Source organism: Hippopotamus amphibius, chromosome 1, assembly GCF_030028045.1.
Source record: "Hippopotamus amphibius kiboko isolate mHipAmp2 chromosome 1, mHipAmp2.hap2, whole genome shotgun sequence".
Lineage (NCBI taxonomy): Eukaryota > Metazoa > Chordata > Mammalia > Artiodactyla > Hippopotamidae > Hippopotamus > Hippopotamus amphibius.
The window spans coordinates 35,343,055-35,911,505 of NC_080186.1; the positions used below are offsets into that span (position 1 = coordinate 35,343,055).

At 48.2% G+C, this 568,451-nt stretch overlaps 12 protein-coding genes, 1 non-coding gene and 1 pseudogene across 45 annotated transcripts; 13 read left to right on the forward strand and 1 right to left on the reverse strand.

The window, feature by feature from the left end:
* Positions 1-21,828: 21,828 nt before the first annotated feature.
* Positions 21,829-106,168, forward strand: PTPRF (protein tyrosine phosphatase receptor type F). 8 transcript variants are annotated; one of them, XM_057708114.1, is made up of 36 exons: positions 21,829-22,042; positions 28,894-28,970; positions 31,575-31,670; positions 36,720-36,855; positions 45,509-45,654; positions 45,835-45,976; positions 56,686-56,874; positions 65,631-65,741; positions 74,986-75,255; positions 76,817-77,398; positions 77,649-77,785; positions 78,236-78,380; positions 81,924-82,229; positions 82,877-83,070; positions 86,256-86,282; positions 87,614-87,731; positions 87,811-88,389; positions 89,059-89,156; positions 89,339-89,592; positions 89,685-89,778; positions 90,394-90,609; positions 90,898-91,052; positions 93,591-93,706; positions 96,640-96,672; positions 97,508-97,605; positions 100,406-100,529; positions 100,715-100,890; positions 101,606-101,725; positions 102,044-102,198; positions 102,276-102,561; positions 102,661-102,839; positions 103,052-103,178; positions 103,355-103,480; positions 103,748-103,902; positions 103,995-104,130; positions 104,455-106,168. In XM_057708114.1, the coding sequence occupies exons 4-36, from the start codon at positions 36,765-36,767 to the stop codon at positions 104,521-104,523; spliced, it is 5,754 nt and encodes a 1,917-aa protein (XP_057564097.1). In that variant the 5' UTR covers positions 21,829-22,042; positions 28,894-28,970; positions 31,575-31,670; positions 36,720-36,764; the 3' UTR covers positions 104,524-106,168. The 8 variants fall into 8 exon arrangements, with proteins under 8 accessions (XP_057564097.1, XP_057564088.1, XP_057564114.1 ...); XM_057708105.1 differs by lacking the exon at positions 31,575-31,670; XM_057708131.1 differs by lacking the exons at positions 31,575-31,670; positions 96,640-96,672.
* KDM4A (lysine demethylase 4A) lies at positions 104,003-163,633 on the forward strand. Of its 4 annotated transcripts, none has more exons than XM_057708209.1 (22): positions 104,003-104,130; positions 123,638-123,814; positions 124,437-124,612; positions 127,007-127,121; positions 128,681-128,874; positions 130,921-130,970; positions 131,698-131,801; positions 132,194-132,331; positions 133,035-133,285; positions 133,920-134,119; positions 135,175-135,554; positions 144,464-144,584; positions 147,552-147,733; positions 149,237-149,441; positions 149,910-149,986; positions 150,670-150,725; positions 152,560-152,668; positions 152,936-153,121; positions 156,235-156,405; positions 160,606-160,725; positions 161,029-161,121; positions 161,247-163,633. In XM_057708209.1, the coding sequence occupies exons 2-22, from the start codon at positions 123,677-123,679 to the stop codon at positions 161,385-161,387; spliced, it is 3,207 nt and encodes a 1,068-aa protein (XP_057564192.1). In that variant the 5' UTR covers positions 104,003-104,130; positions 123,638-123,676; the 3' UTR covers positions 161,388-163,633. The 4 variants fall into 4 exon arrangements, with proteins under 4 accessions (XP_057564192.1, XP_057564172.1, XP_057564165.1 ...); XM_057708189.1 differs by lacking the exon at positions 104,003-104,130 and adding an exon at positions 118,553-121,437; XM_057708182.1 differs by lacking the exon at positions 104,003-104,130 and adding an exon at positions 118,553-121,340.
* LOC130836192 (coiled-coil-helix-coiled-coil-helix domain-containing protein 2-like) lies at positions 156,417-159,735 on the forward strand (annotated as a pseudogene).
* A 929-nt stretch (positions 163,634-164,562) lies between the features above and the next one.
* ST3GAL3 (ST3 beta-galactoside alpha-2,3-sialyltransferase 3) lies at positions 164,563-385,254 on the forward strand. Of its 6 annotated transcripts, none has more exons than XM_057708223.1 (13): positions 164,563-164,867; positions 190,456-190,600; positions 264,650-264,699; positions 266,992-267,039; positions 287,400-287,442; positions 310,955-311,047; positions 359,675-359,769; positions 362,973-363,036; positions 363,875-363,970; positions 364,268-364,454; positions 378,565-378,738; positions 378,868-379,014; positions 384,208-385,254. In XM_057708223.1, the coding sequence occupies exons 6-13, from the start codon at positions 311,028-311,030 to the stop codon at positions 384,295-384,297; spliced, it is 873 nt and encodes a 290-aa protein (XP_057564206.1). In that variant the 5' UTR covers positions 164,563-164,867; positions 190,456-190,600; positions 264,650-264,699; positions 266,992-267,039; positions 287,400-287,442; positions 310,955-311,027; the 3' UTR covers positions 384,298-385,254. The 6 variants fall into 6 exon arrangements, with proteins under 6 accessions (XP_057564206.1, XP_057564214.1, XP_057564222.1 ...); XM_057708231.1 differs by having other exon boundaries at positions 164,567-164,867; positions 378,565-378,711; XM_057708239.1 differs by lacking the exon at positions 264,650-264,699 and having other exon boundaries at positions 164,737-164,867; positions 363,851-363,970.
* On the forward strand, positions 296,315-296,387 carry TRNAR-UCG (transfer RNA arginine (anticodon UCG)). The gene has a single exon. It is a non-coding gene; the product is annotated as a tRNA-Arg (tRNA).
* Positions 385,255-389,601: 4,347 nt separating the features above from the next.
* Positions 389,602-390,653, forward strand: ARTN (artemin). The gene is made up of 3 exons (XM_057716601.1): positions 389,602-389,661; positions 389,945-390,089; positions 390,178-390,653. Exons 1-3 carry the CDS (start codon positions 389,602-389,604, stop codon positions 390,651-390,653), a joined length of 681 nt encoding a protein of 226 aa, XP_057572584.1.
* Positions 390,654-405,334: 14,681 nt separating this feature from the next.
* Positions 405,335-424,954, forward strand: IPO13 (importin 13). Of its 2 annotated transcripts, XM_057708279.1 has the most exons (20): positions 405,340-406,063; positions 407,859-408,595; positions 413,675-413,815; positions 413,905-414,046; positions 414,139-414,305; positions 414,509-414,629; positions 414,716-414,863; positions 415,291-415,472; positions 415,553-415,579; positions 415,750-415,884; positions 416,047-416,190; positions 417,512-417,592; positions 418,144-418,281; positions 418,473-418,569; positions 421,500-421,552; positions 423,763-423,829; positions 423,918-423,976; positions 424,128-424,217; positions 424,516-424,697; positions 424,782-424,954. In XM_057708279.1, the coding sequence occupies exons 1-20, from the start codon at positions 405,980-405,982 to the stop codon at positions 424,876-424,878; spliced, it is 2,892 nt and encodes a 963-aa protein (XP_057564262.1). In that variant the 5' UTR covers positions 405,340-405,979; the 3' UTR covers positions 424,879-424,954. The 2 variants fall into 2 exon arrangements, with proteins under 2 accessions (XP_057564269.1, XP_057564262.1); XM_057708286.1 differs by lacking the exons at positions 423,763-423,829; positions 423,918-423,976; positions 424,128-424,217; positions 424,516-424,697; positions 424,782-424,954 and adding an exon at positions 421,670-421,837 and having other exon boundaries at positions 405,335-406,063.
* A 2,052-nt stretch (positions 424,955-427,006) lies between these two features.
* Positions 427,007-430,136, forward strand: DPH2 (diphthamide biosynthesis 2). 2 transcript variants are annotated; one of them, XM_057745380.1, is made up of 6 exons: positions 427,007-427,345; positions 427,532-427,644; positions 427,907-428,130; positions 428,328-429,011; positions 429,100-429,276; positions 429,358-430,136. In XM_057745380.1, exons 1-6 carry the CDS (start codon positions 427,199-427,201, stop codon positions 429,480-429,482), a joined length of 1,470 nt encoding a protein of 489 aa, XP_057601363.1. In that variant the 5' UTR covers positions 427,007-427,198; the 3' UTR covers positions 429,483-430,136. The 2 variants fall into 2 exon arrangements, with proteins under 2 accessions (XP_057601363.1, XP_057601372.1); XM_057745389.1 differs by lacking the exon at positions 427,907-428,130.
* A 2,001-nt stretch (positions 430,137-432,137) lies between these two features.
* Positions 432,138-435,787, forward strand: ATP6V0B (ATPase H+ transporting V0 subunit b). Of its 2 annotated transcripts, XM_057708326.1 has the most exons (8): positions 432,138-432,321; positions 433,058-433,106; positions 433,319-433,402; positions 433,841-433,918; positions 434,132-434,201; positions 434,322-434,373; positions 434,593-434,783; positions 435,482-435,787. In XM_057708326.1, the coding sequence occupies exons 1-8, from the start codon at positions 432,255-432,257 to the stop codon at positions 435,506-435,508; spliced, it is 618 nt and encodes a 205-aa protein (XP_057564309.1). In that variant the 5' UTR covers positions 432,138-432,254; the 3' UTR covers positions 435,509-435,787. The 2 variants fall into 2 exon arrangements, with proteins under 2 accessions (XP_057564309.1, XP_057564316.1); XM_057708333.1 differs by lacking the exon at positions 433,319-433,402.
* Positions 435,788-436,684: 897 nt separating this feature from the next.
* B4GALT2 (beta-1,4-galactosyltransferase 2) lies at positions 436,685-446,534 on the forward strand. Of its 4 annotated transcripts, none has more exons than XR_009049142.1 (7): positions 436,685-437,088; positions 438,628-438,983; positions 439,187-439,422; positions 442,422-442,612; positions 442,753-442,875; positions 442,964-443,171; positions 445,660-445,797. XR_009049142.1 is itself a non-coding variant. In XM_057708302.1 (7 exons), the coding sequence occupies exons 2-7, from the start codon at positions 438,680-438,682 to the stop codon at positions 445,808-445,810; spliced, it is 1,131 nt and encodes a 376-aa protein (XP_057564285.1). In that variant the 5' UTR covers positions 436,686-437,088; positions 438,628-438,679; the 3' UTR covers positions 445,811-446,534. The 4 variants fall into 4 exon arrangements, 3 of the variants coding, with proteins under 3 accessions (XP_057564285.1, XP_057564290.1, XP_057564296.1); XM_057708302.1 differs by having other exon boundaries at positions 436,686-437,088; positions 442,964-443,089; positions 445,660-446,534; XM_057708307.1 differs by having other exon boundaries at positions 436,845-436,983; positions 442,964-443,089; positions 445,660-446,534.
* A 277-nt stretch (positions 446,535-446,811) lies between these two features.
* Positions 446,812-450,639, forward strand: CCDC24 (coiled-coil domain containing 24). Its single transcript, XM_057708407.1, is given in 11 exon segments — positions 446,812-446,888; positions 446,890-446,989; positions 446,992-447,216; positions 447,218-447,391; positions 447,621-447,796; positions 447,935-448,051; positions 448,741-448,815; positions 449,412-449,466; positions 449,925-449,994; positions 450,111-450,189; positions 450,272-450,639. Coding segments are annotated over 11 exon segments (1,386 nt in total). The 3' UTR covers positions 450,510-450,639.
* A 183-nt stretch (positions 450,640-450,822) lies between these two features.
* SLC6A9 (solute carrier family 6 member 9) lies at positions 450,823-483,666 on the reverse strand. Of its 12 annotated transcripts, none has more exons than XM_057708360.1 (16): positions 483,435-483,663; positions 481,236-481,331; positions 477,735-477,850; positions 466,649-466,727; positions 465,877-465,950; positions 465,087-465,218; positions 464,463-464,733; positions 457,377-457,509; positions 457,042-457,176; positions 456,842-456,945; positions 456,199-456,436; positions 455,974-456,108; positions 455,765-455,864; positions 455,576-455,676; positions 452,233-452,403; positions 450,823-452,113 (listed from the first exon to the last, which is right to left on the reverse strand). In XM_057708360.1, the coding sequence occupies exons 4-16, from the start codon at positions 466,669-466,671 to the stop codon at positions 451,919-451,921; spliced, it is 1,812 nt and encodes a 603-aa protein (XP_057564343.1). In that variant the 5' UTR covers positions 466,672-466,727; positions 477,735-477,850; positions 481,236-481,331; positions 483,435-483,663; the 3' UTR covers positions 450,823-451,918. The 12 variants fall into 12 exon arrangements, with proteins under 12 accessions (XP_057564343.1, XP_057564353.1, XP_057564371.1 ...); XM_057708370.1 differs by having other exon boundaries at positions 466,649-466,730; XM_057708388.1 differs by lacking the exon at positions 466,649-466,727.
* A 56,611-nt stretch (positions 483,667-540,277) lies between these two features.
* On the forward strand, positions 540,278-540,755 carry LOC130860747 (28S ribosomal protein S18c, mitochondrial). Its single transcript, XM_057749337.1, has one exon. It carries the CDS (start codon positions 540,287-540,289, stop codon positions 540,716-540,718), a length of 432 nt encoding a protein of 143 aa, XP_057605320.1. The 5' UTR covers positions 540,278-540,286; the 3' UTR covers positions 540,719-540,755.
* Positions 540,756-552,457: 11,702 nt separating this feature from the next.
* LOC130833348 (small nuclear ribonucleoprotein E-like) lies at positions 552,458-552,783 on the forward strand. The gene has a single exon (XM_057702916.1). The coding sequence runs from the start codon at positions 552,458-552,460 to the stop codon at positions 552,734-552,736; it is 279 nt and encodes a 92-aa protein (XP_057558899.1). The 3' UTR covers positions 552,737-552,783.
* The last annotated feature ends 15,668 nt before the right edge of the window (positions 552,784-568,451 follow it).

Sequence of the window (568,451 nt, forward strand, 5' to 3'; positions counted from 1 at the left end):
TGGCCCTCAGGGGACCCCCAGTGGTTACTGAAACCCGTGGCCACGCCCTGGAGCTGAGGAATGTGTGACTACTGTGGAGGCAAACCCACCAGTCCTGGGATTCACCAGGAGCTGAGACGGAAGCTGGCCCTTCTGCTGGGGGCTGCCGACCCGTGTCTCCCACTCCCTCGCCTTCCTGGGCGCTGCTCTGCCTACTTTGGTCTCCCTTCCCCAGGAGAAATGCCATGTCTGCCAAGCTCTTTTCCCACAGGCACGGTCTGCTATAACATACCCTTCATTGCCACAATCTATACACATCTTCAGGGCAGAAGAGGGTGGAGGATTTCATGCCACAAAGCCAGGGACTGTCCTGGGTTGTCCCTAAGGCTGTGTGTCCTTTGCTGGGCCCTAAGGGGACCCACAAGAGCCAGGAACCTCCCTGTACCAAACTTGGGAGTGGTATCTAGCCAGGTCTGGAGCCCATTTGAGGGCCCCTCAGATTAGGGACTTAGCTCCCGCTTCCCCAGGGCTCATCTGTTGAGAATTTGAGCTACATCACCTCCAGCTCCCTGTGTTTGTCCTCTCTTCCTCCCTCACTAAGAGCTGGGATGCAGGTAGCCGCTCCAGATTCTGAAGGGTCTAAAATTGTTCAGGAAAACCTGGCCAAATCGTCCCCACACTGACCGGCTTTGATTCCAGATTCTCAAAGCTGGGCTTGTGCACTGTGCAAACAGCTCACTCCAAATGTTTCTGCAGCACGCACACACGAGTGAGAGCGCCTAGCCACTCCTGGTGACCTGAGGTCACTACCTCAACACTGGAAACAGGCACCTCGCCTCCTCACTCTGTGCTGTCACAGCGGTCAGCCCACAGGATCGCAGAGACTTGGACTGGTTCCCCAGAAGCAAACCCTGAAAGGAGAATTTGTATGCAGGAGATTTAAGAGTTCCTGGGAGAAAACAGTAGGGGAGTGTGGCGGGGGAAGTGGGGGTCAAGAGAGGGTGGGATATTGAGCAAAGCCCCATGGAGGGTAACCTTGGCTCAATCCCACATGGGGGCTTTGAGGACCACCCTGCAGGGTCATCCTGACCAGGCAGCAGGGGAGCCCCACAGTCACTGGTGAAGGCTGCCCCTGCCCTGCGTCAATTCCCAGGCCCTTGCCTGAGCTCAGTCTCTGACAAAGATGGAGTGCATGCTCTTGGGTGTGAAAGTGCTCAGGAGCTGATATGCAAAAAACATCCAGGGGAATATGGGCGGAGCACTGACAGCATCAGCTAGGTTCTCTGCAGTTACTTCTTTTTTTTATTATTTATTTATTTATTTATTTATTTAATAAATTTATTTATTGGCTGCGTTGGGTCTTCGTTGCTGCACACGGGCTTTCTCTAGTTGCTGCGAGTGGGGGCTACTCTTCATTGTGGTCTGCAGGCTTCGCATTGTAGTGGCTTCTCCTGTTGTGGAGCACGGGCCCTAGGCACATGGGCTTCAATAGTTGCGGCACATGGGCTCAGTAGTTGTGGCTCACAGGCTCTAGAGCACAGGCTCAATAGTTGTGGCGCACGGGCTTAGTTGCTCCGTGGCATGTGGAATCTTCCCAGGGCAGGGCTCAAACCCGTGTCCCCTGCATTGGCAGGCGGATTCTTTACCACTGTGCCACCTAGGAAGTCCTGCAATTACTTCTTAAGGCAAGGTCTTCGTATCTGAAACCTGCCACTCTAAGTCATCTCCCATCCTGGGAGCAGAGTGCCTTTTTGCCCCATGCTGTCCCTTGGCACCTGCTCAGCCAGCAGGTGAAGTAAGACTGGACCCCAAACCAGTCCAGGTATATGGGCTCCCAACTCCTCTCCCCTCCAGGAAAAGATTGACCCCTTCTTAAGGAATTGAAAGTCTGTTGAGGCTGGAGTTTCCTATTTCCTCATAAAGGGGAATTCAGATCTCTTCTATATGAAAGGTAACAAGGGCTTGGGGCATCCACATGCCCCACAGAGGAGGCAGCCCCTAGCCGGCGGGGAGGGGAGGTGTCCATCTCAGGCAAAACCATCCTCTAATCCATCAGCCGCGTGACTGATAGATTTCCCTTTGCCCCTCTGCTCCAGCTCCCAGGCTCTCCACCCAGCACCCCTCCCTTCACAATACTCTTTTCCTCTTCCTTCTCATCCGTTATCTCCAGATTAAGTGTAGTGAAGAAGGCTCCCCACATCTCCAGGGAGAGGAGTAAGTGTCTGGGATCAGGGCATCACTAGGCTCCCATTCCAAATGGTCAACGGGTGTCCCTCCCCCCTTGTCATCCTCCTCACCTCACCTCAACTTTATGTCCTACACACTCCTCACCAAGAGAGAGGGCTGGCTTCTCCTCGGCCTCATTGGGGCATTTCCTGTTCCACTGCTCGTGGGGTTATGGTCAGTGTCCTCAGACAGGTGGACTCCCATCCTTCCAGGTCTCCCTTGGGTGGCAGTTTGCTTGGATGCACAACCTTAATAGCCCTGGCCTATGGCTGCATTGTGTAAACAGTCAGGCATCCTGACCAGGCCCCTATCAGATGTGGGGTTTCCTTTAGTGCTAAGCTGTCACCTGCCTACCTGGTCACCAAATCCATTGTGAAACGCCATCTCCAGTCTGCAACCCTGGCTCTGTACCTGGGTAAATTAGAAACCTCACCATGGTGTTGACAAGAATACCAGCTCAAATTACTTTAAGTAAAAGGGGAGTCTACTGGTTCATTAATTGAAAAATCACAAGAGCAGTTAGCTTCAGGCTTAGCTGGATCCAGGTACTTAAACAAAGGTTGATAAACTACAGCCTGTAAGCCACATCTGGTCTGCCACCTGTCTTATAAATACCTTTGTATTGAAACACAGCCACAATTATTTGTTTATGTGTTGTCTACAGCTGCTCTCACTCTACAACCACAGAATTGAGGAGTTGCAACAGAGAACTATGGCCCACAAAACTGAAAATATTTACTCCCAGCCTTTCTAGAAAACTCTACCAAATCCTGTCTTAAACAATGTCATCGGGGAGGGGGCGGGGGGTGAGGGGGAAGCTGAGACGAAGCGAGAGAGTAGCACAGACATATATACACTACCAACTGTAAAACAGAGAGCCAGCGGGAAGTCGTTGTATAACAAAGGGAGCCCAACTCGAGGATGGAAGATGCCTTAGAGGACTGGGGCGGGGAGGGTGGGGGGGACGCGAGGTGGGGGAGTCAAGGGAGGGAGGGAATACGGGGATATGTGTGTAAAAACAGATGACTGAACCTGGTGTACCCGCAAAAAAATTAAAAAAAATTAAAATTAAAAAAAAAATTAAAAAAAAAAAACAAAAAAACAATATCATCAGGAATCTATCTTTATTTCTTGCCTGAATGGTTGCTGTGGGTTCCCTAGTCCCTGACCCCTAAACTACACAGACTGAGAGTGGCTGACGTGTGGTTCCTTAAGTGAAAAGTGGAGTGTGGCCACCGGAGGAAGGATAAATGGCTTCGAGCAAGCCAAAACAACAGATGTCTGCTCTACAGGTTCCGATCTTGTTTTCTGTGTGGTGTTCCACCCAGCCGCCATGGTGACGAACCATCAGCCACCTGGAGTTTATCCTTCAGCTTGGTGGCATACTGAGTGAGACTGTCCCTGTGTGTCCCCTTGTTGTCAAGCCCAAAATAAGATCAATCAGTGGCCATGGCTCCAGTGCAACTGTCACGACAGAGAGCCATCGGCAGCACTGTTGCCAGGGCTCAGCATGGATTAGAGCATCTGCACACCGGCACCACTGCCACCATGGATCTGGACGGAGCCTTCCGTGCACGTTTAGTAAAGTTCTGTAGAGCCCCTTGGGTTGGGGTCCGTTTCAGGGAGTGGTCCTAGCCTTGCTAATTACTAGTCGATGTTAAAAGGGTTCTCAAAAATCTTACAATTTCTTGGTGAGGATGTATAAAGACAGGAAATTCACAAACTGAGAACTTCTCCCACCACACCCCTGCCGAAGAGGATGCTCTTGCTCCCTGGTGGGATGCCCCCACATGGGAGAGCAAGTGCCATCCCAATGTTGACTCTCCAGTTTCAGAAGACAATAGTCAAGGCACACCGTTTCCCAGAGTGTGCCACTCTGAGTCCTCTCCAGATAGCCTGGTCCGGAAGCAATGCTGTCTGTGTAATGCACTGGGCACAGGTGTCCCACGGTATTTGGATGTCCTCTGCCATCGTGGGCCAGAAGAGCCATGCCCTAATTAACCGCAGCACCTGTCCCCTCCCCAAGGCCCAGAGTCATCGTGCGTGGACCTCAGTGCTGTGGGGCAGCCTTTTTGAAACAGGACCAACTGCTTCCGCTGTCCATTTACGAGGCACACAGGATCCTGTGTGATACCCGGTGATAACGGCAGTGGCTGTCATCCTAGAGTAGGACATTCGGGCTGTAAGAAGAACTTCGTACCCTCCCTGCTAGAAGGACCTACTTCTTCCCCCTTCACTGTCAACCACTGCTCACTTCCTGGTAAAGCTCGTTGCTGACTCCCCACCTGCATCTGGGGAGGCAGAGTTGGGTTATGTAATTCAAGGTTGTAAATACAGTTTCTGAGGGTTGCCCCAGGCTGTCAGCCAAGTCTGTTTTCCAGACCCCTTTGCCATTCCAAATGGCCTGCACTCCCTCATTAAAGATGGTCTCAGTGACCTGAGGACATGACCTTTGCAAATGTAGCAGCTGCGCCTTCAGCGCAGATGATAACAATGCTGGACTTACAGGCCACCGGAGCTTCCACCCAGCTTGCCTCTTAACACCCAGTTCAGCCCGGGAAAGTGAGGCACGTAGCAACCCATGCCAGGAAGGGTGAACCGCACTCATAGTCCTTAAATGCATCCACTTCAGCATTAAAAACTCTATAGTCTGTAGGGGCTTCCCTGGTGGCGCAGTGGTTAAGAATCCGCCGCCAACACAGGGGACACAGGTTCAAGCCCTGGTCCAAGAAGATCCCACGTGCTGCGGAGCAGCTAAGCCCGTGTGCCACAACTACTGAGCCTGCGCTCTAGACCCCCATGAGCCACAACTACTGAGCCCACACACCACAGCTACTGAAGCCCGTGCGCCTAGAGCCCGTGCTCTGCAACAAGAGAAGCCACGGCAATGAAAAACCCGCACACCACAACGAAGAGTAGCCCCTGCTCTCCACAACTAGAGAAAGCCCATGTGCAGCAACGAATAACCAATGCAGCCAAAAATAAATAAATAAATAATCAAATAAAGCTTTTAAAAAAAAAACAATGCTATAGTCTGTTAACAGGGTCTTGGGCCTCACTGCCAGGCAGGCTTTGATGAGCAATGTCGCAATTTTATTATCCCCATAGACCCAGTATAACATCACCGTCCATCCTCTTGTCCTAGACCGAGGCTGTCTGTCTGCGTGGCATCCTTTCCTGTAGGGAACCATCCCTCGCTAATTCCATGTGGCTTAGGTGGTACTGAGCCCCACTCAGTCCCCAGCCCCAGAGTGCAGACGCGCGTCTGTGACACAGGCCTGGAGCTCATTCCATTTCACAAGCCTTAGTGATTAGGTCATGGACGGGCACATGGCCAAGCTAGGCCAACCTGGCTCTTCCCTGGAGTTTTCAGTCAGCTCCCTCAAGAAAATGCTCCCTCCTTTTCTGAGAGTTCAAGCTGGAGCCGCCTGGGGCCATTTCACTGTCCCCATGGAGGAAATATTCTACAATAGCAGAGAATGAGACCAACAAGTCAACAGAACCAGAGACCAAGTAGAGATGAGAAATAAAGAGGGTCACAGAGTCAAAGAAAGAGAGCACTCTGATGACCATATTTGAGCCCCTGGACCAAACCATGTCTGACTATCGATCTTTTGAGGAAATAAAGTAGTGTAAGCCACCAATCTCTTATTTCATGTATGTTTAAAAATGTAGTTGAAACAATAAATAAGGAATCTTGAGAGAATGAGAAATTATTGCCATGAGGGCTTTTGGGAGTGTATAGCATTGGGCTGGATATAATCTTTTGTGTGGCAAAGATTAGGAATAAGTTGAAAGGTACAAGGACCAGAGAGAGAAAGAGAGAGAGCGCGGGAGAGAGAGATGATATATTAACCATATGGAGTTAAGATCTTATTTCAAATTACATTTATTCTTATTTTGTATCTTGTTATGATGATATTGAGTAGTTTGTATGCAAGAAGCTCTCCTATAAAATTCTATTCTAACTACAATCGTTTATTGTTTTATAACCCTTAACCTTGAGACTATGATGCTTGTTTATTGTAGGAAATTGTATTTACTCATTGTAAGTTTGTTATAGGAAATTGAACTTTCCATCAACCTTGTAATATTTAACCTGCTGAGTATGACTTCAGTGCTTTTGTTTTATTTAAACCAACCAGCAGTGTAAATGTGGTAGTTTCTTGGCATTTGGAAAAAAGTATTCGTAAGTTTTTTCCCTCTTGTAGAAATTATGCAAGAAAAACAAGTACTAATTATAGCCGACTCATTTAAAACACAATGCAGAATTTAAACTCATTCTTCCACACCCTGGACTTTTCAGTTACACAGACCAATACATTGTCCTTTCTCTGTCATGTGCAACGGAAAGAATCCTGACGAATGTACCTTCCAAGGGGGAGTGGTGAGGGAGGTCGGTTAGGTGGGTTGGCAGGGTCACACAGGAGCACAGACTAGCTGATCGCTGGAGCTCTGAGTGCCCTGTCCTCTTTCAGGGCCTGTGGCTACCCCAGACATTTTAGAGATCACTGGGCATCGGCAGTGACCTAACGTTGATTCCCAGAGCTCCAGGTGCCAGTAGGATCCAGTGGTTAGAGTGGGAGTGTGTGAGGTTGGGGGCAAATGGATATCTGAACTTGAGTCCACCTCACAGAAGCCCCAGTGAGACCCCAGCACTATCCTGCAGTCATTCCCCTTATTCAGGAGGTGTGGCCGGAACCCACAGCTCCAGCAGCTCCTGATCCCCACCTAGATCCTTGCCCTGTATGGTTGAAGAGCTTTTTTCACAAGACGGACCTAGTGTGAGCTCCTGGATTCCGCCTCTCCATCTAAACAAAATAAAAGGTATCCTATATCCCTGGGACAATTACATGTGTTGGTGAAACAACTAGCAACTTGAAATATACAGGATTCGTGATTCCCATCACATACCAATACATCCTCCTGTCTTTCGGCCATAGCCTTGGAGAACGGCAGTGGATCGTCACACGCTTCCCTAGTGACAACCGTTTGCGTCTGTTGCTCCAGATGTGCTCAGATCATACGCATCCACACAGCTCCCTGCACGGCTGCCTCCCCTCGACGTTGTTTGGGGCTGTCTGGTTGAACCACCCAGTCTCAACAATTACACCCTCCAGAGCCAGGTGTGACGGTAACCTCCTGCCTCCACCCCCACCCCGGTCTCTCTTCTTCCTTCCATTGCTGGCGGCCTTTTATTCCTCGGTACATTTCTTACCGCTCCTAGGACACCGCGGTGGAGGACACTGCGATGAACAGTGGGATGGTGGGGTCTCCAGCCTCGGCCAATACTTCTGGGCAGTTTTCGTGGTGACAGTACTTACCACGACTCTGTAAATGTGGAAGTGAGGAAGAAGCAGTTTCCTGTAAATAGCCGTACTATTAGTCACAAAAAACACACACCTAAAGCACTGAAATCACTGTTGACTTCTGACTTGAGTTTTTCTTCCAATCTGTACAGAGTGTATCCAGAGAACTTTCAAGAATGGCTGGACCCTAACAGCGCCTAAGTCAGCAAGGGCCCTTTCACACAGGCTCTCAGCGCACTGGAAACCACCACTCTCTCGACACTGGGAGGAAGAAAACCCTCTCCTGAACCCTCTCGTTCTCTTCTCTGGCTTCACCTGTGTGTGTCTTGTCTTTCCTCCCCCCCCCCAACCCCCGCCCCTGCAGAAGCCTGTCTCCTTGGGCTCTGATTCAAGCTGTCAGTGGTTCAGTTCTGTCTGCTTTCACTCCAGGTGAGGAGGAGTGGGATGGAGATGGGGGCTGTTGGTTGGGAGAATATCAAGAAGGACTTTTCCTACCACCATGGCAACATCCTCTTGGCACCTGGCCTGCGTGTTGTTATGTACAAAGAGCTCTTATCTCTTTGGTCAGGAGTCACAGGACCGCATGCCCTTTCGGTCACTTTGGCCTTTGTATGTCTCATGCTTCAAGAAGGCAGATATGGGCCCAGAGTGGACCTTGTGCTGCCACATTTGTCATTTCTATCTCAGAGTAGTTTCCACAATTTCTCCCTGACTTTGAGATGGGGTTCCAAACTTCATGACAGCTCAGTCCTGATCAATCTTCATTTCTTTGTGCCGTAAATCTGCAAGCTTGGCAGTCACAGTAAGGTTGGACTCTGGAGTCTGAGAAGTATAATTTAATCCAAGGCATAAATAAGTACCACCCATCAGGTACAAAAAAATCCCCGACAAGACCCAGCCTTTAACCCCCACATGACTGGATCTCCCGGAGCCACTGTTTCCGCTCCTCTCTGCCGGAGAGGAAGTTGGTCTCTGCACACCACGAAATCCCCCCAAATACAAACTCAACTTGCATGTGACCAAAATTTTCTCAGAGCGCTGGAAGAGAAAGGTACGTGACCCTCAGCAGAATCCCCTCAGGTCCTTACTCCTTCAGCACCTGTCCTCACGGTAGAACCCACACTCATCCTTTCTCCGCCCATCCATCCACCCACATGTCAGCTTCCCCCTGCCAGCCTGACTCTACCCCTTCCCTGCTCTGTATATCAAAATCTTTCCAGCCTGAACGTACCACTCAGCAAAAAGAAGCCAGCTAAAGGGTGCTTTATAAAACAGAAGCCCAGTCGTTAGCTGAACAGCTAAACTAACCAAATATTGTTGCCCAGGGGAGCGAGACCCTGGGGGGCCCGAGTTTATCCTACCACTCCACATTCAAAAGTTAGAAAAAGTCAAAACATATCTAAGTTAAACCGGATCCTATTTTTTAAAAATAAAATTTCTACTCATCCCCAACCCATCTTTCTGCCCCTGTTCTCAATGTGTGACATTATGAAAGCAGATTGAAGAGTTCCATCCTTGCCGAGGTTGGGACAGAATCACTCGTTCACCAACATTCTGAACTCCAAACTTTTCTTCAAATTAATTTTTATTGGAGTATAGATGCTTTACAATATTGTGTTAGTTTCTACTGTACAGCAAAGTGAATCAGCTATACATATACATATATCCCCTGTTTTTTGGATTTCCTTCCCATTTAGGTCACCGCAGAGCACTGAGTAAGAGTTCCCTGAGCTATACAGTAGGTTCTCATTAGTTATCTATTTCAATCATAGTATCAATAGTGTATATATGTCAATTTCAATCTCCCAATTCATCCCACCCCACCCCCCTGACCCCCTTGGTGTCCATATGTTTGTTCTCTATTGAACTCCAAACTTTCATTTGTTTTTACTAAACTATCCTCTAGCCTAGCACCACCCAGTAGAACTTTCTGCAGTGATGGAAATGCTCTATAGATGCACTGTTCAACATGGTAGTCACTAGCCCAGGTGGCTTCTGAGCACTTGGGATGTGGCTCAGGTCACTGAGAAATGAAATTTATAACTTCATTTAATTTTAATTTCAATAGCCCAATGCAACTGTGGCTGCCACACTGGACAGCACAGCTCTAGCCTAATTCCACCAATGACAATGAGGGACATTCCAGGAAACTGTCAAAGAAAATTCAAAATTAAATTGTAGGATAGTGCTTAGGACGTTGACTAGTTCATATGTTGTCCTCACACTAGGAAAATTTTTTCTCAGTTCTAAGGACCTGAAAAAGCAAAGCTGCTCTTAACCAGTTAGTTTTTAATCTTAAAGACACTATGAATTGCATACTCAATTTGTTTCCTTTTTCCCTTTGGCTATCAGGAAGCTCAGCCAAATTTAGAGCCCACCTCTACCTTATGTTCCCTTGTAACATCACCTTCAGTTCCATTTATTTCTTTCCTACCCTGTTGTCTTGTATGGGATAGGATGTAGAATGCCAACACTCTTCGCCACAAGAATAATCTTTGGGAGGAGGTGCCAATTCGAGCATTGCTGATCAACTTGCTGAAGCCTGCAGACATGACTCACAAGTTATATTGGGGAACTGAAGGGAGGAAGGGAAGGGATCTGGGCAGTTAGATCCCCATCCTGGTGGAGAAGGAAGGGATTTTTTTATTGCAAGGGCAAGTTGATGAAGGATGCAGTTCAAAGAAAACCTGTATAAAGGTGGGCAAGGGAGTGAAGTTAGCATTTGACTCTTGAGGTACTTTTCTCTCTGGCCTCAGAGAACGTCCTAGTTATTACCCAGCTATAATTTTTCTCTTTCTGCATTGTGTGTGTGTGTGTGTGTGTGTGTGTGTGTGTGTGTAGCGTTAAATGATTCTTAGTAAATTTACTAAGTTGTGCAATTATCACCAGAAAACATTTCCATCATCTCGAAAAGCATCCTTGTGCTCATTTCTAGTCACTCCACATTCCCACTGGCAACCGCTAATCTACTCTCTGTTTCCGTAGATTTGCTTTATCTGGACTTTTTGTATATGTGGAATCATGCAATATGTGATCTTTTGTGTTTGGCTTCTTTCACTGAGCATAGTGTTTTTGAAGTTCATCTGTAGAATCTATTAGTACATTATTCCTTTTTATTGCCAAATAATATTCTATCGTACAGATAGACTACATTCTGTTTATCCATTCACCAGTTAATAAACATTTGGGTTTTTCTACTTTTTTGGCTATTGTGAATACTGTTGCTATGAACGTTCACAAATAAGTTCTGTGGACATGTGTTTTCATTTCTCTTGGGCACATACCCAGAAGTGAAATTACTGGGTCATGTGGTAAATTTGTGTTAAGAATCTCAAACTGTTTTCCCAAGTGCTGCACAATTTCACACTGCCACAAGTGATGTGTGAAGACTCTAGTTTCTCCACATCCTCATCAACACTTGTTACTGCCTGTGTTTTTTATCTCAGCCATTGTAGTCAATGTGAAGTGGTATCTCATTGTGGCTTTAATTTGCATTTCCCTAACGACTAATGATGAGTATATTTTCACGTGCTTATTGGCCATTCATATGCCTTCTTTGGTGAAATGTCTGTTCAATTCCTTGCCCATTTTTAAATTGAGTTAATTGTCTTATTATTGAGTTGTAAGAGTTCTTTACATATTCTAGATACAAATCCTTTTATCAGGCATAAGATACACAAATATTTTCTCCTAGTCTGTGACTTGTTCCCACTTTCTTTTCTTTTTTTAAAGACTTATTATTTATTTATTTTTGGCTGGTTGGGTCTTCGTTGCTGCACATGGGCTTTCTCTCGTTGTGGTGAGCAGGAGCTACTCTTCATTGTGGTGTGCTTCTCTTGTTGGTGTGTTTCTCTTGTTGTGGAGCATGGGCTCTAGGCACGCAGACTTCAGTAGTTGTAGCATGTGGGCTCAATAATTGTGGCTCACAGGCTCTAGAGTGCAGGCTCAGTAGTTGTGGCATACAGGCTTAGTTGTTCCACGGCATGTGGGATCTTCCCGGAACAGGGATCGAACCCATGTCCCCTGCATTGGCAGGTGGATTCTTAACCACTGTGCCACCAGGGAAGCCCTGTTTCCACTTTCTTAATAGTGTTTTTTGAATTGAAAAGTTTTTAATTTCTGTGAAGCCCAATTTATTATTTTTTCTTATATTTTTTGTACTTTGTGTCATATCTAAAAACTCTTCCTAACCCAAAGTCCTGAAGATGTACTCCTATGTTTTCTTCTAACAGTTTTATAGTTTTAGCTCTTACACTTAGGTCTATGACCCATTTTGAGTTAGTTTTTGAGTATGGCATCAGATAAGAGTCTAAATTAATATTTTCGCATGCGGATATCCAATTGTCCCAGAACCATTTGTTGAAAAGACAGTTCTCTCCCCACTGAGTTGCCTTGGCACCTTTGTCAAAATCAACTGACCATAAAGGTGAGGGTTTATTTCTGGGCTCTCAAGTCTGTTCCACTGATTTGTAGGTCTGTCCTTACGCCAATATCACACTGTCTTGATTACTGTCCTTGTTTCAGGATTTTTTTTCCAGCCTTTTCATACACTTCAATTTTCTTTAACTGAGAGAATAAGCCAACCCCCTTCTCTTTCCCCAAATTGATATTAGTTCTTGGCAAGAATGTAATTGAGGTGTCCTAAAAGCAAGCCATCAAATCCTCTCTTGTGAAAATCACTGAGATGTCATTAAAGGGACTGTGACCATATTCTTATTCAAACAAATCCCAAAGGGGATCAAGAAAGGAATAGACACTCTACCCTTGCCACAATAATCGGATTTACTGATTCCCAGGGAAAAGGGAAGACACGATGTTAATTAGGAGGCAGTTAAGGAATTATTTCCTTTCTCAATACAGTTTTAGAATGTACTAGACCTAAGAAGTAAAATCTTTGAGCTATGGATATGAATGTATTTGTTTAGCAACTTCAATATTTAAGGAAACCAGTACAGATATTGAATACTGAAAAGAAATAATCTTTGGGAGGAGGTGTCACTTTGAGTATTACCGATCAACTTGCTGAAGCCTACAGATATGATTCACAAGTTATCTTGGGGAACTGAATGGGGGAAGGGAAGGGATCCAGGGAGTTAGATCCCCATCCTGGTGGAGAAGGAAGGGATTTTCTTAGTTGCAATGGGAAGTTGATGAAGGATGCAGTTCAGAGAAAACCTGTATAAAGGAGGGCAGGAGAGTGAAGTTAGCATTTGATTTTTTTTTTTTTTTTTTTTTGGTTGCACCATGCAGCATGCGGGATCTTAGTTCCTGGACCAGGGATAGAACCCCTGCCCCCTGCAGTGGAAGCGTGGAGTTTTCTTAACCACTGGACCACCAAGGAAGTCCAGCATTTGTTTCTTGAGATACTTTTCTCTCCGGTCTCAGGGAAAGTCCTAGTTATTACCTGGCTGTAATTTTTCTCTCTCTGCATTGTAATTCTTCTTTTAAGCTGCCCTTTCTGGAATTAGAGCAAGTCACATATGGCAGCCCAGCCTCATATAATAGTATTGGGGAGAACAAAAAGGTGCCATGGTGAAGGGGCAGGGTGCTTGCTCCACCTCCCACCTCTTTGTTGGGGTTCAAGGGGCGGAAGCCAAGTTTTCTTGAGTTATCTACATCCCAAGCTCCAGGTGGTGACCAGCATTATGAGATGTGATCCCCTGCAGAGCTTAGAAGAACATTTAAAATGGTACACCAGCTTCTAATGGAACAACTCAAGGGAGGTCTAAGACTGAACCTTTTACTTCTCTATTTATGTTAGATGAAACCTCTGAAGGGGGGATTGGGGAGAGGGGAACATCTACGTAACATTTTTAAATATATTCATTTATTCTCAAATATAAGGAGAGTCCTACTATGTACCAAGCATCTTATATTCCATGTTTTTAATGTCACCCAAACCCTTTCAGAAAGAAGGTAGGGTAGAGAAAGAAGAAAAAGCACTCAATAAATCTTGGTTGTCAATGAATTTCAAGAGCCAGATGGCATGAGCCTTAAATGAGCAGGAATTTTTCCGAGAGGCTGAAGGAATAATGATGTGGGAGTGGCTTTTGTGAGCGGGAAGGCTGTGCCCCTGCCTCTTTACTCTGCACTTGTGGGGAATGGCGACTTCCCTGGAGACAGCTGCTGGGTCCTCAGTGAGGCAGGAATTGCAGGAAGGATTTCTGAAGAGGCTGAGGGAGTGCAGAGGGCTACAGGAGGAGGCTGGGGAGGGAGCAGTGAAAAGTTGGATGAGGGGAGAGGAAGTACAGAAGGGGGCTGATGGATGATGAAGCTGGCTCCCATTCAGACAGTAGCTGAGGATTACCAGGATATGGGACCCAGTGGGATTTAGCTTTTAAATGGTCCTCCAAACTGGTGCTATTAGAGGCTTGATTACGCTAATTCTAATAATCATCAAATAACTTCTATTTTCAAGAAACTGTGATGTGAAGTTCAGATGAAGCTCTTTACAAACACAATTTTATGTCATTCTTCCAGTGCTGCAAAGTAAGTAGTATCCCCTTTTTACAGAAGAGGAAAGTGAGGGTTAGAGAAGTAATTTGTCCAAGACCAGATAGCTATTAAGTGTCACAGGTATAATTCAGACCAGGTCTGTATGTCTCCAAAAACCAGGTCTGTATGTCCGCAGCAGCTGGTCTGTCCTGACTGGGGCCAGTTCCGCCTGGGGCATCTGCTGGCACTGGTAGTTTGTGAGGGGCCCTTGGAAACCTGGAGGTGTCCATGGTATACTCCTATGCAGTTCCCAGCCCCTGGCCAGAAGCCCCCACTACACTTATGAATCCAAATGCCCACATGGCCTGGAATCCCCATAGATTCCACCCACCTTCCACACAGGGTGAGGGGCCCAGAGAAATATGTATCATTATATGTGGAAGAAACTGGACACTGTAGAATGTCTAACAAACAACCCTGACCTACATCAGGGAAGGTTGCCCCAAGGAAATGATGCTTGGGCGAAAAGTGAAGAAGGAACCAAGAGGTGAAGTGATGGAGTAGAAAAGCCTTCTAGAAAGAATGTGCAAAGTCCTGGTGGTTGGGATGGGTGGGCGCACATATGTGTGTTTGAGGAATTGAAAGGAAGCCAGTGCAGCTGGAAGGCACTGGGCAGGGAGGGAGCGTGATGCTGGACGGTGCTGGGAGGTGGGCAGGGGGAGGGCGTTTAGTACTTGAAGGAGTTGGCTCTTTATCCCAGGAGCAATGGGAGGCCATTAGAAGGTTTTTAAGAGGGGAGTGAGTAACATGATAAGACTGGATAAGGACAGGGCAGACACAGTAGGATCAGTTAGGAGCCACTGTAGGAGTCCAGATAAGAGGTAACGGTAGCTTGGACCAGTGAAGTACTGACCGAGATGAAGGAATCCGGGAAGATTAGAGAGATGCTCTGGAGGTAAAATTAACAGGATTTGGTGATGGTTCCTGGGATGCTGGCTTGCCTGTTCGGTGGACAATGGTGCCGCTCACTGAGACAGAGAACACTGGGAAGGTGAGAGACTTAACCGAGTTACATCTCAGACATATTGGGGTTGAGGGCCTGAAAAACGGAGGTGGAGATGATGAGGCCGTAGGCTAGACTCTCGCTGGTCAGGAGCTTACACAGGAAGTTCTCCAGGCTGGAGACATAAAGGTGCGAATCATCAGCAGATGAATGGTAACTGAAGCTGTAGCATGGGTGAGATCACCAGGGAGGGGCCACAGTGAGAGGCGGAAAGGCCTAGGAAGGGGCTTGAGGAACACAAGCATGTAGGGGAGGAGGGCGACCCTGCAAAGAAGACTCAGAAGGAGACCAAGGAGTTAAGAGACAAACCAGCAGAGTATGGCGTCAGGGGGGTCAAAGAAGCTAATGTTTCAGGAGTTTGGTAATCAAGGGATCTAATAAGATGAATACTGGGGGAAATGCCAATCCAGTGTTGAGACATGGAAGTCCTAATACAAACATCATGCTTTGGGGAAGTTGTGGGAAGTGAAAGCAATGTTTGACTGAATGTTGGAGTGGACAGGAATGCCCAACGGCCAACAGTGTGGGAGGGAGCCAGGGTTAAGTTTGCAGAGACAGGTTGGTGGGAAGGGTCCAGGTGAGGGGGGATGGAGAGCTCAGAGAGGGAGGGGATCATGGATAGACAGGCAGCAGGGGCTAGGGAGTCAAGGATGGGCAGCAGCCCTGGCCTGAGATAGGAGGGGGGGTGCCTCCTCTAAAGCAGCAGGAGAGGGGGCAGGTGTAGTGAGTGTGTGACTGTGTTAGTACGAAACTGAGGGGGGCAGCCGTGGTTCCTGTCTGTGGCTTTAGTCCTATAAAGGAGCAGGCCAGGTCACATCTGCCAGCCAGGAGGAAACGGGCTGGCTGGAGGCTTAAAGAGAATGGGGAAGGTTGAAAATAGCCATTGCAGAAAGGGGGGGTTCCAAGCTGATGGGAGAAATGTGTCGAGGGCCCATACGCAGTCGGTGGCTATGATTTATGGGAACATCACTCTGACCTGTGGCGTTCCTTGGCTGCTTGAGCACAGCACAAGAAGGCAGATAGGAGGGCTCATCTGGAGCTGAGGGTTTGCCAGACAGATACAATCAAAAGGCAGAGAGGCAAAGGGGCTTGGGGTATTGACAAGAGTGTTGTTAAAATGTTAGGCCTTGCAGAAATAGAGACACAGATGTAGAGGACAAACACATGGACACCAAGTGGGGAAAGCAGGGAGGACTGGGGGGGAATGAATTGGGAGATTGGGATACCAGATTGTGCACTCTAAATATATGCAGTTTATTGTATGTTAACTGTATCTCAATAAAAGTTCTTTAAAAAAAAATGTTAGGCCTTGGCATCTAGGTGGGACAAGAAGAAAAGCAAAGGAAGGAGGGCTTCCCTGGTGGCGCAGTGGTTAAGAATCCACCTGCCACGGGAGGGAGGGGATATGGGGATATATGTATAAATACAGCTGATTCACTTTGTTGTACAGCAAAAACTGGCACAACAGTGTAAAGCAATTATATTCCAATAAAGAGCTTAAAAAAAAAAAACAGATAAGCAAAAAGAATCCACCTGCCAATGCAGGAGACACAGGTTCGAGCCCTGGTCTGGGAAGATCCCACATGCTGCGGAGCAAATAAGCTTGTGAGCCACAACTACTGAGCCTGCACTCTGCAGCCCTCAAGCCACAACTATTGAGCACATGTGCTACAACTATTGAAGCCTGTGTGCCTAGAGCCCATGCTCCGCAATGAAAAGCCACCGCACTGAGAAGCCCACGCACCACAACAAAGAGCAGCCCCCACTCTCCGCAACTAGAGAAAGCCCGAGCAAAGCAACGAAGACCCAAAGCAGCCAATAAATAAATAAATAAACTTATTTAAAAAAAAGAGAGAGAGAAGCAAAGGAAGGCGAGAGCAGGCGCATTAGCAGAAGACAAAGAGGCCCACAGTGAGGAGGCCTCAGGAGATGGTTATCTCAAGTTCACCTGAGCAAGGTGGGAGCAGTGGAGGTGTGGTGAGGGATGGCACGAGGCCCAGCATGTGATGGTAAGAACAGGTGACCCAGTGGCCTGCACATGGGGATGTGACAAGGAGGTCAGGAGCTGGTCTGCGTGCGCTGGCACTGGAGGGACTCAGGTGGAGGGCAGGAAGTAGCAAAGGCCACTGAGAGGTCCACTAAGCTGCAAACAGGCACGGTCATCGGACTGGGCAAAAGGGAGGTGAATAGTCATCTTATCAAGAGCAATTTCAGAGGAGTGTTGGTGCCAAAAGCCACGTCATAGTGGGCTGAGTGTGCACAGGAGACCAGAGAGTGGAGACTCCCTGTGTCAACAGCTCTTGGGTTTGCTATGAAGGAGCACAGAGAAACGCTCTGTCTCTCCCACTCTGGAGGGGCTGGTGGGGTCAAAGGAGGGGACTTTTTAGGACGGGGGAGACCTGAGCATGGCTGCGAGTCGATGGGAATGATGCAGGAAAGAGCATGCGCGTGGGGCGCATCCCAGGAGGGAGAGAGAGAAGCAGTAGAGAGGTGGGTTTGTGGATTTGATACTGAGGGAATCGGGGTGTCCTCCCTGGTAGCCTCTGTTTTCTCAGAGAAGCTTGAGGGGAAGTCATCAGACGAGGTTCTGTTGAGACATTAACTCCCATCTCACTCACCACCACCACCCCCCGCCCTCCCCCCACGTAGTGACTCACCAGGAAGGAGTGAAAGGCATTAGCCCGGCTCTTGCGTTCTAAGGCCTGGGCCTTTTTCCTCCCACTCCACACCTGAGATGGTACACAGACTGTTTTGTGGTGCTGGCGTCTGAGTTCTTTCTGATGGGCTGAGAGGGAGTTGATTCTCCAGCGCGGAAAAGAGGGGCAGGATGGACATTCCCCATCCCACCCTGGCATGCACTGCCCCCCTCCCAGGAAAATGGCTGTGTGTGACTGCAGATGCCAAGGACTAAGGGCTGCAACTTTGAGGGTCTATGGGAGAGACCCCCCATAAAGAGCCAGGGATGGGGGAGTGGCCCTGCACATGGGCATAAATAGTGGAAGCCCCGCGGCAGGGAGGGCTGATGTCTGCGACAGCAGCGCTGGCCTGAAACAGACCTCAGCCTTCCTCTGCAAAGAGGAGCACGGACTGAACATCTTTGGGGCTGTGCGAGCCCCTGGCATTCTTGGACCATTGGAGGGAGGTGAGGGAGAGCTGTGACTGATATGGAATTCTCACAGATCTGGTGGGTAGGGACTCAAGCTGAATTTCATTTGATTTAGACCAACTAAGAGATGACTAAGAGCTGTATTTACGTCATGAGTTTGAGCAGAGTGTCCAGTGGGCCCAGAACCTGGACAAAGGGTGAACAGTGAGTGGGAGCTGACATCTGGCTCTCCCTTCACCCTGCCTCCTGGGGCTGGAGCCCGGCAGACACAGACCTACCACGTGGTAGCACTCGGCCTTCACAGATGAGCACAAGGACGTCCCTCCCCGCCAGGCCCCGGAGCAGGGCAGCGGGTCAAGTCCATACGGACCCCGAGCTCAGAGTTTGGCAGTCTGGACAGAGCCTTGGCTCCTCTCCTTCCATGGCTCTCATGCATTCACAGGCCCAGCCACCTGAGGCTCTTGTCTGTATGGCCCCAGGGCCTGGGCCTCTGGTTCTTTTACTTTGGCCTTGTGTCCAGTCCCAGGTGCTGGGCACGTTGAGATCTGGGCAGGCTTCTTGCAGCCAGTCTCACACCTCAGCCCAGCACACACCTGACCATGTGTGGTACCGAAAGATGGCTGAGCAGGGGACTAGAGACCAGTGGCTTGAGATTCTGAGAACCCTGTGTCCCTGTGGGGTTGAAGCAAGAGTCTGGTTGGCACAGCAGTGAGTGGGTCTGCTGACTTCTGCCGCAGGAGTGTAAGGCCACAGCCCACAGGCCTTCCAAGTATTGGGTTCACAGACCAGGCAGCACTGGGCAGAGGGAACTGGGCTGCCAGAGCTGCAGGCCCACTGAGGCCCAGGCTGCAGGCACACAGGTCAGCAAACACCACAAGCCCCTCTGGGGGCACACCGGGTCAACAGAGCCCCAGGTGTGGACCAGCTCTGAGACTTGGGCAGGGAGTTTTCCCCACCTGGTCACTTATGTCTGATGATCCCTGAGCACAGAAGGGGAAAATCTATTTTTTATTCCTTTAACAAATATGTACTGAGCACTTTTGTGTATCAGGGCCTAGTACTGGCCACTGGGGTATGGCAGTGGACAAGGCAGGCTCATCCCTCCTGCCCTGCCCTCAAGAAACCTATAACTTGTGGGACTGGGGGGCGGGGGGAAGACACAGATAGTAATGGTGGTGATACCCAGTGTTTAGTTTGGGCAGGCAAGTCCCCCAACTCGGCCAGGGGTTAGAGGTGGCTTCCTGGAGGAAGTGATGGTTCTAAACAGGTACCATTGGTTCCAGGGTACTGAACCAACTCAACACAGGGTAAGTCTTAAGAGGTATTTCTTATGACTGTGTAAGAGATTTTATGACCAACTTGATTTTGTGTGAACCAAACCCCAAAAGTCAGAAGCTGTCTCTGTCTCTCTCCCATCTCCTCCTCTCCCCCACTTCTTTCTCTTTCCATCCCCCACTCCTGCCCACCTCATTCTGGGATGATCTTAGTCCCTTCCTACATTTCAAGATTTGCAGGTTGCATTAGATGAAGGTGCAGGAGGGAAGATGCCCTGTTTCTGGCCCAGTGACTGAGTGAGTGAGGTGTTACTGTCTGAGATGGGACTGCTGGAAGCCAGCAGATCTGTGGCAGGAGAGACAGTGAATTCAGTTTACCTGATGAATATCCAGTGAGTGGTCTAGAGAAGACTCTTGGCTATATGGGTCCTGAGCTCAGAAGAGAGGCCCACACCGGAGATAGAGATTTGGAAGTCATCAGTATTTGGTTGGTGGTGGTGGAGATGGTCCAAGGAACAGGAGGCAGAGGAGAAGGGATGGCCTAGGATAGACCCTGGGAGGAGCAGGAGATGGTAAAAGAGACTGAGAAACGGTAGCCAGGAGGAGAGTGCAGTCCATTGAAGCCAAGAGGAACTGTTTTCATGAGTCAGCAATGACCAGGCATTACTGGCCGAAAAGTATACTTTTTTAAATTTAGAAGATCCGCCCCCCCCCCCCCCCCCCCGCCCTGCCAAAAGACTAAACCCACTCCAATTATGAAAAACAGGCCAAAATGTCTAAAGATGCACAAAACTTGCAATGCCTCCTCCACAGTACACCAAAATTACCAATGGACAAAAAACCACTGACGAGGAATGTTCATTTTTGATCCATTTGTCATCCGAAATCCGGATCTAATTGTTAGCCCAGAAGCACTGGAGCCAGTCCCATCCCCTTCACACACACCAGGGGGCGCACATGCACCGTTTCTAAATCCGAGTCCAGGGCAAATGCAGGCAGTGAATAAGGTGATAACCAGAACTTGACCCCTCAGCCCAGATCCCTAGACCCCCACCTCTACCCCTGCCCTGCACATTACACTGTGATCCCCAAATTAAGATGCCTCAACAATCCCCAAACTTTATTTCTCACCTAAATATCCAGACTCACAGAGGTATCACAGAGACCCCACAGATCAGAGATCCCATAGGGGTCCTCACCTTACCTAGGGCAGGAGGGGTAGGCACCCCATCTTTCATGAGGGGGGCAGGCAGGAGGGGACTGGTGTGTCATGGACTGGACAATAGGTCTAGGACCAGGGGCTTTGGTGCCAGGGTGTGGCTCTTGGTTTGGAGCTCACCAAGTTCCTGTGAGTTAGAATTTAGAATAAATCCTCAGGTAAGTTATTGGTTTAGCCCAGCAATTTATAGAACCAGCATTTGAGTTTGATATGAGGAGTCAGAAACTCAATACTGAGATTTATATCAGGCTTGGGGGATGTTATCATGTCCTGAACTCAGGAGCCAGTTCAGGACGTGATTCAGATTCTCAGTTGGAATTGGTGTAGATACTGGGGTGTTGGCCAGCCTCGGGTTGGGTCTGACATCAGGTCAGAGAAGTAGAGAGTAAGTATGGGGATGGAGTGGATTTGTGTGGATTTCTCCAAAGCCAGTCTTATAAATCTTCGGTTCCAAGATTACCATTAGAGGTAAGTCAATTTAGGATCTTAAATGGGCCCCCATGTGGTTGAGGTTTGAGGTCAGTACTTGTATTAGGGTCCTTTTCTGGTGACTCAATCCCAGTTCGGAATGTGTGTTGGTGTTGACCTGGGATTGGGACTGCAGTATTAGAATTATATTGTAAGGCTTGGGGTTCAGAAAAGAATGCTGGGGTCCATAGCAAGGGAGCTAGTAGACATTAGGGTTCACACGGGGATCAGGGCTCTGCGCTGGTACTGGGGTCCATTTAAGGACCAGGGCTGGTGATGAGGTCACTATGAAGCAGAGGTGATAAAGGGGTTTAGAGTCAGAATCGGTATTTGAGGTCAGTACAGGGGTTCAGATTAAAATTATTACTTGAGCCAATTTCGGGGCAGATTTAGGGGTTTGGACTTACTCTTGAGTTTGGGGGTGGGTCTGGGCTCGTTATCAGGTTCAGATCTGTATGGGGAGGAAAGGCGGTCCTAGAGTAGTATCAGGTTCATATTTGGATTGGGAGCCTCTAATAGGACCCGGACTTCGTATGGGAGTTGGGGTCTGTCCATGCTCATTACTGGGGTTCCGGTTCGGTATCGGAGTCCGGGTCGGTTCAGCCTCGGGGCTGGGTTGCGGCCTCGTCGGGCCTACGCGGCTCTGCCTGTCTACGAGCGAGAGTGCACGAGGGGAGGGGCGGCGACGGGGACGCGCACGGCAGGGGCAGGGGCGCGGGCGCGGGCGCGGGCGCGCGGCTGGAGCCGGCGCGGGAGCGGCGGGAGCGGTGGCGGCGGCGGCAGAGGCGGCGGCTCCGGCTCCGGCTCCGGCTCCGGCTCGGGCTCCAGCTCCGGCTCCGGCTCGGGTGGCGGTGGCGGGAGTGGGATCCGGTGGCGGCGGCGGCGGCGGCAGAAGAAGAGCGGGAGCAGCGGCCCCAGCGGCTTGGGGGGGGGACATGCGGACCGACGGCCCCTGGACAGGCGGTGAGTGACCCCCGGGCCCCCTTCCAGTCCCCTCCGCATCCGTCCCTTCCCCACTCCCCCGCCCTCTCCCCGCGTCCGCCGAGCGGAGCTGGGGGCGGTCCCGGGGGGCTGGGGGCGCCGCTTAGGCCGGGCCGCGCCCCCACCTGCCGCGCCCGCCGCCTCGGCTAAACCGTCCCCCCCCCCGCCAAGTCCGGCAGCTCCTCGCCGCGTCTCCCCGCGGCAGACGCGCCCCCCGACCCCGCCGCCGGCTGCTTAGCTCCCCGCCGCCCCTCGCCGCCTTTCCCTTCCTCCCCTCGCCCCCTCCCTCCCGCCGCACCTGAGCCGCAGCCCGCTCCCCCCCCAGCGCAAAGTTTCCCTTTTGCATGGGTGCTCCCCCTCCTGGGTCCCGCCTCGTCTCCCCCCACGACCGGCGCGGACGCGCTCCGGGGGCGGCCCGCAACCTCCCACCGCCGCCCCAGCTCCGGGCGGGTCCAGGCCGCGCCCCCGCCCCCGCCGCACAGGCGCCCCCTCCCAGCCGGCGGGGGATCCGCAGCCGCCGCGCCCCCGGCTCGCTGGCTGCCCGGGCGCACGTGCCGCCCCGGGGGGCGCGGGGCGCGAGTTTGGAACCCCCCACCCGCCCAGGTCGCTGGCGCGGGCTGGGGAGGGGCCGGGCCGGGCTGTGCCCGCCCCCACCCGGGCGCAACGACCCGAAGGCCCTGGGGCGACCTGTCCCGTGAGGACGTGTCCACTCGGACCCGCTCCGGAAAGTTCACTCAGTCGCCGCCCCGCGTCCCGTCCCGTGCTGGTGTGCCCCGGTCCTCATCGCTGTACCCACGATCCTGTCTCAGCTCTTTTCTCCATTTCCCTCCGTGTGTCGGTCTCTCTCTGTGCCCTTCGGCGTCTCTGTATCTCTGTCTCCCGGTGTCACGGCCTCCCAGCCTCCCCCCGCCCCCCCCCCCCGCGCCCCCAGCAGTCCCGGGGTCTCTCAGCTGTCTGCGACTCCCTGCCGGGGTCGCCCTGTTCTCTCTCCCTGGGTCTCCCTGTTCTTCCTCGTGGCTGCCTGTGCTCTTTGCCAGGTCTCTGTGTTCCTTCTCCTGGGTCTCTATGTTCTTTCCCCGGGTCTCTCTGTTCTCTCCCCGGGTCTCTGTTCTCTCTTCCCAGGTCTCTCTGTGCGCCCTCCCCCATCAGTGGGACTCCCTTCCCGGGTCTCAGTCGTGTCTCCCACTGGTCTCCTGGTGTCTCTGTCTCCCACTGACTGGAGACTCTGCCGCCCCTCAGCTCGCCGGCCTCCTCCCCCGTTTCTCTGGAATGCTGCCCCTCTGGTTCTTCCATCCAGGGTGGGGGAGGGGATAGGTTTTTTTCCCCTTTTCAACAACCCCCCCGCCCCGCCCCCAGTGCAGGGCCCCCGAGTTGGAGCAGGTTGGTGGGTGGGAGCCGGGTACCTGTCTGAGCTGTGAAATGGAAGGGAGGCTGCTGGCAGGAAGGGGGGGTGGTCCTCTGGATTCCCCTGGGGGCAGTGGGGCAGGCCTGGGAGGCTGGACTGCTGAGTGTTGGTGATGAAGGCTCCACTTTGGCTCCTGAGCAGACAGGGGGCAGGAATCCAGAGTGACCCGGTGCAGGATCTGGCCAGAGAATCCAGAAAATGCATTGGGGTGGAAAGCCTGGAAAAGGATCCAGTGCTGGTTCTTCCAGGAGGATCCTCAATGGTGGGGAGCCCCTGAGAAGGAAGGAGATCTGCTTGAGGGATCCTTTGAGAGATATCAAGGATCCAATGGGATCCGGAGCAGGTTGTGTCAGGAAATCTCAGGAAATTCTATGTTTGGCTCCTTATTAACTCTTGCTTCAGGGAGCAGGAATCCCTGTTCTTCACTGATTATGTGAATGAGCCTCGGGCTTCAAGAAGGAGCAGGTGTGCCTCCCCAAGCACAGCCCCCCATGTCCACAGGCCCAGGCCACACACTCACACCCCGCTCCCTTCCACACTCGGCTCACGCTCCCACCCCCACCCCCACTCCACATCCACTTGGCTCCCAAATGCTCTCGTACTTGCACACTTGGGCCTACACGGCAGCCAGAGCTCTGAAATCTGCTGTGCTTGCACACCCATGCACCAGTCTGTGTGCTTGCTTGTGCTCTCACTGCACGCCTGTGCACAGTCCAGGGGGTGTGTGTGCACGTGTGCAGCCTCGTGCATTCTTGCGCACACACTCGCGCACACTTTTGCTTGCTCGGTTTCCCCTTAGCGTTTGAAATGTTCTGCTTTCTTTTCCATTCACTCTTCCTCTTCCCTCTTTTTTTTTCCTTTAACAAGGAAATTGTTTTCGTGTAATCCCTTCCTCTCTCCCTCCCCCTGCAGCTCCTGGCTTCCCTTCCAGTCAGCCTTGTGCACTAGTGAGGGTGGGTGTGGTTCCAGGGCTTCTAGGAGCGGAGGCTGGATTTAGGTGCTGGGGAAGCAGTTGGGGTGGGGGGGGGGGGTTGTAGTAAGAGTAGACTGGCTACTTTTCTGGGAACGGTATTGATGTGCAGCAAAATGTTGGCCTTGGCTCCCTGGGCTCCCTCGACACTTTCTCCCGTCAGTCCGAACTGTAGGAGCCCAGTACTGAGGGCCTTCAGTCAGGGGGATACGGGACCCAGGCCTCTTCCTACAGAGGCTTTGACACATGCTACAGCTCCTTCACTTTCCAGGTTGAGACCTTGAGGAAATCCCTTCCTCCCTGAGTCTCAGTTTCACCCCCTGTGAAGTTGGAGAGGTAATCCCACCCTGGCCAGGTCCCAAGGCTGTCATGAGAATCTAAGGGGACTGTGTGGCAGTGTATCAGCAGCAGGGGCGGTCACTTCCCATGTGACTAACACTGCTGTGTGTTTCGGCCAAGTTTGCAGCCAGGGCCCTGCCCTTGAGAAGCTCATGGTCCCTGGGGGAACAGATTGCATCATGGGAATGCAGAGTAACTCAGTAACCTCTTATTGATTGTCAGCTGTGTGCCAGACTCTGGGCTAGGCACTTTCAGACAGGCTGCCATGCTTCCTGTGGGGCTAACAACTGTGTAGAAGAGGCAGCCCACCCCTTTTAGAGCTGCTGAAGTGAAGCTAAGTATCGCTCACCTAAAGCAGCTGCAATTCTGAGCTGAGGTTAGAAGATTGGGGGAGTTTACCATGAGGCAGGGGAGAGGTCAGAGTTCAAGATGAGATGAGTCCCCAAGAAAACAGGCTATCTGAATTGGGTTTTGAGGGATGAATAGGAGTTTTCCAGTTGAAGAAAGGTCACTCTAGGCAGAAGAAAATAGTATGACTAAACACTCAGAAGTCTTATCATTTGTGGCATGTTCGGAGATATAGCAAATCACAGAGGATCTCTATTGCCCTGTTAAGTTACTGTGAATTTACTCTGAGAACACAAAAGGGAGACACCAAAGAATTAAAACTTGAGTGGGGAGGGGGGTGGAATGTGCTATGATCAGATTCATGCTTCTGGAAGAGGATTCTGTAGCAATAGGAGGTAAATGGAGACAGGATACCCAGTGAGGAGAAGGGTGCAGCTAAGTCAGGTGAGAGAGAATGGTGGCTTGGTAGCATGGAGCCACATTTATTAGGGCAGGAGGATTTATTGCATGGGGGTGAGGAAGAGGAAGGCGTCCAGGTTCCTGGGAGTGAGTGGGTGGCGCCTTCACTGAACCAGGGACTTGGGGATGAGAGGTGGATTGGGGGGTGCGGATAATGAGCTCCTGGTTGGACATGATGCCTTTGAGATGCTTGGAGCATTTGAGGGTCAGGTGGGCGGGCTTTTAGGAGGGGGTTGTGTGTGAGACTCTGGAGTTTGGGAGAGAAGTCTGGGCCAGAAGAAGGATGGAGAGATACATGAGAGCGTATAGAGCTGTGTTCAAGAGAAGACAACCTCAGTGGTGAAGAGAACAGACTCTAGTTTCAAACTGCTGGGTTCAACTCCACTTAATGGCAGTGTTACCTTGAGCAAGTTGCTTAACATCTCTGAATCAGTTTTCCCTTTTGTCAAATGGGTATCACAGAATTCTGTGTCTCACAGGGTTGTTATGAGGATTGAAGTTAACATGCAGAAAGTGCTTAGAATAGGGCCTGGCATGTAATAAGCACTGCTGTCTCCGTGTTAGCGGTTGTTATGGTAATAATCATCAAAGGGCAGGGTGCAAACCCACCCCCATCAGAATCACAGTGGGAGGGGCTTTAAAAACTAGACGTTGTTAAGGTTTGGACATCTGCTCACCTAAAGCAGCTGCAATTCTAAGCTTAGGTTAGCTGGGTGGGGCGTGCCCAGCCCTCAGCCCTCATGTCGTTGTTGGGATTGTGTGTGTCGCTCAGGTGTATTTGACCTTCAGGAGGGCTGTTGGGAGAAGACTAGAGGATGAAGCCCTAGGGAAGAGACCCCATGTTGGGAGTGGGTGGAAGGGGATTCTGAGAGGGGGCAGCCTCAACATGTTGGGTCCCCTGTCTCCCCCCCTCAACCTGGACCCTGGGCGTCTCGTGAGGTGTCTGCCTCTGAGGTCCAGATGCACCCAGATTCTGTGTCCCCAACCTCCCAATCTGAGGACATTGGTTTTGGCTCCTTGGCAGTGTTTTAGCTGCTTCTGCTTCTGGGGACTGTTCTGGTGCAGCCACCGAGGCTGCCTGGGGGCTGCTCTAGAGGGGCATCTGTGCTCCTCTAGATTTCGACTTGCTTCCGGTCCCGCTGCCAGGTCCGGTTCCAGGCTTGGCAGATGATGAAGAGCCCTGCCAGGGGCCAGCCCCGGCGTGGTGCCAAGGCCTGCTTACCTGATCTTGGTCATGTCTGCCAACCTCACCCCTTCTGAGGCTTTTGTGGGTGCCAACCAGTGATTCTTAACTTGGGTCCGGTACCAGTCAGACCATTTCTGAGTAGCTTTCTAGTTGGTCCCCTGGGTGCACCCGGCAGTCCTGATTGTTGTGTCTGAGGTGGTTCTAGGAGCTGCTACTGGGGACTCTGACAGGTGATTCTGATCGCCCTCCTAGGTTGTTTTGGGGCACTGGTGGTTCCAGGTGCTGTTCTGGCTCTTCTAGAATCCTGTTAGTGCTTTAGGGTCTTTCCAAGTGCAAGGTTCTGTCTTGCCTGTTTTGTCTGTTCTCTGACCCACCTCCAGGCCACTTTGGGGCACGTCCTTCTGTCCAGGTGTGGCTCCTCCCAGCTGAGGTCCAGGCACCAGGCCCAGTGTTCCTGCTGTGGCCCTGGGCGTGATGGTGGTGCAGCGGGCTTGGGGGACCCTCCTCATTCTCTGCCGCGGACTCTGCCCCAGGGTCCCGGAGCAACCGTGGGGCTGACAGGCTCACGTCTGGTGCTGTGAGGTCCTGGTGGGCGTCCCCAGACAAACAGGCCTTTGAGTTTGGCCCTCGGAAGCTGGTTTGTCTGGCCAGACCCGCCCGGCAGCCTGTGTGCTGGGAACAGGGGCCACAGGGAACTCTGTGGAGAAGCCAGTGGGCTGGGGGACAGAAGTGTGCAGCCATCCGGAGGCCCAGGGCTGTGGGCTGTGGGGGAGGGGCGATGGAGGCAGGAGAGGGTGTGGGCTGCAGGGTGAGCATGGATGGTAGTGGGTTGGCAGGCCTGTCCTGGTCAGTCAGGTTGGGCCTCAGGCAGGAGGACATCCCCTGTGTTGCAGAAGTGGTCAGTCTCAAGTGAGGCTGATTCCCAGGTGTCAGATGTGGGAGGCTGGCCTCCGGTCGCTCCCTGACCCCGTTCCTGTGTCTGTTTGGGGCGGAGCCAGGGTGGAGGTGCCATGCGGGGCGGGATCCCTGTGCACATGGGAGCGTGAGGCTGGAGAAACCCGGACAAGGGGAGAGAAAGAGGGGCCGGTTGCTGAGCGGTGGGGAGCGGGCGGTGGGAGGGTGTGGGCGGGTCCGACCCCTACCCCCACTCAGGACGGGGCCCACGCTGGTGGGGCTCAATAATGGTTCTAGAAGGCAGGGGCCGGGCTCTGTCGCCGTGTGTGTGCCCGCGGAGGAGGCATCCAGGGGCACACCTTCATTTTAAAAATTACAGAGAGTCAAAAATAAATATTGCTTCTGAAGCTTCTTTGAAGGCTGCGTGGATGCTGGCGCGGGTCTCCCAGGCTGGGCTGTTTTCTGTGAGCTCATTCACACGTCCGTCCGCTCAGTCAGCATATCTTGGTGGAGCACCTACTGCGTGTCCCCTCTCTGCTGGGTGCTGGGGACACGGAGGTGAGCCGGCACGTGCCGAGCTTGTGGTTGTGACGCAGCGGCCACTCAGCAGTTGTGTAAATAAATAAATCATCCCCTCTGTGGTCACCACTCCAAGGCAACGTCCAGGCGTGTAGTCTGGGACATCCTGGAAGGCCTCCCTGAGAAAGTGCCGTCGGCTCTGAGATCCGAGGGGTCACTGGCTAGGAGAGGTGGGGAGTGCAGTCCAGGCAGTGGTGTGGGGCACGGGCAAGGCTGCGAGACTGCAAGGACATGGCACCTTTGAGGATCAGAAGAGGAAGTTCTGGGCGGCTGGCTGGCTGGCTGGCTGGCGGGAGGTGGGGGGGGGCTGCAGAGGTGGGTGGCGCCGCCTGCTGCGCTGGGGGCTTATGCTGAGGAGTTTAGACACAAGTTTTTCTGCTGAGGTCAGGGACTTGGTCTGTGTTGTTCGCGGTTATAGGCAGGGTGCCTGGCGGAAAGCCTAGCACGTAGTAGGTGCTCAGGAGTATGGAAGGAGCAAGCAAATGAAGTGAAGAGATGGGCATTTTTACTAAATGGGGATCTTCCTGCACGAACAGTTCCATAACCTGCTTTCCTCCCTGCATACACAGCAAATTTTGAATGTCTTTCTGTGTCAATACGTGTTCTGCTGTCATGAAATTCTTAATGTTTCCTTATCCTTTTCTCTTTTTCAGGAAGGAGCGGAGGCCCCGGTGCCCTGCCCTCAGTGTTGGTTGTCCGAGAGTGACTGGCGTGAGCAAGCAAAGGCCCGGTGAGTGTCCCCCGAGTTGTGGCCAGGCAGGGGTGCCGAGCGCCAGTCCGAGCAGCTTGGATTTTGACTCCCGCTGGTGGAGAGCCATGGAAGGGTTGTCACTAAGTGCATGACATGATCCAGCAGTGTGCTTGTGGCAGAGAGGTGATGGAGCCTAGACCAGGAAGGTGGTGATGGAGGTGGAGAGAAGAGATTTGAGTGCTATTTAGGGAGGCCAAGTAGACAGGACATGGTGAAGGGTTGAACGTGGGGCATGAGGGAGGAGGGGTGTCAAGGATGGCTCCTGGGTTTCTGGACAGAGTGGGTGATGGTGGTGGGTGGGGAATGATATACAGCTTGTCAGCTGCTGTAGGTAAATGAAATAGGCTTCTGGGTAACGTTCTGGGACTTACATCAGGATCTCTATGCTTCCCATTCACCGTGTTCCTATAGAAAAGACCGTTCCTGTCGACTGTAGATTGTGGTGGAAAGAGCAGGGTACTCATAAGATCTAGGGGCCATCCTTCTTTGTCTCTTTGAGCTCCATTTCTTTCTTTCTGCTGGAAGCACAGAACAGGTAGATTGAAGTTACGGGGAATGAGGTTGGGGAGTTAGGTTGGAGTCAGAGCGTGATGGGCCTTGGTTGTCAGGCTAAAGACTGTAGACTTTCCTGAGGGTGATATGCAGGCACTGAGGGTTCTTAAGCAGAGAAGCCACATCCATTACCCATTCGTTTGTTCTTTCCTGAAACATTATCTGCATGTCCACTGTGGGGTAAAGCAGCAAACAGAGCTGAGGGCCTTGACCAAATATGCATTTTTGTAAGCTGAAAGGGGGCCTTGGTTTGTTTGCAGGATGGGTTGGAGGGGAGTGACCAGAGGCAGGAAGCCCACTGAAGACATGGGTACTGATGAGGTCTTCCTAACATGGCAGTGGTTGGGGTGGCGGCAGGGCAGATTCAGAAGTATTGACCAGTTGCCCATGCGGGATGAGGAAAAGGGAGAGTTTGAGGAGGCCCGGTTGGCTTGGGCGGTTGGTCACAGTGTTGCTTGTCACTGAAAATGGGGACCTGGAGGAGGAGTGGGGTTGGGGAGGAAGAGTTCTGAGTGGGCCATTCTCTGTAAGCTCCTTGAAGGCAGAGTCTGTGACTGTCCTGTTCATCAGCATGCCTTCTGGCTCAGGGCCCAGTAGTGCGCACTGGCCAGTTCTGCATGATGGCTGGTGAAGAGGGCTGGTGGAGAGATGGGTCAGGCCTAGGCAGGGAAAGGAAACGAGCATGTATTGGGTATCTGCCGGGGGCCAGGCCCCATGTGTGGTGAGGTGAGCTTTGGGGTTATATAGAAGGTATGGCAAGAAGGCCATGTCACAGGTCGGGAAGGTCAGATGGGGAGGATGGATGTGAGGATACCTTTCACCTCTCTGTCCTCAGATGATGAGTCTGACATTCCTGGGAGCCCAGTCTCACCATAAAAGGTGCCTGAAAGTGGACCCCTTGGTCCTCGGGGGAAGCCACTTGCTGATGCCGTGTATGAAGGGGTAGGGGTGGGGTGTGCTGTACAGCCCAGCTTCTGGAGGCAAGACTGACTTGGAGAGGGAGGGGAAGATGCCCTGAGATCCTGAGGCCTAGGTACAGCTGATAGAAGAGTCAAGCACACCTTGGGTGTTGGGGACCTTGGGTGTTAGGGCTCAGGGTCCTCATAGGGACTGGGTTCTGGGGCAGGGGCCAGGGCAGGCCCTAGGGGACCTCAGCGAAGGAGCTTGCTGTCTGCATCAGAGTTTCTCAGCCTCAATATTGTTGACATTTTGGACCAGATGATCCTTTGTTGTGGGGGGCTGGCCCTGTATCGTAGGATGTCTGGCAGCATCCTTGATTTCCTCCTACTGTGCCAGGAGCACCTGCCCCCCATCCACATCGGACCATCAGGAATGTCTCCAGACATCGTCTAATGCCCCATGGCAGGGCACAGTCACCCTGGATTGAGGAGCACTGGTCTATACCACTTCTTGCTGCCTTCACTGTGCCAGACAAATCTGGAAAACTGGGGAGGGCCACTCAGGGAAGCGTCTCAGTGATAGGCCACTGGAGCTGAGTTCTGGTGGGTGAGTTGGTGGCTGGGGCCGGGGGAAGGCATTCTTTCCAACAGAGAGAACAGGGTGCACAGGCCTGGAGGCAGCCACGTTGGTGGACATTAACCCAAGGGAGGCTCCACTCCCCGGAGGAAGGAGGCCGGAGGGCTGGTGGCAGAGGGGTTCTAGCTGTAAGAAGGGGCCTCTGCTGGCTCCCTTGGTCTTCTGCCCCCAGAGCTAAGCCTCTGGTGGAGCTTGTGCCGCCCCCAGAGACTCTGGGATGCTCTTCCTAAGCGCCCCATCCGCTTGTTGGGGAGACCGAGGAGCTGAGGGCTGCCAGAGGGTAAGGGTCCCAGCTTCGAGAGGGAGGGAGGGAGGGTGGGATGATCCTGGCTGTGCTCACAGACTCTGGCCAACTGGCTGGAGGAGCAAAGGCAACCTGCTGCCGGCCGCCTCCTTTCCCGGTGCCCGGGTCACGGCTGAGACTGATTTATTCCCATTATAATCTGGTGGTTGGTTTGGTGAGAGTTGGAAACATGTTGGTTTTCCCTTCCCAAGTATAACAGGCCTGTTTCCGCCTCCGCGGCCACTGCTGCCGTGCCACGCGGTGAAGTGTCCGGGACGTGACAGAAGGGCTCGGTTAGCTGCCTGCCGGTGAGAAGATGCACAGCGCCCGGCTCTGCCTGCCCTCACACTCCGCTGCCCCAAGCGCTGGCCTCTCTGCTTGGCCAGAGGCTCTGTGGGGCCCTGGATACTCCTCCTTTTGCTGATGTCTGTTTTGGGGCCCGAGACTTCTGGGATCCAGGGTCCTGGCCTGGGGAGGAAGCAGGGAGGAGGCTGTAGGAACAGGTGGTATTTGGAGACTAATTAATATTTGTGAATAATAACACGTGCCCAAGGGAAACAAATCAATCTGTGTTTGCATATTCATGAGGAGGCCTCGGAATGATCCCAGCTGTTCCCCAGCCAGGGAGCACCCCCCCCATGTCTGGCAGCACATGGTCTCTCTGGGGGGGGCCCCCATTGAGGCTGGCAGGGGTGGTTGGGGTGGGCTGCATGGAGGTGACATGGCCTCTGTGTAACAGGCCTTTCCGTGACTTTTGTCTTCGAATCCTGTGGCTTGGTGTGGGGCCTGCTCCTTCCTTTTCCCTCAAAGAGTGATTCCCAGGCTCTTCAATTTCACCAAGTAGTACAATTTCCAAAAGTACTTGGGGCCAGACATGGGGTTGGCAATTTTTTATTTTGCAAGTAAGGACATTATAAAAAAAAAAAAAAAGTTGTATCTGCTATCACCATCACTTCCTACAAGAAAGGACATTTTAACACCAAGGACAAAATTTCAGAATAAAGGACAGTTCCTCCCAAGAAAGGGCAGTTGGCAGCTTTACACTGATGTAGTGAAGAAAAAGGATATCTTAAAACCATTCTGAGTGCAGAAAAATGGCATTCAGTGATATTGTACAATATCATTCAGTTGGAATTGTTTTCCTGCCCAAGTGTGTCAGTTGGTAGAACCGATGGCCCATAGTGCAATTCGGAGACACGCTGCGTGTGCAAGCGCTCAAGCCTTTTCCATCTCAGCGGCTGAGAGCCCAGAATCACCCAGCCACGGGCGGACGTGGACGCTGTGCTCTTAACGCGGTTGTACTGAATTTAGAAGGTTCTCGGCCACTTGAGCAAGGCTCGCATGGGTCTGCCTCCCTGCTCCCCCACCACCGCCTCCCCACAGGTGACCCTGAGCACTCTGGGGTGGGGGCAGGGCCAGTGTCTAGACGGAGGCCAGACCTGGGAGGGCCTGGAGCTGGGAGTGGCCTGTACCGCCTGACACCGGGGCAGGCTCTGTGCCCAGAGTCTGGGGCGGAGGCAGCTTGCTCACACCAGGAGCTGTGAGGGCGAGGCCCTGGCCCGGCAGCTCTGTGTCTGCCGGAGTAGTTCCCCAGGAACATGTCTGTGTCTGTGTGTCCCCACCTCTCCCCGTCCCTCTAGGTGTCCCTGTGTCCATGGATCGCTGGGAAAAGCTCTCTGGGAGGGAATGTCATTGTTTTGAACTTCCTCACCTCTGTCCTCCTTTCTGCATCTGAACAGCATCCTAGGCACTCTAGACCCAGATACCCAGGAGGACCCGGGAGTCCCCAAGTCAGGACCACTTGTCTTTGTCACAGTGGAGGTGCGGTTACCAGAGGCCCAGTTTCTCTGACACCCGTGGCTAAAATCTCATCCAAGCATGTACCATACGATGCCTGCTCTGGGATTAACGCCCCTGTGATGGCTGTCCTGGGGACGGACACCGCACGATGTCTGTAACAGGGCTATCCCTCTCTGATAATATACCTCTACGACGTCCGTCGGGCAGCTGCACCTCCGTGACGTCTGTCCACATTCACATGATGTCTGGACAGGACAGCTACACCTCCATAATGCCTCTCCCTGGAAGTTACGCTGCTGTGATTACTACCAGGGCAGCACCAGGGGATCACACCTCAGTGATCACTGTATACTGGGGAGTTACACCCACAGTGACGGCGCCGCGCAGTCGTACCTGGTGTCTCTTCTGTGCAGCTTCATCACCTGCGCGTCCGAACCAGGGAGGTACCCCCCCCCCCACCATGGTGTGTGTTCCTGAGGGTTATGTCCCTGTGACGTCTGCACGGGGAGGGCGGGTTCACACCCGGACTGCCCGTACCTGAGAGGGAAACCTCTGTGGGTGCTGTATTGTTGCACCCGTGACGTCTGCACCGGGAGGGCGGGTTCACACCCAGACTGCCCGTACGAGAGGGAAACCTCTGTGGTTGTTGTATTGTTGCACCCATGACGTCTGCACCGGGAGGGCGGGTTCACACCTGGACTGCCCGTACCTGAGAGGGAAACCTCTGTGGGTGCTGTATTGTTGCACCCGTGACGTCTGCACCGGGAGGGCGGGTTCACACCCGGACTGCCCGTACCTGAGAGGGAAACCTCTGTGGATGTTGTATTGTTGCACCCGTGACGTCTGCACCGGGAGGGCGGGTTCACACCTGGACTGCCCGTACCTGAGAGGGAAACCTCTGTGGGTGCTGTATTGTTGCACCCGTGACGTCTGCACCGGGAGGGCGGGTTCACACCCGGACTGCCCGTACCTGAGAGGGAAACCTCTGTGGGTGCTGTATTGTTGCACCCGTGACGTCTGCACCGGGAGGGCGGGTTCACACCCGGACTGCCCGTACCTGAGAGGGAAACCTCTGTGGATGTTGTATTGTTGCACCCGTGACGTCTGCACCGGGAGGGCGGGTTCACACCCGGACTGCCCGTACCTGAGAGGGAAACCTCTGTGGGTGCTGTATTGTTGCACCCGTGACGTCTGCACCGGGAGGGCGGGTTCACACCCAGACTGCCCGTACGAGAGGGAAACCTCTGTGGGTGCTGTATTGTTGCACCCGTGACGTCTGCACGGGGAGGGCAGGTTCACACCGGACTGCCCGTACCTGAGAGGGAAACCTCTGTGGGTGCTGTATTGTTGCACCCGTGACGTCTGCACGGGGAGGGCAGGTTCACACCGGACTGCCCGTACCTGAGAGGGAAACCTCTGTGGGTGCTGTATTGTTGCACCCGTGACGTCTGCACCGGGAGGGCGGGTTCACACCCGGACTGCCCGTACGAGAGGGAAACCTCTGTGGTTGTTGTATTGTTGCACCCGTGACGTCTGCACGGAGAGGGCGGGTTCACACCCGGACTGCCTGTACGAGAGGGAAACCTCTGTGGATGTTGTATTGTTGCACCCGTGACGTCTGTACGAGTTCCCCTCTGTCCCTGTCCTTTGGGGCCACACACCACTGATATGTGTTCCAGGAGCTGCAGGATGGTTGTATCCAGGGACCATACCCCCATGACAGCCTGGCCGGGCAGTTCACCACCTGGTGTCTGTCATTGGTCGTGCTGCTGCATGACGGTGCCACGGTGACCAAGCCCAGACAGACAGGGCCTTGGTGATGTGTGACCTCCATCCCAAGTTGGCCATGCGAGGCATGGGGGTGGGGACTTCCTCTCTCCTGGTCTCAGCCACCTGAGCTCTGTGATCACTGAGTGGAACCCCAGGCATGGTATAAATGGGGCTGGATGCCCACCAGGCCGCTTCAGTGTTCTTGCTTTTGCTGCTCAGCCTGTCTCAGACTTTTGGTAAGAACGTGGGACAGTGGACATCTCCCACCCTTTCCCCTTTGTGTTCAGCCCCTACCTCACTTCACAGTTGTACCTGCTTTGTCCCAGCACCTTTGCGCACCTCCTGCACTCTGATCTTATGACCTTTGACTGTCCTGGTTGAGACTAGGGTCCAAGTTCCAGGGAGGAGCAGAGCCATCTTTGAGCCCTGCCTCTTCCTGTTCACCAGCCCTGTCACCTCCTTGCAAATTCTCTTACCGTTGTGGGTCAGGTGGCATGTAGGTCTGATCCCCGCTCTCCCACCAGAGTCCGTAGGTACCCCTGTGGGGCCCCAAGGTGTGTTCACTGTCACTCACTCCCCCTCTGCGCCCTGTTGTGTGTCCAGAGCATTAATGAGGGGCTTTGTGCACCAGCCCCTGGCCCAGAGCGAGGTGTGAGCAGAGCTGGTGGGCACTGGCGCAGATCCCCTGAAGCCCCCTGAATGGGAGCCATGGGAGAGAGACCGTTGGGAGCTCGCTCTCTGGGGCCAGGGAGTGATAGTGTATTTGTACCGTCTGGTGTGGCCATGCTGAGGGCTCCACATAGAAGCTGGGCAGAGTGCGGTGGTGCGGGAGGGTGGCGGGGCACCCCTGGCCAAGGAGCCCTGTAAGCAAAGGCCTGGGGGCATTTAGACAATCCCAAATGGTCTTCCCCATGCCAGCTTCCTGGCTCAGCCCAGATGGCAGTTGTGAGTTTGTCTCTGAAGTTTGCACCCCACCCGTTGATCTGAGGTTAACTCTTAGGGTCCAGCACCCCAAGTCCTGGCCCCTGGGGCCTCCCCGTGGTTTCTCTGTGGAGTGGGAGGGTGCCATGGGAACTGGGTAAGGTGAGGGTGGCCAGGCGGGGCAGCTGCAGCTTGTCCAGAGCGCGTCCTGGCGAGCCCGGACGGGTTGTGGCTTTGGCTCCAAGCCCCTGGTACCTGGATCCTGTCTGATACCTGGATCCTGTCTGCCACGACCTAGGCTGTGCTCCCAGGCCTGTGCCCAGCACGCAGGCTCTGCTGGGGAGAGGAGGGGCAACAGGTGGCCCCCAGAGACTCTGGAGCCTCTGGCCTCTGTGGGTCTGCTAACTGCTCCGTCTCAGTCTTGTTTTGTGTGGTCTCTGTCTCCACCTGTGTGTCTCTGTGTCTCTCGGACCCCGTTTCCCTGTCCCAGTCCCCTTATGGAGGCAAGCTGGAAATTCTAGGTCTGGAATGGAACATCGCTGTACCTCCTCTGGTCTCAGTAGCTCCTGCACCCTATTCAGGTTTAGCGAATGAGCTGAGGACCTCTTGTACTCTCCCTACAGTGTGACTGGTGGGTTATGCTTGGGGTCACTAGGGTATCAATGAGGAGTCTGGGTTTTCACAGGGGTCAGAGGTCTGGGTGGTCATTGCACAGTCCAGGGAGGGAGTGTCTGCTGAACTAGGCTCTGCGCGGTCAGTGATGATGAGGGGGGTCTTGGTGGTGAGTGGGGGCCAGGAGGTGGCGTGTGGGCAGTAGGACCTTGGCGGATACCAGCTAATTGGCTCTGTCCTTCTCTCCGTCACAGGTTGATTGTCCTGGGCTGTGGCTGGCTGTGGTGCTGGAGCCCTGGATGACCCCTGAGCCAGCCCCAGGGAGGACGATGGTGCCCCTCATGCCCGCACTCGTGATGCTTGGTTTGGTGGCAGGTGCCCATGGCGACAGTAAGTCTGACCTCTCAAGGTGTGGGATCTCCCAGATGGAAAGGTGCATTCCTTCTAGCAGGACTCTGGAAGGGGAGACAGGACCAGCCACTAGGAGAGACAGGATGGCTAAATATACCTGCAGACCTTCTGTCCCAGAGAGACCCCCACCTTGGAGAGCCCCGCTCCAAGTGATACCCCAGCCCCGTTCTTCCTAGGAGCGTTCTGTGGAACACCCACATGTCTCTTAAGGTGCTGCAGGGTGGGGCGCGTCTAAGTGTGACCCTGTTTACGGAGTGGAGGTGAGACATGCCCAGGATTCGTGTGGTCATTGGTGATGTGCTCAGGCATGTACTGTGTACGACAGTGTGGACCTCTACAGAAGGCCCAGCGTGGGCTGTGTCGGGTGTTGGTATGGGAATACAGGGGCTGCACACAAGGAACAGTGTATGGACATGTGAGTGGGATGCCAGGCGTGTCCATAGGTCCAGGGAAAGATGGGAAGGTGAGCCACCATAGCCCTTCCCCTGGGCTAGACCCCTGGGTAGACACTGAGCCCTTCCTTCCCCTCCCCCCTTCAAGGTAGAGGGGCATCTCTCTCTCCCCTAGCCCCTCAGCCCTGAGAATGGGGCGAGATTGTGCTTGGCCACAGGAAGCTGGGCTCCAGCGCCTCTCTTTGTGTATGGGGGGGACGTGGGATTGTCCCCTGCCCAGATCCAACTCTGAACTTTGGTCCCTTTCCTGCGGCCCTTCCCCCTGCCTGGCACTACAAGACTGGCCGCAGCCCGCCCCGTCGCCATGGTTACCACTGCTTGGTTACTGATGGGAGGCGGGGCACAGGGCAGATTTAGCCAATCTGCACACTGAGGGGGAGGGGCGAGGTCGAAGCCAAGGTCTCTGGGGGACAGGGCTGTTCCCATCCTGTCCGGAGCCCAGAGGTGGCAAAGGGCCAACCTGGGGGTCAGCCTGGGGTTCAGCAGGCCATAGGGTTCCCTTACCTCCTTCTCCCAGTGTCTGCGCACAGAGCTCTCTTCTCACCCCACCCAAGCCCTTTCTCCTAATGACTCATTAATTATTCAGGACCAGATCCTGGAGGGGGTGGGACTGAAGCGCCCCGCCCTTTGTCCTCCAGGCTGGGTGGGGCTCGTAGAGCCAGGGGAAGGGGAGGGCATTCTTCCTGGGGTGGGGGAGGCTGGGGTGAGGGGTAGTAGGAGCACTGAGGGGCTGGTGATGGGGGGGCCGGCGTGAGGGGTAATGGGGGCACTGAGGGGCTGGTGATGGGGGGGGCTGGCGTGAGGGGTAGTGGGGGCACTGAGGGGCTGGTGATGGAGGGGCCAGGGTGAGGGGTAATGGGGGCACTGAGGGGCTGGTGAGGGGGAGGCTGGGTTGAGGGGTAATGGGGGCACTGAGGGGCTGGTGATGGAGGGGCCGGGGTGAGGGGTAATGGGGGCACTGAGGGGCTGGTGATGGAGGGGCCGGGGTGAGGGGTAGTGGGGGCACTGAGGGGCTGGTGATGGGGGGGCCGGGGTGAGGGGTAGTGGGGGCACTGAGGGGCTGGTGATGGGGAGGCTGGGGTGAGGGGTAGTGGGGGCACTGAGGGGCTGGTGATGGGGGGGCTGGCGTGAGGGGTAGTGGGGGCACTGAGGGGCTGGTGATGGGGGGGCCGGCGTGAGGGGTAGTGGGGGCACTGAGGGCCGGGTGATGAGAGGGCCAGTCTAGCAGGAGCAGGGCAGGGTTAGGGGGTGCTGGTGATCTCCAGCCCGGTAGGGGCTGCTGGGAGAGAGCTTGAGTCTGCAGGGGCAGGCACTGGGTGTGACTGTGACCTCGGCAGGGAGGCAAAGGCTTGCCGAGAGTCAGCCCTTGGACACTGCAGTCCTGGCCTTGCTCCCCCACCCTCACTCTGGTTGCTCTTGGGGCCTTCAAATGGGAGCTTGAGAGCAGAAGGAGGACCACCCGTCTGGGCTTTCAGAGACAGTACATCCTGGGAGCATAACTGCCTTCCCTCCTGCTGAGACCTAAAGTGCTGGAAGATGTACCCTCACCCTTATCCCCCCCAGACCTGCCCGTCTTTCTGTGTTCTCTCTCTTGGTGAATGGCTTTCCCACCCACTCAGCCACCCAAGTCAGAAACCTGGGTCTCCTCCCAACCTCCTCCCTCTCTCATACCCACATCTAATCCATCACCAAGTTCTGCTGTTGCTCTCTTCTGAATATCTTTGGAATGCCTCCACCTCTCTCTCCGCTGCCCTCACCCAAGCCATGCTCAGCTCTTGCTGGGGCTTTTGCAGGCAGCAACCTCCTGGTGGCTTCCCTATCTCCAGTCTCTGTCTTCACGGTCCAGTCTCTGTTCCATGGTAGGGGTCATGTTGCAAAATGAAAGCCTGATCATGTCACCGCTCAGTTTAAAATTCCTCACTCTTCCCCTGTTGCCTTTAGGATCAAACCTTGGGATCCAGGCCTCGCATCTTTAAGCTTCTGCCAACCTTATCCTTCACCTGCCCCACCCCACAGCCCCGCCACGCTGACTTCTCAGTTGCTCCCGCGCTCCCAGGCCTCTGTTCCTTCTCTTTCCTCTGATAGGAACACTTCCCCATCTCCTTCACCTGACGCGTTCCCGCTCACCTGGAACCGTCACCTTCTCCAGGAGCCTGGGTCACATGCTGCTCCTCTGGGCACATGTGACTGCTTCAGGTCTGTCTGTCCCATCAGACTGTGAGTCCCAAGGGCGCAGACCACTGTCCAGTTCAGGGCCTGGAGTGTGGTAGATGAGTGAGTGGAGGGACGGAGTCAGGCCTGAACCCCAGTAGGACTCAAGGGCAGGGCAGAACAGTTTTTAGAGCAGAGTCCAAGCACCTTCATGCTGGTCCCTTAAGGACCAGAGCCCAAAGACCAGGGTCTTGAAGGTAGAAACCAGCTGGAGATGCTGAAACAGGTGAGTTGGGCTCTGCTTCCAGGCAGAGAGCCGCGGGAGAGGGGCGTGGGCTAGGGGCTGTGATGACCTGACCCCAGGGGACCGGGCCTTCCTTACATGCCTGCCTCACACTGCGCATAGTTTTGGATTTGTCCCCTATGCAGTGGCCAGGCTTGGGCTGGGCCTGAGAGACTTCTGGCCGGGGCAAGCAGTCAATGTGGACAGAGCTGCTGCAAAAGGTAGGGCAGGCGCCCCAGAGAATTGACGACCGGAGCAGTGGAGCGCGGAGCGGACAAATGTGTTTCTATAGGCCTCTTAACGAGACAAATGAATGGGGGCCCTGGCCTCTGAGGGGAGCGCAGGGAAGAGGGGCAGAGAAGCAGCTGCCAAGAGTTAGCCCAGAAGCCCCGGCGTTGATGCCGAGTCAGCTCCGCCGGGGCCCTGGGCACGCAGGGCTCGGTGGCTCCCCCAGCCGGGGGGCTTGTGGCTTCTCGAGAGGGAGGCTCGTGGGGCCAGAGGTGGTCCTGCTGGAAGGGGGTTCTGCTGACCCGCTGTGCACATCAGGTGCTCGGTGGGAAGAATCCACATGGGCCTGCCCTCGGAGCCCACAGTGTGGGTTCCTGCAGCGTGCGCTGTGCTGGGGGCAGGGCTGGCACAGAGGTGGTGACCTAACCTCGTGGGAGGGGCGCTGTAGGAGGCTTCCTGGAAAACGGGAGCCCTGAGGGGCGAGTGGGCATTTGCTGACGGGGCGGGGTGGGGCGAGTGTTGCCTAATGAGATGAGATTGGGGGCAGAAGCAGGAACAGGCCTGGGCTTCTCCCTGGAGCCCATGGGAGAACCATGATGAGGACCATCTCCCTTTTGTCCCCAGACAGCATGGCACAGAGGCAGGGATGCAGAATCAGGTGGCCAGGTGTGAGGGGGGCCCTGGCTATGGCCCAGTTGCTTAGCATCACAGGAGCGCAGAGCAGGATGCCTGATGGCGGTGGGCAGGGGCACAGGCCTAAGTAGCTGAGGACGTGTCTGTCGTATCACAGCCCCCACCCAGCCTGTGGAGCTGGAACGTAGTGGGGTGCTGCACTCAGTTCTGCCGTACTTTCCCCCTCATCCTTGGGGAGGCAGGGCCTGGTGGCCCGACCAGACTCTGCCCTCTGTGGAACTTCCGGCAGGTTGCTTTCTCTCTCCGGGCCTGTCTTCCTATTGCACAATGAGGAAAATCACTTCTACCTGGAAAGGTTAACTGAGGTCACATGTTCCCCTGGCACTTAGTATGTGCCCCCTCCATCCCAGGCCATGCATGACCTGGGACTTCCAGTGTGTCCCCTGGGAACCCAGGGTTGTCTCTGAGCGGGCTTCCCTCTCGGGGATGCCAGGAGTGGTCACAGGAGCCAGCGCGAATGAATCCCCAGCTCATCAGGCTGTTCGGGGCCTGGGAAACCCCTGCCTCACCGCCCCTCGCTGCTGTGTGTTTGTGTGAGTGTGTATGTGTGCTCTGCAGGGAAGGCACAAAATAGCAGTCCCTGTGGGGGAGCCTCAGGTGGCTCCGTTTGGCCGGACCCTGGGGGGTGTGGGCCCCACCCCCGCCCTTGCCCAGGCCAGCCCGCTTGTTTCCTTTCCTAGGCCGCTCCCTCCCACCCTGCACGGGCTCAGCTACCTACCCATGCAGAGTGTGCAGGGCGTGCCCCCAGGAGCTGCTGCCCAGAGGCCCGTGCAGCCCACGCCCTCCATGTGCTGGGTGCTGGGGAGGCGGACCCACATTCTGGTAGGGCAAAAAGCCCCTCCAGGCACGTGGTCTCAGAAGTTCTGTTCAGACCCTCACTGAGCACCAGCTCTGGGTCAGTACTGGGCAGAGTGGTCAAGTCACCTGGTTTTACCTGCCTGCCTGGGGACCTGACCAGTCACTTTGGCCCAAGGGCTGTGGGACACAGAGCAGGCTCTCCCGGGCTTGAGAGTAGGGTGCACGAGAGGAAAAGGGCACGTGCAAAGGCCCCCACGGGCCTGGGTGGGGAGGCGTGGCCATGGGGCCTGAGCTGTGTCCTGCCCAGTGCTTGGCCTGGCAGGTGCTTTTTTTTTTTCTTTGCAAGAGTCAAGAAAGCCTGGAGAGGTTAGCAGGAACAAGTGTGGGGAAGGGAGCGGGGAGACAAATGTCGGCACAGGGTTTGTGCTCCCCAAAAGTCCCCCTCGTGAAGAGAAGCGAGGCCTTGGCAGGGCTATGGGAAGAGAGGTGCCCTCCCCTGGGGAGGGGTGGGCTGAGGGAAGCGAGGGTCTGGTCTGATGGAGGGGAGCTCCTGCCCCCTGGGCTGCCTCGGGCTTACATGCTGCCAGTCTTGCCAGAGCCTGGTGGGTGGGTGGGTGGGCTGGGCAGGGCCCTGGCCCCTCTCCAGCCTCCAAAAGGGGTTCCGCCTCCTCGATGGCCCCAGGCCTTGGGCACCATCCAGCCTCTGCTGTACTCAGGCCTTCCCCTTAAGCCTCTCGTGACCCGTACCTGGCTGCCTCCCCAGCTTCTGGTTCTTTGTTTGGCGCGAAGGCCCCACCCCCAGGCACACTCACCTGGCCATTCTGGTTCAGCAGGTTCCAGGCTCTGGTTTCTACACGTTGAGGCAGGAGCCAGGGGGGTTTCACCCTGGGCTTCTCTCCCCAGTGGGTGGCGGGGGCTCCCCGGAGTGGTGTGTGAGGGACCGAGGTCTCCATCCTCCGCAGGCTTTCCCTTGTGGTCAGGTCACCTTCACTCGCCCCCCAGCCCCCTGTGCTAGGGATGGGGTCAGGCGCTGGGATAGGGAGAGAAGCAAGGCCGGCGTGTTGTCTGCTCTGCCCAGGGTTATTGTTCTCTGTCAGGAAGCAGCCATGAATCAAATACTCCTCCAAAATGTGGAAAAAGTAATAACCTCACACGTGTACATAACAAACCATGAGCAAAAGTAATAACCTCACACGGGACATAACAAACCGTGAGCATTGCTGTTAGAGAGGCAGAGGGAGTCACCAGAGAGCCTAAAACCCAGAACTGAGCTCGCGGAGGTGGGGGCGACAGCAGGGGGACCAAGGAGGGTTTCCTGAGGAAATGGTGTTTACGTTGAGATCAGAAGGGTGAATGGGAGGTAGTGGGTAAAGAGGTAGTCTAAGAGGTTTGGCAGCAGGAACAGCTTATGCAAAGGCCCTGAGGCGCAGGGAGCATTGCTAATGGTGGGGGGGGCGGGGGGTGGAGGCCAGGGCTCTGGGGGGTGTGGAGGGCTGGGGTCAGACCTGGCAGGGCTCTGTCCATCAGGATGGGAGTTTAAATTTTGGGAGCCCTTTGGAGGGTTCTGATCAGGGAAGAGGCTGCCACTTCAGTCTGGCTGTTGAATAGAGACTAGACTGGCGGGGGCAAGACTGGAGACAGGGACGCAGCTGGTTAGGTTGGTGGAGTATCCAGTTGAGGGAAGGTGATGTCTGGACTAGGTGGTGGTGGTGCAGGAGGAGAGCAGGGAGCTGCTGTCTGGAGGTGTGGGGGGGAGGGGTGTGCAGGGGGATGGGCAGGAGATTCTTCGCCACCCCCAAGTGGGGGAGTCCTGTCTGAGAGGACCTGACTGAAGGGACCAGCATGCAAAGACGGCTCTGCAGACAACTGCAGACTGGGAGAGTCTGGAGCCTCCTCTACTGGGAGAGGGCATTTGGGGCAAGGGTGAGGCAAACAGAGGCTTCCTGAACCTCTGTGACATCCCCATGCTACTCTGGCCCCCGGCAGGTTTGTGTGTTTCCCCAACGAGGCTGCCCTTGCCCCCTCTGGGTACTCCAAGAGCAGTCAGGTAGGCCCCTGAGTCTCCCTCTTCCAGGGAGGCCCTGGGTGCTGTAGGATGTGCTTAGGATTTGGCATGCTGGATCAAACCCTGCCTCTACCCCAAATCAGTCTGTGATCTGTCTAACTTTCTGAGCCTCCATTTCCCCATCTCTAAAATGGGGGCGATAACAGCACTAACGCTAAGGTGGGTGATGGCTGCCCACAGGCAGGGTCCACCGGGTGCCCAGCCTGTGCACACAGCCTACAGACATCATCGCATGTCATCTGCACAGACCCCTGTCACTAGCACCATTTTGCAGATGAGGTTCAGAGATGGTGAGTGACTTTCTCAGTAATTACGTAAAACCTCAGCGCCCACTGCACCCCTGGGGTGCTGGGTAAGAGGGGCCGCTCCTGCTCCCTGCAAGGCTGAGGCTTCCCAGCTCTGTTCCCGCAGCTGGGACTTCCCACCCTGGAGGCCCCCGAGACCCTTCCCTCCACAGAGACTCTGCCCCATCTGCTGTGCCTCTTCTCTCCGCTGGATCAGCACCTTCTCCCTCTGCTGGCTCCTTCCCATCCACATTTAAATGTTGTCTTTCACATCTTAGCAAAAAAAGAAACAAGAATGTAAAAACCTCCCTCCAACCCTTATCCCCTTCAGGTGCCGTCTTTTATCTTCCCCATCGCAACCAATCTTCTTTAAATAGTCGCTGTGCTCTGCTCTACACTTCTCCACCTCCCGCTTACTCCGTGACCTTCTTTGGTCTGGGTTTTGCTCCCGCCACCCCGACTCTGACTCTGCTCTTGACAAGGCCCCCAACTGTACCAATGTGAACTGTTTCTGGCAGGTGTTTTGGAGTCAGACAGGCTTGAATTCAAATCTCAGATGTGCTACTCATTGGATGTGTGACCTTGGACTAGTGACTTGACCTCTCTGTGCCTCTAAACTGGGGATAACAACAGTGAAGGACTAAATGAGATAAAGTACCTGGTGCAGAGTGGGATTATCATCATTGCACAAACATGTCTTTGTGCCAGAGACCAGGCCACGCGTGGGCTCATCGGCACTGAGCAGGTGGTCTGAAAGGTCATTTCTCACTGTATCAGCCTTCCTAGAGCTGTTCATTGGCCTGATTAATAGGAAATGGATCTGCTGTCAGGATTAACAAGGCATTTCTACGTCTTAATGAAGGCTGGGTTTCCCGAGTCTTGTGACCCTGGGTGGTGGGATTCCAGGTTGGCCCTGCTGTGTGTATCAAGGTGACCTGGGTGGGCATGACAGTACAGTGTCCGGGCCCCTGCCCTTTTCCCCCTCCCCCTGCCTCTCTGTGGACACTTCGGGGAGATGTCCAGGCCGTAGGAAGGCAATAGCCCAGCCAGTAGGAGCAGAGTGGGGAGGGCAGATTTATAGGAAAGCATTCACCTGGGACGACATCCAGAGATACTTAGGAGGTGGAATGTCTAGGCCTTTGGGACTGATGGTGTGTGGGGGCCAGGGAGAGGAGAAGTCATGGTTTCTGGCTTGAGCCGTGGGGTAAGTGGAGGTACCATCACTCTGATGGAGAGCATTGGAGGAGGGAGACACCTGGGGGAGATGCTGGGGCTGTTCCCAGCATCTTCTCAGCATGCCTTTGTCCTAGAGCTTGGAATTGATGGGGGGTGGGGACGACAGAAGAGTGTAGCAGTTACAGTATGGACTCCAGACTCAGTCACCTGGGTGCAAATCTTGGCTCTGCCACTAACCAGCTGTCATGTTGCACAAATCCCTTAACCTCTGTATGCCTTGGCTTCCTTCTCTATAAACAGAGGTACCTGTGGCACCCACCTCATGTGCTTATAGCTCTTTGCATAGCGCGTGGCATATAAGAGGCACTGCATAAGGGCTAGGCATCACTACTGTTATTTCCTCTATAAATCTTTCTTGTCCCCCACCCCATGCCTGCCCCCGTGGTATAGCCCATGTCTGCAGTGACCGTTCCATGGTGACTTGGTGTCTCTATCTCTCCAGGCAAACCTGTCTTCATTAAGGTCCCTGAGGACCAGACTGGGCTGTCAGGAGGGGTGGCCTCCTTCGTGTGCCAAGCCTCAGGGGAACCCAAGCCACGCATCACATGGATGAAGAAGGGGAAGAAAGTCAGCTCCCAGCGCTTCGAGGTACAGCCTCGGGTGGAAAGGGGCAGGCAGGGCTCCGGGTGTGCCTGTTCTCGAGTCGGTCCCCCATCACCTCCTCTTGGTCTCCCTCCCTGGGGGCCTTTTGGCAGTGAGAGGATGGCTGACCCTGAGCAGGCCCCCATGCCCCGAGCAGGCTGTGACCACATGTCTGTCCTGCGGCAGGTGATTGAGTTTGACGACGGGGCAGGGTCCGTGCTGCGGATCCAGCCGTTGCGGGTGCAGCGAGATGAGGCCATCTATGAGTGCACGGCCACCAACAGTCTGGGAGAGATCAACACTAGTGCCAAGCTCTCAGTGCTCGAAGGTACGTGCTGGGGAGGGATGGGACGTGGTGGGTGGGGAGACTGATGTGGGGGTGAGCCAGCCAGCCAGCCCCGTCCCCACCGTGGGCTGGGTGTTTTTGGTAGAAAGGAAAACTGGCCATCCAGGGGTCGGCAAAGGTCAGCGGTGGGCAGGGAGGATTGCTGGATTTTTGGTTTGTGCCAAAGGCCGCTGTGTGCCTAGTGTCTATGTGTTCTGCAGGGGTGTTGCTCCGGTGGAGTCTGGGGCCTGACTTGAGGTGTGGGGCTGCAGCTACATATTGCTTGGGGTACATGACTCGTGGCAGCGGATGTGATTTTCGTGTGGTACCTTGCAGTAGGCTTTGGAGAGGTGTGTTCCCAGTTGCAGTTCTGAGCGAGGGCCCTAGGCTGGAGGCTGGCGCTCTGTGTGTGGACTTTAATGACCTCTCACTTGGTGGCCCCTCCGTTCATTCACAAGCACCCTCTAACGCTGCCTTGTGTCCTGAGAGTTATCTGACCTGGTCCTGCCCTTGAGACGTCTCTCCAGTAAGTCCTGCGGCAGGGGACCAGGGGTGGTGTGCAGGGGAGACGGGAGCTGCTGTCTAAGCTGAGTCCTAAGGACAAGTGGGAGTCGCGGTGGGGGCCTCAGCAGGGGAATAGCATCAGCACGTGCCAAGGCCCAGAGGCAGGCGAGAATGGTGCTCTCCGGGAGCTCTGAGTGGTTCCGTTTGGTTTTGGGGCGGGGAGTGGCTAGAGGACGCAAAGAGGATCGGGGAAGAGTAATTCAACATGAGCCTGGAGAGGTTGGAGGGCAGATGGCACAGGACCAGGTTGAGAAATGAACACTTTCCTGGTGACTTAGGAAGCCACAAACGGGGAGTGACACGATCACCGCCCCCACCCCCAGCCATGATGGAGTCTTCACTCTGGACATGTCTGCATGTGTTTTCAAAATATGGCATCGATTGTTGCTTTTTTTAAAAAATTGGAATAACAATACCTGTTCACTGTTGAAAATTTGGTAAGTATAAAATAGCACATAGGAAAAAATAAAAATCACCTGTTTATCTTACCTTTACTACTAACTTTTGGTTATTTCCTTATAGTCCATTTTCTGTGCATGCATTATATACATAACAGACACAGGATTATATTCTGCCCAATAATTTGTAGACTGCTTTTTTAAAAAACGAGTCATGAACATCTTCCTCGCCATTAGGTATTTTTCTGCATCATTATTTTTAATGGCTGTGGGTAAGTGTCACATGCAAGTACCCTAATTTATTTAGCCATTCCCTTATTGCTGGACACATGTGTTGTTCCCAGCTTTTCGCTCTTATAAATAAGGTGCTATGCGCTTCCTTGCAGATAAGATGTGTTCGCCTTCCTGATTATTTCCTTATTCTAGATGCAAGGGAGTGGAATTGCTGGATCAAAGGGCACAAGCGATTTTAAGCCTTTCCAATACTTCCAGAAGACTGTGTCAGTTTACACTCCCACCGAACAGGGCGTAAGAGGGCCTCTTTTCCGCGCATCCTCACCAGCAGTGGGAATTATCATTAAAAAAATATCTTTGCCAAGTTAATAGGCAAAAAATGGCATCTCAATTTAATTTGCATTTCTTTGATTACAGGAGCAGTTGAACATCTTTTCGTATTGGCCATTTTTACGCTGTGGCTTTATGTGCTCACACACACATCCATTCAGTAACTCCTTTGTGACTGTGTGTCTCCTGTGAGGCAGGGCAGGGCCCTCCAGCTTAGAGGGGCAGTGGAGGACAGTGGTTGAAAGCAGGGGCTCTGGACCACTTACTCTCTCACCTTGTGACCTTAGGCAAGTAACCATGCCTCTGAGCCTTGCTTGCTCAGTCTGTAAATAGGGATGTAATACCTGCCACCCAAGCTGGTTGTGGGAGGGTTAAATAGGAGTTAAGCACTTTGCTGGATTCCAGCATGCATGGTAGCTGCTATGGGGCTGGAACCAGCACATCCTGAAGCCCAGACATGTGAGCTGGCTGTACGGGCGTCTGTGCTGCCTGGCGTCTTCTGGGTGATGCAGCCCCCACCGTCCACTCCTGTGGGAGGCAGGGGCCCAGAGGACAGGCCCTGGGCCAAGATCCCTGATGGTTCGGTGCCTTCAGGATCCTCCCTGTCACCCCTGACCTCAGTTTCCTCACTTATGACCTCAGGACAGGAATTTCGGCACTGCCCTCCCTCCTGGTTCTGTCTGCCTCAGCAGGAACCTTATGTCCTGCCCTGACATTTGGGAGGTGGCTGAAGGGCCAGACTGTGGCTCCCACCCCAGAGGGCATCTCTCAGGCCCTCATATTAAGGGAAAGAGAGCCTCCTTATTAGTTTGGAAGAAAAGTCCCCCCAAAGCCCCTGCACTCCAGTTTTGGCCCTTGCTCTCTCTCCAGGTCCTCTGTGGGCACTCCCCTATCCCCACTACTGCCCTGGCAGCTTTCTCTTTTAAAGGATTGAGGAGGATGGTCTTGCAGGGCCTGAGGTGAGGGGATTCAGACTTGCAGGGGTCTCTCCATCTGGAGGGGCCTTCTTGGATGAGGGTTTCTCTAGTGGGGGTCTGGGGTGTGTTTGTGCTTCTGGGTGTGGGAGGTGGCTGATGAGGTTGGGAAGAGTGTGGGGCCCTGCCCATACTCCTGGACCAGCTGGGATGGAGCTGTGGGCCTGAGTGAGCTCCTCCTGCTCCTGAAACACAGCACCCGAAAGATGAAATGCTGACTTACCATGTTGGTCTGAGTGACCTTGACCGCCTCAGGGCTTGGCAGAAAGGAGTAGAGTGGGAGGTCTCAAAAATGCCAGGGGGCGGGGCCAGGGGAAAGAAGCCCCGCCCCACTACGCCAGGTCTCCTGCGCTGGCCAGCAAAGCTGGGCGTGTGTAGGAGTGGGGTGAAAGGATATTTGACTACAGCCATGGGCTGGGGCCAGAAGAGAGCCAGGGTCACTTCTGGGAGGAGGGCAGGAGAGAGGATGAAACTGGTTTGGGAGAGAGGATGAAACTGGTTTGGGGGCCAGGAGTAAAGGTTGAGGCCCTTACCCGCATCGTACACTGCGTGTAGCTCACCACACACTGGACTCTTCAGGGGAGTGGCCCAGGGCTCCCTGGGGTGACTTGGCTCAGGTGAGGCGTTGCTGCATCCCAGGCCTGCAAGTCCACGCCAGGCTCCCTGCCCTGCCTGCTCTGTGCCAGGCCCAGCTCCTCTCACACTCTGGGAGCACCCACACCACTCCCACTTGGTGGCCTTTGCACCCGGCTCCCTGGGCAGGACTGCCACTCCCGGGGAGTCCTGACTGCCTCGTGATGCCCAGCCGGCTGCCTCCCCGCCCCCTAGGCCAGGGCTGGGTACAGGGTGGGGGTGCCCGGCACAAGCTGGCTGGGGGTGAGCCGCCCAGTGTTCCTGTCTGAGTGGTAATTGAAGCCATTAGCGCGCCAGCCTCTCCCTCGCCGGGTAATGGCAGGAAAAGCTCTTCTCACTCTGCACTCTTGAGGCTGAATCACTCCCCCTCCAACCCTCCCGCTGCCGCCACTGAGACAGGGAATCTGACATTTTCCCTCGCGAGGGAGGGGGAGCAGAGGGGGAGGGGAGGCAGGCCCTGCTTCCTGGCCTTTCCCTCCAGGAGGCGGGATGGCCAGGAGGGTCCTGGAGCTCAGCCTGGAGGTTATGGATCCACCTGGACCAGAGGGTTCCAGCCGGGCAGAACAGTGGTCAGGAGAGTCCTGGAGGAGGCCGGACAGCAGGGGTGTGGGCAGGTTCTGGAGGGGCCGAGAAGGTGGAAGAGAAGGCGGATGATGGGGAAGAGGGGCAGGAGGAGGACAAAGGCCGAGGAGCAGGGATGAGCCGTCTCTGACTCTGTCGTGGAGGGCCTGGCTCTGCGGGCTGCGCGCGCAGGAGGCAGCAGTTGCCTTGTGGTCATGGGTACGGCAGATAACGTGCACCCTGTGTGTGGTGTGAATGCCCTGTGCACAGTCTGTAAGGCAGTGTGTGTGAGGTGTATGGTGTGGTGTTACAGTCTTCTGGGCTGCGTGTGCCTTACAAGTTGTATATAAAAGCATGGGGTGTACATCTGACTCTGTGTGTGCGCTTGTGCGTACGCACATCAGGCAGTGTGTGTGGGGTGTGGTGTATACAGCAGGTGGTGTACATCATGCCACGTGTGCATCAGACAGTGTTTATGTGGGGTGTGGGCTGAACAGCAGGTGGTGTGCACCTTATGGGCTCTGTGTATAGGACCACAGCGGAGCCAGCAGCTCTGGGAACAGCTAGCCAAGTCGGAGGTTTTAAATGCCCCTGTGTGTGTACATTCCCCATCCCTAATGAGGTGTCCCCTCCCTCTGGTTGCCAGGGGAGAGAGGATTTTAATCAGGGGAATGACTTGATAAGATCTGTGCTTCAGAAAGGTCCCTGGGGTGCAGAGTGGGGTACAGGGAGACCAGTGAGAGGCCGGGGCAGCACAGGCGAGAGGTGGCAGTGGCTCAAACCCAGGCAGTGGGTAGGGGAGGAAAGGAGATTGGATTCCATGCGGTTTAGAAAGAATGGTGGCCTCTCTGGCCACCTGTGGGACTCAGGAGGCGGGAGGCTCGGGGTTGCAGGCTCCAGGCCACATAGATGGCAGTGCTGTTTTCTAAGTTCAGGTATGGGAGGAGGAGCTGGTTTGAGGGGCAAGTTGATGAGTCCACTCAGAAAACTGTTGTATCAGTTGTGCACAGGCATCGGAGGGGGGGTGTCAAGGAGGACTTGTTCAGATTCACCTGGCCCTCCGAGGGACACCTGGAGGTGCAGTTTTGAGGGCTGAGAAATGGCAAATCTTAGGGAGCCAGAGCCAAGGGGGAGGAAGAGGGCCTGGATGGAGCCCCAGACACTAGCTCTCCATTGTTGAGAGGGAAGTTTGCATAGGAATCTGGTGAGGAGGTGTCTAGGAGGTAGGGGTGAGTCCATTGAAGTCAAGAGAAAAGAGTCTGTGAAGGAACAGGGAGTGGTCAGCGGGGTGGGGGGGGGGTTGCTATCGAGAGGTCGGGCAGGATGACCATTGAGATGTGTCTTTTGGACTTAGGTCCGTGGAGTCGTGGTTGACCTTGGTGAGCACGCTGGCAGGAGGTTGTTAGGGTGGCAGCTGGGCTGCAGGGACCTGAGGAGCCAGTGGGAGGCTCTCAGTGGTCTGGAGGGACTGGGCCTGAACCTAGGGGAGTAAAGAGATCAAAAGAATTGTCCTGGAGTAGGACCGAGGTAGAGACCCCAGGAGAGTTCAGCATGGGTCAGGGCCCAGAAGCTGGAATGTGGGAGGGGTGCGGGCCTGGTGACCGTCCCCTGGTTCCCTGGGTGTGTGGCTGAGAGGCCGCACCAGCCAGGTGGAGTGGAGCCCTGTGAGGTGCCAGGGAAGCCCCGGAGGCGGGGGACTGGGAGGGGGAGGCCTCCCCTGCTTGGCTGTTCTCGGCTAACTTGCGCTGCCGACAGGCCCCAAACAGCTCAGATTCAAAAACAAAACAGGCTTTTAAGATGCCAAGTTTGATGAAATCTGAGTGCTGGAAGAGGTGGGAGTTTTCTCTTAGAAAAAGCTGAAAATCAAGACTGAAAGCTGCGAAGGGAGCCCAAGGCTCCCCAGGCCCCCCTTACTGCCTGGAAGCCTGGGGGTGGGGTGGCGCTCTCTGGGAGAGTGTGGGAGCCTACAGGTCTGAGGAGCCCTTCCCACTTGCCGGGGGGTGTCTTGGCCCTGACCTTGGCCAGGATGGAGCTGCCTCAGGGACAGGGCCTGAGGCAGCCTTGGTTTCCTTAGAGTGCACGAGGGCTGGGGGAACCAGCAGCCCCGCCACCCGCAAGGTCCCCTCGTGCATCTCTCCACGTCTGCATTTCCCGGCTCTGTCCTTGCACGCGTCTCCAGGGACACGTGTGTCAGCATACGTGTATCTCTGCACGTCTCCACACATGTGTTTCCACGTCTCTGCATGCCCTCCCTCTGGATCTGCTTGCATGCGTCTGTTCCCACAGGTGCTTGTCACTGCAGGTGTCCCTCCACACGCACACGTAGGTTTCTATTTCTGCACCTGTCTCTTCCTCCACGTATATCTCTGTGGGTCCCTGGTTGCGCACATATCTAGGCGTCTGCGTTCAGAGACGGGGTGAGGCCAGGCCCAACACCCAGCCACAGGGGAGAGGGGGTCAGGCCTACAGACGGGGCCACCCCAGGGAGCCTACGTACGTGTGTGTCGGTGTGTGCCTGCGTGCGCATAGAGACGCCGGGAAGCTGGGTAGACACGGGTGAGACGTTCGTGCTGACAGACGGTGCCGCCCGCTCCGGGACCCCGCAAGGCGTCTCCATCTGTCCACTTTCCTGGTGCAGCCCCCTCCCTCTGGCCCAGACTCTGCCTCAGGCATCCCAGGCTGAGCTGGACAAAGAGACCTGTGTGTGCTTTGTAGGGGGCCTCAGCAGCCGCCCTCCCCCAGTCCCTGCAGCCAGCCTAGGCTGATCCCCTGTCCACCCCCACCCTAGCCTCATCCATCAGGCCTTAGCTCCAACCAGCCTCACCTTCCCGCTGTCTCCCCACCCTCCCGCAGCCCTTACTCAGGCAGCCCCTCCCTCCCTTCCCCCAGAAAGCTCTCCCTGCCTCTCACGCTCAAGTGTTTCCTACTCTTGCATCCCCCTCCTCCTTCAGGAAGCCACCAAGATAGCAGCTGAGCTGTGAAGTTGAACTGATCCAGCTCCACCGCTGCTGTGGGGACCTCAGCCAAGCTTTTGCCCCTCTCTGAGCCTTAGGCTCCCAGCACCCACCCACCCCTGCCCCGCCCCACACCCTGTCACCCAGTGGGGGTAGCTGGGGAGATGGGGTCAGAGTTCCCACTGCAGTATCTAAAGATCATCACAGTTCATGCACACGTGTGTACCCACCACAGGTACGGAGGTCTGTGCAGGCAGACACTGGGAATGTGTGCGCCCTACATGTGGGTGCAGGCAGAATCCACAAACCGCAGTAGAGGTTCCCCAGTATCTCTGAGATTCCCTAAAGTCCCCATGGGTTTCTCTTTCCTTCGCGGGGACCCTTTTATCAGAGGATGGATGGACCTCCGCCCCAGAGGGACAGACTGCAGAAGTCTGGAGCTGAGGCTGCGAGGCAGGTGTAGGGACCTCCCCGCGCTGGGCGCACTCAGGGGGACAGCCCCCAGCTACGCGTCAGCTGAGCGCGAAGGAAGCTGGGCTCCCTGGGGTTGGAGGGGGGGATCCAGAGAAGGGGCGCTGCGACTCCACCTAGGCGGGGGCGGGAGGGGCGGGAGCGGCTTGGAGCGCGGATGCGCGCCCCGCGTGGACACTGCATGCGCCGCCTTTCCGCCGCGGCTCGCCGTTGCCATAGTTACCGGCCTGGAAGGGGGAGGGACCCTTCCTCCCCTGGCGCTCCGCAGACCCTCCGTGCTCACGACGGGTTTTAAGGAGACTCGGCGTGACCCGTACATGCCAGTGTTGCAGCGTGGGTGCGTGCCCGCGGGTGGCCATGTGTGGGGGACAGTCGTGTTCGTTGCAGTAAATAAAAACACCGCAGGCGGGCGTGCAGGGGTCTGCTGCGGAGCGGCCAGCCTGAAGCCCAGCCGGCAGAGGGCGTGGTACAGGGGCAGGATGGTGGCGGGCTCCCCCAGGGCCACCCGCAGCCCCACGCCCACACCCTGCCAGGCGTGGAGACCCACTGCCTGGTCTCATCCCAAGCCTCACCTCTGTTTCACTCTGTGACCTTGGGCAGGTTCGTAGATCTCTCTACGCCCCCACTGGTTCATATACCTTACATGGTTTTGGTAAAGATGAAATCATTTTGTAAAGCATTTTAACAGGGTACCTGGAACTGGTGAATGTTCCATAAACCTAACCTTTATCCCTCAAATCTGGGTCTCTGTTTTCCCAGTTGTTGATGGGTTTGGAGTGATCCTGCGACGCCAGCCTGAGGAATTTGCACTGGTCCTTAGCCTGAGTGGCTCAGGCTGCAGTGGCCCCAAGCTCCTGTGGTTCCTGGGGCTGGGGGGAGGGGGTGGCAGGGGTGAAGAGGATAAACATGAAAGTCTGATGCTGGGTGAGGTTACACCAGCCTGCCCGATGCTCAGCTTGGTGGGCGTCAGTAAATGGCTGCTGTCCTTGGCTATGTTTGACTGTGCCAGAGGCCCCTCCGGGTGAGAGCCAACAGCAGGTCACTCCCAAGGGGCTGGAGTCCTCCTGTGAGACACGCTTCCCCTCCCCAAGGTGCAGCACTGCAGCCTTCCAACTTGTGCCTGGAAGCCTAGTTGGCACAAGGGACTGGATTTTGGGTCCCGCTGTTTTATGGACAGCTCTTCACACACGCCGGTTTTAGGCTCTGGCGGCTGTGCCTGAGGGATGATCTGAGCCAAGGACGGAGCCATTGAGGGCACGATAATTGACGGAGGAAAATTAATTGTCCTTAATTTGGCACAAATCCCAAAGACTTTCCCCGTGTTAGGAATCCAGAGTAGATTCCCAGGACACAGGGCTGCAGATGTTTGTACTTCTTCCCTTCTCCTTGATCAGCCCCTTGTGGGTAGAGATGGGGGCCAGCTGCCTCCTCGGCCCTAACTCTGGCAGGCCCTGGGCCCACCCCCGCCCGCCCCCAGCCCCACAGCCCTGCTCAGGAGGGCTGAGCAGGTAAGACTGAGGTCTGGGAAGAACTAGACTGGTGCCCCAGTGGGCTAGGATGGCTCCAGCAGCCCTGAGTGTCCCCCAGGTCTTGGGGGAAGGGCAGGGAGAGTGGAAGTGGCCGGAGTGCTGCATGGGCCTTCCTGGAAGAGCAAGTGGCGGCAGGACCAAAGGAAGCTGTTCCCCAGCTTGGCGCATCCCAAGTCCTGCTTCATTTCCAGCCTCCCTTTTCTTGCCGCTGTTAACATTTTCCTTTTAAAAATCAGAGCTAAAAGTCAGGACGCTGTGGGGTCATATTTACAGCCGAGGAGACATTGGGTTCATGTCTGGAATTTGTAGGGCTGCAGGTGGGGAAGTGTTCTGCCAGCTACCGGGAGAAGCTGGGCAAGCGAAGCCGTGCTGGGAGTCCTACTGCCCCCCAGCCCGAGACCCCCTCTCTCATGCCAGGGCCACAGCCCCTTAGGGATGGCCCAGGCAGCTGGAGCCTCGGCAGAGTGCCCCCTGGGATGTGGCAGCAGATAGAGGGGTGTCTCGCCCCTGCCTGCTGGGGCTCCTCCAGCTTCCTCTCCTGCCTGCCCACCAGCCAATCCCCCTGGGTCTCTGGGGGGACCAGCCTTGCCAGCCTCTACTTTCCTCCCTTCTGAGGATGCCACTTAACTTTTCCCTGGCACAGGAGCCTGACCTCAGCAAACACCTCTACACGCTCATCTTGTGCTGGGCCCGCAGGAGGGAGACGGAAGCAGTGCTGGTCTCCTGCTCTCCTCCACCATGTAGCCCTGCTCCCCTGCCAGGAGACTGACGAAGGATAGAGTTCCTCTTCCCTTGTTGGGTGTGCCTGGCATCCATGCTGGTGGAGGGGCTCTACTGAGTTCTCACACTCACTCTGTGCTTTGCTCCTGGCAGGGAGGGCCTCTTGCCAGCCCGGGATGGGAGAAGGCCCCAGGCCCAGGTCTTGGCACCTGTCTGCCCCAGTGGCTCAGTCCTTGCTAGTTGTAATAGTAATCTCAGCCGACAGTCATCGGGTTCGGATTCTTGGTCAGGCAGCCGCCAGCACCGTATGTGCATCATTGGATGTAGTCTTCACTCTTCATGACGGCTTTGCCAGGGGGGCACCTGAACCCTGTTTACAGATAGAAGTGGATAAGGGGAGAGGGTTAGTAACACTCCTGGGCCACAGAGCTAGTTAGTGATGGAGGCGGGAGCTCCGCGTGGTCTGCACTGACCCAGAGCCTGTGCTACCAGCCCCACGTGTGCTCCCAGGGGTAGGCAGTGGGCAGCCGTGCCTCGTCCCCGGGCCCTCGGGGCTGATGCGGGAGTCCCTGTGCAGTGAGCGTAGGGGTGTGCTGCTGAGATCTGTCTGTTGCTCTCGCGGAAGTGACTCCCCCGTGAGCCCCCAGCCCCTGGCAAGCTGGAAGAAGGCAGCCGTGGAGTTTCGCCCCCCTCATCAACTTTTGGTGTCCTCGTAGGGCCTTTTTTTAATCTCTTTAGCCTCCACGTGCTCAGACATGGTCCCCAGGCCTGACCGTGGCCTCCAGGTCAGTAGTAAGTGAGGGAGGAGGGTCAGGGTCAGGACTGGGGGTCGAAGGTGGGTTTTCAGTAGGGCATGGGGTGCCCAGAGTCAGGACCAGAACCCAGGCTGTGACATGGTGCTCTGCCCCACGGTGGCACTAAGGCTGAATGCAGGCAGCGGAGGGGACGTTGCAGGTGCAGAGGAGAGTGTGGGGGTTGGATGGCGTGGGGAGCCTGTGGGCTGAGTTGTGGCTTTTGATGCCGCTGTGTGAGCCACGGGCCCCTACAGCCCAGCGTCGGTGGAGCACTTTCCGCTGTGGCCAGGAGAGCCTCAGTCCTCGTTTTCTCAGGGCCCAGAGAGATAAGAGCGCATGCCTGCATTGCTTCTCAGACCTGGAAACTCCCTGACAGGGCAGGGCTGGGCATTGGGGCCCAGGACTCTGGTTCCTCACGTCGGGGCAGGCTTCATGCTTCGAAGTCAGGGGAGAGAAGAGTTAAGGGTCCCAGCCACCCTGGGAGTCATAGGGCGCTCCTAGCGGGCAGGTGGTGCCCGTCCTAACGTGCACATCTGCTCTTTGTCGGCAGAGGAACAGCTGCCCCCTGGCTTCCCCTCCATTGACATGGGGCCTCAGCTGAAGGTGGTGGAGAAGGCCCGCACGGCCACCATGCTGTGCGCGGCAGGCGGGAATCCAGACCCTGAGATCTCGTGGTTCAAGGACTTCCTCCCTGTGGACCCCGCCGCGAGCAATGGCCGCATCAAGCAGCTGCGTTCAGGTGAGCAGAGGGTGAGGGTCAAGGGGCCGCACAGACTTCAGGAAAGGCCTCGGGCTGGAACCCAGCGCAGCCTTCCCTCTTGGGCCTGGGAGCCACGGGAGGCCTCCGTCTGGGGCGGGCCCTCCAGTGCTGAGCAGAGGGCACTCAGTGGCTGGGCTGGATCCTGCTATAGGCACCCCCCAGCCCACCCAGGAAGAGAGCTTGGCAGCGAGGGCTGGTCATCGGCAATTCTTTCCCCTTCCTGGGGTTGTCAGACTCCAGACTTCAGTCCAGCTCTGCTCCTTGAGGCACGCGTGTTGTTCCCAGCCTGGTGTTGAGCTCCACAAAGGTGCTCTGTGGGCGTTCATCCTCCACCTTCCCTGGAGCCTGGCCTGCGTGGGGGCCTGGATGATGCTTGTCTTTGCTTCTCCAGACGGCAGGGAAAGAGGCCAAAGATGCCTGATTCATCAGGCTTCAAAAGGCTGGACCTCAGAGGCTTGGAGCCAGGGGGATGTGCTGCCGTCCCTCGGCCACCAGGGCCACCTGTCTCCTCGGGATGTCTCAGTCGAGCCAGCTTGGAGCCCTGCAAGCAAGGATGCCGCCTTGACCGGGCGGGAGGTGTCGCCCCGTTGATCGATCTGCCTGCAAGGCTCCCGCCAGGATAATTGATTCGGTTTTTGTGGGAACGGAGAAAGTGGGAAAGGAGCCTTGGAATCAGCTTAGCTGCACTTCTGCATCTGCCGCCAGCATGGGCTGGACTGATAGACGTTGGTCCGGGAGCCCTCCTGCCAGCTGTGGGATGGTGGGCTGGGCGGGATGGGCAGCACCAGCCAGAGCCCCCACTGCCCAGCAGCTGCGGTGTCAACACCACAAAGGAGGACATGACTCTGCCCCTTTCGGGGCCCTGCAGGCCGCAGAGGTGCCCCACCACTCCCTGGGGTGCCAGCCTCTCCTCACCAACTCCTGCCAGGTGGACGCCCCCGTGGTGCCCAGGGGAGGAGGGGAGGATGAGCCTCCCAGTGGGGGCAGGATTCTGGCCCCAGCCCCGGCCGCCTGAGACAGCCTACGCAGTGTTAGCTCGTTTAATTTAATTAAAACTCAACAAGATGGAGGCAGCTGTAGCGCAGTTAATTAAAACAGCCATAATCAAGGCAGGAAACGGTCCGCCAGCGTCTGCGGCCTCTGCCCAGCGCGCCACGGCGGCCGCCACGGTTCGGCTCCTCTGCGTTTCCCCGCAGCCCCCAGGCAGGCTCCCCAGGCAGCCAGATGGTCCTCCCCGCAGGCCTGGCCTCCGCCCGGCACGGTGCTGTCTGTGGCAGCAGTTCTGGGAAGACACGCCGTCTTGCGTGTTCGTTCGTTAAGTATTTATATAGCGCTTGCTGTGTGCCGGGCCCGGTGCCACCCATTCACGGCCCTGTGAGTCGGCTCCCGCCCAGGACTCCACTGCGTCTTGCTCGCCAGCCTCCTCAGTCTCTCGGCAGCCGCCACCGCCCCCCCGCCCTCAGCCACTCTCTCCTGTCTCCCTGGCTTCCCTCTTACTTCTCCCAGGGCCCCTTCTCCGTCTGCCCTGCAGCCCCTTCTGCTCGGTCCTCCAGCTGGGGAGCCCGTGGGCCCTGCTCTTGCCCCATAGACAGAGCCCTCCCCACGACCGGCTCGCCCACTCCTATAGCTTCAGGTACCATCTACTTCCACACCTGTGATTCCCAGTTCTGTCTCTCTAACCCAGACATCTTGCTGCTGTTTTAGACTAAAGCACCCACCTGCCTTCTGGGTGTCACGCTGACTGTGATGGGTAGTAACGTCCTTCGCAAACAGCAGTCCCCTTCTCACACTGACCCTCTCTCTGTGAGTGGCAGCCCCTCTAACCTGAAACCTAGGACACACCCCAACTCCCACTCCATGTAAGGAACCGCCAGACCCTCCTGATTTGTCACCCACGTGGTTCTCAGGTTGGTCCCCCTGTCTCCTTCCCCTGCCTCGGCCATATCCTCGGTCACCAGACGTGTCCTCCCTGCCTCCAGGCTCTCCCCTTGAATCCATGCTGCAGCGCTAGCAGAGTTTTCTGCCCGCGCCCTCTGTGTTCTGACTACCTCGGTGACGTCTCGTTGGCTCCATGGGCAGGTGCACACTCCTGAACAAGGCACACAGCCCGCCCGCTCTTCCCCAGCCCACACCTCCAGCTTTGTCTCATCAGGTCCCGGCTGCACTTACTAGCTCTTTGACCTCCCTTAAGTCATTTAACTTTAAGCTTCCGTTTTCTCATCTTTAAAAAGGAGTTACAGTGAGGATTAAGAGAGACAAAGACAGAGCTGTAGTCGACTGTCTGGTGTGTGATGAGGGTTCTGTGAACGGGGCTCTTTGCAGCTCCAGCCACTCCCCAACTTGCACCGAGTCCCCCTACCGCATCCTCGCCCTCTGCTCGCATTCACTAGAACGTAAACTCCCCTTTCTCTGCCTGAGGCCCACTCGTTCAGGACTCACCATGCTCCAGCTCTGCTCACTTAGGCTGGGCACCCTGCAGGGAGGGCCTGTGGTTGGCTTCCCTCTGGGAGGGCCCCCCAAGTGCCCAGCACAAGCCCAGCTATAGGACAGGAATCTCTGAGCCCTTAGGATGAATGATTTCCTGAACGTGACCTTCGGGTCCTGTGCTTGCAGACTAACGTTCATTCCCCCTGCTTCCCAGGTCTGAGGAAGACTTTCTTGTCTGACCTTTCTTGCCACCTGGAAACTGTGACCTAAGGGTAGTGGGCCCAGGGTCCAGCTCCTGGGATGGTCCCTGAGGGGCTTCAGTCATCCCACCTCTGCAGTAACGGACAGGACTGCCTCCATCACTGCCTGACCCTGGCCCCTGACCCTTGGCCCATCAGCTGCTGCCCCTGTCCTGTACCCCTGGGAAGGGTACTGGAGCTGAGCCGTGCACATGTGACAGGGGCACCCCTGGTGGATGGCATCAGGCCCCCGGGCACTCGGCGTTTACAGGGGCCTCACGGTTTATGCATCACCGACAGTTGACAAAGTGCTTTCCTGCCTTTGGTTGCACTTGATTCCCTGCAACCCTGAGAAGTAGGACAGTTTGTGATTATCATGCCTACTTCACAGCCCAGTTAGAGCATCACCCACCCGGGGTCACATGGAGATCCGAGGCCAGGGAGCTCCCCTGGGGTGGCGTCCAGGGGCCTTATACTATCACATCCGCCTAACCTGGGGCCTGGGAAGCAGCTGGACCCTGCTAGGGCCCCAGAGCACCACAGTGTCATCTTCTCCGGACCTCAGGCCCTCCCTGACCAGTACCCAGAACTTCTCAGGCATCTGTGGGCCAAGCCCCAGCACGTGTCTCCAGGGCATGACCCCCGGAGCAAGAGCTGGAGAGGAGGGCGGTCTGCAGCATTCACGGCCCAGGGAAGACCTCTGCTCGACAGGCGCCTTCTCCGACGCGATGTCACCTTCTGCCGCAGCCTGAGCCTCTTGGAGGATTTGAACTTGAGACCCAGTGCGGGCCCCAGAGGAATGGGCACAAGCTCAGGGAGAGTAGAAGTCAGTCAGGAGCGGGCAGCATCCCTGGAGCAGCGAGGGGGCTGACCTCCAAGTGGGTCTCTGAGCCTCTGCTGTTGACCCCACACTCTGCCAAGCCTGGACGGGCCTCTGCGGGACACCTCCCGTGCTCTGCACATCCCAGCGCCTGTGCATGCACGCCACCATCCCTCACCATGGAGGACCGCTTGCCCGCTGTGTCCACTGCTCATCCAGACACCTGAGCCGGGATGCCAGCATCAGGCTGCGGGAAGAGGCCCGCGGGCCCCGGCGGATGGGACTCCTCGGTGGGCCTGAGGGCTGCAGCCCCCACTCCATCCCGCCGTCAGCTGGGCTGCTAGGAGGGCCCACAGTCAGTAACGGTCCCTTTTGTCTGAACACACTGATGTTCCTCAGGGACAGTGTGGAACCTGGGGACCCTGCGGCCTCCCACACCCATCTCGGGAAATGGAAAGGCAAATTCTTTCAGTTTGGTGGGGAAACGACTTTTTGGAGAGGCCCAGAGACTTGTCTCATACAATAGGCTCCGTTTCGGAAGAGCTGAGGCCAGAAGCTAGGGTGTCCCAGTCCTGGAGCATTTACGCTGCCACCCCTCCCCCCTCCTCCCTCCCCTCCCCTTCCAGGGTCAGGCCTGGACCGTAGGAGTAGATCAGTCGTGTGGACTTTTTGGTCTCAGGATCCCTAATTGTAAACCTCAGAGGACCTCCAAGAGCTTTTGTTTGTGTGCGTTTTTTTATCAGTATTTGCCATGTTAGATGTTAAGACTGAGAAGATTTTAAGTATTTATTTAAAATAATTTAAAAACCCATTACATGATAACGTAAACAACATTTTTTAATGGAGAAAATGATATTTTGTGAAACAAAAGCACTTAGTGAGAAGAGTGGCCCTGTTTTACACTTTTACAAATCTCTTTAATTTGGGGTTTAATAGAAGACAGCTGGATTCTCATCTCTGCTTCTGCGTTTGGTCTGTTGTGATATCACGTCCTGAAACCTCTAGGAAACTCCACTGTATGTTCATGAGAGAACAAGAGTGAAAAAAGGCAAAAAGTAGTAGTATGAAAATGGCATTGACCTTGCAGACCTCCCGAAAGGGCCTCAGGGACACTGAAGGCCCGTGGACCACGCTTGGAGTATCACCGTGACGATGGTTCTTCCTGGACAGCCTCTGCGTGCCTCACACACAGCCCAGGTCCCAGCTGCTGCCTTTGCCTTCTCTCCAGCCTGTGTGTCTGCAGGAGGCAGCCTGGTCCAGTGAGAAGGCTGTGAGCCAGACCTGGTTAGTTCCTGCCACCTCATAAGCTGTGTGACCTTGGGCTTTGGGCACTTAATGTTCCTCGGCCTCTGTTTCCTCATTCTTGCCAGGATGGATAATTCCTCCTAAGTGGGTGTCGTCAGGTTCAATGAGATAGCAATCAGGGTCTGTCTCCCGGCACCCTTCCCTCCCCAGAAGGGGGCAGAGAGGGGCAGGGTGGCCAGTGCTGCCCTGGGCCTGCCCACAGGCCCCTCACTCCTCTCCATGGGGCAGTGGTGGAAGAGGGCGCCCCTGTTGGGACGGGAGCCTGTCCAGACCTCGTAATCGCCGCACGCCAGGCGTTTGCAGGGTGAGCGTCTGACCCTCCAGGCTGCTGATTCCCGGGTTACAGGGCAGTGAGCAGGCAAGGTTGGGGGGAGGGGGCAGGGAACGGCCCCTGGCTCTCACCAGCCAGGTGGGGGGACTCTGCAGCCATTCAGTTTTGTTTTGTTTTGTTTTGTTTTAATTTTATTTATTTATTATTTTTGGGGGGTACACCAAGTTCAATCATCTGTTTTTATACACATATCCCCGTAAGTCATTCAGTTTTTAGCAAGGTCGAGTGGCCTCACAGGGGTCTGCCACCAGGTGTGTGTGTAGAGCGGGGGCTGGTCTGGTGGTAGCCTGAGGGGAGCCCTCCCTTCAGCCCTTTCTTCTGTCTGCTCAAATGCCCTGCCTTGGGTAAGGGCTCTGTTTTGAAATTCTACTCACCTGTGGAATGTGGGGGCCCCTGCAGGGTGGGGTTATCGCCTCTCCTCTTCACCTTCCCCCTTCATTAAGCTCAGCCAGTGGGGTCTGCAGGAGCCCTGACTCTCCGCCCTGATTCCTGTCACCCTCAGCCCTGCTGACACAGCTTGTCTCCCCTGCTCAGAGCCGAGCCAGCGACCTGGGGAACACAGCTTCACCTACACGCAGCCTGGTGCTTGCTCACACATCACCTGCGGTGGCCTAAAGCAGGCCTCAACTTCTCTGTGTGTTTAAGGCCCTCTCTCTTGTTTTATTTTATCTGATTTGGCTTTTTTGTGGCTTTCCTTCCTTTTGTACTAATGCTTCTCTCTGATCTTATTTGCATTCAAATTACCTCGCCAGGTGGTTCACCAATCAGAGGTAAGAATGCTGTCCGTGCATCTCGCCACGCCACGCCTCGCCACTGCCGTCACCACCACTCCATCCCGTCCAGTCCCGTCCGTCACCTCCCCCATCCCCATCCCGACCTCTCCAGCCTCCTCATCTCCAGCTCCGGCCCCCTTAGCACCACCGGCCACCACACAGATCCACTCTCAGCCATCCCCTCCTGTGACTCATCCATCGCAAGTCTGGATTGTGGAGATATGGGGCTGGAAGCCCAACTGCCCGGGCCTTCTAGGCCAGCCCCACAGAAGGGGCTCTGTCGGCTCCTGCAGGGAAGCCAGGCCTCGGTCCTCAAGGCTGGCCAGAGATGGAAAGACTTCCCAAGAGGTGGGGGAGCGTGACCAAGCCTTGCCTTCCCTCTCAGGAACCTTCTTTGTCTTGGGATGCTCAGTTACTTAACATGCCCGGCCTGCAGTAGAATGAAGATCCCCCGTAAGTCCCTCAGCCTAACAAACACTAGGAGGGACGTGCAGTCCACTTCAGTGGAGCGGCTGGGGGGACGGAAGAAGAAAACAGGGTCCTAGGTAACCTGATCCCCTGACCTATCGGCCCCAGCTGCTTTTATCAGCAGGACCCTGCATTCTGTGGTTCCAAGCCCGGACAGTACTCAAAGATCCGGGTTCAAGTTTGACCCAGCCTCACCTCCTTTAAAACTCAGTTCCTCTTGGAAGTCTGTTTTCTCCTCTCTGTTCGGGGCCAGGGCCCCCCTCCAGGGGGTTGTGAGGATTGGAGGAGAGGAAGAGGATTCGGGCAGTGTCTGGTCCAGAGCAGACACCCTGTAAAATGGTCACTGCTGTAATGTTTTTTATTCACATCATTTTCTCCCCACCTCTCAGTATTGTTGGGCACATCTGGAGCCTCAGAGTTCAGGGCCAGGCTGCTCTCGGGGCTGGGTGGAGCAGCTGCGTCCCTGTGGTACATCTTGTCCATCAACCCCTGAGAACAGGACTCAGCCTCCGGATCCCCCCGCCCATCGTCTCAGCCTGCGCTGACTCTTAAGTGCCCCCGCTGCTGGGTCTTGGTGTTGGTTCCAGATATGGGGATTTTTGTGTGCCATAGGCTCAGGGTCTGTGTTGGGCCGCCTCACCGGTCCTGATTCTCAGTGCAGGGGGCCTCCTCCTCCGGCAGAGATCCCACCCAGGTACCACTTCCTGCTCCCGCCTGTGGCACCAGCTGCCAGGACTCCCCCATCCCCTGGCCAGGGGCCTGACCCCCAGCTGCTTGAATGAACATTTCCTGTGACAACGCCCATCCATCCCATAAACATGACCTGTTGAGTGCCCATCGGGGCTGTTCTCACAGGAGATGGGTATTTGGCACTGGCCCTGGGCGCTCACACTCCCTGATGCTTGGTGGGGAGGGCTGACCAGGACCACAGAGCAGGCCAGCCCTTCTTCCCTGTGTATCAGGGCCAAGCCTGGGCCTCCCTCTCCCCACCTCCAGCTCCCAGCCCCCTGGGTGTTCACGGCCCCTCCTGCTGCCCTGGGTCTGGGTGGTGGAAGGGGGGGTGTTGGGTGGCGAAGGGGCTGCAGCTTAGGCACGGTGGCCCTCCCCTGGGGCCTGGGCCATGAGAGCGTGGCCTGGAACTCTCCTTGTGGCTCCTGTCGGGTCAGGTGGGGTCGGGCAGTTCTGTCCGCGTCCTGTGTGGGTGTGACCGTCAGCCGGCCTGGGGTCTGGGAGGGGTAGGTCCGTGCAGGCAGTGGTGTCTGTCGGGCTGTGTCCCGTGGGGTTGTTACTGTCCGTTGGACCGTCCTGTGTGGGTGTGACCGTCAGCCGGCCTGGGGTCTGGGAGGGGTAGGTCCGTGCAGGCAGTGGTGTCTGTCGGGCTGTGTCCCGTGGGGTTGTTACTGTCCGTTGGACCGTCCTGTGTGGGTGTGACTGTCTGTCGGCTTGTTCCAGGGAGTGGGTGTGGCTTGTGCCTCGGGGTGCTGCTGTCACAGGCGGCTCGCCCGGTGTGCTCCCGCCAGCAGTGTTCTCGGGCGTTTACTGCCAGGGCTGGGGGTGGCCCGGTCGACGGGTTCCGCCTCCATCCCCCGCCCCGCCCTCACCTTGGCCTCCTCCACCTGCACCTGCCCGGACTGGCCCCAGCCCTTTCCTCCGGCCTCTGTGAGGGTCCTTCTCAGCGGCCCCCACAGTCCCGGCTCCTGTCTGTCCGTCTGCGGCCGGGGCAGCCCCTCAGGGCGCTGGCCCGCGCGGGAGCGCAGCCTCCATTAGCCTCCTGAATTATGCAGGAGCCGCGGTGGGTCGAAGCACTTTAGCAGGACCGGGCTGAGGAGAGAAGCCGGAATGGGTGGGGCCCGTGGCGGGGGAGGGGAGGATGGGGGCTGTGAGCAGAGGCTGCTGGGCACCAGGCCCCCAGGGCCAGCCCTTCCTTCCTGTAGGTTCTGGTGGGCGGCAGAGTCCCAGGTCTTGCCAGGGAGGGCCTTGCACGCTCGTGGTCCCAGACCGGCGGTCTACGGGCTGCTCCCACCCACGCCTGGCTCTGTGACGCTCTGATGGAGATGCTCATTGGCAAGCAGCCTCCAGTACCAGCCAGAGCATGGCGGACACTCAGTGGAGTGGGGTGATGGCGTGGAGCCCCGGCCGAGCCTGCGCGCCCGCCGGGACCACACGTGGGTCGGGGGTGGATTGTGGCCCAGAGCACGACCCTTGGTTCTGGCCTGGAGGCCTCTGGGCTGGTCAGGGAGAGCTTCCCGGAAGCAGCACCCGTGCCGGGTTGTGACCCTGATGTCTGCAACATCTGGTCGACACAAGCCGCAGATGCTGTCAAGACCCCTCCTCGGATCCCAGGCCTGACCGCTGCCTTTGTGTCCCCACAGGTGCCTTGCAGATTGAGAGCAGCGAGGAGTCGGACCAAGGCAAGTACGAGTGTGTGGCGACCAACTCCGCAGGCACCCGCTACTCGGCCCCCGCCAACCTGTACGTGCGAGGTAAGGACTCAGGTGGTGCCCAGCCCTGACGGCGGAGCTGAGCTGCCCCTGCCGGGCCTGCTGCCCGGAGCCCTGGTGTGGACAGACCGGGCTGCCGTGGGCCCAGTCCCTCCTCCTTTCCTCCTCTTTCCGCAGCAGCTGTAGCAGCAGCAGCTCCCACTGGGCAAGCTCCTAACATCCGCCCTGATTTTACCTTCCTCCCGCAGGCCCTTTGGGAAGCAGCCACTCTCGGGAGCATTTGTATCTCTTGTAGGTCCTGCCTCATGGGCCCAGAGCCCCACGGGAGTCTAGAGCCTTCTGAGCAGACGTGGCGGGGGGGTAGCGGGAGGCACACATGTCTGTGTCTGAACGTGTGCACACCTGCCTGGTCTTCCTTGAGTCTGTCCTGCCCACCCCAGCAGGGTCGGCTCCAGGCCAGGTGTACCTGCCTTCTGACCAGGTTTGCCTGGGGCCTTCCTGGAGGAGGAGCCAGCTGTGCTTTGTCATCAGCCAGGATCACCCTTGCGTAGGGAGGTCAGGCCGAGGCAGCACTGAGCCCCCACAGGTGAGCACCTAGTGTGTTTTAGGTGTTCCTTGCTGGGACTAAGTGGATCACACTCTCAAAAGTCCGGGTACCCAGCAGAGAGGGTCTGGGGACTGTTCCGACCTGTCCAGTCACAGCCCAAGGGGAACCGAAGCTCTCCACCTGCCCCTTCCTGAGAACACGCTGGGTTTTGTGTGCACTGTGTCCAGAAGGAGCCCTAGGCGCCCCTTCCACCCTGCCATCCCCCCACTTAACCTCCTGCACAGATGGGCGTTGTTAAAAGTGAAACTGTCTCCCCTCGGGGGATTTGTAAAGGAAAGTGGATGCAGCTTCCTTGCAGTGATGATTTCATCATGCCGAGTGCTTAGTGCAGCTTCGCCAAGGGTATCGTCTGGCTGTCCACCCAGGGCCAAGCATGGGGCGGGGCGATGGCAGCGGCCTGCCCCACTCGCCAGGGCCACATGGTCGGACAGGGCAGAATTAGGCCATCAACCGCATGCTTACTGAGGGGCTGCGCTGTGTCAGGGCACAAGATCCCAAGAGGCCACAGGCGATGAGCGGATTGTGCTTCAGAGGTTGGCTGATGCGTCATCGGAGTTGGGGGCATGGGATGGGAGGTCCCCACTGGTCCCCTTCTCAGGTGTCCTGCTCTTCAGGGCTCATGAGCTGACCCAGGGCCTGTCTTAAGGAGCAGCATCAGGGCACGGAGGCCAGGAGTGTGCAGGCCACCCAGATGGCCAAGACGAGTGTTGTAAATTGCACAGCCTCCCCCCACACTGCTCCAGGCAGCGCTTCTGACCAGTGCACAGGGGCCTGACGAATCCCCTTTGGGAGGAGCAGCTGGAACAACCTGCCTCAAAGACCTGCCTCGTCCCACCCGGACCCCTCCAACTGCTGTGTGGGCCTGACCAAGCGCTTCCTCCAAAAGACCACAGAGTTGAGAATGTGAAGGCCTCAGCAACAAAGTCCTTCACTGCATGTGGCTGCACCGGGGAGAGGAGAGGCCCGGCAGAGCTGCTGTGTGTCCCAAGCAAGCTGCACGGGTTGTCTGGGCACATTTCCTGGGGCAGGGCTGCAGAGGCCATGCTGAGGCAAGAGAAGGCTCAGACCCAAGGTGGATGGACCCCGCGTCGTCGTCTTGGCTGGGCGGCGTTCTCCAAAGTCAGCATCGTGCCAGCGTTAGCCCTGAGGCAGGACAGTGGGTCTCTGTGGGTGAGCTGGGCTTGACTGCTGTAGCTGGTGGCTCGGGCACTAACCAAGGAGGCTCTTATCTGCAGCCTCTCTTACCTCCTTGTCTGTGGGGACCCGGCTGTCCACACGTGGTGGGCTCAGGCAGGACTCTGACTGGCCCATTCCCCACTTCCATCAGGTCTTCCTGGACTGACTTCCTGGGCCCATTTCCATAGGCCTTCTGGGCAGAGAATGTGGGGGTTCCTTTAGCTCTAGCCCCACTTGCTAGGAATCCTAAAACAGAGTGTCCCAACCCCGCTGTGGTTGTCTCCCTGTCTCTGACACACACGCACATGTATTCCTGTGGGCCCTGGTGTCTAAGGGCCAGTCCTAAGTCTCTGTCCCTAGGAGCTGCCTCATGACCAGGTCCCACCTGAATCTACCTGCCCTGCTTTGCAGAGAACAATTTGCCCTGAAGCCCCTACTGTGTAGAACAGGGCCTAGTCTGGACTTCTGGACACCTAGAAAGCCCAGTTCCTAGGACCCTGGCCTCTGGGGTCCACTCCCTCCTCATCACAGTCCTGCCAAAGCTCCTGCTTTCTGCCCCGCAGTGCTGAGGGCCCATCAGCCGCAACTCCTCTGGCACAGCCTCTGCGCTGCTGCACCAGCTCTGTATCCTGGACCCTGCTTGTGGGTGGGCTGCACATGGAGAAAACCCCCCGCGCTAGCCTGGCTGCTGGCCTGTGCCCCTCTGCCTCCCAGCAGAGCAGCAACAAGGCTTCCTTCCAGAGCAGGCAGCTGTCACCCTCCAGGCCACTGGGAGGCCCCCCCTGGGCTCCAGCTGTCAGGAGTCATTGGGGACTGTAGCTCGGGGTTTCCCAACCTCAGCACTGTGGACCAAACAACCTTTAGTCTGTGGGGCTGTCCTGTGCATTGTGGGACGTTTACTAACCCACTAGATGCCAGTAGCAGCCCTTTGTCACAACTCACAGTGTCTCCTGACCTTGCCCCGTGTCACTTGGGGGAATCCTGCTCCCCTCGTTAAGAAACACGGCTCTGGATGGACAGCCTCGTGCTGGCCGTCACCTCCATCTGTCTCTGGCTCTCTTCTGCTGTGTCCACGGGATCTAAGCCGTGTCTCCTCCTTGGATTTGACTTCAGTGTCCACCTCACATTCCTCCTCTGTGCCCCAGACTCAGGGCCCCCACTGTCTCTCTGAGACCTGCGGCGGCTGCATGCCCTGGGACAGTGTGTGTGGAGCCCCCGGCCTGGCGCCGGGCACACGGGAAGTGCTTCGCAGTCAGTAGCCGCTGCTGCCGTGGGGATAGCGCTGTTGGGGCCACATTACCGAGTTACGAGTTACGTCTGACTTTGCTCACAGTTGCCCGCAGCTCCACCCACAGTCTAGCAGGCGCAGGCATGCTGGGTGGACCAGCCTCTCTCCGTCCAACTCCCTCCCCCAGTGACTCACTCTCTCCTTCCATCCACAGCGTCTCTCTCCTCCAGCTCTTAGGACGCACAGCTGCCAGGGACCAGGGAGGGGCCACGCCTTCCACAGAGCCTGGCCTACCTACCCCCACCCTTCCCCCTTCTCTGCAGGGACCTGGCCGCTGGGCCACAGCTGTCTCTAAACAGGGCGATGGCTCCACGACCTTTCACCCCACAGGCTCCCAGACCAGCTCCTCGCACTCTGGTGCCGCACAGCGTGGGGCTTCCTCAAGGTGGCGGGGTTCTAGTGGCCCATGTGCCTCGGTGGTTTTGTGGCTGGGTGGGCCCTGACCCCAGAGCCCAGCTCACTGGGTCTGTCCAAGCCTTGGGGTGCGTGTGAGGCATGGGGCCTGCCTGTGCCCCACTCCCACCCCTCCTTGTCCTACCCTTGGCGCCCAGTGCCTGCCGGCGGGACCCAGCCTTGTCCACCGTGTCCTCCATGAGTCCTGAGTCTTTTGTGAGCGGCGTGGTCCACGCGCACCTGTGGGCACGTGCGTGTGTGTGGGGCACAGAGTCTTGTCTCGTTTCCATGCTGTGTGGGCAGATGAAGGTTGGCCTGTTTTTACTCTCTCTGTGTTTCTCCTTGTCTTTTTTTTATTCCCTCCTCATCCTCATCGCACTCTGCCATCAACCCAAACTCTCATCTCTCAGATCAGCGAGAAGGTTGGTCCTTTTCACTTCTTACCCATCTACAGTTCGCCCATCGACGGGATGCTCCCATCCGTAGGGACCAGTGGGCTTGGTCAGCTCCTCGGGCTCACCCCAGTCAGGCCTGCCCAGCCGTCGGGCTCTGTGCTCCATCGTTTGGGCAGCAGGCGGGCAGGACCAGGGGTGGGTGGGCAGGCGCCCCTGCCCTGCATGTTTCTGCTGCTTGGGTCCCTGACACCCTACCTGTCTGCATGTCGCCTCAGTTGGGCTCCCCTGCTGGAGAGGTCGGATGGGCGTGATGCATGGCACGAAACTGGGCCCCGCCTTTGTGCCCAGGCCAGGCCAGCTGTCTGCTCCAGGTGGAGCTCAGGAGTGGTTGTGGGAGCTGTGAGAGCCATAGGGCTTTATGTGTACCTGTAGGCCCTTCCACAGTCGCCCTCACCTAAAATCCACGTTTGCCCGAGCTCCGCTGAAACCACTGGGCAGATGAAGGGAAAAGGCTAATCTAGAAAGAGCTCACCCCTTAAGACCCTGCAGCACAAGGCACACATCCTACAGGGGCTTTGCTGTCCTTGAGCCCCTCCCTCCAGCTGGACAGGCAGCAGCCCTGCTCTGCCTACCGAGCTTAGTGTCCGGGGCGCTGGGTGGGTGGTGTCATCTGGGCTCACTGAGGATGTCTCCCAGTGACTTGTCTTTTTCCTCTCCGACCAGATCCACATGAGGGTCTTCCCACCTGCCCCAGACCTCTCTCTCTGCCCGAGCCTCCCAGCCAGACAGCTGGCATTTCCTCAGCCCCATGCTGGGTGCGGGACATTCAGGGCAGGAGCTCGCACCCAACTGAACAGTCAACTGCTGTTAGCGAGGCCCACGTGGGAGCCTATGGGAGGCCCTGGCCCAGCTGCAGGTTGCAGAGGGCTTCCTGGATTCCAGGCCAGCCCACTCCAGGGCAGTCTCACACCCTCAGGGCCAGGTCCCTACCCCCAGTCCTGGGACCAGCAACAGGGGCCAGTGGTCCTTCCTGTGTCACATGGTCTGAGTGGTCAGAGGAGGCTCTCCTGTCCACTGGGCTTTGGGCTAAGCCCCAGGGAGCAGACCCGGGCCACCTGGTCCCCTGTGCGTTCTCTCCGTGGCTTGAGTTTCCTCCACGAGGGAGAGGGAGTCAGTTGGGAGGAGGGCTGCAGCCTCGGCTCGGGTGTCAGCCCTGAGCATCCATCCATGTGCACTCCTGAGCTCTGGGGCATTTCAGTGACACCATTTCGCTGACCGGGCAGATCTGCCGGGGCGCGTTCAGAAAACAATCATCAGCAGAGAGAGCCCAGCCAGCGGCTGCCTCCCCCTGCACCCCCTCCCCCACCCTCTTGGTCCCTTGTCCCTTCTCCTTCTCCCCCTCCGTGGTCCCACCAAAAATAAGCATGTGCACAAATATTTAATGGGAAGGCAGAGATGAGTTTCTAAATATTCCGGGGGGATTTGCCGGGCTGGTAATTTGTTTGGTGCTGATAATTACATCTTACATTTTTCCAGCTTTACTTAAAACTGTGTGCCGAGTGTGCCGGCATTTAATTACTGCTCTGCGGCAGCCACAAGGTTATTTATTAAAGAGTTATTTTATCTTGATACAGTGGATCCTGCCCCTCAGCCCCTCCTTAATGTGGTGTTATTTTCATCAGAGAAATTTCCGCGAGTGAGCGCAGAGTGCGGGGCTGCCTCCCCCGGCGATTAGGCTGTCACGCCACGGAATGCTGATGCCTGCAGGCGCCGCGCCGCCCTGTTATAGGGGGTTGTCAGCTCAAATAATTAGACTTAAAAGTTACAGCTGAAATATAATCCAGAGATGGCAAGGCCCTGTTTGGGAAATTGTCTATAAAATGTCAGCACTAAGGATGCACGGGGAACGGTAATAGACCGGCATTGTTGGAGCTCACGATTAGACCCTAAGTGCGTTTTTCCCGGCTCTGGTGTTTCCTTCCCTGCTGTTGCTTCTGTCAATAGGCTGAGTCCAGGGCGAGTCCTGCCCCTTTTGGCGGCCTTGTGTCTGTGACAGCAGGAGGAGTGGTGGAGGGGCTGCTGCAGAGAGGCGCCAGCCACCCCTGGCTCCTGGGATGAGGGTGGCCATGCGGGCAGGTCCAGGGTGCGGGGCCCCACAAGCACTCGGGATCCCAGGAGGTAGTCTCTCACCTCTGTAGACCTACTCTCACCTCCCTCACTACGGGGAAAGATGAGTCTGAGCTGCGGGAAACCACGTCCAGGTTCCTCGTGTGTGGCTGAAGCCCCGTATCCCTGTGAAAGCCTGAAGGGTGGTGCCCTGCCTGGGTGTGCCCTCCAGGAGTCCCCGGGCTTGAGGCCCTTGGCGGGCACTAGGGATGACCCTAAGGGTCACACCTGACCTCTCTCTCACCTTAGCCCCTGAGGTTCTCCCTTCCACCTGCATCTAGGAGGGGGAAAGTTAAAAACAAAACTCTTCTCAATGTTAGTTCCCCAAGGGCCTCCATTTCCTGGCAGTGGCACAGAAAACCTTGTCCTCCGGGACTATTAGAGGTGAAGCCTGGGCAGTTTTCTGCACTGCTTAGGTTAGGACCCAAGGTGTATCGGCCAAGGACCTACTTTCTTCTCCTGGGGCTCTTTGTTCTTATGTTCCAGGACCTGATCAGGTCCCAAGATTCTGCCACGGACCATGGTCAGGCTTGCAGCTGTGACCCGACACAGGCTCAAGGCCCATTCTCATGACACCTGGAGAGTGTCATCTTCTGCCAGCCTCCCGGGTCTCTCTTTTCAGCCCACAGACCTACTCCTAGTACTTGTATAAACTCGGGCATCCCTGAGGTGTCAGTCTTCAGTCAGTTCCCCCGTCTGTAACTGGGAGGTGCTCGCATCCACAGCGTGGAAACCTGCAGCACACAGGAGGTGCTCAAGACCAGTTTCCTTCCCCCAGGTCTGTTTGGAGGCCCATAAACAAGGAGGAGATGGGGCAGCCACTGGCGAGAGGAGAGACTTACCTTGGTCAGTTATGACTGCTGTGCCTTTCTACTCGAGCCAGGGCTGTGCCTTCACCGGCAGGCCTGCCTCTGCTCCGTGGTCTGGCCCCCAGGCTCAGCGCCAGAGCCCAGGGAGTGCCTGAATCATATCCGTGCCTCCCAGCCTCACCTGGTGCCGTTTGGGGGGAGTGCTCGAAGGGGGCTCTTTGTCGTGGCTTCCTCCTGCCGGCCATGCCCCTGGGGTCCGCCAGTTCCCTGCCACACAGCACTGCTCTACCTGTGATGTGCTGCTGTCATTCAGTGTAGACTCCCAGCTTTAGGACAGATGACAGAAGCCCATTTCTGTCAGCTTAAGTGAAACAAGGAGACTCTTGTCTTACGAAACTAAAAGTGTAGAAGTAGCGCTAGTGTCAGGTAGGGCTGGATCCAGATATTTGAACAGTTTGGTCGGGCATTCGTCTGTCTCTGTCTCTAGCTCTGCTCTCCTCAATAACTCCTTTGTTCTCAAGCAGGTCCTCTCGTGTATTGTGAAAGGTGGTCCCCAGCCCCTCTAGGTTAGCCACCACAGTGGAGAGAAAAAGCCGTTTTTCTAATAGTTCTTGCAGAAGTCCGAAGGCTGTATCTTGTCAGCTAGATCTGGGTCACGAACCCCGTGAGCATGACCCAGCCCCCTTCTTAGTGGGGGCTAGGAAGATGAGGACACCAGTTCTAGGAGGAGGCAGAACGCTAGAGGCCCACGAGACACACTGAGACCCCAGTGAGCCTGGGGCACAGAGGGAAGTGGAGCCAGCCCCTGGTGCTGGTGGTGCCCGGCCCACTGGGGCACGGCAGTGCTTTGGTTCTGTCTGGAGGCCTTGGAGGGAGGCAGTGTGGACAGAGTTGAGTCAGGGGCTGAGTAAGGTGAGGTCCCGTAGTCTGGGCTGAGGAGTCCTTGAAAACTCCGTGCAGGAATTTTTCACAAGGGGGTGATAGGAGAAGGTTGGGGTTTGTGCCAGCTGTTTGCGGTGGGCCAGTGATGGGGGTGGGGGCCTAGAGGACAACAACGAGGCAGGAGGAGCAGTGGTGAACCTGGCACAGCGATCCAGGGAAGGATGGTGGCAGGGGCTTTGGAGGTAGCAGTCACCTGTGGACTTAGAGAGCAAGTAGTGTGCTTGAAAGATATTTTAGGTGGTGCATTAGCAGGACCTGGTGATTTGTTGGATGTCTGGTCTGTGGGCTGCCACTCTGACCCGTGTCGTGAGGTCACAGGTTGGACCAGGTGGTGTCTGCAGTTGCTTCCGGCTCTGATTCTGTGCTTTGGGGCTCTGCTGATAAGCTGTGATGCAGATGCTCTCCTGTGGCACCGTGGGCCCTTCGCGTCCCTGGGCTCCCCAGCAAGGGCCCCCAGAGACCCACACTCTGAGTGGCGCCCTCTGGTCTCACAGCCCTGCTGCCTGCCTTCTCTGGCCCCGTGTGTAGGGGTGCCCAGGAAGGACACACTGCGGCCTCTGCCCACTAGCCGCATGCTCCGTCTGCATGCCCAGCATGCCTGCCCGTGGCTAGGTCTTGCCTGCCTTCCCTGCCTCTGCATGTTCCGAAAGTCTGTGCCAAGCTTGCGACTTTGGCGGGGGTGGGGGGGTCCAGGCTGCACCTTGAACTGAGAAGCTCAGGAATAGCTTCTGACCCGGGGGGCCCAAGGTCGGAGGTCATGGCCAGGCACAGCCACCCTCCCCCTTGAGATCCTTGTTCATTGGTGCCGAAAGCCGTCCGCTCGGCGCCCTCATCATGTTACTGCCATCGTCATGCCCATCCTGCCCGCGGACCACGTCCCTGGCCCGCCCCAAACCCTGGCCCCTGCCCAGTCCCTCCTGGAGGCCGCCCCTGCTCTTGGGTTCTCAGGCTGTGCCTTGAGCATGGCTGAGGTCTTGGCGGGTGGTCATCCCACTGTCCTCATCTCGTCCCATGTGACCGTGGCCTGGAGGTGGAGGCAGTGGCTCCAGAGAAGGTGGCTGTGTCGCTCCTGGGCTGACCCTCTGCCCTGCGCCCGTCAGGCTCTGAGGACCCTCCACCCTAGGATGCCTGGACCGCTCACGAGTGCCCCAGCCAGCCCCTCTGGAGACCTTGTTGGGGGCGGGGGTCAGGAGCGGGGGGGGCGGTCACTGACAGGCGACCTGGGACGTGCCCTCGACAAGGCCTTGCACTGAGCCCCTGTGACCCTGGGCCTCCGTTTCCCTAGGCCGTAAAGTGGGAGCTTGGTTGTGGAATCTCTCGTGTTCCAGACAGTCCCTGAGAGTGGGGGCTACTTCTGGCCCGAAAGCAGGGTGGGAGGTGGTCAGCCCCTCCTGCCTCTGAGGTGGGCTTGGCTCTGACGAGAGGGGCTTCCTGGATGAGGGGCCCCTGCCCTTCCACGCGCGCCTGTGTCCTGCCCCGCCTGTGAGCGCTTCTCTCCCTCCTCCTGCAGTGCGCCGCGTGGCTCCTCGTTTCTCCATCCCTCCCAGCAGCCAGGAGGTGATGCCGGGTGGCAGTGTGAACCTGACGTGTGTCGCCGTGGGCGCGCCCATGCCCTATGTGAAGTGGATGATGGGGGCCGAGGAGCTCACCAAGGAGGACGAGATGCCGGTCGGCCGCAATGTGCTGGAGCTCAGCAACGTGGTGCGCTCCGCCAACTACACCTGTGTGGCCATCTCCTCGCTGGGCATGATTGAGGCCACGGCCCAGGTCACCGTGAAAGGTGAGTGCCACCGGCGTACCTGCTGTGACCCGGGGCCTTCCTTGTAGCAGGGGGCGTGACAGGTGAGCGTGGCTGCCGGGGGACGGGCGGAGCTGAGGGTCATTGCTCTCCTGGTGCCCGGCCCCAGGGTCCTCCTGGTCCTCAGTGGTGAAGGGAGGGGTTTCTGCCAGAAATCGTCTTAATCATTAACGCTAACAGGTGCTGAGTCCGTGGCGGCAGACGCCGTGCCAGTTAGTAAGCACAGATTATTTTGTTCAGGTGGTGTCACCCTGGGAGATAGGTGCTCTCAGTGTCCCCATTTTAGTTTATAAGTTAGGAAACTGAGGCACAGGGTCACACAGAGGTAAATGATGGAGCAGGGACTTGAACCCTGGGGGTCTGAATCCACCGCACACCCCTCTGACCACTACGTAGCACCAGACCCTCGGCTTTACCAGCCTCCAGCAAGAAGGATGGGAAACGGTAGCCAAGGCAGGTGGGTTCTCTCCGCCCAGAGCCCTGGGACAGGCAGGTAGAGCAGACTCCTCAGGGCGTCCAGCTTCCACTCTCCCCTCTGACACACGACACCCCCCCATTCTGCAGCTTGAATCATCTTTTTAAAACATAAAGCAGGATCACGTTAACTCTCTTCAAATAAAGGGAGAAACATCTTCCCGTGGCTTCGGCTTCTTGTAGGATGAAGACCAGGAGCCGCACTGCCGTGAACCAAGCAGGCTGGCAGTCCTGAGTGTCACCACACCCTCACCCCCACCCTCAACCCCCCAACCCCCAGCGTCGCTGGCTCCATCTCACTCTCTCCAGGTCTCAGTTCTGTGACGCGTTCCCTGATCACCCCATCCAAGGACACGCTGGATTTTTCTCCATCTCAGCTCCTGCCTACTGCTGTCCTTACCTCAGAAACATGGTTATCAACTCACTGATCCCTTCTCTCGCACCCTGGAGGATAAACCCCATGAGAGCAGGGACGTGACTGTGTGACAGTGTGTCCTCAGCCCTAGCACGGTGCCTGGCCCACAGTAGGCACTCAGTATTATTTGCTGAGTGATTGGCTGTGGACCTGGGACGTCTCCACCTTCCGTTTGAGCCAAGCTAGAGGGTCTGTGGGGCCAGCAGCCCCATCGCCCTTTCTCAAATCCAGGGCCATTCCCTGAGGAAATATCATCTCTCTCCCAGTCCCTGTTACACATGCTTGCCAACGGGTGGGGCCAGACGCACGGCAGAGGCAGAGATCTCTGCTGCCCAGCCTGTGTGCCTCCCATCCGCGTGGCACCCAGGCGGTCCACCTCGGGGTCTGTCCATTAGACGCGTCGCCGGGGCTGATGTGAGGATCCAGGGAGTCCTAGAAGGGACTTGGATAGACACTGAATGTCCCAAGGCCTGTGGAGGCACTGACGGGCCTGGCCTCCAGCCCCCTAGCCCGAGGTCACCGAGGGCTTCCCGGGCCATTCTTCAGGGTGGGCTGTGGGGGTCAACCACACTCTGGTTGGATGAACCCCAAGGGCAGGGTTGGCTCCCGTGGTCATGACTTCAGGCGGCCCTGGGCCTTCCACCTTGTCTCCAGCTCTGCCGAAGCCTCCGATTGACCTGGTGGTGACCGAGACAACTGCCACCAGTGTCACCCTGACCTGGGACTCCGGGAACTCCGAGCCCGTGTCCTACTACGGCATCCAGTACCGTCCAGCGGGCGCAGAGGGCCCCTTCCAGGAGGTGGACGGCGTGGCCACCACCCGCTACAGCATCGGTGGCCTCAGCCCTTTCTCGGAGTACGCCTTCCGCGTGCTGGCGGTGAACAGCATCGGGCGCGGGCCGCCCAGCGAGGCGGTGCGGGCGCGCACGGGGGAGCAGGCGCCTTCCAGCCCCCCGCGCCGCGTGCAGGCGCGCATGCTGAGCGCCAGCACCATGCTGGTGCAGTGGGAGCCGCCCGAGGAGCCCAACGGCCTGGTGCGCGGCTACCGCGTCTACTACACCCCCGACTCCCGCCGCCCCCTGAGCGCCTGGCACAAGCACAACACGGACGCCGGGCTCCTCACCACCGTGGGCAGCCTGCTGCCTGGCATCACCTACAGCCTGCGCGTGCTGGCCTTCACCGCCGTGGGCGACGGCCCCCCCAGCCCCGCCATCCAAGTCAAGACGCAGCAGGGGGGTAGGTGCGGGCGGCGTGCTGGCTGGGCGGCCGGGCGGACCCGGCGTGGGCAAGGCTGGGTGTCCCCTCCTCCCTCAGCTGGGAGACGGGGGCCTCGGGGTGATGAGGGCCCGTGCCCAAGCGCGCGGCCACTGGGAAGGCGGGGCGGGCGTGGGGGGTGAGGCCCCGCCTTCCCCTGCCTCCTTCCCCTGGGTGCCCCTGCCCTCGCGGGGACTGGCGAGGCTGACGCACGTGGCGTGGGGTGTTGCAGTGCCCGCCCAGCCCGCGGACTTCCAGGCAGAGGCGGACTCGGACACCAGGATCCAGCTCGCGTGGCTGCTGCCCGCGCAGGAGCGGATCATCAAGTACGAGCTGGTGTACTGGGTGGCGGAGGACGAGGGCCAGCAGGTGAGAGCGCCCAGCGGGGCCCGAGGGAGGAGGGCTCCCCCGGTCCCCGGGGGTCTGTGGTGGGCTCGCCCAGGCAGGCGTCTCCGAATTTCCGTGGTCATGTGGGCACAGCCCCTTGAGGCTCTGGGGCCCGTGTGGCCTCTGTGGTTCTGTAGTCCTTGTCACCCACATGCCAGGGACAGAGCCCCTAGGTCTGTCCTGGGTCTCCTAGGCTCTGTGGCTCCTGTGGCACCCGCAGAGCCCTAACGTTCCCTGGGGCCGCGTGTCCCTAGTGTTCCCATGGCCGTGTGGTCGGTGAGGTGCCCTTGCGTGGCCCAGGTGGCCCCCTGGCAGGGAGCCAGCACTGTAGCCACGGTGGGTCCTCAGGGATCAGCCGCAGCCTGTGTTGGGGGTGACCTCTGAGGGACCTTTGAGGTCAGGGCAGTCAGTGAGCGTTCCCTGCTCTTCCAGCACAAGGTGACCTTCGACCCCACCTCCTCCTACACTGTAGAGGACCTGAAGCCCGACACACTGTACCGCTTCCAGCTGGCCGCCCGCTCTGAGATGGGGGTGGGCGTCTTCACCCCCACCATTGAGGCTCGCACAGCACAGTCTAGTAAGTGTCTCCTGGGGCCACTGCCTGCTACAGCTGGGCGGGACACAGACACACACGTACCCCTTGCCCTCGACCAGGCAGGTGGTCAGATCTGCTGGGCCCTGGGCTCAGTCTGCACCCCAAGTGAGGGGCAGGTAAGTGCCCTCTAGTCTGCATCCAGGCGGCGGCTGCCCTCGCTGCTCCCTGCCCAGCTCCTGCCCTCCCTCAGCCCCACCCCTGCCCAGGTAAGTTCTGTGTCTCTGATCCGTCTCCTCCCCCCACCCCCTCTGTGCTGGTCACACTGGCCCCCCGGGCCGCCCTCCGTGGAGTGACCGTCGTGCTCGCTGTGTCCCAGACCCGCCTCGGTGGGCGTCCTCCCTCCCCGTATCCCCACATCTCATCTCCCCGTTACCCATATCCCCGCCCCCTGCCCCTCCATGGGAACACGTGGGAGTCACGCAGTCACACGGAGCCAGCTGCACACAGCAGAGATGAGGCCGTGTGACCCGCGTTGGGACCGTGTGGCCCCCCGTGTGTTGGACGGTCCGCGAGACCCTGTGCGTGCCCACCGTGTGGCGTCGCGTGTGCCTGTCATCCTGCGTGAGTGAGACTCTGATGGCGTGAGTGTGTCCACGTCTGAGCACCCAGCCGTGCAGCTCCTGAAAGTGTGTGTCGCTGTGATCGGGTCTGTATGACTGTTCTTAGCATTGGGACCCAGCAAGTGTGTCGTGGGGTGTCTGGGTCCCTGCAGCTCTCCCAGTGACAGACTGTGAGTCCAGGGGCTGTCTGGTCACGTGGCCAGGGGGCCGCTGTCTGTGAGGCTGTCTGTGATAACGGGGCCACACATGTGTGGCTGGTGGGGATCACGGTGTTGAGACAGTGAGCACATGTGACGACATGATGGTCCCCTGAGGCTGTCCATGTCACGTGGGGCTGTGTGAATGTGCCACGTGTGACCTGATGTTCATGGATTCATTCTACAAGCACCTGCCACGGTCCTGCTAGGGGCCCATCACGCTGCAGGGCCAGCAGCACGACCCTGACGCGGCCTCTGCCCGCGGGGGTCCTAACCTAGTGGGGGGGCCATATTAAACCCACAGTTATCCAAATGGGCTTTTAATTATATCCGTGTAAAGTGCTGTGGAGGAGACAAACAGCGGAGAGATGATGTGACGGGGACCTTATCTGATCTGAGGGGTTGAGGAGAGCTTCCTTGGGTGACACAGAGGGCCCCAGGCAGGGGGTCAGCGGGTGCAAAAGACCCTGAAGCAGGAAGGTGCTTGGCTGTGGTCAGGGGCAAGCAGCCGGCCGGCGTGGCTGGAGCAGCCATCGGACCACAGCGGTCAGGGCCTCAGAGACAGAGGACAGGCAGGAGGGCTGCCTGGCTGCTGTGTGAGAACGCATGGGACGGCCCGCCAGGACCCTGGAGGCTGGTGAGGGGGCTGTGCATCAGTCCAGGCAAGAGACGGCGGCTCAGGTGAGGTGGTGGGGATCTGAGAGCTGCTGGGATGCCACTGGCCAGACTCGGTGATGGGTTAGGTGTAGGGGGGCTGAGGGAGAGGGAGGCATTGGGTGAAGCCTTGTGTGTGGTGTGGAGACCTGGGAGGAGAGTGATGCCACTCCCTAGGATGGGAAACAGGACAGAAGCAGATGCGAGGGGCGCACGTGGTTCCAAGGCCCCCAAGCTCAGGATGCTGTGTGCCATCCAGGTGCTGATGCTTGGCAGGCTGCCGGAATCCAGGGCTGGGGCTGGAGGTGGACTGGGAGAAGGAGGGCCAGAGATGCGGGGAAATCCGGGAGAGGGGGGTGTCTTGGAGGTTGGAAAGAGAGGGAGACCAGGTGCTGCTGCTGACCGACCAGGGCCAGAGGGACGCAGGCGTGTCTGCTGGGTCTAGTAACGTGGAGAGGTGGACCTGGCATGAGGGGCCGAAGCCGACTGGAGTTCCACAAGGCGTGTGTGGGAGGCGAGGGAGTAGAGACAGAGAGCTCAGCAGGGGGAGGGGACCCTGTAGCTGGTGTGGGGGGGGGAGGCTGTGGGGCTGAGGATGGGATGTGTCTTTTAAGATGGGGAAATCTTGAGCATATTTAAATGCTGTTGGGTATGTGTCAATGAGGAGACATAGAAAATATGGAAAAGAGAAAGATAGTTGGAGTCTCAGGAGGTGGGGAAGAGGGCAGAGCATGGGTGATAGGAGAGATTGGCCTTGTGCAGGAGGGCACCCCTCTCCCTTCCCAGGGAGGGGAGGAGAGACTCAGAGCTGATACAGGCTGGTGGGTTTGGTAGCAAGAGATGGAGGAGCTGCTGTTGGAAGGCATTGGTTTTCTCTGCAAAGTAGGAGACGGGGTCATGTGCTGAGAGGAGGGAAGGTGAGGGGAGCTGGAGGTTTGAGGAGCGTGGAGGACGTGCGAGGTGTTTTGTGTAAAGTGGCAGAGGGAGCCGGGCAGAGAGCAGAGACCAGCTGGCAGCATGGACGGCCTGGGGGAGGCCAAGGGGTGTTCACAGGGCGCCAGCCTGCCTCGGCGGCTTTTTCTACCCGCCGCTGTGCCACTTTGGAGGAGGTGGGGGCGGGGTTCATTCAGAGCTTGGGGCGAGCTGGGCAGGAGCTCGGAGCGAGGAGTCTGGGGTGTTGGTAAGAGTGGTGAGGGTCTAAGCTCGGAACGGAGCCCAGAATACCGTGGGCAGTGGGGATGGTAGGTCGACGGATGAGGTCCCTGGGGGTGAAGAGCAGGCACGGTGCTGGGGGCCCTGAGCGGCTGAGCTGGGCTGAGAGGCGAAGGCCTGAGGGGGGGCGGTTGGAGGCCACAGTTTTGCAGAGAGAGGCAGCACCTGGGGCACGCCCACAGCCGCGCCCGGGAGGAGAAAGCTCTGGAGATGAGCGGCTTGGGAGCCTGTGGGTTGAGGGGCTGCTGGAGTCGTCTGGGCAGGAGGTGGTGGCAGAACTCGAGAAGAGTGAACCCCAGCGATGGCCGCGGAGCCCTCAGTGAGAACGGGGGCCGGAAACGTCACTGGGACCTAGGAGGGCGCAGACCGGCCTCCTAACGCCCGAGGAGCCTGATGAGTGAGGGCCCCTCCGATGGGCACGTTCCCCCCAGCCTGCCTGCAGGCCTCCGGTCTGCAGTTTCCTGCGACCCAGGCAGGCACAGGCTGAGGCAGCCTCACACCAGAAGAGCCGTCGGGCCACTTGTCCTGAGAAGAGAGAGAGCTGTGGACACAGCAGCGGGGGAGGGTCTCCACGTGTGGTTGTGGGTGTGACCAGGGGTGAGGGGCCCCATGCTGGTGTGTGTCTGATGCCCTGTGTGTCTTGTGTGAGACAGTGTATGTGTGTGAGGCCGCTGTGTTAGTGTGCGTGTGTGTGTGTGTGTGTGTGTGTAAGAGCCCCTGGTCCAGAGGGAGCTGGGCCATCTGGTGGCAGTGGCGACAGCCTGCCTGGAGGGGCCCTGGGATAGCCATGCTGTACCTGGGGAGCAGCCCGCCTGGGTGAGTTTCCCGTCCTCTGTGACTGGTCACCGTGCCTCTGACCCCCACGCTCCATCTGCCTGCTTCCCCCCGTTTGTCTTCCCCAGCCCCCTCCGCCCCTCCCCAGAAGGTGACGTGTGTGAGCGTGGGTTCCACCACGGTCCGGGTAAGTTGGGTCCCACCGCCGGCCGACAGCCGCAACGGCGTCATCACCCAGTACTCGGTGGCCTACGAGGCAGTGGACGGCGAGGACCGCGAGCGGCACGTGGTGGACGGCATCGGCCGCGAGCACTCCAGCTGGGACCTGGTGGGCCTGGAGAAGTGGACGGAGTACCGGGTGTGGGTGCGGGCGCACACGGACGTGGGCCCCGGCCCCGAGAGCAGCCCGGTGCTGGTGCGCACCGACGAGGACGGTAGGCGGCGCCGAGGAGGGGTGGGGGGGCAGCCACGCCACCTGGACCCCCCCCCACACCGGGTGCCCAGGGCCTTGGCCTCCTGCGAGCCCAGAAGGACTCGCCATCTTCCTGGTGCAGGCTTAATGGCCCCGACTGGGCAGATGTAGCTCGTGGGACACCCTGTGCCCACATCTCAGCTTCGGGGCTTCTCCAAGGCAGCTGGAGCCTTAAAAGGCCAAGGCCAAAGAGGCAGCACCACCTAAGACTTGAGAGGGGGAGAACTGGGGAGACTGGTGGAAGAGACACTCAGTAGGCTCACTGAGGCTCTGCCTCACTAGACATCGGGGTGATGTGGGGCCCAGGAAGAGATAGGACAGGTTGGGCTGGTCAAAGGCCCGGTGCCCCACCTCCACCTGTTCCCCACCTCTACCCTCCCCACCGAGTGAGGCAGCCCTGGGCCCGAGGGGTCGCAGGGTCCTGGGCTCTTCCCCATGCCAGGCAGCGGGAGCCCTCCATGTTCCTCTCCAGGGCGGGCAGTCTGAGGAAAGTGCCTCCGGGCCTCTCCAGGGGCACTGGGGTGCAAAGGTGAGGCCCTGCAGCGGGCCGTGCCCGCCTGAGCTCAGATCCGCGCCACGCGCCTGACTTCCTTCTCCTCTGGTCCCCAGTGCCCAGCGGGCCGCCGCGGAAGGTGGAGGTGGAGCCGCTGAACTCCACTGCCGTGCATGTCTCCTGGAAGCTGCCCGTCCCCAGCAAGCAGCACGGCCAGATCCGTGGCTACCAGGTCACCTACGTGCGGCTAGAGAATGGCGAGCCCCGCGGCCAACCCATCATCCAGGACGTCATGCTGGCTGAGGCCCAGGTGTGCCACTGGGAGGGGGGCGGGGGCGGTGAGGTCAGCATGTTCCTTTCTCTTTGGAGCCCAAGTTTGCTCCCCTCCCCTGCTGCTCTCCGAGGGACTGAGACACCAAGACCTGCTGCTGCATCCGGCTAGGGAAGGGCTGAGACCAGGAGGTTAGGGCCAGGTGTCAGGAACACTCCCTCCTCTGTCTTGGGTCTGCCCGAGCTGTGCCAGCCCAGGCTTGGCCAGCCCCATCTGCCCTGGTGACAGTCCCAGCCTGGCAGTCACCTCTGTGCTCAGCCACCAGCACTAGCATGAGATCTGTCTGCACAGACCCAGGCCTCAGCGCCTCCAAGCCCTCCTTTGTGGTTTGTGGGAAGTGCATTCGCTGTCAGGCTGGGCTTTTGAGACAGGCCTTCCTCCTTGGCAGCGTGCCTCCCCCAGCTGGGGCGGTCGCCTCCCCGCCACTTGGCCCTGGGCGTTGCCGCGTTCTGTGAGCGGCCAGGCCGGGGCGTTGCACGCGGGGGGTTGGTTCGGCCCCTGATGCTTGCTGTCAAGGGCTGGGCCTGCGGCCAGGCTCAGACCTCCTTCTGTGCCCTTCCGTCCTTGGGGGATGATGGTTCTGCCCACGAGCTTGGGCTGACGTCCCGGGGGTATCCTCAGCACTGGTTGGCTATCCAGATGGAGAACCTAGGATACTGGGAGGGTAGGCGAGGGGGCCAGAATTTACCAGTAAGGGGTGGCCGAGCTCAGGTAAGAAGCCAGGTCTGCTGGGAAAGGGCTGTAATTGCTACCACCAGTTACCTCCCAAAATAGTCGGCTGAATATTCACAACCCCTGGTGTGTCTGTGCTCAAGGGCTTTCCATCCAGAATCAGGGCCATGAGGGGTGGAGGTGGAACCCACACACCCTCCCTGTCCGGCTTTTTACCCACCTGGGCTGGGATCAGAGGTGCAAGCATGTACCCCACGTTCTTCGTGCTGCGCTTGGAGGTGGACTCACCCACAGGCAGACGAGGGCCCTCATAGCTCCAGCTGGGCTCAGCCCGCTGCCCAGAGGGCGCCCTCTTCCTCCTCTCGGCCTCTTCCGTGCTAAGAGAAAGGGGTGGAAGAGGCGGGCTTGTGGACCCGCCTACATTCCTGGGGCAGGTTGAAGGCTCTTCCTGGAGCCTCAGCGGACACACCCACCCAGAAACATCTCGGGAATGGGCTCGCTCCGGGCCCCTCCTGCCTCAGGGGTTCAGCAGCACAGCTGCAGCCAGTGAGGTTCCAGAGAAGCCACTTCACTTCGGGTGCCCTCTTCTGGTCCTAAGTGGTTTGGGAGGAGCAGGGCCATAGGATGAGGGCCACTGTCCTCTTGGCCACAGACGACCTGCGACAGGCTGTAAACATGAGCCTGGGCTCTAGGGAAGCCGAGTGAAGGTGGAGGGCCTGCCCTTGCAGCACCCCCAGGACTAGGTCGTTCTGCTCCAAGCCAGGAGGAGAGCAGATGGGGCCTGCTCCCCAGCCTGGCCACAGGGCCCACCTGTCCCCTGAGCTCCTGGTCAAGGACGCCACAGCCTGTCCTTCCCCACAGCACCATCTGCTCAGCCCAGGCCCCATCAGTTTTGAAAGAACCGTAGGGTACGTGCCCCCCACGACTCTGTGGCCAGGCCTGTCTCCTTTCATGTGCATCTCCATCTCAAATGTGTCTGTTTCCATGTCTCTGACTCCATCTCCCGTCTCCTTTTGTCCCTTTCCCATAGTCTGTTTTTCCTTCTTCTCTCTGTTTGTCTCTCCCTCTCACTGACTGTGTTTTCATCTGTCTCATTCTCTTCTCTGCTGTCTTCCATCCTCTGAGTCCTTCCACCCTCTTTCCCGTCCTCTGAGCACTTCCACCCTCTCTCCCATCTGAGCCCTTCCACCCTCTCTCCCATCCTCTGAGTGCTTCCACCCTCTCTCCTGTCCTCTGAACCCTTCCACCCTCTCTCCTGTCCTCTGAGCCCTTCCACCCTCTCTCCTGTCCTCTGAGCGCTTCCACCCTCTCTCCCATCTGAGCCCTTCCACCCTCTCTCCCATCCTCTGAGTGCTTCCACCCTCTCTCCTGTCCTCTGAGTGCTACCACCCTCTCTCCCTCCGTTTTTCTTCACCCTCTGCCCTTCCCTTTCTTTTTTTCTCTCTCACTCTCATCCTCATGAGCACCTCCATGCCCAGGCCTGGCTTGGACAGCATCCCCCAGGCAAGGAACCTAGAGCAGGGCCAGGCCCAGCCACACCCTAGAAAGTGGCCATGGCTGGGAGGGACAGTCAATGGCCTTCCCATATCTTGTCCCACCACTGCTCGAAAGGACTTTCCAAGAGATCTTCCCAGAACAGGAGGGACGGGGGCTGTTGGACAGGGATCAGATCAGCATTGTGAGGATGATTGGGCCAGAGGACCCCGTGGCACGTCTAGCCTGGGGATGGCGTGGACCATCTCCCTGTGCTGTGCTGGACAGCTGCCAACCCCCAGCCCTCCAGAGCCACAGGACCTCCCTCCTACCATCTGTCCAGCTAGTAAACCTACATGCACCACGGCCTAAAGAAGACTATACCAAGAATCAGCAGCAGCGCCCACCCAACAGGAAGTGTGCTTTCCTAGCTTGATTTCAGGCACCCCAGGAAAGAATGGGTCTGAGGGCTTCCCCGGCGCCTGTGGAGCAGGGCCCAGGCTCTGAGCTTGGCACTCACAGCCTTTATCATCTTGCTGGCCAGCCACAGTATAGCTCCTGCTGTTCCTGGGACAGCCCTCCTTGCCTAGGGCCACTGCTAATCTGTCTTCCCAACTGGGATACTTTCGGGAGTGAAAGGAGACTTTGCAAGTAATCACACCAGGACAGCAGGCCCAGGCTGCTGTCCCTGGTAAACCAGGTGTGCAGTCAGTGTGCGCGCCCGCGGCAGCGTCTTCTCTCTGCCTGAGCTGCAGAGCCCACCTCCCACGTCTGGCAGCCTCTCCCTTGAAGCACCTCCAGGGGGCGCCCTCCTCAACCCTGGTGCCCACAGTTGGGCTCACACAGAGTTGGGCTCATGAGGCGGGGCTGGGATCTTTGGATGGGGCGTGGTCCTGGGGTGCCACCCCCTGGGGCACGTCAGAGGCCCAGGCCTGCCATCTGCCCTCCCTGGACCAGGCCCCCTTGGAGCCAGAGTCCTTCACATCCTATCTCCCTTTCTTTCCCTCTCCCGCGGTCAGTGGCGGCCAGAGGAGTCCGAGGACTATGTAAGTAAGAGGTGTGCGAGCGCGGGCAAGACCTGGGTCAGGCTGGGCTCGTGGGACACTCCCCTCCCCCACCCCTCCTCCCAGCCTGAGCTGCCGAGATCCACAGGGCACCAGCCACATCCGGAGAAAATTGGCGCTTCGGCACAAGCCCCGAGCTGAGCAGCGATTGGCATGTCCTCTAATCCTTGCTCCTCACCTGTCGAGTAGCAATTTCAGGCCAGTGTTGGAGATCGACCAGGGCCTGGCCCCTGCTTCGGCCGGATGGGGATGGAGTTAAATCCGATCCTGATCGTTAGGCCTTACTGATCCCTGGAGTGAAAAATCCCCTGCTCTGGGCCCAGGCTGGGAGGGGAGTCTGGGGGCCGGGTTATGGCATCGGTGCATCCTGGAGCCCCAGCCCTGGGAGACCCTCCAGCCTGCAAGGGGGTGGTGGCGGCTGCAGTGGCCCCACCCGAGGCTCAGAGCTGGAGGGACGCCAGGGTTGGTGGTGACAGCTCTGTTCCCACTGCGCGGTGGTCCCCTCCCTTCCTCCCACTTTTCTCTCTGGGTGGTGTGGCTTGGCCTCCCGTGGTGTTTCTCCGCATGTCCGGAAATGATGCCTTAGCTGGAGATGGGCATATGGGCAGGGCCTGCCAAGGCAGGGGGACACCGCCCTGGCTGACTTCTCAGGCATCACTAGGGACAGGGTGCTCCCCGGAGTGGGGGTTCTCTGTCCTCCTCGTCTCTCCTCCCTGTCTCAGGAAGCATCGCACGGCATAAGGTGCTCACAGAGCCAGTGCCTAGACAGGGGCGGGAGGGGTCCTCACGAGGTCCTGCAGGGTGGTGCCATGGCCCACCCCTCCACCTCACTCCGTGGTGTGCGTGCATGCGCGTGCATTAGTATCTACAGGTGGCCCTCCACCTGCTGGTGCAGGAGGCGCTGTGGGCTGCATGCATGTGTGTGCCAAGAGACACACAGAGGTGCTGTGTGCGTGCGAGGCTACATGCCCTGTGTATCACGTGGGCCCAGACCTCACGAGGTGTCATTCATCGTACAATGGAGTGAAGGAACAGTGTAGCCCTTTGTTCTTGTCTGAAAGGAAGAATGAGCAGACTGTCTGCCATAGGCTTGTGGCTCTCGGGTTGGGCTGGGTCCTCCTGGGCACACATCCACCTGCCTGTCCTGCCTCCCACAGAGTCCAGCATCTCACAGCCCCCTCTCCCAGGACCTCTGGCCCTGTGTGCCCTCCGGGGGTGGGAGGAGCCCGCCGGCTAACATCCTGAGGTGGCTGGCCTGGTCTGGTCCCTCCTTGCTCTCCTGTGATGGGAATGGGCCCCTCCTCCTCCCCTAGGAAACCACCATCAGCGGCCTGACTCCGGAGACCACCTACTCCATTACTGTCGCCGCCTACACCACCAAGGGGGACGGTGCCCGCAGCAAACCCAAAATCGTCACGACCACGGGGGCGGGTGAGTGAGGGGTCAGGGTCGGAGCTGAGGGTGGGGCCGAGAGGAGGGCAGGGCCGGAGCCCAGTGCGTGGTTGTTCAGTCCCAGGCCGGCCCACCATGATGGTCAGCACCACAGCCATGAACACGGCGCTGCTCCAGTGGCACCCACCCAAGGAGCTGCCTGGGGAGCTGCTGGGCTACCGGCTGCAGTACCGCCGGGCGGACGAGGCACAGCCCAACACCGTTGATTTTGGCAAGGACGACCAGCACTTTACGGTCACTGGCCTGCACAAAGGGGCCACCTACGTCTTCCGGCTCGCTGCCAAGAACCGAGCCGGCCCCGGTGAGGAGTTCGAGAAGGAGATCACAACCCCCGAGGACGTGCCCAGCGGGTTCCCCCAAAACCTGCGTGTGATAGGGCTGACCACGTCTACGACGGAACTGACCTGGGACCCCCCAGTGCTGGCGGAGAGGAACGGGCGCATCACCAACTACACCGTGGTGTACCGTGACATCAACAGCCAGCGGGAGCTGCAGAACGTCACTGCCGACACCCACCTGACGCTCTCCGGCCTCAAGCCAGACACCACTTATGACGTCAAGGTCCGCGCTCGCACCAGCAAAGGCGCCGGCCCGCTCAGCCCCAGCATCCAGTCCCGGACCATGCCTGTGGAGCAAGGTGTGTGCTGTGGGCACGTGGCTGCGCCTGGGGACCTCTGCTCTCCTTGACCCACTGACCTCTGGCAACTGTGATCCACCAACCTCTGGTGTGTGACGCTCCAATCTCTCATGACCGTGACCACTAACCTCTAGTGAACGGGCGCCACGTTCTCGGTGTGTGACCCCTGACCTCTGCTGTCCTTGACCCACTGACCTCTGCTGTGTGACTCTCCAGTCTCTCGTGACCTTGACCTGCTGATTTCTTTTGACTGCATCACCACTCTTGGGTATGCAACACTAATCTCTTGGGGCCACGACCCCCTGATCTCTAGTGAACACGGTCCTCTGTGCTCTGGTGTATGGCCACACGCTTCTCATGACCACGTCCTCTGACCTCTGGTCACTCTGACCTGGTGTCTGTAAGCTCCAGCTTCACCCAAGCACTTCTGGAGATCCTGACCACGGGTCCCGTGGCATCTGCCCCACTCCGTACTCACTGTGAGGAAGAGCCGGGGCTGGGAGCTGAACTGTGTGCAGTTGAAGCTAGTGGGAGTGGGGGTGCCTGGTCCTCCGCAGCCTTTCCTAACCCCCTGCTCCTCGCCCCGTGCCTCTTCGTGGCGGGGAGCCCTTCAGGCCCGTTCACCCCCGTTACGCAGCCAGAGCTGACTCCCTCCTTATATCCCAACAGTATTTGCCAAGAACTTCCGTGTGGAGGCTGCAATGAAGACATCCGTACTGCTCAGCTGGGAGGTCCCTGACTCCTACAAGTCGGCTGTACCCTTCAAGGTGGGTGGAGCCAGCTGCGCCCGGCTCGCACGCAGACCTGCTGCAGGCCCTCGTTGCAGTCCCAGGCTGTGCGTGTGCATTTGTGACGCCGGATCCGGGTTGGGCGTGTGCACGTGCTCTGCCCTGCAGGCCCATGATGGGAAGCCCCACCCACACGCGCTGCCTGCCCCACTTCTGTGCAGATTCTGTACAACGGGCAGAGTGTGGAGGTGGACGGGCACTCCATGCGGAAGCTGATCGCAGACCTGCAGCCGAACACAGAGTACTCGTTCGTGCTGATGAACCGTGGCAGCAGTGCAGGGGGCCTGCAGCACCTCGTGTCCATCCGCACGGCCCCCGACCTTCTGCCGCACAAGCCAATGCCTGCCTCTGCCTACATAGAGGACGGCCGCTTCACTCTCTCCATGCCCCACGTGCAGGAGCCCTCGCTGGTCAGGTGTGCAGAGGAGGCCTCGGGGGAGGAGGGCAGGGCTAGCCACGCAAGAGCAGGCGATGACGGTCCTGACTCCCCTCACCCCGCCCACCCAGGTGGTTCTACATCATGGTGGTGCCCATTGACCGCATGGGAGGAAGCATGCTGGCGCCACGGTGGAGCACACCTGAGGAGCTGGAGCTGGACGAGGTGCCTGGGGACCAGACAGGGCAGCACTGAGGGCAGTCCCATTGCGGTGGTTGGCCGTGGCCCCAGGGACTCCCCCAAACTGCAGCCACTCTCTGATTGGCAGCCTGCCCGCATCTCTGGGGAGACAGACTCTGAGCCAGCCCCTGGGAGCTTTCAGAGAACTCCTGGAGGGCTTACAGAGACTCTCCCCGAGGGGTTTGTGGAGGATTCCCTGGGGTGGGAAGTGGCAGAGACATTTCTCAGATCTAGAGAATCCTGGGCCCTGTAAGCTTCAGAGTCTGCAGGATCTAGAGGCCACACAGGCGCTAGGGTGGAGCCCCAGCACGTTTGGAATCTGCCGTCCTCTTCTTGCAGTGGTGTGCAGCCAGCCCTCCCCAGTTAGGCTGGGGGACTGGTTACCCAGAGGGTCCCGTCTTATTGGGCTCTCTAGGAGGAGTGGCATTGCCATGTCTACCATCCAACATGATTCTATGAGGACACTGGGTCAGGCCGGGCTCGGGTCCCTTACACAGAGGGTGAGCCCAGCCTCAGCCCAGGGAGCTTGTGTCCCAGGCCCCAGGCCCAGGAGCGTGTGCTCCAAGGCCCCTGCGTGACTCCCGTGCTCTGCTCCGTCAGCTTCTGGAGGCCATCGAGCAGGGCGGCGGGGAGCGGCGGCGGCGACGGCAGGCAGAGCGGCTGAAGCCGTACGTGGCCGCTCAGGTGGACGTGCTCCCTGAGACCTTCACCCTGGGAGACAAGAAGAGCTACCGGGGCTTCTACAACCGGCCGTTGTCTGCAGACCTGAGCTACCAGTGCTTTGTGCTCGCCTCCCTGAAGGAACCCATGGACCAGGTCTGCCTGAGACCCCAGGCCTGACCGGACGTCCCCCACCCCGCCCCAGGCCAGTCCCAGACACCTCAGAGGCCCCCGACCTGCACTGGAGTCTCAAGGCACTAACCCCTAGGACCCAGCAGGCCAGACCCGACCTAGCCCTAGGGTCCCAGTCAGCTGACCAGGCCCAGGTCAGCCTCTTAGTTTTGGGAGACCAGGCCCAGAGCCCTCTCTCCAGGTTTGGGGGACAGAGGTTGGGAGACCTCACCCCGGGCTCACCACCTGTGCTGTTCCTCCCCCGGGCCACAGAAGCGCTATGCCTCCAGCCCCTACTCAGATGAGATTGTGGTCCAGGTGACCCCAGCCCAGCAGCAGGAGGAGCCCGAGATGCTGTGGGTGACGGGCCCCGTGCTGGCCGTCATCCTCATCATCCTCATCGTCATCGCCATCCTCCTGTTCAAGAGGTGAGTGCTCCGGCGGACGGTCACCTGCCCTTGGACTCTCAGGCCCTCCCTGGCCGGGGCAGCCACACAGCCTGCACCCCAGGGTGCACCCCTGGGCTCAGTGGGAAGCCAGGAGGGCGGACGCCGTGCGTGTGCACACCCGTGGGTGTGGCCTGGGTGTGATGAGCAGCTGCAGCTTCACAGGGGGCTTGTTCACGTGCGTCCCCAGGCACGTCCGTCTCTGTGTTTCGGTGGATGTGAGCGTGTCTGTCTCTCAGCTTGTAGACACCACCTTCTCCTGGTCCCCTGCCTTCAGCACCCCCTCTGCCACCATCCCTGGGTGACTCCCTGCCTGGCTGTCCTGCTCAGGCCTCGAGAGGTCCATACCCAGCTCCAGGGCCACGTGCCTGTGGACGTTCACTTGGCAGACGTTTGTTCAGTGCCTGCTGTGACCACAGCACCTGAAGTCCCAGACTCAGGGTGTCCTGATCCTTCCCACAGCCGCCCCCCCAGGGTCCCTATCACAGGGGACAGGCCCATCCGCCGAGCTACCAACCAGAAACCTCAGTACTGCCCTCTCCCCTCCTCCCTCTTGCTCCACCCAGTCGCCCGTGAGTCCTACCCTGAATGTCACTGGACCTCCTCCCCTCTCCCTACCCTGGGCTCTCCAGGAGGTGGTGCATGTGCACATGGCACCCCTCAGTCCTCTCTCGCGCACAGTTGCAGCTTCCTGCTCTTGGAGTCTCCCCTTCCTCTCTATCCTCCTCCCAGCCCGAAAGGTATTTCTGAAGATTTACTTTGTCACCCTCAGCTTAAAATTTCTCAGTTTTAACTAAAGAGTTTTATAGCCCGACTTCTGTAGCCTGACAGTCCATCATACACCTGGCTGGTCCGGCCCCTGCCACCACCCCCAGCGTCATCACTGAACTGATGCCGTTCCCGGCCAGCCCGGGCTGTGCCCCTCTGCTCTGCAGCTCTCTCTCCCCCTGCCCTGGCAACTGCCGTCTCACCCTTCAAGACTCCTTTCCAGGCTTTGGTGCCCACGAGGCTCTGCCAGGCCCTCCTACCCCTTCCCCACGCTGTCCCCCACTGTCCAGGGGTGCTTCCGTGGGAACATCGCTGGGCCTATTTCCAGCACCTGGCACAAGGCTCTCCGTGAATGCTTGTTGGTCCGTGTGTCTGAAGGCATTTGCACACTTGAGTTCCTGTACCCAGTGTCCCGTCTCTCCCCGACCCTTGACCTGGACCCAGTGCCTCCTTCCTGAAGTTAGCTCCTTCCTCCCAGGGTGAATCGGGACAGGCTCGGCTGGTTTGGGGCCTGGAGACCTGTGGGTGGGGAACCTGCAGAGGGGCCCCCACACCCATTCATCCTCCCTCCGCTGCCATCTGGGTCCTGGCATCTGCCAGGAGAGGCGACCCCTCCCTGTGAATGCCAAATGAGTGCCATAGATTGGTCCACAGTGTCCCCGTGTCATGAGAGGGCCTGATGCTTGGCGGAAACAGTGACCGTTCCTTTCTCCTGTCCTTGCCTGTCTTTCGGGACCTAGTAAACAAGAAAGGTAGGCGCCTTCCTTCTCTCTTCACACACCTCCCTTCACTTCTGCGGGCCCAGCAGGGGCTGCTGCTTGGACCGGAAGCCTTCTGGCCTGCGGCTGTCCGGTCAGCTCTGAAGGCGACGGGGCAGGCTCTGTCACTCTCTCAACATGGGCTCCGCACAGGGGATGCCCCTTCTCCGGGCACAGGGATAACGCGGACCTCTGACACTTCACCTGTGTGCGCAGACTGACCCTGAGCTCCCCACACCCTTCCCTGAGGCTGCCAGGTCTCTGGTTACCTCAGCACTGCCAGAGACAGAGTCTGGCTCACGTGCAAAGAGCACTGACTGCAGGGCAGTGGGGAAGCGTGTGCTGCACATTCATGCACACGTGCATTGCACACGCACATTGCACAAGTTTCCTCCGCAAACATCCTTGTGTCCACCGAGCAGAAGCGGCCCTGGACACTTGTCAGCAGCTGGACCCCGCAGTCTGTCTCTGATGCTGTCCCTGTGGACCGGGGAGCCAAGGCCAGCGAGGGAGGACTCTGCCCCGCCAGAGGGACGCCTTTCCCGTCCCTCCCCTGCTGCCCTGTGCCTTTACCCTGATACGAGAGCCAGACAGCTGGGGCCCAGTTCTCTGTGATGTTTGCATATCTGTGTGTTGTTTGCATGTTTCCTCCTGGTGGCTCCTGCTGCCTCAGCTGTGGGGGCCTTGCGGACAACAGCCACTGCCCAGCAGTGCCCTGCCCTCTATGGGAAGGAGCCACCAGCCTCTGCGACCCCTTCCTTTCTCCCTGCACTGGCTCTCTGTCCACTCCCCACTCCCGCTGTCTCCCCACCCCCCACCCTGTGTCCCCTCATGTGAAGCTGCTCTGGCCCTGGCTTCCCTGTGCTCAGAGACCCCAGGCTGGAGTGGGAGGGGCAGAGCCGTGGACACAGGGGCTCTGGCAGCCGGCCGTGCCGTGCATCTCTGTCCTCCTCCTGGACCTCGGTTCTCACCAACCGCCCTTCTGCCTCTCCAGGAAGAGGACCCACTCCCCGTCATCCAAGGATGAGCAGTCAGTCGGGCTGAAGGACTCTCTGCTGGCCCACTCCTCCGACCCCGTGGAGATGCGGCGGCTCAACTGCCAGACCCCAGGTAGGGCGGCTCCCCAGCCTGCCTGCCCCACTCAGGCCTGCCGGTCTCCTCACCCTGGCCCCCGTTTCCTGTTCCTCCCTTACGCCCTCCTCCCTGTACCTGTCCACGCTGATGAAGTGACCGAGGAACCCCTATACAAACAGCTGGACAGGCGGCCCAGGCCCCGGGAGCCTCTGGGGGTGGTGGGGCAGCTGTTCAGGCCCTGCCTCCGTCTCTGGTCAGTCCTTCCATGTATGGGCCCGGGACCCGCACAGAACCACATCCCAGCCCCGGGGTGGCCAGCCTAGGCACCCGCACTCTGGCCCCTGCACACGAAAGAGGGGCTTGTTGGTGGGAAATGGCCTATCAGACCCTTGTGGTGGGATGGGGTGCCAGCACCTAACCCTTTCTTGGGGCTGGCCCCAGATTTTCCATGCGAGCAGAGACCCTGCAGAGGGCTTGGTGCCTGCCCTTCCCTCCCCACCACTGTCACGAGGCTCTCTGGCCGCTCCTTCTGCCTGAGCTGTCACTCCCGCCCTGTGCCCCAGCAGACACAGCCCAGGCCTCCTCCCTGGGGGCAGGGTCATTCCTTGGCTCCCAGATGCTTCTTCCATCATAACACCCCTCACCCTGGGCTGGAATTGCCTTAGTGACAGAGCTCTGGTGGAGCCAAGAACTGTCTTGTCCCTCCGCTGTCCCTTGGGTTGTGCACACAGTGGGTTCTAGTGTGAAGCAGGCACACAGGCAGCTGAATGGAGATGTGAACTATAACACACGCAGGGTTTGTGTGCACACGGGCTAGTTGTTGCTACATATGCTAAGGTACCGCAGAACGCCGTGGCTGGAAACAACAGCAATCCCGTACTGCCCTCACAGTGTGTAGGAGTCAGGAGTTCGGACAGGAGCATAGCAGGAGCAGCTTGTCTCTGTTCCAGAATGCTCTCTGCCAGATGACTCAGAGGCTGGAGCCAGAGTCATTGAAATCAGGGGTCAGCGAACTATGGCCCTGGGCCAGATGCGGCCCACCACCTGCTTCTGCAAATAAAGTTTTATTGGAACACAGCCACGCCCATTCATTTATGAACTGTCTGTGGCTGTTTTCACACTACAAAGTAGAGCTGAGTAGATATGATAGATACCGTATGTCCACAAAGCCAGAAATATTTACTATCTGGCCTTTTATAGAAAAGTTTGCTGACCCCGGAATTCTGGAGACTCATTCATTCTCACGTCTGCTTGTTGACACTGGAGTCAGCTGAGCCCACCTGGGGTTTTCAGCTCTTCTGTGGCCTGGGCTCCCTGACAACATGCAGACTGAGTTCCAAGGGCACGTGTCCTGAGAGAGGGAGGGCCAGGCTGACCTAGCAGGCTTTACAGCTGGGTGTGATCAGATCTGCGAGGAGTCAAAGCTCCAGGATGCTGGGGCCTGGAGGGCAGAGAAGCCTCCCCTGAGAGGGATGCCACGCCGTGTGGGCCTTAGTCGGACAGAGAAGAGGTGGGAGGGAGCGCCCTTCGGTGGCAGTAGCACGTCTGGAAGCAGCCCAGGGGCACTGTCCTGCGGCACTGGAGCTGGGGATGTTGAGAGCCCAGAGACGCGTCTGGAGGGTTAGGGCAGGGTCTAGTCACAGAGGGCTAAGGGGTTTGGGCGTGTCTTGGGGGTTCCAGGGAGGCATCAAAGGTTTTCAGCAGGGGAGCGACAGGGTCAGAATTGTGCTTTAGAAACGTCGCTTTGGCTGCTGTGTGGAAGGCAGATTGGATGGGGAGAACTGGGGAGGCAGGCCGTTGAGAAGGTGCTGAGGCCCTGGGTGCGGCGGGTGACACAGTGGGGAAACGCAAGGGAGGCCTGAGCAGTAGGGCGTGGGCTCGAGTCCACGGGGTGAGGAAGTGGGGGCGGGGGACCCAGGATAGCTTTTTGGTGGCTGGCTGAACAGTGGGGTGAGAGGGTCCGGGGGCACCCGCACACGGACATCCCGGCTGGAACCACGGGCTCGGGGCGTGCTGAGGGGCACGCAGTGGTCAAAGCTTGCAAGTAGATGGGCTCTCCCGGGAGAGGGGGGAGGCGGAAGAGAGTGGCCGAAGAGCAGCCAGGGAAGGAGGTGAAATGTCGAGGAAGGATGGGTGAAGGATGGCCAGGGAGGAGCTAGAGAGAGAGAACGCGGGGGAGAGGAGTATCCCAGAGGCCAGCAGGGGCGGGCTGTGCGAGGGGGACCTGGACCGAGGGCCTTTGGCTTTGGTAGTTGGAGCCTTGGCGCGTGCGTGGCAGGAGAGTCCTGGGGGAATGAGCAGATGGGTGTGAGGGGGTCCAGAAGGACAGGTGGCTGTGGCCCGGGACGGGCCTTGGGGAAGGGTGCTGTGAGGGCCCCCCGAGGCGCTGAGATCAGGGAATGGGGCTGCTGGCGGGGAGCGGTGTCTTTGTGCACAGGCGTGGTCCGGGGAGGGAGCCCGTGACCAGAAGGAGCGGCGGGGGGGACAGCACTGTCCGCGGCTGAGGGTGTCCTTCCCTCTTTTTTTAGTTCAGCAAATGTTTGTTATTTTCTCTCATAATTTAACCTGTCTTCTGAAAGTGCCTCAAACACACAGAAAAGCTGAGAGGGACACAGTCCCCATCCGCACATCCTCGGGTGGACTCCCCTTCCCTTTCTCGCCACACGCACCTCATTTCTCTCTAAGAGCACACTTCCCTTTTGCCACTTCATCTGGAAATAGCCAGGGTCAGACGTTGATGCCAGAGGGCACGAGGGTTGGCTTGGACCTAGAATGTCGTCGTAGAGAGAGACCCGCGAGGCCGCCCAGGCTCTGGGTGGGAGGTGCATCTGTTCCTTTGGGGGGCAGAGGGGCTGCGGAGGGACGGCCCCTACGAGCCCCCAGCCCCCCACCGTGTCTGACAGCAGTGTGACCGGAGGTTAACGGGTTTCCTTCTCTTGCCCCGCTGTTTTTGTTCTTTTTCTCTGCAGGTTCCAGTGTCCCCAGTTGCCCGAATATCTCAAGTTAGTTTTCCACGTTCCCGTGTTTGGGGCCCACTCTGGCTTCTGTGTGTTCCCTCTACTTCTCTCACCTGTCGTCACTTCCCTCCTTCCTTGAGTCCTTCTCTCCCTTCTCCCCTCTTTTCTCCACCTTCTCACCCTCCCCTGTCTTTTCCTTCTCCATCCCGCTCTCTCCCCACCTTGCTCCCTTCCTCCCACCTTATTTTGCCTCCTGCCACCCTGTCTGTCTCTGCCTCTGTCGCCTTTGGACCCTCTGGTTTCAGTCCAACACCTTTCCGGTGCCTCTCCTGTCTCCCCGCCTCCCAGTCCCCGCGTCTCCCTCCTCCCCTTTGCCTCTCCCTCCCAAGTTTTTCCACGTCTCCGCCATGTCTCCATACGTCATGATCGCTCCATCCACATGCTGGGTGCTGGGACAGTAATGTCACAGAGCCTCCCGTGGTGACTGGCGCCAGTGCCGGCCAGAGGGAGGACTGCAGGAGGGGCGCAGGCTGAGACAGGCCAGCCCCGTCCTGTCCGCTGCCTTCCAGCTGGCTTCCGGCCCCAGCCTGGGAGGGAGGAGGCCTGCCATCCTCATCGAGAACCCGCCGCTCAGCGCCGTATCACATGGACGTGCTCACTCGTGCTCACGGCACATACGCTCCCCCCTCCGTCCTCTCCCACCCCCCAGCCGCTGTGTGTCCCGCCATCCCTGTCACTGCATGTGCCGCTGTCTCCATGCCACCCGTGCGGAGTGCTCCACAGTCACACATGTTCACATGCGCACATACATGCATCAGGGCTGTCTGCCACCCCGCTCAGGCCTCACGCTAACTCTGCCTGTGTACGCCCCTGCTCCCAGGTATGCGAGACCACCCACCCATCCCCATCACCGATCTGGCAGACAACATCGAGCGCCTCAAGGCCAACGATGGCCTCAAGTTCTCCCAGGAGTATGAGGTGAGCCATCCGCACCCCTCCACCCCCTCTTCACACTGCTGCCATGTGTCTGGCCCCAGACCAGCTCCTGTCCTGCCTCAGGCCCCGGCTGGGGGTGGGGGTGGGGCGGGTTCCAGGCTCCCCCAGAACACAGACTGGAGGGATCAGCAGTGGCCAGCAGGAAACTCAGCTCCTCAGGTTCTGGGCCTGATGTAGGCCCTTCCAGATCCCCAGGTCAGGACACTAAGTCACATGCCCTGATGCTAACCGAAGCAAACAGGTTTCTCTCTCTCACACAGACACACACACGTACGCACACACAGAGATCAGTAATAACAGCTGGCACTTGTGCCGAGCTTCCTGCGGGCCGGCTCTGGGCTAGGCACTTTACATGCGTCCTCTCATTCTGTCCTCTCCACAAGCCTGTGAAAGGGATATTGGTGTTTTCCTATCTTACAGTGAGGAAGCTGAGGCTTAGAGAGGGGAGGTGACTTGCCCAAGGTCACGCAGCTGATGAGTAGTGGAACCTGTCTGGCACCCTGTGCCCTGCACGTGCGTGTGCTCACGGGTGTTTTCAGTGCAGATCACAGAGATGGGGAGTCGGGGGTGGGGCCTGGATCTTGCTGCTTGGGCTGCACAAACCCTTCTGCTCAGGGCCCTCCAGGTGCTGCCTTAACTCTGGCCTCAACCCTACACCTGCTGAGGACTCAGACTTCAGAGCACTGCTCCCCTGCCTGGAGTCAGGGCTTCCAAGCGCCTGGCTGGGGAGATGCTCTGTTGGTGAAAGAGGTGTTAAGGAGGTGGTAAAGAGAGCCCCACCCCACCTAAGGAGCACAGGTGGAGGTGTTGTTAAGGCATCTTCTGCCTCTGCTCCGCTTGGTCCCCCATTCCTAGTATAGGCACAGGATTCGCTCTTGTTGGATGATGGACGGGTGGGTGATTGATGGGCTGGCTCTGCCCTGCCTGTCCGTCCACCTCCAGTCAGAGGGCCACCCTCAGCTGTGCATGCTATCCTGGGCACCAGGGCTCCCCTTCCAAGGGCTGTGGGCCAGGTTTCCACAGAGGAAATTGCACTCGGCAGGTGAATTGATGATCACGTCTGCCGCGAGGTGCTGCCTCTCCCTGTAGAGCAGCCCACTGAGGGGTCTGCTCTGCACAGGGCCCTGCCGCGAGGGGGACAGAGCTGCTGAGTCGGGCTCCCTGCCTCCAGTCCCTTACCTGGCCTGGCCTCCCGCCCACACTCATCCAGTCCCACGGCCCCCACCGCCCTTCCTTCCGTGGGGCTCTGCGCCTCACTGTCCAGGCTCGCAGTGTCCCCTCCACCTTTGCCGCTTCTCTGCTCCAGTCTGCGCTTCCCTTCCCAGCCCTCTTCCTCCAGGAAGCCTCTCGCCTCCCCAGCCTGCCGAGAGCTTTCCTGCAGCCAGGGTCCCACGGCTCTGTTCCCTTCAACAGGCAGGCCGTGGCTCCTCAGGTGGGTGTTGGGGGTGTGGAGACAAGTGCCTGCAGGGAGGTCGGCCAGATAATCGACACTGAACGTGACCTCATGCCCTGGTGGCGGCCGACGGCACCAAAGCAGGCAGGCTAGGGGCGGGGTGTGCCGGGGTCTCACGGAAGCAGCGCTCGCTGACCTGTGGAGAGCAACAGGCTGGCGCCAGAACCTGGAGGACGTGGTGTGCTGTGCTGAGAACTTTGGGTTGTATTCGTCTGTAAGAGGAGGGTAGTAATAGAACCTGTTTCATGGGAGGCTGGATGAGGGAATTCACGCAGAGTGCTGAGAAGAGTGTCAAGCACATGTAAGTTTACGCTGAGCCTCAGCTGTTAGTATCATCTGAAGCGATGAGGAGCCTTGGAAGGTGTTACGCAGGGAATCCATCAGCAGATCTGCATTTTATAAGGATTGTTCTGGCTGCAGGATGGAGTGGGGCGAAGCGGAGAGGCAGGGAGATGCGAGGTCCGAGCAGGGGTGGCCTGGCTGAGGCCCTGGCAGCAGGTTGGAGAGAGCCAAGGGGGTGGGAGGGCACCGGGACATGGTGACTGATGGGATGGGGCACAGAGGGGTTTTGAGAACGACTTGCAGGTTGTGGCCAGGGCTTTTTGGGGTGAATGAGCATGCTGCCGTTCACTGAGATGGAGCCCCAGCAGCAGAGCCAGGCCTGCAGGGGGAGCTGATGAGCTCTGCGTGGCAAGGGTTGAGACTGAAAGAGTGTGGGACGTCCAGATGGTATGTCCAGGGAGTTGCTGGCTGTTCAGACCAGGGGCTCAGGGGAGACTCTGGGCTGCAGCTGGGGTCATGGCAGCTCCAGCATATGGGCGTAAGGTCCTGAGAGCAAGTGAACTCATCCAGGAAAGGTTGGGGAGTGCAAAGAGGGCCCAGGAATGAACCCCAGAGGAGCACTGCATCCTGCTCGTGGGAAGGAACAGCTAGAGAGGGAAGAGGAGAGCTGGGCAAGGCCACGAAGCGGTGGCCAGAGCCCCAGCAGCATTGGGTCGTGCACAGCTGGCCACCGTTGCTTCTGCACTCTTTCATTAGTAGGGTTCAGGGCTTGAGGGACTTCCCTGTCCCCCACCCCACCCCTGACACTCTCCTGGGCAAGGGAATTTGGTACCTTGGTGAGAGGAGCCTTTGGTCCATTGCCTTGCTGACTGGTGCTGTGCCAGCCTCTGTGCTCCATGGCCGGGGAGCTGGTGCTCAGCCTTCACCAGCACCATGGCTGGAGCGAAGGCCAGATGTGGGTACCACCCGGAAGGCTGGGTCTCCCTGGGGGCACTAGGTAGAGCTCAGCTCTTGCCCCACTCCACCTACCTTCTCCATTCCCTGCAGTCAATTGACCCTGGACAGCAGTTCACGTGGGAGAATTCAAACCTGGAGGTGAACAAGCCCAAGAACCGCTACGCCAACGTCATTGCCTACGACCATTCTCGAGTCATCCTTACCTCCATCGATGGTGAGCTAAGGGCGGGGCCCCTCCCACCCCCTTGACCTCCACACTGGCCCCTCCCACCCCCTTGACCTCCACACTGGGTGAATTTCATCCTCCAGACCCTTCAGGTCCCAGGGGTGCACCGAGGAGGTGTGGGCTGGATTGGAGGCCCTGGGATAATGCTCTCCCGTGTCCCTTCCTGTCCATAGGTGTCCCGGGGAGCGACTACCTCAACGCCAACTACATTGACGGCTACCGGAAGCAGAACGCCTACATTGCCACTCAGGGCCCGCTGCCCGAGACCATGGGCGATTTCTGGAGGATGGTGTGGGAGCAGCGCACAGCCACTGTGGTCATGATGACGCGGCTGGAGGAGAAGTCCCGGGTAGGGCTGTGCGGAGCCCTGCCGGGGTGGGGGGTGACCACGCAGCCACCAGGTGATTTCGGACACCTTTTCCTGTCCCTGTGGGAAGAAGCTCCTCAAGGGACTTGCCAAGTGCTGTTGTTTTCCTGGGGTGTCATGTCCCAGCTGCTGGGCGTTCCTGGGATGCGGCATGTTCCCCAGGTGCTAGTGGGTTCCTAGCGTGTGAATATGTTGCCCCAGATGCTGTCATTTTCCAAGAATGTTAGTATGTCCCCCAGTTGCTGGCATGTCCCTGGGATGTTCACTGTTCCCCAGATGCTGGAGTGTTACTGGGGAATTAACACATCTCCCAAGTTAATTAGTGGAAAGAGCTGCTGTTATCTGCTTTTGCACAGCAAAGCCTTGACTGGAACATAAACTTTACAGAGCTTGAAAATGGCATATAAACATTATGGGTAAATTTGGCAGAAAATGTGCCTGGTGGCGTGATCTGGTCATGAATAAATAATTTTCAATTACGTCCCTCGTTCCCCTTGTGAGGGCAGGAATGGAGGCGTAGCATGAGACAGTGCTAGGGTTTGGTGAGGGGCAGCATAATGGATCTGAGAGCTCGGGGCTGGCGGCTCTGCAGCGGGTAGGCTAGACCTTCCACCCTGCTTCTGCCCTGGGTCCTGCCCGTCTGAGCCTTTGGGTACCTCTGAACGCCCTTGCACCCTGCCCTACTGTTCCTCTGCAGGTGAAATGCGATCAGTATTGGCCGGCCCGTGGCACCGAGACCTACGGCCTCATCCAGGTGACCCTGCTGGACACGGTGGAGCTGGCCACCTACACTGTGCGCACCTTCGCACTCCACAAGGTATGGTCCTGCCCCAGTGCTCGTTCCCCGGCCAGGCCCTATGAGGACAGTGGTCTGAGCACGGTGTGCTGGCACGGAAGGGGGCGGGTGGGAGCCCGGTGGGTGGAGGTCAGGGCTTGGAGGTGCGCGCGCACCCTGACAGCTGGTGCCGTGGGCGGAATGGACAGAAGCAGCACCCAAGCCCCTTCAGGCTGCCCCCTGTGGCTTCTGAGTCCCGTTGGAGAGCCGGAGTCTGGCCTCGGCGTCGGGGCATCCTGCCCTGCGTCTGTAGCGGGCATACTCCCCGGGCACAGCGTCTGCCCCCTCTGTCCTCCCCAGAGTGGCTCCAGTGAGAAGCGGGAGCTGCGTCAGTTCCAGTTCATGGCCTGGCCAGACCACGGAGTCCCCGAGTACCCAACCCCCATCCTGGCCTTCCTGCGGCGGGTCAAAGCCTGCAACCCTCTGGACGCGGGGCCCATGGTGGTGCACTGCAGGTGAGGCGGAGCTGTGCCATCGGGGGTGGGGCAGAGGCGTGGTGGGCCTCTGCCCTGACTGAGCCCATGTCCCGCAGCGCGGGCGTGGGCCGCACGGGCTGCTTCATCGTCATCGACGCCATGCTGGAGCGGATGAAGCACGAGAAGACCGTGGACATCTACGGCCACGTGACGTGCATGCGGTCGCAGCGCAACTACATGGTGCAGACGGAGGACCAGTACGTGTTCATCCACGAGGCGCTGTTGGAGGCCGCCACGTGTGGACACACGGAGGTGCCTGCCCGCAACCTCTACGCCCACATCCAGAAGCTGGGCCAAGTGCCTCCTGGGGAGAGTGTGACCGCCATGGAGCTGGAGTTCAAGGTGGGCTCAGGGCTGCGCCTGCCTGGCTCCAGCGCCTGGACTGGGTCCTGGGGACGGTCCCCAGGAAGCCAGGCCTGACCAGCTCCTCCCTCTTGCTAGTTGCTGGCCAGTTCCAAGGCCCACACATCCCGCTTCATCAGCGCCAACCTGCCCTGCAACAAGTTCAAGAACCGCCTGGTGAACATCATGCCCTACGAACTGACCCGTGTGTGTCTGCAGCCCATCCGCGGCGTAGAGGGCTCCGACTACATCAATGCGAGCTTCCTGGATGGCTATAGGTCAGCGTGCTTGTGGCTGCCCACCGCGCCCACGGGTAGCTGGGCCTGCGCCTGGCCAGCTGGGGGCGCAACAGAGCGGGGCCAGCCCGGAAGACCAGGGTGGGCTTCCTGGAGGCGGGGTGATCTGAGTGGGGCCCCAGGGGACTAGGCAGCCCTGGGGAGACGTGGGGGCAGCAGCACCTCCAGCATGTCCAGTCTCATGTCCACCGCAGACAGCAGAAGGCTTACATAGCCACACAGGGGCCTCTGGCGGAGAGCACCGAGGACTTCTGGCGCATGCTGTGGGAACACAACTCCACCATCATCGTCATGCTGACCAGGCTTCGGGAGATGGGCAGGGTGAGCATGCCCGCCAGCCTTTCTCCATCGCGTCCTTTCTCTCCCAGCCCCATCAGCACAGCCTAAGGCCCTGTTATCACCACCTGCGGCATCCTAGCCCCGAATCCTCTGAAACCTGAAGCTCCCCTCCCCGCTTCGTCCCCACCTGACCATGGGGCTGGGCCTTCTGTCCACAGGAGAAATGCCACCAGTACTGGCCTGCAGAGCGCTCTGCTCGCTACCAGTACTTTGTTGTTGACCCGATGGCTGAGTACAACATGCCCCAGTATATCTTGCGTGAGTTCAAGGTCACGGACGCCAGGGTAAGTGGACAGGGGAGTGTGTGTATCTGTGCGAAAGCATGTCTGTAACGCTGCCTAAGTCCCTGTGGGGCAGGGGGTGGCCTTCGTGGTGCCCCGGCTCCAGCTGCAGGAATCTAAGGTGAGGTGTGGGGGTGTGAGCCCATTTCACGGGGGGCCTCAGTGGAATGACTTAAGGGTGCTTACCTGTGCTCCTGCACTGCCCACCTGGTCTGAGGGGCTGCTGCCTGAGGCTCCAGCCCTGACCCTGCCCCCTGCCATCTCTCCCAGGATGGGCAGTCAAGGACGATCCGGCAGTTCCAGTTCACAGACTGGCCGGAGCAGGGTGTGCCCAAGACCGGCGAGGGCTTCATCGACTTCATCGGGCAGGTGCACAAGACCAAGGAGCAGTTCGGGCAGGACGGGCCCATCACGGTGCACTGCAGGTGGGACCCACCCCGTGGAGGACTGGTTGGCGGGGCTGGGGGGGCTCGGGGCTCGGGGGCAGGAGCCCTGACCCAGCGCTGTCCCTGGGCAGTGCTGGTGTCGGCCGTACCGGCGTGTTCATCACGCTGAGTATCGTCCTGGAGCGGATGCGCTACGAGGGCGTGGTCGACATGTTCCAGACCGTGAAGACGCTGCGCACACAGCGCCCGGCCATGGTGCAGACGGAGGTACGCAGGCCACTGGCCTCCCCACGGACACCTGCTGGGGAGGGCTGAGCCAGACGTGCTCCCCACGTGGCCGCTGGGCACCGGGCACCAGTGCTGTACCTGGCTGCCAGCTAGGGTTGGACGTGTCTGTCCTTGTGGGGTACGGGATCTAGGGGCAGACTGGGGGTGGCTGAGGGAAGCCGGGGCAGATGTCTGAGTCCAGCCCCTCCTCCTGGCCAGCAGAGGCTAAGTCCGTGGCCCGCTGGCGGCAGTGTGAGTGCTGTAGGCTGTGGGCTGGGATATCCGCTGGCACTGCCTGTGCTGACCAGCCGCCTGTCCTGGCAGGACCAGTACCAGCTGTGCTACCGCGCGGCCCTGGAGTACCTCGGCAGCTTTGACCACTATGCAACGTAACTACCGCCCCCGCTCCTCCGCCGCCCCCGCCTGGGGGCTCCGGAGGGGACCCAGCTCCTCTGAGCCATACCGACCATCGTCCAGCCCTCCTGCACAGATGCTGTTGCTGGCAGAGCACAGCCCACTGGGATCACAGCGTTTCAGGAACATTGCCACACCGATCGGAGAGCCCAGAACTGCCCTGGGCGAGGGGGCGGGCCGGCAGGCGGGCATCGTGGCCCTGTCTCTGTCCACCAGGCCCACCCCAGACCTGCTGGGAGCTCTCCGTTCCGCCGCCGCCTTTCTCATGCTTCTTCTCATGGGGTGGGGATGGGAGCAAAGCCTCCCTTTTTATACGTTAAGTGGGGTAGACAGGGATTCTAGCCTCTTCCCTCTGACTTTTCCTTTTGCAAATTCTTAACTGCAGAATGGGCTGCTGTGGGGGTTGGGGTGTAGTTTGTTTTCCCTCTTGAGTTCACTTTGGATCCTTTTTTGGTATGACTTTCACTGCTGAAGGGTGGCGCGTGCCTTCCTCGTGTGTGTGGAGCTGGGGCCGCCAGCCTGAGCGGAGGCATCGCCGATCCAGCTGTTCTTCCAGCCCTTCAGACGAGATCCTGTTTTAGCCAGATGCAGGGAAACACGGTTTTTTTGGTTTAATTTCTGTCTTGTTTTCCCGTGAGAGCCTTATTTTAGGCTCCACAGACAGTGGTGGGTGGGGAGGAGATAGGAAGCACTCGTCCCCAGTCTGTCCCAGTGTGTGTTTAACGTTCACAGCCCAGAACCACAGACGTGTCTGGGGGGTAGGGGCGGGCCTGGCAAGGCGTTTCCTCATCACCATCGTGTTTGCAAAGGTTAACGACAAAGCAAAGACAAAAACCAAACAGACAAAAAAATCCAAAAAAAAAGAAAAAAAACAAGAAAAAAAACGAGCGTCATCCCCTGGCCTCTGTTTCAAACGCCTGAGAGGGGAGGCGGCTCACGTGTGCCTGGGCTTCCCTCTGGGTCCACAGAGGCTTGCTTTTTGTCCCCTGCATTGCGGGCTGGCGCGGTGTTGGTAGGCTGTGGGTCTGGCCGCGTGGCCAAGGCGATGGGCACCCGTCAGGGTGTGTGCCGTGCCCCACACACCTCAGGGCCAAGCAGGGGCGCGGCTGGCCCTTGGGGTCCAGGCCAGTGGGCCTGGTAGCACATATCTGTCCTCAGAGCAGGGGCCAGATGACTTGCCTTCCTGGTTTGCAGCTGCTTTAGAAGCCCCTGAGAATCGCTCTTTTCCACTCCTTCAAGATGCCCTCCTAAACCAATGTGGCAAGACTACTGGACTTCTCTCAATGGTACTATACTCAATCCTTATTATCTCGGCTTGCTGAGGGGCAGGGAGAGGGCCTCTTCCTCTGGGCAGCACCATCTAGGTAGGTAAGTGGGGGCGGGAAGGGTGCATAGCTGTTTTAGCCGAGGGGCGCGAGGTGGACGTCCCCAGATCTAGCTAGGCTGTCAAGATCAACAATCCAGGGTTGGTAATGTTGAATGAGACATTCATTTTTACCTTGTGGATGCTAGTGCTGTAGAGTTCACTGTTGTACACAGTCTGTTTTCTATTTGTTAAGAAAACTACAGCATCATTGCATAATTCTTGATGGTAATAAATTTGAATAATCAGATTTCTTACAAACTGGGCCTCTGTCTCAGCTCTTTCTGGAACCAGAGTCTGGGCTCTCAATCCCTAAGAGGTAGGTTCTGCAGATTCCCTGCTCCTCAAGAGATAGTGAGGCTGTCCTGAGGATCTGTAATGAGACAGGCTTCCAGCCCACTTTCACATGGGAGCCTGGAGGCTGAGCCACCGGTGCATGGAAGGAGCACACAGCATGGGCCCGAGCCCCCCAGGCTGGGAGCACACCCTGTCTGTCCTCACCCCTGCCATATTCTGGGTCACCACATCGTGGGTACTGGGACTCCCCAAGCCACATCCCTTTCTGTCACCTCCTCCCTCTCCTGTCCCCTGCTGTTAGGAGAATGATGGCCCTGTGGCAGCAGAGGCAAGACAGTATGGAAATTGGTTAGTGAGGACTCTTGTAATTCTTGCAGTGTGGGTACTGGACACAGTGTGGCCGTCTGGCCTCTGGACACCCAGCAACATCTGCAGTGGTCTCTCCACTGGTGATCAGATAATTCCTATCAGGTTGTCACACACACCATGGGACTTCTGGGAACAAGAGACAAACAAGACCCAGAACAAGTGAGGAAGAGAAATGCATGTCATCAGCAGTGAACGGACTGTAGAGAGTGTCATAATGGGCCCAACACAGAGGTGCTGTGGGTGCAAAGGCAGCACCTCACCCTGTGGCGGGATCGGGGAAGGCTTCCTGGAGGAGGTGACATAAGGTGAATTCTGAGTGTCATAGGGTGAATAGGGATTACTTTCAAAAGATGGGAACAGCATTTCTGATGGAGAGGGCAATTTGTACAAAGGCTTGAAAGCATGAAACAGACCAACAAATATGAGAAGCTACAGGGAACGCACATGATCTGGGTAGAGAGACATAAAGCGAGAGGTGGGCTGGAGGCAGCCGAGGGGTTTGAGTTGACTGTGAATGGGATACAGGTGTCCCTGCTGGGTGCCACCTCTGTACTGTGCTGTGCCGCCGCCTTCTGGGCCCTCACAGCACTCCAGTGTTGCCAGCTGTCCACTTGGGGGCTGTGAGTGACTGAGGGCTAGGATGGGGGCTCTTGGTTTCCCAGCTCCTCGCTTAGTGTCAGGCATATTTCTATTTGTTCAGAAAAAGGATGCTATCATTGCATTATTCTTGATGATATTGTTTGTATAAATATTTCCTAGTAAAAGGATGAGCCATTAAACATTTTCAAGTGAGGGGGCATAGCAGGTTATCACTTGAGGAGTGACAGCATACGAACTGCTCCCGGCAGGCAGACCACAGGGCAGGTGGGTGCCCGTCCCGGGACCCACACCTGGTTATGTCTGCTCCGGAGTCCCTGCCCTTTCTGTTGCCTGCTGGCAGCCCCCCTTCCCTTGGCTGTCACCCCCTCCTCCCAGCCCACTCCTCCAGGGTTCCCCATCCACTGGTTCCCCACTCAGGCATCTCTTCCTCCCTCACCCCCACATCCAAATCCAAAAATTAGGGATTTTGCCTAAACATCTTTGAGACAAGCATCCAGGCTGAAGGAGCAGCTGGAGCGGAGGCCCCAGGTGGGAATGTGCCTGATGTGTTGAGGCAGGTGTGGCCGTGACACCATGAACAGGGGGTGAGAGAGCAGCGGGAGATGAGGTCGGAGAGGAAATGGGGCAGCTTCTAGGCAAATGGGAGGACTTTGGCAGAAATCCAGGTGTGGCGAGCAGTGGCCAGATACTGGTTCTATCTTGGAGGCAGAACTAAGAGGATTTGCCTATGGACTGGCTGTGAGAAAGGAGTCAAGGTTGACCCCCCCACTTTTGGCCTGAGCAACTGAAAGGATGGAGTTGCCATTCACTGAGATGGGGAAGCTGTACGTAAAGGTTGAGTAACCTACCCCAGGCTCCTGACTGGAACTTGGTGGGTCTTCCTGACTCCAGGGCTCTTTCCGCACTGCTCCCTGCCCATAGCTAGAGACAGTCAGATGCATAGAGGAAAAAAATATTTGGAAGGAAATACACCAGGAGCTGTGAGGTTGGGTGATTTTTTTCCCCAAATTTTCTGTAAACAATTAATATTACTCTTAATATTAATTTTTAACGAAACAGACTTTGAAAAAAATATATTTATTTATTTAGGCCATGCCAGGTCTTAGTTGCGGCACGCAGGATCTTCGTTGCGGCATGTGGTATCTTTTAATTGTGGCATGCGGACTCTCAGTTGCGGCACGCAGGACCTACTTCCCCAACCAGGAATCGAACCTGGGCCCCCTGCATTGGGAGTGCGGGGTTTTACCCACTGGACCACCAGGGAAATCCCAACAAGACAAACTTTTAAAATGGTACAACCAGTAATTGATTTTTAAAAACAACAAAAATTTTCCACATAGTATAGAAGTATGAAACATTAAAGTCCCCATCCTCTCCCTGCCCCCCAACTCCTTGGAGGGGACACAAAACAGAAGGTAAGCTTTCCTCCCTCCTCCCCCAACTCTTTTCATTTCCTGGAGCTTCTGATTTTAGTGCTTCCGGTGTAAGCAGTGCATCTTCAAACAGTAAGTTGCACCTTTAATAGATATACCTGATGGGTCCTCATAATAAAACCTGTGGAATTTGGACAATTTATGTGAACTCCCACCTGTTCCTCCTGATTTTGTTACATATATTATTACTTTTAATTCTTTGGGAGCTCCCTCATGACTTTAAACAATATATTTAAGGGTTCATTTCCTGATTTATCACCCTGAGAAGTATCCTATTGTTTCTCTCTGTGAAGACTGAGGAAATAAGCTCACTTTCCTTGATTCTCCCTCCTCCCTCCTCCAACTACCATTTTTTATTTCACATTGTCAATGTTTATAATATTTTCTCATCTGTTAGTATAATTGTCTTTCATCCTAAACATCGAAAACCTATAAACCGCATTTTATTTATTTATTTATTGGCTGCGTTGGGTCTTCATTGCTGTGCGCAGGCTTTCTCTAGTTGCAGCGAGCAGGGACTACTCTTGTTTGCAGTGGGCATGCTTCTTAGTGGCTTCTCTTGCTGTGGAGCACGGGCTCTAAGTGCATGGGCTTCAACAGTTGTGGCACACGGGCTTAGTTGCTCCGCAGCATGTGGGCTCTTCCTGGACCAGGGCTCGAACCCGTGTCCCCTGCATTGGCAGGCAGATTCTTAACCACCGCGCCACCAGGGAAGTCCCAACAGCATTTTAATTGGATGCTTGTGAAAAATCTTTCAAGCATCAATTTCAAATACATCTTTCTCTCCTTTATTCATTTCCTTGCCTCCTGGAGCACACTCAGCTGCCGCAGTTTCTTACACAGCATGTTGAGCCTTTTCTTTACGTTGGTGGAGTACCTCTCACAAAATGTTTTCTCATAGGATTATAAACTTTCTGATTTTTTTATTCCTGAAAATATTTCTTACGTTCACTCTCAGTTTTATCTTTGTCTGGCATGGGCTTCTTTATTTAAAAAAAAAAAAAATTGTCCCCAGAAGCTTTTAGAGCTGTTGTTCCTGTTCTGTTTGAACCCGTTGTTGATGGAGGAGGGTTATAAGGCACTGCTGATGCTTTGCTAATGGTTTTCTTTATCAAGTTACCCTGACGCTTGCCTGCTTGCCCACTTTGATTTTTTTATTAGTAAATTCTGAATTTAAACCCAGTCCAGGCTTCTCTTGGGAAGAATGACCTTTGACTCAGGGATCTTGAGCTGTGGTTTTCTCAGCCCTGATTTCTTCATCAGAGTTAATCTGCTTACACTCTTTGAAATTTTTATGTTTGAAAATACTTTGGGGACTTCCCTGGTGGTGCAGTGGTTAATCCACCTGCCAGTGCAGGGGACACAGGTTCGATCCCTGGTCTAGGAAGATCCCACATGCGCCGCAACTACTGAACTCTTGTGCCAAAACTGCTGAGCCCACGTGCCTAGAGACCATGCTCCACAACAAGAGAAGCCACCGCAATGAGCAGCCTGCACAGCAATGCAGAGTAGCCCCTGCTTGCTGCAACTAGAGGAAGCCCACAAGCAACTATGAGGAGAAAGAAAGAAAGAGAGAGAGAGAGGGAGGGAGGGAGGGAGGAAGGAAGGAAGGAAGAGAAGGAAAAAAGAAAGAAAAAGAAAATACTTTGGTGTTACGGTTAATGTCAGTAACTAAATTCGTTTCCCCCCCCCCCCAAATAATTATTTGTTTAGATCACCTTTCTCCCTGTACTGATTTGTAATGCCTCCTTTTTATCACATGTGAGGTTATTGTAAGTACAGAATCTACTTCTGGGCTTCAAAGTCTGTTTCATTCATCTGTCTATCTAGTCTAAGCCAGAACTACTCATTTAACTTTTGTGGCTTTGTTTTACTACCTGATGCAGCTAGTCCCCCATCATTAGTTCTAGTCCCTGTTTTTCTTCCACTATTTATTATTTTTTGAAAATTCCACCCTCGATTTTGGTTGCAGATTTTAGCGATAATATTGACAACAATATATCTGAAGAATATATGTTAATGTAAAAGAAAGAAAAGCTGGTTGGAGTCTAAATGAAGCCTAAAATCTGGGATCAAAAGTAAGCGGCTCACCCAGACCTGCTGAGAGGGCGGGAACGCTGTCTGATGGGTGCGGCCACCCGAGTTTCTAGAGCGAGGGCTGTAAGGCATGCGGTGCAGCCTCGTAGCATCCCCAGGATCCACAGCCTGGCGCTTTGGACCGTGATGTTCTTCTTCAACCCTTGGTTCATCTCTCCTTGAACCCTTCACTCCAGCTTTACCTAAATACTGTGGTTTCTTAAGCACACTGTGCTGAACCTTTGTAACAGTCAAGGGGTTAAATCCAAAGCTTTCAAATCAATAAGAACAAAAGTAAACACCCTAATAGAAAAATGGGCAGGGACACCAGTAGGCAATTTACAAAAGAAAATACACAAATCCCAATAAAACTGGGGAAGATACTCAGCCTCACTATGAATCAAAGAAGTGCAAATTGAAAGAACAATGAGGCACTATTGTGCAACTATCAAAATGGCAAAAGTCATGTGATAACATGATGTGGGGATTTGAGCACTCATATATTTCTAGTGGGGATATAATATGGTTCTACCCTTCAGGGGGAGTATTTGCAACATCTATTAAAAGCCTTAAAATATACTTTACCTTTGACCCAACGATACACATTTAGGAATGTATGTAAAGGAAACAGCCGTACAAGTGTTTTAAGAATCTATGGGCAAAGATTCACAGCAGCATTGTTTATAATACTGAAAGGTTAGAAACAATCCTGAATACACACACACACGCGCACACACACACACACACACACACGCACACGTAAAGTCTACAGCCTTGCTCAAGTGAATTTGGAGACCGTCAGTGTCTGCATCACCTGGGAGCATTTTAGAAACTGAATCTCAGGTCCTACCCCAGACCTACTGAGTCGGAATTTGCATTTTGACAGTTGCTTAAGGCATTTGTAAATTAGAGAAGTCCTGGCATGGATATACTCATGTTCGCAGTGATTTTTCCAGGTGATGATGCTCTCTGGGGTTTTTTTTGGTTTGCTTTGGTTTTTGCAGCAACCCCCCACCCCAGTCTCAACACTCATGCCTTTCTGGACCTCAGCTGTGAAAAAGGGAATCTCCATATTACTTTTTTCCATGCTAACAGTTGGGGCCAAGAAGGTCATAGGTAGAAAAAGTTCTGAAAACTTCAGGACGAATGGGAGTCCTCTACCCACAGGTAGGACAGATTACTGCCCTCTCCCTGGGTGGTTCTCCAATCCATTCTCCAAACAGCAGATCTTCCAAAGTGCAAATCTGATCTGTCAACCCTCCTTACAACCATTTTATTCTCATCTAAATGTAACCAAATTTCTTATAAGGCTACAAGGTCCTGCTGGGTCTGGCATCCTGTCACTCCAGAGCAATAAGGCCCAACCAGGTAGAAATGTAGTTCCCTCAGGTTCCTAGTTCTCTCTCTCTCCCATCTTTTCTTATCATACATCATGCCCTCCCTTTGCCTGGAAACGTCTCACCGCACCACCTCGCTGTCTGCCCTCCAGCCCCAGGCCTCTTGAGGCCAGGATGTCACCTCTTCCAGGAAGACTTCCCAGGCTGCCCAGGAACGGTTATGGGCCCCAGTAGCATAGGTGACTGGTCTATTGTTCTGCAATCGGGTTGTCAGATTTGTGAAGCTGAGGCTGCATCCCCAGGGCCTTTGGTCTCTGCATTGACTTGGGACATTCTGAGGCTGGGATTCAGTGGCCTACCTAAAGTATCTGCCAGCTCTGTCATCCTCTCGCGGCTTAGAGCTGGTTCTGGCCTGGAGCAGGACTGCTGACTGGGACTGGCTATTTTGGGGGGTGCAGCCAGGTCCTTGGGAGGATGGTGAAGCAAGGGGTGCGTATCTCTCTAAGGCAGAGGACGCCCCCGGGAGTGTGCCCCTCGTAAACATGGGTGAAGCCCTCCAGCTCGCCCCCAGGGCGTGCTCCTCGGTGCTCCCTGTTTTAAACGCATTTTCTATTTTCTCTCCCTCTGACAAGCACTTTTTTCATGAGCATGTGTCTGTGGTAGACAAACGCACCAGGCTGTAGTTTCACGTGCCTGGACGCCCTTCCTGGCACACCTCACCCAGGACGAGTCCTTGAGGAATCCTCTTTTGGCCCCTATCTCCCCCACCATCAGCCAGACAGCCTCACATCCAACTGTGTTTTTGGTCCAGTAACCATAGCACTGTGCTGAAATTATTATTCTTGTTTCTTCAGCTGTTCACATACTAAGGTAGGAAAAAAAACACCAAAGATATTATGTAGGCTGTGGTGCAGAAATGAAATGCAAATTGACATTATAATTATTGTTTGATTCATCTGTCTCCTCCACTGAACTGTGAACTTCTTGAAGGCAAGGACCCTGTCTCACTTGCCTCCCAGTCCAAAGTAGGAACTGATGACAAGTGTTTGCTAAAAGGATAAAAGGGGAGGTGTTTGACCTGGCCCTGAGGCAGGAAGTAAACCTGATTGTTGGGTGGGATTGTGGCTGGGCTGCCAGAATACTCATCCTTAGAATCTCTACTCCCAGCTCCTCCGAGGCCCTTCGTTTCAGCTCTCACCCTGAGTACACACCCTAGTCAGTTCCTGGAGGGACTTCCTAGCCCCCAGCCTCCTCAACTAGGGAGGGGTCTGCATCCACCACACCAAACTCCACTCTCTCTTAATGAAGTGCTTTTCTCCCCATGCCCCACACCAACAGTAGGAATGCCTCGTATGGAGATTTACCAAAGAACAATATTTTTGAAAGAAAAGAAAAGAAGGGAGGGAGGAGAGAAAGGAAGGGAGGGAGGAGAGAAAGAAGGGAGGGAGGAGAGAAAGAAGGGAGGGAGGGAGGGAGGGAGGAAGGAAGGAAGGATCATCCAGGACCTGGACTGGACTTTGACCTGTGAGGAAGTTTTGGCCCTAGAAGGAGGCTTCTTAGTCTCCCCTGCAAAGACCTGTGTCCCAGGCCTGTTTCCAGGGATGGCCCTTTCCAGCCTCCTCTTTGGCACATTTTCAGGACAGTCTCTGCAGTTACTCCCATCTGAGCTCCTAAGTGGTCTTAAAGATTTAAATCCAACAAACACATGCTACACACCTATGATGCACTCGAATAACGCCTGCTAGCATCACTAACCACTTAAATGTGCCAAGCACTTCACCTGCATTGTTGAAATTTAATCCCCCCACCCCCCACAGCCCTGCATAGTAGCTCATATCAGTATCTCCTTTTGCGGCTGAAGACTAAGATTCAGAGAGGTCAAGCAACTCACCCTAAGTCACACAGCTACAAGAGAAGCAGAATATAGGTTTGAACCTGGATCTGTGTGACTGCAGAGCCTGAATGCTTAACTGTTATACAAAGTGCAACCTGTGTGGTTTCACTTATTGGTTCTTTCCACAAATAATATTCCAGGAGTGTTTACTGAGTACTTACTATGAACACATTGTATAAGGTGCAAAAACAAAGTCCCTTCCGTTAGAGGCTTGGACTGGTGGGAAACAGACATCAGTCACAAAAATCTTACGCACATACATAATTAGGCTCTCCTAGATGCTCTACAGGAAAAGTGCCTAAAGCAAGGAGAACAGCACAGAACCCTGTGGGAGTCAGAGAGACTTCTGCAAGGAAGTGGTCTTCAGTAAAGGCCCTGAAGTAGGAGGGAGCAAAGCTCCTTTAAGGAGCGTTTTAGGAAAATAGAACAAAGGCCTGCAAGGCTGGAACCCAGAGAGCAAGAGACAGTGGGGCAGGATGGAGTGGAGGCTGGGCAGGGACCAAATCACTCAGGGCCTGGTAGGTCAGGGCAAGTGGCTTGCAGTTCACGGTGAGGGCACTGGAGTCTTTTAAAGTGTTCTCAGTAGAGCAGTAAATTCAGATTTGCTTTTTAGAAAGATCACCCTGGCTGCTGTTTGGAGAAGAGATTGTAAGGGGCAGTGGTTGCAGGGGTCCAGGAGAAAGGTGATGTGGCTTGAAGTCGGATGGTAGTGCCAGGGGAGGTAAGGAGTAGGGTTCAGGATAGGGTTTTGAAAGTAAGGTCAGTAGGACTGGATGTGGGGTACAGGAGAGAAGAATCGACACAGACTCTGGACACCTAGAGGAAGACTGGCGCCTTTACTGAAGTGGGGAGCACCAAGGGAGAAGTGGGTTTAGAAGAGAACCAAGAGTGTGCTTTTGCTGAGTTTGAGATGCCTGCAACTGCCCAGGTAGAGGGATAGTCAGTCTCATCTTTGTATCCCCAGAGTTGGCACAAAATAGGTTCTTATTTTAAAAATCTTTAAATAAAAGAATGCACAGGAATTCCCTGGTGGTCCAGTGGTTAGGACTCCATGCTCTCACTGCCTAGGGCCTGGGTTTAATACCTGGTCTGGGAACTAAGATCCCACAAGCCACACAGCCAGAAAAAAAAAAAAAAAAAAAAAAAGATTGCATGATGGGAAGAAATTGAGTCAAGTCTTGAAGAATGGATGGGATTTGGCCTTGAGACAAAGATACTTTGGTGGCTGAGATCAAAACAATACAAAACAAGAAAAAGAAAAAAAATAGGAGTTGGTGGACGCAGAGAGAAAAGGAGTGAATGTGATGTAGCAGTGGCCCGCGGGGTGCCTCTTGTTGCATCTCTCCAAGGCTTTTGTGCCTTTGCCTGGAACGCTGAGCCATCCTTTGCAGGGAGGGAGAATAAATCAGAGCCAGAAAGAAAAATTCCGTTTTCGTTAAATGTAGAAATCCAGGGTGTATTGGTGGTTATGTGTGTGACTGTCTCAGAGCATTTTTATATTTGTATTTTAATATTTCATAGGCTAGAAGCTCTTTCCAACTGACTTTGTCTGCAAGGCTGAATTGAGTCTGAATTCTCTTTCTACATACATGGACTAACCTAGCCACAGAAGCCCCCCAAGTGATCCAGGCTGAGCAGGTCAGGCTGTGTCAGTGTGTTTCCAGTGCTTACGGATCATGGCTTCTTTCCTGGGCAACTAGTATCATCCCCTCTGCCCAGAGCCTCCTAAAGCTCTGGAGAAAAATGTTTACATTCAACAGCTAGTTCCATAGGCAAGGGTTGGAATGTGACTGACCCAGAGGTGAAGGCCAAAGGCATCATTAACATACAAACATTCTTGTTCGTTTACTCATTCAGTTCATCATTCATTCGTTTGTTCAACTAATATCTTCAGGCTCACTGTTTGTTTCTCATTACTTAACCTCCCTGCTGCCCCATTTCCGCAGCTGTAAAGCGGGACGGTAATAATGACTTCTTCAAAAGTTCATTCTGAGGATAAAATTCAGAAATATCCACTCAACGAATGTTTAGTGAGCACATATAAAGAGCCAGGGCTGTCCTAAGCGTGGAGGATCTTGGTGAACAAAACACTGATCTCTGTCCCCTGGAGGCAGATAATTCTAATGGGGAGAATTAAAGAATAGAAAAATAAATGAAGCGTGTGGTGGTGGTCCTGCAAGGCTTACCTGAGGAGGTGACAGATCAGCAAGGCCCTGAAGGAGGTGAGGGAGCAAGCCTATCAGAGTTAGGGGTGTAGGGAACTGGCGCCGTGAGCTGGGGGAGGAGGTATACAGGGATGGGAGTGGGGGCAGAATGTAGGCCATTATGAGGACTTGGCTGCCCTCCAGAATGAGATGTGAAGTCATTTAATGGTTTTAAGAGGAGGAGTAACATGATCTGGCGTCTAGTATTAAAGAATCACCCTGCCTGCCTTGTTGAGCAGACTGCAGGGGGCCGGGTAGAAGCAGGAATAATTCTGATCAGGCTATAGATGATGGTGGCTTGGATCAGGTGGTAGCAATGGAGGTAGAGGGAAGTGCTGGGTTCTGGATAAATTTTGGAGGCAGGACAGAACTATATAAATGTTGCTGTCAATGCACCAAAAGCACAATTCATGCAAAAAAAAAATTGATAAATTAGACTTCATCAAAATGAAAAACTCTTGTGCTTCAAAAGACACTATTAGAAAGAAAAGACAAGCCACAGAATGAAAGGAGGTACTTACAAAGCCTATATCTGATAAAGGACTTGTATCTAGAATACATAAAGAATTCTTACAACCCAATATGAAGACAGACAACCCAGTTAAAAAAATAGACAAAATATTTGAATAGACCAAAGAAGATATGCGAATGGCTAATAAGCATATAAAAAGACACTCCACATAATTTGTCATCAGGGAAATGCAAATTAAAATCCCAGTGAGATACCACCTCGTATCCACTAGAATGGCTATAATCAGAAAGAGTAACAAGTGTTGGCAAGGATGTGGAGAAAAGGGTGATGGGAACGTGAACGGGTACAGCCACTTTGGAAAACAGTTTGGCAGTTTCTTGGAAAGACGACCATAAACTGACTGTAAGACACAGACGTTCCACCCCTCATTATCTCCCTAAGAGAAATGAAAACATACATTCACACGAAAGCTCGCACATAAATGTTGACAGAATCTCTGGTCATAGTTACCAAAAAGTGGGAAACAACCCAAATGTCAATCAATACTACGGAAGGATAATATTCAATATTAAGAAGGAACTAAAGCATGGATGAATCTCAAAAACATTATGCTAAGTGAAAAAAGCCAGACACAAAACACCACCTACTGTATGCGTCTATTTATATGAAATGTCCAGAAAAGGCAGATCTATATGGACAGGAAGTAGGTGAATGGTTGTCTGGGGCTGGGAACGGGGTAGAGAGTGATTGTAAATGGACAAGAGGGATCTTATTGAGGTGACAGATTTCACTGAGGTGATGGTTCTAAAACTGGATTGGTTGATGGTTGTATGACTTGGTAAATTTATTAACAATCCTTAAATTATACCCCTGAAGTGAACAGATTTTATGGTATATAAATTACATCTCAATAAAAAGTTATTTTTATAAAAAGAAAAATGTTAATGGCAATATAAACAATTTTTATGTATATAAAGCGTTTAGCATAATGTTTGGAACATAGTAAGTGCTCAATAAATGTAGTTAACATTTTAAGCTAATGTTATTGCTACTGTTATTACCTCTGTAATGCTTACTATGTGCTAGGCATTGTGCTGGGTGCTGGATGAAGTGAAGCTCCAGGAGAGAGCCCTTGAGCTAGAAGCATGCCACGAAATGTATGCCACAATGACAGTTAAATGTCCAAATCCTACCACCATTGCTAGCAAGTCACTCTAAAAGTTGTTCTCCCCTCTTTTTTTCCTTCATAGCAAGCACAACTTTTGTGATTTTATTTCTTTGTGTGAACACAAATTTCATGTCTGTCTCCATCACTAGATTGTAAACACCACGAAAGCAGAGAAAATTCTGTTCCACTCATTACTGGTAGGTAGACAGATTCTGGGAGACTTTTAGCTAGGTCTGATAGAAGTAACAGGTGCTGCTGATACTGTCCCTTTCTTCCATATCCCCATGAATGTGGGCAGGATGTCTGGAGCTTCAGCAATCACCTTATGATCATGAGGTGCACACATGAGGGCCAAAGCCAGGTTGTGAAGTGTGATGGAGAAAGATGGAAGGAGCCTGTATCTTTGGTGACTTTGTGGAGCATTGAGCGGATGCCAATAAATGCCCCCCTTTAGACTCTTTATTGCATTTGAGAAAAATAACTTTGTATTTGTTTAAGCCACTGTTGCTAGGGTTTTCTATTTCTGGCAACAGAACACATTCCTAAATGATACCATCAATAAGACCGAGGTGATCCTCTTGACAGATTTTTGTCTCAGGGAGGAAGATGGGCATGTAAACAAATCCAGGCACTTGTGAAGCACTTGTTTTGTGGAACTTCGTATGGGTGAGGTAATGGACCATATCAAGGAATCCATAGCTGCATACTGGTTTCTGGCTTTTTTTTTTTTTTTTTTTTGGTGATTGGGTGGATGGCTGCCCCACTGAGATAGGAGACCTAGGAGGTGGAGCTCATTTGTGGAGTGAATAGATTAGTTCTTTATTGGGCATGTGGGTTTTAGGTACCTGTAGGATACCCAGATGGTGGGGAGAGGGGTGTCCTGAGATAGGAGGATGTATGGATCTGAACTCGGGGAGAAGACTTTCCTGGAGTATAGATGCGTATCATCAGTGTGCACATGTGAGTAAAGCCTGAGAGTGCAAGTGTACTGAGCTCTTGTTTCAGGCTTTATGTTAAGGACTTTGTATCATCACCACCATCATCACCATCCATCTTCACAGCTAACATTTACTAAGCACTTACTACCTGCCAACCTGCCGTTTAAGTGCTCTGCCTGCATTATCTCATTCATTTCTCACAACCAAGAAAGGGAAGTGTGATTCTAATTTTAGCTATAACTGAGGATTAGAGAAATTAAGTAACTTGCCCTAGGTCATACTGCTAGAGTTATGAAACCAGAAACACCTAAGTGGGTTTGTAGAATGAGAGAAGAGGAGAAAGGACAGAGAGCCGTGAAGACATCGATATTTTTTTTTTTCTTTTAAAAAATAATTTGCTTTTTTAAAATTAATTTTGTATTTAATTTTAAAAATCAAAGTGTCGCATACATGGAATGTTATGCACAACTTCTAAGTGTACAGCTCAAAACAATGTGAACACAGCAGTGCAGTGACCACCATGCAGATCAAGCAACAGAATGTTGCTAACGCCCCAGACGCATTCCTTAAGCTACCTCCCTCATTCCCTGTCCCCACTCAAAGGTAAACCCAACTTGGGCTGCTTTCACCATAGATTAGTTTTGTTTCAAATGTGAACATTTAAGGGGTGGGGAAAGGAAAGATGAGCTTAAAACGGTGACTAAGATAAACTGGTCAGAGAAATAGGAGGATGTCAAGAGAGCTGGATCTAGGTTCCAGCCCTCATGCGCACACACCAACTGGAAGCTAGTGATACAAAGTAACAGAGATCCTGGAAAATCCCTTTTTGGCAGCAGTGGGAAATGCAACAAGATTAAATTCCTGGAGTAGTTGGTAGTGACAGCAGTTCTAGCAAGTGTATTCATGCCCGGGACAGTCAATGAGGCAAGCTACAGCACTTCATGTTTGGGGGCAGCACTGAGAAAACTGGTGAGTGATTTGGGGTGATTTTCCTTGTTATGTGTACTCCAGGTTGGATTCTTCAGACTCTTAGCAATTTTCTGAACTAACCAATATAATCTGTTATCTATTACCTTACTAGGTCAAGAGAGAAAACCTTTATAATTGTTGTGAAAGAATATTGGTTGCCTACCCAACAGTCATTCTCTTGTCTTTTTTGAAACAGAACTCTGCTTTTTTTGGGGGGGGTGGGGGGCGTGGGGAAGCATGTGCCTAGCCCCAGGGTATAAATCATAATTGGTTTATGTCCATTCTATTTTATGTAATACCATCCTTTTCCCAACATGTATTAACTCTCATCTTTACAACAATCCTGCAAGGCAGGTATTTTCCTTTTTACTGGTGGGAAAACTCAAGCTCAGAGGAGCGACTGGTTTTGAACACAGATCTGACTTTTTTTTTTTTTAATATTTATTTATTTTTTTATTTGGCTGCACCGGGTCTTAGTCCAGGCACGTGGGATCTTCTTTGCTGCATGCAGGATCTGCATTGAGGCATGCAGGATCTTTAGTTGTGGCATGTGGGATCTAGTTCCCTGACCAGGGATTGAACCCTGGACCCCCTGCATTGAGAGCCTGGAGTCTTAGCCACTGAACCACCAGGGAAGTCCCTTCATAGCTCTACTCATCTGGAGTAATTTTGTACATCTTTCATGACTAAGGTTGAGGCTATTCTACTTTTCTGTTTGACCTATCAGAGTGTCCTGTCTGCTTCCTTCCTCATCACCCTTGACAATCTGGGAGCTCCTTAGGGCGACTCACTACCTCTCAGGAACAGTTCCTAATGACTTCCAGGAACCCCTCACCCTCCAGAAGTGTGTCTAATGACTTCCAGGATGTTCTCCCCCCACCCCAAGAGCTGCTCCTAATGACCCCCAAATCTCTGCTCAGGGAGGAACTGCTTTTTAATAACCCCAAGGACATCCCCCCTCAGGACTTGTCCTAATGACCCTCAGAGCTCCTTTCCCATTAGGAACTGCTCCTTTCAAGAAATGTCCCAGTTTGCTGGCAAGTGAGGGGGTTCCCAAGACATGCGACTTTGCGTTTTAAAAATCGAGACAGTACTGAGCAAACTGGGGCAGGTTGGTTACCTTATCAGGAACTCCTTGACCTCGGAAGTTACCCCTAAGCGTCCCCCACGCACTTCTACTTTAGGTAAGGGTTCTACTAACACCGCAGAAGACTGTCCCCACCCTTTCGTTAGAAACATCCTACAACGGCCTCATCAGCGACTTTACCCTGGCCAACTAGCCCATTTCTAGGCACTCAACTCTTTCAATCCAGATTAGCTCCGGGCAGCCAGAAGTCCGCCTACGATTGGCCAGTTTTGCGATTCAGCCCAGATGCTCAGTGGCCGCGGTCCCGAGTGGTACAGCGTTTCCTCCTGGCAACAGCGCGAGACAGCGCTCATAGGCTGAGCAGATTGATATGCCCGGACTTGGGGCGGCTACAGAGCGTGCTCATTGGCTGTTTGAGGGCTTATAGCAGCCCCCGGACTGGTTGACTCTGGGGAGCGGTGTACGGCTGCGCAGAGGCCGTCTTTAGAGGAGGCGGAGTTTCGTCCTTCGCCGGCTGGAAAAGCAGTGGGATCGGCTAGTGGCGACAGCAGAAGTCGGGCCTTAGCCCTGCCGGGGCAGTGGGCTTTAAGTAAGAACCAGAGGGTTTTTGAATCCTTTAGGTTTGTTGCTTCTGTAGCCTTGACCGTGAGCTCCGGTGGGGGAAGGGCGGAGGGCGGCCTTCAGCGGTGAGTGATGGGCATGGTTCTCGGTCAATGGAAGCAGGAGCTTCTGAAATGGGTCCTGAGATTGGCCTTTTCCAATCTCTTATGGCCAATGTACGTCGGGGAGGGTGGGCGGGTCTACTGGGCCTTATTTTCTTCTTCCTGCGGCCCGGCCTCACTCGCCTAGGCGGCGGGGCCGGGAGGGGCCGGGCGTCTACGCGGTGAGCTTCGGGGACCTTGGGAGCTGGGGGTGGGGGGCTACCTTGGGAGCGATACCCGCGGGAGCGGCTGCGAGGGGAGGGGGCGGGTGTTTGAGGTGCTTGTTAGCAACAGCTCCCTTTATTGAGTTGGTAAGTACCGGGCCTAATGCTTAGCGTTTCGCTTGCATCATCTGAGTTAATCACAGCAACCTTGCAGGGCAAGGAGGTTGGGATCCCCATTTTGCAGAAGGAGAAACTGAGACTCGGGCAGCTTACACAGCCAAGGTCACACAGCCAATAAATGGCAGAGACTGGATCTGTATTCAGAGTTGTTTTAACTCCGAGGCAGTGCTGTCTTAAACCACTAGGCTTTGTTGTTGGGTGGGGGAAGGAAGGTGTCAGGGAACCGGAGCTTTCCCCAGGGGATAGATTGAGGGAAGGGAATCCTAGGGTAGCAAAAGGGGATGAGCAAATGAGGTAATAGCAAGGAAATCAGTTACTCAACAGTTACTGAGTGCCACTGAGTGCCTACCCTGTGCGGTGCATTGTTCTAGATCTAGGCATACAAAGATGAATAAGGCCAGAGGCAGAGGAAGCCCCATTAGGGGCTTTGGAGGCCCTGGGATGGGCCCTAACACTGTATTCACATGATTATATGTTTTTATAAAATTTGCAGAAGTGAGATATTTTGTATTTTTTTTAAAAAGAGGGTCTCCAAGATTCCATAAAACTTTAGGTTCCTCTGTACTTGGATCTGCCCTTGCAAAGGGCTTAGACTAAGTGGAGATTATGATGTAGGCAGCACAGTAATGGAAGGAGCACTAGGAGTGCATTACAGGACTGTGAGTAAATTTCCTGGTATGTAAAATAGGACTTACAGTGTACCTGCCATGCAAAGTTTGGCAAGGTGCATGAAAGCACCAGCCCGGGAACACACCTTATTTTTGGTGAAGTGGAAGCCAGAGAGGTGCGGGTACTGGCACTTGTCTTCTCTCCCACCTTAGACAGTTCTGCTCCATGCTGTTTTCCCAGTCTTTTACTAGATTATTGGTAGGAGATTGGAGGCGGTTTCCTCCCTTCTGATCTCTGCAGCTCTCAAGGGGACTCTTGGAGCTGAACTGCCATGGCTTTGGGGCCCAGGTTTGGGGGAATTTGGGGCCCACATGGTTTTTGCTTCTAAACTGGCTCCTTTTAGCTGGTATGCTTGGTTCTTACTCAGTTGAAATAGTCTATTGTGTTACCAGGCAATGGGGATGCACCCACTTAGCTGAAGGCCTCATCTCAAAACAAAGTAGTATTTATGTCCTCTCCAGTCAGTTATGAAGTTTGCCCTGTATTGCCAGTTTATTGCCTGTTTAAATTTTGTCCTTTGAGTTCTGGGTACGGTGCAGTTGAACTAGTCTCTAGCTTGGCTTCATGTAGCAGTGCCAAAACTGCATTTTGGTTTAGATAGCAGAACAATTTCACTTTAGGGTTTTAAAAATCATAGTTCAGGCTACTAATATCAGCCTACTTTTTAACTCTTAAACTTTGTAATCTTGTAGCCAACTAACTTTTCTTAGGAATCTAGAATCCTGTTTTAAAGCTGTACCCTAGATGGGAGCCCATAGGTTGATTTTTATTAAAAAAAAAAAAGTGGTTGTAGTATATTAATTTTATACTTAGAAGCAATTAGCAAGGTGTAAATAAGGAAGCAGCTGAAAAGATAAGAGTAAAATATGGGTGGGGCAGCTGCTTTGTTAGGACCCACAACCAAATAATTTGTTTCCCTATTTTAGTTGAAACAGTCTCCATTTAAGTGCCCTTTGACTATATGCAGTTTTGATACATCAGAATCATTTAAACAGAACCTTTTCTCTCTGTGTGTCTTATTTAAATAACCTGCCTAGAGGCAGGTTCCAGGTGTGAGGTCTTAGTGTTGCTTCAGAATTGATACATCTTTTACTATTTTCAACGCTGAGATTCCCAGCATTCATTCTCAATTGCCTCTTATATAATTTTATGCTCTTAATGTATTTCTTCAGATTCCTGCCTGACCCAAGTGACTTCAAAAAAGAGGAAAAATGGCTTCTGAATCTGAAACCTTGAATCCCAGTGCTCGGATAATGACCTTTTACCCGACTATGGAGGAGTTCCGGAACTTCAGTCGTTACATTGCCTACATTGAATCCCAAGGAGCTCATCGGGCTGGGCTGGCCAAGGTGAGAGGCGGGGCCTTTGGGACTGAGAGTGGCAGTAAGATTTTTCCTACATGAGGACTGGAAGAACCAAGTTTTACTGAAAGGCAGGCTTGGTGGTAGTTCAGTATATGCTGTTCTATTTGCAAGTTAATTCCGTTCGTTAACATCCGAAGCGTCTCTTTTTTAGGTTGGAGGAGAGCTGCTTCGAATCTTTAAGAGGGTGGGAAGGAGCCAGTGTCCCAGGGCCAGCTGTTGTGGTGCTTCCATTTCCTGGTGGAGAAGGGTGTTTGCATCAATCCACTTTATCTCGTTCTCGGTCTCCTCCAGCACTCTGATAGTAATTTGGCTTCCATGTGAATTTTCTGTTAGATCGAGAGAGAATCAACTCTTCAACCTCCCGTCTTGGTGCCCAGATAAAATTCTGAAGCTGAGAACGAGTATTCCTTACCTTAAGTCATTGCAACTAGGCAGCTAGTTGGTGGCAGAACTGGATCAGGGCTAGCACGACAGTGTGACTTGCTGTGTTTGGATGAACATGGTTAAATCCATGTGACTTTCCAGTAAAATCGGCTGTTGGCCTGCACAATGGACCCTGACCAGCTTGCCAGGTTTATGATCTCTTTGTTTCTTGTGTTCCCTACAGGTTGTTCCTCCAAAGGAGTGGAAGCCACGAGTGTCCTATGATGATATTGATGACCTGGTCATTCCTGCCCCCATTCAGCAGCTGGTGACTGGGCAGTCTGGCCTCTTTACTCAGTACAACATACAGAAGAAAGCCATGACTGTTCGAGAGTTCCGCAAGATAGCCAATAGCGATAAGTGAGTGAAAACACGTTCCTTCCCACCCGTCCTAGCATCTAGGACCTAACATCTCACGCACAGTGTGATCTCCAAGACTGCCGTCATCCTCCCGAAGAACCGTTTCCTCAGCTCTAACTTCTGTCTCCCTTTCCGCTCTTTACACAGAAGCATTCCTCCTCTTGGTACACAGTCACAGTCTAAACTTGTCCATATTTTCACATAAAGTAATCCCATTTTTTTCCTTCAAAAGTAGGATCATCTTCTGACTCTAATAATTTGCAAGGTTGCGAAGGGGAAACTTGGAGCTGGTTCAAGAGGAGCGTTGGTCAGATGTATTGATACCACCCAATTATCAAAAAGTGGCCTTAGTAATTTAAGTTAATCTCTTCCTTCTGGGTCCTTCTGTCTTTAATCATGTCAGACTCCTCACTACCCATCCAGATGCTATCTCGTTTCCTTTGTGACATTAACCAAATGTGAGTAAACTACCAAGCTAAGCTGGCCGCTGTTTTCTATCACTCCATCATCATCTGTACACTCTTGTCTCTGTTGGAAACGTCTTTGTTTAGGCCCGCTGTTTTCAATTGTTTTTCTCTGCGGTTTTTAATGTTTTGCTCTCATTTAACCTCAGGTTTACAGAGAATGAATTGTGTGTTCCCCTTGTTGGGCTCTGACTAGTCCTTCTTAATCCTCCTGCTTGGATCTTCTCCCTTCCCTTGTTACTTCTTCATTTTGAGGCTCCACAAGGGATTCCTGCCCCCTCCCCCCCCCCCCCCTTTTCTCCTGAGCCTTTTTGGTTCACGCACATCTTGGTTTCAGCCAGACGTTTTTGCAGCTCTGCCGTGGAGGAGCTTGGAGTAGAGCCTCAGCTCGCCAGGCTTCACACTTCAAGCGCTTCATCATCTCACATCAGGCCTGGCTCTTTCCACGTCTGTGCTGTGCCTTCTTTTCCTTTAACTCAGCACAGTTCTAAATGTGGGCTTCCAGTTTTATTGGCAGCCTAACTCTTAAAGCCTCTCTAGCGCTGGCCAACATGCTGTCTAGTGGGAGAGTCTGTGTAAAAGCCTGTTGAAGAAGTGTGCCGTGCTCTGCAGATGAGAAGCTGTGCCGTCCTTCACATCTGCTTCCTAGCTCTGCACCCTAGCTCTACGCTGGGCCAAGCACACTTGCTCTGTTTCACGTGGGGTTGGCCTCACGCAGCCCCCTGTGTCGGTCTTCCCGTCTTATCAACATATGGTAGGCCTACCTTCTTTCAGAATGCCTCTTTTTAAATCAGCCAGTCCTGTGTCTTTTCCATGCATCTGAAATGCAGCTGTTCTTACCTTTGATTTCTGTGTGCGTGGTCAGCCAGCTTTAAGAAAACCCAGTAGGTGGAAACCGAAATATAAAGCAGATCAGTTGGAGGTAGAGTTATTTGTATTTAAAGGGAACTTGAGAGTTCTAAACTTTATTATTCATTAGTTTGACATCAGAATGTAAGGCACTATTTAAAGTAAGATTTTTTTCCCCCACTCAGCTCATTATCTCCACACAGTTTCATTTTGGTCTTCCATTCCTTATATTTTTTTGCCATTTGAGCTTTAGTGTGTATTTTCAAATACCGATTAGGTTTACATGCTACTCTTTTTAAATTGTGTAATAATTTTTAAGTGGTTTGAATTTTTAGGAGATTTTTGGGGGGTTAAGTTTTTAGTATGTGATTATTGAGCTGAAGAGTATATTTTTAATGGCATTGTGTGTAACTGTATATATAGAGGGGGTATGTGTGTGAGTGTGCATACGTATACACGTATGTATTTTGCTAAGTGGAACATTTGATGTACAGAAACCTATTTTTATGTTTTTAGGACTATTATATTTTTATTAACATGTTTTGTTTTCAGGTGTGATTATGTGTTGAATGTTAGCCGCACTGCATAGGATGCTTGGAATGTAGCGGTGACAACTCAACTGAGCCTTGGAGCCGCTTCCTTAGAGCGCAGGGAGGTGAATGCTGTTCCAGGGCCTCAGCTCTCCGTGTGCTGGGCTTTGGTTGTCTGTGGATGCCTAGGGATTTGCAGTTCTTGGTTCTCACAAAGTTGTAAGCCTATTTTCTCCCTGGGTGGCCAGGTCACTGCTGACTTGGGCAGGGTGTAGTTGTAGCAGAGTCTCTTGAAAGAGTGGAGGATCTCATTCTTAAGGAAAATGGGCTTACATCTTCATGTATGTTACTTTCCTTGGGCCCAGAACCCACAGAAGGGATGTTGAGGGAGTTTCTGGGTATTGCAGCCTTGAAGGCCAAGGTTATGTCTCGTTCATTTGAAATGTCTTGCTGTCCCTGGAACAGGGGATTGTGTCTTGTGCTGTTCATAATGCCTAATGAATTTAGTGCCTTGTAAGTGGCTAACTTTTTTTTTTTTTAACTTTCGAAAGGTACTGTACCCCACGCTATAGTGAATTTGAAGAGCTTGAACGGAAATACTGGAAGAATCTCACATTCAATCCCCCAATCTATGGTGCCGATGTGAATGGCACACTCTATGAAAAGGTGAGACTCACTGGAATCTCTATGCAGCCTTTTTGCAATTTTGTAATTTAATACCACTTTTATCTGCCCAGTGTGTAGTAGGCACCTAAAAGCTGTTTTGCTGCATGGATGTTTGGACAGAGGAGTGGTGCACCACCAGCTGATGGGCTGCGCTCGCTTAATTGTGGGTAGTTTTGCACGTGACTGAATTTTATTTCTCCCACTCTCCATGTGGATTGGATGATATGGTGTTTTTTGCAAGGGCTGTTAGAGTAGTCCGTGGGTGGGAGCTCTGATGAGTTCTAGAAAGGGTGGGATCACAGTAAATGAAATGCTGGGGGAAGGCAGTGTGGTTTCTGCAAAAAAGGATCACTGACTAGTGCAGTGAAGGGCGTATATGTTTAAGAAGAGAAGCATATTTCGATTTTCAGAATCCTCAAACAAGATTTTGTAGCAAAAGCTGTTTTAACACATTGCACTGATTTAGGATGTAGTGCTTTTTGGCGTAGAGAACAGCATTAGATATGGTACATGGAAGGAATATTTGGGACCATTTTTAGATGATTAAAAATCCGTAGGGTGTATCAGGGATTATCACTCGGATTAATTTATTGGTTTTGTAAATTATTAGAAGGAAGGCTTTTAAAAAGTGGATTCCAGCTTTGTTGATGACAGTTTTCTTGGGTGGGGGGCAGGGAAGCTTGTAGGCATAAATCCAGAACGTAGTTGTAGGAAGTAGGCTCCTCGATGACCTTTACGGCTCAGGATCCCATCGTAGACTTTTAAATACATTTATTTATTTATTTATTTATTTAATTTTATTGGCTGTGTTGGGTCTTCGTTGCTGCACATGGGCTTTCTCTAGTTGCAGTGAGTGGGGGCTACTCTTCATTTTGTGGTGCGCGGGCTTCTCATTGCAGTGGCCTCTCTTGTTGCAGAGCACAGGCTCTAGGCACGTGGGCTTCAGTAGTTGCGGCACATAGGCTCAATAGTTGAGGCTCACGGGCTCTAGAGCGCAGGCTCAGTACTTGTGGCACACGGGCTTAGTTGCTCCGCGGCATGTGGTATCTTCCTGGGGCAGGGATCGAACCCGTGTGCCCTGCATTGGCAGGCAGATTCTTACCCACTGCGCCACCTAGGAAGTCCCCCCATCGTAGACTTTTACTGAATACACTGCCAGGTGGAAATAAGGGCTAGACAAGTCACAAATTAGTGGTTAATTTCCATGCTTTGTATTTTTTATGGTTTGAGAGTACTTTCCTCTTTTGACCTAAGTGTCTTTACCTTCTGTTCATACTCTTCCTCTTGGGTTTAGAACAGATGGCCATCACTTCCTTTTTTCATCTTTCAGTTGCTAGTGTTCAGTGTCGTTCACCAACTTGTGTTTGCCCTTCAGGGATATAATGGCATCAGTTCCAGTGTTGGCTCTGAACAGCGATTGAGGGGTGCTGTGGTCTTCAGGTCCATGCAGTTTCAACATTATTCCGAATCTTTGTTAGAAGTGACAGCTGACCTGTGACCTGCTCTGTGATTGGTGGGTTCAGAACTTCAGTTTATATTGAGTATAACTTCCTCTGCAGCATGTTGATGAGTGGAATATTGGCCGGCTGAGAACAATCCTGGACTTGGTAGAAAAGGAAAGCGGGATCACCATTGAGGGCGTGAACACCCCATACCTGTACTTCGGCATGTGGAAGACATCCTTTGCCTGGCACACCGAAGACATGGACCTGTACAGCATCAATTACCTGCACTTCGGAGAACCCAAGTCCTGGTAAAGTCGGCCTGCAGTTGGCACTGGGGCTTCTCAGCCTTCACGTGCACGGGGAACACCTTGGGATTGGGCAAAATGCAGATTCAGGTTCGGCAGGCCTGGGGAGGGACTGGCACGTTACGTTTTGTTCTGACTTCCAAGCAGTGAGGTGCTGTTTGAGCTCTGGTGCTCTCCCTGCCCTTGGAGTAGCAGGCGTTAGCGGGCAGGGCACCTGGTAACCACAGTATGAAAACAGAAGGTGGCTGAGTGACCAAGAGCCGCGGGGGACTCTCCCAGGCTCTCCCACTGCTGTCTGATTTCTCTTTCTGAACAGGCCTGAGGCATTTCTTAGAGGCAGACTTCCAAGACTGGAGTCACTCCCTGAGATGATAGAAAGCTTTCTTTCCCTCATGGAAAAAATATTTGGTGAGCAGCAGTGTGTGCTTTACCCACGAGGGGACGCAGGGCCACTCAGCATCTGCTCCCTGCTCTCCACCGAGGCTGCAGTCTGGCTGGGGAGACAGATTTGCACCCATCCCTCTGCCTCAGCGTGTTGGCGAAGGTGCTGCGTTCAGCAGAGTGTAAGACAGATGAGGGGCCCATCCTCACACATATACGAGACTGGTCAGGGGAGCGAACGTGAGAGAAGGGCTCTGGTGGGGGACGGTGGGCGTGATAGGTCCACACAGGAAAGGGCCTGAGCATGGGGACTAGAGAAGGCTCCCCGGGAAGAGGTGACAGCTGAGCTGAGAGCTCGCAAGTGAGGACGTGGCTGGGTGGTTAGAAGGTGGAACCGAGCGAAGCGTGTCTGGGTGGTATAACAACATGTGCAGAGACTCTTGAGAGCGAGCACGGTGTCTTGAGTAACTAGAGGAAGGAAGTCCCTTGTGGTTTGGGTGCCGTGTGTGAGGATGGAGGAGCAAGGAGGCTGGAGGAGGGGATACCGTGGCCGGGTCATGGGGACTCGTGGAAACTGTATCCACCTCTGTTCCTTTTCCAGCATCTTCAGCCACATCCTTTCCCAGAGGTTTTCTTTTCTTCTGTCAGATGCTTTCCAGTTTCCAGTCTTGGAGCGGGGAACCCTTTCGAGCCTTCCCAATTCCTTCCTTACGTGGCTAGACTTCTGGACTCTCTACCTTTTGTGTATTCACGGTGTTTACTCTGAAGTTCGCTGATACTGGACTTTCTGTTCTCGTGCCGAGAGGTTTTCTGGTTGCTACGTGCACTTTTTAGGTCATCCGAAGTGGTGCCTCCAGAGACTGCTGTGCAGGGTAGCCTGATGGATCCAACCCAGAGTCCTGTAGGTGACAGACATTGTCCTCAGCTCCTCATCCGCTTTGCTGCATAACAAAGCTATTTGAGATGAGACGGTTTTGTTGTTGTGGAATAATCTTTAGAATCCTTTATAAAAGTAAAATAGACTTGCTGTGAGTTCCCGAATATAAATTTAACAGTTTTGCAAAAGTTTTAAATAGCCTTCTTATGTGTTTTTAATTTTTTCCTTTCATTTTTTAATGAAGGGCAATTCCCGTGGCGTCTAGATAGCCACGGGGTGGAGGGGTGAGTGGTTGCTGGGTAATCAGTACACGGCTGTGGAGGCGAAGGGAAATGGGCTCAGCAGATAGGGGCCAGGTCTCTGGTACCCGATCCATTGTCACCTTGTTTCTCATCTCCTTCCCTCTGTCCCATCCCAGTTAGCCTTTCGGGCTCTGCTGGGAGCACTTTAATGCCATCCTTCTCCTTTTTTTAAAAAAAAACCTTTTATTGCATGAACAACATTATAAAGGAGAGCAACACTGAGTGTGTACCATAAATCCTGGTTCATGGTAAATATTCAATAAACTAAATGAATGAATATAAAAGAGATAAAATCATGGTTCTGTGTGGGCTCCCCACTCCTCTGCCCAAACAGTCTTATACTTCATTTCTCCAGATCCCTTTCTAGTTCTTGTGGTTGGGAGGTTGGGAAGTCTGCTATCTCGAGCCGTCCCGAGAGAGGGTACAAGCCCCCAGGCCCCTTTCCATGCCGTCCTCTGCTCAGTGGCCGATGCTTCTGTGTGCTTGCAGGTACTCCGTCCCGCCCGAGCATGGAAAGCGGCTGGAGCGCCTGGCCAAAGGTACGATGTCCACTCCACATGCCAGGTCAGACCCGCCTGTGAGCCGTGCTCAGTGCTCTAAGATGTCCACTGTCTGTGGTCCTTTCTCAGGCCAGCATGTGGGGGGTGAGCCAGACTGCCACATTGGTTACGTATCAGAGCAACTAAAGTCAGAACTTTTCCCCACTTTGTCCTGGGAAGGGCCTTAGTGAGTCTTCTTAGATTGTCTGTGCCTTGATTTGTATTCTGCACAGGTTTACCTGACCAGGAATAGTGTACCGGTTGTATTGGGTCTGGTTCTTTTGCCAAAAACCCAAATGGTCAGGTCAAAATTGATTTTTATGCTTTGGTTCTTTTAAGTGGACTCTAATAGATTTGTACCTCGAGAGAGCCTGTTTCACAAGAGCTTGGGTCATGTATATTGTAGATGTGTTGCTGACAAAAGATGGAGAATCGCGGTGAATGGAGAACGGCTCTAAATTGTTTCAAAGCTCTTCATGAGAACAGAAGCAGCCGGGGGGATCCCCCAAACAGGGTTTGATTACCCGTGTAGCAGCCTACATGGGAGACAGCCCAGAGGCTCATTGTGGAACCTGAGGACGGGCCTGAAGCTAGACCAATCTGGGGATATCACGTTGGCGGTTCCTCCTCCTCATCGTTCAGATGAGGTGCGCGGTGTGAGGCGACCCCAGGGTCACACAGCCGGTGTGGAGCTGTGTGTGAACTGTGCCCCTTTTCAATTAAACAGGCTTTTTCCCAGGCAGTGCTCAAAGCTGTGAGGCTTTTCTCCGCCATAAGATGACCTTGATTTCTCCTTTAATGCTGAAGAAATATGGAATTCCCTTTGACAAGGTGAGTGGATTTTGCGCACAGCCGTCAGTCCACCACCCTTTCTGGCGCGTGTTTCACAGAGAAGCTTTATTCTAGCTAATCCTCTGTACCAGGTGTGGGCCAGGCCTCATCTGTATCACACTTTGATCTCAATGTGTCAAAGATAGGCTACCCCTTCCTGGTGCCAGAGGAGGGTCAAGCCCCCTTGAACAGTGTTAATCTGGAGGAATCATTCATTACAGTCACGGTGTCTGACGTGCGGGCTTTGCATGTCACGGAAGACACCACGTCCCCAGTGGTTTTGTGACCTGTTCCTGGACACTCAGCTCGGTAGTGGCAGAGCTGGAACTCCGTGTTCCAGGTCTGTAGGTGCTGCCGTTTGCTGCAGCTGCTGACCATTTGCGCTTGTTCAGGTGACTCAAGAAGCGGGAGAATTTATGATCACCTTCCCTTACGGGTACCATGCCGGCTTTAACCACGGCTTCAACTGTGCAGAGTCCACCAATTTTGCTACCCGGCGGTGGATCGAGTATGGCAAACAAGCTGTGCTGGTAAGTCTGCTGGTTTCCTTCACAATAACCATGTCTAAAAATGACCGGTTGAGCCAACCACTCTTCTTAGATACGCTGGCTGGTGATTAGAACATTTCTCTGAGCTGCTGGAATTCAGAAGCAAAGTGGCAGGGAATGTGCAAAAGTACCAGCATCGTGTGTTCACAAAGAATTTTTTTAAATTCTTCAGATTTGAGTTGTATAAAATGAGGTTTCTGTGCTTGAGTCCACTGAGCATTAAAACTACACCCGCGCACAGGGCTGTTTCTTGCATCAGCCACTCTGGGGTTTCTCTGTTGAGGAGGAATCTCACGGGCTTCCTTTTACTCTAGGGAAGCAGCAGGGCTGGACCTTTGGCCGGGCGTAGACTCGCTCCTGGGGTCCTGGCCTGGATAGACAGCGAGGGAAGGTGGACGTTGACTGTCCAGGGTCTAATGCTGAGCCTCGTCTCTAACATGCGCCACGCACCCTGGTTGGCGCCCGGGTCGACTTGCCCCAGTGCCATTTGTTTTCTCCCCTTTCTCCCTGCTTCCTTTCATGTGTGAAGGCTCTGCAAGGACGTTATGCTCTCAGCCTGTGAACCCGAACGGTTCAGCCTTAAGCCATCTTGTGTCTTTTCTCCCTTGGAGGGAGGAGATGGGAGAGGGGGTCGGGGGAGCAGGGAAGGTGTCTCACCTGGAACTCCCCTGGCGCCTTGCGACAGTGCTCCTGCAGAAAAGACATGGTGAAGATCTCCATGGATGTGTTTGTGAGGAAGTTCCAGCCAGAAAGGTACAAACTCTGGAAAGCTGGGAAGGACAGCACCGTCATCGACCACACTCTGCCCACGCCAGAAGCGGCCGAGTTTCTTAAGGAGAGTGAGCTGGCCCCAAGAGCCCAGGAGGAGGAGGAGTGCCTGGAGGAGGACGACATGGAGGGAGTTGAGGATGGAGAGGAGGGCGACCTGAAGCGGAGGTAACCCTGCAGCCCTCAGGTCCAGCTGCCTGAGGGAGGGATGCCCAGCAGGTCCCGAGAGGCTGCTTCTGAGCACAGCTGAGGGAACGTTCTTCTTGGTACAGGCTCCAGAATCCTCAGTGAGGCGTCTGGCCCTTCCTCATGGCTGCCACGCAGGGGTGGTGGCACCTCTGCGTGGGCCGAGGCGCACACGCTTGCGAGGGCGCGGCTCCCCCTGAGCCAGAGAAGCCAGTTTTCTCTTTGTTCTTCAAGGGCTTTTTAAAAAGGAGAGAGTGGTGAAGGGGAGACTCACAGGGCAGGGGCTAGCGCCGTCAGTGTCTGAGCCAGAGGGTCTGTCCTCAGGAGGCTTTCTCCTGGGCCGCGTGAGGAAGCAAGGAGGAACACTTACAAGGGACCCGCTCTACATCAGGTGCTCTGCACACCTTTTCTTAAGCCTCACGTCAAACCTGTGAAGTGAGTGGTGACATCCCTGTTTGCATTTGATGAAACAGGCTCAGGGAGGTGAGGTCCCTGGTCTCGGGTGGCATCCAAGTGTGAAGCAGGCCCTGGCCGCTCGTTTCAGGTTGTGTGGGGATGTGTTTGTGTAAGTGGATGTATACTTGGGCTCTTAAAAAGTTTGCCCTCCTCCTTGCAGCCTGGCCAAGCACCGTATCGGGACAAAGAGGCACCGAGTTTGCCTTGAAATCCCACAGGAGGTGAGTCAGAGCGAGCTCTTCCCCAAGGAGGAGCTGGGCTCCGGACAGTACGATATGGTGGAGTGCCAGGCCGCCCTTGCTCCCGTGAGGCCCACCCACAGCTCCGTGCGCCAGGTCGAGGATGCTCTCACCTTCCCAGGTGAGTTGGTTATGGTATTTTCCCCCACAGCCTACGCGTTCTCTTCTGTGTTGGACACCATGTCAGTGCAGGGTTGCAGCCGTGATGGGGGGGAGGCAGGTCTGTGAGCAGATGGCGTGTTTGGAGTGTGGGAAGCACTGTGTTTGGGGACACCCAGGGCAGCTAAGGAACGTGGGGTGAGGCCTCCGCCCGCCCTCTGGCTGGTGAAGTGCCCATGAACTAACCCTTACAGGATAAGTAGGGATTTTCCAGGCAGCCAGACTGGGAGGATGTGGCAGGGGCGTCTGCGAGAGGAGGATCAGGGGCCCAGGCCCGGAGACGGGCACCGGCACGAGCTGTCAGGGAGCTGGCAGTGATTTCCTGTGATTTGAACAAGGGGTGGGAAGGGTGGGAGACAGGTGTGTCACAGGAGCGGCCTGAGAAACGGGATGAGACGACGTGGGGCTTGCCTGCCGCCTGAGAGTTTGCTCACTGGGAGGCTTGAAGGGCCATTTGTGTTTCAGGAAGGGATGGTGTGGTCCAGTACAGTGTTTGAAAGCGTTCACTTACGTGGTTGTTGAGGATGAATGTATCAGGAAGGGGCTTGTATCAGTCTCTGGTCAGACTCTGCATCGACAGGACCTTGGGCTGTTTGCTGAGAGCCAGTCGGCACTGTGGACCTGGACCCTGGGGCCTGGTTGCCTTCTGCTGAGCAGACTTTCTAGCCTTGCTTCTCTGGGTCTCTGCTGAGCTGCAGGAGACTTCTGAGGAGGTGACAGCTGCCACTTACTGAGTGTCTGCTGTGTGCAAGGCTGTGCCCCCGCCTCATACCCAGCAATCTTATTTAAGTACCCTGGAGAGAGGTGGTAGTATTCTCGCGTTACTGAGGACGAAACTGGAGGCCCAGAGAGGCTAAGCAGTTCACCCCAGATCACACAGGGATCCTGTTGGTGGTGGAGTCAGAGTCCAGAGCCAGGCCTCACTCGCCGTGTTCTTTGGTCTTGACACTCTGCCTTTCTTGAAGTTCGGATGCGCAGGAGAAGGTGGGCTGTGTCCAATGTGTCTGTGTGTTTCAGATTATTCCGACTCCACTGAAGTCAAATTTGAAGAGCTTAAAAACGTCAAGCTGGAGGATGAGGAGGACGAGGAGGACGAGGAGGATCAGGAAGCGGCGGCCTTGGACCTTTCCCTGAATCCAGCTTCCCTCGGGGGCCGCCTCATCTTCCCAGGTTCCAAAAAGAATTCATCTTCCAGCCTGGGCTCTGGCTCTTCACGGGATTCTATTTCTTCCGATTCAGAAACCAGTGAGCCCCTGTCCTGCCGAGCCCAAGGGCAAACGGGAGTCCTTACTGTGCACAGCTACGCCAAAGGGGACAGCAGGGTCCCCTCGGGAGAGCCATGCGTGAGAAAGAAAGGGGGTGCCGCCAGGAGCATCAGTGAGCGGGAGTTGGCTGAGGTATGGGTGTTGGGTGGGGTGGGGGGTGGGGGGCTGCCCTGGAAGGCCTCCTGTGGTGGGGAGGGAGGTGGTTCTGGGGGTGGGCTGCTGCAGGGCCCCAGGTGGCAGGAGAGACCTCAAGGATGAACCTCCAGTCTGCAGTTGTGTCAAGCAAAAGCCAGGTGTCATTGGGTCATTTCAGCTCGTTCTTTGCTGGGCGTTCCTTTGTCTTATCTCTGTGGGACCATTATTCCAGAGACTCGCATTGCAGCCCCAGTGGCCGCCGTCGGTGGATCTCAGCTGAGCTGGGCTCATCCCCTGCCCTCCTGGCCTTCGGGACACAGGGCCAGGCTGACAGTGGTGGCAGCCTGGTGTTTGAGGGTTGGGGTGAGGTGGCCTTTCTTACCCTGGCCTCCCCTGGGAGTTCTCCCTCTATTCCCCCCGTTCACTCTTCCCCTCCCAGTATAACACTGCTGACAGCATCCTTTTGGAGACCAGGATGACTTCCAGAGCTGTAAATGTGGACGTGTTTGTTCAGGCTTCCTCCCAGAACACACTGTTGCCAAAAGCTATGTTTTCTGTTTCTTCTGTGTGGAGAGGTGTTTGGTGGGTCTGAGTGGGATACAGCCCAGCCACGTTGGGTGCAGCCCAAGTCAGGCCTGCCCAGGTGACCTGCTCTCTCTCCAGCCACACATCCTATGGTTGAGGTTGCAGCCCAGGCTGGGGGTGGGATGGGGATCCCTGGCAGATAGTAGAAGTCAGCACAGACGTCCCTGTTCCCTTTCCTTCACCTTTGAAAACTTTATCATCTAAAAGGTTTTGTTATGAAACATTTTAAAAGTACATGCAAACAGAACACTGTCACGTGCCCCCGTGTACACTTCTTATCTCTGCGTGTTAATATTTGGCTTGTTGGCTTTGTCTTTTCTTTGGTTGAAATACTAATATTAACACTTAAAATTCCTCTACTCTTCTCAGCAGTGCCTTTCTGTGGTTGGTTTTCCCTGTTGTCTTGAACACCCAGTATAATTTTTCTTTCTGCTTCCTCTGAATCTGGGGCTCAGCTTCTGTGGACTCCTTTTCTCCACGCGAAGGGCCCCCCTTCTCTCGCGTGCGGGGTGTAGGCTAATGAGCAGTAAGCACCACGCGGCCTTCTTGTTGCCTCTGGTCGACGCGCTCTCTGCCCTCCTGTGGCAACTTCCACAGGAGAGGGCTCTTCTGCTTGGAAACCAGAATGTCTTCTGCTCCCTGTGGCCGCATCCGAGCCATTCTTCACAAAGCTCTGCGCCCTCTCGTTCACCCTGCTGTCTCTCCAGGCCACACTGTCCTCCTCTTGCACCATCCTCCAGACGCGCTTCCCTCCAGCTGATTCACAAGCATGGAAGCCGCTAACAGTAGCAAGGACCTATTAGGTACTGAATGTTTAAATGCATTGTTTAGACTGTATATTACTGCTGAATTAATCTTAGCACAGAGTCAAGTTTTTTGTGGCTTTTTTTAATTTTTTGGTGGTGGGAGCCAAGCATAAATAACAGCCATGTTTTTTCCTCCCAAATTAAGAACCAGCGAAGTTGTGGATTTGGGAGGCGGGCATGTGGCACTCGGAGGGTCGCTTTATCATCAGTTGCAGTGGCTGAAGGGAGTGGCTTCTAACCTGCAGCCGAATGGCCCTGCTGCTCATGTACCCTCAATTAGACAAATGACCCACTTAGTCACAGGCGGCCCTGGACAACCCGGGCCCCTCTTACAGCAGCAGAACGTGTGCCACTCACCTTCCGCGTGTTGTGCACACAGACAGGAATGCACTCCCTCTGCAAAAGGCAGATCCCAGCAAAGCGAGAGCCAGGGCTCCTCCTGCGGAAATATGCTGGGAGAGGAGGCCTCTGTCTAACATGCCTCTCTCGTGCGACCCCTGCTCCAAAACCGTTGTGTGTCTTCCTGGTTTTGTTGTGGGTGTGGACCTCTCACGCTGCAGCCTGATGGTGATACCTTTTCCGCTCCATCACCTGCCGTCTCTCCCCCCTCCCCCCTTGATGTGCTGGTGTCTTTGGACTACTTCAAATTCACTAACATCTCTTCGCAGCTCGGCTTCTTTGCTTTACTCTGTAAAGGTTTGTGCACCTACTCTGTGCCTTCTAGGCGAATTGACACATGTGAGTAGGGAATTCTGGTACCTAGTGCTCAGTGTTGCAGTAGGAGTGGAAGAGTTAGCAGCTCGGCCTGGGGTTGGGGTGAGGAGTCAGAGACACGGCAGGGGAAGGAGGTTAGCAGGAGTGTGCTGGGAGGATGGGATGAAATTGGAGTGGGAATCTGGGGGAGGAGAGGGTTCTGTTTGGTGCTGGGGGCTCTTGTCAAGGTCAGAGCAGGTCGGGGTCCACGGTGGTTTTGTTGGTCTTGGGCATATGGGACAAGAGGGCCTTGGGAGATACGGAGGGGGCTGTCAGGAGTCAGGTCCTAGAGCTCTGAGGGCTCTTTGACTTGAAAGTCAGGGTGTGGGAGCAGTGGAAGGGTCTCCACCGTGTGTTGAAGGTTTCTATAATAAGTTTTTTAATTCCTAAAGATGCATATGTCGTAATACAGTCAACCACAAATACTCATCTCTGAGATCTAACAGTTGTCAATATTTTGCCACATTTTGCTTCATCTGTCCTTTTTTTTTTTTGTGGTCGCACAGCTTGTAGGATCTTAGTTCCCTGACCGGGGATTAAACCCAGGCCACTGCAGTGAAAGCACTGAGTCCTAACCACTGGACCACCAGGGAATTCTCCATCTGTCCTTTCTTTATTTGCTGAAATATTTGATAGCAAATCTGGATGTCATGTGATTTCTTCCCTATATCACTGTGTGTCTCTAGAAAATATGAGTACTGTCTTAATCACCATGCTATTATTATACCTAACAAAATTACAAAAATTTCCTAGCATCATCTAATGCCCAATTCATAATCAAATTTCCCCAGTAGTCTAAACAAAACTTATTTTACAGTAGGTTTGTTTGAATCAGGATTTAATTAATCTCACACCTTGTGTTTATTATGTCCCTTAAGTCTGCCTTAATCTGGGGCATTGCCGGTGTCCACCTGCCACTGTCTCACTCAAGAAACAGTGTCAGTTCTTTGGATTGTCCACTGAAGTGTTTTTTAAGCTTTGCATTGATGTTTTGGAAGATCATTTTGGAGGCAGTATAAAGGTTTTTTGGGGAAGAAGGAGGCAAAATCAGAAACAGCAGAGGTTCTCTTGAAGGTGGAATTATGGGTGGTTTTCACTTCCTGCGTTTATAAATTGTTTGAATACTTTTTATGAATAACGTGTTATTTTTATAATCAAATACGTCTGCTTCAGGACAGGAGGGAAAAAAGGTTTGCAATAGCGAAATCAACTTGGAACCTGCTCCTTTAGTCTGAAAGGTGGCGGGGACCTGAGCCATGTGGTAGTGGTAGGGGTAGATGGGGGTGGGGCTGGGGGTAATGACTGCTTGGAAGTAGGAGCGGTGGGGGGGGGAGGCTGGGGGCTGGTGTGGGGTGAGTGGGAGGGCAGTGCAGGAGTGACCTGGAATTCTGGCTTGTGTTAGTTACTGGACGGACAGGGGTGTGTCAGCAGAGGATGGAGGACAAGTGGAGAGGTATTTGAGCGTGGCTCAGGATATGAGTTCAGTCTGGGGCATGCTGAGTGCCATCTGCTTGTGAGGCCAGCTGCAGAGACGTGCACACACACACCTGAGGTGGGTAGCTTTGGGAGTCACCTTCACCTGGAGGGTTTCGGTGAGTGTGGAAGAGTTTGCCTGTGGGGCGTGTGGAGTGTGAAGCACAGTTTTCACAGTGGAGGTGGAGGGCCCAGGAAGGAGAAGGACAAGGAGAAAAGAGCATCCAGAGGCTGGGGGAGTAGGAGAGGGTCGTGTGTGCAGAGCCAAAGAGGAGAGGATGGGAGACAGTGGCTGCCAGCTGAGTGGGTCTGTTGTTGAAGACGGGGCGGTGGGGGAAGCCCTGACAGGAGGGAGGGCTGGGGTCTCGAGCAGAGGCGGGGACAAGAGGGGATGGCTGCAGGTGGGTTTTTTATTGTGGCAAAATATGCGTGGCATAAAATATCACTGTAACCATTTTTTTGTGTACAGCTCAGGGGCGTTAAGCACCTTCACACCGTTGCGCCACCAGCACCAGGCTGCAGATGGTCTTGAGGTGGGAAGAGGCAGTTGTCTGTCCTGGAACAGTCCTCTGCTTATGGGGGCCCAGCTCCTTTTAAGCCAGTACTCCTGGAAGCCTTTGTTGCTTCCCAGCTGCTTCCCTTTTCTCCTTCCGGTTCCTCTGCCCTCGATTCTTGTCTGTGACGCCGTCTCGGTCTCAGTGTGGTTGTCACAGGTGGGTGAAGATGCACTTCTAGGAGCCTGGCCCTGGACCGCATTCAGCCTTGCCTCTTGAGGCGCCAGCGTGGTCCCCAGGGCTTGCCCCAGGAGCCTCTGTAAACGTGGGTGGAATGAATGGAGGTTTAGCTCCAGTAAGAAGCTGACATGAGGGTTGATTGATTGGGTGGAATGGCAGACTGAGAGTCAAGGCTTGGGCAGAAGCTGAGACACTCTGCCCCTCCCTGGAGAGGTCTGATAGCGTTATGTCTATATTTGGAAACAGCTGTGTCTTGAAGAACACCCTTGTGGGCCCCCTCCCTTCGCTTTAAATGTCCCCCAAGGTGTAATTCGGGCCGCTTGCTGTTCAGTTGACGTGCCGCGTCTTGTGTCAGGGGCCTCGGTTAAAGGGCCCCAGGTGACTGACTGCCGAAGCTCCACAGCCTGCGTCTTCACACAGCAGAGTGTCTGCTGCAGAAGTTCTTGTTAGTTCAGGCTGCTTTGAAAAAGTGAGTTCTGCAAAGGAGGAGAGAGAACACTTGGTTCTTCTCTGTACAGGACAAGCCCCATCAGGAACATTGACTGTGGCCTGGCTGCCCATGTGTGGGGGATACCTCAAGGGAGAGCCTGGAGCTCTAGGTCCCTTGCAGTGCTCTTTTTTTTTTTTAAAGTTTTTGACCTTTTTTTTTCCTCCAATATTTATTTATTTGGTTGCACCAGGTCTTAGTTGTGGCAGGTGGGCTTCTAGGTTGTGGCTCTCAGGGCTCTTTAGTTGCAGCACGTGGGCTCCTTAGTTGCGGCATGCGTATGGGATCTAGTTTCCTGACCAGGGATCGAACCTGGGCCCCCTGCATTGGGAGCACAGAGTCTCATCCACTGCGCTACCAGAGAAGTCCCTGAGGGGCAGTGCTCTTTACCCCATTTTATCACTGGGTTGCTACTTGTCCGGGCTCACGTGGCTAATTGGTTGAACCGGGGTTTAAACCCAGCTCTTTCTATTAAATCCTGCGGGAATTTAGAAAGTGGAGGACGTTGCAGGGAAAGGCAGCACCGTGAGGAATGGCAGGAGGAATGTTTAGCCAGAAGAGGAGAAAATGTGGAAAGATGTTCAAGTATTTGAGTAGATCTGACTGCTTTGGTCAGAGGCAGAGTGATGGTAGCAGAGGGGACAGACTTAGGCTCTGGCTGGGTCGTAAGCCCCTTGAGGTTAAGAGATCGCATCTCACCATCTCCGCGTTGCTGCAGCACCAGGCACGGTACACTGGGCATGTCTGCTGGGTGTGCAGGAGGCACTTTGGTAAAACGGATGTGGACAGAGGCGGCCGCCTCCTTTCCCGGAGCCAGGTTCTGGTGTCCTTGATCCCGACCCCTCTGCCTCCTCCGGTGCTTGCCTATAAAATGATTGTCTCCACCTCCTACCCCTTATTCATTTTCTGTTGCTGCTTTAACAAGTTACACAAACTTAGTGTCTTAAAACAACACAAAGTTACCATCTTCTAGTTCTTCAGTTCAGACGTCTGAAATAGGCCTCATGGTGCTAAAGGCAAGGTGTCTGCAGGGCTCTGTACCTTTCTGGGGGGAACGCACTCCCTTGCCCTTTGCAGCTTCCTCGCGGCTGTCCTATTCCTTGGGCACGGCCCTTTCCTTCCACCTTTAAAGGCAGCAACACCTGACCAAGTCTTTCTCACATCACATCCCTTCAACAATGACTCTTCTGCTTCCTTCTTCCATTATAAAGCGAGGTTTGAGGTTTGAATACGTTCGGCCCACCCAGGTAATCCAGGATGCTGGTCATCTGGTGAGCAGCCTCAACAGTTCTTTGTCATGTTAACCAAACGTATTCACAGGGATTAGGACGGTGCATCGTTGGGGAACAGGCTTCTCCTCCCCCAAAACTATACTCACAAAGCCCCTATCTTAAAATGCAATTGGAGGAAATTTTCTTCTCAAGCTGTCATCTCATTCCTTCCCTGATCTCAGAAATAATCTGTGTGATCCTTATGGTGTGTCTACTGGAATGTATCTCTAAAAAAGTCCTGGCACCTCCCGGTTGCTGAGTCCCTTGGACACTGCCTGCCCGGTGCTTCTGTAGTGTTTGGATTGTGGATACCCCCCTTGAGGGCCCCCCCCCCCCCCCCCCCCCCAGCATCTCCTCTCTTCTTCCTGCTGTCCTGGGAGACGTGGCCTCCAGTCAGTTTATCTTCCACGGATCGTGTCCTCCACCCCAGGATTTAAATTCTGAGCCGCATGCGGAGCCTTCCCAGATCCACAGCTCTTGCTTTGACCTCCTTTCTGAACTCGCAGGCTGAATTTCTTGTTGCCCCTGGTGTTTCCAGATGAAAGACCCACAGATAGGGGTCATGTGTACCATACACAACGTGTTTAACTTGGCTTTTTTTTTTTTTTTTTAATTTTTATGGAAGTATAGTTGCTTTGCAATATTGTGTTAGTTTCTGCTGTATAGCAAAGTGAATCAGCTCTACGTAAACATATATCCCCTCTTTTTTGGATTTCCTTATCATTTAGGTCACCACCGAGTGCTGTTGATTTTTTGTTTTTTTTTTTTCCCCAGATCTTTATTGGAGTATAATTGCTTTACACTATTGTGCCAGTTTCCGCTGTACAACAAAGTGAATCAGCTGTATTTATACATATATCCCCATATCCCCTCCCTCTTCAACCTCCCTATCCCACCCCTCTAGGTCATCACTAGTCATGTTATGCAGCAGCTTCCCCCTGGCCATCTGTTTTACATTTGGTAGTGTATATGTGTCATTGCTACTCTCTTTAACTTGGCTTTTTACCGCTCTGTCCTTGACCGCAGGAGCCCTCTTAGTCTCTCTCACCTTGCAGACCCAGGCTGGAAATCTCCACCATCTCTGGTTCCTTTATTCTTATGCCTTTACTTCTTGGTCTCCACCACATCTCACGTTTAGGCCTGTTATCCAGGTGGTCTTTGTTGTAGGGGATGGAACAAGATTATGGGGGTACAGGAATCACATAATGGAACTTTATTTTTATCTTAATCCTTTTACAGCCTATTTTTGTTTAAAGTGTGTACAAGTACATTAGCGTATATAATTCATCAATAAGTATATGTGTGCTGGGGTGCATAGCCCTACATTTTTTATTTTCATGGTAATACTATCAAATAAATTTGGTGTTTCCAGTTTGTTTTAGCCAAAGAACCCCTTCTTCAAGTGACCTCTTCCTTACTTAAAAAATGTAAATCGGAAGCAGGGCTATTGTGGTTGGAATGGAGCCCCACCTGTTCACTCTAATGGAGCCTTTCTCGGGGCCTTCTTGGTGCACATTTTGGAAACCGCAACTGTAGACTATTAGTGTGGTTCAGATCTGGTTAAAAATCTGATTGTCTTAGTCTTCACAGACCTCAGTGGTAGGAGATCCTTCCCACCTTCACTCCTCCACCGCGTTGTACTCTGCCACGTGTGTCGTCACTCATGTAAGCAGGGAGCACAGCCTCGTGGTCCCATTTCTTCGTACTTTCCTTCCCGGGGCAGGCCTTCGGACTCTGTGGAGTCTCGGTAGATATTTGTTGACTGAACGGGCAAAATGCTCAATTTATGTGTGGAAGAGCGGGCTCTGTTCTACCTGGACACGACCTACTCAGCATTTGGTTTTTCTTAACGTTCCAAGTGTGGGCCTTAAGTCCTGGGGCTCTTTGTAGTTGCACATGGAGTCTGCAGGCCCAGTGTCCCTTCTGTGAGGTGGCACTGCAGTGCTGTCACATCTCTGCAGCGCTCTAAGGCGTTGGTTTTTGTCACAGTTGCAAAATGGCCCTCTTCCAGGCCTCATTTCCTCATTCAGTGGGTTTTGCTATAACCCGTGTCTCCTGATGTCAGTATCACCAAGTTTTAAATACGTTGATTAGAAGGAAACTGATGTGGTATTACTGGTTCAGTCCCGTACACCTTAAACCTCATTACATTTGCTCTGACGTTACATAAATGCAGCGTTAAATCAACGTTCTGCAGCTAGGCCAGAGCTTCAGAGGCACTCTCTGTGCTGGCCGATGTTCTCCCTTGGAGAAGAGGAACAAATAGTATCAGCTAGCGCTGAGGTCTCGACAGTGCATGAGGAGAAGTGGCCTATTTTCTTTTTAATGCGTCAGCTACCCCTCACTCCTTTGAATATGCTCCAGCCTCTCAAACCTGGTTGGCCCAGCTGCCTGGCACTTTGTAACAGGTGCTGCTGGCTTCCTGGTCCAAGGAAAGGGGCCTCTGGGGCTCTCAGACGTAGCCTTATGTCAGTGAGCTTCAGGAAGGGGCTCTCCTTTAGAGCTGGAGTAGTTTTCTTTTTGGTACCTTTGTTTCAGCCTGCTTCTGAGAGGGCCAGGATCCACACTTACTAGGCACAAATTTAGCCCTGAATGGTTACATAATCCTGGTGTAGACGGGTTTGCATGACACAGTCCCTTTGGCTTTTTCTAAGACAGGTGTTTTCGGTGTTTGGTGTTCTGTTTCTTTGTGTCTCTCTACCCCGCTCTTTCCCTTGGTTTTCATTGTAAGACTGATTTCTGCTGTGTCCCCAAGTGGAGACAAGACCAGCCTGATTTCTTCTTGTGTTTTGCCCAGGTTGCGGATGAATACATGTTTTCCCTGGAGGAGAGTAAGAAGTCCAGGGGCCGTCGTCAGCCCTTGAGCAAGCTCCCCCGCCACCACCCGCTCGTGCTGCAGGATTGCGTCAGCGATGAGGGTAAGTGCTGTTTTCACTCTTCACCAGAGGAAAGCTGCTCTCACCGCGTCAGGACCTCCTCCGACAGGACCTCGGGAGGCCAAGCTGAGGGCCAGGGCTGGGCCTGTGGCTCAGCTGTTCTTCCAGATACTCCATGAAGAGGGCAGGATTTCAGGATATTGGATTTATAATCAGATTTCATTATATGTTTGAGTCTCTTGGAAAGTGCCTAATATGGGATAATTGCGTGCAGGTTCTACCCTCTCTTAGGAGGTCCAAGGCTGATTTTTTCAGAATAGCAGGTTCTGTCACTGATGCCAAGCCCTCTGCTGAATGTGTGGCGACAAAGATACCTGAGATACGTCCGTGCCCTCCAGAAGCTCCCAGGGTAGGGAACTGATCTAAAGAGAGGAGATGTTAATCCAGGCAGAGGGGACGGTGCGGGTGACCATGGCAGAGACAGGCAGGAAGGTGTCTTCAGAGGAACCAGCTTGCTACGGCCGGCATTATGGGGCCAGGCCAGGGCGTGATGGGCAGAGGAGGAGTGAGCTGGTTGTGGACCAGAGTGAGGACTTTGCCTGTGGCATTCCGAGCCCTGGAAGTGTTTTAAGCAGAGGGGGGAGGTGGTCAGATTTGCATTAGAAACATTGTTGCTAGTGATTGCATCTTAGAAGGAGCAGAGGGCTTTTGTCATGGCCTCTGTGAGACAGGAGGGTCTGAACGAGGCCTGTGGAGTAGGGATGGGGGGAGGGGATGTGGTGAACCTGTGGGGAGGATAAAGTCCGCTGGATTTGGCAACTGGATGTGGAGCTGTGAGGGTGTAGGAAGGGGAAGCCAGAGCTGAGTGCCTCCCTGGGTGCCAGCATTGCTTGGGTTTGGAAGCCTGTGTTCAGCGTCTGCGCAGGATGACGGCTTGGGGTGTGAGGAGTGTTATATGTTATCTTCATGGAATGTGGCCACTCGGGGAGAGGTGCAGAGGCTAGGGTTAGGCGGACTGAGGGAGAAGGGCCTGTGAAGGAGACCGAGGGGAGGAGGCAGGGATGCAGAGGAGAACCGGAGCTCAGGGAGTGGTCGCCATCAGCACAGCGTGGTCTCCTGTGCTGCCCGGAGCCCACAGACCCTGTAAGATCCACCAGTGACCAGCCCCCTTGTTGCTGCTGCCAATGCCCGGCCTCCTCCTATCCTGTCCTGTCCTTGCCCGCACCCACCATAATAAGCCCAGAGTCTCATCAGCCCTTCCTCTGCTCCACAAGTCTCATGTTTGCTTTCTGATCTGATGTCGACATCTGTCTCTACTGTTTTCCTTGATAGAAGGATCTTTATAAGCTGGGTGGGGAAAACCTTTTGAGATCTTGTAGCCAGATGCAGGCTGACCCCAGTTCAGTCTTAGAAGTCCTCTGTGGTCTTCCTCCAGCCCGGGTAGGGGCTTCAGGTCCTCTGGGTCGCAGCAGCCTAGCTTCGTGGTTTCTCCCCAGTGTGCTAAAGCAATGTAGACTGTAGAAAACTGGGGAAGCAGAGCAGGTTATAAAGAGGACAACAAGATTACCCCACAGAAATGACCACTGTGAATGCTTTAATGTGTTAATCTTCCTGAGTGTCCTAGTCAGATGTTAAATTATGTCCACATATATCTTTTTATGGTAACGTAAATGAGATCATAATATACAACCCTCCAACTTTCTATGATTAAAAAATGTCAAATGTGGAAAAGTTGAAACAATAGGGATACTGTGTGTCACCTCCGGTATTGAGCAGCTGTTGCCATTTTACCATAACTACTTTCTCTCTCCCTCTGGGTTGCTCACGTATGAACAAGTACCTACATATTTGCTGTCTCATTTGAAAGTAAGCTGTAGGCATCAAGTCACTTCACTTCAAGTGCACCAATAGGCATCTCCTAAGGAGGACTGTCTCCTGTGTAAACATGCTACTGTCGTTACACCTCGGAAAGTAAGCAGTAACTTCATAATATCCTCTGATCCACAGTCCATAGTCATCTTTCCCTGCTCAACCTAAAAATGTGTTTTTGTAGCTTTTCCCCTTTAAACCAGTATAAACCAAATTAGGGTCACGCGTTGCATTTGGAAGTTTCTTTAGTCTTAGTCTCGCACATCCCTCCACTGAAAACGTTTTTTTCAATTGAGGCATAACATATGCAGTGAAGTACACACACCTTAACTGTATACCTCGATGAAGTTTTATCTATGTAAACTGTAAAATTGCAATTCCTACAGTTTTCACTTAACACAGCGAACATTTTCATCATTCGTTCAGTATTCACAAGTAGAATGCTTCTTGGCCACTTTCGGTTTTGTAGGCAGAACAAATGTCAGTGTGGTAACTTTCCTGTTGTGACTGTGAGCCGTCGATTTCTGTTTCTCCCCTCCTGTCTCCATCACTCTTGTTCTGGCCAGGGTGCAGAAAATATCTGTGCTTGGATTTTGGCACCACGGCTCCTGGCTGGGCCTGATTGATGGGGCTCGTAGGGGTTGATTTTACTCGTCCGCATTGGCCTAAATACACTGTGGTGCCCTTCACTGAGGTCACGTGCACTGGCAGCTGCCAGGTCCCTGTGGATCAAACACGGCTGGAGGCAGAGGAGATAACTATATATTTGTACTGCGTTTGAGTTGCAAGGAGTAAACACATAAATGGGTAGCACCTTGTGTAGGTATGTTCCCGAGCTTTCCTTGGGCTGCCCAGCATAGGTCTCCAGGGTCTCTTGGAAAGCACTCCAGTCTGGAAAGGAGTGAGAAGGTCATCGGAGGGGTTGTAGCCGTGGACTGCAGGGCTCCCCACATTGTCGTCTAAGTGTTGAAGGAGTCTTTTGTCGATCACTTCCGCCCCTTGCCTTTGTCGCCCATAGGATCTTGGGTTAGTCCAGACCTGGGACCAGAAGCCATGGCTGAGCGCGTCGGCTCTCCAGGCAGAGCTGCAGATGTGCAAGGGCTGGTGCTGACTGACTCACGCCTCTGCTTCCTCCTCTAGAGATATCAGAACAGCTGACCCCTGAGGAGGAGGCTGAGGAGACAGAGGCCTGGGCCAAGCCCCTGAGCCAGCTATGGCAGAACCGACCTCCCAACTTTGAGGCCGAGAAGGAATTCAACGAGGCCATGGCCCAGCAGGCCCCTCATTGCGCCGTCTGCATGATCTTTCAGACTTACCATCAGGTGAGCCCGCCACTTCTCCCCTCTGTTTACCCGGGACCAACGCTCAGAGGAAAGCTAGATTTAATGGTGGGCACGTCGCTTGGGAAAGGCATGTTTTCCTAGTGTTTTCCTCCCTATCCATGTCTGGAAGGGCTTCGCCAGGCAGGTAGCCATGCAGCAGTGTGGGCATTCACTTGAGAATGCTTTGGGGACGAGCTGAGGGTGTGGCTTAGGCTCTGGGGGATTCCCTGCTCCCCTTGGCACGCACACAGTTTGCTGAGGAATCTGCTCTTTTGTGATTCTAGTCAGGGATGCTTCCTTCCAGGTGGTTTGTCGTCCTGGCCAGTCAGCCTGAGAGCTGGGGATTTCTTTAAATCAGTCTGGACATCAGATGAGAAGCCAGATCCCCCCGGCGTCGTCTCTTCTGTCCTTTCCATCGCCACCGTGGATGCTGGCAGTAGTGGAAAGGAACTTGGGCGGGGCAGGAGCAGAGGGCCTGCAGGAGGCGGGGTGGGAAAGCGCTCTGGCCGAACCCAGCCAGGCTCCACTGTCATGGGTCTCTTTGGGTCCAGCTCTAGGAGACCGGGAAGGCACCCACCGTCAGATGTGCCAGATGACCGGCTCCGCCTCGGCTGGGACCTGCCCAGGGTGGCATGTAGAGAACCAGTCCCCTGATGGTGGTCAGAGTGGCGTGGCTGCCACTGAGCCTGGCAGGGCCCCAGGTTCATGTTTGCCAAAGAATGAAACTTCAGACCAACGTACTTTGAGTTAGTAACTCATTCCTTCTTTCCAGTGACCAAAAGCAAACCCAAAGTTCTCTGTGTGCCCTTGCCTGTGAGGGAAACAGGCAGAGGGCCAGGCTGTACTGCCAGTAGATCTGCCGAGAGGGGCTTGGAATTTCACGAATGGCACAGGCTTGGGGGGGTGACATGCGTCTGGGCCCCATCCTTGGAACGGGGGCGACAGTGCCATCCAGCGGCAGAGCTGGGGTCTTGCCGGCAGGCTGTTCGCCAGGGGAAGTCCATGGACAGAATGTTCTTCCCAAAGGGGCCCCAAGCGAGGAACGGTGCGCGGGCTCCAGCCATGTGACAGTGCTGCAGCTCAGGTGGCTGCTGACGTGGGCGCCAAGAGGAAGTCAGTGCTGGCCCGGGAGCACCTGTCCTGGGGCCTCTCCCTGGGTGGGCCGGCATGCCATGCCACGCAGAGGGGAGCCCCCAAGAGCAGCCTCGCCAGCCTCTCGGTGCATTTTATTACCACTCGGTTTGGGAAGGTTGAAATCCCAGTTGCTTGTTACCTCGCTTCCTTTTCTCAGTTGTCCCTGGGGGCCTTTGTTCGATGCTGCTGTGAGAAATTGAATTTGAGTCATTAGAGGTAACTTCAGTTAGCAGCTCTGGGATAATGGCTGTGCACCCGGGAGCCGTAGCCGGCGCCCTGTCGGGAGAGAGCAGCTTTCTGCTGACGGAGCAGGCGGGGAGCTGAGGACACGGGCCTGTTCACTGAGGTGTGCACGTGCTCCCTCCTTAGGTGGAGTTTGGAGGCCTTAGTCAGAACGGTGGCAGTGCTGCAGATTTAGCGCCGCAGAAGCAGAGGACCAAGCCATTGATTCCAGAAATGTGCTTCACCTCGACTGGCTGCAGCACGGACATCAACCTGTCCACGCCTTACCTCGAGGAGGACGGCACCAGCATCCTCGTGTCCTGCAAGAAGTGCAGCGTCCGGGTCCACGCCAGTGAGTGCCACGCCTCCTCTCTGCCCGGTCCCAGGGGTGTGGGCGTCTGACGGGAAGTTCTGCCACCTGTTGGCCTCCCTCCAGCCTCCCCGTGGCCTCCCCAGCCCCCCAGGGCAAAGACCGCTTATGCGTTTGTTCTTGGAGTTTGGTGCTGACTGAGTCTGAGTTTCCTGTGACTCTGGGTTCCATGCTTGCACCGTCCACCCTGGGCTGCCCCTTGACTGCAGGTACCAGGAGGGGATTCGTCCCTGCGGCTCGCTAGGTGTTGGCTCCGGTGGATCTAGTTTCTGACTTTTGAGACTGTGGGCCATACTGTATTGCTGACTTGTGGGGGCCTTGCTGCTAGAATTCAGGGTTTTTGTAAGATTTGATTGTAGCTTTGGGAAGTAGTGTTTGGATAAGGGTTACAGGTCTAGCTTCTGACTCTGGCCTCTGGGTATAATTTGCTCACGTCGGTGTCCCTGTTAGGTTGCTACGGGGTCCCCCCTGCAAAGGCTTCTGAAGACTGGATGTGTTCTCGGTGTTCGGCCAATGCCCTGGAAGAGGTGAGTGCTTCCACGCTGTGGCCGTCCCCATGTGAGATGAGCTCGCTCAGGGCCAGACTGTTTCACGTGGACTCTGTGTCCCAGCGGTCTGTGCAGGGCCTGGTATGCCGTGATGTCAGAGAGGGTTGTCAGAGTAAATCCCCACGACAGCGGGAGTGTTTGCTGCCCTCCTGCGCGGGGCACGGTGGAGTCTGGCAGCTGGGTTTGCTCCGTGGTGTCAGGACCAAGTAGAGGTCCTCCTGTGGATGGACCATAACCTCCTGTGAAGAACTGAGCCACCGGATTGGAGCGTCCGAATGGGGCTCAGATGGTTCATTTGGTAGCTTTCTCTTTACTCCTCCCTTCTCTCTGGAACCCGGCAGTACCCACACAGGAGGCCGGCAGAGCCCTGTAATGCCCCAGCTTGAGCAGGGCATCACTCATGACTTTGCTTACAGTCGTGACTATTCACAGCGAGGACGATTATGTTAAGTCAGGCGGATAATTGGTGCACTTTAGTCCCGAGTGGCCTCCCTGTCTTCCTGCAGGGGAGTCCCGGTTACGGGGCTGTGTAGGTGAGGCCCTGCTTGCTGTGGGCCGCTTCCTCACGTGCAGGCTACAGTGGCCTGAAGGAAGTGGCGGGGGGAGCAGATGGGACATTATGTCTCGGTGGTGACCACTCTCCCAACCCCTCTTCTTGGCAGGATTGCTGCTTGTGCTCATTACGAGGAGGCGCCCTGCAGAGAGCCAATGACGACAGGTGAGCTTTCTGAGCTCTGAAGCTGCGTGCAGGCACACCGCCAGGGCAGTGGCTGTCTTCAGCATGACTGATGAGGAGTTGGGAAGCATATTGTTTGGGGCTGAAATAGCATCTCCAAGACGAATGTTTTTTTAATTAATGTATTTATTTGGTTGCACTGGGTCTTAGTTGTGGCAGGTGGGCTCCTTCGTTGTGGCATGCATGCGGGATCTAGTTCCTGGACCAGGGATTGAACCTGGGCTGCCTGCATTGGGAGCACAAAGTCTTAACCACTGCACCCAGGGAAGTCCCTCCAAGACTAATTTTAAAGATGGGAAGCCAAGCGGTCCCAGAGCTTCCCAACTTGAGCTTCCCCTCAGAGGCAGCCCTGTAAGTAACATCCTCCTTTTGGAGGAGCTAAGGTGGACTCACGAGGGTACGAAGACCCTGTCAAGATGATGCGAAAGTGTGGACAGTAAGCTTGTTACAGCTGGGGCTGGTGCAGAGGTGGCCGTGGCTGTGAGCTCGTGACCCCTTCCTGCAGGCAGACTCCCCGGCTGTTTGGAATGAGGGCGAGTGTCCTTAAGGAGGACAGGGGGACACTGAGGAGAGCCCAGCCCCGTCTACCCACTACTCAGTCCAGTCTGCAGAGGGTTCTGGGGGCCTCAGCCCAGAGCTGGGCTTCTCGGCCATCACGCAGCTCGCTTTCACTGTGCTGAATTTTTGTGCTTGGTTTTGGCTTAGTGGTTCTGAGGTAGAAATGTAAGGTGAATGAGGTTTTTGCCCTGAAAACTGGCTGCCTGGGGGAGAGTACTCACAGGTCGATGAGGAACCAGCAGTGAAGACCCTGCTTCCAGCTGTAATCCTGCGGGAAGTTGGAACATACACATCATCCAGCCTCCTACCTCACAGGAACCCCCTTCCTGCTGTTCCAGACAGATGGCTGCTACTGCTTCCGCTCCTCTAAAGACATTTGCCGCCGTGACTCGAGGTCACTGTGTTCCTCGCAGCTGCAAGATAGTGCTAAGGTTCTCCCTTTTTTGGAGTGGAAGTGGCTCTGCTTGCACCTCCCACCTTTACCTTGTAGTCCTTGGTCTGCCCTGCCGGGCCACGTAGAACAAGTCCGTTCCCACTCACACACTGTAGGTGACTTCCACGCAGCCCCAACACTGTCTGGGTTTCACCCAGACAGGTAGGTTTTCATCTGGCTCGATCCTGAGAGCTTTCTCCGTCGTAGTTAATCTCATCTTGGCGTGTGTCAGTTTCGCCAAATACCCAGAACTTACTTTAATACTAATTTTCTAAGGATGTCTATTGAACAGACCTCTCAGAGTAAGTGGGGCTTGGGCCAGACCTTAAAGAGTGAGTCTGAGGTGGAGGAAGGTAGCAGGAGGGAGAGGTCATTTCGGACCCTGGAAAGGTTTGGGCAAAGGCCTGGAGGGGAGGGCTGTGATTCCTTGTCAGATTGCGGAGCAGTTGGAGATACTATGAGGCAGTGCCCAGGTCATCTGGTAAAAGAGGTCTGTGTGGAGCTCTGTAATTTATCTCACTCCCTGGAACCTGCTACACCTAATTAGCTGTGGCTCTGTTCATTTTGCAACAGGTTGTAAGTGAGTGGTGTAAGAAGTGTGGCCCTGTGCTGCCCTGCGACAGTGTGGCAGAGACCTTTTTCTACTTACTCATTGTGGAGACACTTCTGGTCTTACCTCACTGGGTCCCAGGAACTTGCTGGGAATTCCATTGGTCACGTTGGGTAAGGGAGGAAGCACTATGGGTAGGCAGGCTTATGTTAGAAGAGAAGGCCCCAGGGCCTTGGAGCCAGAGGGAGACCAAGGTGGTGTTTGCCTTTTGACAGGTGGGTCCATGTGTCATGTGCAGTGGCGATTCTGGAAGCGAGATTTGTCAACATTGCAGAAAGAAGTCCAGTGGATGTGAGCAAAATTCCCCTGCCCCGCTTCAAACTGGTAAGGAGAAAGAGATGTTTCCAGGTCTCTGGGTGGCTACCCTTTATCGCTCGGTTTCCGTCATGGTTTACGATTCTCACCCTCTGGTTAAAACTGCTCAATGAGGACGCCTATGGTCGGACACAAGATGAACAGAGGGTGTGTGTCCCCTCATGTTTTGGGAGGGGGTGGGCTTCTGCTCTTGGGTTCTGCGCATTTGGGTGGAGAAACAGTAGAGGAGACCGTCTGAGGTCCCGGAATCACTGGCCTGCTTCCCCTGTGTTGTAGAAATGCGTCTTCTGTAAGAAACGGAGGAAAAGAACTGCTGGCTGCTGTGTGCAGTGTTCTCACGGCCGTTGCCCAACTGCCTTCCACGTGAGCTGTGCTCAGGCTGCGGGAGTGATGATGCAACCAGATGACTGGCCTTTTGTTGTCTTCATTACCTGCTTTCGGCACAAGATCCCCAATTTGGAGGTGAGGGGGTGCCATTCTAAAATCCCCTTAACGGTTTCCAGGATGATTTTCTCTGCAGGCTGTCCATTTATTGTGTCAGCAGGTATCTCTTCAAGCGCTCTGCTTCTTGGAGAGCGCTGATGAATGTGGGATTTAGGGGGTGACCCCTGTCCATCTCTACTTCCTGCCTTGTACTTCCTAACCCAGGGGTACCAACGGGTTGATTCCTTGTTTGCCTCTCTCCCTGGATAAAGTCCTTGAGGGTCTATGTCTTGTTAATCTGGGTGTCCCTGTACTTGTCAGGGATACCGCGGAAGCTCTGTGAATGTTATGAACTGATGGGAAGCGCAGTTAACCGTTAACCCCACCCCACCCCCACCCCATACAGTAGTGATTTTTGCACTTTTCTAAATGGTAACGCTTAGTGAAAGATACATGAAAGGGTTTGGGTCACAGATGGCATTTGAAGTGGGTCTTAAACAGTAAATGAGGATTGTGAGCGGGAGGGCAGTCAAGTCTTCAGAAATAGGATGAGTGAGTCCTGGAAGTAAGACTGGTTCTGGGAACATGGCGGGGGATGGTACCAGAAAGGCAGGCAGTGACGGAAGATGAGGGCCCTGCGCTGCCGTACCCTCTTCCTAGGTAAGGGAATCTTTCCCAGTGTTATGATTTTGAGCTATATATATATTTTTTTACAGTTAACTCTAGTGGTGGTTCGAAGGAAGGATTGAAGGAATAAGCATTTGAGGCCAGGAGACCAGTTAGCCTATGTAAGAAGTGAGGTCTGAAATGGGAACACAGAGGGAGAGCTTTAGGGTCACAGCCAGTGCTGGGGTCCTACAGTGGGTGGAAGTGACAGGATTTGTTGACTGCCGTGGGGAGAGGATGGAGAAAGAGGAAGAGGGAGGGCTGAGGGAGTGTGAATTCATGATGACTCAAGCTACTCCCTTAAAGATGGAAGGGGTGCTAATATGGTATTAACTGCAATCAGGAACTGAGATGGGGCAGGGCCGTTTTGCAGGGGAAGGGGGGGGGAAGGTGAAAATGAGGGAAGGACCTGTAGATTTTGAGGTTGCTGGAACATTCTGATTGAGGTACCAGGAGGCAGCCATAGTAGCTGGATTAAGATTTGGATATTAGCAGCATTTAACAGGATAATTAAATCTAATTCCCATTAGAAACTGGACTCTGGAGATTCCTAAGATAAGGAGCAGATGGCAGAGCGGGAGGCAGCGAGAGCAGCTGAGACGCAGAGAGAGACGTAGAGAGCAGCAGAGCCCTGCAGCCAGCAGAGCGCTCAGGAGGGCCGCGTGCTGCTGGGAAGGCAGGGCTGCTGGAGTGGCTGTGCGCACCCCAGACCGGGGGTTCCCTGGGTAGTCAGCTCAGAAGCCAGGGTGCGCTCAGTGAGTTACAGCCTGGGGCGGCAGACACCGATGAAGACTTGTCAGCCGTGTGGGTGAAGCAATCATAAAAGGAAGGACACGGTAGAGCACTGGCCTGGAGGACCAGCTGCCCTCCCCATCGGGATCCTGGAAAAGGCCATGTCGGCGGACTGGATCCTCCTTTTTCGTAAAGATGTTCTACTGAGCACGAGAGGTGGTCCGGGGTGGGTTAGGAGCTTAGGAAGAGGGGAGGTTGTCAGTCAGAGAATAAGGAATAACAGCTTGAGGTACCGTCGGGCCCCGGCTGTGGCGGGGAGGTGGGAGGTCTGGGTGGGAACAGGATGGTGGTCTGGTGCTGATCGTTAGCCCCCCACACCCCCGCGCAGGTGGCGTGGATGGCGGTGCTGTGAGGAAGGGGGCTGCTGCTGAGTGTTTCTTTCACCAGCTCATCCTTCACGTACTTCCTGGGCATCTGCTCTGTGTCAGGCGCAGGTTTAGGTGCTGGGAACATGCTAGGGAACAAGACAACAGTGCCTGCCCTCCTGCTGCATTCAGTATAGTTGAAAGACATGTAGAAACAAGTAAATGTACATGTCAGATGGGGAGAAGTGCCGGCAGAAGGGTAAAGCTGGATATGAAGAGGGAGCCAGTGTGCAGATGGACTGGGGAAGAGCCTTTTGGGTAGAGGGAACAGAGGACAGCACGGCTGGAGCACAGAGCTCGGGCAGCTTGGGGAGGGGTGGTTGGACACGAGGCCACCAGATGCTCTGTGATCTCGCTTGCACCAAGGGCAAGTTCAGAATGAGAAAGAAGGGTGGTGTGAGGGGCCTAGCGATGGCAGGGCCCTTGGAATGGGGAGCTGTGTGTAGTATGAAGCTGAGGACATTCAGGGAACCTCAGTCTTTGTGCCCTGGCCCTGAGGGTAGAGCTGGTGCTAAGATCTGTGTGGAGCATTGTGTGGGGACCCCAGGCCTTAGATCACCTGTTGAGTGTCCACTTTGATGTGTATCTAAACTATGTGAATTAGTAGGTGCTGTTTGGTCAGTTCCTCACGACAATAGGTAAGTCACAAGAGTCTGTTTTGGGAGTTCGGGGTGAGACAGGATGGTATAAGGACCAGTTGTGGACTGGGAATGAGGGAGGAGCTACATTTATGGGGAAAATATTGACACTAGGTTCTTCCGTGTCCTGGCTGGGGTGTGGACATCCGGAAAGACCTGTTTCAGCTCCCATCTCCTACTCCTTTTTTTTTTTTTAATAAATAAATCAATAAATACAGATTTATTTATTTATTTTATTGGCTGTGTTGGGTCTTCATTGCTGCACATGGGATTTCTCTAGTTGCGGCAAGTAGGGTCTACTCTTTGTTGTGTGCGCAGGCTCCTCATCGTGGTGGCCTCTCTTGTTGCAGAGCACGGGCTCTAGGCACATGGGCTTCAGTAGTTGTGGCACACGGGCTCAATAGTTGTGGCTCACGGGCTCTAGAGCGCAGGCTCAATAGTTGTGGGACACAGGCTTAGTTGCTCCACGGCATGTGGTATCTTCCTGGGGCAGGGATCGAACTCGTGTCCCCTGCATTGGCAGGCGGATTCTGAACCACTGCACCACCTAGGAAGTCCCTCCTACTCCTTTTTACTTTTCCATTCTCATGCTTATCTTTCCCTGGTAAAGAGGGACCAACTGATCTTGGTACCCATTTGCTAGGTGTGTCAGCTCAATGTTGGGCATAACCCAAGCCTCTGTTTTTTGCAGCGTGCCAAGGGGGCCTTGCAGAGCATCACTGCCGGCCAGAAGGTCATTAGCAAGCACAAGAATGGGCGCTTCTACCAGTGTGAGGTCGTGAGGCTCACCACCGAGACCTTTTACGAAGTCAACTTTGATGACGGCTCCTTCAGTGACAATCTCTATCCCGAGGACATAGTGGTAATGTCTGCAAGGAGCTTTGCGGGTATTTTGGGATGGGGGTAATTCTAGTTCTGACCGGCACTGTGGGCCTTTCTTCCTTTTCTAGCCAGACTCATGGTCCCATCATTCGGCCCTGAAACAGAAAGAAGTGTTTGTACTGGTCTTTCTGTACAAAGACTACTGTGTGCCACTAGGGTAGCCCGCTTCCTCTAGAAGCTTGTAGGAATCGGCATTTTCTGCAGTTCTTTGAAACATGCTTGTATTTTAGTGTAAACTACGCTTGAAGGTATTTGAGTGCAGTGGAAGAAGAGTCCAGGCTTTGGAATCAGACCAATGTGTGTGTAGCAGCTTCATTGCTTAGTAGTTGTGTGATTTTGGGAGGATTAGCCAGTTAATCTCTTTTCTGTCATGCCCGGTTAGCAGATGTGTGGAATTTGCTTTTGGTCCTTTACATTGGAAGGCTTTGGGGGCTGAATAGAAACTGCTTGGAGATACCCCTGGCCTGCTTGTGTCATCAACACCTGAGACACTGGGGGGGCCCTGCCTGGATTCAGTCCTGGGTTTCCTTGCCTGGAACTCAGCACTTAGTTCAGGTTTCCCCTATCGTCGTTGATCCGTCCATCCTCATCCCCCCACCTCTCACCCCCCGTGTCCCCAACCTTTCCATGTTAGACGGGAGCACCAGCATAGTGGGATGAAGCCACTTCTTCCTTTAACGACAGGTGTTTCCCACATTAGCATGACATTAGTATGACATTAGCAACTTAGTTGCTGAAAGTACATTCATTAGTTGTAAGGCAGACTTCTGTGTAGTAAAGGTGGTATCAGTAGTATTTGAGGCAGTAGACTAGTCATCCTTTGTTAAGCTCTTCCAGTTTGCCAGGCACTAGGCTACTTACTCAGGTATCTCCGTCACTTCTCATACCAACTCTGAGAAGTGGGTGGTACCTCTAATTTAGAGAACACTGGTCTCAGGACTCTTCTAGATGTTGCTGAGGACCCCAGAGAGCTTGCGTTTTTGTGGGTTATGTCTATCAGTATTTGCTCATTAGAAATTAAAGTTGAGACTAATTGATTTGAAGTAATCTGGTCTTTAACAAAAAGTGAAACAAAAAATATTGGTGAGAAGAGTGCCACTTTTCTACAATTTTGCAGACCTCTTTAATGTCACATCTTCAGTTTGTTGAAATACATAGTTTTGGTTAAAGTGTATGAAGAAAACTCAGTCTCACACAGATATGCAGTTGAAAAAGTGAGGAGTATTTAAATAGCTTTTCAGATGATTGTGGTTATTCTACTTTGATACTACATCAAAACCGCAATGAGTAGTGGTTTCTTAAAAGTTAGTTGCATGGACTCCGCTTTGCCGCGCAGTTAAGATGCCTCGTGGAAGCCGAAGCCGCAGTTCCTGCGTGGCCCCTCCGGCCAGCCGGGCACCTCAGATGAGAGCTGCGCCCAGGCCAGCGCTCAGCCACCAGCAGTGGCTCCACCTTCTGCTGTTGGCTCCCCTGCTGCTGCTCCCCGGCAGCCAGGTCTGATGGCCCAGATGGCAACCACTGCAGCCGGCGTGGCTGTGGGTTCTGCCGTCAGCCACACCCTGGGTCAGGCCATCACCGGGGGCTTCAGTGGAGGAAGTAATGCTGAGCCCTCAAGGCCCGACATCACTTACCAGGAGCCTCAGGGAACCCAGCCGGCACAGCAGCAGCAGAATGGCCCATGCTTTTTTGAGGTGAAACAGTTTTTGGAGTGTGCCCAGACCCAGGGTCACCTTAAGCTTTGTGAGGGTTTCAGCAAGGTGCTGAAACAATGCACATTGGCAAACGGATTAGCTTAATGAAGAAGTGCCGATTGAAGGCATGAAAAATCAGCTCTTGTGACCACGTTGATTTAGGGTTAAAAGTATAATTGATAGTGAAGATATAAAGTGTGAAACCACCAGTTAAACATCTCCTCAATCATTAATAGTTTTTGTGCTTCAGGACTGCAGTGGAAGAGGGTGTTCTCACCATATAGAAGCTCATTGAGATGGTATTGAGTTGGGGCTGGGCAGATGTTTGTGTGGCCTCTTAAACATGCTTTTCTGATGTTATTGTTCGTGAATTAATTAGAATAAAGTGATTTTTTTTCCAAAAAAAAAAAAAAAAAAGTTAGTTGCAGTGTGAAGTCTGAAGGCAGCTTGGTGAACATACCCTCTTACATGAACGTTCTTTGGTCTGTGTTGCAGTGAGAATGGCTCTTTCACCCATGTGTGAATTTTGTACCATCATCCTTATTGGTGCAGTGGGCTATGCAGAGCTTCCAGACGTTGCTACATTTTATTAGATGATACCCAAAAAATCACTTTCATTTGTAGCACTAACCTCAGAAAGACCTTTAAATTTTAGGGCGCTTCAAGCTCATGGTGGTGATACGACTTCTCTGAGATTGTAATTTGTACTTGAAAGCTTAGGTTTTATTATTGGCAGTACCGTCAGTCCGTTTTCCTGAAGAGTGACAGGCTCACTTCATTCATTTTCAAAAAGATGTCTGCCAGTACCCAAGTCTGAAAACCATAGTTTGTCTGTCAGTCATTTTTTTTTTCAAATAAAGCTGGTGTTTCATGAAAAAAGCAGTTACTTCTTACAACTCAGTTATACCATGCTTTTCCCCAAAACAACCATCATGCTTCAGCCTGCAGCAGGTGTCTTTTGAGTACTTACACATGTACTCAAATATTGAAGTTAAACAGAATAATTTTTTTCTGCTTCAGGGGACGTTGTTATGTGAAACCTGGATTTTCTCTTTTGTTCCTAAATCACGAGCACACGGTGGATAAGGATGCAGTAACAAGTAGCAGCACTTAGGGCCGTCGCCTCCATTCGTGCTGAGGCGCCAGCATTTGCACCCGAGACAGGCGTTATGCCATCACTGCACATGTCAACACAGTGAAGGAGGCTAATGTTTTAATATTATTGTGAAAACTCATTCCCTCACATGCTCCCTGCGAGAGGCCCCGGGACCCCCCAGGGCCTGCAGACCATACTTTGAGAACTGCTATTATAGGAGGTAAAACTGAATAACCAAGAACTTAAGTGGTTTATCAAAGATCACATATTTGGCTAGTTAAAACTTCCACCTCTCTAAAAATGGTACTGATGAACTCAGTGACAAGACAAGAATAAGGACGCAGATGCAGAGAATGGTCTGGAGAACTCGAGGTTTGAGGGGGCGGGGGGCGAAGGGGAAGATGAAACGAAGTGAGAGAGTAGCATAGACATATATATACTACCAACTGTAAAATAGATAGCCAGTGGGAAGTTGCTGTATAACAAAGGAAGTTCAGCTCGATGATGGATGATGCCTTGGAGGACTGGGACGCGGAGGGTGGGGGGGAGTCGAGGGAGGGAGGGCGTATGGGGATATGTGTATAAATACAGATGATTGACCTTGGTGTACCTCAAAAACTGGTACAAGAGTGTAAAGCAATTATATTCCAATAAAAAAACAAAAAACAAAAAAAACCTTCCACCTCAGACTCTTTTGGGGGGCAGTACTTTCCACTTAATTGTTGAATTCATACACAGTATGGTTATTGAGTACCTATTTGAGTACCTAGAGCACCATTTTTATTCAATAATGAATTGGCATATAGAGCCTTCCTAACTCTTGTTCTGTAGTGGCATTGGTAAGAGCAGTTGGGATATCATAGCATTTGAGACTCTCTGCCCTGTTCCCGCTCCAGAGTGTACTCTTTGGGGCCTTGTCCCCAGGGGCTTTCTCCCAGGTCTACCCAGCAGACCTTTCGTTCAGCTGCCATGAGGATGCTTATTCACTGAACTCCCACTATATACCAAGCCCTCTGCTGGGAATGCAGCGAGGACTCCACCCACCCTTAGGGTGCCCTCTTCTGCAGGGAGTAAAGTCCTAAAGTTTTTTGCCAAGTCTCACGGTAGGTGGTCTTTTATTACCTTTCCTGCTAAGAACGGTTTTCTTGAAATAGTTGAGTAAAGTTTGAGTATTGCTTCCTGGCAGACCCCTGTCCCTTAGAGAGATGGTTGAAGGAATGTGAGAAGGACTCTTGATCGTGGCACTTGCCTGCTACATTTATGAAGTTTATTATAGCTGCATTTTTTGCCACCTAGAAGCAGCAGCAGCCAGCAGAGATATGGGGTGGACTTGGACTTAGCAGGTCTCTCAGGTGGACCTTCCTTTCACGCTTCTTCCTTACTGTTCCCTCAGAGTCAGGACTGTCTCCAGTTGGGTCCTCCTGCTGAAGGGGAAGTAGTCCAAGTGAGATGGACAGACGGCCAAGTCTATGGAGCCAAGTTTGTGGCCTCCCACCCCATCCAGATGTACCAGGTAGCCAGAGGATTTTGCTGGGGATGGGGGGAGGGGGGTGCTTGATTAATTCAGCGTTTCCTCTTGAGCCAGAGGCATATCTTTGCTCTTGGGAGAGCTAAGGGATCAGTAACAACGCTTTTCAGAGCTAGGGGCTGCCCTGTGTCCAGTCTGCCCGGTATCGCTTCAGACATGGCAGGCCTTACTTCAGTGTTCTAAACCCTTCCTGTGACTGCAGGAAGTTGCCACTGTGCAATTTCTCTGCCTGTGGACCAGGGAGAGAGTCAGGGATGTCTTAGCTAAAGGCCTTTGTTTCCTCGGTAGGTGGAGTTTGAGGATGGCTCACAGCTTGTGGTTAAGAGAGATGACGTGTACACCCTGGATGAAGAGCTTCCCAAGAGAGTCAAGTCTAGACTGGTGAGTGTGTGTTTTCTGTGTGCCCATCTGGGAGGGGGGAGCACAGCAAGGATGTGTCCCTTTGTTTCTTTTCTTTGGGGTGGTTGGCCATAAAGTGCTCATTTGGCTTGCCTATTCTTCTACAGTCAGTAGCCTCAGACATGCGCTTCAATGAGATTTTCACAGAGAAAGAGGTTAAGCAGGAAAAGAAACGGCAACGAGTCATCAACTCAAGATACCGGGAAGATTACATTGAGCCTGCACTGTACCGGGCCATCATGGAGTAGGTGCTTCCAGCCGCCAAGAGAGTCCCAGCCGTCAAGGCAAAAGCACTCTGGGGTTCCACAGCACAGCAGACACTCGGAACTCTGAAGTCTGTAAGAGTGAACTGTAAAATGAAAAGGAATGAAATAACCAACCCCATCATCGTCTCACCCCACCCTCCTCGCATTCCACTGTAGTGAAAGGACAAACCGTTCTCGGACATGCGGCAGCAGCCGCTGATCTCCCAGCTGAGAGGCTGAGCACTGGAACGCTGCGGCTGCACTGGACCCAGTCTGTAACGGGGTCGACTGCGCTGGCTGGGCTGGTTGCCCTGTTCCTGGCCTTGAACTTCCTGATGATCACCTGCACCAACTAGGCAGAGGTGCTGGTGCTTGCCCCCTCCCCCTTTTTGTATTTATATATGTGTGTGTGTGTGTGTGTGTGTGTGTGTGTGTGTGTGTGTGTGTGTGTGTGTGTGTGTGTGTGTGTGTGTGTGTGTCTGTACGTATGTATGTTTGTATGTTTGGTCTGGACCAGCTTCTGCCAGCCCCTGGCCTTTACTTTCTTCCTTGCCTATCCAGGGCGACAAAAATGTGACATTCTGCCCTCAGCGGAGCTGAGTAGGGGTCCCTGGGGGTTGGCTGGAGATGGCTGTGGCATCTGTTTGTTCCTGGAACTGCCTCCGGCGGGTGCTGGCAAAGCTGCAGTGGTGAAATGCTAAGGAGATAATGCCACCTCTTTGCCCTCTCTTGAAGGAGAAGATAGGGGTAATGTGGGTGTGTTCCCATATCACTAGGCACAGAGCCCCTGTGGACAGTATTAGAGGGTGTGGGTGGGGAGTACTCTGACGGGGCATCTAATGATGGAAGCAGGCAGAGCCTGGCGGGTGATTCTGTCAACAGAAAATTGCAATCATGCAGGGGCTGAGAGGATTAAGATGAACTGGGGCCACTGGAGGCCAGGGGGCAGGTTTAGATTTGTCCCCTGGTCTGGGGGTGGGCGGGATCTGATTTGGGAGGGGGGTGGGACTGGAGGGCAACACTGAAGGGGTTAAACAGGTTTTTGCTCCTCATGAATTTGTTTGCCTGGGCCCAGGATTGGAGGGCTTCACACATATACCCTGTGTATACAAGAATCAGATTTATAATACTTCCCCTTTTTTGTTACGTATGAACGCTATAAACCAAATTATTTTGAAAACCGGTGCATCACCTTGTCCTTAGCAATAAAATGTGTTGAGCAGAGGATTGGCTGTGTCTGCCCCAAGGAGCCTGAGTGGCCCAGGGTCAGGCCAGGAGTATATTTAGAGTTATAGGTTCTGGAGCAGGGCCACGCATTTTAAGAAGTCTCAGGCAGGATCTAGGATACCCTCCTAGAGAGATGGGCTCCTTGTCAAGTTCTGGTCCTGTGGCTCTGAATGCTGGGACCTGGGAAGCAGAGGCACCTCCGGCCATGAGTACCTCCTTTTGCTTCTCTTGCCCTAGAGATGGGAAGGGAGAGGTAATAGAGGAAGGATCAGACCACTCCCACAACCTGTAGAACTGAGTTTGGTCTCTCTCATCTCGACCCCACTTAATAACTTCATTGAGCCAGGTGTAACTTTATGCCAGTCTGTTCCATAAAAATTGTAGAACCAGCTTGAAAGAAGGCCATACTTTTTAGGTGCTTAGGTGCTTGAAGAGCAAAAGATCAACATACATCCTCCACCCGGCCAATTCCCTTGGGTCCTGAAGCTGTTCTGAGCTGCCTGTAGTTGGTGAGATGCTTTTCTGGAGAAAGATCCAGTCCCTTTGACCTCCAGTGGGTTTCTGAGGCCCAGGTGGACAAGGATAGAACAGCAGCAGGGCAGGGAGGGGCCAGTGAATTGGGCACAGCAGAGCTGTTCAGCTGGCAGAGCTGTTCAGCTGGTCTTGGACAGCTAGGCACTAGGTCCTATTTCTTGGCTCCAGCCAGGTGTGGGAGAATCTTGGGTCAGCTCAGCAACTCAATGCTTGTGTCCTGGGGCTTGGGAGGTGGCTGCCACCTCTGGTGTCTGTGGGGGAAGGGAGGAGCAGCAGATCTCAAAGATACTTTTCTTTGCCAGTTCCCTCCTGGGGCCAAGAAAGGGAGGTTGACTTTTGTCCAGCACCCAAGGATTCCTAGGGGAGAGTGGACAGAGCCAGGCCTTAATGAATTGGCAACCCCTGGGAACACACATCTTTGGAGGGAAGGAACACTTCCCCACACTTGGCAGAGGTCCCAGACCTCCCTACCTCTCACTGACCCTGCCATCCCCAGCCCTGCTGAAGGACATGCAGGGTGTAACCCCATCAGAGACCTTGCTCATCAGCTGACTATTTTTCTAGAAACTTTAACTTTTTGCTTTGGTCAAATGTAAAACCATTTGGGAAACTGAAGTTTAAAGTGGTGATGAGAGTCCTACAGAACGGGCCTCAGCAGACTGACTGACTCCCGGGAAGCATGCGCCAGACTGTCTTAGGCAGGCTCCCCTCAGAAGCCTTTTTGCCAGGGCAAGCAGCCCTCCTTTGGTGAGGTGGCGTCTTTGGGTTGGCAGCCAAGGATCACAGCCGGACAGTTCCTCCTCTTCCGTAAATCCCTTCGGGGAAATTAGGTTTTAAATTGTGCCCCAGTAGGGTGGGAGAAAGCTGGGACCTCCCGGGCTGTAAAGGGTAGACGAGATGGGGCGGAGTGGTCCTGTGTCCAGAACAAAAATTTTCTGCGAGGCCCTAAGGTAGTAATAAAGAAGGGCAGCCAGCGACCCCTGTCCCCCCAGCTCCACAGGATCGGGCAGGGTCGCCCAGCCCGTGGAGGCCCACAACCTTGGGTCTCAGCCTGGCTCCGGGCCGATGCCTGCCTCCCTCGGTGTGGAGTGACCGTGGACCCCCGTACCCCGCAAGGCCGAGGAAACAGCCTCTCGAGGGATCATGTCGGCGGACAGCGAGCCCTGCGGCCGTCAGAGGTCCGCATCCCTCCGGGGCGTGAAGCTGGGGGAGGAGGACTCCTCAAGGCGGCGGACAGGCTCCGGGGAGCCGAGGAGTGGGCTTCGGCGCGGAGACCCGGCGCAGACCCGGGCTGCCGGACCCACGCCCCGCCCCGCCCCGCCAGCAGCCCCTGTCACCGCGGGCGGACGGCTCGGAAAACTCGGGGCTCGGGTGCCCAGTGGGCCGCTCTGGGTTTATGCCCTCCCACTGCCCGCAGTGCAGCCCCGCATTGGTCAGCCCGGCGCCCCCGCCCGGCTCCCGCGCGCCGATTGGGCGCGGATGCCCGACCCCGGGCGAGGGCGCCGAGGCGGAGCGTGGGATTGGTGGTCCCGCGGCCCGGCTCGCGGCCGCGCGCTCCGCCCGCCGCTGCGTCCCCACTATGGCGGCGCCCAGGCGGCCCGCCGCGTCTTGGGCGCCCGCCGGGGTCCCCCGCGGCTCTCGCCGCCGCCTTCGCGGTCGCCCCTGCCTTCCCGGCCGCGTCGGGCCGGGCGCCGCCTCTCCCCTGCCTCCCTCTCCGCTGCGGTAAGGGCCGGTCCTGCGCGCTTCGGGGCGGGCCGTCACCGCGGCTAACGGTCGCCGCCGCCCCCTCTTCTCCTCCCCTCCCCTCTCCCCCTCCCCTTCCCTCCCCTCTCCGCCTCCCCTCCCCCTCTCCTCTCCCACCTCCCCTCCCCCTCCTCTCTCCCACTTCCCCTCCCCTCCCCCCCGCCGCCCGCGGTCCCCAGGTTGGGCGGGGGTCGCGGAGCCGGCGCTCGCTGGTGCTGGGGAAGGAAGGGTCGGGCGCGGCCCAGCCGCCTCCGGATAATGAAGTCCGGCTCGGACTGGGGGCTCGCGCCGGGAGTCCGGTCCCTGGGAGGCCTCGCCTGGGTAGGCGCTGCCAGGCCCCGCGGGAGAGGACGGCTGGACTCCGGCCGAGCGGCCTGAGGTCACGGGAGCGCGAGACCCCGCAGCGCTGCGCACCTCGGCGCAGAGGAAGGACAGGCTCAGGCGGGCCTTCGCTGGTGGGAAGAGGGAGGAAGAGTGGAAAACCTGAGTGGGGATCAGCAGCGTGCGGGTAGCGGTTGTCATTGCTTATGGCTCTACCAGCCGCCAGGTGTTCCGGGGACCGAGGTCAGTTTTACTGACAAAGTACGCCTCTTGCTTCCTTTCCTGTGGTACTTCTCCCCATTGTCTGCTGTGTGACTTTGTTTGCAGGAGGAAATATCTTAGTGATGAGAGCAGGTTTGATGAGGATAGTGTCCCACGAATATTTTGAATTCTTTATTGCAACAGTGCACGTTTTTGTGATTGTTTAATAGACGTTATTGATATTCGTTTCCCGCACATAGGAGGAAGGAGACAAACGTGTGAAACTGAATCATTGTAATTAATTGAGAGGGACCAATGAAGGCAGCTGCTATTTTGTTAAATACAAAACAAAACAAAAAAACAAAACAACCAACAAAAAAAACCTTACAAACTTTTCTGTGAATACACTTCGAATTATCTATACTATAGCTAGTTAAGGTAGAAAAAGAGCATTTATTGAGTTCCTGAAACTAAATAGACCTCATGGAAAAATTGGTTATTTCTAAGTCAGAATCACCTTGGTGTAATGATCATTGAACTGTCGGATATACCTTCAAGTCAAAAGGATTAAAAGGAAGCTGGCACAGAAATTTATGACCAAAATGGTATTTTCAGATTACCTCTTAAGGCAATAGCAACTCCTAAGATTAAAGATTCTTAACTCAAGGATGTTTTGAAGTATTAAGTGATGAATCTCCCTCTTTCACATGTCTAAGTGTCTAATCATGGTTTAATAAAAGTAAATTAACGAGGAAAAAAAGATGTGCGTATTCTTAGAGACTAAGTGACTTTGGATTATGGATAAAGTGTCTGTTGAGTAAGTATTGTGTGCAAGGCAATGTGTCTGTGAGGACCTCACAACCTGTTTTGTATGGGACTTGTTCTGATGGGCCTGTAAGATGGCTGTGGGGATAAAGTGCACTCAGGAAAATGATCACTAATAATACGATCTCTAGAATTCCAAGAGAGTAGGTACTATGAAAATTCTGGAAAGGGAGAAATCCATGTGTTTGGGGAGGGCTTCACAGGGGAGCTGAGGCTTGAGTTGAGCCATGAATGGGTAAGGGCTGGGTGATGAAGAGGAAGGAGAAGTAAGGAAATGAGAAAGTGAGGATGGGAAAGGTGGCAGGGAAGAACACAAAACACTCATGCATGGTTCCAGGGGGTTCTTATTAGAAAAAGTGGGAGATAAGGTTGTACAAAAAAGGCAGGTTGATGGCATCAAATCAGAAAGTAACTTTGCTCTGGGTGGAGCAAAGGTTAAACGTAGTAGTACTTCAGATGAAACTGGAGCTAGCTATTAGAAAAGTAGACAGTAGCACTTTATTTGTCCTTGTCACTTTTCTGAGTAACCTCAGCTGTTTAGAATAATGGTCCTCTCAGCTACCCAGGATCTGCACCTCAAGATTCATTCTTGCTTTTCTTTTTCTCCCCCTGTATTAAGTTGGTTTCCAGGTCTTGTTGCTACTGCCTCCACACTATTTCTAGCATTTGCTTCCTTCTGTTCCTACTGTCATCACACTGATTTGGGGCTATTGATACCATTCCCTTGAATTACTGCAGAAACCCCCTAGCTTTCCCCCCGAACTGCTTCCACCTATCCTGTGTACTGTCGTCACTTACAGGTAACTCAGTTCCCCAGCCTAGACTTTTAATGGCTTCCTACTGTCTGTTGAATTAAGCACAGACCAGCCTGGCCTGGGCAGTATGGGTAAACTCATTTCTTGCCATTCCCTTAGATTTTATTATATTTTCCAAGTCTGTGGAACTATTTTCTCTTTTTTTTTTTTTGCTCTCTGTGCTCCCTATCTTTGCTCATATTGCTTTTTCTATCCTAAGTCACCCCCTTGAATCTCTAATTGTTGGTTCTTGCCCATGTTTCAGGGCCATTTGATTGGAAGTGTCTCTGTGAAGCTTTTCTGTACTTTTCTCCCCATCTAGAGGGACTTGTTTCTCCTTTAAACCATTATAACACTAGAATCTTCCTTTTTGCCCCAATTGCCAACGTTAAGACTGAAGCTTTTTCAAGCCGTAGACCATCTTCTTCATCATCTAGCACAGTGTTTTGTACATAGTAGGTACTTGGCAAACATATTTTATATTGAACCAGGTTAGGTGCATAGAAGATTCTTTGTGCAAACAAAATTGTTCATCATAAAATCTGTAAAGTTCCTTATGGGAGAGAATTTGTTACTGAGAGAGCTGGTGTATTGATCTGGATAGCTTGGATTAGGCTTCATTAACAAAAACCCTTAAGACTTGAGTTACTTAACAGAAGTCAACAAAAGTTGACTTCCCATTCATGCTACATGTCCAGCATTACTGCACAGGTGACTGCTCCTTTCAGTCACTCAGGGACCCAGGCTGATGGAAACTCCATCTTAATATGGTGTTTCCATGATCATTTTTTTAAACATTAATTAATTAATTAATTGGCTGTGTTGGGTCTTCATTGCTACGCAGGGCTTTCTCTAGGTTTTCTCTAGTTGCGATGAGTGGGGGCTACTCTTTGTTGTGGTGCATGGGCTTCTTATTGCTTCTCTTGTTGCAGAGCACAGGCTCTAGGTATGCGAGTTTCAGTAGTTGTGGCACATGGGCTCAGTAGTTGTGGCTCGTGGGTTCTAGAGCACAGGCTCAGTAGTTGTGCACAGGCTTAGTAGCTCTGAGGCATGTGGGATCTTCCCAGCCCAGGGCTCGAACCTGTGTCCGCTGCATTGGCAGGCGGATTCTTAACCACTGCGCCACCAGGGAAGCCCTCCATGATCATTTTAATTGAGTGGAAGATGGTGATCAAGGGACACTTGATGGATGGATTTTAAAGTTTCCGTCCTGAAGTGGCACATGTCACTTTCATTTCCATATCATTGGCTAAAGCAAGTCACGTGGCCATGCCTAACTTTAAAGAAGGGCAGGGAATTGCAGTCTTAGTATGTGCCTAGAAAGCAAAGAGCCAGAAGTAACTGTTGAACAGCACTAATGACTGCTACATCTTCTGTCAGTATCAAGGCCCATGGAAGATTAGAGGTAGCGAAATCAGATGGGCCACTAGAGAGAAACACATTGATAGTAGTAAGAAATAATAGCTCTAACTAGGCATGGAATGAGGGTGGATTCGGAAGTCAGAACTCCATCACAAGCACTGTAATGCTTGTAATGTAACAGACTGAGGCTGTTGATACAAGGGCAATCGATGATTTTCCAGTCATAGCACAGTCATAGCACAGTCATTCCTGAGGGCATCACTGTTTTACAGCACCCTCAGTGACGAACACAGGAATGGTCCTGAGGCATCCATAAAAAGTTAAATTATATTCAAGGTACACAATTTAGGAAGCAAGGAAGTGTATACTCAAGGTACATTGTCACTTGAGTGGTTAAAATAAAAAGGATCCTAGTTCAGCCTTACTGGTTTAATTGGGTTTAACTGAGGCTATCAAACTTTGGTATTTGGGGAGGAGATTTCACTTTTAACAAAGAAAGTGAAAACTGGGTTGAAATCCTGCCTCTGCCGTTGATTGTCTGACATTGCAAGTGTCTGATTCTGGAGCCCGAGTGTCCTCATCAGTGAAATGCATAGGGTGGTTATGAGTTCATTTCCTGTCAAGTGCTTTGTGCAGTACCTAGTTCAAAGTAAGGACTCATGATTATGATTATTGGCAGCAGGATTTGAAGAAACTTTGGGAAGTCAGGTAAGGAAATCTCAGGATTCCCCCAGATTTTCCTACCTTTTCCACTTCCTTGGCATCCTGCCACACCTTTCTTATTTTCTCATTTATCCTATTTTGTTTTACTTGGTTGTATATGTGTCTGTGTCTTCCACTGTACTAGTCATCCCACAAGTAGCTATTGAACATGAGCTCTCTGCTAGCCTCTCTGCTGGGTCATGGCATTACTGATACAAAAGGCATGTCCCAGGTCTCGAAGAGCCTCTTGTCTGGTAGGGCCAGAAACCAGTGAACCAGCAGTTAGAATACATTGTAATGGGCTGTGTTTGAGGGTCCTGTGGCATCTCCTAAAAAGAGAATCTGATGTACACAGGGAATATAAATAATGATTTTCCAGAGAAGCTCACACCTACCTAAGTCTCGGATCGCTAGTTATTTGCTGGATAGATGTGTGTTTAAAAGGCTTTTCAGGTAGGAAACAATGTGTGTAATGGCCTAGAAACACAAGGGAGTGTGCTGCATGCTGAAGGTGCTTGAAAGGTAGGAGAATAGGATATTTTGGGGGGAGTGTGTGGCGGCTGCTGAAGTCAGACTGAAGGCTTGTGAGTTTAGGAGTTTATCCTGACGATGAGGACGAGCCGCTGAAGGATTTGAAGGTAGGAAATGCTTTGCCTTTTAGGAAGGTCTGTGTATGTGGAGGCAGCAGAGGAGTGAATGTTCTGTTTCCCTGACATGGGAAGTTCTGAGGCTTGCAACCATAGTACCATGTCTGCTTCACAGAGTCATAAAATACTTACGGATGAGGAGAGCTTAGAACAAGGTGAGGCTGGAGGGAAGGTTACCAGTTAGGCTGTGGCAGTAATAGGAGGGGTGTGTCTATGTCCTGCCTGGGGGTGGAGGAGAATCAGCAGACCAGGGTTTCCATCACAGCTTCACCAGTTTCTACGGTGTGGCCTTGGGCAGGCTTCAGAACCTTTTGTGTCCCCTCAGGTTTTCAAATTGGCAAAATGGGGATATACGTCCCTACCTTGCAAGGTTGTTCTGAGAATTTGAGCAAATAAGAGGCTGCTCCTGTACCGTTAGATACGTAAGGGACCTCTTATTGTAAAAATAATAGTTTTAAGATTCTTAATGCTTAGTATATTCCCTGGTTCATGGTAGGTGATCGTTAACTTAAAATCACCTGGAAATAACCACTGCCAACGTTGTAGTTTCATTTATACATCTTGAATGATCGATGATGCTGGTCTGGGCGGGTTGGGTGTGAGGGAATTGTTCTGCGATCAAGAAGGGAAGAGTTGGTTAATACCAGTTTAAACATTCTTTAAATGCCAAAAAATTATATGTGGTTATTCAGCTGTTCCCAGCCCTCACCCAGAAGTGACACATGCACGTGGGCATACACTCCTGTTGCTGCTGTTATAATGTGCTCACTGTCTGGGCTGCTAAAATGTATGCACTTCTCCTTCAGCCTGTCATTGTCATTGTTGACTGTGTCCCCCTGAAATTTTGCTCCTCCGCAGCCTTCTTCTGAACATGTTTGTAAAGACGATAATGGGGATTTCATTCCAATTTGTTGTCCTACAGTTTCCTCCCTGGTCATCCTGGTTGACAGGAGTGCCTCCCTGTGAACTTCTGCACAACTTGTGTTATTCTCATTAAATGTTATCTACTGCCTTGTCTTATCATTATTTGTCTGTGTGTCAGTAAATTTCCCTTTTCCTTGATGGCAGTTTTCTTTACAAAATAATGGAAAGATGGCACGTTTATGTGTTTTTAACATGACTTAAAAACCCATGGAAACCTTGTGTTTGAAATATGTTAATAAACAGGTTAGAATATTCTATTTCTAAATCTTCAAAGTATGTAGCAGTGATTTTCAGAGTTTTTAATCTCAGGACCCCTTTATAAGTTTAAAAATTATTGAAACCCCAAAGAACTTTCATTTTGTGGGTTTTATCTATTGATATGTAATATATTAAAATTACTGAGAAAATTTTAAATCACAAGAATACACAAGCACATATTCCGTTAGCTGTGAAGACAGTGCTATCGTCACATGTCATCATATGTTATATAGCCTCTGGAGAACGGTGCTGGGCCGTTGTGAGAGAATGAGAGTGAACAAGGCAAATAATGTCTGAGAATTACTATGAAAATAGTTTTAAACTTGGGGACCCTCTAGGGTCCTTGGACCACAGTTTGAGAACTGCTGGCATGTAGATATGAGAGTTTTGTTTGTTTTTTGAAATATTTATTTATGTATTTTGGCTGTGCCGTGTCTTAGTTGTGGTATACAGGATCTTCACTGCAGTATGTGGGCTTCTTAGTTGCAGCATGCAGACTCAGTTGCAGCATGCGGGCTCTTAGTTGCAGCGTGCATGCGGGATCTAGTTCCCCGAACAGTGATCGAACCCAGGCGCCCTGCATTGGGAGCAGGGGTCTTAACCACCCGGACTACCAGGGAAGTCCCAATATGAGAGTTTCTATAAGTGACACTTTTACATCTTTTTGGCAACAAAATAACATAAGGATGGAAACACTGCCAAATGTGTTTTCAAAATGCACTCAGCATAGTTTCTTTAAAAACAAATAAAACTAGTTTCTAGCTGTTTTCAAGACATTCTTCACCTTGAAAGGACAGATGTGTGTATTTTTGGAAAATCTTCTAGGTGCCACACTGTTAGCAGACATTTGCCATCCCAGAAAAGTTTAGCAAACTTGGAACACCAGTGTATTTGTAAAAGAAGAGTATACAGCTGCTCTTTAAGTTCTGGAAATATACACGTTTGGCCAGATGATAAGCAGAGAACTTCTTTGAAACACAAGAGTTTCATGGTTACTCACCATCTCATTGTCAAGTGCAGTTATCATCCTATTTGTTTAAAATAGGACACAATTTTTATGAAATTAACCACTTCCGTGTCACTTAATGCATAAACTACACTGCATCACGAAGCAAATGGTAAGTGATGGTGCCACTACCCCCCATGCTCTGGAACTTCCACACTTTTCGTGAATTCTTCCTGAACCTCAGGTACCCCAAGGCGTCTGACATAGGGATTGCTTGAGGAGGCCAGTGTCCACTTTAATTAAATACAGCAAAGTTTATAAACAGGAGTTCTGGTATTTTCTTTTGTTACCTTGGTGAATCATTTTGCGTGCCTTTGAGATGCCCATTCTCTCTGACAGCGAATGGCCTGGGCTTGTTATAACAGCCCCTTCTTGCTCTTGCTTGGCCTTTTCCAGGCTGTCCTCTGTATTGCTACTGAAGTGATCTTTCTAAAATACAGATATGACTATGTCATTTCTCTGCCTAATCCTTTCACTGGTTCTCCATTGCCAGTGGGATAAATTTCAGAGCCCTTAGCGTGGCATCTGAGGCCTCTCTCCCTTTTTAGTGCTTCAGCTTCTTCACTGAAGCATTTCTGAAGTCTCACAGACAGTTATGAATTTCCACTACCTCATAATGTCTGTACCTGTTTAACAGTGCTTCATACTATTCTCCAGGGCAGGTACCACACTGTGTTCCTAGTGCTGTACTCAGGTGTGTAATAATGGCTTCTGCCTGGACTGATAAGATGGCATAGCTTCCAGCATGGTTCCAGTGTAGTTATTCTGCAATATTATATTTCTTTCCTTGACCTTTTTAAAAAAAGATATGAGCAGATAAACAGTATGGAACTACTATATAGGCCTAAGACATCTAAAGTCTCAGAGACGTAATAGCAATGAAAGGGAACCTTTATCTCATATTTTCTAATGATGTATTTTACACGTACAAGAACAGAACAATATGATGATACCCAGCACCAAATCTTAATATGCAGTATTACTTCAGCTTTTGTGTGTTTTTTTTTTTAAAGAAATAGAACATTATAGTTCCAGGAAAAGCCTCCTATGTACTTTTCCCTGATCTCCTCCCTCCTTCACCAGAGAAAATACTGTCTTGAATTTAAAGTTTTAAAATTCCCATACGTGTTTTTATGCTCTGGTGGTTTTTACTGCATGGTACATGTCCATGTACCATGCATAGCAGGGGCCAGGAAACAGGCCTGTAGGTCTCAGTGGAATATAGCCATGCCCACTGTTCTTGACTGCTCTTGTGCTGTAACCTTTTGTTTACAGTTTTTTGGACATACTGCCATCTCCCAACCACCTTCAACACCAGTCCCCACCCTTTTATCTCAACTGGCCCAAAGCTAGGTCATCTTTTCAAATATTCCAGTTGAATTTTCTGAAAACTGATTGGAGTCAACTTTTCCAAATAAAAAATTATGTCTAGAAGCTTGTCCTCTGAACACACCATTAAAACAAATAAGGAAAAACCCAATAAAACCAAACAGTAACAGCTCCTATTCAGAAAAGCCTTTTTTTTTTTTTTTTGTAAAAAGAAAAGTGAACTGAAACATGCAAAACTGAACGTTCTGTTTCATTGGATTTTTACCCCCTCCCCTGGGCTTTTTTCTCAGCTACTTCTAAAGGGAACACCTGACCACAGACAAAGTATTTTTCAGTTTTACTCTTCTGTCTTCTATTTTTAAAACCTTAGTGTAGATGTCTAATTTCTACCCAGAAAGTCACTGACTGCCCCTGTTACACAAGTCAGGGTCCAGTCAAGAGAGAGAAACCACGTGATACCTAGAGCAGGTAAAGTTTAATGTAAGGATTATTAACTTTAACAGTGAATTGGAGTAACATGAGGTTAGCTAGTAAGTAGTAAAGAAATAAGCATTTGGAAAGATGCTCAGCGTCATTAGCCATCGAGGAAATGCAAATCAAAACCACAATGAGATACCACTTCATACCCACTAGGATGGCTATAATCAAAAAGACAAATAATAAGGAGTGTTGGCACAGACGTGGAGAAATCAGAACTCTCCTACAGTGGTGGGAAAACAGTCTGGCACTTCCTCAAACAGTTAAACATAGAGTTACGATATGACCTGGGTATATTTCATTCCTACATATATACCCAAGAGAAATTAGAACTTATGTCCATATAAAAATTTGGACATGAGTATGCGTTGCAGCATTATTCGACCAAAAGGTGGAAACAGCCCAAATGTCCATCAACTGACAAATGAATAAATAAAAGATGATATGTCCATATGATGGAATGTTATTTAGCGATACAAAGAAATGAAGTAGTGACATGCACAAACCTTGAAAACATTATGCCAAGTGAAAAGAAGCCTGTCACAAAGGACCACATATTGTTTGATTCCAGAAATATCTATAAACATTTGCCTATTCTATAGAACAAAGTAGTTTAGAGGTTACTTAGGGCTGGAGGTTTGTAGGGGATGACAGCAGAGGGATGCAGGGTATCATTTTGGGGTAATAGAAATGTTCTAAAATTGATTGTGGTCATGTTTGCACAACTGAAAATACTGAAAGCCGTTGAAAGGTATACTTTGAGTGGGAGAATTGTATAGTATGTGAATATCTCAATAACACTGTCAAAAAGAGGTAAAGAGAACTAAAGAAAACAGAAACATATCTAAGGAGCAGCCGGCACCCCAGGGCTGAGCTAGAGTGCTCAGCAAAGAGCTCCCCAACCTGCCTCACACCCACTTCAGGCTGAGATTCAGACTTTGGTGTAGTGGACATGACTGTAGATCACTGGTTTGCAGATGAACCATTCTGATGCAGCATGGTGGAGTTTGCCAGAAATCTGCCATCTTAGGTACTAGGGAAAGCTGTTCACAGAGAGGTGTCTCACCAGAGACACTCTGTTACAAAATTGTCCAAGAGAAGCGGTGAGGGAAACTGTTGGCTTCTGCTCACTGCTGTCCACTGGAAAAGCCCTGTGTGTTGCAGGAGCCTACCAAGAGGAACACAATGGAACCCAGAAGCCGTGGCTTTCCAGCACCCCCTAGTGACAAAGCTTGACATCATGTCAGCTGGCAAAAGGAAAATATTTAAAGGTCCCAGATCCACTTTTACAGAGCAAGCAAAAAGGATGAATTTGGAGCTAAGAGGCAGTAAGTCTATAATCCACACAGTGGGTAATTGGAACCTCAGCGTACCCTTAGCTTTTTAATTCCCTTTGGAGATCTTCAGGTTATCCATGCCACCTTGGCTATTGTGGCTTAGAGAAGCTGGGACTCTGTATCTTTGGGCCAACATCCCCCCAGCGAAGCTCTAATTATCCATTTTTGCATATCTTTTTTTGTTATGTATACTTGGTTCGATTTTTCAGACACCAGTTATACCTATGCTGGATCTCCTTTGGCAGCTATTGTGTTTCTGTTTTTGTTTTTTGTTTGAGTTTCTTTTGGTAATCCTTTTAAACTTTTTATTCTTTTAAGAGTTTTTAAAAACTTTTTAATTAATTAATTTTATTTATTTATTGGCTGCATTGGGGCTTTGTTGCTGCTTGAGGGCTTTCTCTAGTTGTGGCACGTGGGGGCTACTCTTCATTGTGGTGCACAAACTTCTCAGTGTGGTGTCTTGTTGTTGTGGAGCACAGGCCCTAAGTGCATGGGCTTCAGTAGTTGTGGCACATGGGCTCAGTACTTGTGGCACAGAGGCTTAGTTGCTCTGCGGCATGTGAGATCTTCCTGGACTAGGGCTTGAACCCATGTCCCCTGCATTGGCAGGCAGATTCTTAACCACCAGGGAAGTCCTTAAACTTTTTATTCTTTTTCAGTTTATCTTCCTCATTTTTTATCCACCATGGCCTTCATGACTCTCGTCTTTTCAGCAATGCTTAATTGTTCTCTTTCATTAAGGCTTTTGTTTTTGTGGTGGTTTTATTTTTCTTTCTTCACTTTTATTGAGTGCTAATTATACTTTAAAAATGTTGTTTTTAACCTGATGTACCCCCAAAAAATTAAAAAAAAAAATAATAATACCAAAAAAAAAAAAAAGTTGTTTTACTATTTTTTCCCTGAGGCTCTCCCTTTAATCTTGGCTCTGAGTTAGCTCTTGTTTTGTAGAGTCTTCTGGGAGTGAGCAGGGCTGGGAGAACCTTTGTTAATGATCTGTATCTGTTCTGTGACAAAGTTTTTTCTGTTGTGTGGTCTTCATTTGCCACACTTTCCCTTGGCCCTCCCCTTTCCTTTCTTCCACTTTTGTTTAGAGTCTGTCCTGGTTCTGTTTCATTTTTGCTCTGCTGTACCATGTAGCCTCTTCAAGTGGAAGAGGTTACATGACTGAAGTCAGATCATTTGGATTTGAATCCTCACTGTGCTCTGTGATCTCAGAGAAGATAGCTTTACCTCTCTGTGCCTCAGTTTATTCTCTATGTAATGAGAATGAGAACCTTGTAGGATTGTTGAGAAGATTCAGTGAGCTAAATCATATAAAACTTTTAGAACTGTGACTAGTCCACAGTAAGTACTATATGAATATTAGCAATATTAATTACTTTATCCTTTGCATTGACTTGCAATTAGAAAATACACAATTCTGCATGTTAATTAACTACTTAAATCTGCTTAGTCATGGATAAAGTCTGAAAAGGAGGTGTGCATTCAGCAAAACCATTTTAAGAAATTGATGAGCTTTTCAGTAACTTGTTCAGGAAACTGGGTAATAAATAGTACGTGATAACTTCTAATTAGCTTGCCTCAAAAATAGTCCCAGGAGACATATTCAGGAAATACATTGTGGTTTTTGCTGTGTGTAATTTTGTCATAATTGAGTTTATAGTCATTATGGCTGATATTTGAAGGTCAGCAAAATTCTAACATTTCAGACTAAAAACTGTTGCCAGGTGTAGTTTAGGAAATAACCACATTGTAGGATGCTTTAGAAACGACATGAGTTTGGTGTACTTTGTTTCAGTGAGTTCAGGTTTTTATATAATTTTCTCTTACGGCTAATGAAAATAACCTAGCTTTATGTACCTTTTGTAGCTTTTTTGGAGCAGACTATAAGTGACTGAACATTTGGTCAGTGAGCAGAAAGTTTTTGAATACCTACCAGGGATGCAGTGGTGAATAAAACAGACCCATTCGCTGCCTGGATTAGCCAGAATATAAATTTTAAGCAAATTACTGTAAATACTCATGATTGTAAGTGCACTGGGTAATGGATGGGGATATATGGGTGCTGTGGGAATTCCTAACAGGGACACCTAACCTAAAGTGTGGAGACAGGTAAGGTTTCCCTGTGGAATTCACTTTTAAGATGAGACTTAAAGGCTGAGTGGCAGTTGGCTAGATGAAGTGGTAGGGTCAGGAAGGCTTCAGCCTGATATTAGGAGATAGCATGGCAAGTTCAAAACACTGAAGGATGTTCACTGTTGCAGACTCTTAGATGTGAGGTGGTGAGAGATGGTAAGAGAGGTCGGGGGAGAGGTGGACAGGGGCCAGATCATGCAGAGTCTTACTGGCCTTTTAAGGGGTTTGGGACTTTACCCTGAAGACAGTGGGAAATTTATGAAGTTTAAACCTTGGAATAAAATAGATCCACATTGGCTGCTATGTGGAGAATGAATTGAAGAGGACCAAGAGTGGATATGGGAGCACCCAAAGGAAATGAAAACAGGATTTTGATGAGATACATGTACACACCTATTTATCTCAGCATTATTCACAATAGCCAAGATATGGAAACAACCCAAATGCCCATCAGTAGATAAATGGATAAAAAAAAAGATGTGGTACATATACACAATGGAATATTATTCAGCTATGAGAAGAGGCTGTCCTGCCACTTGTGACAACATGGATGGACCTTGAACACATTATGCCAAGTGAGGTAAGTCAGAGAAGGACAGGTACTGCACAATATCACATAAATGTGAAATCTAGAAAGCAAACCTTTGAAAAACCAGAGAGTAAATGGAGGTCACCAGAGGATAAGGGTTGGGAGGATAAGACTGATTATGATTAAGGGTACAAACTTGTAGTAAACAAGCCATAGAGATCTAACATATAGATAATAGTATTGTACTATAATGTAGTGTGATAAATATTGCTTAAATGGCAACCATATTACAATATATGTATGTATCAAATAACATGCTATATAACACCTTAAATTTACAAAGTGTTACGTCATATTTATCGCACACAAAAGAATGGATATGAGAGGTTTATTAGGAGGCCTTATTAGTATTCCCAACAAAAGATTATAGTTACTTGAAATATGATGGTGGCAGTGAAGATAGAGAGATGGATGGATTCTAGAAGTATTTAAGAGGTAAAATTCATAGGACTTGATGATTGATTATATATGGAGGGTGAGAGTGAGAAGAAGGGTAGTGTCAAGGATAATTTCCAGGTTTTTGACAGAAGCATCTGTGAAGGTGTTGCCTTGTATTGAAATAGTGAACACTGGAGAAAGAAGAGGTTTGTTGGGGAAGTCTAAGACGTTTGTGAAACATTTAGATGATTATACAGAAGTTAAATAAATGGAAGGAATTCCCTGGTGGCCTAGTGGTTAGGATTCTGGGCTTTCACTGCGGGGCCTCGTTCAATACCTGGTTGGGGAACTAAGATCCCGCAAGCTGGTCGTCGCAGCCAAAAAAAAAAAAACCATGTTAAATAAATGGACATGGCACTTAGAAGACTTCTATCTGGATGGAAAAAATAAAGTTTGGGACAGTCAGCATAAAGATGGTAAATGAAGTCACAGAAGGGGAATGAGCTTGCCTTGGGAATACCTGTGGAATGAGAGTACAAGAGAGAGCCTCAGACAGACAGCACCCCAACCTTCTCGCTACATTTAAAATTGCTCTCTCCCCACCCCCTTCCTCCCTCCCTTCCTCCCTCTCCCCTCCCATTTGTGCCTCTCTCTGTCTCTTTTTCTCTCTCTACACACACATGTACACACACATATGTCTTTAGTATATATTACTTGTTGGAATGAGTACAAACTATATTAATTGTGTCTAGAGTTGGGGGAATAGAATTAGAAATATATTAATTCATCTGATCTTTAAACAAACACTTCTTGAATGTGCTGTGTACTAGGTGCTGTGCTGTTAAATGCAGGTGATTCAAAGACTTAAGTTATAGATTCTGCTTTCAAATTGTATGCTAATTCCTTACAGAGACAGAAAAATAGACAAGATATTTTACAAATGCTATGATAGCGGTAAGCATGGGGTGTTATGGGAGCACAGGTCGCCATAGTGTCGGACAGTGTTTAAGGAAAGCTTTCTGAAGGAGGTAACACTTGAGCAGAGTCCTAAAAGATAAGTTGGTGTTGCTAGGTAAAGAAGGCATGAAAGAGCTCTTACCACCACACTGTATGCCTCTTAAACAGTTTCAGATGCTGTAGAAAGGTCAAGTCATGGGAGGACCATGGTGTCCAGTGGCTTTGGCAATTAAGAGGTCGGTGGTAAACTTAATGGAGTGACAGGTAGTGAGATCAGATTGTGGTGGGTGGAAGAATGAATGGGGAGTGAGCAGTCAGATTCCGCTAGTGCAGGGTCTGAATTCAGTTGTCTTAGTGTCCTCTGTGCCTTGCATAATCTCTGGCACTTGGTATTTGTTGCATTAGTTTTGAACAGAAGAGAGACACCTCCTTCTCCAAGATAAGATGAATGCATGAGGAGGTGATGAGTCCTGCTGCTGCATTCCCTCTACATGCTGAAGCATTTGCGGCTCTTTACCTGCGTTCTTTTCTATGGCTGTGCAGGGAGGCCAGATACGCTCCCATAGCCAGGAAAATCTGCATTAAACCATAAGTGTTCTTATGTTTCTATTCTGGTCTTTTTCTTTTTCTCTTTTTTTAATAGTTGAATATATGATACTTGTATCTTAACTTTTTTCATTCAGTACTGTTTCATAAGCACTTCTCCATATCATTAAAGTTTTTTCATAAATAGCATCCTAATTGGCTGCATAATCTCTCATTTGATGTTTATTTGAACATTTATCTCATTTGGTTTAATTTTTTTCTTTTTTAACTTTTAATTTTGAAATAATCTCAGACTTACAAATGAGTTGCAAAAATATTACAAGGAACTCCCATATATCCTTCAGCTAGTTTTTGGTGGTGTCTGTCAGATTTCTGCATTGTAAAATTACTCTTCTTCTCTCTGTAGTTAATAAGTATCTTGTGGAGAGATACTTTAAGACAATATAATATCCCATTTCTTAAAGTATTACTAATTAATTTTAGCATCCTTTGATGTTTCTTAGCTGAATTATTACTAAAATGATTGCTAAATGGTGATTTTCTGATTACAGTATTCTACATTCGTTACACTCTAAGAGCTTTCTCCTCTCATTTATTAAATTCTTATTTAATGGGTCATAATCTGTTATTATCAGTCTAAATTGTCCCAGACCTGGCCATTAGGAGCTCCTCAAGCTGACTTCTTTTTCCTTTTGACATGTTACTCTTTGAGCACTTTCCTATTTTCAGGCTTATCTTGTGCCTTCTCTGCCTCAGCCCTGGAATCATCCATTCTTCCAAGGACCCCTGGTTCCTATTACCTAGTGGTGAATGGTATTTAAAAACCAAGATCTAGGTGCTAGGTGTGCTCATTGCTGTTGGGATATGACTGCTGCTGGGCCCTTTCAGTGGGCAGAGCTAGGGCTTACATGCATGTACACACACAAAAGCGCATATACACTGTCCACACCTGTAGTTATTTTTATATTTTTGTATGTGTATATATTGAAAACCATGAGTTCACACTGAAACCTTTAATTCCAAGCTGTTTCTTCTACCTCTTTATTTGAAGATCTTTTTCCTTAATGGAAAAGTCAGAAATAAAATAGGTGATTAGTTCACCATTCTCACTGTCACATCTGTTGAAAAATGGGTGAATCTGTTGACTGACTGATGGTTGTGTGTTTGCCAGAGCCTTAGGTTGAGGGCACTGTATAGCTGTGGCAGTTCAGATGTCTTATCTTTTTTTTTCTTTTAATATATTTGTTTATTTATTTATTGGCTGTGTTGGATGTTCGTTGCTGTGCACGGGCTTTCTCTAGCTGCGGCGAGCAGGGGCTATTCTTCTTCATGGTGCCCGGGCTTCTCGTTGCAGTGGCTTCTCTTGTTGCAGAGCACAGGGTCTAGGCAGGTGGGCTCAGTAGTTGTGGCACATGGGCTTAGTTGCTCTGCGGCATGTGGGATCTTCCCGGACCAGGGATCGAACCCATGTTCCCTGCATTGGCAGGCGGATTCTTAACTACTGTGCCACCAGGGAAGTCCCAGATGTCACATCTGCATTCAGGACAGAACAAAGAGGGAAGGGCTGGGAGCAGCCACTTCAGTCCCCTTTTAAAAAGAGAGAAAAATCTTTCCTAGAACCACCTGCCCTTTGTAGGCAGGCTGCTTATACCTTAGATTTTTTTTTTTGTTTTTGTGAAAGGATTGGACAGAGTACGTATCCTTTGTGCTACTGAAAATGCGAGTCTCCAATTTCTATTTCACTTTGAAAACTTTGTACGTTCATTACTTGCATGAATACAAAAATTAAAGTTAAATATACAAATACATTCTGAAAAATACAGTCTCCAAACCCACTTCTCAGAGATAATTTTTGTCAACAGCTTGGTGCATATTCTTTTATCTGTATACTTACTACTTAACCTTAATCTTAAATATTACCGTTGTCCCAGCATGGGGCCATAAATACATTCATTATATATACTATTCTACAAGATTTTTTATTCACTTAGCAGTATATTCTAACTATTTTTCTATGTCAGGACATGCCTCTGTGTCTCATTCTGTTAACTGGTACATCATATTCTTTACTTGTTATTCTCCTGCCTTCCTCGATCCACTGTCCACCTTCTCTCCTCTGTGCGCTGGTGGCTGACCTTTACAAACTGCACCATCTGGGCTTCCTTGCCTTCTAACTTCCAGTTGGGACCAGCTGATGAAAGGCACTGATGGGGATCAGAGGGTGAGTGGTGAGAGAAGTCAGAGTATTTACTGTCCCCTACTGTCCCTTGCCATGGCTGTGGTAGCAGTTGTGTTCCTCTGTGGCCACTGCTCCTGTTGGCTGGCGTCTCTTCTCCAGTCTGCTCTTGCTGGGCTGCAGTATCTCCCTTCTTTCTCTTCTTTTCAGCTCCAGGGTAGGAGTAGCTTCCTGTGCTAGTTTCTGGATGCTTCACTGTCTCTGGGTGCTTCCTCTAACCCTGCTCACACAACTACAAAAAGTCTTGTCATTAATGTCTTTTGGTTAACCCCTTGTCATGTGCTACTTCCTGCCAAAAGCTCAGTGATAGCAATGATACAGACATCATTGTGTAGGTGTACCGTAATGTATTTGTCTGGTTCCCTATTGATGGACATTTGAGTTGTTTCTAGTACTTTGCTCTTGTAATCAGCATTACTAATAAACATCCATGTATGTATCTTTTAAAATATTTGTTGGAGTGTTACTTTAGGAAAAAGTCATAGAAATGCTGAGTCAAGATGTATGAATATTGTAAATTTCAGTAGCTATGGATTTCCCCTGCTACCTGAAAGTAGAGCATTCCTATGAAACCTTTCCTAAGCTGAAATGGTAACAAGCGAGAAAGCAATTACCATTAATTTACATGGAAAACTTTTTGAGTGTTCCCAGACCGCAAAAATAACTTACCAAATCATACCAAATAATACTTAAAACCTAAAATAACAGTAACATATAGTAAAAGCAGGAATGATATGATAAATACACAGCCTGTATAAAATAGAAATAATGTATTTATAGTGTAGTTTCACTCACCAGAATTGGGAAGACAGCAAGCACACTGGAAGGCTAAGAGGTGGTGGTGATGGTGTGTTAGGCTGAACAGTCGGAGACTGGGGTGGTGGGAGGTACAGGAGACTAGGATGTAGAAGAGAAGGGAAGAGGATCATTTATCAACATCTCATCATCGTCTGAATCCATCAGATCGGGCAGGTCACTTATGTCTACACCTTCTGTGGCTGTCTGCCTTGATTTCAGAGGTTGAGGTTCGTTGTCTGCTGTGGCTGATGTGACAGGCTTGAAGAGGACAGCACGCTTGACTGCTTAGCCTCACACATTTTTCTATCATACAGTTCTTTACAGACACTCAAAACATCTGCAAACCTACCCTAAACCTGTTTGTACTTTTAATTAATTAATTAATTAATTAATTGGCTGTGTCGGGTCTTTGTTGCTGCACACGGGCTTTGTCTAGTTGATACGAGCAGGGGGCTACTCTTTTGCGGTGCATGGGTTTCTCATTGCTGTGGCTTCTCTTGTTGTGGAGTATGGCCTTTCGGCACGTGGGCTTCAGTAGTTGCAGCACGTGGGCTCAATAGTCGTGGCTCGCAGGCTCTAAAGTGCAGGCTCAGTAGTTGTGGCGCTCAGGCTTAGTTGCTCCAAGGCACGTGGGATCTTCCTGGAGCAGGGATCGAACCCATGTGCCCTGCGTTGGCAAGGTGGATTGTTAACCACTGCGCCACCTAGGAGGCCCCTGTTTGTACCTTCAAAATTAAAGTCATACTTTTCTGTAATCATTGCAGCACTGTCAGTCATGGTGAAAATTGCATGTAAGTGCTTTACATTCAGTTTCCGAATGACTTCACTTTGGGGCTGTTTGCTACTTCATTCAGTTTCAATCTGCATCCTTTACTCTTGCAGTTGCATCAGCTCTTCATCTGTCAGTTCTTGGTCATGGGATGCCAAAACCTCTTCAACATCTTCATCAGCTTCCACAAACCCAGCCTTCTTAGCCATAGTCACTCTTGCCATATTTCTTGCTGATTTGAAGCCTTTAAAATTGCTCATTACTTCAGGACACAGTTTCTTCCAAATGCCATTTGTCATCAGAACTTTTAGTCTATTGAAAGCATTTGCAGGGTTAGCAGTTGCCAGTCTTATTTATTTATTTGTGTTTTATTTTTCATTTTTACTGAGTGAAAGATTCTTTAAATTCTCTAGTGCTTTACAATTTTCAGGTTGCACAGACGATTTCATATAATTCCATAATAGCCTTTTTTTCCCCCATCCCTATGTTGCGCCTTGCCCCTTCCCTTTCCTCACTGGTAACCACTTGTTTGTTCTCTATATCTGTGAGTCTAGCAATTGCCAATTTTGTATTTTAGTCTTTCCAGATCTCTCATAAAGATGCTTTGGAGTTGCCCTCCCTGTCAGTGACATTACAATAAAATGCATCACATTTTTGCATATAATAAGCCTTAATTGTGGCTGTTAGGCCTTGGTCACCTAATTGCAACAACAGTATTGTCTTTGGTGGTAAGAACAGAACACAGATGTTACTGCTGTACTTGGTAATGCCAGGTGGATGAGCAGGACAATTATCGACAGTCAATTCACCTATTATTTGTTTTTTATTAATTTTTATTGGAACTCGGATGATGGTTAGCATCTTTTAGCAATAAAGTTTTTGGGCTTTTGTTGTTGTGTTGTGTTGTTTTTGGCCTCACAGCACGGCATGTGGGATCCTAGTTCCCTGACCAGGGATTGAACCCACACCCCCTGCAGTGGAAGCGCAGAGACCTAACCACTGGACCACCAGGGAATTCCCAATAAAGTTTGTTTTTTTTTAAAAGCTCTTTATTGGAATATAATTGCTTTACACTGTTGTGTCAGTTTTTGAGGTACACCAAAGTGAATCAGCTGTATTTATACATATATCCCCATATCCCCTCCCTCCTGCAACTCCATCCCACCCTCCCTATCCTGGCCAAGTCATCACCCATCATTGAGTTTATCTCCCTGTGTTGTGCAGCAACTTCCCACTAGCTATCTATTTTACATCTGGTAGTGTATATATATGTCAATGCTACTCTCTTACTTCATCCCAGCTTCCCCTTCACCCCCTCCCCACCCCGTATCCTCAAGTCCGTTCCAATAAAGTATTTTTTAATTAAAAAAAAATTTTATTGGAGTATAGTTGCTTTACAATGTTGTGTTAGTTTCTGCTGTACAGCAAAATGAATCAGGTGTGCATATAGATATAGCCCCTCTTTTTTGGATTTCCTTCCCATTTAAGTCACCACAGTGCATTAAATAGAGTTCCATGTGCTGTACAGTATGTTCTCATTAGTTATATATTTTATACATAGTATCAATAGTGTATATGTGCCAATCCCAATCTCCCAATTCCTCCCACCTCCCCCTGCTCCTTTCCACCTTGGTATCCATATATTTGTTCTCTGTCTGTGTCTCTACAAGACACCTATTATTGAGGTTATTTTCTCTACAGTACTTTTCAACAGAAGGACTTAACGTATCCACTCATGTACTCAGAAAAAAAAGATCCCTTGGTTATTCCAATCACTTGGATGTGAATGAAACATAATAGGAAGTGTATTCTTATCACTGTCTTTAAGTGACCTCAGATTTTCTTTTTCTTTTCCTTTTTTTTTTTGTTTCTGTTTTTTTTTTTTGGCCGAGGTATTCGGCACGTGGGATCCTAGTTCCCCTGCCCAGGGATCAAACCTGCACCTTCTGTGTTGGAAGCATGGAGTCTGGACCACCGGGGACGTCTCCAGCCCTTGGGTTTTCTGAGTGGTACACTAGTAGAGAGAGGCCTTAGGACAGCGTCGCCAGTGGTGTCAGCAGTAGGCGCTAGGGTCAGCCTCTCCTTTGATGCCTTGTGTCTCTTAGCCTGCTTTTCTTCTCTTGAAATAAATGTCTTGCTCAGCATTTTTTTTTCCAATAAATTGCAGTGTTGTCATAGTTAAACACTTGCTTGTGTGAATCGCCACCTTCTGTCATTATCTTCTTCAGTTCTTCGGGGAACTTTTCAGCAGCTCCAGTATCAGTCAGAGCACCCTGTCCGGTAACCTTTAAGCTGTGAAGCTGCCCTCACCTCAGAAAACAGTCAAACCACCCATGACTACCTTTAAATCTTACTCTTGTAACACTTTCATCACCATCATCCAGTGCTTTTTCAGGGGAGGGCATGCTGCACAGCTTATGGGATTTTAGTTCCCTGACTAGGGATTGAACCCAGGCCCTCGACAGTGAGAGCGTGGAGACCTAACCAGTGGACCGCCAGGGAACTCCCTGTCCAGTGCTTTCTGTTTCAGGTTTTTGAAAAGACTGATTTCTCCTTCAGTACAAGATAACCTAATGGAACACTGTGCTTTGTACACCCATCAGTCCACTCAAGCATGGTGGATGCCAGTTGAAAGAGACCTCCTTCCTACTAGAAGAACCAATAGAAATTTTGGCAGCTTTCAATATTCTTTCTCTCTGAGTGTAAATAGTATGAATGGTGGGCACAGGCAGGTTCAATGCAAGCGCACCTTTATTTTGTTCACCGTGATCGAAATGCTTGATTATGTCTATTTTTATGCTGAGCATAACACCCTTACAAGTTCTCTTAGGCTTTTCTGACACCTTAGGACACATCTTCCTAACAGATGCACAAAATAAATCAAGATAAATCATAGACACTCACAGATGCAGTTCAAAGCTATGGTGGCTTGCGAGGATGCTGAGTGTAATTCCTGGGGAAGGAAGTTGGTGGTGCCACTCTCACCCAGGCATTGGGTGCCTGCTGCCTCTGTAACCACCGAATGCAAAACATGCTGAAGGTTATTTTCACTTCCTTTTTTTTTTTTTAATTTTTTGTTTTTGTTTTTGTTTTGGCTGCACCTGTGGCTTGCAGGATCTTAGTTCCCTGGCCAGGGATTGAACCCGTGCCCTCTGCAGTGGAAGCGCAGAGTCCTAGCCACTGGACTGTCAGGGAATTCCCTCATCTCTTTTCATAAAAGCAAAAATCTTTGGATTTATTTCACTTAGTGAAAACAGTACTGACGTAGATCTTTCATAGAAGCAAAGTGGCGTAAGGAGAACTTTAAAAAAGCAGAGGCTACGTGTATTTCCAAATTCTCCTAAAAGAGTCTACTGATTTGCATTTCTACGTGTCATCTGATCTTTTTAAATTGAAGTATAATTGATTTACAATGTTGTTAGTTTCTGGTGTACAGCAAAGTGATTCAGATATATATATATACACACACATGCACACACACGTATGTATTTTATATATATGTATATGTATTGTATATTCTTTTCCAGTATGGTTTATTAGGATATTGAATATAGTTCCCTGTGCTATACAGTAGGACCTTGTTGTTTATCTGTTTTATATATAATAGTTTGTATTTGCTAACCCCAAACTCCCCCACCCCCTTTCCCCTTTGGTAACCGTGTTTGTATTCTATGTCTGTGAGTCTGTTTCTGTTTTGCCAATACGTTCATTTGTGTCATATTTTAGATTCCACGTATAAGTGATATCATGCGGTATTTGTCTTTTTCTTACTTCACTTAGTATGACAATCTCCAGGTCCATCCATCTTGCTGCACATGGCATTATTTCATTTGTTTTATGCTGAATAGCATTCCATTGTGTGTATGCACCACATCTTCTTTATCCATTCATCTGTCGATGGACGTTTAAGTTGCTTCCATGTCTTGGCCATTGTGAATAATGCTGCTGTGAACATTGGGGTGCATGTATCTTTTTGAATTAGAGTTTTCTCCAGTTATACACCCAGGGTGGGATTGCTGGATCATATGGCAATTCTATTTTTAGTTTTTTGAGGACCCTTCATACTGTTTTCCATAATGACTGCACCGATTTACATTCCCCACTAACAGTGTAGGAGGGTTCCCTTTTCTCCACACCCTCTCCAGCATTTGTTATTTGTAGACTTTTTAATGATGGCCATTCTGACTGGTGTGAGATGGTACATCATTGCTGTGTTGATTTGCATTTCTCTAATAATTAGCAATGTTGAACATCTTTTCATATGCCAATTGGCCATCTATATGTCTTCTTTAGAGAAATGTGTATTTAGGTCTTCTGCTCATTTTTTGATTGGGTTGTTTGTGTTTTCGTTACTGAGTTGTATGAGCTGTTTGTATATTTTGGAAGTTAAGCCCTTGTCAGTCACATTGTTTGCAAATATTTTCTCCCAGTCTGTAGGTTGTCTTTTCGTTTTATTTATGATTTTCTTTGCTGTGCAGAAGCTTATAAGTTTGATTAGGTCCCATTTGTTTATGTTTGATTTTTTTAATATTCAAAATTATAGAGGCAATACTTGTAACTTATAGCATTTAATTCAAAGTGTATGAAGGGAAAAGTACTTCTCATTGTCTTGTCCTATTTCTTAGAGGTAACCGCATCAACCACATCCTGTCATACCATTTTTAAAAAAACTTACATGCTTAGCATAAATTAAAATATATGGATAAACTCATTTACGTATGTGTATATATCTATATCTGTATCTATTTATTGAGAGAGCTGATTTCTAGACTCTATTCTGTTCCATTGATCTATTTGTCATTTTGTGTGCCAGTACCCATCCAGCTTAATAATTATAGCTTTGAGTTGGTTTTGATATGATAAGGCAAATCCTCATTTCATTATTTTTCATTAAAAAAATTTCTTCACTCTTCTTGGGCATGAACTCTTCAGATTAACATCAGATCTAAGTTAAAAAAAAATCATGGGTTGTTGACTGGAGTTAGACTGAATTTATAGAGAACTGACATTTCAAGAGAGTTGACATGTTTCCAATATTGAATCTTCTCACTTGGGAATCTGTTACGCCTGTTTATTTATTTGGATCTTTTATGTCCTTTGGTGAAAATGTTGTTCATTTCTTTGAAAGTTTATTTTTAAGGTATTTTATAGATTTTGTTGCCATCATGAGTGGAATTTTTTCCCTTACATTTTCTAATTGGTTGTCGCTGATATAGTTTTTAAGAAGCTGTTGATTTTTGTAGGTAAATCATATAATCACCTACTTTATTGAATTTGCTATTAGTTCTAATGGTTTTTCAGTTGATTCTCTTGGCTCAGGTGGATAATTATATAGTCTGCAAGTGATTACTTTTTATCACTTTATTTATAATATTTATACATATGTCATAATACTTATAATATTTCTCATAGGTTATTTCATGACTAAGATATCTGAGTGAGGGTGGGGAAGGGTGATCCTAGGAAGTCTTCTTGGCTGATGCTACGTTTAAGGTGAGTATCGAAGAATGTGCAGCAGGTGAACTAGCAGGGTGATGGAGAGTGTATTCCAGATGAGCTTGAGGAGAGAAACAACAGGAAATGTTCAGTGACTAGAAAGAAGAGGGGCTAGAGCATAGGACACAAATGAGGTTGGGAGAAGCAAGAGATGTTTAGAGAGTAAATAGAGGTGCAGTCAGAAGCTGCTAGAGTCTAAAGAGCAATTACTTTATTTTAAAGGAATTGAGAAGTTAATGAAAGGTGTGTTAGGCAGAATGGTCCCTTAAAGATGTCCACATGTGGGAATTCCCTGGTGGTCCAGTGGTTAGGATTCCGCTCTTCCACTATGGGGGGCACAGTTTCGATCCCAGGTTGGGGAACTAAGATCCTGCAAGTCGTGCAGCGTGACCAAAAAAACCAAACCAAACAAACAAAAACAAAACAACCAAAGATGTCCACACACTAATCCCTGGAATATGTTACTTTACATGGCAAAAAGGACTTCGCACATGAAATTTAGGCTACAAACCTTAAAATAGGAGTTTTTCCTGGATTATTCAAGTGGGCCCAATCTAATCACATGAACCTGAAAAGCGAGGAGGTTTCTCTGGCTGAAAGCAGAAGCAAGATGTGGTAGAAAGGGAAGTTGGAGAGAGAGAGTAAGAGGGACTTAACCCACCGTGACTGAAGGGTACCACCCGGAAAATATGAGGAGGAGCACAGAAGCAAAGACTGATGACCAGCAAAGAAATGGGGACTTGGGCCCTACAGCTGCAAGGAACTGAGTTCAGCCGACAGCCTAAAGGAGCTTGGAAGTACATTCATCTCCAGAGTCTCCAGAAAGGAATGCAGCCCTGCTGAGCCCCTGGTTTTGGTCTTGTGATACCCTATGCAGAGGACCCTGCTGAGCATGCTGTACCTGGACTTTTGGCCTTCAGAGCTCTGAGATAATAAATTTGAGTGGTTTCAGGCTGCTGAATTTGTGGTACTTTGTTAGAGCAGCAGTAGGATACTAATACAAAGGGGTTTAAGCAGGAAAGTCGTGTTGGATTTTGTGTTATTAACAGACTGCTCCTTGTGCTGTGTGGAAAATGGATTTGGGAGAGTGCAGACTTGCAGGCAGGGACGCTTGTGTTGTGGGAATACAGTGGTGGCATGGGCGAGGGTAGTGATAGTGGGAAGGGGTATGATTTGAGATTTATTTAGGAGGTGGGAATTGCCAGAGTTTGGTCATTGATTGGGTGTCAGGAGTGAGCGAGAGGAGGAACACGAGGATGACTGCTGATTTCTGGCTTGGATGCTGAGTGATGGTGCAGCTGTTCTTTGAGCCGGGCTTGAGCAGGTTGGAGAATGCCAGGTCATCAACTCAGTGGTAATTCTAGGTTGTTCTTCATTTGGAAATTCTCCTGTAAATACTTATTTTAAGGTAGAGTATATCAATAAGATGATTGCTGTATAAGTTAAGACCTTAATTATTATTATTTTTTATTTTTTTAGGTCATGTAGGAAATCGTAAATCATGTGAAGATGGGACTCTTGGTATTTGTACGCAATCTGCTGCTAGCCCTCTGCCTTTTTCTGGTACTGGGATTTTTGTATTATTCTGCGTGGAAGCTACATTTACTCCAGTGGGAGGACTCCAGTAAGTATGGTCACTCTGGCCTACCCCCAGAAAAAGCCTGCTGCAGATCAGTTATTGGGTTTTCCTGTGGCTGCGATGCTCTCATATTCTTCAGAGATAGGCAATGAGAATAAACTGAGCATTCCTGGGACCTAGGTTTAGAAACTGCCTATCACTTTTGTTGCTCTAGGTTGAGAAATTTGATATTTTTTAAAAACTGCATGCAATGGCAAATCCTTTTTATGAACTCAAGGGAAATGTGCTATTCTTCAGTAAAAACCCAAACCATACCAGTACTTCTTGTTCTCAAATGTTGTTCTTTTTAAATTATTATACTTTATTGCCGCTCCCATTGCCAGTTATTGCCTTAGGGCTTGCTGTTGAAGCATTGCCCTTAAAGCATTCATCTTTACCTTTTCCTTGGATTTTCAGTTTTTTAATTTAATACTGTTTTTGTTTTATTTTCCCTAAGAAATTTTGTCTACTTAATGTTTTTAGCCCTTACTGGTACTGGTACTAAACTTGTACCTGAGTAGAATAATGACTTTTGCCGCAGTAACTCCTAATCCCTTTCTCCCATTTGTAGTCATTCTCATGTGTTACAGTGTTTTCTGTAAGTCTTCCTGATTCCCTCCCCCCACATGGCCTTGGTTCCAGCTCACCCAGCATTGCCTGTGTTGTGCTTTGGGGTTTGCAGTTGAAAAGCTTGCATTGCGCTGCACCAGCCTCTGCATGTTGTCTTCTTGGTGGTAGCTTCAAGTATCACATGGTGACCATACGTAGATTTCCTTTTCATTCTTTTGTCTGATGGCTGTCTTAGCTGGGTGCAGGAAAGTTTGGGTGGTCTGTTCTGATTCCTAATGTTTTTTCTCTAAAATGGTTTTCTTTTTACAAACACCTACTGGATACCAGTGTGGAATTCACTTGAGAGTAGAGTTGATCTCTAGATAGGAGGTTAAACTGAGTTAGAATGAGTTGGAAGAAGCAACTGGCAATTGGCCTACTACTGTAATGACTCCTTAACGTGGGAACTATTCCTATGAAGTAGTTCATTATTTTCTCACATGGCCCAAACGACTGTAGCAGCTTCAAGCCAATTTTAAAAAGTATAGTGTTGCATCTTTCATATATTGTTTTATATGTAATGTTTAAGTGCCTCTTAAATGCATAGCTTGTAATTATCACTAATTACTTTGTGTTTCCAGAGTTTGTTTCTCTGTTTCAACTTACTTTTTTTTTTTTAAGAACTTTTATTGAGATACAGTTAACATACAATAAACTGCATATATTTAGAGTGTACAATTTGGTATCCTAATCTCCCAATTCATCCCCCCCCCAACCCTCCCCGCTTTCCCCACTTGGTGTCCATATGTTTGTTCTCTACATCTGTGTCTCTATTTCTGCCTTGCAAACCAGTTGATTTGTACCATTTTTCTATATTCCACATATATGTGTTAATATACAATATTTGTTTTTCTCTTTCTGACTCACTTCACTCTGTATGACAGTCTCTAGGTTCATCCATGTCTCTACAAATGTCCCAGTTTCATTCCTTTTTACAGCTGAGTAATAGTCCATTGTATATATGTTCCACATCTTTTTTATCCATTCATCTGTTGATGAACATTTAGGTTGCTTCCATGTCCTGGCTATTGTAAATAGTGCTGCAGTGAACATTGGAGTGCATGTGTCTTTTTTTTTTTTTTTTAATAAACTCCATATATTTAGAGTGTACTATTTGGTATCCTAATCTCCCAATTCATCCCCCCCCCCAACCCTCCCCGCTTTCCCCACTTGGTGTCCATATGTTTGTTCTCTACATCTGTGTCTCTATTTCTGCCTTGCAAACTGGTTGATCTGTACCATTTTTCTATATTCCACATATATGTGTTAATATACGATATTTGTTTTTCTCTTTCTGACTCACTTCACTCTGTAGGACAGTCTCTAGGTCCATCCATGTCTCTACAGATGTCCCAATTTCATTCCTTTTATGGCTGAGTAATATTCCGTTATATATATGTACCACATCTTTTTTATCCATTCATCTGTTGATGGACATTTAGGTTGTTTCCATGTCCTGGCTATTGGAAATAGTGCTGCAATGAACATTGGAGTGCATGTGTCTTTTTGAATTATGGTGTTCTCTGGGTATGTGCCCAGCAGTGGAATTGCTGGGTCATATGGTAGTTCTATTTTTAGTTTTGCAAGGAACCTCCATACTGTTCTCCATAGTGGCTGTAACAATTTACATTCCCACCAACAGTGCAAGAGCGTTTCCTTTTCTCCACACCCTCTCCAGCATTTACTGTTTGCAGATTTTCTGATGATGCCCATTCTAACCTGTGTGAGGTGATACCTCATTGTAGTTTTGATTTGCAGTTCTCTAATAATTAGTGATGTTGAGCAGCTTTTCATGTGCCTCTTGGCCATCCGTATGTCTTCTTTGGAGAAATGCCTATTTAGGTCTTCTGCCCATTTTTTGATTGGATTGTTTGTTTTTTTGCTATTGAGCTGGATGAACTGTTTATATATTTTGGAGATTAATCCTTTGTCTGTTGATGCGTTTGCAAATATTTTCTCCCATTCTGAGGGTTGTCTTTTCTTCTTACTTATAGTTTCCTTTGCTGTGCAGAAGCTTTGACGTCTCATTAGGTCCCACTTATTTATTTTTGTTTTTATTTCCACTACTCTAGGGGGTGGATCAAAAAAGATTTTGCTGTCATTTACGTCGAAGAGTGTTCTTCTTATGTTTTCCTCTAGTAGTTTTATAGTGTCTGGCCTTACATTTAGGTCTTTAATTCATTTTGACTTCATTTTTGTGTATGGTGTTAAAGAGTGTTCTAATTTCATTCTTTTACATTGTAGCTGACCAGTTTCCCAGCACCACTTATTGAAGAGGCTGCCTTTTCTCCATTGTATATCCTTGCCTCCTTTGTCATAGATTATGTTTCAACTTACTTTTAAAATCAGGGAGACGATCGAGAGTAAGGGTTGTTTATATCAGTGCCGTGTAAAAGTCTGTAGTTAGAGACATTATCCATATCTGTAATGGGTGGATTCATCTGTATCCATAAAAAAGATGGAAATATGTGCAAGGAATAGGGGGGTCTCCTTTTCTGTTAAGAGCTACTGTGGAAGACATAACCAAGGATTAGATAATTTTTTCCTAGAGAAATCAAGAAAAATATTAACTTTATGGAAGACCTATTGGGTGTCAGGTTTTAGGCTAGATAATTTACAAATTTAATTTACTTTTTACTATAACCATGTGAAGATTTTATTATTATCCCTGTTTTCCATTTGAGCAAACCGAAGTATTTAGTGTAATTTACCCAAGATACGTAGCTAGTTATTAGAACTGGGATTGAGTCCTGATTTTCTTTCTTTAAAACTTATGTTCATTATTTTACTGAAAAGTATAATAAATACTAAGGATAGGATTTAATTCTGTATTTTAGTTGGTAAAAAGAGAGAAGAGGGAGACAGAGAAGAAATAGTAGAGTGTCAGGATGGAGGTAGAGAAAGAAAAGGGAAGGAAAATAAGGGGAAAGGAAAGAGAGAAAGTCCTCCAGGAGACAAAGGGTTTTATTAGGTTTGAGGTGACAGGTGCTGGTCACGTGCTGTAGGCTTCTGTAGTTTGTTGGTAGTTATCTGCTATCCTTTGAATTAGTTGTTAGCTGACTAACCACTATCCACATCTTTTCTGTTACTGTGACTCTCAAGCCTTTCAGATATTTGACTTTGAATAGGCTGTATAGACCTTCTTAGTATAGTATATTGTTTCTGTCCTGTAACATCAGAGACTAGAGTCATGGGACCAACCCCGATAGCTTACCAAGTCAGGGTTTATCTTTATGTTGTTTACCTTTACTCAATAAACAGGTCAAGCTGAAGGAGCTTCCCAAAGCAGATGACTGCTGTGTGCTGAAGTTTAGGTGATGGTTTAACTGTATTGATGCTGCTGCTGATAATAATGAAATGAAAATAACAATTTGTTGAATGTGTACTGTATGTGCTGTGATGGGAGCGTTATATTCATAATCTCATAGTTTATATTGATTATTATTATCCTCTTTTACAGACGTAGAAACTGGGGCTTCAAAGAGGCTTGGTGGTCAAAAGAGTTTGTATGTCTCTCATCTGTGGAGCTTAGAGGGCATTTCCAAGTTTGAAAAATAAATGTCTTTAGCACTATTTTTCCTTAATTTTTATACTGTTTATGACTTAACCAAGATTATGTATTAGAATTCCTTCATGGTGGGGAAAGAGGAGTCTAAAGTTTTTTATTATTAAATTATTCATTTAGTAAGAAGTATGTTCTTATTATGGCCCACAAACTGTTCTCTGTAAACTGGATGTAAGATGAATATGTAGACTTTATGCTCTCAGCCTTTACTATGAAAAAGAAATAAAACAGCTATTATAATGTGTCATGTTCTAAAAGAGAGGTCTGTGTGAAATGCCACGTAAGAGTATGGAATCCCTTCCAGCTAGAAAATTTTAAGATATAATTAATCCCGAAGCATGTTTTAGAAGGATGCACACAGTTTTGTTTTGAGCAGTTTAGAGCTACTTGTAGCCAAGGCTTAGTCAGAATGCAAGGATTTGGGTCAAATGTTTAACCTAAAGGCTTCCTATATGAGATTGGTCTTGTTATCAATGTATTTTAAAAAGTTCTGTAGCTTGAGTTTCTTGTTCTGCATGTTAAGGAGCTTGGAATTTGCCACTCTGACCTAACAACAAGTGAAACACTGAACAGACTGAAAATTGAACCTTTCTTGGCTCTGTAAGAGAGGGAGCATGCAGGGCAGACCACTGCCACCAAGGCTGGAGAGATAGGTGAATACAAAGTCTCATGTGGAAATTGTCAAAGGAACCAGAGTAGAAAAACCTGAATTAGAATTGATGAATTGCTTGGGGCTCAGTGTGGACAAGTTTAAGAGTTGAAAACTCCAGGAGAACCCCACAATATTGTGAGGTCTACCTCCAGGAGCTCTACCAGATTCCCATAGTAAATATTGCATCTGGCAGGGGGAGAGTAAAAGGAACCATTTTGAAACACACCAGAGCACTTTGTTTTTTCTTAACAAGGCCTGCCCTCAAGGGAAACTAGTTAACTAGAGCCTAAAATGTTGGAGTATTATCAGAGCCTAACTGACCTGGGGAAAGGGAATACCCAGCTCCAGCCAGCTCTAGCCTCTATGTGGAAGAAAGAAAATATTCAGCTCCAGCCCACTCTAGCCATTTTATCCCACCTAAGTGGGGAGAGAAAACCTGAGGAGCACTAGTGAAGTTCACAGTACAGAGGTACAGACTGAGACACAGAGTGCTATAGAAAGTTTCTCCTCCCCTGACATCGCACCACTGCATTACTAAAGGCCTATCCTCTGAAAGAGATGATAGAGAATTGGCTTAATTACTTTCTTAAAATTTGGTAGAATTCACCAGTGAACCCACGTGGGCCCGGTGCTTTCTGTTTTGAAAGGTATTGATTATTGATTCAATTTCCTTAATAGATACAGGCCTATTCGGATTGTCAGTTTCTTCTTGTGTAAGTTTACTGGTAATTTGTGTCATCTCTCTTTTTTTCTTTCATTGCCTGGTTGGAGGCTTAGTGATTTTTATTGATCTTTTCAAAGAACCCAGTTTAGGTTCATTGATTTTTCTATACTGTTCTGCTGTTTTCTTTCTTTTTTAAAAGTATTTATTTGTATATTTATCATTATTTATTTTGGCTGTGCCAGGTCTTAGTTGCGGCACGTGGGATCTTTTAGTTGCGGCATGCAAACTCTTAGTTGCAGCATGCATGCGGGATCTAGTTCCCCAACCAGGGATCGAACCTGGGCTCCCCCTGCATTGGAAGTGCTGAGTCTTACCCACTGGACCACGAGGGAAGTCCCCTGTACTAAGCATTTTATTCTCAACATAATCCTCATAACAATTTTATGAAATATTAGTATAACTCCAGTTTTAAAGATGTGGAAATTAAGGTAGAGCAATGACAAAATATATATTTTTAAATATTTTAACTAAGTGAAAATGAAAACAAAACTCATCAGAAATTGTGGGATGCAGCAAAAACAGAGGGAAATTTATAGATTGAAGGTATGTATTAGAAAAGAAGAAAGATCTAAATCAATAATCTAAGTTTCTGCCTGAGGAAACTAGAAAAAGAAGAGCAAATTAAATCCAAAGCACACAGAAGAAAAGAAATAATAAAAATTAGAGCAGAAATGAGTGAAATTGAAAACAGCAGAACAGGGACTTCCCTGATGGTCCAAGACGCCACGCTTCCAATGCAGGGGGCCCAGGTTCGATCTCTAGTTGGGGAGCTAGATCCTGCGTGCATGCCGCAACTAAGAGTTCACATGCCACAACTAAGACCTGGCACAGCCAAAATAAACAATAATAAATACATAAATAAATACTTTTAAAAAAGAAAGAAAACAGCAGAACAGTAGAGAAAAATCAGTGAACCCTAAACTGAGTTCTTTGAAAAGATCAATAAAATCATTAAGCCTCCAACCAGGCAACGAAAGAAAAAAAGAGAGAGGACACAAATTACTAGTATCAGAAATGAAAAAGGGATCGTCCCTGCTGATTTCAAAGATGTTAAAAGGATTATAAACAAATACTCAATAACTCTGTGTCCACAAATTTCATAATGTAGACGAGATGGACCAATTCTTCGAAAGACACAATTTGCCAAAATTTACACAAGAAGAAATTGACAATCCAAATAGGCCTGTATCTATTAAAGAAATTGAAGCAATAATCAATACCTTTCAAAACAGAAAGCACCAGGCCCACATGGGTTCACTGGTGAATTCTACCAGATTTTAAGAAAGTAATTAAGCCAATTCTCTATCATCTCTTTCAGAGGATAGAAGCAGAGGGAATACTTCCTAACTCATTCTATGAGGCCAGCATTACTCTAATACCAAAACCAGACAAAGACATTACAAAAAACAAAACAAACAAAACTACAGACCAATATCTCTAATGAACATACATGCAAAATTCCTCAACAAAATATTAGCAAATCACATCCAGTACTCTATAAAAAGAATTATACACCATGGTTGTAGGATTAATCCCAGGTAAGCAAAGCTAGTTCAACATTCAAAAATCAATTAATGTGGCTTCCTAGGTGGCGCAGTGGTTGAGAATCCGCCTGCCAACACAGGGGACACGGGTTCGATCCCTGCTCCAGGAAGATCCCACATGCCACGGAGCAACTAAGCCTGTGCACCACAACTATTGAGCCTGTGCTTTAGAGCCCGTGAGCCACAACTATTGAGCCCAAGTGCTGCAACTACTGAAGCCCACGTGCCTCGAGCCCGTGCTCTGCAACAAGAGAAGCCACGGCAGTGAGGAGCCTGCGCACCACAATGAAGAGTAGCCCCCACTCACCACAACTAAAAAGAAAGCCCACGCACAGCAAAAAAAGACCCAACACAGCCAATAAAATAAATAAATAAATAAATTTATTTAAAAAATCAATTAATACATCACATCAACAAGCTAAGGAAGAAAAATCACGTGATTATATCAGTAGGTGTAGAAAAGGTATTTGACAAAAATCCAGCATCAAGTCACTATAAAAACTTTCAGTAAACTAGGATTAGAAGGAAATTTCCTTAATTTAGTAAAGCATATCTACAAAAACCTACAACTAACATCATACTTAATGATGAGAAAATAGAAGCTTTTCCACTAAGATCAGGAATGAGGTGATGATGTCCCCTCTCACCACTCTTTTCCAACATTGTACTGGAAGTTTTAGCTAGTGCAGTAAAACAAGAAAAGGAAATAAAAGCTATACAGATAGGTAAGGAAGAAATAAAACTGTCTTTGTTCACACATGACACAAATTGTCTATGTAGAAAATCCAAAAGAATTGACAAAAACTCCTGGAACTAGTAAGCCATTATAGGAAAGTTGCAGGATACAAGGTGAGTATACAGAAGTCAGTCACTTTCCTATAAGCCAGCAATGAACAAGTGAAATTTGAAATTAAAACCACAATGCCATTTATAGTAGTACCCTGAAAATAAATACTTAGATATAAATCTAACGAAATATGTGCAAACTTTAAAACTTTGATGAACGAAGTTTAAAAAGAGCTGAATACATTGAGAGATATTCCATTTTCATGGATAGGGAGACTAAATATTGTCAAGGTGTCAGTTCTTCCCGACTTGATTTATAGATTCAAGGCAATTCCAGTTAAAATCCAGGAAGGTTATTTTGTGGATAGCAACTGATCCTAGTGTTTATATGGAGAGGCAAAAGACCCAGAATAGCCAACACGATATTGTACAAGAACAACAAATTGAAGGACTGGCATTAGCTGATTTTAAGTCTTATAAAGCTACAGTAATCAAGACAGTGTGGTATTGGCAAAAGAATAGAGAAATAGAGCAATGGAACATTGATAGAGAGCCCAGAAATGGACCTATATATAGTCAATTGTTATTTGACAAAGGAGCAAAAGCAACATAGTGGAGAAAACTTTGTCTTTTTAACAAAGTGGTGCTGGAACAACTGGACATCTGTATACCAAAAAAACCCAAATATAGACAGACCTTATACCTTTCACAAAAATTAACTCAAAATGGATCACAGATCTAAATGTAAAACATAAAATAGCAATGAGATATCACTACATACATATTAGAATGGCCCAAACAAAGACACTGATAACACCAAATGCTGGCGATGTTTTGGAGCAGTGAGAACTCTTATTCATTGCTGGTGGGAATGCAAAATGGTACAGCCACTTTGGAAGACAGTTTAGCAGTTTCTTACAAAGCAAAACATACTCTTACTCTGATCTAGCAATCACATTCCTTGGTATTTATCCAAATGAACTGAAAACTGTGTTGAGAACCTATACTTGGATGTTTATGATGTTTTATTCATAATTGTCAAACTTGGAAGAAACCAAGATGTCCTTCAGTAGTTGAATGGATAACTAAACTGTAGTACATCCAGACAATGAAATATTATTAAGTGCTAACAAGAAATGAGCTATCGAAGTCATGAGAAGCTGTGGAGGAATCTTAAATGCATATTTAAGTGAAAGAAGCTAATTTGAAAAGGCTGCATACTGTATGGTTCCAATTTCAACTATATAACATTCTAGAAAAGGCAAAACTATGGAGACAGTAAGAAGATTAGCAGTTGCCAAGCATTGAAAGTGGGGGTGGGGATACGTAGACGGGCACAGAGAATTTTTAGGGCAGTAAATCTATATGACATCATAAGGATGGATATAGTTGTTATACTTTTGTCCAAACACATAGAATGTATAACACAAAGCATAAACTGCAATGTAAACTATGGACTTTGGATGGTTATGATGTGTCAGTATAGGTTCATCAGTTTTACAAATAAATGTACCATTCTGATAGGGGATATTGATACGGGGGGTGGGGGGTATACAGTGTGATGGCAGGGGGTATATGGGAAATCTCTGTACTTTCCCCTCAATTTCCTGTGAACCTAAAGCTGCTCTAGAAAATGTCTTAATAAAAAAAGTACTTTAGAATTATCATACAGTGTGTGTGTGCTTGTATATATACACACACATCTATAGTATGATAAAAATATATATGAACATATATTTAAATTAATGAACAAATCAACACAGTCTTGATGTTAGAAAGAGTTGAATGGGCTTCAGTTTCTTCATCTCCAAAATGGAGATACTGTACTTATATTTCTCTTGGCTCTGATGCTTTTATTCAGATCAGTGCCTTGTATAAATGTTGGGTAGTTGTCTCTTATCAGTAGACCTGATTCCTACGGTCCATTTATGGAAGCTTAACATATTTTATTATCTTAATTTTTATTTATTTGAATTCAATAAAGTGGATATTTCATAGGATTAGGATTAATTTCCTGTGTTATGGGAGCTTTAAAAATTCATACTGCCTCATTTATCAGTATAGAAGTCCCATTCTCTTCTTGCCTGTATTTACAGAAGATCATAACCAGAGAGCTGGTAAAATATGTGTTCGTGATCTGATTGCTATGGAGAACACCATCTGGCAAGTAAGTCAGAGTTTGGATCTGACACTGGGAGAAGGATACCTTGAACTCAGCTTAACAGACATAAAAATTATGTTAACTCTTAGTTTTTCATCTTTTTTTTTTTCAGAGAATAAACTTCTATTTATTGATTTATTTATTCACATACATTTATACATGCCTGCTAAATGCTAGACACTATGCAGGAATGAATAAGGTAAACTATAGTACCTCAGTCAACTGGAAAAAAAGATTGAAATGACCACCAGCTCAGTTTGCTTAGTGAGGTTCCCAATCTTGATATATGTGTTTTATTTGAAAATAATCCTATTTTTTCCTTAAGGAATTAAGGCCTTCTCAAATGTATACTTCCAATCTTAGTTTTTCATCTTAAAAATGAAATGGAGGCTGGCATTTCTGTCCTGTGGTTTGGGGTGGCACTCTGCTTCTGATGATCATAACTGGTACCAGGCTAGTCCTCCCTCTTTAAACAGCTCTAAAACTGGACAGAATAAATGAAGCAACTCCTGTCAAGCAATGGACAACAGGCAATATAAAATTTCAATCCCTAAGAGAAGGAAAACTCATGAGGTGAGCTCCACAGTTGCCCAGTTCTTTTCTGGGGGACAATTTCCCAACCCTATTCAGTGAGCTGGTGTCTCCAGTCTGTGGTGGTTCCACTAAGTTGAGGAGGAAGAGAGCAGTCCAGGGCAGCTGAAGTGGTTGAAATCCCTGGGATGGGCCATCACTGAGTAGGGGATTGTTCAGAGAGAGGGTCTCAGAAGTCTGCAAGGGGAATTCCTGTGAGCCTGCAGCTGAGGACTTGGCTATATATGCACAGGGCAAAACCACCTGAGGCTTCATCATGTAAATAGCAGCTGCTATAGGATGAGAGGGAGTAAAGGTCAAGCAGTGCTGGGTGTCTGGATAAAACAGAAGTCGTCAATGAACTTGAAGAGAGTGCAATAGAAATTATCCAGTCTGAACCGCAGAAAAAAATATTGAAGAAAAATGAGCAGAGCCTTAGGGACCTGTGGGACAATATAAAATTTTCTAATATATATGAGATTTGGGCAGAAAAAATTTTGAAGAAATAATGACTGAAAACTTCCTAAATTTGGTGGAAACAAATAGACTTACAGATCTAAGAAGCTCAGCAGACTCTAAGAAGGATAAATATTGGGGGAGAGAGGAAATCTAGGTATATCGAAGTCAGACTTCTGAAATATAAAAATAAAGTGAAAATCTTGAAAGCAGAGAAGAAAAGGAAACATTACATATGGGGGTAAGAAATTCCACCGACTTTTCACCATAAACAATAAAGATTAGAACACAATGAAAGATCTTAAAATGTTGAAAGAAAAATACCAAAAACCTGTCATGCCAGAGTTCTTTATCTAAGGAAAATATCCTTCAAAAATGAGAATGAAATAAAGACATTTTCAAATAAAGAAAAGTTAAGAGAATTTGTCTCTAGCAGAACTGTATTACAAAAGAAAGCTAAAGGATATCCTTTAGGCCAGTGGAAAGTGATACCAGATGGAAACTTGGATCTACGGGAAAAGAATGAAGATCACTGGAAATGATAAATAAAGGGCAAATATAAGAGACTCTTTTTCCTTTCTTCTCATAACTTGCTTAAAAGACAACTAATGTTGCTTAAAGCAAAAATAATGACCCTGTAAAGTAAGATCAAGAACATGTATAGCAATAAAAGATATGACAACACTTGCATAAGGAATGGGGGGTGAGTAAATGGAATTTTACTGTTGTAAGATTATTACATTTGTGAAAAGGAAATAAGAAATGTGAAATAGGAGTGTTGTGTATAAAGTGAGTAAAGGGTAAAGTAAGAAGTATGAAACGTCATACGTAGAGAGGTATTGTATTGACTATATAGACTCAGAAAAGTGAAAGGTGTTGGATTCCTTAGTAGAAAAACTAGTAAAAAAATAAAAAGAGGTTTATATCTAAGAAATCAATACAAGAAATAAAATGGAGCACTAAAAAATTCAGCTAACCCCAGAAAACAGCAATATAAGAAAAAAAAAAAAAAGCAGAAGGGAGAAATGGAAAACAAATAGCAAGAAAGTTGACTTCATCCTTACTATGTAAATAATTACATTTAAATGTGAATGGATTAAAACTCCAGTTAAAGGCAAAAACTATCAGAATGGTTAATGAAGCACAATCTAACTATGTCTTCATATAAGACATATATTTTAAAGACACAGATAAGTTCAAAGTAAAAGAATGGGAAATATATCTTATATAAACAATAAGCTTAAGAAAGTTGGCACAGCTATATTAATTTCAGCAAATTATACTTCAAGACAAAGACTTTGCAAGAGATTAGAGAGGGTCATTACATAATGATAAAAAGAACAGTTCACCAGTAAGACATATATAAATATGTATGTACCTAATAAGAGAGTATCACACTTCATTAAGCAGAAACTAATGAGACTAAAGGGAGAAAAGGACAAATCCACAGTCATGTTCAAATAGATTAATACCCCCCTTTCTCAGTAATTAATAAAACAAGTCAAAAAATGTGTAAGGATATAGATCTAAGCAACACTATCATCTACATCTACCTAATGGAAATTTATAGAACACTTTACCCAATAATGGCAGGATATACATTCTTTTCAAGTGTAAACAGAATGTTCACCAAGGTCGATACCATAAAGTAAGTCTCAATATATCTTAAATTATTTATTTATTTATTTATTTATTTATTTATGGCTGTGTTGGGTCTTCGTTGCTGCATGCAGGCTTTCTAGTTGCGGTGAGCAGGCTTCTCATTGCGGTGACTTCTCTTGTTGCGGAGCATGAGCTCTAGGTGCATGGGCTCAGTAGTTGTGGTGCACGGGCTAAATAGTTGTGGCTCACAGGCTCTAGAGTGCAGGCTCCGTAGTTCTGGCTCATGAGCTTAGTTGCTCCATGGCATGTGGGATCTTCCCGGACCAAGGCTTGAACCCATGTCCCCTGCATTGGCAGGCAGATTCTTAACCACTGCGTCACCAGGAGAATCCCTCAGTACACTTTAAAAGATTAAAATCTGGACTTCCTAGGTGGTGCAGTGGTTAAGAATCTGCCTGCCAATGCAGGGGACATGGGTTCAATCCCTGATCTGGGTAGACTCCACATGCCGCGGAGCAACAAGCCCATGTGCCACAACTGTTGAGCCTGCACTCTAGAGCCCGTGAGCCACAACTGTTGAGACTGTGTGCCACAACTACTGAAGCCCACATGCCTAGAGCCTGTGCTCCGCAACAAGAGAAGCCACTGCAATGAGGAGCCCACACACCACAATGAAGAGTAGCCCCTGCTCGCCACAACTAGAGAAAGACTGTGTGCAGCATGGAAGGCCCAACACAGCCAATAAATAAATTAATTAATTAATTTAAAAAAAAGATTGAAATCTTACAGAGTATATTCTATAGTTATGATGGACTTAAATTAGAAATCAATAACAATAAGACTAATTATATGTATAGGCAAACTAAAGCTTGCAGGCCAAGTCAAGCATGCTGCCTGTTTTTGTAAAAAAAAGTTTTATTGGAATACAACCATGTCAGTTCATTTACATTGTCTATTGCTTCTTTTGTGCTACAATGGCAACATTTTAAAAATTTATTTTTATTGAAGTTATAGTTGATTTACAATGTTGTGTTAGTTTCGGGTGTACAGTTATACATACGTATATATCTGTTTTTTTTCAGGTTGTTTTTCCTTATAGATTATTACAGAATATTGAGTATAGTTCCCTGTGCTATACAGTAGGTCCTTGTTATCTGTTTTATATATTGTAATGTGTATATGTTAATCCCAAACTCCTAATTTATTCCTCACCTCCTTCCCATTTGTTAACCGTAAGTTTGTTTTCTCTGTCTGGGAGTCTATTTCTGTTTTGTATATAAGTTCATTTGTATCACTTTTTTTCAGATTCCACATATAAGCGATATCATGTGATATGTGTCTTTCTCTGTCTGGCTTACTTCACTTAGTATGATAATCTCTAGGTCCATCCATGTTGCTGCAAATGACATTATTTCTTTTTCATGGCTGAGTAATATTCCAATGTAGAAATATCGTCCTTATCCATTCATCTGTCAATGGACATTTAGGCTGCTTCCATGTCTTGGCCATTGTAAACAGTGCTGCTATGAACACTGGGTGCATGTATCTTTTCGAATTTTGGGTTTCTCTGGATATATGCCTAGGAGTGGGATTGCAGGATCATATGGTAGCTCTATTTTTTGTTTTTTAAGAAACCTTCATACTGTTCTCGGTAGTGGCTGTACCAATTCACATTCCCACCAACAGTGCAGGATGGTTCCCTTTTTTCCACATATTAAATAGTTGTGACAGTGACTGTCTGGCCTGCAAAAATATTTATTATCTGGCCTTTACAGAAAAAGGTTGGATGACTCCTCAAATACTTGCCTATTAAATAAGCTCTTAAGTAAGTTACAGATTAAAGAAGAAACCATAAGAGAAAACAGAAAATATTTCAAACTGAATTTTTATGAAAATACTGTAGATTAAAATTGTTGGGGTGGGAGAATATGGAGGAGTAGGAGGACGTGTGCTCACTCCCTCTTGCAAGAGCACCGGAATTACAACTAACTGCTGAACAATCATCGACAGAAAGACACTGGAACTCACCAAAAAAAAACACCCCACATCCAGAGACAAAGGAGAAGCCGCAGTGAGATGGTAGGAGGGGCGCAAGTGCATTAAAATCAAGTCCCATAAATGCTGGCTGGGTGACTCACAAGCTGGAGAACAGTTATACCACAGAAGTCCTGAGGGTTCTGAGCCCCATGCCAGGCTTCCTAACCTGGGGGTCCAGCAATGGGAGGAGGAATCCCCAGAGAATCAGACTTTGAAAGCCAGTAGGATTTGATTGCAGGACCTCCACAGTACTGGGGGAAACAGAGACTCCACTCTTGGAGGGCACACAAAAAAGTGTGCTCACCAGCACCCAGGGGGAAGGAGCAGTGACCCCATAGGAGACTGAACCAGACCTACCTGCTGGTGTTGGAGGGTTGCCTGCAGAGGTGGGGGGCAGCTGTGGCTCACCGAGGAGACAGGGGCACTGGCGGCAGTAGTTCTGAGAAGAGCTCATTGGTGTGAGCCCTCCCAGAGTCCAACACTAGCTCCACCAAAGAGCCTGTAAGTTCCAGTGCTGGGTCACCTCAGGCCAAACGACCACCAGGGTGGGAACAGAGCCTCACCCATCAGCAGACAAGCAGATTAAAGTGTCACTGAGCTCCACCCACCAAATCGGATTAAAGTTTTACTGAACTCCGCCCACTCAGCCCAGCCCACCATCAGTCCCTCCCATCAGGAAGCACCCACGAGCCTCCTATACAGCTTCCTCTGCAAGAGGGCAGACAGCAGAATCAAGCAGTATCAGCAGTATTTCATCATGTGGAACTGAAAATCACAACCACAGAAAGACAGAGAAAATGAAAAGGCAAAAGACTTTGTACCAGATGAAGGGACAAGATAAAACACCAAAAAAAAAACAACTAAATGAAGAGGAGATAGGCACTCTTCCACAAAAAGAATTCAGAATGATGATGGTGAAGATGATCCAGGACTTTGAAAAAAGACTGGATTCAAAGATCGAAAAGTTGCAAGAAGAGTTTACCAAAGACCTAGAAGAATTAAAGAACAAACAAACAGAGATATGCAACACAATAAGTGCAATGAAAAATACACTAGAAGGAACCAATAGCAGATTAACTGAGGCAGAAGGGCGAGTAAGTGACCTGGAAGACAGAATGGTGATAATCACTGATGCAGAAAAGAATAAAGAAAAAAGAATGAAAAGAACTGCAGGCAGCATAAGATACCTCTGGGACAATGTTAAACACCAACATTTGCATTATAGGGGTCCCAGAAGGAGAAGAGAGAGAGAAAGACGCGAGAAAATATTCGAAGAGATTATAGTTGAAAACTTCCCTAACGTGGGAAAGGAAATAGCTACCCAAGTCCAGGAAGTGCAGAGAGTCCCAGGCAGGATAAACCCAAGGAGAAACATGCCAAGACATATAGTAGTCAAGCTGACAAAAATCAAAGACAGAGAAAAGTTAATAAAAGCAACAAGGGAAAAACGACAAATAACATACAAGGGAACTCCCATAAGGTTAACAGCTGATTTCTCAGCAGAAACTCTGCAAGCCAGAAGGGAGTGGCATGATATATTTAAAGTGATGACAGGGAAGAACCTACAACCAAGAATACTCTACCCAGCAAGGATCTCATTCAGATTCGATGGAGAAATGAAAAGCTTTACAGGCAAGCAACAGCTAAGAGAATTCAGCACCACCAGACCAGCCCTACAACAAATGCTAAAGGAACTTCTCTAAGAGGGAAACATAAGAGAAGGAAAGGACCTACAAAAACAAAACAATTAAGAAAATGGTAATAGGAACATACGTATCGATAATTACCTTGAATGTAAATGGACTAAATGCCCCAACCAAAAGACACAGACTGGCTGAATGGATACAAAAACAAGACCGATATAGATGCTGTCTACAAGAGACCCACTTCAGACCTAGGGCCACATACAGACTGAAAGTGAGGGGATGGAAAAAGATATTCCATGCAAATGGAAATCAAAAGAAAGCTGGAGTTGCAATACTCATATCAGATAAAATAGACTTTAAAATAAACAATGTTACAAGCGACAAGAAAGGACACTACATAAAGATTGAGGGATCAATCCAAGTAGAAGAGATAACAATTATAAATATATATGCACCCAATATAGGAGCACCTCAATATGTAAGGCAAATGCTAACAACTCTGAAAGAGGAAATCGAGAGTAACACAATCATAGTGGGGGACTTTAACACCCCACTTACACCAATGGACACATCATCCAGACAGAAAATTAATAAGGAAACACAAGCTTTAAATGACACAATAAATCAGCTTGATTTAATAGATATCTATAGGACATTACATCCAAAAACAGCAGATTACACATTCTTCTCAAGTGCACATGGAACACTTTCCAGGATAGATCACATTTTGGGTCATAAATCAAGCCTTGGTAAATTCAAGAAAATTGAAATCGTATCAAGCATCTTTTCTGACCACAACGCTATGAGATTAGAAATCAATTACAGGAAAAAAACTGTAAAAAACACAAACACATGGAGGCTAAACAATACTCTACTACATAACCAACAGATCATTGAAGAAATCAAAGAGGAAAATAAAAAAATACATGGAGACAAATGACAATGAAAACACAACAATCCAAAACCTGTGGGATGCAGCAAAGGCAGTTCTAAGAGGGAAGTTTATAGCAATACAATCCTACCTCAAGAAACAGGAAAAATCCCAAATAAACAATCTAACCTTACACCTAAAGAAACTAGAGAAAGAAGAGCAAACAAAACCCAAAGTTAGTAGACGGAGATAAATCATAAAGATTAAAGCAGAAATAAGTGAAATAGAAAACAGTAGCAAAAATCAATAAAATTAAAAGCTGATTCTTTGAGAAGATAAATAAAATCTATAAACCTCTAGCAAGACTCATCAAGAAAAAGAGGGAGAAGACTCAAATCAATAAAGTCAGAAATGAAACAGGAGAAGTTACAATGGACACCACAGAAATAAAGAGCACCATAAGAGACTACTACAAGCAACTATATGCCAATAAAATGGACAACCTGGATGAAATGGACAGATTCTTAGAAAGGTATAAGCTTCCAAGACTGAATCAGGAAGACAGAGAAAATATGAACAGACCAATCACAAGTAACGGAATTGAAACTGTGATTAAAAATCTCCCAACAAACAAAAGTCCAGGACCAGATGGATTCACAGGTGAATTTTATCAAACATTTAGAGAAGAGCTAACACCCATCCTTCTCAAACTCCTCCAAAACATTGCAGAGGAAGGAACACTCCCAAACTCATTTTATGAGGCTACCATCACCCTGATACCAAAACCAGACAAAGATACTACAAAAAAAAAGAAAACTACAGACCAATATCACTGATGAATTTAGATGCAAAAAATCCTCAACAAAATACTAGCCAACAGAATCCAACAACACATGAAAAGGATCATACACATGATCAAGTGGGGTTTATCCCTGGAATGCAAGGATTCTTCAATATACGCACATCAATCAATGTGATACACCATATTAACAAATTGAAGGATAAAAACCACATGATCATCTCAATAGATGCAGAAGAAGCTTTTGACAAAATTCAACACCCATTTATGATAAAAACTCTCCAGAAGGTGGGCATAGAGGGAAACTACCTCAACATAATAAAGGCCATATATGACAAACCCACAGCAAACATCATTCTCAATGGTGAAAAACTGGAAGCATTCCCTCTAAGATCAGGAACAAGACAAGGATGTCCACTCTCGCCACTACTATTCAACATAGTTTTGGAAGTCCTTGCCACAGCAATCAGAGAAGAACAAGAAATAAAAGGAATCCAAATTGGACAAGAAGTAAAACTGTCACTGTTCACAGATGACATGATACTATACATAGAAAATACTATAGATGCCACCAGAAAACTACTGGAGCTAATCAATGAATGTGGTAAAGTTGCAGGATACAAAATCAACAGACAGAAATCTCTTGCATTTCTATACAGCAACAATGAAAGATCAGCAAGAGAAATTAAGGAAACAATCCCATTCACCATTGCAACAAAAAGAATAAAATACCTAGGAATAAACCTAACCAAGGAGGTAAAAGACGTGTACTCAGAAAACTATAAGACACTAATGAAAGAAATCAAAGATGACACAAACAGATGGAGGGACCTACCATGTTCTTGGATTGGAAGAATCAACATTGTGAAAATGACTAAATTACCGAAAGCAATTTACAGATTCAATGCAATCCCCATCAAATTACCAATGACATTTTTCACAGAACTAGAACAAGAAATTTTACAATTTGTATGGAAACGCAAAAGACCCCGAATAGCCAAAGCAGTCTTGAGAAGGAAAGACGGAGTTGGTGGAATCAGGCTTCCTGACTTCAGGCTATACTACAAGGCAGCAGTGATCAAGACAATATGGTACTGGCACAAAAACAGAAATATAGATCAATGGAACAGGATAGAAAGCCCAGAGATAAACTACGGTCAACTAATCTATGACAAAGGAGGCAAGGATATACAATGGAGAAAAGGCAGCCTCTTCAATAAGTGGTACTAGGAAAACTGGACAGCTACATGTAAAAGAATGAAATTAGAACACTTCCTAACACCATACACAAAAATAAACTCAGACTGGATTAAAGACCTAAATGTAAGGCCAGACACTATAAAACTACTAGAGGAAAACATAGGAAGAACACACTCCAATGTAAATAACAGCAAGATCTTTTTTGATCCACCCCCTAGAGTAATGGAAATAAAAACAAAAATAAATAAGTGGGACCTAATGAGACGTCAAAGCTTCTGCACAGCAAAGGAAACTATAAGCAAGAGGAAAAGACAACCCTCAGAATGGGAGAAAATATTTGCAAACGCATCAACAGACAAAGGATTAATCTCCAAAATATATAAACAGTTTATGCAGCTCAATATCAAAAAACAAACAACCCAGTAAAAAAATGGGCAGAAGACGTAAATAGGCATTTCTCCAAAGAAGACATACAGATGGCCAAGAGGCACATGAAAAGCTGCTCAACATCACTAATTATTAGAGAAATGCAAACCAAAACTACAATGAGGTATCACCTCACACCAGTTAGAATGGGCATCATCAGAAAATCAACAAACAGTAAATGCTGGAGAGGGTATGGAGAAAAGGGAACGCTCTTGCACTACTGGTGGGAATGTAAATTGTTACAGCCACTATGGAGAACAGTATGGAGGTTCCTTGCAAAACTAAAAATAGAACTACCATATGACCCAGCAATTCCACTGCTGGGCACATACGCAGAGAACATCATAATTCAAAAAGACACATGCACTCCAATGTTCATTGCAGCACTATTTCCAATAGCCAGGACATGGAAGCAACCTAAATGTCCATCAACAGATGAATGGATAAAAAAGATGTGGTACATATATACAATGGAATATTACTCAGCTGTAAAAAGCAATGAAACTGGGACATTTGTAGAGACATGGATGGACCTAGAGACTGTCCTACAGAGTGAAGTGAGTCAGAAAGAGAAAAACAAATATCGTATATTAACACATATATGTGGAATATAGAAAAATGGTATAAATCAACTGGTCTGCAAGGCAGAAATAGAGACCCAGTTGTAGAGAACAAACATATGGACACCAAGTGGGGAAAGCGGGGAGGGTTGGGGGGGGATGAATTGGGAGATTGGGATACCAAATAGTACACTCTAAATATATGCAGTTTATTGTAAACAATAAACAATAAAAAAAGAATTTTTGGGTACAGCAAAAACAATGCTTAGAAGAAAACTTATAGCTTTAAATGACTACAGTAGAAAAGAAGAAATTCTTAAAAACAGTGATATCCATTGCCACCTTAAAAGGCAATGAAGGGTAAATTTAATGCAGAGTAAATAGAAGAAAATAAACAATAGAGATATGAACAGAAATCAATGAAATAAAAAACAAACAATTGAGAAAATTAACAAAACCAATATTTGTTTCTTTGAAAAAATTAAAACAATTGACAAATTCCTAACAAGAGTAATCATGAATGACACCAAAAGCACAGACAACAACAAAAAAAAGAGACAAATTGGACTTCAAATTGAAACTTTTTTTTTGCATCAAAGGACACTGTCAACAGAGTGAAAAGGCAGTGCATGGAAAGGTAGAAAATATTTGCAAATCATACATATGATAAAGGGTGGATATCCAGAATATATAAAGAACTCCTACAACTCAGCAGTTAAAAAGCCTGATTCAAAAATGGGCAAAGGACTTGCGTAGGCACTTCTCCAAAGGAGATGTATAAATGACCAATAAATGCGTGAAAACATGCTCACCATCACTAATCATTAGGGAAATGTAGACCAAAACCACAATGAAATACTTCACACTCATCAGGATTATTAGCAAAAAACAAAATAACAGGGCTTCCCTGGTGGTGCAGTGGTTAAGAATCTGCATGCCAGTGCAGGGGATACTGGTTTGAGTCCTGGTCTGGGAAGATCCCACGTGCCGTGGAGCAGCTAAGCCCGTGTGCCACAACTACTGAGCCTGTCCTCTGGAACCCACAAGCCACAACTTCTGAGCCCACGTGCTACAACTGCTGAAGCCTGTGCACCTAGAGCCTGTGCTCCGCAGCAAGAGAAGAGACCACAATGAGAAGCCTGAGCACCGAGGCAAAGAATAGCCCCCGCTCACAACTAGAGAAAGCCCCCACACAGCAATGAGGACTCCACACAGCCAAAAAAAAATTAAATTAGTAAATTAAATAAATAAATTTATAAAAATGAAATAAGTGTTGGCAAGGATGTGGAGAAATTGGAACCCTTGTTGCATTGCTTATGGGATTGTAAAAGGCATTCCTGTGTGCATTCCTAGGTGTACCTGCAATGGAAAATGGTATGATGATTTCTGAAGAAATTAAAATTACTATATGATCCAGCACTTATACTTCTGGGTATATACCAAAAAGAAATGAAAACAGGGACTTAGATATTTGTACACGTGTTCATAACAGCAATATTCAGAATTTTCAAAAGGTAGAAGCAACCCAGGTGTCATGAGTGGATGAACAGATAAAATGTGGTATATACATACAATGGAATATTATTCCACCTTAAAAAGGGAAGAAATTTTGACACATTCTGTATGGATGAACTTTGAATTGTGCTAAATTTAATAAGCCAGTCACTAAAGGACCAATATTGTGTGATTCCATTACATGGGGTCCCAAGAGTATCAAATTCATAGACAGAAAGTAGAATGGCAGTTGTGAGGGTCTGGAGGAAGGGGGGCAGTGGAGAGTCAGCTCTTAACGGGTACAGAGTTTCATTTGGGAAGGATGCAAAAGTTACAGAGATGCATGGTAGTGATGGATTCATGGCAGTGTGAATATACTTACCACAGAACTGTACACTTAAAAGTGGTTAAAATGGTAAATTTTGTGTATATTTTAAATACAATAAATAAAATTTAAAAAATAAGGAAATAAGAAAGAAAACATAATTTAGGAAGAGATGTGGCAATATTACTACAGATCCTACACACAGTAAGAGGGTAATAAGGGAATGTTATGCCAGTTTTATGCTAATAAAATTGACAATTTAGTTGAAATGGACAAATTCCTTTGAAAACACAGTTTACCAAAACTGACTCAAGAGGAAATAGAAAATTTGAGTAGCTTTTTATCTATCAGAGAACTTAGATTCATAATCAGAAGGTTTTAGGCTCAGTTTCACTGATGAATTCTATAAACATTCAAGGAAGGGTTTTGTCTTTTTTATAAGCCCTTTATTGGAATATAATTGCTTTACACTGTTGTGCCAGTTTTTGCTGTACAACAAAGTGAATCAGCTGTATTTATACATATATTCCCATATCCCCTCCCTCCTGTGACTCCCTCCCACCCTGCCTATCCCAGCCCTCTAAGTCATCACCCATCATGGAGTTTATCTCCCTATGTTATGCAGCAGTTTCCCACTAGCTATCTGTTTTACATTTGGTAGTGTGTATATGTCAATGCTACTCTCTCACTTTGTCCCAGCTTCCCCTTTGCCCCCCCCACCCCATGTCCTCAAGTCCATTCTCTACATCTCCATCTTTATTCTTGCCCTGTCACTAGGTTCATCAGTACCATTTTTTTAGATTCCATATGTATGAGTTAGCATACAGTATTTGTTTTTCTCTTTCTGGCTTACTTCACTCTGTATGACAGTCTCCAGGTCCATCCACCTCACTACAGATAACTCAATTTCATTCCTTTTTATGGCTGAGTAATATTCCATTGTATATATGTACCGCATCGTCTTTATCCATTCATCTGCTGATGGGCATTTAGGTTGCGTCCATGTCCTGGCTATTGTAAATAGTGCTGCAATGAACATTGTGGTACATGTTTCTTTCTGCATTATGGTTTTCTCAGGGTATATGCCCAGTAGTGGGATTGCTGAGTCATATGGTAGTTCCATTTTTAGTTTTTTAAGGATCCTCCACACTGTTTAAGGAAGGGTTTAATAGTTGCACAAGCTCTCTTTGGAAATAGAGGAAGAAATACTTCCCAGTCCATTTTATGAGACCAATATAATCTTGACCAAAACATGACAAATACATTACAAAAGACAAGATTATAGATCAGTATCCTTCATGAACATAGATACAAAATCCTCAACAGAATGTCAGCAAATTAAATCTGGCAGTATATAAGGATATTACAAAATGATCAAGGACTTCAAGGTTGGTTTACCATTTAAAAATTAATGTAAAAAAATTAATGTAATTATCACATTAACAGAATGAAGAATGAAAACCATATCTTAATAGTTGCAGAAAAAATATTTAACCAGATATCAGAATCTATTATAAAGCAACAGTAATTAAAACTGTCATAGTAGCCTGAGAAGAAATTAATAGATCTGTTATCTACAGTGTGTGAACATAAATGTGTGTATGTATATGTATGTCTGTGTGTGTGTGTAGATAAATATGCACACATATATATATGCAGAAGTTTAATATTGATAGATGTGATCTTTTAGATCTAAGGGATGGACTTTTATTTAGTTTTGAGACTTTTATTTAGAAAAATTTGTCACTTTCACACACTTTATACAAAAATGAATTTCAGAGAGATTAAAGATTTAATTGTAAAAAACTAAATTAAAATAGCAGAAAAAAAGAGTATAATATTGGAGTTGAGAAAGATTTTATTAGTATGACACCAAGGTAAGAAACAACACAGTGAAAAAATGAAAAGTTTTAGTATCTTTTATGTGAAACTTCTTTATGGAGAAAGAAATTTTAAGCAAAGTTAAATGACAAATAACAAAGCAAGAAAAATATTTTCTGTATATGATAAAGAGTTGATATTCTTAATATATATAAAGAGCTCATGTAAGTTGTTTGGGAAAAAAATGAACACTTCAATAGAAAAATTGACAAAATTCATGAACAGATAATTTCACAGAAGAAAAATTATAAATTGCTAGTGTTTATATTTTTAAATGTTTATTCTCACTAATTTATAAAGAAATGCAGAGTATAAAATGACAGTTATATTTTTTTTACCTTCCATATTGACAAAGGTTTTAGAATGATTATGCCCTGCACAGATGTGAGTAAGCCGTTATTCTTATGCACTTTAAGTAGATTTCTGGAAGACAGTGTAACAATATGTATTCAAAAGTTCAAATATGCATACCTTCTGATCCTGCAGTTTTTACTTCCTGCATCATGCAGAACAAGCAAGCAGAGATACATGTATATGTATACACTGCAGCATTGTTTATTAGGAAAAAATGGAAACAACCTAAATGGCTAATAGAGAATTGAGTAAATAAAGTATGGTATATGCATTCAGTGGGTACTGTATAGTCGTTGAAATGTCCTGACAGGAAAAGATGATGTTTTTCACTTATACACACACACTACACACTCACTCCTTCTCTCTCTCTCTCAGATGCACACAGACATACAGGTTAGTCTTAGGCCTCATTAGCAAGAAGTTCAAAATTGTTAGCACTTAAAATATTCCTTGGCAGTTAGAACATACCGGCACCATGTCGGGTCTTTGGAATAGAAAGATGAATATGGTGCTGTCCTGCTTTCATGGTGCTTATAATCTGGCAACCCTGTGAGGTGGTAACAGGTAACATCTTTTGAACACTAAGCTATGTACTTGGAATTGCACTGTCCTAAAATGCTTTGCATGCATCACCTTATTTAATCCACTGCTTGTTATGTTTGGTAGTATTTTCACAATTAACAGGTTAGGTTGTTGAGGCTCAGCAAGGTAATGCCTTGTTTGAGATCACACAGGTGATTGCCCCATTTTACAGATGGAAAAATAGAAAGCTTTAAGTGAATTGGTCACTAGTGGAAACATGGAACTAAAGACTTCTGTCTTCAAAGTCTGTGCTCTTAGTAGCTTGATATCTGAAGTCTATGATTCCCCCACCTTCTTAATATACTAAGTCTTTTTTCCTGAGATCTTCCTCCTCAGTTATTCCCTTACAAACTCTTTTGACCATAACAAACTTAGGGCAAGAGACCTCTTGGTCAACTTATTCCATCAATTTTTACTTTTCATTGGAAAAGAACTGAGTGATATGGGTGCAGTATCTCTCTACCAGCAAATTTGGGGGAGGAATATATATAAATCTACTTTAAGAGATTGTTCATATTTGAACAGTAACTCATATGCCTTGAGGTTTTGTAATTTGCAAACTATGTCAGAAATCTTATGGATGTAAATATGTATTGATACTCACTGTAGACTTAATAGCTAAAACAACTCACAACAAACAGAACTAATGGCTAAACTAATACAAATTTATAATTAAAAGCAAGGATAACAGCAATTGCATGCCATGTCCAATTCAAGAAAGCACTGATGACACACTGATACAGGTGTGCCTTGGAGATATTGTGTGTTTCATTCCAGACCACTGCAATAAAGTGAGTCACATGAATTTTTTGGTTTCCTGGTACATATAAAAGTTATACTTACACTATACTGTAGTCTATTAAGTGTGCAATAGCATTGTGTCTAAAAAACAGTGTGTATATCTTGGTTAAAAATACTGTATTGCTAAAAAATGCTGACCATTCTCTGAGCTTTCAGATTGTAATGTTTTTGCTGATGGAGGGTCTTGCCTTGATGTTGGTGCTGCTAACTGATCAGGGTGGTATTGGCTGAGGGTGGGGGTGGCTGTAGCAATTTCTAAAAATAAGACAACAGTGAAGTTTGCAATTTCTCTGTAGCATGCAGTGCTGTTTGATAGCCTTTTACCCAAGGTAGAACATCTTTCAAAATTGAAATAAATCCTCTCAGACCATGCCACTGCTTTATCAACTAAGTTTATGTGATATTCTGAACCCTTTGTTGTCCTTTCAACAGTCTTCACAGCATCTTCATTAAGGGTGGATTCCATCTCAAGAAACCACTCTCTTCGCTCATCCGTAAGAGTCAACTCTTCATCCATTAACGTTTCATCGAGATTGCAGCAATTTAGTCCCATATTCAGGCTCTACTTCTAATTCTACTCCTCTTGCTGTTCCCACTCCGCATCTTCAGTTCCTCTGCTGAAGTCTTGAACTCCTCAAAACCAGCTATTTCCAAACTCCTGTTAATGTTGATATTTTGACCTCTTCCCATGAATTATAAACGTTCTTAATAGCATCTAGAATGGTGAGTCCTTTCCAGAAGTTTCTCAATATACTTTGCCCAGATCAATCAGAGGCATCATTGTCTGTGGCAGCTCTAGCCTTATGAGCTGTATTTCTTAAGTAATGAGATTTGGAAGTCAAAATTGCTCCTTGACCCATGGGGTGGAGAACGGATGCTGTGTTAGCGGGCATGAAAACGTTAATCTTGTACATCTCCATCAGAGCTCTTGGGTGATACCAGGTGTATTGTCCATGAGCAGTAACGTTATTAAAAGGAATCTTTTTTTCTGAGCAGTAGGTCTCGACAGTGGGCTTAAAATATTCAATAAACGATGTTGTAAACAGATGTGCTGTCATCCAGGCTTTGTTGTTCCATTTATAGAGCACAGGTAGAGTAAGATTTAGCATAATTCTTAAGGGCCCTAGGATTTTCGGAATGGTAAATGCGCATTGGCTTCAACTCAAAGTGGCCAGGAGCATTAGCCCCTAACAAGAGAGTCAGCCTGTCTTTTGAAGCTTTGAAACTAGGCGTTGACTTCTCTCTAGCCATGAAAGTCCTAGTTGGCATCTTCTTCCAATATAGAGCAGTTTCATCTACACTGAAAATCTGTTGTTTGGTGTAACATCTGCATTAATTATCTCATCTGGAGCTGGTAGGTAACTTGCTGCAGCTTCATCAGCACTTGCTGCTTCATCTTGCCCTTTTGTGTTATGGGGATGGCTTCTTTCCTTAAACCCCATGAACCAGCCTCTGCTATCTTCAAACTTTCCTTCTGCAGCTTCCTAACCTCTCTCAACATTCTAGAATTGAGACGATTTAGGGCCTTCCTCTGGATTAGGTTTTTGCTTAAGATAACGTTGCTGGTTTGATCTTCTCTCCAGACCACTGAAACTTTCTCCATATCAGTAGTAAGGCTGTTTTGCTTTCTTATTCTGTGTGTTCACTGGAGTAGCACTTTTTAAAAAAAATTACTTGATTTATTTTTAGGCTGCATTGTGGGTCTTTGTTGCTGTGTGTGGGCTTTGTCTGGTTGTGGCAAACTGGGGCCCCTCCTCTTTGCAGTGCACGGGCTTCTCATTGTGGTGACTTCTCTCGTTGCAGAGCACGGGCTCTACGTGCACGGGCTTGAGCATTTGTGGCACATGGGCTCAGAAGTTGTGGCTCACGGGCTCCAGAGCACAGGCTCAGTAGTTGTGACGCACGGGCTTAGCTGCTCTGCAGCATGTGGGATCCTCTCAGACCAGTGATTGAACCTGTGTCCCCTGCATTGGCAGGCGGATTCCCAACCACTGCACCACCAGGGAAGTCCTGGAGTAGCACTTTTAATTTCCTTCAAGAACTTTTTCTTTGCATCCACAACGTGGCTGTTTGGTACAAGAGGTCGAGCTTTTGGCCTGTCTTGGCTTTTGATATGCCTTCCTTACTAAGCGTAATCATTCCTGGCTTTTGATTTAAACTGAGAGATGTGTGACTCTTCCTTTTATTTGAACACTTAAAGGCCATTGTAGGGTTATTAATTGGCCTAATTTCAATACTGTTGTGTCTCAGGGAAGCCCAAGGAGACGGAGAGAGATGGGGGACCTCCCTGTCGGTGGAGCAGTCAGAATACGCACAACATTTGTCCATTAAGTTCACCATCTTATATGGGCATGTTTGTGACACCCCAAAACAATTACAATAGTAATATCAAAGATCACTTATCACAGATCACAATAACAAATATAATAAAAGTGAAAAAAATTTTTGAAATATTGCAAGAATTACCAAAATGTGACATAGACCCACGAAGTGAGCAAATGATGTTGGAAAAATGGTGCCAATAGAGTTGCTTGATGATGCAGTGTTGCCACAAACCTTCAATTTGTAAAAAAACACAATATCCATGAAATGCAGCAATCAAATGAGGTATGCCCATAATAGGGTGTATTTCGGATAATTATAGGAATTCTGAGTGGTAATACCTGTGCAGTATAGTTGAACATTGCATGGTGTCCACATTTCCTAACGGAATACTGATTTAGAGTTCACAGTAAACTCCAGTTACATGTTAATTTTGGCTTTACTTATACAACGTTTTTGTAACTCATTTACTTTGTGAGTTTATAATAACTAGGTAAGGCCTAATTATAAATAATATGGAAGTTTGTGAAATTCCATGTATCACAAAGGAAGGACTACCTATTTGGATCAGTTTGTAGACCATCAGAAGAACCTGTTAGTAAAGCACAGATCGTACTTTGAGAATCGCTACTTGCCCTAAGGGTGTGTGTGATGATGGGAGAATGCGAACAGCTCTCTCTTCCCTCTCTGCTGCTGTTTACTGCTTTTGCCACCTTTGCTGATCTCGTGTTCTAAACGCATCATAGCCACTCTCTTCTAGACTGCTCACCTTTGTCTTTCTGCCGCTTTGGTTTAATGAAAGCTCTTCCTGCTTCTAATGAGCGACTCTTTCTGAAGGGATTCCCCCAGCTGGGCCTCTAGTAACCCAGTTCTTTCCTATACACAGAGTCTGTGTGTGTGTGTGTGTGTGTGTGTCTAGTCCAGCCACCTTCAGAGAACCACAGTTCACTGAACCACAGAAATCTGTACCTACTTACACCCAAATTATAGGCTAGCTTTATTTATCTCTGTAAAGAGGAGGGATTTGTTCTCCCAGATATAAGACCTTCTTAAAGTCATACTATTAGAAATGGTAGTGTCCATGCTAGAACAGAAAAAGTGACCAGTTAAAAAAATAGCTCAGGACCATGCATATAGGAATTCAATAAAGCATAAAAGTGACACCACAAATCAAAGGAGAAAGGACGTACTGAGTTAAAGAAAGCTGGATCCATACCTCACTCCATGTGTAAATGGAGACTTTACATGAACGAAGGATTTAAATGAGAATGGTAAAATTAGAAAGTTAATAGGAGAAAATGAAAGATTACCTTTGTGACTTAGATGTCTAGGGGAAGGACTAAACAAAACCTTAAAAGCACAACTCATAAAACAAAAAAAATTGATGAATTTGTCTAAATAAAATTTAAGGATTTTTGTGCTATTAAAGATATTGTAGACAGAGTTAATATACAGATATTATACTGGGAGAAGAAATTTTCAGTATATAAAATCTGCAAGGATTTATATCTAGAATATACAAGGAACTCCTGAAAAATCAAGAAGAAAAAGGCAGCAATCCCAGTAGAAAATGGGCAAAGAATTGGAACAAGGAATTTACAAAATGAGAAACTCATAAGGCTAAGCATATGAATAGATATTCAAACTCATGGGCTTTGAGAAACATTAAAATTAAAACAAGATATCACTTTATACCTCTTAGAATCTGGATAATGTCAGATGTTGGCAGGAATGTGAGAATATAGTAACCAGTACCCTTTGCTAGCGGGAAAGTAGACTGGTGAAGCCATTCTGGAGCTCATTTGAGCAGTAATCAGCTGAAGTAAATGCACATCTTTAGCTGAGCAAATCTTCTCCTTTATATATATTCCATGGAACTTATCAGAGATATTCATTATTTGCGGGCTCAGGGGATTGGAGGATGAATGCATTTCTATCCTAGGGGTGGGAGTGAATAGGTAAAAAGTAGGGTATTTATACATGATATGATATGCAGCTGTTAGAAGTAACAGATCGTGTACACATAAAACAACATGGATGGAACTTAAAAATACAGTTTGAGTCAAAAATGAAACAGAATAACACAATGCCACTTATATAAATTAAAAAGACAGGTATACAAAGATTTCGTAGGATACAAAAATCGTAAAAAAAGGATACCAAAAGCCTGAACTATAAATTAAAAATTTTTTTTTTAGAAGACTCTATTTTTTTTTAATGTATTCATTTATTTTATTTATATATTGGCTGCATTGGGTTTTCGCTGCTGCACATAGACTCTCTCTAGTTGCTGCGAGCGGGGGCTACTGTTCATTGTGGTGCACGAACTCCTCATTTTAGTGGCTTCTCGTTGCAGAGCACGGGCTCTAGGCGCGTGGGCCTCAATAGTTGCAGTACACGGGCTCGATAGTTGTGGCTCACGGGCTCTAGAGCACAGGCTCAACGGTTGTGGCACACGGGCTTAGCCGCTCCGCGGCATGTGGAATCTTCCCAGAGCAGGGCTTGAACCCGTGTCCCCTGCATCGGCAGGCGGATTCTCAACGACTGCGCCACCCAGGAAGTCCTATAAATTAAAATTTGATAAATTAAACTTTACCAAAATTAAAAATGTTTGTTCTTTAAAAAACACTAATAAAATTAAAAAAGCAAGCCACAGGATGGGAAAGAATATTTAATGCTTGTTTAATATTTAATACAATATTCAATTATAAAATTCAATAGTTGTATATATTTGTATCTGAAATGTATAAATGTATAAATTCTTATAAGTTAATAAGAGGATAAATAGCCTAATCAAAAATGAGCAAAAGATTTGAAGAGATACTTTACAAAAGAAGAGATATGAATGGCCAACAAGCACATGAAAAGATTCTCAACATTGTTATTCATCATGGAATTACAAATTAAAACCACAATAAGATAACACTGCATACCTGTTAGAATCACTCGAGTTTTTAAAGAAATGATGACAAAGCATTGGCAAGAATAAAGAAACAACTGGAATTCTCATGTGTTGCTGTTGTAAATGTAAAATGGTGCAGCCACTTTGGCAGTCTCTTAAAAAGTTATACATACACCTGCCAATTGACAGTCATTTCACTCTTAAGTATTTACCCAAGAAAAATAGAAATGAATGACCACTTAAAGACTTGTACATAAATGCTCATAGCAGCTTTATTCCCAGGATCCCCAGGCTGGAAACAATCCACATGTCTATCGATAGGTGAATGGATAAACAAAATGTGATATATCCACACCATGACATACTGTCCAGCAATGAAAAGGAGCAAACTTGATTCACACAATGTCATGGGTAAATGTCAGACTCATATCTGACCAAAAGAAACCAGACACAAAAGAATATATATGGTATGGTTCCGTTTATATAAAATGCAAACTAATCATTAATAACTAAAAGCATATCAGTACTCAGCTGGCGTGAAAAGTGAAGGGAGTGATGGATTGCAAAAGGGCACAAGGAATTTCTTGAGATTGATAGAAATGTTCTTTGTCTTGATTGTGGTAGTAGTTTCATGAATGTATATAACTATCAAAACTCTTCAAATTGTATACTTTAAATTGAAGCAATTTATTTTACATAAATTATTCCTGGATAAAATTGGTAAGAACACATAAAACATATACTAAAACATATACTTAAAGAAGATAAACATATACACATATAAAACAATAGAATGGTTGCCTTTGTAAGTGGAAGGAAATGGGGAAAAGGGGGAATAAAAATTATGACTTGATTTATATTATTTTCCATAGGGTTCCTTGCAGTTCGCTTGGTATGGTTGGGTAATTTTTCTGTATGCCTGTACATTTCATGATAGGAGGATGGTCTATCTGAGCATAAGGAAAAAGTCTTTCTAGGGAGCAAAATGGCCATTATGTACCTTGAAAACTGCAAAATATTGCTACGAGAAATGAAAGAATATTGAAATAGAGATACCATGTTCATTGACTGGAAGACATGATTATTCCCAATTTGTTTTAAGAGTCAGTGGATTCCCGGGAATTCTTTTGTTGTCCAGTGGCTATGACTCTGTGCTCTCACTGCCTAGGACGCAGGTTCAGGCATCCAAGAGGAAAAAAAAAAGTCAATGGATCCCCAAACTCTCAGAAGGCTTCGCAGATTGTTTTTTGGTTTTTTTTGGGGGGTGGGGTGGGGGGTAGAAACTGAAAGCTGATTCTAAAATTTATGTGGAAATACAGAGAAATTAGAATAATCAAAGCAATTTTAAAAAATAACAGTTGGAGGGTTTATACTACCTGCTTTCAAAACTTAACTGTAAAGCTACAGTAATCAAGATAGAATGGTATTGGTATTAAGACGGACATTATAGCAATGAAACACAAAACAGTACAGAAATAGACCGACACATATATGGCCAACTGATGTTTGATAAAGGCGCTAAGGCAATTTAATGAAAAAAGAATAATCTTGTCAATAAATGGTAGCAAACAAATCTCAATTCTTATTTCTTACCGTATATAAAATTAACTTGAAGTGGGTCATACGCTAAGTGGAAGTGTCAAAACTATAAAACTCAGAAAAAAATATAGGAGAGAATCTTGAGTTTGCTAAAGATTTAAGTAGGGCAAAAAAAAAAGCACTAAAAAATTAATAAATTGGACTTCATCAAAGGTAAAAATTTTTGCTCTTTGCAAAACATCACAAAAATTTAAAGGCAAGCCACAGACTTGGAGAAAACTTTGCAAAACATGTATACAACAAAGAACTTGTATTTTGAATTTATAAAGAACTCTTACAACTTAGTAATAAGACAGAGTCAGTTAAAAGTGGGCAGAGATATGAATAGACACTTTACCACAGTTGATATGCAGATGGCAAATAAGTACATGAAAAGATACTCAACATCATTAGTCATTATGAGAAAATAGAAAAACAAAACCACAATAAAATATTACTCTAAACTCTTTAGAATGGCTAAAATTGAAAAGATGGACTGTATCAGGTGTTGTCAGGATGTGGAACAACTGTAACACAAACACTGCTGGTGGAAAAATAAAATGATACAACCACTTTGAAAAGCAGTTTGGCAGTTTTTAAAAAAATTAGACACATCATACCTCCAGCCATTGTACTCCAAGAGATGTGCAACCATATGTTCATATAAAGACTTGTACATGAATGTTCTTTGCAGCTTTAATTATAATAACCAAAAACTGGACATAAATCAGAGATAGGTAAATGGATAAATTGTGGTATACCTATACAATGGAAAGCTACTCAGTATTAAAATGAAATGAACTATTTTTTTCAGTTTTATTGAGACATAATTGACATATAATATTATATTGGTTTCAAGTGTACAGCATGACGATTTGATATATATATATATTGCTAAATGATTACCATAAGTTAACATTTATCACCTCCCATAGTTACAAAAAGGCAATTAACTATTGATACACAAATAACGTGGATGAATCTCAAAATAATTATGCTGAGTGAAAGAAGCCAGATGCAGACTCCCCAGGTGACGCAGTGGTTAGGAATCCGCCTGCCAATACAAAGGACACGGGTTCGATCCCTGCCCCAGGAAGATACCACATGCCACAGGGCAACTAAGCCTGTGTGCCACAACTATTGAGCCTATGCTCTAGAGCCTGTGAGCCACAACTGTTGAGCCCATGTGCCACAACTACTGAAGCCCATGTACCTAGAGCCTGTGCTCCACAACAAGAGAGGCCACGGCAATGAGAAGCCCACGCACCACAATGAAGAGTAGCTCCCGCTCGCTGCAACTAGAGAAAGCCCATGTGCAGCAATGAAGACCCAACACAGCCAATAAAATAAATAAATAAATTTATTAAAAAAAAAGATTTTGAACAATTTATTAAAAAAAAAAAAGAGAAGCCAGACACAAATGAGTACATAAAATATGATTCCATTTATAAAAGGCAAACAGTTATAGTGACAAAAAAAGCAGCAGATCAGGGGTAGCTTGTAATGGGGTAGGGTGATGGGTGGATTTAAAGGGGCATGAGGTAACTTCTGGACTTGATATGTCCATTATCTTAATTGTGATGATTTCACAGATATATATCAAAACTCGTTAAGTTGTACACTTTATATATGGACAATTTATTGTATGCTAATTATACCTCAGTAATAACTGTTTTAAAAAATAGCCAGAGAGGAAAAGACTGATTACCTTCAAAGGAATAGCAGTTAGACTGATAGTTCACTTCTCAAGAGTAGCAATAAAAGCCAGAAAACAGTGTACCATTTTATTGTGTTTGGAGAAAACTCTCAACTTAGAACCTGCATATGCAGTGAAACCATTTTTCAGGAGTGAGACAAACAATAAAGTTCACTCCCAGTAGATAAAAGCACTTACAGAACATAAACTTCAGAACCAAGAAAATAATTTCAGAAGGAAGCTGCAGGAAGAAATGGTGAGCAAAGAGAATGGTAAACATGTGGGTAAATTTGAGTAAATATTGGCTTTGTGTATAATTTGAATGGCAGTATTGTCCAATATTTGGCATTATAGAAACAAAAGGATGGAGCCAATAACAGCACATAAATTCAGAAAACATGTTAAGAGTTAAACAAGAGCTGCTTATATTGTTTGGTAAGAGGGTTAAATATATTGATAAATTAGGAGTTTAAGTTAAATATGCAGGTAAGATTCCTGGGCTAACTACTACACAAATAGAGTGCATAACTTAAAAACTAACAGAAGGAAAAATGTAATGAGAAAAAAAAGAAGGCAGGAAAGTCAAACAAAAAAGTAATTTTGAGGAAAGAGGCCAACACTTAATATCTGAAACAAAAGGTTGAATAGTTAATAATTTTAAGCAAGGAGAGTTGTGCTTCTAAGATATCTCTCTGAATAAAGCAGAGAGCTGTCTTTTGTAGCCGTGGTTTTCAAAGTTTGGTCCAGGGTATTTTCGTATTAATAGTAAGGTAATGATCATCCGTTGCAGTGTGTTGACATTTGCACTGATACTGTAAAGTGATGGTGGGTAAAACTGTTCACACCTTTGCACAGATCAAAGCAGTGGCACCAAACTGTACTAGTGGTCGTATTTTTCACTGCCACACAGAGTAAAAACAAATGTTTCAGAAACTGATGAGAATCCAAATTTCTCTTAAGTTGTAAATTAAAGAGATTTGCAAAAATCTAAAATGATGCCACTCTTTTCCTACTATTTGTTTTGAAAATAGTTATTTCTTCATAGGATTATATTGTATAATTGTATTGTATGGCAATATTTAATGGGTTTATTATTAATTTAAAATTAATTAGTATTTTAAAATTCCTTAATTTACAATATATTAAATACTAATTACAGTATATTAAATATTAATTACAGTTAATTTACAGTATATTAAATACTAATATCGTTACTAACACTAACACTATTTGGAGCCCTCAGTGAGTTTTAAGTGTAAAACGGGCCTGATACCAAAAGTTTAAGAACTACTGTTTATTCTAGAGTGTTCAGAAGAGTGGAATTCAAGGATTGGTGGACTTTCAGAAGGAAGAGTATTTAGAGATTGGTGGACCTTTAGCTGTGGGTTCACAGTTATCTGAGTAAGACTTATTGATTGGATGACTTTCAGAAGCATAGTCATTGAAGTGAAGCTGCTGTTGTCTGGCTTTCAAAAGCTTGTATTATGGTGTGATGCTATCACTGATTGATTTGGATGTGTTTAAAACTAGCTCCGGTGGTTACTTCTTACTATAGAAGAATAATCAGTACTTTCCTAGGTGGCTAGGAACCTTTTATTCTCAATGGAAAAGATGGGGAAAAATAGAAAGCACAACTCTTATAACTCAATAATAAAAAGACAATCCAATTTTTAAAACGGGCAAAATATCTGAATAGGCATTTCTCCAGCGATGATATATAAATGGTCAGTAAGCACATGAAAAGATGTGTGACATCATTGGTCACTAGGGAAATGTAAATAAAAATCACAAGATACTGCTTAACACCCATGAGGATGGCTATAGTCAAAATGACAGATAAGTGCTGGTGATGATGTGGAGAAGTTGGAACCCTCATGCACTGCTGGTGGAAATATAAAATGCTGTAGCCACTTTGGAAGACAGTCTAGCAGTTCCTTAAAAACTTAAATGTATGGACTTTAGAACAGAGGGCTGGGGTGGGAGGTGGGGGGCGAAGGGGAAGCTGGGACGAAGTGAGAGAGTAGCAGAGACAGAGGTACACTACCAAATGTAAAGTAGATAGCTAGTGGGAAGTTACTGTATAACAAAGGGAGATCAACTTGATAATGGGTGATGCCTTAGAGGGCCAGGACAGGGAGGGTGGGAGGGAGTCGCAGGAGGGAGGGGATATGGGGATATATGTATAAATACAGCTGATTCACTTTGGTGTACCTCAGAAACTAGTACAAGAGTGTAAACCAATTATATTCCAATAAAGAGCTTTAAAAAAAAAAAGTTAAATGTAGAGTTACCATTTGACCCAGGAGTTCTACTCCTAGGCACAAACTCAAGAGAAATGAAAACACACATCCACATTAAAGCTCACACACAAACTCCATAGCGGCATCACCCATAGCAGCCAAAACAACCCAAATACCCACCCACTGGTGAATAGCTGAGTAAAATGTGGTTCATCTGTACAGTGGAATAGTATTCACCAATAAAAGGGGATGAGGTACTGATATATCCTACCACATGAATGAACCTTGAAACATGCTAAGTGAAAGAAACCTATCACAAAGGACCACACATTCTGTGAAATGTCCAAAATAGGCACAGAAAATAGTTGAGTGGTTGATTAGGATTTGGGGATGGGAGGATGATAGCTGAAGGGTATAGGGTGGTTCGTTCTTTCTTTCTTTTCTTTCTCCCTCCCTCCCTCCCGCAAGCTATGTCAGGTCTTAGTTGTGGCACACAGGGTCTTCCTTGCGGCACGTGGGATCTTTTTAGCTGCGGCATGTGTGCAGGATCTAGTTCCGCGACCAGAAATTGAACCCAGGCCCCCTGCACTGGGAGTGTGGAGTCTTACCCACTGGACCACCAGGGAAGTCCCTCAAGTGGTTCTTTCTTCACTGTCATCTGTCAAGGCCACATTAGGGTGGGCAGTGGGAGGAATGCACTTCCTGGAGCTGTATAGCTTTAGCAGTTCATTTCTTGTTGGTGGGGGTTTGGGAGCCTGGGAATTCTTTTAAGATTTGTTAATCACAGGCTATTGCAGGTTGGGCTTGGGATTTCTCTAGCTGTACAGTTCCCTCAAAACCTAAGTGGCCAAGTATAAAAAGGTTTTTTTGAGATAATTGTGTATTGAGCATTTGATGATATTAAGAAATTAACTTTGTTGGATATGATGACATTGTGGTCATGTAGGGATGAAACAGCATGGTGTCAGGGACTTGTTTTAAAATGATGCAGCCAAAAAAGAGGGAAGGAGAATTAAAGAGAGGCGAGGGAGGGCTGGGAAGGCAGAGAATAAAACCAGGAAGCAAGTAGCAAAATGTTTAATTGTTTAAACATCTGTAGGATAGGGCTCCTTATATTCTCTCCACTTTTGTGTGGTTAGAAAACTTTCATTAAAAAAAAAGTCAAACAAAACCTTTCATAGGTTATTAACCACAGCTGCCAAAGACTCTGATCTTTTGTTTATTGGCCTTTGTGCTCTATCCTTTCTCTAGCCCTTGAATTAATTTCTGGCTACTTTGTGAGACCTTTTGAAACAGTAGGCTAGGGTAGGAGACAATACCTCTTATCTTCCACTGTGGATTCCCTCCAGGTGTCTGGCAGGTAACTACAGATTGAAAAATGTTTGGGGCCACAGTTTTCTCCTGTGAAAGTTGCTGCTTGGCAGCATCCCCTTAAATTGCTTCAATTTGGGTTACAAATCCTACCATTTATCTACAAATATAGAATATATTTATATAGCAAGGGGAAAGTCTTGTGCACATATATTCATATTTATGTGTACACAGGCACATATATTACATAGTTTTGTGTAAATATGTATAAAATAACTCTGGAAGCATAAAACCCAGTAATGATAACTTCGGCTGCCTTCAGGGAAGAAAACGGATAGCTAGGAGAGGATGTAGGATAAAAGAGACAAAGGACCAAATCCTGGGGTACCAGCATCTAAGGGGTGAGTGGCAGATGGTCAGCTCTTATAAAGTCACCCTGAATAACCAGTGTTTCTTACACTTTTAAGAACGTGTGGGAAGAAGCCTGAGAAGGAGCAACCAGAGAGATAGGAGGGAAAATCAGAGGAAGGAGTTTCAAAAAGGAAGTAGTGCTAAGGCTTGCATGTGCCTTTTGACCCAGCATTTCCACTTCCAGGAATCCATCTTCAGCTATACTCGCACATTTGCAAAATGATCTGTGTACAAGATTACCCACAGCAGCATTTTTTGTTCGTTTGCTTTTTGCATCATTGTTTTTAATAGCAGGAGTTTGGAAGCAACTTAAGTGTTCACTAGTAGGGGCCAAGTTCACCGATCCAGTGGAGTGCTCTGTACCTGAATGAGGAGGCTCTAAACTTGCTGATATGAAGAAGAGAGTTCTAGAAAATACTGTTAAGTGTGAAAACCAAGGGTTGGGATCCTTGGAATGTTTTAAACCTTTATCATTGTGCTGAAAGGACGCAGCTGGTTGTTGTATGCTTTATCATCATGGCAAAATCCTTTTTTTTTTTTTTTTTTTGGCTGCACCCATGCACGGCTGTGGGGTCTTAGCTCCCTGACCAGGGACTGCACTCGGGCCGTCAGCAGTGAAAGCACAGTCTTAACTACTGGACTGCCAGGGAATTCCCCAAATTACTTTTTTTGTTGTTGTTCTCTGAACTCTACTGTTCTGTTATTATGAGCTTTCTTATTACAAGCAATGGTTGGCATAATCAGATGTTTGAGTTATTAAATCTGCTCCATTTTGAGCCCATCACAGTTGCCTCCTGCTGTTTTGTGTCCCACTGCCAAGTGCCTTTATATGGTATTTTAGCTTTTTAATGGAGCGTTGATATGTAGCAGTCTCCTTGAGCCACAAGGGGGCAGAAGAACCATTTGATTGCCTCGGGACAGGCTTGTGCTGACATCCTTTGGCAAAATTGTTCTTGGAATTGTTCTTTCAAAGTAATCTGTTCCCTAGGCCACGTGCACCTAGAAGGCAGGGCTTCTGCCTGTCATCAGTGGAGGCAGCAGAGGGGTGAGAGAAGAGATCGTAGATTTTGGAATCACAGATAAACACCTGCCTTTTGCTTTCCTTCCTTCCCCCCTCCAAATTACTTAGCGAACTAGTTGCAGTTCTTAACCTCTCTCAGAGCTTGAATATGCAGGACATGTATTCAGTACGCAAGAATATGCAAGGTTTACCAGAGAGCTGAAGCTTCAGAGTAAGCGGGACCCAACTTTTGAGTCCCAGCTCTGCAACCATGGGTAATTTATTTACTCTGTGAACCTGAGTTTTATCACCTGCAGAACTAGTTAAGGATTCGAGGAGAGAGTGCATCTAAAGCTCTAAGCACTGTGTTGTGACAAGCCCTGAAGAATTAACTACTTTAATTATAAGCTCATTTAATGGTACAGATGGATAATAGATCCTCACTAATTTTTGTTATTGGCTCTTTATTATGTATTTATGGTAATATTTTCTTTAAGACAATTTCAAAGCGCCTTTTATTAGAGGGGCTCTCAAAATGTGCTCTCTTTTATTTTCTTGCAGAGTTAGACTTTTAATACTATAATACATTCTGAATTTTTGTGGGGAGTCTCAATGTTAGAACTTCCATCCTATTGTGATTTTGTGTATTTTTATTTTTGATTGGAAAATATGCTATTTGGGCCCTTCATGGAGGCAGTGTTAGGTGACACAGTATTGCATCAAGCATACAGTGCCTGTCTCAGGTTGGGATCACAGGGAAGTGGCTCCGAGATAAAGATTAGTGTGTGAAAAGCTTATTGTGGAGTGCTTTGGGGATCAACACCTCTGGAAGGAAAGGATATGGAAAGGAGGAAAAGGAAGCAAGATTGTTCAGAGGGAGAAGCTGGCCCATGATGAGTCCCAAGAAAGGCCTCAGGCTATCCCATGGGGACTGTGAAGTTGGGATGGTCCTTCTGAGTTAGGGAGAGGGGGCTGTGCCTTTATAGTTTCTCCTTGACTAGTCACTGGATGCCACTAGTCTTAGATGAGGCCACCCTAGGAGGGGCACGACCCTGGGCAGGACAGCTCTCTTCTGCCAGAACATTTCCTGAAGAGGGCTGAGAACTGGGGGCTTTCTGCCTACTGTGATCCCAGCAGCTGCATTAGTCCTTCATTTACTCACGGGGGGATCTCAGTGTCACCAGTGCCCAAGTCACATGAAAGGGAAAATAGTAATATGGCTAGTGAAGTTTAACAAAAGATAGCTTTGGACAGAATTGCTTGTAAGGGATACTTAGGAATAATTGTTACTTTTAACTTTAAGAATTCAGGATGATATCATTTTAGTTAAGATAGACCTTTTACTGTTACAGATTACCCCCAAATTTCAGTGGCTTAGCGCAATGAAGGTTCATTTCTCTCCCAGCACAATCTAGTGCAGATCTGTGAGGACCGGGGCAGGAGTTCTGTCCTACCTCATTCATTCATTCATTCATTCATTCAGGGACACAAACTCCTTCAGTCTAGTGACCCTGCCAGCCCCTAGGGCTGTGGAGTCTTCCACTGGGTCCTCTGGTCTAGCTCACAGGGCAGAAACAGGCAAGAAAATGGAGAATGTGCAGAAGGTCTCAATGGACCAGGCCTGAGGTGATGTGTTTCTGCAACTCACATTCCAGTGACCAGACCCCAGACACGTGGTCCCACCTCCCTAGGGGAGCTGGAAACTAGAGTAGTGGGGTGCCCAGGAGGAATGGGATGGGCATAGAACCATCACCGCCACAATAGTATCTTGCTCACATCCTTGTGGTGGCTGGATTTAGTCACTATTGGTGAATCAAAGGCACTTCAAAACTGTATGTTTTTAATTTCCCACAGTTACATATTTAAATTGCCATCATCGTAATATTGTGGTTTTATTTACTGGAGGGTATTTTAATAGGCTTAGGAAAACAAAATTTTACCAGAGAGAAAGGATAGAACAGAGTAACATAGAGCTGATTTTAAAGATTCCTTGCTCTGAAAAGGCAGAAAGAGGCAAAATAACTTCAGGGGTGTGTGTGTGCGTGTGTGTGTGCACGTGTGTGTGTGTGTGTGTGTTTAGTGGTAGAGAAGAAAATCGAGAAGTCTTTGCTCCTGTCATGTAGCTATGAAAACAAGCTTTTCTCTCTCCCTCAGCTAAAGCAGGAACATCTTCCTTGAGGTAACATGGAGGTTGTTTGGAAAGATACGATTACAAGGAAATAGTCATGCAACTTGCACTGATAGCTACTTGTGGGGTTTTGTGTAAATGCCACCCAAGCAGCCCTTGAGTTGGAGGGAGAGAAGCCAAGGTAGAGATATCACTGACTTTTTCTGTCTGTCAACAAGAAGGATTACTGCTGAGTGACAGTTGGTTACTTATTTAGCTTTGTTCTAGGCAGTGTGGAGCACATAGGAAGAGAGGCACCAGGGTCTGAGAAGTTTGCAGACTGAAAACTGAGGCCACAGGAAGGAACCAAGGATAAGACAGGGCCAGATTAAATGTTTCAGAGATGAGAAGGAAGACATGAAATCATGGAAGGCTTGAGAGAGAGATGGACTCTGAAGCAGGGAGCCTGACAGGTGGAGCAGGACATCTGGGGACCTGGGGAAGCACTGCAGATAAGTAGAGCATCAGCAGTATTTCGGAAGCAGCAGTGATGGCTGAGCGTGATATGAAGGATGGTGAGGGGCAAGGAGTCATGTGACGAGAGGCTGGCGAGGGAGGGCAGAGCCAGAGCACACAGGGCCTTCGCATCAGGTGTGTGAGTTTAGATTTGATGCAGCAGGGCCATCAAAGGCTCTTACGCTTAATAGCAGTGCCTGGAGATGTGGTGTTCTGGACTTCTGTGTGAAGGAGAATTAACAGAACCCAGAGGTTTCTTGTGGAATTTCTATTCAAGTACCTAGAATTTTTAATTATCTTCCTTTATTCCCTTAGCAAGATTCATTCCACAGCCATTTAATCATACTTACCAAGCTAGTTACTGTACCAGTCTCTAAAGATCAAAATTAAGCCCCGGTCCCTACTTTTGAGGAAATTACAGTCTGGTTAGGTAAGATATACTTTTTAAAAAATAAGCTCACGAGGTCTTACGTATGTGAAGATAGAGGGATGGATAACTCTGCTTACAGTGCTTGCCACCCTTTTACAAAGCCCACACCCTCCTGTGAAAACACTGAAATCTCAGTCTCTCTTCATTGATATTTAAAAATAAAATAAGTACCATAATTAAAAGTTCAAGGAAGTTCTTTTGCCCCTACCACTCCCCTTGATTATTACCGTTAGACAGAGTAGTTAGTTGGGCGTGGAAGTGCAGTGTTAGGGGATGGGTGCAGGAAAGCCTTCGTAGAGGAAGTGACTCTCAAGCCTGGACTTGAAAAATGAATAAGATGAGAAGAGCATTTTAGGCAGAGAGAGTAGCATGAGGAAAGGGGAAGGGACCTGAAGAAGGGGAAGGGACCTGAAGAAGGGCTAGGGGAGAGTCTTGCAAAAAAGAATGCTGAGTAGTTTGGGCTCTGCTACAGGAAAGCTGCTGATACAAGGATTTTAAGCAGGAGAGAAATGTGGGATTTGCATTTTAAGAAGATAACTCTGGCAGCAGTGTGGAGGATGGATTGAGACAGAAAGATGGGAGGTAGGTATGCCAAATGCCACAGCGCTTCAGTAAGTGAGGAGGTTCAGGAATGGGGGAGTGCCTGGAAAAGCTGCACGGTGGAGGGGATACCTGAGCTGAATAGAATAGGAGGTGCAGAGAATAGCAAGAGAGGCATTTGTAGCAAAGGGAAGATTATGGGCAAAGGCACAAAGTGTGAAAGAGCATGGCATGTTTGGAAAACTGTGGGAAGTCTTGTATGGCTAGCATATAGGGTACAAATGGGTTGATGCTCGCTGGGTAGGTAATGATTCAGGTCAGATTAAAGTGGTTAGACTTTATCGGGGAAATGAAGAAGCCACAGACCACACATGAAGCAAGTCTCAACGAGTATCCAAGGGTTGATGGCATAAAAAATGCTTTGGCCGTAGTGAAATTAAGCTAGAAATCAACAACAGAAAGATAACTAAAAAATCCTTGTATGTTTAGAAATTAAGAAATAAACTTGTAAATAATCATTGGGTCAAAGAGAAAAATCATAATGGAAATTAGAAAATAGTTCGAACTGAATGGTATTGAAAATACTACTTGTCAGAACTTGTATAATGCTACTAAAACCAAGCTTCGAGAGAAATTTGTAGCCCTAAAGGCATGTATTAGAAAAAAAGCACCAAAGGCTGAAAATCTAAACATCTATTTTAAGGAGTTAGAAAACATACTACAGCAAATTAAACCCAAAGTAGGAAAATGAAATTTAATAAAGAGAAGAGTTTGATGAAAACAAATTACATTATAAAGGATTAACAAAGCCCAAAGTTTGTTCTTTCAAAAGACTAATAAAGTTGACACGCCTCTGGCGAGACTGATCACCGGGGGTGGGGAAGTGTGTGCACGTGTGTGGAAGCATCAGGGCCGAATGAGCAACGCCAGGCATAGGCACGGGGACAACACTGGAGAAGTTACAGACATTCAAAAGATACAAAGAGGATACTGTGAGCAATTTTATACCAAAAGTTTTGAGAATTTTATGAAAATGGGTCAATTCTAAAATAATGTAACTAAAACTAATTAAGAAGTAATGAAAACCGTAAAATCCTATAAACATTAAACCAATGAAATCAATAATCAAAAATCTTTCCACGAAGGAAACTCCAAGCTTAGATGGATTTGCTGGAGATTTCTTCAAAAGATTGAAAAGAATAAATAAATAATTCTAGCCTCAAACAAACTCTTCCAGAGAACAGAAGAGGGAATACCCCTTCTCGTTTTTTGAGACTAGCACATCCTTAATACCAAAACCCAACAAAGACAACTTAAGACAAGACAGTTACAGGCCAAGCTACTTAAGAATATGGATGTAAACATCCTGAAGAAAATTTGAACAAACCCCATATATTAAAAAAAAAAATACATCATGATCTAGTTGGGCTTATCCTCAGAATATACATGGTTGATTTAACAGTGGAGAAATCCATCAATGTACTTAATCACATTAATAACAAATAGATTTTAGTACGTTAAATAAATTTAAATAGATTAAAAAAATCATATTATTTCAGTAGATATGGAAAAAAAATTTAATAAAATGCAACATTCACTCATGCTAGGATTGCTTAGCAAACTAGGACTAGCAGAGAACTTTAAGTTGAAAATGGGTATCTAGCCATACAAACGCCACATAAAACATCTTGTTTAATAGTGAAATTCTGAAGGTTTTCCTTTCAAGATGAGAAACAAGATAAGGACCAAACATGACTCTTTTTCAGTATTGAGCTGGATGCCTAATGCAGGAAAACGAATGATGAAAATCTAACCTGAGGAAGTAATAAGATACAGGTGAGGGCATAGGTGTGAAAGAAATTTATGAAGCCTTGTCTGACTTAGTCATATATTTGTTTATTTTGTTGATTAAATATATTGCCTGGTAATGCTACCGAGTCCAAGCTCGTGCTGCTCATAGGACAGGCTGATAAATCAAGAGATGAGTTGGGGCAAGGAATAGCGACTCTATTTGGAAAGCCAGGAGGTGGAGAAAGTGGCAGACTAGTGTCTCAAGTAACATCTTACCCAAGTTAGAATTCGGGCTTCTTTTATACTAAAAAGGGAGCGAGTGCAGCTAGTTATTGCAAACTTCTTGGTGTGGGAATCATTTGTTCTTGCAGCTGTACAGAGAGGTCTGGTCACAATGTTCCTATAAGCCTAAAACATGACAAATGTTATTCTCTGTTCTGCAACTTTTTATCTCTATATGAATGGGAAAATGTTATGCTTTTATTTAAAGATCAGAGCCTTGAGGATGGGCTATCCTGTATATTTCAGGCTACAGGCAACATTCTTTTACAATGCAGAGCCAGCATGACTAAGCACAAGATCAGACTAAAGGAATAGATCGAATATGGAGTCAGGTTTGTACTTCTCTGTTACAGTAATGGGAAAATGGGAAGAAGTTGAAGCAAAGGAAAGGGGTCTAATGTTTATTCATTTCTTATTCTGTGAAAGTTCTGGACTAGATGCTTTCATGTATTTAATTATTTAATCCATGCATCCTCTTCACTGTCTTAAAAACTCATGCATTTGATGATTAGGGAAGCTACATGAGAAAAAGGAAATATATTTGCATAAATTTATCCCCATTGTTAAATACTAGTTCAAGCTAAGCTCATATTTAGGTATTAAGAATAGCGTGTACTTTATGTATTTTTCATTCATTTTTTAATCATATAGCAGGTCCTTGAGGTAGAGTGAAGTCTCTCAAATGGTCTTTTCCTAATTTTATACGTGAAAAAGCAAACATAAAATGATACTGATTAGTTCAGTGTCAATATGGGACCAAGACTTTAATCTTCCACTCCACGGAGCGCATAAACTGTAACTTGAAAGCACAAAATCAAAAGATTTTTGAAATGGAAATATGTTGGGGTCCTAGAAACACAGAGTATCTCTAGTTAGAGTCTGTGTAAGACTATGGGGGGGTGTGGGCTGAGGTGGATGAGGGAGAGCGAGATGGGGGAGAGAGAGAAACCTTCTCTGCCCCAGTGACAGGCTGCAAGTCTACAGCTGTATGCAAAGATTAAACAACACAAACAGCAGATTTTAAAAGTATTGACACAAGGAGGGAGGTACAACCTGATTATGACTTGCTGAGTTAGAACTGGTGACAAAAATGTAATGAAAGGGAACATCCCGTTCAAAGACCACATTTATTGAAGAAAAAGAAGTCATCCTGGAAGTGACACTAGAGATGAAAATTACTGGGACAGTTTATTGATTGACTGTTAATACTAAAAACAAAGCATCTGATAAAATCTTGCCTCGCTTCTCATTGCTTAGCAGGAAGAAGAAATTATTTCAATTTAGCTAACACTGCTGGATTCCTGCTGCATGCCAGACAATTTGCCAAGTGCCTAGGACGCTTAAACAAGTTTGATCTCTAAGCTGGAAGGAAGCTCTGAGCCCTGATCTCTAGCAGAAAGTATCCAAAACTTCCTCTCATGGTATACAAAGCCCTTCATGTTTTGATCTCCAACCATCTTTGCAGCCTCATCTGCCAGAGTAAAAAAGTTAGTCATCATCTTATTGTGTTTCAGTGCTTTACATCCTTATTTGCCTTAATCAGATCTTCACTCTTCCATTTATTTCCATTTGCCGAGTCCAATAGAATTCTTTTGTCCCTTATCAGCTGTTTCTCATCATCAGTTATATTCCTCTTTCTGACATTTCCACCTTCAACTTTTTCCTGGCTCTTTTCCTTTGGGCAATAACATGCTCACTTATTTACATATACATAAAAATTGTGAATGCGTTTTACATCCAAAATAAGTGCTTGAACATGTCTGCAATAAACAGATTGGCTGGCTTAGAATTCACATGAGTTAGGGATTTCTTTCCCTTGCACTATAAAATCGATTCTTGGAAACTGTTATTTATATTTCAGTGAGACTGTTGAGTGACGTCTTTTGGGGAAACGACTTTTTTTTTGAATTAATTAATTTATTAGCTACTTTGGGTCTTCATTGCTACACGCGGGCTTTCTCTAGTTGCGGTGAGCAGGGGCTACTCTTTGTTGTGATGCACAGACTTCTCATCGTGGTGGCTTCTCTTGTTGCAGAGCACAGGCTCCAGGCACATGGGCTTCAGTAGTTGTGGCACGTGGGCTCAAAAGTTGTGGCTCTCGGGCTCTAAAGCGCAGGCTCAGTAGTTGTTGGCACACAGGCTTAGTTGCTCCGAGGGCGTGTGGGATCTTCCTGGCCCAGGGATCGAGCCCCTGTCCCCTGCATTGGCAGGTGGATTCTTAACCACTGCACCACCAGGAAAGCCCTGGGGAAACAACTTTTGACTCAATGATCTAAAAATTAGACCAAAACTCATAAATTACAGTTTTTAATAAAATTTTGTTTTCACCATTATAAAAAAAGGCTCATTATAGAATAAACATTTACAATTCTATCATTCAGAAGCAATCTGAGGTATTGGGTGGGCCAAAAAGTACCTTCGGTTCTTTAAGTAAAAATAAAAGCACATTTTTCATTTTCACCAAGAACTTTATTGAACAACGTGTTCACCCTTTTGTTCCACTACCTTTTGCCATTTTTCAGGCAACTTTGTAATTCCATCTTCCCAAAACTGTTTATATTTTTGAGCAAAGAACTGTTCCAGGTGCCTTTTACAGTATTCCAGGGAATTGAAATTTTTTCCATGAAGATCGAAGTAAATGGAAATCCTAAAGCGTAATGTCTGGTGAACATGGCAGATGAATCAGAACTTCCCGGCTAAGCTTTAACAGTTTTTGCCTGGTCATCGAAGAAACATGCGGTCTTGAGTAATCCTGATGAAAGATTATGCATTTTCTATTGATTAATTCTGGACGCTTTTCATCGAGTGCCACTTTCAGTTGGTCCAGTTGGGAGCAGTACTTGTTGGAATTAATTGTTTGGTTTTCCGGAAGGAGCTCATCATAAAGGGCTCCCATCCAATCCCACCTTATACACATCACCTTCTTTGGATGAAGACGGGCCTTTGGTGTGGTTGGTGGTCGTTCATTTCGCTTGCCCTGTGATCTCTTCCATTCCACATTGTTGTACAGTATCCACCTTTCATCGCCCGTCACAATTTGTTTTAAAAACAGAACGTTTTCATTACGTTTCAGTAGAGAATTACATGTAGAAATATGATCAAGAAGGTTTTTTTCACTTAATTTATGCGGAACCCAAACATAAAAGCGATTCACATAACCAAGCTGGTGAAAATGATTTTCAACACTCGATTTGGAGATTTTGAGTATGTCGGCTATCTCCTGCATGGTATAAACATTGATTGCTCTCAATTATTGTTTCGATTTGATTGCTATCAACTTCAACTGGTCTGCCCCATCCGTGGAGCATCGTCCAGTGAGAAATCTCCAGCACAAAACTTTGCAAATCACTTTTGACAAGTTTGATCAGTCACAGCACCTTCTCCGTATACTGCACAAATCTTTTTGTGCATTTCAGTTGCATTTTTTTTTTGTCCTCTTGATGAATTGAAACCTTCCTCATTACAAAATGAGCTTCCTTATCTTTGTTCAGTTGCATTTTTACCTTTCTTGAAATAATAAAGCATAATATGCTGAAAAATATTGCTTTTTTCTTCCATCTTCAGCATTAAAATGGCTACACAGAAATTCACCAGTTTTGATAGGTCGTTTTTTAAATGCATACTGATATGACGGCTGTCACATACAACCTAACAAAATTGTTTCGAATGAAGTTAGAGACAACTAAGTGCTACTAGAGCCATCTTACGGACAAAAAACTGAATGAACCTTTTGGCCCACCTAATAATTTTTGTTTTATCTTCTCCTGAACTTTTTTCAAGCTTTTTGGTTTGTTGTATATAGCTAACACATTGGTGTATAGATATCATATATTTTTAAAAAATTTTAATTGGGTAACTTATATGTTATAGCATTAATAGTCTAAATTATAAGATCACAGGGCATTATGTAATTCAGTTAGTCATACATGTTAAACATGAATACATGCTCATTTAAATACTTTCAGTAAACAAGTATACAGAGTAGAAAATCAGTTATCCATCACATAATCCCACTTTTAAAGATTTGGCGTGTATTTTTCTAGGCCTCTTTTCATGGATGTGTGTTTTGTGTATGTGTGTGTGTGTATTTGTACCATCCAGGCTATGGGGGTCATAGTTGTGACGATTATACTATTAATTCAGGCAAGTAAGTTTCTTAGACAAACAAGCACTTCTTGTTTTAGAGAAGATTGTCTCTTTCAAAGGGGTGTGCTCCTGGATTTGGGACATCGTTTTTCTTTCCTCCAGAAGCATGGAAGTTAAAAGAAACGTTAAGAAAAGGGGAAATATTAGAAGTCTGCTGACTTGAAACTGAACATTATCCAGGAGAGGTGTAGGTCTGTGCCTAGATTAATTTTTTTTGCCTGTGGATGTCCAATTGTTTTAGCACAACCTGTTGAAAAGACTGTCTTTGCTCCATTGCATTGCCTTTGCTCCATTGCATTGCCTTTGCTCCTTTGTCAAATATCAGTTGATTATATTTACATCGGTCTATTTCTGGGCTCTCTATTCTGTTCCACTGATCTATTTGTCTACTCTTTTGCCAATACCACATTCTCTTGATTACTGTAGCTTTATAGTAAGTCTTGAGGTCAGGTAATGCCAGTCTTCCAACTTTGTTCTTCTACAATATTGTGTTGACTATTCTGAGTCTTTTGCCTCCCCGTATAAACATTAGGATCAGTTTGTCAGTATCCACAAAACAACTTACTGGGATTGTGATTGGAATTGCCTTGAATCTGTCAATCAAGTTGAGAAGAACTAATACCTTGACAAAATTGAGTCTTCCTATGGAGCATGGAATATCGCTCCATTTATTTAGTTCTTCTTTGATTTCATTTATCAGAATTTTGTACTTTTCCTCATGTAGATCTTGTATGTATTTTGTTAGATTTATACATAAGTATTTATTTTCAGGGTGCTACTGCAAATGGTATTTTAATTTTAAATTACTGTAAATGTGTTCTTAATTTCAAATTCCACTTGTTCATTGCTGGCTTATAGGAAAGCAGGTGACTTTTATATACTCACCTGTATCCTGCAACCTTCCTATAGTTGCTTACTAGTTCCAGGAGTTTTTTTTCAATTTTTTTGGATTTTCTACATAGCTTTTCTACATATACATTCGTATAGCTTTTATTTCCTTTTCTTGTCTTACTGCAAAGATTTCCAGTGCAGTGTTGAAAAGGAGTGGTGAGAGAGGATATCATTGCCTCGTTCCTGATATTAGCTGAAAAGCTTCTATTTTCTCACTATTAAGTATAATATTTTCTGTAAGTTTTTACAGCTGTGCTTTATCAAGCTGAGGAAATTTCCTTCTAATCCTAGTTTACTAAAAGCTTTTATCATGACTTGGTGTTGGATTTTTGTCAAATACCTTTTCTGCATCTACTGATACAGTCACGTGATGTTTCTTCTTTAGCCTGTGAATGTGATGTTACATTAATTGATTTTGAATGTTGAACCAGCCTTGCATACCTGAGATTAATCCCACAATTATGGTGTGTAAGTCTTTTTATATATTGCTGGATTTGATTTGCTGATATTTTGTTGAGGATTTCTGCATCTGCGTCCATGAGAGATATTGGTCTGTAGTTTTCTTTTAATGTCTTCATCTGGTTTTGGTATTAGGGTAATGCTGGCCTCATATTTCCTCTGCTTTTATCCTCTGAAAGAGATGATGGAGAATTCACTTAACTTCTTTCTTAAAATTTGGTAGAGTTTACCAGTGAACCCATTTGGGCCTGATGGTTTCTGTTTTGGAAGGTTTTGATTATTGATTCATTTTACTTAGTAGATATCGGCCTGTTTGGATTGTCGGTTTCTTCTTGAGTGAGTTTTGGTAGTTTGTGTCTTCAGGAACTGGTCCCTCTCAACTGGGTTATCAGTTTCTGGGCATAGAGTTACTCATAGTATTCTTTTACTTGAAAGTAACTTGCAGAATTTTTGACACTTTCTCTTAAGTACCTCAGCTTGCATCTCCTAAAAACAAGCATATTCTCTTAGCCACAGTACCATTATCACACTAAGAAAATTGACTTATTCTCATATTAATTACTTAGTAATTTACTTACTAATCACAAAGGAGGAAAACATTCTAAGGGTCAACACCTTAACCAAATGATCAAATTTAACATCACCAATATATAGTCTGACATTATATGCCTTCTAATGAGATGCAATAAGAAGCACACATCACTTTCAGAGTGTTTGTGCCAAAAATGTTTAATCTGAATCTCATCATGAGGAAATAATCACACAAATACAACACGTAGGACATGCTACAAGCCAGCTGACCTGGACTCAGAAAACAGTCTGTTAGGACTTCCTAGGTGGCGCAGTGGTAAAGAATCTGCCTGCCAATGCAGGGGACATGGGTTCGAGCCCTGCCCTGGGAAGATTCCACATGCCACGGAGCAACTAAGCCCGTGCACCACAACTACTAAGCCTGCGCTCTAGAGCCCATGAGCCACAGCTACTGAGCCCATGTGCCACAACTGTTGAAGTCCACGCGCCTAGGGCCCGTGCTCCACAGCAAGAGAAGCCACTACAGTGAGGAGCCTGCGCACGGCAATGAAGAGTAGCCCCCACTCTCAGCAACTAGAGAAAGCCCGTGTGCAGCAATGAAGACCCAATGCAGCCAATAAATAATAAATAAAATAAGTAAATAAATTAAAAAACAGTCTGTTACATGGTAAACAAAGATGAAGGAGGTGGACAGTTCCTAATTGAAAGAGGCTAAAGAGAAAACATAGCCAAATGCCAAGGGCAAACTTTGACTGGAACCCAGATATGAGGGAGAAAACCTATAAAGGACAATTAGGGGACAATTGGGTCACTTTTATTTTATTTTATTTTGTTTTATTTTATTTATTTTTGGCCACACTGCCATGTGGCATGCGGGATCTTAGTTCCCCGGCCAGGGATGGAACCCATGCTCCCTGCAGTGGAAGCACAGTGTCTTAACTACTGGACTGTCAGGGAAGACCCATGGGTCAATTTTAATATTTACTGTATATGATAACATTGAATCCTTGTTATGCTTATATAAAACAATGTTAGTAGTTGTGGTGATTCTAATTCTAACTTGGTTTTTTTCTTTTGATAGTTTTATTCTTGTTTCACTGAGCAAATGGGACTATATACCCTATTTATATATATATATATATATATATATATATATACACACACACACATATATGTATAATTTTTTTTTATTTATTTAGTGGCTGCATTAGGTTTTTGTTGCTGCACCTGGGGTTTCTCTAGCTGTGGCGAGAGGGGGCTACTCTTTGTTGTGGTGCACGGACTTCTCAGTGCGGTGGCTTCTCTTGTTGTGGAGCATAGGCTCTAGGCACTTGGGCTTCAGTAGTTGCAGCACGTGGGCTCAGTAGTTGTGGCTTGTGGGCTCTAGAGCACAGGCTCAGTAGTTGTGGCACACGGGCTTAGTTGCTCCGAGGCAAGTGCGATCTTCCAGGACCAGGGATCGAACCAGTGTTTCCTGCATTGGCGGGCAGATTCCTAACCAGGGAAGTCCCCCCTGTAATATATTTTAATAAAAATCAAAGCTGTCTTTTGTCCCATTCCCTTGTGGAGAGTTTTGCAGTGAATGTTTCCAGAAGGCCGCACCCTGCTTATATATATGCATAGGTGTTGTGTTGACCACTGAGTGGGCGTCTCTCTCTGGCAGGTTCAGGACCTTTGCATTGCTGATAAGGAACTGGATTTTTTAGGACAGGAGCCAGAGAAAGGACGAGACCAGTAAAGGATAAGTATGGGATAAGCCCTGTACGCAGGAATGAATTACTCATCTCTTTGAGGGAGGTGGAACCAAGCATCCTGTGGATATTCTAAAATACAGACTTCTAAAAATCTGTAGTTAGAAATACTAGGAGAGGGAATGGTAGGAAGACTATCCCACTTTGAGATGTTACCTCAAAGTGTAGCTCTAAAGGTGATTTCCCCTACATTTCCATCCTCTGCTTCTGATTATGTTCAGTCCCTGTCTGCCTGATTCTTATACATTTTCTTCCCTAGTTTTAGAGTGAGAAGGAGCTAACTTATTGCTTGAGTACTTTGTATATCAATTTATAAAGATAATTTGTTACCCTTGCTGAATAAAAGGAGCACTCTTCTCTATTGCCAGTATGTGCCCATTTTTCAAGAGAAGCTGAAAGTCTACATTTTTATGTGAAATCTCCTGACTTATGAATGTGAACAAATTTGAAACTTTTCATGCACTTTGTGGACTAAACATAACCTATATGTGAGCCTCCAGTTTGCAACATCTGCCTGAGGGGACACAGAAGGATAGGTATAGGAGAATTCTAAGCCAATGATTAGGCAAAACTCCCTTTTTATGTAGCCCTAAATTTAAAAAAAATTTTAAGTTACTGAATAAAAGATTCAGAATGCTAAGGACAGAAACCAGAAAACTTTTTAAAACCAAGTCCTTTTTATTTTCTTCTCAATATAATATTAAGTGATAAATAATTATTACTTTCACTGATTTCTTAGCCCTCTGCTGATGAGGTTTCTTTCTTGCTTTCATTTTGTTTATTTTTAAAAATTTATTTATTAAAAAAATTTTTTTGGCTGCACCACCAGGCTTGTGGGATTTTAGTTCCCTGACCAGGGATCAAACCCATGCCCCCTGCGATAGAAGTGTGGAGTTGTAACCACTGGACCGCCAGGGAATTCCTTCTTGCTTTCATTTAAAAAAAAATCCAGACAGTAAAGTTCTGTCAGTTTTATGAGTGGCAGACAAAGGAGATTTGTCCATAGCCTCTATGACCGCAGGAGTCTGTGTTTCCCTAGAGACGAGGTGACCTGCCTTCCACTCCTTTTTGTTTTTTAACGTAACAGCTTTCTTAAAATATAATTTACATACAGTATAATTCTCCCACTGAAAGTACACAGTTAATGGTTTATAGTATATTCAGAGTTGATTTTAGAACATTTTTACTGCCCCAGAAAGAAAGCCTGTACCCATTTGCAGTTTTGCTCCATTTTCCCCCAACCCCAACCACAAATCTACTAGCCTAGGCAGCCACAAATCTGCTTTCTATCACTGTAGATTCATGTGTCCCGGACTTTTCATATGAATGGTATCATACATTGTGTGATATTTTGTGACTGGCTTCTTTCACTTCGCGTTCAGGATTCATCCATGTTGAAGCATGTATCAATACTTCATTCTTTTTTATGAAATAATATTCCCTTGTGGATATACCATGTTTTATTTATCCTGTCAACTTTAATAACATAATAGCCAGTTATTTTGCCAGCAAAAAGGAGTTTATATGGGAATAGCAGAGGACTTGCAATTCAGGAAATGTAAGCTATGGTGAACCATAGGCAAATCCAGAGAACAAAGAAGGAGAACTTGCTTTTATAGGGAAAAGAAGGGGGTTTGCGAGGGGCTATGATAACCAGAGTCCATTGGAGGATGCTGGGAGTCCAGAGTCCAGAGGCTGGACTCTGCACTCCTTGGTTGGGCTGCTACAGTCTCTGATTGGCTGGGCTGTCCTGGAGTGAAGAGTTTTCTCCCTCCTCTGGATAGTATCGTAGAGCCACCTTCCCGTTGGAGAGCTGGCACGTCTCTTCCTGTTTGGAGTGACTGAGGGTACGTGGCAGGGTGTGAGATCTCCTCCTACAGGCCTCTCCTGACTCCAGTTTTAACTAGGTTTAACTCCATGTTTTCAGCTTTTGCTTAAGCTCTTTCCTCGAAAGCATTGCTGATCAAGAGTTAGGATCTCAGACCTTCCCTGGTCATCATGTGCTAAGTCAGAGGGAAAGTATACAAATTAGAAACCTCACAAGGGCACATTTGAGGAACTTTCAGGAGTTTCTTGTTAGAAGTCCATACTTAGTCGCGACTGTAAGTGCTATAAGTTATCTTGAAGCACTGGGCTAGCATCATCTTATCAGGCATGTCATTTTTCTAAAGGTTTGACAAGTAATAGGTGCAAAACTTAGCACGTAGACAGAGCAGAATTAAAACAGCATCATAAATTCAATCTGTAAGATGATTCTAAACCAGGAGCCCAGACAGGAAGGTAGCCAGTTGAATAAATCAAAAGACAGTGGGTTGTTGGATGAAATTTGCTGTAACCAACGTGCTTGCTCTTTAATTTTATATAATTGGGGCTCTGTTTCCCCAGGGGCATTTATCCACATTTAATAAGAAGTGTTTGCTATTGCACAGATGCCTCCTTGTTCAGCAAGTAAATAATCAAGGGCTGTGTGGTGATCCAAAACCACCTTGGCCAATGAGTTCGATGGACATTGCTGAGCTGAAACTGTGTTGGCTGCGGAGTCAGCTAACTCCTAGTGTCAGGGAGAGATTCTAGATTATTTGTTCATTGGTGCTCAGAAAGCTCTCCCTACAGAGGCGAAACCAGAATCTTGCATGCCTCCTGGAAGTTCTTGCTTAAGGTGGTTGTAAAGGTTTAATGGAATAGACCAGTGAGAGCCTTCTGTTTGGTTATGTAGGGAGAACAAGACAGTGAATATAGCAAGAGTACACTGTCCTTGTATTCTCTAGCTATCAAGGCAGTGGTTGCCCAAGAATAAAGGCATTCCCAAAACTTCCACATATGAAGGTGTAACCAGGGGATATGAGAAGGCCCCCCATAAATGGTGGCATCTGTGGAGTCACTCATTGGCATAGAGGCATTAGCATTACTTAACCAAGGCTCACACATTAGGCTGTTACACAGTAGGAGGTTACCTAGACATATTGATGTGAGCAAGTTTACAGACGATGTGACTTACACTGGCAACTCCATGGAACCTTTCATACAAATATTTAAAAGATCTTGTTTTCCCATCTCAGGGTTGGGTCAAATTGAAGCAGGGAGTAAGTTTAGGCAGACAGCGCACTGACTGTATAAAATGGGCCCATGAAACAATTTGGACAGACAACAGCATTTGGAACCCCAGTGAAATTGCTTATAGGGTGAACCAAAGGGTCATTGCTATCTTGGATGGACTGATGTTTCAAGACATCAAATCAAGCAGTCAGAGAGGTTTCCCCCTTTCACAAGGGATTGGGAAATAAAAACAAGGGCGTTGTCCTTCCATGGAAAGGAGGAGAAAACAAGGTGAGGGGCAGTGTTGAAAGAAACATACACAGGCTTGGTCCAGACATCTTGGGAAAGCTGTCAGTCTCAGATGTTGTCTGCTTCAGATCCTAATGAGCTTTGTCTTCAGGTTGCCACATGGTCCAGTTGGGGTTCGGTGCCTTTTTAAGTGTGACATGAATCCAGGACTCTACTCCTTGGAGTTTGGCAGTACAAGCGTTAGTTAACAATGAGGCTGGAGAGAGTTCATTTGAAGGTGCCTCTTTTAGCACCCAAAATCTCCAGGTCGTAGAGTGTGATGTTAGGGGTCTTTGTTTCCTGGCAATGTGCTGCAACAAGGGGGCCCTACTAGAGCATGGTTTTTTTGTTTTGTTTTGTTTTGTTTTTTAATTTTTTTTTAATTTTTTTTAATTTTTGGGGGGGTACACCAAGTTCAGTCATCTGTTTTTATACACATATCCCCGTATTCCCTCCCTCCCTTGACTCCCCCCCCCCACCCTCCCCGTCCCAGTCCTCTAAGGCATCTTCCATCCTCGAGTTGAACTCCCTTTGTTATACAACAACTTCCCACTGGCTATCTACTTTACAGTTGGTAGTATATATATGTCTATGCTACTCTCTCACTTCGTCCCAGCTTCCCCTTCACCCCCTGCCCCCCCCAAACCTCGAGTTCTCCAGTCCATTCTCTGCACCTGCGTCCTTGTTCTTATCACTGAGCTCATCAGTACCATTTTTAGATTCCATATATGTGAGTTAGCATACAATATTTGTCTTTCTCTTTCTGACTTACTTCACTCTGTATGACAGACTGTAGGTCTATCCACCTCATTATATATAGCTCCATCTCATCCCCTTTTATAGCTGAGTAATATTCCATTGTATATATATGCCACATCTTCTTTATCCATTCGTTTGTTGATGGGCATTTCGGTTGCTTCCATGTCCTGGCTATTGTAAATAGTGCTGCAATAAACATTATGGTACATGTTTCTTTTGGGATTATGGTTTTCTTTGGGTATATGCGCAGTAGTGGGATTACTGGATCATATGGTAATTCTATTTGTAGTTTTTTAAGGAACCTCCAAATTGTTTTCCATAGTGGCTGTACCAACTTACAGTCCCACCAACAGTGCAGGAGAGTTCCCTTTTCTCCACACCCTCTCCAACATTTGTTGTTTCCAGATTTTGTGATGATGGCCATTCTGACTGGTGTGAGGTGATACCTCATTGTGGCTTTGACTTGCATTTCTCTGATGATGAGTGATGTTGAGCATCTTTTCATGTGTTTGTTGGCCATCTGTATGTCTTCTTTGGAGAAATGTCTATTTAGGTCTTCCGCCCATTTGTGGATTGGGTTATTTGCTTTTTTGGTATTAAGCTGCATGAGCTGCTTGTATATTTTGGAGGTTAATCCTTTGTCCGTTGTTTCATAGGCAACTATTTTTTCCCATTCTGAGGGTTGCCTTTTAGTCTTGTTTATGGTTTCTTTCGCTGTGCAAAAGCTTTTAAGTTTCATGAGGTCCCATTTGTTTATTCTTGATTTTATTTCCATGATTCTAGGAGGTGGGTCCAAAAGGATCTTGCTTTGATGGATGTCATAGAGTGTTCTGCCTATGTTTTCCTCTCGGAGTTTTATAGTGTCTGGCCTTACATGTAGGTCTTTAATCCATTTGGAGTTTATTTTTGTGTATGGTGTTAGGAAGTGTTCTAATTTCATTCTTTTACATGTTGCTGTCCAATTTTCCCAGCACCACTTATTGAAGAGGCTGTCTTTTTTCCACTGTATATTCGTGCCTCCTTTGTCAAAGATAAGGTGCCCATATGTGTTTGGGCTTACTTCTGAGTTCTCTATTCTATTCCATTGATCTTCCTTTCTATTTTTGTGCCAGTACCATACTGTCTTGATCACTATGGCCTTGTAGTATAGTTTGAAGTCAGGAAGCCTGATTCCACCAACTCCATTTTTCCTTCTCAAGATTGCTTTGGGGCTTCCTAGGTGGCGCAGTGGTTGAGAGTCCGCCTGCCAATGCAGGGGATACGGGTTCGATCCCTGCTCCAGGAAGATCCCACATGCAACTAAGCCCATGCGCCACAACTATTGAGCCTGCGCTTTAGGGCCCATGAGCCACAACTATTGAGCCCATGTGCTGCAACTACTGAAGCCCATACACCTAGAGCCCGTGCTCTGCAACAGGAGAAGCCACAGCAATGAGGAGCCCGCGCACCACAACGAAGAGTAGCCCCCACTCACCACAACTAAAAAAGAAAGCCCGCACACAGCAAAAAAGACCCAACACAGCCAATAAAATAAATAAATTAAAAAAAAAAAAGATTGCTTTGGTTATTTGGGGTCTTTTGCGTTTCCATACAAATCGTAAGATTTCTTGCTCTAGTTCTGTGAAAAATGCCATTGGTAATTTGATCGGGATTGCATTGAATCTGTAAATGAGCATGGTTATTTTTAGTAGGTATAATTAGGCCTTTACGATACAGAAGTATGTCCGTCTTTATCAGTTGTGGATTGAAAGGAGCAGGAGCCAAGTGCAGTGGGCAACCTGTTACTAGGAGAACAGACTCCCACTGAAGCTGCGCAAATATATATGTTGTCAAGAAAAACAAGAATATTTGATAGGAGTTTCAGAACTTTTGGGGAACCAGGTAGGGAGAAAAAGATAAATGCTTCAATCTTTGTTGCAAACATAACACTTTACCAAATTGCTGTGTTATAGATAGCTTAAAGGAGAGGAGAAAAAGGGTCTCTACACATGGAAAACAAAAACATCAAACCAATTGGTTTTCCATTAGTTTTAGAAATCCTTACCCAGTTCAGTCTTATGATCTTAAAGTTATCAAAAACCCATAGTCCAGAGTACCTGTCAGAGCTTTTTACATGAGTATCTTTAAAGAAGAAACATATTTGCAGAAGTATTAAAGTAAAGCAGTTTCTGCCTATAACTGACAAAAAGACTTGAAAATGCCCATTATTAATAATCTTTTTTAAGGACATTTATTGAGATATAATGGACATACAATAAACTGCATTTATTTATTTATTTTAAGAACTTTTATTGAGATACAGTTAACATACAATAAACTGCATATATTTAGAGTGTACAATTTGATTTTTTCTTATTAATAATGTATATATGGCAATCCCAATCTCCTAATTCATCCCACCTCAATTCGCCCCCCCCCGCCACTTTCCCCGCTTGGTGTCTATATGTTTGTTCTCTACATCTGTGTGTCTATTTCTGCCCTGAAAACCGGTTAATCTGCACCGTTTTTCTAGATTCCGCATATATGCGTTACTATGCGATATTTGTCTTTCTCTTTCTGACTTACTTCACTCTGTATGACAGTCTTTAAGTCCATCCATGTCTCTACAAATGTCCCAATTTCATTCCTTTTCACGGCTGAATAATATCCCATAGTATATATGTACCACATCTTTATCCATTCATCTGTTGATGGACATTTAGGTTGCTTCCATGTCCTGGCTATTGTAAATAGTGCTGCAGTGAGCATTGCGGTGCATGTGTCTTTTTGAATGATGGTTTTCTCTGGGTATATGCCCAATAGTGGGATTGCTGGGTCATATGGTAATTCTATTTTTAGTTTTTTAAGGAACCTCCATAGTGGCTGTATCAATTTACATTCTCACCAACCAAGAGGGTTGCCTTTTCTCCACACCCTCTCCAGCATTTATTGTTTGTAGATTTTCTGATGATGCCCATTCTAACCGGTGTGAGGTGATACCTCATTGTCGTTTTGATTTTCATTTCTCTAATAATTATTGATGTAGAGCAGCTTTTCATGTGCCTCTTGGCCATTATTAATAATCTGATGAGGGACTTCTCTGGTGGTGCAGGGGTTAAGAGTCCGCCTGCCAATGCAGGGGACACAGGTTCAATCCCTGTTCTGGGAAGATCCCACATGCTGCGAAGCATCTAAGTCCGTGCGCCACAACTACTGAACCTGCGCTCTAGAGCCTGCGAGCTGCAGCTGCTGAAGCCCGAGTACCTAGAGCCTGTGCTCTGCAACAAGAGAAGCCACTTGCAGTGAGAAGCCCGCGCACTGCAACAGAGTAGCCCCTCACCACAACTAGAGAAAGTCTGCATGCAGCAATGAAGACCCAATGCAGCCAAAAAAAAAAAAATCTGATGAGAGTTCATTATATAATGGGATTGACAAGGCATTCTGTTAACTTCTATGGCATACATTTTAAATTATGACTGATAACATTATAATCAGGACATCTTAGAATTTCAGGATTTTCATATAATTTTGGAACACTTTTATCAACATATACATATTACAAATATAAGGTAAAAAGTTTTAGTATTCCTTCTTATTTGATAAGTGTCTCATATAATTTAACATATCAAATAAGGCTGATTAGTTTAACATTTTACCAGGTGAAAGATAGATGCTTTGAGATTTTCTGGGCCCTGTGGAATATCCCAGAGTTAGTTCAAGGTCAGAAACACTTCATTTAGAACTCGATTTTTGGGAATCTTGTAAAAAATATCCAGACATTTTGGACACTTGATCAAACAGGATCATAGATTATTATGAAATGATGATTATCTATTTGATCAAAGTAACAATAAGTAACAGATTTCAAAGGCAAATACCAAAGGTTACATAGTTGGAGGCAACACTTAACTCTTTTAATATTGAGAAGATTCCATTTTCTTAAGTAATCAGAGACCAGATTAAGACAACATGAAGCATAGGAAAGAATTTTGGTAAAACACAAATCTTTGTTTTCTAAGCAAATTTCTTAAAGGTAAGGAAAAACCTTTTTCATAATCTCCTATTATGAGTAGGCCAATATTCCAAGAAAACTTTGCCTTTTTGAGAGATTAAAAACCAAGTTCGTTTTGGACCAGTGTGTTTTTGACATTAAACTCATTTTTAAATAAATTCATTTTAACTTAGCCAGCTTGACCACACATAAAATTTCTTTTTTCAAAAATTTCCATAAATCTTGTACAACTTACTATTCCCATTCAGCTTTTGTCCTACTTTTCCTCTTTCCTATTTTGAAATAGTCAGCCTAGTCAGCCTCACTTCGGGACAAAATTACTTTCTTTCCCTCAGTAAAATGCATTTCCATTCTTCTACCTTTCCTTACCAAAAACGCATATCTTACTTTTCTTACGTACATAAGTTGTTTCCTTATTATTTCTGGTAGCTTTAAACAATTGTGAGTGGTCTGTTACAAATTTATGAATACATTTCATGATTCCTAAAACCATATTTTCCTCATAGGAAATTTTCCAATGTGGTATGTTTACCAGTAGACCCAAATATCTTTAGTTCCTTTGTGAAGGAAGCCAAAAGTAGATGAACCTATTGATATTTTAAGTAACGTTTCAGTATTTTATCTTATTTGGGAATGATCTAGATATTTAAGGACTACCTATTATTTAATTTAACTTAGCAAAACTGTAAGGTTTCAAGATGCCAAAAAGATTTGGGGAAGCTATTTAAAAGGTTTACCTAGAAACTTATATCTCATCCACATCCTTTCAATTCACTTGTTTTCAACACTCATGAAAAATTTTATCATACCATATCTTTTTCTTGCTGACAAATTTTGTAACAAAGATAACATGAACTTATCTGACCAGTAAACTCAGGTAGAATAAATATTGTATGCCTGCATTATTTTCAGCACTGTAACTCCAAAGACATGTCTGCTTTAATTAAACCAATAACCCCAAACTAGCTTTCAAAACTAGATCGTGTAAATTCAGAAAGCACCTGGGCCAGTCTCCATTATATTTTAATTCAAGTGCTTATTTGTTTTTAAGCCAATTAAATAAAGCTCTTTTATGAATTAATTTTAGCAATACCATCTAGAGGTATAAAAGAAAAAAAAATACCACACATATATACACACATATATAGATACACATGAGCCCACAGACAGATGCATACCGGGACCTTATATTGATAGTTTTTTTTAAAATGTTAGCCATGTCTCAAGTACAGCAAAACTCTGAAGAATAATTTGATCCAAATTGTGTTTCTGGGATACTATAAGGATCATTTTAGAGCTGTGTTTGGAGTCAAATTGTCTTTCAGAAACTTCTGCATATCAGTCAAAGAATGCAATCTGTTGTCTCCTGAGTGCTTTGGAATTCTCTCTTTTAAGGTTTCCCCTTAAGATGGACTTATTTAAAATAAAGGTTGTGCCTTTTGAACAGGATAGGTAACTTACCAAAAACCTTCACCAAACAGACAGAAAAAGAAAGCAAATTTTCTCCTAGGAGTTTTGAAGTCTATTTGTTTATTTTCAAAAATCTAGGACAGTTGCTGTTTAAATCTTTCCTTTTAGTTGTTTATTTGCGCCAACTGTCTTAGAAACAGTAATTAGGGGTTTAGCATTTGGTTCCTTAGGGGGTCTAATTTTTTTTCTTCCTTTTCTTTCCCACATGCACCCTGGGGCATGTGGTATCTTAGTTCGAGGACCAGGGATCGAATCCACACCCCCTGCATTGGAAGGTGGAGTCCTAACCACTGGACTGCTGGGGAAGTCCCGGGTCTGATTTTTAAAGGGGCAGGATTCTGCGGAGGAAAGAAGATGACACTGGGGGCCGGGCGTGAGCAGAAGATGGCTGCCAGGGCAGCGTCTGAGACAGAGTGGGCGGAGGAGACACAGAAAATGGTGCCCAAGACAAGGAGTTTGAGACTTTGGAAGACATTTTGTTCTTTTTTAGGGTTTTTGTTGCTGTTGTTTTGGCCAATTTAGAAACAGAATCTTGCAAAGAGGCAATTTTAGAGTTTTGTGCATGTTTGCAAGCTTCCAGGTACTGATTTGGGACCCTCGCAGCAGTAAGCGGCGGCTTGCAGCAGGCAGCAGCGAGCAGTAGTTGGAAGCACGATCTTAGTTCCCGGACCAGGAGTCCTAACTGCTAGACCACAGAGGCCAGTGGTTAGGGCCTAAACCCCCAGTTCTTGCCTGCCTTGTCAGGACAGAATTCAGGCAAGGAGGCAGAAGGTAAAGAGAAAAGTAAAAAAGTTTATTGGAAAAGCTAAGTACATGCGGTAAGACACACCGGTGAACTCAGAGGGTCATGTCTTTGGGAAGTTTAAATCCTTTATAAGGGGCCACTTTTCTGGGTCTGTGTCTCCCTTCTGGCCGATAGTCATGTTTTGTCCCCCCTGGCTAATTTGTCTAAGGACCCTCCCCTTAGGTATGCATGCACCTCTCAGCCAAGATGGATCTCGATGCAAAGGTGTCTGGGAGAAGCAAGACTCATTATGGCCTGGCATTCTTCCCTGACTTTTGACCCCCAGGGAACCTTTCTGAGCATGTGTAGTGTCTCCCTTGTCCCAAGGGGTGTGTATGTGGGGGAGAGGGGATATGTGATCTCTTGATCCTTTACTCAAATAAGGTTTTGCCCCTCTTTTTTCCTGCTGTGGCTGTTATCTTAAGGTGTCCCCAAGAGAGAAAGCCTGGCTATTTACCCTGTTTCTGTTGTTACTTCCATTTCAGAGGGCAAACAGGAGGCTGATTGTAAATGCCTAGCCTGGAGCCAACCCATCTCCTGTCTCAGGAAATGCAAACGGGAGGCTAGTTCTAAGCGTCCAGCCTGAAGCCCACTTTTTCTTGCCCCATGAAATGTAAACAGGAGGCCAGTTGTAAATATCTAACCTGGAGCCCATCTATCTCCTGCCTCAGTACCAGGAGAAACAAATATGCCATTTGTTTTGTTTAATTTTAGAACTGTGGTTCTCCAGTTTAATCTTAAGAAAAATTAGTTTGGGGAGATTTAAAGTTCTCCATGATGGCCACTGTAATTCCTGATTACTTTTAGTTTGTCTGGCCTATTTAGTTAAAAATGCACATAAAGGGTGTCCAGTTTTTGAACATGAACTGGCCAGAGTCCCCAAAGGAGGGCTGCCTTTAGAGCATTTAGATGGCTGGGATCCCATTTCCCTAAGATCTCCCAGAAACCCAAAGAAAGTTGATAGAGTCTTAGTCCAGATTCCAAAAGGAATAAAACAGTCTCCTAGTTCCCAGTTAGCTCCATCTCCAAAAGGGAATCTTGCTACCACATGCTCCAGAAAACAACTTGAGTACTCACCAAGGACAAAGCCTTGAACCAGAAAGGACAAAGCCTTGAACCAGAAAGGACAAAACCTTTCCCTTGAAAGGACAGAGCCTTTCCAGATCCTGACTAAAGTTGGAGAGCTCAAAACACAAGAGTGGAGCTTGGAATCTGAGAGATTCCCCAAATTGAAAGCATGTGGCAACTCACTGAAGCATAAGCATAAGCGGCTCAGTGCAGGTACCTCACTTGTCCAGAAGCCATCATCTCTGGGGGTTTGCCTCCTTTGGACCCCACTTGTGACACCAAATATGTCAACTTCAATAATATGATAGCCAATTATTTTACCAGCAAAAGTGAATTTATTTGTGAGTACCAGAGGGTTTGCTATTTGAGGAACGCAAGCTATGGCAAACCATAGGCAAATCCAGAGAACAAGGGGAGCTTGCTTTTATAGGGAAAGCAGGAGGAGATTGAGGGGGGTGGGGCTGTGGTAACCAGAGAGTCCCGTTGGAGGAAGCTGGGAGTCCGGAGTTTAGAGGCTTCTCTTTGGGTGGATGGCTGCAGTCTGTGATTGGCTGGGATGTCATGAGCTAGAGAGTTTTCTTCTTCCTTCTGGATAGGAGAGGCACCTTTCTGTTGGAGACCTGGTGATATGTCTTCCCATTTGGAATAATTGAGGATGCGTGGCAGGGTGTAAGAGCTCCCCCTACAGGCTTGTCCTGACTCCAGTTTTAGCTGAGGTTTCTTTACTTCGGCAATTCATTCATCAGTTGATGGACATTTAGATTGCTTCCACTTTTTTTTTTTGCCCTCATTTTTTTTTTAAGATTTATTTTATTATTGATTTGTTTATTTATTTTGGGCTGTGTTGGGTCTTCGTTGCTGTTCGCAGGCTTTCTCTAGTTGCAGTGAGCTGGGGCTGCTTTTAGTGGCAACGCACAGGCTTCTCACTGTGCTGGCTTCTCTCGTTGTGGAGCACAGGCTCTAGGCATGTAGGCTTCAATAGTTGCGGCACGTGGGCTGAATAGTTGTGGCTCACAGGCTCCAGAGCGCAGGCTCAGTAGTTGTGGCACACATGCTTAGTTGCTCTGAGGTATGTGGGATCTTCCTGGACCAAGGATCAAACCCATGTCCCCCGCAAGGGCAGGTGGATATTTAACCACTGCACCACCAGGGAAGCCCTGCTTCCACTTTTTGACTATTGTGAATAATACTGCTGTAAACATTCATGTTCAAGTTTTTGTGTGGACGTAAAATCTACATTTCTCTTGGGTATGTGTATACCTAGCAGTAGAATTGGTGAGTCATGTGGTAACTCTATATTTGACCTATTGAGGAACTCCCAGGCTGTTTTCCAAAGCTGCTTTACCATTTTACATTCCCATTTGTAATGTATTCCATTTCTCCTCCTGCCTTCCATTCTTAGTACTTAAGGTGAGTGACAGTGATGTCAACCAATTACTTTTCATTTCTCAATTGTGGTACTGAGAGGTAGATATGTTTTCTTTTTATATAGAAATAATACAAAGTAATAGGTATACAATTTTTTTCATAACAAAATGTAAAAACTTTATTGAACAACCTTTCATCTTATTCCTTCCATTTGTCCTAGCTCAATTATCTCTTGAGAACTAAGTTATCTCTTGAGAATGGAATGGCACCATACTTTTTTTTTTTTTTTTTTTTTTTTTGGTGTAACGGGTCTTTGTTGCTGCATGTGGGCTTTCTCTATTTGTGGGAAACGGGGACTACTCTTTGTTGCAACGCGCGGGCTTCTCATTGCTGTGGCTTCTCTTGTGGAGCATGGGCTCTAGGTGCACGGGCTTCAGTATTTGCGGCAGATGGGCTCAGTAGTTGTGGCTCACGGGCTCTAGAGCGCAGGCTCAGTAGTTGTGCACGGTCTTAGTTGCTCCATGACATGTGGGATCTTCCCTGACCAGGGATCAAACCCGTGCCCCCTGCATTGGCAGGCAGATTCTTAACCACTGCACCACCAGGGAAGCCCTGGCAGCATACTCTTGATGGCAGCCTATCAAGTACATCTTTTTTCCAGATGAAGGAAAATGTCATATGGCAAATGACTTAATATTCTCATCCTGTCCAAAGGTCTCTGGCACACATGAATATTGCAGGCCCTGTTCTCATGGAGATTCATATCTTTTTTTTTATTACTTGGATTTTAAAAATTATATTGGATTGTAAAGCGAATCCCAGACATCACTCATTTTACCCATAAATATTTCAATATCATCTCTAACAGTAAAGAAGTTTTAAAAAATAGCTATTATGTTATTATCTCACATTGACTATAATTCTTTAATATTTTCTAATACCCAATTCATATTCAAATATCCCTAATTATCTTAAATATGCAATTCCACAGTTGGTTTTTTGTTTTTTTTTTTAAATCTGGGTCCAAACAAGGTCCACACATTTGGTTGTTTTTATCCTTTAATTACCTTTTAATATAGACTAATTATTTTCGGTAGATCATATTTAGAAAAGTAAGATAATCACAAAATGATGTAAGAGTATTCAGTAAAGCATTAAGTAGGATATGATCAAATATGAGGCATCTAGGTTTGTAGCAGACTCTTCATTGACCCTGTTGGTAGATATATGATATATAGTTAGAGAACCAGGTTTGAAGCTCCAGCCCTACCACTGTAGGCTGTGTAATCTCGTGCAAGTCAATTTAGTTCTTATTAAAGTTATACATGTGCATAGTTCAAAAAGACAATTCTACAAGACTCTTTCCCAATAAAAATGAACAAGAAAACCACTCCCCCATTACCACCACTACTTGATTTCCTACCTCCAAGAGGCATTTGTTTTCAACTCTTTGCCTCCAGACCTCTAAGTAACTTAGTTATATTGACATTCTTGATATTTCTTTTTAAAATTTTTGTTTAACTTCTAAAATGTTTTTTATTGACATATAGTTGATTAATTCTTGATATTTCTGTTTTGAGTATTATCTATTGACTTTCTCTAGTGGAAGATGAAGATTAGTACTCTATCACATTCACTGCTCCTCCACCACAGATATCAAATCCATCCTCCTAATCACCTAATGTAGTTAGAACAACATTCAGTCTATATATTATGGCCATGAAAATGCTATTCATAGATACCAGGGTTACTGTTTTTTCACTGCACATTTTATTTTTCCTGAAGTCAATAACAGTCTTGCTTTTTATTTTGCTTAGTTTCTATGTATTAACCACAAATTCAACTCTACACTCTTCCCCAATTGTGTAAATCTGCTCTCCATATGTTCAAACACATTAGTCTATTAAGTTTCATTTTCTTGAAGAAATCTCTCTAGGAGCCTTCTGACATGCACCGCTCTGGACTGTTTCCTCTCTACCCCTGCTGCCCAGAGATGACCTTGGAGTCTCCCTTCACCATCCTTCTCTTTTGATATATCTTATTTCCTGGATCCCATGTTTTGTTGCTGTTGTTGTTTCTTCTTCATTTACTTCAACACATTCTCTAATAATTTCCTGAGAAAGGATGCATGAGAGGCAAAATTTTGAGACCTTGCCTCTATGAAAGTGTCTTTAATCTCATATTTAATTGATGGTCTGACTGGGTATAGAATTCTTGGCTGGAAATTATTTTCCCTCAGAATTTTGAAGATATTGCCTCACTGTATTTTAGGCTTTCAGTATTCTTGTTGCGAGGTCTGAAGCCACTCTGATTTTTTTTTATTATTTGTATAAAACCTCTTTGTTGTTGTTCTCTCTGTAGATTTGAGTGTTCTGAAATTTCATGGTAACATACTTGTTGGAGGGCTGTTTTCGTCTTGTGTTGTACACTCAGAGGGCCCTTTCAGGCTCAAAAACTCAAGTTCTTTAGTTATGGGGAAATGTTATTTAATTATTTCTTTGAATATTTTCTCCCTTCCATTAAAAAATTTCCTTTTGCTAGAACTTCTGTAATTCAGTTGTCATGTTTCCTAGACTGGTCCTCTAAAAAAAAAAAAAAAATTGTCTCCCATTTTCTTTCTTTCTTTCTTAATGTAGACCATTTTTTAAAAATCTTTGTTGAATTTTTTTACAATATTGCTTCTGCTTTATGTTTTGGTCGCAAGATATGGGATCTTAGTTCCCCAACCAGGGATTGAACCCACACCCCCTGCATTGGAAGGCAGTCTTAACCACCGGACCAGCAGGGAAGTCCCCTCCCATTTTCTATCTTTGTCTTTTGTACTATGTTTTGAGAGATTTCCTCAACTTATTTTTTAATCCTTTTTATTTCTGCTATTATGTTAATTTTCAAGAGTTATTTTTTGTTTTTATTCACTGAAATGTATCTTTAAAAAAAATGACATGTATTTCATGAATAAAATGTTTTCTCTCAAGGATTTTAATGATTCTTTTTAAGTTTTCACCTTCACATGTGTTTTCTCTTTTTCCACATTGCATTTATTTTTCATTTGTTTTGGCCTCTGTCTTTATATTAGATACTTTCCTCTAATGCCTTGTGGTCTTGGCTGTCAGCCCATACTTAAGAGTGTGGTATCTTGTTTTTAGTATTGTCTTCTCTCCCACTTCTAGTGGTACCTGGTCTGACAGCAGTTGAGCCTTTGGGGAGTTCTGTGGCGTATTTCAGGACATACTTCAGCTTTCCCCACTACTAGTATAGGATTCACCTTTCCTGGTTTTGCTAAGTTCCACTTATTTATCTGCTTTCCAGAACTTTTGTTGCTGGTGTCTCCTCACCTGTTCTCTTTGTTCCTGTGTACTTCTGACTTACAACAAACATCCTTTTCTGTCATTTTGAGGGATTTGGAAGGGAGTGAGGTATATATGTAATCTAAATCAGAGTTTAGCAAACTATGGTTCCTGTACCAAACCCAGCCCTTTCCTATTTCTAGGGCACAACTAACACTTTCCCAGGCCCTTGAAGTTCCAGACTTCATCCCATTTTCATTCCAGCTTCTTCTGTTGCACCAACAGGTGTTTGTAAGCAGTGCCACCCTTTGCCCCTCCCCCTGCCCTCCTAGAGGGCGGTTGATAGTAGAAATCTAGCTACTCCCAGACTTCCCGGTCTCCCTGTGGGTGCTGATGCCCCAGGGGGTGTCCTGACCCTGATCCTCAGCCAAGTGCCTTTTGACTCTTGGATGACATAGCAATTTCTTCCTCAGTTAAATGGTGACTCACTTTTTAAAAATAGTCTTTGATGTGTCAAAGCCGTTTTTCAAAGTCTAAACAGGTTGTATTGACTAGTTCTCTTTTAGTCACATGCATTTTTACCTCCTGAAAGAAACCCTAATGTATTAATTAGGTATGATTTTACCTTCCTGAAACCACACACCCCTCACTTTTCATGCTTCAGTGCCTCTCCTTCAGTGTTCCCACCCGACCGGCATGGCCTGTCCTATAAGGTTGTCTCACACCAGCTCAAACGCTGTTTCCTCCCATGTCTTACCAGCTTCTCCCAGAAAAAATTCTCCCTCTTGCCTCTTAACTCCTGTAGCAACTTCTCTAGAAGCCTGTAATATAGTTATTTGTATCTTTGTTATCCTCCTGATGGTTCATAAACTCTTCCACCTCAGGGATCATGTCTAACCTTTTTGTACAGTCTCTTGAGCTTAGAAGAACTCTGTATATATTTGGTAAGTTAATGACATATATCTAAGGAGAGACTTCTTGAAATAAGTCTACTAAGCCAGCGGCCTCCACTTAATCCATTCACAGCTGAGTCCCTGCAGCCTGATCATTATATAGAAATAGTTCCCACTAAAGTTACAAATGCCCTCCCAGTGAGTGATTCTGCAGTATCTTTTCATCCATCAGCTTCTTCCACCTCTTTGTCACATATGGATACTCCTTTTTATAAACAATTCTTACCTCTCCTGGCTTCCTCTGTCCTGCTACTCCTTTCTCTGATTATTTCACTGATTTCTCTTCCATTTTCCACATTCCCCTAAGTCAATGGTTGTGCTTTGTTTTCTGTCCTCAGGCCTTTTTTCTCTGTATATCTTCAGAAATCTCACTTACTCATGTTTTGTTTGTTTGGGATTAGGGTTTAGAGGGAATAAATTGAGGGGCTCAGACTATGAGTTAGATTCCCCCAGGATCTAAGCAGTGGAGAAAGAAGACTAAAACACAGGTAGCCATATGGCTATTGAAGTATCAGTTTTGCTGATGGACTAGTAAATCCCCAAAGTTGAGAACTCTTTCATAAAGTTAGATTGGAGAACACAGCTTTTTTTTTTTTTTTGGCTGCGTTGGGTCTTTGTTGCTGTGCGTGGGCTTTCTCTAGTTGCAGCGAGTCGGGGCTACTCTTCGTTGCAGTGCACGGGCTTCTCATTGCTGTGGCTTCTCTTGTTGTAGAGCACGAAGTCTAGGTGCACAGGCCTCAGTAGCTGTAGCACGTGGGCTCAGTAGCTGTGGCTCACAGACTCTAGAGTGTAGGCTTAGTTACTCTGTGGCATGTGGGATCTTCTCGGACCAGAGATCGAATCTGTGTCCCCTGCATTGGGAAGTGGATTCTTAACCACTGTGCCACCAAGGAAGTCTCAAGCACACAGCTTAGACCTCAGGTCCAAGGAGGGCCTTCTACTTCTCCTGAGATTTAGACCCTCAGAGTAAGTGGTGCTTGGAGCAGGTCACTGGGAAGGCAGAAAGTGCTTCTGGTTATTAAAGCATGAGGGCTGTAAGGTAGAGGAGGTGAACCCACTGAGACTATAGACAGCTCCGAGATAGCAAGAGACTTGAAAATGAGAATCTCATATAGGCTAATGCTCGAGGGAACTGAGAAAGAGCTAAACCCCAAGGTCTCGTGGAAAGATGATCTGTGAGATAGCTGACTGGCACTGGAAGAATATTCTGGATCCAAGGCAGTTCTTTAAGGTGTCTTGTTGCCCTCGGCTGCAGGATTGTGGCTCTTCACTGCGATGCTCTGCCACTAAGGTGGACCCCAAGGCCCAGCATCAAGTCCAACCCATAGCATCTCAGCCTCTGCTCTTCATTGCTTGTCTGCTCATATCTCCTGCCAACAGCCCCAACTCTCTGTGCATCCCAATTCAAATCTCCAAAAGGTGGAACCTATGTGCCTTTTAGATGGATGGTCAGTCTGTGGATTGCCTTCTCTTGGGTCAGGTGCTCACCTGTGGTCCAGTTGTCTGACCAGAGGAGAGACAGAGTCCTGTGGTTTAGATGAAGGCTACAGCCATTTAAGCTTTGCCCAAGCCCAGAATGTAGATATAATCCTCCTTCTTCCTAATCTCTTACTTATGTCGCACAAGTCACTAGTCCTGTAAATGTTTCCTTTTAAACATTATCAACACCCTTTTTTCCCTTGATTCCTGTTGCCACTGCCTTGGTTCAGGCCACCATCCCTTCTCATCTGGAATGTTGCATTCTCTTCTACCAGTCTCCTGGCCTTCAGTCTCGCTCACCTAATCTACCTTTTACTCTGTTGCCAGAACAGTCCATTTAGTTCCTGCTTAGCAGTGAAAGTTTATGTTTAAGAGTATAAATCAGATCATGTTACTCCCCTAGTTTTCAGCAGCAGCTTCTCTCTGCTATTGAAATACAGTGCAGACGTCTCTCTATGGCCTCCTATGTAAGGCCTCCTACAGATCTGGCTCCTGCCTTCCTCTCTGACCTTGTTTTCCACCCTCCTTGTCTTTTTCATGCTCTCCATTCCTGCAACACTGGCCTTCTCTCTGTTCCTTAAATGTACCAAGATTGCTGTACTTGCTTTCCTTCCACCCGGAACTCTTTTTCTCTTGGTCTTTTCTTGATGGGCTCCTATCTTCCGATCTTAGCCCTATGTCACCTCCTCAGAGAAGCCTTCTCGAAACACCCAAACTAGCATTGCCTGTACTTCCACCTGTGGTCACTGTTACATCATTAGATACTCTTCATAGCACTTATCACTGTCAGAAATTTTGTTCATTTATTTGTTTATTTTTTTTTTTTCAGTCTCCCTGACTAAAATATAAATTCCTTGAGAGCAGGAGCATTCTTGTTCTTCTTTACTCTTGTATCCCTAAGTCTGGTGTATAGTAGTTATGTTGAATTAATGAACAAAGAAATATCTCCCTCATTATCCTTATTTCCATACCTGTACATTATACTTAGCTTTTTCCCCCCTCAGCTTTATTACGATATAATTGACAGATAACAGTGTGTAAGTTTCAGGTGTACAGTGCGATCGTTTGCAAAATGTGCATATTGTGAAATAATGACCACAGCAAGCTTAGTTAGCACAACCATCGCCTCACATAGTTACCTTCCTGCATGTGTGCGTGTGGTAAGAACATTTAAGATCTCTTAGCAGATTTCAAGTATAAAATACAGTGTTGTTAACTGTGGAATGCTTAGCTTTATATGTGTTTTTATTTTACCTATTAGGTTGCAAGCTACTTGAGGGAATAATTTTTTTCCATTCGTTCTCACGTCTCTAGGGCTTACACATGGTGGCCAGCAGAATATGTGTGTTGAATGTGTACCATGACAGGTAGTACCCAAAATGTAACTTGTTCACTGCATAATCTGACTTTTGGAAGCCTTTCCAATGACTTGAAAGACTGAGCCTCATTCTTCATCCTCCCTTTATATTCTTTTTATCCGCTTCAGAAACCAGACACAGGAAACATCTGACCATAATAAAAGGTTTCCAGTAAATTCTAGGTTTCCTCACTGAACAAAGTCATGTGCAGCAATGCTCTGTTGTGCTTTGGTCTGGAATTCTGTTTGGTCACTTGTATAGCACACCACATGGCCACCTCTGGCCTGGGAGCCAGGAACAGCTGGAGCCCAGGCTGCTTGAAATAAAAATGACATATTTGTTAGCCTGAGAGGGAGAAGGCTGGATATTCTTGCTCCGTTTCTTGCAAAACAAACTTCTCAATTTGTTGAACACTGAATTTTTCCTTTAGCTGTCAAAGTGGTTTATAACTCACATGATCTTACATCCTTTAGAATAAACACAAAAAATGAATGGCCAGACTGATTCTCAAATCTCTGCCGTAAATGCTCAAAGCAACATCCATCTGAACTTAGACAAAACGTGATATGTGTCCCTAACTTTTTCCTGAAGTCTCTGCCCTCTCACCTGCATCTTCTGCAGTTTAAAGACACATGCTCTTGGGTGCATTCCACTACCACTGGAAGTAATATTTACAAAAACCCCAACCTTTTCTTTCCAGTGAGACTGTCATCAGTTTGGTGCTTGCCCACTGCACACTCTTATCACACTTTAGTTTTATTTTAAGTGCCTGTTAACCTGTCTGCTTCCTTGGTTGGAAGGCAAAGACCAGCTCCTATTCAGCTCCATATCTCTAATATTGGCACCAGGCCTGGCACATAATAGGCACTTGATAATATTTGTGAGAAGGAAGATGAAAAGAATTTAAAATTTTTAAAAAAAATTTTTGGCAATGTTGTGTCTTCGTTGCTGCGCACGGGCTTTCTCTAATTGTGGAGAGCAGGGGCTACTCTTTGTTGTGGTGCGCTGGTTTCTTAGTGTGGTGGCTTCTCCCATTGCGGAGAATGGGCCTTAGGCGCGCGGGCTTTGGTAGTTGCAGCGTGTGGGCTCAGCAGCTGTGGCTTGCGGGCTCCAGAGCACAGGCTCAGTAGTTGTGGCACATGGGCCTAATTTGCTCCATGGCATGTGGGATCCTCCTGGTCCAGGGATCGAACCCGTGTCCCCTGCACTGGCAGGCAGACTCTCAACCACTGCTCCACCAGGGAAGCCCAAGAAAAGAATTTTTTTAAAGCCAGTCTATTTAGGAATTGAGGTTGCTGAGGTATATTTGTCATGAAATGTAAGGATGACCTCAGTATAACTAAGGGGAAAAGCTGAATAGCTTTTCAGTATGTACAGTGAAAAATGAAGGAAATCAAGAAAAGAACCTTCTTCCCGTCCTTTTGCATTGATACCAGAGAGTTAAAGGTTAAAATCATAGAGTTGGATTAAAGAGTTCTTTTTTAACTTTTTTTTTCTGATAATGCAAGTTACATGTTCACCCTAGAAATTTTTCAAAAATACAGAGAATAAATATGTATAATTCTTTCACCCAGAGACAACCGTTGTTCACATTTAGTTTTTCTTTCTTTTACTCCTAAAGTTTTAGTCTTTTAGCTAACTTGTAGCCTTATTCTTTCCATTTAGCTTGAAAACTTTAAGAGATTATTTCAGGACTGCCTGTGAGTACAAAGAAGGTAAATTGCAATTGGAAAAATACTTGCCAACTGTAATAAAAATTTGAGATGCTGTTTTTATTGTTGCTCATCTGGGGTAGTCAACACCTCGGAAAGGCATTCCTAATCTTCTCCAGGTGAATGTGATCTCACCTAGAAAGCGCCTAGGGCCCTTTTCTTATTCTCCCTGCACTGCTTTGTGGGAATGCTTTTATCTTCAGAGGATGAGGCCAGGCTTGAACCTCTGAATTTTCATGGTACAAGGGCATTTCAAGGTTGACTTGAATTGAATGAGAATCTCTATGCAGAAGGGATCACTCCCCTCCCCAGTTTGTGAAGTATCACTCAGACAACATCACCTTTGAAAGAAGGCAGAGACATTTACTAGTCTAGTCCTTTGTTTACTGAACAGATTGGCCACTTTCTGTGTGTCAGTCACTGCACTAGGCATCAGAGCCTCAAAATGAATAGACATCCTTGTCCTCAGGTCAGTTGCAGTTTAATGAGAGAAGAAGAGTAGTAAACAAGCATTATAATACAGTATAATAAATGCCATAATAGCAGTGCAATGATGGCCTAAAGAGAAGGAGCAGAATTGGTCAGGAAGGCTTCAAGAAGAGGGGACGATTTGCGTTGGGTCTTAGTAGCAAAGTAGGATGGTCACCTATCTGATTAGCCACGTGTTCTAATTGTGCTTCTACATATTTGTGGGGGAAAAAAAGTCAACGCTACCTTTTACTTGGTAGGTTTCAAAGCATATGGATCTGCCCTTAACTGGCAGTACAAAAACTGCCAAAAACTGTGTCCTCCATCTCTCTGCTACCCACTTAGTAAACACTTGATTATGAGAAAAAGTGTTTATGAAGAATTACCTTGAAGGAGTTGAGGTCCATCCATTTCTTGAGGTGCTGTCATTCAGTGAGTAGTTATTGCCTGCCCGATGTTATGCTGGTAACACAGCAGTGAATAAAGCAGATATAGTGTCTGCCTTTACGGAGTTTATAGTCTAGCAGTGGGGACAGATGTTACTTACAATTATGGTAACTCTTGTGTCAGATTTCCATATGCAATAAGAAAAAATGACATGTGCTTGAGATCTGAAGGATCTAGGGTGTAGACACTGGTCCTATACACAGCCAGCCAGCATTCCTTGTAGTGAGCAGGCCTTTTGAATGTGATCCCTTTTGAGATTGGGGTCTCTGGGGTTATGTTGCTTTTATACTTTGCTCTTCTGTTTGCACTGAGGCACCCTGTCCCATCCTGCTTCCAGTCTCCCCACAGAGCATCCTCTCTGCCCGGAATGCCCATTCCCTCCTTGCCGGGCTTAACCCTTACTTATCCTTCAGCTCTTAGTTCAATTGTCACTTCTTTAGGGGAGACTTCCCTAACCAACACGCACTCCCCTTTCAAACTCGGTCTAGCTCCTAATAGAAACTTTCTCAGCACTCTTCCTTTTTACTTAATCAGTTTTTAGTTGAATAACTTGTTGTTGGATAACTTTTTTTTCCTCTTAGACTGATGACAGATCCATGAGGGTAGAGACCATGCCTTTTTTTATTTGCATCTGGATTGAAAAGTCATAGTAGAATATCTTGCCCATAGTAGATGCCTAATAAATATTTACTGAACAGTTGAGTAAATGAATGAATGTATGTATTGTGAGCACTCAATCTTTTTTACTTTCTCTTTTTCTTTAGCTATTTGGGAGCTTAGGGTTCTTTGATTCTACCTGTAGCATTTGTTTATGTCCTCATGGCATGCATTTTGTGCATTAACATTCCCCTGACTATATAATATTTTTCCTTCCTTTGACTTCTTCATTTTTAAATTACAGTGTGTACTGTAATTTCCTATAAGTCACTTTATGCCTTTTGGCGGATGAAATAATAAACAATTGGGTTTATGAATAGGAAAAGAAAACAAGTCAAAGGGTAATGTTAGTGCCTATAACCAGATGCAGGAGGAAAGTTTTCTTTTGCTTTAATTTTATTTTCACTATGAGAAGGAAAAAGAAGTAAATGTGTCCCCTAATTAGGCAGGAAATGCCTCTGGAGAATTTGGGGCATGTCTGTGCCCTGAGATGTTCCTCCCAGTGGCACGAGGCTGGGGCTGGGCGTGGCAGGGCCTCCTGGCCCAGTGGATGGGTGGGACGGATGGGTGAAGGCTGTCTGTGCAGCTGAATTCCAGTCCACTTGACTTTTCCTTGGGGGAGGATTTGGGCAAAGCCAGTGGGAGCTTGTTTTTTTTGTTTTGTTTTGTTTTGTTTTTACTATAAGAAAGAGAAAGAAATGAATTTGTCCTCTTGTGTTGCAGATTCAGTGGTTCTTTCCTTTGACTCCGCTGGACAAACACTAGGCTCAGGTACCAACCCCTCCCCTTCTATTATCCTTTCAGCACTCAGCACTGGCCACATTTGATGTGGAGCCTAATGAGGTGGGGGAGGGAGTGTCTGGGAGGGCAATGGAATATTTCAGTATTGTAGGAAGATCCCAAGAAGCTTTTCTAGTGACCCATGGTCTAGGAAGCAGCAGTGGGATACAATATCCAGAAGACTTCACCAGTTGCTTTAACAGTGTGTACCAAGGAATTTGCAGTAGATGCCCCTTCCTCATTCAGGGTGGTCCAGGATCATAGAAAAAGGTGTCTGTCTCCTGTGCACATATCCTGTCTCAGAGAGTAGGGCAGAGGACATTGAGAGACCCCAAGCTCTGAGCACGCTGGTCTCCAGCAGCATGCCAGGCTGGTGAGAGTATCACAGTTTACTGAGGAGATACACCCTGTTGCATGTTCACACGCACGCTCATATACTCAAAAACACACCTCCTCCTGGAGGGGCACGGTACTGTGCACTCGTGCTGAAGCACATGCAGGCCAACATACTCCCCCTCTTCCCTGTGTTGACAGTGCAGGACACACAAATCAGCACACCCGCTGCTTTGACAGAAATTACCCAGGCTCATTGGAGCTCAGCTGTCCCCTGTCTGAGGCAGTCTGCCTGCTCCACACCACTGTGCTATTGGCAGTGAACAGAAAGAGAAGATACTTTGATTCTTCCACTTGCTGCCATCGTGTCCCTATGGGAGCCCCAGAATGACTTCACCTCGTGAGGAGAGCATCTCTATGCATCAGGTCTTAATTTTTAGTTGAAGATGGTGGTCCTCATACCATCGGTGCTGCCTGTGAGTAACAGGGAGACTTTCCTGCCCTGCGGAAGGCAATTAACCCATTTTGCTGTCCTTGACCGCAGCAGATTGATGTTTCACAAAGCAGCCATGAGGTTCGGGCCATTGTACCAATGTGGACAAGGGGAAGGATGTTCAGAGAATAGAGCCTACTGTGTGCCAACACTGAAAACACCAAAGCTAAGCGCTTTACGCACATCTTGCAAGGTGGATAGTACATCTTTAATTATAGGTAAAGAAACTTAATACTCAAAGACTTGACATGTCCTGTCCAGGACCATTCATATCTGTCCAGTCCTAGAGCCTGCACTCTCTGCCTTGCCATCTTGCTGTCTCATACCTTGATGCTGGAGGTGTCCCCCCTGAAATGCTGAGACTGGAGAGGTTGCTTTATGACAGAATGGACAGATAGAAAGAGTGAATTGACAGAGTTGTGTCAATTCACATAGGAAAAGATTGATCAGTTTTATTACATTAAAGTAGAACTTCTGTTAATCAAAAGATACCATTAAGAGAGCATAAAGGCAGAGTGAAAAAAGATATCTATAACACAAATAGCCAACAAAGGGTTTGTTTCCAGAAGAAAGAACTACAAAAATCAATGCGAATAAAGATACAACCCAGTATAGAAAGAAGAAAAAATCCGAACAGGCATTTCACAAAAGAGGAATCCAAATAGCCAATAATCCTATAAAAGGCATTCGATTGTATTAGTATCTAGGGAAATGCAAATTAGCATTTCAGTGAGATACCACTGCACATCTACCAAAATAGGAAAATTGAGAAGCTTGATGTTCCAAGGTTGTTGAGGATGTGATACAAGTGGAAACTCTGAGTCTCTACTGGTCAGTGAGTAAGTTGATTACAACCACTTTGGAAACAACTATGGTAGTGCCTAGCTAAATTTGAATATGTACGTATCCATGACTTGGCATTTCCTCCCCTAGGTATATTTTCTGCACGCGCGCGCGCGTGTGTGTGTGTGTGTGTGTATGTGTGTGTATATATATATATATACCAGGATATATATACAAGATATATATATATATATATACCAGGATATATATACAAGATACACGTGTAAGAATCTATCTCTGTCATTGAATGCAGCTAAAAGCCTGGACAGAATGCTTTTAGCAGCTATTTGAAGACTCTGAAATATAAATAGTAGTAGACAGATTGGGGGAAAAAATTAGAATTAGAAATACTACCACACTAGCAGTGAATTTCTCATTTCTCCTCTGCTATCCCATGTCCTGGACCCATGGCAGCCCAAAACCTGGGCACAAACAGAGTGGACACCAGGGAACAAATGGAGAGAATTCCAGAAGACCTCTAGTTATGGCTCTGGGTGGGAGAGGGGTCTGAGGCTCAGACAGAGGCAGAAACCCCAGTGGTCATTCTTTCCCTCTGTCTTCTCCTGCCTTGGTCCCCAGGCAGTCCCCTCAGTGGTGGTGATGTCAGTGCCCAGTAGCAGCGGTGGAGCCTTCAAGCACCTAAAACTGAGGAAGGGAAACCTTTTTCTTTGACCATATCTTTTCTATAACCCCAAGAGGATGGGGTGAAATCCAGTTGCTTTTTTCTCTCTCTGCCTTCCTGCTGCTTGGTCCCAGATTTGGGTAAGTTCCAGAAATGTGTGGCAGAAAGTGTAACTAAAACCCTAGCTTTCTGGCCAGAAGACCAAGAAGGGGAGCCTCAATGAACTCGAAAGTACAAGGAGAACAAAGAGGAAGGAGTTCAGGAAAGCGACTCTATAGAGTTGTATATGAACTTCTTGGCTAACCTGAGCTGTGCATGTGTGCATCTGATTCTGACCAACACACCAAAGACTGAGAGCTGAACTAAGGGATAGACCACCACCTGAGTCCCAGACTGGATGCTGGGTGGTGCACATACCTGAACAGACTTTGAAAATGGAACTGGCATTGAAACCACAACTCAGAGAAGGCTGGTCAGAACTTGCCACCTAAATCCAACCTGGTTGATTGTCTGGTAAAACAAAAATATAAACATTCTCCAATGAATTTAAATAAGACCTAAAGTTCCATGACATAATATTCAAAATATATAGGATACAATCTAAAATGAATTATCATATGAAGAACCAGGAAAACCTCAACTTGCCTGGGAGAGATGGTCAATAGATGCTGATGCTGAGATGACACAGTTGCTGGAATAATCTGACAGAGTTTAAAGTAACTTTTATACAAATGCTCCTGGCCCCTTTCCTCCGTCTCTTCCATCTGACCGTTCCTGAGTTGAATCCTTTCATAATAAACTGGTAATCTAGTAAGTAAACTAGTAAAAAAAAAAAATGCTCCCAAAAGTAAGGGTAAGCACTGTTGACATGAATGGAAAGAAAGTGTTAGCCAAAAAAACCCCTATATATATATATATATATATATATATATATATATATATACACACACACACACACACACACCAAATGGAGATACAAGAAAAACATATATACATATATACCAAATGGAGATACAAGAGAAAAAAATATATATATACACCAAATGGAGATACAAGAAAAAAATACAATAACTGAAAATTTAAAAACTCCACTGAATGGGCTCAATCACAAAATGGAGGTGACAGAGGAAAGAATCAGTAAACTTGAAAATAAAGCAGTAGAAACTCTCCAATCTGAACAACAGAAGAAAAAAGGTGAAAGAAGTTGAACGGTGACTTATGGGACAATACTGGAAGGGTTACCATCTGTGTCATTGGAGTCCCAGGAGAGAAAGAATGCAGTACAGAAGAAATGTTTGAAGAAATAATGACCTAAACTTCCCAAATTTGGTGCCCAAGTAGGGTTTATCCTGGGAATGGAAGGCTGGTTCAACATTCAAAAATCAGTCAGCATAGGGACTTCCTAGGTGGTGCAGTGGTTAAGAATCCGCCTGCCAATGCAGGGGACATGGGTTCAATCCCTGCCCCCAGGAAGATCCCACATTCTGCAGAGCTACTAAGCCCATGTGCCACTACTATTGAGCCTATGCTCTAGAGCCCGTGAGCCACAACTGTTGAGCCCATGTGCCGCAACTACTGAAGCCCACGTGCCTAGAGCCTGTGCTGCGCAACAAGAGAAGCCACCACAATGAGGACCCCATGCACCACAACAAAGAGTAGCCCCCACTTGCCACAACTGGAGAAAGCCCGTGTGCAGCAACGAAGACCCAACACAGCCAATAAAAATAAATAAATAAATAAATAAATAAATTTACTTTAAAAAATCAATCAGTATAGTCTACCATATTAACTGTCTGAAGAAGAAAAACTACATGGTCATGTCAATTAAAGGAAAAGCATCTGACAAAATTCAACATCGACTCATGATAAAAATTCTCAACAAACTTAGAAGGGAACTTTTTCAGTCTGATAATATAGGGCATCTACAAAAAACCTACAGCAAACATCACACTTAATGGTAAAAGACTGTTCTCCTCCTGAGATCAAGAACCACTCCTGAAAGTCCTAGCCCGTGCAGTAAGAAGAAAAAGAAATTTAAAAAAATACAGGTGGGAAAGGAAGAAATAAAACTAACCGTCTTGGGACTTCCTAGGTGGCTCGGTGGGCAGCAACGAAGACCGAACACAGCCAACTAAATAAATAAATAAAATAAATTTTTTAAAAAATAAAAATAAAAATAAAACTAACCGTCTTAAAAAAAAAAAAAGAAAACTAACCGTCTTAATAGTTGACATGATTGTCTACATAGAAAATCCCAAGGAATCTATTTTAAAAAACTCCTAGAACTAATGACTGAGTTTAACAAGATAAAAGGATACAAAATCAAAATGCAGAAAATTAATTGTATTTCTGTATGCTAGCAATGAACAATTGAAAATCAGAAATTAGAAAAAAATTCACAGTAGGGCCCCCCGTCCCCGAAACAAAACACTTATGTATACATCTAATGAAACATATAGGCTCTGTATGCCAAAACTTGTTTCTTTCCCGTATTTTCTTCCCCACCTACCAAATTGTTCACGCCACAAACCTAGTGACCACCTTGATCATTCCTTCTACGTTTTCTGTCTTCACAGCGTGTCCTTGTCCAGCCACTTCTTTCTAGCATCACTGTCCACGGTACCATCCTCCCCCCCCAGACGAGTAAACATCTTCTAACTGGTCTCTCTGTGCTTATTGGTTGCCTCCCAGTGGTTCATTCTCCATGTTGTGGTCAGAGTCATCTTTTAAAAATGTAAGTCAGATCATGTCTTGTTCCCACTGAAATCACTCCAGGTCCAAACTCTGTGCCGTACAGGGCCCTACTTGCTGGCTCCTACCCCAATTTCCGTCTAATTATCTTACTTTCACTTTAGTTCATTTGTCCCATGCTGCCCTCAAGCCACATAGGTGTTCCTGCCATTCCATGAATATTCCGGGTCCCTTCCTGCCCCAGGGCCTTTGTACTCACTTACCTTTTGCTTTGCATGACTGCCTCAGGTCTGTCTAAATATCACCTCTGCAAGAAGGCCTTCCCAGAACCCTTTATCTAAAGAGAAGGGCTTGATTTCAGCCCTTCCCTAAGCAGGTATGTCTTTATTTCTTCTTAGCACTCATCCTTCCTTCAAATTATCTGCTTATTTACCTTATTTAGTTGCTCCCCTCAACTAAGGTGTAGGCTTCATGTGGCCGGGGGCCTTGCCTATCTTGTTCATCACTGTGTCCCTGGAACTTGCAACAGTACCTGGCACATAATAGGTGCTCAGTGAATATGTATTGACTGAAGAGTAGAAAAACAGAAATAATAATGTCCATCATTTAATGAATGCTTCAGGATTACGTAAATAATGGCACGTGCATAATGTGGAGTACTGTGCAGCCTTTAGAAATGATGATGCAATTTTATTTGTTGACATAGAAGATGTCGAGCGTATTGTCAAGTGAACAAAACAGGAACAAACAGCATGAATATTGAGGCCACATGTAAGTAAAACTGTATATGCACATTTACACATATATTTGTGGAGAGAGATTTCTGGGAAGATACTTACCAAAATGTTTGCAGAAGTTAACTTTAGATAATGGGAGTTTTAAATGGTTCTTACTTCATTCTTTTAAAGTTTTTTAACATTTGGATTTTTACAGTAAGCTCATGTTATTCCTACAACTGGGAAAAAGTTATTTTTGTGTGGAGGGAAGGACTGTGTCTGTGCTTAGTGGTTATCTGTACATATCTGCCCACTAGGTGGTAAGCTCCATGAAGTTTCAGATACAAACTGCAGAGTGAGCCATTTTTTCTCTTTCCCATCCCAGCTGCTCTTTTGACATACTGTCCCTCATAATCCTGCGGCTTAGCACAAGATGCCCTGGCATGGTCTAGACATACTTGATATCATGAATAGAGCATAATTTACTGCATGCCCAGCTCTAGACATCTGCTTTTTCTTCCCAGGACAGAAGAGAAATGGTGCATGACCTCTTCGCCTGCGTTGGGATGGGGCTTCTACCTACCAGTGGAGGTTCTATGCTCCATTGGCACCCCTTACCATCACAGCTGTGCTGTGGAGGGTGCATAGTCATGGGGGACCCTGTCTTACCAGGATCTCCTCACTAGGCCTCTCTCCTCCCCCACACCCACGTACACCCATTTGAGACTGGACTTCAGTTTGTGAACGTCTTACTTATTTTACTGGGTCAGTTAATTTAGTCCAGGTCAGTGAATTTTTCAGTGTTTATTTTATAAAACTGCTTTTCCTATTTTAGTCTGTCTTTGATTAATTGGTCCTACGGTATGATTTATTTTCCTGACTTGAGATGATGTGGGAGATGTTTGCACTTTGGCCAGCCCCTCTCGGGCCTCTGTGGGCTCCCATGGTTCATGTGTGGGCTCCCATGGTTCGTGGGGCAGGGGGTGGGAGGTAAGGGTAGATAATTGCTCTCATGGCAGTTCTCCTAACATGAGGGTCTGCTTTTCTTGTTTTCCTCTGAGAGTCAGTGTAGCGTAATGTGAAGAAGAGAAGATGGAGAGCCAGACCTGGGTTGGTTCAACAGCACCCAGCTGGCCCACGCCCTGGTTGGGGATCTTGAACATATTATTTCCTAAGACTCTGTTTCCTCCTCTGTAAAATGGAGAAAATACCCGCCTCATAGGGGTGGTAAGGGTCGAACTGAGAGTGTAGGTGAAAGTACTGAGAGCAGGACGAATTCACAGAAGATGCTCAATAAATAGCAGTTCCCTCAGTTCTTCCCTTGGTCTGGCATGTCCGAGAGTCCATTTGCAACTGTTGCCCACGTCGTCCTCCAGGCAAGCCAGGACACACGTTACTTACGTTTAGTGTGGCCGATGACTTTTACTGGAAGCTGTACAGTGCCTTTTCTTCAGAAAAGAGGGATCCGTTTTGGTTAGGATAGGTCCTCATTCCATTTACCCCTGTGCCCTTTGCACTGAGCCATTTATCACAGCTCAGAGACTGGAGCCAAAGACCACTTTAAAGAAGGTCTGGAGGCAGAGCTTCTTCTCTTATGTGTTTAGAATTTTCTTGCCCAAAGGCCTATCCTGCTTCTTGGCTTTTGTGCATTCTAATATGCATTCTAATATGAAGTGCTGCAGTTTTCTGATGGAATGAAGTCCATCTTTTTGTCCCATATACTAAACTTTATCTACTTTAATAATGTTCCTCAAACTGGCCTTCCTGGGAAATAGTCATCGTTGTCAATGACAGCAGTTATTTCATAAGCATCTGCTTTGTGCTAAGCACAGTGACAGCCCATGGGAATCTGTGGTGGCTGTTTACGATGCACAGTTGGCTCACGATGTGCACCTGTGTTCCCTGAAAGTCCATTTCGGGGCTCAGTGGCCTGAGAGTGGGGCTGGAGTAGGACACTTTCTTTTAGGGAGCTCCCCCTTCATCCTAGGATAGGATATCGCTGTGTACTTGTACTCCCAGCTATTTATACATGAGAGTGTAAGTAGAAAGTGATAATATTTGTACACCCTGCTAAGATAAACAGGAGGGTACTCAGGGTTTTTAAGCAGGGCATTGTGAAAACATTTATAATTTTCTTTACATTATAGAATTATTATGAGCAAAATGAAATACAAAGTGTTATGGAATGTACTAAATGTCAAATTGCTGTAAAACACAAAAATAAATATTTTTAAGTTTTTAAGTTAAAAGCTTGAGCTTTTTTCAACGTTTATTAACTTTTATCTCAGGGGTTTTGCCTCTCAGGCGGCCAGTTTTCATAAGGGTTCCATATATGCTTGAGAAGAATATGCACTCTTCACTTGTCAGATGTAAGGCACTCTGTATATCAGCTAGTTGAAATTTATTCATTGTTCTGTTCAGATCTCTGATTTCTTATTGATTTTGTGAGCCTGATTCTTCAGTGGTCTATGAGTTTCCCATTATGATGACAGGAGACCCATTGTATATTTCTCCTTGTAAGTTTATTAATTTTGCCTGATACAGGTATGTACACACTTTAGTGCATGGCCTCCTTTTGTTTTATGTCCAGTTTCTGAACCTTCTAGGAGTTTATATGGGTTCAGAACACCAATTTATTCCTTTGAAATGGCAATGGAAGAGTTAATGGTTAATTTCAAGGACTGTAAGCATCTGAACAGGAACTTTATGCATTCGCATGTCTAACTTGGTGCAGGTGCAGGAGGAGAAGAGCAGAGATTGGCATCAGTCATGCCACTTCCCACCTGGAGCCAGGCAAACAAAGGACACACATGCGCTCCTCCTTGGTCAGGGGTTTTTATAATGCTGGGCTTTCCAGCCTGGCCAAGGCAGGAAGCCTAAGCCACCAGACTAAGCATTTCTCCTTCACTGTGCAGCTGTGCCCTTGTGCTCTGACACCTGGGAGGAGGGTACCTTCAGGTGCTGAGAGAGCTGTACATCAGCACACATTGTGTCTGATGACTTGAGAGTCCCAGGGTCTTCTGTTCTTATTACAGATTTGGGATCAGTGGACTGCCGGTGAGACCTGGGCTTTACTGCCAGCTTCCCCAGAGTTGAATTGTCCCTGAAGAGTCGGTACACTCAAAATAGCATTTCCATTGTATAAGCTCAATTCACATGCTACTCAAGAACACATTTGTGAGATGCTCTGGGATGTGCAGCCTCACCCAAACCCAACAGTAAGAAGCTCTGCCGCTGTATCTCCAGAACATTATACCTGTGACTTCCTGATCACTTTCTATTCTGGTTTATATTTCCTAAAGATTATACTTAAGCTTTCCTGCTAGTCAGGGAACTCTGTGAGGAACTGTGCACAGTTTAGACCATCAGTAACAGCTTAGGAATATGTGGCATATTCAGTTAACAGCTTGTGAATATGAGAATAGAGTGCTTGTCAGATAAGATCTCTGGCTGAGTTGGAAATGGGGCAGTAACGGGTTACTCAGGAGCCTCAAGAAATCGTTGTGGAGAAGATTACGTTTTAGGCTTTTATTAATGACAGGTGAGAATTACCCAGACAAATCTGGAGTCATCAAAAAGGAACCCCGAAGTAAAGCCAGAAACTGAAGTTAGGGAAGAGTACCTAAGAAGAGCCAGGGCAAGCTCTCCATAGGCAGGCGACTTTGATATAATCAGCTGGATGGGCTGGGAGCCAAAAATGGCCAGAGCAAGAGAAGCACTACTGTAAAAGGTGGTCAGGTTAGTGACTGGGAGAGTCAGCAAGAGGCGGAGGAGGACGAAGAATCAGGTCTTAGGATTGCTCACTAGATCCTCTTAGTCACTTGGTCACATTCATTCTTCCATTCATTCAACATATGTGTGGAACACCAACAATGCCAGACCCTATATTAGGTGCTAGAGATATAGATACATGCAGTTAGGATTATTTATTGTAAGCAGCAGAATCTGACCCTGACTTGAGAAAGAAGTTTACTGTAAGAACATGGGTACCCACAGAGTCAAAACCAAACAGCCAACCCTCAGAAAGAACATCAAGGGCAGTGCTGGGAATCTAGATTGGACCTAGTGGTCCTTCTCTTTAGCACGCTACTTTTCTCCCTGCCATCACTCAGCTTGCAAGAGAAGGAGTCCAACCAACCTAGCTTTTGTCAATTGCCCACACTTTGTACAGGCAAATCCCATTGATAGTCTTACCACTTGCCTGCCATGGCTGAAGGGTAGTTCCCTGAAAGAAATTCAAGGGGGTTTTTTCTAAAAGAGGATAGAAACAACAGATATGCACTACAGACTCTTGAGCAAATTAGCAGAACTGCATTAAGTTCTACAAGTTTGGTGGAGAGTACAGATAAGGGGACACTTAGGCTAACGGTTTAGATCAGAGTAGGGGTTGTCATTCATCATTCATTTATCATGCCAAGCACAACGTTAGGTGAATACTTAGAACTTCTAGTCTAGTGGAGGAGAGCCACCAGTCAAATAGTCTGATAAATGTGTAATAACATTTGTATAAGAGAGCAATTGCTATGAGGGCACGTGAGTACACTGTGTGAAAGGAGCATGTAGGAAGGGCACAAGCCAGACAGGAGGGTCAAGGAATACTCTTCTAAAAGAGTATGTTTGGGAACTTCCCAGGTGGTCCAGTGGGTAAGACTCCACGCTCCCAATGCAGAGAGGCTGGGTTTGATCCCTGGTGGGGGAACTAGATCCCACATGCATGCCGCAACTAAAGTCCACACACCACAACTAAGAATTCTGCATGCCACAACTAAGAAGTCTGCGTGCCACAACTGAGTCTACATTTCTCAAGTAAGGAGCCCGCATGCCATAACTATGAGCCTTCATGCCACACTAAAAGATCCTGCATGCCGCAGCTAAGACCTGGTACAGCCAAAATAAATAAAATAAATATTAAAAAAGGAATAAATAAATAAAATTTCTAAAAAAAATAAAAATAAGTAAGAGAGTACGTTTGAACTAGAGCCTAAAAGATGAGCAGGAATTAACCAAATAAAGAGATGAGGACATATTTCAGGCAGAAAGAACTGCTTCTAAGAAAAAGGCCTATGTTGAGAGAACTCATGGATTGTTCAGGGAACTGAGAGAAGGCCAAAATGACCAGAGCACAGTGTCCTAGAGAGAAGACAGTACAAGACAGAGCCAGAAAGTTAGGTAAAGGGCAAATCATGAAGATCCTTGTGGTACCACAAAAACGTCTATTAGATTTAGCTTTGGTGACAGCTGTATCTTGAAGGATGGGTGGAAATTTACCAAGTCAGCAAGGAGAGTGAGAGCATTACAGTTGAGGGAACATAATCTGCAATAGGTCTCAGGCATGAAGGCTGCCTGGAGGGGGTGGCAGAAGATGGGGCTGGGAAGACAGAGACAGATTACATGGTTGCTGCATGGCCTAAGCAACAGTGAAGGCTCCAGCAAAAGCAGTGACCATGGTAGAGTGAGGAGGATCTGTATTTAGAAATGAGAGAAGTAGGGCACACCAAAAATTTTATTCTTGAGGCACTGAATGGTAATGCCATTACCTAAGAAACAAAACAGGGCTGGGGCAGGGAGCAGGTGAAGATAAGTCTGATTTGCAGCATTCTGAGTTTGAGGTGACTGTGGGTCATTTAGGGGCAATGTGTAGGAAATAACCCATGTGAAAAGGGGTTGGAGATGATATTTTAAGTGAAGAGAAAAGCAGGCATGAAGGCCTGGAAGTGGTAAAGATACTTTGGAGGAAAATAAAGTAGTTCAGTCTGGCTGAAGCATAGAAAGTGGCAGGGGCAGGGTGAGGTGATGCAGGGAGTCAAAAAGTGAACTTGGGGTGGTCACTGGGGCCAGATCATGAAGGCCCTTGTAAACTAAGAGACTGGGATTTATTCTGAGAACAGTAGAAGCCTTTCACATGTTTTAAGCAGAGTTATGACATAAGCATATTTATCTTATAGAAAGATAGCTCTGATTACAGCATGGAGAATCCATTAGAAAGGGACAAGACAGGATGCAGGGAAACCTGGTAGAAGGCCGTTCATAGTAACCAAGGTGCGAAGCGAAGCTGGCTTAGTCAGGGATGGGAGAAGTGGAGAAAAGTAAGTGGATTTGAGACCCATATAGAAGAAGAAATTAAAAGGACATGGTCGATGACGGGTGCTGCCTTAGAGGGCCGGGACGGGGAGGGTGGGGGGGAGTCGCGGGAGGGAGGGGATATGGGGATATGTGTATAAATACAGCTGATTGACTTTGGTGTATCTCATAAGCTGGTACAAGGGTGTAAAGCAATTATATTCCAATAAAGAGCTTAAAAAATAAAAAAAATTTTAAAAAAGGACATGGTATTTAATTAAATGAAATAAGAGAGAAGCAGGAGTCAAGGAATTCTCTCAGGTTTCAAGCTTGGGCAGCTGGGTGAAAAGTGGTACCATTCATCAAGGTAGAGAATACAGGAGGAGCTTGTGCATGTGTGAGGGTGGTAAAATGAACTCTGTGTGAGGCAACCTGAGTTTCAGGTAACTGTAGAATATCCAAGTGGAGATGCCAGCTGGATACACAAGTCTGGAGCTCAGGAAGAGAGGGTTGGGCAGGAATGAGAGATTTGGTTTGGGTGCAATGGAAAGATCATTGGGCAGGCTAAACTGAATAGTTAAGAAAGGTGAAGTCTAGACCAGATAAGGAAAAAGTGAAGCAAGGAGGAAAAACAACTGAAAAATAGGCAAAATATGTGAAAAAAAATTTTTTTTCAAACATTGAACAGTAGGCAGCACAGGACCTTGGTCTTTAAAAGAAGGGAAGCAAATGGGATTAGCTCTATAATTGCCCAAGCTAATGGCCTGGACAGGATTTCTAGACCACAGCACAGAGAAGGAGAACCCAAACAGAACCCAGGAGTCTTCCTAAGAGAAAACAGAGTTGAGAATTTGAGGAGACCAAGGCAGCCAGAATTCATGGGCAGAATACCAGAGAGGAGAGAGCTGCACACAGAGAGTACACTGGAGATTTGCTGAGGACTGCTTGGACTCCTCAGCTGATTAAAGCGCTTGTGTGAGGAAATGACTAGAGGCCAGGGAAAGAACCACTGGAAAGGAGCAGGCAGAGTAATCTTTATAGCTCACGCAGGGCTGGGAATAGTGAGGAAATTTCATAATACATGGGGCATCACATAGCAAGCTCAGAAGGGTATTGCCTTAGCAGTGGGGCAAAATTAGCCCTAAAGTCCATTTTTGCCTCTAACCTAATCCTACAAAGCTTAAAAGCAAGGCTAGAAAGGATCAAACTATTTCTAAATAATTAAATAGCACTTCAAAAATACTTAGGGAATGCACAAATATCCTGCATCCAATAAGGTAAAATTCACATGGCTGGCATCAGGTCAAGAATGACTAGGCTGCACTTCTTATACTAACAATGAACTATCAGAGAGCAAAATTAAGGAAACAATTCCATTTACCATCACATCAAAAAGGATAAAATACCTAGGAATAATACTCGAAAAACTGTAAGATACTGATGAAAGACATTGAAAACAATGCAAACTGATGGAAAGATATACCATGTTGAAAGAATTAATTGGAAGAATTAATATTATGAAAATGACCATACTACCAAAGGCAATCTACAGATTCACTGCAATCCCTATCAAAATACCAGTGGCATTTTTCACAGAATTAGGGCAAATAATTTTAAAATTTGTATGGAAACAGAAAAGACCCCAAATAGCCAAAACAATTTTGAGAAAGAACAGAGTTGGAAAAATCATGTCCCCTGACTACAGGCTATACTGCAGAGCTACAGGAATCAAAACAGTAGGGTCCTGGCACAAAACCAGACACATAGATCAATGGAGCAGAATACAGAGCCCAGAAATAAACCCATGCACTTATGGTCAATTAATCTATGACAAAGGAGGCAAGGATATACAATGGAGAAAAGAAAGCCTCTTCAATAAGTGGTGTTGGGAAAACTGGATAGCTACATGTAAAAGAATGAAATTAGAACATTCTCTAATACCATATACAAAAATAAACTCAAAATGGATTAAAGACTTAAAGGTAAGACTGGATACTATAAAACTTCTAAAGGAAAACATAGGCAGAACACTTTTTGACATAAATTGTAGTGGAATTTTTTTTGATCTGTCTCCTAAAGCAAAGGAAATAAAAACAAATGGAACCTAATAAAACGTAAAGGCTTTTGCACAGCAAAGGAAACCACCAACAAAATGAAAAGACAACCTACTGAATGGGAGAAAATATTTGTAAGTGGTATGACAAATCAGGGATTAATATCCAATATATATAAACAGCTCACAAACTCAAATTCAAAAAAAAAAAAATGACCTGATTAAAGAATGGACATAAAACCTAAATAGGCATTTTTCCAAAGAGGATGGGCAGATGGCCAACAGGCACAATGAAACCTCACTAATTATTACAGAAATGTAAATCAAAACCACAATGAAGTATCACCTCACATTGGTAAAAAAGGCTATCATCAAAAAGTCTACAAATAATAAATGCTGGAGAAGGTATGGAGAAAAGGGAACCCCGCCTACACTGTTGATGAGAATGTGATCTCACTCCTGGACATATATGATCTAGTGATCTCACTCCTGGACATATATCTGGACAAAACTATGATTGGAAAAGATACATGCACCCCAGTTTTCATTGCAATAGCCAAGACATGGAAGCAACCTAAATGTCCATTGACAGATGAGTGAATAAAAAAGATGTGGTACATATATACAATGGAATATTACTCAGCCATAAAAAAGAATGAAATAATGCCATTTGCAGCAATGTAGATGGACCAAAAGATTATCATACTAAGTGAAGTAAGCCAGACAGAGACAAATATCATATGATAACGCTTACATGTGGAATCTTAAAAAAAAAAAAGATGCAAATGTACTTACTGCAAAACAGAAATAGACATAGAAAGCAAACATGGTTACCAAAGAGGAAAGAGGGGGAGGGATAAATTAGGAATTTGGGATTAACATATACATACTACTACATATAAAATAGATAACCAGCAAGGACCTACTGTATAGCACAGGCAACTATACTCAATATTTTGAGTATATAGGGAACTATACTCGATATATATATTCTTTTTCAGGTTTTTTTCCTTTAAGGTTATTACAATATTTTGTAATAGTAATTACAAAAATTTTGTATAGTAATTAGGTTACTATAATAGCCTATTATATATATATGTATATATATAAAGTAATATATATAACTGAATCACTGTGCTGTACACCTGAAACTAATACAACATTGTAAATCAACTATACTTCAATAAATTAAAACAAAAAAAAAAGAATGAAATTTTGCCATTTGTAACATGGTTGAACTTGGAGGGTGTTATGCTAAGTGAAATAAGTCAGGTAGAAAAAGACAAATACTGTATGATATGACATGTGGAATTAAAAAATACAACAAACTAGTGAATATAACAAAAAAGAAACAGACTCACAGATACAGAGAACAAACTAGCGGTTATTGGGGGGGGAGCAGGACAATATAGGGGTAGGGGATTAAGAGGTACAAACTATTATGTATAAAATAAGGTACAGGGATATTATTGTACAGCACAGGGAATATAGCCAATATTTTACAATAACTATAAATGAAGTATAACCTTTAAAAATTGTGAATCACTATATTATACACATGTAACATATAATATCGTACATCAGCTATACTTCAATTAAAAAAAGAAAAAAAAGAATGACCAGACTGTTCAGAAAAGCATGAAAACACAACCCATATGAGGAGAAAAAACAATTGATAGAAACTGGCCTAGAGATGACACAAATGATGGAATTTGTAGGCAAAGACATTGAAACATATTCCATATCTTCAAGAAGGTGGAAGAAAGCATAAGAAAATTAAGGAAAGGCATGTAAGGTATAAAAAAGAAACTTAGAGGTGAAAAAATAGTGTTTGAGAAGAAAAATATACTCAGTGCATAAATGACAAATTAGACACTGCAGAAGAAAAAGTAGTGAACTGTAAGATATATCAATAGAAATTATCCAAAATGAAATACAGCACGAAAAATTGCTGGAAACCAATGAACAGTGTCAGTGAGTGGTGGGACTTCAAGCAGCCTGATACATGTGTAATCAAAGCCCCCACAGGAGAGGGGAGGATAGAAAAATTTCAGAGGAAATAACAGCCAAGATATTTTCGTTTGATTAAAACTATAAATCCACAGATCCCAGAAGCGCAGTGAACCCCAAACACAAGAAAAATGGTGAAAACTACACCACAGCACATCATAATCACTCACTTCTCACTATCCACGGGTACTTGGCATTTGAGAGGAAAGGCAGCCTCCCCTTGAGAGCCACAGGAAAAGCCAGGTCTTGCAGGGCAGAGCCAGGCTTCAGGCTTCAGTCTGCCAGGAGATAGAGGGAAGTAAGCCAGGTAGTTGGCATAGGGAGTCCAGAAGTCATTACGAGAAAGATTTAAAGAGAAGATTGGCCAAGGAAGAAAAAAACTGTAGCAGAATGGACGAGGATGAGAGGGAAAAAAAGTCCGTGGCCCATTTTAACAGTGGTTATACCAATTGCAGCCCTTCCCGGGGAGTTTTGCCATTAGGAGCAGAGAGGCTGGGTCTCATCCTCTTTTCAGTGGCAGAACTGAAGTTATGGCCTGTGAGTTGCTGCTGGCCATGTGTCCTGACTCAGGAAGAAGGCTAGTCGGGGAGAGTAAAGCTAACCAAGGGAGGCCTGCTGGCATTCCAGTCACTTTCCGTCATCTCTGAAGCCCTGTGCACCCTGGCCCTTCCCACGCTTTGCTTATGTGAACCGCCGAATCACCGTATTTGCCTAAATTAGTGCCCCCAGTATGCTGAACATGCAGGAAACATCAGGAGATAATCACAGCCACTTTCATTGGTCTCTCTCTGGCCCCTTAAGATATTTTGAGTGTGGGAGGTCCAGAGACTTTTTCGGTACCTCTGAGGTAGTAGAAATCCCATGGTCACATCAAGTCACCAATTCCAAAATTAGTAGTCGGAGCTTTCAGTTTGCTCAGAGCTGCAGTGACTTCCCCTCTCCACACAGGGCTTAGAACCAGCAGTGCTGACCCAGGGAGGGAATGTGCCCTGCTTGTCCTTCTCCTTCTGCTTGTCCCCCAGTTGCTGGCTGCGGTTTCGGACCTCTCTGGAATTGGTGGGGGAGAGAGAATGGGCAATGAAGACACAAGATAGTGTCGGCATTCCCTGAACTGGCAAGTGTGTAAAGCTGACTCTTGTGGGGTGCTCCTGTAGACATTTTGGAGAACCCTCCAGCTGGGGACCTCTCCTCTGCAGGTCCCCTGATGTGGGTAATGCACTTGCCAAAGCCTTGTCACTCACTCCTTCTGTAGCTCCTGGGACTCCTGGTGTCTGCTCTTGCTTCTGTCTGCTGAGGACCTGTCAGCCTGCTGGGCAGAGCTTTAGGAAAGGACCTATCAATAAAACAACCCTACACTAGCTTATTCATGCATCCTTTTCTGCAACAAATTCCGGGAGCTCAGGCCAGTTCCCACGCAGCTCTATCCTTTGCAGCCAGTGCATCTTGTGTCCTTTATATTTCTCAGGTAGAAGTCAGGCACCTGGCGGCCCACTGTGTTCCCCATTCTTTTTTTTTTTTTTCTTTTTTTCTTTTTTTTTATTTGTGTGTTCCCCATTCTTTAAGGGTCATATGTTAAGCTTCCCTCACCAGGCTTGAGTAAGAGCCAAGTACTACCCATTCTGCCCTTTAAGGAAGGTGGAGTTCATAACGCTGCTCTCTACAAAGACATTCTTCAAGGCCTCTCTCACTTAATCTCTCACAGCCACTTTTGTACTTGATGTTGGGAGAGGCTTTAGAATGAAGTAACAAGTTTTCAGATATTTCCTTGGAAAATCTGCATCTTAGTCTAGCAACTTACTTCAGTGTCTGAAACTTATCATCCTAGAGGCTTGGCTGAAACCATCTTAGCATCCTGTTAGAATATGACTTGGATTTATGACCACTGTAACCAAATAATCCTGATAAGAACAGTTAACAAGTATTTATTAAGCATGTAATGCATGCGGCCACAAAAGAGAAATGCCTGCAGCCCTCCTGAGCTGCTGGTGTAGGACAGAGTTTACAAACTGCTAGCCTGCTGCCTGAATCCTGTCCATGGACATACTTTGGTCAATCCTTATAATCTTTATTTTTTTCTTGAATCTATTGCCAGTATTTACAAATTAAGGAATTTTACCTTAAGAAGATTCCTGGCTTTAAAAAAAAAAACACAGAAGATGTGGTAGCGCCAGTCCTGCATTGCTGCCCGGCATAGTTAACTGGAGGTGATGGAGGCTGCCCCCTTCCATAGGAGGGACTCCATTCCCTCTTGGCTCTGTGACCTGAAGCCAGTGTCAGTTGCCATTTATCATCATTGGGCTCATGCAGTTACCTTTTCTTAAATTAAGGACTAAAGTGAAATATTTCTGGCACTCGTTTCTTAACAAAAGAGAAAAAAACAACAGATAGTCCAAAAGAGCCATGAAAGGGAGGGACGTAATTGATTTAGAAATACAACGTGTTCTTACGTGTTTAATGTGCAGTGTGTGTGCATATGTGTGTGTGTAAAACACAACTTAAGATGCCATTGGAAAATAACCCATAAATATAATCATGGTTAAGTATACAAAAATATGTAGTGAGAAAAAGACACTTCAACAGGATTTGTTTTTAGTACAACTAAAATAAGTCGTGTGATTTGTTGCAGGGGGCGTTACATTCTCCCACTTCCCTGGTTTATGTTATGTTCTTACTTGACCCCTGACGTTTCAGTTTGCAACAAGGGGAAAACATTCTCTGGCCTCTCTGGAGGGAATCAGCCAAAATGTGGATTCATTGTATGTCCAAGGGAATCTCAGCTCGGATCTGAGAAGGAGTAAGGGGATAGTTTCCCCAAAAGGTTATGGCCACTTGGAGAGAAAGCAGCAGGTGTTGGCAAGTTAATGAGGTTTTCTTTTTCATGGAATGATAAAATAGGATTGTTGAAAGAGTATTCAACTTTGAAACTAACTCTTTTGGCAAATTTTGTTTTCAGTTTATTTTTAAATTGAAACCTTATTAATTTTTATAAATTCCTTATATATTAAGCAAAGTCTCTTATCCATTTATCCAAATTAGAGCAAATCCAGAATTATTTTGAGGAAAGGCTTTCCCTTGCCCACGTGCATTCTCTTGGAAGGCAAACCTTCTGTTTAGTTTTGTGTCCTAGTTGGTATATCTTCAGTTTTAAGAAGAGGAATTTTTCTCTCCCTGCAGCTCTGCTGCTTATGAAAGTGCACAGTCTGGCCTTAACTGGCCTTGCAGAGTGGCTCCTGTGAGGCTCCTGTCAGTGTGTGTAATTTCCCTCTTTTGGCCATTCATTGCTTATTAAAGACTGAGTTCTTTGAAAGCTGTGCTGCTTTCAGACAGTTGTTTGGTCTTAGTATTCTGTTTTATCCTCAGATTAAGCCAGGCCAATTGAGAACTGCATTCCTAGACCACCTCATTTTGACATAGCCACTCTACACACACACACACACACACACACACACACACTTTGCAATCATTGAACAAAGCTATATGAAACAATCTTCTGACACTTCCTATCATTTCTTTATACAAATATTTTTGAGGACACAGAGGAAACTTCCCTAAACTCTTCATATCAGGAAGAGCTGGTATTCTGGATTATCCTGGTTTATTTTATGGACACTGTAAACCATTATAACAGTGTTTTACATTTAGTTTATTCTGTGAGAAATCTTGGGGATATATCTGGAATCCTCTTCCAGCAAGCACGTAAAATCTTAGGACGTCTGCTTTTGGTAGTATTCTCTTGGCTGCTTTTTGTTATTTTTCCTATGCTTATTTCCCTTTTGCCTACAAGATTTTTTAAAAGAGTTCTTTTTTAAAATCTTGTACCTTATAGAGTTTTGTAAAACTGCTTCAACTTTATTTTAGAATGAGGCAAAATATAGAGAAATTAAGTACAATATTAATCATTTATCATTTGTTACAAACATATTACCAATTTGTTTTTAGATTTCATTTTTTATTAGAATATAATTACAATGTTTTGTTCATTTCTGCTGTACAATGAAGTGAATCAGCTATATTTAGATTTCATTTTAAATATCCTGTCTCTCATGAAGTCCGACCTGTTGCTTCTTTGTGAGTGTCATGAAGAGGATCATTGCCGTGGATTTGAGAACCCCTTGGCTGCCATATTTTCACCCCATAGTTAACACGACTGATTCAGCATAAATCTTAGAGCTTATAGCTTAGAGGAAGCAGAGGTTGCCTCTGACCCTCTTACTTCCCCAGGGGTCCCATTTTGTGGCTGACTAAATTTCAGTTTCAAGTGCCACATTTGAACAGAAAGGCAGTTATATATGTTAGCATAGGAGTGGTTGGCCTATAAGGCCTGGGAAATACCTGACATTGAACCTGGTCCTTCATAAGACAGGTGTTCAGCAAGAGTTTGGTGACTTAAATTTACTTGTGGCTTATATGTTTGGATCTGGAAGCAGCCGCCTGCCCCTGTGGTCTGGGTCTGGGTTGGGGAGTGCAATCTGCTAGTGTCAGCAGTGGCTTGACGTCAGTGACATTTTCTGCTTTACTTTTCTTTTTCAGAGTATGATCGATTGGGCTTCCTCCTGAAGTTGGACTCTAAACTGTGAGTAGAATGAGACAGTTCCTTGACTCTGTTGCAGAGAGGTCTATGAGACCTGGAGGCCAGCCTCAAAGGGCCAGCTCTCATCACCCCTGTGGTTGTTGGGGGATCCCTGGGGCCTCTGTCCTCAGTCTGTCAGCTGAAGGACACATTAGAGCACGCTACAGTCTGCAGGGGCCTGGAGAGGAAGAGATTGTGGGTGCAAAACATAAGGCCTTAGATATGGCTGGCATAGACAGCTCATTACTGAAGGAGCCACCGCCAGGAATTTGAAGGACAAGGAGGAAAGTCTTCTGCTGCAGAGTGGAAGATGACCGAGTCACAGCAGGAGGCAGTGCAAAGCCTTCCAGAGATGCTGTGCAGCCAGGCATGCAAAGCCTTCTGTGCTCAGGCTTCCTCCCTGCTTTAACTCCTGCCTCTCTCCCACAGGTAGATCCTCCCTTTCCCTCTACCCTTGTACATGTGTGTTATCTGTGTCTGAAACCCCCTTTCCTTGCTTGTTCACTAGGAAAACTTAAAGTCCACCTCCTTCCTATACAGAATTCTCTCTTCCTCTGCTTCCTGTGAATTTTCTACCTCTGACACCCACTATCTCATTATACTATAATTAACTGTGTAATAGTTATTAACTTATTAAGAGCACAGGCTCGGAGCCAGGCCATGCTTGGTTCAAATCCCAGATTGACATTTACTTTCTTTGTGATTTGGGGCAGACCACTTAACCACTCTGAGCCTCAGTTTCACCTGTAACATGAGGACATCAGTATACCTACCTCACAGGGTTGTTGTAAGGATTGAATTGAAATGGTGAATTCACAGGGGCTTTCAAATAAATATCTAATTCTTTCAGAGTCCTTCCCTGTTCTGGCCGTCTCGGTTTCCCTAGCACCCAGGCAGTGCTGGCATATGTTTGTGAGGTGCTCAGTAAACACTGAACACATGGCTGCATGGATGGCTGCAGGGCTGCACGGATGACAGGTGGATGCCTGTGTGCTTCCCTTATAAGGCTGTGCTGCCTGGAGATTGGGCTCTATGCACTCTGTGTTCTGCCCTGCACAGGACCCCTCACATGGTGGATGTGCAGTAAATGGTTACAGAGCTGCCTGTGGCTCCTTTCTGTGGTTAGTCATCTTTGTACACCTCTGCCCCTGTCCTGTACCAGACAGATGTGAAAGGTCAGAATTGTGTCTCTTTCCTTGCTCTCTTGCATGAGGCCTTGACCACAGCTGCTTCTGATGGTGATGGCTGCACCTACACACAAGACAGAAAACCCAGGGTTATTTGGCTTTCCCACTGAATTGTCTGGCATCTAACCCCCTCTCCTGGCATCTGGCTTCTTGGCTGTGGTGCCTCATATTATGAGTTCAGGTGTTGTAATTCTCCCAGCTTTTGTACATCATGGAGGCAGCCACGAGAGAAGAACGGTCTGTTCTGTTTACCAAACTAGTATAGAGATGTCAGCCACGCATTAACATCTAGGGAATAGGGCTTGATTATGCTAGAAATCCACAGGCTTCACCCTTAGAAAATTCTTAATTTAGTGCTCTGGGCAAAAAACAAATCAAGCATAAGCTGTAAGCAAGTGAAATGCCACCAGAACGGAAGAGATGTAGTAATTTACCAAGTCAAATCACATTGATGAGCAAAAGACATGTTATCCAGGACATGTTAACTATAGTATTTAAACTGTCATCAGCAGTGTAAGGAGGGGAGTTAGGAGGACACTCCTGCCCTGCTGTCCTGAAGTTGGGTGGTGCATAGTAAGCTGTTGTATAGCTTTCTTTGTGTACCAGGCTAGTTCCATAAAACATTTGCGTCAGCTTGGTCTTTAGCCCAGGGAATTAGCTTGGCCTCATTAGATTTAACTCACAGGTTAAGGTACAAGCTAGAACTTTCCTGCCTCTTACTGCAAAGGCTTTTCCAATCCAATGCTATCTTCAGAACAAAGCACAGATACATGGGAAAGATTTTTACCTGCTTTCAGGAAGAAGTTTCCAAGTTAAGGATTCTGGTTTCTGGAGGTGATTCCTTAGCAATATTCAGATCTCCCCTTATGAAATCTTTCTTTGCTGTATTGTGTTCCATTTCTGATGTATAGGAAAGGACATGAACTTGGATCAGAACTGGGTTTGAATTCTGCCCCTTCTACTTAGAATTATGTGACCTTAGATAATTCATTTTAGCTTTCTGAATTACAGTTTTCCCTTGTGAAAAACATAGATGATAATACCCATTTCCTAAGGATTTTATGAGGAATAAAAGGAAGTGTTCTATGAGTAAATAAACAAATATAGGAATTTCTTTTTATTTATCTTGATTGGATTCATTTAGCTTCTGTAGTATAAGAATTCATATGTTCTGGAAAATGTTCAGCTATTATCTCTTTAAATATTGCCTCTGCCCATTCTCTATCTACTCCTCTTCTGAAACTCTGATTAAGTGTTAGACCTTCTCATTCTAGCCTCCAGGTCTACTAACTTCCACATTTTCCATCCTTTGATCCTTTCTGCATTGAACTGGAACCTCAAAGGACTCAACATAAGGATAAACTAGAACTAAACCTGTACCTCTAAACCAGAACTGCAGGAAAGGTTGCCAGAGCTCTGAGCAGATCGGGGCAATAAGTCAATAAAAAAAAAAAAGAAAGAAAAACTTGATATTCACAGCCAGAGCTCTCATCACTCAGGTGATCCACAGAACCTCAAGCTATGAACTCTTTCTAAGGTATTCCAGACTGGCAGTGCCTCCAAGCTCCTGGCAGAAGCAAATGCAGTCCCTCTCTGGAGGAAGATATGAATTCCTCATGAATAACTTTTCCAGGAAATGAGCAGCTCACACTAAAAAATAACTAAGCACACAAGGAAACGACTCCATTAGAGAGAGCCATGAACAACAACAGACAACAGAGGGGGACCCACAAAAACTTCTGAAATTGGAATTACCAGACACAGTTTATAAAGCAAATAGATATACTATATTTAAGGAAAGAAAGATAAGATTGAACTATGTACATGTAATAGGGAACTATAAAAAGCAAAATATTAGATTGGAAAAACAAAACTTACAGAATTGAAAAATACAGTGACCAAAATTAAAAATTCATCAGAAGGATTTAGCAACAGATTAGATACAACTGAAGACAGAATTAGGGAACTGGAAGCTAAGTCAGAAGAAATGACCTATAACAGGGTTGGCCTGCTCTTTTTGTAAAGAGTCAAACGGTCAATATTTCTGAGTTTGGGGGGCTTTGCTGTCTCTGTCACAACTACTCATCTCTGCTGCTGTAACATGAAAGCAGCCATAGACAGCACATAGATAAATGAGTATGGCTGTAGCTATATTCCAACAAAACTTTATTTATGGACACTGAAATTTTATTTATTTTTTATGTATTTTTAATTTTTTTAATAAATTTATTTATTTATTTTTGGCTGCGTTGGGTCTTTGTTGCTGTGTGCGGGCTTCCTCTAGTTGCTGCTAGCAGGAGCTACACTCCGTTGTGGTGCTCGGGCTTCCCATTGCAGTGGCTTCTCTTATTGCAGAGAATGGACTCTAGGCGCACAGGCTTCAGTAGTTGTGGCGCATGGGCCTAGTTGCTCCACGACATGTGGGATCTTCCCAGACCCGGGATCGAACCATGTCCCCTGCATTGGCAGGTGGATTCTTAACCACTGCGCCACCAGGGAAGTCCCTGAAATTTTAATTTCACATAAATTTTATGTTGTTAAATATTATTCTTCTAATTTTTAAACCAACCATTAAAAATATAAAAGACATTCTTAACTCACCAACCATACAAAAAACAGATAGTGGGTCAGATTTGACTCACGAATCATACTTAGCTGGCCCTTCACTAAGAATGCAGCACAGATACATCTGCACAGGAAGTGCCTCCCCACCCTGGTGTTTTCTGTTCTTGAAATCCTATTACAGTTGACCCTTGAATGTTTACACTGCAGTGTATCTGGATATTTTTCAACAGCACACACTACAGTACCACACGATCAGTGATTGGTTGAATCTGAGCATGCAGAATCGTGGGTATGGAGGAACTGCGTGTACGAAGGGCTGACCATAAGTTATATGCAGATTTTTGACTGCGTGGAGGGTCAGCACCCCTAATAACGTTGTTGTTCAAGGGTCAACTGTTTATAGAAATACACTTAAAATAATCTCCATATCCAGTGATACTCCAAAAATCTGGAAATAGTTGTCTTAGATTTTTTTGGTCTTCATTATATTCTTTTAATTATGTCTTTGTGAACTAAATGGTTTCTATTTCCTTTGAGAATCCCCTGCTACTTGTGTCTTCATGACAAAAATCACTTGTCAGTGCTATGAAAATTATTCAGAATAGTTACAGACAGTGAGCTATGAAAAACCTTGTCTTTTAACTGCAAGCTCTGTTGTTCAGGAGGGCAGTATTTTTTGGAGGTTAAAAATGTGAGCTGTGGAGTCAGATGTTGATTTTTAAAGTCCAGTTCCACATCTCACTAGCTATAATCTTGAGTCAGTTATTTAACTGCTTTGCTCATTTTCCTACCATAAAGTGGGGATAATAATAATTGCCCAAGGATGAGATTCAACCTATCCTGCACCCTTATCTATGTGTGGTAAACTGGGAAGGATATAGCCCCCAAATGAGACCTGAACCTCAGCTTGCCTCCTGCATCATGCCCCAGATTTCATTTCTTCACTCATTCATTTAGCAAATCTTTCTTGAGTACCAACTATGTGCTTTGTAACTGGGATAAAACCGTGAGAATTCTAAGCCATATGAACAGTCTTGTAAGCTTGATTGGAAAGGATGTCTTGTGAGTTAAAGTCTTAGTGAAGGGGGAGGGAGAAAATGAGAACAGCAAGGGAGGGTAGGATGAGCAGTAAACTGTTTTGTTTTGTTTTTTTAACAAGGATGACATACTGGTGACCTGGAGGCATAAATGGAGTACAAAGAGGACATGAGGGATCTTCAGGTGCATGGGGTATAGAAGAAAGAGCAGCCTCCATCACGTAGGGCTGTAGAGGAAATGGTGTTTTCAGGGGAGACCCAGGTTTCTATGAAATTAGAAGATGGAAGGAACATTCGCTAAAGAAGTTGAGGCTGTAAAGAAACAAGGCTTCATGGAAGACAGTGGAAAGTTAGAGTATGGTGAGACAGGAGAGAAGAGGGAGATTGGACCAAGAAGAAGAAGAAGCAGAGAGCAGTGACTTGAGCATGAGAAAACTGACGAGGATGTCATTGAGGGAGTGAATAACCAGGACGTGAGGCTGGCGAGTTGGGTTTTGTTGGCCTCAACGTTGCCCGGGAATTAACCTTGTGTTCCCCTGGGGGGTGGGCACTCAGGCTGCCCAGTGCAGTCAGCTGCAGCCCGATTGGATGATACCTCCAGAGGGTTCAAGACTGGTCCCTGGGAAGGCTCTGGGTTCCCCGAAAGGAGTCTACTGTTCAAAGTGGAGGGTCCTAGGGAAAGGCTGCAGGCTGCTGCCCAGACATCAAGGTAAGCACCTCATTTATGCAACAGTTTTCTTGAGCAACTGCTGTGTGTGAGGTCCTGTACTCTGAGGATCTACTGGTGAACAAGGTGGTCAGTAAACCAAAAAGTGTGATAAACAAGTAACATTTTCAGTCTCTTGGAAGGTGATGAGGGCTATGGAAGAAAATAGAGCAGGGCAAGGGAATGCTGGAGATGAGATTGCAAGTTTAAATGGGATGGTCAGGGCAAGCCTCATTGAAAGGTAGATTTGAGCAAAGACTCAACAGAAGAGAGGGAGTTAGCCCTGCCAGTATCTGGACGCAGAGCACTCAGACAGAACCCTAAGGAAATCTCAGTCTCTGTTGTGAGGAACATGACACCAGCATCCGGGAAGTGTGCCCATTAGTCCAGCGGAGACAGGAGCCATCTGGAGCCTTGAAGGCACCAGACCCTGGTGTCCAGGTGTGTTTTTCCTGAGCTGATGTCAGCCTTCTGGAAGCTGATTTAATTAAATGGAGGTGTCATCTGTTTCAGCTGGGTGTAGGTGGGTGCTCCGTGCTCTGGGAAAGTGCCTGTCTGCTGCCACAGTGTGGTGTTTCATGGTTGCCATGGAGGCTTCAGTGCTCAGCCTCATTTCATAAGGAATTCCATGTGAAGACACAAGGATACAGGATCCAAAACCAACAACTTTTAACCCCCAAAGGCTTGTGAAAACCAAGCCAATTGTGAAAGGGCTATAAACATGGGGCAGTCTAAAATACACCCTGAGGCATAGCTTACTATTTCCAGAAGAGCCTGCCTATGCGGAAAGTATTTATTGAGCACCTACCATGGTTCCCTACAACAACCGCTTAGATGATCTCATCCAGTCTCATGTTTTATATATCATCTATATGCTGATGACTCCCAAATTTACAGTTCAGGCCCTGTTGTCTTTCCCCACACTCCAGACTCATTTATCCAGTTGCCTCCTTTACTTGAATGCATATTAGGCATCTTACACTTAACATGTCCGGAAACAAACTCCTGATTCACACGCCTGCCTCCCAGATCTTCTCTACCCCAGTAAACCGCAACCTCATCCTTCCACTTGTTCAGGTCAAAGACCGTAGCATCATACCTTTGACACCAAACTAATCACCAGCAAACCCTCTTGGCTTTACCTTAAGTATCTCTAGATCCAACCACTTCTCACTGCGTCCACCACTGCCACCTCCTCCTCATCGTTGCCGTCCTAGCTGCTCTCCTTGCTTTCACCCTTGCCACCCTGTGGTCTACTTCCATACTGAAGCCACAGTGATCCTGTTACAATGCAAGATAGATCTTGTGATCTGAACTCTCCAGTGGCTCCCCATTTCTCCTAGAATAAGAGCCAGAGTTTTTACCATGCTCAACCAAGGCCTTACACAGTCTAAACCCCTGTTTTCTTGCTACGTTACTTGTTTATTATTCCATACTGGACTCCTTGCTGTACCTAAAATACTCCAGGTCCATCCTGCCTCAGACTCTTGGCATTTGCTCATTCCTTTGTTTGGGACGCTCTTCCCCAGATACCTGCGGAGATTGTGCCCTTCCTCACCTCTTCAGACCTTATTTAACTCAAATGTCCCCTTCTGAGTAAAGTCTTCCCTCACTATGCCATTTAAAATTATAACCCCATCCCCTATTGGCATTCCCTGTTCCCTTTACTTTGTCGTTTCACTCCAGAGTGTTTATCCCTGTTGGAAGTCCACTTCCTTGATTGTCTGTCTCCTCCCACTTGAGGTGGGGGGTTGTCTGATTTGTTCACTACTATTTCCTAGCACCTGAAACATTGCCTAGCACTTAGTGATTGCTCAATAAATATTTGTTGGTGGAATGCCTGAATTGGCGGACCACTCTGTGAAGTGGGTGGTATTAAATGAGATAGTAACCATTGGAGTAATTTACCTGTGTTCATAGAACTATATGTGATGAAGCCACCATTTGAACCCTTCTCTGCCTGGTTCCAAACATCCTGCTTGTCCCACTATTCAACATAGCTTTTTATTTGTTTTTTTTTTTTTTTTTTTTCCAAATTTGCACTGTCAATTTGATCCTAAGTTTGAACAATTACATTCTAAACTTTGTCAAGGCAGGAACTATGAATGTCCTGCTCACAGATACAATCCCAGTGCCTAGTATAGTGTTTGTGGTGCATAGTAAATGTTCAATAAATGTTTGTTAAATCAATTGAGGACAAAGGAAGAGGATATGAGAAAGAATAGTGCCATCTTTAATAACAAAACCCAGATTCCCCTAGGTATCAATATTGGAAGATTTGGGGGGAATGGCAGTGCACTGATAAGGACTCCCCTGCCTTTAATCCTGAGTTTCACCATCTCCTGGAGGGTTTCTCACTTCAAGAGCTTCTGTCACCATCGCATTGACTCCAGAGAGTACAGGTTCACTTTAATGCTTTAAAAAAAGAGCAACAACAAAACTTTTCTCTTTGTTCCTCTAAGCCAGGCTAAAAATACTTCACTAAAGATTAAAAGAAGACAACAGGGAAATAAACCCTGAGAGTAAAAGAAACCCAAAGAAGTAATCTGGTTTGCAAAATTCAGAATTCTGTCTCTCCTGTAGACAGCTGAAGCCAGGGCCATACTTAGTTCACAACAGGAGAGCACAGCATTGCAGGATTTGACTGGGTTCTTTGCTTCGTAACTAACTTCTAGCCTGTTTCACAACTCACTGTTCAAAGACTTCTTCCTAGACATCTTGATACCTATGTGGTCAAGACCCAAAAAGCCAAATTCCCACTTTGTAGCTCACCTGGAGCTCTTAGCACAGTGGTTCTTAACCTTGACTGAATACTGGAATCACCTGCGGAGCTTAAAAAATCACTGATGCCTGCCTCCCACCCCCTAGAGACCCTGAAGTCATTGGGTTGAGGTATAGCCTGGGTTTTAAGCTCCCCATGTGAGTCTAATACTGCTCTAAAAGATTCCATTTCTGTCTGAGGAACTCTTCACCTTCCCAGGTGATTGACACCAAAAATAAACTCACCTTTGAGGTGAGGCCCCTGCCTGTACATAGGACGTGTCTATATACAGTGTTTCTCAACCCAGGACCTCACCACCCAGAGATTCTGATTTAGTTGATCAGGAATCGGGCTCAGTTACCTTAATGTTTAAAAGTTCCACCGAGTGATTCTAACACGCCAGGGCTGAGAACCAGCGTATAGCCTTCAAACCTATAACTATAGCCATATTTGAATATAGCATAGTAACTACTGCAGAACGTAGTAGTAGCTATGTTAGGACAGTTGAATTGTGAGTGCTTTTTTCCTTTTGAGTTTACATTTTCTGTATTGTCCTTATAAACCTTTATAATGAATGTGCCTTCCTTTCTGTAATTAAAAAAAAAAAACTTTTGGGACTTCCCTGGTGGTCCAGTGGTTAAGACTCTGCACTTCGGCTGCAGAAGGCATGGGTTCAATCCCCGGTCAGGGAACTAAGATCTCACATGCTGCGCAGCACAGGAAAAAAAAAAGAAAAAGAAAAAACTTTCATTATAATCTCTAGGTCTCTAAATACTATTTTCAAAAATTCATTTTATATTAATTTTTGGTTATCAGCCCTTTCTCTAGTTTTTTTCTTCATGGTCTTTTAAAATTTGAATCAATTGAAGAGTTTCCTGTAAATTCTATTCGCTTATTTATTTAAAAACAAGCATAGTTTATTCTTTCTTTTTTTTTTTATTTTCTTTTTTTATTTTTGGCTTCATCGGGTCTTGCTTGCGGCACGGGGGATCTTCATTGTGCAATTTGGGCTCTTCCTTGCAGTGCACAGGCTTCTCTCTAGTTGTGGCGTGCAGGCTCCAGAGCACTTGGGCTCTGTAGTTTGCAGCACATGGGCTCTCTAGTTGAGGCATGCGGGCTCTCTAGTTGAGGTGCACAAGCTCAATAGTGGCAGCACATGGGCTTGGTTGCCCCGCAACATGTGAGACCTTAGTTCCCCAACCAGGGATCTAACCTGCGTCCCCTGCATTGCAAGGTGAATTCTTTACCACTGACCACCAGGAAAATCCCTATTGACCTATTTAAATAGTACTTCATTATCTATACTTGAAATAAATATTTGTGTAAAAACAATATCTGTCTTTTCTATGTTGTCAAAGCTCCAAGAGGTCTAAGGATGAGATATGGTAAGTCTGGAGGAATGAGCATACCAAATCATGAAGGTCTTTTTTTTTAATTAATTAATTTATTGGCTGCATTGGGTCTTCGTCACTGCACACGGGCTTTCTTGAGTTGCGGCGAGCAGGGGCTTTTCTTCATTGTGGTGCACGGGCTTCTCATTGTGGTGGCTTCTCTTGTTATGGAGCATGGGCTCTAGGTGTGTGGTTTCAGTAGTTGCAGCACACGGGCTCAATAGTTGTGGCTCATGGGCTCTAGAGCACAGGCACATGGGCTTAGTTGCTCCGAGGCATGTAAATTCTATTGGCATGTGGTATCTTCCTGGAGCAGAGATTGAACCTGTGTCCCCTGCATTGGCAGATGGATTCTTAACCACTGCGCCACCTAGGAAGTCCCCATGCAGGTCTTTAGAGATAACAGTAAGAAGTTTGGGCTTCATCTTGAAGGCAAAATGTGCCATTGAAGTATTTTAAGCAATTGAAAAACATAAATAGTTTTGACCTGTAGGAAGGTGATTTTGGCTGTGGGAAGGTAGATGGGCTGGAGAGGAGCAGAAGTAGAAAGGGAAATAAGACTTAGGAGGCCATCATAGAAACAAAAGATCAGTAGAGAAAATCAATAAAACCAAAAGCTGATTGTTTGACAATATTAATAAAATCAATAAACCTCCAGCCAGGCTAAGCCAAGAAAAAAGAGAAGACACAGATTACTAACATCATCAATGAAAGAGGGATCATCACTACTGATCCCATGGATATTAAAAGGGTAATAAAGGAATATTGTGAACAACTCTATGCCCACAAATTTAATAACTTAGATGCAACAGACCAATTCCTTGGAAGATGCAAAATACCAAAACTCATACAAGAAGAAATAGATCATCTGAAGGGGCCTATATCTACCAAGGAAATTGAGTATATAATTAATAACCTTCCAGAAAACACCAGGCTCAGATGGTTTCACTGGTGACGTCTATCAAACATTTAAGGAAAAGATGATACCAATTCTCTACAATCTCTTCCAGAAAATAGAAGCAGAGGGAACACTTCCTAGCTTGTCCTGTGAAGCCACCATTACCCTAAAACCAAAACCAGATAAAGACATTATAAGAAAACCATAGACAAATATCTCTCATGAACATAATGCAAACATTTTCAACAAAATATTAGCATATTGAATCCAATGACGTACAAAAAAGAACCACACACCTAAGTGAAGTGGGATTTATTCCAGATATACAAAGTTGGTTCAACATTAGAAAATCAGTTACTGTATTGCATCACATCAACAGGCTAAAGAAGAAAAATCATATGATTATATCTATAAGATGCAGAAAAGCACTTGATACAATCCAACATCCTCTCATGATTTTAGGAAAAACTCTCAGCAAAATAGGAATGGAAAGAAACTTGCTCAATTAGATAAAGAACATCTACGAAAACTCTACACCTAACATCATGTTTGATGATGAGAAACTAGATGCTTTGCCCATAAGTTTGGGAAAAGGCAAAAATGTCCCTTTTTATTACTCCTATTCAGCATTATACTGAAAGGTCTAGCGAATTCAATAGAACAGGAAAGGAAATAAAAGACAAAGATATTAGGAAGGAATAAATAAAGCTGTCTTTGTTCACAGATGACATGATTGGCTATGTAGAAAACCCCAGAGAACTGGCAAAAAGCTCCTGGAATTAACTAGCAGTTATAGCAAGGTTGCAGGATGCAAGGTTAATATACAAAAATCAGGGGCTTCCCTGTTGGCGCCAATGCAGGGAACATGGGTTTGAGCCCTCGTCCAGGAAGTTCCCACATGCCAGAGAGCAACTAAGCTTGTGTGCCACAACTACTGAGCCTGTGCTCTAGAGCCTGTGAGCACAACTATTCAGTCCCCATGCCATAACTACTGAAGCCTGTGGCAGTCCCCATGCCATAACTACTGAAGCCTGTGTGCCTAGAGCCAATGCTTTACAACAAGAGAAGCCACCGCAAAGAGAAGCCTGCACACTGCAAAGAAGAGTAGCCCTCACTCTCTGCACCTAGAGAAAGCCTGTGCACAGCAACAAAGACCCAACTCAGCCAATAAATAAATAAATAAATAAAATATGTTAGCCTTTAAACAAAAAACAAAAGTCAGTTGCTTTCCTATATACCAGCAATGAACAATTGGAATTTGAAATTAAAAACATAATATCATTTACATTATCACACACAAAAAGAAATACTTAGGTATAAATCCAAATCTATTGGATTGGCCAAAAAGTTCGTTCAGGTTTTTTTCCCTAAGATGTTATGGAAATGAACTTTTTGGCCAACCCAATTTATATATGTAAAATATAAATTTATATATGTATATAATTACAAAATTCTTAGAGAAATCTAGATAAATGGAGAGCTATTCCGTGTTCATGGATAGAAAGATTCAATATTGTTTAAATGTCATTCCCTCCTAACTTGATCTATAGATTCAACATAATCTCAGTTAAAATCCCAGCAAATTATTTTGTGGATATCAAAAACTTATTTTAAAGTTTATATGGAAAGGCAAACAACTGAGAATAGCCCACATAACACTGATAAAGAAGAACAGAGTTGAAGGACCGCTACTACATGGCACTAGACCTAAGATAAAGCTACGGTAATTAGTACAGCATGGTATTGGCAAAAGAATAGACAAACAGACCAATGGAAGAGAATAGTGGGTCCAGAAATAGAAATACACAAATAGAGTCAATTGATCTTTGACAAAGCAGCAAAGGCAATTCAGTGGGGGAAAGAAAGGATAATCTTTTCAACAAGTGATGCTAGAGCAATTAGATATCCATATGTAGAAACTGAATCTTTCACCTACACTTCATAAAAATTAACTCCAAATGGAATCTCATAGACCTAAATGTAAAACACAAAGCTTCTAGAAGGTAACAGGAGAAAATCTATGTGACCTTGGATTTGGCAATGAGTTTTTAGATACAAAACCAAAAACACAATTCATGAAAGAAAAAAATCAGTAACTTGACTTACTAAAATTAAAAACTTTTGTTCTGTGAAAGACACTGATAAAATAATGAAAAAACAAGCCACAAACTGGAAAAAAAACTTACAAAACACATTTGATTTTTAAAAGACTTTCCTTCAAAATATACAGAGAACTCTTAAAACTCAACAATAAGAAAAACAACCAACGCAATTAAAAATGGGTGGAAGCCATTATTATTCAACATAGTTTTGGAAGTGTTAGCCACAACAATCAGAGAAGAAAATGAAATAAAAGGAATCCAAATTGGAAAAGAAGAAGTAAAATTGTCACTCTTTGCAGATGACGTGATATTACATAGAAAACCCTAAAGACTCTACCAGAAAACTGCTAGCACTAATCGATGAATTTACTAAAGTAGCAGGATACAAAATTAATGCACAGAAATCTCTTGCATTCCTATACACTAACAATGAAAGAGCAGAAAGAGAAATTAAGGAAACTCTTCCATTTACCACTGCAACAAAAAGAATAAAATACCTAGGAATAAACCTGCCTAAGAAGGCAAAAGACCTGTATGCAGAAAACTATAAGACAATGATGAAAAAAATCAAAGACGATACAAACAGATGGAGGGACATACCATATTCTTGGATTGAAAGAATCAATATTGTGAAAATGACTATCTTACCCAAAGCAGTTTACAGATTCAATGCAGTCCCTATCAAATTACCAACGGCATTTTTCACAGAACTAGAACAAGAAATCCTACGATTTGTATGGAAACGCAAAAGACCCCGAATAGCCAAAGCAATCTTGAGAAGGAAAGATGGAGTTGGTGGAATTCGGCTTCCTAACTTCAAACTATACTATAAGGCCACAGTGATCAAGACAGTATGGTAGTGGCACAAAAATGGAAAGGTAGATCAATGGAACAGAATAGAGAACTCAGAGATAAACCCAAGCACATATGGGCAGCTTATCTTTGACAAAGGAGGCAAGAATATACAATGGAAAAAAGACAGCCTCTTCAATAAGTGGTGCTGGTAACACTGGACAGCAACATGTAAAAGAATGAAATTAGAACACTTCCTAACACCATACACAAAAATAAACTCAAAATGGATTAAAGACGTAAATGTCAGGCCAGACACTAAAACTCCTGGAGGAAAACATAGGCAGAACACTCTATGACATCCATCAAAGCAAGATCCTTTTGGACCCACCTCCTAGAATAATGGAAATAAAATCAAGAATAAACAAATGGGACCTCATGAAACTTAAAAGCTTTTGCACCGTGAAAGAAACCATAAGACAAGAAGGCAACCCTCAGAATGGGAGAAAATACTTGCCAACAAAGCAATGGACAAGGATTAATCTCCAAAATATACAAGCAGCTCATGCAGCTTAATACCAAAAAAGCAAATAACCCAATCCACAAATGGGTGGAAGACCTAAATAGACATTTCTCCAAAGAAGACATACAGATGGCTAACAAACACATGAAAAGATGCTCAATATCACTAATCATTAGAGAAATGCAAGTCAAAGCCACAATGAGGTATCACCTCACACCAGTCAGAATGGCCATCATCAAAACATCTAGAAACAATAAATGTTGGAGAGGGCATGGAGAAAAGGGAACTCTCCTGCACTGTTGGTGGGACTGTAAGCTGGTATAGCCACTATGGAAAACAGTTTGGAGCTTCCTTAAAAAACTAAAAATGGAACTACCATATGACCCAGTAATCCCACTCCTGGGCATATACCCAGAGAAAACCATAATCCAAAAAGAAACATGTAGCATAATGTTCATTGCAGCACTATTTACAATAGCCAGGACATGGAAGCAACCTAAATGCCCGTCAACAGATGAATGGATAAAGAATATGTGGCACAGGGCTTCCTAGATGGTGCAGTGGTTAAGAATCCGCCTGCCAATGCAGGGGACACGGGTTCGATCCCTGCTCCAGGAAGATCCCACATGCTGCGGAGCAACTAAGCCCGTGCGCCACAACTATTGAGGCTGTGCTTTAGAGCCTGTGAGCCACAACTACTGAGCCCATGTGCTGCAACTACTGAAGCCCACACGCCTAGAGCCCATGCTCCGCAACAAGAGAAGCCACAGCAATGAGGAACCCACAAACCACAACAAAGAGTAGCCCCCACTCACTGCAACTAAAGAAAGCCCACGCACAGCAAAAAAAGACCCAACACAGCCAATAAAATAAATAAATAAATAAATTTATAAATAAATCAACTATGCTTCAATAAAAAATTTTTTTTAATTAAAAAAAAATTGTGGCACATATATACAATGGAATATTACTCAGCCATAAAAAGGAATGAAATTGAACTATATGTAATGAGGTAGATAGACCTGGAGACTGTCATACACAGTGAAGTAAGCCAGAAAGAGAAAAACAAATACTGTATGCTAATGCATATACATGGAATCTGAAGAAATGGTACTAATGAACCCAGTGACAGGGCAAGAGTGGAGATGCAGAAGTAGAGAATGGACTTGAGGACACGGGGCTGGGGTGGGGGGTGAAGGGGAAGCTGGGACGGTGAGAGAGTAGCATAGACATATTTACACTGCCAACTGTAAAATAGATAGCTAGTGGGAAGTTGCTGTATAACAAAGGGAGATCACCTCAATGATGGGTGATGCCTTAGAGGCCCAGGACAGGGAGGGTGGGAGGGAGTCGCGGGAGGGAGGGGATATGGGGATATATGTATAAATACAGCAGATTCACCTTGGTGTACCTCAAAAACTGGTACAAGAGTGTAAAGAAAATATATTCCAATAAAGAGCTTTAAAAAAAAGATGGGTGGAAGAACTTAACAGACACCTCATCTGACAAGATATATGCAGATGGCAAATAAGCATATGAGAAGATGCCCACATATCATGTGTCATTAGGGAAATGCAAATTAAAACAAGAATAAAATATCACCACACGCCTATTAGAATGGCTAAAATCCAAAATACTGACACACCAAATGCTGGCGAGGATGTGGAGCAACAGGAAGGCTCGTGAATGACTGGTGGGAATGCAGAATGGTTGAGCCATTTTGGCAACGTATTATAAAGCTAAACGTAGTCTGACCACATGACTCAGCAGTTACTCTTGTAGGTAGTTACCCAACTGAGTAGAACACTTATTTCTATACAAAAACTGCACACAAATATTGCAATATGGCACAAATGTTGCACATTACTCTGGTTTATACAGTAATAAAGGCCTTTTAGTTTAATTACCTTTAAAAAATTCATAATCACCAACAACTGGAAGCAACCGAAATGTCCTTCATTAGGTGAATGGATACACACAGCTGTAGTACATCCAGACAATGGAGTATTATTCATTGCTAAAAAGAAATGCACTCTCAAGCCATGAAGAGGCATGGAGGAACCTTAAATGCATATTGCTAAATAGAGGAAGCCAATCTGAAAAGTCTACATACTATATAGTTTCAGTTGTATGACATTGTGGAAAAGGAAAAACTATGGAGACAGTAAAGAAATGAGTAAATACTAGGCTACAGATCTTATGAGATTTAGCCTTTCGACTGAGTACAGATATGCATTGGCATGCCAGTTGAAGACAAGTCCCTGTGTATGAGATGTTGGCTTCATTTCAGTGGCCCTCCTTCTCTGTTCCCAGGAGTCTCCTGATCTCCCTGCCTATAGGACAGGCGTTTGGAGACAGTCAAGTGAGTTGGAGAGACTAATCCAAGTAAGAAAAATAAACAGTTTTTTTCCTCATTAAATTAGTGAAATGATGATGATAATTCAGGTAATCTAGAAGTAATAAAAGCGAAAGTCAAACATTAACTTTTCAGAGTATGTTCTGACCTACATTGTTGCAGGAAATCGTTTGATCTTTCCAACAGTCCTATATTTTTATTACAGCGATTTTAAGAGTTAAGGGAGCCAATTATCTCATGCCTGAGGTTACACAGCTAGTAAGTGGAAGAGCTGGTTACTTAAACTCCAGTCTTTTACCTCTAAGCCCACTGTTTTTTCTACCAAGGAAAGTAAAACTTTGGAAGGATGAGTTTTAGAGTCAGTTTCTCTTACCAAAATGATAATAATACTTAGCCTAGAGTAGGGCTGCTCCAAGGGTGTGCAGAACCCCAGCTAAATATTTTTGTAAGGTCTCTGCTGTGTAAATAAGTTGATGGGTCCATGTGAGCTGTAATGATTTGTTGGTGAGGATTTAGAACAATAGGGAAAGAAGAGATACTTATGTATGTGTTTATTATCCAGTCAGTGCACATGAAGTTTCTTCAGAGTATCCAGATACGCTCTCTTTCTGTTCAGGTTCAGGAACCACCTATTCATGCCTTTTTATTGTCAGGTGCATCATTCCTGGCTAATTTCACATCTCCAACCATGAGAAAAAGGTAGCAGTACTGTTCTTATTTACAGTACCATGGCTTTCTGAAACCTGTTTTATAGAAACAGTATAGATCTTCTTGTCTCTTCATTCTTTATTTCATGCTGGTTACATCATTACTCTTGATGCCACACTATCCTTATCCTTCATGCTGCCCACAAATACTGGCTTCCAGTGAGTCTGAAAGGTGGTGACTGTGCTTTGCTGACAATGATCACAAATGCCAGTCTTACCCAGAGTATGGAGGGGAAATGTGAATTGTAATTAGTTTTGCGGTTATGTTAAATTTACCACTTGAAACTACCAAGACTAAATCATGAAGAAATAGAAAATCCAGACAGACCAATTGCTAGTAAGGAGATCGAATCAGTAGCCAGAAACCTCCCAACAAACAGAAGTCCAGGACCAGGTGGCTTCACTGGTGAATTCTACGAAACATTTAAAGAAGAATTAATACCAATCCTTTTCAAACTTTTCCAAAACATAGAAGAGGAGGGAACACTTCCAAACTCATTTTATGAGACTAGCGTTATCCTGATACCAAAACCATATGAAGACACTATAAGAAAAGAAAGTTATAGGCCAGTATTTTTGATGAACATATATATATAAATCCTCAACAAAATTTTAGCAAACAGAATTTAACAATACATTAAAATTCAACATACACTGTGATCAAGTGGGATTTATTCCTGGGATGCAAGGATGGTACAACATCCATAAATCAGTCAGTGTGATACACCACTCAGTAAAATGAAAGAAAACATCAGATGATCTTCTCAGTAGATACGAGGCATTTGACAAAATTCAACGTCCAGTCATAATAAAAATTCTCATCAAAGTGGGTATAAGGAAATGTACCTCAACATAATATAGGCCATATGCAAGCCCACAGATAACATCATACACAGTGGTTAAAAAAAAAAGAAAAAAGCTGTCTTTCCTGTAAGATCAGGAACAAGACAAAGATGCCCACTCTCACCACTTTTATTCATCATAGTATGAGAAGTCCTAGCCAAAGCAATTAGGCAAGAAAAAGAAATGAAATGCATCCATATTGGAAAGGAAAAACTAAAACTGTATCATACATAGAAAATCCTAAAGAGTCCACCAAAAAAAAAAAAAAAAAGAACCTGTTAGAACTATTTTTAACAATTCAGTAAAGTTGCAGGATATGAAATCAACATACTGTACTAAAATCAGTTGTGTTTCTATATCCTAATAATGAACTATCAGAAAGAGAAATTAAGAAAACAGTCCCATTTACAATTGCATTAAAAAGAATAAAATACCTTGGAATAAATTTATCTGAGGAGGCAGAAGACTTTTACGCTGAAAACTATAAGACACTGATGAAAGTAATTGAAGACACAAATAAATGGAACGATATTTTGTACTCATGGATTGGAAGAATTAACATTGTTAAAATGTTTATAGTACCTAAAACAATGTACAGATTCAGTGCAATCCATACCAAAATTTATCATTTGAAAATTTATAATGTAAACATAGAATAGCACATCTTCCAACCATGCTTCTCTTGGACTCTTTTAGCCCCACATGCCTGGGTCTAAGGGCTGTATTCCTTAAAGGATTATTGTAAAGCTATATTAGATAATTATGTCAACTGTCTGGCACATGGTTTATGGTCAATAATGTTAGTTCCTCTGTTCTTTACACTACCACCCAGAAAGAGGGTGTGTGGGTGTGTTTAATGAAATGTAGAAACAAAATTGAATTGGAGCAGTTGCAAGAGATTCCTGGTAGAGAGTCTCTGTGAGAATTGTCTATACAGCTCAGGCTAAAGCATTTGCAAGAGCTTACTAGAGAGCATCCTCCCAGCCAAAATGAAGTAAATTACAAGGCCCTGGAGTGATGTCAGCTCTAGAATCACTGATCAAAGAGCAGAACGGCTGATTTGTTGAGAAGGTATTGCAGTGCCCAGTAGCAAGAGCTGAAAGGCAGGACCCGAAATTCCAGATGACACAGATCAAGCAGTCCCTCTTCTCTTAAAGTGATGGAAGAGACATGAGACAGTGCCACCAAGTTTATCATAGATCACTGTAAGTGAGGCAAAACTGTGTAGAAGCCCAAGTCTGCAGTGGCTTCTTTTATTAAGGAGTGCAGGCTCTAGGCTCAGGGGCTTCAGTAGTTGCAGCACATGGGCTCAGTAGTTGTGGTACATGGGTTTAGTTGGTCTGCAGCATGTGGGATCTTCCCGGACAAGGGATTGAACCTGTGACCCCTGCATTGGCAGGTGATTTCTTAACCACTGCACCACCAGGGAAGTCCCCCTGCGTCCTTCTTGAGCCACTTCTTTTCTTTTGGCAACTGAGATATCACACTCTCTCCTGATTATTTTTCTATCTCAGGGACTGCTTCTTTGAGCCTTTTGCTGTGCTACTCCTCGCTTCCCAAATGTTGATCTTTAAAATGCACACGATGATCAGGGCACTGTCCCACTGGAACTCATTTAGTGACTCTCCCCAGGACAGAATCCAAACTTGAGCCGAGTATTTGAAGCCTCTGCCACCTCACCTTTCATGAAGTATTTTTGTGGTGCCCTAGAGGACAGCCGGGTTCTCCAAATGTCCTTTCTCACCACATCCTCCAAGATTTCTTGGGAACTGAATGGTTCCCATTTGCAGATGAGGAAGCCGAGGATCAGATTGTCCTTTACTTGCCCAAGGTCACACAGCTTGCAGTGTCCTTTATGAAAGTTTCTAATTCCAGGTCCTGTGTTCTTCTCATTTACAACCCGTTGTTTGACCTGATTCCTTAAACTCGGTACTTCTGAGTGAAGCAGAGGCGTGGAAGTTTGGTTCCTTCTTTTAGGTGCCAGCTTCACCATCTGGGTTTCCTCTTGAGAGTGCAGTGGTTTACACTCTTCACCCCAGGCACTTGGTAGTCACGTTTGCAGGACAATGGGTGCTCTTACTGGTTGAAATGCTAAATCTCCCAAAATGAAAGGCCAGCTGCAGAGTATGAGAAGAACAAGGGCTGAATGATTTGATCAGACATCTTGGGGGCCTCCTGGCATTTGGAGTGTGAGTGCCTTAGAGAAACTAACTATTCTGGCCCGAGGGCGCTGGAGACTGTTAATCTTGGTGGTTTTGACCGCTAACTGCCCCAGAGGTCCCAGCTTGCTGTATGACTCAGAATCCCCAACACTCCCCCTATTCTTCTCTTGCTGGGATAGTCAGGAGGCCATTTCTAAGGCATTTTAATTTGGTAATAACTCGATATGGCCCACTATGCCCAGGGCCGTGTGTTTTAGAAGTTACTCTTGCTTTCTAAAAGGGGGGATTGGTTTAGAGCTGCTGCATCCTTCATGTCTGACCACCCTGCACTGCCATGGGAAGAGGCTTTCCTGGAGGGCTCTGGCTCCCTGGGCCCCAGCTTGCCTGTGCTCTTTCTTCTCTATTATGGATTACCTGAGTCCATAGATCCTGGACTATCCCACAGCCTGATTCTTTTTTTGTTTGTTTTTTTAATTAAAAAATTTTTTTATACAATTTTTAAAGGTTACCTTCCATTTATAGTTATTACAAAATATTGACTATACCCCCCGTGTTGTGCAGTACATCCTTGAGCCTGTCTTACACCCCATAGTTTGTGCTTCCCAATCTCCCACCCCTATTTTGCACCTGCCCACCGTTCCTGCTGGCAGCCACTGGTTTGTTCTTTACATCTGTGAGTCTGCTTCTTTTGTGTTATAGTCACCAGTTTGTTGTATTTTTTAGATTCCACATATACATGATATCGTACAGTATTTGTCTTTATCTGACTTATTTCACTTAGCATAATGCCCTCCAGGTCCATCCATGTTGCTGCACATCTATAGCCCTGATTCTTAAAGCACTTTGCCAGAAGTTGATGGTGTTCACGAGAGAGAGGAAAGATGTTGCCGAAGGTTTATCTACTGTTGCACATGCATTTCTACATGTGTTTCTGCAATGCACAATGTTAAAGGGGCGACCACCATCCATCTTTCCTTTTCTTTGTGAAACTTTCTGGAATTCAAAAAGGCCATAAGAATCCACAGTACAGGGCAGGCCAGCGGATGGTGGGGGGTTGGAGACAAGGATGTGAGGGACTCATAACGCCTCACTGCTTGTTACACACTCCCAGAGAGCTCCTCTACCCCATCTCCAGCTGCGCTGACCACTCGTGCCGTCCCCGGACTCTGTGCTTCCGTCTGCAATGGCACTGCCTGTGAGCCACACCGGGGCAGTGCCATACTAAGAGCTCCTGCACTCATGTCAGGGAGAAATAGTTTCAGATAGTACCCATCACTTACTAGCTGTATGATCTTGAGTAAGTCTCTTCATCTTTCTGAGCTTGTAAATTAATAATTAATAGCACCTTCTCATGTGGCTATTGAGAGGAGCGATGGAAGAAATCTATAATGTTTTCATCACTGTGCCTAGTCCAAAAGCTTCCAGTAGGTTCAGTAATTGCAGTGAAGTTTATGTTTCATTTCTGAAATACACTTGTTTACATAAGAAAATATTGTTATGTAAATTCTCTTTTTAAACCCCTGGCTTTCTTTTGCCTACCAAATAAAGGCTCAACTCCGGCTTGTCACTCAGCATTACATTTGTATTTCAGGCTTTAAATTTCATTGGTAAGGAAGGCTAAAAAAATGTTGATTTTTAGAAGAAATTGCACATGGATGCAGATGAGTTTGTCTAAATTCAATGAGCAGTAACTCGGTATAAGGCCCTGGGCTAGGCCCACAGGGCACTGAGTGAATCACGCATGACACACGATAGGCAGTGGCATCCTGGTTTCTGGCTGCCTTGTATAGGCACCAACCTCCCCACCCTGTACCCACCCGACCCCACCCCCTGCAGAAGGCAGCCCTGAGGGAAGACATGTCACAGGGCCCCAGCACAGCAGAACAGCTGGGCATCAGAGGGCTGGCAGCTGGCCCAAGGGTGGAGGCGGGGGAGGTTGGGACTGGCAACCGGCAACAAGCCAGGGCTTCCTCAGGTGCCCCAGCCATCACTGAATGTGTCTGGTTCTTCCTCTGTGGTTTTCCCTAGACTGCACTGGGCAGGGCTTTTGGTGGCAGGGCAGTGACTCCAGCTGCACACTGAACACATATGGACCCTGAAGCCCAGAGATATGAGGTGACAACTACAGTCTCACAGCAGCAAAGCCAGGACTAAAACTCACAAGCCTTCTGAAAAATAGTCAGCGCTCTCTGACCTGTGGGGTCCTGAGATTGTCTTATTTCCAGTCCAAATGCAGTGAGATTGTCAGGGCCATTTTGTTCCTTCAGAAAATCACAGGGCTCTTCTATGTGTCCATCTCTGTGCAAGGAACTGGGGGTAAAGGGTTAAATCAGACCCTGACCTTGGGAATTTACAGTACAGTAAGGGAGACATACTACCAACAACTGCAGCTCAGAATGGTGAGTACTGATGGGAGCAAGCATATGATGTGAGTGGCAACGGGGAGACAATGAGCACAGAGGAGACACTTGGCCCAACCTGGCGGTCAGGGAATTACGCCCAGTGAAACTGACATCTGAGCTGAGTTGTGGAGGACCAGGAGGCATAGGCAGGTTGGAGAAGGACAAGGAAGAACATTCCAGGCAGAGAGAATGGGAGAGCAGGAGGGCATCCTCAACTAAACACCCCAACATATAGTTGATCTACATTCAGGGTTCCCACTGGCTGGATCATAGTGTGTGTGGAGAGAATAGGGGCAGATGAGGCTGGACAGGTAGGCACATTCAGGAAGGTTGAAAGGGCAGTGTCTGTGACTTTATCAAAGTCTGGCAGCTCTCTCCTTAAGTCTCCAGGCTCCACTCTCCCAGTCTGGGAGCCTGGATGGAGTTCCTGATTTCCTTGGAATCAGAGTTACTGCAAAGAATCTATGTGGGACTTCCTAGGTGGCACAGTGTTAAGAATCCGCCTGCCAATGCAAAGGACACGGATTCGATCCGTGCCCCAGGAAGATACCACACGCCTCGGAGCAATTAAGCCCACGCGCCACAACTATTCAGCCTGCGCTCTGGAGCCCGTGAGCCACAACTGCTGAGCCCATGTGGCGCAACTACTGAAGCCCATGTGCCTAGAGCCTGTGCTCCGCAGCAAGAGAAGCCACTGCCATGAGAACCCTATGTACCACAACAAAGAGTAGCCCCCGCTCGCCACAACTAGGGAAAACCCGTGTGCAGCAACGAAGACCCAACACAACCAATAAAAAAATAAAAAAATAACTTAAAAAAAAAAAATAGAATCTATGTGAAACCCAGTGATTTCTTTTTACCAAATTCCATTGGAGGGCCTTGCTTATTTATGTACCTATTCCTTTAGGGTTTCTTGGCTCCTCCCCCCTCCCTCCACCTCCGGAGGCTTGGTGTGGAAAAGGGGTGAAGGGCGGATTGTAGGGAATGAAGCTCTATTCAAGGTTGAAACACCTGCAGGTCTTGATGAACTAGTAACCACTGCCCAGTGCCTGGCAAGCTGTGACTTTCCTCCTCTTCCCATAGGCCTGCTGAGTTAGCCACCAAGTACGCAAACTTTTCAGAGGGAGCCTGCAAGCCTGGCTACGCGTCAGCCTTGATGACGGCCATCTTCCCCCGGTAAGTGCTCCGAGTTCTTCCCATCACCTGGGTCGCCTGGTCCATGGCCCGGGACTCAGACGCCCTGCCACTTGTGGCAAGTGGTGTGCCCTTGAGAAAATGAGATTCTGTGGTACCTTCCCTCCTGTGTCCTTGAGTCTGTGGGTGCCTGGAAAGGACTTTGCTTTTGGTTGGTTCCTACCCCGGTCCCACTCTAGGCCCTTGCTACACCTCACCCCTGTCCTCCGCTCGGAGCTTGTATCTGCCGGCACGGCGCGTTTCTGCGGGGGAGAGAGAGGAGGTACGACCTACGTGGTTCCCCTTGGAGGCCAGGTATCCAGAGGCAGGCAGACCGTGCTCCACAGCACAGAAGCGCGTAGTCTTTTTTCGGAAGCTGGGACCAACTACGCGGCTTCAGGGAGGCATGTCGAAATAAAGTAGGAAATAAAGAGGCATTTCTGAGGCTGGCTGTTTTGGTACCTTCGCTCCTTGTCCGTTTGGCCTTCTGGAGTTCCTGATCTCCTTGATAACAGGCTGCCGAAAGATGCTGGGCCAAACCCTAGGAGGCCCTTTTCCCAGACCCCACTGAGAGGCCCTGCCTGCTCACCTGCCTTTTCCTCTCGGCTTTTCTCTCCTGAAGCCGTGGTGTGGAAAAGGGCCTGACATGCTGAGACCGTCTCGTCTGCAGTCCCAAATGACCGTTGGGGTCGTTTCATCCCTTCAGAGAGTTATAGGGCTGTCTGACTTGGAGAGGATATGGGAGGGGCTGCTTGGACCTCTGGGAGTCAGGATGTAGCACTCAGACCACCAGAGGAGCCCTAGGGGTGGCCTCTTGGGGTGGGCTGTGTTTGTGGGGGAAGGGTATGTACCCCATCCCTTAGAAGGCTGAGGTTAGGGCTCACAATGTGCTTGCGAAGGAATGCTGACAAGCAGCTTGCCCAAAAACAAATCCAGGATATCTGGATTTTATGCTCCTTTTCTCTCCTAATGTAAGCAATCCAAACTTAGCTCCTTGTATAAAACGGGGGCTCTGCTGGCTGAATATCTGGTGTTCAGATAGAGATCTCTTTGTCCAGGGTCTGCCTTCTGACTTGATTCCAGTGTTTTCTTCCTCCAGCTATTTACTGAGCACTTCTTAAGTGTCCGGCACTGTGTTCTGTATTCTTCCGTGGGTTTCTCAGACCTACATGGCTCGGGCCCCTGAGCCAAACACCTGTGAGTTTTCCTTGACCTGTATATGGGTTTTCTGATTGAAAGTAATACAAGCATGTGGGGAAAAAAACTCGAACAGTAAAAGGATATATACTCCCACTCCAGACCCCAGAGACAGCCCATATTACCATAAACAGGAATATACTGTATTTATTGTTCTGTATCTTGCTTTTTACTCCTAACACTATATCTTAGAGATTATACCAGCATATATAGATTCATCTAATTTTTTAATTAATTAATTTATTTATTTATTTATTGGCTGTGTTGGGTCTTCATTGCTGTGCACAGACTTTCTCTAGTTGTGGTGAGTTGGGGCTACTCTTCGTTGCGGTGTGCAGGCTGCTCAATGCAGTGGCTTCTCTTGTTGCAGGGAAAAGGTTCTAGGTGCATGGGCTTCAGTAGTTGTGGCACATGGGCTCAATAGTTGTGGCTCACGGGCTTAGTTGCCCCGCAGCATATGGGGTCTTTGGGACCAGAGATCAAACCCTTGTACCCTGCTTTGGCAGGTGGATTCTTAACCACTGTGTCATCAGGGAAGTCCCTCATCTTGCATTTTAAATGATTGCATAATATATAATTGCTTGGAGGTATCAGAATTTTATTGAAGATTTGTTGAGGTTTCATTTACATACAGTAAAATCTACTTAGTGTAGTTTTTGATAATACCTTTGTGCAAGCATCTTAGCAATCAGTAGAACATGTCCATCATCACCCCCAAAAGTTCCTTCATGCTTCTTTGCAGTTAACCTTTCCCTGGACCCCCAGGCCCTGACAACTACTGTCCCTGTAGTATTTCTCCAATGTCACATAAATGGACCATGTAATCGCCTTTTGAGTCTGCCTCTTTTGTTTGGTATAATGCATTTGGGATTCACATATGTGTGTAGCAGTTGCTTGTTCCTTTTTATTGCTGAATAGTAGCTCATCGTATGGTCATAACATAGTATGTTGTTTATCTATTCAACAGTCGAAAGACATTTGGGTTAATTTCAGGTTTTAGCTATTATAAATAAAGCCAATATAAACATTTGTGTAGAGGATATATGCTTCACTTCATAAGAATTTGCCAAACTGTTTTCCAAAGTGACTATACTGTTTTGCTTTCCTGCCAGCAAAGTATGAGAGTTTTAGTTGTTTTATATCCCTGACATTAGCCTTTTTAATTTTAGCTGTTCTAGTAGGTTTAGAGTGATATCTCACTATGATTTTAATGTGCATTTTACTAATGACTAATGATGCTGAGTATCATTTTCATGTGCTTATTTGCCATTCTTTCATCTTTGGGGACATGTCCAAATCTGTTGCCTTTTTTCCATTGGTTGTTTGTCTTCTTATTGAATTGTAAGAAGTCTTCTTCACAAATATTCTGGATAGAAGCCCTTTGTCAGGTAGGTAATATGCATGCAGATATTTTCTTCCATCTGTAATTTGTCTTTTCATTCTCCTAGCAATGTCTTTCATAGAGCAGAAGTTTTTAATCTTGATCATGTCCATTTTATCATTTTTTTCTTTTATGGGTTTTGCTTTTGATATTTTATCTAAAAAAAGTCTTTCCCTAATCCAGGGTCAAAAGGTTTTTTCCTGTTTTCTTCTAAAATTTTTTTATTTAATTAATTAATTTGTTTATTGGCCGTCTTGGGTCTTCATTACTATGCATGGGCTTTCTCTAGTTGGGGCGAACAGGGGCTACTCTTTGTTGTGGTGCACAGGCTTCTCATTACGGTGGCTTCTCTTGTTGCAGAGAATGGGCTCTAGGTACGTGGGCTTCAGTAGTTGTGGCACATGGGTTCAACAGTTGTGACTCACGGGTTCTAGAGTGCAGGCTCAGTAGTTGTGGTGCATGGGCTTAGTTGCTCCACGGCATGTGGAATCTTCCTGGACCAAGGCTTGAACCTGTGCCCCCTGCATTGGCAGTCAGATTCTTAACCATTGTGCCACCAGGGAAGCCCCTCTTCTAAAAATTTTATAGGCTTAGCTCTTACATTTAGGTCCATGACCCATCCAAGTTACTCTTCTTTCTATTTAACCATTTTTTAGGAGCACTTTTTTAAAAAAATTGAAGTATAATTTACAATGTTTTATTAGTTTTAAGTATACAGCAAAGTGATTCAGTTATACATGTATATCTATCCTTTTGCAGATTCTTTTCTCTTATAGGTTATTACAGAATATTGAGTATAGTTCCCTGTGCTATACAGTAGGTCCTTGTTGGTAATCTATTTTATGTATAGTGGTGTGTATACTCCTAAATTATCCCTTCCCGCCTTTCCTCTTTGGTAACTGTAAGTTTGTTTCTATTGTCTGTGAGTCTCTGTTTTGTATATAAGTTTGTTGGTATCATTTTTTTTTTAGATTCCACATGTGGTCAATTCCTAACAGAGGCATGTTGAAGTCTCCTTTTATCAGTTTTTGCTTCAATATATTTTGAAGCTCTGCCATTCAATGCATATACATTTAGGATTGTGGTATCCCCTGGCTGAATAGATTCCTTCATTTTTCTGAAATGTCCCTTTTTCACTGGTGATAATCCTTGCTTTGAAATCTTCCTTGTTTGATGTTAATGTAACCACCCCAGCCTTTTAAAAGTTAACTTAATCATGGTGTATGTTTTTCCATTCTTTTACATGGAGAAGGAGTGTGTGTGTTTATACCCTTGAGCATCAGAGAAGTTGGATCTTAGGGGTATGGTTGGCAGCAGTCCCTCCTTTCACATTGAACCTATCTGTTGCTTTATAATTAGAGTGGGTTTCTTGTAGACAACACATAGTGGAGTCTTGCTTTTTATCCAATCTGACAAGGCCTGCCTTCTACTAGAATGTTTATACTGTTTATATTTAATGTAATCATCAGTGTGGTTGGGTTTAAATATACCATCTTGCTATTAGTTTTCTGCTTGTTTCTTTTTTCCCTTTCTTTTCCTGCCTCCTTTTGGATTAACTGAGTATGTTTTATGGTTTTATTACCTTCACTGTTGGTTTAATAGCTATGCCTCTTTGTTTTATATTTTTCATGATTATTCTAGAGTTTATAGTATGCATCATTGATTTATAATCTACTTTTGAATAATATTATAGCGCTTCACTTAGAGCTTATGAACCTTAGAACAGTATACTTTCATTTCCCCTTCAGCCCTTTGTACTATTTTTTTTAAAGCTCTTTATTGGAATATAATTGCTTTACACTCTTGTACCAGCTCATGAGGTACACCAAAGTGAATCAGCTGTATTTATACACATATCCCCATATCCCCTCCCTCCCCCTTTGTACTATTTTTATCATATTTTATATTTATATATTATAAACCCACACAACACTGTCCTTATTTATTTTTGTTTTAAACAGTTAATTATTTAAAGTGAATTAAAAATGAGCAGGAAAAGGCACCCTGCAGAATGGGAGAAGATATTTGCATTAACACCATGTCAGATGTGGTGTTAATATCCAGAATATATAAAGAACTCCTACAATTCAACAACAACAACAAATGGGCAAAGGATTCAAATAGACGTTTCTCTAAGAAGATATACAAACAGCCAACAAGCACATAAAACAATGCTCAATGGTCTTCCTATGTGGCGTAGTTGTTAAGAACCCACGTGCCAATGCAGGGACGTGGGTTCGATCCATGCTCCAGGAAGATCCCACATGCCATGGAGCAACTAAGCCCGTGAGCCACAGCTATTGAGCCCATGTGCTGCAACTACTGAAGCCCATGCACCTAGAGCCCATGCTCCACAACAAGAGAAGCCACGGCAATGAGGAACCCATGTGCCACAACAAAGAGTAGCCCCCGCTCGCTGCAACTAGAGAAACCCCACATGCAGCAACGAAGACCCAACACAGCCAATTAATTAATTAAGTAATTAATTTTTAAAAAATGCTCACCATCATTAGTCATTGGAGAAATGCAAATCAAAAGCACAATGAGATATGACCTCACACTTATTAGGTGGCTGCTATCAAAAAACCAGAAAATAGCAAGTGTTGACAAGGATGTGGAGAAATTAGAACCCTTGTGCACTGCTGCTGGCAATGTAAAATGGTGATGCAGTCACTATGGAAAACAGTAAGGTGTTTCCTCAAAAAACTGAAAATGGAATTACTATATGACCCAACAATTCCACTTTTTGGGTATATACCCAAAATAAATGAAAGCAGGGTCTCAAAGAGGTATTTGCACATCCATGTTCATAGCAGCATAATTCACAATAGCCAAAGCAATCCAAGTGTCCATCAACTAATGAAAAGATAAAATGTGGTCTATACATGGAGTGGAATATTATTCACCTTAAAAAGAGAGGAAATTCTGACACATGCTACTATATGGGTGAACCTTGGAGACATTATGTTAAGTGAAATAAGCCAGTCATAGAAAGACAATACTGTTTCATTCCACTTGCGTGAGGTACCTAGTGTAGTCAGATTCATAGAGATAGAAAGCAGAATAGTGGTTGCCAGAGGCTGAGGACAGGAAAAAATGAGGAATTGCTGTTTAATGGATATTTAATAGACAGAGTTTCAGTTTTGCAAGGTGAAAAGCATTCTGGAGATTGAGTGCATAATTGAAAGTACTTAACACTACTGAATTGTACACTTAAAAATGTTTAAGATGGTCAATTTTATGTTATGTATATTTTACTACAATTTAAATTTTAAAAGTTTTTAAAAATTAGGATGAAAAGTCGTTTATGGTTACCCACAAACTGAGTTTTACTGTTCGTCTTTCTTCCTTTGTGTAGATACATATTTCTATATGATGTTTTCTTCTGCTTGAAGAACGTCTTTTAACATTTCTTATGAAGAAGATCTGATGGCGATGAAATCTATGAGCTTTGGTTTGTCTGATAAAGTCTTTTTTTTAATAAAGTTTCTTAAAAGGATTTATTTATTTATTTATTTATTTATTTATCGGCTGTGTTGGGTCTTCCTTGCTGCACGTGCACTTTCTCTAGTTGTGGTGAGCAGGGGCTACTCTTTGTTGTGACGTGCAGGCTTCTCAGTGCGGCGGCTTCTCTTGTTGTGGAGCACAGGCTCTAGGCACGTGGGCTTCAGTAGTTGCAGCACGTGGGCTCAGTAGTTGTGGCACATGAGCTTAGTTCCTCTGCGGCATGTGGGATCTTCCTGGACTAGGGATCAAACCTGTGTACCCTGCATTGGCACATGGATTCTTAACCACTGTGCCACCAGGGAAGTCCCGATAAAGTCTTTATTTTACCTTCAGTTTCGAAAGTTTGTTTTTGGCTGCATATACAATTCTAGGTTGACAGTTTCACACCCATGCAGTACTTTAAAGCTATAACTTCACTTTCTTTTGGCTTGTATAGTTTCCAACAAAAGTCTTCTGTCATTCTTACCTTTTTTACTGTGTCTGTAATATTTCTCTTTTCCTCTGGCTGCTTTTTGAGATTTTGCTCCTTATCACTGGTTTTCAGCAATTTGATATGATGTACTTTGTTGCAGTTTTCTTTATATTATTCTTGGCTTGTGTTCATTTAGCTCATTGGATCTATGGGTTTATAGTTTATTTTTAAGTCAAATTTGGATGCTTTTTGTCCTTATTTTTTCAAATAGTTTTTCTGCCCATCACCCTTCCCAGGATTCCAGTTACATGTATGTTAAGTCATTGGTCCAACTAGTTTGTTTGATGCTAGGTTTGTTTGGTGTTTTTTCCCCAATTTTTTCTTATTTCCCTTTGTGCTTCATTTTGGATAGTTGATATTGCTGTGTTTTCACATCCACTGATATTTCTCTTGTGGTGTCTAATCAGCTGTTAATCCCATCTGGTGTATTTTCATTTCAGATATTGTGTTTAATCTCTGTGGTTGCATTTAAGTCTTTTTATATCTTGCATTTCATTCTTTATTATGTTCATGTGTTCTTCTACCTTCCTGAACATAGAGAGCATATTTATAATAGCTGTTTAAATACCCTTGTCTGGCAATCCCATCATCTCTGTCATTTCTGGGATGGTTCCTGTTGATTGATTTTTCTCCTGATAATGGCCTATATTTTTCTGATTCTTCGTATACCTGCCTGGTCACTTTTTTAATTAGCTTTAAGACAATGTGAAATTTACATTCTTCTGTGCTAGATTTTGTTGTGTTCTCTTAAATAGTGCTAGTTTTGCTTGGGCGTGTAGTGAGGTTACTTGCAATCATGTGTATCCCTCTGAGATCTGCATTTAACGCTGTTAGTGCCAGTGCTGAGTAACCCTTTGTCTAGGGCTGATTTTTCCCCGTTACCAACGCAGTCCTCGGCTGAGGACTCGACCCAATGCCTTGTGCATTATGAGGCATTTCCACTCTGCCTGATTTATTTCCACAATGGTTTTGTGAATACAAACAATTCCAGCCCTGTGTGAACACCAGGAATTATTTAATCTACTGCTTCCTGGTGGTCTTTCCTCAGCCTCAGAATTTCCTCTCATATATGCCCAGATCAGTACTTGGCCAGAGATCTGAGAGGACCCCTTTGCAGATCTCCTTGTCTTTCTGAGTATCTCTGTCCTCTGTGGTTGTCTCCACAGATTCTAGTCTCCTTGCCCTCCCTAAACTTTGATCTCTTTTCTCAACTCAGAAAGACCACTGGGCTCTATTTGGGTTCCCCATCCCTGCATCAGTCTGAAGACTTGTTTCATCTATTTTCACTTGTTTTCTAGCTGTTGAAATTAGGAGAGCAAATCCCACCCCTGTTATTACATCATGGTGGGAAGCAGAAGTGCCTTCTTTACATAGCATTCCACGAACTAAACTGTAGTTTACTGCATCAGTTCCCTGCTGATGGACAGTTAGGCAATTGCCATTTTTCACTACTATAAATATTACTTCAGTAAATAACCCTTTTTATACAACACTTATCACACATGTGAGATTATCTAGAATAAAGCGATACTTAGGGATCAACAGTTGTGTGTGTTTATAATTTTGAAAGTTATTGGCAAATTGCCCTTTGTAGCAGTTTTTGAATTTATATCCACACATAGTAGTTTATAGAGGTGGCTTCCTCTATATTTTCATCCAGTACTTTTATAGCTTTATTATTTATATTTGAATTATTAATCCATCTGAGTTTTTTATTGTTTTGTTTTGGTTTTGGTATCAGGCGTGATCCCTAGTGTTGGGATCTAGGTTTGTTTAATTTTTTTCCTTGTGGGTAACTAGTGTTTCTTGATATTTTGACCAAAGAGTTCTAAGTAAATTCAGGATTTTGATTTTTGTAGCAACAATATTTTGACACAAGAGGTCTTAATGTAGCTCTTTTGATGCATTAGTTTTGACACAATCTAATAAAAACAAACCATTAAATATCTCCCCCCCACCCCCCGCCCCGCCTTTGTTACCAAGTGCTGTGTGAAGCATATTTTCACTCTGGTCCTAAGCCTCACTCCTGCTTGAGCCTGCCCAGTCACTGCCTCCCACACCTGAGCACCAACTGGGAAGCGGGCAGTGGTAACAGAGGGGATGCGGATATGCTGGCCTTTCCAGGACGCAGAGTCCTGCTTCTCTGGGAAGCCAGCCTGCTCCCTCTCACACGTTTGTGCTGTCTACTGGGAAATCCTCCTTTCCTTCCTCAAGACTTGCCTGCCTGGATACATTGTCCTCTAATAGAGAGTTGGGGAGGAGGGAGCATGAGGTCCAAGGGAAATCAAATTTATTGAGTATCTGCTCTGCTCTAAGCATTGGATTAGGGCTTTTTGCCTGTTGGTCTCATGAAGTGGTAAGTCCTCCCTGACCTCTGCCCCTGCACACACCCAGTTACTCTTTCCTCAGCGCGTCCCACTCCCATGCTACACACATAGCTCTGCTGTGGTACTTACAATCACGTGTTGATATTTCTTCTCACATAGTACGTGGTACACCTCTTAGCATGATGACATGGCCTTATTCATGGCTGCCAATACTTAGCAGAGCCTTTAGCACTTAGTAGGCACTTAATGCTTGTTTCATGAATGGATATTGACTTCTGCCCTTGGGAGAATGAGAGTCTGAGGGAGTGAGAAATGTTGATAAAACACTCTTTCAGTGGAGAGAGTTACTGAAGAGAAATAAGTATTTTGACATGTACCAATACGTGATAGATTGGAGAGAGATGAGATTTGGGGGCAGAAAGTTCTCACAGCTTTCTCACTTAACAGGCTATGTGTGATCTTGGAAAAGTCAGAGCATTACATATAATTCATTAGTCAAGAGAATGAAATGAGATAATGTATCTTGGGGCTATAAATGTTAGATCATTCCAGCAAAATTTAATGTCAGACACTAAGTGAATTCTGTTTTCCCAATGACGTTCATTAAATCAGGTAAGTTTTTTCTGGAAGAAATAAAGATCCCAGAATAGGTCATTTAAAATGTAGGTTTAAAGAAAAAATACAACTCATAAAATCTTAATTGACACTCCCCATTTTCCTAGCAATGCTTTGCTATACATGTTTGAGGGGGTTTTTTAAAGTGCTTTGATGAAAGATTGAGTATTATGTCTTTTCGACAGTAACCAGTGAAACCACTCAGCATCAGGCACAAGCATGGCATCCATAGGTGAGGCCCGCAGCAAACAGTTTCAGCAGAAAGCAGAACCCAAATCCAGCCTGTGCCCAAGCGCAGCAGCAGCACGGACAGCCAACACCTACTGATGTACCAACATTGACTTCTCAGATCCTCTGCTAAGACTTTTTCCTGTTTTTTCTGTCTTAATCCTTCCAACAATCGTATGAAATAGGACTGTTATTAATACAGTTTTAACGCTGAGGAAACAGAGGCATAAAGGAGTCAAGTGATTTGCCTGAGGTCACACGAATAGGAAGTGATGAGGCCCAGTTGGAATCCTACTCTGATCGCAGAGCCCACATGCTTAACTACCACATTCTACTGCCTCTCATTGCTGCTGTCCCATGGACAGGATAGCTAGGTGGCCAGAGTGCAGAGGTCTACCAGATGTCTGATGGGGGCTCAGGAGGCACTGATGTAGAAATTGCCCTCTTGCCTGGCGAAAACCTCACTTCATTGGGGATGCTCTTTTCTTTGGGAAGGCCAGGGTTCATGGCATGTGTCTGAGACTGTGTATATCTGTGATTCTCATACTACTAAGGAATCATTGCCGTGGTCCAAGCTGGCCAAGTTCCCCTGTGTGCAAAAGATGGCCTTTGAAAACTTACTGAGCTCTCTGAGGCAGGAAGTCTGGAGTATTGACAGAGGCCCAGCTGCCTGTCTTGGGACCCTCATGTGAGAAGGTGCAGGAGGCCTGTTGCACTGCCCTGGGGGATATGAAAGTTTATGGGCTCCTGGCCATAGCTGGGTATCTGGTATCCTCACATTCCAAAGCCCCTCCCTCTCTGCCCTTCATGGATTCTGGGACTTTTATCACTTACAACACCAGAGAGGAGTGGTAAGATTGAGAGGCATCCTTATAAAGCTTTGTCCTATACCATAAATTATAGAGGAGAATAGAGCACCATCCACTTCCACAGAATCATTGTCCTTCTAGTCTAGGAGCAAGCTGAGCGTCCCCCCAACCCAGAAGCATGCACACGTGTCACGAATGTTCTCTCCGATTCCTCATGTCCCCTAGTTCTTAATCTCTGTACTCTCACTTCCACTCCCTCCTCTCCCCTCCCTGGAATGCTCTTGTCCAGATCGCCCAAAAGGACTAACTGACACATCCGATGGGTGGACCTCTCTGAGGCATTTGGCAGTATTGATCTCTTCCTCCATTTTGAACATTTTGCAATTCTCTCTTCTCATTAATGCTTTGTCTAAACCCCCTTCCAGGTCTTCTCCTGTTTCTCTATTATTCCTTCTCAGTCTCTTTTACAAACAATGTCTTTTTCCTGTGCCCACCCTTAAATGTTGATGTAAAAAAAATGTTAATGTCTGCCCGGATTTAATTATGGCCCTTCTTCTTTTCTTCTCTTCTCACTATGTGTTAGCTTCAGCTAACACATACATGCAGATGACTCTCAAATCTGTTTGGAGACCAAATCTCTTCCGATCTCTAGAGCCAAATACTATATCCAGCTTCCTGCTGGACAGCTCCACATGGATGACTCTTGAGCATCTCAAACTCAGCGTATCCAGCTCGCTGAATTTCCAGTAGTTCTAATCAGCCCATGTTGCCTGTTTCACTGAATGATACCACTGTCCACTCTGTCACCTGAGCCAGAAATCTGGGTGTTGTTCTTTCTTCTTTCTTTCTCAACCAAATATCAGTTAGTCATTGAGTTCTGACACATCTACCCTCTATAGAGAAGTCAGTCCCTTCCCCTGAGCTCTGATTCCCCAGCCTCTCCTGGATCTTTGACCCCTAGATCCACGGACCCGGATCGTCATTCTCTGTACTGACTCCTTGTATCACTATTTAATTGTACTCAGGTTCTCATCCCTCAAGAAGTTGCCACATTGACTCCACTATCCTATATTAGACCCAATGATAATAGCTACCACATCACTGTTTCCACAAATCTTTATTGAGCAGCTCCTATGCACCAGATGCTCTTCTAGGTGCTAGAAGCTCCAGCATTGTATAAGATACATTAAACCTCTCCCCTCAATAGCTTATACTCCATTGGCAGACGCAGACACCCTGTGTGTATAAAATATCACAGTTTTATAGTGACCTTGCTATGTGCCAGCCACTGTGCTAAACACTGTATATTTGCTACCTATTTAGTCTTTACAGTAGCCCTGTGGAGTAAGTGTTGTTTTGCCCACTTTATAGATGAAAAAGCTGTAACTTACCCAAGGTTACAGCAGCATAAGGAATCAAACCTACCCACCCCTCACCTTATGTCCTGAGTCATGGCTCTGAGCCATGAACCTATAGGGGTTACAGATGCCTTTTGACTGGGGAATGTTTTAAGTGTTTTCACTAAGTATCCCTGCAGTGAAATTCTTGGGTGCTGGGCCTTTCTGGAAAGAACAGAATGCTCAGTAAGTAAAGCTTCTCTGCGGAGTGCCCAAGGGCTGACAGCCCTACCTGGGCTGGATGGCTTACGTGCCCGTCCTTGACCTGGACTCCAGCTTGTAGCTGGAGGAACTGCCATCTGTGTCCTGTTGGTTTCTCTGCCATCAGTTTTTTTCATGTGTTCCTGAGTGACAGTGTTCTGGCCTCCTCTGGGAACCAATCCATGATCTGCTTTTAAAATGACTCCACTTCTGAAATTCCCTGGCAGTCCAGTGATTAGGATTCTGTGATTTAACTGCCGAGGGCGCGGGTTCAATCCCTTGTTGGGGAACTAAGATCCCACAAGCTGTGTAGCCAAAAAAGAAAAAAATAAAATAAATAAAGGAACTCCACTCCTGGTCTCAGCCTACCCCTCCTGTTTCCCCTTCCTTTCTAGGAGCTCAAGCCCCCAGGATCCTGTAGCTATATTCCCATTTCCTTCCTCTTTGCTCTGCCTTCCAACCTTTGTAGGTGGGTCCATAGTACATAGCTGGAGTTGTGTTTTCTTTAGAAAGATCTCCTTCCCTAGAGGACTAAGAACCCATACTTCTTTGCGCAGGTGAATGCTGCAGACCCACCTGGTAGGGATCTTCCTGGTTATGAACTCATCTGCTGTAGAGGAAGCTCCAGGCCTCAGTCGGCTCGCCACTCCCCACGTTATCAGAGCGTGTCTTTTCTCCTGCCCCAGTTCAGGACCTGAGGAGCTCCGACTCAGCTTCTCTCTAACTTCTCTACCAAGAGTCCTTGGCAGAATGCCCCAGCAGGCATCCGTCAGTTGGGAGCCTATTAGGTGCTGTGAAATCGAAAGTGTGTGAACTGATATGCAACAAGATTTTTGAGAAATTGAAAATAAAGTTTTAGAAATAGCTATAGCAATTACAGTACGTTTTTGTCAGTTGAATCTCATAATTTTAAAATAGAGCTTATATTTTATGTTTTAATTTTTCTAGCAATTCATTTTTATTATACTTTCTAAAAGGATAACTCTCTGTGACAGAATTGAAATGTAAAAAGCAGTACAAACTGGTCATTCTTCACAAGTGGTTCGAGAAGCACGGACTATAGTGATAAGAGCACAGGCTTTGGAATTGAATAGGGCTGGGTTGGCGTAACCTCTCCAGACCTCACTTTCTTCCTCTGTACCTACCGATCTCAAGGTTAAGGGAGGCAGCACATGGACACACACATTCACGTGTATGTTCCCTGGAGGAGGTGAGGGCAGAGGGCTGTGGAGGCACAGAGGAGGCCCTTAAGCAGGGAGTGGTGATGAGAGGTTGACGGGGGGGATTCCTGGTGCAGGAGTTGCCTGGGCTATCCCTGGAAGGATGGGGCTTCAGGAGCAAAGTCAGATACACTGATGGGAGCAGCTTCTCCCCTTGAAGACCCAGCTCCAGGCTCTGTCGGAGAGCAGGAGCCCTAGATGTGCTTAGAAGCCCAGCGCCTGGTGAGAGCAGGCCGGCGGGCTGCATTGCTGTGGTATTTGGAGGTTGATCTTGTCAGATTAGCAGCTTTGCTTTTCTTGGTTCAGGTACAAGATCCCCACGTGGGGAGCTCTGCTGCCTGTGAGGAGCAAGCGCTGGTGAAAGCACAGAACGTGATCCTGGCCCTTCTCCCGAGCTGTGCACTGTGCGAGGCTCCAGGCCAGGAACAGCCCAGCCACAGACACTAGTCCCCGAGAGGGAGGGCCTGAGTCTGAGCTCCACCCACACAAGTCCGGGGAGGAGGCAGACGCTCTGCATGGGGGAGGATGCTGGTGGTTTCAGGACCTCATTGTGCTCTGCCTACTCTATCTGCACCCCCAGGGTGGGGGTAGGGGGCATCCCTGGGTGACTGGCCTCCCCAAATAAATAACTAGAGCTGGAGGGGAGAAGCAGGACTGAAGCCTCACCTCTCCCAGGTGGAGGCAGGATACCAGCTCATGCCAGCTCTCTACTGTGTGCCCCCACGTCATGTACAGAGCCCAGGCTGAGGCAAGTGAAGTAGCCAGAGGGGAGCCACGGCTCCACCCGGGAGCTCGGGTTCAGTGAATCGCTCAAGAGAGAGGTCTGGGCTGAGGGAAGAAAAATGGAGATAATCCATATACACATGTCAGAGGGAAGGTGGATGAGATTGTCCAGGGTGACGCGGAGAGGATGGGGTAACATGGTCTCTGCTCTTGGGAGACCCTCATGGGGAAAACACAAGCCTGACTGCTGACAGCATCACAACGGCAGGCCTCCTGACAGCTGGCCTCATGACATCTCCTTGCCTCCCGTACTGAGACAGACGCACCCTCCCTCCCTATGTTCCCAGGGCTTAGTACAGGGAAGTTTCGTGCAGCAGGACAACATGAAAACAGAAGGTTGCAAAATACAAAAGAACACTGTGCACCCTGTTGCTGAGTCCCTCAGGAGCGTCTGGGCCAGGGGCTAGCTGCAGAGCTTGTCCCAAGAAGCACACCCCCAAATGGAGTGAGACCCCCACAAGGGGCAAGGCAGGTACGGGAGGCCTGGGCTCAAAAACCAGCTCTGTGGGGCCTGGTTAGGGATGGTTCTGTGCCTGCTGTGCCCACTAGCCTTGTTGCCATGCGTCCAGGGGCGGCTGTCATCAGGGTGGTGCTGGCCAGGTAAAGGGTTGTCTCCACCTCATTCCCCATCTCCCCCAGCCACCCGCCTGCACACTGTCAGGACCAGCAACAGGGGTTAAGGCAGGACTTTGGCTGAGCTGCACCCTTGCCCTTAGAACCTTTTGAACCCACTCTAAGCAGCTGCCTGTACACCCAAGCCTTTCTCTTCTTGCTCAGAGGCTGTGGCATGCACCGGTGCCCCTGATATCCAGGGCCCTTTTCCCAGCAGCGGGCCTGTCTCCACCCCTCCCTACCCCTGAGGGAGGACGCAGTGAGAGTGATCACTGGTCTGATTAGGTTCTGTGAGCCCATGTAGTTCCCCTGATGGAAGGAAGACCTCAGAGGCCATGACGTTGTTTAAGTATGGTCAGCAGCTGCCTCTGGTGTAGCCAGTTCTGCTGGTAGCCTAGTCTTCCCGAGGTAGAATGAAGAGCAGTGCCAGAGGCAGCAGGGCAGAGCACAGCAAACCGTACCCCAGCGCTGAGGCTGCGGGGAAAGACGGCTCATCTGGGAGACTTGGGCCCTTGACCCAGACCCGTCTCCAGCAGGGTCCAAAGTCACTGACCCTCATGGAGATGCGTTCCTCTGCTGCCAGGCAAATTATAGGGAGGGAAACCAAGGACTCAGGGGCTGCAGGCTGACCCAGGCGAGCTGTCCGCACAGGCACAGCTGCAGATAGGGTACCAGTCCAGGAGTGGCCTGGAGGAGCATTTGCTAAAGGGAGAAAGGAGGCACCAGCCATTTTCTGCCACCTAGATCCCCAGGGCCGACCTCTGTGAGCAGCAGGCCTTGTCCTTGTCACTTATGAGCACCTTTCAGGCAGAGCTTGGGAGCTGGATGCCGAGAAGGTGGGGCAGGGACAAGGGCTACGGGAATACAGCCACCGTGTTCCCTCTAGCTGGAGCTGGCTCATTTTCTTCCCAGACCATGATTGGGCCTAGTTACTGGCTACCTTTCAGCCCTTTTCTGAGGGTTTTCCTGAATTTCAGGAAGCAGAGAGCTTTGTAGCTGAGGCAGAAGTGGTCCAACCACACGCAGACTCTGATCGCTGGGTGCTGGGGTGAAGTTGGTCAGCGGAAGTGGGGAGAGGCGTCTTTGCCAACTGACTTCACCCCAGGTCAGTGGTCCCTTGAGGTTGGGGCCTTGCCAGTTCCCATGACAGGCCCACAGCGTCTCACTCCTGCTCTCGCAGCAAAGACTGGGGGAGGCCGGGGCCCCCCTTCCTCAGTCTGGGCAAATGAAAAGAGCTGCTTGGGTTTTGGAGTCAAACAAACTTCGGTTGGAATCCCAGCTTTGCCACTTAGCTAGCTGTGTGATCTTGGACAAGTCCCCTAGCCATGCCCGGCTTGCACTTCCTCATCTGCAAAGTGGGAAGAAGAGTCCCTACCTCATGGGCAGTTACAAGGATTCCATGAGCTGACGTCCACAGGATGTGTGGCCTGGTGCTGGCCATCAGTGAGTCCTCAGCAGTTGTGGTCATTGTTGCTGTTCTGTCCTCACACTTGACTGCTGCAGCTCCCATCAGGACCTTCTGGTGATGTGTCTCGGCTGGGACCTGTCAGGACTTGTACAGACTACGCATACAAACGCAGGTGACTGGCATTTGTAGCCACAGGAATGCCTCCACATATCAGGAAGTGTGGGTTTTGGCAACTCCAGCCACACAGGTGGCAACTGATAACTTGTAATTTACTTTAAAAAAAAAAAAAAAAAGTCTTCTGACCCCTGACAGAACCATCAGAGCACCAGGAACTGATGCCTGCGGGTGCCCTAACTCCTGGGGGGCCCTGCCCTACAAACTGTAGTCTTTTACACCTTAGTGCCGTGCATGTGCTGCTCCCCCCGCCTGGCGTGCTTGTCCCCCAGAACGCTGCCTCGAGAACCACTACTTTGATGACAACAGGCAGCTCAAACGTCACCTGCCACAGAGCACGGCAGTCGCTTGTGTGCTCTCTGGGGTGTCCCTCCTCACATTCTCCACCTTTCAGACTTCAGTTCAGAAGGTGCCTCCTCTGTGAGCTTTCCCCTGGGTCCGCAGGCAGAGGTCGACTCGGGCTCCCACAGGTCCCGTGTGTCTCTCTCTGTAACCCTTCACGCGTTGCACATAGTTCCCTCCTTGGTCCTCCACTCATCCTTGTCTAATTTTCACCATTCATTTGCCCTGTGTCACCACTTACTGAGGACAAACTGGGGACAGCTCCCATCCCTCGCCTTTGTCTGCCCTATCAGCACAGTTGTCATGGGGGGCTTTGGCTTGGAGCAGGGAATGGATGTCTGGGGGCACTGCGCCCCCAGACCCAGCGCCCTGCACTTCCTCACAGCACCCACACCACCAGCGTCAGCAGTGGGAAAGGTCTAAGAAATGTATTCAAGGAGATATTAAATTCTAGGTAGTTCTTCCCTCAAAACATTGAATTTGATGGGCTCCCTGAATCAGCTCAGATAACTGGGAATCGCATATCTGTTTGTTGACTCATTTAATGCATTTTTGTTGAGTGCCTGTGCTGGATGCTGGGGTGCTAGGTTTGAGAAATGCAGGCATGGTGCCAGCTCACCATCTGGGGGGCTCAGTGACATTCAGGCCAGGTTGAAAGGCGAGCAACAGCTGAGAACACTCCCTGCTGAGTCCTGCACTGGCCTTGGTCTGGCTACAACACTTGCTGTCCTGGGTGAGCGTCACACAGTAGCCCTGCGGGCTGTGGTGGGACCAAGAGGGTGACAGCTTTGCAGCCTCAGAAAAACCAGCTTATGAATGGCTTTCATGGAGCAGAGTTGTAAAGAGACAGAAATGACATCTTAAAAGACTTCTGAGCCAGTCTTCTTGGCATGTTCACCCAAGTCAAGCCCAAACAAAAGGCTGTTGATACTGTGTCTTCTGCACCAGTCACGAAAAGCTTCATACTGAGGGTGAACAGTTTCTGTTTCTGCAATTCAGAGACCATAAAGAATGAAGACTGGCTGGGAGTAGTTGTTGCTAGAATTGGGCTTGTCTGCACAGCATGTGGTCTTAATCCCCCGCAGAGGCTCCAGTGTGGTAGAGAGTGCCCTGGGGCATGGGAGCAAACCGCCCACATCCTCCATCTCTGGTGGGGCCAGCACCAGACGTCACAGAGCCCTGTCTGGACCCTTCCCCTTGGTGACTGCTTGCCCCACACCTGACCTCCAGGGACCCAAGGCAGATTCTGCCCCTTCCCCAGCCCCTAAGCACCCTCTCTCTGCCAAGCCTTGTGCAGAGCTTTGGGGGACAGTGATAAGTAAGAAACAGTGCGTGAGAGAGACAGAACAGTGTGGTGACTGCAGGGACAGAGCAAACCAAGGAGCTGTGCACGCCCAGATGAGGGGCACCTAAGCCGACTGAGCAAACAGGAAAGGCTTCCTAGAGGAGTTGCCACCTGTGCGGACTGTTGGAGGAAGTTAGAAACTGACCAGGCAAAGAATCTGGGAGAAGCATTTACACTGAGGAAGAAGACTCACTGGCAAGTAATCAGGGCTGTCTGGGGTACAGGCCCTGGGGGGAAGAGGCCTTGAATGCAATGCTGAGCAGTTTATCCTTTATTATGAGGTCAGCAAAGTTTTTGAGGGAGGGACAGCATCAGATTTGTGGTCTAGAAAGGTCATTACCTCAAATAGGGGAAAGGATTAGAAGAGGAGGTGAGACTAAGGAGAGAGCTCCTTGGAAGGCAGTGATGGGCACAGGATGGGTTGGCGAGATATCAGGAGAGAAGTGACATTAGGTGGCTGGTGTGGGGATGAGTGAGAGGAAGGAGTAGAAACAGCTCCCCAGATTCTGTTTCAGGCAGCTGGGGAGATGGTGGCACCACTTTCTAACCTAGAGAACACAGGGGAAGGGCAAGTTTGGGGGCAGCTGTTGAGTTCATTTGGGGAGATGCTGACCTTGAAGTTCCTGCAAAGCATCAGGTGTAAATGTGAAACACCAATGTCCTTTTAATTTTTCTTTTTTCCCAATTTCTATTATAAACAACATTGCTATGGACAATATTCTTATAAATAAGTCTTTATACAGTTCCTTGACAATTTCCTTATGTTTTGGACACAATGAAAGAAATTTTTCCTTGATTTTGCACTGATTTGCTGTCATCCCTCTTTATCACCATACTTCCCAGCTCGAAAACTGTTTACCTAAACTTCCTTCCCACTCCTTCCCCCATTATTTATCTTATAAGCGTTTCCATTTCCTGGATGCGATGCTGGGCACTAAGGAAGCAGAGGAATGTGTAATCCCTACCCTAGAACTTCAGTCTAGAGCGGGGAGTCAGACAGGAGCACAAAATGTCATGTAATGTTGATGCTATGGTAGATGAAAGTATAAGATGCCGTGACTAGACAGAAAGGAGACACCAAATCAAATCGGAGAGGTCAGAGGAGGCCTTTTCTTCCCTAAGGTGGATTTCTGGGTTCGCTCCTCTTCACCATTATTATTATTTACGGTGCCTCTTGACCTTCATTCTAATGATTTGCTTCTAGCACTTAAAAGCCATAGAAGATCCTCTCATTGGTTCATTGGTGAGTGGTGACTCACCATCACCCAGCTGAAAATTTCTTTCCTTTTTCTTTTTTGTTGTGTATTTGGCAGGGGTAGGTACTACAAGTGTCAGTGGTTGGAATAGATCATGTCAGTAGCTCCTCAAAATATGTGGCCTGTGGACCCGAAAGATTCAGGGGCCCCTCAAGGCCATGCCCAACCAGAACTCAAGAGCTGTGCCTTTTTCTTGTCTCCTGACCTCTTCTGGAATCATTCACTGTTTGCTCTACAACCCCATATTTTCTCAGCACTGCCTGTTCTCAAAGACATCCAGGTAAGGACATGTCACGGGCCCCTTCAGCAGCCTGGGCAAAATGCCTTGGAAGCTCCCTTCCCTCCCCTCTGTAAGCCTGCAGCACTGGGAGGGTGTGTAACAGAAGGATTTTTGAAGGAAGTGATATTTTATCCAAGTCTTAAAGATTGCATAGGAATTAAGCAGTTGAAAAACAATAGGGCAGGTGTTATAGCCAGGGGGACTGCATAAACTCAGAGCATGAGATATCCAAGGATATTCAGAGAGCTGCAAGTGATTTGGCATATTTGGGGCGTAGTGTTACATCCTAGAATATGGGAAGACAAGGTGTCATCCAGGGCCAGGGCCAGGGAGACCTTACAAGTCATTCTAGAAGGATTTTGATTCTATCCTGCAAGAAGACATGGGGGAGTTATTGACATGTTTTAGACAAGAGATAAGAGAATGCCGTGATCAGATTTGCTACTTGGAAATGTTGCTCTAACCCAGTACGGAAGACGAATTGGAGGAGGAAACATGAAGATGAGTTAGGAGACCGCTGCAGTAGCTGCTGAAGGCAGTCCCATGGGGATGGAGATTAGAGGCTATTTGAGGAACACTTAGGAAATAGAATCAAAGTGTCCCTTCTCTCCTCCCAGAACATCTTGTGTGGCCTTTTTCCCACTACCGCCACATCTGATCATGACATCGTTGTCTGTCTCCTCCTCCAGGACAGGAGCATAGCGTTCTTCTTTGTGGCCAACCCTAGCACCTAACAGCACCTGGCACTGACTAGGTGCTCAGTAAGTGCTTATCATGCCTACTGAATTGACTTGATGATTAACTGAGTATGGAGGGCTGGGGAGAGGGAGGAATCTGGAATGACTCCCGAGTTTCTGGCTTCAAAATTAGGAAAAGTGGGAATGCCATTTATTGAGATAGGGAACCCAATAAGAAAGGCGGTTGTTTCTGATTTTAGAAGTCTGGCTTTTGTTAAGGGAAGAGGAAAGGGCAGAGATCACAAGTCTGGTTGTGGACATAATGAGTCTGAGATGCTCCAGGACACTGAAGGAGAGATGTAATCATTTACATGTGTGAGTCTGGAGTCCAGGAAAAGAGGTCAGAGCCAGAGATGATGCAGTGGGAATCTCAGTGTGTAGACGGAGTTTGGGCAGTGGATGAGGTAGAGCAGGACAAGTGTGTAGACTGGGTCCCAGACTGGCAGCTTACAAGATAAAGTAGACATGCTTTGTGTGGCTGGCACAGTGTTTTCAAAAAATGTGAACACTTTTAGGCAGTGTCCACTCTAACTTGCCATGACCCTACTACTTCTTGTCTTACATCTGGCTAATTAACATATTTATAGTACCTTCTTGGCTCTGCTAGGAATTGGAGCTTATAATTGTTGGAGGAGGAAGAAGAAAACAGAAGGACACAACTCTGGGGAATATCGACTCATAAGGGATGAATAGGAGGGAGAAATAATGGAGGAGAATGGGAAAGAACAGCCAGAGAGATTGGAGGAAATCATGAGAACAATATTTTGTTCTCTCAAAAATTATGGGAAGCAAAGCATAATAAAGTATAACATGTGGATTTCATTGGATCCAGCAATTTTGCTTCTCAGTATTTAACATAAGGAAATAATCATATCTGTGCACGCAAGTTTTTTTGTAATGTGATGCTTTTTGCGGCATGTTTATAACAGCAGAAAATTGGAAACAACGTAAATGTCTCTTAGTTGAGAATGATTAAGTAAAGATAGTGTGTTCATGTGATGAAATAATATGCAGTCATAAAAAATGATGTCAGACTTTATTTCCTGACATGACCCCACAATTGATTGTTAAATTTTTTTCAAAAGCAAGTTATGGAACAGTCCCTATTAGATCATTCCATTTATGTTAAATGTCTAGATACAGTTTTAGAAGGAAATGTCTGGAAGCCTTCACACACAAATCACAAGAACCTCTCAATAGCTGAATCTCGTAGACCTTTCTCTGGCCTCTGTGTCTTCGACCTTTCTGTGGTTTTTGACATTGTTAACTTTTCTTGGCTTCTGCTTCTTGTCGTCATTCTCTGACCTTTGTCTCATAGGCTGGCAGTCAGGACTGAAAAATGGCAGACTCAATCCTGGGAGAACCCTTCAAAACTGGCAGCTTGTTTATATACTAGACACACCCAGAGCAGGGCACTTACTGGACAAGAGTAGTTAGAGACAGTATTTCCCTGGTCCTTAGTCCCTTTGAGTCTACATAACTCTTCTGGAATACAACCCTTCCCAGGGTCTCTGGGTTTTCTTCTCCTTGCCCACCTCCCCCACCCTCTGGCAAAATTGCCTGGCTATCCCCTCTCTCCCACGCCTTCTGTTCAATCAAGGGGTTATTTTTAACAGTGTTGTGTATACCATGCTTAAATCCTGGCAAAACACCAGAACTTTGGAGTAGATACCAAGATGGAAATAGTCTCCCACAACCTCCCCCCTTTCTAAAGTTTTCCCTTTTAAAGAGAGAAAACAAGTTATATAAATCTAAACTATAGACAGCCCTACCAAGAAAGTCCCTGGACTCTAGCTCGGAGTGACTGAACTCGCAGCCTCAGTCCCCAAGGTTACCCTGGAGACTGGACCTGCTTCCACTTTGGGCCCAACATCAGCCCAGGGGAGCGAGCCCAGGGGAGCCAGAGGGCACAGAGGCTGGGCGGGGGGGGGGGTTCCTTCCACTTTTCCAGGCTTGGTGGGTCTAGAACCCCTGTCTCAGAATCGTGGAGATTACCTAGTCCACCCCCCCATTCCCAATAGCCAGAGGCTCTTAACTTCTAGAAGCAGCACATCTACTTCAAGATACTCAGTGACTGGAGAATTTTAACTAAGAAAAGCTCAAATCTGCCTTTCTGTAACTTCCACCTGTGGTCCTGGTTCTACCCGCCAGAGCCACACAGAACAAATCTAATTCTTCTTCTTTATTAGATGGTCAGAGATTTGAAGCTGGTGCTCATGTGCCCTCACGTCCTCTGTAGCCAGACATCTCTGCTTTCATGAAGTATGATCAGGGGTGGGTTCCACTGTATTACTATCCCCTTATGAGGCACCCAGAACAGAGCTCATGCTTGCTCAGAGGTGACCTACCAGGTGGAGAGGATGCACGAGAAGCATCTCCCCATTTCTGATGCTTCTCATAGTGACTGACACCCCAGAGACACTACTTTCTTGACATGCTGCGGCCAAGTCCCCATCCCCTTCCTACTCAGCATGTGTGATGGAATTTATGGACCCAAACCAGGCCTGGCCAAGTAGCTGCCTAACTGGAGCTATTGGATCCTCCTTGGACCTCCAACATAAGCTATTTCTTTCCTTTCTCTTTGTCTTCCATAGACTTGATGACTAAGCCTTTCTATCCTAGAACAGAATCTTCCGCTGACCTGGTAGGCGTGAGCACAACTATTTGCCAGCTACCAAACTCTCGAATTTTCCTGCCATCTAGCCCACGTTGCTGTCCATTTCTCATGCTTTGTTGGATTCACCTGAGAGGGCACTTGCCACATGTTCTTCTGTGACCTTGTCCCAGTCCACTTGTGGTGTCTGAGAGCTCTACGCACAAGGACTCATGCGGAATCCTAGAAGGAGCAATGATGTGGAGATCAGAAATGAGTTTCAGACCTGGCTCCACACCTCCTTCCCTTGGGCAAATTACTAAAACTCTTTGAAGCTCAGTTTCGTCATCTGGAAATTGGGGGAAATGCAGCCTTTGCTTATTTCAAATGGCTTTTGTCAGGATAGAGGGATTAGAGCATAATGAAAAACAATAGATAAGAGTAAGGTGATGATGATTATTTCATAAATGTTTATTGGAAACCTACCAACACTTAAGCACTGTGAGTGACACAAATAGGAACTGCACAAGCCCTGCTGATTTTGCTCCAGCAGGAGGTTTGGATATGCCACAGCCCATAGCAATGCCAGGCCGTGCCAGGAACAAGGGAGCTAGAACCTGGGGGCAGGGGACGTCAGGGCTCAGGGACCCAGGACAAGGCAGAGTAAGGGCTTCCCAGAAGGGTCTGAAATCAGGCTGAGAACAGTCTGCCTTTGCTAGTCAGGTCTGGTGTCAAGACACATGTTGAGAAGAAGAGGCTTGAAATCTGCGGAGGCAAGTTAGGAATGGGAGTTCAGAGGTTGGAACTGGAGCTGGAGAAGTCCCTGGCGAGAGCTGTGTGTCTGGAGTGGTTAGGGTGGCAGCCAGCTGACATCAAGCTGAATCATGAGGCAAGGATCTGTGGTCACTGCATGGGAACTGCTCCCGGGAGATAGTGCCTGTGATGGGGGAAGGAAGATGAGCTGGAAGATGGGCTTAAAGGTGGGATGGGTGCAGCTGTGAGGGTGCATTGGGTGTGTGGACCACCAATGGGAAGGATGCTGCACACCAAGAGGAGAGTGGAAACACCAGGGGAAATGATGGGCTGAATGATACAACAAGGTCCCTAAGGACAATGAGGGGAAGGATGGGCCTTTTCTATAAGAGGGAGGCTTCTTCTACAGCAGGACAGAGTGATAGAAGCATAGATGGGCTTGTAAGTGCAGTGTAAAGGTGAAGGAATCCCCTTCTGGTGCCTTTTATTTTCTCTAGGAAGCAGGAGATGGGACCATGTGCTGAACATGAAGGGCAGGGTGCTAGGAGAGAAGAGTAGAGAACATTTGTAAGCTCCCCGTGGAGAATGGAAGAGCCTGCTTACTAGGGCAACCCAGAAACTGTCCAGCAGCAGCAGAGCAGACCAGGTGGGCGGCCATGACTCTGTAGTGGCACCAACAGGCTTAATCATCCAAGTGTAGGGGCAAGGATTCTAAAAGAATTAGCCCCAGCCCAGAAATCTTGGTCTAGGTTGACTGTGCTTCCTAGAGGACTCGTCTGCAGGAAACAGCCTCTTTTTCTACAGCGAGGAGAAAGGTGCTGGGAGTTGGGCACCTGAAGGGAGCAGCCATAGCCAGAGTGGACTGTGTCAGGCGAGCATTTGACCAAGCATGGTTAGTTCCCGGGACCCTCCCTGCATGTGGAGACAGCAGTAGTCTCTGGTGGACCAAGCACCCCGGTCTTCCTGGGATGCGGTGGCCAGAGTCCTTGCAGGTTGTACACTGAGCGTGGAGGGGCCCAGGAGAACTGGGTAGGAAGTCTGAAGAACAGGACTGGGGAGGGAGCCAGCCTGTTAGCCCATGGGCGAGGGCTGTCGGGCTGTGTTGGGATACGTATGAGAGGCTGGGGTACGAGGCACTACAGTCCCCTGGGCCCTGGGCCCTTGATACAAAGATACAAAGTCCTGTCCTGTCCTGAGGACTCTGAACGCCTCCCTCAGTCATTCTGCAGGCTTCAGCTTCCTGAGTTAAAGCAGGGTGGCTCACATCTAACTAGGGAAGCCAGCATCTGGGAGAGGGCCAAGGCTGGCTCAGGGCTGAGGGAGTCCTGGGGGGCGGTTGGTGGCTACTGGTAGGCCAGTGACTGCCATCAACCCTGCCTCTGACCTGGCACTCCCTGGGGAGGAGGAGGGCATGGCTGATACCAAAACTGGGAGGGAGGGAGGGGGTGAGGGAAACTGACAGTTCTTGAGCAACGGGTGTGCCGGGAACTTTGCGTGCCTGGTGTCACTTCATCCTCACAGTAATCTGTGGCGTTGAGTGTTATCAGCCCCATTTTACATTCATTCATTCAGCAATATTTATCGAGTGTCTGCTGAGTGTCAGGTGCTGCTCTAGGTGCTGGAGATACAGCAGTGAGCAAAGCGGGCAAACATTCCTGCTCATATCTGATGGGGAAGCAGGCCCAACCCCCCAGGTGTATAAATAAAATGTATAGCATATTAGATAGCGGTGATGCTAGAGAAGACTAGAGTAGGGACGGGGAGTGAAACGTTAGGGAGGGATTGCCATTTCAGATGGGGTGACTGGGAAGGGTGACATTTAAGTGAAAACCTGAAAGAAGTTAGGAAGGGGCCATGCTAATTATCTGGGGGCAGAGCCTTCTAGGCAGAGAAAACAGCGCGTGCAGACGCGCTGAGGTGGGATCCCAAAACAGGAAAGAGGCCTATGTTGCTGGAGTGGGAAATAATAGGAGATGAAGTCAGAGCGATAAGAGAAGTCTGCAGCATGGGGACACTGGAGGTCATTATAAGGATGGAGGATCCTGAGCAGGGAGTAACTTGGGTTTCAGAGGATCCCTCTGGCTGCTTTGATGAGAAGAGACTCTTGTGAGGCAGGGAGGCCAATTAGGAGGCTATTGTAATCATCTACTAGAGAGACGCTGGTGACTCGGACATGGTGGAAGCAGCGGAGGTGGTAGAAATTGTCACCTTCAAGGTGTGTTCTGAAGGGGGAGATGACAGGTTTGCTGACAGCTCAGATGTGAGTATGAGAGAAAGAGAAGAATCTAGGCTGACTTCGGGCGTTTCGCCTGAGCAACTGGAAGAATGAAGATGCCATTTACCAAGACGGAGAAATGATTGCAAGAAGAGCAGGTTTTAGGGGGAGTATCAGGAGCTCAAGTTTAAACATGCACAGCATAAGACGCCTCTTAGACATGCAGATGGAGATAGCGAGAAAGCAGGGGATCTACAAGGCTGGCATTCAGGGGAGAGGTGCAGGCTGTGAAATGGAGGAGACTGTCACATAAGTGAACATAGAAGAACAAGGACTGAGCCCTCGGGCACAGCGACATGTAGTGGTATAGGAGATGAGGAAGAGACCGCAAAGGAGGAACGCCCAGTGTGTGAGTAGAAAAACCTGGAAAATGTGGTATTCTGGAGGCCAAATTAAGCGAGTATTTCAGGAGGAGTAATTAACCGTATAACATGTTGCTAGGCGGTAAGGTGATTGTATAAATTATTGTCCAAACTAGGACACTTTTGAGAATGAAAGTGGATATTATTAATAGTTATTCCAGGGCTTCCCTGGTAGCACAGTGGGTAAGAATCTGCCTGCCAGTGCAGGGGACACGGGTTTGATCCCTGGTCTGGGAGGATCCCACATGCCGCAGAGCAACTAAGCCCATGCACCACAACTGCTGTTCCTGTGCTCTAGAGCCCGAGAGCCACAACTAATGAGCCCACGCTCCACAACTAGAGAAGCCACCGCAATGAGAAGCCTGTACACCTCAATGAAGAGTAGCCCCCGCTCTCTGCAGCTATAGAAAGCCCGTGCGCAGCAAAGAAGGCCCAACACAGCCAATAAATAAATAAATTAATAAAAAAAAAAGAAGCTACTCCAGGATAAGACATATAACCAAGATGGTCCCAGGCAAATCAGAATGTTGTATGGTCACTCTACTGATAGGTCAGTGAGAACTGACTATTAGATTTAGCAACGTGAAAGGAATTAGTGACCTTGAATGTTCAGAAATGGCGAGTATAAAGTGAAGTGAGTCAGAAAGAGAAAGACAAATACCATGTGATATCACTTATATGTGGAATCTAAAATATGGCACAAATGAACATATCTATGAAACAGAAACAGACTCACAGATATAAAGAACATACCTGTGGTTGCTAAGTGGGGGTAGGGGTAAGGGAGGGGAGGACTGGGAGTTTGGGATTAGCAGATGTAAACTGTTACATACAGGATGCATAAACAAGGTCCTGCTGTGTAGCACGGGGAACTATATTCAATATTCTGGGATAAACCATAATGGAGAAGAATATGAAAAAGAGAATGTCTATATGTGTATAACTGAGTTACTTTGCTGTACAGCAGAGATTGGTACAACATTGTAAATCAACTATACTTCAATAAAAAAATAAAATTAAAAGAAGAAAGAGGTGGCAAGTGTAGATAGCTCCTTCTCAAGGTGTATTTCAATAAAGAGAAAGAAAGAAATGCGTGATAACTGAATCTAGATGGTCATGGTACTGTTCTTTCATCTTTTCTGTATGTTTGAATTTTTTTCGTAATATAGTTGGAAAAGTGAAAGTGTTAAAAGCTTTTTAAAATATTTTTTAATATGGGAAAAAACATTTGTATGCTATTGGGAAGGGATAAGGTCTAGGGAACAAAAGTTGGCCTTAGTTATGTGTGTGGACACTTCAAAGAGAAAAGAAAGTAGAGATTGAAAGCACAAGCGCAGACAAGTGGTGGTTCGTAGCCTGCAGAAGCTCTGTTCTGAGTCAGAGGCTTCAGTGCAATGGTGAGCAAGATCACCTGCTGAGAACAGGAGTGAGGGAGGAGGTGTCAGAAATGAGAAGTCAAGTAAGAAAGTATGAATAGTTACCCAGGGGGATGGGAGAATAACGGGGCTAGTAACGTATACAACAATTGCCAGGCAGTTTAAGGGCCTCGATCCCTTGAATTTTTTTTTAAATTTATTTATTTATTATTTTTTGGGGGGTACACCAAGTTCAATCATCTGTTTTCATACACATATGCCCGTATTCCCTCCCTCCCTCGACTCCCCCCCCCACCCTCCCTCGACTCCCCCCCACCCTCCCCGTCCCTGTCCTCTAAGGCATCTTCCATCCTCGAGTTGAACTCCCTTTGTTATACAACAACTTCCCACTGGCTATCTGTTTTACAGTTGGTAGTATATGTATGTCTGTGCGACTCTCTCGCTTCATCTCAGAAGACTGTGTCACAAATGTACCACACTAACGTGGGATGTTAATGATGAGGGAGATTGTGTATTGGTGGGGGCAAGGGGAGGAATATGTGGGAATCCTTTATACTTTCGTGCAATTTTGCTGTGAATCTAAAACACTCTAAAAATAAAGTCTACTAATGAAGAAAAAAAGAATTGATTGAGTTTTAAAAAAATATTTATTTATTTGTTTGTTTATTTTGGGCTGCATCAGGTCTTAGTTGCGGCACGCGGGCTTCTCTCTAGTTGTGGCACACGGGCTCTAGAGCATACGGGCTCTCTATTTGTAGCACTCGGGCTCCAGAGCATGCAGGCTCAGTAGTTGTGGCACACAGGCTTAGTTGCCTCGCCTTGTGGGCTCTTAGTTCCCCAACCAGGGATTGAACCCATGTCTCCTGAATTGGAAGGCGAATTCTCAACCCCTGGACCACCAGGGAAGTCACCTATTGAGGTTTTTTTAATTGAGGTGTAATCAACATACAACATTATATTAGTTCCAGGTTATAACATAATGATTCCATATTTGTATATATTGCAAAATGATCACTGCAGTAGGTCTAGTTAACATCCATCACCATACAATTACAGATTTTTTTCTTGAAGTGAGAACTTTTAAGATTTACTCTCTAGCAACTTTCAAATATGCAATAGTTTTATTAACTTTAGTACCATGGTGTACATTAAATTTCATAACCTGAATTTTGTACCTTTTGACCCCCTTCACCCATTTTACCTGTCCCCTAGCCCCCTCCCTCTGGCAACCACCAGTCTGTTCTCTGGTTCTGTGAGCTTGGGTTTGTTTGTTTATTTTATATTCCACATATGACTGAGATTATATGGTATTTGTCTTTCTCTGACTTATTTCACTTAGCATAATGCCCTCAAGCTCTATCCATGTTGTCACAAATGGCAAGATTTAATTCTTTTTTATGGCTGAATAATATTTCTCTGTGTGTGTGTGTGTATGTGTGTGTGTCACATTTTCTTTATCCATTCATCAATCAATGGACATTTAGTTTGTTTCCATTATCTTTCACTCACTCGATTTTTAAAATAAATTTATTTATTTATTTATTTATTTATTTATTTAATGGCTGCATTCGGTCTTCATTGCTGTGCACAGGTTTTCTCTAGTTGCAGTGAGCAGGAGCTACTCTTCATCGCGGTGCATGGGCTTCTCATTGTGGTGGCTTCTCTTGTTGCAGAGCACAGGCTCTAGGCATGTGGGCTTCAGTAGTTGTGGGATGCAGGCTCTATAGTTGTGGCTCACCGGCTCTAGAGCTCAGGCACAGTAGTTGTGGTGCATGGGGTTAGTTGCTCTGCAACATGTGTGATCTTCCCTGACCGGGTATTGAACCCGTGTCCGCTGTGTTGGCAGGCAGATTCTTAACCACTGTGCCATCAGGGAAGCCCCACTCACTTGAATTTAAGGTGAGATGAGCCAGCATGCAATTTTCCCTAGCCAGCTGCATTCATCTCTGCAGGTCCATGCCCAGGGTAGGTAGGAAGTGGAATTTAATCAGAGGTGTCTTTTAGCTGAGTGAGGGAGGAGCAAAGAAGTTGAGGATGAATGCAAGAAGGTGATTATACTGTTCAATTTGCAATTTAAGCTGAGTGAGAATAGCAGTAAGAACATAAGGAGGTGAAGGACAGTGAAAAGATGGTAGAACCAAAAGGACAGTTCAAGATGGCAGTGTAGAAGGACATGCACTCACTCCTTCTTGCAAGAGCACCAGAATCACAGCTAATTGCTGAACAGTCATCTACAGGAAGACACTGGAATTCACCAAAAAAGACACCCCACATCCAGAAACAAAGGAGAAGCCTCAATGAGATGGTAGGAGGGGTGCAATCGTGATAAAATCACATCCTGTAACCACTGGGTGGGTGACTCACAAAGTGGACAACAGTTATACCACACAAGTCCACCCACAGAGTGAGGGTTCTGAGTCCTATGTCAGGCTTCCCACCTGGGGGTCTGGCAACGGGAGGAGGAATCCCCAGAGAATCAGACTTTGAAGGCCAGAGGGATTTGATTTCAAGGCTTCCACAGGACTGGGGGAAACAGAGACTGCACTCTTGGAGGGCATACAAAATGTAGTGTGCTCACCAGGACCCAGGGGGAAGGAGCAGTGACCCCAGAGGAGACTGAACCAGATCTACCTGCTGGTGTTGGAGAGGTGAGGGGGTGTCTGTGGCTCACCACGGGGACAGGGACACTGGCGGCGGGGGTTCTGGGAAGTGCTCATCGGTGTGAGCCCTCCCAGAGTCGGCCATTAGCCCCGCCAAAGAGCCTGTAAGCTCCAATGCTGGTTCGCCTCAGGCCAAACAACCACAGGGTAAGAACACAGCCCCACCCATTGGCAGACAAGAGGATTAAAGTTTTATGGAGCTCTGCCCACCAAAGCAACATCCAACCCTACTCACCACCAGTCCCTCCCATCAGGAAGCATGCACAAGCCTCTGTGATAGCCTCATCCCCCAGAGGGCAGACAGCAGTATCAAGCAGTATCAGCAGTATTTCATTCTGTGGAACTGAAAACCACAGCCACAGAAAGACAGAAAAAATGAAAAGGCAGAGGACTCTGAACCAGATGAAGGAACAAGATAAAACCCCAGGAAAACAACTAAATGAAATGGAGACAGGCAACCTTCCAGAAAAAAGAATTCAGAATAATGATAGTGAAGATGATCCAGGACTTTGAAAAAAGACTGGATTCAAAGATCAAAAAGATGCAAGAAAAGTTTAACAAAGACCTAGAAGAATTAAAGAACAAACAAACAGAGATAAGCAATTCAATAACTGATATGAAAAATATACTAGAAGGAACCAATAGCAGAATAACTGAGGCAGAAGAACAGTTAAGTGATCTGGAAGATAGAATGGTGAAAATCACTGACATGGAAAAGAATAAAGAAAAAAGAATGAAAAGAAATGAAGACAGCCTAAGAGACCACTGGGACAACATTAAACATACGAACGTTTGCATTATAGGGGTTCAAGAAGGAGAAGAGAGAGAGAAAGGACTTGAGAAAATATTGGGAGAGATTGTAGTCAAAAACTTCCCTAACATTGTCAAGAAAATAGCCACCCAAGTCCAGGAAGCGCAGAGAGTCCCAGGCAGGATAAACCCAAGGAGAAACATGCCAAGACACATAGTAGTCAAATTGACAAAAATTAAAGATGAAGAAAAATTATTAAAAGCAACAAGGGAAAAATGACAAATAACATACAAGGGAACTCCCATAAGATTAACAGCTGACTTCTCAGCAGAAACTCTGCAAGCCAGAAGGGAGTGGCACAATATATTTCAAGTGATGAAAGGGAAGAACCTACAACCAAGAATACTCTACCCAGCAAGGATCTCATTCAGATCCGAGGGAGAAATCAAAAGCTTTACAGACAAGCAACAGCTAAGAGAATTCAGCACCACCAAACCAGCCCTACAACAAATGCTAAAGGAACTTCTCTAAGTGGGAAACACAAGAGAAGAAGAGGACCTACAAAAACAAACCCAAAACAATTAAGAAAATGGTAATAGGAACATACATATTGATAATGACCTTGAATGTAAATGGACTAAATGCTCCAACCAAAAGACACAGACTGGCTGAATGGATATAAAAACAAGACCCTCTATATGCTGCCTACAAGAGACCCACTTCAGACCTAGGGACACACATAGACTGAAAGTGAGGGGATAGAAAAAGGCATTCCATGCAAATGGAAATCAAAAGAAAGCTGGAGTAGCAATATTCACATCAGATAAAATAGACTTTAAAATAAAGAATGTTGCAGGAGACAAGAAAGAACACTACATAATGATCGAGGGATCAATCCAAGAAGAGGATATAACAATTATAAATATATATGCACCCAATACAGGAGCACCTCAATACATAAGGCAAATGCTAACAACTATAAAAAAGGAAATCGACAGTAACATAATAATAGTGGGGGACTTTAACACCCACCTACACCAATGGACAGATCATCCAGACTGGAAATTAATAGGGAAACACAAGCTTTAAATGACATAATAGACTGGTTAGATTTAATTGATATTTGTAGGACATTCCATCCAAAAACAGCAGATTACACTTTCTTCTCAAGTGCACATGGAACATTCTCCAGAATAGATCATATTTTGGGTCACAAATCAAGCCTTGGTAAATTTAAGAAATTTGAAATCATATCAAGTGTCTTTTCTGACCATAACACTATGAGATTAGAAATCAATTAAAGGAAAAAAACTGTAAAAAAACACAAACACATGGAGGCTAAACAATACGCTACTAAATAACCGAGAGATCACTGAAGAAATCAAAGAGGAAATAAAAAAATACCTAGAGACAAATGGCAATGAAAACACAACGATCCAAACCCTATGGGATGCATCAAAAGCAGTTCTAAGAGGGAAGTTTATAGCAATACAATCCTACCTCAAGAAACAAGAAAAATCCCAAATAAACAATCTAAGCTTACACCTAAAGAAACCAGAGAAAGAAGAACAAACAAAACCCAAAGTTAGTAGAAGGAAAGAAATCATAAAGATCAGAGCAGAAATAAATGAAATAGAAATAAAGAAAACAATAGCAAAGATCAATAAAACTAAAAGCTGGTTCTTTGAGAAGATAAACAAAATTGATAAACCTTTAGCAAGACTCATCAAGAAAAAGAGGGAGAGGGCTCAAATCAATAAAATTAGAAATGAAAAAATGATAGAACTGATGGCTTGAAGATCCCAGTGCATTGAAGGATCATTGGAGTTTTGCTACAAGAGCAGGTGAGCTACAGACATATAGAGAGATGGAGATGGTCAGAGAGTAAGAGTTTGAGATTGAGATTAGAGAGGGTTTTAGTTAGTAATGGCCTGGTCTAGGATATAGTTTAGGAGTAAATAGCTGAGGTAACGTAGAGAGTAAGATGACTGGAGGAGGAAAAGTCAAGGCAGGTCTGCCTTGGAGTTTACCAATTTAGATTTAGAAGGAAGCTCATGTCTCCTGTTTCCTGCTTTTTGAGGAAGGAATACACTATAGGTATTGAGACCAATGGTAATTGCTTTAGAGTTTCTCTTCTTTGTCTTTGACTGAGCAGTTGAGGAGAGAGGGACCTGCTAAGGAAGGTAGTGCTAGACTTTACCAAACACAAGGATCATTGACAGTCCATGGCCATAGATAGTAAACAGTCATGGCTGCCAGAGATCAGAAAGGCAGCTAAGGTTATAGAGAGGCTGGAGGAAGAGAGCCAGACAAGCACCAGAATTAAGGCTCTTGGCTGTCACATGTAAGAGATTAAGTCATAGAGGCCCTCATAAGGTACTGAGGGCAGGAAGAGCTAGGGATTTGAGCCTAAGTCAATACTATCAATAATATGGAGCATCTAAAAATTTTCCAAGGAGGGGACAAGATGGACTGGGGCTTTACTCTTCCAGGCATTAGCAGTGCCACGTCTTGGGAAGGTCCCTAGAATGACCTACAGAAAGTCTCTGGTTCTCTTCCTGATGATTGGCTGGATGGCCATGGGGTGCTGGGTGCAGCAGAGAGTAGGGGAACTCAGGATGGATGGGTGTGAAAGAGGAGATTGAAGGCTGCAGCTCAGTGGTTTTTGGCTGTGACGAATCCCTGCCCCATGTGCAGGGCCCGTTGTTGTGGCTGTTTATTCATTTGTTCATTGATTACCTATAACATGCTATGTGCTGTTCTAAGTATTAGGCATATGATAGTAAAGATAATACACAGTGATAAGATAGCCTCCCTCAGAGTGCCTCTTAGCTCGTCATGAGTTCAGATATAGGACCTCTTGGGTTTGCAGGGGCCAGGACATCTGTGTAGAGGTGAGAAATGGCAGAAGTAGTGAGAATAGTAGCATCCGTGTTTGCACAGGGCCAGAAATTCTTATTGTAGAACAATCTCCCTTTGCATCTTGATAATATGACTGTAACAGGGGTTCCCATCTATCACTAATATGACCCATTCCACTTGGCAATTGATCTGCTGTTTGGAGAGAGAGAATTCTGCCCCTGAAGCTTCACCCAAGGTCTCCAAAGTCAAGAATAATGCTGGAGCCCCTGGACTAAAGAAGGTAGTGAGAGTATTCCCTACAGGAACAGAGACTCCAGCTAGGGCCAAGAAGGATCATGGCAAATCCCAAGAGCAGTCTGCATTAATGTATTGCCCACCCTGGGGCAGTGAAGAGAAGTGTGATGAAATCCAGCCACATGGGTTCAAGGGCTTCAGACTTCCCTGGCCAACACAGTTGGCACGCATTTCACACTTCCCTGCAGGGAGAAGTGGTTAGGTCACACTCAGGCCCTAGAGGCAGTGAACAGACATATAGGTTGCTCCTCAGTCTGTGACTTGGGTGCTCTTCACTGAAAAAAAGGGAGCGAGTGAGAGGGATAGGTTTAGGGGAGATAGTAGACTCCTTTTAAAAAAATACATTGTGCCTAGGTGCCAGTGGAGTATCTCAGGCAAGATGTTTCAGAAGCTGTTGCATATAAGACTTGAGCTCAGGGTATAGGTCTGAGTGTAAGATGGAGATCAGCAAACACAAGTTGGACATAGGCATCTGGATGTTTGGAACTTGAACCCTCCTGAAACAGTCATGTTTTCCAGCCTTTTCTTTGCAGTCCTTCCTGGAACTGTAAGCACTGGTGGGAGGCAGAGCAGGTGGCGCTCAGCAATGACTGCCCTTGTGCCCTCACCCAAGCTGCCTTCCTCAGCCCTCTTCTCTGAAGGTAGAGGATCTCATCTGAGAGCACAGCTGTTGCTCATTCACTGTCATGTTGTCTCACTTCTGAGCATAGAAAAAAAATGGCTGAACCCTTCTGGAAATTCCATATTCTTATGGGGCTCAGAAAATAATGTACTGACTTCAGACTATGCTACAAAGCTACAGTAATCAAGACAGTATGGTACTGGCACAAAAACAAGAAGTATAGCTCAATGGTACAGGATAGAAAGCCCAGAGATAATCCCATGCACCTCTGGTCACCTAATCTATGACAAAGGAGGCAAGAATATACACTGGAGAAAAGACAGCATCTTCAATAAGTGGTGCTGGGAAAACTGGACAGCTACATGGAAAAGAATGAAATTAGAACACTACCTAACACCATACACAAAAATAAACTCAAAATGGATTAAAGACCTAAATGTAAGGCCAGACACTATAAAACTCTTAGAGGAAAACATAGGAAAAACACCCTTTGACATAAATGACAGCAAGATCTTTTATGACCCACCTCCTAGAGTAATGAAAATAAAAACAAAAATAAGTAAATGGGACCTAATTAAACTTAAAAGCTTTTGCACAGCAAAGGAAACCATAAACAAGATGAAAAGACAACCCTCAGAATAGGAGGAAATATTTGCAAATGAAGCAATGGACAAAGGATTAATCTCCAGAATACACAAACAGCTCATGCAGCTTAATATCAAAAAACAAACAACCCAATCAAAAAATGGGCAGAAGACCTAAATAGACATTTCACCAAAGAAGACATACAGATGACCAAGAGGGACATGAAAAGATGCTCAACATTACGAATTATTAGAGAAATGCAAATCAAAACTACAATGAGGTATCACCTCACACTGGTCTGAATGGCCATCATCAAAAAATCTACAAACAGTAAATTCTGGAGAGGGTGTGGAGAAAAGGGAACCCTCTTGCCCTGTTGGTGGGAATGTAAATTGATAGAGCCACTGTGGAGAACAGTATGGAGGTTCCTTAAAAAACTACAAATAGAACTACCATATGACCCAGCAATCCCACTACTGGGCATATACTCTGAGAAAACCATAATTCAAAAAGTCACATGTACCCCAGTGTTCATTGCAGCACTATTTACAATAGCCAGGACATGGAAACAACCTAAATGTCCATTGACAGATGAATGGATAAAGAAGATGTGGTATATACACACACACACACAGATACATACATACATGCATATGCATATACATACATACATACAGGGGAATATTATTATATATACAGTGGAATATATATATATACATACACACAGTGTAATATAGTGGAATATTATTCAGCCATATAAAGGAACGAAATTGGATTGTTTGTAGAGATGTGGATGGACCTAGAGTCTGTCATCAGAGTGAAGTAGGTCAGAAAGAGAAAAACAAACATCATGTATTAATGCGTATATATGGAATCTAGAAAAATGGTACAGATGAACCTATTTGCAGGGCAAAAATAGAAATGCAGACCTTGAGAACGGATTTGTGGACCTGGGGTGGAAGGGGAGGGTTGGATGAATTGGGAGATTAGATTTGACCTAAATACACCACCATGTGTAAAATAGATAGCTAGTGGGAACCTGCTATATAGCACAGGGAGCTCAGCTCAGTGCTCTGTGGAGGTCTAAGAGGGAGGGGATATATGTATACATATATACATATAGTTGATTCACTTCATTGTGCAGCAGAAACTTTGCAACATTGCAAAGCAATTATACTCCAATTAAAAAAAAAAAAGGAAAATAATGTACCTGTATGAGTTTCCTGTTGCTTCTGTAACAAATTATTCTCTCACAGCTCTGCAAGCCAGAAGTCCAAAATCTGTGTCTTTGGGCTGAAATCGAGGTGTCAGGAGGGCTGCACTCCCTCCCGATGTTCTGGGAGGTCATCTGCTCCTTACCTCTTCCAGCTTCTGGTGGCTGCTGGCATTCCTTGGCTTGTGGCCACATCACTTCAGTCTCTGTCTCTGAGGTCAGATTGCCTTTTCTTCTTCTTCTCCCTCTGCCTCTCTCTTCCAAGGACACTTGTGAATGCATTTAGGGCCCACCTGGATGATCCAAGATAATCTCCTCATCTCAAGATGTTACCTTTATGAAGCTTATAGTCTGGCGAGGAAACACTGACAATAAATTACTTATACGTAAATTATTTAGTATATTAGAATAAGATAAATACTATGGGGAAAAAAGAAAGAGTATGGCAAGCTGACAGGAGTAGGCTGAGTGTTAAATGGGAGGGTCAGGGTTCACCTCATGCGAAAGGCAAAATCTGAATACAGGCTGGAAGGAGGTGAGGGAGTAAGCAGGGTGAGTATCTGGAGGGGAACGTTCCAGGCAGAGGAGACAGCTACAGTAAAAGCCCCAGGGCAGCAAGGAGTGTGGCCGTGGTACAGTGAGCTGAGGGAGGGGAGCAGGTGGGGGAGGGAGGTGTCTGGGATCACGATGGCCTTGTAGGCCGTTGTAAGGACTTCACCCTTTACTCTGATTGAGACAGGAAGATGTTGCACATGAGGAGAGGTTGATCTTCAGTAGCTGGATGGACACTGCCTCAGTGTTATCAGGAGGAAGGGAAGAAGACATGGAGCAGATGCCGGTGGTTTTGTAGATTTGGTAGGAGGCAGATCTCTGATCTCACTTCATAAATATTTGTTCCGCGCCTACCTACCATGCCAGGCACAGTTCTAGGTGCTGGGGACAATTCTAGGTGCTGAGGACAATTCTAGGTGCTGGGGGACACTGCAGGGAACAAAATAGGCAGATCCTTAGTCACACAAAGCTTGCATTCTCCAATTATAATAAACTGGTACACGTAAGAGAGTAAGCAAATGAGCAAGATGCTTTTGAATGGTGCTACATGTTTACAAAGAAAATAAAACAAAGGTGAGTGATAGAGACAGAAGGAGGAAACCCACCCTCAACAGAGGGCTCAGAGAAGACCCCTCTGAAGAGGTGGCATTTGAACAGAGATCTGAATGAAAATGAAGAGCCAGCCTTGGGAAGGTCCAGAGGGGTTCTGGAAAGGTCTAGAGGCAGAAAGATGTTTGTTGTGTTCAAGGACTGGACAGAAGGCCAGTGTATGCTGTTTCAGGGTGAGTCAGGAGGAGGACCTGAAATGAGGTGAGAGGCATGTGAGGAGGATTAGTCATGATCTGTAGTTTGGTTTTGTTCAGAGGGCAGTGGGAAGGTTTTAGGCAGAGGAATGTCCTGATAAGGTTGATGACTTAGGAGTATCCTTCTGGCCTTTCTAGAGGATGGAATGAGGGGCCAGAGTGGAAGCTGGTCACTGACCGTTGCAGCAGCCACAGAGTGATGATGTGGACCTGGGTGGTAGCACTGGAAACAGAAATAAGTGGAGGTATTTACAGTACGTTTAGAGATTAACAGGTTTTGCTGATGAACCGGATGAGAGATAGGCAAGAAAAAGAAATGAGTCAAGAATGATTCCATCCTACTGGCAAAATAGAGGACTGTTTATAGAATCGGTGTTTCTCTTTGTAGAATGTGATGATCCAGGGCAAGTGGGACTGAAAAAGAAAAGAATCACTCCTAGGTTTTGCTTGATTAACTGCGTTAGCCTGGACTTGCCTTCCTCACCATCAAAGCCAGAACCGCCACCCCTCCACCATGGTCCTAACCATCGTCGGTATTCCCACCATTTCTTTGAGTTCTGTCACATTCCTGTCCTTCCAGCTCACTTCATGCAGCAGTGCCCAGACTTGCTGGAATTGATCCAGGCACTTTTTCTGCTTCTGCTTCCAGGCTGCTGAACTGTTCACAGAGACACACAAACACACGTATTGGCCTCACCGTGGCGTCCTGGTCTCCAGCGTCTGCCAGTGCTCAGCACTGCTCAGCAATCCTGTCCTTGCTTGGCTTACCACAGTGACTGCTCCAAACCTCTCCCACTCATCACTTACCACAGCCCGGACCTTCACATCCATAATCCCTAACCAGAGATTCCCTGGAGAAATGAGGATCCCCCTGCTCCCAGCACACCTATCAGAGTAGCCACCCTCACGTGCTCCCCCTTTTCCCAGGGAAAAGGCATCCTGCTCTCTGTATCCCTCTCCTGGTACTCTGATCCAGTCCCCTTCGCCTCCTGGGGGCCTCTCCACTGCTGCCCCTCTGTCTCTCGCACCCTCTCCCTCTCCTCTGCCGGCTCTTTCCTCCAGTACAAGCAGGCTGTTCTTCCCCCTCCCAGGTCCCAGTCCATTTCGGCCCTCTTCTCCACGACCACGTTTCTGTAGAAATCACCTCCTCTCGCTCTCACACTCTCACTTCTCTCCCTGCACGACCACCCGCGGTCTGGTTCTGCCCTCTCTCCATCCCTGACAGTGCGCTTCCCCAACATCCAGTGGCTTTCATGTATCCCCAAGGCAGTGCTGTAAATAAAAGTGTGGATGTATACGGCACCCACCCACAAGGCTCTTGTGAGGACGAAATAGAATGAGGAGCACAGAACACTTGGGACAAGAGCTCAGTCACTGTAAACTGCTGTTACTAGTGTTGTCACTGTGGCGTTTGTGCTGTGTCTCACAGTGGCCCCTGCGAGCATTTGGCTGCCTTGCCCACTACCCACGAAGCCGGGCCTCTGAGCTGTTTATTGAGTTCCCAGCGACTAAGGCGGTACCTGGGATACGCTGGGCCTTAGCACGCACTGGAGAGCTGCAGGGTGGGCACTGGGGATGGGATCGTGTCCTTGGGCTCTGGGTTTAGTGGCCTCTGTAGACAGTCTGGCCATCGTCCAGGCTCTCAGTGGGGGAGGCGCACTTGCCTCTCCCAGCGGCTTCTCTCTTCACCTCCCCACACGTCCCTCCCCTTACCAGGAAGTCGGGCCCCTTCCCTTCTTCCTCCTTGGTCCACCGTGGGTACAGGCTGTCAGCAGAGTCAGAGGAGCCCTGTCAGCAGGAGCCTAGGCACGTCCCCCTTGAGGGCTCGGGCTCAGCCTCTCCTCGCCTCCTTCAGCACAGGCCTCCCTGCCTGTCATACACGTCATGCATGTGGCTCCAGCCTGTCTGGACACAGATGTGGCCAGAGTCCCTAAGCAGACAGAGGGGCAGCAGCTGGCAGCATTTCACACCAGGAGGGGTTTGCTGGGAAGCCGGTGAGGACATCAATAGAAGCCTGGCTCTTCGGGGCAGAGAGATCAAAATGTCCGTGAGAAGCCGCACAGGCAGCCCTCAGAGCTCCTCCTGCGCTGGCCCAGGGAGATCCACACGGTGGAGCCGGTCACCCTGAGCTCTCCTCCCTCTTCCAGCCTGTGGTCACGTACCGAGCACCTGCCGTGTCCTGGCTGTGTGCCGGGGAGGGAGGAGGCACGTTAGTGTGCAGTCAGTGCCGGGAGGGTGCACGGAGAACAGTGGGGACCTGGAGAGGCTTCATCAGCCCCATGTGGCTCAGGGAAGACCCTGCCTGTGCAGAGGCAGAGATGCTGGAGTCAGGCTGAAGAAGGAGCAGAAATTCAGCGTGTGAATGAGAAGGGGAAGAGAATTCCAGGCAAAGGGAATAGCGAGCAGAAAGGCATGGAGGTGTTAAAGAGCCTGGCAGATTCTAGAGTCTGTAAGTAGTTGGATACGACTAGAGCTTAGGGAAAAGGAGGAGAAGATAAGGGGTATTTGAGGCAGGGAGGTCAACATAGGGAAGTCAGATCACAGAGGCTTTGCAAACCAGACTGAAAAGCTTAGACTTTATCCTCTAGTAGCTGTTGCAGTCGCCAGAAACCCGTGTGAAACTAATTCAAGCAGAAAGGAAATTGATTGGTTTATGTAACTGTTAACTATCTTCAGGCCCACCTGAACTCGAACTCAAACAGTGTCTTTCTCCGCACATCTTGGCTCTGCTGTCCCTGGGTCTGACTGCTCTGTAGACAGGCTCTCTGTGTGACCACAGATGATGGCTCCAGCCGTTCTAGGCCAAGGGGCGGCAATTTCTTTTTCTTGAAGGCCCAGATAGTAAGTATTTTTGGCTTTGCAGGCTATATATTCTCTGTCACAACTACTGAACTCTGCTGCTATTGCATTAAAGCAACCATAGACATTAGGTAAATGAATGTGGCTGTGTTTTAATAAAACTTTATTTATACAAACAGGCGGCTGGCCTCTGGGCCGTGGTCTGCACAAGCCCTGTGCTCGGCCTACACGGTCTCTACAGCTCACTATCTCAGGGAAAAAGAGGGACTTCCATGTCCCCTAGTGTCCGATTAGAACCCAGAGAAGAATTTGATGCTTCCCACTTGGATCAGGTGCCCACTGTCGAGCCAGTTACTGTGGTTCTGAGGGGTGACATATCTTGAGTGGCCAGCCTGGGCCATGTGGCCCTCCGAGCAGCAGTAGTGCACAGTCAGCTCAGCTAGGACCATATGGAGTGAAAAGTAGCTGCTTTACAGAAGAAGGGGGAAGGAACGCAGGTACCCACTGCAAGGCGCCAACAAGAAAGAGCATGAACTGGGTGCTCCAAGTTACCCGTGATGATGCAGCTTGAGACTGGTCCTGACACCGCCTGGGGCACCAGGCCCACCCTGGCAGTGCTGATTCACGCGCCGCCCGGGCCTCTTCCCTCTGTGCAGAGCCTGCACCTCAGCTGCCTGATGTGTGCACCCAGTCAGAATGCACTTGCTCATTCATTCCTTCCTCACACGTTGCTGCGCCTGCCCGGGTGGGACTAGAGGACAGGTCACTGGGTGGGGGGCCGGGCTGAAGCTCCCCTGCCCTTGGCAGGCACCGCTTCGCTCCAGCAGCCTCAGGTCTCTCTCCTTGTCTTGAAGGGCGGGTTGCTTCCGGTTCTCTTCCCTGCTGTGCCTTTGTCTGCACTACCCTTCTCCACGAATACCCTTCCCATATTGCTCCATGAGGTTCACATCCACTTATCTTTCAAGGCTTAGCTTAGTTTTGTCATCATCTCCTTCAAGATTTTCCTACACTCCTAAGTTGGTCTGAAACCTTTATACTCTTCCCTATTCCAAAACACAGGATGTGCAGACTTATTTTCTTACGGCTGTTTGCCTGTGTCTACCATTAGCTCCTGAAGGGAGGGACCAAAGCTAGTTTATGTTAGGTCCCCAGCCAACACTCAGCCTGGGACCTGGCACTGAGTAGGCAGGTAGCTGCTGGATGGGGCTGCGTCCTCCAGCTCTGTCTATTCCTGCATAGGGTTGGAAGCAAGCACTTCGTGCTTGTGCTTGGAATAGTATTATGCTTGTGGGTTGGTACCTGCTGTTTCTCTTCTCTGCCTCTTCTTGTAGGACATAGGCCCACCTGCCCTATGCATTTACTACCCTTTCTCCTCAGATCCTGCTCTCCCACAGCATCCATTCAGGTGGGTCAGCAAGAGAAGTGGCAGCAAGACGTAAGCGGGACAAGGCATCGGCAAAGTGCTCACTTGCTTGCCTGGACATACACTAGGGTCTTACTGTGCAGGGCCATTTATGGTGGGGCTGCCACAGTGAGGTCCCAAACAAGCCCAGGTAGAGTCCAGAACACTTGCGTTCCTCTGCTTTGTCCACCCCACCACTTCCCAGAGCAGGTTCCAGGAAGGAGGCTCTCTGGGGTTTGGCTTTCACCCCATTGGATGACAGTCTCACTCTTTTTTGACCAAGGCCTGTGGCTGAGTCTGGCAGACTGATGTGCTGTGGCCCCTGGTCTCAGGACCCACTACTGGGCCCTGTCTTCCTTTTGTCTTCTGGGCTGCTTGGGCTCTTCACACTTATTTCAAAAAGTGGCCAGGAGGTGTGGGGGTGGGGGGATGAATTGGGAGATTGGGATTGCCATATATATGTTACTAATAAGAAAAAAAATATCAAATTGTACACTTTAAATATATGCAGTTTATTGTATGTCAATTGTATCTCAATAAAAGTTATTAAAGAAAAAATAAAATAAAATAAAAAAATTTAAAAAAAGCGGCCAGAAGGCTGGCCATGCAACCAAATAGGCACAGATGAAGAGCTGAAGCTGTGTGTTGCCCTAATCCAGCAAACCCACAACTGGAGGTACCTTTTGCAGTTGGGTTGGTGGGAATGAGGAGGAAGACCCTACTTTGGGTTGGCTGGTGCCCACGAAGAACTACTCCCCTCCCAGCTAGTAAGACCCAGTTAGCTTTCCTGCTGGTCTCTGGGCACAGGCTTGATGTTCCAGGCCTTAGGAAATGGTTTAGGTGGGTGAACCAGAATTGGGGGTACTCACCTTCTACACTGCACCTCAGCCACACTGCTGGGCATTAAAGAGCTGGGAGATCCCTTTGAGGGGATCCTGGGTTGCCCATCCTGGCTGGCAGACTGACCTTCATGCTGAGTCATTGTCCTCTCTCAGTTTATAGGTCTGTGGGCAGGGCAGCCTCATGGATCCTGAGGTTTCAGCCTTGCTATGAGAGGCACGGCGGTCAGATCCACCCTTAGCATGTGCCCTCCTAGGGCTCCAAGTCTCCACATTACTATGCTCTAGGATCCAAGAAGAAAAGATGCACAGGTCCCCGTCCACCTTCTGCCTCCTCCTTCCCCTGTTCCTTCTCACGCACTCACACACACCCTCCTGAAACCTGATCCCAAGGCTGCTTTGTGTGCTGGTGCTCTCGGCAGAGCTGGCGGGCTGGGGCCTGTCTGCTGGAGCCTGCCCCACCCTACCCTGCTACCCCCTAGGCCAGGGCAAGCAGGTCAGGCATCCTGCACCCCTGCTAGTCTGGCCAGTTATTCTGCACCTCAAGGGCCACCTCCACCCTGGCCAGGCTTCCAAACTGGCACACTGGTCTCTGGACAGAAACCCCTGAATTCCCTTCCAGGTATAGCGTGGGGCTCTACCCAGACTGCCTGCAGAATTCACACAGACACACACAGACACACACAGACACACACAGACACACACACACACACGCCACCTCTACCATCACCCCACCCCATTTCCTGTTGTTTATGGCCCCCGGCTCAGCTTGCAAGGGCTCTTCAGGCACTCATGCGGGCTGAACAAAGTACAGTGGAAATACTAGAGGAAGAGTACAGGTCTACCTGGGGGAGTGAGGAAGACTGTCCAGAGGAAGCAGCATCTGAACTTGAAGAATAAGGAGGGATTTTCCAGGCAAATAGACAGGGAAAGGGGTTGGGGAATTCAGGAAAGGGTGAGGGGGGTACCTTTCAGGCAGAGACTGCATGTGTAAATGCATGAAGACCGGCATGTTTGGGGAGCTACGAATAGTGCATGGTTGGTGGAACACAACTAGCCTCAGAGGAGTAAAACCCAGATTGCAGTAGATCAAGGAGTGAATAGGAGATGAGGAAGTTGAGACAATATCCACTGCTCTTTGAGTTTTGCCATGAAAGGATAAAGAGAGAGATTGGTAGCATGGGTACATGGTCAGGAAAGTTTGACTTGGTTTGTTTGTTTGTTTTCATGTAGGAGAGACCTGAGTCTGCTGTAAGCTTGGGGGAAACACACAGGAGTGGGCTGCGTAGTGTGAGGGAGAGACCAGCTCTGATGAGTCTGGGGCGGGGTAGGGAAGCAAGAAGCTGAAGGAGTTCCTATCTGATCGGCTTGGTTTTGTCTGTGAAGTGAGAGAAAAGAAGAAATATCTGCTTAGATAAAGTTGAAAAAGGATAGAGAGTTTATGGAGAGTGGAGAAGTTTGGAATAGCTGCTGAACAAACATAAGGGTCCAACTAAGGTTCAGGTCCATGAATTTGTAGTGGTACCAGTCTGTGTGTGTGTGTGTGTGTGTGTGTGTGTGTGTGTGTGTGTGTTCTAGCAGCACTTTGAGTATATAAAGTGTAAGACTGTAGGATTTGGTTAATCTGTAATTAGGTTTTGCCTTATGGATGAGACAAAAAGACAATGGAGCAAGAGGGTACAGTATCCTGACAAGAGAGAGACCGAAGAGATGGATGGGATTCTAACCAAGAAAGAGATATAACCTGGGAATGAAGAAAACTTTTTAAACTAAAACTCAAAACCCAGAAGCAATAAGGGAAAAGACTGATACATTTGATGACACTTTTTTTTTTTTTTGGCCGTGCTGCGCAACTTGCAAAATCTTAGTTCCCAGACCAGGGATCGAACCCGTGCCCTCAGCAGTGAAAGCGCTGAGTCCTAACCACTGGACCACCAGGGAATTCCCTATGACTACACTTTTTAAAAAATCTGTTGTAAAAAAGGGAGAAGAAGAAAGCAAGAAAAGAAAAATACCACAAGCCAAGTGAATAAATTCAAAAGATATATTTGTAATTGCATCTCAGAGGTTTTATATATTTAATATATAAAGAGATTAAAAAAAGAGAGAAGATTGTTAGCTAATGCTGTAGTGGTAATCACATTGTAATATATGTGTATGAAAACATGTTGTACACCTTAAACTTACATAGTATTATATATCAATTATAGTCAATTATATCATAATAAAAAAGAAGAAAAAACCCATAACCCTTTGGAAAAATGGGCAAGAGATATGAACAAAATTCACAAAAAAATTCACAAGCGGCCTTTCCATGTATAAGACAATGTTCAGTTCCACGCATAGTAAAAGAAATGCACATTAAAAGCACACTGAGATACTATTTTTCTCCTGTCAGACTGGCAAAGTTGAAATGTTTGACAGTATACTCTGTTGGTGAGGCTGTGGGGGAGATGACACTGTCATACGTTGCTGGTGGGTGTTGTGAAACGGTATGATCCTGGTGAAGGGGAGTTTGGCAGTATGGAGCAAAATTATATATATGCATTTTTCCCTTTAATCCAGCAAACCCACTTCTAGGAATCTATCCCAAAGATACACTGACAAATAGAAAAGATAAATGCGTGAAGTTATTCATTGTAACCACTGTTAGTGGTACCTGCCCTACAACAGACTAAAACAACCCAGAGGAGTGATAGAATGATATGTGTACATAACCATAATGGGATATAATCAAGTATATAACTCTTATCTACTGCTATGCAGTGATCACCAGGATATATTGAATAGTGGAAAAACATCAAAAGATGAAATAGTGTATATGTTACCTTTTTATTGAATTATAGAGGGAATAGGAATACACACACACACACACACACTCACACACACTATGTATTTGCTTATACAAAAGAAAGGAGGAAAAAGTAAAAACTAATAAAAATGAATACTATATGGAAATAAAAGTAACAGGAGTGGAACACAAAAATTAAAGTTTGACTTCTCTGGATATATCTTGCTTTGTGAATTTAATTTTGGAATTCTATAAAGTTTTCTATCATCATAAAGCAAAATTAAATTAAAACGAGGGATAAGCAAAGTCTAGAAGCAAAAGCAAAAGGAAACAAATGAACCTAACTATATATTGTTGATGAAGTAAACTCAGCAGGATTATTTCAAAATAATTTTGCAAAAGCAAAGTAATTTATCTGTACTTCTCTAGTGGGGTATACCCTAAGGCAAAAAGAACTGCAAAGAAACTTTAGGTCATTTTTAGTAATGGCAGTGTTAATAATAATACTAGTGTTGTTATTCTGAAACTATTCTACGTATTTTTATATGTATCTATATGTGTGGATATATTAGGATAAAGCAAATAATCAATTATGTTAATATCACTATAAACAAGGATATCAGCTTATGAGAAAAGAGATATAAATATAAAATCAAATGGTTTCAACATACTTTTTTCATTTGTGTATCCTTGTACATTTGATTCTGGGGGCTCATTTTTTATCAGGTTGCCAGCAGCTTATGGTTTTTGTTCTATACATTTGCATAGCAATATTTTCATAATTTTTTTCCTTTGGCCACACCCCGCAGCATGTGGAATCCTAGTTCCCTGACCAGGGATTGAACCTGTGCCCCCTGCATCAGAAGCGTGGCGTCTTAACTGCTGGACTGCCAGCAGCCCCTATTTTCATAATATTATAAAGTGAAAAAAGCAGTCTGCAGAGCAATCTAAAAAATAATATGGAAAGAGGAAAATCAGTACAGATGTATACCAAAGGTTACTTTTGTCTCTGTGTTGTAGGTTATGTGTTTTACCTGCGCACGCACCTGTCTGTATATGTTCCCAAAATTAACACGTATGACAAGCAACACCAGAAACAAGGGGCTGTTTTAAGTAAAAAGTAACATAATGAACTTTCTCATCAGCTAGAAAAATGGGAGGAAGGGAGAGAACAAAGAAACAAATACGTTGAGACCATTTGGCTAGGTCTTAGGGGGGTTTGCCAGCAAATGACGTCCAGCACATAACGGGAAGCAGACAAAATCTTGTCTAAGCCTGAGAAACTGCAGAACTTCCATAAGCGCAGTCCTGACACAGCAGAGGTTCTTGCCCCAGGTTTACCCACGGACCTTGTGGACTCCGGCCAGGATCCTTGGGGCCTCTGGTGAAACCTCAAATGTATTAAGTCACTTAGATAGTGTGTACGAGGTATGAGAAACACGAGTGACCCTTGTACCCGGAAGGGAAGTGTGCTAACTCAGAAGCCCAGAAGAAAGCCACGGTGCAGGAATGGCCTTCCCATGTTTCTTCCTAGCCGCAAGGGGTGGTGAGGGAACAGCCTCTTTCAAATTCACTTCAGAATCTCCAGCAACGTTAGACCTCCACGTGATTACTGCTGCTATCCTCCCTGGGTCTGGTGGTCGTGGTGGTGTTAATGGTGATGGGAGTGAGAAAGGGATGCTGAGCTTGGAGGTCACCGGGAGGGGTGGGTTGTAGCTTCGGGCGGGGAGGGCTTCTCCTCCGGTCTTCAGTTTTTCACTGGGGTGATTCCGGCTGTTAGAAACAGAGTCAGCCACCGAGGCCTAGGCCTCCACACCTTCATCCTCTTCCAGAAGGCCTGAAGCACACCCCGCAGCAAGGTCAGCACACAGAAAGTGACCAGGCGCTGGCCATCTCCTGGGTTCCAGGTGCCCTGAAAAGCTCTCAAAAGCGGGGTGCTAGGTTCCCAGTGAAGCCGTGTTGTCCTCTCTGAAGAGCTTGGTTCTTCCTGTCCCCTCTCACACTGTCCTCACTTCCTTCTGCATCCCTCTGACGCCACCGCCCACCACCCAGTCTCCCCCCGCCCTGCCTACTCCTTGGCTTCCCAAGGAGAACAAGACTTGCCTTTTCTCTCCACAACTCAGCATCACCTCATGCTTCCTTCTCTCCGCCTTGTCCCTCCCCTACCTCCTGAGGACATCAGCATTCCCTCTGTCCTCCTCTCTGCCAGCAGAAGTGCTCAGGCTCCTGCTTGTCTGAAGCCTCGCCTCAGCCCCACCTCCCCGCTGCAGGATACTGATTTTTCTCTTCTCTGTCAAACCTCTGGCTCCTATGGCTGTTCACCTGCTTTGCCCTCTCACCACGAATTCTCCTTCCTCCTCACCCTGGGTGGTCCACCTCCCAGAATTCTCTCCCAAATTCTGTCTCTCTGCACTGGCTGTATCTTGAGGTATTTTTCTGTTCACTGGACAGCGTCTCATCTCCGTGCTCCCAGATTGTAGGAACTGCATGGGCAGCAGTGACTGTTTGATGGACACACGTGTGGGTAACCTGCCAGAGAGCTTCGTGCTCTGAGGCGCTGATCTCTGTGGAGGGCATCTGGTCTGTCCACTCCTACAGCTGGCCACCTAAGGACTGGCCAGGCCTGCTTCTCCAAACTCAGGCTTTGCTGAGCAAGTCCTGTGAGACCCCGCACAGCAGCTACCCAATGAGCAGGCCAGGGTGGGGAGAGGGTGCTGGAGCATGGAGGGTGGCTTCCGGCAGATCCACAGCGAAGGCAGATGGACAGAGAGCCAGCCTCTTCCCTCAACAGCCCTGTTGTATTCCAGGTTCTCCAAGCCAGCACCCATGTTCCTGGATGACTCCTTCCGCAAATGGGCTAGGATCCGGGAATTTGTGCCGCCTTTTGGGATCAAAGGTCAAGGTATGTTGGGGAGCCTGCCCCACTCTACACTAGCATCTCATCCCCCAGGCTATTTCCCTACCCTTCAGGGCAGCGCTGTACCCTCAGAAGTCTCCCTGCTGGGGATCCCCCCCTCTCAACAACGCCCTACCTCTTCTCCCTCGTTGCTGTCCTTCCTTTTTACTTACTTCTTTAGTGGAATGTTTACTCAGAGCTCACCGCTTTGCCAGGGGCTAGGTACACAATTGTGGAGTAGAGAGATGTGGTTCCTCTCCTCAAAAAGCTCCGGGTTAATGCAGATACAGGTACTTGGAGTGCAGGACAGTAAGCACTCTGATGAGGGAAGAACACAGTGCTGTCAGATCACGCAAAAGGGGTGCCAGAGACTTCAGCGCTAGAGGACTGGGTATGAGGGGAGAAATCCCAGAGAAAATAGAGGCCATCCCCGATGACAGGCCCCCACAGCCCTCCTGATGTTTTTCACCTTAACACAGCCTCCCCTCCAGTCCTTTCTTAGCCTGCCCAAGGCTGAACGTTCCCCCAGACTCTCGGAACTGTCCTGTTCCATCGCCTCAAGGACCCCACCCATGCAGTTCCTGACGTAAGACTTTCCCATCCCTGAGAGTTTAGCTGTTCTGTTTCTGTGTCAAGTGCCTGCCCTATTTCATGGCATGGTAGAGTTTCGGCTTTAGCGTCAGACATAGAAGCATCAGATCCCGCACTACCTCTTTACTAGCTGTGACTATGGACAAGTTACTAACATGTTTGTACTTTAGTTTCTTCATCAGTTAAATGGGGAGAATAATACCACTGTATTATTAGTTTGTGGTCAGAATTAAATGACTGTTAAAGGGGTGATATCATTTAGCCAGGAGACTCAAGAATGCCCAAACCCTCTATTCAGCTGGCCCACCCCTTCCCGAAAAGAAGACAGAGGCCAGCAAAAGGACACTCTTGAACTGGAGCTTTGACCTTCAACCTCCAAGGCCAAATCTATCAGGTTGGGTTGAACCATATGAAGAACTTTTTTATAGGTGCAAGTAGCCAAGCAGCCTAACTTTTCTCCTAAATCTTCACTCAAGATTCTGATCCTACTAAGCTATGAAGGGCGGGAAAGGCCCATACGGAGCCCATCATCCAGCACGAAAAAGCACCCCATGGTTTATCACCAATCTGCTAAGGTTCCCCTTCTAGGAAACAAAAACCCAGTTGGTATCCTTGGCCTTGGCCAGTTAGCAGCAGTATGATTTTCCTTAGAGGTGAAATTGGGGGCGGGAAAAGGAGGGGATCTGTGACCTTCCCCAAAGCCCACTGTAAAGTGTATCTGAAGGCACTTAGTATAGAACATTTCCTTAAAGGTTTGTTTCCTTACCCTTTCTCATTTGACTTCTAGAAAGATTGCCCATGCCAACTGTCTCTTCTTCCTCACCATTTACTCCTGAAGAATATCTCCTCTCCCCACCACTTCAGTGAAAGTGCTCAATGCCCCCATGAGACCCAAAGGATATTTTCAGTCCTTAACCTCTTGGCTGCATCAGACAGTGTCCTACGCCCCATCTTTTAAAAAATTATGAGGTTGTTATGTTTAACTTTGGAGGCATCCTTTCTTTACATGAAGTATTTCAGGCATATAAAAAAGCGTAAAGACTAATATGAGCACCCAGCTTCACCTAGTCTCCACCCAGCTTCAGAAATAAAACTTGAGATACGATTCAAGCTCCGTAGCCCTTCCCGCTCCATTCCCCACCTTCCCCAGGAAACCAGGAAACCTGGTTGTCCTTCCATGACTGTTTATATATTTCTACAATAAATTTATATATCCACTTAAAATATGCCATGGTTTTTGCATGTTTTTGAACTTTATAAACAGTATTGTATATACATGTATGTGTGTATTTTTCAAATTGATTGTTTTGCTTATGCTTTTCAGATGTATCTGTACTGGTACACGTAACTGTAGGTCACTGATTTTGTAACTGCTGTATTCCGTATACCACATTTAATCTATTTTCCTTTGGTGGACTTTTAGGTTGCCTCCAACATTTTGCTATTACAAACAGTTCTGCAGTGAACATTCTTGTACAAGCCTCCTTAAACAAATGTTTGAGTTTTCTGATGCTATCTACCTAGGAGTAGAGTTGCAAGATGTTAGTCTATGCACAGCTACATTTTTACTTGATATTAAGATGCTTTCCACTGTGGTTGTACCGACTTACTATCTTTAGGTTTTTATGTACATTCTCTTTTTATCTCCCTAACAATTCTGCACAGTGGGAATTACCATCTGCATTTGAAAGATGAGGAAGCTAAAGCTCAAGGAACATAAGTGATTTATAAGGTCACAGAGCTGATAAGCAGCAGAGCCAGGATTTGAGCCCAAGGCAGATATCTGCCTTGGGCTCATCTGTTGTATTATCATGCTCTCATTCTACCAGAGTTTGAAAGGGGAGTAGTCATCATTGCCAAAACCAGAGAGAGGCCGAGAAGAATGAGGTCTGAATATGGTCACAGGATCTGAGAGCACAGTGGTCACGGGGCCCTTGCTGAGGGCAGCCTGAACGGAGTGCAGGTGGGCAGATGCCAGGCCGCAGGGCTTGATGGGGTAAGGAGGTAGAGACAGCCTGGCAAGAACAGGGCTAGAGATAAGCAATGTTAGAGGGAGAAAGTGAGGGGAAGATGGTGTCAGAAAATGGGGCAGAGTGGCCTGACCTGGGGAGCCGGCTCGGACCACTCTAGCTCTTCACCATTGGCTGTCTCCTCATTTGCTTCCTGGTGTCCACCCTGTGGGGGCACAGAAGTGAGCACGTGGTCTCTGCCTCTGACCCACACTCCCATTCTGGGGGAGACTAAGATGCCCCAGCTCCAGGCAAGACCCACACCTGGGGGTGCCTGTCCCAGGGGCCTGACTGCAGAGCTTCCGAAAGCCAGCTGAGACTGCCAAGGAAGGACCAGGAAGCCTGAGGAAGGAACTGCCTTGATGGGGGAGGTGGGGGACGGGCAGACTCCAGGCAGAGACCTGTGTGCCCGCCTCTTCTCCTGCCTCCATCTCCTTCCTCAGGGAGGAAGGTAGGCCAGTGGCCCCGCCTTGTGTCTGGAGCTCCGTCCCCAGCCTTCACCTCCACCCTAGCTCCAGGACCATGTGCCTTCTAATCGGCTCAATGGCAAACATCTTACAGGAACCCTTAGGTGACCCTCTAACAGTTGCCTCCCTCCTCTGTCCACAGACAATCTAATCAAAGCCATCTTGTCCGTCACCAAAGAGTACCGCCTGACCCCCGCCTTGGACAGGTGAGCCGCTTGCTGCCCAGCCTCCTGCCCCTCAGCTGCCCGGCGCGTGCAGAGGGGCTGAGGCCCCCTGGCCGTCCCTGGACCTGGGCAGATTCCCCAGAGTACCCACCCCCACACGCGCACACGCTGGGGTGGGAGGGCGGGTGAGCAGGGCCACCACGCGGGGCTGGCCACCCCCATGGGCTCTGAGGACTTGGCAAGACATCTCAGTCCTCAGGCAGCAGAGGTCCAAGAGTAAGAACTGAACGTGCTGGGCTGGGGTCAGCTCAGCATTGGGACTGGGTGGTGGGGCAGCGGAAGGGGCTTAAATCCAGGAGGCAGTGACAGCTCTGAAGCCAACACACCCTGGGTGGGGGAAGCCCCAGGGTCAGAGGTGGGAGAAGCAAAATGAGTAGGGTTCCCAGGGGGCTACTCGTGCATGGCTTCTCCGTTAAAAAAATAAGTCCAGGCCCATTCCTCTGTTCTTGCCTCTCTAGCGTAGCCCTCGCGCTCAGCCTACTTTTTCCTCTCCCCTGAAAGCTGCCCCAACCCACTAACCCTTGGGGAGCCTTTAACCCAGAGTGCCATCCTACCAGGGCTCCTTCCTCACCACCGCAGAGCTAGTGCCCAAGCCCCTTCCACACTCATGCTTCCCTGGAGACGTGTCAGGGACCAGGGCTGTCTGAGTGTGGTTCTGGCCTCTCAGAAATGCTGCCGGGAGTTCATCGGTCCGCACGCTCTGTCCCAGCCTGTGCCTGGCCAGGGGCATAGGGTCAGGGGCCGACGGGGCGGCAGGGGGCGGTGCGCGGAGGAGACCTGGTTGACGGCTCTCCAGGGGTCTCTGCCGCTGTCCCCTCAGCCTCAGCTGCCGCCGCTGCATCATCGTGGGAAACGGGGGTGTCCTCGCCAACAAGTCTCTGGGGTCACGAATTGATGACTATGACATTGTCGTCAGGTGAGCTCCTCAAAGCGGTGCCTCAGGCACCTTCGTGTCCTGGCCTGAACCCGAGTCCCTGAGCCCACGGAGAGCTGCCTATCCACCTGGCCCGTTGGGCTGGAGGTCAGCAGAAGCCTCAAGAAGAATGCCGGGTTGGAGGGCTTTGGGACGGAGCGCTAGGTGGCACCAGGTGGCCTGGGCTGCGCATCCTCTGCGCCTGGGGTGTTCTTGGGTCCCGGGGCCTCCCCAGACACGGGCCTGCAGACCACGTGCAGCGAGCCCAGGGCAGGCTGTGACCGGGCCTGCTCTCTGCAGACTGAACTCAGCGCCTGTGAAAGGCTTTGAGAAGGACGTGGGCAGCAAAACCACGCTGCGCATCACCTACCCCGAGGGCGCCATGCAGCGGCCCGAGCAGTACGAGCGCGATTCTCTCTTTGTCCTGGCGGGCTTCAAGTGGCAGGACTTCAAGTGGTTGAAGTATATCGTCTACAAGGAGAGAGTGGTGAGCTCCCTGCGCGCTGGCTCCTTCCCCTCTCCCCTGGCCCTGCCCAGCATCCAAGCCAGCCCCTTTCCCTGAACCGGGCAAAGAATAAGTTGGAACCTTTCAAAAGAAGCATTAAAGACCCAAATGCAACCCAGGGGCAGAGAGGCCGGGAGATGCAAGGTCACCGGCCCAGACTCCTGGAGCTGTTGTGCCTGCTGTCTTCTGCCTGCCTCCAGAGACCCGGGCTGCAGGTCCTTCCTTGGCCTTCTCTAGCCAGACCACTCCTCAGCAGCCCGTGTGGGCCCTCCCCTGGCCTCAGCCCCCTGGTGTGGAAAGCTCTCACCTGGCTGGACCCAGCTTTACTGCTGATCTTCACAGCTCCCTGCCCTAACTTTGTACTTGCCCCTCGAGTCCCCCTTACACTCTGTGAGGTCTCCCTGAGTCTGGTCGTGTGGGTCCCCCCTCATTCCCAGCCAAGGGAAGAAGGCCTTCTTTGGACCCTGGGGCCATTCCACAGGGACAGCAGACCCCTCAAGTTGAGGGGCCAGTTTCCGAACTCGTAAGTCCTGACCTCCCTCCACTTTGTGCTTTTACCACTGATTTGTGGTTGGGTCCCCAACCTGCCATTGAATCTGGTTCCACTCTGGGAACGGCCAGATTCTGAACTCGTTGTTCTAGGCAGACAAGGGTCTCGGCCTGTCTCTTTGGAGAGCGTATATGGCCAAGTAGGGTCAGACTGCTCCTTAGTGGGCCACCCACTGAGGCCCCTCCTGAGTCCTCTGTCTCTCAGCTCTGGGCCAACTTGTCCAGGCTCATTCCCCCTCTCCCCTCAACCAGCTGTCATCAGCCACCCCAGGGGAGGGGCACTGCAGAGTTCAGGCCATTCATCTTCCAATACCCAAGCCTCTTACAGAGGAGGAGGATGACAGACGGCGCTCCGCCTACAGTTAGAAGCTAGGTGTTCTTTCTGGAGATTTAGAGGAGAGCTGGGGGGCTGGAGCAGCTTCTCCTGCCTATGGAGGTCTCAGTGCAATTTGGTTTAACTCCACAGCCTTTTCCCAAGCAAGGCCAAGTGCAGGCAGTGTCAAGTAGGTAGCAAGCGAGAGCGAAGACAGAAGTCAGGTCCAGAAATTCAGGTAGGTGGGACAGTGGGGAAAGGGTGACCCATTTCAGAGCCAGGCTGAACGCGGCAGCCAGACCCCCCAGAGGGGAGAAGAGGGTTTGGCTTCAGCCAGCCCCAGCGGCAAGCAGGCCCCAGAGCCCACACACACCAGGCAGCGTGTGGGGGCTGAGGGAGCACCCCTCTGTTTTCAGAACCCTAGGACCTGAGACACTAGTGTCCTCAGAGCCCTTCTCTTTGCCTTGAAGGCAATAGAATTAGGATCATAGGTAGGCACTTTGAAGGAAGAAACGGGAGGAACTTGGGTCTGCCCTGGTGAAACCCGGAGAGCCCGCGGGCTGTTTTCTCACCCTGCCTTCTGCCCATCTGCCCACCCCCTCCTGGCATATCCTCTCCTCTGCCCATGGACACCTGTCAGAGGAGCTCCTGGAGGGCAGGGCCCTGATCCCCTTTGCTTTTCTTACCCCTCAGTGCCCAGTCGCTACAAATGATCTGGAATTGGCTCAAACACCAGATCCTGCTTCCTGCCGGGCCGACTGGGATAGGACAGGCAGCCCACATCAGAAGGCCAGGCCAAGGGGTGGGTCAGGGCCAGCCAGGTGGGTGTTGTCACATGATCCTTCCAAGAACACCAAGGTCAGTTAATTCAAGGCTCTTACAAGCCATCCAAGGGAGTAAGGAAAGACATAAGAAAAGGAAGGGAGCCAACTAGAGTTGGAAGGCTCAGTATACTCAGGCTATTCAGGGAGCAGAGAGCAGGGCCTCCCTTTGCCCCAAAAGACTCAGGTGCTCACTCCCTGGCCTGGCCTTGGTGGCAGGCCTGTTCAAGGGACTAACTAGAGCTGTCGGGATGAGGAGGTGTGGGCGTGCCCAGGCACACACTCACCTGTGCCGATATCTGTGTCCTGCCCTGGCCATGCCCGGGGATCTAGGACCAGCCCTGTGGTTCTTGGTGAGGACTCCTTCCCAGGGTTGGGGGACATGAGTGGAAAGGGGAGAGAGGAGCTGGGAAGGAGTCCTCTGAAGTTCAAGAGGCTTCCCTGGCTCAGAAGTCGAAAGTAATTGGGGCCTTTAGAATGAGCTGCCAGAGGAAAGCCAGTGATGCCCACGGCCTCACCTCTCAGCACCCAAAGTGGGCCCGCCCAGGCCCTTTTCATTACCCTGGAAGCCTCTTTAGTGCCCTCCTCCACCCCAAGCCCAGGGCTAATGCCTTCGCAGGATCTCTGCCTTGCCCTGCTTCACTTCTCTGGCATCTGAGCCCCAGGTAAATGTGGGACCTGCGTAAATCCTGCTTCTCCAGGCCCCCTACTGTCTGGTGCCCAGCCGCAGGCTTGCCCGGCTCCTGCAGTGTGGTTCTAACCACACAGCCCCTGGGCTGCTGGAGAGCCCTCTGCACCTGTCTGGAGCCTCACCTGCAGAATTCTGGCAGGAGAAGCTCCGTGTTCAGGAGCCAAGGCCCGGCTGGGCAGGGCTGGGACAGGTATCAGGCCGCCGTCACAGCTGCTGCCTGCCACTCGCTATGTGAGCAGTCGCTCACTGCCTGTGTAACTTCCTGATTCCCAGGAGTCCTATAGGGTATGAGAAAGGGAAAGATATAGGAAAGGAAGACTGAACAGCCCCAAAACAGCCTGTGCTACTGCCAGTCATGCTTTCTTCAGCCACATGGGAGCTCTCCTCACCATGTGTGGCTATTTGATTCCCTGATTCACTGGGCAGTAGCACAAATAACTCCAAACAAGTTACCTTCGAAGGCCCTTTGTCTCTCAGATCCTGGGAGACCAAGCCATCAAGCAAGTGGAGGAGTTCCCAGCACGCCTTGTGTGCTCGGGGCAGCTCAGAGGAGCATCAGCGGACTGTTGAGTGGGGAAGCTGAGGCCGAGAGGAAGGGAGGAGCTGGGGACCTGGAGGTGCAGGTGTATGTAGGTCCATGGAGGGCGGGGTGGCCTCCAGCTTTTGGGAAATCCTTCTCAGAGGCACATCCCTCCACCCCTCCCTGCACCCACTCATCTGTGGGGCATCGCTGGGTTCTCTGTGCCGTCAGTCTGCTGCTCCCTGGAAACACAGAGTCCCTTAGTCTAATGGGAGAGACAGTCCCCTCACTAGAGTTATGATGCAGTGTGGTAGGTGCTGCACCCTGAGCCACCTCCTCCTGGTGTTTGTCCGTTGTCCTGAGGACGGAGCCCTGGGAGCTGGCGAGGACGGGACGTGTGCGAGGCAGAGCTTCCCGTGCTGTGTCCCGCGCCTCTGCCAGCCGCCCCCAGCATGCACCAGGACACTGGTGACCCAGCATTTCACACGGCCCAGGAGCTGCCTTCCCGGTGCCCTTGGCTGGCTCCTCCTCTTCACCTTCACTCAGGAAAGCCGGCCTCGCTGCGGGGCGGCCTCTGACTGGTCGGCAGTTCAACGAGGCCCTGAGGCCTGGGCGGGGTTGGTGGGTGTGGTGCCGGCCCAGCAGGGGGAGGGGAGAGGACTAGGGCTAGGGGCTGACCCCTGGACAGCCTTGACACAGGTGTGAGCTGCTAGCTGTTGTTCAGTCCTTGGGGAAAGAAGGCGGGATCTAAGAGGCCGGCCAGGGCCCCACGTTCATGCACAGGGGGACTGGACCCCTGAATCTGAGATACAACGTGGTTGGAGGAACGTGAGATACAACGTGGGTGAAGAGGAGAAAGCAGCTTAGGCCTTGGCGTCAGACAGGCTTGGGTTTAAATTGAGACTCTGTCACTTGTTAGCTGGGTTCCCTTAGGCAAATCGCCTAGGCCCCTTCAACTTCGTCTCATCTATGAAACAGGAGTAGTGCTACCCATCTTTCAGGGTTGGTTTCAAAAATTAAACAAGATGAAATATAGACGCACCCAGCGTAGTGTTGACACTTAGTAAGTTCTGTCTATGGCAATTATAAATACTATTATTTTATTATTATTACTGGTGGTGGTGCTATTAGGAAAGCCCAGTTACACTAGGGAGTGAAGTCTTTATCTAGACCATAGGGCCTGACCTGGGAGGTGACCTGAAGGCGAGGGTCAGAGGCCAGGCCTAGAGGAGGGAGAAAGGTCGCAGGGGCGAGCTCACAACCGGGGAAACTGCAAGGCAAATGGCCACCAGGTCCCCGCACGTGAGGCCTTATTGGACCAGGCTGAGCTGGAGATTGAATGTCCATCAGCACCTAAACCTGTGCTCTGTTCCAGGAGAGGGATGCAGAGCCTGGGGATGGGGTCTGCCTAGCAGGGGCTCCGTGTGGACGCCATCTTGCCTCTGGGGAGACTCAGCGCAGGGCACCTAAGAAGCGCAGTGAGGCTGGCGCGCACGGTGGCCTCCTACTGCTTGACGAGGCCTCTGCTGAGCCAGCTCGGGGGTCCTCACCCCACAGTCTCCTTTCCAAACCTCTGAGACAAGCTCTCCTGGAGGAGCCCGTTTCCTCTGCAGCCATTTCCAGTGGGCACAGCTCTTTCTCACAGATCCATCATCCCCTGTGAGGGTCCGGAAGACCCTGCATGTTCGCCGTCCCACATCCTGCCCGTTGCTCCTCCACCCCCGTGAAAGATGCTCAGGGACTGGGGCTCATGTCCTCACCCCCTCTGGCTCCTCTTCATCACTGTTATCCATGGCCTCTTGGCTACTCACCTCATAACCCTTTTATCACTGTTTCTCCTCTCCTGTTCCTCCTTTTCCTCTTCCTGCTTCTCTTCCTTCTCCTCTTCTTCCTCCTCCTCCTTCCATCACCCTCATCATAGCCATCATTTATTAAGCTCTTCAGTTTGCCAGCTTTCTTCGAGTTCCTTCATTCATTTCTCACCGTGACCCTGTTAGGTGAGTTCTGTTATGATCCCCATCTCGGGCTTTAGGAAACTGAGGCTCAGAGAGGATGAGTTACTTGCTAAGATCACACAACCAGTTAAGTGGTAGAGGCGAACCCCTCAGACTCAGCTCTGGATGCCATCTCCTCCCAGCTTCTCTCTTTTTTCATTGATCTCTTTCTTTACCTCTTTACTGGATTTGCCTCTCACATCTATCAATTTGTTCAACCATTTTTTTTTCTTTTCTCACCTCAAAAATGAAAGCCCCAGGGACTTCCCTGGCGGTCTGATGGTTACGACTCCATGCTTCCAATACAGGGGGTGCGGGTTCGATCCCTGGTCAGGGGACTAAGATCCTGCATGCACAGCACAGCCAAAAAAAAAGAAAAGAAAAGAAAGGCCCCTCTTCGGCTGGTGTGTGCCCTTTCTCCTTCCCCTCTTTTTCAAGTTTCTGGGAAGAGTCATCAGCTGTCCACAATACATATCTCCATGTTTTCTCCCCTTCTGTTTCTCAACCCTCTCCAGTCTGTCTTCCAAACCTATCCCTCCATGGCAGTGACCTTCTGATTCTAAATCCAGTGGACTCAACTTTGCCTCTCTTTAAAGGAACAGCTGGTCAGCAAGTATTCAGTGAGCATTTATTGTGTACTGGATGCAATGGTAAGTTCTAGGGATAGTCCTTAACTCTTACAAACTCATGGCTAAAATCCTGGGAAACATGCTCGACTCCTCCGTCTCCTTTGCCTTCTCTATTCAGTCACTCAGCCTCCAGATCTGTGGTTCTCGCTTTTAAAAATGTCTTCCTGAGTTATTTCAGCAGCATCCAGTCAGGCCTCCCTCCAATCCATTCTCCACATCTGTATCCAAAAGAATCATCCTAAAGTCTCTGTCTGCTTGGTTCACTCCCCTGCTTAATGGGTCCCCGTGGTCCACATGCAGCAGTGCTCAGAGTGCCTTCTCCTTACCAGCAGCATGACTATCACCTGGAAACTTGTCAGAAGCGCATTTGGGGACTCCACCGTAGACTCTGAATGAGAAACTCTGGGGGTGAGCACAGCAGTCTGTTTAATGAGCCCTCCAGGTGATGTGGATGCAGGCTCAAGTGTGAGAACCACTGGCCTGAAGGATAAAATTCCAATTCCATAGCCTTCCAACCCCTTCCTTGTCCTGGCCGCTCCAACATTACTCTCCACTGTGGCCATACCGACGTACATGACCAGTATCACACCTCCATGTGTTGTCTGCTTCCCTTCCCAAGGCTGTGTTAAACGTGCCTCTTGAGCCCCCACGACACTCGTCACTCTATTATATGGAAGGGTTTTCTAATCCATCAACTCTTATAAGCCCCTGGAGGGCAGGAACTGTCCTGTTTATCTCTGTAAGCCTCCAGCAGTGTTTGAGACAGAGTTGGCAGGCATAAATGAATAAATAAATGTGGAAACTGAGACCCAGAGGAAGGCAAGAACTTGTGACAGAGTCAGGATTCCAACCCAGATCTTCTGACTCTCAGCAGGGGCTGTTTCCTCGCAAGCAGGCTGCCTCCCTCCCCTGTTGCCCCAGAGATCATTCTTTTAGCTTCAGACGCTTGCGTCCTTTTGCTTTCCTCTTGCCGCTCCTGGGCATCTCTCTCCTCTTAGCCATGTTTGATCTTCTTTCTGCAGTTCAGAGATCATTCTCCTTGATAAAAAAGTGAAAACTAAATGGTCCCTGGCCTCTGGCTTGTTCAGTTGTCTGTTGGCATCACACAGCTGGCCCCAAGCCGACTCCTCTTTTTGTTCACTGCTTTTTCCAAATATAGCTTTCAAAAAGATTTTTGACCCCTCTCCTCATAGCATGCATCAAAATAAATTCCAAATGGACTAAAAAGTAAAATATAAAAATACAACCAAAGGACATTTTGAAGGAAGTAGAATAGAAATCACATCCCTAGAGGGAAGAGAACTTTCAAGGGGCAGAAGCGCTAGGAGAAATCCCATCTGATAATATATGAACATTTACATTTAATGTAAACAACAACAACCAGAAAAGACTGGATACCACAAAACTTTGAAAAGTATGTTTAGGATTAACGACAAATGGTTATTATCATGAAAGTTGACAAGGAAACCATTAGGATCCCAAGAGTTAACGAGCAGGAGAGTGAACCGATCACACAGAAGGAAATATAACTAGTAAACAACAGAAATATGTTTAACCTTCCTGGCAGTCAGAAAATTCATGTGAAGGCAACAGGATGCCATTTATCACCTATCTCATCTTCAGAGAATGTGTTTAAATTGTAATACATGATTCTGGCAAGAGTGCAGTGACAGGTGTTCTCAAAGGCTACTAGTCAGAGTGTAAATGGGGACAAGCTTTTTGGAAAGGAAATGACACTTGGCACCGGGAGCCATCATCCAAGGGAAGGGAAATCTGCCTATAAAGATATTTATTATAGTGTTATTTATAATGGCCAAACCCAAATATAACCTAAGGGGTTTATTATGAAAAGAGTGGTTCAAGTAGCAGACAGCATAAAGGAGCAGCCCAGCAACCCTGCAGAGGCTGCGGGCACCCGGACCAGACCGCACCGCCGCTCCTGCCCATGCTTCTTTGGTGTGGGTTGGGTCGCTGAAACAGCACTGGGTTCGGTATCAAGAATGGAAACCAGTCTCTTCCACTGCCTCAGCCCCTGTCTCTGAGTTTCATTTTCCCCTTCAGTACAGTGGGGATAGTGAAAGCCTCTTGGGTGCCTCCCACCCCACCACGCCGCTTACACTGCTGTAAGGAGCCAGTGGGACAGGGCACTGGCAACCCCTGGCACACTGTGCTTGCTGCAGGTGGCAGTTACCTCCTGGAAAGGTCAGTGCTTGCCTTGCTGAGCCTCTCTTCAGGGCCCAGGGGGAAATGCCCACCCCAGACCCATCCTCCCCTGCTAGACCATCAACCAGGTACTGGAGACCTCAGAGTTTCTTGCGCTAGCAGTGCCAAGTCCACTTCTGTCCTCTTGAGGGTAGAACACACCTCCCTGTGCAGACTCCTAAGTCCAAGGAGGGATGTTTGCAGAGGCTGTGAGCAGAACTTGGATGTGTAGGCTGGACAACTCACACATGTGCACAGAACTTCTCACGGTGTGAGATGGGACCAGGGCGGGAAGCGAAGGGGAGGGCAGGCTGGGGCTAGCTCTCCCTACACCATGAGCCAGCACAGGTCTCTGGGAGTCAGAATTCTCAATGCAAACCTGGTGGCCTTCTAGGTCATTTTTCAAAGGAGAATAGAATATATCTTTATTTAACAGCTTGGTAGCTTGACTAGTAACTGTCACATATTTAGAATCTCAAATTTAGACATGTGGTATGTGGACATCTATTTGTAATTTTGTCCCTGACCCTACAGATCGTAGGGATGGGCCTTTGCGGATGTGGTGGTAACAGCTGGAGGTGAGGCTGGGCAGGCAGGGGACAGACAGTGAAGGGTCCTGTCAGCCAAAGTCACATCAAGGAGCTCGGACTTTGTCCTGCAGACTAATAATAGCAGAAACTAACAAGCTGCCTTTGTGCCAGACATATTATGTGTGTGACTTGTAATTGTCATGGCACAGAAACACCATGAAGAAGGAGCTAGTCTTTATTATTTTTGGCTGCATTGGGTCTTCGTTGCTGCACGCGGGCTTTCTCTAGTTGCGGCGAACAGGGGCTACTCTTCATTGCAGTGTGCGGGCTTCTCAGTGCAGTGGTTTCTCTTGTTGTGGAGCAACTACTAGGCATGGGGCTTCAGTAGTTGCAGCACGTGGGCTCAGTAGTTGTAGCACACAGGCTCTAGAGCACAGGCTCAGTAGATGTGGCACACAGGCTCTAGGGTACAGGCTCAGTAGTTGTGGTGCACAAGCTTCGCTGCTTCTTGGCATGTGGAATCTTCCCAGACCAGGGAGTGTACCCGTGTCCCCTGCATTGGCAGACGGATTCTTAACCACTGTGCCACCTAGGAAGTCCGGAGCTAGTCTTATTTCCCATATTTTGTGGATGATGACAATGAGACTTTGAAAGGGTGAAGAACTTTCCCAGGGATCTAGAATTAGTGGTCAGGGTTCAGAAACTGACCCACATAACTACTGGGGCAGCCCAGCTACAAGCAGGGGCGGCTGATGAAGGTGAGAAGGAGGCAGTTGTGGGATGGATCTGCGCAGGAGCCACAGGCCTGGTGTTGCTTAGTTCCTGGGGACCGGGCAGGGGGAAAGGTCAAGTGAGGATCCAAGTCTGAATTGTTGGGGAGGAATGATGGTGGCTGGATCCCTCGGAGGAAATGGATTGGATAAGAAAGCACATTTCTCAGGGCCTTGGTTACTGTGGGTGGGGACTAGACCAGATGTTCTCAAAGGTCTCTTTTTATATGATAGTAATCAATGTTTTGAGGGTTTTTTGCTGTCTGAAATATTATAGAATATATTTACACGAAAAGTAAATGGCTTATATACAACAGAGACTCATGTAGTTGTTAATTGGTCGATCCAGGTAAATCGTTCGTTGTTATATATTTCGTACATCTGTAAATAGCCCTCTTTTCAAGCTCGACTTCATTTTGCTCATAGTTTCCTTAGTATGTCACCTTGCTCTTCCTCCAATTGTGACTTCTATGCATGTGAACATTCTGGGGATATGTCTTCTATGTATATATTTTTAAAAGTATAACAAATGTTTTAAACCTCTTTTCGGCTCTTTCTCACATCGTAATTATACCATATATCGAGATATTTGTACGTGCCCTGTGTTTCCCTTTGGGTTATAAACTCCTTTTGAGTAAGGAAAAAGAAAAAAAAAAAAAAACCGAAACAGACCTGCGCTCTTAATCATCCCGACGAGCTGTCTCGGTGGGCAGTGGAGAACCTCTGAGGATTTTAGCCCCGAGAGTGTCAAGATCATACTTGTGCAGAATTGAAGGAAGGCACGATGGAGGGAGGCCTGGTGGCTCCTGAGTGACCCCCGTGAGCTGGTGACCTGTCCCCAGGCAGTAGCAGCGGGGTGGGGCAGGAGTGAACACACCTGCTCTGCTCCTGGCTGCAGAGAGCCGGCTCATGGTCAGTCCCTCCACTCCCAGACCTCTCATTTTGGCTCACAGACAGCTTCTCTCCCAACAGAGGAGGAGGAAGAGGCTGCAGCAGAAGCCGCCTGCAAGGGCGCGGGCAAACGCTGCAGGAGCCCGGCTGGGCAGGTACTTCCTCCCAAATGCTTTCCCCCATTGCTCCTGGCTGTTCTGACAAGAGCAGAATGAGTTGCATCAGCAGGAGACCCGGGACTCCACGCAGATGAGCTGGGTCCAGACTTGCCCGGGGCAGGGACATCCCCGGAGGAGGGATTCGACCAAGCCTGCGGCCCGCGGGTGGCCTTGGGGAGAGGTGTGACCCTTCCAGGCCAGTGTCATTGGCTGGCTTTACAGGCCTCCGTGCTTTGTTCTGTGGGTCAGGGAAGTGAGATGTGAGAGGCCTTGGGCCGTTAGGATAGGCCTCCTGGAACAGGGCTGCATTCTGGTGGCCGGCTTGGCAGTGTCACCCAGCAGCAGGAAGGTCTCCAGCGCCCACTGCCCTCCTGCAGGGAACCCAGGCGCAAAGCTGGCCCCCGTCCGATGTGTGTATGTCTGTGAACCGGCCTGTCTGTGTCCTCTAACACTGCCAGCCACACCCTCTGCTTCACTCTTAGCTTCTTTGACACTCACTCAGAATCATAATGGATGAGATTTATTGAGCCCTTGCCACGTGCCAGACGTGGTGCCAGGTGCTGTCAAACACATAGCACCTCATTTACCTGTCACTGCTACCTGGGAGGTGGTCTCAGTCCCCTCACCTCAGAGCTCCTGGCGGGGGAAGACGGGAGGCCCCATTCATCCTGGACTCCAGGCCCCCAGGCCTCCTGAAGTGGGAACAGCAGTGTTGATAATAAATGAGGTGACAGAAAGAACACCCATCGTGGAGTCACGACACTCGGGTTTGCACCTTGGCACAGCCACTGACGTGACCTGGAGCACGTTGCTTCATTGTGGGTCCCGTAGCTGTGAAGCGGTGAAAGTTGAAGAGACATAAATAACACCTGTGAAAACCAGCCTGCAGGCTCCACGCCCCCAGCTGTGCCATCCCAGCCTCTCCCTACCCCTCCTGAACAGCCCCTACACTTCCTGCTCTTTAGGTGTGTGCGGGCAGGCCTGGGCAGGAACCTGGGGTTTGTAGGGGGGTTAGGAGGGAGGATGCTGGGGCCTGCTGGGCTCTGGAGGAGGGACAGGGGCCGTGCTTTGCTCGCACAGGATGGCACCTACCATTCCTTTCAGTACACATCTGGTCCTCCCAAGAGGGGCTTCTCCCCAGTTCTGTATAAGATCTTGGCCATTTCTCTGCCTTTCCCTTTACTGCTGGGTCCCGTTGTCCCAACCTTTACCCCCTTACACACACACACTTCTCTTGGACACAGAGGGAGACACAGGAGGAAGTTGATCCTGGGGTCTGTTCTCTCTTCTCACTGGGGCTGAGACCCTGAGAAGTTTGCCCTAAGGGCTGACCCTTTGAGCTGACACTTGGAGCACACATAGAATTTGCCTGAAAGAGAGGTGTTGCAACAGAGACAGGGAGACGCAAGGAGGGGGTGACTGGAGCAGATAGTCCCTTGAACACTGCAGAAGATGAGCCTGAAGAGATGCTGAGGGTGGGGGAGGAGCCGGGATGGAGTTCGTGTCCCCTTTCACACTTGGCGGTGCTGTGCTGCTGGGCCACACAAGTGCATCAGATGTGAGCTCCTGCCCTGGGGCTAATGTTGGTGATGAGAGCAGCTGACCAGAGCCTGTGAGCTGGGCACTCAGCCTGAATTATCTCACTGAGTTCTCACAACCTAAGATAAACCCTTAGTATCCCCAGTTTATCCATAAGGAAATGATAAGTTTCTTGCCCAAGGCCTCCACACAGTTGAGTGACCAGAGGCTAGTTTGGATCTGGACCCAAGGATCTTCTGTCTTAGTCAGCTCATGTTGCTATAACAAAATACCACAGGCTGGGTGGCTTATAAACAACAGACATTTGTTTCTGACAGTTCTGGCGGCTGGAGGTCCAGGATCATGGCGCTGGCAGACTTGGTGTTTGGTGAGGGTTTCCCGGTTCATAGATCATTACGTCCTCACTTGGTGGAAGGAGTGAGGGATCTCTCTTGGGCCTCGTTTGTAAGGGCACTAATCCCATTCTTGAGGACTCCACCCTCAGGACCTAATCACTTCCCAAAGGCCCCCCTCCTAATATGCTCACCTTGGGCATTAGGCATTCAACGTAAATGAATGGGGGCCGGGGGAGCAGCAAACTTCCAAACCACAGCAGATCCTAACTCCACATTTTATCACCTCCCGAAGGGGAGATGTCATTTCTACCCTGGGATAAAGGTGTGCAGGAAAGACATGAGAAAGGAGGAGATGCTGAGTCCTAAGAAACAAGTAGGGTGGATCAGGTGGATAGAGGCGGGGAGGCCATTAGAGACAGAAGGAGCATCGTCAGCAAAAGCACGGAGGCAGCAGACGGGAGCTTCAGAGGGGCTGGGCTGGACACCGGAGCAGCAGGCAGGGTCACCGGCAGAAAACGCCCATCTCCTGTGGGCTGTGGTGACGTGACCCGGTTTGTATGTAGAAAGATCATTCTGGCCGAGAGCAGAAAGTGGCTTGGGAGGCAGAGGTGGCCCATTCTGGCCACTACATGTTGAGTAAAGAATGGAACTCAGGGGTTTCCTTGGTGGTCCAGTGCTTAAGCCTCTGTGCTTCCATTGCAGGGGGTGCAGGTTCAATCCCTTGTTGGGGAACTAAGATCCCACGTGCCGCACGGTGCAGCCAAAAGAAAAAAAAAAAAGAATGGAACTCAACAACTACTTATGTTCCAGTCACTGGGCTCTGGGGGGGTTAGCAGCCAACAAGACAGACACTGTAAATGGCCTTATTATGAGTCCATTTGAAAGATGAGGAGACCTGGACTTTAGGTGGTAGCAGTGGGCTTGGGAGGAAATGATGGATATGTGGGATTCTATAGAAAATAGAGTCAAAAGAACCAGATGACCAATGGGGCTGGAGAGATGAAGGACTCGAAATCGATTCCCAGGCTTCTGGTTTGGAGGATTGAGTGGGCAACCGAGGTTAGGGAACGCAGAAGGAGGAGCAGACGTGGGGGCACCAGAAACAACTGAGATGTCCAGCAACAGAGGGTTGCTTACACAGGCTATGGGACATCTCTCCAGCCTGTAGGGTTGGTTTGTGACTTTCTCCGGCAGTACTCAGGCGCCCAGTTATAAGGGAGGGAAAGGTAGATGAGTGGGTTGATCCAAGTTCAGGGTTCCCCTGGGCTAAAACAATAGAATGGCAAGGGGCAGGGAGTTGGGGGCACTCACAAGAGAGTGGCTGAAGCTATGTACTCGAGGGACCAGACCAGGGAGGGCTTGTGTACTGACCGGAAAGGCAGGGCTGGGAACTAAAGGAAGGGAGAGAAGTAGAAGGAAAGGAATTTGTGGCCCTGGAGTGGACCCTGGGGCGTCAGCTTTCAGAGGTGATGCCTTTCCAGTCCAATACTGAGATCCCTGAGGGAAGAATCATCCCACTTTGCAGTTAAACGAAGCTAAAGCTTAGAGAGCTGGTCACTTGCCCAAAGTCACCCAGCTCCATCGGTGGCAGAACTGGGCTTGGAGCGTTGTTCTGCTGTGCTATACTAGCTCAATTCTGTCTTTATTTTTCAGGCTCACTTTAGAACCGTTGACTGAGACAGCGAGGAAGTTCAGCAGAAGGGAAAGGAAGTGAGCCCAGCAGAACAGATAGGAAAGAGGGCAGGCTCCCCCGGGCCCCTCAGGAGCGGCGAATGGGAGGGGTAGCGCTGGGCTTTTGGGTCTTCCTCTTGGCCCGAGAAGCCCCCAGACGAGAGCAGCACAGCCCAGCACCCCGCGCCCCGCCCCCCGCCCTGCAGCCCACTTCGCGTCCTCTCTCTGCACGGACCCCACCGTGTGCTCGCTGTGCCTCACCACGCACCCTGTCTGTGCCACACGTCCCGTGTCCCCAGCACACGCCAGGTCCTCCGTCCCCCAGCCGTGTTTGTTCCCCATGCCCCAGGCTCCCGGTACATGCTTCGCGCCCCCCACCTTGTTTCTCACTTGCCTGTAGACACTTTGGGTCTCCACCACTCGCCCGGCCCCATCACACGCTGCGTGCCCGCTCACGCCCACTTGTGCTCTGTCTGCAGAGTGCGTCGGATGGCTTCTGGAAATCTGTGGCCACTCGGGTGCCCAAGGAACCTCCTGAGATTCGCATCCTCAACCCATATTTCATCCAGGAAGCCGCCTTCACCCTCATTGGACTGCCTTTCAACAATGGCCTCATGGGCCGTGGGGTGAGGTGTCTGGACCCTGGGCCAGAGGTGCCTTGGGAAGGAAGGATGGGTGGCAGGGTGGGGACAGAGGGCTCAGTCCTCAGGAGCAGAGCTTAGCTCTGGGGAGCTTTGCTGAGGGTCTCAGCCTCACTCTGCACCCCTTTTCCCTCCTTCCAGAACATTCCGACCCTCGGCAGTGTGGCAGTGACCATGGCACTACACGGCTGTGATGAGGTAGCAGTCGCAGGCTTCGGCTACGACATGAGCACACCCAATGCACCGCTGCACTACTATGAGACCGTGCGCATGGCAGCCATCAAAGAGGTGTGAGGCTGGGCAGGGGGCAGTCCCTGGGCCGGGCGAGAGAGGCGGCAGTGCCAGCACGAAGGACACACTCTGACTGTGTGTGCACAAACGAATGGTCCAGGGACAAGCCAGCGGCAGGTCTGGCTGCTCAGAGCTCCCTGGAAGGCCCTGCCACACCCTCAGCTAAGTCGGGTCACCAGGCATCCATCCCTGCCTGCAGGCCTCTGCCCGTCAAGCATCCTTCTCCCTGAATCTCCCCTCCCAGCCCTCTCCTCGTCCTGGTCTGGCCGCTGCCTCCTCCTTGCTGCTCCCCAGGCATCGTACACCCATCTTGGCGCAAGCTCAGAGCCATCCTCTCTACTACAATTCTCCTCCTCCCCCAGCAGACTTCCTCACCCCCTCAAACAACCCACAGACATTACCTCTCGGTGCCAGGATGCCCCCTGTACCTCCTCCACCCTTCCCCATGGCCAAGCACTGCCGCTCTTCAGCACCCAGAGTTGCTTCCCAGGTGATCCGTATGTTCAGGTCCCTTAAAGTTCTCCCAGCCAGCCAGCCTGTCCTGGCCCCTCTCCCTTCACAGCGGGAGCCCATGTAGAACATCTGAGCACCTCTTACGACACCCTTTGCTTCTACCAGTTGCCTCCCGCTGTCCCCAGCCCGGACCCTAGGCATCTGGGGCTTGTACTTTGAGCAGCTTCTCTACTCCTGCAGATGGGTGGCGAAGGCTGTTCGAGGAACTCTCCCGTCCATGCAGCCTCACGGCTCAGCCAGCCCTCGTTCCTGCTCATCTGCCTCTCACACGCCCATCTCCAACCCCACTGCACTATCCAGGCCTTACGCTCCCCAAGGCTCCCTCCCGCTGTCCCTCACCTCCTCCACAGTGAGAAAACTGCAGCCACAGTGGGGCTTTGCCGCTTCGCCCCTCGCAGCCTGGCTTCCCCCTTCACCTGATGTGGCTCCCATCAAGGTCACCAGTGACTTGAGGCTGCCAAGTCCAGAGGACATGCGTCCGTCTCGTCATTCCTGATTGCTTGGAAACACTTTCTGTGCTGACCGTTCCTTCCTCTGAAACACTCTGCTGCTTCGACTCTGAGTCGGTCATTGCAGGACTCCTCCTGCTTCCCTCGCCAGGCTCCCTCCGTCTCTTCCTCCGTGTCCTGGATTTCAGTCCACCCCTTAAGAGTCAGCATTCGCTAGGGCTCGGGCTCCATCCTAGACAGTCTTCTCCTCTCATTTCACACATTCCCCAGGAGATTCACATCTCCATCCACGGCTTCCGTTTCCATCTATATTGTCTTAGGCTTTCGGGTTCATTCAGGCAGCCTTGAGTAATTGCGAGTTATTTCAAGGATATAAGAGAGACTTGGGAATCTCGTGGGAAACCAGAAACAGCCTTACATCTGGGCCTCCTGTTGCCTGTTACGCGGTTCAGGAGTGGGAAGCTCATCCTGGGTTCAGGAGAGCCCCCAACCTGTCTTCTCCCCTCAGCAGTGGCTCCAGCCCTGCCTTATTTTCACCAGGACCCTGGTGGTCTCTCCACCTCTGCCTGTCTTTACGTATCTTCTTGCCACGTCGTCCCCTGCCCGCACCCACTCCAAATTGCTCTCGCTGCTTTTACCTGCCACCTGGCTTCTGTTTACTCCTATAGTTGGTCTCTTACATATCCCTTTGATGTAAACTTTATGTAAAAGTTTTAGGCAGAAGGTGAGAGGCCACAGACATAGGCAGTAGCCAGATCATGAAGGGCCTTCTCTGCCACGGTAAGGAGGATGGACTTTGCTCTGAAGGCAGGGGGAGCCATGGACCAGTTTTCGGCTGTAGATTAGAATGCAACAGGGTCACTGTGGCTATAGCATGACAGAGAGGGGTCCAGGCAGGAACAGAAACCAGTTGGGACGTGGTCTCAGCAGTCTAGGCAAGAGATGAAGGCACCTGTACCGGAACTGTTCAGTGATGATGGAAAGACAGGAAAGAAAGGGTTAGGATTTTAAATCAGCATGGCGTAGAGATGGCCTCCATGCAAGAATGAGGGGGAAGAACGCCAGCGTGCCCGAGGGGCCCTGGTGGAGGCTGTGCGCTTTCTCCCACCTGCCCTGTCTCAGCTGTCGGGCTGCTGCCCCTGCCCCTCTTCCTCATCCTGTAGAACCATCTAGGTCTGAGGCTCACGGCATCTGCTGCACCACCTCCATGCAGAGTGCCGAGTGCTGGTCATGAAATCACATGAGCTGGGTTCAGAGCTTGGCTCTGTACCTTCCTTTCCTTATCAATACAAGGGGTAATGACAGGTTTGGGAAAGAGTCGACGCACTAATGTATAGAAGAGGCCTGACCATAGTACGCGCCCATACGTTAGCCATCACTCATATTCATGTTTTTACCCCTACTTATTACTGTTACTTCTCAGCATCCTAGAGGAGTCACTGAAATGCTGCTGCCTGGGTGTGGGATCCCTGCTGTCACCTCAGGGTATCTTCAGTAGGCGAGTGAACCATTCAGCACCCCGGCCCCACCGCTGCTTTGCCTCCACTGGACTGATCAGCCCATTCTCCAGGCCCAGTGGGAGCGTGTGGGATGTGAAGACAGGGGGCAAGGACTGAACGTGGGGGGATATGTGAGGGGTGTCAGAGACATTCATAAAGGAGAAGAGAGAGTAGAGAAGGATTAGACGATGCAGGGTTGGGGAATTCTCTGGTTGTCCAGTGGTTAAGACTCAGTGCTTTCACAGCCAACTAACATCTTGCAGGCTGCACAGCGCGGCCAAAAAAAAAAAAAGATGCAGGGTTGCAGAGACCAAAGGAGGGAGTATCTACAGTGTCCGGAACCACAGGGACGTCCTGGGAGATGTGTGCTGAGAAGTGGCCATCGGATGTACCAGTTAGCAGGTCCCGAGGGCTGTGGTGAGCATAGTTTCAAAGGAACAGGGACTTCGGAGCCAGACTGCAGTAGCTGAACAGTGAGTGTGCTGCACAGTGTGTGCTCTCTGGGGAAGCCCAGCGGAGAGGGTGGGAGAGGGGCGGAGCAGCAGCCAGAGGGTGGAGTGGGCTCGCACAGGAGGGTGCCATGGCAGGGAAGTCTGGGCTGGAGATGTAGATTTGTGGGTTGTGAGCACAGCTGCTCCGATCCTGGGGAGGCATGGAGGAGACTTCCCAGGGGGATGACAGAGGAGGAAGCGCGATGGTCAGGGCAGAACCCTGGGAGCACAGAGATAAAGATGGGAGAAGAGCTGTGAGAAGGAAGGCTCCCCTGCATCCAGAGGCAGGGGTCCTGGTGAGGCTCCCGGAATCTTGCCCAGCCCTTGGACAGTGCAGGTGGGGTAGTGCGCAGAGCGCTGTACGCTCCCTAAGCTCCCGTGCTGTGTGTGTGTGTGTGGGGGGGGGGGGGGGGCCTGGGAAAAGGGCGCCAGAGAGAAGGTGTTGCCTGCTCCAAGAGAGGGATGAACCTGGGCAGCCTTTTTGGTTGACTCTTTTATTATGAACGTCGTCAAACATACTCAAGGTAGAGAGAGTAAAACAATGAACCCCCACGTACGGTCACCTCCCTCCCCAGTTATCAACGTGTGGCCAGCATTCTTCCACCCGTTCTGCCTCTCGTGCCTCCCCTCCCCGTTTGTTATTGGGAAACAAATCTCAGTCATCATATCATTCCAGTCATAAACACTTCAGTAAATTTCTCTAAAAGGTAAGGACGAGTTTTTCAATATTACACCATTATCATACCTGGAAATTTAACAACTCCTTAATATCATCAGATATGCAGCCCTCTGCTGATCTTTCAGCCCTCAAGGGCTCCCAGTGGGTGCTCTTGAAACTGACCCATCAGATTGGTTACGTCCCCCCGGGGCGTGGTGCAGGCGTGGGATGAGTAAAGCGCTGTGTGAGTGCTTACGCTCCCTTGGATCCTGGCCCTGCTCTTCCTCCATGCCTCCGTCTTCCTACCTGAAAAACCTCATCTCATTCAACACGTGTGTATGGAGCACCTACTCTGTGCCAAACAGCCCCTGCCTTCAGAGACAGACAGTGAGCCAGATGTCTGAATCTTCAAGGAAGGAGGATGTCACCCCGGGATCTGCGATGAGGAGGGGCAGTTAGCAGACGGCTGAGGATGGTGCCAGGAGCCAAAGGAGCCAGGGGTTCGAGGGCATACACAGGGATAGCCACGTAGACACAGCAGCAAAGAGCGAGGAAGACCCTGCCCCTCCAGGCACCGTGGAGTGTGGATGCGAGGGAAGAAAGAGTGTGTCTGGAGGGACGCTGTCCTCAGGGGCAGCCGGGTTAGTGGTTAGCCCAGGAAGTTGATAGAGGTGTTCAGAGAAGGGGAATATAAGGGATTTTGCCTAGGTTTCACACTGAAAAAATTTGGAGGAGGCTGACTGGATCAGATAAGGACCAGTCAAGAGCTGTGTAAGTTCTCCACACCGGTAAACAGTGGCTGTGAACATCCTAGGGTGAGCCTCAGTGCTGACGGATGCAACAGAGCCGTCAGCTGTGTCCAAACTGTGACAAGGCTGTTGGCTTTTGTTGTTCCTTGAGTCATTCAAAAATATTTTCATTCTTTGAGAGACTTAGTCATCACAGCTTCCTGGTGAGAGTACTGGGGAAAGGAAAGAACCTGCGCCTGGGTGCAGTCTTCCCCAGGAAATCCCTGGAAGACAGCATTTTCCCTGTAATTGTCACATTAACAGTAAGATGAGCCTCTGGCCCACTGGCTCCTCTGATCTGAGAGGCAGGATTTCATCAGCTGCCCCCGGGCCTGGAGAGTGGATTGCATCAGGCCAGAGAATGACTAAGCCACCCCACGTGGTTCCCTTTCCAGCAGGGCCCACCCCCCAGGCCTGGGCCGGACCTAAGTGACTCACATTGCCTGACCTCAGGGTGCCTAGGACCTAGGGGCCCAGAGAGGCTGCCGGGAAAGGAGGGCTTGGAAGAGTGGGAACCAAGTTGGAAAGCCTACATCTCTAAGACTTGGAAGAAGTGAAGAGGCATAGTCTTCCTGGGCCCGGGAAAGGGGTTAGAAGGTTATTTTCTCCAGGTCCTGGGAAGAGAGGAGGGTGAGCTGTGGCACTTCTAGAGCAGACCTGCCACAGTCACAGAGCGTCGGCGGGTGGTGGTCAGAAGAGGGCATGGAGCCCTGGAACCTGCATTCCAGCAGTGCCACGTCCCAGCAGCCGCTGCGGCTGCCCAGCTGACCACTGCTCCATCTTTCCTTTCAGTCCTGGACGCACAACATTCAGCGAGAGAAGGAGTTTCTGCGGAAGCTGGTGAAAGCGCGTGTCATAACTGACCTAACCAGTGGCATCTGAGGTGGGCCCAGCACGTGGCCACAGAGGTCCAGCATCTCCACCTGCCCACTTCATTGGCTCAGTCTGGCTCTGCCCGAGAGGCGCAGGAGCCTTCAGACCCAGAGAAGGACAGTGCCAAGTGGCCCCAGGGGTGGCAAGGCCTCGGCGGGGCAGCCAGAGCTGTGTCTGCTCAGAGGCCAGCCTCAGAGACCAGCACTCAACCTCACTCTTAGCCTGGGTCCTTGAAGCCAGAGGGCCAGGAGGCCACTGGCTGTGTCCAGCGGGCCCAGCATGCAGGAGGTGGACACCAGGCAGCAAGGCTGCTGCCAGAATCGTTTCTCCAGTCAGTGTTCGGTGTATTATCATTTTGTGAATTTGGGGTGGGGGGAGGTTAGGGATAATTTATTTTTCAATACAGTTGGAGATGTCAAGCTTGGTCCACTGGCCAGGCAGAAAGAGACCCACTAGAGGGCCCCTCAGGCAGTGGTACCCATGGGCTCCCTGTCGCGTGGGAGTGCCCGGACTCACCTGTGCCCTGCTTTGGGGCTACAGGGAAGTGGGCAGGATCTCAGGCCAGCCCCCTCCAGCTCATGACACGGCCTCTTCTTGGGAAGCAGATGGGGAGTCCCACTCAGCAGCCCCCAGCTGTCCCCCAGGGAGACCCTGGAGCCATCCTTCAAGCCAACAAGCCGCCCCTGGGCTTGAGCAAAGAGAACTTCAGAGCTCGGGGGGCGCGGCCTGGCCCAGCCTGATGGGAATGCCCCCCTCCCCCACAGCTGCAGCCGACCCCTAGGACAGTGCCCCAGGCCTGGAGTGACCCACTTGGCAGCTGTTCTGGGTTTCAGCAATGAGACTGCCAGGTCTTTGGGTTCTGCCTTTAGCCTACACCCAGAGGGAAGTGAGGCTCAAGGACCTCACCAGGCTGTGGCAGCCAACATAGGCAACCATCATGGAAGCAATAAAGCTCTTCCCTGAACCTGGCCTCCTCTTGCTTTCTCTGACTTTCCTGGAAGAAACAGGAGTCCGGGGCCTCAGCAACTATGCTAAACCCAAGGGCCATCTCTCCAGCCCTCCTGGGTCCCTTTCACGTCTCATGTCAGCTGCAGAACCTGGATAGACACCTAGGGGCCTTCTGGAGCCTCTCCCATCCCACAGCAGTCCTGCACCCTCTCTGCCTTAAGAGAGGCAGACCAGGGGCATCAGGGCATGCTCCAGAATCCACCCTGGTGCCTCCTAAAGGAGTCAAAGGGCAGGGGATTGAAGTCCACAGCCCTAGGACAGTGCCTCTGGGTCACCACAGCCCCAGCTCTACAGGGACAGAGATTCCTGCAAGCACAAGAAAGCTGTATTGCCGAGCCCCAAACATAGAGCAACGCATGGACCTAACCCACTCCTGGCAGCCCCAGCTGAGCCCTGGAAAGACACACCCCCCACCTTAGCACACAGGCACACGGTCTACCCTCAGGACCCCTCTTCCTGCACAGAAGAGGAAGGCACAGCCCTGCCCTAGGCTCCCTCTGGCAAACATTAGAAAGGACCCCCACCCCCACCCCACCCCCAGCCCTGGAATCTGCTCTATCCCTTCTCCGGCATCCCCAGGCAGGCCTGAGAAAGGCCAACACATGCCTGCCCCTGAGGCCACAGGCCTGGGAGTGAGCTTCCTGACCGAGCTGCCTCACCTCTCACCCGACATTCCAATCCAAGTGCCAGCCCCTTCCGACTTCCCACATGCCCCTTTACTGCTGCACTTTCCCCTGACTGAGGGACAGGGAGTCCCAGAAACTCCCTTGGACTCTCCTGGAAACACGGCCACTATGATGCAACTCCAATGCTTACTGTGTTCTCCATGAGTGGCACCCCTTGGAGTTGTACAGGGCGTAGGCTGATAAAGCCCTGGGGAAGAAGCCCCCTGAACTGGGCAGCCAGGCGGGGGAGGCAGCAAAGACAGCAGAGCTGCTCACTGCCTGGCCTCCTGTCCCACGGGGGTCCTGCCGAGCCTGGGGACAGTCAGCCTTCTGGTCCCCACCGATGCACATTAACTGCTCTCCCAAAAGCTGTGGTTCTCAGCCTGGCTATACACCAGAATCACCTGTGCAGATGCAGAAGCCTGCACATGCCCATTCTGATTCAGGTCTTTAGGGTAGTTTTAAAAGGTCCACACGTGCTTCTGATGCACGGCCAGGGTACAGCTGGTCCACACACTCCCTGTGCACGTCCATCCCCACCCATGGCTTCCAACAGTCGGCTGGTTGACAATTCCCAAATGGCCATCTCCAGCCCAGCTCTCTTCACGTCGCTCCAGGCTGCAAATTCAGTCACTTCCCGAGCACTTCCACTAGGATAATCCGCGGGTCCACCCAGCCTGGCACGTCCAACACTGAACTCATGAGCTCCTGCCCCAACCTGCCCCTCCTCCAGGAGCCTCAGCTGTCAGAATGCATCCCCTCCACCTGGTCACCCTGGCCAAAGACATGCTATCCTACTTCCTCACCCCATCCCAATCAGGCACCTACTGAGTTTTCGAAAAGGTACAGTCCTGAAAGGGCCCACGAAGCCCCACACTCTCCCCACAATTCAGCTCCAGAATCTTCTCTTCCCCAAGATCCTCCTGGCATAGCTCCAAACCATCCCCCCCACCGCAGCCAAAGTCAGCCCCTGAAACGCACGTTTGATCACACCATTCTCCTGAAGCCCTTCAGTGGTCCCCAGTGTCACCGGGATAAAGTCTGGACTCCCTCTTAGGACACACAGGATCTGGCCTTTCCTTACCTCTATCCATGTTCCTCACCCAACCTCCATCCCACCAGCCGAACTGCCATAATTAGGCATCTGAAATACTATCCTCCAACTCCTACCTCAAGCCTCGGTGCAAATGTTCCTCCTTCAGGACCCTCCCTTTCTTCAGCCCCAGGCACCCACTCCTGCCAGCGCTGCCCTCGCTGTGCCAGGCTGAGCAGCGGTATTTGCAGGTGTGTCTGTACTCCAAGCCCCAGGCGGCAGGGGAGGGGAGCGGCGGGGCTGCAGGAGCTGGGTCACATCTTGAAAGCCCCAACGCAATGCCTCCCGGACTCAAGGAGTGCGATGGGTCTGTTGAGACAAGAAATAGCAGAGAGAGCAGCCAGCACGGTGGGAGCCCTGAGGCCGGTGGCCCAAGGCAGGGACCAGCCTGTCCCCTCCCTCTCCCGCCCTCAGCCCGGCCTCCCAACTCCCTACTCCAAGTGTCTACAAACTCTGAACACCCCGTGTCCGCGCCTCTGCACCGCCTGGGTTCTCCACTCTGTCCCGGTGGCCTTCCCAGCGTCTCCTCCCCCTGACCGCGGGGGACCTAGCGGAGCCAGGGGGACCAGATTCCAGAGGGTGGAGCAGCCAGGTGAGCCCTGAAAGGTGGGAGGGGCGGGGGGTGCTCGGGCCCCACCCCAGGATCCGGTGACGCCAGGGCTGGAATTTGACACCGGACGGCGGCAGGCAGGAGGCTGCTGAGGGATGGAGTTGGGCCCGGCCCCCAGACACGGCCCACGGGCTCCGCCAGCAGCAGGTCCCTTGGGTCCCAGCCCTCGCTGTGTCCCCCGGACCCAGAGCCCTGCACGCGCGGTAAGCCGACCTGCTTGCTCACCTCCCGTCCCAGCCCAGGGGCTAGGGGGAGAGGCCAGGGTTGTCCCCCTCCACTGCTTTCTCACATCCTCCCTCTCCCGGGCCCGCTGCGCAGCTCTCCGCCCCTCCCAGCCCCCCGCCGTCCCTCTGGTAGCTGTCAGACTGTGCGAGCCCTGCCGGCCCGCTGTAATGTGAGGCTCCCGCTGCTGCTACAGGGCTCAGACCGGCTGCCAAGACCACGCTTTTGGCTAAAAGAGGCTCTGCCAGGTGCATAGCCCTGGGCCTGAGCCTTTTGAACTGCGGGGGAAAGCCCAGTGCCGGTCCCAGGAAAGGTGCCTGGAAGAACACGACACAGAACCCCTGCGGTGAGTATCGGGCACGTAGATGGGGAGGCAAGGCAAGGGCTGGAGGCCCGAGTGGCCCCAGATCGCCAGGAGGGAGACACAGGTCCTGAGCTGCCCACAAGAGACCTGCTCCTGGGCTCCCCCTAGCGCAGGGGGCCTTTAAGCCTGCTCTGCGGGGCTTTCCCTCCATCAGTGAGAAGAGTCACTCGCCTGGCTCCTGGGGCCCGTGTTCCGTTAGCCGAGCACACCTGGCCCTGGAGGACCTCACCAGGAAGTTCTGGCCCACAGGTATGCAAGACATTCTGTGCGCTTGCGGGTGGGGGTGGAGGTGACTGCTGGGACCCAAGAGCAGGCCAGCTAGTGAGGGCTCATGAGGGCTCCAGGGCTCCAGGGAGGTGTTTGGGAGTGCCAGACAGTGGTGGGCTCACAAAAGCTGGTGGGACTCTGAAAGGCCGGCTGGGCTCAGGACGGTTCATGGGGGAAACTTCTAGGAGCAGGGCCAGGGTGCCAGATCCAGAGGAAGCTGGAAAGGGAGCAGACCTGGACCAGCTCTCAGGGTGGCTCAGCTCTCAGAGACCAGGCTGGTGTAGAAGCAACTCCAGGGAGTTGTTGGGGCCTGAGTCTGGCTGAGGTGGGGGAAAAGCCCACCCGCGTTTGAGTCTGCAGGCTTGGGACATGCTGCCCCCTGGTGGTCATAAGGAGCCATGGCCCAGGCCCCATGTTCCTAGAGGGCTCATCACCCTCCACCATCTGCTGGCTCTTGAGGGACGTCTGTGGTCAGAAGAGAAGATATCTGTGGTCAGGTGGCTCTGCATCCAGACAGGGATCACAGAGCAGCAAGACACAGCAGCGCTGGGTGGGCAGCACAGGCTGAAGCCTGGGCCTCATTATCATCAGGTCAACCAGCAAGCACCCTAGTTCTTCTCCAGGTCACAAGTTCCTCCTCTGCAGCATGGAGAGAAGGCTCTCTATGAGATTAAGGGTGTCCAGTTGCTCCCATCTCCAGCCCTGCAGCACAGAGCAGGAACGTTCCCTTCCCTGCATGGCTGTGTGGGTCTACCTTTGTGACCTTAGATAACTGCTAAGCTTCTCCGAGCCTTATCTGCTCTTCTGGAAAATGGGGATTACACCGTTTATCTCATGGAGTTGTGAGGTCTGAAAGAGGGAACAGGTGCAAAGCACCACCACATAGTTAGGTTCTCGATGCAGCCACTCCTACTCCTGGGTTGAGCCCAGCTGCCCAAGACCCTTGTCCCTCACCTGGAGAAGCCAAAGAGGAGAAATGACCTGCTCACAAGATAACTCATCTCTCAGTGTTCCAAGCTGCCTCAAGAGGAGGGTGGGGGAACACGTCAGCTACGGCTGATGGGAGCTCCTGGTGTTGACAGAGATGGAGCCTGGACGTGGAGGCCCTTCTGTGCTGCCCTTCTGGCCCCGACCTAGGCGGCAGGTGAGTGGTTCTCCCAGTGACTCCCATCTGGTAGTGAGGAAAGGTGGCTTGACTAGGGAGGGAGAGCAGGGCTCCCTGGGCAGGCGTCAGAAGCGGGTGGGGAAATGGTCAGGGAGGGACCAGGCGGAAGGTCAGTGCCCTCGGGTGATTCCTTCCCCGTGCTTCCTGGGGCAGCTGGCCCGTTATCCTCCAACCTCAGCCCATCCGTCTGGCCCCAGCCCCTCCCCCGAGCCCTGCAAGGTGTCCTCCTCCCCCTTGAGGCTCCCCGTCTCTCTCCGCGCAGCCCGCCTTGTGGCCCACCCTGGCCGCTCTGGCCCTACTGAGCAGCGTCGCCGAGGGCCAGGCCTCCCTGGGCCCCGCGCCCCGCGGCCCGGTCCCCCGCGAAGGCCCCGCGCCGGCCCCGGCGCCCCCCGCGGGCCCCCTGCCTGGTAGGTGAGAGGGCGAGGGCGTAGGTGAGAGGGCAAGGGCGCGGGGCGGGCTGGCCGGGGACCCGCGCGTGATTGCGTCTCGTTCCAGGGGGCCGCGCGGCCGGTCTGTGCGGCGGAAGAGCCCGGCGGCCGCCGCGGCCCGCGCCCCCGCCGCCCGCGCCCGCGCCCTCGCCTGCCGCCCCCCGCGGGGCCCGCGCGGTGCGGGCTGGGGGCCGGGGCGGCCGCGGGAGCCGGGGGAGCCGCGCGCGGGCCGCGGGGGCGCGGGGCTGCCGCCTGCGCTCGCAGCTGGTGCCGGTGCGCGCGCTCGGCCTGGGCCACCGCTCCGACGAGCTGGTGCGTTTCCGCTTCTGCAGCGGCTCCTGCCGCCGCGCGCGCTCCCCGCACGACCTCAGCCTTGCCAGCCTGCTGGGCGCCGGCGCCCTGCGGCCGCCCCCCGGCTCGCGGCCCGTCAGCCAGCCCTGCTGCCGACCCACGCGCTACGAGGCCGTCTCCTTCATGGACGTCAACAGCACCTGGAGGACCGTGGACCGCCTCTCGGCCACAGCCTGCGGCTGTCTGGGCTGAGGGCTGCCCCCGGGCTGTGTGGGTGCACCCTAACCCGTGGATCTGACTGCCTGGCCCCGGCTAGGGGCCTCAGCCGGAGATGGAGGCTTCGGCCGGGCGAGTGATGGACATCAGCCCTCTAAGAGATGGAGCCATGACTGACCAGCGGCCCCAGGGCTCTCACCCTGCCGGCCTCAGCCCCACAGACACCAGAGACCTCAGCAGTGGAGACCCGAGGACCCACTGCTCACAGACTGTGGCACTGACCAGGCCACGGACCCAGGACTCCTCCTCTGGAGAGCCCAGCCAGAGTCAGGTCTCAGCCTCAGCCCGGGCCTGGAGGGACAGATTTGAAGACACATTGCAGTTGCGCTGCTGAAGTGCCTGTGCTGGAGCGGGCCTTGGACTCATGTGTGCGAGCTGGACCCCTATTTATTACCTCTAAGTTATTTATTTACTTCTGTGGTTTGTCAGATCCTTTACTGGGCTGTGGGGGCTGGGTGGGGGATGGATAGAAGCAGCTGGATGGAGATCATGCCCTGACCATCCCACTCACAACTTCAGGCTCACTTAGCAATCGTAGGCCTGGCCTGGGACTGCGTGCCTCCACCCAGCCGCTCTGGGACATGAGGGGCATGGAACATAGGCAGAGTAGGTGGCAAAGGTATGCTTACCAGTCCCAACAGGCCAGCTCACAACCCCTGCACTGTCCCCACCAGTTGGAGCCTGGGGTTACTAGTGGAGAAAGCCGTGCCCTTGAGACCTCAGGCTTGCTGGGGGGGCGGGGGGCTTGTTTAATGGTAAAGATGCAGAGACCCACACATTGCCCCACCCTGCTGTCACCGATCAGAGTCCTGCCCTCCAGGGCACCCTGACCGGAGCGTATACTGCCTGTGTTTGCAGGTGGCCCAGCAGGAGGCGCTCACTATCACGTTCCGTGAAGCAGCCCAAGTCAAGAGAGCAGCTGAAAAGGCTGAGGGTGGGGAAGAGGGTGCAGTGGGAGGCCGGTTTGGGGGGATGAAGCGCAGAGCATCATGGGCATAAGAAGGCGGGACAAGACTGAGGGTGCCCAGAGAGACCTGCATCTTGGGTAATGAACAAGGATATTCATGTATTCATTCAACAAATATTTATTAAGTATCTATGTTATGTCCCGATGCTGGGTGGATACCAGGGATACAGAAGTGAACCCATGATATCTGCTCTTAAGCTTAAACCAGGAGAGACAGACAATACATAAATAATTTACATACATATTTAAATTCAATTTGACAACCAGGATGAGAAAGGACAAGAAGCTAAGAGGTGCACACTCTTATCTGGAAGGAAGAGGTTAATGCTGGCCCTGGCCTTCCGCACTGTCCCCAAGTCATATCTAAGAAGTCAGGGCAAGCCCTCTGAGCGTCTGTGTATGTCCCGTGAAACTGTGTTTCCTGGGTCTGATGAATTTGTCCTACATGATTTTTTTCTTTGCAAATAACGTTAGGACACGTGTTTGGACACATGCTGGGTTTGAGGAACATGCGACATCCAGAGAAGTCGTGAGGAGGCAGTGGTATGTGCTGGTCTGGAGCTGAAGAGGCAGAGGTCTGGACTGGCGATTGCTTTGGCACTGTGAGCATGGAGGCAGTAGCTGCAGCCAGGGGTGCACGAGACACCATGAGCGTGAGGCAGGTTGAGGCTGGGATCCCTCAGGCATTTGACACCATTAACCAAAATTCCTTCTGAACTAAGTGCCTGCCTGCTTCGGCACAGGTGTCCCCTTCTCCCAGGCTAGAGTGAGGAGCTGGCAAGAGCTGAGGGCTGTATGCATTCTGGGTCAAGGAAGAAAAATGAACCTGTGCTTCCATTCTTCTGTGTTCACTGCGCCCGTTCTAGGTGCCCCCAAAACTTTGGTGCACTCGTGCTGCCCTCAAACACCCCCTTGGTCCCTCTCTCTGCCTCCAAACTGATGCAGGATCTTCAGTTGCCAACCCCCACTTCCAATGAGAGAAAATGGCAGCAGTGCCCTACCGTTTGGAGACACCTCATGAGGGCCTGGGCCCTGGTCCTGGCTGGCGGTGAAGCCAGGGAGGTCTTGTCAAGTCCAGGGTCATTGGAACCAGGGAGCCCCTGCTGGAAAGACTTGAAAGCATGGCCAGGTCCCCAAAACCTCCAGGCCCTGTCCCTCAGTGGACATCAGAGCTCCCAGAGCCACTTACAGGAGATGGGTTGAAGCCATGTCTGACAAGGCTCAGAGAGAGAACCAGGTCAGAACCCCAGCCAAAGGTGCTGGCTCTCAACATTCCCCAAATTGTCAGTCCTTGAGGGAGTAGGCTGCATTCTGGGCCCCAGAAGAGATGGTGCCTAACATCTTACAAAGTTGTGGATGAAAGAGCAACTTCTCCAAAAGCAACATTCCCACTAGAACTAGTCTCAGTTTGCAGCTCACAATGAACCAAATTCCTCTTAAAAAAAAAAAAGCTATTTTTTTCTCAAAGGCAATGAGGTGCAGAGCTCCGCTTCTCTGTCTACAACTGAGCAGAGGTCACCTGGCACATGACCTCACCAGGCAAAGCACTTTTGCTCCTGGGGGGGCCACCGGTGGCTCTGGAATCTCCATTTTTGACTATAGTCTGTTTCATATTTGCAAAATGACATCACCCATTTGAATGATCTTCCCAGAACTAAGGTATGGTCTCCTCCAAAGGGGTATTGTCACCACCACTTGCAAGACAGAAAACTACAGATGGCTTTGAAATGACTGTTTTCCCAGCTTCAGGGGGCACCCAAACATCCCTCTAGGTTAGTTTCATCCAGGAATCAAGGTTCAAGATCCATGTGCTCCCCCTGAACCGGCCAATGGCGTTCCTCCTCTCTTGTCCACACTTCCCATGGCTCGAGAGCCCTGTGACTGAGTGCATGTGGACTGGCTGCCTAATTGAAGCCTCATCTTGAAAAGGTGAGGTAGGGTAGAAATCTGAGAGATCAGAGAAAAGATCTAGGAGAATTTGTGCCACGTGAGATCACTTTTCTGGTTCACAGGGGGTGGTGCTTAACCTGTTTTGGAGTTGTAGACTCCTTAGAGAAACTACTGAAAGCCAAGGATCCTCCCCACCCCACCTCTATGCTGAAAAAACTACCGATGTGTAAATCTGGTGAACAGTTTGGGAGATCCCACAGACTTTCTGAAGCTCATTCAGAGATTCCACAGGAGTCCATTGCCCTCAAGCTATCCTGCCCTGTTCTAGATACTATTATTAATGTCCTCCTGTAGCTAGATTAATTCCTCCATCTGTGCTCAGGTCCCCATATCAGGGCTCTCTGTCTCCATTATGTACAAGGCTCCCTATTCTTCAGCCTTTTTCTACTGAATGTCTTCTTTCCCTCTGCATTTAAACTCACTTGAATATATCACAACATAAAAAAGACAGTGATTACAAATATATAAATATATAATCTGCTTCCACATCTCCTTCACTAAAAGAGCTCTTGCTGTGGTCCCCAGTCGCCTCATCATTACTAAACACAAAGGCCACTTCTCAGCCTTTAGTCCTTTGGACTCTCAGAGGCACCCAACTTTGTCAGCCCTCTTGGAACACCTGTCATCCCTTGACTCTCTCCATCCCATACTCTCCTGGATTTTCTCCCACCCCTGCTCATTCGCAGACTCCTTTTGGATTCCTTTTCCTCTCTCTGCCGCTTAAGTGTTCATCAGGGCTCTGATATAGGCCTTCCTTTCCCGTTTTACTCTCCCTGAGCGATGGTACCAACTGCCATGGTTTCATTTATTGCCTCCATGCTGTTGATGCCCTCACTGTCTCTCCAGCTTAACCTTTCTCCTAAGCTCTAAGTCTGTATTTCCAACACTTCTGTCTGCTTAGCCTCAGAAACCTCAAACTGAACTTATCTGTCCTGGATGTCTTTTCATTCCTTCAGATGCTCTCTCCACCCTTCTCTACCTGCTCTAAGCCCCACATAATGGCTTCCCTGCTCTCCAGCCTCCTCGCCTCCTTCAGGGTTCCCTCCCGAGTAATGGCACCAACCTCCATCCAGGGACACAAGGCAGAAACTTGGGCAGCAGCCTAGACTCCCTGGGCTTTTGTCACTTCCCTTTTCCATTCGTTCTCAAATCCTTAGATCCTACAAGTCCATCCCCCTTTCTCTCGTCCCACTGCTGTTCTATTGAAGTCTTCCTCATTTGTGGAATGGTTTACTGCTTATCCTCCTAACTGGTCTCTGTCTCCAGTCTCAGCTCCCTCCAGTGCTTCTCAGCCCTGTGACCTTTTAACATTACTTGAGCACTTACAATAGTGCCTTGGGCCAGTTATGGGGATTCCGAGGTCAGCTAGAAACACATTCTGCCGTCAAGGAGACCACAGTTGGAAATGGAGGTGGGGGAAGGGCTGTTCGGTTTGACAGATAAAAACAGGACATCTGGTTAAACTTGAATTTCAGATAAGCAATACCTTTTTTTTTTTTTTAGTATGTCTCATGCAATAACTGGGACATACTTATATGAAAAATGTTAATCTGCTATTTCAATTGAACTGGGTGTCCTGTATTTTTTCTGACAACCCTAGGTGGGGGTAAACAAGTAAACGTAAAATGCAATCAACCATCCTAAGTCCTCCAATAGAAGTATGACTAGGGATATAGTTATGTATATCAGGGTTGGGTAGGATTCTATACTCACAAAGGGGGAGTGTTACCGCGTGGAGCTAAATCGGACTTCGTGTTAGATCTGTTTCTTTGACTTTAACCTTTGCTTTTTGTTGCTTTTGTTATTGTAATCATACATGATGGCCTGCCTCTGGGAACACTGCCCCTCTGCCTGAATGTGGAACTAAAGTGCCTCTGCTCAGCCCACCAGCTGACAATCTGCCCTGCCCACCTGTGTGAATGGCTGAAATTAACATATCCCCTCACTGAGGCTGGTTATTCCCAGAGATCTTTTGTAAGACTGATGGCCCTTTAACTTTACTTCCCCACAGCTCCTCCCTCTCTGGTTCTATAAAACAAACTAGCATCCAGACCCCAATAAGATGGTTTTTTGAGGAGACATTAGTCTGCCATCGTCTCAGTTTGCTGGCTTGCCTCAACACCTCGTCTCGGATACATTGGCTGTTGTGCAGCGAGCAGAACAAGCTTGGACTCAGTAACAAATTTTGGCTTAGCCAGCCAGGAGCCTTGCTGTTTGTGGCTAGCCAGCCCCGGTCAGGGAATATTGGGGCAAGGCCCTAGCAGGTGCCAGGACCATTTGTCCTGAGGATCTTCCCTTCAAAGTTCCCTGAAGTGGCACCGGCTACCCCAGCACTTGGCAATTGAAACAAGGAACCAACCAACTTCTGGGAGTTCACAGACTCGATTTTGTAGGGTAAGTCTACCCAATTTGGCAACCGGTTCATTTGTCTTGGTCTTGCCTTGGTTTGGTTTTGTGTAACCTCTTGTGTTATGAGTCAACGGACTCGATTTGATTCCGGAACTTTAGTTCCATCTGGGGGACTTCGGTTCCAACTGGGGGACTTTGGTCCCATCTGGGGAATTTCGGTTCCAATCTTGGGGACTTCAGTCCCATCTGGGGAACTTCTGTTCCAATCTGGGGGACTTCGGTCCCATCTACGGGACTTCGATCCCATCTGGGGATGTGAGTCAAAGGACTCGATCTAATTCTGGAGGATAAGTTGCTCCAGTGTGCACGCCGGGAACATATTCCCCCTCAATCTGGGCTTTTCCTTTATGGGACAAGCAAACCTGGTTGGGGTACCCCACTGGAGGGGTGAATTGTTGTTGGACTCTACCTGGTTCTGGGAGCCGGCTTGCTGGGAACTAGTTCGCTGTTTTTTTGTAGGGTAGGTCTACCCGATCTGGGAACTAGTTTGCTGGTTTTCGTCTTGGTTTTGTCTTGATTCTGTGTGCATCGGTGCTAGAATTTGTTTAGGCCTTTAGTATTGGAATTTGTTTGCATCTTTTGTGTTTTGGTGTTATCATACTTATAAAAATGGAAAATACTCATCAATCCCGAAGGAGAATCTTTTGAGGTGTATATTAGATAAATGGGCAAAGCATAGCCATGAGCCTATGACTAAGGCATGATATACTATTGTAATCAGATGTGGACCCAATATATGCTAGGATCAGAAGAACAACGGCCCCTGAATAGCTCACTCAATCATTATACCATGCCGCAGTTAGAAGTGTTTTCCAAAAGGGCAGGGAAAAGAAATGAGATTCCATTTGTAGAAGCATTTATGCCATTGCATCAGGAAGAAAAGGAGTCAGAGGACTGCCACCTTATGGCGTAGTGGTCTGAAAGGAAACCCAAGGGGAAATCTGTTCTACAAGGGAAGAGAGAGAAAATGAGAGTGGGAACATGAGATTAACCCCTGGAGCACAGGGACGTGGCAGGGCACCCAATTTGGACTGAGCAGGGCAATTTCCCTTGCCCGATATCCAGTAAGAGGCTAGGAAACTCCTTTGGACTTGAGGCGTCCGATTCTGATTTCCGCACAGCAGCCCCAGGTAACATTGATAGTGGGGAACGAGTTGATTAACTTTCTCATAGATACGTGTGCCACATATTCTGTGGTAAACACCAAGGTGGCACGGAAAACATCTCAGTCTATCCTGGTCATGGGAGTTTCTGGAGAAGTACAACACTGTTCGTTCTTACAACCTCTAGAAGGCCAACTAGGGGACCTCACCCAACAGGGCCATGGATCCCAAACGAATCCCTCCTCCCCCAAGGTGTAGGCCCTTTTGGCTAGGCATTTCATGGCCCAGTCTTTCCCAGACATTAGGTGCAAAATTTAGAAAGCAACTGCTGGTCCTCAGACTCCAGTGTCCAATTGGCTTATTCAGTTTTCAATAACAGGGATATGGCTAAAAAGGCTGAACACACCCAAGAGAAATAGGCAAAAGGCCCACATGATTGCAATGGCTTTGTCTGCTCAGAGACCAACAAAGGGGAAACATAGTCATCCTAGGAGACTAATTTAGAACTTGACTTGTTTCCCATAAGTATTAGTAAAAAGCGTTTAGCCATCTAGACGAATGAGCTTGATTTGTTCCATCTGCCAGAAACCCGACCTTTGTAAACTGATGGGTTTTTACATTGCTGTACCTGACTCTGGGCTGAAATTTTGAAATGAGAACTATGAGGTCTCTCTGTGTTTGTATGTGTCTTTGTCTTTGGATAACATTGTTGAGGTTAATCTGTAAATGAGCTCTGCTTAATTGACTTAAAGGAAAATAAGCGCTTACAAACCAAATACTTCTAAATACACGAGAAATTAAGCTAAATAAGTTTCAGGTTCACATGAACTCGGAAATAGCATTAAACTAATACCTAGTATTAGTATTTAAGTTTGTTGATCTAATTAATATAGACGTCATTAGAGCCATCAACATTAAGTATGATATTTTCACTGCACCTAGGTTTAATTAGAAGTTAAACGAAATAGTGTTATCTGTTGCAAATTTGTCAGCAAGAAAAATAACTTGATAGTATAATGTGTGTTTTCAGTTACGAAGTTATGAGAAGTGGAATTACATTTTACTGAGAAAGTTTCGAATATGGTCAGGATTAACCAAAGTGAGATTGAAATTAACTAACTAAATGGACTTTGTTGAGTAACCTAATACAAGACTGGAATTTGATCTGTTAAGAATGCTCTTTTTTGATAACAGAGTGTATGAGTTTCTGTGCCCTTAGGTGATCCGTATTTGTTTTCTTTCAATTGTTTTGTGACTTTGGTTAAAGGAATGTGTTGTTCCACAATAACCTATGATCCTGTTGTGTTTCAAAACCTTTTTGATAATTTTAACAAACTTCCCAAATATCAAAATCTGACTAAAGCTTTTAGCCTCCAGCTGACTCTGGGATACTTGGAAAGAACATCTCTGAGACATCTTTGAGAGAGATGTCAAGCTAAGTTTATTTGGTGTGTTAAATTATTTCAAAAACATTGTCAAGGGACTTCCTAGGTGGCGCAGTGGTTGAGAATCTGCCTGCCAATGCAGGGGACACAGGTTTGATCCCTGGTCTGGGAGGATCCCACATGCCTCCGAGCAACAAAGCCCATGCACCACAGCTATTGAGCCTGAGCCCATAAGCCACAACTACTGAAGCCCACACACCTAGAGCCCATGCTCCACAAACAAGAGAAGCCACCACAATGAGGAGTAGCCCCCTCTCTGCAGCTAGAGAAAGCCCATGTGCAGCATCGAAGACCCAACACAGCCAATAAATAAATAAATAAATAAATTTATAATAAAAAAAACCAAACAAAAACATTGTCAAGTGATTGGAGATGAACCGTAGGTTATAGTGTATGGATAAATGTCATTTATGTGGATATTGCAAAATTTATATGGAATCCCTAACTTCTGATATGTCTTGATGCTTTAAAAGGAACTTTTTAACAAATGTAAGTTTCCTTTAGCTAGTATCACTGGACTGGGTAACAAATGGCAAAAATAATGGGAAGATTGATTATTTCATCCAGATCAATGGGAATTAATTACATGGGACTGAATGAATGGTAAATATGATTTATAACTTTATGGTTTTGGGAAATATACTGGCTTTAATCCTTGTTTTTTGGGAAAAAAAAACCTTTTATGTTATGACCTACAACAAGGTGATAAAGTATGCCTTTGTAAACAAAGACAAAACATTTTATCTTTTTCTCTCTCTACCTGATCCTGCCAGAATTTGGTGTCTCCAGCTGTCTCTCCTGTGGACTTGATATTTTAGTGCAGCTTGATTACTGCTAGTTATACTAATCATTGTTTTAATTTGTTCTCTGTTTACAAATTGTTTGCGCTTTGTGTCTCCCTGCTGCAGTATGTCTTTGTCAATGTTACTGGCTGGGTTGCTTATATCCTTTCTATTTTATGATTGTTGTCTCTTGCAGTACCCAATGTGTAACCAGGCAGCCAACAAAACTTCTCTGGCTAAAAGTGTAATAATGTGATTCCAGGTATGGGAAGAAGCAACAAGGGTAAATGTCTCCTGGATCATAATCAGACAGAGGATCCAGAGAATTTTTATCAATAGAGCCTAATCTGAAATTAGCACCTGGAGTGGCACATCAAGAATTTTCACCTGAACTGGGATGTGCCTCCCAGCACCGTGGGACAAAATTTCATCATGAAATGTCTCCCAAATACTGGTCAAATTCCTGACAAGAGGAGATCAGTCATTGGCAGCTGCAGACCTCTAATGTGAGCCCGTGAAACCCTGAGAAAACTCAGGAAAGAGAAGACCTGCCATTTAGCAGCCATCAGATTGCAGCCACTTTCTATGGTGAGCCCTGAGGAAATGCAGGATGTGAAAATACAGGATACAGGCCCTAGAGAGCTACACATGAAAAAAAAAAAATGATTTCAGTGAGCCCAGCCTCTTGCATCTTCCCATACATGGAAAAATGCTAGATTCTTTAACTTCAGATGTGGCCCCTTGGGTTCAAGTCCCAGTCTGGGTTTTGGCCAGGTTTGAGTCCCAACCATGTTGGTTCAAGTCCCAATCTGAGTTTAGCTGGGTTCGAGTCCCAGCACGTGGGTTTGAGCCCTCAAAATTCCTGATAACTCTCAACTTTTAGGTTGTGAATATTTTTAACTTTACAGGTTTACACTTCCAAAGCGGAACAAAAGACAAATCTCAACATTTGGAACACTGACACCGATGGTGGACACTCCCAGAAAGATCCGTCTGATGGAGCGGTTAGAACGTTGCCACCCTTTTTTCCACAAGATTGTGGAGTGGACATTGACAGTGGGGAATTGTTACCGCGTGGAGCTAATCGGACTTCATGTTAGATGTTTCTTTGACTTTAACCTTTGCTTTTTGTTGCTTTTGTTATTGTAATCATACATGATGGCCTGCCTCTGGGAACACTGCCCCTCTGCCTGAATGTGGAACTAAAGTGCCTCTGCTCAGCCCACCAGCTGACAATCTGCCCTGCCCACCTGTGTGAATGGCTGAAATTAACATATCCCCTCACTGAGGCTGGTTATTCCCAGAGATCTTTTGTAAGACTGATGGCCCTTTAACTTTACTTCCCCACAGCTCCTCCCTCTCTGGTTCTATAAAACAAACTAGCATCCAGACCCCAATAAGATGGTTTTTTGAGGAGACATTAGTCTGCCATCGTCTCAGTTTGCTGGCTTTCTGAATAAAGTCGTATTCCTTGCCTCAACACCTCGTCTCCGATGCATTGGCCTGTTGTGCAGCGAGCCAAACAAGCTTGGACTTGGTAACAGGAGGTATCATTTCTATCCAGATGGAAGGGAAGAAGAGCCAGGAAAGTCTTTGTGAAGGAGGTGGCACTTGAACTGGGCCTTGAAAAATGAAATATTTACACAAGGTGGATGAGGGGCACTGGGCCTGTACTGGTTATCCTTTATGACCTTCATTGCCTCTCTGTTCTAAATTCCCTCTTTTCACTGGCCTTGCCCTCTCCAGCAAGGTCTGGGGCTCAGCCTTGGTTAGGAGGTGAGGGCCTTTCCTTGGGCTGTGTGTCTCAGCCCTAGGACTCTGCTACTCCTATATTCTTTAGAGTTCTTGTCACTTCTTACTAGCCAGTTCCTCATTCCTTCCAACCCCCTATAACAGTTTAAAATTTCTATATTAAACTGTCCCTGTGTGCTTACTGTGTGGTTTCTCCTGACTGGCCACAGCCTGACACACAGCCTTCTCAGCAGTGGCAGTAGCATGAACAAAGGTAGGGAAGCATATGGAACAGCCTGAAGAGCCAGAAATTTCATGTAGAATTGGGGGACAGCCCTCATCAAGACAAAAGTCTAAAGAGATCATAAAGGTCTTTGAGTGCTATACCAGGGAGCCTGGACTCTGTCCTGAGTGGAGCCACTGAAGGGTTTTAGGTGGGATTGCCTGGAGACATGTTCCAGGTGGGTCACTGGCCGCTGTGTCTAGTTTGGACTGGAAGCGGCAAGGCAGGGGGCACCAGTTAGAGCTGGTGCAGGTAGGGCTGTTCAGGCAATAAATGCTGGCACCTTGACCTAGGGCAGAAGCAGTGCTGCAGGACAAAGGTGTGAGGCACAACCCATGGGACTTGGTGATGAACTGGTTGTGAGGAGCTGACGAAAGGGAGAGTTTCTAGGAGTCTGGCTTGGGTGACTGGTAAGGAATATAGGGGATGTCGTATTTTTAGCCAGTGATGGGGGTGAGGTGTGGGGGAAGTCATCAGTTTGGTTTTGTTCATGTTCAACTTGAGGTGCACATGACAACTTCAGAGCAGGGAGGCCGGCAGCAGCTGGGTCTGAGGGCCAGACACTCAGGACAGTCTGGGCCAGAGAGATCTGGCAGTCACAGCTCAAGGCCAAAGGAGTGCTGGGATACACAGGAACAAGAGGAGAAGTAGAGGCTAAGGCCTGGAGACCCAGTGTTTAAGGAACAGGGAAAGGGGGAGAGACAAGCTTGTGAAGGAGACCAAAATGGAATGCCCAGAGTGGTGGGAAAAAACCAAACAGAACAAAGGGAGGGAGTGGTCAAAGGGGCCAAATGCAGCAGAAAAACCAAGTCACATAAGGACTGAAACTGTCCATTGGGTTTTCTGGCAACATAGTGGCCTAGGGACTCAGGCTAAGCTTATTGCTGAAAACCACTAAAAATACTAGACAAAACATAATTTTAAAAATGCATCCGTGAGCTGGCAAACACATAAGAAATAGTCAGGTCTAAATAAATAAAGAAACAAAGGTAAGCAAACGCAGTAGTTGGCGTCCACCTGGAGAGCATTTTCCTTGCTTGGGGAACCTGGGCATTGGTTTGTAAGGGCTCCGTGAACTTATGCTGGGGGTCTACTTGGGACATTCTCCATATGGCCAGGATCCCAAAGAACTATGCCCACACCTAGGGGTGAACTAGAAATAAACCTCCCCCTCCTTTTCCTAACTTCTTTCCCTCAAACCAGGGGACTACAAAGAAAGTTGCCTGCAATTAACCTTAGTGCTAAGTGGGAGAGGGGAAACCTTCCCTGAGAATTCTTACCTACAGGCAGGCCCTCAATTCACACTATTTTAGAAGGCTGAAAAACTTCAAACGGGTTAATTTGTCATGGACATGGATTGCTAATGGTTCCAGGTGACCAAGAGAAGCTCCTTCTCCTCCTCTCCTGGGCTTTGGAATGCTCTCCTGAATTTGGGGACCCCTCCCAGGGTTGTTACAGGTTCTGGCCCCTATATGTCCTATTCTTCTCTCTCAGAGGAGAGAAGAACCCCTGTAACCAGCTTCCAAAGATACATTCCCCAATTGGCTCTAAGCCATCCTGGATTGCCATCCAAGTCTCCTGGAAGTCCCCTTTGGTCTGGCACCCAGAAATGCCCCCAACCCTGCCTGGGGCTCACTTCAATCCGTCTGCCCTAGGTGGTGTTTATAAAGCATGTTCAGGAGCCATTGTTGGTGAGCCTTGGCTTCTTCCTCTGCCAGGGGAACCCCCCAGGCACTAGGAAGAAGCCCTGGATTGGAAGCAAACTCACTTTGACCAAGTTGTGGCTTCTGGGCCAAACCCTAGTCACACACCGGCTCAGTTTATCCTTCACTGCAGGAATTACTGTTCTCATTTTTTTTTAAAGTGAGTTTCAGAAGTCAAGGTCTTATGACTAGAAAGAGGCAGAGACAGGTTTTTTGTTTTTTGTTTTTTTAAGCTCTTTTATTGGAATATAATTGCTTTACACTCTTGTACTAGTTTTTGAGGTACACCAAAGTGAATCAGCCGTATTTATACATATATCCCCATATCCCCTTCCCTCCCACAACTCCCCCCCACCCTCTCTGTCCTGGCCCTCTAAGGCATCACCCATCATCAAGTTGATCTCCCTTTGTTATACAGCAACTTCCCACTAGCTATCTCTTTTACAGTTGGTAGTATATATATGTCTATGCTACTCTCTCACTTCATCCCAGCTTCCCCTTCGCCCCCTGCCCCCCCAACCCTGTGTCCTCCAGTCCATTCTCTGCATCTGCATCCTTATTCTTGCCCTGTCACTGGGTTCATCAGTACTATTTTTTTTTTTTTAGATTCCATATATATGAGTTAGCATACAGAGACAGGTTTTGAACACAGGGCTAAGTCCAGAATTTGTTCTCTTAACCATCCCCCCATCCCCCCACCTTCCACAATGAGATCTCAGTATCAGGGCCAAGGCATTTCACACCCCTATGCACAGACCTCGAATCAGTTACTTTATTTTAACTTCCTGTTTCCTCCTTCCAAATCCCCCTTGCTTTTACTCTTTCCTCCTTCAATGTATCGTACTATAGATTTTTTTCTAAAATGCCAATCCAATTATAACTGCCCACTCGAACCCCATCATGGTTTCATATTGCACTTAGAATAAAGTCTAAACTCCTTCAAGAGTCTGCTGTTCCCAACCTGTCTTTTCAACCTCATCTCATTACTCATCTCTTCTCCCTTCCTCATCTCCACAGGCATCCCCTTAAAGCAAGCACAAATTACTAGCTGTACTCCCAACATTTTCTTGATAAAGATTTGTTGAACGACTAGATTCCCACTGGATTCTGCTTACCAGCTAATCAAGCCTCCTCCTCCCCAGTCTCTCGCTGTTCTTCAAGCCCAGATCAAGTTTCTCCTCCTCAGGGAAGCCTTCATCCACCTTCTCAGGCCTCAATGGCTATAGCCAATGCCAGCTTCCTCCACTGAACACAAGTACAGAGGTCCTTTCCCTTTTGATTTTGTTTTTTCCCTTGCAGGGATAGCTGCAAAGTGGAGGGATGAGGGGTAGAGACTGCTGGGGTCTGCGGGCAACCAGATCTGTGACTGATCTCTCCTACCCTAGCTGCGTGTCCAGGGACAAGATAAGCTCAAATCTCCCCAACTTCAGCTTGCTCATCTGAAAATGATGAATGAAAATACCCACCAGGTGTTGTTGACAGTACTGGACCTAAGGTATGCAAAGTACTGTTCCTAGCACTTAAATGTGAGCTATTCTTATTTTAATTACTCATAAAGAGAAGTTGCTTCCGAGAACCTAATGAAATTCTCCGAGCACTGTCCATGGTATGTGGTTTCCCGGTTGCTCGCTGGGTGGCCCCGAGAGCCATCCTTTATCATTCCTGAGGCGCGCCAAGCCCCCTTTCTTCTTTGGGTAGAGCGGACGCCTTCTTCCCAGACGGCCCCTTTCCTGGGCCGCAGGTCGTGCTGCCAGCGGAGCACCAGTGTCCCGCCCCAACACACACCTTATCCTCCAGCACGGGTTCCCAGCTCCATCCACCCGCCCCTTGAGTCACGTTCTCCAAGGGGGCTGCGCCTCAGCACCTCCCACCGGTCGGGCCTGGAATGCCGGTTGGCCGCGATAGGCCTGGGGCTGGCGGGGCTTCACCGGTCTCCAGCCCATGTGCTCGCGGCCTCCCGCAAGGCGCCGCCCTCCCGCTGGGCGCAATACGGACTATATTTCCCAGGGTGCGCAGCGGCGGGGTCTTGGCTCGGCGGGGGCCTCGAGCGGCGCGCCGCTCCGCTGCCTGCTCGGGGGCGCGCGGGCTGACGAGAGGACGGGAGCGGGGACCCGGAATGAGTTTCCGCGCAGTTCCGCCGGGCCGTGTTCGGCTGTGTTGGGCTGGGTCGGGCCAGGGCAGGCGCGGGTGAGGGGGACGGTGTCTGAGTCCGCTGTGCCGGGGACAGGCGCTCGGGGCAACCCGCTCCTCTCTGAGGTCCCCGCCCCGTCCCGGCCGGGCCGGCGCGTCTGTCAGTCACTGGGGCGGAGGCAGCGGCTGTAGCGGGGCCGGAGCCGGGTGGTGAGAGCGGCGCGGGCCAGGCCGAGCGGTGGGGACGTGCCACAGCCCCTTAACTCCACGGACTCTTCTCCCCAGACTTGCGAAGCTGCACCCCTGCTTGTCGTTGGGCGCCTCCGTAACCCGCGAAGGGCTCTCTCCCCCGTCACCTCCCACTCCCGTGACCTCCTCCTAGGACCCGAGAGCTCTGTCAGAAGACAGTGTTGTGGGTACAGGCCATCGACCCTGTGACCCCTTACGGGCCAGGGCCTTGGTTTCCCCGAGGCCTCTCCCCTATGACTCCCTCCTCATAGATTCTGGGGACAGAGCCCTGACCTACCACCAGGACCCCCGCCTGCGAACTCCTCACTGACGGCTTCTTCCTAGGAGTCCCCGTCAGTGGTCTCCTCCTTCGAGCACCCCTTTTGGCCTCTGGCAAGCCCCCCACCCCCAACCGAGGTGGGGAGGCCTCGGCAGCCATGCTCGCCCTGGGCCCCGTGTCACCCCACCACTGCCTGGGCACCGAGACCGGAGTCTAGCAGGGGACCAACAGCCAAGAGGCTGGGGCAGGAGACAGGTCACGGTCCACCTCCCTGCTGGGGAGGGAGCAAAGATGGAGCGGCGGGAAGAGCAACCGGGGGCTGCAGGGGCTGGAGCAGCACCAGCCTTGGACTTCACTGTGGAGAATGTGGAGAAGGTATGAGGGCCCGGGCCCGGGAGCGGGGGGGGGGGGGGGGGGGGGGCACTCCAGTGACAGAGCAGAAGTTCTGGGGACAGACACTAATGCCAGAGCCTGGGCTGGGAGCCCGTTGGGATGGTGCCTCCAGAGAACCTGGCATTCGCTGTCTCTCTGGGCAGGCAGGTCAGCAATGCAATGGTGTCTTAATAGGCTATTTTTGGCCTTCCTTAGACATGGGTCCTCTGTGGATAATCTAGAGTCTTGGGATGGTCCCTCCAGAGTGCTGATGGTTTAGACCTTCAGCCAGACTGGCTATTCTCCAGCTTCATGGGAACTGCATGAGCAGTGCAGTAAGAAATCAGGAACCCGGGAGACCTGCAGCTCAGTCTCCGGAAACCATAGTGATGCTGAGCCATCCTGGACCTGTTTTGTTGAGCCAGGGACTCAGAAGATAATCTGGAACTAAAACAATCTGGGTTATGTTTTCAGTCTTCCTTGGAGAAGGGGCCTTCCTTTATTGGATTGAGGCCAGATCACTCCTGGGCAGGCAGGAGTAGGGCTGGCCCCCTTTGTTTTGTGCTGAGTCCAAGGGACCTGGTCCTGCTGGCAGCTTCAGAGTCCTTCCCTACTCACCTGCCCACATGGCTTCCTGCCATGGCACTCCCAGGCTCCCCCACTGCCCAGTCCTCTTTTTTGAACTGCTTCTCTGTTTCTTCTCTGGGTTCTGCCCCCAGAGGCTTGGAATGCAGAAATGCATTCCCCCTGGGATGAATGGGGAGATGGGGCTACCTTGTTGGAAATCAGGGAATGGTTGCAGATACTCATTTGTTATTCTTGAGCCTCATTTACCATACTCAATGGTGAGGATGCATCTCTCTGCTTCTGTTCTCTGCCTGCCTCAGCATCCCTGAGGGTCCAAACAAGGGACAGTGGCCATAACTGGCTGTCAGAGGTACAGATAGGGCTAAGCCTACTTGGATGGAGCCTGCTTAGGGGGTGAGAGTCCTGATCTCACTCTTACATCTCCTGGGGCTGGGCCGTGTCGGCATGGTGGCGCACTGTTTCATGTGCTACCAGGGAGATAAACCACTGTTTTCTTACTGTGTGAAGTCCTAATGGAATTGGGACCCTGGGGATTTGGCTAGTTGAAAGCTCCAGGCTAGGTGTTTGCCAGGGCTGCAGGCCAAGACTTCTCTGGACCAGCTTTTTGGACCCTCTCATGTGCTCTCTGAGGAGTGTTCTCACCCTCCCCTCCAGTTTGTCTCTGCCCTAGGGCTGCCTGGCAAAGTCTTAGTCCTGCTCAGATTTCACAATGGCTTTGGTGCCAGCATCTGGAGTGACCTAGGAATGATCCTGGGGGAGCTAAATGGCGCTGTTGGAGTAGATGAGAGCAGCTGTGCCTGGGAGGGTTGGGGGGGCCCTCAGGCTGTTTCATGCTCTTCTCAGGCTTATCTTCTTCCCTATGGAGCCTTTCCTTCCACCTGGGCCTTGCCCTTTACTTCAGGTGCTTCCCCTTTGGGGAACTTGGCCTCCTCTCTTGCTGCTTTTCTGTGGAAGTTCACTCTGTGAACCCATAATATTTTGCTATAAGGAGAATAGGCTGTGGTAGAGCATGGGCAAAGTTCAGGCACTCAAGACATCCGCAGGACTCCGGGCCCAGGAAACACTGCAGAGCCCTGAGCTCTCCCTTCCCGCTCAGCACCCCCAGTCAGAAAGAGAGGGGAGTCTTGCAGGACCAAGTTATGCCCTCTGTTCTGGGCTCTGGCAGGATCCAGAGTGGCCAGCACCTGCTCAGTCCTGTGCTGTCCTGCAGGCGCTGCACCAGCTCTACTACGACCCCAACATTGAGAACAAGAACCTGGCTCAGAAGTGGCTGATGCAGGCCCAGGTCTCCCCACAGGCCTGGCACTTCAGCTGGCAGCTACTGCAGCCTGACAAGGTGCCTGAGATCCAGTACTTTGGGGCCAGTGCCCTGCACATCAAGATCTCTCGCTACTGGAGTGACATCCCCACTGACCAGTATGAGAGTCTAAAGGCACAGCTCTTCACCCAGATCACCCGCTTTGCCAGTGGCTCCAAGATTGTGCTGACTCGGCTGTGCGTGGCCCTGGCCTCCCTGGCTCTCAGCATGATGCCTGACGCTTGGCCATGTGCTGTGGCAGATATGGTACGGCTCTTCCAGGCTGAGGACTCACCGGTGGATGGCCAGGGCCGCTGCCTGGCCCTGCTAGAGCTACTGACAGTCCTGCCCGAGGAGTTCCAGACCAGTCGCCTGCCCCAGTATCGCAAAAGCCTGGTGCGGGCCAACCTGGCAGTGGAGTGTGGGGCTGTCTTCCCGCTGCTGGAGCAGCTGCTGCAGCAGCCCAGCTCACCCAGCTGTGTGCGTCAGAAGGTGCTCAAGTGCTTTTCCAGCTGGGTGCAGCTGGAGGTGCCACTGCAGGACTGCGAGGAGCTCATTCAGGCTGCCTTCGCTGCTCTGCAGGACTCAGAGCTCTTTGACAGCAGTGTGGAGGCCATTGTCAATGCTATCTCGCAGCCTGATGCCCAGAGGTGAGCCGGTCCCCACCTTCCCAGAGATGGACAGCCTCCTTGGCCAGCCACACATGCATCCATCCATCTGTTCAGTAAACACTAACAGAGTGCCTACTGCATGCCTGGTCCTATGCTGGAAATACAGCAAGGAACCAAAACGAGATGTTGTCTGTGTCCTTACGATTCAGAGAGGGAGACAGACATTAGACAACTAACCATCCAATGAATTACTGAATGAAAATATTTGACTTTCCCTTCCCTTTGTCGCAATCAATCAGTCACCAAGTCCTGGCTGTTCTGCTGTTGTGTATCTATTTTTCCCATTTCCACTGCCACCACCCTAGTGTAAGCTGTCCTCATCTCTCTCCCAGAATACTGAGGGGCTCCTTCACCAGTCCCCTGGTTTTCACACTTACACCTTTCATTGCCCACCTGGCACCCAGGGCAGTCCTTTAAAAATGATCTAATCTTTCCTTCCTGCTCAGAAACCTCCAGTGGGTCCTCACTGCTCTTAGGATAGAGGTCAGAATCCTCAACGTGATTCACAAGGGTGCCGCATAACGTGGCATCCCTAGCCCCGTCTGCCGTGCTCCCTGCCGCTTCACTCTCACACGATCTTTTCAGTCCCTCGAGTCTCCTGGTTCCTTCTAGCCTCTGAACCGTTGCATGTACTTGTCACATCACCTCTGCCTCAGCTGAAACTTCACTTCCTTAGGGAAGTCCTCATGATTTTTAAGACTCAATTTGATTTTATCTCAGAGCTCCCAGTGTTTTTCCTTCTTAGCCCATAACACAGTTTCATTATAAATTAATGTATGTCTCCCCATTAGTCTCTCAGCAATGTGAGGACAGGCACTCTGCCATTTTATTTTGTCACATTTGTGCCGGGCAGCGCTTGGTAGCATTCATTATTTTCTGAATGGATGAAAAATCAGAGTTGCCTGAGGGGCGGGGGTGGGGGAGGGGGAGGTTGGAAGGGGAGGGAATGTTCCAGGCTTTGGGAGCTACAGCATGTGCAAAGGCCTGTGGTGGGCAGCACCACCACACATTCAAAGACCCGAAACAAGGTGAGTGTAATGAGATGCTTGTTCAACAAATGTTGCTTGAGCGTTTGTTTGTGTGTGAGGTCCTGGGCTGAGCACAGGGAGCCTAAAGATGGATGGGTTGATTTCTGCAAGTCAGGAGCTCACAATCTAGTAGACACTAGTTGGGCAAGTACAGTCTATGTGATGAACGCTCTAATGGAGGGAGCGGGTGGCTGTCAGAACCCAGAGGAGGCATTTAACCCAGTCTGAGGGTTATTAAGGGCTTCCCAGAGGAGGTGACAAGCGAGCTGTGCTTTGAAGGCTGTGTAAGAGTTAGCCAGATGGAGGTGATGGATATGGGGAGGCCATTCCAGAAAGATGGAAGAGCCCAAGCAAGAGTGTGAGAGAGCCTGTGAGCGGTTATGATTAGACAGCAGAGTGGAGGGGCCAGTGGTAGGAGAGCCAGGCCCAGACCATGCAAGACCTTGTTGGCCAGGCTTAAGATTTGGGTCTTCATCCTGAGGATGATGTAAAGCTATTAAAAGATTGTAAGTAGCGAAAATGGCATGATGGGATTTTTGATATAAGTTGGATTGGCCATGGCACGACTGGAGGTCTGACACTTCACATTTCAGAGAAAAGGCTTTGGGAATGCATGGCAGAGCCAGAGGGGAAAATACCACTGAAAGAGATGGCCTGGGGAAGTGGTTGATGGCTCTATCCTTGGCAGTAGTCATGTTTGAGTTTGAAGCCCAGATGGTTCACTTCCTAGATCTGGGCAAACCACTTTTAAGCCTCAATTTCTATCATCAGTAAAATGGGTGTGGTCATGTTACAGAGTTTAAATAGGAAAATGTGCCCAGGGCCTGCCTCTGGTATTCTGTGGAGAGTATTTTGGTATGAGTATTAAATAAGAGAATGTGAAAGATTTAGCATGGTTCCTGGACACTCCATAAACGGCAGTTGCTAGTATTGGGTATCATTTTTGCATTGGCAGTTAACATGAGCCCTTTACCATGGCTTCCCAGGTTTTCCAACTTAAAGTAGGTACCAAGTCCCAGGTCAAGGCCTTTCTTGGCTGGCTTGGCTCAGCAGAATTGGCAGGGCCAGTGCGTGGGTGATGTGGGGTGTCCTTGGATACACCCAGGTTTACCCGCCTAACCAGTCTCGAGGGCTTTGGCAGGTAATTGATGCCTCTTCTCTGAACGAACGAGCGAGCAAGGAGCCAGTGAGGGAACCTATAGCCTCCTGAGCGCCCATTGGCTGCAGCCCCCTTGGTTGCTTAGCAACTCTCCCCATTTTCTCAGCTCTGCTCCCGGAGCTCTAATTGCAGGTCTGGGCTGAGCTCAGTGTGAGTGGCAGCCAAGGAGTCCCAGCAGCCCTGCCCCAGCAGCTTGAGCTGACCAACAGGAGCCAGGCCTTTTGAACCCAGTCACAGCCATGCTGCTTAAAGACATCCTCTCTATCTTCCTCCCCCAAACCTAGAAGCCTCGAGGCCCATTCTGTTTGCTCACAGGTCTCAGGCACAGGTGCCCAGGTGGTAGGAAATCTATGCAAGAGTTTGCCTCGAGGGTGGGCTGCACCCAGCCTGGAGTCAGTGTTTGGGCCTTCCTCTGTCTAGTCTGTTTTCTAGCTTTGGCTTGAGAAAGTCATCTTCAGTGGCTTTGACTTCTGGGTCTTCCAGCCACTGCCTCCTGACATCGGCTCTCTCCTTGGCTGAGCTTACACTCAAGTCACCGTTTTCCCACCCCTCCACAGCTGCTGCTGCTTGCCTGGCTCTCTCTCCTTCGAAATTTTTTTTCTTCCCGAGATTTGTTTTTTTTATCCTGGTAAAGCTTTTTTATTGGGGCTTGGGGAAGGGCAAGAAGGTCAGTCAGACAGGCTCTTGGTGGCTCCCATCAGTTAGAACTTGAGATATGGGCTGAGAGCTGCATAGATCTTTTGGGGAAATTCAGGTTGGGCCCTGAAACAGAAGCAGATCTATAGCTGCGTAAGGCGCTGTCTTAGCCTGGAATCTGTCTCTAATTTGCTCTGTGACCTTGAGGAATACTCTGAGCTCTGCTGGGCTACATTGTCCTTGACTTTTCCTATTATGAGGTGCAGATGAGACAAATGAAGAATTTTCATTGAGTACCTACTGTGTTTGTGCATTTTGAAGGTGTGAGGGAGCCTTGGAATATAGTGGGGATGCTGTGGGGGTAGGGCACTACCTCCTGCCCCCATCTCAGCTACTGGGGAGCTTGCGAGCCATGGCCTTGGCCCTGCCCCTACTCATTGTGCCAGAGTCTGGCCTGAAGGTGCCCATTGTCTTGTGGTGCAGCCCGTGTCAGGGCCATGAGACCGAAGCTATCCCCGCTGTCTCCAGGCAGCACCCTCTGGAACTGTCTCTGGGCTGCGGGTATCCTGGTATGGATGTCTTGTCCCACCAGAACCAGGATGTGGAGAAGGCCAACATCCTGGACTGGTTGCCTCTTGTCTTTCTCATCCTCTGCCTAAGGTTATGGGGCTACCTCCTAACCACTTGCTTGGGGCAAGTCCAGATAGAACTCCTTCCGGACCCTCAGTACCCCCTCCCCTCCATAGATTGCTGTAGTGACATGATTGACAGCAGAGGAATCCCCCCTGAGAGTATCACTTCCTCTGCTTAGTCTCATCTCCATACAGCAGGTTTCTGGGAATGGAGCTAGCCTTCACTCGGTCTCCTTTTTATGCTCTGCTTCCTCTGCTCCTTCTGTAGGCATCATTGTGCTCTTTTCTCTCATTCAACACTTTCTTCTTGGGCAGTTCTCATCTACTCCCATAGCTGTTTGCTGATGATTCCAAAATCTATGTCTCTTGCTCTTACCTCTCCATTGGGCTTCAGGTTTTTATATCCAACTCTCTGGACACTTGTACCTGCCTGCCTCACTAGGCACCTCGGATTCAACATGCCTAACATTGAACTTACACCTTCTGGCCTCCCATGAAATTTAGTACTGTCCCCTCCCACCCACTCCTCCAGGTCTCAGTGAATACCTCCACCACGGAGAGTTGTTCGTGACTCTTCCCCATCCTCAAATCCATATGTTGCCTCTAAGCTCCCTGTGAGTTCATCATCTATTTCTCTCCCTTCCTTACTGCCACCAGAGTCCTTAGGAGTTAGGATTTGGTGGAAGGTGAGGGCTGATGCTCTCAGGAGCCGTTGCTGCCTTCTAAAATCTCTAACAGGACTCCTCAGCCTCTGTTACCTCTTCTGTCTCCCATCCTTGTTCAGTCTCCCCCGACATTGACTGTATTAGTTTCCTAGAGCTGCCATTATAAAGTGCCACAGACTGGCACACAGAGCAGAAATTTATTGTCTCACGGTTGTAGAGGATAGAGGTCCGAAATCAAGGTGTCAGCCCCGTCTGAAACCTGTAGGAGAGTCCTTCCTCGCTGCCTCCTAGCTTCTCACCAGAAGCTGGCAATCTTTGGTGTTCACTTGGCTTGCAGCTGCATAATTCCAGCCTCTGCCTTTGTTGTCACACGTCATTCTCCCTGTAGGTCTCTGTCTTCATGTGAATGTCTCCTTTTAAGAATACCAGTCATATTGCATTAGAGCCACCCCCTACTCTGTGATCTAATCTACAATGACCCTATTTCCAAATCAGGTCACATTCTGAGGTCCTGGAGGTTAGGGCTTCAACATATTTTTTGGGGGGGGCACAATTCAATCCCTAACAGTCTGTTCTCTGGTCCCCCCAAATTTATGTCTTTCCCACATGCAAAACACATTCACCTTATCCCAACCTCTGCAAAAGTCTTAACCCATTTCAGCATTAACTCTAAGTCCAACTGGAGTACACAAGTCCACCCATAACACTTACCTTCTTGTGCTTCCTTCCCAGAGTTCTCCTGGAGGTCTCTGACCTAAGGTTCTTCCCAAATTGGACAGCATCAAACCTGCCGTGTAGGCCCTGACCTCTTTTTCACTTTGGGTTTTACGTGGCACGCGGGGCTTTGATGGATGACAGGGAGATTGTGCCTTTCTCTTAAAGCTGGTGGGGGATGGGCAGACAGCTCTGAATGGGGTCTCTTCACCTCATGCCTCCAGGTATGTGAACACACTCCTGAAACTCATCCCACTGGTGCTGGGACTGCAGGATCAACTGCGACAGGCAGTGCAGAATGGGGACATGGAGACCTCCCATGGCATCTGTCGCATTGCTGTGGCCCTGGGCGAGAACCACTCCCGGTGAGGAGGGGGCAGCTGGCAGTGGAATAGTAGGGCCCTCTGAGAAGTGGGGGAGGTGGAATGACCTCCTCATGTCCCCTCCCTCCCAGGGCCTTGCTGGACCAAGTGGAGCACTGGCAGAGCTTCCTGGCCCTCGTCAACATGATCATGTTCTGCACGGGCATCCCCGGCCACTTCCCTGTCAATGAGACCACCAGCTCCCTGACCCTCACCTTCTGGTACACGCTGCAGGTGTGTCATGTGACCTTCAGTAGGACTGGGCCGTGATGGAAGAAGGTGGATCATGGGCTCCTGTGGCTAACTCTCCTCCCTGGCTCTCTCAGGATGACATTCTGTCCTTTGAGGCAGAGAAGCAGGCTGTGTACCAGCAGGTATACCGGCCGGTCTACTTCCAGCTGGTGGATGTGCTTCTGCACAAGGCCCAGTTCCCTTCTGATGAAGAATATGGATTCTGGTCCTCAGATGAGAAGGAGCAGTTCCGAATTTACAGGTGATGGTAATAGGCCAATCCTAGCTCTAAAGGGTGTCCTGAAATAATGAAGGCAGTGAGGGGAGGGGCCCAAGGCCAGGCTCCCTGAATCCTGGGCCTCCTTTCTCTGTTCTCTAGGCACTTTGGCAGGGCTCTGAGGGAACTGGGGTGGGTTCCTGGGGGAAACATCCAAGCAGTGTATAAGGCCTTTATCTGCTTCTCAGGGTGGACATCTCAGACACGCTCATGTATGTCTATGAGATGCTGGGGGCCGAGCTGCTCAGCAACCTCTATGACAAGCTGGGCCGTTTGCTCACCAGCTCAGAGGAGCCCTACTCCTGGCAGGTACCTCCCCAGCCTGATTCCCTCAGCCCTCCCAGACCCGTCACACCCTCCTCCTCAGCCAAGCCAGTGGCATCCTCTTTCCCCAGCACACAGAGGCCCTGCTCTATGGCTTCCAATCCATCGCAGAGACCATCGATGTCAACTATTCTGATGTGGTGCCCGGGCTCATTGGCCTCATCCCACGGATCAGCATCAGCAATGTGCAGCTGGCGGACACTGTCATGTTCACCATTGGTGAGGCCTGGAGTACACCCACGAGCGCACTCCCAGAGCCAAAGCACACATCCCCAGCCATAGCCAGCCTGCTAGGTCCTATCCAAAGTGGGAGACATACACGCCCACACACACAATCAGAACTGCAGCCAGCTGACTGTCCTGGCACATCTAGGGGTCCTCGCTACAGTGCACTGACCTGCTAGTTCACTGTCACTGAAACAGCAGTGCTGGGCCTCTACTGCACAACTCCTTCCTGCTTCTCGGCTGTAAGGCTCACATTTGAGCGTGTGTGTGCATGTTTGTCCATTCAATCCTCTGAATGAGCAGCGCTCTGTAGAGGGGCTGCCGCTCCACCCTGCCAGGAACTCTGCCTGCCTTGCAGGGACATGGTGTACAGCCAGCCCAGCCTGCCTCAGATGTCTTCCCTTTTCCCTTCTTCCCCCAGGAGCTCTGTCTGAATGGCTGGCTGACCACCCCGTCATGATCAACAGCGTTCTACCCCTTGTACTGCATGCCCTAGGCAATCCCGAGCTCTCTATCTCTTCTGTGTCCACCCTCAAGAAGATCTGCCGAGAATGCAAATATGACTTGCCGCCCTATGCTGCCAACATCGTGGCTGTCTCCCAGGTACGCAGGGGCCCTGGTGGGGCTGGGCCTCAGGGCACCCTGCCCTGCGCTGATGCCATATTCCTTCTTTTTATCCCCAGGATGTGCTGATGAAACAGATCCATAAGGTGAGTTCAGGCATTTCTAGGGGCTCCTTGGGGAATTGTGGGGTCTGTAGAAATCCCGTCTTCTGCCTTTGTGCCTTAATCTCTGTTCTTGGAACCTTACCCGAGAGGTTCATTCTTCCCACCCACAGCCAGGTGTGTCTGGGACTGACCCTCCATGTTCTGCCCCACAGACGAGCCAGTGCATGTGGCTGATGCAGGCACTGGGCTTCCTGCTGTCAGCCCTGCAAGTGGAGGAGATCCTTAAAAACCTGCACTCGCTCATCTCGCCGTATATCCAGCAGCTGGAGAAACTGGCAGAGGAGATAGTGAGTGAGCTGGCGTGCGTGCCTGTGTGCATGCGTGTATGTGGCCAGGGAGCAGCAGTGGGCTTCTGGGGCTGTGGGCTGTGGGCTGTGGCTGCTGAGGGGTGGGGCTGGAGTGGCAGTCAGGGCTGGGAGACCCAGAGCTTGGTTGCCTTCTCCCTGTAGCCTAATCCCTCCAACAAGCTGGCCATTGTCCACATCTTGGGGCTTCTCTCCAACCTCTTCACCACGCTGGACGTCAGTCATCATGAGGATGATCATGAAGGCTCTGAGCTCCGGAAGCTGCCAGTGCCGCAGGGACCCAACCCCGTGGGTGATGTTGTCATTGCTGTTGCGCCCCACCCCCCACCCCCCTCCAGCCCTGTGGGAATGTCATAGTCACCCCTGAACTCTGCCAGTAATACTGTGATTGCTTCCCTGGCCCCATGGGGCATGATGCATTTGGTCCTCTGACCCTGTGAATGACCCTACCATTGCCTCCTGCTCTGTAGGGAGTGATGTCATTGTCTCACTCAGTCCTGTGGGTGATGTCTTTGTCGCCATCCCAGCAGGGGTGGTGTTACAGTGTTTCCTCCTCCCCGTGGGGGACACTGACATTATCCTTCAACCCCTAAGTGATGTAATTATGGGCCCCTGTTTAACCCCCAACCCTGTGAGACCTTCTACTTCAGCATTCACTCTCCCCTATGAGCACTGAGGATGCTTACATGCTCCACATGTAATAGTTCTTGCCTTTGAGTTGCTCCTAGAACAGAGGAAATACATGTAAACAGATTGTCACAAAGCAGTGTGATAAGTACCGTGGTAAGCTCGGGCACAGGGGTTTGGGGTGGGGCAAGCCTCAGCGTCCTATTCAAAACTATGAACATCAGGATATCTGGTGCTCATCTCATAGAGCTGTGCTGGACAGCAGGTATGGTCTTGACTGAGAGTACTTTGCAAACTGTAAGGCTCTGTACAGGTGTGAGGCACTGCTTTGGTATTGTTCTAAGTACCCCCTCCGGGATTTCTCCTGGAGAAAGGGAAGCCACAGTATCCTGGCCCCTCTCTTCAACTCCTCACCCCAGTTTCAGTTACCCTTTTGGCTCCAGACCAAACCAAGGCCACTGTCCTCCCACAGAGTCCCTTCTCCTTCTATGGCAGTCATCATCCTGCCTTCCCTCACCTCCCAGGACCTCAGGCTGCTCTCTGCTCCACCATAAGCTGCCCGTATCTATGCAGCCCTTGGGGCTCTATACCCCAAGCCTGTCTGGGTGAGACAGTATCTCTGCTTCTTCAGGGGCTAGTCCATAGGCCTTTGGCACTAAAATGCTTTTACTGAGCAGAAGCAGATAGGGAGTGACTTTTTAAAAAGGTTACAAAGTTTTAAGACTCTTCTGAAGCACTCATAATGTCCCTGCTTTGCAGTTTGAAGCTTCCTCAAAGAACATCCGTAGAATTCAGGGTATCCTCTTTTATTCATGGGGATTCAGCAAATCATTCCTTCCCCAAGGGTCCTATGCACTGAGTCCTTAACATGCAGTCTGGGGTAATAGGTGTGAACTCCTGGCCTACTTGCAACTACCAAGTGGTCCTTCACGGGTGGGTGAGAGTGGCGGTGGGGGCACCTCACTTCTTCCTGTGTCTTCAGGTGGTGGTGGTACTGCAGCAGGTCTTCCAGCTTATCCAGAAGGTGCTGAGCAAATGGCTGAATGATGCCCAGGTGGTGGAGGTGAGTCCTGACCCTTGCCACCGGTTCCCATGGTGACTTTGCTCAGTGGTGGAGCAGGAAGAAGGTGTGGCCACCCCATCTCGGCTTGTGACGACCTGGGGAAGTAAAGGAGATGAGTCCTGCCCCATAGACACAGGGAACCTCTGGGGGAGACATTCAGAACTTGCCAGTATCACAGGAAGTGCTAGACTCAAGGACTGCGATGCTGGGCTGAGTGACAGTCAGGGATCCAGTGTCGCGTCAGAGAGCTGCCTCGGTTCTGTCCAGCTCAGGAGCTCCTCGCGCCGTTCGCTGTTGTTGCTCCCCGAGAGGCAATGGTAGAGGTGCAAGTAGCAGGTGTTAGGTTACCAGGTTCCAGCTTCAGCCCTCATGAGAAGGGCCTTTCAGCCTCTGGTCTTGCAGGGTGAGGGTCAGACGCGCCGACCTTCTTTGGTTCGCAGAGCCAGGCAGGGCTTTGGTAAGAGCCGATTTTTAGGCTTCCTCTGCAGGGCCTCGGTTCTGTTCCAGCTGACCGTGACCTGCGTACCAGGGCCCCTCTGCTTTCTTCCCAGGCGGTGTGCGCTATCTTCGAGAAGTCTGTTAAGACACTGTTGGATGACTTTGCCCCCATGGTGCCGCAGCTGTGTGAGATGCTGGGTCGGATGTACAGCACCATCCCCCAGGCCTCTGCTCTTGACCTCACTCGACAGGTGGGCCTTCTAGTGGGGGCAGCAGTGTTCGAGATGTTATCTCAGGCAGAGATCTGAGCCAGGGATTGGGCGGGTGGGTGGAGTGGGGAGGATGTCTGCTCTGGCAGGGGTTCTCGCCTGTATTCCAGGGATGTTGGCCCGTCCTGGTGGGCCAGCACCTCAGCTGACCAGAATTCCCTGCTTTGTTGTAGCTGGTTCACATCTTTGCTCATGAGCCTGCCCACTTTCCCCCAATTGAGGCCCTCTTCCTGCTCGTCACCTCCGTCACACTCACCCTCTTCCAGCAAGGTAGGTCCTGACCAGGGTCTCTGCTGCTGCCGCCACTGCCACTGCCTCTGCTTCCCTGACTGGGGAGCCACAGCTGCCCACTCTGTTCTCCTCTCTCCCCTGGGTTGCACATGGGACTTGATGGGAAACTGACGGGATCAAGCACAGCACAATTGTCACCTTACAAATAGTTGACACCTTAGGTTGAAGTGGACAAGAGAGTGAATGATGTCTTCTGCTGGCCTGCTGGACTCAGGGCCAGTCTGCACGTGGGGGAAGGTGGGGCTGGAAGATCTGAGGGACTTGGGGCACCAGGCTGGGTCCATTTCCTTTGGGATGGAATGAAAAGTGGAGAGAGCGTGGGCTTCAAAGTCAGACAGACCTAGATTCTAAGCTCAGCACCACCAACTAGTTGTGTGACCTTGGGCAAGTCACTTACCTTTTCAGAGCCTTCGTTTCCATGTGCGTGAAATGGAGATTTCATATACTTGATAGGATTGTGATAGGTATTAAAGTAGCATCTTTTGGGCCTCTGGCTTGGGATTTTTGCACACAATGTACTCGGTGAGTGTAGGTTCCTTTCCCTGCATTGACACTTACTCCTTTCTAGGCCAAAAGCCTTTGGCTGTGGTTCCAGGCCCCCATTCACTACCGCCCGCTGCCTGAGAGAAGTTGAGAGCAGGGGGTTCCAGCTCCCCCTGCTGCCTAACCCAGGCTTCTCACTTGGGAAAGAAACAGTATTGTTCTGCCAGCCTCCTGAGTTTTGCCTAGAATCGTGGTCACAGGTATGAGGCTCCCCAGGAGTCTCAGGTGAAGCTGGAGTGCTCTCTGCTTCTGTCCTTGGCGTCCGGTCCCCTGCTGCTGGCCCCTGCTGCGGTAGGCCATGGGTAGTTTCCGAAGTGGGGAGAGGCCTGAGCCAGAAACCCGGGTGTGGTCATCCTCAGTGCCACCTTTCCCCCTCCTCATATCCAGCTGGGGACAAGTCCTGGTGGCTCTTCAGCCTGCCCACTTCTCCCCACCCTCCACAGCCACTATTCCAGTGCAGGGTGCCATCTGGATCACTTCAGCAATCTTCGAACTGGTTTCCCTGACATCTGCCCTTCTCCAATTCATTCTGTACCCTGCACCTGTAATATTTTTTATAAGACACACATCTGAGCACTTTCCCTTCCCGGCTTAAAGCCCTTCCATTGCTCCCCATCACTGTGGGATTATCATCCTCCTCTCCACATGATATAGCTCCTGCATGCTTCTCAACGTCCATCACCGTTCCGCCACCCTGACTTTTCCCGCAGTGTCCCATTTGATCCCTGTGCCTTGCTCCTCCACCTGGATTGCCCTGTGTCCTTTACTGGGTGAGCTCTCACTCCTCTGTGCCTTACCCGTGCATCAGTCCTCGGAAGCTTCTCTGAGGCAGAGCTGGGTGCTTCTGACCTTGTGCCAAAACTACATCGGGTACGCACTGCTGATACAGCACTGATTACACTCAGTAAGCAGCTTCCACGTCTGTCTCTCCCCCTAAACTAAGCTCCTCAAGGGCAGGCTTGGGTCTCTTCCCTCTGCAGCCGTCAAAACAAGGCCAGCATAGAGTAGGCACCAGACGCTGTTGAAGAAAGGAGGACGAGGGCTTCTTGCCCTTGGAGCCTTTCTCCCTCACCGCCCGGCCCACCTCTAACAAGGGTGGCTGCTGAACGTCGGACCTGCCGTCTGCAGGGGGGCCCAGGCATGGGGCACTTTGGGCCTCATTTTCCAAGACTTGAGTAACTTGGGGTGCAGATGTGGAAGGGATGGGCTTTATCAGTGGCTCCTCACAGCCTGAAGGAAGCAGGGGAGAGATTATTATCAACCTGACAGTCGGGGAAACCAAGCGTTTGTGGCTTGCGCAAGATCACACAGCTGCTTAGTGGTGTCTCAGGCAGGGGTTCCCGCAGCACCTCCTCCTGGGAGTGGGGCAGCGGGCAGGAACTCCAGGCACACGCCTCATCGTTGCCGCAGGCGTCATCAGAACTGGGAGCAGAATAGTGTCCAACATCCTATTTGTTGGGCTTGTTGGTTGTCTTACAGGACAGGATGGCCCCCTCACTGCTATTGCTGTCCCAGTCTTGCCATACTTTCCTCGGGCTCTGCCTTCCCATCGCACTGTGGGGTGGCACATTGACTGGTTTCCCTCTTTCTTCGTGCGTCCAGATGGTGGGAGCTGATGGTCAGCCCTGAGCCTGGCTCTCTGCTGAGTCTGTGTCCATGTGGAGGGGCTTTGTGGGTGGGGCTCTCATTTTTGGCCTCATGTTGCAGTTCCCTCCCCTAGGCCTTGCCAGTGGCTTGCCCAGCCATCCCCGCAGCATAGTGGGCACTGCAGTACCCAAGAAGGAGTCTTCTGGTTTAAGAGAACCCAATGGATTCCTTTCTTTGGCTAAACCAAGAGCCCTAAGGTCATGGAAGGGAGGGGGCACCTGCTCAGACGATGATACCCAGGCCTTTCTAGGGCCTTCAGCCAGGCCTCCAAAGGCAGTACCAAGGACCAACCTCCCACCAGCCCTGCCCTCCTCTTCGATGGCTAGCGATGGGGAGGTATGTGCTAGGAAGCAGTGTAGGGCCACTGCAGCGTGACGGAGTCCACAGCAAGAGTGCGGGGGCTGTTTGTCCAGCTACGTGGTGGCCAGCATTGCTTGAGCACCGCAGGGTCACTTGGAGACTGACCCGAGGAGGAGTGGGGAGTAGGTGGAAGGCCCCTTGGGAGGGAGCTGGGGCAGACCGTCCTTCACTTTGCCGTCTCTTTCTGTTGGGCTTCTCCCAGTTCATGGTTTTTGTATGTTTTGTTTCTTTATCTTGCTTCCTGCTGCTCATGTGCCCCCACGCTGTCTCCCTGCAGGCTCTCAGTCCCACATAACTATATGAGGTTGAGTTGCTGTTTGTATAATTTTTTCTTAAGTTCCATCTTTATTATATTTTAGGGCCCAGGGATCATCCTGATATTGTTGATTCATTTATGCAACTCCTGGCACAGGTGTGTTTTAGTTTTATTCATTCACGTTCTGTTCTCTCTCTTTCTCTTTCTCTTATGTTGAAATTCAATTTAAGCCTATTTTTAGCTTTCTGTTGACAAATTTTTTTTTCTGTTCAGTTGAATAGAATTTCTTCATCTGTTTCCGTGGAAGTTGACAACCCAACATCCTCCTTTAGTGCCCCCTTGCCTCAACTAGCTCAGTCCTCCATAGAGACCAGGGAGAGGCTGATCCCGAAGGGAGGGAGCTGGGCTGACCTGGTGGGTGGGTAAGGGAGGGGGTGGTAACTGTGCCCAGCAGCTCCTGTGGGGCTGGGGTGACCAAGGAGTTCAGGGGCAGGACCAGAGTCGAAGGGCCTGGGGTTCATTGTCCCCGTGCTCCTGCCGGGAACTGCCTGCCTCAGTGCCCCCAGCCTGCTCTCGAGAGGTAGGCTGGGAGGAGCTCCGAGGGAGGGGCCGAGATGAATGTGCTGTGGTGGAGCCCAGAGCTGGGCTGTCGCTGGGCTGTCGGACAAATCCTGCTGCTGCTGGGAGGTGGGGTGCTGGCTTCATTGTGAGATGTGTCTGGTGTGTGTTTAAGTGTGTCGGACCTTACTTGTATGTTTTGAGTTTGGTTTGGGAAGGGAACAGAAATCACGTGCCTGCCGTAAGTAGTATGTGTATTGTGTTGAGTGTCGGGATAAATCTGTATTGAAGTGTGGGCCTGTGCATTGATGCATGTTGTATGTTGATGTGCGTTAGGCATTGATGGAGTTTGAATATTGATGTGTGTTGGAGGCATGTGTGTTGGGCTGTGGGAGTGTGTGTTATGGAGGGTAGGAGTATATATGGTAGTGGTGTGTCTGTATTAGGGGTTATATGTTTGGGAAGATATATGTGTCGAGCTTTAGGAATGTGGGGTCAGTGTGATGGGGGTTCTACGTGTCAGGGAGTTCCTGTGAGTTGGGGGGTCCTGTGGGTTGGGTCAAAGATGTGTTTCTTTGCTTAATCACCCCACAAATATTCTTTGAGTGTTTAATACATGCTTGGTAGTCTTCTAAGTGCTGAGAATGTAATGGTGAGAAAAAGCAGGCACAGTTCTTACTCTCCTGGAACTTACAACCTAGTGGAGGGGGCGCAGGAGGAGTGGGAATGGACACTTGTCCTGGGCCTGGGTGGACATGCGTGTGGGTATCCATGAGGGTGTATCTTTGGGGTGAGGGCATTTCGTTGTGTATTTGTGGGTGTGTGTGGGGAGAGTGCACATGCTGGAGAACTTGGTAGGATGAGGGTGTGGGTGTGTGGACATGGTTTGGGGACATGGCGGGGTGGGATGTGAATATTTAGTGAGAGTGTGTTGCAAATGCGAGAAAGTGGCGTGTACAAGGAATGTGACAGGTGTGTGATAGAGGGTAAGTAGGACGTTTCAAGTGAGGGTGCGTGTGGGGCTGTGTGCACATGAGTGAACATGGGGGAGTGGAAGGTCTGTGAGGACTGGAGGGTTAAGGGACAATGTGTATGCGTTGGGGGGCTGCTGGGGAACAGCAGTGCTTGATGACTGTGGGAACTGTGCAGAGCGTCTCCTGTGACCTGAGGATGTGCCAGTCATGCCCATACCACTTGGGGTGGGCTCTCTGCCCCTGTACTCGGTCCACTCCCCCCAACATGGCAGCCCTGGCACCTGGGCTGGGTATGGAGGAGAAGGGCCTGGACACAGGGTATTCTGAGTGAAAGGTGTGGCCGTGGCTCCCAGGCTCCTGCCCTGCTTTTCCTCTTCCTAAGCTGGAGAGTGTCTGAGGAATGCAGGCAGGACATAGGAGGGGCTTTTAGACTGGGCTTCATGTCCAGCTGTCATCTCTTCTTCCTGCTGCCCAGTTAACAAATGCAGGGGGCCTCAACTGCCTCTGTGAATCAAAGTGAAGTCATTGCCGGCAACCTGGAGCTTGCAGGAGGTCTGGCCCTGACGGCGGGGGGTGGGGGCTGAGGTGCATTATGACTCCCAGCCTTTCTCATACGCCCGTGCGTTCTTGTACACATACGTGTATGTAGCATCCCTTGACTGCTCCCCTCCTGACCTACTGAACTCTGGAGTGGTCTGGGTCCCCCAGAGGTGGCTGGGTGGCTGGTTTGGCAGCCTGTACTTGTGTGTAAACTTGAGGTCTGGGTGGCAGGTGAGTGGGGGGATGGTTCTTGGGATTGGCTGGGGCTGGGCTTACCAGCTCCACCTCCTGCAGGCTCTGAAGCGGAAGCCAGATTTGTTCCTGTGTGAACGATTGGATGTCAAAGCTGTGTTCCAGTGTGGTAAGTGGGGCCAAGTGGACAGGTCGGCCTGGGGTCCCCTTGGGAGGATCCTCGAGCCCCATCTGATCTGCCTCTGCCTCTCCCACAGCTGTGCTGGCCCTCAAGTTCCCCGAAGCACCTACTGTCAAGGCCTCCTGTGGCTTCTTTGTGAGTCCTGTGCTAACCCCTAACCCCCACCTCCATACTCAGTGTACCCTGCCCAGGACTCTAGAGGGTTAGGGGTGTGGTGTGCAGGTTTTGTCTCCAGGGAGATGGGGGGGGAAGAGCTGGGGTTGACGGGCCTCTCCATCCTCTGTAGACAGAGCTGCTGCCTCGGTGTGGGGAAGTAGAACCTGTGGGAAAGGTGGTACAGGAGGATGGCCGTATGCTGCTCATAGCAGTGCTGGAGGTGAGATGGAGCAAATTGGGGTGGGGGGGGGTTGATGGGGGTTGGGTGACCCTCACTGTTGAGGCAGCTGCCCTCCTGGGGATCTTGAGCCTTGGTTCCCTAAGCTCTTCTGTTTCTCCGTCAAGTAAATGGCTGGAAGTTGTTAGGTTGCTGTGAGGATCAGCTGGCTGTTAAAAAGTAGCACTTACCTGTCATGTGCACTTTGGCTGAGGAACTGTCTGGGAGTGGGTGGGTGTGGCTAGGCACCCTTGCTGCAGAGGGACAAGGCCCTGGTATGCTGAGAACCCGTCTCCCTCAGGCCATTGGGGGCCAGGCCTCCCGCAGCCTCATGGACTGCTTTGCCGACATCCTATTTGCTCTGAACAAACACTGCTTCAGCCTCCTGAGCGTGTGGATCAAGGAGGCATTTCAGTCACCTGGTTTTCCCTCTGCCCGCCTCAGCCCTGAACAGAAGGACACCTTCAGCCAACAGATCCTTCGGTGAGCAGAGCTGGCAGGGCCTGGGCTTGGGGGAGGAAGAGGTATGGTGGATGGTGCTAACTTGCTCTTCCTTCTCTCCTTCAGCGAGCGAGTAAACAAGAGGCGGGTGAAGGAGATGGTGAAAGAGTTCACACTGCTGTGCCGGGGGCTACATGGCACAGATTACACAGCTGACTACTGAGGGGCGCCCCCGTCCCACCCACACTTCCTCCTCACCCCTCCCTGTCCCCAAAGAATAAACTTGAACCCTCACTGCACTGCTGTCTCTGCTTCCTTTTTACTGCCCTCACCACCTAACTGGGTGACCTCAGAAGACCTGGGGGAAGGATGGGAGGATGCTTGGACCCACGCCTTGGTAGGGCATGAGGGGGCCAACCTCTAGCTCCTGGGGTGGGAGGGGCACTGGTATAACCAAGCCGCCTGGACTGGAGCCATTCTGAATAGTCCTGATGCCCTTGGAGTAGGTGGGGACGGCAGTAATGTCAGCTACTAAATTAGTCCCGATGTTTACGCATGCACACATTTGTTTAATCAACAGTGCTGAGCACTAGGCCCCTAATGCTGCCATGCCTTGTTCTGTCTGAACACAGGCTGATCTAGCCTGTAGCTACCATGCTAACTAAGCTGGGAGGATGGGACCAGTGAGGAAGGCTGCATGGAGGAAGTTTCATTTCTGAAGGGGTGGGAAGTTTCCTAGGTAGAAGACTTGGGGCCTTGGGCTGGAAGTGAGGTGAGGCTGGGCTCACTTGAGAGGGAAGAAATGGAGAGTGGCTTTGAATTCCAGGGTGGGTTTCTTGTATGGAATTGTTGAGGCACTCAGACTTGCACTTGGTTGAGGACAGGTATAGAAAGTGGGGCTGAGCATGTAGGGGAGGAGGTATGGTGACCCCCAGGAGAAGAGGAGGCAGGCCCTAGTGTTGTCTGCAAACCCATAGCTTCCCACCTCTATGGTACCTGACCAGCACATGATGGTCAGGGGTTGGTCAGGACCAAGGACAGCTCCCGGCCTGCTATTGCTCTCCTCCCCTTGTCAGGGTTCCCTCCCTTTCTGTCTCAGCCATAGTTCCACCCTCGGTGTCTCTCAGTCACCCCAGCCTTCCCAGTAAGATTGCAAGAGCAGGACAGGCTTCTCCTGACTCCCAGCCTTGAGCCCTGAGTCTCCTTGGAGGTGATAGGAGAACTGGTTACTCCCACGGTTGTCTCTTTCTCCTGTTCTTTTCCCAACCTCTGCGCAAATTCTGTGTCCTCCAGTCTTCATCCTTATTCAGTATCTTCCCACACCAGCCAACATCAACCCCCCCCCCCCCCCCGCTTCGTGTCATCCCCTGAGGTCACTCTGTCCCCTTTCCCTTACCCCTCCTCCATCCCATTCTCACCTTACTCTTGATTTTCACTTCTCCTGGGGTATGTGGAGATGTTTCACATATCTTTTGTCCTTTTCTCCTATGAAATGGCACCCAGGTGTCTTTCTGTCCCCTACCATGATCAAATGTAGCATATATAACCTGGGAAAATGAGGGGTCTAAAGAACAGCTTCTGAAATCAGACCTGGGTTTGATACTGATGGTGCCACTGACTTGCTGTATCTTATTAGACAGTCAGTTAGCCTCTTTAAGCCTCAGTTTCCTCATCTGTGAAATGGAACAGCTCTTACTCCAAAGACTAAACTCTCAGAATGTAGTACCTGGTGAACAATAAGTGCCTAGTGTTTGCCTGATTGAGACTGCTGTGAGGATAACAGCCAATTCTTTCAGTACATGTGCTATGCAAAGGATTATTTTATGAAATTTTATATCTAAATTAATTTACTCCAGCAATCCTACTAGAAGTACTATTGTTACAACCCCCATTCTGCAGGTGAGGACACAGCCATAAAGACGTTGAGTAACTAAGAGTCTCAGTAAGTAGTTAAGTGTCAGAGCTCAATAATATAACCCAGACAGTTTGGTACCTAACTTAAAAATTATGCAGTGCCACCTCCCAGATGATAAAGTGCACGGGAAGTGCTTAACAGCGTAGGCGGATAAGAACTGCTCAAACTGGAGTAGTTATTTTCTGGGAGTCAGTGTTTCTAAGGGTGCTTGGAGGCTGAACCGGAAGACCAGAGCCAGGAGAGGAGGGCCAGGAGAACTACAACACCCACAAGGATCTGCGCCTTCCTCTGGGGCACTTCCGATTGGCTTCGGGCTGGGAGGCCAACCATTGGTTCCCTGTGGTCGGCTTGTCGAGGATTGGAGGGCGGGAGCCGCGCTGGTTTTTAGGTGGGTAAAATTGCCATCAGCTCCGCCTCCAACACCCGGAAGTAATCTCCCTGGGAGGCCCATGTGTAGCGGACAAACAGGAGTTTGGATGGTTGGGGGCTGGCTCAAGGGCTGACTGACCCCCCAAGCCCTCGCCCCCACCAAGCGACTCTGACCCTTTAAGGGCCGTTTTTGAGGACGCGGGGCCTGAAGCTGACTGAGGGAGGTCTCCGCTGCCTCCCGCTAGCCAAATTGTGCCTCATGGAGTCTACGTTCAGCAGCCCTGCGGAGGCGGCGCTGCAACGAGAGGCGGGCGCTGCCGGGCTGCGCACTCCTCTTGGAGACCTGGACCGAGTGTATGAGCTGGAGCGAGTCGTTGGATTTGTCCGTGACCTGGGGTGTCAACGGGTGAGGGCAGGTTGGGGAGCGGATGGGTCGCCCAGAGGATCGGGATCTTGGGGTAATTTCATGAGGATGGGAATGGGGGGAGATGCTTTTCTGGGAGGAGGGGCTTTGAAGGTTAGGTAGGGACTCCCGGGAAGGTTTCCCTTGAAGAGGAGAGGCTGTTCCTGACTCCATGGTTTATGCTTACAGGTGGCTTTGCAGTTCCCTGATCAGCAATTGGGAGATGCTGGGCCCGTGGCTGCACGACTGGAGGAGGCCACGGGGTCGAAGATGTTCATTCTGGGAGACACAGCCTATGGCAGGTGTGAATTTGAGCTTGAGAACAGAGGGCGGTGCAGGTCTCGGGGTCCTGGGCTCATGGCGGTTTTCCCCTCTATGACCGTGTCTGCCCCCAGTGGTTGTGTTTCTCCCTGATGACGATGATTCCTCTGCTGAAACTAGCTCTTCTCAGTGACAGCGTCTTCTTTTCATAATGTCATTTTCTTCACTGACCACGTTTTCCATGGATGACAGCAACACTTTTCTCTTTGAGAACCCCTCTCACTAATGGTATCTCCCCTGCAGCTGCTGTGTGGATGTACTGGGTGCTGAGCAAGCTGGAGCTCAGGCCCTTGTACATTTTGGCCCTGCCTGCTTAAGCCCTCCTGCCTGTCCACTGCCTGTTGCCTTCGTCCTCAGTCAGCGATCTGTGGCCTTGGAGCTCTGCGCTAAGGCCTTCGAGGCCCAGAACCCAGACCCCACAGCACCTGTGGTGCTGCTGAGTGAGCCAGCCTGTGCCCACGCCCTGGGTGAGGGTTTTGCCTGTGCATGCAGGAAGGGTGGGCTGACCAGTTTGTGCCTTAATTTCCCCATTTCAGTACACTCCCAAGGAGTTTTCAATATGGGCTTGACCCCAGCCTCTGCTTTTGGGTCCCATTCAGTCTCCTGGGGATGAGGGGATCTTGCTTTACCAGGCACCAACCGTGACACCACTTCCTTCTTCCAGAGGCCTTGGCCACCCTTCTGCGCCCACAGTACCTGGACCTGCTTGTCTCCAGCCCAGCTCTTCCCCTGCCAGTGGGCTCCCACAGTCCAGATCCTGAGCCCTTGGAGCGTTTTGGGCGCCGCTTCCCTCTGGCTCCAGGGAGGTGTCTGGAAGAGTATGGTGCCTTCTATGTGGGGGACTCTGAGGCCATCTCTGACCCTGACCTTGACCCAGACCTGAGCCGGCTACTCTTGGGCTGGGCACCAGGGCGGCCCTTCTTCTCCTGCTGCCCAGACACAGGGCAGACTCAAGATGAAGGTGCCCGGGCTAGGCGGCTAAGAGCACGAAGACGCTATCTGGTAGAGAGGGCCAGAGATGCCCGTGTGGTGGGGCTGCTGGCAGGCACATTGGGTGTGGCCCGACACCGTGAGGCACTGGCACACTTGCGGAACCTGACAGAGGCTGCTGGCAAGCGTAGCTATGTATTGGCCCTGGGGCGACCCACACCTGCCAAGCTTGCCAACTTCCCTGAGGTGGACATCTTTGTGCTGTTGGCCTGTCCTCTGGGTGCCCTAGCCCCCCAGCCTTCTGGCAGCTTCTTCCGGCCTGTATTGGCACCATGTGAACTGGAGGCTGCCTGCAACCCTGCGTGGCCACCTCCAGGCCTGGCTCCCCACCTCACACATTATGCGGACTTATTGCCTGGTGAGTGGTGGGGGCACTGCCTAATGGAAAAACACTTGGGGCATGGAGTTGGGGGCCCATATGGATCCTCTTTCTCCCTCCCTTCCAGGCTCTCCCTTCCACGTGCCCCTCCCTCCACCTGACTCAGAGCTGTGGGACACCCCAGATGTGTCACTCATTACTGGGGACCTCCGACCCCCGCCTGCCTGGAAGCCATCAAATGATCCTGGATGCTCAGCCCTAGCCCCGAGGCCCCAGCTGGAGCTGGCTGAGAGCAGCCCTGCAGGTGAGTGTGGCAAATCTCCACTCCCATCTAAACTCTTCCCCCATGTCCAGCACACTCAGCCTCAACCCCCTCCCTCTGCAGCCTCATTCCTTAGTTCCCGGAGCTGGCAGGGACTGCAACCCCGCCTGGGTCAGACGCCGGTGACGGGAGCTGTGAGTGGAAGACGAGGGATTGCCATTGCCTACGAGGATGAGGGAAGCAGCTGATACCACGTGGGGCCAGAGCCACAGGAGGACTTAAGACCTTCAGTGCTCCCTGCACCAACTTCACTCTTCTGCCAGGATCCTTGAAGAAGGCTCTCATTGAGGCAGCCCCTCACTGAGGATAGGATCCAGCTCTTTCCTGTCCTGGCACTGGCACAAGGCTTAGCACATATTGGCTTAGTAAATATCTGTTGTTTAACTGATGGGGGAACAGCTCTGGGTCTTCCCTGAAGCCTTCTGGGCCATCTGTTCTCCTGGGAGCAGACCAAGACCTCTGGCCAATTCAAGTTCCTGCTGTGCAGTTGAGGGTCTGCCTTTGTTAAAGGCAGGTGCTGGATGGTTTAGACCACGGTTTCTCAACCTTGGCATTATTGACATTTTGGGCCAGATAATTATTTGTTGTGTGGAGCTGTCCTGTGCACTGTAGGATGTTTAGCATCATCTCTTGTTTCTGCCCAGTAGGTGCATGTAGCATGCGCCTCCCCAACTGTGATAATCAGGAATGTCTCCAGATGTTGACAAGTGTCCCCTATGGGGGCAAAAGCATCCCCAGTTGAGAACCACTGGTCTACAGCTATGCTATCCAATATAGTAGCCACATGTGGCTGTTCAAACAAATTTGAATCAATTAAGATTAAAAACTCAGTTTCTCAATCACATTAATCACATTTCAGTGCTCAAATAGCCACATGAGAGGACAGCACAGCTATAAGACATTTCCATCATTGCAGAAAGTTCAGTCGGGCAGTTCTGGTCTACACTGACTCCAATTTGTTTCTCAGGGAGATTACAGAAATTTGAATAAACCAGATAATTTTTCTCCTTGTTTCTCTCTATTTATCAAATACTGTAGGTCCTGCACAGGTCCTGTGGGTTGAGATGTGAATTGTATTTGACTGGATTCCTGTCCTCGGAGTGTAGGTGGGGAAGAGAGGCAGTTAAACAGGCAATTACCACACAGTGAAGCAATGTTCTTTATGAGTAGGGAAGGTACTGGGCAGCTGGACCCCAGAAGAGGCTTCTCAGGGGGTGTTACCTGAGCTGAAACTCTTGGATGGAAAAAAAATAATCAGAAGAAATGGAGTGAAAGGGACATTTGGGCAAAGGGTACACCATGCTTAAAATGGTCAGAGGGGTGAAGTGAAATGACTCACCTCTTAATTCCCCACATTTGCTGAAAATCTCAGCACACTGGCATTGTCCAGGGTGTTGAAGAAGCAGGTGAACAGAGAGATGTGATTTCTGCCCTCAGGGATTGCCCAGTCTGCTGGTAGGGGCAGTTCTGTAAACTGACTGGTAACTGGGACAAGGTGAGCACCAATCATGTATTCTACAAATGTGTATTGAGCACCCACTGTGTACCAGCACTGGAAATCCAGCAGTGAGCTCAGAAATTCTTTCATGGTGCTTACATTCTCGTGATGGGGGAGAAAGACAAGCAAAAGACTTAGTATGGGAGGCTTCCCTGGTGGCACAATGGTTAAGAATCTGCCTGCCAATGCAGGGGGCACGGGTTCGATCTCTGGACCTGGAAGGTTCCCACATGCCACAGAGCAACTAAGCTCGCGAGCCATAACTACTGAAACCTGCACACCTAGAGCCCGTGCTCTGCAACAAGAGAAACCACTGCAATGGAAAGCCCACGCACCACAACGAAGTGTAGCCCCCACTCACCGCAACTAGAGAAAGCCTGCACAGCAACGAAGACCCAACACAGCCAATAAATAACTAATAAATTTATCTATTTAAAAAAAAACCCAAAAAACACTATGTGGAATGATGATACGGGCTATGGAGAAATATAAAGCTGGGAAGGAGTGTAAGAGAAGGGGCTGCAATATTAAACAGCATGGCCAGAGAAGGCCTGACGGCGGGCAAAGACTGAAAGAAATTAGGAGTGAACCACGTGGATAAGTAGGAGAAAGAGGGTGCAAGTGCAGTGCCTTGAGTGTATGACTGGTGTGTTCAAGAAATAGCCAGGAGGCTAGTGCAGCCAGAGGAGGGAGTTAGTGGGGAAGTATTAGGAGGTTAAGTTGGGTAAGAGGCATGGGGTAGAGGCCTAGTAGGCCATTTCAAGGACTATGGCTTTTACTCTGGGGTAAATGGGAGCCACCGAGGTATTTCAGGGTGACATGATCTTGCTGAAGTTACAAGGGTCTCCAGGGCGGCGGGGCAGCGCAGAGCGGGCGCACTCCCCTGCCTCTGGTTAGGGAAGGCTTCCTGGGAGAATGATGTCTGAAGACCCATAGGTGTTGGCTGGGCCATGGGGTGAGCACCAAGAAGCGCGTTCCTTCAGACAGAGGAAACGGCATGAACTCAGTGAAGGACCGAGCAGACACTCGCGGAGTTGGGTCAGGGAGGAGGGCCGCGAGATCAGCACTGGCTTGGAGACGAAGCTAGCGCGGCGGCCAGCAGCCTCTGTGGAAAGCAAGGCTAGTGGGCCGGAGCAGGACGGAGTGTCGGGGCGCAGAAAGGAGCGGGCCTGGACGGACGCGAGACGGACCGCGGCCAGGCCAGGGGGTCGAGGTACTCAGTAAGCCTTTCAGGTCTCGAGACTACAACAACCACAACCCTCCGCGCCCGCAAGTTCCGGCGTCACCAGATTCTAGACCCGTGGCTCCGGGCCCGGCGTGGGGTCACGTGGCGCCAGCGCGTCACGTGGGCGAGTCAGGTGACACTGCGGGGTGGGCCGACGGGCTGCGGGGCGGACGGCGGACGCAGGGACGCGATTTGAGCTCTGGCCCCCCCGACCCGAGCCCCGCCGTCGTTGCCGCCATGACGGGGCTAGTGCTGCTCTACTCTGGCGTCTTCGTGGCCTTCTGGGCCTGCCTGCTCGTCGTGGGTGAGGTCGGGCCCTGGCGGGCGGGGTCGGCATCGGGCTGAGCTGGCCCAGCTGGAGCCCAGCGGGGAAGTGGAGTCCAGGGAATGCTGGGCCCCGGCGCGGGCTCTGCACCCCGAGCTCCGGGACTCGCCTCGCTTCTGTCCGGGCCTCTGAGCACGACAGAGGAGACCCGTATCTCCAGCTGCTTGAGGAGGGGCGCGGGCGGGGCTCGATGGGGACCGCGGACACAACAGCCCTGGTCCCTTTCTGTCACTGCCGCCCGCTTCCCCGGCCCCCTGCTGTCGTCCCTCTCTTGCTCTTGACCAGCCTGCTTGGGTCACAAGCCGATTGCTCCAGTTCCTCTTTTTCCGGTCGTTTTGCCCGCCCCCCAGCGTGTTGGGTAAACAGCGGCTGGAACTGGGCTGACTAGATCTGGTGGGGCCTCACCAGAGCTCTTGCCCCCTCCCCTCCTCCAAGGTATTCAGGCTTGCTGGTGGATCCCTTGACAGGTCTCGGTCTGGGAGGTGGTGTCACAGAGAGATACGGTCCTGAGGGAGTGGCAGAAAATGGAGGCGTGAGTAGAGGAATGTGTATAGGCAGCTGTGCTTTCATGTGGGGCCAGCCAAAGGACTCTTCCTTGTCTTCGATGTAGATAGACCTTTGGGAAGGTGGCCCATCAGCTGGGCCCATCTTGCCTGAGTTGTGGAGCTTCTCTCTGGAGAGCAGCCCCTAATCCTCGTTTTTCTCACTGCTGTAGGAATCTGCTACACCATTTTTGACTTGGGCTTCCGCTTTGATGTGGCATGGTAAGAGAGAGGTTTCCCCCAGGAGTTTCTTTGCAGCCTGTCCTCTCTCATCTAAGCCCCTACCCCCACCCCCACCCTCCCAGCTGTCTGAGATATGGACCTTTGGGAAATATGAAGTGTTTTGTCTCAGCATCCAGGACTGGTCGGGGGGGGGGGGGGGGGAGGGGTTTGTGCCACTAGGGCTGAATTGTCTTCCCCGGTCTGCACACCAGGTTCCTGACAGAGACTTCCCCCTTCATGTGGTCAAACCTAGGGATTGGCCTAGCTATCTCCCTGTCTGTGGTTGGGGCAGCATGGTAAGTGTTGGGGTCATGGGACAGGGGAGGGGCTGAATCATAGCAGGTGGTGTCATTGGGTTCTTAGTCATCTTGGGGGCAATGACAGGTCTGGGCTCTGCTCATTGTTTTTTTGTTTTTTCTGGCTGCGTTGGGTTTTCATTGCTACACGCAGGCTTTCTCTAGTTGTGGCAAGCGGGAGCTACTCTTCACTGTGGTGTGCCGGCTTCTCACTGCAGTGGCTTCTCTCCTTGTGGAGCACGGGCTCTAGGCGAGCGGGCTTCAGTAGTTGTAGCACATGGGCTCAGCAGTTGTGGCACATGGGCTTAGTTGCTCCTTGGCATGTGGGATCTTCCTGGACCAGGGATGGAACCTGTGTGCCCTGCATTGGCAGTTGAATTCTTAACCACTGCGCCACCAGGGGGGTCCCTGCTCATTGGTTTCTTATCCATCCACCAGGGGTATCTATATCACTGGTTCTTCCATCATTGGGGGAGGGGTGAAGGCTCCCAGGATCAAGACCAAGAACCTGGTCAGGTAAGTGTAAGACCCTTGTAAGGTTGTCAGAACCAACTGCATTGGGAGCTGCCTGTGTGTTTGACCTGCCTGACATGCTGCTCCTGACCAGCCTTCTGATGGGGTGGGATGTCAGTGGGGGAGAGGTGACTAGAGACTCTTCAGAGAGGAAGGTTGGTTTCTTTCTCATCTCTTTCTCCTCTGCACCCCCCAATCCCCCACTGCCACTACCAGCATCATCTTCTGTGAGGCTGTGGCCATCTACGGCATCATCATGGCGATTGTCATCAGCAACATGGCTGAGGTATGGAGGACTAGGTGGGGTGGGCGTTTATTCCAGTGTGCTCTGTATATTGCTTAGTGGTAGTGGAGGATGAGGAGTGAAGAAGGGGCTGGTTTCTGATTATTTCTTTGCCTCCCTCAGCCTTTCAGTGCTACTGACCCCAAGGCTATTGGTCATCGAAACTACCATGCAGGTGGGTGGGTGTATGAAGGCAAAAAGCTGGGGCTTCACAGCTGCTTCCCCCTCAGTGCACACCCCAGCTCAGACTCTTCATTTTGATATTCTCTCACCTACTTTGGCCTGCTTTGCAGAGTTGGGGTGGTGGCTGGCCCCATTAGTCCATGTTGGACCCCTTGCCCTCATCTCTCCTTGTGTCTGGCTTGGTCTCAGTTCTCCCTTTCCATCTCTCCAGGCTACTCCATGTTTGGGGCTGGCCTCACAGTGGGCCTGTCTAACCTCTTCTGTGGAGTCTGCGTGGGCATCGTGGGCAGTGGAGCCGCCTTGGCCGATGCGCAGAACCCCAGCCTCTTTGTAAAGATTCTCATCGTGGAGATCTTTGGCAGCGCCATTGGCCTCTTTGGGGTCATCGTTGCAATCCTTCAGGTGCTGAATCCCCCTGGAGAGCCTCTGTCCTTGTCCTCAACCCAGCCTCACCCTTTTTCTGGAGGAGCCACACTGCTCCCTTCTACACCTGTAACCATAGGACCACCTAAACAGCTTCCACCACCTAGTTCCCATTTTCTGGTTTTCACCTTTTGAAGCTTTCCATTTATTTCTGTCTCCAATGTGGTATCACTGACAAGGTCTTTTTTTTTGGTCTGTTATGTCTATATATAAAAGATTTAGTGTCTCTTTTGCTGTTCTGTTATTTTATGTGTTCCTCTGTGTCTTTGTAGTCTAGACCGGGTTGGAATGTGTCTGTGTCTGTCTCAGTCTGTGTTGGTGTGTTTGACCATGCTGTCAGTAGAACAGCACATCTGAGGTGTGTGTGTCCTCTCTGTCTGAGTGTGGCTAAGGATCCGCCTGAGGGTCTGAGTGTGACTGTGGGCACCTGACTGGGTTGACTCTTGGCGACTGGTACTGTCTATATGCCACTTCTCTCCGTCTGTCTGTCCGACAGTCGAACTCTGTAGTAGTTTCTGTGTCCCTCTTCACTGTGTTTGTCACAGCATGTCCATCCTGGTCCCATCATCCATCTGTTGTGGTCTGTCCATCCTGCCATGGTTCTGATCTTCTGTCCTTTGTCATTGTCTAATCTATTTCTCTGTCCCTGCCTGATTTCTCCTGTTCTTCTTTTGCAGACCTCCAGAGTGAAGATGGGTGATTAGATGATCTGTGCGGATGGGGCCGTGCCCCACTCTTATTTATTTGTGGTTTTCCCGGGACAGCTGGAGCTGTGCCCCTAAAGCTTTCAGGGGGCTTGGTGTTCAGGGCCCTCCCTGCACTCACTTCTGCTGCCTGTCGACTTGGAGGCACTGCCTGACTGGATCCTCAGTGTGGGGAGTGGGCCACTGATGACTGTGTGCAACTTTGCACCTGTGTCCCACCTCCACCTCCACCCCATCTTCCCAGTGTTTGTGAAATAAACGTGGTATTTGACTGGGTCAGTGCTGCTTGTGTTGCCTTCCTTCGCACCTCCTTTCATGGAGGAAGGGTAAACAGGCCTGTAGGTCTCAACTTCATGCCAGCCTCTTGCCAACTTTCTGACTCATAAACACTGTCTCTGCCATGGACAACGCTGGCTCCTGGATGGGAAGGGAAGGGTGGTAGGCTGAGGACTCTAGCTCTGAACATCCTTCTGAAAAGGGGCGAGTCTGGGGGTATGGGCCCATGTGTGTGGGGGGGGGAGGGAGGTGGCCTAGTCCCATGCTATCGCGGCTCTAGGCAGCTCAGCCCCAATTGGCTACATCTGCTTACCTGGCTCTACCCTCAGGCATTAATCATATCTACCCCTGGGGCCTTGGAACCCATTCATATGCCTCTTCCTATCCTGCACCATCCCCTGCCAGTAACTAGTTCGATCCCTTGTTCCCAGGGCTGTGTCCAGCTCCTCCCACTCCTGTCCAACCTGTTATCCAACCTCCTGATCCCGTAGAAGCCCCTGCCACAGACTTCTGTCCACGCCTTTAAGTGTCCTGCCAAACTAGCAGCCCCCTCGGCTGGCAGACCTTTAATCATGCTCACATCGGTGAGCTGACAAATCCCCGACCTCCCTGCACGAGTTGGCCTGACTTCCAGGTGCCCTTCTTTGGCTGAGTTCGGGCTCCAACCCAGACCAGACCCCATCCCTCCGTAATGGGTTTTACCCATCCACACCCTCTCCGGTTCGGACCTCGAATTTAACGCCTTGATGAGTCTGATCAATTTCTCCCGCCCCTCCGTGGACCTCCGTCCCCCCTCTCCGCCGCGCTTGGCCGCCGGCAGGGGCGGGCGTTGGAGGCGCGCGACACGGGTGCGGGCGCGCTGGAGGCGGGGGCCGCGGGGGCGCGCGCGCGGGCGCGTCGGCCGGGCCTGCCCCTCCGAGGCGCCGTAGCGCGGGAGGGAGGCGGCGGCGCTGTGGTCCATCGGTCGGCTGGTCCGCGGGTCTGCCCGGCCGCCCGGCCCCGCCCTGCCCCCCGGGGCGGCTCGGCTCCATGGCCGGCGGCGGCGGGAGGCGGCCCGGGGGCCGCGGGTGCCGCTGACCGGGAGGCGGAAGGCGGCGGGGCCGGGCCATGGGGGACGGAGCCGCCCGCAGCTGCCGGAGCCCGGAATCCAGCCGGAGCCGGAGCCGGAGCGGCGCCCCCTGCTGAGCCCCGAGCACCGGGTGAGAGGGGGCTCGCGCGGCCCCCAGCCCGGGGCCCCGAGAGTCCAGACCCGGCCCCGCGAGAGCCGCCCCGAGCGCGGCCCCGAGATCCCCGCCCGGGACCCGGTGAGAGGCGCTGGCGGCCAGACCCCGGCCTGGCATCACCCCACCCTACCCCCATCCCTGGGCTCCCCTTGCCCCCCTCGGGCTCCTCTGCCGACCCCCAGCCAGCCTCCCTTATTGTCCTCGCTCACCCTGGCCTCGTGGCGTGTGGAGGCGCTCCACTTACATTGCCCCTTTGCCTCGGCGCCCACCCCACATCATCTTCTCCAAGCCCCCTCCCCCCCCCGCCCCAGGCTCCACACCCACCCGGTCTTCACTGCTTCCCGGTCTGAGGTGCCACGTGTTCCGGCCACTTAGCCTTCCAGCCCCGCCCAAACGCACCTCGCAGCCGGGCCGGCAGCCTGACCTAGAGCCCCTGCCCCGGAGAGAGGGGTGGGAGTGTTTGCACGTGGGTCCGGGTGTTGTGAGCTGCCCGGGAGCCTGTGTGTGTGACTCTCTAAGTCCAGGAGCGGCGGCTTTGTTTGTGAGTGCGTGACTCGGTGCGTTACTGTTACTGTCACCCAACCGTGCCTGTGACTCTGTATGTGGTTCTGTGTGTATCTGAGTGCAGGTGACTAGCTGGGACCTAGGGTGTCTGTTGTGTGATGCTCTGTATGTGAGTGAGACTTACCCTGCTCTCTGAAGTACTGCCAGAAGTGCCCCCAGAAGTGTTGCTGCTGTGTGGGACCCACAGTTAAAGCCATGGCGCAGGGGAGACCCACTCCTCACATGCTGTCTCCAGGGCCCAAGCGTTCCCCTTTCTGGGAATCAGAACCAGCAGCGCTGGGCAGGCCCCAGAGAGTTTATCCCAATCCTTGAGATGTTATGGGAGGGGTGTCTGATGCCCCACCCTGTATTTTGACCTCCTGCTCCAGAGGGAAGGAATCTCATAAACATCTTGTTTAAATTTGGGCCACCTGGATGTTGAATATTACTTTCCAGCCTGGTCCTAGATGGCCTGGCTTGCTTGCCACTGGGACGTGTCCAACCAAACCACTGTCCCCCATATTCCCTGGAGGACTAAATGAAGTCCCATGCAAGGTACTTGTTTGCATGGTAAGTACTCAGCAAATGGTCTCCCTCACCTAGACCAGGAGTCCTGGGTTGAGGATGCCTGTGGGGCGTTTGTTCTCTGGGACACAGAGAACACATGTGGGTCTGTACATAAACGTGTTTCCTCGTTCATGTATGAGGCAGCGTGACCAGAGGTCACATGTCCGTGTTCCTGGGAATTCATGGGGGTGTGTGTGAAGTCAGGCAATAAGGGTACGTACCTGAGTGTGAGGTGGGTGAGACTGTGCTTGTGTGTGTCAGTGAGGACGAGGAAGGAGGGCATGTGTGGATTAGTACTCAGGTGTGTGAAGATGCGTGAATAGTGAGTTGCCAGGGACTGAGTTGGTGTGTGTTTGCAGCTAGATTGTAAGTTGAAGGGTGTGAGCAGGTAAGTGTGAGGATACAGGTCTAAGAGTGTGAGCAGTGCACAGGAGGTGGGTGGGTGGCATAGCCCCTCTGGCCCTGACCTGCCTGACCTGCTGGGTCTGTTTCTTTCCTACCCCTGCTCAGGCCGGCAGCCGGGTGCCCGGGCCCATTGGGTGGGCCGTCGGCCGCCTGCGGGATGAGCAGATTGCTGGGGGGGACGCTGGAGCGCGTCTGCAAGGCTGTGCTCCTTCTCTGCCTGCTGCACTTTCTCGTGGCCGTCATCCTCTACTTTGACGTCTACGCCCAGCACTTGGCCTTCTTCAGCCGCTTCAGTGCGCGCGGCCCCGCCCGTGCCCTCCACCTGGCTTCCAGCAGCAGCACCAACTGCTCTCGGCCCAACACCACTGCCCCCAGCTCTGGGCTCCCCGAGGCTCCCAGCGCGCAGCCTGGCCCCACGGCTCCTGTCCTGCCACAGTGTCCTGACTCGCCGCCTGGTCTTGGTGAGACTTCGGGGTGGGGCTTGCCTCTAAGGATGGGCAGAGGACTGGGGTAGCGGAGTCTTGACCCACAGGGGTGCCAAGGGTCTGGGTGTGTTGTCAGTGGGCTGTTCCTGGGGTTCCCTTGCCCATCCCAGGCAGAGGGAGAGGGCTGCTGTCCCTGGGTTCTGATAAAGGCCTGATTCCTGCCACCATCCTGCCTGCAGTGGGCCGACTGCTGATTGAGTTCACCTCACCCATGCCCCTGGAGCGAGTGCAGAGGGAGAACCCAGGCGTGCTCCTGGGTGGCCGCTATACACCGCCCGACTGCACGCCAGCCCAGACGGTGGCAGTCATCATCCCCTTCCGACACCGGGAGCACCACCTACGCTACTGGCTCCACTATCTTCACCCCATCCTCAGGCGGCAGCGGCTGCGCTATGGCATCTACGTCATCAACCAGGTGCTCTGCCTGCAGCCCCCAGGCTGGCCACTAGCCACCAGGGAACCCATGAACACCTGTGGGTGAGGGGCCCACATGCCTATTGGTGCATCCGCGGCACTGGGGGCATTCATGGGTGCTTGTCTGCCAGGGGTTGTGTGGACATACATGTGTGTGTGTCACTTCATGTGTAGGCAGGTTTGCTTGTGCGTTCAGGGGAGTGCATGCATGTTAATGGTGGCGTGCACACTGCCAGGTGTGTGCATAGCATCGATGAGGGGTAAGCGCCATTGTCTGCCCTTGGTAGGCCCCACTTCATGGTGGTGGTGCTGACTACGAGATATTGCAGGCCCCGAGCAGAGGGAGAGTTAGACCTGAAAGAGGGATCAAGTCTGCCTTAAGGCCGAGTGCCGAGCACAGCTGAGATCCAGGAATTCAGCTCAGGCTCTGAGCCCTGCCATGGGCCTGGCTGGGGCTGGCTGCCGGGACCTGGAGAGGATCTGATGCAGGCCCTCCTCCCCACAGAGAATTCCCAGACTTGAACTTGGATCCCTTTAGACTCCAGGACAATGACTGGAGTTGGAGCAGGGGGCTGTGGGACCACCAAGGGGCCTGGTCTCGTCCCGGAGTGGAGAAGCGATGACTGATATGGGTCTTGAGGCATGAACAGGCATCAGCTGGCGGAGGGACTGGAGGAGACAAGCATTTTATGTAGAGGCACCTGGAGGCCTCAGGCCCCACGAGAGAACTGGTCTCCTGTGTTCGGGAACTGTCAGCTGAGGGGTGGGGTCCAACACGTAGGGTGGGTAGCAAAGATGAGGTCGGAAGAGCTAGTGGAGGCCAAATCCAACAGGGTCTTAGAAGGCCTCTCAAGCAGTTGGATTCCAGCCTGAAAGTGACAGGGCCCCATTGTGAGGTTTTAATGAGGGAGTAAAGTGTCTGTGTGCTTATCTAGAAAGATTGCTCTGATTGTGTGTGGACGATGGGATGGAAGGGGAGCCTAGAGGCAGGGGGACTGGTTGGGAAAGCGTCCTGCAGATTAGGGGAGAGATGTGACACAGGTAGCGGAGTGTAAGGAAAGGGAGATGCTGGGACACTTCGAGGGTTTCAGTCTTGACTGTTGGCTGTGTGGATGGCTGCGCCTGTGAGTGAGATGGGAACACAGGACCTGGGCCAGGTCTGGGGGAGAGTGTGATTCTGAATTCTGTTTTGCATGTGATGAATTTAAGTTCCTGGGGGAAGTATAAGAGGAATGTTTAATAGGCAACTGGACAAATGAATCGACCTAGGAGTGAAGTCTGAGGTGGAGAGGGATCTGGGAGCCACCAGTTTACAGATGGTCCCTAAAACCAGCAGTGTCCAGCCTGCCCAGGGAGCCTGGGAGCTGGGAGAGGAAAGCCAGCACATAAGGGATGGGTGAAGAAGGAGAGACCACAGAGGCTGTGAGGGTTGGCCAGAAAGGTCCGAGGAGACCCAGGAGAGCGTGGTGTCCCAGGAGCCCAGGAATAAGCGTCAAGAAGGAAGCGTGGCAGCTGCATGAGCGCTGCTGGGGGAGTAAGGAAGGATGTAGACCAAGAAGAGTCCAGTGGATTTAGCAACAAGGTGGGCCCAGCAAGAGCCATTTCAGGGGCATGATGGGGGCGGAAGCAGATTGCAGTGGGTTGCAGAAGGAATTAGATTTGACAAAATGCAAGTAGCCAATTGGAGACAACACTTTATTAAAAAAAAAACCCTCTGCCAAGAAGGGAAGGCAAAAGGTAGGGCGGTGGCTAGAGGGAGGGCTTTCTTAGGATGGGAGAGAAGTGAGCATGTTTATGGCCCCTGTGAGAGAAACCTAGGGCTGCGCGGTGGTGAGAGAGGTAAGGAAGGAGTGCCGATGAGCCAGGAGAAAATAGACAGTTGCTCCAAGGGACGGTGGAGAGACGGTTCAGGGAAAGGAGGAAAGAGCAGGTGGGGCCGGGCCCCTCAGGGTCCAGGGGAGCAGCTCCCACCCCCTCAGGCCCAGGCTGGCTGGTGGAGGGGAGGGGCTACTCCTCCTCCTCTCCTTCTAGAAGGGCCGACTTGAAGACCAGGGGCCTCTCTGGCTCCAGCCTGGAGATCGTTGGTTAGAGCAGGGGGCTCAGGGGCCAGCTAGCTCCTTCCATGGAACCCTCCTTGCTCTGGTCAAAATTTGGAGGTTGGGGCTGCACAGCCAGGAGGCTGGCCTCAAGGAGACCTGGTCCCACAGCCCCACTTCTGGGGGACCCCCAGGCTCACTGTGCTTGTCATTTTGTTGGGGAGACAAGTGAATTGAGCCTGGTCCCATCCTGGTCCCAGAGGCTGCCCAGGGAGTTAATGTGGATCTACATGAGCCAGAGGGGACAGGCGGCTGAGGCGCAGTGGCTCAGTCCCTGTAGCCTGTGCATCTTTGATGCTGGTCAGTTGGGGGCATTCTTTGTTCATCTCACTCCGTGACATTCTCGGTAGAAACACAGCATGCTCAGGGCCACTCCTCTCTAGGATCCGCACCACCACAGAGAAGACACCCGGCACCCAGGACAGGGCCACGGGGCATATTTGAAGGAATGAATGAAACAAGAGCTCTAAATTATAACAGTGTGAATGGACCCTGGCATAAGTGAAGCGCACCAGAGGGAATGAGTAATTATACTGGGGTGGGGAGGTTTGATGAGGAAGGCCTCTCCAGACTTGAGTTTGATAAGCAGAGAAGAGCATTCCAGGCAGGGGGAACTGCTAACACCGAGGCCTGGAGGCAAGAAAGAGTCTGGCATGTTCTGGGGTTGCGGAGGAAGGTAGTGAGAGCTGGGCCTCTGGGGCTGAGGGCAGTGGCCAGAGAGGAGATAGAGCCAATTTCTGAAAAGCCTTGCAAGGCCAGGTCCAGGATAAAGAGCTGAACTAGAGTCTGGGGGCCCAGATCGGGGTAGTACTAGGCCCGCAGGGACCGCTCTGGACAGTGGTAGAGTGGCAGGTGCCTCCGAGTCTCAGGCCCAGAGCTGACCTGTCCCCTCCACCAACCCCAGCACGGTGAGGACACCTTCAACCGGGCCAAGCTGCTCAACGTGGGTTTCCTAGAGGCGCTGAAGGAGGACGCCACCTACAACTGCTTCATCTTCAGTGATGTGGACCTGGTCCCCATGGACGACCGCAACCTGTACCGCTGTGGCGACCAGCCGCGCCACTTCGCCATCGCCATGGACAAGTTCGGCTTCCGGTGAGGGCTCCCTCCTCAGCGGGACCCCGGCCTCCCCACCCCACCCAGGCCGTTGCTCCCAGCCCCAGTGCCCCCGCGGCTGCCGGGCCCACCTGGAATCCCCTCGGGCCCCTCGCTGACGCCTGCCTTCTGTGCCCTAGGCTGCCCTATGCCGGCTACTTTGGAGGTGTGTCGGGCCTGAATAAATCCCAGTTCCTGAGAATCAATGGCTTCCCCAACGAGTACTGGGGCTGGGGTGGTGAAGATGACGACATCTTCAACCGGTGAGCAGGGACGGGGTGGGGAGTAGACGGGGCGGGGGAGGGGTGCAGACCAGGTGGGGCTCTTTACCCTTCCTGGTGCCTGCTCCAGCCCGGCTGTCCCTGTCCCCAGGATCTCCCTGGCTGGGATGAAGATCTCGCGCCCAGACATCCGCATAGGCCGCTACCGCATGATCAAGCACGACCGGGACAAGCATAACGAGCCCAACCCTCAAAGGTGACCCCCGGTGCCCTCGACCCCAACCGTCCTGGCCTTTTACTCCGCAGAGGTGATGTCTCAGTGCCACTGATCCCCAGAGGTGATCCCAAGGCCCCCAACCTTGACTCCTAGAAATGACTCCCGGCACCCCGATCCCTGTTCTCCAGTCCCCGCTGTTCAGCCTCACCCCAGATGGCTCTCACCCCTGGCCTTATTCCTAGAAGTGACTGAAATTTAAAGGCAGGGCTCAGATCATCACTGAGTAGCTTGCATTCCTCTCGGTGCCCTCACAGACCTCACTTGTGCCAGAACAGATAGGACGAGAGATGGCGGGCCCAAGGCACAGCTCCAGGGCCTGGGGACCCAACAGAGGTGGCCCGAGCAGTGTGGGGCTAGGGTAGAAAGGCATTGCTAAGCCTTCTGAGATTGGAGTAGATGGCTGGTCTCTGAGGAGGAAGCAGCATTGGTGTCTTGCTGTCTGGGAGAAGTGCCTGAGGGCATGTGAAAAGGGGGCGCGGAGGGCGAGGGGGCCCAGAGCAGTCAGACCCAATCCCTGCTGATGGGCTGCATGGATTTCTTTCTAGGGAGGGAGACCGGCAGATACAGCACAAGGTGGTCAGGGCAAGGCGCTGTCCTGGTAGAAGAAGGAGTGATGGTGGGAGGCTTCCTGCAGGAGGTGATGGTTAACTGGAGTTTGAAAAGAGTTATTCATTCTACAAGTATTTGTCACACCCCTACCTTGGGCACAGTGCTGTATTCAGTAGGCAGATTCAGGAGGTCAGTCTGGATAAAAGGAATAGTATGTGTGGGAGTCTGGAATGTGAATGTCCATTGTATGCGCTGAGAGTCTGAAACTCTTCAGTATTATAGTCTGAAGGCTGGGAGTGACAGGAGAGAGGGTCTCTGCTGATCCCAGGTTGAGAGTTTCACTTTTGTCCCAAGGCTGCTGGGGAGTCATGGAAGGGCTTTCAGTGGGGAAGGGGCAGGACCAGATTTGGGTTTGGAAGGATTACCCTTTGAGTTTGAAGAAGGTGAAGGGCTATGAGAGCTGCTGGGCGGAGTGGGAGGAAGCAGACCAGGCCCAAAGGAATGGACTGAGCCCAGGGGCATGTGGACATGAGGCTGCTGTGCCCCTGCTGGACCAGTAGGGATGCTCTGCTCTGAAGTCAGGGTGTCAGAGTGGGGAGGGAGGCAGCAGCACTGATGTAGGGTGGATGTTTGGCAGAAGCATGAAGCACTGGGTGTCCAGGGAGCTGATGAAAAAGCACTTCCAGTAAAAACCATGGTTAGCAGGGAATGGATGACAAGCTGGGAGAAGAGGAACTTCAGGGCATCTGAGGGGGAGCGCTCAGTGCTGGGATGACTCCGGAGAGGAATCTGAACTGAGCTCAGAAGGACTGGGAGGATCAAAACAGTCAGGATGAGGGTGGGAGTGGAGCTCTGGAAGCACATGCCAGGGGCCGTGGTCCTGTTTCAGGAATAGCATGGCTAGGTGCCATCCTCAGTTAGTGATGTCTGCCTTAGGTGGGGAAGTGGCAAGAGAGCAAGATGTTTGTGGCTTAAGGAACTCTGTGGATGCTGGATCTAGGAGTTTTCCTGGATTCTTCTTTCCCTCACCCCGCATGTCCGGACCATCAGCAGGTCACATCAGTGCCACCCCCCAAACATATCTGAGCTGGTCCACTTTTCCCTTTACCTCTCCCCTACTGCAGCCTCTGTCATCTTGCCCAGCTGGTTTCCTGTCCTCCCTCTTCTATAGTTCACGCTCCCTGGCCCTCCCTCCCCCAGACTGGGCTAAAAGTCCCTCAGTGTCTTCTCACTCACTGAATAACAAACTGCTTCCTTTGACGTACAGAGGCCTGCCCGTACATGCTGTAACCTCCCAGCTAATCGTACCTTGGTTTTTTTCCCTTGGCCCACTAAGCTCCAGCCACTCAGCTGTGCAGATTCTCATTTCCCGTTTAGGGTCAGCATGTGCTGTTACATCTGCCTGGAATGCTCTTCCTCTGCTGTCAGCTTGCTGGTCCACACCCACCCCTTCCATGGCAGTCATCCTGGTGTCCCTCTCCTGTCTCCCTTAGCACTCCAGTGCCTTCCTTGTCTGTTGCTTGTCTCCCTTAGTGGAATAGACTTGCCACGAGAGGAAGGACCTTGCTGTCCTGTTCATGACTGTGACTCTGTTGCTTAGAGTGGGCCTGGCCCATGGGGACTGCTCAATAAATAGGTAGTGAAGGAGCGACTGAAGGATGAGGAACAGAGAAGCTGGCACAGAGGTGATGGCTGTGGGGAGTAAAGGCAGTGCGTACACTGCAGGACACGTTGTGTTTGAGGCACCTGTGGGCTGCCCTGTGTCTAGGTCTGAGATGAGAGAAAGACTGGTGAGTGTGTCGTGATTCTGGACTGAAGAGGGTGAGATCTCTGTTTTGAGGGTAATTGTAAGAGCCAAAGGGCTCCAGGCAGGTGGAGGGGGTGGCAAGGAGAACCGAGTCACCCCAGGAAGAAGCCAGGATGGCGTGAGCCTTGGCCCCAGTCATCCCTATTGGGTTTGGTGGTGAGCCCTGATCTGGACCCACTTCCATCCTATCTAGGTTTACCAAGATTCAAAACACGAAGCTGACCATGAAGCGGGACGGCATCGGGTCAGTGCGGTACCAGGTCTTGGAAGTGTCTCGGCAACCGCTCTTCACCAATATCACAGTGGACATTGGGCGGCCCCCATCATGGCCCCCTCGGGGCTGACGCCAATGGACAAAGGCTACCAGTGCTAAGGATTGCCTGCCAGAGGACTGACCTGCAGCCTGGCTGGCGGCTGCTCTGTGGTGGATTCCCCAGGACTGAGACTGTGGGCTCTGTTTTCTGAGGGTCTTCATTAGGCCCCCCAGCTGCACCTGGAAGTTTCAGAACCTACTTTGGGGCGCTTCCGTCCTCAAGTGTGGGCAGGCCCCTCAAGTGTGGCCCTCTCTGGGGTCAACCCTTCCTGCTCCTCCCTCCCCAGTTTAGCCCCCTCATTGTCAGGATTGGGCCAGCCCCTGCACTGCCTCGCCGAGTGGCCTAGGCCAGGTCACTCCACCTCTCTGTGCCTCAGTTTCCCCCCCTTGAGTCCCCTAGGGCCTGGAAGAGTGGGAGGTATGACTAGGGGGCAGTGTCGCTTCCAGGGGGAATTCTCAGACCTGGGGATCCCCCACGCTCCCAGGGGAGGGGAAACCTTTTTCACTCAACATTGTAGGGGGCAAACTCTGGTGCACCCCCTGCTGAGAAGCAGCCCCAGGAGGGGGTCAGAGGGGGTGCTGTGTCGCTGCCTGGGATCTTGGGGTTAGACTTTGCGTGGGGGCGGATGGGGCTTGGATTCGTTGAGTTCCCGCCCCCTCGCCTCTCAGAGAGAAGGCAGTAGCCCCAGGGCCGGGTCGTGTTTGTACATTGCACAGAAACTTGTGTGGGTGCTTTAGTAAAAAACGTGAATGGAGCAGCTCCTTTGTCTGTTTGGGGATCGGGATCCCTAAACCCAGACCCTGAGTGTGTTGTGGGAGGGCGCCTGGCCCAACCTGTCGGTCTGGCCCAGGCTGTCCTGGTTCCCCAGACCCCTCGAAGCGCAGCGGTTCGCTGGACTCCCGCCGACTGGAAGGAGGAATGTTTACCCTGCCGCTGCCTCCCGGCCAGAATAATAAACCCATTGGGCTCAGATTTCTGGGTTCTTTCACCTGCGCTGAAGCCGAAAGGTTCTTGGAGTCAGGGCGGCGTGGATGGTTCGCTCTCCAAAACCACCTACCACCGCTGTGGGTTGGGCTTCACAAGCGGGCGCCTTCCTGGAATGGGCGGGGCGGAGCCAGTTTCCCGGGTGACGGCCGCGCGGAAGAGGCGGGGCTAGGGCCCCAGTCCCACCGCCTGGCTCCTGGGGACGCGGTCCCCGAGAGTCGGCCAGTAGCCGGGTAGAAGAGACAGCGCCAGAGATCGGCGGCTCTGGACCGGGCAACTCTCGTCGTGGGGACGGGTGGCAGAACGGGGTGGGGCTTGGGAGAGGCCGGCCCGAGCGACAGGCTGGGGGCGTGGCCTGTGAGATGAGGAAGGGGCGGGGCGTGAGTGGGCGTGCCTGGCCGTGGATGACCCGCGGTCGCCCAGTAACCCAGTCCTCCTACTTAATGTCCCACAGGTCCCGGCGTGCGGCCGCGCGTCGTAGGGCGGCGGTGCGGTCGGGCCATGCCTGGGGACTCCCCATCGCTGTGGGAATTGGTGGAAGAGCACGTTCCGCTCCCGGAACGGCCCGAAGTGAAGAGGATTCTAGGGGAGACGACGGTGGACCTGAGCCTCGAGCTGCGGGCAGAGGTGGGGCGGGGGAAGGTGGGCCCCATTCCAGGCCTGTCCCACGACTCAGGTGATTTCCTCAGCTACTCCGAGTCCCCGGCCCTGCCCGGTAACTCTCGAGCTCTTATAGGATCTCACTCTCCGCCCAGCCCTCTCCAGTTTAACTCTGCCCTGCCCCTCATTCCCCCAGCTCTCCGTCCTCCCATCACTTCCCTTCCGCAGTCGCAAGGTGTCCCAGCTCTCCTTGCAGGTGGTGATGCTACGATCGCTGCTCCAAGAGGCTCGATCCTCCCAAGCCCCTGGTTCGCACTCCACTTCTGACCCCTTCTCCCTTCTGGCACCACCGCCCCTCCTAAGAGACCTCGTGCGCCAGGAACTGCGGCAGCTGCTCCAAGGTCTCCGCCGGAAGGCCATCTGTGAGGGCAGGTTGGAGCCTCAGACCTGGGGCTGGGCCCGGTCCCCAGAACTCAGATGGGCTAGCCCTGAAACTAAGAGGCCAGGGTCTCCTTTCCTGTGGTTCCCTGGAAGGACCCCCTGAGTTTGCTTCGTCTGCACCTTCTGCAGGGACCAGACCCAGGCTTGGGTCCAGTACAGCCCCAGGGTCCTGCGCTTTGCTTTGGAGGAGCCCCGATGTGATTTGCCAGGACAGGAGATATTCCAGATGAGAGCTGATGAACCCAGGTATAGTGGTGGGAAAGGAGGGGTCTGTCCCTGCTTGGCAAGGGGCTCCAGCCAGCTGGTGGGTCCCACCTGCTGGCATGGAGGAGCTCCTGGTCTGGGACAGGACACTTCTACAGCCACTCGTGGTAGGGATCAGCACATGAAGGCTGCAGAAGCCCAGGAGACACATGCCAAGCCTGGGAGCTTGGTTTGATCTGGGTCTGAAAGCATGAGGAGCAGACTTCCAGACAGCTAAAAAGAGAAGAGCTTGCAGGAAGAGGGAACACTGCGTGCAGACATGGGTGGAGGGAAAGGCTTCATCCAGTGGTCAGTTGTTCGTCAGGCCTGGAGGACATGTGCAGGGCTAGGCTAGAGAGGGCTGGGGGCCGAGTGAGATAAATGAGCAGCAGCGTGTTCATCACGGAACGGCAGCAACTTACTTCTCACACATCCTTATGAAGTGGGTGATGTCCCCACTTTGCAGATGAGGAAACGAAAGCTCAGAAGGGATGATCAATTTGTCCAGGCTCACTCAGTGAGGGGTGGCAGAGCCCATGTGCAAACCCAGGCTCCAGAACTCCTCCTCAGTACCATCTTATGTTACCTTTGTGAGAAAACACACAAAACTGTCTAGGAGAAATGGTGTTTGTGTCCTGAAGGCCTGGGGTGAAGCTACATGGGAGAGTGATGTTGACTTCATCTGCCAGCAGCTGTCACAGGGACCTCAGTGTCATCAAGGACCAGCTAAATGTGTCCCACATAGACCAGGTTGCCGGACACCTGCGGTGAGGCCCCTGAGTGTGTGCAGTGGGGGTGGAGACAGGGAGGATGGGACTGAGAATGGATCCTGACATACTGGAACTGTGAGGGAGGAGAAGGGAGGCAGCACACCTGGTGGGGAGACCCAAGAGAGTAGGGCTGAGAGGTGGAAGGGGCAGGTTGCTGATGAGGTTGCTGCCAGGAAGTAGCCACGTACGGGGGCCAGCAGGGACATGGCCTGAGGACTTTTATCCTGGGGGATGGGAGAGAGATGGACCACAGAATAGTTTTTTAAGCAGGGGAAGGGCTGTGATGTGGGGGAGCATGGAGGCAGGAGGTCCCACAGGCCCAATACTGTCATGCAGGAGAGAGAATGGTGCCCCGCTCCGGGGTGGGTGCTGGGAGGTGGGCAAGGAGGGGACACATCCTGCCTGGGAGGAGGCTAGCAGGGCTGCAAGACTGTGCTAGGACGGCAGGAGGGCAGCAGAGAGAGAAGTGGGCTGAGAAAGGAGGGCCAAGAGGGAGTTCCTGGGCAGCCTGGAGGTTGGGGCTGCGTAGAGGGCTCTGCTGAGCCCCAGGCCTGCAGCGCTGCTTCTGGTGCCACACTCCCCCCGTGTCCCAGGGCCCTCCTGGAGGAAGAGTGTCATACGTTGGAGAGGGAGATTCCCATCCTGCAGGTGAGTTGCAGCCCTGGGCCTCCCCGCCCCCAGAGCCTTTCTGCTGAGCCTAGACACACCTGTCTCTCACCTAGTGTGTGAGAGCCACACACGTGTGTGTCTGTGCATGTGTGTGTGCAGCAGAGGGTGACTCCTGGGTCCATTTCCCCTGTATGCACACTTCCTGTATGTGTGAATTCAGATTTTGGTTGAGTCCCTAAGTCCAAGGTCAGCACTTTTAGATTAACCTGCTGGATTTGCCCCTGGTCTTTTGCCTCCTCCTCTTCCCCAAGTCTGGGTTCAGGTCTGCCACTACCTTGCCAAGCTCAGCTTTTCAGGGAGGCTGGTGTTCCTCTCAGGAGTGCCCTCAGGTGGTTGGGATGAGGAGGCGGCATGGGGATCTTGGCCTCTGCAGCCTGCCCTGCCCCACCCCTTCCCGCCCCTGCCCCTGCCAGGCACTGAGCCAGCTCTCCCTGCAGCGCTGCCTGGAAGAGGAGTATACAGGGGTACCTCGGCCCTCTGAGGCAATGCTAGAGCCCACCCTGGCAGGTGAGGACCCTGAGCAGGCCCCAGAGCACCCAGCCTCCTGTCCCTGCCTGGGTCTTGTGCGCACAGCACACCCTGGAAGAGCTGAGCACCGTGTCTCAGACAGCCCTCTCCTCCAGAGCTAAAGGAACAGAAGGCAGCCATGCAACAGGAGCTGTGGGCACCTCTGAGATCTTCCTGTGTCTCCCCCAGTTACAGGTAAACCAGAGCGGCTGGACAGCTGGACAGGGTGGGCTAAGCGTGAGGCCTTGGCCCCTTCACACTACTCCCTCCTGTTCAGGCCACGACCTTTGGGGTCCTCCAGCCAGGGTCTCGGACCCCTGCCTTGCCTCCGTGGGGCTGCTGGAGTTTTGGCCAGGCCTCTCGGGTGCTGCCTGCCTGCTCCTCCTTTGGAGCGCTGCCCCAATCCTCAAGGCCTGGCTGCTGCCTGCCGCTGGGGACGGAAGCTTCAGTGCAGCCCCAGAAAAAGGCCAGCTTCCACTCCGATGTCCAGCACGGCACCCCAGGCCCCAGCCTGAAGGGCTGGTCAGGAAGGAGGCTTCAGCTTCTGCTGGAACTCACCCTGTCTGCTGCTGCCACCTCTCAGCTGCCATGGCCCAGTCCACTTCAGATCCAGTCTCGGATGAGCCCTCACCAGGATTCCAAGGCTGTCTGTCTGTCTGGCCCTCACCCTACCCCCTTGCCAGGTCCTTGGTGTCTGGTCCTGACCATCACAGCCTTTGGCCTTTCTCCTCCCAGGCATCCCTCACACAAAGGCCTGGCAGGAAGAGGTCTCATCCCAGCCCTGATTCTTGTCCCCGTGAGGGACCCAGACAAAGCACAGCAGCAGCTCAGAGACAGGAATAGAAATTTCATTAAAATCTATGGACTTTAAAATCCTAGTGGTGCACGGATGGGCAGGGTTGGGTTTTGCACCGTTATTGCTACAGAGGATTAGAGGCAGCTCTTCCGGGCCTGTCGCTGCACAGAGGGGCGCAGAGGATGGACAGACAGACACTGCAGGACTTGGGGGGAAGGAGCTCTGGCTCCAGAGAGGGGGTGGGGCACGCGGGCTGGGGCCATTTGGCACATGAACAAGGGCAGCCCAGTTTGGGAAGACTGGGCCTTCAGCCTGGAGGAAGGAAGGCAAGGGGGTGTCGTGTAGGGTCCCCTTCCTCCGGGCTCTGGGCTCAGACCTCCTGCTGAGCATCACCCCACCCCTACCCCCCAGAAACGAGTTCTTTGGGCAGGCTGTTGGGTCACGGGCCTCTGCTGGCTGGCCCTGACGGCCATTGCTAGAAGGAGGCGCAGAGACCCCGGAGCAGCCAAATGAGGTGCAGGCAGGCCTGGAAGACTGGTTGGGCCCGAGGTCAAGGGCAAGGGGGTGGCAACCACAGATAATACAATTTTTACAAAAATAATTACACAGACAAACAGGGCTGGGCAGCACAGCCTGGCATGTAACACTGCACAGCCCCCCAGCCCCTTACCCTGCCTCCAGATAGGAAGATCCACATTTGTCTGGGCAGAGGCTGGGGTCTGCTCTGCGGGCAGGAACACTGGTCAGGAGGAGGCTGAAGGCTCAGGGAGGGGGACAGGTAGGGGACCCACCCAGAACCTTAGCTCAGGGCAAAGTGTGGGGGCATCAGAGGCCATGGAAAGCCCAGTCTGCCTCTGGGGACCTGGCCTGAGACCCCTCCAAAGTGCTTTGGGCCCCCCAGCCCCCCTCCCATCCCCCAACCCCCCCAGCTGCCATCCTGGCATCCAAGGGACCTGTAAACACTAGGGACACGAGCACGAACGACCGCGCTAGCCGTGGTGGCCAAGGTGACGGGAGTCGCCCTGGCCAGGGCGTGGTGGGGGCAGGTGGTGACACCTGTCCACCTCGTCCCCAGTCTCTGTGGTGGGCGCGTAGGGCGGGGGTGGGGCACTCCCCCAGCATCTGTGCTCATATCCGGGAGTCCTGCAGACGGCTGGAGCCGTTACTGCCCACCATGGGGATCTGGGCCTTGTCCGGGTGCAGCGGCTGCACCTCAAGCCCGTCTTCAGGAGAGGGTGGAATGGTAGGGCCATAGCGCCCTGTTCGGTGCTCCAGGAGAGCGGGTCCCCAGTCTCTGCTTGGCTTTGTGGCATTTTTCAAACGCTGCAGGAGAGAGAGGCACGGGGGCGTGGGTGGGCAGGGTGCACCGGAAGGGAGCCTTCAAGCCCCATCTGTCCACCCCCTCCTGTTTCACCCGGCTGCCCCCTGCCCCGGCCTCTCACCTGAAGGAGGGTATCCCCATCTGTGCGGCAGAGCTGGAGCAGAGCGTAGAGTGGGATGCAAATGACAGAGGACAGAGCCATGAGGAAGCCGATGGCCACAGCCCAGCCTGGATACTGGTAGTGGTTGTAGGTGATTGGCTGGTACTGGATCACCGTGAAGACGAGAATGAACTGCAGAGAGTGGGGGATGGGAGTGGGCATGAGTCCCGCCCCGCCCCACCCAGGCCTCAGGTCTCCTATCAGCACCCCTGCCTCCCCCTCCAGTTTCCCAAACTAGAAAGAGGCATTTTGGGGAGGGCAGGCGCGACATCAACGTTTGGGTAGCGGAAGAAGCTGATGGAACCGGAGGTCCAGGGTATGATGGGCAGGTGGCCGCTGCAGAAGGGGAGAGGTCTGTCTTCTGCATAACCCTGAACCAGCCAGGGAACCATTCAGCTGCTGTGGCCCTTGGAAGTCAGTTTGGCTCAAAGACTCGCAGGGGCCCCGCCACTGCCTGCTGAAGTAAGGCCAAATCCCTGGCCTTCAGGGCCTTCTCCGCCTCACGTCCAGACCTCAGCTTATCTCGCCGGCCTTCCTGTCTCAGTGTCTCTCCACACTCAGCATTTTCCACCCTTCTGACTATGGGGGATCCTCCTCTGCAGCTTCCTCTGTCGAAGAAGGCTCCACTGATTTCCCGTCTCCTCTTCCTGAACGGGCTTTAGTGGCATTTTCCACCTACTGAGCATTCTGTGCGTGTTTCTTCCAGACCTGGGAGCTCCTGGGACCGCATCAGCTCCGGGTCTCCAGTGCGCAGCGCAGTGCCTGGCACAGTCGCACATGCTGAACTGAACTGACTTATACAGGGAGATGGGGGCAGTGGGGCAGAGGAACGGGCAAAGTCCTGCCAGTCTGTGGCTGTCGGGACGGCGACACACAGCCTGGGGAGGCTCCAAAGGCTAGAAATCACGAGCACCGGGCTGGGGATGCTCTCGGGAACTGCTCCAGAAAGAGACGAGGGACATGGGAAGTAGAGCCTGGGGCTGCAGCAACAACAAAAAGCTAAAGTGAGCAGAAAGACGGGCAGGTGGCTCACGGGCCACGCGGAGGGCCCAGGGCAGCGGGTGCCACTTGCCACGAGAGCTCAGCATCCACCCGGAGCCCTCAGTGGCGTCCTGGAGCTCAGGCCCCTCCAGCCTTCCTGGTGACCAAATTCTAGAAGGCAGCACCCATATCCATTGCGGGGGAGGGGGGCCTCCTGAGATGCTGCACACGGAGGAGCTTATAGCAAGTCTCCTGAGTGGAGTTAGATTCTGATCTAAGGTGTGGATAAATTCTTTTTTTTTTAAAATAAATTTATTTATTTATTTAATTTATTTATTGGCTGCGTTGGGTCTTTGTTGCTGCACATGGGCTTTCCCTAGTTGCTGCGAGCGGGGGCTACTCTTCATTGAGGTGCGCGGGCTCCTCATTGTAGTGGCTTCTCTTGTTGCGGAGCATGGGCCCTAGGCGCATGGGCTTCAATAGTTGTGGCACATGGGCTCAATAGTTGTGGCTCAGGGGCTCTAGAGTGCAGGCTCAATAGTTGTGGCACACAGGCTTAGTTGCTCTGTGGCATGTGGAATCTTCCCAGAGCAGGGCTCAAACCCGTTTCCCCTGCATTGGCAGGCGGATTCTTAACCATTGCGCCACCTAGGAAGTCCCATGGGTAAATTCTTTATTTGAGCTGATAGAAGGATGGAGTTTGTCAAAAAAGACCTTTTCAGCAATATAAAGAAGTAAAGCCCGCAAAGAAAACCAAGAGCCTAGAAACACGTGTCCACAGAGCCTGGCATCCTCACCTGAAGGTGACTCCAGCCTGGCTTTCTGAGCACAGAGAGGGCGCTGCCGGCTTTGCCTCGGTCTCACAGAGACACCGGACCCAGGCCCCTTCCTGCCTCCTGCCCTGCCTAGGCAGTGCCCTGGGTCTCTCTGCAGGGCAGCAGCCTCCCAGGAGCCTCCCGTGGAGGATGAGCTCCCCGGGGGCAGGTCCTGGGCCAGAGCCACAACCCTTGAGGGCACAGCACTTGGCCCTGGTGTCTGCCCTCCCCACCTCCCACCGCTTGCAGGAGACTTCCGCTCCTCCTGTTTCAAAGCTGGGCCAGTGGCCAGAGGTGGTGCCTGTGCCAGGCTCGGGAAGATCCCACACCCCATGTGATGGAGGCCTCAGCCCTCAGGGGCCTTTTTTTTTTTTTTTTTTTTCAGAAACATAAGCCAAAGTGGAAATCCGGTGCTGACCTCTCTGTGGCACAGAGGAGCTGGCATGATGGGGGCACGACTCCGGACACTGCACTGGTCACTGGACTGACCCTTCTGTCACTCAGAGATGGCCATGCCTCTTCTCTGTGGAGGGACCATTACACTAGCAAATCCCTTTTGCCCCCACTTCTCACCCTGAGCATAAGGGAGCAAAATCAGAGGGTTTTTTAGTCCATAGATCCCTCTTCCTCCTGCACTTGTTTTTAGTGTAGCATGGGCCCAGCACACAGGCTCCAGATCGGAATACCTGATTCGCACGAGGGCTCCGCCTCTTAGAAGCGGTGTAACTTTGGGTCAATTACTTCACATCTCGGTGCCTTAGTTGCCTCATCTGTGAAGTTGGGTTAATAACAATATCTTGGAGAGACTTAATATATGGTTAATAGTTAATACTTAATATTAATACTTAATAACAATATCACATGACTTAATATATGGTTCCTGGCCATGGTGGGAGTTCCCTCCACCACTTCAGTTCCCTAATGGGACTTTCCCAGGGGAAAGCTGAATACTGGTGGAAATCCAGAACGCCCCCGCCTAAGCCAGCCCACTCCAGGGCCTGGAAGGCTTACGAGGGTGCCCCAGATCCTGAGCTGACACCTGACTTGTACAACCTGCTTCTGGAACACGCATTCACACCACATACCCCGAGCACCTCGGCTATCGGGGACCAGAGACAGGAGCTCAGCGAGGCCAACAGAGGCTGATACCAGTGTCAACCATGGTTCCCGAGGCTCCTCTGGGGATGCCAGGCAGGAACACCAGGGAGAGAGGGCCAGCTCTCAGCAGCTGCCAGCCTGCTTTCCCCTTCCAAAGCTGGGCACTGTCTTCAGTCAAATACAGGGCTCCGTGCTCCCTTCCTAACCCAAGGCCAGGGCCTGGTTGGTTCGGAGTCTCCACACTCCTGTCTGACTCCATGCAACCTCGCTCAGACTCCCAGTGGCCAGAGTTGTGGGTGTGGAGCTTCCACAGGGAGCTCTGGCCTGATGCATGGGCTCTCCCTTTGCTGGTTCCCAAGAGTAGGACGCTTGCCACAGGGCAGGAGGGGAGGGACCACCGGAGAACTTACAAAGATGATAGCTGGAGAGACGAAGCGCCAGCAGATCTGGAAGAAGAGGGGTGGTGGGAATCCCAGCATCATCTGGATGTCCTGGAAGTAGTTGCGGTGCCCTGGAGAGAGGGAGGTCAGCAGGCCCGTGGGACAGCATGGGCAGATGGGGGCCAGGACACAGGAGGCCGCGGAAGCTTGGGCACTTACCGTAAACGTACATGATGGACACACACATGATGCAGGAGATGACAACCAAAGAGAAGCTGGCCGCGTAGTTGTCCATCAGCAGCAGCCAGTAGATGCCTGCCTACGGGCCAGTGGGCAGCTGAGTCAGGGGTGCCCAAGGCTATGCTCCCCCCCCGTGTCATCCCCCCATACCCTGGCAACTCTGGCCCAGCCTTTTCCTCGGTTCTTACCTGGCTGGTGAGGGGGATGCCCAGCAGGAAGCCAGCCACAGCCACGCCCAAGGTCACATAAGTCTTTTTCTGCAGGATCCACTCATCCCCCACCTCATCCACAATGGCCGTGACCAGCGTCTCCAGGAGACAGAACTGCAGGGCACGGCCATCAGAGCAGGGGCCTGACCTCAACCCCCGCCTCCTCCCTCCCTGAGCCACAGGCCCCTGTCCCGCACCTCGTACCTGAGTGCCCAGCCCCAGCAAGATGAGCATGAAGAAGAAGAGCAGGGACCAGAGCGGGGAGATGGGCAGCAGTGTGAGGGCCTCGGGGTACGCCACGAAGGCCAGGCCAGGGCCGTGGTCTGCCACGCGGGACACGTCCACACCCAGGTGGCTGGCCATGAAGCCCAGGATGGAGAAGATGACGAAGCCGGCGTAGACGCTGGTGGCGCAGTTAGTGACGCTGATGATGATACTGTCCCTGATGCGGAGGAAAACAGGTAGAGTCAGGACATGCAGCTTGGTTCTCCCGGCCCGATTTGGGCCAAGAGCCTTGGAGACAAGGAAAGTTCAAGGAACAAAAGTGCCCCCAATCTCTTTTCCGGTCTTCTCTGGGCCTCTTTAAGTGGGCCTGAGGCTCTTGCGTCCTCACAGACCCCTGGGGCATCACGGTCCTCACCCCTTCTCTCTTCTGCCAAAGCTCTCTCCATTCTGCAGTGATTGGACCTGGACCCAGCATTGCCAGGATCTCAAGGCCGTGAGTGGAAGGGAGGGCCCTAGTGGGTCAGGAGGCTGCACGGGATTTGATGGGTCTGGGGGAGCCGGGGTCAGGCTGCAGAGAGGGCAGGAAGAGGGGGCAGCCCCAGGCTGGTGGGGAGAGTCTCACCGGTAACAGTTGTTGTGGAACTTGTTGTAGGACGCCATGGTGATGAGGCCGCCCCACGCGCAGCCCAGTGAGTAGAAGATCTGGGAGGCGGCGTCCCCCCATACCTGCGGGAGGGATGGGCCAGCAAGGAGCTGTGGTCAGAGGCTGGTGCCTCTCTGCCCCTCCCCATCCTTCCAGGTCACCCTCCATCCACAGCCCACCTTGGCCTCCAGGATCTTGTCCCACTGTGGGGTCAGGTAGTACATGATGCCCGTGAAGGCTCCTTCCAGGGTCACACCGCGGATGAACAGGATGGTCAGCACCACGTAGGGAAATGTGGCCGTAAAGTACACCACCTGGGTGCAAGAGGGGCCCCGCTTGACTCCTTTGGGCTCTTCCTGCCCCTCAACCTGCCCCCTCAACCACCACTGGTCCTCTGGTCCCTCGTCCCCTCCCATCATCACTCCCCGACCCACCCCTCCACACACAAAACCCAGGTAGGGGAGGTAGGATATTTCTGGGTGGGCACAGATCCTTCTGGGGGAGGGGTACTTACTTTCCCTGAAGACTTGACCCCTCGGATGAGGCAGAGGAAGACGACCACCCAGGAGACACCGAGGCAGCCAAGGAGGGGCAGTCGTACCTCCCCGAAGTTTCCAATATCATCTGACAGCTTCAGCACGTAGAGCCTGGGAAGGGGATACTTTGTCACTGAGGGCCAGCCCCTGCCACCCAGCAACAAATTCCCAAGCCTGGGGTCCAGCCTGGCAGCTCCCTCCTTTCTCACGCAGTCCCAGCAGCCAGCTCATGTGAGACGGGAGCCCCTGTGAGGTCCCAGCCTTGGCCAGCCCAGCCCCCTCTGCCTGCTGCCTCTCCCAGGACCCTCAAGGGTGCCTGCAGGCCACACCCGGGGCCTGGGCCAGCCTCTTCAGCCCCTGGGGTGTGGAGGTCTCCCTGTCCCTGTTCAGACCCAGCCCAGGCCCTGGCTTGCGTGTTTCTCCCTGCAGGAATGCCCTCTCCTCCAGACTAGACATGCCCTGTCTGGCGTCACCTACTCCAGGAAGCCTTCTGTGACCTTTTCATCCACACTAGTCCTCCAGCTCTGATGAACAGAGGGAGGTAGTGGAGTACTGAGTAAAGATGGAGGCTCTGGGGCATGCAGGCCTAGACTTGAACCTGAATTCCTCCCGTATGTGTGGCTCTATGTGGCGCCCTGTGCTGTGCCAGCTGTGCTCTTTCAATCAGTTGGACGTTTATCTGCCAGACGTTGCTAGAAGCTGGGCATATAGACCTGGATCTGGCACTGTGGGCACTGCCAGGAGGAATGTCTCGACCCCGTGGGGAGGAGCACACTGGAACGCTTCCTGAAAGAGGTGAGGCTTGAGCCAAAGTTGGAGGGATGGGGAGGGGGTGGGTGAAGAGGAGTGGAAATGCATGCCAGGCTGAAGGAACAGCACGCAGCAGGACAGCGGTCAGGAACCAGCACGGCTCTGCCTGGGCATGTCAGTAGCTCAGGAAGGCTGGAGGAGAAGGGGAAGGTAATAGAGAAGGATGAGGATAGGCAGGGATCAGGTCAAGAGAAGCTGAGAAGTCAAGGCTGAGAAGTTTGCATTTTATTCTGAGAGCAATGAGAAGCATCTGGAGGGTTTTTATTTTTTTATTGTTATTTTTTATTTATTTATTTTTCAAGGTGATATCTCATTGTGTGTGTGTGTGTGTGTGTTTCTTCTTTAGGTCTTTATTGGAGTATAATCGCTTTATAATGTTGTGCCAGTTTCCGCTGAACAACAAAGTGAATCAGCTGTATTCATACATACATCTCCATATCCCCTCCCTCTTGAGCCTCCCTCCCACCCTCCCCATGCCAGCCCTCTAGGTCATCACCAAGCATCAAGTTGATCTCCCTGTGCTCTGTAGCAGCTTCCCACTAGCCATCTATTTTACATTTGGTAGTGTGTATACGTCAATGCTACTCTCTCATTTCGCCCCAGCTTCCCCTTTCCCCCCATGTCCTCAAGTCCGTTCTCTACATCTATGACTTTATTCTTGACCTGCCACTGGGTTCATCAGTACCATTTGTTTAGATTCCATATATATGTGTTAGCTTACGGTATTTGTTTTCCTCTTTCTGACTTACTTCACTCTGTATGGCAGACTCTAGGTCCATCCACCTCACTACAAATAACTCAGTTTTGTTCCTTTTTTATGGCTGAGTAATATTCCATTGTATATATGTGCCACATCTTCATTATCCATTCATCTGTTGATGGACATTTAGGTTGTTTCCATGTCCTGGCTGTTGTTAAATAGTGCTGCAATGAACATTGGGGTACATGTATCTTTTTGAATTATGGTTTTTCTCAGGGTATATGCCCCATAGTGGGATTGCTGTGTTATATGGTAGTTCCATTTTTAGTTTTGCAAGGAACCTCCATACTGTTCTCCACAGTGGCTGTATCAATTTACATTCCCACCAACAGTGCAGGAGGGTTCCCTTTTTCTGGAGGGTTTTTAGAAGAGCACTCCCAGGGTCTCTCCCTTGCAGCAGCTCTCATCTCTCACCATGGTAAAACCAAACTCTTTACAGTGGCTACAAAGCCTACATGATCCATTACCCCCTAACTGCCATCTCTTGGATCTCCTCTCCCCCTGCTCTCCCCCTTACTCACTGCTCCAGAACTGGGTTCCTTGCTGTTCCTTAAATGTGCCAGGCACACTCCCACCTCAGAGGCTTTGCACATGCTATTCCCTGTCTGGCATGCTCTTTCCCCAAATCTCCACATGTCCACATGGGTGTGACACCTGGGCAAGCACACTGGGTCCCATGCTTAGAAGGACCTTGTGCTTGGTTTAAATGCCCTGCCATAGCCATCTTGAAATTCTTTATTCATTTGAACAAGGGGCCCTATCTTTTCATTTCACGCTGGGCCCCACAGATTACGCAGCTGGGCTTGTCAACATGGCTCCCTTCCTCCTTACTTCCTTCAAGTCTTTACTCAGGTGTTCTCTTTGCAAAGGGGTGTACTCTGGCAACCCCGATTAAAACTGCAACCCTGGGAGTTCACTGGTGGCACAGTGGTTAAGAATTGCCTGCCAATGGGGGGGACACGGGTTCAATCCCTGGTCTAGGAAGATCCCACATGCCGCAGAGCAACTATGCCTGTGAGCCACAACTACTGAGCCCATGTGCCACAAATACTGAGCCTGCATGCCACAACTACTGAAGCCCATGCACCAAGAACCCATGCTCCCCAACAAGAGAAGCCACTGCAATGAGAAGCCCACACACCACAACAAAGAGTAACCCCCGTTCACCACAACTAGAGAAAGCCTATGTGCAGCAACAAAGACCCAACACAACCATAAATAAATAAATACATAAATAAAAAGAGAAAAGGAAACAGGTAAAATTAATGTTAATAGTATATTAAAAAAAATACAGCAACCCTGGTCCCAGCCTGGCACACCTTACCCCCTTCTTTGCTGTATTTTCCTCCACAGCACGTCTCCTACTATCATACTGTACGTTCTACTATGTAGCTTGTCGTCTGCCCTCTATGAAGGCAGGGGTTTTGTCTGTTTTGTTCACTGTTGTATCCCCCACTGCTTAGCACAGTGCCTGGCACAGAGAAGTGCCCAATACCTATTTGTTGAATGCATGAATGAATGAACATCATGGAAAATGAGCTGAGAAATATAAAGGGGAGAACCTGGAGGGGGACAGGCTTGGTTGCTGGAGTTGTCCAGGCTAGAAGTGATGAGCAAGAGATAAACTCTTGAGCCTCCATTTCCTCATCTGTAAAATGGGCATCATAATACCAACCTAGGATAATCTGTAGATAAATTTAGGTAAATACAGGCTCCTTTCTTTCCTCTCTTTCAGCAAGGACCTCTCAGCATAGCTCACAGGCTATCCTCTAGTCTTAGCTGCTTTTACTTTTTTTTTCCAAATCAGTTTTCAAACCTCATGACAACATGTTTAATACCTTGTGATGGGTTGTCACTCTGGCCCCTCATGGGACAATGGTGCCAGGCCTGGGGCTTGGTGTTTGCTGGCTCAGCCCGCCTGGTTGCTAGACTTGCAAGCACCTTGTCCTGCCTCCTCCGCATCAAATCTTCCCCCAGGCCTCCTGTCACATCGTGACCTGCAGAGGGCGCTGTCCAACATGTCCCTCTCCTGCCCAACTCCTGCCACTGCATTGATTCATTCAACAGGCATTAGGGCCAGGCCCTGGGCTAGAGCCTTTCCAGGCTCTTAGTCCACGAGAGGAACCAAAGACAAAGGGGTGGAGAAGTTCCCCTCAAGGAGAGGCTCCTGGAGCACTGCAGCTGTGCTTTCCAATCCTCTTCCCTTCATGGCACGCAGAAAAAATATTTTTGGCCCGTGGGGGCAAGTAGACAAGGTCACTGAAAGTTGAAGGCAGAAGGGCTGGGGACTCTGGGCTTCCCAAGCCCCACCCGACTGGCACACTATTTAGGGCACATCGTGTTGGGACACTGTGCCTTCCAGAATAGCCAGTGGGTCCTACTGCTACAGCTGAGAGTCGCTGTACTTTAAGCACCAGCATTCAAAGTAAAGAAACCATTCTTGTTAAAAAGACTTTTTAAAAACTTTGTCTAATTATGTATGTTAAACTGGTTGTGCTTTATATTATCTTTTATTGCAAGAGTCCAGCATACAATATGATGGATCAAAGAGTTTAGAAGGCTAGCCTGGGAACTAAATAATGAACTCTACCTTTCTTTTTATGGCAACACATTTCGTGTTTTGTTTTGGTTTTGGACCACGTGCTGTTGAGATCAAACAACTAACCTAAATACGTTTGGAAGCCCACATTACAAGTTGGCTCTCTCATAACATCTCTGGAATTATTCTGCGTTATTTTTTAATTTCCCCAACCAGATGGTAAACGCCTTGAGAACAGGGCACCCTAATCTATTTCATTGCCTCTCCAGCAGTGGCTATCACTGGGCTTGCTGAGCACCCATCCTTGTTCTTAGTGATTTATGCTGCATCTTCACAACAACAAGAATGATGTTGTAACCTCCCCCGTTTAACAGATGAATGGTTGAGGCTTAGAGAGTTTTGGTGACCTCCCAAGGCCACGCAGCTGGTGAGTGGCAGAGCCAGGATTTGAGTGAGGCGTGTGTGTCTCCAGAGCTGGCATGAAGGCACCAGGAGAGGGGTGCTGGGATCCAAGTTCCACTGGGTGTCAGGTGTCTGCTGGGGAGATGAGAGGGCACGGTCCTGAGCTTAGGGCCTGCCTAGCAGGTATCAGCCCTAAGGTATACAGCACACAGAGGACTGTAAGACAAGATTGTGAAAGGGGTGCTGGGGAGGGGAAGACTGTGGGCCAAAGAGGTGAGCAAGACGTGGGCTCGGAAATCTGCCCTGGGAGATTTTCTTGCTTTAGAGGAGTCACTTAGTCTTTCTTTTGACTTGCTTCGTTCACTTGTAAAATGGGAATATTTTATAAAACCTGCACACTCTACCTAACGGGGTGGCTGTGGGGCCCAAATGAGATCGTGCAGCTTTCCAAAGCGGCGTTGGAGAGCGTGGACCAAGAACACCTGTAAAGTATCGTCAGCCTAATTCACACCAGGTACTCGGCACAGTAGGGCAAGTGTATCCTGACACAGCATTGCTGCCGAGTTCCTTAACCTCTGAGAATAAATCTCTGAATATGAAAAATAGGGATAATATCATATAAGGTAATATGCCTGGCACATAGTAGGTGCCTGAGAAACGGGAGTGCTTGCTTGCTTCACCTCCTTGCTGAAGCCAGCCTGGGCAGCCCTCTCAAGGGTCATTTCCTAAGGCTCTCCAGCAGGGGGCAGCAGGGAGCCATCCTGCAGGGAAGGAGTCCTGCCTGGGACAGCGGCTGCTTAGGGAGATCTGGCTCCAGCCCTGTTTGAGCAGTAGACTTCAGCAAGCCATCCTGTGGACCTCCTGACCCATGGGTGGTTTTTTTGGAGGGCAATTCCCCTCTAATTGCACTGGATAAAATCTCGTGAGCTTTGCCCTGCAGCGGCCTCACCCATTTGGGAATCCCTGGCAGATGGCCTCTGGGGTGAGAGCTTCTGGAGCATCTCTGGGGTGTGGGTGGGGCTTTGTGCTTCTGGGAGCTTCCAGAAGGTTCATCCCCAGTCTAGATCAAGGTGCCCAGTCCACACCATGCCTCAAATGTAGCAGAATACCTAAGTGGGCAGAGTCTGTTTCTTACTCCCTGCTCTGTCCCTACTCTGAGTGCAGTGCCTGGTACAACTAGGAGCTCAGGAAATGAACTGTCCAATGACGGAATGACCGAATCCACCCAGAGGTAATTTTTCCTGCCCCTCACTGGGAGGCAACAGCTCTGTTGTCTCCACCATGAGCTCCAAGGGCAGTAGCCACATCTTAACCTAACCAGCACAGAGGCTGGCACAGGGGAGCTGGGCCCTTAGGGTTTGAGCACTGGGCCTGGGCTCAGAGGATACTGACTTGCTAGGACTTCAAGTATCACTGGGGCCTTGGCCACTCACCCATAGCTCTCCATCACATTGTGGAGAAATCCTCCAACCCTCAGCCTGGCATGAAAAGTGCCTTATTATGCCTCTGGCCTCTTCTATCCCAACACTCACTGTCCCACCTGCCCCCAACCCCAGCTCCAGTTTGCTACCTCCTGGCCTCGGCTCAGCCACTCACGTCTTTCCCAGTCCCTTCTACATCTCTCCTTCCCTGGGAAGTCTTCTTGATCAGCTCCTCTTGCACTCACCACACTCCTGCACATACCTGCACCGAGGCACCTGCCCCTAATAGCATTAACTATCCATCTCCTCACTGGACTGTGAACACCGCAGGGCAGGGGCTCGGGGCCATTCAAATCCCGTGGGCACACAGGGCCCAGCAGAGTGGATACCGTAAATGTTTGCAGAATGAATGAATGAGGCTTACCCACCAGCAAAGCCCTCTTCCCATGAGTTCTCCAACAGGACACGGGGAATTTCCTCTAGGATGTCCTGCTATGCCCTCACACCCATCCAGTTGGGACAAGATGCTCCAAACACCTCTAGCAGCAGCTTCCCTTCAGCCAGCCCCGAGACTCCATTCTCTGTCACCACAGAGCACAGTGGTGCCAGGCTGTCTTTTCTAAGCACAGCTTGATGATGATGGCCCTGGGCTCAGGAAACTTCCACAGCTTCTTCTGTTCTGCAGCATTAAGTCTATGCTTCATTCTTGTATGTTCTCCAAGAAGGCTGATGTTTCCTCCTAGACTACCTTATGGCCTGTGAGTTCCCCACACACTTTTACTTTCATCCCAGCAGGCTCCCCTCAGGCTCAGGACCAGCCCCTGCTCATCTGGGACCCAGGGCCTCCGCTCCTGCTGTTCTTGCCAGGAAGTCATCCCTGCTTTCCCTGACTCTCCTCTGTAGACTTGCCTGACTGCTGGAGCCCTCCCCCCCTTGCTGCCACTTTGTAAGGGCTCTTACAAAGGCTGTGCGTCAGCCTCTCCTGAACGAGGTGGCACCCTCCTTATATCTCTGCCCTGCTTGGTTCCTGGCATCCTCCCTAGGCTGCAGACAGCTGCCTGACAGTGAGAGGGAGGGCTGAGGGTTGGCACCGAGTGGCCCCCCAGAAGCCCAGGTCCCAGGGGGGCCTCACCTCCAGTACTCCTCGCTGGGGCTGGTCCTCTGGAGGGTGTGGTTGAGTGCATGGGAGAGGTTGCTGGGCGGGGCGGGAGGCCGGGAGCCGTTGGTGATGTTGGATGCATCCAGCACACCGGCGCAGTCGGGCGTGTTCCAGGGATTACTGCAGTAGGCCCAGGGCAGCACGGGCGTCATGGACGAGAAGAAGTAGTAGAAGGCGATACAGATGACCACGTTGTAGTATATGCCGATGTAGGTGGACACCACCATCATGCCGTAGCCCACACCTGGGGGAGCAGAGGGGCAGGGGCAGCCTCACACATCTAGCTGAAGGAGGCAAGGCGAATTGTGAAGGGTCTAAGAGGCAGGCTTTCATGGCGGGCCACGAAAGGGGAGGTCAGGGCACGCTGGGGGACGAAGGGCTTTTGTGTATGCACGTGGTAGGAGGGAAGGGTGGAGGCCAAGTAAACATGGATCCCAGCATGTGTCCATGGCCTTGGCCATGGATGTGGGGCTCAGATTAACACCAGGGTTCCACAGGGGTTGGCGGTGTTTACACAGATGGGTGAGTCAGCATGGTCCCCGGGGGCCCGTGCGCGCACGCATGCGCGTGTGTGCGTGTACCCCACCCAGCCCTCACCTTTGAACATGGGGCTGATCCTCCAGACCCCCAGGCAGCCTTGACTTGCAAACTGGCCGAAGGAGAGCTCCATGAAGAAGAGCGGGATCCCGCAGAAGATGAGCATGATGAAGTAGGGGAACATGAAGGCGCCTGGAGGGCAGGGAGAGGGCTGGCTCAGGGGCGGCACTGGGGCATCCCACCCTCTTCCTGCTCAGAACCCGACAGCAAAACCTTTGCGACTGGCTGGGCCCCCAGGAGGGTGTGCCACGCACTGAGGCACACTGCTCACGGCCTGTCTTTGAACTTGACAGAGGCTCCCATGAAGTCTGCTCTGAGTCAAACCCAGGCCCCAGAGCTGCCATGTTTGGGTGGGATTTGATGGCTTGATCAAGCTATTTCGCACACGTTAGTCAATGAGATCCTCAAATATCCCTGAATCATTTGCGGGGGCGGGGGGTGTTGAGATACAGGGGGTATAAAACAGGGAGCCTTGGGAGGTTGGGTTGCTTTTCTCTACTTCTCCTCCCCTCGAGGGAGCAGGCTGCCAGGGTCGGGGGTGATCTGTGCCTTAGGTAAAGGGTCCCTAAGCCAGGGACTGGGGCAAAGGAGATGGGGGCCAGAGGCCAGCCTGTCTGGAGGGGGTCTATGGCAGGGAGGGAGTGGGTGGGCCCTGGCGGGTGGGCTCTATCCACGCGGCTGGTCCCTGCCCTGTGCCCACTGGGTACCTCCCCCGTTGCGATAGCAGAGGTATGGGAAGCGCCAGACATTGCCCAGGCCCACGGCATAGCCCACGCTTGTCAGTACAAACTCGATCTGGTTGCCCCAGTTGCCCCGTTTGAGGTTCTGGTCCTTCTTGGTGGCCTCACTGGGCACAGCACCATTCTGTGGGAACAGGAGAGAAGCTACCATCAGCAAGGCATTTGAGCACAGTGCCTGACCCTTTGGGCCTCCCCCAGTGGGGACATCATGGACCCTCCAGGCCCCCACCCCCACCCTGGGCTTCCCCTCTGCTGGCAGGAGCTGCAGGCAGGCCTGGCAGAGGAGGGGAGAGGGAGGAATGGCTGCCAGAGGGCGCCAGGTGGGGCCTCCCTCACTAGCCCCCCAGCACCCTGTGTCAGGGGCACCAGCCCACCTGGGGAGCTGCTGCCAACATCTGAGAGGTGGGACACTGAGAAGGACCTCAAGTTGGGAGCCCCCCAGCCCCAGCCCCTTCAAAGCCTCCTCTCTCCCCTCTGGGTGAGGATCTGGGAGCAGCTGAGCCTCATACCAAGCAGCCAAGCTGGGCTGGGCACAAAGGGGCCTTGTCCAGACAGCCCCCCCCCACCCGCCGCCACCACATCACCAGGCTGAGCACGCTGCCCACGGCAGGCGGCTGTGGGGGAGGGGACGCTGGACCCCTCCCCCAACGGAAGGCTTTTTCTGGGGGGCACATGGTGGGCAGGGCTGTACAGTGGAGTAAGGAGGAAGCAGCTGAGCTGGGCCAGACCTGGGGAGAGCATTCTGGGACTCCCCAGGATGGGAGGGCCAAGGGAGCCATCTGTATTGCCCATGACGGGGGAGGGGGCCCTGGGGAAGCTGACCTGGGCTGGGGGATGCTGGCCATGAGTTGGGGGAGGAGACCAGAGTTGTAGGCACCACGCCAGACTTGGAGGACAGACTCTGCTAGGGGAAACAGAGGGAGTGACTCTGGAAAAGGGTCTCTGAGCTGAGAGCAGGTGGGCTGCAGAAGAGGGGACTGGTCAGGAGGGGCCCATGAAGAGGTTTGCCCCAAGGGAAGGATGCCGGCTGGCCTGGGGGAGCTGTGGGGCTGAACTGGGTGGCCTGAAGCCCCATGGAGGACCCCAATCCCACAGCCAGAACTAACCCAGTAAGTCCATTTATAAGTGTGCGTGCAGAGCCCTCCCCCAGGCCATGCCCCTTCGACCCCCTCCCAGGTGAGCCGGAAATCAAGCCACCATGAGTCAGAGCCTGAGGGGTCAGCGGGGTCTCACTAAGAGACAGGGACCCTGAGAGTCACTACCAGAGAAGCCCAGAGGGCCCCTGAGTGACGGAGACAGCCTCCCAGAGATGGGCTGTTCTCCCGAGAGAGCTGGCCAGGCACCCCTGGAGGACACCCAGGATCAGAGACACAGCCGCACGGCCTCTGAGGGACGGCGCTGCAGTGATGCTGACCCTCAGCTTGGAAGAGACATGTTCAAGGGCAACAGGCACGCTAGCCAATAAACAGGTGGGCCTGGTGCTTGGACACGCTGTCGGACCCTGACACGGACCGACAGACGCAGAGGAGAGGAATGGCCGCACCCAGCCTGCGCCTTCCGGGAAGGCCCATTTGGGAAGGCAGGCACAGGAGGCCCTGGTGCCAGGTGGCGGCCCCAGCCTGCACCCCTCGCTCCTGCAGTGGGCACATCGGGGGGCCGCTCTGGGCTTGCACACCACCTGGGCACCACAGCACAGACAGCTTTGTCCTGCACACCAAATCCAGCACTGCCCGGAGAAGATGTGGTGCCTCGCACTGTCCCAGGAGGTTTGGAGGCACAGCACCAGGAACCGTGGTGTTCCCTTCAAGGAGCACCCAGAGCCGACTGGCGGAGCCTTTGTACATTCATCCATGCAGCCACGGAGGTTTACGAGCACCTTCTATGTGCCAGGCCCTGCACCAGCCTCGGGGCATTCAGCAGTGAACAAAACACACCCCTACCCACACAGAGCTAGAAGTCCGGGGGAAGTAAGCCATCAATGAGATAAACACATAATTTTTATATGCAACTTCCACGTGACCACGAAGAGGAATTCCTTAAGTCACAAGAGCGTGGAAGGATGACAAGGGGTGGCGGTGGGGGCAGGGCGAGGTCTCAGAAGGCTTCCCTGATGAAGAGGCTTGAAGGCCACCTTGACCCCGGGAGAGCGCAGCTCCCAGTCCCAGTATGACAGGTCCCTACAGAATCCTGCCTAAGCCTGTCACCACCTCCAAGGGCCTTTTCTTGGGACAGGCCTAGCAATACCGCAGGGTTGGGGTGGCTTTTTTTTCAGAGGGCGTGAGGCCTGCTTGAGTAGTTTATCCATTCCCAAACAAATCCCAGCCAAATAGGGCTCCCATATGTTGATCCTACAATAACAGTTTTATTCTGTCCGAGGCTTGTTTACTTAGGGGCACAATGGGGGATTGTGGCAGCTGCCGAGTACACGGTGGGGTCACAAAGAAGCGGTTACAGCTGTAAGAGAGACAACTGAGGGTCCAGGATGGCCTCACGGGTGGGGCAAGGGCAAGGCCTCTTGCAGAGACCGAGGTCGCTGAGGCTGGAAGTTCGAGGGCTCTCTCCTGACCCCAGCCCCCTGACCAAGTGCAGCAGGACCAGACTTGGACCTCTGAGGTCTGCTCCTTCCCCGGCATGGAGGGGGCAGGGAGGGTGGTGATGCCTCCAGCCAGGTGCCACAGGCAGTTGCTTGACTGAGCCGTCAAGAGCCAGTGGTCGCTCCACTCAAGAGCAGGACACCCCTGAACCTTGGGCTAACCAGTTCAGCCCTGCCGGCCGTGACCTGGGGAGGCCAGAGCCTGGGGCACAGGGGCCTGGAACTGGGGATTGGGCTGTGGTGGGAAGTAACTGACAACACTAGGGACCTGCTGTGCAGAAGGAGCTGAAGTGACACCCTGAAAGTGGTGGAGGCGCTCCCAGCAGAAGCAGCACCGCCTGCTGCTCCCTGGCCCTGCAGTGCCCCACTTGTGAGCTGCGGACGGGATGCTGCCATGGGAGCCGGGTCCACGGCTAGGCCTCCGGGCCTCTGACTTTTAACTCCAGTGCGAGCAATGTGTAGGTAGCCTGGCTGGTGAGGGCACAGCACTCAGCAAAAGACAGAGAAAGCCAACCTTCCTCCAAGCATACTGGAGGGACGGGTCCCTCTGTGGAGGGTGCTGGGGGCTCTAGTTCCCTTCCTCCTCCAGCCCTCCTCTGGGGACTCCCCTCCACTTCCTTCCCAGGCAGCGATGCCCAAGGCTGGCGAACCTTTTTCAATGCTGCACCACTTTTTTTCTCCTTGCATAATTTTCCCTATTCTAGGCCTCCCATTTTCTTGATCTGCTGGGTGGACAGCATGTCACATATTAACTGTCCCTGCAGAGGCTGTTGGCTCTGAGGTGCCCACGGAAGAATTTCTTTGTGCTCGTGATTTGACCCAGACTGGTGGCCCGTCTGCCTAACCCAGCTCAGTCCCGCCGACTGGCTGGGCTCCAGGCTCCTCCTGCCCATCACCCACCTCCCACTGTCTGCCCCTCGCTGCCCCCTCCCAACCTCCCTCCCTCGCTCACACCTGGGTGGTGAATTAAACCACAGTGGCCTGGTGCCCCTCTGGGCTGCTCCCTCCTCTTCTGGCTCCCTGGAGAGCCCCCACCCTCACCTCGGACTCACCCACCATAGGCCCGGTGGGTGGTCTCCAGGGCGGGGACTGCCCTGCCCTGCCCTGCCCTGTGCCCAAGCTGCCCCGGGCCAGGCAGGATGCAGGCTGTGGGGCGTGCCTTCCACAGCTGAGTGGGTGGGCTGGCTGACCATCTTCCATAACGCCCGCCATGCAGAGACATACACACATAAGACCCTCAATGCCCCTTACCCTTAGAAGGGGTCGTTGAGGCAGCAGTGTTCACGCCTGCGCAAGGAACTGTCTTGGGTTCACATCCTCCCACCCCTGCCGAGCAGTCACTTACATAAGTCCTTTCCATAGCCCTCTGCCCTCTGCTTATTCACTGCTCTGGGTGAGCTCCTGGAATTACGGCAGTTCAGCTCTGAGGGCAGAATCCAGATCTCCCCCTACACCTTGGGCTTGGCAGGGCGGGACCCTGCATTGGGTGTTAGAACCCTAGCATTCTAGAGCCTGCTCCCCCAGCAGCCCTGGGCAAGCTGCTTCCCCTGTCAACATTCAGCGTCCTTACCTATAAAATCAGGGGAGAGACAGACAACCTCAACAGATCTCCTAATATTCTGTAGCTCTGCCCTGCCTGGAATTTGCTATTTCTGACTCTCTCCTGTATTTTCCGTTAGTTCCCACTGGCTTTCTAAACAAGTTAAAAAAAAAAAAAAAAAGGTTGTTATTGCTTTCTTTCTGATTATAAAAGCATTATAAGCTTATCATTAAAAAAATTGGAAACTGCAGCAACGTGTAAAGAGGAAACAAGCCTGCAGAGCCAGCTCCCAGTGGCTGCCGCCGCCGCCGCCACCACCACCACCACCGCCACCGCCACCACCTCCACAACCTCCACCTCCACCACCGCCACCACCGCCTCCAGCACCTCCAGCACCTCCACCACTGCCGCCACCCCCGCCTCCACCACCACCACCACCCCGCCACCCCCGCCACCACCCCCGCCACCACCACAGCAGGGGCGCCCTGCCCTTCTTCATGCTCAGACTCAGAGGCAGCCCAGGTTTCTACCGAGGGCAATGGCTGTGTGCTGGCTCTCGACTTCCGCCCTCTGAGAGCAGTGTCCACGGGATATTTCTGTGAATTGTGAGCTTTCTCCTCTGCTCTCGGTGGACACTGAGGACTCCTGGAGCAGGCCAGGCAGGGCGGGCTCTGCTGGGATCCAGCAGGCTTCTTGTCCAGGACTCTGCAGCCCCAGGGTTTGCTCAAGGGACGAAGTCCCATCCAAGACAAACTTTGTGGAGGAGAACGGGCAAGACCCTACATCCCAGACTGACACTGAGCCAAATCCAGATCACTGGTGACTTTCTCTAAGTCCCAGTGGGGAATTCAGGCAGAACAGCCATGACCGTAAACTGTGGCTGCCTCGGGAGACCCCATGGCCTCCTCACACCCCTCGGTTCTTGTTTCCCCAATTTCTCTCCCATCCGTCCAGTCAATCCAGGAGCCAGGCTGGTCCTTAGGCAGCACCTGCGCCACATGACACAGCCTTCCATCTTTCATCTGGCTTCACTTATCCAGTCATGGGAAAGAGTCAAGGGCTGGGGCCGGAGGAGCAGGACCATGGGAAAATCTACCCCAGGCCTGAGCCGTCTGCAGGGGCTCCCAGTGCCTCTTGCTCAAGGAAAACCTCGGAGCACCTGTCAGGAGATCAGGCCCTCACACAGGAGGCGGGAGAGGCAAGGCCGTGCCCCGTGCCGCGTCGTCGCAGAGCGCGGATCAGCAGAGAGTGACCCACCAGGATGGTGGGCAGCAGACAGAAGATGCATCCCAGGCATGCCAGGCTCTACTCCAGGCCCTGGGAGTGGTGATGGGGCTGCTGGGTGGGCTCTGCCTCGGCCTCGAAGCACAGCGGTCCTGTCCCACACCGTGGCGGCCGTGAGCAGCCTCTGCTCCAGTCGGCTGGCAGCGGGCTAGCATTCTGGGAAGCGGCTTTGGTTTCTGACCCTGGCCGTCCTGAAGGTGGAGGGCAACCCTGCATAATGCTTCTCCCAAACCCAACCCACGTCTCCCCAGAGGACATTCCTTCTCTTGCCTTCCGAAGGTCAAGTCAGGATGCTCTACAGGGAAGGAAGGTGGCTTTCCCAGTCCCCTCTGCCTCACTGCCATCAGCCCCATTGTGCCTGACATCCCCGCTCATCCCTGGCTTCCAGGGATGAGGGCACACCGGTGCCCACCCCACCCAGGCACTTGCCCTGGACACGGGCCAACATTCCATGGGGTCTCTCTCCTCCCAGCCGAGATCTGGCCCCGTCCCCTTCCCCCACCCTCACCACCGAGAGCCCATGTACCAAGTCCCCCTGCCCCCTCACCCACTCTCCCCATAGGAGTAACTGCCGTGCACAGACAATGGGGCTGTATTGATTAGTACAATTCCTGGGCACCTCCGGCCCGTCTCCCCGGGAGCTGGGACAATGCAGCTTTGATACACAGAGCAGATTCTCAGCAGGTCCTTGGGCTGGGGGAGCCCTCACACCCCCATTCTCCTCCCCCGTGCCCCCACCACCCAGCTAACTCTTCCTGCTCCTTTGCACAGTTGCAACTTTCTGGGTCACTTTTGCTGGTGTCTGTCTCTCTGGCTGGCTGTGCCTGCCCCTCCCTGGCACAGACCACTCAGCCCCTCTCCCCATCCCCAGCCCTGCCTCCCAGTCTGCCTGGCACCAGAGAGGGGGCTTGAACTCCTGGAAGGTGACTGACCTGTTCTGGGGAGGAGGGGGCCACAGGTCCCTGAGCCGCGGCCATCCCAGGGTGAGCACTTGGAGCGGAGCGCGCGCGTCCCCTCCGCTCATTCACACCTCTGCCAGCTCCGGGCGACACTGACGCATCCCCTGCCTCTTCCACTGCCGGCTGGGCAGCATCAATTACTTTCACCTCATCTCCTCCCGAAGCTCTGCCTACCCCCTCCCCTGGCCCTCCCCCTCCGGCCAGTCCCCATGCAGCCCGGCGCGGGTGCTCCACAGCTAGAGTGAGGCGTGGGGTTTGTTGTTTCTCCCTTGTTCCCAGCAAGTTATTGGAACAAAACACACACACACACTCACAACCACAGGGTGAGGCAGAGCGAGCGCGAAAGAGAGAGAGAGGGTAGCTCACTCCCATTCTAGAGTGGGTTCTGAGGCCCAGATGTTTCTGAGCACACAGGCCTGCCACTTGGTGGGCTCCTGCTAAGGTGGTTGGGTACCACTGGGCACTAGAGATGGTGAAGGGGCAGGGAGACGGGGGCATAGCCCACAGGGCACTACCAGAGCATCTCAGACTTCTTAGCGTGTTGTGGGCTGGGGGGTGATGGGCCCTGGAGCAATCCCCCTGGGAGTTGGGGACCCCTAACCCGCCAAGATGTTGGAGTGTCCTCATGAGAGAATGTGACTGACCACGCAAAAAAGCTCTGGCCTAGTGAACTGCGCTGTCACCTGTCTGAAGAAAGATGGCATTAGCCAAGAGGGTGGCTGCAGAATACAGACCCTTGAGGGTTGGAACGCATCACCCAGAACCTGAGGTGTTCCCTCTGGGAGTGTGTGACACCAGCAGGTGTCACCATGGCTGGGGTGGAACGTCACTCAGACCCATCCAACCCCTCTTCTCTGGTCAGTCTCTAGTGGATGCTGAGACCCCACCAATCGGTGGCCAGGAAGGCGGGCACAAGTGTCCTGGTGCTGGGAAGGCACAGCTCCTTCTGGAAACTGATAGATTGACAAAGGGTCTGGTACATGGTAGGATCTTAGTAAACATCTGTGAAATGGAAGCATGCATGAAAGGACAGTTTCCAATGTAAAGGACAGTTTCCCTGTGAGTTTGGTAAGTGAGGTGACCCCAGTGGGAACATGGCAGGATGACATTTTTTTTTTTTTAAAGGCAAAGGCTTTAGAGTCAGACAGGCCTGGGTTCAAACCCCAGCTCTGGCAGTTCTCGCTATATATATCTCCTTGGGTAAGTCCCTTAACATGTCTGGTCTTAGTTTCTTCATCTCTTAAATGGGGATAATATCCACCTGTCTTTGCAGCTAGGAAGCATTATTAACAAGAGTAATAGGTAACACATACTAAGTGCTTACTGTGAGCCAGCCGCTGTCCTAAACAAGTTATATACATACATACACTCATTTCGTCCTCCCAATAGCCCCTTGAGGTAGGTATGTTATTGTCCCCCTTTTGGGGAGAGAAAACAGGGAGACGGGGACTGACCTCGGCTCAAGCAAGTCTCCTAAGAATGGCCTCAGATCCCACCGCCTGAGCCGTTCCCCGGGCCAGCCTCATGCAGCCGGGTCCCCAGACACGCTCCGCTGACTTCCTGCGAGCCCAGACTGAGGGCCAAGGCCCTGGCTGGGCCAGTGGCTCCAGGAAGGCCCAGTCACCCATGATGCCCAAATGCTCACTTCCACCCAGGGTGGGCTCTGGGCTCTGGCTGCCCTGGCCTGGGCCGGGTGCCCAGAACAGGCAGCCCTGGCCGGACAGCTTTCTCTGGCTCTGGCCACGGGGACTGGAGGCGGCAGCAGCCCAGCTGGGTCCTGGCCGTAATGAGGCCTCATTAGTGGGATCCAGCTGCTCCAGCCCCCTCAGGGAGGCCAACTCCCCCAACCCCGCCTCTGACTTTTCTTATTAAGTGTGGGCATTGCTCCAGAGGACCACGGAGTCTAGGGGCTTGGCTGTGCCCTGAGACTCCGAGGGAAGGTCCTGCTGAGCCAGGAGTGGGAAGTGTTGGGGGTGGTGGGGCTGCAGGGAAGCTGTGTGAGGGGAGGGGAGGCCACAGGACTGAGTAGGTGGCCTCCAGGGAGGCCGGGGAGGGGAGGGAGACCAAGGGGAACGGAGGGCAGATCCTAGGTCCGGAGAGGAAGCCTGAGGAGGCTGGGCCTTTTCCTCTGGATCTCGATATTGTCCATGTCACTGGGGAGGGGGTAGTTGCGCATCTGGGATCATCTAGTTGATGACCTAAGTCATTGCTCAGGCTGTCCTGGCTAGGAGAGCACCTCCTCTGTGCTAGGCCTTATAAAAGGAGGATGCCCACTGTGTGTCACTGCCAGAGCTAGGAGAAGACCTACTGTGTGCCAAACCCGTGCTAGGAAAGCACCCAGCGTGTGGCAAGTCCAATGCTGGGAGAGCTCCCACTGTGTGCCAGACTCTAAGAGAGCAGCCACTGTGTGTCAGCCCCATGCCAGGGAGCCCTTGTGGTGTGCTGGGTCCTGCACTAGATGACTGCCCCATGCATGCCAAATTCTGTGCCAGGTGAGGACCCAATATATGCCCAGCCCTGAGCAGGGTGAGCACCCACTGTGCACCTGGCACTGTGGTAAGTGAGTGCCCAGTGTGTGCCACATCTGTACTAGCCGAGCACTTGTCACATGTTGGGATTCATGCTAAGTGAGTGGCTGGTAAGGGACAGGCCCGCTACCAAGGGAGGGCCTGGTGTGTGCCAAGCCCTGTGCTTGCTGAGCTCCCAGTATGTGTCAAGCCCATACTAGTTGAGCACCTGTCACTTGCCAGGACTTGAGCTGGGTGAGCACCCACTGTGCACCAGGTCCTGTGATGGCTGCTACAGACAAGAAGTATCCAAACCCTCCTGTCAAAGCATAACAGGACAGGTCGGGGTGGGGCAGCCCCAGGCAGCCTGCGAGGACGATTTCGATGCTCTGGCACCAGGGCCCAGCCCGGGTGAGTCTGCTCTTATTTATCATGAGGCTTCCGGTGGCAGAAGCAACCGGAGCACTTGAAGATGTGGGGAGAGCCAGTCAGTGAAGCTCATCAAGGCCTTTCTGCCCAAGATGCTATATGAGTAGGGAATGTGCACAGGGGAAGGGACTGAGTTGGCCAGCTCGTGGACTTGGTGTGAGGCCGTGGGATTAAAGCTGACCCAGCAGGGCTCTCCTGTCCTGGGCTCCTCTCCTCCAGTGCCCTGTCCTCCCAGCCCCAGGCAGCCCGGCCTCACATGTGTATAGAGGCACTAGGTCTCCACGAAAGGACCCCCCCCACCCCCCACCCCCAGTGGCCCCAAGCATCCCAGCTGCTTGCAGGCTTGCAGGCACCCCGGCCAGCTGGGTTCCTGCACAGCCCTGTCCTAGGAGCTGCTGAGGCGTGAGGGAGGCAGCTGAGCTGGCCTGGCAGAGACCATCTGGGCGGGGGGTGGGGGAAGGGACACGTGTGGCAGGCATGTGGGCCTGGGCACGTGCTGGGAAGTGGCTCACCCTCCACAGGGCACCTGCCACCTGAAGAGCCCGGCAGAAGCTCCAAGGATGACATAGGGTAGACGTTGAAGAGACCCAGGGGACCCATATCCTCACACCCAAACCTAGGGCAAAGGGGGGTGGAAATGAGGACCCCATGGCAGGCGGCAGCTGCCTACTCCCACCCTACCAGGGCACAAATGGCAACAGAATTCACAGATCTGGGACAGTCCAAGGGCCACCGACTTGTGTGCATGGCCCTCAACACCTTCTGTTCTGCCCCACCATGGCACCCAGAGAAGGAGCATCCTTAGTCATCTGCCCTTAGGGGACCACAGGCACCTAATAAAGACCGGGTGCAGCTGCTTAGCTTAGCGAGGAGAAATGGTGCTCCTCAGAGGCTACATCCTAGAGACAAGCACTGAATGGAGGCAGAACTGCTTCCAAACTGGGTCCCGAGAATAGCGTAGCCCTAGGTCACAAGCAGAACTGAGAATCAGGAATAGAATCTCGAGCAACCACTGGGGGTGCCCAGGGGACATGCTGTGGAGCCTCAGACGCAGCAGTGGCGGGCAGAAGTCAAAGGTCAGAGGGCACGGAGGAAACCAAGCCCCAGCTATCTTTAGGCACATCCTGGTGCTGGGAACGGGTGTCCCAAGGCAACATTCCCTTCCACAGACAGGCTGGCCTGCTGGCCGGCAGAGCCCAGGGTCCGGGAAGCTCAGCCCCGGCAGGGATTCTGGGGCCTGTGATTCATGCTGCCATGTGGGTCCCACATCTCTCCGGCCTGCCCGCCTCCGTCCTTTCAGGGTTACTCCAGAGAAAGTAGAGAAGCCGATGAGTACTTAGAGGGTTTCTTAAGTTTCATGGGACTCAGAATCTCCGTGTAGGGAGAGGCAGAGCCAGCCCTCACTTCCCGCAACAGGCCCATGACGATTCCAACATTTCCGGGAAGAGTGAGGCCGTTTTTGATTCTATCACAGCATCCACCCCTAGCAAGTATCCAGGTTGTGAGATCTCCATCTCTGCCCCCATCTGAGCACTCAGAGTTCAGGTTGGCTGAGGAATACTTTGAGAAGCTTAGTTCATTCAGACTTGTTCCAGTCAGGAGGGGGCCAGACCAGAGCAGGCCTGGACGCTGGAAGTTCAGGATGGGGCAGGTTAGAGGGTCCTGAGCCTGGAGGATGACTGTCCAGTTCCCTCCCCCAGACCATTCCTTTGGACCAAGCACCCTGAGTCCCAGAAATCCCTCGTGAGGAACAGGGCTTGTTTGGGGAGGGCTCAGTAGAGACCCTAGGCCAACTGATCTTTCACTGAATGAGAACTGCAACAGGAGAATCCATGGAGGGGAGGGAGGAGCCGAGGGAGGGGCCGTTCTCTGTCACTGGCTTCCTCCCCTGACAGCTGCCCAGTGTCACTGGTTCCTGAGGCAAGATCCCAAGAGAAGGGATACAGCCACTGCCCTTGGGGCGTTTTCCTGGTTCTGTGCATCAATGAGCCGGCCCTGCTCTTGCTGCTGTGTCTCACTGCCTCTCCTGTGCTTTGAGGCAGTGGGCAGCGAGGAGCCATGGCTTGGGGTAGGGGGAGAAGGAGGTTTTCTGAGAGCCCTCAGGAGAAGATTCAAAACGAAATGCTCTATGTTACCTTTCAGAGTGGAAGAAGAGAAGAATCAGACAGGCTCTGAGGACCCCTTGATCAGCATATACTGAATGCTCCCCAAGGCAGGCAGAGCACAAGGTTGGGGGTGCCGGGGTGTCAGCCACAGGACAGCCCTCCCAGCAGGACCGACTGCAGCCTTCTCTCCAGGGTATCTTGTGATGAGGGTGGGAGGTGTGCCTCTTGCCTACCACCATGCCTTTTGGGCTCTGTGGCGGAATCTGCCCTGCTATGGGCTTGGAGCCGTGGCAACATCTAACCTGCTGGGTGAGAGTCTGCCCACCTGGGCCTGGGGCAGCCCTAGCACTCAGGAGCCCTGGCAGTGCCAGACTTGGGGTCCCACGGAGCTTCCTAGGCCCTCCTGCCAGGGCCAGCAGCTGACAGCAGGCCCCAGAGGGGACGGTGCTCACGACCCCGCCTCCTCCCTGCAGTCTGGTCCCTGTACTCACCAGCATCCCTTTGGCACCTTTTCCTACCATGGTGGTGGTGGGTTAGGGGCTCTGCAGTCCCGGACCACACTCACAGGCTCTGTTTCTAGCACCTTTCAGAGCAAAGGCCTCAAGAGCTGTGGAGAGAGCAGAGAATGTGGTGACGATTTGGCCTGGGAAGGCAGGGCAGGACGTGTGTGGCCCTCAGGGCTCTCCAGAACAGGTAGTGTGGGGCCCAGACCACCGGGCTCACAGGCCCTCTCTTCCCTCCCGCCCTGGTCCACCCCCTGCCAGGCCATTTCCCATCCTGCTCCTTTCTGGATGACCCTCAATCCAGTTCCTACCTCACTCTTCTCCCAACCCTTCCCCTGGATCCCTTGGTCTCCAGGCTTCCTGTCCCAATGGGCAAAGGTCTATTTTTGACCCTCCAGATGCCCAATTCTGTAAAAGATAAAAAATGAACACAGAACTGGGACAGGGTCCAATTCCTTCATCGTCTGTGTGAATGGCTGCAACCTTTCCCCTGAAGGGGAGTCAGCTTGGATCAGCACATGCTCCCCAACCTCGCCCCAGCCAGGCAGCCAGGATGCTCCTTCCCTATCCTGGTGCCACTCAGCTTGGGCTCCAGGCAGCTGGGCTTGTTATGTCACTAACTTGGACCAGAAGCTCCGGGCACACCAAACACAGCATGAGTGGGCATGCCGCCGTGCCCGTGCTCAGGCGGGCCCCTGCAGAACACCTTCCCTCCTGCTCGCCAGGTGAAATTCTACAAATCCTTTAGGACCCTTCGTAAGCGCCACCTCTCCTCTGCAGTTTTTCCTGACACTGCCCCCACTCGACCCCAGAATGAACAGATTGCTTCCTCTTTTGTGTTTTGTGCAGACTTTTACCAGTGTCCTTATCAACTCATTTTAGATATATTTGCTTATGTCTGTCAACCATGGGTTGGCCAGTTCCCTGAGGGGTTGGATGTGTTTCATTTACCCCTCTGTGCCCAGCGCCTGGCATGGTGCTCAGCTTGCGGAAAGTGTTGGTGGAACTGAGTTGAAGGGAAACGGGTAAGGCTGAGGCCTTGGAATGAGGGGCCAGGTCAGCTCAAGATCTCGTAGGAAGCCTGAGAGGCAAGGTGGGGCTGGCGAGCAGGCTGGGGCAGCAGGCAGACGGGAGGCGGGAGGCGCAGCCATGTGACTACTGGTATCTGCAAGTTCAATGCTGGATGGATGCAGATGGAAGAGGGGGCAGTGTTTGACAGGTCATGGGAGTGGAATCAACCTTTGGGGAGCCTCAAAGAGTTCTCTCATGAGAGGAAAACCCAGAGTCAGATGGACAGGGGCATTCACCCTCCATAAGGCCTGGTCCTAGGAAGGATTGGGGCCTTCTCTGGGTCCTCTCAGGGAGTAGACTGTATGCCAAAGGCTGTTCTGTGCCACTCTGCCCCAGTCACAGCCACCTCAAGGGCCATCTCTCAACCACAGGGCAGGAAGTCACTGGAAGGCTAGAAAAGAGGAGGAAGAAGCTCTTCTTTGCCTATGCAAATCAGCCCTTGGCTACCTTAGGCCTTTGCCCTGGCCACCAGGTGTCCTGCATAACCTTGTCCCCAGGGCCCAGCCAGGCAGGCATGTGACTTCTGACCATTCCCCTTTGGTTAGTCACCCAGGCTGGGCTTCCTACCCCCCACTGTTCCCTAAAGAGGTCCCTGCTCATGGCCTTGGTCTTCTGGGGGCTGTCAGAAGAAGAGGGGGGTATGCTCCCTTAGAAGCTCATATCCTCGTCCTCACTTACCACACCCTTCCCTCCAGATTCATTGTCCTCAAAGCTGTCCCTCTTCGGCTAACAAATCATAGTGACAGTGATGACAGCAAGGACAGCAGATGGCATTAAGAGCCACCTCACGGGTTGGGCATTGCGCCCTCTGGTTAGCTGAGTAAATTGAGGACACTGTCCTAGAACTTAGGCTGCAGGATGTTATCCCTGAGTACTGCAAATACAACCTTAGTGTTCAGGGTGCTGACAGGTGAGAAAAGACTGCTTGGCGGCTGCTTCCAGGACAACGAGTTGGTGTAAAGCTCTGCTGCTTCTCTTGCCTCTGCCATTTCTGTTAAATGGCCCCAACCACCCATTCAAAAAGTACCACCTGAAGGCCTACGATAGGCCAGGTCCTCTTCTAGGGGTTGGGCATCCACATTACCCAGGTACCAGGCCTGCCCCTAACCCATATATGGGCCACTATTGACAAGCTCTCTATCCGTGCCACGTGGGTCAGAGTCAGGTTGGCTTGTGTTGAAGAGCTTGGACTCTGGGACCTGGAAGGAGGAACTGGTTCTGCCACTCAATAGGTATGTGACTTTGAGCAAATTATTTAACCTCCCTGAGCCTCAGTTTTCCCAATCTGGAATATGGGGCTAATCATACTTCTTTTGCACGCTCTGAAGTTTCTGGTTAATTTTTGACTCTACAAGTCCTCCACTTTTCCCTCCCCTCCAATCCATAAATCTTCCCAAAGTCCTAAAGCTCTGATTTCCTCCAATAGTCTTCCATATCCAACAGGATATAGCCTAAATTGTTCAGCAGGCATTTAGGGCTGGCCACAATTCAATTCATTTATTCCACAAATATTTATTTCGGGCTTGCTCTGGGCCAGATCTTTGCTGGGCACCAAGAACTCTTCAGTCTCCGCCTTCCTATAGCTTACAGGCTTGGGGGAACAAGTGAAACTGGTGACTCAAATGTGTATAATTAAAGCCTACGATAAATGGTGCGAAAGTGAAAGATCCTCTTTACGAAAGTCTACACCAGGGGGGCCTGGCCTTGTCTGAGAGTTACAGAGGACTTTCCTGAGGAAGTGATGTTTAAGAGTCAGAGGGGGATGATTAGGCAACAGTGAGCAAGAGAAGAGGAAGAGCGATTCAAGTAAATGAAATAATATGTGGAAAGACTGTGAGGCAGGGGCTCAGGCAACGAGGGAGAAAGTGGCCAAAGATGAAGGTGAATAGATAAGCAGGGTCAGGGTCTTTGGGGCCTTGGTTTTGGTCTTTATCTTGAGGGCAATGGCAGTTACTGAAGTCTTTAAAGCAGAGTTGTAACTGTGAGGAGGAGCAATTGGTGGAGTGTGTATTTTGAAAACATCACCCTAGATTAGTGTGGAGAAAGGACTGGAGGGAGGGGATAGAGGAAGAGAGGAAATCAATTAGGAACGGGCCAGGCCACGGATGAGACAACTTGGTTCAGGAAGGTAATGATGGGGTGGGGGAGAGGTATAGAGATTTGAGAAAAATATAGAAGGTAACTTTGGTAGGAGACTTGGTGATGAATTGGACTTGGCTGGTAAAGGATAAGGAGGGGTCTCTGGTTTCTGTCGGTATAAGAAGAAGAAGCCAGTGCTAGTCCCAGAGACTGGAATGCCGGGGATGCTGCAGGTTTGGAGTGGGGAGAGGATGCGCTGGGTTGGGTGAGCTGGGTTGGAGCTGCCTGTCAGCCACCCAAGGGAGGATGGGGAGAGGGCAGTCATAGGACCCAGCCCACCTTTACTGTCTCATTGCTCGTCTTCCTCTCCTCCAAACAGGACTGTCAGGTCAATCAATTTTAAGGGTCCATCTGGGCCAAGCCCTGGAGTCCTCGCTGGGGACGGAAAGGTGACAGGTTCTTTCCTTGTCTTCAAGGACCTCACAGCTTAGGAGAAGGATAGAGGAGGAAGCATAATCTCCATTCACTGTGACGGAGGGAGTGGAGTAGCTGTGGGAGTAGGGGAGGGCCTTTAGTTCTGCCTAGAGCCAAGGTAGGCTACCCACAGCCACTTGCAGCCACCTGTGGCCACGTGGGACTATCCAGCATCCCCAGAGGGTTCTTGCCTTTGCTTAGGCAGTTCCCTCTTCCTTGAGCACCCTTGTCCCCATATCCATCTGTACATACCCCACCCATCTTCAAAACCTGTCCCAATGCCATTATCATCAAGAAGCCTTCCTTCCTCCTCCCATTTGTAGTCAGTCTTTCCAGGCTACTCCCCGTTACCCGCAAAGCACACTTTGTACATCTGATTAACATGCTCCTCACACGTTGCCGCTGCGGCATGGTTACTTGTGTCCAAATCTGCCTTCCCCACCAGCTGGAGAGATCATCCAGGGCAGAGGTGTGATTCTTCTGTGGCCCCAGAGCTGGGCACTGAGCCTCAGTCGCAGTGTAGGCCCAGTAAGGGGGCGTTTTCTCTGCGGTCCTTGGAGACATTTGGGCATGCTCAGTGTCGACCATTAGTCCCTTCCTAGAACTAGTCCCCTCACCCGCTATCCTCCAGTCCCTTCACTTTGGGGTTCTTTAACCTCTCAGGTCCTTCTCTCCTTCTCCACTCCTCGCCCCCTAGCCTTTATCTTCTAGCGGCCGCAGCATCAGGCTTATTTCAGCAAAGAAACAGACCTAGGCTTTGTGCGGGAGCTGTCAGAGAGCCGGGGACGCGGCTCCTTTAAGAGTGACCAGCGAGGGGGCGTGGCCTGCGGAGAACAGGCCCTAAAGGGGGCGCGGTTCCTTTAAGAAGCTGCCGGCAGGCGGAGAAGAGGCCCCCGAACGCCAGGAAGAGGCGAGGTCGCTTTCGGAGCTGCAGCACCTCCTGGAGCGCCCCGATTCCTCGAAGCGGGGCGCGTCCGCCTTAATCGGGGTGCGAGGTGTTGGGGGCGGGCGTTACATCAGCCGCCACGTGTGGGCCTCTCGGCTGGTATGGAGGCGGCAGCCCCGCCCCCGGTCCCTGCCGTGGAAAAGTACCGGGGCGCCCAGGTCCCCGCCCCCTTGCCCCGCCCCCGAGCCGGCTGCGGCCCCGGCCCCTCCCGGCCCTCCGGGAAAGCCCCCCTCCCGCCCGGCCCTGGCCCCGCCGCCTGTTCCCGCGAGCCGCGGCTCCGGGGTGCGGGGCGCCGGCTGGGGTGGTCGCCCCAGGTTGCTAGGCCCCTGCCCTCACCTGCCGCCGCCTGGGCCCGCCCTGCGCGCACCCGGAATGAAGGTTGGGTCGGGGAGGGCGCGGATTCTGCCCGGGTTACAGCCCCCAAAGGACTGCGCGGCCGTAGCCCCTTCCCAAAGCCGTGGCCGGGAGCCGCGGACCACAGCCCGAGGGGCGCCGAGACCCCCTGCGCGGCTTCCCAGGACCTGCGGGCGCGCGGGAACCCGCAGCGGGCCGGCGAGGGGGCGGGCAGATGGGGAGGCAGGCCGGCTGGAGGAGCCAGATAGGCAGGCTGGGCGGCCGGCGGCCGGCGAGGAGATGGAGAGCAAGAGCCCGCTCTCGGGGCGCAGACCCGCTCCGGCGGTTCCCGGCGCCGGCAGGCCCCTGGCGCTCAGACCCACTGGCGCCTCAGACGCTCTGGTTCCTGCGCTGCCGGCACAGCCCCGCGCCCGCCGCCCGGGACCCAACCGGCGTCTGCACGCAGCTCCCCCTCCTCCAGGAGCGCCCCCCCCCCCCCCCGCCCCGGCCCCGCGCCGCCGTCCCCTCCCGCTTCAGCTCCTTGGTGACAGCGGTGACACCCAGACGCGCGCACCTACCCCGACCGTTCCGACGAGACAGACATCCCTGTGAGTGCACTCACACTCGTACCCACAGATGCCCGCATGCATGCGCGATCACACACACACACACACGCTCGCTCGCTGGTCTTGGGGCTCAGCCCCGCGGAGCCGCCAGACATCCAGACGAACGGCAGTACAGACAGAGGCGCGGGCCGCAGCGCCCCATTCCCCCAGGCTCCTTACCATGCTGCAGCCCCCGGCCCAGGCTCGCTGGGTCCGCACCGCGGTGCGCCCAGGTGGCTTTCTTAAAGGGAAAGTTGCATCAGCCTCCTGAGGCTCAGTGCCGCCGCGAGTCCGCCCGCCCCGCCGCGCCGCTCCTCCTGTGCTTGTTGTGTTTTGGTTTCGGGGAGGCGGGGGCCAAGAGTTTGGTGAAAGTTTGAAGAGTGGAGAAGGCTTGGGAGATCTAGCCAAGTCCCTCCCCTCTGAACAGCTCCCCTGGCCGCCCTGCCCCACCATCTCATCCCCCCCCCCACCCCGCCCCCCTCCCCCCGGCCGACTTCTCAGGCTCCTCCTCCCAGGGAATGAAATTACAAGTTGCTCCAGCTTTCAGATGATTGATCCCCACGAACCCTTGGGAGTGGGCTCCGCAAAGGAGCCCACTTCTCCGCCCCTGCCTTGTTGCCCTCCAGCTGGGGCCCTTGGAGGAAGCAGATGTCGTCCCCTTCGGGCTAGGCTGGAATGAAGCCAGAAGGCCTGGGGCACTTGGGGGGCTGGAGCTGGAGTTAGCCTGCCAGGCCCCCAGCCTTCTGCGCCTGCGTTCCCCCTAGAGAGAAGTCAGAGTAAATTCCATTCCCTTTGGAGCAGTGCCGCTAGGGACTGTGGGCACAGCTGGTTAAGGCCTGGGTCCTACTCCTTGGAACTGGAGGGCTGGGGGTCCTTTATCTATGGACCCTCCTTTGACCACTGGTTTGGTCAACCCTACATTGGCCATTGTATTACAAATGCTGCAGACACCAACCTGGGCTGCTTCTTCTTTGCCTGGGGAGCCGTACCTGGGTTCCAGTCCCAGCTAACAGAGACTTTGCCAAAGGGAGCTTTGCTGAGCCTCAGTTTCCTGTCCTGCAAAATATACAAAACACATTGTTCCAGGCTGCCTCTGAGCAGCAAGGCTTGGCAGTTGGTGGACAGGGGCTCCCACAATTGCTTACCTTGAGAGTCACCAGTTTTCAAGCAGAAGGGCCAGTTAGTACTAGCTGTCAGAGAACCGATGTTTCCCCCAGCATCTGCTCAGGAAAGGGGCCAGTCTCTCCTCTGCATCCCGAGTCTGTCTTCACTGTTGTCTGGCCAGGAAACCAGTTTTATTTGTTCCTTGGGGATAGTCAGCCTCCAAGAAGCTGATTCACACATGCCAAACTCACACAAGATCAATTGACAGGTGAGATTCCACTTTATTAATTTACAATCAGAGGCACTGAACAAGATAGCAGGTATCAGGCACAGACACTTCCTGCCAAGCAGTGCTCTCAGGCCACACACAGTCCATTCCACCAGCCTTCCCCAGGACCTTACTGACTCAGAACTTATAACATATTCACATTAGAGACTTGATCAGATCTGGGAAGATCTGGAGACATTATTCTAAATAGTAAGATTATTTTCATTTTTACTTTGTCCCCAAACCTAGTAGATATAGCATGTTTGTGATTTATATTCTCCTATGAACGAGTTGTAGGTGTCTTATGTGTGTGTGTTGTCTCTTCCTGAGCAGTCTGTCGCTCCTGTGCCCCCTGGCCCGTGTGGATTTGTGTAGGTGGGTCTGTGTTTGTGGAGGAATAAGTGTGCACTGCAGCAGCTCTGTGTAGTGGTGTGTGTGTGTGCACACAACTCCAGGGGCTGGGCACCTGTGATCCAAGCCCCATTCCCTTGCCTCTCCTGCTAGGACATAAAGTCTGTCGCTGGTCTCTCCCTCTCTCCCTCGCACTGGGGCTTGTCAAAAAGGACCACCGCACAGGGAAGGCAAGATGGAGGCTGTTGGAAGATGCTCCACAGAATGGAGTAGGGACAAGGAAGAGTGGGAGGGTGGGACAATGGCCTCCTTTCCCCTTGAAGCAGTAGACTGGGGGCCAAGGGGCCCTGAGAAGAGGGCACTGAGGGGTCAGTGAAGCTTCTGGGACCCACATGGCCACCTCACCCTAGGGACTCATGTGAAGGGAGAGAGGCTTAGCATGTTCACAGCCAGACCCCCAGGAGGCTCTCAGGGCCCGGGGTTGGGAGTGGGATGGGGTGGGGTGGGAGAGGAGAGGGGGAGGGGTGCTCAGGGTTCAGCCCTCTGAGCTTCTATCTGGGAGAAAAAGCTTTTGGGATTAATCTGGGGGCAGGGAGGCAGCCTCAACTTTAGCCCATGGGGTGGGGGAAAGAGATTTTCCTTGGGGTGTTTGGGAAAGTTAGAGATATTACCCACATGGGCTTTGCTGGGCAGATGACAGAACACAAAGTATATTTGCATACATATAGAGAGATTTATAGATGTGTGTATTTTACCCGTCTTGATCTAGAAAGGGCTTTAGGCAGCCACACCAGTGAGTTGAATCCTGAGGAAAAGCTTGTGAGAAAGATTCTTGTTTGAAAAACGGTCTCCACGAGTCAGAGACTAAAGCGGCTGTTTTTTTCCAACCAGGATGAGGCCCTAAGGGAGGCAGGTTTGGGCCTAGCCCAGGTCAGAGCTGGGATGGCCTTCATCCCCGCCTATGAGCTCCCTGCCCTGGGCTGCTGGCCCACAGGGTGGGAAGGGCATGGCCAGCCTGGGCCACTGTGGGGAGAGTAGGGGGATCAGGCCAGAGGACAGAGAGGAGGACTGATGGGTTGCCTGCTTTTGGCTGGCTTGCTTCCTCCTGGGGCACGGCAGTAAGAGGACAGGCAGTGGCCGGGCCCCACCCACTGTGGCTAAGGCGTGTCTCAGGAGCCTCCAGCTGCAGTGCTATTTCCTGGGAGGGCTGGGCCCAACGTTAGATCCCCTGGTGCTGACTGGTTTCACTTGTCATCATCAGGCCGCAGGAGCAAGGCGTCTGTTGGGCCGCAGGGAGTGTGCTTCGGTGTATGTCTGGTGGGATTAGGGATAAGGGCAGACATGGGCCACTTCTGGAAGGCACTGTAGGAGCTGGCAGCACTGGGCACCTTGGTGGAAGGGTGCTGAGGGAGCCTGCTGAGAAGCTGGGGGAGGGTGGACATTGCTTTCCATTATAGCCTGGAGCCCCCGTCTCAGGAGCTGCGGAAGCCCACCTGGGCTCTGCTCTCAGACTCTTCCTCCCTTGAACTTGGAGCCCAGTGGTCAGTGCCTGACACCCTCTCTGCCCTTTCCCAATGCAAGGGAGCAGGCTAGGTTGGTACCAGATCCAAGAGCTGCCTCTTGGGCTCCATGTGCCCTTCAGGCCATCCTGTTATGCTTTCTGTGGCCCAGGTCCAGGGGGGCAGAATGAGCCAATTATGGAAATCAGAGCAGGGTTCCAGGCTAGGCCTCAGCAGCTGCAGGTACAATTAGCCATATAGATTGGAAACGTTGACTTTGGCCTGTCTGGGGTACAGCCCTGATGTCCAGAGCATTCAATGTCCAGATTCCTAAATACCTTAGACCTCCCCAAATCCAGAATTCCCAGTGCCAAGGGTACCAGAGCGTCCAATACTGCAGAGAACCTGAAACCCAGAGTTCCCAGCACCCAGAGCCCGCTAATGCCCAGGGCGCCTAAGGTCTAGACCCCTGATGTTCCTAACATCCAACTCTCAGAGTGCCAATGTCCCAATTCACTGGAAAGGAATCCGGAGGGGAGGAAGAGGTGGCCCTGATGACCCAGGTCCCTTCAGTGACTGGCATTGTCTGCGGAGTGGCCATCACGGAAGCCGGGGCTGGGGGTGGTGCTGGAAGCAGCAGCGATGCTTCCTGGATGCTCCATCCTGTCCTGAGGAGGGATGGAGACGAGTGGCTTTTCCTCCAGTCCCTCCCTGCCCCGGTCACATGACGTGTGTAAGAGAGTATCCACTTACTCACCACGTATGAATGTACATCTACTCTGTGCTGGGAACTCTGCTGATTTCTAGGAACTCAGCCCTGAGAGAAAAGGAATTCCTGCTCTCCTGTATGAGACGTGCCGCCATGTGCCTATGTCACGTGCCAGTGTGGGGCAACACATCTCTGTCTGTGGCCCACGTGTGGCCAAGGGCTTGGCTGTGAGGATGGATGGCTGCTGGCGTGTGATAGTGTGGAGGTGAGGCCGTGAGCACAGACGGTCAGCAAGTGGACGTGTCTGACTGTCAGAGCGAGCCTGACCGTGTCTGTCCCTCTGGCCATCCTTATGCTCCCACCCTGCCTCACTACCTTCCTAAGGGATGGGATGGAAGGCCGCTCTTCCCCGGGATCAGGCCTCCCTATGGGGAGCAGGGGGCTGGTTCAGAGCTAGAGGCGGACACCCGGAGCCGCCCTGTAGAGGGACGGGCAATTCCTCCCACTGCCCCTGCCCCCACTGAACCCAGAGCCTCTTTGGATTGCAAGGAGTGGCTATAAGTGGAGCAGCCAACACCAAAAATAGCCATCCACCCTGGGGAGGATCCTTTGACACCACCCCCTCTTCCCAGTCCAGCCCAGCCCAGCTTGCTGACCTGGAGCCTGGGTAAGGCTCCTGTCTGACACCACTTCCCCGGCTCCTGTCTGAGTAACCCCTTCAGACTTGAAGGAGGGACAAAGCCATGATGTGACTACAAACGATGACATCACAGGGAGCTGTGACATTATGGGGAGTGGCACAGGGCCCCCGCGCAGGGGTGGTGTGGGGTGGCCCGAGTGGGTGGGGCTCCACCTGCTGGCAGCACCCTACAACTCCCAGCAGCTGAGGATGGCGAGACTGGATAAGGCTGTACTGGGGGGCCCTGCCTTATCAGTCTTCCCCACGTGCCTGATAAGCCTCTTACCATGGGCTAGCTCAGGGAGCAGGCAGGGAGCAGGCTGGAAGAGGGGAAAGGGTCGGCCGGGGCTGGCTGAGCTCCAGGGCAGACAGCTGGGGTCAGGGAGCCCTGGCAGAGCCCCAAGAAGGGGGTGGAGGGGTCCCTGGGAGAGCGATGGCTGCCTGCATTCTTATCCCAGACCTTCCACTTAATAGCCAGGCAAAGTGAAACCTCGGTTTCCTCAATATTCCTTAACAGGGAGACTGTCGGTAGTGAGTATTGATCTCGGTATTGTTGTGAGGATTAAATATGGGTGAAGTAGGCACAGGAGAGGGCCTGCTACAGAGTAAGTGCTCATCTTCCTTCCTAGGTGAGATCAGGATCCTACCTACGAGGTGCCCGCCTGGCCCAGCAGCACACCTGGCTGGCCTGGGCCTTGCAGGGGTTTCCAGAGTCTGTGCAGCCCAGCCCCATCCCCACACATCCCCATCCCCAGTCTGCACTTGCCTCCAGACTCCCCAAGAATCCTGGACTTTCTGGAAGCGTTTCTTCCAGCAAGCCCCACTGACATCTTGGAACCCTGGTGCCCTCTGGTGACAAAAGCCATACATGGCAGTTACAATCTTATCCCTAGGGCACATCTGGCCAGACAAGGTGCTGTCCCTGGTCTGGTTATTTTATGTCTTCCTCACATCATGTTTACAAGGTAGGGATTATCCCCATTTTCCAGAGGTAAGACTCAGGCAGGTTGAATAATTTATCCAAAGTGAAAAACTAATGAGTGGTAGAACCTGAACTTGAACCCAGGTTGCCCAGTCTCCAAAACCTATACTGTTACTTGGTGAACAATATGCACACATGGTCACATGGTGACCCAGTTGATGTTTTATGTGCCGTACCGATAATTTGAGCACAACTCTGAATGGGTATGTGTTCACTGAAATTCTTCAACTGTGAACACAAAATTGTGTGACTTGGTCTTGAGCACAATGAGGTTGGGTATTTGACTGTGGGGACTTTTTGTTGGCTTTGATGTGGCTGTATGATTGTATTGTGTGAGTGTAACCATGGTTAGTTAGGCTGGTCATTTATGCTGTGTGAGATTAGCCATGGCAAAGTCCAGTTCTCTGTGTGTGTATGTGTGTGAGAGAGAGAGAGAGAGTGTGTGTGTGTGACTGTGTTGTGGAGGGGTGTGCAGTTAGCTAGCGAGATTGTGTGGGGGAAGGTGAGCAAGGGCCCTGAGTTCCCAGCATCACTTGCCTTTGCGGTCCCAGGACTGTGTCTGCTCACCATGACACACATGATGGATGGCTTCACATGCCTGATACACTCCCATGGGCCTCCCGGTTCTTAATCCTCCCCTCTCCCCCACTTTTTTTGGAGGAAGTAAAGCAAATAGTACCACAAATGGAGTTGGCTTTCATTTTTTCCATAGGATATTTGTGAGAACATTTTATAAAACTTTGAGTGATAACTCCAAAAAAAAAAAAATCATTTAAAAAGAAAAGTAATTATGGCTATTCTAATTCTTGAATTTGAATTCGAGTGTCAGTTCTTATTCATTCTCCGGATCTTGTTCACAGATCCCTGGGGGTCTTGAAGACCATTCCAGGGGATCCACAAGGCAAAAACAATGTTCATAACACCACTAAATTGTTCTTTGCTATTTTCACTTGGTTGATATTTGCACTGATGATACAAGAGCGGCAGTGGGTAGAACTGCTGGCACCCAAGTAGGAATCAAGACGTGACTCCCAACTGTACCAGCAGCCTCTGTATTTTTCTCTGCCACTATGCATGCACAGTACAAAAAAAAAAAAAAAAAAAGAAGGGAAAAAAAGAGCTTGTTTCACTGTGGATAAAGCAACAAAATTATTAATTTTATTAAATCTCAACTCTTGAGTACATCTTTTTAGTATGCATACTGAAGTGTGATAGTTACCTCCAGGAAAAGCACTCAAAGCGATTGAGTTGTGAGCTGAAAGTCACTTTTCTCACTGAATGGCTACTTTCACTTAAAAGAACACATGACAAAAAAAGTTATTCAGACTTGGGTACTTGGCATGATTTTCTCAAAAGTGAATGAAGTGAGCCTGTCACTTCAAGGGAAGAAAACTATTAGTGTCTGTGGCCAGTGATACAATTAGAGCTTTCAAGTGAAAATTAGAATTTGGAAAACTTCCATCTGCTACCGTGAGTTTGAAAGCTTCCTGAGTTTGATGAGATTGGTAATGACATTAATGAATGTATGGGCTTTTTTGTTTTTTGGGTTTTTGTTTTGTTGGTCGGTTGGTTGCTGGTTGCTGTCTATAATGAAATGTGTCAAAGTTTGGAAGATCTGATAACTCAGTGAACCAATATTTTCCGAATGACTAGGGTATGATGTTACGGAATCATGCATGGATAAAAGAACCATTCAAAATGCAAGACAGGCCAGTGGATTTTAGTATAACAGACTATAAACAGTTCATTGATATAGTTTCAGATTCCACACTGTCACTAACCTTTAAGAAACAACACCTGTCGAGTTTTGGTGTAATATCAAAGAGGAATAGCCACAGTGAACTGAAAAGGCTATTAAACAACTTCTCCCTTTTCCAACTACATACCTTGTGAGCCTGTTTCCTTCACATCTTTCAGCCAAAACCATTTATTGCAACAGATTGAATACAGAAGCGGGTATGAAAATCAGTATGAATCAGTATGACTATCAATAGATAAAACTCACTTAAACAAGACTTTTTGGGTCCTCGATTATTTGTAAGTGTAAAGGGTCCTGAGACCAAAAAGTTTGAGAACCGTTGAATTAAATTTTTACTTAAAAAAAGACAAAGTGGTATTAAAAAGCTTGCTAAACAACTAGATATTAATTGTCCCTAGAAGAAATAATAATTACGTGACATGATAGAGGTGTTAGCTAATGTTACAATGGCAATCACATTGGTGATATATGAATGTACCAAATTAATATGTGGTTCACCTTAAGCTTATACAATATTATACGCTAATTATATCTCAATTTTTCAAAAGAAGACTTTTTATTGTTATTATTAATGTATTATACTATTAGAGAATAAGCTTATGTTACTGCTTCCATCACAATGCATATAAGCCACAGATTTTCAGCATATTCACGGTGTGGTTGGTGGCATTTTCTCTCCCTTATGGAGTGTGCACCTTGTCACCTTCACCCCGCACAGCCTGGTCTTCCTTCATGGGAAGAGAAATGGATCCCTCAGTAGCTACTGCCTCCAGGACCGGTGATGGCGGCCAGCTGGCTGGCTGGGCTCTGTGTTCCCGCTCATCCCATCTCTCCTGTTTCTACGCACACTTTTAAAAAAGCTATTATTTGTTGAGTACTGTGTTAAGAACTTTATGTGCATTTTCTCATTTACTCCTCACAATGATTCTACAGGCTAGAAACTATGATTCTCATTTTATAGATAAGAAAACTCAACCTCAGAAAGGTTAGGAGAAGCCTCTAGGAATATAACTGACCCTAAACTTCTTTTAATTTATACATTCCAAAGGTGATTCATCTAAAGTTTAGTACTTTGACAATTGTTCTTAGGAACACATTATCACTGAAGGGACGTCGCAGCACAGATCTGCACCAGAGCCTCCACATTTAGGTCCTTGCCCCTGAGACCCCACCAAAGCTCATGGCGTGTTGAGGGCATGTCTGAGCCCTGGCACGGATGTCTTGCCTGGATTGTTTCCAGAAGTGTTGTGCCTAGCCTTCACCCCCACCCACTCCCACCCTCCCTTCTCTCCTTACTGGAGCAACATTTTGAGCTCCCCACCTGATCCTGCATACCTGGGCTCTTGGATCAGCTGTCACACCAGAACCCCACTCCTGGTATTGAAATATGGGTGGATTCAGACTCCAGGACAGCCCCTTTCAGGGAGCAGCAGAGGAAGCGGAGGCTGGAGGGTGAGGGCAGTGGGTAGAGATGGGGTGTGGGCTGAGAGAAGCAGGAATGGAGAGGAACCCTGGGCTCTCAGCCCCCAGCCACGTCAGGAATGTTCCCAGACAGTGCTGACCTCTCACCCTAACCCGCTTCAGCTCAGGATCCACTGCCCCCACCACCCCCACTCGAAGGACCAGCAGCCGCCTCTGGAGCAACTGGGGCATCACCATAGCAACCAGGCCAGGCCAGGATGGGGGTGGGGTGGGGCAGCTTTAAAGTCTTTCATTGCTTCCAAACGGGCCTGATCCTCTCATCCCGGTCATGTCCAGGGGCCCTGTGGATTGGGGGATCCAGGCAAGCAGGGGCCATCTCCTCCCCACCATGTCTCTCAACTCGGGGAAGGGTTTTTTCTGGTCTCAGCCAGATCCTTCCCAACACAATCCAGTGGGAAATTCAAGCTCTCTGTCCAGGGCCCTCCTCTGCCCAGCACTCTAGACGCTGGTGAGCATCTCCTCCTGGCTTACTGGTGGCAGAGCTGGAGGGGAGGCAGGGAGGGTCTGACCCCTTGCCTCTGCCCCCATGGGCTGTGCTGTATCAGGGTTGAGATCTCGTCAGCTTCGTACCTGATGGGAGGAGCAGAGGAGTGATTGTGGGGGTGGGGCTGCTCAGGGCTTGGTGACCTAGGCAGAGGCCTTTTGCGGGCGATTAGCTGTCCCGCTGGGTCTAAGCTCCTTACCCTCAGCCTCTAGCCTCCCCAGCCCCAGGTCTAATCCAGAGGTGGGGGAAGGGCCTTGATGGGTCTCCAGTGACCCCGTTTAGCACAACCAGCTGTGGCGCTGTGGGGGTCGGGCCTCTCTCCGTCCCTGTCTCTGTGAGTCTCTCTGCTTCTGTGGGCTTCCCTGCGCCCCCTGCTTCTGTGTTTCGGTCTCCCTGTCTCCATGTGTATTGTGTGCCTTGTCTCTGTGACGAGCTCTGCGACCCTGACTCCGTGAAACTCCAGTTGGTGACAGAGGGCATGGACACCACTAGGTAGTGGGCTACGCCGGCCTCAGTGACAGAACTGTGGGTGATAGGAAGACTTGGGGACACAGACTGGTAGGTGACATGAGGTTTCAGACAACACAGGGTCTTGTTGGCAATGCGCTGTGGGTGAACCAGGTTTGAGGGACGTGGGGTTGTTTGTATTGAACACACAGATTGAGTGACCCTGAGTTGTGGCTAACACAGGTTCTGGGTGCCTCAACCATAGCAATTTAAAATGAATTTGGAGGCAGCAGAGTGACAGCAGTGGCTCTCAACTGGGGCCATTTGCCCTTCCCCCCAAGGACATTTGACTGTGTCTGGAGATACTTTTGGTTGTCACAACTGAGGGGAAGATGTGCTACTAGCATGTAGCATGTAGAGGCCAGGGTTGCAGCTCCACATTCCACGTGGAGGTCGGTCCCCCACAGTGAAGAACTGTCAGACCCAAATGTGGGGGGCCAACACTGAAGCCATCTGCCCAGGTTGAGATCCTAGCTGTTGCCGTCTGAGACCTTGGGCAAATTTTCTCATGGCTAACGTGCAGTACCCGGGCAGTACCCTTCTAGGTTATTGGGATTGCTGAGCTGACACTTGTAAGTGTTTAGAATAGTGCCTGGCACACAGTAGGTGCTGTTTATTGACTCAGGTCTGGAGAGAAAAAGAGTAGCTTTAGATTCAGGGACTCAAATGTTCTCTCCTTTTCTCACTACAGCTTCTGCTTCAGACAGGCTTCTTCCATTTCAGGAAGCCACATGGCCAAAAGCAGCTGCCCTCTTACTGTTACACACCAGGGTTCTTGGACTTCCTTAATCAATAGAAATTAAGAGGTCAGATAAGAAATTCAGGCAAGGCTTTATTGGGGCCCCTGCTGCAGCAGTGCGGAGAGAAAACAAGTAACATGTTCCGTTGCTCACTCCCCAAGGCGGGGGAGCTGGTCCTTGTATGAGGTGAGGGTAGGGGTGTGTCCAGGGGTCCAGCCGGAAGGGTGGCTTGGGTGGTTTTCCCACCCCTTTGGTGTTGTTGAATGCAGGGGGCATGTGCAGTGCCCTGCTTTTGCTCCCGACACCCTGCTTTTGCTCCAGGCTCTTCAGAAGTGGGTCTTTGGTCTTTTTGTATCTTATTGTCCATAATTTGCTCAACCGCACATGCACACAGTTATTTTTCGTCCCTTATAGTTTCTTTGTATTTTGTTGCTCCAGGAGACATTTGTCCAGGTGCAAGCACTGCAGCAAAGGGTCCCAGGTCCCAGGTCCCAGCCCATTATGTCATGCATGCTTAGTGATTTCAGGGGAAAAGAGACAAGAACTTACAAATCCTGAGGAATGGCTCTGATTGGCTAAGCCTGGGTCACGTGATCACCCATGTTTTGCAGGACACCACATAAATAGATTAACTCTTCTATTCTTCATGACAGTTCTCTGGAGTAGAACTCTTTCCTCTTTTAACAGCTAAGGAAACTGATGCACAGATGTTCAGTAACTTGCTGGTACATTGCAAGCCCAGGATTTGATCCAAGGCAGTCTGGTTTAAAAACATGCACCCTCCACAGCCACCATCTTGAATGTTTATATTTAGATATGTCGGGTTTTATTTTAAAATGTTCAGTAAGAAGCAACATCATATTTGTTAGCAAGATGCAGTCACAGAAACATTTTCATTACAAAAAATTGCCCATTTTTGTCTTTCTAAGATGAAGCAGCTGTGCTAATAGCATTAAGCCATCCATTTTTTTGAGTGGGCTAATGAGAGATTGGTTGTGACTTTCCTGGGGAGAGAAAACAATAAGAGCTGGTCCTGGGGTGAAGGGTAGGGTAGGAGGGAGGAAGGGACCTTGGTGGTGAGCAGGAGAAGAACTAGGTCTAGATAGGACCTAGTGTGGTCCTGAGATGGAGCTGCCATGGTTGATAGAGCCTTTATATTTGGATGATGACCCAAGACCAGACAACTTTTTGACTTTTCCTGGAGCATTGGCAGAGATCCAGCACAGTCGCATCAACTTCCCTAATAATACATCTGCCATCAATCACATACATCTTAAGAGAAAGAACGCCTGGATTGTGAGAGTATCTCGCCCTAGGCTCCAGGGGCTGGAGAGCAGGAGCATGGATGGAGTGCTACTTATGTCCTTATATCACCTAATTCTTCTTAGGTGCTTAGTATAAGGAATAATCAGGTGGAAACATGTGAGTGGGTTGGATAGAAGTCCCTACCACCAGAATTCGGAGAAGCCATTCTGCAACGAATTGGTGTCAGAGGTGGGGTTATAGTGCCCTCTAGTGGAAACTGTGAATTTACACAATATCAGATTTTGGATGTGGTTCATTAAGGTAGGCTAAATCCACCCAAGGCAAGCTTTTTTACCAGGGAGTTGGCCTCCAGAGTGTTTGGAATGCAGGCCTATAAGAAGAAACTCTGTGTGTGCGTTGGGGGTGGGGTGGGGTGGGGTGGGGGGTGGGGGAACTGTGTAGCTTCTCCTAACTTCATTGTGTAGAAGTCAGGAAACGGTTAGGGAGGCAAGATGTGGGAGTGGCTGATGGCAATAACCCAAGGATTTTATTTAAAATGTGAGAAACCCAAAGCCCGTGGAGATAGGAACTTTTCCCTTTTCTTGAAGTAGACTAAGTAAGGTGATTTAAATAAGAAGGCACAGCCAGTAACTTTCCAAGCAGAATTGAATGTGTGCCTGGGGCGATTCTGGATGTCAGTTAAATTGAGAAATACTCCAATTCCACTGATTCCTTTGATTCACCCAGAACAAGAAAATAAAAAGTGCGGTACCATTATTAAAAAATAAAAAAATTAAAATTAAAAACAAAAAAAACAAGAGAAGGACCAAGAGATAGTATACCCACAGTAAACAAAGGGACATTTTTGTCAGGATGGGGAAATAGAAGGGTTTGGGAGGAAGGGCATATAAGAAGAGATGAGTTAGAGATTTCTTCTTCATGGTGAATGTTTTAGTCTTTAAATGTGTTTCTCCTTCTGAGAAGGTACAACACTCTTTGTTTCCAGCCAGAAAATGTCTTTGATATGATTGGATTTAGAGCTAGTTGGTTAAAAATTAGTATCTGGGGATTTAGAAAATATTTTGTTTGCTTGAGTGGCTTCTCTTAAGTATATAAATTAATTGCTTTATTATGAACCTAAATTGCTCTTGGCAAAATTGTCTTTCTGTGTTTAACTGGCCAAGGTATAATTTGTTTCATTTATGAACACAGTAAGATTTATCTATGAATTAGAGACATTGAAAAAGTTGATTTCTTTTGTCTTTTTAAAAAAATGTTTTTTTCTGTTTGTTTTGGCTGTGTTGGGTCTTCGTTGCTGCGTGCAGGCTTTCTCTAGCTGCGGCAAGCAGGGGCTACTCTTCGTGGTGCTGCGAGGGCTTCTCAGTGCAGTGGCTTCTCTTGTTGCACGCAGGCTTCAGTAGTTGCAGCACGGGGGTTCAGTAGTTGTGGGGCTTAGTTGTTCCTCGGCAGGTGGGATCTTCCCGGACCAGGGATCGAACCCGTGTCCCCTGCATTGGCAGGCAGATTCTTAACCACTACATCACCAGGGACGTCCTGAAAAAGTTGATTTATTCTGATAATGATGTTAAGATTTTTTGGGTTTTGTATGTGCAAATAATCCATTAGTTTGATAAAATTTAATTGAAGTCACCCATTAATGCATCATTATAATTTGAACACATCTGTGCAAATATAACATTTTACATGGTTCAGGTTTTGCTCTAACAAAATACCATGCACTGGGAGGCTCAAACTTCAGACATTTATTTCTCACATTTCTGGAGGCTGGGATGTCCAAGATCAAGGTGCTGGTAGATCCAGTTCTTGGTGAGAGCCTTCTTCCTGGCTTCCTGGCTTGCAGAAAGTCACCTTTTTGCTGTGTCTGCACGTGGTGGGGAGGAAGAAAGGACGGGAGGGAGGGAGGAAGGAAAGGAGGAGCGGGGGAGAGATAGAGAAAGAGAAAGAGAGAGATGAAGAAATTAAGCTTTTTGGTTTCTTCTCATAAAGTCACTAATCCCATTATGGGGGCCTCATCCTCATGACCTCACCTAAACCCAGTTACCTCCCCCAAGCCCCACCTAATAATGTAACAGAGAACAAACCTGACTCCATATTGGATCTATTCCTTTAGCTCTAACCTTTGTGCTCTCTTTCTTGTGCTTAGTCATGCTGGCTCTGCACCTTGGAAAGGAATGTTGCCTATAGCCTGAAATACACATAATAGCCCCTTTTCAAGACTCTGCCTCCAAGGCTTGAAGATTAAAGGTATAACAATTTTCATTCATATAGAGGTAAAAAGTTGAAGAACAGAGTAACATTTATCTTGTTGGAGATTTACAGGAATATGGTGACCAGGCCTAGAGTGGACAGCTACAAGAACAAAGGGTTATCATTTTCCCTCTGTGGTCTGGCCAGCACCAAGAAGTTTACAACAACCAGCCACATCCCCTACACTTTTACTATAAAAGAAGCCTGAATTCTAACTCAAGCAAGATGGTTCTTTGGGACACCTGTCATGTGGTGAGCAGTATGAGCTTGGACTTGGTAACAATAATATCATCATATTGGGGGTTAGGGCTTCGACATATGAATTTTGGGGCACACAAACATTCAGTCCATACAATAACCATCCAGTAAAGATGCCTCTCCATCACCATCTTCTCTGTCCTCCCCAAAGCAACCTCGACTCTGACTTCTAGTAGTTTTGCTTGCTTTTGAACTTTACATAGTTAGAATTATACAGTATACACTCTTTTTTTTTTTTTTTGGCTGCACTGCCCAGCTTGCAGGATCTTAGTTCCCAGACCAGGAATTGGACCCAGGCCTCCGGCAGTGGAAACTCAGAATCCTAACCACTGGACCGCCAGGGAATTCCCAGTATACACTCTTTTTTTAAAAAATTAATTAATTGATTAATTAATTTTCTTGACTGTGTTGGGTCTTTGTTGCTGCACACGGGCTTTCTCTAGTTGCGGTGAGTGGGGGCTACTCTTTGTTGTGGTGCACGAGCTTCTCATTGCAGTGCCCTCTCTTGTGGCAGAGCACGGTCTCTAGGCACATGGGCTTCAGTAGTTGTGGCACATGGGCTTCAGTAGTTGTGGCACATGGGCTCAATAGTTGTGGCTCACAGGCTCTAGAGCACAGGCTCAATAGTTGTGGCACACGGGCTAAGTTGCTCCGTGACATGTGGGATCTTCCTGGGGCAGGGATTGAACCCATGTCCCCTGCACTGGCAGGTGGGTTCTTAACCACTGCGGAAGTGGTTAACCACCTAGGAAGTCCCTACACTCTTTTGTATTTGTGAGATTCTTCCATGTTCTTATGTGTAGTAGTAGCTTATTCATTTCTATTGCTGTATAGTATTCCATTACATGAATACACAGCAATTTATCCATTCTAGTTTTTCAGTTTTGACTATTATAAATAATATAAATATTTTGGAGCACGTACCTAGGATTTAGATTGCTGTCTCCCAGCATGTGCGTATATTCAACTTCAGCAGATATCATCAAATGCTTTTATAAAGTGGTTGTACCAATTTACACTCCTACCAACAATGTGTGAGAGTTCAGCCATGGTAAAAGTATTTATCTCACAGAAATTGGCAACTTCTACAAATCAGGGTTTCTTTCTCAGTGAGCCAGTTGTTAAGTAGTTACCAGCACACTACTGCCAATATCCATTGTCACAGAAACTTCATATGCTTTTCAGTTCTTGCTATTGTCAATCTTGTTCTCCCCCAAAAAGAAATAATAAAATTTTTTAAAAAATTCAATTCAAATTTTATTTTATTTATTTATTTTTTGGTGGAGCTTAGTTGCTCCGCTGCATGTGGGATCTTCCCAGACCAGGGATCGAACCCATGTCCCCTGTATTGGCAGGCAGATTCACAACCACTGCGCCATCAGGGAAGTCCCCCAAGTTTTACCTGAATGTATTTTAACTCTCATATAAGCCAGAATTTAGAGCTATTATTTTTACTTTATTAAGATCAAAACAAGCACAATATTGTAAATCAACTACTCCAATAAAATTTTTTTAAAAGATCAAATATATAAGCAGTCAGACATCTTTTACTTTCTACACACATACACCCCTCAAATTTAAAAATGATAATCTTATTTTTCAGTCCTTTCAAAATCATGTATCTTCACGTCGAGGATGGGGAAAAACCAGGACAACCTTACATTGTTGGTGAAAGTGTTAACCGGTACAATGACTGTGGAAAACTCCCACAATATTTCCTAAAACTAAACACACAAATACCACTGACCAGCAACTCTACTCCTGGATATATAGCCAATGCAAGTGAGTGCTTCTGTCCACCAGAAAGCATGGATGAGTGTATTCATAGCAGCTTTCGTCACTCTCGAAACAACCCAAATGTCCATGAGCCCTAGAAAGGGTAAATACATTATAACGTGTCCATAACATGCAATGTTACACGGCAATAAAAAAGGAACACAGTATGGACAGCATGGCCACAGGGGTGAGCCTCACATAATTTTGACCAAAAGAAGTCAGATGCAAGAGTCCGTACTGTATGATTACAATTATATGAAGTTAAAAACTGGCACAACTAATTGACACTGGTAGAGGCCAGGTAGATGTCACCCATGGGAGTGGTACTAACTTGCCAGAGACACGAGAGACTCTTCTGGAAGTCTGGACTTATTCTATTCTTGGTCTGGGTGGAGATTACATGGGGTGTATGTATGTAAAATTGATTTGTACACATTACTGTATCTAAATTATATGACAATAAAATGGGAAAAGTCATATAGCTGCCTGTTATTGAGTGAAGTTACTGAGTCAGATCCTTATGCCAGGTGCAGCCTAACTCTAATGCTATATTTAGTTGACACTGCAGTGAAACAAGAAAATACCATTTTTCATAAGCATATTGTAAGAAAGCGGAGGACCAAGCTGCTCCTTCTGTAATAGTTGGGAGTGCTCTTCATTTTGGCTGTTTCAGAAATCATTAATCATAAGATTTGGCAGCTGCCACTTGACTTTTTTTATTTTTATTTTTTGTTTATTTGGTTGTTCTGGGTCTTAGTTGCAGCAGGTGGGCTCCTCAGCTACGATTCTCCGGTTCCTTAGTTGTGGCCCTCCAGCTTCTTAGTTACGGTGTGCATGTAGAATCTAGTTCCCTGACCAGGGATCGAACCAAGGCCACCTGCATTGGAAGTGCAGAGTCTTAACCACTGCGCCACCAGGGAAGTCCCCCCCTGACATTTATTTATTTACTTATTTATTTTTAGAAATCATTTGGATGTATTCTCTTTGCTTATGGGGTTTAGACACAGCTTGAGAATAAGAATACTCTGCTTTTAGTTTGCAGCTTTCTTTTCTTCAGCCATAGATTCAGGAGGAATGAATTTGTGAAGTACGTCAAAATCCACCAGCAAAAGACCACCAGGGACACACCTGTAGTTAATCAAAGCTAGGTGTATTTGGTTTGCTGCAAATACATCCCAAGGAAAATGCACCCCAAGGGAACCTGGAAGCCATCTCAAATAGGGAGACTTGGGTTTGGGCTTTTGATAGAAGGGATTAGGGAAGAATTTCTGGATTGGATGCTGTTAGGAAGTAGGAACAATTGATGCAATTCTGAAAGATCAGCCTTTGGTGGGGGGAGGTGGGGGGCCACAGATCAGCATGTGAAAAGGCAGAAAGTGGACCAAAAGGGAAAATGCTGCCCATGTATCCTCTCCAAAATAACTATTGGAGGAAGCCCTTCAGCCAAATGAAAAAATGAATGAAAAAAGTTAGCTGAAATACAAGGAAGGCATAGTATGCTGAACACAGTACCAAGCAACAAAACCAGTAAAATGTATGGTTAAGTGTGAGTAATTCTTGATATTGTGATTGTGGAAAGATTCTTAGATAAATGATCATAAAAAGACATATGCTCCTCATAAGCATTGATACAGAGAGTACTAAAGAAGTTTTTTAAGTTGCCCCAAATGCCACTATCCCAAAGCAATCATCTTCAACCTTTGTGGATCATTATTCTAGAAACTTTCTCTGCAAATATATATATAGAAGGCTAGATATACATAATTTTATAGTGTAAGATGTGAAATCGTTTTGTTTTAGAAATGTGCCAGGACTTCCTAGATGTCGCAGTGATTAAGAATCCGCCTGCCAATGCAAGGGACATGGGTTTGAGCCCTGCTCCAGGAAGATCCCACATGCCGCAGGGCAACTAAGCCGGTGCCCCAGGACTACTGAGCCTGAGCTCTAGAGCCTGAGAGCTACAGCTATTGAGCCTCTGTGCCGCAATTACTGAAGCCCACGTGCGTAGAGCCCATGTTCTGCAACAAGAGAAACCACCTCAATGAGGAGCCCATGCACTGCAACGAAGAGTAGTCCCTGCTCACCTCAACTAGAGAAAGCCGTGTGCAGCAACGAAGACCCAATGCAACCAATATATAAATAAATAATTAGAGTGAAAAAAAAAGAAATGTGCCAAAGTTTAGCTGCACACCTGGTATTTGGCTTATATCTGCTATTGAATGTGGCTTTGACCTTAATCCTTAGAAAGTTGAATAGCCAAATACCTACTTCAGTGTCATTTCTGACATCCCTGAATTAGTGTGTGATCCACTGTGTGTATTTCCATCACATCTTGTGAACAATATCAGCACATTAATCTAGCCATGTTACCTGGATTTATTATTAATGTCTGAATATTCACTTTCAAGTATAGGTAATTATTCAAGAAGTAACTCAATGAAAACATCCTTCTTTTGCTTTACGTGCTGAAATTCTATCAGTCAATTGAAGTATAAATATACATTTAATATTTCATGAGTAAGATGCCGTAGTAATCGATGATGATTTGAAAGTTGCTAATTGTGTGCACAAAAACATTGACTAAGAACTTCCAAATAATTAAATATGAAAATAGATTGACAGTGCAATTTTTAAGAGAAAGTATCTTAACTAGGTATCTTTAGGAAGAACTTTATATTGTTTAAAAGTCAAGAACTGTTATGGTGCTGGCACAAAAACAGACACGATAGATCAATAGAACAGGATAGAGAGCCCAGAAATAAACCCATGCCCTTATGGTCAATTAATCTACAACAAAGGAGGAAAGAATATGCAATGGAGAAAAGACAGTCTCTTCAATCAGTGGTGCTAGGAAAACTGGAGAGCCACATTTAAAACAATGAAATTAGAACATTTTCTAACACCATTTACAAAAATAAAAGTGGTTTAAAAACCCAAATGTAGTGTAAAGCAATTAATATTCCAATAAAGAGCTTAAAAAAAAAGGTGCATCAACACTCTAACTGCATTTTATGAGCAAGAGTAAAGAAAAGAAGTATCAGAGTGGCGATATATACATGAATATTTAAAGATAAGATAGTGTTCAATCTTCCCACTGAATAAAGAAAAAAAAAAACCAAAACGCCAAATGTAAGACAGGATACTATAAAACTCCTAGAGGGAAACATAGGCAGAACAGTCTTCGACATAAATTGCAGCAATAGTTTTTTGGATCCATCTCCTAAAGTAAAGGAAATAAAAGCAAAAATAAACAAATGGACCTAATGAAACAAATGCTTTTGCACAGCAAAGGAAATCATTGACAACATGAAGACAACCTACTGAATGGGAGAAAATATTTGCAAATTATTTGATCTATAAGGGATTAACATTCAACATACATAAACAGCTCATACAATCCAACATTAAAAAAAAAAAAAAAAAAAGACAACCTGATTACAAAATGGGCTGAAGACTGGCATAGACATTTTTCCAATGAGGAAATGCAGATGGCCAATAGGCATGTGAGAAGGTGCTCAACATCACTAATCATCAGGGAAATGCAAATCAAAACCACAATATCACCTCATATCCATCAGAATGGCTATTATCAAAAAGCATACAAGTAACAAATGTTGGTGAGGATGTGGAGGAAAGGGAACACTTGTACACTGTTGGTAGTAATGTAAATTGGTGCAGTCACTGTGGAACACAGTATAGAGGTTTCTCAAAAACCAGAAATAGAACTACCATATGACCCAGCAATTCCACTCCTGGGAATATATATGAAAAAAAACAAAAACACTCATTTGAAAATGTTCCCAATGTTCATTGCAGCATTATTTACAATTGCCGAGATATGGAAGCAATATGTGTCCGTTAACAGACGAATGGATAAAGAAGATGTGGTATACACATCACATCTCAGCCATAAAAAAGAATGAAATTTTGGACTTCCCTGGTGGCACAGTGGTTAAGAATCTGCCTGCCAATGCAGGGGACATGGGTTTGAGCCCTGGTCTGGGAAGATCCTACATGCATCGGAGAACCTAAGCCCATGTGCCACAACTACTGAGCCTGCGTTCTAGAGCCAATGAGCCACGACTACTGAGTCTGTGTGACACAACTGCTGAGGCCTGCGAGCCTAGAGCCCGTGCTCTGCAACAAGAGAAGCCACTGCAATGAGAAGCCTACGCACCGCAATGAAGAGTAGCCCCCGCTTGCCGCAGCTAGAGAAAGCTCTCACACAGCAACGAAGACCCAACGCAGCCAAAAATAGATAAATTAAATTTTTTAAAAAATTAAAAAAAAAAAAAGAATGAAATTTTGCCATTTGCAGCAACATGGATGGACTTGGAAGGCATTATGCTAAGTGAAATAAGTCAGACAGAGAAAGACAAATACTGTATGATATCGCTTTTATGTGGGATCTAAAAAATACAACAAACGAGTGAATATAACACAAAAGAAGCAGACACACAGATACAGAGAACGAACTAGTGGTTACCGGTGGGGAGTGTGGGGCAACATAGGGGTAGGGGAGTAAGGCTGAAAGGATGTACTGTACAACCTGGGGAATATAGCCAACATTTTGTAATAACTGTAAATGGAGTGTAACCTTTAAAATTATGTAAACAATTAAAATTTAAAAGGTCAAGAACTGTTTATAACAATTTAAACAATACAAATCAGAATGCTAGTGATCAGATATTATCATGATCCCAATTTTAGATTATTGTTTGGTGTAACAGTATTCATAACATTCATCAAAATAATCTTTACTAACTGTATTACTTCTGTTTATTAAAAGACACCTCAGAAGAAATAAAAAGACAAGCCACAAGCAAAGGAGAAGATGCTTGTGGCAAATATAACCAACGAAGGATTAATATCCAGTATGTGTAACTAACTCCTATCAAATAATAATAATAAAAAAAGAGAATCAATTCAGTAGAGAAACTGACAAAAGACTTTCTCAGAAAAGAAATTCGTACGGTCAATAAACAATTGATGATAATACGTTGAGGACCAATGCTTAATTTTATTAACAACTGGGGAAATTTAAATCAAGACCAGCGTGAGTTACCATTTTACATACCTTCAACTGACAACAATGAAGAAGCATGGTAACATTTTCTTTTTTTTAATTCTTTTTTCTTCCAGTTTATTGATATAATTGACCTGGAGTTCAAGGTGTACAGCATAATGATTTGACTTACATACATCATGAAAGGATTATTACAGTAAGTTTTTATCTCAAACAGGTACAAAACTAAAGAAATAGGAAAAAATTTTTGCATGTGTAATGGGAATTCTTAGCATTTACTCTCGATTTTTTAAAAAATAAATTTATTTATTTGTTGGCTGCATTGGGTCTTCATTGCTGCACACAGGCTTTCTCTAGTTTTGGAGAGTGGGGGCTACTCTTCATAGTGGTGTGTGGGCTCCTCATTGCAGTGCCGTCTCTTGTTGCAGAGCACGGGCTCTAGGCACATGGGCTTCAGTAGTTGTGGCACATGGGCTCAACGGTTGTGGCTCACAGGCTCTAGAGCACAGGCTCAGTAGTTGCGGTGCATGGGCTTAGTTGCTCCATGGCATGTGAGATCTTCCTGGAGCAGGGATCGAACCCCTGTGTCCTGCATTGGCAGGCGGATTCTTAACCACTGCGCCACCTAGGAAGCCCCTCAACTTTCATATATAACATATAGCAGTGTTAACTATATTTATCATGTTGTACATTACATTATGGCAATAGTTTTTGAAGAGAATATTGATCAATAGGATCTCATACATTATACATTATAGGTGGGTGTGAAAATTGAACAACTATTTTGGAAAACAAGTTGGCATTATCTTATGCTATTGAATAATCACATATTTAGAAACTCAATTCTTAGGTTAACCTCCAGGGGAGTTGATTTCCATGTGGCTGAGAAATGTTTGCCATGTACACCAGAAGACATATGACAAGTAACATTAGCTGTAAGAGAAAAAAAAAAAGGGAACGATTCAAATGCCCACTGACCACAGAATGGATAGTTTGTGGTGTATTTGCACATGGAATACTACACAACAGTAAAAACAAAAATAATATTCCTTTTCGCGCCACAACGTTGAATAAATCTTAGTAATTATAAGTGGAAAAGCAAGTCTCAGAAGATTACTCTTGTCATCAAGATCAGAAACAAATAAAAGAAAACCATAACTTATTTAGGCATCAACATATGTGATAAAACCCTCAGATAGTGATGACCTCTTGCGGGAGGCACGGGTACTGGATAAGAGAGGAGTGCATGGTAGACCTTAGTCACAGATAATATTTTAGCCCTTGGGATGAGTACTGAACTCGTGGGTGCTCATCGCATTATTTTATTTTATTTTTTTTTTTTTTCTTTTCTTTTTTTTTTTAGGCACATGGGCTTAGTTGCTCCATGGCATATGGAATCTTCCCAGGGCAGGGCTCGAACCCGTGTCCCCTGCATTGGCAAGCAGATTCTTTACCACTGCGCCACCTAGGAAGTCCTCATCGCATTATTTTAAAAAATAAAAACAAGAACTAAACAAATAGTTCTCACTATCTCATCCTTTAATACTAATAGGATCTTCATTGCCTTCAAACTTGACCAGGTAGGATGACCATCCCCACCCCTAGGATGCCAGACTCCCACTCCCTTGAGTGTTAATTGCTGCAACTATTTCTGGTGTGAATCACTGTGTTGGTCAAAGTTCTTTGTGCAGACCACAGAATCTGATACTCAGTTTAAACGGAAAGGGATTTATTACAAAGTACTAGGTACTGGGTAAAGCTGAACTTTGAGAGGTGATAAATAATGGCTGACATCAGGTGGTGGATAATGCCGGTTATGAATGATGAGGGGCTTTCATGGGGAGGGGTTCCTGGAACAGGGCTTGCTGTGGAGATTCTGATTTAAGTGGTTTATTGGCAGAGTACTCTTGGGAGAAGATGAGCGAGAGGAGCCAGATAGGACAGAGGAAGAAAGTTAAACAAGGATGTGGAAGTGGTCTCATCTGGAGATTGGTCCTCAACCTGGTTTGCAGGGGAGCATCAGAACATGAATTGTACCACAGGACTGGTTCCTGTTTCAGGCAAGTGGGATAGGATAGCCCTTTGTACCCGAGGGAAGGTGCCTGGCCTCTAGGGGAGTTGATTTCCATGTGGCTGAGAAGGGGCCACCAGCTCTGACAGTGAGTGGAACATTCGGGTCTCATAGGAGGGCAGACCAGGGGGCACCAAAGGGACCCTTGGGGAGGGCTTTAGACACTCCATATACGTCCTCACGTCACCCAGGCCATCCAGGAAACACTTAATCTGAGTAAAGAGTGTCCCCTGGCCCACCCCCCTTTCCAACACAATGGCCACCCTCTGCTCTTCTGTCTACACTTTCTGGGGCCACCGATGTGCCACCTCTAACTGAGTGGCCCGCTTGTGCCTTCTGCACACCTTCCCTGGTCCGCCTCCTCCAGGGGGCCAGCCCCACCTCCAGCAGAGAGTTATACACAGGAAGCCAGAGTTCACATGCTAGTGACGGAAGTTCAGAGGCTGAGACAGGCCTGGGTGGGAGATATTTCAACATTCCAGTTCTCCCATCCTTCCAGGTGGCAGATGGGGGCATCTTGGTGGGGTGGGGTGGGGGCCTGGGCAGGGGGCGGGAGCTTTCTGGGCGGGGCCTTGGCCAGAGAAGGCTCAGCGGGCTCAGCCCAGGCTGGTGGTCCCTCCTTCCCCGCTCAGTCCTCGCCTGGGAGGTGCTGAGGGAAAGGCTGTGTCTATTTTTGCCCCTGGCTGCTTAGGTGGATCCGGGCCCCACGTTCCAACCCAAAGACGCCAACTACCCCCTTTCTCTTTTCCCTGCTCTTGCTGGGCCTTAGCTCCTGCCCCGCCCTCAGGCGATGCCTGTCCCTTCCTTCAGGCTCCGTGTCCCACCGTCCCTCACAGCTGTGGCCACTGTGTTCGGAGGGGACACCTCTGTCTCGGTAGCACACGGGTGGGGACTCCACATCCTCAGCTGTCCCCCCTGTGCTTGGACCCCCATCTTCCACCCTCTTGTTTTATTGATTAACCCTCATCACTTGCATTTTTCAGCCTCCAAATCTTTGGGTTTCTATCTATAGTTTATAAACTTACAAAAACTTCCCTCATTTAAAAAAAAAGCCCCAAATTTCCCTCCACCACACATCCCGCCCTGTGTTCTCCCCTCTCCCCTGTCTCCATCAGAGCCAGACCCTGCTGGGTTAATGGACAAACCAAGCATGAGCTTCAGGTGCTAGCCAAGAGGAGCAGCACGACGAATAAGTAGTGCAATAGGAACAGGAAAAGTCATTTTCAATGAAAAGTGGGAATAAATTAACCTTGTACTTAGGATAATTTAGAAAGGGCTTATTCGAATTTTAGCATACATTCAAGTTTTACATTATTTTGAAAATAAAAAAATTAGTTTGTATCACATATAGGGGGGATGGGAAGCCTCATCTTTTAAAAGTATTAATTCTCTTCCTCACCTCTCACTCTTCAACTCTGTGTCTTCAAACACCATCAAGTTACTAACTGCTCCCGCCAAGGCCACCGGTGACCTTCTCGTTGACAGATCCAATGGACGTGTTTCTTTCTCAGCTGTGACCCTCTGAGCAGAAGTCACCGCTAGTCTTGAAAAGCTCTCTTATGGGTTTGGTGACAACAGCTCTCCTGGCTTCCCCTCTGCTTCGTAAATGGCTCCCTTTCTGATGTCCTCCTGGTTCTTCTTCCTCCCAGAATGTTCGTGTTCTTCAGTCTAGAGCTGGATTTCGGTTCTGTCTCTCTACACGTCTCTCCTGTGATAGTTCCTTCACGTCTCTGGTTTCAGTTACCCTCTGTGTTGAGATTACTCCCTAACAGCTTTCCCTAGCTCAGCCATAGCTCCTGACCTGTAGATCTGTGTGTCCCACCATGTACTCTTTCAGGCACCTAAATTCACTAAGTCTGAACTTGAGTTCTCGTGACCCCCACAAAACCTTCTTTTTCTAGCATCCTCTGTCTCAGGGAGTAGCGTCATCATCCTTTCAGTCCCCAAGCTCAAAAACTTTCTCTCCCGCATCCCTCTCCTTCCCTGCCCTACAATCTACCAGGTCTGTCCTATTGACTCTATCTCCTAAATACTTTGAATTTACCCATTTCTCTTTATTTTCTGGCTACCACCCTAGTCCAAGTCACCATTATCTCTGGCTTACACTACTGTGGTAGCCTCTGAACCAGTCTCCCCAGTCTCTACTTGCTCAATCCGCTTTCCATACTGAAGCCAATCTGATGAGGTTTCAATGATTCCTCATTGGCTCAGGATAAACCCAAGCTCCTTAAGGTGGCACTTCAGACTTTTCATTTTCTGGTTCCTGACGTCAGGTGTGCATGTGCTCAGGAGAGCATTAGCTCTCCCTGTTATCTGCCACTCATTCCCTGCTCCAACGATATTTAACTACCTGGAGCTTCCCCTCTGCTGCCTAGGCTGCCTTTTCCCCTCTCCTCCTCCTCCTCTGACTATTCTTTTTTTGGGACAAAAATAGCCAGGTGAGAGATGTTGGAGACTTGGACTAGGGTGGTGACATGGATGTGGTAAGAATTAATGAGATTCTGGACATACTTTGAAGGGACATGCAATAGGACTTGTTGGATTTGGAAATGTGGGAAGAGAAAAAGAAAGGAGTCCAGGATTACTCCCCAGAGTTTTTTGTTTTTTGTTTTCCTGAGTAACTAGAAAAAAATGAATTCCACATATAGAGTTAGGAAGATAGTGGGAATAGTGGGTTTGGGTGGGAAGATAGTTCAGTTTTGATGTGTTAGTGGACATGGCTGTTAGAAATCCAGTTAGGTATACGAGTCTGAGTTCAGGGGACTGATCTGAGCTGGAGCTGTAAATGTATGAGTCATCAGTGCAAAGGCCGTATCTGAAGCCACAAGACTGGATGAGAGCACTGAGGGTATAAGTTGCATAGAAAATAGCAGAGGCCCAAGGGCCTTCAACATTAAGAAGTTGTAGAGGTGACCCTCAGAAGGGATAGATGCAGGAGGAAAAGCTGGGAAATGTAGCATCCCGAAAGCCTAGTGGCAAAGGGGTTTGCTGGAGGAGGAAGTGGTCAACTGTGTCAAAGGTCAAGTAAGCTGAGGTCTGAGAATTGACCACTAGATTTAATAACAGGAAGATCACTGATGATGTTGACAAGAGCAGTTCAGGAAATGTGGGCAAAAGCTTGTGGGATTACGTCGAAGAGAAAAAGGGCAGAGAGAGATTGGAGTTAGATAATTTTTAAAAGAATTTTGCTGTAAAAATGGCACAGTAAAGAAGATGTAAGCTGGAGCATGAGTTAGGGTCTTGAGAGTTTTTTTTTTTAGATGGGATAAATAAGAGCAGATTATTTCTGTATATTTGTGGGATTGATCCAGAAGAGAGGAAAAGACTGATAAAACGAGAGAAGAAATAGTTGAAGAACAGAATTCTTGATGGATTGAGAGAAGAAAGGACCTACCCGCCAGGCAGGGAGGTTGGCTTTAGACAGAAACTCTTCTGAGCTATTTGTGGAGTTTCCTCTCTCCCTTTACTGTGCTCCAATGTCTGCTCTTTGGAGATATCTTTCCTGTCCAGCTTTCTAGAATGCTGCTACCTATCACTCTCTATCCCTTTATCCTGCTTTACTTTCATTTATAGCACTTCCCATAATAATATAATAGAACAAATGTGTTTATTTTCTGTCTTTGTCGTTAGAATATAAATTCCACGTGGGAAGAGTCTTGGTCTTGTTCACCCTGTGTTGTCAGCACCCAGCAGAGTGCCTCACACAGTAGCTGCCCGATAAATATTTGGGAATGAAGGAAGAAGTGAATCTTTCCCCCATGCTCATGGCAACACACATTCTTGCTTTTATTCCGCTCTTCTATAACCCACATCTCTTCCTATTCTCATTACCCATTCAACCAAGAGAACATTCTGTCCCATTTCCATTGGCATCCCCATACCACCCTCCCCCCAACCCCACTACCCACATCCATCCTCATCTGTGTCTCATCTCCTCCATCCCCCATCTTAATTTCCCTTCTAACTCCAGTCTCAGCTCTGTCCCCACCCACATCCTGCCTGCTCATCCTGACTGCATCATTACTGCTAGCCTCATTTCCTGTTTTCATTGCCAGCACGGTCTTGGTTCCGTCTCCCTCCCTTTTCATTCTCTCGCCATCAACATGCAGTCTCCATCTCCATCACCATCACTTTCCCATTCCCTTTTGCCATCACCATCGCCACCTAATCTGCCCCAGCACCCTGGGGAAGAAACATAGCTTTGCACTGTGTTTTTGGTAGAAATAGCCAGGGCCATGGTTAATACAAGCAACTGTGGGAAGAAAGAGAGATGGAACTGCCTTTTTTCACGGTGACTTAAGTAACTATTAACAAGCCTATTTTATGAACTAGCACTATTCCCTACAAAAGACATAACAAATGACTTCCTGAAATTTTCTAAAACATGTTTTATGTATATTGGCATTATCACAAGCCTTGGTACTAAGGGTTCCAAGCCTGCGAGATTAAGACAATCTCTGTGGTAAAACAATCTGCCTTCTCAGAGGGCCCATTTTTCTTAATTTCTAGTGTCAGGAAACCCAGGGACAGTGTTTGTAAGGTATGGTTAAAAATGAGCCAATTCAAATTGAATCTCACTTGGAACTCCAGTTTTTGCCCCAGACTAGTCAGCTAACAAGGATTTTGGAGCTATAAGTCCTCTCTATCCTTCTTTATCTTATCTTCAAGAGAAATTATCAGCCCAGGACCTGAATAAATTAAGTATTTTTCATCCCCTTGAGATTTTTATCCTCTCTTTATAAGTTTTCCCCCCATACCAATTTGTGACCTAGAATTCCCTTCTAGTCAAGGCTGGGCAAAAATGTGTATGTGTTCTATTAATGAATGACTTAATTATACAATATATAGATATTATAATAATTGCATATTATACTTAATTAACATATTTATTACTGACACATATTAATAAAACTATTATTCCCAATATGACTATGATTCCTTATGTAATTTTATTTTACTTTTAGTTATCTTAATAAGATGCCAACCCAAGATCATAGGCCTCCATTCTCAATCTAGCGTTTGAATCCTTTTCTTTGGTGCTCTTGGAATGTATAGTAGCGTTCCCTACCAATGAGGGTACAAACTCCTTTTTTTTTTTTGGCTAGAATAAATCAAGAGATATGTGATTTTGTAAAAACCATGGTTGAATTTGCTACCATTATCACTATATATAAATTTGACTTGTAAGAATGTTTATTTGAATCAGGATCTAATAAATATTTCTCAAGTAGGGATGTATTGTCATTGAGACCAGGCATGTACAGACCTTGGCCCAGGTCCCTTTGTCTTCTATGCTATATATGTGTGAGCGTCACCAATTCAACAATCACCTCTGAGAATCCTATCTTGTTCAAGGTTCATACTAACCAAGATCCTTCAGATTGACATTTTCCCCCCTATTTTCTATGAATTATGAAACAAATTGTTTTTTGCATCCCAAAGAGTAATATGACAAATAATAATATTATAGGGAATGATCATGTACAAGAACTGTAAGGCATAAAGAATATGCTGATTTTCATGTTAATAAAGATTTAGGTCTTTTGTATTAAAAAAAAATAGAACTATGAGGCATAAAGGAACACCAGCGTATACCCATCATCCAGCTTGGGAAGCAGAGCCTCACCAGTATTTTGAAGCCTTTTGGAAGATCTTTCCCAGTTGCATTTCTCTTCCTCCTCTGCAAGAATAGTGACTATTCTAAAATTTGTGAGTATAATCCACTTTCTTTGTGTTATCATTTTGTTAGAGACTACACACATGACCCTAGAAAATATGTTGTTAAAATTTCTGTATCTTTGCGTATTATATGAAGGTTGTCATAATATATGTCATACTTCAGTGATTTGCTTTTTTCACTTAATATTTTGTTCTTGAATTTATCCATATGTGTAATTGTAGTTTGTTCATTTCAGCATGTACAGTTTAATACGATAAGAACAAACAACAATTTACTTGTTCATTTTCCTGTTGTTGGACATTTGGGTTACTTCCAGCTTTTCACTACTACAAATAATGCTGCTGTAAACATTTTTGTTCCTGTGATCTGGTTCACATATGCAAAATTTCCAAAAGGTATGAACCTAGGAGTAGAATTGGTAGGTTATAGGGTATATACATCTTCAACTTTACCAGATACTGCCAAACTTCTTTTTGAACTAGTTGTACCAATTCAGTATTCCATCAGCAGCATATGTGAGTGTCTTTTATTATGATACAAACCTTGTGTGCTTTCTCAGATTCTCTTAACCTCCTCCTTTTCTCTTTTTCTCTTTCTGAGCATCTAAACCACACCTGGTCACCCGGCCACTTTCAGATTTGGATGAAATCCACACTGTGGATATCTGCCAGAGGGCTATGGGTAGCAGTCTGCAAGTGCAGGGGAGTAGCTCCATGTGATGTAAACCTTGACTAAGAAGCAAGAGAAGAGAAGGAGCCAGGAGCTTCCTTTCTCTCTTCGGATGTGTAGTTTCTCCTTGCAACCCTTCCCACATGAAGAATGACCATGTTTAATGAACCACCTGCTATGTCTCTTTGAAGCTTGTTGCAAAGCAATAATCAGAAATCTGTGCACATGTGAACCAGAGCACAGGAACAAAGATGTTTATGGCAGCATTATTTGTAGTAGTTGCTAAACATCACATTGCATTCCATCTTTCCTAGCCTCACTTCTCTTCCTCCTTCGCCTGACTGCCAAATAAAGCATTAGCATCTTAATCCTTGCTCCAGTCTCTGCTTGCTAGAGGGTACAGGCTAAGAAAATTCTCATCACTCCATTTCCTCACCAACTCTTGAGATTTGAGATTGAGCCATTCTGTTGAGTGTATCTCACTGTGTTTTTAATTTACATTTTCCTGATTACTAATGAAGTTGACCAACTTTCCATACATCTATTGGCCAATGGATTTCCTCATTTGTGAAGTGCATGTTTACATTCTTTACCCAATGAACTATTGGATTATCTGTCTTTTTTGTTTTGCTTATTGATATGTAGGATGTTCCAGTTAACTATTGGAGAAGTACAAAGTCAGATTGTATAAGAGAATATGGGGGAGATATTAGTGTTATCTTTGGGAAATATGTCTTCTATATACAAGAATTCTTTACATTTTCTGGGAACTAGTCCTTTATAGATTATCTATGCTGTAGATACCTCTTGACATTCTAAGGATTAGTTTTTCACTGTCTTGATATCTTTTGCTGAATAGAAGTTTTTTATTTTATTTTATTTTATTTTATTTATTTTGGCCGCACCACATGGCATGCAGGATCTTAATTCCCTGACCAGGAATTGAACCCGTTCCCCCTGCAGAGGAAGCGCAGAGCTCTAACCACTGGACTGCCAGGGAATTCCCTAGAAGTTTGTTTTCATTTAGTCAAATAATCTTTTGCTTTATGGTTGGTGCTGTAGATATCTTAGGAACACTGAAACCATGAAGCTATTCTTCTATAGTATCTTACAAAAGCTTTATGTTTTTGCCTTTCACATGTAAGTGTTTATTCAGTTGTCAGTTTATTACCACTCAGCTCCAAATCTGCGGTCCCTTGCCCTGCTTTGTTATCCTGGAGCTGCTCTGTCAACTGACACAATGCTAGGTCTTGCCAGAAGAGGGCGCTGGAGGGATACTGCAAGAGGAGGGTACTGTTCCTTGTTTGATGCTTTTCCTTCTTGTTTCAATGACATTGCAGCCAGTAAGTGGCTTCCCTGCCAACAGGTGGCTTCCTGGGGAGTTTTGCCAACACTCGACAATGGGTGGTCTCCTAGCAAGTTTCACTAGCACCCCAGTGGGCAGTTTCCTGCCCAGAAGGTCTGTAGCGTTTTCTGTCTCACCCAGTGGAGCCCAATGAGGTCTGCCTCTCAGCCTTGAGTGGGGGGCTGTCTTCCAAGTTTGTTCCTTCCATGGGCACTCTGCCTTAGCCATAGAGGTGGTGGCTGCTCCTTGTATCTGCGACACCCGTGTCATTTGTAGTTCTCTACTGCTCTAAGTAGTCAATCCCTTTGTAACTAGTTAGTAATTCTTTATTTAAAATTTTCTAAGTTCAGATTACATGCGTGGTTTCTTTTGCCTGACTGGACCCTGATTAACAAAAGATTTAATCTACCTGGAAAGGATTTTGTATGTGGTATGAGACAGGAGTCCAACTTCACTTTTTCCACACATATTGTCTGGGCACCATTTAGTGAAAAGACCATCTTTCCCCACTGTCCTTCAGTGGCAGCTCTGTCATATATCAAGCTCTGTCCACATGTGCTTGAGTCTGTTTCTAGGATATATATCTCATCACATTTTTCTACCTGTCTGTGCCTGCACTAATATCTCCGTGTATTAATGATCATATTTTATGGTAAGCTTGGTATCTAGTAAAGCATACATCCCTTCACCATTTTTGTTTTCTTCAAAATTATGTTGAATTTTTATCAAATGCTTTTTTCTACTTTTTATGAGATGATCTGATAGATCTTATATTTTCTTCTTTAATCTGTGGTGAATCACACTGATTGCTTTCTAAATGCTTAACTAAAGCTGTTTTGTTGTTGGCTCTGTCTCATAGTGGTTTAGTTCCTCATGTGGCAGATCTTCTTTTTTATTGCTTGCTCATCTTTGGCTAAACAATCTGAAAGATTAAGGTTATATAAATTTGAACCTCAGACTCATGAGAGGGCAAGTTCATAGTTAAAATTTCTCCGGGGAGGCTATTATTATTTTCACTCAAGTTGCATCAGCGACAGGCAGGTTTTTCTTGATATTGCCCTGCCTTGTATAGGCTCAAGACTTACCTTCCATTTCCCATAATGTCTATTTAGCCCCAAAGCTCTAGGTTTCTGGTATTGACATTTCCCCTAATGATAGCTTAGCTTCCATGTTAACATATCACTAATTCCAGCAATTTGTATCTGTTTTCGGCCCCTGAAGATTTTCCTGACTGTCTTGAAGTCCTAACAAAGTGTGTGAATATATATTTGTTGAAATTTATCCAGTATCGATATGTTTTTAAGCAGGAGGGCTTTTTTCCAGTGAGCTGTACTGCTGGTGACAGAAGCCTGTTTGTTGTAATATCTTCTAGAGTGTTATATGTAACATTACCAACTTGTTCTAAAATGCTAGATAATTTTTATCAATGGAACTGGCAACACCATATATTGGGAAAGTTAATGTCCGAAGACTTTCTGTTTCACTTATTTCTCTGAGACCCTATAATTGTGCTTAGGGGAGAGACTGGAAGTGGGGAATAACCAGGATAATATCCCCATAATCACATAGGCTAGACCAATTCCTTGGGTGCCAAAAGTCAGCTCATGTACCACAGATGAAATAAGTTCTAAGAAATGATCACCAACTGTCTAAGTGGGCAATTGAGCAACTGAATAGCAGAAGATTAAGGTACAGAGATGTATTGAATTCAGGGAAATATCATAAGGATTAATACAACATTTATTGTAATTACATTGGCTATTGGCCACAGGAACTAATCCATTTTGAATGAAACATTAAAATCATTTAATGCTGACAGCTATTTGTGGAAAGAGCATGGAAGTATTGGAAATTACACAGGGCACAGGGTGCATTTGGAGGGTTTTATTGGTCCTATTCTAGCACCAACCAGAACAACTTTTTTTCTTCTTTCATCCTCAGGCTTCAAAAGTCTTCCTAGAGGAGTAACATGCATGTTCCATAAGAACTGATCCAACTGCTTGGAGATATGAAGTTTCTTTATGAACAGAGGGAATAGTTTAAAGGAAGAGTTATATATTTATCCCTGAATTTTTGACACTCAAAAGTTATACAACAGTAATCAGACAAATGCCCATCAATCATTTTGGAATTTTTTTCAAACTTTTGGATAGTCTTTTTGTCTCCAGAGTGGAAGATCCTTTTCACTTTTTGGAATGGCACGTTTTCTATACCTCAGAAGCAAGACCCAAGACCAAACCGGCACATTTGGAAGGGATAGTGGGACCTTTGCCTTGGTGACTGCCTGGTGGAGCTGACCTCATCATTTGGTCTCTTTGCCAGAGGAGAGGGGACCAGCACACTCACTGTGTCTTTAAATTTTTGAAGTAATAGCTGAGTAAGGCTCCTTCTCCTTCTCCTTCTCCTTCTCCTTCTCCTCCTCCTTCTTCTCCTTCTTCTTCTTTTTTTGGTCCAGTGGAAAAAATAGCTAATTCGCTTAAGTTTTTTCCTTGCAGAAGGGAGGTTAGTGACAGAATTGTTCTCAAGTTGCAACCTCTTGAGGTTGCGAACTGGCCACTTCCAGCCTCTTGTGATAGGATGAACATCACTAGGCACCCAGAGAGCAACTGATGAGCCAATATAAAACATCCACCAAGCTATTCTTAAGGTTAAAAGTCCATGAAATAGGTACGAGAAGCTGTCATGCCCCTGGGGCACACATCTTGAGGTGGAAAGCTTGGACCAGGGTATGTGGGTGGTAAGTACAAGCTGGGATGGTCCCCTCCAATGAAGTTCAAGTGATGCTTCTTTCTTCTGATTAGTCTTAATGTACATTCAATCTTCAGTTAGTAGATTATAGCTTAGTTTACCAGAATGGTTGTTTAGGCTTCTTGTTGATGTGAATAGGAAGTTTCAGCACACTTCAGTAATGTTTTGTAATCAAGTAGCAAAATACCATTTAATATATGAATATTTTCCAAAACAATGGCCACTGGAAGGATAGCAGGAATTTCATAGCCTAACCAGTCCTTCTGTTGGCTATAGATCTCATGGTCTTGGGAATTATGGGCAGGATAGCTAACCCTTTTGGTCTATACATTTTGGCTAATTTACTTTTTAAAATCTCCTTTTGGCTTTCTACCATTCTGAACTAATTGTGGGTGATGTGAACAGTGAAAGCATTAGTGTTGGTAGGCTTTACACATTTCCTTTACAATTTGACCTGAAACCTGAGGGCCCTGATCACTGTTGAAGAATAAAGTTGCCTAAACCTGAAAGTGAAGCTCTTTAGAAGTTTTTGATGAATGGTGACTGTGTAAGCCTTTGCTCATTGCTAAGTTTCTCTCTGTTCTAAAGACATACATGACAGACTTCCCTGGTGGCACAGTGGTTAAGAATCCACCTGCAATGCAGGGGACGTGGGTTCGAGCCCTGGTCCAGGAAGATCCCACATGCCATGGAGAAACTAAGTGCCACAACTACTGAGCCTACGCTCTGGAGCCCACGAGCCACAACTGCTGAAGCCCATGTACCTAGAGCCCGTGCTCCACAACAAGAGAAACCACCGCAATGAGAAGCCCACACACCACAACTAGAGAAAGCCTGCGTACAGCAACAAAGACCCAATGCAGCCAATAAATAAATAAATAAATATATATATTTATTTAAAAAAAGACATACATGAGTATGAAGTTCATAATTAAATGAACAACATGTATTTGCCTGGGTAGAAAAAAAACTAAATATTTACAAATGTCTTTTTGGTAGAGGATGAGCTACTCATATTTATGGGAAGTTGGTGTTACTGTTTTTTTTTAAAATTTTATTTTATTGAAGTATGGTTGATTTCAAAGTTGTGTTAATTTATGAGATATATATATACACTTTTTCATTGTGGTTCATCACGTGATATTGAATATAGTTCCCTGTGCTATATAATAGGACCTTGTTGTTTATCCATTCTATATATAATAATTTGCATCTGCTAATCTCATACTCCCAATACTTGTATGATATTTGTCTTTCTCTTTCTGACTTACTTCACTTAGTATGATAATCTCTAGGTCCATCCATGTTGCTGCAGATGGCATTATTTCATTCTTTTTTATGGCTGAGTAGTATTCCATTGCATGAAACCAGAGTGGTGTTACTGTTTATTCATTCAATGAATATTTATTGAGCACCCTCTATATGCTAGGCACTGTTCTATATGCTGGGAATAAAGTGGTGACCAAAGAAGGCGAAGATTCCTTCCCTCATGGAGCTCATGTTCTAATGGGAAGATAGGAAACAAGCAAGGTACAAAAGTAACATGTATATTATGTTAGGTAGTACTTACTGCTAACGAGAAAAATAAAGCAAGGAAAGGGGATAGAAAGTACATACGTGGTCAGTGGTAAGAGGGTTGCAATTTTAGATAGGGTGGCCAGAGCAAGGCTTTGATGGGAAGGGGACCTTTGAATAAAGCCAGAAGGAAGTCAAAGGAAGCCACTTGGACACTCCAAGATTATGAGTAGTAATACTATACACCTAAGTTCCACTTGAAAAGAGAGAAATGGTCGGTTGAATTTCTGTTATTGGAGATCTGGGAGATGAGGAGGAAACAGTAAAAATTTCACTGAGGTAGAAGGATAAACAGGAGATTATGTTATTCTGAAAGCTCAAGTGAACAAAATGCTTTCAAGGAGGAGAGGGTGACAAAGGCTGTCAAGTGCTGCTGGCAATTGAGTAAGATGAGGACAGAGAGTGGGTCAGCTCTGGAGGAGCAACAGGGATGAGAACCTGACTGAAGTGGCTTCAGATGGGAAACTGGAGACGGTGAGCACAGACAATTTTGAGGGATTTTACTTTAAAGAGGAGCAGAGAAACAGTATACTAGCTGGAAGGGGACATAGGTGAAAGGAAGTCTTTGCCGTTTTTGTTTTCTGGTTTTGGAGGGTTGGGAGATCACATAGCATCTTTGAATGCTGGTGGCAATTATCCATGGGAGAGAGGCTATATCCATGCTATAGGAGAGCTAAGGAAATTGCAGGAGCAATGTGAGGGCACAGACAGCCCAGGAGAGAAGGTAGGGGCCTGTGGAGAGATGCTGGTAGACTGGGGGATTTGATAGCGGGAGCTGTGGAAATTCTCTCACAGTGGCCTCTATTAGTGAAATAAGAAGCAAGGTCATCAGCAGGGAGGGAGAATGAACCTGTATGAAGATGGAGGGAAGGATGTGAAATAATTAACTGAGAGAGTTAATGGACTAGAAAAATGTAGAATAATTGCTAGGAAGTTAAGTGCCCACTGGAGGTAAGTGGTCATGAATTTAAAGTAGTCTAGTCAACATAATTGCTTTTCTTCAGCCATATTTGGCACAACATGGAGTAGCTCGGTGAATTGGATTTCACCAAGGATTTTGCTAAGCAAAGGGTGCAAATTGAGACCTGGCCAAGGGAGTTGAGGTTGTTTGCAGTGGTTAATTTTGATTGACCATGGAATTTAAACCAGGTAAGGAAGTGTCTCAGTCAGCTCGGGCTGCCATACAAGATACCACAGACTGAGTGGCGTAAACAACAGACATTTATTTTCTCACAGTTCTGGAGGCTAAAAGGTCAGGATCGAGGTATGGGCAGATTTGGTTTCCGGTGAAGCCTCTCTTCTTGGCTTGTAGGCAGTTGCCATGTGTCCATGGCTTTTCTAATGCTTGTGAACAGAGAGAGAGCGACATCTCTGGTGTCTCTTCCTTTTCTGATAAAGACACCAAACTCATGACCTCATTTAAAAAAAATTGAACTATAGTTGGTTTATAATGTTGTGTTATTTTCCGATGTATAGCAGAGTGATTCAGATATATATATATATTCTTTTCCATATTCTTTTCCATTATGGTTTATTACAGGATATTGAATATAGTTCCCCATGCTATACAGTAGGACCTTGTTGTTTATCCATTCTATATAAATTGTTTGCATCTGCTAAACCCAAACTCCCAATCCAATACACCCCTGCCCTCTTCCCCCTTGGCAAACACAAGTCTGCTTGCTATGTCTGTGAGTCTGTTTCTGTTTCATTTGTTCATTTGTGTCATAGTCTAGATTCCACTTATAAGTGATATCATATGGTACTTGCCTTTCTCTTTCTGACTTACTTCACTTAGTAATGTGGTAATCTCTAGGTCTATCCATGTTGCTGCAAATAGCGTCATTTCATTCTTTTTTATGGCTGAGTAATATATATATATGTACCACATCTTTGTCTATTCATCTGTTTATGGACATTTAGGTTATTTCTATGTTTCAGCTATTGTAAATACTGCTGCTATGAACACAGGCATGCATGTATCCTTTTGAATTATACTTTTGTCCAGATATATGCCCAGGAGTGGGATTACTGGATCATATGGCAGCTCTATTTTTAGTTTTTTGAGGAACCTCCATACTGTTCTCCATAGTGGCTGCACCTAGTTACATTCCCACCAACAGTGTGGAGGGTTCCTTTTTCTTCACACCCTCTCCAGTATTTGTTATTTAGACTTTTTAATGATGGCCATTCTGATCAGTGTGAGGTGTTACCTCCCTGTAGTCTTGATTTGCATTTCTCTAATAATTAGCAATGTTGAGCATCTTTTCATGTGCCTATTGGCCATCTGTATGTCTTCTTTGGAGAAATATTTATTAGGTCTTCTGCCCATTTTTTGATTGGGTTTAGTTGTTGTTGTTATTGAACTGTAAGAGCTTTTTGTATATTTTGGAAATTAAGCCCTTGTCAGCTTATGATCTCATTTAATCTTAATTATCTCCTTAAAGGCCCTATCTTCAAATGTAGTCACATTGGAGCTTGGAGCTTCAACATATGAATTTTGGGTTTTTTTTTTCTTTTTCTTTTTTTTCTTTTTGGCCACATCACACAGCTTGTGGGATCTTAGTTCCCCAACCAGGGATTGAACCTAGGTCCATGGCAGTGAAATCACATCTTAACCACTGAACCACCAGGGAATTCCGAACATATGAATTTTGGAAGAACACAAATTACCCATAACAGGAAGGAATGAAATATATGAGGGGCTCTAGGACCGTGAAAACGTGGTAAGATTAATGGATTGTAGGTAATGGAGAGACCAAAGGATCACTGGAGTTGGAGCATTGGAGAATGGGGTATATATAAAATTGAGATTATATAGGGGTTGTAATTATTTATAATGACAAGATCTAGGGTATGACTGTGGGAATGAATGGCTGAGGTAGAGATAGATGAGTAAAAAGGCCACTGGAGGAGAGGATGCAAAAGAACTGAGAGGCAAAGTCATTAGAAGGACCATCTCTGTGCATACTGAAATTACCAGGAATAATCACAGGAGTAGCACTGTAGATAGAGACAGCAAGCCAGGTGTTAAATCTTTAAGGAAGGAGAGAGAACAACTTAAGGTAAATAGATGCTAGTGGTAAAGTGGGACCATATTGGGGGAAAATGTAACATAACCAATCATAAGTCACAGAGGAAGATGTTTTCAATCCATAGATCCAACAAGGATGTCACAGATTGGATTTTCCTGAAGCAGAGGTTAAGATGGAATTTGAGGTACAAGAAGTTTACTAGAGATCAACACTTGTGAGAGGAAGGGGGAGGAAGCAGAATTGGGCAGAGAAAGAACTTGAACTATGATGCAGGTCCTACAAAGCCAGCAGGGAGCTCTGGAGCAAATAATGCATGTCAAAGTGTTCCACATTACGCCAAAATAGCTGGGTCTTTAGATCCCACAACCCTCTTCAGTCACCAGATATGGATTCCACTGGGATGTGTCCAATTTTGGGCAGTCAGTTCCCTGCAGATGTGGCAGATCCTGAAATAGCTGACAGCTGGAGGCTGTCTGCTTAACGCACTCCCTGCAGCTGGCAAACAAGTCCTGCACGAAGGGGCATCTGAGCAGTGCATCTCTGTGTCTATCACAAAGAGACTCATATTTTATTTTGCATATATAAAGAACCCCTATAAATCAACGTGCGCCTCTGGGTCATAAAGGATAGTAGTAGCTGTCTAAACATGAATTTCTCTGCATTCCAAATATCACTATAGAAGAGGAGTCAACAAATTGACAGAGACTGGGCAACTGTCTTTGTAAATAAAGATTTACTGGAACACAGCTACACCCATTCATTTAGGCATTGTCTTTTTTGGCTGCTGTCATGCTACAATGGCAGGATTGAGTGATTGTGATAGAGATAGTATGTCTTGCAAGCTTAAAATATTTATTATCTGGACCTTTAAGAAAAAAACCTACACTCTCAGCATAACTAGATGACAGGACTGCCCAAACTTCAAATTACCTGTAAGTAGAAAAGCAAAAACAAATGCTAGTGAGATCTTTCACGATCCTACTGCAAATCTTTGTGGAGAGCAAGAGCCGCCCAGGAAAAACTGCAGAAGAAAAAAGGGGACAGCTAACAGCAGGTCAAAGATGGATCTAAAATCACTATTAAGGGGGAAAATACTGTAAAAGAATCCTAGTAGATCAGAGTCCTGACCATGGCAATGGGTACAAAAAGGCATTGCAAGACTAGGGGGACAATCTTAGAGAAGTAATGCTTCTGGGGGAATAGAATGCAAAAAAAGGAAGGGAGAGGCACCCTTTAGAGATTAGATGGTGAAGAGGAAAATAATCAAAAGAGAAAAATGATGAGCCATGCAACATGAAACATAGCCCCCCAAACTGCAGTATAAAAACTACCATCACACACAGACACACACACACATTCAAGTATCTGTTCTCAAATGTTTTGGTCTCAGGACTTTGTTATGCTTTTAAAATTTGAGTACCTTGAAGACCTTTTGTATTCATGGGTTATATCTACCACTATTTACTATATTTGATATTAAAACTGAGAACTTAAAAAATATTTTAGAAATCAATTTAAAAGCAACAATAATAAACTTATTGTATGCTAACATAACTCATATTTTTATGAAAAACAACTATATTTTTCAAAACAAAAAATTTCATGAGAAGTGGCATTGTTTGTTTGCTTATTTGTTTTTGGCTGCTCCGTGCAGCATGAGGGATCTTAGTTCCCAGATCAGGGATCGAACCTGTGCCCCTTGCATTGAGAGTGTGGAGTCAAACATTGGATAGCCAGGGAAGTCCCAGAGTGGCATTATTTTTATATTAAAAAAAATCTCTTTAATGTCTGGCTTAAGAGAAGACAGCTTATTCTCTTATCTGTATATCTGCATTCAAGCTGTTGAAATATCACATCGGGTAGCTTCTAGAAAACTCCAGATACTAGTGAGAGAATCAGAGTGAAAGAGGCAAATAACAATATTTGTACTATTATGGAAATAGTTTTCACTTTGCTGCTACCTGAAAGGTTTTGAGGACCTTTAGGTGTCCCTGAACCACACTTTGAGAACTGCTGCATTAAAAAAACTGTACTTCACTATTCTGACAGGAGGGAGTACCATTGAACTAAGAATCTTAGACCACCCTCAATCCAGAAAATGAATAGGTAAAGATAAATTAAATTGATCAAAGTATCTGTAAGAAAATAAAAAATAAGAATCAAAATAGCTCTGGTGATGAACACGTCCATATCTCTCCCTCCTCACCCTCCAAAGAAAAACAACATGAAGCAGAAGAAAACTGTAATGCAACACACCAAACTGAATTAATTGTCTTTGCAGAAGCATTTGAGGATATGAAAAATCACTCTAAAATAGAAATACAAAAATTAAAAACGGAAATGGACACAGCCCCTCCAAAGAAATAAATTAAAAGAATTGATTAGACTCAGTAAAGAAGAAAAAGACATAATCATTTGAGAAATGAAGACTAAATTATAAGATGCCCAAGGGGAAATAAGCTCAAATGGAAATGTTATGAGGCATTGAAGAAAGACAGGAAAAACCAAAAGGGTGAAAATGAAATAAAGAGAGCAGCACTGGAAGGAAAACTTCTCCTCTACCAACTTAGATCTGACTAGTTGAGGACCTGCAAATGAACTGGCAATAGACAGATTAAGAGGGGAAAACTTTATTATGCATGCATGCATACCCAATAGAGAGATTAGCTCCCTAAACCTCTAGGGATAGATGTTTATATACCAGCCTAATAAGGGGATGGGAGAGGGGGTTAGGACTTCAAAGGATGGAAGGTTCTAATAAGTCTTATATAACTTTTTTTTTAGGAATGTCCTGGTGCCCAAGGTCAGTGCCCCCCTGACTGAAGACCTCCCTGTAGGGGGCCTTTGTGGTAGCTGTCTCTCTTAAAACACTGCTTTAGTCAGATAAGAGAAGTTCAGATTAGATTTCTTTTTGCATCTGGTGTAGCTCAGATGTTTCCACTTGGAGGTAATCTCTACATCAGTTTGGTGGGTTGTTGGTCTCTCTAGAAGTAAAATGGGTCAGAGAGAAAGCAGTCGAAATGGAAGACAGGAAAGGAAGAAACAACATATATATAATTAGAATCCCTGAAGAAGAATAAATAAAACAGTTGAATAGAACTGGTGTTTAAAATTACAATCCACAGGGACTTCCCTGGTGGTCTGGTGGTTAAGAATCTACCTTCCAATGCAGGGGACATGGGTTTGATCCCTGGTCACAGAACTAAGAACCCACATACCGAGGGGCAACTAAGCCCGCATGCTGCAACTACTGAGCCTGTGCATTCTAGAGCCTTCTTGCCACAACTAGAGAGCCTATATGCTGCAGCTAGAGAAGACTCTGCACCACAACTAGAGAAGCCTACATGCTGCAACTAAGAGCCCACGCACCACAATGAAAGATCCCATGTGCTGCAACAAACATCTCGTGTGCCACAACTAAAACCTGATGCAGCCAAATAAATAAATAAAATTTAAAAAATAATAAAATTGCAATCCACAAAAATGTCTGGAAAGAGGAGAAGACCTGATTCTACAAATTGGATAGGCCAGAGAAAATTGACTTAGAGTGATTGATCTAGGACATAGCCTAGAAAAACTACTATGCTTTAAAAATAAAGAAAAAAACCTCAAGGCCTCCAAGGGAAAAGATAAAATAACATGCAAGCCAATAGAATTAGACTAGCAACAGGCTTCTCAAAAACAACATATAAAACAAGGGCAACTATAAAGCAAACTCAAGGAAATGAATTATGAAGCAAGGATCTCCTTCCTCATTGTGTTTGTATTTTTCCTTGAGCATCTCCATAATGTTTGTAGTATCTCTTTTTATGGTAGTTGTCTGTTAATTCCATCATCTCTGTCATTTCTGGATTTATTCTATTGATTGACTTTTCTGTTGGTCATAGGTCACATTTTTCTGCTTCTTTATACATCTGAATTTGATTAGTATGACTTTCACATTGTTGAATAACTGGATTTTGTTATATTCCTTTAAAGAGTCTTGAGTTTTGTTCTGGCAAGAAGAAAAATGATCTGTGGATCATCATAATTTTTCTGAGCCTTATTTTAAACTACTTTAAGGTGGGTCTAGAGTAGATTTCATTCTAGGGCATACATCCTCAACAGGGATAATATTGCCCCCAAAAGGGCAAAAATTGGTTTGGAGGAGGGTGAAAAAAATATTATTCTTTTTATGTATAAAGCACAGATATACATACAGTACATTACAGTTATGCAGCATATTTGTGGTATTAAAATTTCACTTGGGGGAACAATAGAAAAACTGTCTACTTCACTAGGACAACTAGGTGAAAGGCTCTTTTGGTGGAGAAGGAGGCTGGTAATAATAGTAAAAAAAAAAAAGGTTCAGACACATTCCTCTAAAGCTCTAAGAAGCTCCCTCATCTTCAGTGCTTTGTGCCATAAATTTCATCTTCCTCACTTTTTAAAATTTCAATTCAGCAAGATTATCATGCTTTGTTTGGGTTTACTCTCCTTGAAGGCAGAAAACTGGAACAATCATAGTGTTTACTAAGTTTGTTTTCTTTCTCTTAGGAGTCACAATCTCATCCTGCCTATTGACTGAAAACCATTGCAAAATTATTTTCTCAAGTTTTCTAGTTGTTTATGGAAAGAGGTCATATCTATTACAATAATTCCATTACAGCAAGAAGTGGAAGTTCTGATGGATCCTTTTTTTTTTTTTTAATTGAAATATAACCTACTGTATAAGCACAGGGAACTCTACTCAATACTCTGTAATGACCCTTATGGGAAAAGAATCTATGTATTACTGATTCACTTTGCTGTACAGCAGAAACTAACACAACATTGTAAATCAACTATACTCCAATAAAAATTAATTTAAAAAAAGAAGTGTAGTTGATGTACAGCATAGTGATTCAGGTTTTTTTTTTCAGATTATATTCCATTATAGGTTATTATAAGATATTGGGTATAATTATTGTGCTATACAGTAAATTCTTGTTGCTTATCTACTTTATGTATAGTGATTTGTATCTGCTAATCCCATATTCCTAATTTGTCCCTTATCCCCCTTTTGGTAACCATAAGTTTGTTTTCTATGTCTGTGAATTTGTTTCTGTTTTTTTTTTAAATTTTTATTTTATATTGGAACAGTTGATTAACAATGTTGTGTTAGTTTCAGGTGTATGGCAAAGTGATTCAGTTATACATATACATGTATCTATTCCTTTTCAAATTCTTTTCCCATTTAGGTTATTACAGAATATTGAGCAGAGTTCCCTGTTCTGTTTTTTATATAGATTCATTTGTATTACTTTTTATGTTCCACATATAAGTGATATCATACAGTATTTGTTTTTGTCTCACTTATTTCACTAAGAATAATATTCTCTAGGTTCATCCATGTTGCTACAAAGAGCAATATTTCATTCTTTTTTATGGCTTAGTAATATTCCATTGTGTATGTAATGGGACACAATATATATATAATCACATCTATATATCTATATCTATATCTATACCTATATCTATATCATCTACCACATTTTCTTAAGCCAATCATCTGTTAATGGACCCTTGGGTTGCATCCATGTCTTGGCTATTGTAAATAGTGCTACTGTGAACATTGGGGTGTATGTATCTTTTTGAATTAGAGTTTTTGTTTTTTTCTGGATATATACCCAGGAGTAGACATGTAGTTCTATTTTTAGTTTTTTAAGGAATCTTTATACTGTTTTCCATAGTGGCTGCACCACTTTACATTCCCTCCAACAGTATAGGAGGATTCCTTTTTCTGCATCCTCTCAAGAATTTATTATTTGTAGACTTTTTGATACTACCAATTCTGACCTGTATGAGGTGATACTTCATTGTGGTTTTAATTTTCATTTTTCTAGTAGTTAGCAATTTTGAGCATCTTTTCATGTGCCTGTTAGCCATTTGTTTGTCTTCTTTGGAAAAATATCTGTTTAGGTCTTCTGCTCAGTTTTTGATTGGGTTGCTTGTTTTTTTGATATTGAGTTATATGAGCTGTTTGTATATTTTGGATATTAACCCTCTGTTGGTTGCATTGTTTGCAAATATTTTCTCCCACTCTGTAGGTTGTCTTTTCATTTTGTTGATGGTTTCTTTTGCTGTACAAAGGCTTTTAAGTTTGATTAGCCCCATTTGTTTACTTTTGCTTTTATTTCTTTTGCCTTGGGAGACTGATCTAAGAAAATATTGCTACAATTTGTTTCAGAGAATGCTTTGCCTATGTTCTCTTCTAGAAGTTTTATGGTGTCATGTCTTACATTTAGGTCTTTAAACCATTTTGAGTTTATTTTTGTACACGGTGTGAGGAAATGTTCTAATTTCATTGTTTTATATGTAGTTGCCAAGCTTTCCCAACACCACTTGAAGAGACTATCTTTCCTCCATATTCTTGCCTCCTTTGTCATAGATTAATTGACCATAGCTATGTGGGTTTATTTCTGGGCTTTCTATTCTCTTCCATTGATCTATTTGTCTGCTTTTGTGCCAATAGCATGCTATTTGATTACTGTAGATTTATAGTCTAGTCTAAAGTCTGGAAGGGTTATACCTCCAGCTTTTTTTTTTTTTTTTTTTGACTGTGTTGGGTCTTCATTGCTGCATGCAGGCTTTCTCTAGTTGCAGCAAACGGGGGCTACTCTTCATTGTGGTGCACGGGCTTCTCATTGTGGTGGCTTCTCTTGTTGTGGAGCATGGGCTTTAGGCACTTGGGCTTCAGTAGTTGTGGCACATGGGCTCAGTAGTTGTGGCTTGCAGGCTCTAGAGTGCAGGCTCAGTAGTTGTGGTGCATGGGCTTATTTGCTCCATGGCATGTGGAGTCTTCCCAAACCAGGCTCAGACCAGTGTTCCCTGCATTGGCAGGCAGATTCTTAACCACTGCACCATCAGGGAAGTCCCTAGCTTTGTTCTTTTTTTATCTGGATTTCTTTGGCAATTCTGGGTCTTTTGTGGTTCTGTGTAAATTTAAGGATTATTTGCTCTGGTTCTGTGGAAAAAGTCATGGGTATTTTGATAGGGATTGCATTAAATCTGTAGATTGCTTTGGGTAGTATGACTATTTTAACAATATTAATTCCTCTAATCCAAGAGCATGGACTATCTTTCCATTTCTTTGAATCATCTTCAGTTTTCTTTGTCAATGTTTTATAGTTTTCAGCATATAGGTCTTTCACCTCCTTGATTAAGTTTATTCCCAGGTATTTTTTTGGATGTGATTTTAAGTGGGATTGCCATATATACTTTCTCTTTCTGATATTTCATTATCAGTGTATATAAATGCAATAGATTTCTGTATATTAATTTTCTATCCTGATACCTTTCTGAAATCATTTTTCAGGTCTAATAATTTTTTTTAATTTTATTTATTTATTTATTTTTTTGGGGGGGTACACCAAGTTCAATCAACTGTTTTTATACACATATCCCTGTATTCCCTCCCTTCCTTGACTTCCCCCCCTCGAGTCCCCCCCACCCTCCCCGCCCCAGAGGTCTAATAGTTTTTGTATGGAGACTTTAGGGTTCTCTATATAGAGTATCATGTCACCTGCAAATAGTGACAGTTTTACTTCTTGCCTTCTAATTTGGATACCTTTTGTACCTTTTTCTTGTCTGATTGCTGTGGCTAGTATTTCCAATACTACATAAATAGAAATGGTGAGAGATAAATCATCGTCTTGTTCCTGACTTTAGTAAGAAGGCTTTCAGCTTTTCACCATTATGTTGGTTGTGGGTTTGTCATAAATGGCCTTTGTTATGTTGGGATATGTTCCCCCTAAACCCACTTTGATGAGATTTCTTATCATGAATGGATGTGGAAGTTTGTCAAATGCTTTTTCTGCATCTATTGAATGATTGTGTGGTTTTCGTCTTTCTTTTTGTTACTGTGGTGTACCACATTGATTGATTTCTGTGTGTTGAACCATGCTTGTGACTCTGGAATAAATTCAACTTGATCATGTTGATCTGTTTCTTCTTGACTCACTTTTGGCAGGCTGTATGTTTCTAGAATCTTGTCCATTTCTTCTAGGTTGTCCAATTTGTTGGCATGTAACTGGTCATAGTATTCTTTTGTGATTTTTTTTTTGTATTTCTCTGGTACAATTTTTTAAATTAATTCATTAACTAATTAATTAATTAATTAAGGCTGCACTGGATCTTAGTTGTGGCATGTGGGATCTTCAGTTGTGACATGTGGGCTCTTAGTTGTGGCATGTGAACTTCTTAGTTGAGGCATGCATGTGGGATGTAGTTCCCCAACCAGGGATCAAACCTGAGCCCCCTGCATTGGGAGCTCTAGAGTCTTACCCACTGGACCACCAGAGAAGTCACTCTGGTATCAATTGTTATTTCTCCTCTTTACTTTCTTATTTTGTTTATTTGAGTCCTCTCTCTTTTCTTCTTAGTGAGTCTAGCTAGAGGTTTGTCAATTTTATCTTTTCAAAAACTCAGCTTTTGGTTTTATTGATCTTTTCTATTGTTTTAAAATCTCTGTTTTATTTATTTCCTCTCTGATCTTTTTTATTTCCTTCCTTCTGCTGACTTTGGGCTTTATTATTTCTTTTTTTTTTCCTAACTCTTTTAGGTGGTAGGTTAGATTGTTTGAGATTTTTCTTGTTTCTTGAGGAAGGCCTATATTGCTAGGAACTTCCCTCTTAGAACTGCTTTTTCTGTATCCCATAGATTTTGGAAGGTTGTGTTTTCATTTTTGCCTAAAGGCATTTTCTGATTTCTTCTTTGATTTTGTCATTGACCCATTATTTTTTTAGTACCATGTTATTTAGTCTCCATGTGTTCATTCTTTCCCCATTTTTCTTCCTGTGATTGATTTCCAGTTTCATACCACTGTGGTCAGAAAATTTGCTTGAAATAATTTCTATCCTCTTAAATTTGTTGAGACTTGTTTTGTGACCTAGTGTGGTCTATCCTAGAGAACATTCCATGTGCACTTGAAAAGAATGTATAGGACTTCCCTGGTAGCATAGTGGCTAAGAATCCATCTGCCAATGCAGGGGACATGGGTTTGATCCCTGGTCTGGGAAGATCCCACATTCTGCAGAGCAACTAAGCATGTGTACCACAACTACTGAGTCTGTGCTCTAGAGCCCACAAGCCACAACTACTGAGCCTATGCACTGCAACTACTGAGCCCACACACCACAACTACTGAGTCTGCAGGCCTGGGACCCCTGCTCCACAACAAGAGAAGCTACTGCAATGAGAAGCCTGTGCACTGCAATGAAGAGTAGCCCCCACTTGCCACAACTAGAGAAAGCCCATACACCACAAAGAAGACCCAACACAGCCAAAATTTTTTTAAGAAATTAATTAATTTAAAAGAAAAGAAAAGAATGTGTACTGTGCTTTTGTTTTTGTTTTTATATATATTGTTCTGTAGATATCAATTAAGTCCAACTCGTCTATTGTGTCATTTAGGACCTTTGTTGCCTTATTGATTTTCTGTTTGGATGATCTATCCATCAATGTCAGTGGCTTGTTAAAGTCTCCTACTATTGATTTACTATAAGCTTGTCCCTTTACATTTGTTAGTATTTGTTTTATATAGTTAGGTGCTCCTATATTGGGTGTGTATATGTTAACCGGTGTAATGTCTTCTGGTATTGATCCCTTTATCATTATATATATGATCCCTTCTTTAAAAAAATATTTATTTATTTATTTGGCTGTACTGGGTCTTAGGTGCAGCATGCAGGATCTTCATTGCCACATGCCGGATCTTTGTTGCAGCATGCAGGCTCTTAGTTGCATCATGTGGGATCTAGTTTCCTGATCAGGGATTGAACCTGGGCTACCTGCATTGGGAGCAAGGAGTGCTGAACCACCACTGTACCACCAGGGAAGTCACACATGATCCCTTCTTTACCTTTCTTTATGGCCTTTTCTTTAAAGTCATTTTTGTCTCAAGTGGGTATTGCTACCCTTGCTTTCTTACTGTTTCCATTTGCATTAAATATCTTTTTCCATCCTCTTTCACTCTGTGTGTGTATTTTGCCCTGAAGTGAGTCTCCTGTAGGCAGTATATTACAGGTTCTCAGTGTTTTTAATCCAATCAGCCACTCTGTGTCTTTTGATTGGAGCATTTAGACCATTGACACTTAAAGTAATTGTTGATAGGTATGTATTTCTTGCCATAATTCTTGTTTTCCAGTTGTTTTCATAGTTCTTTGTTCATTTCCTCTTTTTGTTTTTCCTTTTGTGGTTTGATAATTTTCTTTGGTAATATGCTTGAGTTCCTTTCTTTTTGGTTTTTGTGAATCTTTTGTGTGTTTTTGATTTGTGGTTACCATGGAGTTCAAGTATGTTGACCCATAAATATATCTATTTGCTTTAAACTGATAGTCATTCAAGTTCAAACACATTCTAAACGATCTACTTTTTTATACTCCTCCCCGCTTTCATAATTTTGATGCCCTATTTTACATCTTCATGCTTATCTTTTTACTGTTTTTGTAGTTATAATCGCTTTACAATTTTTTAATTGTTTTTTAAACTATATACTGGCTTATTTAAGTGATCTTCAATCCTTTCATATATTTGCCTTTCCTATTGTGATTTTTCCTTTCATATAGATAGTTGCTTCTTTTCCATTTAGTGAAGATCTTTTAATATTTCTTTTAGAGTAGGTTTAGTATTGCTGGATTCTTTTTTGTTTATTGAGAATTTATTTCTCTCTCCTTCTATTCTAAATGATAATCTTGCTGGGTTATCTATTGTGGTCTTGAAAGGCTGTTTTTATGTGGGAGATTCCCTGTGTAGACTGTGTACATCCAATGTCTTTGGTGCAAGGGCTGGTTTTGATAAAGACACCAGCCACATTTTTTTCTCAGGATGTGCTGGCCTCTATCACTGTGCAGGGTGTAAGGCAGAACTTCCTCTCTGCTCCATGGCTGTTGCTGCACTGACAGGGGTGTAGTCTACTCCCCAGTTGTTGGAATAGAGGCCCTGAAGGTTGGGTTCAATCAAGCTCCATTTCCCTTGAATGTGTGCTCTGCTCCCAAAGAGCAGAGTGCTGAAGATGTGAGGCCCATGTGCTCACAGAGGGCTGATGTGCTGCTTGTGTAGGTGTCCAAGGCTCTGCTCAGACACAGCCCAAGTTCAAGTCTCTTCACCTGCTGTGTTGTCCCAGATCTAGTTCAAGGCTGTGGCATGGAGTGGATAAGGTCAGAATATTCTCTAGACTGGGGCTGGGTTTTGGGCATTGTAGCTGCAGGAATTGACATTTCCGTCTTGCTGCTAGAGATCTGGGCTGCCTCTGTGACAGTCTTCTTCCAGGATCTGCCCCAGATCCAGTGCCAAATTGTGGCATGACTTGGGTGGGTTGTTTGCTCAGCTGGGAACAGGGGGTGGGAGCAGGTACCTGGTGTGCTGGTTCCCAGCACTGCTTGAGTAAGCACTGACAATGGCTACTGCCTCCCCACATGGACCACACCCCAGGGCCCTCAGGGCTGTCTCTGTGTAGCTAGGCAAAATCATTTCCCAGGGCCCAGCTGGCTTAGATTTTGCACCTAACTGTGGTGGAGAGTGAGTGGGACCAGGGTGTTTGCCCCACTAGGATTGAGGAGTGTGGCAAGGCAGCAGCTGCCAGTGTAAAACTCTTTCTGCCATTATTGTTAGCAAGCCAGCACCTGGCTTGTGGGTAGACTAGACTTTGTGGGTAGAGTCTAGACTTCTCCAGCCTTCTATCTGTTCCAGTGGTTCTCCCAGCAGCCAAAGAGTCTTATCTCCTTTGTCTAGGACCTCAGGACTGGGATCTCCAGCTCCCAGGGTGAGGGTGCACCTGTATGGACCTTCTTTTCCTTTTAGATTTCTCCCAGGGGTGGAGGTCCCAACCTTATGCCTTTTTCTTGTCCTACCTGGTTACGTGGAAATGTTTCTTGCAGCTTTGGTTTTATAGGAATTCTTCTGCCAGTTTCCAGTTAGTTCTTCATGAGACTTGTTTCATGTGAAGATGTATTTTTGGTGTGTTTGTTGGGAGAGGTGAGCTCCATGTCCTCCTACTCCACCATCTTGATCTGACTCTGATGCTTTCTTTTATTTTTTTTTATTTTTTTTTAAATAAATTTATTGGACTTCCTAGGTGGCGCAGTGGTAAAGAATCCACCTGCCAATGCAGGGGACACAGGTTCGACCCCTGCCCTGGGAAGATTCCACATGCCATGGAGCAACTAAGCCCGTGTGCCACAACTATTGAGCCTGTGCTCTAGAGCCTGTGGGCCACAACTACTGAGCCCATGTGCTGCAACTATTGAAGCCCATGTGCCTAGGGCCCGTGCTCCACAAAAAGAGAAGCCACTACAGTGAGGAGCCTGTGCACCACAGTGAAGAGTAGCCCCCACTCTCAGCAGCTGGAAAATGCCCGTGTGCAGAAACGAAGACCCAATGCAGCCAATAAATAAATAAAATTAATTAATTAATTAAAAAAATAAATTTATTTATTTATTTATTTTATTGGCTGTGTTAGGTCTTTTTTGCTCTGCACAGGCTTTCTTTAGTTGTGGTGAGTGGGGGCTACTCTTCATTGTGATGCACGGGCTCCTCATTGTTGTGGCTTCTCTTGTTGCGGAGCACTGGCTCTAGGCGTATGGGCTTCAGCAGTTGCAGCACAAGGGCTCAATAGTTGTGGCTCATGGGCTCTAAAGCACAGGCTCGATAGTTGTGGCGCACGGGCTTAGTTGCTCTGCGGCGTGTGGGATCTTCCTGGAGCAGGGATCGAACCCATGTCCCCTGCATTGGCAGGTGGATTCTTAACCACAGTGCCACCTAGGAAGCCCTCTTTTTTTTAAATTAATTTTTATTGGAGTATAGTTGATTTACAATGTTGTGTTAGTTTCAGGTGTACAGCAAAGTGAATCAGTTATACATATACATATATCTGATGCTTTCTTAACATGATAAATTGTATGTACCTTAATTCTAAAATCAGCATCTTACTTAAGGGAGAAACACCAAACACATTTTCACTAAGTTCAGGAATAAGGCAAGGAAGATTGTCATTTTCATTACTGTTAATGTAGGCTAACACCAGAGGCATTAGCCTATGCAATTAGATAAGAGAAATCAATTAGAGGTATAAAAATTGGGAAAAAAGTAACACTATCTTTGTTTCCAGATGAAATGATAGTATTCCTGAAAAACTCTAAATAATAATAAAACTAACTAACAAAATTAATAGGCAGATATGAGAAATCCATGTAGAGACAGTAAGAATGAAACAATTAACAGGCAGATATGAGAAATCCATGTAGAGATGGTAAGAATAAAACAATTAACAGGCAGATATGAGAAATCCATGTAGAGATGGTAAGAATGAAACTGAAACACTAGCCATCCAGCAAGATGGCACATACTTGGCATGTTTGGCACCACTCCTTAATAAATCTGCAGCTGTCCTTGGAAATCTTCTCAAAATAGTTTTCCCTGTAACAATCATGAAGTGAAGGAAGTTAGCATTGGAGAATAAACTTATTTTCTATCTTGAAAGAAATTAAGGGGAATTCCCTAGTGGCCCAGTGGTTAGGATTGTGCACTTTCACTGCTGATGGTCCAGGTTCAATCCCTGGTCAGGGAACTAAGATCCCACAAGCCACGTGGTGTGGCCAAAACAAACAAAAAACACAACAAAATGTCAGTTCTCCTTAAGTTAGTTTATAAAAATGTCAACAAGTTGGTACTAATTTCATATGGGAAAATAAACATGCAAAAACAAACTGAAAAACACTAGAACAGGAAAGATATGAGGAGGCACTAACTCTATCAGTAATTAACACATACTCTAAAACCTCTCTAATTAATATAGTGCTGGATTACTTTCACAGAAAATGTGATTTTTTTTAACAGCTTGGTACTTTATTATTTTTTTTTGATTGAGATAATTGACATACAGCATTGCATAATTTTAAGGTGTACAACACGTTGGTTTGCTATATTTATATATTGCAATATCATTACTATAGTAGCATTAGCTAACTAACATCTTTATCATGTCACATATTTGTTATTTTTTTGTGTGTTGAGGATAGTTAAGGTTTAGTCTCTTAGCAACTTTGAAGTTCATAATACAATACTGTTGACTATTATCATTATGTTGTGTATTAGATCTCCAGAATTTATTTATACACACATTGTAAATTTGTACCCTTAAACAATATCTCCCTAATTCCTCCAAAACCCCAGCCCCTGGCAGCCACCATTCTATTCCTTGTTTTAACAAGTTCCATTATTTAAGATTCCACATATAACTAAGATCTTACAGTATTTGTCTTTCACTGTCTAATTTATTTCACTCAGCATGCTGCCATCAAGGTCTATCCACGTTGTTCCAAATGGAGGATTTCCTTCTTTCTCGTGGCTGAATAATATTCCATTGTATATCTGTACCACACCTTTGTTAACCATTTGTTGACAGACATTTAGGCTATTTCCATATTTTGACAGCAGCAAACATGGGTTTGTATATATCTCTTCAAGATACTGATTTGAGGGGATTTCCCTGGCAATCCAGTTGTTAAGATTTTGCCTTTTAATGCAGGGAGTGTGGGTTCAAGCCCTGCTTGGGGAGCTAAGATCCCATACGCCTCGTGGCCAAATAACCAAAAAACAAATGACAGAAGCAATGTTATAACAAATTCAATAAAGACTTGAAAAATGGTCCACATTGAAAAAAAAAAAGATACTAATTTGAATTCCTTCAGATATATACCCAGGAGTGGGATTGCTGGATCATTTGGTAGTTCAATTTTTAATTTCTTGAGGAATATCTGTACTGTTTTCCATAATGGCTGTACCAATTTACATTCCCACCAAGAGTGTATAAAAGTTCTCTTTTCTCCACATTCTCACCAATATTTATCTCATCTTTTTGATAAAAGACTTTCTAACATGTGTGAGGTGATATTGCATTGTGATTTTGATTTGCATTTCCCTGATCATTAGTGATGCCCGACACATTTTCATATACCTATTGGCCACTTGTATGTCCTCTTTGGAAAAACATCTATTCAGATCCTTTGCCTGTTTAAAAAATGGATTATTTTCTTTTTTTGGTATTGAATGTATGAGTTCTTTTTATATTTTGGATATTAGTCCCTTATTAGATATATGATTTGCAAATATTTTCTCCCATTCTGTAGGTTTTTTCAATTAGTTGATTGTTTCTTTTGCTGTGCAGAAACTCTTTAATGTAGTCTCACCTGTTTATTTTAGTTTTTGTTGGCTTTGCTATTGGTGACATATCCAAGAAATCAGCAATGAGTAATTTTTAAAATCAATAAGATATGTAATTCTTTGATTTATTTTGTATGTGTCTTTCCTAGTAATATTCTTGTGATTTCAAAATATGGGTTTGGGAACCTGACAAGATAGCGTTAGCTTATGTATTTTATTTGCTTGAGCAAATCATTTCTGAATTTTAGTTGTGATAGATAAACCAGAGTTTTAAGTGAAATGTCATAGCATCTAGCAGTATTGAAGTACCACATATATATGAAATTAATACAAAGCAACACCAGTAGATTACTGAGGTAGTCATAGTTTTACCTGTGTGTGTCAAGCATAACTCTTTAAAAGAACAAGCAAAAATCATGTTATCAAAACTTCCAGTTGCCTTGGTAGCCATGTGCAAGTCCTTGTATTAAGTCATTTGTACTATTCTTTGACAAAGTATCAAAACACTTAAAAACCATAGCCTGCCTATGACTGACAGTAGGGCACTAAAAATATTGGGAGAATTTAGTAAGTCAAGTTGTAAAGAAGACATAAAAGACGTTGGCAAACAGAATTGGTTAAGTCTACAAGTTTTCTTTTGAAGACTTTTGTATTCAAGATGAAGAATAGAAAATTGCTATTAAGGCAATGTGTGTACATGTATGTGTATTTGGTTTTTTTTAAACATTTCTCTCTAATATATATTAGATATGCTATTATTCGAAGGAATAACTAGTTTGCACTGAAGAACTTCTGTCACTGCACTGAATGAGTTTTTCAATGGTCACTCCTTTCCAACCATTTCCCTCCAACCATTTTAAAATGGTTTTTTAATAATGAAATGTTTAATTGATTTAAGTTGGAAATTGCCATTTTAATTTTATAAGAACAACTTACTAAATTTGAAATTTTATACACACTTTCATCTAAAATGAAATGAAAATGAATCAGAGAAGAAATATTGGTTTAAGTGATAGTTATTATCACAACCTTTAAAGAAGTATATGCATTTTTTCTGGAAAAGAATTGAAGGAAATAAGACCAAAACCTGTCAGAAATATGAACAAAAGATATGAAAAGACAACTCACAAAAGTATTAAAATGCCTTTAAACACATGAAAAGATGTTCAACCTTACTCATAATAACAGAAAATGCAAAGTAAATCTATTGGAAGCAACCTAAACACCATACATAGGAAAGTGATTGAATAAATTATAGTACATCAACACACATGAGTACTATGCTACTGTAAGAAAGAATCTATATGAACAGATACAGAATAATTTCCAGAATATACTGTTAAGTGAAAAAAGCAAAGAGCAAAATAGTATCACAGTATACTACCTTTTGTGTAAGAAAGAGTGAAAATAAGAAAATATACATGTATATTTTATTTGTGCAAAAGAATTATAGAATGGAGAGGGCAGAAATAAATGAGACTGGTGACCCACACTGGGTGGGTAGGATGGGGTGGAAAGAATGTGGGGATGGAAGTAGGGTACAGAGAATGGGGAAGAGGAGAGATGCTTTGCTGAGTACACCTGTCAGTACAGTTCAGAGTTTTGGAATTATGCTAATGTTTTGTATACTAAAAACAAACAAACAAAAAGCCAAAAATAGGGGAAACCTACAATGGAATACAAAGAAATGAATGAAACTAAATGTATTTCAAATGAAAAACATAATCACACTGAAGAAGAAAAAAAGGGCTAATTCAAATAGCTTTTGAACATAGGATTTTGTGTACGCAGTCTCCAGTCAAAGAAAAACAGAAATAAGGAGTTCTGTTTAATATTGAGATCTGGTTTGTTTTTTGCAATGGTATGGGCTAGAGATTTTGAAACTTCTTTTTCTGTGTATTCCAGCATTGAACATATAAGCCAGGTTTCTCACTGTTGGAGAAGGAAGTTACAAATGTGAAAAGAGGATAGGCTAGAATGAACCCTGTGTAATTGGATTAAAATTGGAAGTGTTAATGTGAATTCATGGTTTGGACATGTGTGTATGTATATATGTGCACACACATACATATACATTTCCTAGCTTGGTCCACTAAGAGGGTCTAAAAACAGTTAACACTGGGAATTCCCTGATGGTCCAGTGGTTAGGACTCCATGCTTCCACTGCAGGGGGTACAGATTCAATCCCTGGTCAGGGAACTAAGATCCCGCAAGCTGTGTGGCAAGGCCAAAAAATAAAAATAGAAAATAAAAATAAAAACAGTAACACCTTAGTAGAAATGAGCTCACCTAGTGCCTAGATTTTGGTTTTTAAATCCACACTAAAATAAACCAGTGCTCAAAGCCTGGGACTGGGAAAACACATGAACTTGAACAATCTTGTTGTGGCAGAAATTAAGAAAGTACTCAGAGAATGATGGTGACATGTCAAAAGGACACAGGAGCTAGATTAAAGTGGCTCCCTCTGGCCAAATATGTGACAATTCGAGCATCAAAATAAATGACAGTATGAATTAGAATGCATTGAGTAAAATAGCAGTCCATGAGTCGATACTGTTTTAAGTAAATAAATAAGCAAGAGAGAAGAAGAAGCTATTCCTTACAGTAGAATGTCAACTAATAAATGTGGAAGGTGATGTAATCAGGAATTACTATCTGGCAACCATAATAGTAATAATTGATTCAGGCAAGAATCCTCAGTGGATACTAAAACTAATGGGTGAAATTAACAGAGTCTCAAAGATTCTCCCCACAAAGTACTGTTTGATTGTGAAAGAAAAAATAATAACTTTAACCTCCAAGTATTTTGGAATTTTCAGCTATCTTTCTGTTATTGATTTCTAGTTTAAATCCATTGTGCTCTCAGAGCAGACATTGTATGATTTCTAGTCTCTTACATTTGTTAAGGTGAGTTTTATGGCCCAGAATATGGTCCATCTTGTTCCATGTGAGCTTGAGAAAAATGTGTTTTGTGTTATTGTTGGATGAAATAGCCTATGGATGTCAATTACACGCAGTTGATTGATGGTGCTGTAGAGTTCACCTATGTCCTTACTGATTTGCCTGCTGGATCTGTCCATTTCTGATGGAGAAGTATTGAAGTCTCCAACTATAAAAGTGGATTCATTTATTTCAAACATTGTAGTGCGATCAGTTTTTGACTCATGTATTTTGATTCTCTGCTGTTAGGTGCATACACACGAAGGACTGTTATGTCTTCATGGAGAACTGACCCTTTTATCATTATATAGTGCCCTTCTTTATGCCTGATAATTTTCCTTGCTCTGAAGTCTGCTATGTCGTCTACGGCCATACCACCCTGAACGCGCCCGATCTCGTCTGAAGTCTGCTATGTCTTAAATTAACACAGCTACTCCAGCTTTCTTTTGATTAGTGTTAGCGTGGTATATCTTCCTCTATACCTTTACTTTTAATCTATTTGTATCTTTATATTTAGAGTGGGTTTCTTAATCCCATCCAGTTGGGAAAATCAAGTTGGAGTATGGAACATAACTTCTGATCTCTTTCAAGTGTAGTGTCTTCACACTTCTTCTCTCTTGCTAAAGTGAAAGTATTAGCGGAGCAATGAACCATGGCAGCTATGGTAGCTTTTTGTGGTGGTCTAGGGAGGAGAAAGTTGAAGCACTTCGTGACGGCTGCTGTCTGCCTCACAGATTCTGGAACTCATTCAGTGCTGTGGAGAAGTTGTTCACAATATAAACAGGTAACCAGCAATGAGGACCTGCCTGTTCCAATGGAAAATCCTTATAAGGAGCCTCTGAAAAAATGTATCTTGTGTGGAAAACATGTAGATTATAAGAATGTACAGCTTTTATCCCAGTTTGTTTCTCCATTTACTGGATGCATTTATGGAAGGCACATAACAGGTCTCTGTGGGAAGAAACAAAAAGAAATCACAAAAGCAATTAAGAGAGCTCAAATAATGGGGTTTATGCCAGTCACATACAAGGACCCAGCATATCTCAAAGACCCTAAAGTCTGTAACATCAAATACAGGGAGTAAATTATATAAAGTTACCAATCAATAAATTTATTTTACAATAAAAAAAATAAAATAAAATAAAGTGAAAGTATTATATACCAAGAAAAATTAAAGTGGGTTTCTTGTAGAAACATATAATGAGGTCTTGTTTTTTTAAATCTGTGCTCACAATGTCTGTCTCTTGATTGGTGTATATAGACCATCGAAATTTAAAATGATTATTGATATAGTTGAATTAAGATCTACCATATTTGTTACTATTTTCTATTTGTTACCCTTGTTCTTCGTTCCTATTTTTGCCTTCCACTCTTTTTTCTGCCTTTTGTGGTTTTACTGAGCATTTAATATGATTATTTTCTCTCCTTTCTTAGCATATCAATAAAAATATTTTTATCATATCAATAAAATTATATTTTTATTTTTATCTTTACGGTGAAGAAATTTGTGGTGAAAGTTAATATCAACAATAAAAGGACACCAGATATCATATGTCTTCTGAGATGCACTGAGAAGGGCATATCACTTACCTGGTTTTCCTGCCAAAAAATGCATAACCTTAATTAGTCATGAGGAAACATCAAACAAACCCAAATTAAAAGACATTTCAAAATGTACTCTTCAAAAATATCAAGATCATAAAGGATAAGGAAAGACTGAGTAAATGTTCCAGAACAAAGAAAAATTGAGACATGACAACTGAATGTAACTCATGGTCCTAGATTTTTCTTTGCTTCTAATGAATATCATTAGGATAACTGGCAAAGAATAAGGCCATTTAGTATTGTATCAGTATTAATTTCCTGATTATGATACTTATATTGTAGTTATGAAAGAGAATGTCCTTGTTTTTAGGAAATATAGACTAAAGTATTTAGGGATAGATAAATAGATAAAGCAACTGTGGGAAAATGTTAACATTTGAGGAATCTGAACGAAGGATATAGAGGATTCTTTGTACTATTCTTGCAACTTTTCTGTAAATCTGAAATTATTTCAAAATAAAAAGTTAAAAAATTGTGATGGTATTTAGATTCCTGGTTTTTAGATAGTATTAGAGAAGAATGTTATAATAGTTTTATTTTTAAATGTCAGCATTTATAGTACTCCAGAAATTTAATCCTTTGCAACTATTCAACTTACAAGGAAAATGTTAGATATCAACTTAAGTATGTGTGACAGTTTTTAGGATAGTGAAGCTATTTTGTGTACTATAATTTGTGGATACGTGTCCATATACATTCATCAAAACCCATAGACTATGCATGGTAGGAGTGAACCCTAATGTAAACTATGGACTTTGGGAGGTAATGATGTGTCAGTATAGGTTCATCGGTTGTAATTAAGGTACCACTATGGTGTGGCATGTTGATTGTGGGGGAAGTTGTGCATGAGTAGGGGCTAGAGGTACATGGGAACTCTGTACTTTCTGTGTGATTTTGCTGTGAACCTAAAACTGCCCTAAAATATGAAGTCTATTTAAAAGACATGTGTGAGAGAATGCATACTTTTTCAACATCTTTTCGAGATAAGTGAGCAAAAAAATTTGAGATCACTTCCCAAGAGGATTTGTGCACATGTTCACCAGAATACTACTGCAGGACCAATCATAGCAGCGTTTTTACAAGAACCTCAACAATCCTATTGTTCATTAACAGCGGAACAGATAATATGTTGTAACATGTTCACAGGATGGAAATCTATTTGGCAGTGAAAACGAATGAACTACAACACCACAAATGAATCTTGTCGATTGAGTGTATGAAGCAAGACACAAATAATATCATTTGTGTAAAGTTCAAAAAACAGGCCAAAATAATTATATTGTTTAGAGACAATATGTACATGATAAGTCTACAAAGAAAAACAAACAAATAATTAACATAAAATTCAGGATCACAGTTACCTCTAGGGACAGAAAAGGGCATGTGATCTAGAGGGAAGTCTCGTATGGGTGAGAGGCTGCCTTTGGGGTGCTAGATGAATTCTATTTTTTGAGCTGGGTGGTGGTTAAATGAATGTTCACATTAGAATTAGTCATTGTACCTCAAAAAGACAACAAATGACAAGGCTGGTGAGGATGTGGAGAAAAGAGAAGCCTCATGTACTGTAGGTGGGAAAGTAAATTGGTGGCTGCACTGCGGAAAACATTACAGATATTCCTCAAAAAGTTAAAAATAGAATTACCATGTGATCCAGCAATTCCACTTCTGGGTATTTACCTAAAAGAAACAAAAACACTAATTCAAAAAGATACATCCACAGGACTTCCCTGGGGGTGCAGTGGTTAAGAATCTTCCTGCCAGTGCAGAGGACACAGGTTCCATCCTGGTCCAGGAAGATCCTGCATGCTGCGGAGCAACTAAGTCTGTGTGCCACAACTACTGAGCCTGCACTCTAGAGCCCATGAGCCACAATTACTGAAGCCTGTGCACCTAGAGCCCGTGCTCCGCAACAAGAGAAGCCACTGCAATGAGAATCCTGCACACCGCAAAGAAGAGTAGCCCCCACCCACCACAACTAGAAAAAGCCCGTGCACAGCAACAAAGACCCAATGCAGCCAATACATACATACATACATAAATAAATAAATAAATTCAAAAAAAAAAGATGCTCAGTAAAGTGCCTAATACACGGTAGTTGTTTTTCTAAAAAAAAAAAATAGCACACCAACGTTCATTGCAACATTATTTGCAATAGCCAACATGTGGAAGCAACCCAAGTGCCCATCAATAGACAGATGGCTAAAGAAGATGTGGTACACATATACAATGGAATATTAGCCATAAAAGATGAAATCTTGCCATTTGTGGCAACACGGATGGATCTAGAAGGTATTACTCTAAGTGAAATAAGTCAGACAGAGAAGCACAAAAAATAACACATGATCTCACTTATATGTGTAATCTAATAAACGAGCAAACAAAACAAAATGTAAACAGACTCATAGATACAAAGAATAAATGGTTGATTGCCAGAGGGGAGGGGTGGAGTGGGGAAAAAATAGGTGAAGGGGATTAAGAAATACAAACCTCCGGTTAGAAAATAATAAGCCACGGGGATGTAATATACAGCATAAGGAATATGGTCAATAATATTGTAATAACTTTGTATGGGGACAGACGGTAACTAGGCTTATCCTGGTGACCATTTAATAATGTATGAAAATGTCAAATCGCTATGTAATACACCTGAAACAAATATAATATTGTATGTCAATTATATCTCAATTGAAAAAATGCTGAAAGACTACAAAAATGCATTTTGATTGTAAAAAAGAATTAGTTGTACTTTACATTTATATTTTATGCACTTTTACTTGTGTGTTATATTTCACAATAAAAGAGTTTTTAAAATAAATACTGCCCTTATAAGGGACTGAAAACACACACACACACACACACACACAAAGCACAATGTCAAATTTTCAAGACAGCAGAGTCCTGATGTCCTTTCCTGAATCTGGCAGGCAGGATTGCCAGAAGAAATGCATTGATGGAGGGGGGGACAAAAGCAGCAGTGTGATCTGGCAAAGGTAAAAGGCCATGACATCAGCTAGAGCCCTTAAACTTCAGTGTGCCCACAGCCCCCTGGGGACCTTGCTAAAAGCAGATTTTGAATCCATAGGTCCGGGGAGGGGCCAGGGATTCTGCATTTTTAACAAGCGCCTGGGTAGCACCCATGCTGCTGGGTTCACAAACCACACTTTGAGTATCATTTCCACATGGCAAGTCAGTACAAAATTTCTGAAGAATAGTACATTTTGAGGGCGGAAGGGTAGGGTGGCTACAGTAAAAAGTAAGGCATATAGCGAACATAAGGACCATGAGAAAATTTTACTCCTTCGCAGGTGAAAAATTCCTATTTTTCCAAAATGGTCTACAATTATGCACCAGGCCAAGTAGAATAAGGAATAAATATAACAGATTCATGAGCAGCAAAGGAATAAGCTGGAACAGGGGCAATAAGCTCGTCCTCTTGTGCACGGTAGGTGGAAGGCAGAGGGACCCTGTTTGCAACCTCCTGCTGAAACCAGAACTTCCTGTGGGGAACTTTCTTTGACAATCTCACTGACCTGTTGGTATTTTCGGAGGGGTTAACAGAGTGTTGTTAGCTTTAATAACTGCCAAGCTATCATGAGCTTCTCTCTTGGAACTGGAAATAGGCTAGATTTAACAAGGGCAATAATCATATGAATAGAAAAAGTAACATTTCATATCTGCTTTACTGAGTGCTGTGAAAACGGAATAAGTTTAAGGTGTACAGCATAAATACTTGACATACATATACTGTGAAATGATTACCACAATAAGTTTAGTTAACATCCACTGCCTCAGATAGTTACAAAAAATCTTTTTTCCTTGTAATAAGAACTTTTAAGATCTAGTCTCTTAGCAATTTTCAAATATGACATATAGCAGCATTAAATATAGTCACCATGTTGTACATTACACACCCAGTACTCATTTATCTTATAACTAGAATTTGTACCTTTGGACAACCTTCATTCAGTTCCTCCACCCTTTTCCTTCCTTTTTAAGGCTGAACAATAGTCCACTCTATGTATATACCACATTTTATTTACCCCTTCACAGACTCAAAGCTTTTGAGATACACTAAGTCACTGGAAAGCTGGAGAGATACCAGCTGTTTCAGTGGCTGTGTAACAGCTGCTGGGTGTGGTTGCTGGATAAAAGAATGAGAGGTCAGGATTTCTGCCAATTCACCTAAACAACCAGAAAGTTTAATCTCTGCTTTCAAAAATTCTGTTTAGTTAAGCTAAAGAAACATTGTGCAGTTGAGATTTATTTTTTAATGAGGAAAAAAGCTATGATAATTGCTAGAAATTATTAATAATTATTCTTTTAGAAAATTAAAAAGTGCTAACCAATAAAGAAAAAGTAAGACTGCCCTTTATGCTCAAAAACTGGATTTTCTTGGGAAGTTTTAGTAAGTGCAATTAAGTTGCTGAAATGTAGGGAAACTCTGCCAAATATGTATTAAAAGATATTACATCAAGGTGAAATAAGCTTTGTTTTCAACCAAACTGTAAATGGTTCCAGTTTTCTCTTTTGATTTGTAATTTTACTGCATACTTTTAAAGGAAACAAAGTGGATTTGTTAGTTAAAGTAGCGTAGCATTGACCTTTACCCTTTTGTTCAGATAACTGTAGGAGAAGATTGGCTGAAGTTTTCAGAAAAGAGATTTTGGTGTTGAATGTAAGAGAGTTCCTCCTCTAACATGTACATTAAAAAAAATTAATCTGAAATTTTTGGAAGCAGTTCCAAGAGTAACCGAGATAGAATTTCAGATGTGTAAATCCAACTAATAAAATACCTTTAGTTTGAACATTCAAAATATCAATCAATTTGATTCACCACAGTTGTTAGGGGAAACACTGACTGAAACTGCTCACCCTGGCCAGGCACCATGGTAACTATTTTCATGAGTTATTTTACAACAGGTGGTCTTGGTAAGGAACACGGAAATAACAAGCCACCACTAACAGGAAAAATTCAGGAAAGGTCAAAAGGAGATGCCAGTCCGTATGTCCTAGCAACCTCCCAGAATCCTCCTCACTGGAATCCATCTTGGCTGAGCGATGCATGCACCACCAGGAAGCACCCTGAGTCAGGATGATTGGCCAGAAACAACCTGGAAACTAATCCCATCACCATAAGACCTGAGTCTGTGAGCCACGTGGCAGAGGAGTCCTCCTGGGTTCCCTTACCCTTCTGTTCTCCACCCGGGTGCCTCTTCCCAATAGTCTCTTGCTTTGTCAGCATGTGTGTCTCCTTGGACAATTCATTTTGGAGTGTTAGACAAGAGCTCACTCTCGGGCCCTGGAAGGGGTCCCCCTTCCTGCAACATATTCACAAATTATAAGAGGAAAATCGTATGACTGTTTCAACAGACATAGAAAACATATTTGATAACATTTAATATCTATTTATGAAAACTCCTAACAAGCTAAGAATAGAATGACATTTCCTCAGTCTGATAAAAGTTGTTTACAAAAACCCTGTAGCAAGCAACAAAGCTTTCCTTTTGTGATTGGAACAAGACATGAATGCCTGCAATCATCACTTCTATTCAAAGTTGTCCTTGAGGTCATAGCCTGTGATGTATGAAGAGGAAAAAAATTAAAAGATAAAGGACTGGAAAGGAAGAAACAAAACTGGCATTATTCACAATCCTATGACTGTATGTATTTGAAAACCTTAAGTAATGTAAAGATAAATAATTAAAACTTAGCACAGTTGCTAGATATAAAATCAACATTAAAAAATCAATTGTATTTCTAAATACATTCCTGTAAGAAACCAAAAATTGAAATAAAAAAAATTCACAATGGCATAAAAAAATGAAGTCCTAGGAATAAGTCTACCAAAATATGTGCAAGACCTCTTCAGGGAGGGCCTCCCTGGTGGTGCAGTGGTTAAGAATCCACCTGCCAATGCAGGGGACATGGGTTCGAGCCCTGAGCCAGGAAGATCCCATATGCCAAGGAGCAACAAAGCCCATACGCCACAACTACTGAGCCTGTGCTCTAGAGCCCACGAGCCACAACTATTGAGCCCATGTGCCGCAACTACTGAAGCCCACGTGCCTAGAGCCCATGCTCTACAACAAGAGAAGCCACAGCAATGAGAAGCCCACGCACCACAACGAAGAGTAGCCCCTGCTCATCACAACTAGAGAAAGCCTGTGCATAGCAACGAAAACCCAACACAGCCAATAAATAAATAAATAAATTTATGAAAACAAAACAAAACAACAACAACAAAGACTTCCTCAAGGAAAATGATAAAACTCTAATAAGACACATTACCGAAGATCTGAATAGATGGAAAAATAAGATTGTGTATTGGAAGAGTAATATATTTAGTTTCTTCAAATCGACTTATAGATTCAGTGCAATCCCAAAGAAAATGCCAACATGACAAGAATACTGTAAAAATTTGTGGGAACGTAAATGGATAAGAATTACCAATTACCGGAGTAATAAAGAAGAAAAGATGAGAGTGACCCCTGGACCAACCAAAGCTGGTGCACTACTGCATCCCCGTGTCCAGTGTCTACACCCCAACTCAACCATGCCCAAGAGAAAGGCTGGAAGGGATGCTAAATGAGATAAAACCAAGGTGAAGGACAAACCACAGAGAAGATCTACAAGGTCATCTGCTTAACTTCTTCCTCCAAAGCCAGAGTCCGAGCCTAAAATGGCCCCTGCAAATAAGAGAGAGAAGGTACCCAAAGGCAAAAGGGGAAAGCTGATGCTGGCAAGGATGGGAATAACCCTGCAGAAAATGAAGATGCCAAACAGACCAGGCACAGAAAGCTGAAGGTGCTAGAGGTACCAAGTGAAATGTGTGCATTTTTTATAACTATGTACTTCTGGTGACGACACAGTTTGAAATACTATTTTTTTAAATTAAGTTTTATAAAAATGCAAAAACAAATTATCAATTACCTCCTGAAAAAAAACCAAGACAGTAGAAACCATACTATTAGGGAGTAGTATTTATTACAAACCTATTATAATTAAGATAATGTGGTGTTACCAATGTTCATAGCAGCACTGTTTACAATGGCCAAGATATGGAAGCAAGTTAAGTGTCATCAGCAGATGAATGGATAAAGAAGATGTGGTGTATATACAATGGAATACTACTCAGCCATAAAAAAAGAAAGACATTTTGCCATTTGCAGCAACATGGATGGACTTGGAGGGCATTATGCTAAGTAAAATAAGTCAGACAGAAAAAGACAAATACTTTATGATATCACTTATATGTAGAATCTAAAAAATATAACAAAACTAGTAAATATAACAAAAAAGAAGCAGGCTCACAGATGTAGAGAACAAACTGGTGATTACCAATGGGGAGGGGAGGAGGGGCAATACAGTGGTGGGGGAGTGGGAGGTACAAACTATTGGGTGCGAGACAGGCTACAAGGATGTATTGCACAACACTGGGAATACAGCCAATGTTTTGTAATAACTGTAAATGCGGTGTAACATTTCAAAATTGTATAAAAAATAAAAAATTACTTTTAAAAAGATAGTATGGATTTAGTGTAGAAACTGGCCAGTGGAAAAGTATGGGTTTGGACAAACGAAGCCCATACCTACCTGTTGTCCAAGAGGACTAGCCAGCCCTGGGCACCTCCTCACATAGACCACTACCTTCCTTGGAAATGTTACTCTCTAAAGTCTGGAGCCAGAGTCTCCTTCAAGAACTATGGCAAGGGCTGGAATAAGTGCCCATGATGAGAGCAAGAAGACTGGCTCAGGCTACAAGCATTTGGGGACATTTTCCTAGGAGATTTCGTAACTTAGTTTATAGAAGGAGCACGTTCAAACAGAGTCAATATAGAGCCTCCACCATCCATGACTGTACCTCCTAAGAACATACCTTGTTCTGATAATTCTCAGTTCATCCTGGGAAAAACCACTCACATCTGTACCTGGAAGACAGAACAACTTCTCAGCTAAAGCTGGTCTGACCATCTCTTAGCCCTATCAATTCAATGACAATGGTTATAAAAAGATGTTGAAAGGGACTTTTTCCTGTTATTCTAGAGGGTCCATTAGAATCAAAGCTGAGGACAAGGCAGCATCAGGTGTGCCAATAATTAAGGGCTGGCCACCCCTCTGAGGACGTAAGAGGTAACCCACTAGCTCTGCTACCCCTAACCACCATTCTAAAACCCTCTCTCAATGGAAGCAGAAAAAAAAAGGGAGGAAGGAGAAAGGGAATGAGGAGGGTTATCAGAGACAAGAGTGTTTGGCCTAGGGAGAAGAGCTGTGGCTTTTCTTTCCCCTTCATGTGGGGGAGGAGGAAATTTCATGTCCCTCCCCAAGAAAGGGTGGTCCAAGAGAATCACTTGTAGAGATATTGGAGGCAATCACAAGGAGACTGGCATTTCATGCCCAAGCTGGTCATACAATGGACTTGGTCTGCCTTCTGTGTCTGCTTGAGCAAGAGGAAAGGAAGCTGCATAGAGATGGCAGGGTAGCAAGAGAGTGCCACCATGGAGCAGCCTGTACTCCTATGATTTGGAGTTGCCTATAGGCCAGTGGTTACCAACTGAGTTTACACTACCTTGCCAGGCCCCTACTCAAGAGTACTGGGTAAGGAGACCCCACCAACTGGAAGTTATGGAGTGTACTGCTCCCATCCTGATGTCATGTGAATCATCATTTCCAACCTGAGGCCACACATTTCATGATTCCATCCTATTCCCATTTCCACTCCCATTCTACGTCCACTCCTAACCCCATTTCTATATCCCTCTCCTCTTCTCCATTCCTCTATCTCTACAGATCCATCTTCCCATCTTCATTCCCATTCCCACCCATCTCCTCCTCTATCCCCCTCTCTATGCTCAGATTCTACCCCATCTCCATCCCTATCTGGTCTCCCTTCCAACTGCCATCTCCATCTTCATTTTTATCTTCAGTTTCATCCATCTTTATCACCAGCTCCTGTTTCCTCCAGGGTTCATTTCTACCCCATTCCAATCCCCATCCTTGGCGAATCTCAGTCTTCATTACTATCTCCATCCTATCTCCAATGCACCCCATCCCTATTCTTATACATTTCCTTTTCATCCTCACTTCCTCCAAGGCAAAAACTGAGGAAGATTCATGAAGAAGTCTAAAAGTTTGGAGGAAGGTTGAGGACCATGAAAGCTGATGATTCCTCCATGTAGAATTTCCTCCCCAGATTCCAAGTGAGAACTTCAAAAGAAATCACTCAGGTTAAGTTTCAGATAGAACTTCTCCACTGTTCATGGTGTACGTAGGGCAGGGTAGGGATTGGGATAGGAAGTTGGAGGGAGTAGAAGGGATGTAAGGCAGCCTGAAAGAGACACAAAGACACAAAGACAGAAGCTAGGATAGATCAGAGACAAGAAGAAGCAAAAGAGAAAGAAGTATGGAGTAACAGATCTCAAGTCCAATTGAATCTGAACCTTTCTGTTCCCTCCCCCTCTCTCCCAGAGGTCAAGCTTTGATACAAAGAATTTAGAGAAGGGAAAAAAATGTGGTCTGCCTTTTCATTCAATCCTTTCTCTATTCAGCATGGTTTTTTGGTTTTGCTTTGTTTTGTTTTTCTTAAATGAATACGAAAGGGGCTGGAAATGAAACGGACAATTATCTGGCTGCAGAGATAATCCTGTTTAGGATGGAAACAGAGAAGTTGGGGGTGGGGTAGAGATGAAAATAGAAATACACTATAATAATGATGACGATGAGCTGGCAAATATGAGACTCGAGTTTTAAATCACACTGAATGACTAGAAAGCTAATGAGCCTGCCAAAGATATTAAGGCACCGGAAAGGGAAGGGTGACAAGACCAAGTTGAAGGCGATCTTAGAGTATAATAATGGTTTCATGTTTGTACCCCAACCGATTTTTAGACCATTCAACAAACCAGTTACCTGCTGTGTAGAGTCTCTTCCTTTTCCAAAGACCTTGCTGTGGGTTCTCCTGACTTTACCTAATAGTGAGCTGGGAGGTTTCAAAAGACAGATAAACCCATACTAAGAAAGCCTGGCTTAGAGATTCTGAAAGTTTTCTTCCCTTATGTGAGAGCTGGGAATTCAGCAGTGGAAGCTCTGTCCAGTTACCTTCTGATAAGATTAGCAGTAGAATCTCAGGGGTTGTTTAAGCATGTCTTTTCTTGACCCTGGAATGAATCTTAAGAAGCACTGGAACATTACTTTTGCTAACTCTGTTTCTTCCTTTTTCCTTTTGATTCTTTGTTTTGGTTTCTGGTTACTGGTCAGGTCTGTTTGTGACTTGTCTTAACTTGTCTTTTGGGCTATGTCCCTTTCCATAGCTGGTGCATGAAGGGAGGGCACCAGACCACTAGGCAGGCTGGACTGCATTGCTGAGAGGGCAGTCTGTGTATACAAGAATTTAAGTGGGGAATTCCCTGGCGGTTCAACTCTGTGCTCTTACTGCCAGGGCCTGGGTTCAATCCCTGGTGGGGGAACTAAGATCCCACAAGCTGCAGTGCAGTCAAAAATAAATAAATAAATAAAATTTAATTGTGCAGGGGTGATGAGTTTTTCCCACGGGTAGCAGCAATGGTCAGGAATCTAGTTTTATGATTTGACGTTTGGTAATCTCTGCCAAGTGGATGATGAGATCTCTCTGTTGGGTGAGAGAGGACAGAGTTTTTTTGGTTGTTGGTTCTTTTTGTTTGTCTGATTGTTTATTTGTGAGATCAAGTCACTTAAAATATTTTGGGCTAACGGAAAGGAGAAGAGCCCTTTAAGATCTGGAGTGGTGAGGTTTTGTGATTCTGTATCTACTCTGACTATTGGCTAAGGTTGTAAAACTGAAGCTGCAAACTCCAGACAGTCTGTAGGCCCATAAATGAGAAAACCCTTAAATCTCGTTATTCCAGGTTGGAATATTTTCCTACCTCCTAAGGGTGATAACAAATTAGATTATAAACACTCAAACTAAAGGAGATATGTTCTGACTGGGTTATAGAGACTAGCAAGAGCTTACATAAATTCAATATTACCCAAACTCCCAGAACAAAAAGAAGCTGAACTTCTGATACAGTAAATGGGTTAAACACAACAAAACAAAAAACACTTTGTCATAGAAACTACTAGCTCAGAAGCAATTTTATACAAAATCCAAGTTCATGTAAACAAGCAAGTTTTAATCCTTAGACAAGTCAGACTGATCCGAAAATTTTGTCTTTAAAAACAAACATGACAGTGAGCTTCAACCATGGCGTATCGGGGCCAGGGCCAGAAGGTGCAGAAGGTGATGGTGCAGCCCATCAATCTCATCTTCAGGTACTTGCAAAATAGATCTCGGATTCAAGTGTGGCTTTATGAGCAAGTGAATATGTGGATAGAGGGCTGTATCATTGGTTTTGATGAGTACATGAACCTCGTGTTAGATGATGCAGAAGAGATTCATTCTAAAACAAAGTCAAGAAAACAACTGGGTCGGATCATGCTAAAAGGAGATAATATTACTCTGCTCCAAAGTGTCTCCAACTAGAAATGATCAATGAAGTGAGAAATTGTTGAGAAGGCAATACATTTTGTTTTTTAGGTGTTGTTAGAAGTGTAGCTGTAAAACATTTATTCATATTGTTTTGCTCACCCTTGTTATTACCAGATGACAATAAATGCTGTGGGATTGTTTTTATTAAAATATTTACATTGTTTCCTTCTAAAAAACAAACAAACAAACAAACATGACGGGCTTCCTAGGTGGCACAGTGGTTGAGAATCTGCCTGCCGATGCAGGGGACATGGGTTCGATCCCTGCTCCAGGAAGATCCCACATGCCACGGAGCAACTAAGCCCGTGCGCCACAACTATTGAGCCTGTGCTTTAGAGCCCGTGAGCCACAACAATTGAGCCCATGTGCCGCAACTACTGAAGCCCATACGCCTAGAGCCCGTGTTCCCCAAAAAGAGAAGCTACGGCAATGAGGAGCCTATGCACCACAACGAAGAGTAGCCCCCACTCACCGCAACTAAAAAAAAAGCCTGCTCACAGCAAAAAAGACCCAACACAGCCAATAAAATAAATAAATAAATTTATTAAAAAAAGTCATTTTCCAGTTACCAGAGTATAATACAAACATACATTTTAGTTTATTTGATTTTTAAAGTTTGCTTTTGTTTCCTCATGAAGTGAAAAGTTGATATGAACATTCTGATATATAATATACTCCTCTGACACTGTTGCTCCTGGTATAGCCAATCACCTTTATTATAACTTTTACCAAAGTAACTAGGTTCTGCTTCAGAGAGAGAACATTGAGAAATGTCTATCATGAACAAATAATTTACCAAAACTTTTAGGTTCCTGGACCCAATTCTGCATATGTGTGCAATGTGTGTGTGTAGGCTTCTCCACAACAACAAGCAATTCTCAGACACCAGCTGGGTGTCCTGCAATTCAACTCAATTCTGACACTGTCTACCCGGAGACAGCATCAAATTCCATAGGTTAAGGGCTCAGACCTACAACCCCCCACCCCACCCTGCCCTTCTCAAAGGGTTGTTACCTGTGCTTCTGACCAACTGGCTACACATTGGAGGTTCTCATGATCTACTCTTTCCTTGGGTTTGATTAACTTGCTAGAGAGGCTCACAGAATTCAGAGAAACATTTTACTAACTAGATTACTGGTTTATTACAAAAGGATATAACTCAGAAACAGCCAGATGGAAGGCGTAAGGGTGAGGACCTGCCATTTCCTTTCCAAGTGCTCTGCTCACCCAGAACCTCCATGTAACCCAGAAGCTCTCTCAACTCCATCCTTCTGGGTTTTTAATGGACACTTTATTACATAGGCATGATTGATTAAATCACTGGCCATTGCCAATTCAACCTTCATCTTCTCACCTCCTCCCAGAAATCAGTGGGGTGGGACTTTAACCCTCTAATCACATGGTTGGTTCCTCTAGTGACCAGCTCTCATCCTTAGGTGATCAATGGCATTCCAAAAGTCACTTCATTAACATAACAAAAGACACCTTTATTACTCTCATCACTTAGGAAATTCCAAGCATTTTAGGAGCCAGAAACAAGAGGAAGACCAAATGTATATTTTTTATTATAAATCACAATATCGCACAAACCAAAAGAGTTTATAAGAACACATGAAATTACCCCCCACTGCTATACACATCTCTTTTATACCTTCTTAAATGGCAATTTGACTGACACAAAGACCTAACTACTTCATAATATATAAAAATAAGAAGCAAAGCTAGGTATAGACTCTACCTAGTGCCCAATGTTTGGACATCCTATCTTACTTAGAAATTACCCAGATATCCAAGATTATACTTATCATTTATAATGTTGGAGGAATCGGTAGAGGTAGGCAGGACACTGAGGCTTATAATGCAGGAAGCAATGTTTATTGTACCGGTACAGGTTCAGAGGATTCACATCTAAAGACTGAGCCCTGAACTAAAGGAGAGCTTCTTTTATAGACTAGTTCCTGGGCTTTTGGGAACCTATAGCTATGTTTATCTATGCAGAAGCAATGTACAGAAGCCAGAGTGCATAGGTTAGTTTTTTCTTATCTCGTTGACCCAAATGTTTGTGCTGCCCTTGGCAGGGTCTTGTGAAAGAGGCCATAAGTTATTTATTCCCTGGGGCTTGTATTTTCCTATTTTTGCTTTGTCCTTCCCTGTTTTGTTATTAACCTGTCAATACTATAGTTTAAAGTTAACTAAGGATCTTGGAAATTATATTTAAGCTGACATATAATAGAACCTAATTACTGTTGCTACCAAAAATTTGTCAGAATTATACTTCAGTTTAATTAAATACCTAATTTTATGTTTTTCTAATCTTTTTTTTCAAAACAGCTTTGTTGATACCATACAACTCACACATTAAAACTCAATGGTTTTGGTATATTGCATTATTAATTTTTTAGATCTGTGGTAAAAGAATACAAAAACACTAATTTGAAAAGATACATGTACCCCTGTATTCATTGCAGCATAATTTACAATAGCCGAGACATGGAAACAATCTAAGTGTCCATCAGCAGATGAATGGATAAAAAAGATGTGCTATGCGTATATATATATATATACACACACACACACATATATATATATACACAATGGAATACTACTCGGCCATAAAAAGATGAAATCTTACCACTTGTGAAAACATGGATAGATCTTGAGGGTATTATGCTAAGTGAAATAAGCCAGACAGAGAAAGACAAATACTGTATCCTTTCACTCATATGTGGAATATAAAAAACAAACAAACAAAAAAACCCAAATAAATGAACAAACCAAACTAAGCAAAAACAAACATGTTGGTACAGAGAACAGAGTAGTGGTTTGACCACGGGGTAGGGGTAGAGACAGAAGGGAGGGAGAAATGAGTAAAGGGGATCAGCTGTATGGTGATGAATGAAAACTAAATTTTTGGTGGTGAGCACACTGTAGTGTATATAGAAGTATAATGTTATACACATGAAGCTTATGTAATGTTACAAACCAGTGTTACCTCAATAAGAAATAATGAAAAAAATTTCCCTGATACGAAAAAAAATTGTGGTAAAATATATGTACCATAAATATTGCCATTTTAACCATTTTAAAGTGTACAATTCAGTGGCATTAATTACATTCACAATATTTTTCAATCATCAGCACTAATTCTTTCCAAAATTTTTCATTGCCCCAAACAAAAACTCTGTAGTCACTAAGCAATAACTTCCCATCCAACCCAAGTCCCAGCCCAGGTAACCTCTAGTCTACTTTCTGTCTTTATGAATTTGCCTATTTATTTATGTATTTATTTAACTTTTTGGCCACACCATGTGGCATGCAGGATCTTAGTCCTTGGACCAGGGATTGAACCCTTGCCCCCGGCAGTGGAAGCATGGAGTCTTAACCACTGAACCACCAGGGAAATCCCTGAATTTGTCTGTTCTAGATATTTCATATAAGTGAGATCATCATGCAATATTTGTCCTTTTGTGGTCAGCTTCTTTTGCTTATCATAATGTCTTTAAGATTTGTTCATGTTGTAGCATGTGTCAGAACTTCATTCTTTTTTTATTTTTTATTTTTTATTTTTTTTATTTTTTTTTGGGGGGTACACCAGGTTCAATCAACTGTTTTTATACACATATCCCCATATTCCCTCCCTTCCTTGACGCCCCCCTCTCGAGTCCCCCCCACCCTCCCTGCCCCAGTCCTCTAAGGCATCTTCCATCCAGAACTTCATTCTTATTTATTTTTTTGGCTGTGTTGGGTCTTTGTTATCTTCTCTAGTTGTGTTGAGCAGGGCTACTCTTCATTGTGGTGTGAGGGCTTCTCAGTGTGGTGGCTTCTCTTGTTGTGGAGCACAAGCTCTAGGTGCGGGCTTCAGTAGTTGTGGCACATGGGCTCAGTAGTTGTGGCTTGTGGGCTCTAGAGTACAGGCTCAGTTGCTCCATGGCATGTGGGATCTTCTGGACCAGGGATCAAACCCATGTACCCTGCATTGGCAGGTGGATTCTTAACCATTGCACCACCAGGGAAGTCCCTAGAACTTTATTCTTTTTTAATGTCTAAATAGTATTCCGTTGTTTGATAGATCACATTGCTCATCCATTCACCTGTTGATGGACACTTGGGTTGTTTCCATCTTTTGGCTATTGTGAAGAATACTGCTGCGAACACTGGTGTACAAGTCCTGTTTTTTTTAATCTTAAACATTATATGTAAATGATGTTAGCAGGGGTTCAAAAAGTACCATCCTCCCTTGTACCAGTATGAAATTGGAAAAATATATTCTGCAGTCTTGAGCATTCCTGGAATATCATATTTGAGAATACATCTCATTCTGCCTGGCAAACCTGGTTAAGGAGCAACTGTTTCAATTCATATGGGAATCCAATCCCACAAAGCCCTTCCAGGAACCTGAAATGGCATCTTATCTGTTCTATAGTTTATAGCATTGCAGACTTTCAGGTAGTAAGGAAGGTTCTTTCTGGCATGCCAAATCTCAGAAGATTTGGGGAATCTTGAGGAGAAAAGATTCACTGTCTTTATAGCTACTTTAGGTGAAACATGGCGGAAATAATTTTTTGGGGTTTCCTAGCCATAGGATTGAAGGGCAAATAATATAAGTCTTTCAAAGTCTAATCCTAGATTCCTTATGAAATCTCTGGATGAAAGTTACTTCTTAGTTACTTCTCTGGCTCATCATCATGTTGCTCTAGCTCTGCTGCTTGATGTAAATAAATCAGGCCAAATGCTGTGAGGCCAGCCTTACTTCATGATCAAGAATAATCTTTGGAGAATATTTATGATCACAATGGGGGACTAATAAAAATTGTGTAAAACTGGTAATAAGGCAAAACAACGACTGCATGTCCTTTCTTTTGAAGTTTAAAATAAAAACTTCTTATTTTGAAACAATTTTCAATTTTCAGAAGTTTCAGTTAGTACAGAGTGTTCCCATATACCTGTTACCCACCATCTCACATCTTATGTAACCATGTACTTTTTTGTTTTTTAGTTTTTCAAAGTTAATATTTCATTCATATTAACTATAAAGTGGTATAATGGTAAAAAGCCCAGTTTTTCCTTAAGCTTTTATTTCATATGGTGATCATATTATTGTTTAAAGAAATAATTTCTATTAGTTTATATTAATATAATTTATTATGTTTTATATAAACTTATACAATTCTAATATTTCATATTATTCTATTTTTATGTCCAGAAAATTTTATTAATCACTTTAAGGTGGCTTTTATAATTTTTACATTTCCTTAATTTTCTTTTTTTTTTTTAAGATTTATTTATTTATTTATTTAGGCTGCGTTGGGTCTTTGTTGCTGTGCACCTCTAGTTGTGGTGAGTGAGGGGCTACTCTTTGTTGCAGCGCAAGGGTTTCTTATTGCTGTGGCTTCTCTTGTTGCAGAGCATGGGCTCTAGGCGTGTGGGCTCAGTAGTTGTGGTGTGTGGGCTTAGTTGCTCCGTGGCATGTGGGATCCTCCTGGACCAGGGCTCCAACCTGTGTCCCCCTGCTTTGGCAGGTGGATTCTTAACCACTGCGCCACCAGGGAAGCCCCTACATTTCCTTAAGTTTTAACTGCATGCATAAAATAACATATTCAATTATCTTTTCTTGATTGGTTTTTCTAAGGGTTTATCAATTGTATTAATCATTTCAAGACATCAATTTGGGCTTGTAGCTTTATTTTATGCTTGTTTGCTGTTTCATATCTCTGACTTTATCACTATTTCTTTTCTTCTACTTTTTTTTTGCCCCAGTTTTATTAAGATATAATTGACATATAACATTGTGTAAGTTTAAGGTGTGTATGACCTGATGACTTGATATATATTGTGAAATATTATGAAATGATTACCACAATAAGATTAAACACCTCCATCACCTCACATAATTATCATTGTGTGTGTATGTGTGTGTCTGTGTGTGTGTAGTGAAAACAATAAGATTTACTCTCTCAGCAACTTTCAGGTATATAAGACAGTAGTGTTAAGTATATAATGCAGTAGTGTTAAGTATACTCACCACACTGTACATTGGATCCCCAGAATTTTTTACTCTTGTAACAGAAACTTTGCACCCTTTGACCAACTTCTCCCCATTTTTCCCCACCCCCTAGCACCTGGCCACTATCATTCTACTATCTCTTTCTATGAATTTGGCTTTTTTAGATTTCACATATAAGTGAGATCATATGATATTTGTCTTTTTCTGTCTGATTTATTTCACTTAGCATAAATACTCTTAAGGTCCATCCATGTTGTTGCAACTGGCAGGATTTCTTTCATTTTTATGACTTCCATAAAGTGGCTTCCATGTCTTGGCTATTGTGAATAATGCTGCAATGAACATGGGAGTGCAGATATCTCTTTAAGATACTGATTTCATTTCCTTCAGATATATACCCAGAAACAGATCTGTTGATAATATGGTAGTTCTATTTTTAATTTTTTGAGGAACCTCCATACTGTTTTCCATAGTTGGTTGTACCAATTTACATTCCCACCAACAGTGCACAAGGGTTCCCTTGTCTCCATGTTCTCATCAACATCTATTATCTCTTGTCTTGTTGATGATAGTCATTCTAACAGATGTGAAATGACATCTCATTGGGGTTTTGATGTTCATTTCTTGATGTTTAGTGTTATGGAGCGTCTTTTCATATACCTGTTGGCCATTTGTATATCTTCTTTGGAACAACATATAGGTTCTCTGCCCATTTTTTTCAGTTGGGTTATTTACTTTTTGCTACTGAGTTGTATGAGTTCTTTATATATGTTGGATATTAATCCTTTACCAATGGTAGATGGTTTACAAATATTTTCTCCCATTTCATAGGCTGCCTTTTCATTTCATCGTTTCTTTTGCTGTGCAGAAGCCTTTCAGTTTGAAAAAGTCCCCCTTGTTTATTTTTGCTTTTGTTGCTTGTGCTTTTGTTGTCATATCCAAAAAAAGTTACCTAGATCAATGTTTAGGAGATTTTCCCCTATGTATCCTTCTAGGTGTTTTACAATTTCAAGTCTTACATTTAAGTCTTGAATCCACTTCAAGTTAATTTTTGTGAATGGTGTAAGATAGGGGTCCAATTTCACTCTTTTGCATGTGGATATCCAGTTTTCTTAACACCCTTTATTGAACAGACTCCCTTTTCCCCATTGGGTATTCTTGGTGCCCTTGTGAAGATTAATTGACATACATGTGTGGGTTTATTTCTGGACTCTTGATTCAGTTCCATTAATTAATGTGTCCATTTTTTATTCCAGTACCATACTGTTCTGATTAATATAGCTTTGTAATATAGTTTGAAATGAGAAAGTGTGTTGCTTCCAATTTTGTTCTTCTTTCTCAGGATTACTTTGGCTATTTGGGGGGTCTTTTGTGTTTCCATATGAATTTTAGGATTTTTTTTTCTATTTCTGTGAAAAATGCCATTGGAATTTTAATAGGGATTGCTTTGGCTCTATAGATGGCTTTAGGTATTATGAACATTTTAACAATATTAATTCTTCCAGTCTATGAACATGGAATGTCTTTCTCTTTGTTTGTATCTTCAATTTCTTTCACCAATATCTTACAGTTTTCGTTGTACAAGACTTTCATCTCTGTGATTAAATTTATCATTAAATATCTAATTGTTTTTGGTACTATTGTAAATGGGATTGTTTTCTTCTTTTTTGTTTTTTGGTGTTTTTGTTTGTTTGTTTGTTTGGCCACACCATGTGGCTTGCAGGATCTTAGTTTCCAGACCAGGGATTGAACCTGCGCCCTGGGCAGCAAAACATGGAGTCCTAACCACTGGACCATCAGAGAATTCCTGGGATTGTTTTCTTAATTTCTCTTTTTGATAGTTTGTTGTTAGTGTATAGAGGGTCAACTGATTTTTGTATGTCGAGTTTGTATTCTGCAGCTTTACTGAATTCTTTTATTCTAACCATATTGGTGGTGTTCATTTTGATTTCTTCCTTGACCCATTGATTGTTCAGAAATCTGTTGTTTAATTTCCATATATTTGTGAAATTTCCAATTTTCCTCCTGTTATTGATTTCTAGTTTCATACCATTGTGGTTGGAAAAGAACTTGGTATGATCTCAATCTATTTAATTTTGCTAAAACTTGTTTGTGAACTAATATATAATCTATTCTGGAGAAGGTTCCATGTGTGCTTGAGAAGAATGTGTATTCTATTCTGTTGTGTGGAATGTTCTATATCTATTAGTTCTTTGTGTTCTAAAGTGTAGTTTAAGTCCAGTGTTTCCTTATTGATTTTCTATCTGGTGATCTATCCATTGTTGAAAATGGGGACCTGCCTCATACTATTATTGTATTGTTGGATATTTCTCCCTTCATGTCTGTTAATATTTGCCTAATATATTTACAATTGTTTTATCCTCCTGATTAATTAATCCCTTTATCATTATATAATGATCTTCTTTGTCTCTTTTAACAGGTGTTTTGTTTTATTTTTTGTTTTGTGTGTGTGTGTGTGTTTTGCCACACTGTGCAGCTTCTGGGATCTTAGATTCCCTAACCAGGATTATTGAACCTGTGCCCTTGGCAGTGAATATGCAGAGTCCTAACCACTGGACTACCAGGGAATTCCCTCTTGTAACAGTTTTTGACTTAGTCTATTTTTATGGTATATAGTATAGCTACCCTATTTCTCTTTTGGTTTCCATTTGCATTGAATGTATTTTTTCATCTTTTTACTTTCAGCCTATGTGTGTCCTTAAAGCTGAAGTGAGTCTCTTTTAGGCAGCATATAGTTAGCAGCTTGTTTTTTTTTTTTATCCATCCAGTCATTCTCTGTCTTTTGCTTGGAGAATTTAATACACTTACATTTAAAGTAATTATTGATAGATAAGGACTTACTATTGCCATTTTGTTAATTGCTTTCTGGCTGTTTTATAGTTGCATTTTTCCTTTCTTTCTCTCCTGTTGTCTTCCTTTGTGGTTTGATGATTTTCCATAGTGGTATGCCTTGATTCCTTTCTTTTATCTTTTGTGTATCTATTATAGGTTTTTGCTTTGTGGTTACCATAAGGCTTACATAAAACATCATATAGTTATATAAGTTTTTTTTTTTTTTCTGTCTGTATTGGGTCTTTGCTGCTGTGCACAGGCTTTCTCTAGTTGTGGCAAGTGGTTGCACTTGTGGTACTCTTGGTTGCAGTGTGCGGGCTTCTCAGCATGGTGGCTTCTTTTGTTGTGGAGCATGGGATCTAGGTGCATGGGCTTCAGTAGTTGCGCATGCGGGCTCAGTAGTTGTGGCATGTGGGCCCTAGAGTGAGTGGGCTTCAGTAGTTGCTGTTCGTGGGCCTAGTGGCTCCATGACATGTGGGATCTTCCCAGACCAGGGGTTGAACCTGAGTCCTCTGCACTGGCAGGCAGACTCTTAACCACTGCACCACTAGGGAAGTCTCTATATCTATTTTATTTAAGCTGATAACTATGATTGAAAAAACCTCTACTGTTTTACTGTCCCCACATTTTATGATTTTGATGTCACAATTTACACCTTTTTATATTGCATATTTGTTAAAAATGATTGTAGCTATAGTCATATTTAATAATTTTATCCTTTAACCTTTATACTAGAGTTAAGTGGTTAAAACACCACCATATTATAGTAGTATTCTGAATTTGACTATATATTCACCCTTATTAGTGAGTTTTATACTTTTTATACTGAGATGTTTTCACGTTATTAATGTGTCCTTTCATTCCAGCTTTGAAGAACTCTTAGTTCTTAGAACAAGTAGGTCTAATGGTGATGCACTCCTTCAGCTTCTTTTTGTCTTGGAAAGTCATTATCTCCCCTTCATTTCTAAAGGATAAGTTTGCCAGCTAATGTACTCTTGGTGGGCAGTTTTTTTTTTTTCTTTTAGCACTTTGTGTATATCATCTCACTGTCTCCTTTCCTGCAAGGTTTCTGCTGAGAAATTCAGATAGCCTTATGAGGGTTCCCTAGCATGAGATGGGTTTTGTTTTGTTTTTTTTAATTTTATTTATTTATTATTTTTTGGGGGGTACACCAAGTGAGATGGGTTTTTTAAAAAAAATTTTTTCTGCTTTCAAAATTCTCTGTTTTTGTTTTTTGACAGTTTTATTATAATGTGTCTCAGTGAAGTCTTCTTTGGGTTGAATCTGTATGGGGACCTATGAGCTTCATGTGTTTGGATGTCTGTATCTCCTCCCAGATTTGGAAAGTTTTCAGCTCTTATTTCTTTAAATAAGCTTTCAGCCCTTTTCTTTCCCTCTTCTCTTTCTGGGACTCTCATAATGCAAATATTGTTTTCTTGATAGTGTCATAAAATTCATGTAGGCTTTCTTCACCCTTTTTCATTCCATGAGAACATTCAAGGATGTGCTGTGTTCTCCTCTGACTGGATAATTTCAAAGGTCCTGTCCTCTACTTCACAGATTCTTTCTTTTGCTTTATACAGTCTGCTGTTTATGCTCTCTGCTGCATTTTTTCATTTCATTCATTGTATTCTTTAGCTCCAGAATTTGTTTTTTTTTAATTCCTATCTCTCTATTGAACGTATTTTGTTCACGTATTGTTTTTCTGATTATATCGAATTACTTTTTTGTGTGTATTTTCTTGCAGTTCGCGGAGCTTCCTTAAAACAGCTGTTTTGAATTCCTTATTGGGAAAATTGTAGATCTCCATTTCTTTGAGGTTGGTTACTGAAAAATTATTTTGTTCCTTTGGTGGTGTCATGTTTCCTTGATTCTTCATGTACCTTGAAGCCTTGCATTGCTATCTTCCCATTTTAAGTAGCAATCACTTTTTTTTCATTCTTTATTGACTGGCTTTAGGAGAGAAATACTTTCTGTCATGCCTACTAGGGATTCTGAGCCTTTCTCAGACCTTTTCTAAGATTATGCTGCTCCACACTTGTCTCCTCCTGTGGCAGAATTAAAGCTTGCATGCTTTCTCTTGATCCTGCAAAGCCAAGTGCTGACAGCCTCCCCTTTGCTTTCCCTGTGATGCTGCTGAATGCTCAAGTTTGTGATTTCTCCCAGACCTGCAGAGTGGGCTGGCTTTTTCTGTGTGCCCACTAACCATCTGCAAAAGCTCACTCTTACCGCCATTGGGAGCACAGACAGCCAGTCATGGGGTTGGGGTATGTGTGGGTGAGGCATGTGGAGTGCTGGGGGTGCTGTGAGCCACTTGCGGGGATTTGCAGGTGAGGCATCTCCAGTGGCTCATGAGCAGACTTCCTGATGGAGTCTGTGACACAGTTAGTAGGATCTGTGTCCCTTGGATGCCCTCTGTGGGCTCTGCTGCTGCTCCCCATCTTCCCATTGTGCAGCACACCTCAGTATTCCGACAAAGAAGTGGGAGTCTTTGGCAGAGTCTTGCATAACTGGGGATGCTGAGCACTCACTCACAAGCTTACTTTCTCCTATGGGAGAAATCATGGGCTAAAATGGTCTCTCTTGGCACTGAGCTGTGCCTCCTTGGGGGAGGGGTGATTAAGGTAAGGTGAAACTGTTCCTCTTACTCTCTTTAATCTGTCCTATCTCAAATTACCTAAATTAGTGCTCTTTGGGAGGAAGATGGTAGAAATCTCTTATTCTGCCATGATGATGACATCTCTCTCCTAAGTCCTTTCAATGTTATAGTGGAGTACGGTCCAATAGGCTTTATTATTTAATTCTCTAGGGATGTACCTTTGTTTGACTTGCTATTGCTACTAATTAGGGCCTAGATTCTCTGAAGTTACGTGATGACTTGTAGATTTTTGCCTAGTAAAGATGTAAATGATATCTGTCCAGTAGAGAATATAACTCCAAAGCTTATAGTTTAAATGCCCTGTGGTACATTAACTAGTTTCATCTTTGTCTTAGTCAGTTCAGGCTGCTATAACAAAGTGCCATAGACTGGGTGGCTTATGAACAACAGAAATTTATTTTTCACAGTTTTGAAGGGTGGAAGTCCAAGATCAGGGTGCCAGCATGCTCAGGTTCTGGTGAGAGCCCTCTTCTGTGTTGCAGACTGCAATCTTCTCATTATATTCTTACATGCCAGAAAGAGGGTGAGAGAGTTCTTTGGGGTCTCTTTTGTAATGGCACTAGTCCTATTCATCAGGATTCTGGTCTCATTACCTAATTATTCCTCAAAAGCTCCATCTCCTATTACCATCACATTTCAACATATGAATTTTGGGGAACACAGACATTCAGTCCCTAAGCCTCTAATTCAGCAAACTTATTTAAGCATTCCCTTCCTATGTAATTATGTAAATCTCTGTTCTTTAAACACTCTTTGAATCAGATTTCCCAACTTTCTGAGTTAAGCTTTAAAAAAATTCCGCTTTGACAGAGTTAGTGTAAGACTGGGGCTGAGGGTTGAGATGACATGACTGAGAAATTAAGATCTGCTTTAAAGTTACATAATTTGACAATTCAGAAAACCGTTATAGCTTTTTTCTTTCCTGGGGAAAAGAATTTAAACATATCCCAGGTTTGTCAGATCTTAGCATTTACAGTATTTGCCCCAGATTCCTTTAAAGAGAAAGAAATAGTACAGATATTTTTAAAACTCCCTAACTACTTTTCTTGCATCTGCTTCTCCACTTTCTTCCCTTCTGCTCCTTGAAACCACTATCTTAAATTTGGTATTGATCATTCCCATGAATTTTAAAAGCCTTTATTATATATGTATATATCCATAAATAATATCTAGTATTATTTTGTATGTTTTAAAACTATTTATAAATGTTATCATAGTGTATGAATTCCTTTTTTTTTTGAGCTTACATTTTTTAAGAACTTTTATTGAGATATAGTTGACATACAATAAACTGTATATATTTAAAGTGTACAATTTGATATTTTTTTCTTATTAGTAATCTACATATGTCAATCCCAATTTATCCCCTCCCCCCGCTTTCTCCCCTTGGAGTCCATATATTTGTTCTCTACACCTCTGTCTCTGTTTCTGCCTTGCAAATCAGTTGATCTGTACCATTTTTCTAGATTCCGCATACGTGTGTTAATATACAATGTTTGTTTTTCTCTTTCTGACTTCACTCTGTATGACAGTCTCTAGGTTCATCCATGTCTCTACAAATGTCCCAATTCTGTTTCTTTTTACAGTTGAGTAATATTCCATTGTATATATGTACCACATCTTCTTTATGCATTCATCTGTTGATCGACATTTAAGTTGCTTCCATGACCTGGCTATTGTAAATAGTGCTGCAATGAACATTAGGGTGCACGTGTCTTTTTGAATCATGGTTTTCTCAAGGTATATGCCCGGTAGTGGGATTGCTGGGTCATGTGGTAACTCTATTTTTAGTTTTGCAAGGAACCTCCATACTGTTCTCCATAGGGGCTGTATCAATTTACATTCCCACCAACAGGGCAAGAGGGTTCCCTTTTCTCCACACCCTCTCCAGCATTTATTGTTTCTAGATTTTCTGATGATGTCCACTCTAACCAGTGTGAGATGATCCCTCATTATAGTTTGGATTTGCATTTCTCTAATAATTAGTAATGATGTTGAGCAGCTTTTCATGTGCCTCTTGCCCATCTGTATGTCTTCTTTGGAGAAATGCCTATTTAGGTCTTCTGCCCATTTTTTGATTTGGTTATTGTTGTTGTTGTTTTGATATTGAACTGCATGAACTGTTTATATATTTTGGAGATTAATCCTTTGTCTGTTGATTCATTTGCAAATATTTTCTCCCATTCTTGGGGTTGTCTTTTTGTCTTGTTTATAGTTTCCTTTGCTGTGCAAAAGCTTTTAAGTTTAATTAGGTCCCACTTATTAATTTTTGTTTTTATTTCCATTACACTAGTGGGTGGGTCAAAAAAGATCTTGCTGTGATTTATGTCAAAGAGTGTTCTTCCTATGTTTTCCTCCAGGAGTTCTATAGTGTCTGGCCTTACATTTAGGTCTTTAATCCATTTTGAGTTTATTTTTGTGTATGGTGTTAGGGAGTGTTCTAATTTCATTTTTTTACATGTAACTGTCATTTTCCCAGCACCGCTTATTGAAGAGGATGTCTTTTCTCCATTGTATATCCTTGCCTCCTTTGTCATAGACTAGTTGACCATAGTTTATCTCTGGGCTTTCTATCCTATTCTCTTGATCTATATTTCTGTTTTTGTGCCAGTACCATATTGTCTTGATTACTATAGCTTTGTAGTATAGTCTGAAATCAGGGAGTCTGATTCCTCCAGCTCTGCTTCTTCCCCTCAAGATTGCTTTGCTTTTTTATAACTAAACGTTATTTAGGAATAATTTTAGATTTAAAGAAGAGCTGCAAAGGTAGTACAGAAAATTACCTTTCACTCAGCTTCCCATAATGTTAATGTCAGACATAATTGTGGGACATTTGTTAAAACCAAGAAACAAATACTGGTACAATACTACTAACTAAACTACAGACTTTATTCAGATTTCACCAGTTTTTCCATTAATGTCCTTTTCCTGTTCTGGGATCCAACCCAGGATACTACATTACATTTATCAGATTGATTTTTGAGATTTATAATGATACATGGCATTCTTAGTTATTCATTCTGACCGAAGATAGAATTCCATTGTTTGACTGCAACCGAGGTATGTAGTCTCCTGTTGGTAGATATTTAGGTTGTTTCCAAATTTCTTTTACTATTATAAGCTGGTGCAATCCTAGTACCTTTGTCCTTATCTTCTTTACACTGCCAGGAGACAGAGAGAGCATCTATCTGTAGTATGTATCTGTAACTTATGATGAAGTCCCAGCCTGTAACCTTTAAATTCTGTCTCTGACTTTCTGTCCTAGCCTCGTCTTAACTCCCAGACAACTTTCAAGTTCACTACTGACTTCTCAAGCTCTCTAATGTTTTCTAATTCTGCTCAGTGCTTTCCTGTTTCCCAGACTTGCTTTTTCTGGTCATCTTCCTCACCCCACCATCAGCCTCAGCAGTAGCTGTTAGAATGCTGTGTGGATTAAAAGCAGGATGGGATTAGCAAGTATGTTGTAAGAAATAATTGTGGGGACTTCCTATGTGGCACAGTGGTTAAGAATCCGCCTGCCAATGCAGGAGACACAAGTTCGAGCCCTGCTCTGGAAAGATCCCACATGCCATGGAGCAACTAAGCCCATGTGCCACAACTATTGAGCCTGCACTCTAGAGCCTGTGAGCCACAACTATTGAGCCCATGTGCTGCAACTACTGAAGCCCAGGCACCTAGAGCCTGTGCTCTGCAACAAGAGAAGCCACCTCAATGAGGAGCCTGTGCACTACAATGAAGAGCAGCCCCTACTCACCACACCTAGAGAAAGCCAGTGTGTAGCAACGAAGACCCAACACAGCCAATAAACAAATAAAATAAATAATAATAAATTTATTTAAAGAAAAAGAAATAATTATGTTCTTAAAATTTTTTTTTTAATGATCAGCATGGATATGGAATAACACCACATAGAGGAGTATGAAAGTGAAAGAGATGTATCATACTCACAGGCTGTAGAAGGGGGCGGCAGGCATGCCACACAGAGGGTATGTGGGAGGATCGTTAAGGGAGCTAGCTCAACCAAGCAGGTGGGGAGCTGAGAGAGACTGAAGTTGGTGGGCAAGTGTCTTCATGAGGGTCAGGGTGAAGTATAGAGCAAAAGGGATGAGGGGATTTCACTGGTGTGTTTGACTGTCGCTAGATCACAGTCGGGGTAGGACAAGAATGGGAACTTGTGGCAGGGACCAGCCTTC

What these genes read in the sequence shown, in the direction of transcription:
- DPH2 (XM_057745380.1), top strand. Translation starts at nt 427,199, where the DNA reads ATGGAGTCTACGTTCAGCAGCCCTGCGGAGGCGGCGCTGCAACGAGAG. An exon ending in GTGACCTGGGGTGTCAACGG is followed by an intron (nt 427,346 to 427,531) that starts GTGAGGGCAGGT and finishes TTATGCTTACAG; the next exon opens with GTGGCTTTGCAGTTCCCTGA. An exon ending in TTATGCGGACTTATTGCCTG is followed by an intron (nt 429,012 to 429,099) that starts GTGAGTGGTGGG and finishes CCTCCCTTCCAG; the next exon opens with GCTCTCCCTTCCACGTGCCC.
- SLC6A9 (XM_057708342.1), bottom strand. Translation starts at nt 477,764, where the DNA reads ATGGTAGGAAAAGGTGCCAAAGGGATGCTG. An exon ending in AAGGTGCCAAAGGGATGCTG is followed by an intron (nt 465,951 to 477,734) that starts GTGAGTACAGGG and finishes CTGTTCCCACAG; the next exon opens with AATGGTGCTGTGCCCAGTGA. An exon ending in TCTCTCCAGCTATCATCTTT is followed by an intron (nt 452,404 to 455,575) that starts GTAAGTTCTCCG and finishes CACTCTCTGCAG; the next exon opens with TTCATTCTCGTCTTCACGGT.
- B4GALT2 (XM_057708302.1), top strand. Translation starts at nt 438,680, where the DNA reads ATGAGCAGATTGCTGGGGGGGACGCTGGAGCGCGTCTGCAAGGCTGTG. An exon ending in TGACTCGCCGCCTGGTCTTG is followed by an intron (nt 438,984 to 439,186) that starts GTGAGACTTCGG and finishes TCCTGCCTGCAG; the next exon opens with TGGGCCGACTGCTGATTGAG. An exon ending in GATGACGACATCTTCAACCG is followed by an intron (nt 442,876 to 442,963) that starts GTGAGCAGGGAC and finishes TGCCTGCTCCAG; the next exon opens with CCCGGCTGTCCCTGTCCCCA.
- ARTN (XM_057716601.1), top strand. Translation starts at nt 389,602, where the DNA reads ATGGAGCCTGGACGTGGAGGCCCTTCTGTGCTGCCCTTCTGGCCCCGA. An exon ending in GGCCCCGACCTAGGCGGCAG is followed by an intron (nt 389,662 to 389,944) that starts GTGAGTGGTTCT and finishes CTCTCCGCGCAG; the next exon opens with CCCGCCTTGTGGCCCACCCT. An exon ending in CCCCGCGGGCCCCCTGCCTG is followed by an intron (nt 390,090 to 390,177) that starts GTAGGTGAGAGG and finishes GTCTCGTTCCAG; the next exon opens with GGGGCCGCGCGGCCGGTCTG.
- ATP6V0B (XM_057708326.1), top strand. Translation starts at nt 432,255, where the DNA reads ATGACGGGGCTAGTGCTGCTCTACTCTGGCGTCTTCGTGGCCTTCTGG. An exon ending in GGCCTGCCTGCTCGTCGTGG is followed by an intron (nt 432,322 to 433,057) that starts GTGAGGTCGGGC and finishes TCACTGCTGTAG; the next exon opens with GAATCTGCTACACCATTTTT. An exon ending in AAGACCAAGAACCTGGTCAG is followed by an intron (nt 433,919 to 434,131) that starts GTAAGTGTAAGA and finishes TGCCACTACCAG; the next exon opens with CATCATCTTCTGTGAGGCTG.
- KDM4A (XM_057708209.1), top strand. Translation starts at nt 123,677, where the DNA reads ATGGCTTCTGAATCTGAAACCTTGAATCCCAGTGCTCGGATAATGACC. An exon ending in CAGCGTCCGGGTCCACGCCA is followed by an intron (nt 149,442 to 149,909) that starts GTGAGTGCCACG and finishes TGTCCCTGTTAG; the next exon opens with GTTGCTACGGGGTCCCCCCT. An exon ending in TCTATCCCGAGGACATAGTG is followed by an intron (nt 156,406 to 160,605) that starts GTAATGTCTGCA and finishes CTGTTCCCTCAG; the next exon opens with AGTCAGGACTGTCTCCAGTT.
- IPO13 (XM_057708279.1), top strand. Translation starts at nt 405,980, where the DNA reads ATGGAGCGGCGGGAAGAGCAACCGGGGGCTGCAGGGGCTGGAGCAGCA. An exon ending in CTGTGGAGAATGTGGAGAAG is followed by an intron (nt 406,064 to 407,858) that starts GTATGAGGGCCC and finishes GCTGTCCTGCAG; the next exon opens with GCGCTGCACCAGCTCTACTA. An exon ending in CAAAGCTGTGTTCCAGTGTG is followed by an intron (nt 423,830 to 423,917) that starts GTAAGTGGGGCC and finishes CCTCTCCCACAG; the next exon opens with CTGTGCTGGCCCTCAAGTTC.
- PTPRF (XM_057708114.1), top strand. Translation starts at nt 36,765, where the DNA reads ATGACCCCTGAGCCAGCCCCAGGGAGGACGATGGTGCCCCTCATGCCC. An exon ending in GGCTTCGGGAGATGGGCAGG is followed by an intron (nt 103,179 to 103,354) that starts GTGAGCATGCCC and finishes TTCTGTCCACAG; the next exon opens with GAGAAATGCCACCAGTACTG. An exon ending in CCCATCACGGTGCACTGCAG is followed by an intron (nt 103,903 to 103,994) that starts GTGGGACCCACC and finishes GTCCCTGGGCAG; the next exon opens with TGCTGGTGTCGGCCGTACCG.
- ST3GAL3 (XM_057708239.1), top strand. Translation starts at nt 190,486, where the DNA reads ATGGGACTCTTGGTATTTGTACGCAATCTGCTGCTAGCCCTCTGCCTT. An exon ending in TGGACAAACACTAGGCTCAG is followed by an intron (nt 267,040 to 287,399) that starts GTACCAACCCCT and finishes TTTCTTTTTCAG; the next exon opens with AGTATGATCGATTGGGCTTC. An exon ending in CTGACCCCCGCCTTGGACAG is followed by an intron (nt 363,037 to 363,850) that starts GTGAGCCGCTTG and finishes ACGGCTCTCCAG; the next exon opens with GGGTCTCTGCCGCTGTCCCC.
- LOC130833348 (XM_057702916.1), top strand. Translation starts at nt 552,458, where the DNA reads ATGGCGTATCGGGGCCAGGGCCAGAAGGTGCAGAAGGTGATGGTGCAG.
- LOC130860747 (XM_057749337.1), top strand. Translation starts at nt 540,287, where the DNA reads ATGGCAGCTATGGTAGCTTTTTGTGGTGGTCTAGGGAGGAGAAAGTTG.